This window comes from Emydura macquarii, unplaced genomic scaffold (assembly GCF_026122565.2).
Source record: "Emydura macquarii macquarii isolate MOO-44397 ecotype Brisbane River unplaced genomic scaffold, CSIRO-AGI_Emac_v2 contig_1644, whole genome shotgun sequence".
Classification (NCBI taxonomy): domain Eukaryota; kingdom Metazoa; phylum Chordata; order Testudines; family Chelidae; genus Emydura; species Emydura macquarii.
Window position 1 is genome coordinate 1,450,248 of NW_027131781.1, and position 568,414 is coordinate 2,018,661.

Sequence of the window (568,414 nt, forward strand, 5' to 3'; positions counted from 1 at the left end):
AAAGCAGCTTGTGCTGGGACACTGGCCTAGAGGGACTCTGGACCCAGCTGGTCTGACCAGCCCTATAGCCCTCAACCTACTGCTCAGTTTCTCTCTGTGCCAGACACGAGTCTCCGGGCCTCTTTGTTCCTCCATCGCGGCACTTGGGACAGAGAGGGAGGGGGCCACAAAAACGGCTCCACGTTACCTCCGCGCACCCTGTCCTTTGCGTCTGCACTGGTCTGGGGTGAGCCAGGCAGACGTGGCACTCTCCAAGGCAGGGGCGTCGCGGTGCACCCCGTGCACCCGCCAGCTCAAGGAGAAAAGCGCTGGATCACAGGGGCCATGCATGGCGGGGGGGGGGGGGGGGTGTCTGACTGGGACCAGGGTAAATTGGGGGGGACCCCAGCGTCAACCCCCCCACACCGCCCCTGAGCTGGTGGCAGGGGCAACACCACAGACACCCCCCCCCCCCCCCGTTCTCCACGCTCATGGGGGGAGGGGCTGCATCCCCAATCCAGGGGGGTCGTGGACATCAGGGCAGGGCATATGGAATAGCCACACCCCACCCCACCCAGAGTGATGTACTCCAGAACAACACCCCCCCGCCTGCAGATTAGAATGGAGTGATCCTGAAACACCCCTCCGCCCCCACCTGCAGAATGGCGTGATCCTAAAACACCCCTCTGCCAGCTGCAGAATGGAGTGATCCTGAAACACCCCCCCCAGCTGCAGAATGGTGTGATCCTAAAACACCCCTCCGCCCCCAGCTGCAGAATGGCGTGATCCTGAAACACCCCCCTGCCAGCTGCAGAATGGAGTGATCCTGAACCTCCAGAATGAATGATCCTGAACCACCCCCGAAAGCTACAGAATGGCGTGATCCCGAATTTCCCAGAATGGAGTGATCCTGGACCCCCCTGCCAGCTGCAGAATGGAATGATCCTGGACCCCCCTGCCAGCTGCAGAATGGAATGATCCTGGACCCGCCCGTCCTGAATGGAATGGAATGGTCCTCCTGACCCCTACCTCCAGAATAAGTTCGCCTTGAAGCCAGCGCTAGAACTGACTGACTGTCCCAAACAGCCTTGACGTGAATTAACCTCACCCCTCCGCTCCGGAATGGAACGGCCCCAAAAGTCTGCCCCGCCCCGCGCTCCCAGAACGGCTCCAGCCGGGCCTTGACTGACCCCGTGCGGCGGGGTCTGGGCGCTGCCCCTCGCCGGCTGCCGGTCACGGGGACGGAAATGTGCTGTCGTCACTTCCCCCCCCCGAGTCCGGCGGCAGCCAATGGGGAAGCCGGACTCGGGAGAGGGCGGTTGGCGCCAAACGTGAAGAGGGCAGGCGGACGGGCCGAGCCGGGCGCCAGAGGGGCGGGGCGGCGGCTGGGACAGGTGAGGGCCGGGGGTGGGCAGCGGGGTCGGGGCGGCCGGCCGGGGGGGCGCCCGGTGCTGACACAGCCACATTCCCCTCCCCTCCCCGGCGGCTGCAGGCTGGGCCCCGCGCCGGCCCTCCCGCCCGGTGACGCGGGGAGCGGAGGAGCGGGCGGGAAACGCGCGCACACACACACACCCTGCCGCAGGGACGCGGCCACCCGCGAGAAGGCCCCGGGTCCGGCAGCCCGGAAGGGAAGGACGCGCCCAGGTGGCACTAACAAGCGCACCGAGCCGCCGCCCCGCCGGATCCCGCAGCGCCGCGTCCTGCCCGGGACTGGCGCCAGGCGCTGCTGCGGGTGAGCGCGGCGCAGGCAGGGCGGTCCGTCCGTCCGTCCGTCCCGGTGCTTTGGCTGGCGGCCCGCCGCGCTGGGGACGGGGTTTGTCGTCCTGCCTGCAGAGCCCCGAGCGGCGGGGCGGCCGGCTTCGCCCTGGAGCGCAGCCCCTGATCCCGCGCCAGCCCTGGCGAGCCCTCGGCCGCCCCCCGGAACCGTCTGGGAGTTCTCGTAACGGCAGGACTTACCCTCCCGCCGGCCCCGCGTGGAGAGCTCGGCCTGTGCACGTCGCTTGCAGCCTGCCCGGCCCCTGGGTGTGTGTGCCGCCTGCCACGCCACACTCTCCGCAGTGCTCCGCTGTGCTTCGCCCGCTGGTGGTCTGGCACCGCTGGATTCGGGCCCCGCCAGTGCTGGTTTCAGCCGGACTGTTAGAGGGGTTCTGTTTTTAACCCCCTTCCTGGTAGTTCACCTGCTCGGTTCTAAGCTGCACCGTTTCCACAAGAGAGGGCCTAGCTGAATAGAGACCTGATCTCTGCAAGGTGTGTGTGGGGGGGAGTGAGACATCAAACGCGTCCTTCCTTCTGCTCATGTCTTTCCAAGTGAGGTTAAAAATCCACATATAGTTAAATCAAATAAAAAGCCTGGGTAACCTAAAGTTTCCTTTACACCCCATCATGATGGATAGTTTTATAAGAACTGCATTAGATAAATGTTGGAGCCATTTCAGCACACTTAATGGCAGCTTTACTTTACTGGTCATTAGTAATGCTTGAATTGGAAATGTGCTGCGTAATCACTTACATTTGCATAGCACCTTTCAACATGAAAAATTCTGTAGCACTTTACAAACTTAAATATTAGGTTCCTGGATTGGCCTTCTTGTAGGGTGTATGGGTGCTAGTAAGTATTTGCTTCAGGTTGGGGGGCTGCCTGTAAGCAAGGATAGGTCTGCCTCCCAAGCTGCTTCCCTACAAGAAGGCTAACCCAGGAACCTATCCCTGCAACAAACCCCGTTGCCAGCTCTGCCCACACATCGACGAGTGACAGCATCACTGGTCCTAACCACATCAGTCACACCATAAGGGACTCATTCACCTGCACATCTACTAATGTTATATATGCTATCATGTGCCAGCAATGCCCCTCTGCCATGTATATTGGCCAAACCGGACTGTCACTACACAAAAGAATAAATGGACACAAATCAGACATAAAAAATAACAACATCCATAAACCAGTTGGAGAACACTTCAATCTCCCAGGACACTCTGTCACTGACTTGAAAGTTGCTATAGTCTTACAAAAAAACTTCAAAAACAGACTTCAAAGAGAAACTACTGAGCTTGAAATCATCTGCAAATGACACAATCAAACTGGGTCTGAATTGGGACTTGGAATGGTTATCACATTATAAGAAGTAATTGCCTCTGATCACACATTCTCACCTAATCTATAGTTGGGAATAGGCCTCAAGTACTGTACTGAATGGACCTTGCTTTCATCCACCTCCCCCGTTGTTACTTCCTTTGGATATGTGTGTGTGTGTGTGTGTGTGTGTATATATATATATATATATATATATGTGCCTGGTGATTTATATTCCTCACAGCTGACGAAGTGGGTTACAGCCCACGAAAGCTTATGCCTACAGAAATTAAATGTATTAGTCTTTAAAGTGCTACAGAACTCTTGTTGTTTTTCCAATATTGAAATTAGGGTTAACTGGTCTGTAGTACCCAATTTTAAGAAATATTAATACCTGAATATTCAAGAAAGGGTTTAATTTCTTTTTTTGTTCTTGAATTTAACAATATAGTAAAAATTGCTACTGGTTCTTGTTATGCATGCCATCTGATTTTTTTGAGAGCGCTTTCTCAGTCTCTCTAACTCTTAACCTTTCCTGTTATGATGATGAATAGTGTTCTTATGGAAGCAATGTATATAATCTGCCAAAGATTGTTAGACCCTTACAGTACATATTTACATTCATGATCATCAATACCCAGTATCACACTCTTTCACAAAAATTGCCTGCAGGTGGCAAAATTTCAAAAGGCCTTCTTAGTTTGAACCCATAGGAGAATTTGTGTACCAGTGATATTTTTAGTGTAATACTTAAAACCATCTCTTTTTTTGATAGCATGGCTGCTATTCCCCAGAACAACCTCCAGAAGCAGCTAGAACTTCATTCAACAAAAGGAACTCACAATAAACTAGCTCTTCCAAAACACAAATCGGCGTAAGTATCAGTCTAGCTTGCTGCTCATCATAAAAAATAACAAGGAAAAGTACGTTGGTTGTAAACACTTATCAGTTTGGATTCTGGTCTTTTGTTCTTTACAATTTCTCTGCTGAAAGTTGATGCAGAAAATTAAAGAGAGAGCCTGATTTTAGAGGAACAGAAAAAATTCTTCTGTGTCACTCATGTAGAATATATTGTGTGAACTTCCATAGCATGGCCAAGACAGGCTTTTTATTTAATTGGCCTGGAAAAATTAAAATCACTATAATCAAACTAAAATATAATTTTCTTATTAACTGTATGGAGTCCAGATAACTACTTCTGGTGACATGCTGCTTTACACTATTGAGTATCAAAGTATGAAATACATTTTTATTGAGATTGAAGTAAACTTCTTACCACCTGAGTGATATTCAAGGCAAATGTCATGATACTTAATGCCAAATGTCCTGATTTGCAGAGGTTCTGTGAGCACCCACAACTTCCATTTTAGTCAGAGAGAGCCTTGTATGCTCAGCACCTTGGAACACTTAGTTAAAATGACTTGAGAGACATCATTATGGACATAATTCATAATCTATGGCATTTAGGATGCTTTTTAAAAATACAATAAATACAGTAATCCATTAAAAGCCAGAATGCTTATATGTGAGACTGAAATATAGAATTCAGAAAAAATACTAACTCACATTCTACAGTACAAATAGCTTCTCAATTATGTTAAATGTACACTTTTGACATTTGGTCTGTGTGAACTGATTTTGATGTTAGAAATGTAGCTTTCCAAAAATAAGTAAATTTTACAATGTTAAAAACCCTTTAAAAATTATTTTGCAGAGGTTTCACTTTCAAAAAGAAAACTGCTCCAGGTAATGCTGTATCCATAGACTGTTTCAGTGTAACAAAGAATTCTGCGTTGAAGGAGAAGGATGTTAATACTTCCCAGACTAAATCTGTTGACTTTCTGTCCTCATCGAAGGATAAGCAGATAAAAACCAATGACTTCTTTGAGAAGACATCCAAAAGGCAGGAAATACAACAACTTTGTCCAAAATGGGTATCGTTAAATTCTTTGGAATGTTCCCAGCAAGTGTCAAATGATTTACCTCGTAGAAAGGAAGAGAATGTAAGCAAGAAATCTTGTGATTCTGCTTCCCAGAAAATAGACCACAATTGTTCAGATGACTCTGTTATTACGATAGAAGACGACTGGGATGACATGGATGACTTTGATATATCTGGAAAACAAAAGAACAATTCAAAACCATTGGTTTTATCTCCAAAAAGTCAGATTGTAAAACGCAGCAAGGCTCTCCAAATATCCAGTTCCTATACAGTGAGATTATCTAAGGCATCCAGGACTGTGAACTGTGAGCAACAACTGTCAAAATGTTGTCCTTCTGAGAATGATGAAAAATCACTGAATGACAAACAGCCAGATCTTTCAAACAGATCTTTGGTTTGTCTTGATGTTTCAGAGCCCAATGATTGTAAAATACTTGTAGATGAAGAACTTCAAGAGAAGAATTTGTCCACAGAAACTATTCTGAATGACAAAAAAGAAGAAACTCATACAGGTGATGCATTATTTTAATGTATTTTATATATAATATTTAAAATAAAATTGGCTTAATGTCATAATAAATTTAGAGGAATATTTTCAGATCTACACACTAAAGGTCTGATTCTCAGAAGTGCTGAGCCATCACAAATCTAGTTAAAGTCAAATCAGGGAGCTGAAAGTCAGAGTTTGTTGTGTATCATATGGATTTTGTTGTAGAAGGTGCCATCACTGACATTTAGAACAACTGTTGGACAGTGGACTTTCACTCCTGGGTAAAGACCAATAAGCCCTCTGATGTACTACTGGAGAAGGAAGATCTCCTGGAGTAGTGTTCAGAGATAAAAAGAGAGGCACCTGCAGAAGCTACAGTGAAATTAGACTACTAATTTTAATTCATTTCAAGTGCTTTCAGTTTTCATTTATAGTTCAGTGTAATGATGAGAAATATTGAGTAATAGAAATTAATCTGTATCACAACATTTTAAGCCATTACATTGAAAAAGTGCATGATTTGGGGAGTTTACTAACAGTTAACTTTGAGTTATTTCCTACTTAGCTGCTCATTGTTTGCTTTAACCTCTTTATGTTTAGTGTGTCGTGATTGTTACGTAGGGTAGATTCCTATCCTCATTTTCCTTATGGAAATTAATATGCGCTATATCCTTAGGCTGTAATGTCTTGACTGCACAATGAATAACGAACACAACCTCAGCATTCAGCATGTGATTTCTCACATTTCTGAAGAATCCATATTTTGCTAATGGTACCACATTTAATTCTCACAACAGGGAGGGCAAGTAATTACAGTAGATTATTTAAAGATATTGGTCTTACTTAGGTCTGTCTAAGCACACATTATGCTGCTTTAAATGGTACATCTCTCCCTCTCGCTCACCCCTGAGAATGGATGCAGTTATATTAGGAGAAAGGGGCTTTATACTGGTATAACTATTCTCATGCAAGAAGGGGAATAGGTTTTACCAGTATAAGGCACCTTTATACCGGTATAACTGTGTCTACACTAAGGGTTGTACTGGTATGACTCTCTCAGTTAAAAAAAGAAATTGCACATCTAACAAGAAATAGTTATACCAGTACAAAAAATGTGTATAGACTGGGCCTTGGAGCAGAAACATCTTCCTTTCCAGAGGTTCCCAAACTTTTTTTTGTTGAGCTGCCCTTAGGAGATTCATGTCCCATTCATACCCCTCCATTTTTTCTAAGGGGGCAGAGGAGGGGGATGCTCTGTACCCATGAGGGATGCCCAGTACCTGCCAGAGGGCTAATGGGGAGAGATACTCATCATGTGGCAGTTGAGGAAGCCGCCTGCTTCTTGCAGCAGTCAATTGGTCTCGACTGTGTAGACCCAGCTCCCTGCCTATCTTCCTTCCACCCTGCGCAGGGGAAACAAACAGGGCCAAGCTGAAGGACCAGGGTCAGGAGGAGAGCAGACAGCTGCACCCTCTTGAATCCTGGCCCCCCCACCGAACAGTTCCCTGCTGATTCCAGCCCTTGAGCGCAGTCCCATCAGCTTCCTCTGTGCAGGCTCTTTCCAGCAGAGGACAGGGCTCTGTGCCCTGGAACTGTGTTGAAGGGCCAGTGTCAGCTTTCCACTCCCCTCTCGCAGAGTCCCTGGTGGCCTTCCCAGTGGAGGAAAGTAACTGCTCATTGATGGAGGCTGCAGCTGTGACAATGGGTCAGTAAGATGGGCAAGGAGCCTGGTCTTGGCAGCCAAGACCAGCTGTATAGAGCCCCTCTTGTGCCCACTCTGGACAGCGTCCCCCGCTGATCTTGGCCCTTCAGTGCAGCCCGGTCAGGTCTTCACAACCCCTCGTGACCTCATTGCGTGCCCCACAGTTTGGGAACCTGCTTTACACTACAAACAAGGGAAGAATACATAAAATGTAAAAACCTACAATACCTGATCTATGCTATGGAGATGGCTTCTGTTTATAAGGTTAGTTTTCTAATTCAGCTATAGAAGCAATAGCTACTCCGTAATGCTAGAAGTTAGTCATGCTTTGAAGTTCAGCTCTTGAGAAGACACTTGTACTATAATAAGAGAAAGCTGCAAGATGTATTTTACAGAAGTCATGTTTGAAGAAAAGCCATTTTTGTCTTTTGAAATGCCCCAGTTTTCTAAGCCACCTATTTAAAATTATTTCAGAGGAATTTGCTTTTTATGTAAAAGAACATTGATATGGGAACAGAGTCCATATCATCATTTATTAAAGTTGAGAAATTTACTTATTAAATAATAAACTCCATTTGAAATATATAGAATTTTCAGTAGTAAAGCTTCATTGTTCTTTTTATCTTTGGTTGTTTCCAAAATGAAGAAAAAGTTACGGTCTTGCTCAATATCTCTCTTCTGTTTCAGCTCTCAGTAAAAAACAGTATAATGGCAAACAAAAGCTAAATGAAGGTGAGATGAATAATCATTCGTTGAAGGAATTGACAAAAGGATGGGATGAGACTCTTGATTGCACTGGAATTGAGGAGGATGATTATCTAGATTTCATTCCACCCTCTCCAGAGAAAGAAGTGCTTTCTACCTCATCTTCTATAAAAAACATGAGGTAAAACAAAGTGCATTACGGCAAATGTTTATCACCAGGATGGTTTAAACAGATTAAAAAAGGACGTTAATCCTAAAACCTCCACTTGTTAAAATGTTACAGGTTGAATTGACTGGGTGAGTGAATAGACCTGAGATCTTGTTTCTTGAACTAATTGCAGCACAGCAATTGGCAGTAATGAATGTCTTATGAAATGCAGATTTCTGCTATGTTTAGAGCGGTGTTGGCTTCAGAGGAAGCACCGTTTCCATTCTAGCCAAGCAAGTATAAAGGGCCAAATATGGTTGTGAATTGGGTGGGTGGAAGATGGACTTACTCAATTATTTAATTGGGGTTCACTCATTTTTTGGGAGAGCTAAATAATTTTGCATAATACATATAGTGCATAAAACTGTTATCTTAAGCAAGCAAATTAATTTCTCCTCTAATGAAAATAAATTGGTTTACTGATGTGTGTTAATGACTTTTCATTTTAATATTAGTAATATTTTCAAAGAACCTGCTGTAGATGGAAAACTAATGAGTGATAACAGTCTGTCAAAACCTGGAAAGATCATCACAAAGCAGCTTATCAGTGGACCCAGTATAGAGCATGCAGGTATGAGAAACACTTCAGCTGAAACATTTATGCATCAAATGTCTCTTGAAGGGTGTGCAACTCCTTTTGTTCCCATGTTCATCAACTGTGCTACAAAGTGAGCATTTGCTAGTGGACTGGGAGGCAGGAGATTTGGTGTTCCGTTCCTGACTCTGCCATTGTCTTGCTATGTAACCTTGGGCACATCACTTAGCCTCAAAAGAGTCCAGTGATTCTGGTTGTCAGTTCCTAGGTGCCCTGCCAGGGATATCTTCGGCCTGATTTTCTGAAGTGATGAGCACCATAAGGTGTCAAACTGAGTTCCCAAAATCAGTGATCACTCTAGAAAATTTTTCACCTTAATTTTTAATGCTTGTTTCCCCATTTTTTACTATCAGGATGATACTTACTCATTTTATAAGGAACATTGAACTAAATTATTAACATTTGTAAAACATTTTGCAATCCTTGGATTGAAGGTAAAGTTTTACCATTGAGGCAACATAAAGACCGCAAATTTAAACAGGCAGTCAGGTATATAATAAATTATGGCTCAGAGTAATGTAAACTCTCCCAGGCTTTACATACTTTACATATGAAGTTATAAATTCAGCATTACTAAAAAGATATGTGCAATATGGGTGAATTAACAGTACTATTCTGAAAGCCAGACTCTAGGAGACAGAGCTTGATTATATTTTCTCTTTTGTACAATCAACAAAACTGTTTGCCAACTTTCAACTTAAGGACCAAATTCTGCCCTTTGTTGCACCAGTGCAGTCCCCTTAAAAACCAGTTTTGTAGGTGTGACCAAGGATAGAATTTGGCTTTCAGAATCTTTTTTCTGGAGGCAATTTACAGCATAGTGTCAGAACCCAAGATCAGTATGCAGAGCTGGCAAATTCTATCTGGAAGTCAATGAGACAATAAACGTAGACTCTTGTAATGGTTTTTGATCACTTTCCAGAATAGAACCACAATTTAATGTTTTACTAAGGTAGTTTTTCACATTTAATTTTTCAGTGAGAACGCTGATACACAAACGTGTAAAGTTTATAAGTTTTGTAATAAACAACTTTGTAGATAGTCAAGCCCACCTATGGCAATATACAGTTGTACCAGTGCCTGAGACAAAAAAACATATATGTGTATATATAGCTTAAAACTTAGCGTTGCATGCATAGGAATTGCTTATAATTACATAACTTTAAAATATATCAAATAAGCAGTTTAAACTTTTATACATATTAAATTTTTCTTTGTAATTTGGGAAATAAATTATATCACACAATTAAAACTTTATTAAATATATATTATTATTACTTTGCAGATAAATTCTTAACGTTGGAACAGCATCTCTTCAGTGTGATGGAGGACATCTGTAAACTGGTGGATTCTATCCCAGTACATGAACTTAACTCTTTGTCTTGTGGGAAAGATCTTCTTCAACAGAGAAATCTCAGGTGTGTTTTAATTAGGAGTCTTTAGTATTTCTACAGTTTTGTGTGCAACAACAGTATCTTGACTATAGGTGTGTGTATCAGACTGGTAAGGTGGTAGCCAGTATTTTTAAACTAGTTAATATTACCGAGTAAAGGAATCTTTTTAATGGTGTAGAAGTGTTCACTTCCTTGGATAGAATAATCAGGGATCTGTAAGAACAGAAACTACCAGATTGGATCAAACTTGAGGCCCATCCAGTCTATCATCCTTTCTCTGACAGTGGCCAGTACCAAATGCTTCAGAGGAAGAATTCTGAAGTAGGCAGAAATTGGATAATCTGCCCTCTGCATTAAGTCTCACCCTGGTTTCTAATAGTTGGGGATTGGCCTAAATCCTGAAGCACAAGGTTTAATGTTCCTGCCAGAATTTTTGTTCCAATTAACAGTTATGATTCTGGATATATTAGTTATTCTATAATTGTCCAATCCCTTTTTGAATCTTGCTGTGGCAATGAGTTCTATAGTCTAATTATGCATTGTGTGGAAAGCGTTCATTTTATTGGTTTGACGTTCCCAGTTTTTTTCTTGTGTTAGGAAACAGGAGAATACAAGGTCCCAATCTACTTTCTCTGTACCATTGATTATTTTATATACTTTTATCACGTCTCTTCTTCTCCTTTCTAAGGCAAACAATCCCAATCTTTTAAGTCTTTAAGGAATAGATAGGGAAAATAATTTAGCTCAAGCATATTACTTTTGTTTTCTTCAAATTGAGGCCCCATAGTGCTATATTATTAAAACTATTTTTCCCTCCAACTGTGTTCAAGGATAGCATTACTTCAGTGGAATGCTGGTAGCAAATCCAAGGATATAAATCTTTTTGCTAGGTCATTTAATTATTTTAGTTTTTAATTGAAAGTAAGTTTTTCTTTTTATTTAATTTCTTAGTAATTGATATTCATAGCAAAAGACAACTTAAAAATCAGTATCAACAGATCAGTTTTTCTTCCATAAAGTTTTTCTTTTTTAAGATATTTGAGAACTACTTAGATCTCAATACTATATCTTTAATCTCATCAACATTAGGGCCCTGGTACGGCAAACACTTATGCACGTGTTTAACTTTAAGCATGTTTGAAGTCTCTTGACTTTAAACAAGTAAAAAATAAACACATGATTGCAGGATCGGGGCCTAAATTAGTCAGCTGTCTCAATCTGATAAAGGTTCTGTTTGGTCAGTGTCTGAATGATTAACCATATTCACAGAACTGTCTTCCTTCTATTTTGAGAATCAAGAAAAGCTTTTCACATAATTAACACTTGCAAATTAGCAGGAAAAAAATACAAATGGAATACTTTTGGTCTTTAATTTAATACTGTCAGGAAACGGAACAGAAGCATAAAAATCAAATTCAGTAGTAACAAACTCTGTTTTAAGCAGAAATAAGTTTTTACATCTGAAAAGAGTAATTTCTAAAAATCCAGAGATTACATAATTTTATACCTAACTTCCACTTTTTCCCCAGGGGTACTGTTACATTTGCTCTTACCAGGTTTGGATTTAATAACGTCTGTCTCTTGTCAGCCATTGCTACAATTTTTGAACCCGATTATCTAATTCAGCAGGATACTTGACAATTGTTTTGTTTTTACCCTCTGCCAAACGAGGTAGAATTACAGAGTAACCCAGAAAGCGGGAGAGCTCCTGCAAATAAAGATTTGTTTTCATTTTGTCCTCTCTGACCAGTAATCCTGCCTGTCTAGGAATCTGGAGAGTTAAGGGGTTGTTCTTGAGGCCAGGCAATGCAGTCTTTTTGGTTTTTTTACAGCTGGTTTTGCAAATCAGGCAGTGTTCCATGGAGCAAAGTATGGAGGTGGAAGCCTGCTATTAGGCCCTTAAAAAAAACAAAACAAAGCTGATCTTAAGCTTCACTTGTCCGGACCAGTTCTTTGGTTTTGTCTTTGGCTGTTGGACAATAGGAAACTTCCAAGCATGATATTTACAGTGAAGATGTAGTCACACTACAGCATAGGTTCCCAAACTTTTTTTTTTTTGCTGAACCCCACTTCAGAGGTTCATGTGCCATGCATCCCCCCCTTTAAAACAGGATTATGGGGTAGGATTACCTGGTATCCATGGGGGCCAGAGATGGGGTGCACAATATCACAGAGGATGGAGGGTACTAACCAGGAGGCAGTTGAGGAAACCTTCCATTCCCTGCAACAGCCAGGCACTCTTGGTTGTCAGGACCCAGCTCCCTGCCTGTCTCACGCCCCACCAGTGCAGGGGAGATGAACAGGCAGCACTGTAGGGCCAGGGTCAGGAGGAGAGTGGAAGGATGCACCATGTGAGTGCTGGCCCCTTGCTCACTCCAGCCCTTGAGTGCAGCTCCAGCTGCTTTCCCTGTGCAAGTTATGTCTGGCAGGGCATGTGGATGGCGCTCTGTGCCCTGGACCTGCAGCTGAAGGGCCAGGGTCAGGAGGGGGCTTTGTCTGGTGGGACGGGGTCAGTACTCCTGGGGTGTAGCCTTCCAGTCTCTGCTCACAGAGTCTCTGCCAGAGCGTGACTGCTGGTTTGTGACTGCTACTGCTGCAGCAGTGGGGGAGCAAGGTGGGCAGGGAGCCCAGTCCTGGCAGCCATGACCCCCTGCACAGAGCCCTGCCCACTTCCCCTGCTGGACAGAGCCCCCTCCTGACTCCAGGCTTTCAGCATAGGCCCCACCAGGTTTTCATAACCTTATTGTACTCCCATGCCCCATAGTTTGGGAACCTCTGCTCTGCAATTTCCAAACACCTGAATTCTGGCACTGTTGTTTTAAACTAACTCTGTTGATTTGTATATTTTAATGAAGCCTAATTTTTTCCTGTGGTGGCAAAAAATAGAGGAAAATATGTGTGTGTTGTGGAATTTGACTTACTACTCATGTCTTCTTTGTTTTGTTTTTCTTTCCAGAAGAGAACTGTTAGCTAACCATATTGATGCAAATGCAAACAAAAGTGTTATGTTCTTTGCCTCAAAGTGGAAGTCCCATCCTGGGCACGATACTTCTTTGGATGACAGCATTCCAGTTCGGTCAGATCAAAAGTGTAGCTTAAACTCTGAAGGAAACTCATTCAAATTTACAAAAGTTCCCTCTAAACTTTCTATTGCTGCTGAATGTCAAGGAAACCTTAGTATGAGCACCTTCTCTACAACAAAATTTGAATCCCTAGGTACCTCAGGTACATCAAATTTTTCGCAGTGTGCTGCTCTGGACACCAACATCACAGAAAATGCAGGACTTTCTTTTTCCAAAATGGATATCAAAGAAAGAACATCAGTCAGCTTTCACTCCGAGATATCTTCTGTCAACAGTAACTGGTGTGAAAAAACAAGGATGGAAAAGGATGGAAACTACCTCTTTTCAGAGATGCCTGTAACAAGCACGGCTTTGAAAGCTCAAAATAAAATTTCTACTAGTATTAATAATGTAGAAAGAGATGACAATTTAGGAGAAAGGGACATAGAATTTGATCTTGATAATTTTATTCTAGATGATGATTTTGATGAGAAGTGGGATAACCCACTGTACGATTCTGCAGCTGAAAAGACATCTACACCACTATACCAACCTATCAGGGAAGGGCAGTCTGCTAAATCATTGTTGAAGTCATTTTCGACAGTCAAGGAAACTAACCTTATATCTAATCCTGTTTCAAAACCAAACTTCATGATGTCAGCCAAGAGCTGCTTAGGTAAATCACACTAATTCTGATTAATTTATCATAGCAGAAGTTATATGATAAGAAAGTATTGTGAAGGGTGAAATTAAGTAATTTACTATAGATTGTAAGTATATTTTGTTGCTATGGAAATTTCTATTGGTGTATTACTGATTGCAAAGTCATAATTTCTAGGTAATATGCTCTTTCCTCTAATCACATCACACTTCTCAGCAATGTATATTTGCTGTGAAGATTTCTGACTTTTAGCAGCTTCAGCTTTGCAAAATTTGAAACGAATGTGTTTATTATATTAACAATCCTGCAACCATTAGAACTATGGTGATGACTTGGCATTAACATTATGTTGTGCAATAGAGCATATTTGCATATACATAACTTCTTAAAACAAATCTAAGCTCTCTGATAGGGACAGAGTCTGACCTATATTCTACATTCTTACAGCTGACACAGGAATGGAGATAGGTGCAATAATGGCTTTCAGCCTTCTTCTGCTTCCTGAATTCTGACCCTAGTCTGCAGTGTAATTTAGAGCAGCTTCAAAGTTATGCTAAATATGCTAAACTGCAAAACCCTGTAATGGGCCCCTTCCAGGCTGCTTTACCAACTGGAGCTCAGCATGTTCTGGCCACACCTTCTCCTGATGTACCATGCTTAAAGATATGGGGTGTATTGGAGCCATTCTGTTGGCTCTATGCCACCTGGCAAACCTCCTTATGTTGAGAACACTCCTCAAGAGTTGCTTCCATTCTTTTACAGCCCCTCTGTGCTACCAGAACACTGAGGACTGGAATGTACTGCAGAAGTTGACTCACTTTAATTTAAATGTTTCCACATAAAACAGGTTTTTGTCTTTATTCTACAAACTCATCCAAATTATTGGACCATCCTCACGGGAGAATAATTTTAAAACATAACTGATCTTGACAAGGCTTATCTAAAGAGAAATGCATTGTTGCCTAATCTGGAAGCTTGCATACCTCTGTGCTGTGATATCTACTTACTAAATCCTGTTCCACTGATTTAAAGGAAAAAAAAAGCCTTTTAAAAATGACACCACAAATGTATGCAATGGGAGAAAAGGTGTCTAACAGAATATTACACGTTTCATATAATGGGCACTGATAGTGCTTTTCTTCCATTGAAATATATCCACATCTGTGAAGTGTTTGGCAGTGCTGCAGAGTTCAAAATCTGCTCTCTTGACTATCCTGAGTTCTATATGCATGCATTTTTCTTTAGATAATTCATGTTTTTGTAGTGACGAATAGTTAAGTGGTGGTTTAGCCGTCTGTGTTACACTTAAAATAAAACAGTTTTTTGTTTTATATTATAAAACATGTCCAATGGAACTTTAAGTCATAACCTTGAAATGAGCTGAAATTTTGGGTCACTAGGTTACACAGTCCTTGTTTGACAGGAGCATCTTGATGTGTATATTAGCCACTTTTGAAATGATCTGTATTGTTTTATAAATGCAAACAAGCAAAATGAGAACTCATTAAAATTATGCATGAGTTAGAATGTTCCCTAACTTACACAAATATCCCCATTTAAGTAAAATTTCTAAAATGGGTATTAATTTGTCTTGCTTAGCAACTGCAAAAAGAATTAAAGGAATCATCCCCCCTCAATTTGGGGCTACAATTTTTTTCATATCTGTCACACACATCAAAATAGTTTTGTAAGGAGGGGGTCATAGACTGTCTCAAAGTAAACTCTAATGCTGCTGCTTTGCTCTGAGAATCACCTGGATCCTCTGTAGGGTTTAGTTCTGTGTGGAGTGTAAAAGTAAGATTACCAATAAAATAGTCAGATACACAGAAACCAATTACAATGCTAATTTTTTAATAGGCTTTCCTTTTCCACTAGACCCACAGCTGAAAAAATCACCACCCAAAAATCCAGCATTAGCACGCTTCAGAAGCTTTGGGTTTCCCCATTCTAAAGACATGATGATGTTATTTCACAAAAAATTTGGTCTGCACCATTTTCGGACAAATCAGCTGGAGGCCATCAATGCTGCTCTGCTGGGTGAAGATTGTTTTATCTTAATGCCCACTGGTATGTATCTATGTACATCAGTCAACTGGAAAATGTCAGCAGTGCATGAGAATCTTGCACAAACTTCTGATAAGTAGATCAGGAGCTATAGAGATTAACACAGATTCAGTTCCTGTAGGAAGACTAACGGAATTTATGTTAAGCTTAATAAACTCCCCACATTTGGGGAAGTGATAACGCATTACTATGCTGCCAGAATCTGTTGGCTGTAGGATTCCTGATATCTCACTAACCCTGGAATTTATTTAGCCTTTGCCTGCAGTATGCAAAGAGAAGGTGACTAAAGTTCTGATTTCTGTAATATGCCACATGGTAACTCTGCTAATGAGATTTTAGGTTATAGAATGTGTCAGTAGTTGCATTTAAAGACTTCAGAAGAGTTGAGATATATCAATGTAATTTTTAAGTTACCTAGTGATATAGTTTGTATCCTCACTAGTGGCAAGTTTTAAGAGGACAGACTTTTTGCAATGAAATGGGACTTAACGCTGAACTGTAGAACATGGCATTTTATACGAGTACTTCAGGTCATTGTCAGGTTACAATTATATTTAACAAAACAAAAGTCCTCATGTAAATTACAAATTTCCTATATTCTTAAATCTGAGGAGTTTAATTTTCACTATTAGGCTTTGTTTACATATGCATTTCTCTCCACTTGGACAATGATAATGGTTTCATTACCTGGTTCACATATGCTAATACAATATTGCAATCACTGCTGGGAATAGTTTTTTAAAAGCAAGGGTTTAACTCAAATAAATCCATAATTTAAACTCTTCAGTGGGTCTTCAATTTTGTAGAAATGTAATTTGACTCACCTACATTTTGAGATGAACTTAACAAATTTATCACCCCAAATAATCATATGCTTTGTCTTTTGTATTTTATGTAGGTGGCGGTAAAAGTCTGTGCTACCAGTTACCAGCCTGTGCATCCTCTGGCGTCACTATTGTAATCTCTCCACTGAGGTCATTGATATTAGATCAAGTCGAGAAGCTAACGACGTTGGATGTAAGTTCGAACAATTTCTTTGCAGTTAAGGAATGGGATAAAGATCTAAATTGTTCCTCATGAATTTAATTCACATATATTTGATTTTGTATATGAAATAGTTGCATATTTGAACAGAGTACAAGTAAGCATGCATACATACGTTGTACAGATACCTAGGAAAGAGAAAATGAGTCACATCAACTAACTGTAAATTAGACTAATAAGAAGTAAACAGCAATTTTACCACTGACTCTGTGAACGCACGCAAGCAATAATTGCTGGGCTCAACTTTCAAACATAATGCCTAAATATAGGCTCCAAAGGCCATGTTTAGACACACGCATAAAAGCAACCTAATTTTTTTCTGGGAAGCTAAGCACCCACAGTGCCTGTTGACTTCAGTGATAGCTGTGCCTGCTCAGCATTGCTGAAAAATGGCACACGTGGAGGGGAGACACTTGAAGAAAGCATAATCATGGTGGTAGGTTGCAAAGGATGGATGAGGACTTAACTAGGAAATCCCTGGCTTTTTTACTGATTGTGTTGTGGGACGTTTTGAGCAATTGTGCCTGGTTTTTAGAAAAGTTGATGGTTTTGAGGAGTAGATAATAAATTGTAAGGGCAAAATCCTGCGTGCAGCTGAGGTGAGGTACAAACGGGAGCATGCTATAGCTTCCCAAACCTAGGACCAGTCCTAAGACCTAATCTATGTTGCTCTGGTGGCTTCCTGTGATCTCCAAGTGACCATCTGCCATCCAGGAGCACAGTATGCTTTGACCATACTCTTTCATCAGGCCTTCCTGATGCCAACAAACACACATCTATGCTGAGGGCTGAAAGGGTGGTGACATAAGAGCCAACTATACTTGCTCTGTGCGTGCTGGGGACTCACCTATACTAGGGGAGTTCCCAGTTGGGGAGCTGCAGCTGTCTTTTTCCATCACCTGGGCAGAGCTGAGGGCCAGGATTTGGCCCAATACGGTGATTATACTATGAAAGGGTCTCTTTCATAGCAATGTCTGTCACAATTTACTGTTTACACTAAAGTTAAAAGTTAATTGTTAGGGTATACATTAAATACTTCCTTGGAATATGAGTTGTCTGTTCTGGCACAATATTATTATATGTTTGTGGGTACTATGGAAGATACTAGTTTTATTTAATAATATTTTGTGCCTTCTAAGAACATCTATAGTGCTTCTCATGTAAGATCTCAGATCATTTTACAAATATTATATAAGTCTCACGATGCTTGTGAAGTAAGCAAGTATCATTACAGCCATTTTACTGATGAGCGTACTGGAGCACAGTACGGGTAGGTAACTCCCAAAATCTCACAGTGCTTCTTTGACAGAGCTGGGAGCAGAACAAAAGAGTTCTGGTTCCCCGTCTTTTTCCCTGATCACTAGAGAGCGCTGTGATGCCTGTAATGTGACGCTTTTTTTTTGCATGTATTCAGCATTTTCAATATTTTTTCAAATTTTGTATTCGGTGACAAAATGTATGAACACACAACATACGTAGTTTATCAGTTTAGAAGTAGCACTACATTATAAGAAATTTCTTAAGTTAAAGAGATGTTAGATGACATCTAAATGACTTTTTTCTTCTATACCATATAGATTTCTGCTACTTATCTGACTGGCGACAGGACTGATACTGAGGCTTCAAAAATCTATATACAGCTGTCAAAAAAAGATCCCCAAATCAAACTTCTTTATGTTACTCCAGAGAAGGTTTGTATTTATCTTAAAGGCAAAAATTGTCATCAAGGTAACAAAACAAAGATTTTTACTAGTAAAAACGTTTTGTAAGAATGATTTTTAATATAGCTACATTTTAAAAAAAATGCAACAAACTTCTATCAGGAAACCAAAAAAAAAAAAAAAAAATCTTATGGAGGGATAAACTATTAACATCTTTAGATAATACTATGAGATGTTGCCTGTTTGTAACTAATATGAACCAAAGAACAGCCCAAACAAAGCACAACCAAGTAAGTGTGAAATTTGAAATTAATGACTGCCATATTAAAAATCCTTTCTAGAATGTATACCAGTCTGTCTTCACGAGCTGGTTGGTATAGAGTAACCTGTTAGAAGTGTAATGGATCTAGGGGCTATACTCTTTCATTTTCCACCCTAACTTCTTATGGCTATCTTGAGAGAGATTACAGGGGCAAAACAATAATTGTTTTTCACCCAATCAAAGTAATTGATTGCAGATCAATATCAAAGGAACTATTCTGCTGCATTAATTTCCTACTGTAGAAATTATTAATATGAAATGCTGTCTCTTTGATTATTCCTTGAAAACCTTCTGTGAGGGCTGTTTGGTAGACGGCTCCTGCTAATGAGTCTTTTCTCCCCACAAGTAAATTTTGCATCTCATTTGGTCAGAAATAGGCTCTTTAAATGGCCAATCACAGAAACCTGTGGGATTCCTAATGCTGCTTGTCAAAAAGGAATTTTGGCTGGATAAAAAAAATAAGGATTTTTAGTTCCACATCAGTTTCCTAATTGTTCATGAAAATCTGTCTAGAATGATAACCATTAAAGACTGCTTTAAAGGCTCTGTATGCAATTAAAAAAAAACCCTCTATGGAATCCTTAGTTTCATAATCTCTTAATTAAATAGGTGATGATAATGCTTTTAATGTTTTTCTGTTAAAAACACTTGGTGGTGGGTGTATCTAGGTTTGTTCAAGTGGCAGACTGATGTCAGCACTGCACAATCTGTATGAGAGGGGACTATTGGCACGTTTTGTTATTGATGAAGCACATTGTGTCAGTCAGGTAGGTATCTATTGATTTTTAAATACCCACCATTTCAAAATAGTTGAAACACTTTATTCAGGAGAGTGTGTAAAGGTTAATTTTGTGTTTTTAAACTAGTGGGGCCATGATTTTCGTCAAGATTATAAACGTCTGAACATGCTTCGGCAGAGGTTTCACTCTGTTCCTATGATGGCTCTTACTGCTACTGCTAATCCACGGGTACAAAAAGATATTCTAAATCAACTTGAGATGCTGAAACCACAGGTGTAAGTTGTTTGGAAGAATTATGAAACATTTGTGTAAATTGCACTTTATTTAGGCAGAAACATTTTCACTTTCAATTTAAGAAATGAACTTGTGTTAACCTCATGCACTCACCTGAAAAATATAAATATTTGTATCTAATTTAATGCAACTATATGACTGGAATTTAAAATCCCTTACATGCAAAAAGTGTTAAAAATAAAGAGCAGGCTTCCCAAATTTATTTCTCCACTTGGAGAGAGCAATAAAGTCTCATGAAGTTTTCTTTGTCATTGAAAGGATGGGGAGGATAAATTGTCATTTTTTTGGGCTGGTAAATTGTCATGAAAACCTTGCAAAGCTGGTAAAGAATATGCTGTATAGCTTTTAGTGAGAAAATTCCAAACCTTGAGTATGGCAAGGGTTTTTTAATGTTGCAAACTGTGTAACTAAGGTATCAAATGAAAACTGGACTGTATTGCATTTGCACTGCATGCTATAGCAAAACCAGAATAATTTTGCCCTCTTTAGATATATTGACTTCAAAGGGACTACTTGTGAAATAAAGTATTACTCAGGGTGAATAATCTGGTCTATAGTTCTTTAGCATCAGACCTGGTAAATTTCTACTGCTAGTGGACACTGTGATAGTCTTTTTTTAAGAAAGTGAGGCAGCTATGCTTCAGTGCATGCATTTGGTAGATGTTGGAGTTGGAAAACATTACAAAACCTGACCAAGTGGGTTTCTGCCCACGAAATTTTATGCCCAAATAAATGTTAGTCTTTAAGGTCCAACAGAACTCTTGTTGTATCAGTGTACATCAGGCTTCATAAATAGATAATTCAGGTGTCACTTTAAATAGCACAGAAAGATTTGGTATCTTAAAAATCAAATGATACATTTGATGTGGACATTTGGGCTTTTTTATGAACCTATCATAATTTTGTGAATATGTAAAAGAAATGTTATCTAGTGTACTTCATGTCCTGAAGAATGCATGTAACAATCCCCATATTAGACGTATGTCAGGATTTAAAAGAGAAAAATTAAGGTAGGTAAATTTCTCTTTTCACCGTGCCAGTGCATGTGTCCTGTCTTTGGGATCACTTCTGTTCTGCTGGTTTATGTACTGCAAAGAGTAGACCAGCCTTCTGCTTTCCTAGCCATAGGACGAACACAGCAATACTAGCATTTACCGAAGTGATCCCATACCTAAAAAAGTGGGGAAAATCAATCCCAACTGGGCCCGGTAGAATGAAAAAGAATCCCTGTTCAGCGGTGTAGGGGAGGAAGTAGTAGTTAATCTGAATTTGTAGCCCTTGCAGACAATTTTTATCTTGTGGAGAAGATTACTACATAGTGTAAAACTGCGCAATACTATGGCCACTCATCAATATCCTGTTCAGAATTATGTTCTTCATGAGACAATCCAGTCATATTTGCTTTGGCATTTTATTTTGAAGACTCATTATATGGCCCCCCTTTTAAAAATGTACTGTGTATGTGAAGCTAACATACATTTGACATTATGTTTTAGGTTTACTATGAGCTTTAACAGGCATAACTTGAAATATGATGTATTGCCCAAAAAGCCAAAAAGGGTGGCATTGGACTGCTTGGAATGGATTAAAAAATATCATCCGTGTGAGTACTGAACACTTCTTGTAGCTGGATGTACTCATATAACATTGTATGAATTACAGTTCTTGTATAAGGCAGCAGCATGTACATTAAAATTACTTTACTCTCCTGTTCTTTTGAGAGTACTGGTAAATGAGAAGAGCAAAACGTTGGAGGCAAAGTAATTTAATTCTTTGATGCCAAGACTAAGGATTAATCAGTGGGATACATTAAAGTAGGAGTTCCTGATGGGAGTGAATAGGAAAAAGGGATGGCAGGGACTTGTACGTTAAAATATTTAAATCAGAAATTAATAAATGTCTTGTAATAACAAAATTGCCTTTCTCATGCAAACGTTTATTTTTAGCAGCCTCTTAAAATGGTTTTTATTAAAGCTGGGTTGACTGAGAAGGCTATTGATACTTGTGAAACAGAAGAACCTACATACTTCCAGCACAAACTTTCTTTTTATATCCACAGATGAATCTGGAATAATTTATTGCCTTTCACGGCAAGACTGTAACAAAACAGCAGAAATTCTACAGGAAAAAGGTCTTGCTGCACTTGCCTATCATGCTGGCCTTAGTGACTCTGTTAGAGATCGTGTACAACGAAAATGGATTAATCAGGATGGATGTCAGGTAAAAGGGAAAAACAAATGAGAGAGAAGGTTAATGGAGATTCTACAGGAAGAATATGGGACACTCACAAAAACAGAGCATAAACTAGAGCGAGATGCACATGAAAAATGAAACCAAAGTTGATTTAAAAATCATGACTAGACATGGAATTAAAACACTGCAGAATAGAGCATCAGAAAACAGTTGATAACCCTTTTGTAGGGGAAATGCTAGTGTCAGTATCGCATTTACCTGGAATATTTTAAGATACAGTAATAAGTATTATAGTTAAGTATTTTACAAATGTTAAGGACTTGAGGCCTTGCAGTACTGCTGTGAGGTAGGGCACTCTTTCGCAGGTGGAGAAAATAAGGCACAAATTTGTTAAGTGATTTGCACATAGTCACACAGCAAGTATATGGCAGACCAGGAGCTAGAACTCAGATCTCCTCTCAGTTTTGAGACTGACCAGACTCTTTCTGGGAAAGTAGCTGACATTTGTAAATGTTAATATTTTGACTCTGTGTCTTACTCCTCTTGGGAGTGTACCAAAGTTAATTTTGCATTCAGTACAGCATCATATGAGTGATCACAATACATTCATAGTGTAAAGTACTGTATGAACAGCTTGCGTAGCTTTATGATTGTATGATAATTGTAGTTCTTATTCCAGGTCATCTGCGCAACAATTGCTTTTGGCATGGGAATTGATAAACCCGATGTACGCTATGTTATTCATGCATCTCTCCCTAAATCTATGGAAGGTTATTATCAAGAATCTGGCAGAGCAGGACGAGATGGTGAAATTTCTCACTGTTTGCTTTTCTACAATTATGGTGATGTAACCAGGCTTAGAAGGCTAATCCAAAGTAAGAAAAGGCTCCTATCTCTGATATATCAAAAATGTTATAACAGGAAATGAGTAATTCAATCAGTGTTATGTTCTTGTCCTGTTCTAGTTACATATTAGTTTGCTATTTAAAGACCTTCAGAATGCCATATAATAATGAACTGACTCACTATAGTTGCAGTCCCCCCCCCCCAAGCATGCTTTTATAGTTCTCCTCTCTGAAAATTTTCTTTATCTAAACCTTAAGTTAAAAACCAAAATAATTGACTCATTTTGCAGAATTTCCAAACTTCTCCTACTTTTGGGTAGATACTAAGATCATTTATTTTGCTTTCTTTCTCCCCCATGTTCTTAAATTCTCGGAAATGGAAGATGTCTTGACTGACTTAGAATATATTTTTTGTGTGTACATTGCTGACTACTTTTATCTAAGTGCTTGAGGTAGTTTGTTTGATCAGTAATAACTTTAGCCGCCTTGTACATTATGTAACAACTTAAAGAGATGCATTCATTGTATTTCAGTGGAAAAAGATGGAAACAGTCAAACCAGGAAGACCCACTTTGACAACCTTTACAGTATGGTTCATTACTGTGAGAATGTACATGAATGCCGGAGAATACAGCTTTTGGCCTACTTTGGGGAAACTGGTTTTAATCTTAACTTTTGTAAGGAACACCCAGAAGTAACTTGTGACAACTGCTGTAGAAAGAAGGTAAAAATAACATCTAAATAAGAGCTCTTAAAATTGTGGGGTTTTGGTTTTTTTTAAACCAACCTTAGGAAAATTTGCTAATCTATTCCAGAAGGCAGATGCTGAATGAGATCCTTTGTGCCCTGTGACACCAAGTGTTTTGAGCTGGTCCCAGGGTGTAATCTAGAACAGACTTACACCAGCTGTCCATGGACATCAGGAACTGTTTGGGCAGCTGGGGACTGTGAAGTTGACCGATACTCTCCAACACCTCTTTTCTTCCAGCCATGCCTACTGTACCAGAAGGTGGCCCAGAACCCACTGTGGTGGTATGCCACCCAGGAATTCTCCCTCACAAGTGAATCCTCCAGGCGCCATCTAAGAGGGCTCTGAGGCAACTTTCTGCTGCCAGAGGAGCACAAAGCTGTCACATCATAATGGATATTAATTTGGAATGGATTGGGTGTGAGCGAGGCAGGAGGGGGGAGCACTTGCAGTGTCTACACATCGAGGTCTATCGACCAGCAGATTGCTAGTGTGAAAAGGAGTAAAATGAAAGGGTCGATGGCTATCTTACACCCACCTTTTTCCCCAGCTTCCTTAGCTTTGCACCTTATCACCTTATTATCTTCTAGGTGTTTGCAAATTGATTGCTTAATTATTTGCTCCATTATTTTTCCAGGTACTGAAGTTAAGATGACTGGTCTGTAATTCCTTGGGTTGTCCTTATTCCCCTTTTTTACTCCACTACATTTGCCCATTTCCAATCCTCTGGGATACTATATCAATTTTTGTACGCTAAAATGGCTTTGAAATATCTGTATGTTCTTTAACTTTTTTGATCCTTTTACATTTTCAAAGATTTATTTACTAAGCTAAAATTCTGATGGCAATGGCATATGGATGTAAATAGGTAATAATTAATCTATATGTGGATCAGAATTAATTTATGATTGAAAAAAGCCCAGTAGTGACAAACAAAGTTGCCAGTGTGACCCGTCCCGTGCCCAGAGTAGCCAATTGATAATGCCAAGGTCAGGGCATGCTGCAAACAGAGAGCAGATTCTCCCAGCACTGGTGGGTGGTACTGAAGCCAGACTTCCCAACCAGCCACAAACTGCACTTCTGAATCCCCACAGAAGCCAGTACACAAATGCACACAGCCCCCTTTACTGCATTTCAGCCTCTGGCTCCCAGTCAGCCACTAGGTCCAGTAAAGAGACCAGTTATTTAAACTCTTTGCTCTTTACTATAAAGGTTCCCTCTGACCCCAAAGGGTCAGCCACAGTACCAGTTCAATATAAGTTTGGATCTTACCTAAAATACTACGCTACCAGCCGATCCTTTAGTAACTAAAACTAAAGGTGTATTGTAAAAAGAAAGAAAGAAATCGTAAGAGAAATGTTAAAGGATTAGAGCAATCAGATACATACAAATGATTGAAAGTCCATATACATCGGGTTTCTAGAAGAATTGTGGAGTTTGCAGGCTTGTATAGTTCCTCTGATATACATCCAGTAACTGGATGGGCCTCAGTCCTATATTACACAGCTTCACTTGCAGATGACTTGATTCAGAGGTAGATAGGTGTTTGAAGCTGAGTCCTGACTGGTGACTGAAGACAAAATGGATTCCCAAGGCCTCTGCCTTATATACCCTCTGGCCCTGGCCATGCGGTTTGTAAGGTTTTACAGGAACTAAAATGGAGTCCAGAGCCACATGGGTCAGTCCTGGTGCCTCATCAGGCATTCTGCTTGTGGAATTTTACAGAACCAAAATGGAGTTCAGGATCACATGGGCAAGTCCTGGTGCCTCATCAGGTGTATCTCCAGCTTCTCCCCTGGACCCTTGCACCTGGGAATGTCTTAATGGGCCATTAAGCAGGCTATTGTTCTGCAGCCATCCTGTCTGAGTCGTTACTCAGACAGCACCATTTGAAATACATATACATCAAATATATCTATAACTTCCATTTCACACATCACACATGAACATAAGTATTATCTTACTTGGCATATTATAACCTTCCTAACAGTACCTGACATGGCATATCTCACATGAATTATGATTTTGACATACTGATGTTAACCCATATGTTAAATGCCCCCCCCCCCCCCCCCCCCCCCCCCCCCCCCCCAGTCTACCCAGCATGACAGTCAGTAGCAAATTGCATTAGTTACAATGGAAACAAATCTTTCTAATCAAATCTATTGTGATAGGATTACAAATCAAGAAATGTGACAGATGAAGTGAAAACTATTATAAGATTTATTCAAGAGCATTGTGGACAAATGGGGAGAAGAAGTGCAGGTTCTGGAAGGTATACGTTGAACATGATGATTGACGTTTTCTTGGGTAAGTTGTTTTGCTGCTCAAATATTTGGTGTAGGCCAAATCTTGGCTATACACCAGAAGGCTGATAAAGCACAGGCAGAAGCTTGAAACAAGATATATACCAATCGGGTTCCTTCCTGAGAGTAATCCATATGGCAAATGCTCTAGAGCAAATAAAAACCCTAGCCCTGTATTGGGTAGATAAAATGATAATTATTTTAAGCCGTCAAGCTTCTGCCACTTGTTTAGATTTTTGTGAACAGGCTCTGTAAATGGCTCCATAGCCTTTCACATTTATGTAACTTACTGGCTTAGTTACTACAGACCAATTCTGTTTACTCTTACTGAACAGGTATGAAAAGTGCTAGGATTCAGTCTGGTATCTTTGGGATGGGAGCTGCCTACTCCCGACATAATGCGGAAAGGCTGTTTAGAAAGCTGGTCCTGGACAAGATTCTTGAGGAAGACTTGTATATTACTGCTTCTGAGCAAGCAGTAGCATATGTAGTGGTAGGAGAGAAAGCACAGGCTGTGCTAGATGGATATCTACAGGTGTGTAACAAATTTACTTTTCCTCTAATTCTGCAGTGGTGTTTCCTTCTTAAAATAAAATTAAACTGATTATTGTTCTTTTCTGCTTTAAGAACTTGCAAAGTACTTTTAATTTACATTGAATGCCAGGATAGTTTAAGAACAAAAATAACTTTACATTACTATACTCTCATTTATTCAATAATTTCAGGGTGCTTTGCAACTATTAGTTAAACTTCACAAAACTCTGGTGAGTTGTCAAAAGTATGAATATAACCTACTTGTAGATAATGGAAATTGAGGTACAAAAATTACTTGTCACATACAGAGGGAATAGAATTCAGTAGGTCTGGTCTCCAGTCCAATGCTCTAACCAAGCACTTTTCAAGTGGTAGGGCATGACTCAAAAAGTAGTTTATGAAAGAGCATCAACTGGGTTATATTCCACAATGGGAGAAACAAAGCTGGCAAAATCCTGTGATCCTTAGGACTCAGAAGGGGCTAGTTAAGCGGAGAAAGAAGCAACTCTCTCCTTCTTTCCCTGAGGTTGTTTTCATCCTGCTCCTTTCTCTCCTAACCACAGCCCAGCTGCAGCTCTTCAGCTCTCTTCTGCAGCCAGTGCTAAGCTCCAAGGAAAGCTGCATTACAAGAGGCTGTAGAGCCAGCTCCCTGGTAACACCCGCTTCAGAGCAGTGCTGTATAGGTAGGGAGGAAAATGTGAAACGACATTTTCAGCAGCCAGCCTTCAACAATAGTCCCACAAGTTTCAGCAGCCCCCACCCAAAACTTGCTGTGTTTTTTGTTTGTTTTTTCCTGTGTTCTGTGAACTCAGTCCAACAATTATTTAAGAAATGAAGTTGGGTGGGTTGTGCCTGGTAACCACGTGGCTGGGGATCCCTGGTGGAAAAGCCCATACACTTAAAATGTATCTTGTGTAGAGTTCTTCTTGTTGGGTAAACAGTTACCTTAAGTCAATAACAAATGTTATCAAAAAATGAAAGTTGTTCGGTTTTCATAGCTCTTTTTACTGGTTAAAGATCAGATATCTGTTGTTCAGCTGCTCTGCAATAGTTTCTCATAAATTAATTACTTATTTAATTTCTCATTTTAACAGGTGGAGTTTTATGAAACTGAGAATGCCAGCACTATTCGAAAGCAAAGGGCTTCAGTCACAAAAACGTCACAACGGGAAGAGATGGTTAAGAAATGTCTTGTGGAACTTACAGATGTTTGCAAAGCTCTTGGAAAAGTTTTTGGTGTCCATTACTTCAATATTTTTAACACTGCTACACTCAAGAGAATAGCAGGTAATGTTTATCCTCACAACCCAAAACTCCTCTGGACAGTAGGCTATTTCTGGTTCGGGACAGGATTCATCCCAGGGATGGGATTACACTGGGGCGGGAGCCATGCTTTGTGACAGTGTGAGAGCACCATGATTGACTTCCATTCTAGTGCTTGCTGCTGAGTGGATGTTCATGCTAACCAGCTGGGAGGCAGTCTGCTGGAAGAGAGGCATGCCCATGTATACTTGGGCAGCTGGTTGCTACTTCACACAATGCATAGTCAACCCATGGAACTCATTGCAAGGGGATGTTGTGAAGGCCAAGAGTATAATGGGGTTCAAAAAAGAATTAGATACGTTCATGGAGGATAGGTCCATCAATGGCTATTAGCTAAGATAGTCGGATGCAAACCTATGCTTTGGGTGTCCCTAGCCTCAGACTGCCAGAAGCTGGGAGTGGATGACAGGATGGATCAATTGATGATTGCCTGTTCTGTTCATTCCCTCTAAAGCACCTAGCATTGGTCACTGTTGGAAAACAGGATACTGGGCGAGATGGACCATTGATCTGACCCAGTATCGCCGTTCTTATGTGCACCGCGGCACACAAGTGGGTGAATTTCCTGTGTGTGTTTGCTCTTTTTGTGCTATTCTGCCCCAATTTCTTTAAAGCCCTGTTCCTGAAATGTGCCCTGATGGGCATGATTTAGTGCTATTTGTTTATTGCGTATTAAGTTCTGCAACAGAGCTGACTCAGCTTGTTCCTTGTTTAGTATGTGAATATGAGCTGAGAGTTCTGACACCCTATTGATGGGCAAATTCCAAAAATACATCTTGTTGTCTGATTTAATCCTGTCTGCATTTCTTCTGAATTTTAAACCTACTAATATTTCTTTGTGTTTAAAAACAAAAAAGTGTACAAAACCTATTTTGTCTGATATAAATTTTATCTAATCAAATTTCTTTATATCTGCATACAGAAACCTTGTCTTCTGACTCAGAGGTTTTGCTTCAGATTGATGGTGTTACAGAAGACAAACTGGAAAAGTATGGTGCAGAAATAATTCAAGTCATGCAAAAGTACTCTGAATGGACAATGTCAGGTTTAGTATGCCTTGCATCTAAATGTGTGTGCTTTTTATTAAAAAGCCTTTTCTTTGTATGACGTTACATAAACAAACTAGGTTATCCATGTTCAAATACAGCTTTATGGCCTGTGTTCAAACATTCATTTTTAAAAATTGTGGAAACCTTTGTGGATTTTCAGAGCACAGAAGGGTCCGCAACTAAGAGGCAAGTGGTGGGGGTGGGGGAATTCACTATAACTCTTAAATAGACAGTGGTGGATAACTGGACTTCAAATGTCCTGGGTAAGAATGAGAGAAGAAAACTAAGATTGCTGATCTACTGGCCCTCCTTTCAGGGCTGGGAGTATAGAGGAGATTCTCAGCCTTGAAGTTATCTTGCACTGTATTTTTCCAATTCATATCAGCTAGTTATGGGCTAGCATTGTAGAATGGGCGAACAAATTCCAGACTCAAGTTCTCCACTGACTTACGCTTTGGTCAACTGTAAATCTAGCAGAGAAAAATATAACACGATTAAATGGCTGGAAGTTGAAGCTAGACAAATTCAGGCTGAAAATAAGGCGTAAATTTTTAACAGTGAGAGGAATTGGCTATTGGAACAATTTATCAAGGGTTGTGGTGGATTCTCCATCACTGACAATTTTTAAATGAAGATTGGATGTTTTCTACAAGATATGCTCTAGGAATTATTTTGTGGAAGTTCTATGATCTGTGATATACAGGAGGTCAGACTAGGTGATCATAATGGTCCTTTCTAGCCTTAAAGTCTATGAAATAATTACCAAAAGTGGATATAAAACACTACTAAATCAGAATGGTAACATTTCATGGTTACTTTGCCCAGATGTAACGACACAGAACCCAAGTCAGAAGAATTGGGCCCTATGTAACTATCAGCTCTGGTAACTTCGTTCAAGCATAGTGATCTATGGGAGTATATAAAGTACATTATGGAATTTTTAGTGCATGTTAACAGGGTCCATGTGGCATGGCAGGATACTGCGCTTTAATCTACTCCTGTAGATTATGATGCTCGGATGAAGTTACCAAGAATTGACAGTCACACAAGCTAGAGCAAAGTAAATTAGTCAATTTTCCCCTATGTCATGCCAGAGTGGATCTACGCTTTTGGCTCCTTGTTCCTGGTATAGACCAGCCTACGTAGGACCCTCGCAGTGGAAAGAGCTTTAAGCCACCTTTGCACAAAACCTCATTATTTGCATTGTGTATTTTGGCATGTGGATCTGGACCTTTGTGTTTTGGCCAAGACAATGTCCCAGTTGCATTAGTTTTAACAACATGTCTGTTTGTAGAAGACACTGACACTGACCAAACCACGGGTACGGACGTTGAAAAATGTGAGAGTGAGGAGATAGAGGAGACACACACAACTTCTAGCTATTTTTGCAACAGCACAAACAATGGAAAGAAAAGGAAAAGACTACCATTCTTCAGAGAATCCAAAAAGAAAAATACAGGCGATGGTGGTAGCCAGCAGTCTCATTCCAAGAGGTATGTTGTATGTTTAATACTTGTAACATTTGCTTAACCAAAACAGCATGCTGATGATAATACCCACTTGAGTGTTGGATTAAGGTGGCTTTAATTCATTTTATGTTGAAGAACAGAGTCAATAGGAAAATGGTGGGGACAGAGAAGCATTAGTCCAACAGCATGAAAAACATGAATTTGGAAGTATTTATAACCTCTTTATAAAGTCATTACTATATGGTGGTGATACTCATATTCCAGAAGCACACATGACTGGTTTGGAGTTCCTGGATCTGAGAGGAGCTTTTACTATGATTTCACACAAGGCTAGAATGTGGAGTGCAGAGCAGAGGAGCTAGACACAATTGCACTCCAGGAATCCAGGAGGGGTGGCAGTGTGAGGGGAAATGCACCCCTTTTAACAGTGGGAAACAGGTTTGAAGAGAAGGATCTTGTGGAGTGAAATCCTTAGTGTATTGTCAGTGCATAAGTCTCATTTTAATCAAGTTAAGGTCCTGACAGATTTACAGCCATCCCATAGAATTACAGCAAACTTGAAGGATCCAGGGATTGAAAAATACACTGGAAAATGTGAGAGTGAGGAGATAGGACACACACAACTTCTAGCTATTTTTACAACAGCACAAACAATGGAAAGGAGAGGAAAAGACTACCATTCTTCAGAGAATCTAAAAAGAAAAATAATGATAATGAAAAAATATTCTAAGTTTGATTCTGCACCTCCCCTTTGAAATCTCTTCCTGTCCCCTAAAAATGAAAGAGTGGAACAGACATTCCCCAGTTGTAATTTTCCAGCTGGAATCTTGAGTAAATATACTTTTTATATGCTAATTAGCCTGCCAGAGCCCTGACATTTAAGTTAATTATTAAACATTAGTTTTATGGTTTTCAGTACAGTACGCAACTCTAGATGTTCTGCTGGGGCCAATGTTCTTGTTTTCCTCTTCTCGTTCTGATTGGTAATATCTATATTTCCCAAAGGCTCAGATCAAATTTACATGCTTTGCAACAGCTTTTAATTTTGACATTAACTTAAAGCAAGCCATAAGATTATTGGCATATCTTTCCACTTGTTAAATTTTGGTAGATCTGTTGCCTTGCCTGCAAAAGTTTCAAAGAAATACTGTCAGGAATCTTTTGTTCATATTTTTTTGCTTACTCACTTGGAATTAGTGCTAGAAAATGATCTTGGAAGCTTGAGAAGTAGTTTTGTCTTTACTGGTTTATCCTTTTCCATTTGTAAACATTTTGTCTTCCTCCCCTTTCTCTTGCCCACAGCTTCTCCATATAGAGCACACAACAATATAGCTCTGTTCCACTTCCTTATCTGTACACTATTGGTACTGGTAGCATCAAATCAACTCTAGGTTTTGTTTCTTAACTTGTGCTCCATTTGCTCACTATGGATACATATGTAGCACCAAAACAAGCAACTTTGGTAGGTCCCATAGGCACAGCATGGCCATTTAAGCATTGATTTATTTCTTGGTAACAGCAAGGATGATTTTGAAATGCAGATGACATTTTCCGCAGAGGTTGGGGCTTAAACTGCATGGTGGTGTGCTGCTTAACTTTTGGGATGAAATGATTTTATCTCATAGCAGCAGTATTTAAAACAGAGAAGGGCTGAAGCTAAAATGAACCAGGAGGGAGAAATTCTGCATTTGATACAAATGAGATTAGTGCAACCATCTTGTTTTTACCTAATAAATTTCATCTTCTGGATGAGACTCACAGGAGGGATGTTAATATATAACAGTAACTTGAGTCTAAAGACATGGGAAACTAAATGTAGATAAATATTAAAACAGTTGGAAGGAAGTTGGAAAGCACAGAAGAGTTGTCTGGCCTCAAGCCATTCAGAGAGCAATCTTTAAAACTGAGACCTTTTCTGTTCATAACACAAAGGGGAGTTCATCCTTCTGCATCGTTTCAGGCTGTCTACAGACATCACAGCATGCATTACAGTTGGTTTATGTTTAAAAGGTTACCTCTGCAGCTATGAGTGTTAGAAACTTATATTTTGTTTTTAAATGATTCTGAAGAATATGAATGTTGGGCAAGCCACAATACATCATGTAGGTGGATCTGGCACATGGGCCATATATTTGACACTCCTGTTCTAGATAATGGAATATACGAGTGTATGATCTTGGGTATCACACTGATATGCTAAATCATTGTTTTTTCTCTGCATTTCTAGGGGTGGTATCAAGAACAAAAAGACCTCTTCTAACTCCAAAGTCCAGGCATCCTCAAGACACAATTCAACATATTATGGTACTACCGTTGTGCCAGGAACCAGTACGAAACTGGGCATTATGGCACCGCCAAAGCCCAAAAACAGACAATTCCTTAAACCTTCCTACTCACTATTGTAACTCTCAGAATGTAAATACTGTATAAAGCTACAAGCTGTCAGCATTTCCATTAAACTTAATTTTTTTCAAATGTATTAAAACTTTGATATCATACATTTGTCAAGTACGAGGGGTGTATTTGTTTAAATAAATGCTTTTAGATAAATGCATTTCTGTATTTGGAACTTCCAATTCTTCCCTGATGCTAACTATTCATATTATAAAAAACATGCTAATTATGACTGATTATAGACTTAGTAGTGATTAATCACTGTAACATGCTCTAGTTCCTTGAGAACTGCCTCCCTCTGATCCTGCACACAGAACACATGTGACTGTGGCTGAAAACCATTCACTGGCCGTGATGCTTGGAGCCAGGAACCTCACTCTGCTAATGAGGGATGATGGCCCTCAGTCGCTCACGGCCAGCGAGCTGGTCTTGAATGGTTGTCTGTACAAAACCTAGGTCTCGGGAGGAGTGTCTTAGTCGTAGGTGTTCTCAGTGTCGGATAGTCTTGGATATTCCCCCCGCCCCTTGGGCCATTTGAAGCCCTGGCCTCAAGCATGGGGGAGAGCTGCAAGGCGATGTGGTCGGCCAGACACCCGGGTGCTGCCGCAGCCAAGGGCATCCTTTGGATGGCGGAGTGACGCTGGGCACGGATCCGCGGCCCGCACCGCTTCCTTCCTTCCTTCCCTCCCTCAGCGGCTGCCGTGCTCCCGGACGGAGCGACTCGCCCCCAGCCTGCCCGCTGAGGCGCCTGGCCTGGCCTGTCCCCAGGCGTGTCTGTTGCTTTCCCCGGGCTGGCGTCACACCTCGCTCGACGCGGGCCGCCGGGGCGGGGAAAGGGGGAGGGGAAAAGGTCTGAGGCAACTTTAATGAGGGCGCGAACGCCTCAGCCGCGTAGAGCACCGTGCGGCCGCTGGTGCCCGGGCCGCTGCGCTGAACACATCCCCGGCTACCTGCCCGCTGGCGAGCGGCTGGGGGGGTCGGCCCGCCCGGGCTGCGTGTGCAGCTGCCCGGGAAGTGTCTGATTCATTGCCCCGGGACGGGCTTTGCCGGGGAGCGCCGAGCATGGCGCCAGTGCTCCGCCGGCTGCCGAAGGGGGCGGGCCGGCGCCTGGGGGCGGGGCGGGGCGGGCTCGCCGCGCGCTGGCCTGAGGGGCCGTTAGACGAGCGCGCCGCCTGCCTCGCATAAGCGGGAAGGGGAGGCCCCGCCCCGGCCGGTCCCGCGCTGTGTGTGTGTGTCCGTCTGTCCGTGCTGCCGCCCGCCCGGCACGCCGCGGCCTGGGACGGGAGATGCCGCTCGCCGAGGCCGGGACTCTGGGCGCCGAGGAGCTGCCGTCGCCGCTCACCCGGCAGCGGATGCAGGTGAGGTCAGGCCGGCTCCCAGAGCGCCTGGTCCGCCCCATCCCCAGCGCGGCGTGCCTCACCTCCGGCACCGGCTGTTCCCGCCCTGAGCTGCCCCGGGCTGCGCTGCGCGGCCCCAGCTCCCGGCCCGGCCCCTGCCCCGGTCCCCTTCCCGCGAGCAGCGCCGTGTGCCCGTAGCGGGGCCGCCCCGGGCTGCGCCACACCCGCGCCCCCCTCACCCGGCAGGTTCCTTCCCCTCACGGGCCGCGGGGGCGGCGAGCGGCTCCTGCTGCCTTTGCCCAGCGCCCGGCAGCGACGCTCCGCTGAGCGAACACGGCGTGTGAGAGCGGCCCGGCCAGTAGCCCCGACCCACCCACGCACCCCCACCCGGGGCTGACCACAGCACAAAGATCCCCGTCCCCCCCCCGCCAATATTTAGCTGCCCGGCGCGGGGGGGGGGTGGATTGTTTCCTCGGCGCGGCTGAGTGGGGCGGCGTCCCGCCCCGGCGCCTGCCCCCGACATCTCCTGTCTGCACGGCCTGGCTCCCCGGCGTGCAGCCCTCCGCTGTGGAGCGCCTCTGCCGCCGGCTGCCCGCCGCCCTCCGGACGGCTGCGCTGCTGGGAAAGGCGGGGGAGCGAGGGGGCGGCAGGAGAGAAGTAAAGCCGGGTCTTCATCGCCGCATAATGCCTCCTCGCCAGCAGCTTCGGGCCGGCCGCGGGCGGGCAGGCTCTCAGAGCCGCTCCGCTCCGCTCCGCTCTGCGTGTAAGGTGACAGCGGTGGGCGAAGGGAAGCACGTGCTTACCCTCGGATCTGGAGGAGCTGCTGATGTTGCCGGCGGTCAGGGGGGGAGAGAGGCATTCTTTCAGGAGGAATGCTTCAGGCTTTGGGCTTCATCACTGAAGGCACCAGAAAATCCCAGCAGCAGCCGGGTTTGTTTTTTTACACTCCAGTGTTTGTAAAATTACAGCATGGTATTTAATATGCACACTAGTTTTCAAGTGAATTGTTCCTGTCGCTAGTTATCTACAGACAGTTGACTGGAGACCGGTTGCGGGAGCTGAGTTTTAGTATAGTATACTGTATTTATTTTTTTTTCAACTTTGTGTAGGAGCGGACACCTAAAGAAAACCCCAGTATGACCTGTGTATCAGGAAGAGCTGAACAAAGAGCCGTTTTAGAAAAACAAGTGAAAGTTCTTCTCACCCCCTTATCCATCAAAGAAGAGAAATGCAACAAACGTCTGCTCCAAAAACGCTTACTAGAAAAGTTTTCTAGTGATGAAGGCTCTTCAGAAAGAGAACTGAAAGTCAAGAAATCTGATGATGATCCCACAAGTTTGCAAACAAGAAATGTATCCTACAAAACTGCCAGCCCACAAGGTGTAATCCCCAATGTATCTTCACTTCATAATAAAAGTTGCATGGTGTCACCCACGAACACCTCACTTACAGTTGATCATGGTTCAGAAAACAATTGGGATACAGACAGTGAGGGAAGTAATTCAGATGTCTCTTACCGGGTAAGAAACCAAACATTATCAGTATTTTAGTGACAATATTCTCTTTTGCTTTTAGCTTCCTCAGTATATTCCTAGTGAAGCCCTCAATACCTTATTTGGTGTCTTTCACATTTTGAAATTTTCTCATTTACAAAATCATCAATACTTGAACTGTTTGCCCCTAGAAAATAGCGAAGAGGAGAACACTTTTTTTACTGTTTTGAAGGGAATACAATTTTACTTTTTTTAAAGATAAGAAAATAAGACCATGTTTTTCATTACTCAAGTTATCCTTCATTTTTGCATAACTGTCTTTCATCTTTTTCTTAACAATATTGTTAAGATAAGGTCTATTGTTATTGGCTGTAGGTAAATATTAGATTTTACTTAACATAATTCATCTTAAGACTGTCTGTAATGCATGAGAGACTCTTTCTTGCAAGCAATCATAGCTAAACAAAATCCCAATAACAAAAATCCGAACTAAGGCCTTGATCTTGCCACCGAATCCACAGAGGCCTTCCCGAGCAGTATCAGTTTCAGGAATGGTTTCTAAAAGTTTTGTTATCAGAAAAAGAAAATTACTCTATTTCTTTTATCATAGTGTTCAGTCTAGTCTCGTCTCGTCATTTCCTTGTATTCCCGTCTGTCTGCCTGCCTATCCATCTAAGTGTAAGAGAAAAGACAACCGATTGTAAGCTCTTTGGGGCAGGGTCTACCTTTTTGCCTTGTACTTGCCCAGGGCTTAGCACAATGGGTTCCTGGTCCATGACTAGGGATCCTAAGTGCCATGGTAATCCAAATAATAATTTTCAGAATGTACCATATTTCCTTTATTCTCTATAAGGTATCAAAGAAATAACACATAGCTTATTCCATTTAGGTCCAGAATTTTGCTTATGAGTATAATTGAAAGATGTATACCTGAATAATTTCACTCTTACAAAAAATTTAGATGGCTTTAGTTCTAAAAAGGACTCTATTAGTGAATTTTTCTATAAATACCAGATACAACTATTATAAAACAACCTAATATTGATACTTTACAGTTTGCAGTGTTGTTATAATTACCTCATGTATGCTTTCGTTGCTTGTTTATCAATGTAGTATTAAAGATATTACTGAAATAATTTTAACATCTATAAAGAACTTTGACACATCTTTAAAACTCCATATTCATGTGTGTTCCTGAGCCGTATGTGCAAAACACTTCTCTCTTTGTACAAATCCAGCTTAGTTTCTGTCAATATGTGGAATTAATAAAGGTTTTCTAAAGTTAACTGTATTGACTAGCTCCCCTGCATATTTCTTCAGATCTTCTTCAAAGCTCAGCAGATGTGCCTTCAAGAAATTTAATTCTGTTACCATTTCTTAAATATCAGATTTTGGGGCTGTGCTGTTTTATCCTTTCTTGTTGTGGTATATCTTTTTTGCGGTGGGGAGAGGAAAATGCTTCTGCAGAGGATAAAATGAAGAATCCACAGCTTCTTTTTATTAAAGCTAAATATGAATTGATATTGATGTTTGTCTGTGACTGGACTCTTTGATCACACTGACAGAGGTCTGTTAAAACACTACTATTTAGGATTTTGATGTAATGTGTCACTTCTTTCCCTATTCCTCCCAATTCCATTTTAAATAGTTTGTCTACTTTCTAGTGGTTTGTGCTGTTTTGCTTTTAATGACTTCATACTGTAACAGTTTTTTGGAATGGTGGAATGCTTGGTACTCCTCACTATGAAGTTAAATTTATTGTAAGAGATGCTTGGAACCTAAAATCTTGTCTATTTATTTTTTAAAAAAAAGCCATGCAGCTTTGTGCAGTGCTTTATCTTCTCAACAGTCCAGGCCCTTTCATGTACTTTGTGTAATATTTTAAATATCATCTTACAAAGTAATTGCTTTTGTTTATTTCGTGCAGGATGAATCTTCACAGCTGTCGGCCTATGAAAGAAAAAGACTAAAGAACATTACAGAAAATGCTAATTTTTTTGCTTCTCTAAAGCTGCTTGAGGTTTGTATGATGTCTGCTTAGAGTAACAATAAAATATTGCCACTCTAAATGTAATAGAAATTGCCATACCAAAACTGAGCTGTTCATCTAGCTGTGAAACATGTCTCTAACAGTACCCTACACCAGATGCCTTCAGAGAGAGGCATAAAATCTTCATTATGCACCCAACTTTGCAATGATATATCACAGTGATCAGATTATGCTTTGCGCATACTTTTTGATAGGGCTGTAATTTTTTGAAGGTTGGATTTCATTCATTAACATTTGTAAAGTATTTAAAACCTGGAAATCACTATAAGTGTGATGTATTACACTGCTACACATTGAAGGAAGTAGTCCAACAAGTTAAGATAGTGACATTTAAATGTTATCTACAGACGCAGATCCTGCTCTTCCTCTCCTTTCCAGATTCCTGCTCTCTCCTGTATACTGTTTATTCTTCGATAGTTCCAATCTCTGCTATTAAGGAGTAAGCTCCTTCCTTGGAAGTCTACTCTTTTGCTCACCCAGAGCTGGTTCTGAGTACTCTTTTGCTATTTCTTATCACAACAGCTAGAAGAGATGGAGGTGGAATTGTTCAGTCCCAGCTGGAGAGGCACAGAGAGCCCTAGCTTGGAGGGAATAAAGTTTATGCCCACCAAGACTCAAGCTCTGTGGTTGGGGGAGGAGCGAATGACTAAAGAGAATCTCAGTTGTCTCTGGAGAGCTCAGTGGAGACAAATTGAAGGCCCCCCCCCACTCCACTCCAGTGTAGTCCACTACACTCCTTCCTATCTGTGTACACAAACCGTTCTAAAATTCTGTGTCTAAAGAAATGAAACACTGAACAAGCACTCAGCTGTCCACCAATTTGCTCTTTATCCCTGCAGTTGTATGCTCAATTCAAGTCCGAAAGTGATTATAATTTTAGTGAATGCAACTGCTGATGTTACAGCTTTTATATATCTAATCCTCTCTTGATTCTTCGTCATAAATTCAATCTAATATAGGTTTATATGCATAGCCTTCTCTCTTAAAGTATGATTTCTGTTCAAAGTCACTTTCTCTGGTGCTTCTTGTTTAAGATTTTGTTTTTCTTAGCACTGCAAGAGAAATACAGGTATAGAATAGCAAGATAGACTGTGTTTTGTTCTTGTGCCATCTACAAAATTCAACGAGTGTTTTTGGTAGTCAGTAACACAACTTATGAGAACAAGAGGCGGAAACAACACAGCTTGAGTTTCAGATTTATTCCTTAATTTCTAGAATTGGAAGTTAAGAAAATTGTATTGGTAAACTGAACAAGTCAGATAATTCATTGAGAGAGAATAAACATGGAAATCTAATTTTTAGTTACTTCATCTGACTATAACTGCAGCATAATCACTAAGTTTCCTTTATTAACTGTATTGCACAAAAATATTCCAAAAAAACAATTGCTCATCTAAGATTTGCATTTCTACACTTTTCTTTAAAGTCAGCTGCAAGACTTCGCAAAATAGCAACCAGAGGACAATCTCATGGAATCAAAAGGTAAAATAACTGTATCTGAGAGATGCATCAGCTCTTTTTGCTAATTTTACTTTTTTCAAGATATGTATGCAGTATATATTTAAATTTGGATCTAGACCACTGATTACTTTAAACTGTCCATGTGACTCCTCTGTTGGTAGGTTTTCACTCAGTGTGTTTCTCTACTTCATCTTTTAAAGAAAAAAAAGAAAATGGTAGTATGAATATCTTTCTGGTCGAAATAGCATGAAAGTTGCTGTTGTAGTATTTTTAGTAAGATATTTCAAGAGCAACTTGTTCTTATAGAATCATAGAAATGTGGAGATGGAAGGGACTTGAAGAGGTCAGTTAGTAGGATATCTAACTTTTGATAGCTAAGAAGAAGAAATCTGATACTGGAATAAAGGGAAAGGGAGCTGGAGTGGAAGAATTTGAAAAAGGATAAAAGAGAGCATTAGCTATAGATATAATAGATGTAGAAATTCAGGCATTAAGTAAAAACAGGAAAACAAGCTACAGTACAGAGGAATAAGAAGAAAATAAAATATAGTATGGAAGACCATGTAAAGTGGATTGAATGAAGACTAGTGGTTGGACTGGAGGGAGAGAGATATTCAATTTGTACATTTCAGCAACTCTGGGATCGGCAAAGTAGAAGTATGTGTGTTAACGGGGTGTATTAGGGCATTGTTGAAAGAGCTCAGAGTTAAGCTTGCATGGGCAGCCTTAACTTTATATTTCCTGATTTCAGAAGTTTTGACTTTTGCTCCACTCACTGTTCTGTAAGGGGATGACCTATCACCAAGCAGCCTTAATTCTGTGATAACTTAGTTGTTTGCCCCTGTATAAAGAGAAGGAGTTGGGGAGAAAGAACAATGAGAAAGTGGATTATAAATGAAAACCAAAAATGTAATAAGTAAACATATTTCTAAGCAACATAGACTACAGACACTATGTGTTTATTGTAATTCTTTCGTAGACAAGCACCTGTCAGAGATGGCCTAAGTCAGGGGTAGTCAATTATTTTTTTGTCAAGGTCCAGATTGCTTGGTGAAGGTCTGGACTCCAGAGGGAGATTTTTCATGTCACAAGTGCCCCGTTCACATACGATGCTGTGTAATATACCCAGGGCCCAATGCAGGGGTAGTCAATAGGTGGACCACGGGCCAAATCCAGGCCACTAGAGGATTTTGACTGGACCACAAAACTCTGGGGGACCAGGGTCAGTTAGTGGGTGGGAGGAAGAAGGGGAGCTATTGCAGGTAGAGGAGTGATTATCATGTGCTGGCGTGCTTGGGGGAAGCTGGTGCCCGGGGCTGATGTAACTTGGAGGGGCCTCTGGACCCCCGGCCTCCCTGAATGGAGCCCCACCCCCACAGGGCTGACAGCAGGAGCCGCACCAGATGCCCAGGGTTGACTCTCAACTTGGGGGAGCAGGTGTGTCGTCCGTGTGTTTGGATGGTGCTTGGGGCGTCAGCCCCGCTGCAAGGCGCGCCTCTGGTGGTCTGGATTTGGATTGTGGGCCACCTATTAACTACCCTGACCTAAGTATATTTGGTCCTGCCTCAGCACAGAGGCATGGACTTGACAACCTCTCAAGGGTCCCTTCCAGCCTTACATTTCTATGATTATATGAGCAAAACACATTTCTAGAATGAATCAAAGCTAGATGTGATATTAGTCTGGGTCAAGGTTCTAGAAATAAAGGTCCAAATCTATTTTGGATTCTTTATGCTAAGAATCTGTTGCTTATTTGTATATGTATTGTTTGAATATTTGCATTCCTCTAGAGTTGAGCCCAAAAAGCCAGAAGATGAGCCAGTACGTCGAAGATCTATGCGCTTACAAAGAGTAGATCCATCAGGAGTTCCATTGCCAGAAATTCCAGCACAGCCAGAACCAGTAATTGATAAATATGTAAGATGGGGCAGGAGAAAGGAAGACATACTTGGCAGCTTTATGAAAACATGTTAGATTTTTATTTAGAGATATTTGATATTTTTAATCTTAATGGCTTTGACTGTGATGATGCTTATCTGTAATTGTTAAATAAGTTTTATTCTGTTAACTGCAGAGACTTGGGAAGTGTTTCATACAGTGAATATTATGGGTGAGATTCTTCCACCCTTATTCATGTTGAGTAGTACTTTGTTCCATGAAAAGCCGCATTGGCTTTTGTGTGGCTTCTTGAGACAAAGAACAGGAGAAGGTGACCTGTGAAAGTAATCTAGGGTAGTGCAGAAACAACGTAAATTGTATTCAAAATGACCTTGAAAGAGCATGCTCTGAGACGTTCTATGGAAAGGTAAATATGGTGGTAGAAGTGAGTGTGCAATAGTTAATTCTAAGTTCTGTGGCTCAAACTAAAGAAATGTGTGTAACATTGTAGAATCTTGATAGAATGTTATGTATGCTCAATTCATAGACTCAGAGCTGCGGCAGCATTAATTCAGATTTTTCGTGCTCTTTTAGTGTTTTCAGCATATCTTGAATCTAATTTTCCGTTAGCTTTATTTTTTTCCTGAGACATACTACCTTATTTGAGGAAGTTATACAGCAACATGTAAAATTATATTCCTATGTGAGCTGATAATTTACATTTTCTGTATAGCTGCTGAAATAATGCTAAACTTCTGCAATATAGTTGTTGAAGACAATGCTTCTCAGAGTCAATGAGGAGAGGAAAGGAAAGGGTATGAGGGGGCACTTGTTTTTACACACTTGTATTTACTATTTCCTGCCCTTCTCTCCTGGAATAAGATCTTTTTAGAAAAATTTCTTTCTGCACATTTCAATATCAAAGGGTAGATTTATGTTTGAGGCATATGTAAGAAGTAAATAACTGCCCTTTGCTTATTCATTTTTCTTGTTGAATGGACTGGTTGGGAAGCTGTAAAAGATGCACGGAGTATTTAACATTGTTTCTGCCCTTTAAATAGCCTCAGTTGCCACCTGGACCTCTTCCAATGGTACCTGCAAATCAGAATAAGAACAGTGAATTAACGGAGGTGTTTCTGGATACGTGGACAAAGATAAGTCAGGTACCTTTAGTCATAATTCACTAACTTTTTGTGCATTTAGCCTGAGCTCATAATATCTTTTTATGCCAGTAAATTTGTGCACAAATTTAACTTGTACTCTCTTTTTTTTTTTTTTTTTTTTTTTCTGTCTTACAATGCAGATAAAACCTAATGGTACTGAAAAACCCATATGTAACATAGGAAGGTAATCTATAAACAATTTATTTCTGGCAATTTTAACTTTTTTTGGGAAATATCTAACATTTTAATGATGTTGCCTAGATATAAAGCCAGTCTGAAACACATGATCCTGAGTGAAGATGCTGTGGCAAAAGTTGTCAAATATAGAATATATTCTGTGGCTATCCATCCTTCTGAAAGCAGAACCTTGGTGGCAGCTGGAGACAAGTCTGGACAGATTGGTCTTTGGGATTTGGTAAATTGCTTGTGTGATATCTCTTTGGGGTTATTGGTTTAACAGGAGAGGAGGGTTGTGCTTAGGATCCATCTATTGGGAATCTGATGTGGGGGAAGAAGTCCAATAACTGGTGAGAATAATTTTAGTAAATCTGATTAGAGAATTACTGAAGCAAGCCTCCACTGCTTAGTTGGTAACTTCTGTGAGACAATACGATTGTGTATGTTGTGAGAGTAGGCAATACAATTTTTATGTGCATGAGATTGGGATGATGGCAATGAGAGAATCATAAAAGATTAGAATTGGAAGGGACCTCGGGGTCATCTAGTCCAACCCCCTGCTCAAAGCAGGACTAACCTCAGCTCATGTCATCTCAACTAATATAAATAAAATTTGTTTTTTCATCACATACGATCATGCATTTGTTTATGCTATGTTGTCTCTCTCACCATCAGAAGTTGGTCTAATAAAAGATGTTGCCTTGGCCACCTTGTCTCTCACATTGTAGAAAAATTTAGTATTTGTTAGCATATCAAAACTACTACAATATATTTCATATCCCCTGGACTCTGACTGTAGGAATAACTAAGAATTTGATTTCAAAGTTCTTGTCTGTTCTTCTCTTGTGGCTTGTTTACTGTAGCCTTTTCCACTCTGGCCTTCCCAACACCACATCAGCTGCCTTATGTTCATACAAAATGAAGCTGCTAAAATAACCCTCCTTGCCCACTGTACTAAATGTGCCCACTCTCTCTTTGAATGTCTACTCTAGCTCCCTGTTTTTCCAATGCATTAAATTCAATTTTCTTGTCCTCATCTTTCAGACCTGTCATAATTCTGCCTTTCGCTACTTATTTGCAAATATCTTCTATTGTCACAATCCTCTCTGCCATAGATGCCCACCTTAAATGCTCATTTCCTCCGCTGTTTGCATTTTCTTGAGCCACCCTCCCTGACCTAGTGTGTAAAGCCACTGCCCTTCATGTCTTAAAAACCCTCCTCAAGATCCATTTCTGCCTTGATGTCTCCAAGAAATCAGTCAACTAATGTTAGCTAGATTGAGATACACAAAGATAACTGAATAATACCATCTATTTATAGGTTTAAAAAATCCTCATAATTTAGAGACATCAAGTTTTGCCAACCATTGTTACTACATGACCAGAGGAAGCATGATCCGGTGGTTCTGCTGCCAGCCGTCCCAGGTCCAGTTCTGAACCTTGCTGTAGAGACACTCTTTCTGATTCTGGGCAATGCATGTAGGGTGAAATCCTACCCCCATTAAAATCAATGGCAAAACTCCCTTTGAAGTCAAAGGGGCTAGACTTTACCCTTAGTGTCTCTGTGTGCCTCAGTTCCCTATCTACAAAATGGGAATAACAATTCTTCCCTACCTGATGGGTGTTATGAGGATAAAAGTATTAAAGATTGAAGTGTTCATATACTACAGTAATGGGGGACACAGAAGATCATTGATCTCTTAGGTACCTATTTTCATTACCCTTGTACTCCTTTTCCTCTATTGATTGTTTGCATTATGTCTTAAATTCTAAGAGCACAAGCTATATTTTTATATATATGCTTGTATAGCATCCTGCACCATGCGGTCACACTCTTGATAGGTGCCTTTGGGCATTGCAATACACCTAAATAACACCGGCTATGGAGTAACACAAAAAAACTTAGAATAAACTGTAAAACCCTCTAAAAGTGACCTAAAGTAGTTTTCTCTGTATCTGGATTTTTGTGACCTTTAATGTTCAATATCCACCAAGGGTAGGAAAAGTTTAGTTTGCAGTAAGGGAGATTTAGTTTGGATATTAGGACAAAACATTCTAACTATAAGGTTGTTAAGCACTGGAACAGCTTACCTGGAAGGAGATCGTAGAATCCTCATTCTTGGAGGTTTTTAAGAACAGGTTAGACAAAGACTTGTCAGGGATGGTCTAGGCTAGGGATATTTACTCCTGCCTTAGCATGGGAGTATGGACTAGAGGACCTCTTGAGGACCCTTCCAGCCCTACACTTCTATGGTTTTATGATATTGCAAACAAACAGAACAAGAAACAAATGCTTTTGCCATAAGCCTGGCCTCTCACTTCTCCAGTAGAATAAGGCAGGAATTATCACATTACCCATGTACAGATGTGTGTATTACACTTACAGAATTAATGTGCATGGACAACAAGATCCACTCACCTTCTTACATCCAAATGACTGATAAAGGCAAAGCAAGCTCTACTTTAAGCTCCTCAGGAAAGCTTGTAACACAAGAAGCTTGTGTTACTGATCAAGATATAGTAGCTGTCTTAGCTTTCTCTGAATTCAGTCTAGGTTTACTGAAGGTAGCCCAGGTTTTAGAAGGAAGATGGTACCAGCGCCAAAAAGAATCATTTGACTTCATTTTAAATTTTGATTGGATGCTGTAATAGGATTAGCATTATTAGAAAATAAGAGGTGGGAAAGTTTTAATGTTCTTTTTTTAACTCCCAAATTGAATGCAAACCAATTCTAGCAGTAAAAACAAACAGATGAGGTAGAACTTAAGTTGTAGCAGATGTTGCAGCTTCTACTCTCTAGGAGGTATAGTAACTATGAAATTGAGAGAAAATATCTGTAGCACATGTTGTACCATGATGAGGGGAAACGAAGTATGGGCCTTGCAGTAGTGTATTGAACTGCAAATTGTGAGTAAAGTCATACACTGTGCCCTCAGGAGAACTCATTGACATCAATAGCAGTTTATCCTGAGCAAGGACTCCAAAAATTTGCCTTTAGAGAGGCTCAAATAGTGCTAAATTGGCTATTTGTACTGCTGGAAGCAGTCTTGTTCTATTAGTTTACCTAGTGGAATGGGTTTGTTGCTGTGTGCAATCATTCAGAAAAGATTAAGAAAAAGCAAATCAATATTAGTTGAGAATTGAAACAAGTAACTTTTTGAAAGAGCAATAAATAATGTAAAAAGTAGACATGAATGGGTTAACCTATTGTGTTTATTAAATCTTTTTATTTTCAGAATTCTAAATATGAAGATGGAGTATATGTCTTTATACCACATAGTCAACCAGTAAGCTGCATGTATTTCTCTCCACTTAATCCTGCTCATCTTCTGTCCCTGAGCTATGATGGAACAGTACGGTGTGGGGATGTTACCAGAGCTATCTTTGAAGAGGTGAATGTTCATGCACTTCCATTACACATAAGTCTCCTTATGAGTCTCTCTCTCAAAAAAAAAAAATATATATATATAGCTATGAAGAATATTTAACCACATAATATCAAAAATAAGTTGTCAGCTCCTCAGATTGCTGGAAAGTTTACCACTGTTCCCTCATAAAGCTACATAAAGAAATCATAAAAATCTTTTTCATAAAAATAGAGGCCGGGGGGAGATCAGAAGCCTCTTAGCCAATCAAGTATCTGGACAATATGCCTTTGTTTTGATTTGGCTGCAGTGTTTTAAGAGAACATCCTCATAACATATCAGGGGCACCCTCTTTAACTTATTCTCAGTAAAGAAATCAGTTTCATGTTAAAATGAGTTTCATCTGCCTCTGACTTTTTACTTACTCAGTAAATGCTCTTCATTTTTTGTAGTATATTTTAAAGCAACAAATTTAACACCTCTAAAACCTTAAAGAATCGTGGTGCAGTGCAAAACTCCTGTTGGCTGTTCTCACCCTTTCCCCAGCACAACTGCTTGGAGCACCACAGAGGCCAAGTGGCACAAACATCCTATCTTTGCAGTTCCCTTCCCAGGATCCACAATTCCTCAGTGCTGTTTGCCTGTTTGCATGTAGCTTCTTCAAGTGTGGTGCTGCCAGTGGCCAAGTTCCTCTGGAGGGAGCAGGCATGAAGTCTTACTTTAATGTTGTTTAAAGTACCATTACCTTAAATGTGGATAATTGCCACTAGGAGGGGAAGCTGGCATGGACAAAGGCTCCTCATTCTGAGTTTGTTCCTCAAAGTCCATGGAGCTTGATCCTTCTTGGTGCACCTAACGAGGGGCTTCCCTGAGTTGGGAGGAGACAGAGCCAATGCTACCCACTTCAGTACCCAAGTGAAATTTGTTTGGTGAGTCTCTCCTTTGCTTGTGGAAACAGAGCAAGACCGTATGTGGGAGTTATAAATATAGGATTTGAAATACATTGTGTTTGCCATACTTTGCATTGTGTTCAGTCTTGTCCAAAATACAGAAAGTCTCTCTATTGCCATTCCAACTGGTCTCATGAAAAAGCTACTTAAATGGATCACTGATGCTGTTTTAATTGGTGTTACTAGTATAAATTAGTGTGAAAGGACATAACTATAGTTAAAGCAGATTACATTCCACTGAATGCTTCAATTACAGTGAATGATCAATATGGAAATAGTTGATTAGTCTGATTTTATTTTGAACTAATTATACATAAACCCCTTTTCCATACTTAGGTGCACAGAAGTGAAGAGACCAGCTTTTCTTCCTTTGACTTCTTGGCAGACAACGCCTCCACATTGGTGGTGGGACAGTGGAATGGTGATGTGGCTATTGTGGACAGACGGACACCAGGAACGTCTTCTGAACTTTCTGCAAACATTAATTCAAAGACAATAAGGACTGTCAATGTTCACCCTGTGAACAGACAGTATTTCATTGCTGCTGGTGCAACGTATGTACTTCCAAAATGTATTGCAATGATTTGTGTTCTTTAAGAACTCTGTGCAACCGTTTCAGAGTAAGGCACTAGGAATCAGATGTAAATGGTGTCAGTTTGGAGAAAGAGGCCATCTACCGATACTTGTGATAGAGAAATTTAGTTTTTTAACTTAAATATATATATTCAAGGTTTTTCTGATCATGTTGGAAAATGTTCTGTATAGAAAATTAAAATATGATATAATTTGGTTTTCCCTAATATTTTGGTGTTGGGAGTAAGAAAAGGACCTTATGGGACACTGTTTTTGGGAAAAGGGGGTTAAAAATACCAGAACACCCACAGCTATCATTTTCATGGATGGTGCCACTTCAAAAATATTGAGTAGCCTCTTTTTTTAATGATCCTTGGGAAAATAAAGGCTTTTGGTAATGGCTTATGAAGGCATTGATGTTTGTAATTACTCTTTGCCTTGTGAGTGGTGTAGGCAGGATATACTATACATTCTAGTTGTTAAAAGGCAATTATTACTATTGTATTTAGATTTTTTTTACAGTGCAACTAGTGTACTCTGTTCCCCCACTTCCATGTAAGTGGAAACTGAAAATTTAAATTTTAAAGATTATGTAGCTACTTCACATTGTAGTAGTTATGTAACTATACTTCACGTTCCATAGTGAAATCTCTTATAAAATGGCTCTGTGTGTTATGCAGGAACGTTTGCATTTATGATACTCGATACCTGAAGCCTAATGGAAACAAGCCTATAAGCTCTCTCAGTGGACACACAAAGAGTGTTGCTTCTGCATATTTCTCACCTATTACTGGGAACAAAGTGGTGACAACATGTTCTGATGATAAGTTAAGGTAAGAAGGGAAGGGAAGAAAGATGATAAAATTAATACAAAAATAAAATTCACTGTCTAATATTCATTCTTGATAGCTATTTCTTAACATTTTTAAGTAGAATTTCTTGTAATATTTTTTTATAACAAATGATTTTGCTTATATTTTGCCCTTATTTCTCTTTAGAATCTGCAGCTGTGATTGTAAATAGACATAGACTAAGGCTAGCTTTTCAAAAAAGCTGGTTAATGAATCCATGTATAGCAGTTACAAATGCTGAGAACCTGAATTTCTTCAGTGTTGCTGCTGAAGAGCTGGTGGTTTTTTTAATGTTGTCTAGAGTTGGATAAAGCATATGACCTAATTAGGACCGAATTCATAGTGTGGACTGTATTTTTAAAAAATAGTCTCACTTTTCATGCTTTCAGTTTGTGTTCATTATTTAAATAATCTTGCCATCTAAGTACCTGATTGCATCCACAAATTGGACACTTAAATGTTTAAATAACCTACATTGCATCACAGAATTGTAGGCACAAAATGGGAGGCCTGGCTAAGGCTAGGTTGAAAAATCTCACATGCTATTTTGTATAGGGCCTGGGTTTTTTTTTTTTTTTTTAATTCAAATTCTTTCAAGAATGTATACAATAATCATACTACTCTAATTTACATGTTAAAGAAATGTGAATGAGAGGACAATGAAAAGAACAGAGAGTAAACAGCAGGCCTCAAGTGCACCAGCTTCATCTTCTGGCCCTGTGCTTTACCTCTGTGTTATCCATGGTACACGCTATTGCTCAGGAATTGGACTTTTTAGCCACTTCTGATGCTGCAGCACCACACAGTAACTGAACTGTTTTGGTGCTTACACCATCAGCTTTCAAGATGGATGGTTTCCATTAATTCATAAATTACATGTATATTTTTGTCTACTAATTCTGTGTAGACATGAGAAAATGCAGCTACTTGAGTTCTTGTGTGTTGCTTGCAACACATCTTTACAGCTCCATATTTACAAGACATTCAAAGACATAATCTTAAAAAGTAGGGTGTGATATGGAGCCAACCCCAGTAGTAAAGACTCCATACATCTTTGCAGTTTGAACAAGACACACATAGATGTTCAAATATTCCAGACATACTCTTTAAAGAGCATATTAGGGGGTCTGTGTGAGCTTTCTACATTGGGTAACCCTCCACTCCATCGGCTGTGGAGCCAAGAGTGGGCACAAGCACCTTCATAGACTAAGGTCAGAAGGGATCATCACGATCATCTATTCTGACCACCTGCACGTTGCAGACCACAGAAGCTCAAGGGCCAGGGGCATAGGGTTGCTGGTGGGGAGGGGGCCCTAGAAGGGGAAGAGGGAGGGTCAAGTGGAAGAACAAATCTGTGCCTCCCCTCCTCCCAAGTTAAATTGCCCTCTGGCAGCCCCTGTTCCACTCTAATGCTATAAGTTAACAAACAAAAAAGTAATTCTGTTCCAAAATACAAAAACTTGCTTTAGAATGCATATTTGTTAATGGAATCAGGACTTTAACACCTGTCCCTGAATTGGATTTTACAAATAAATCTTGTTTTTATTTAAAAATATATACCTTTTACATACGTGTGTGTGTATGTATATAATTTTGTGACTTGCTTTACCTTACAGAGTCTATGATACGAGCTCTTTATCATCTACGATTCCTCTGCTCACTGCTATCAGGTAAGTTACGTATGCCAGGGCTAAGAATCTGGCCTTTTGTGGCTGCTTTGCATTGCTGTAAAACTTGATGGAGGAAGCACCAGGTAGCAGAGGGCTGTTATAGTGACTTCCACTGCAAAAACAGGGCATGACTAGGGTTTGCCTAAACCTGGTGATTCTCCAGCTGCTAGAACAACCCTTGGTGTCATAGGCAGCTGCATGAGAGAGAGCAGCTCTGACTGAGGACTGGCTTTGATCCTCCGCTAAACCAAGGATCAGGGTTGTGGAAGGCCCAGATTTGGTTGCCCAGCCACCCTGCTCCAGGCACAGCTGAGATACAGCTCAAAGTTGAGACCACGAAGTTTGTGAGGAGGCTTTTAATATCTTTCTGTAAAACTAGAGCAGTGGTTTCCACCCTGTGGCCCACCGCTCCTCTCCTGCTGGCTGCAGAAGGGAGCCGCCACCTAAGGAATCAAGCAGGGTGCGTTGCCGTGGGCTACAAGACCGGTGCAGTTTCCTTGCTACAGCCAAGGGGACGGGAGATCAGCGCTCCCCTCCCTCTGGTTGTTGCAGAGTACATGGCAAAGTGCTCCTCCTGGGTCCATAGGCACTGGGGTCCCTGCTGGAGCCAGAGGGAGGGGAATACTGATTTCCTGTTCCCCTGGCTGCAGAAGGCAGCCACTGGCTAGGGACCCAGGTGGAGCGCACAGGGCTACAGGATGCGTGCGGTTTTCCTGCTGCAGCCAGGGGGACGGGAGATCAGCAAGGAGGAAGCCTCCTCACTGAACTCCTGCTGTCTGGCTGCAGTGGGGAGGGGGGCATTGCTGGTGGAGCAGCCTGGACATACCACGCTTGAGGAGGGGCAGGACTCTAAAAATCAGTGCCTTCTGGTTTGGCTGCACTTAGCAGGCCACCCACCTTAGCTGCCAGGCCATGTACTTCAGTGTGTAGTGACAGACACTCATCTACACGAGTACTTTGTCTGTGAGTGTGTGACATATGGTGAGTAACCGGTAGGTGTAAAATAGTGAATGTAAAAATGAGCACAGTAGTATCAAAATGTTCACTTTAAATATGTAGTGATTTGTAGTCCTTATGGTATATACATCAATACATTTTTATGAGTTGATAGACTGGTGGTACTTCAGGGTTGTAAAAAAGATATTTGTAGCCCTCAAGCCAAAAAGGTTGGGAACCACTGAACTAGAATAGGAAAGCCTGCTTTGTCCCTGCACTTGAGACATTTTTCTCATGATTCAGGGTGTGGTCTCCTTGGTGTTTTGTCTTTCTAAAATTATTTTGTAATTCTAAAAATATTTTGTGGTTGAACAAGATGCCTAAAGCAACATGTTTTGTTAGTAAAGAGCACTGCTTGCGAATGGAGGAACCTTTCTTTGCCTTATTCCCTTTCCTTCATCCCCACTTCTCTGAAGCCTGAAGCCTGTAAATCCTTTCTGTGAACAAGAGAGATTGGATTCCTGCCCTCAAATCAGTCATTGCCACTTCTGGGATAGCTAAGGGGTTGGTATTAGGTCTGACTGGCCTGATAACTGTAACTTTTGTATTTTAAAAAGGGCTTAATGTTTTTCCTTGTATTTGTATCAAAAGATAACCCCAGAGCTTGAGTACCTTTACAGATAGTTGCCTATTATGTCAGAGTATCACTTGCTACACTTTTCTTGCCTTTACTCCTCCTCTTCTCCTGTTACAGTCCCTTCCTCCTCTGATCTGTTGAGTAGTGTTGGATGGTTCTGGAAAGTGCCATCCTCAAACTCGTTGAATATGGTGATGGCTAGAAGGGGAGAATAGACGTGTGGCTAATGGATACTCTAAACAAGAGCACTTGAAATGGCAGTATTTAAATGTGCATTTTGCTAAATTCATTGTTTTATTTTCATGTCTTCTATCTATCTAGACATAACAATAACACAGGACGCTGGTTAACTAGGTTCAGAGCAATATGGGACCCTAAACAAGACGACTGTATTGTGGTTGGCAGTATGGCACGCCCAAGACAAATAGAAATCTTCCAGGCCTCCGGTGAACAGTTGCACTCCTTTTATAATGTAGATTACCTTGGTTCTGTTTGTTCTATCAATGCCATGCACCCTACAAAGAATATCTTAGTGGGTGGTAACTCCAGTGGCCGTCTCCACATTTTCAAGGATTGAAAAGGTTGCTGACTTTTTTTTCCTACATAAAATATGTTCAGTATGGTTTAAATTGTTTAAGTTCTTTATGTTTCTCAGGACAAAGATATACATTAAAATGTTTTAAATTAAATTTTTATTAGTTTGGAAACATTCCTTATTTTCTTTCTTTAAAAAAAAAAAAAAGTTATGACCGTTAAATCTGTAGCAGTCATATCACACCAGCCAATGGTGAGTGCTTTGTATACAAGTACGGGCAAAGTTGCATCCCTAATAAAAAGTCATATTTCCTAAAGCCAGTTTAAGTATGACCTTTAACAGATATTGACCGTATGTAGTTCTAACACTAGACCTTTCCTTATCTGATTTAACAGTATGGAAAAACCCTAAGATTGGGCCTCAACTTGCTTTTCAGATGTAGTACCTCACCTTGTGGCTTTCCTGAAATTTACTGTAAGTTCACTGAACAGCATAGTCTGTGTTTTCATAAAACATCCATTTAGTAACGTGTCTGACATGTTGGCATGAAATCTTACTCCCACAATTTTATAATATTGGTGTGTATAACTGGACGCTGTCAGATGCACTGAGAATTGGATAAAGAAGATAATAAATAGCAATACATTGAGTTGAGTAATTGTTTTGGGATGCTGCAGTAGGTAGGAACTATAATTTTATGTAACCTCTTCACTAATATTTGAAATGGAAGTAAGCAGCACAGTAATGAAATTTCACAAATGTTGTGAAGTGTAGAGCTGGGGGGGGGGGGGTCACTGTGTGGGCTCACTACTATCATGGTAGCACCTACAAACTCCTGTCAGGGATTAAGGCCCCAGTATGGTAAGCACAGTAGTTATGTAACGAAGAAGACAGTCGCTGCCCCAGAAAGTTCACATTCGACATACAGAGAGGGGTGGGGTGATTTGAGGGGATGAGGTAACAATAAAATAACAGGATTTTGCAGAAAAGCACAAGTCACATGTTGCTTGCTTATTGGTTTCATTGTGAAGGTGACACCAGCTAAGGTTGCAGCAGGATAATCTCTTTAAGATATTCAATAATATGGTGGAAAGAAGTGAGCCTTCCCCTCTGCAGCTGAGGGCTTTGGATGTGGAGGAACAACTGCCCATAAAGACTCAGTTCTGTCTGAGTGAAAGGACCGGAGGCAAGGGCAAGGTGTATATGGTGATGAATAGTACTAAATGCCACAGAAAAGTCCAAGAGGAAGAGTGGATGCATTTCACGTAACTATGAATAGCAAGTGGTCTTCTACCAGAGCAACAAGTCTCTGTATCATGCTCTGGCCTGACCTGAGAAGGAACAAATGTACTGATTGCTGACAAGTGGCATTGGAGATAATTTTTGCTAGCTTCTTGATTTTAAGCTTGTTTAGAAAAGGGAGGTGGTGTGTAGTTTGTGATACTCCAGCATCAAGAAGTGGTTTCTTTTAGTATTGGTTGGGAGTATTGTATCTTTGAGTGTAGATGCTAGATGGTCGGTGTCGTCTTTGATGAGAACAGTCCCTTTTAGGAGGAGGTTACAGGTGTTTGCCTCACTGTCTTCCTTAACCGTCGGGCAAGGGATCCAAGTTGCAAGTGGTGACACTGACTGCTCTCAGTGCTTCCATGACATGCTTACTTGTGTGATGGGGCTAAACTTTGCATGCAGGGTATGTGTTTCTGGTCCTGCTCTCAGCTTGTTCTTGGTGGCTGGAGGCTATCCCAGACCTGGGTGATTTTCTGAGAAGTAAGATAATTCTTGGCAACAGGAGATGAGTTATTGGGCTGAGGGGAGACAGTTTGGGTCAAGGGGCAGGTTCCATATTCCCTGCTATCCCACGAAATCACTGGGAACTGGGTGAGCCTCCGAACACAACTGCCATCGTTGCTGCTGTGTCTCGCTGGGAGCGGAGACAAATAGCAGTGACAGTGGCACGCAACCACTTCCATCCCTCAAGGGCAGGAGGCGAAGCCCCCAAATACATCCCTGGAATCTGGGGCAGTTGCTGGCCTCAGACAACACGATGAATGGGGTCCAGCGGAGGAACAAGGGGAGTGGCATGTTAAGAGATTTGTCCCTTGGATTTCAACAGCACCAGGTTGGACACTGACAAGGGTCGGTCCTGGGGCCGGTTTTGTTCAACATCTTTATTAATGATCTGGAGGATGGGGTAGATTGCACCCTCAGCAAGTTTGCGGACGACACTAAGCTGGGGGGAGTGGTAGATTAAGGTAGGGATAATACAGAGTAACCTCTGGAGGATTGGGCCAAAAGAAATCTAATGAGGTTCAACAAAGAAAAGTGCAGAGTCCTCCAGAAAAGGACCTGGGGGTAAAGGGCACTGCCCAAGGCAGTGCGGGGTGGGTGTTTTACTGCGTGGGTGTACTTTCAAATCATTGGTGCACAGTTTCGCTAGATTAATGGTCTTTCCCTCTTTAAATTTTTGTTATACACACTCGGTATTTGCGGGTGGGGAAATATTACTTCTCGGAGGCACCCAGGGAGTTTTCTTAGATTATGAGGTGGGGGGGAAGGGGTTGAGCTGATTCTGTTCTGTAGTAACAGGAACTCCTGGATTTTGAGCTGGGCCCTTGTTGCTGCCTATACCACCTGGCAGAAGGGTTACATTGATGCCTAATTCACCTGCAAAACATTAAAAACTAAAATACGATACAAAAGGTCATTACACTTGCCTGGATACAAACCTTCATTGTTCAAATCGAAGGCACTTCTGGTCTTAACTGACAAGTGGGTCTTGCAAGAGTCTGCTGAAATGAGATCACTTTAACGCACCATCTGACCACTCTGCAACACAATGGTGACCTCTGCAGTGGGTAACCAAAGAGGTGGTGCCATTTTCTGCCTTAAACTTCTGGCCTGGCTGGGCCTTCACTCTTGAAGCCAGAACTGTGAGTAGTTTTCTGTCCTGCTGACTTGCTGGTGGCTTCAAAATGCAAGTACCTTTGTATTCCCTCTCTCCATGTAAGCCATGTGTAATGAGTTCTGTTGTGATAAGTAAGCCATGGAGTGGCACCATACCCAGCAGAACAGGAAGAGAGATCAGAAGGAGGTAAGTGTGCCTGTCTTTCTGATGTGCTAGATTCATCTTCTTGCTATATAGTGTCAGCTTCGATCATGGCAGCAATACATGTTTATAATGCAGCCTGCCTGCATCATCTTTCTGGTTCAGTTAAGCACTTCAAAGGATGGATTTTTAGAAAACAAAGCTAGTCAACAAGAGTGAAGGCAAATTTGTTAAAAGCCATGCAGATGCCTGTAATGATGCAGTGAGATCACTTTCACATTAAGGCTGAGAAGTGTTTGAAGGGGGTGTGTAATTTTGGAATTTTTCTGCTTGAGAGGCCCACTTCTGCACTAACTTTTTTCAGGGGGAAGTTAGAGTGAAGTTAAGGATGCAGAATTTGGACCATAGTGTTTAAGGGCTAATTTCTGCAGTTCTTGACCAAGTAAAATCCCTGTTAAAGCTGTAAACCAGTCAGATAAGCAATTTATTTAAAAATAAAAAATGCCAACTCTTGTTTTCATGATACTTAAATATTTATTTAAATTTAAAAATACTTTTCATGGCACCAATGATTTTATGCTAACTACATACTGAATATGTAGAAAAAGGTACATTGTTTTGGAGGAAAAAAATGTAACTTACAGTATTTGGCACATGAAAGGTTAACTTCTATGAAAACTAAGAAATTCACATTTTCTGGTATTTTTACCCTCTACTGCTTAAAGATGCAGTACATTATTCTTTATGAAGAATTTTGCTTCCTCTGATATAAGAACTATGGAAACGACATTTTATACAAATGACAGATAAAACTAACTAGCAAAACATGAAACACATTATGGCACAGAGAAAAAAACTCTTTTAAGATTAAAAAATTGCTGACTGTAATGGTTTTAGGCCAAAATGCCAGGTGAAAACTGCAAAAGGTTAAACAAGGTATGATATTTGTCACTATTCTAAAAGCAGATAGATGCAAAAGTTTTTTTAAGGTCAGTATGTCCTATGTTGTGGTTTTTGAAAATGTTTAATGTACAACATATTGGAGCGGAACCTTTCAATGAATGGTAATGTATTATGGCAAACAAGTAGCATTAGTAATGAAGACAATGGGATACTGTATCTTTAACCTAGGATGGAAAATGTCTAATTTAAGACTATCACGCACTGCATAGAAACACCATTTACTACAGACTGAGGTAGGAACACTACACTAAAAGTTAATTTTGTGATGTTGCATAAAACAGTATATACTGATGTAAAAATCTATCCTTTTTTCTCCTCGTGGTTGGCCTTCACAACATAATCTAACTGAGAATTGTTAACTTGAATGCAAAACTTTTTCAGCTCTTCTGACAATCAAATGGCTAACTTTTAAAGTAAAGTGACACATGAAACTGCGCTTTTTAGATCTCACAGACTAGTAAAATGGACCTTATTTATTGCAGTGGCAAATAGTCTAACTGACTTCCAGGATTATTCTCCATATTGATAATTTAACACTTAGCAAAAGCACATAATAAATGAGCAGTTCAGGACAACTCATAACTCATCTTCAAAGAGAAAAGGTGTGTGCGCACACACTCTGAGCAGTGCTTGAACTTGTGTGCAGACACGATTGGTGATGTAGAAAATGTAAATCAGACTTTAAAAATGGGGTCTATGGCCTCAGCTTGCTTAAAATCTCTCCCTGAGATGAAATGACTCTTGCTATTCTGCTTTCTTCAACATGTCCAGCTTCTCTTAAAACCGAACAAATAGTGATTATTGCTCCCTTTACATGTGGGCTGCTATCTTTGCCTGGTAATCAAAGGTTCAAGTGTTTGTTCAACAATAGAAATTACTTAATTACACTTTTTTTGCTTAAGCGCACATCTTATTTGTCCAGTTTTTTCTTTTCAGTGTTGCCTTCACTTCTGTAATTCTGCTCTTTATCTTCGAATTTTTTCAAAAAATCTTTTTTTCCAAAACTTGTAATGGGTTAGTCTGCTGTTAGAATTCCATTCTACAAAATGTTTATTCTCAGATAATTGGCTTACTCCAATCATTTTGTACATCACACTATGTTCACCTAATTCAGGAAGTAAAAAAAAAACAACAAAACCCCAAAAACGTTAGTATCACTATTAAAATGCTATTTTGTTAAAATATAGGTTGAACAGTCTTTTTTTGTACAAAACATGTACAACTTTCTGAGACAAAATGTATTCCAAATAAATCAGGTATGGTTACTAACGACACACCCAGACTTTGTAGAATACAATGGAGTACATTTATCTACTGTCCCGACATACTAAGGCCTACTGGAGTTGGGGATTTAACACCTATGGTAAACGCCACCCCTGCGGAGCACTAAAGGTTCAAGGTTTAACATATAGTCCCAAAAGCCCTAAATTGTAGACTAGGTTACTATTAACGTCTCTCTGCTATTTAAAGGAGCAGATTTACCCTGCCTTACTTGGCTTCCCCATTTCATGCCCACTCTGTTATTTGTGAAAACGTTTCTAAATCGATAACGGCTGCTATTGTACCAGACCACTTTCTAATTAAAAAGCAATTTGCCAGTTAAGAAGCTCTGGTTTGTAAAACGATGATCTCCTTAAAATAATCATTTGAATGTGGAAGTGCGGTGCACAGAGGCAGGTTTAATAATGAACCAATACACTAGTATTTAAATTACGACTCAGTAGCACCATTACTGAAGCTCCTACGTGTAATGCAATATCTCTAGGCTTGAACTAGTGTCTCAGCTATTGGCTGACATTAATACAATAATCAGTAATAAAATAAATTCCTCTTATTTGATACTTTCAAAGTAATACATCTATGAAAATTTAAATCTTAAAATTATTCAGCAAACTTCAAGGATGAAAACTGAATGGCTGAGCGCTTCAGGGAAGTGGCGCTCTAAAGAAATGTGGTTTTAATCTGGCATAAAGCTATCCCTTTCTTCTTCCAGGAAACAAACATCCTAGGTCGTGGTGTACTTTGATTCATGAAAGGAGGACTTAGTTTATGGGCCGATGGTGCCACGATGGATCCCATTTGCTGGGAACTGGTAGCAGGTATCTTCTGAATCCACCTGGCTAGTTTTTAGGAAGTCATGCCTTCAGGTGTCAATGAGCAGGCTCAGCACGGAGCGGACTTTGCAGGCAAACCATCGCCTGAGGGGACAAAAGTATTGATAATGGAACTGTTCAAACTCGGGGGTCTGGCGAATATCACGGAAAAAGGCAATGTCAAGGTCAGACTCGGTAAGGATGATCAGGAGAAGGAGCAAAACAAAGAGGAGTCCAACTGTCACAAGGAGCAAACGGAGGACACTTAAAACAAACTTATTCACCTGTGCAGCTTGCGTTCCGCCATTGCCACCAACACCCTGACACAAGGCTTTCAACTCGCCTCCCATCTCCTCGGCCTCCGTGGCAGTAGGTGTGTTGGCTTCAGACTCCTTCTCTTCTTCGATACTGCAGGGGGCACCATTGATCTGCCTGGAGAGCAGCATCAGCTCCAGGCTGTGTTCTGCCACGGGCGTGGGCAGCACGCTGTCCGAGGGGCTGTAGATCTCGTCCGAGATGACGGCCACGCGCTCGCTGCTCTCTGCTCTGCCGCTGCGTGAATGAGGCATGAAAGCATCGCTGTGCGAGGCGGAACGCACGGGGGTCGAGTGAGCGCTGTCCCGCAGGGACTCCAGGCCTGGGGAGGGAAAGACAGCAGGGTGAGAGGAAGAGGGTGAGCTGTCCGGCAGATAGGGTTAGCGAGTGTGTGCGCAGCCCTTCTGCACAGAACAACAGTAACGCAGCGTTCACACAGCCCCGAAGGGGCTCAAAGGGCTTCACACGTACTAGAGACACATGTGAGGGGGAGGTAATCTCTTACTAGACCAGCTTTTGAGGGAGAGAGACAAGCTTTCGAGCTTACACAGAGCTCTTCTTCAGGCCACAAATACTAAAGAACTAAGCCTCAGACACTGCCCTTGAGTGCGTTGTTTTCCCCATCTTCTGGATGGTGAAAATGAAGCATAGACAGGAAAGAGCCCCATGTTTTCCTAGTGTCTGCTAATTGTGGGCACCCAACGGGAGCTGTCTGGTCAGATCTTTTTCAGAAGTAAGCAGCACCCATAATTCCAGATGAAATGAATGGGAACTCTGTCCACTTAACATGTCCTGAAAATCAGGCCCCGTTCACTGAAATTGGGCACCTAAAAATTAAGGAACCAAAAGTTAGTGGACACTCCTGAACACTCTGGCATAAGTAACTTAACCAGGGTCACAGAGTGAATCGCTGCCTAAAATTGAAACTCAATACTCCCGATCCCTAATCCCATCTAAGCCCTCCTGTCATGTGCCTAAATGCGTTAGGTAAAGAAGCAATCCTAGGAAAAAGTGCTTATTCTAACTTTACAGCTTTCTCTAATTATGGGGGAGCGGGGAGAGAGGGCGTCAGAGCTGCACCACAGTTAAGGCATTTTGCAGCTTCTGTTTAAAGTTTGATTTTTTCCAAGTGCTCTAAAATCTACATGCAGACGTATTGCCTTGAAAAATCCTATACCGGAGAGGGAGAGAGTGTGGGGTCATTGGGTTGGGATTCCCACAATACAGCCTCCTCCCAGGGACCAGCTTTTAACTTTAATTTTCTAGTCACGCTTTTTGTCTGCAACGTTAGGTATTACTGCTGGTGGGTAGTAGCCACATCATCCAGCTAGCACTGATTTTCTGTGATGGGAGCCAGTGTCAGGCCCAATGTTTAAAGAGTGACTAAGACTTTCATTTTGGTTCTGCAAGGTGGTGTAATCCTAGCCAGAGCTGGTTCACAGCGGTGCCACCGTTTCTATTTCAAAGCGCACTAAAATTCAGCGCTAGTGTCAGAGTGGTTTGAAAATTGCTATGCTGGTGGGGGTCTGCAACAGAGTGTGAGGCACAGCTGTGGGGCTCCTTGGTCAACACTCCCAATAAACTGTTTTAAAAACAAATCAAGTTATGCATGGTGCACCTAGAGCCCTGGCAGGCGGCAGAGCCAGGGTTGGTACTATAGGCGCACATCTCTGAGATGAGGCTGGAAAGCGGAACGCATCCAGGCGTGGTCCATGCCCTGGGCACAGCGCAGCTGAGGATGGGTATGCTTCATGCAGGCTGCAGCCACACAGCCTGGAAACCAGCGTGGGCCGTAGGGAGCAAGCATTCTCAGGCCAGGCCACAGAGGCAAAGCCCTGAGATCAAGATGGGTTGCTGAGACCATACAGGCCACCGCCGGCCACGGTGTGGAAAGGTACGAGGTGCCCATAGCAACTTTCACGCCTTTGACCAAGTTTTGTTAGTGACTATAAATGTCCTGTGAAAGCAAATTCCTCCACCTACAGATTAGATCTGTCTCGCCACAGGTGCACGGGGTAGCATGAGTAGTCTAAACAGTTTAACCTGCATCATGCGCCGCTTCCCGTTAAGGTTCAAAGAATTAAAGAGCCTGGCTGAGTGTCTGCAGAGACATGAGGATTATATTGGAAACAAGGGCAATAAACCCTTGAGCCGTTGCAGACCCTACAACTCAGCCTCGCTCCTCACACTTCTGAGTGCCACATTTCAGGAAAGATGTGGACAAATTGGAGAAAGTCCAGAGAAGAGCAACAAAACCAATGAAAGGTCTAGAAAACATGACCTATGAGGGAAGATTGAAGAAACTGGGTTTAAGTTTGGAGAAGAGAAGACCAAGAGTGGACGTGATAAGAGTTCTCAAGTACATAAAAGGTTGTTACATGGAGGACGGAGAAAAATTGTTCTTGTTAACCTCTGAGGATAGGACAAGAAGCAATGGGCTTAAATTGCAGCAAACTGCTGAACTGTCAGGGTAGTTAAGCACTGGAATAAATTGTCTATGGCAATTGTGGAATCTGTCACTAGAGCTATTTAAGAGCAGGTTAGACAGACACTTGTCGGGGTGGTCTAGGTCAGTGCTTCTCAAACTTATTTGATCGTGGCCCCCCCCACCCCTTCTTTGTGGCTGGATTAGTTTACGCCCCTTCCCCTGCCACACAATGACATAAACCGATTAAGAAAAACCAACATACAACTCTCACCAAATAGGAAACGCAGCAAGGCGTTGATTGGAACAGCCCACGATCCACTGTAATAAGAGCAAAACTAAAACTGCCCTGGTGAGCGATGCTTGCAATTAAATGTGCACAGCGCCAGGCACTCGTAGCAAACGGGTTAAAGTACGGAGGGCAACGACTTTGTAAAATGCTATGCAAGCTTAACAGAAATCCATCCAAATGCACAGCGTCATCTCGAGTCCGATGCCCGGCACCAGCGGAGGAGCTGAGCTGAGCTGTCTGGAAGGACCAGGGTGGCTAGTTATTCATGACGGTGGGTAAAATGTGTTCAGTACGGTTTTTTGTTTTTTCCTACTCTGTGTCCCCCCAGTTTGAGAACCTCTGGTCTAGATAATGCTTAGGCCTTCCATACGTGCAGGGGCCTGGACTATATGACCTTGCCAGTCCTCCGATTCTATGATTGAGTCCATGCTGATTTACGCTAGCTGAGGAACTGATCCTAGGTTCCTCATGCGCAAAATACTGTAACTTCCTACCAGTCTAAAGCTGCATAGAAATATAATCTCAACTCCTGCAAGTCCCAAAAATGTAACTCACCTGTATCAGTGGCAAAAAAGCTATCAAATCCATCATTCATATGGAAGGATGAATTTCCAAATGGCAGTTTCAGATTGTGATGGGGCATGTTGTTTTGGGTTTTTTTTAAAACCGAAAAATTGTCGACACTGGTAATTTTGCCTTTAACTTTGGGCATGTAAGTGTAAGTATGAGAGCGCTGCTCCACAATGTTTGCATAACAGATGAAGCAACTAATTTCAGCTGGGCCTGAAAGTAATGAGATGCGTTCAGTTTAGCAGTTATGAGCTGTAACCACAGTCTGTTATAAAGTCTAAAGAATCTAGGGGCCGAGCTTCTCTTGATCTCCTGCTCACAAACAGGGAAGATTTGGTAAAGGAAGTAGAAGTGGGTGGCAACTTAGGCAGCAGTGACCATGAGATGGTCGAGTTCAGGATCCTGACGAAAGGAAGAAAGGAGAACCGCAGGATACGGACCATGGACTTCAGAAAAGCGGACTTTGACTCCCTCAGGGAACTGATGGGCAGGATTCCCTGGGAGGCTAATATGAGGGGGAAAGGAACCCAAGAGAGCTGGCTGTATTTTAAAGAGACCTTATTGAGGGCACAAGACAAACCATCCCGATGTGCAGAAAGAATAGCAAATATGGTAGGCGTCCAGCTTGGCTTAACAAAGATGTCCTTGGCGAACTTAAACGCAAAAAAGAAGCTTACAAGAAGTGGAAGCTTGGTCAGATGACTAGGGAGGAGTATATAAACACTGCTCGAACGTGCAGGAATGAAATCAGGAAGGCCAAAGCGCAATTGGAGTAGCAGCTAGCAAGGGAAGTGAAGGGGAACAAGAAGGGTTTCTACAGGCATGTTGCCAACAAGAGGAAGGTTCGGGAAAGTGTGGGCCCCTTAGAGAATGAGGGAGGCGACCTAGTGACGGAGGATGTGGAGAAAGCTGAGGTACTCAATGCCTTTTTTGCCTCTGTCTTCACAGACAAGATCAGCTCCCAGACTGCCGTACTGGGTGGCACAGAATGGGAAGGAGGCGAACATCCCGCAGTGCTGAAGGAACGGGTTCAAGACTATTTAGAAAGATTGGACATTCACAAGTCCATGGGGCCGGATGCAATGCACCCGAGGGTGCAGAGGGAGTTGGCTGAGGTGATTTCAGAGCCATTGGCTATTATCTTTGAAAGCTCGTGGCAACAGGGGGAGGTCCCTGAGGACTGGAAAAAAGCAAATATAGTGCCCATCTTCAAAAAAGGGAGGAAAGAGGATCCAGGGAACTACAGACCGGTCAGCCTCACCTCAATCCCTGGAAAAATCATGGAGCAGGTCCTTAAGGAATCCATTTTAAGGCACTTGGAAGAGAGGAAGGTGATCAGGAACAGTCAACACGGATTCACCAAGGGAAAGTCATGCCTGACCAACCTGATTGCTTTCTATAATGAGGTGACTGGCTCTGTGGATGTAGGGAAGGCGGTGGACGTGATATACCTTGACTTTAGCAAAGCTTTTGATACTGTCTCTCACAGTATTCTTATCAGCAAGTTAAAGAAGTATGGGTTGGATGCATGGACTATAAAATGCATAGAGAACTGGCTAGAGCATAGGGCTCAATGAGTAGTGATCAATGGCTCCATGTCTGGCTGGCAACCGGTCACAAGCGGAGTTCCCCAGGGGTCGGTCCTGGGGCCGGTTTTGTTCAACATCTTTATTAATGATCTGGAGGATGGGGTAGATTGCACCCTCAGCAAGTTTGCGGACGACACTAAGCTGGGGGGAGTGGTAGATACCCTGGAGGGTAGGGATAGGATACAGAGTGACCTAAACAAACTGGAGGATTGGGCCAAAAGAAATCTAATGAGGTTCAACAAGGACAAGTGCAGAGTCCTCCACTTAGGAAGGAAGAATCCCATGCACAGCTACAGACTGGGGACCGACGAGCTGGGCAGCAGCTCTGCTGAAAAGGACCTGGGGTAACGGTGGATAAAAAGCTGGATATGAGTCAGCAGTGTGCCCTGGTTGTCAAGAAGGCTAATGGCATATTGGGCTGCATTAGTAGGAGCATTGCCAGCAGGTCACGGGAAGTGATTATTCCCCTCTATTCGGCATTGGTGAGGCCGCATTTAGAATATTGTGTCCAGTTTTGGGCCCCCCACTACAAAAAAGATGTGGACAAGTTAGCGAGAGTGCAGCGGAGGGCAACAAAAATGATTAGGGGACTGGAGCACAGGACTGATGAGGAGAGGCTGAGGGAACTGGGCTTGTTTAGTCTGCAAAAGAGAAGAGTGAGGGGGGATTTGATAGCGGCCTTTAACTACCTGAAAGGGGGTTCCAGGGAGGATGGGGCCAGGCTGTTCTCGGTGGTGGCAGATGACAGAACAAGGAGCCACGGTCTCAAGTTGCAGGCGGGAGGTCTAGGTTGGATATTAGGAAAAAGTTTTTCACTAGGAGGGTGATGGAGCACTGGAATGGGTTACCTAGGGAGGTGGTGGAAACTCCATCCTTAGAGGTTTTTAAGCTGAGGCTTGACAAAGCCCTGGTTGGGATGATATAGCTGAGGTTAGTCCTGCTTTGAGCAGGGGGTTGGACTAGATGACCTCCTGAGGTCCCTTCCAACTCTAATAATCACTGAAGAAAGGGGCCTTTAAGTATATTCTCTGTCTTTCGAACCCCATTTCTACTGCCCAGGCTCCAGCTTTCACTCATGCATGTGGCTCAAGGAGCCGCACAGGAGCGGTGCAAGCCCTGGAGAAGTGCACTTGGGGCTGGGAGAAGCGCGAGCTGAGCTAACAGGTACCTTTCCAGGTTTAGTTTCCAGAATTCATGAAAACTCCTTCAATTCCTATGAGCTGCTGCATGTTGAACTGTAACACGTCCTGGAACGGAAGGGGGGGGGGGTACAAATAACTGTATAGTAACGGCTGGAACCCAGGTTTTGGGACAAACTCCCAGGGGCCTAAAATTCTGTTCAACCAGGTATGAACTTTGTGCCTACTGGACTCACGGTGCTAGAGTGCTGAAAAAGAGGTTGTTCTTGCCCCATTTCCAGCCTGTACCTGCAGCTGCAGGGAGTCCCAATGGCTGCCAGCACAGGGGACAGATGAAACATTAACCAAGTTCTCTGATCTTTACGAGAAGATCTGATTCCAAGGGAGAGCAAAGGGTTCAGAGTGTATACATCCATCCACGTATACAGCATGGAGATTAACATGGGCGTTCTTGTTTCAGGATGTCGAGCACTGCACAAATGCTAAGATCCCCGCAATAGTCTCTGGCTCAGCAGTATGTCCTCATTCCATCGTAGACAAAAGTACCCTCAGCATCACGGCCATCCACCCAAAGAATGATAGCATCACAAAGAGCCTACCCTATATGCACTGGTTAAATGAGTGCCTCTTGTGGGGTGCTAGAGGAATTTAACCCTAGCAGGCTCTGGCTAAGGCACTGCAGTACTAGTTGCATGGTTGGGCTGATTAACGACTGATTCGATTGTCATGCAAAATGTGAGTGACTCGTCCAGCCCCAAATCCATTCCTAGCGCCTGTGCCGTATGTAAACTAAAATGCATTTTTAAAAGTTTGCTTGAGGGTGAAAGAGGCTTTTAAACATGCTCATGATTTCTGTTTCACATTCAGCTGCTAGTATTTAATCTTGACTACTGCGTTGTTGGCTTTCCAGGGTCTGTGTTTGCCTGCAATACACAGTCACAAACAGAGCGAAGTACTTCAGTGACTTCATCTTTGGCAGCTTCCATTTACCAGTCGTGTAGCTGCAGGTTTAAAGGCATCCCAACCATCTGGTGTTCTTATACAACGATAATGGGGGTATGAGATAATTTAACCATTAATGCAACACACGATCTCTTTCCCAAAACAGACCGAGGAGGAGGAGGAATGCTTTTGCCTTGAGCGCTGTTAACTACACAGATGTGATTATTCATAATGTTCTTTGTTTCCGAATAGCAAAGGGCTTGTGCTGGTGGATGTGTGAGTGTATTGTGTTATTAATTCCACCACTATGCTCACTGCATGGATGAGGAGGAAGATATTAAACACTGTACTTGTACTGGCACCGCTCATTCTCATGCAGTTGCAATCCTGAGTTAATTATGCAAATCATCGGCAAAGGGGGGGAAGAGAACACAGCAGTGTAGGCTCCCCTGGGTGCCACGGACATGCTAGTGAGGGTCTTTGGACAAAACACCATGAATTGTTTTTGACCAAGCGTCCGTGTTCACCTCATAAGTCTGTCTCCAAACCCACACCGAGGGCTGAGTAAATACTATGAACACTGGGATAAAGTAGCTTGGCGAGGCAAGGGCCAAATTCACAACCCATGAGCTATAAAACTGCATAACTGGCAGGTCACACCAGGACCCAGAGATGGTGGCCGCAGGGCATGACTGCCTTGTGCAGACCTGCAATGTGTTTAAACTATTCACCCATTTCAAAAATGGGGGGGGCTAAATTTATCCTGCTTGGTCCTTGGGTGGGTACCCGATTGACAAACAGGCGGTAGTGCCAGGGGTTTCAACAGGACGTCACAAAAGCCAGTTTGCGTTGTAGGCGTACACGGGGGAGCATTACTGGTACACCAGCAGCCAGGTGCTGCCCTGTCAGCCCCAGCTAGCAACTGGACTTAGCAACCTTCGATAATTAAGTTGCAGGACAGCTGCCCCCAGACGGGTCCTGCCCCCAACGGCGGCCCCAACAGCACCAGTGCCACGGGTGAGGACAAGAAGTGAAGCTGATATGTAGTTGTAAAGCGGAGGGGATTGAGGTGGGTGGAATGTAGTTAACTCGCTGGGAATGGGGCCAAGACAAAAGGATTAACACCCCTCTGCTTATGACAAATGCCACCGGGGAGGGAGGCTTTATAGCCCACCACGCGGCAGGCTTTCGGGGCCGTGCTGCTGCAGGAGGAGCCCTCTTTCGGCTGACATATAACCCCTCCCAATGCCCGCGCACTGCTGTAAGCGTGACGTGTGCCAGCCAGGGCCACACCACTGCCGCGTCCGGCAGCACGCAGCTGTTCCCGGCCATGCGGCACCCGCGCGCTGACACGGCCTGGGCACGCTGCGTGTCAGCCCTGGCCGCGCTGAGGCCAGCAGCGTCTGTCCTGCAGACGAAGGGGTGCCCAGCCCGCCAGTGCTAATGCGGGTCCGCCACTGCTGGGCGCCCAGGCTCAGGCCCCCGACTCAGTGGGGGACACCTAAGTCTGTGGTTGAGGGGTGATGTCACGGGGCTCCTGTTTCGCTTAACAGCCAGGCGGGAGGGGGGGGGGAGGGGGCTCAGTGCGCGGCTTGTGCCCAAGTGGGGCCGCGCACGTCTAGCAGCGCCCGGGCGTGTTGCCCAGACAACCTCACCCGATGGGGGGGGGGGGGGGCGCCAGAGGCACATATTTGCACAACAGCGGCACGGCGCCCAGTGCGCTGTTACGCAGCGTTTGTTGTTGTGTTTATACCACCAGCCCGGCACTGCTGGGGCACGTGGCTGCCCACCCGGCACAATGCAAGGCCATGCACTGCACCCTGCCCCGGGGGCAGCAGAGCTGTAACTGCAGGCACGGCGCCCCCTTGGGACACCGCCCCCTAAAGTGGTTTTGGGGGGGGAGGGGACACAACACCCACTGCCCAGGCGTTCCCCCTGCCGCCTGGCGCTGTGGCCAATGCTCACCCCCCGGCCCCCCCCCCCCAATCCTCGGCTTGACACCGTCGGCGGCTGGGCCATTAATCCTAGACATCCCCCCCCCCCCCCCCAACCCCCCCGCACGGCCAACTTCCTAATCTGTGACAAACTGGCCCTTGAGCACTGGAAATGCCCCCGCCTCTGAGGGCTCCACCCCTAAACCCCCCCCCACTTGCTGCGCATCTCTTCCTGCAGGACTCCAGGGGTGGCCTGGGGGGGGCAGCGGGGACTCATGCACCAGGGGCTAGTGGGGGCGGGGAAGCCACGTTCGGGGTGGGGGGGCAGGGAAGCCGTGCGCCCCCTGGGGGGGGGGGGGCGGAGGCGCTGCACGCTGGGGCAGGATGGGGAGGCGTGCGCCAGAGGTTTGGGAGTGAGCATAGGGAGGGGAAAGCCCGCAGAGGGCTGCGATCCATGTGTTTGGGGGGGGGGGGGGGGGGGGGGGGAGGTGTGTGACTGGGGAGCTGTGTGCTGGGAGTTGGGGGGGTCAGGATGGGTGGGGGAAGCCCTGCTCTGGGGGGGGGGGGTGTTGCCTGGGGCAGAACAGGGAGCCATGTCCTGGGGTTGGCACAGGGCTGTTCCAGGGGGGGGGGGGGGGGGGGGGGGGGGGGAGAGAGAAAGCTGACACACACACACACACACACCCCAAGCAGCAGAGGCCGGGTACCTGCACTCTCAGGGTCCAGGCGGCCGTGCTAACAGGCCCTGCGTGCGCCTGGCCAAGCCCGTCAACACCCAGCACCCGCAGGCGCCGTGCGTGACTCACCCGCCCGGGCAGCCCCTGCTGAGCTGAGCTCCACGCCCCCCCACCCCACGCCTCGTCCGAGCCAGGCCTCGTGCAGGCCCAGGCACGGCAGGAAGAACTATGGCAGCTCCCCCCCCCCCCCCCGCCCCATCTCAGGCAATAGCTGAGCAATAACGCCCCCCCCCCCCCCTTGTCCCGCGCCCTTCTCACGGGGGGCACCCACATTGCGGGCGTTGAGCCCTGGCCCCGGCCTGCCCCATGGCACCAGTCCAGGGACGCCCTGGAGGGAGGGAGTTGCACTGGGAAGACAGGTGCCCCCCCCCCCAAATCAGTTAAAGGCGTCGCAGGGCAGCTGGGCCCCTCTGGCTCAGGCCGCGCTGGACAGCTGCAGTGCGACAACATGCAGCTGCCAGGACCAGCTTAAACTGCCCCCCCCCCGGCCGGGTCTGTCTGTGCAGCTGGGGGGGGGGGGAATGTCCCTCTCTGCCACTGGGCCGGGCCCCCCCCCCGGCCTCATCCACACCAGCGAGCACAGCTGGAGCGAGATGCATTAGCACCTTGTTGCCTTAAACCCGCGTCCTCGGCCCCAGCCGCGCTCGCTGCCGGCCGGGCTAGGCCGACGGCTCAGGCCCTGCAGTGTCGGCCCCGTGAACTGGACGCGCTGGTGCAACTCAACAGCCTCGCTCATGCAGGTGTTACGTTGCCGCCTGCAGCGCCTCCGCCCCGGGCTGCACACACAGGTGTCACACGGCTACGCTCGCTACGCTCATGAGTTAGCAACAGCTGTACTTGGTGCTGGTGTGGTCTTAACACATGCCTCACACACACACACACACACACACACACACCCTCCCTCCCTCCCTCCCCCCCCCCCCAGCTACAAGCCGTGCAGGTTGTGTGTAGTGTGGCTTTCCCAGGCAAAACACTCTGAGCGGCGCCTGCCCTTTAACACAAGGCAGCGAGCCTGGGCTGGGGCAGAACAAGGCCAACCCCCGTCCTCTCCTCTCCCTGGCGCCAGCTAGGAATTTGGGAACTTCCGGTTCCAGCACCAGCCCGAACTTGGCCCCAGGCTGCCTGCAGCCCTGCCACCTCTGGCCGGAAAAACCTGACTCACCCCCGCCTGAAAATGAAGCTCCGCGGTTGCGGCTGTGACTGCGGCGAGGGTGGCTGTTTAGACCCATCTCGCCCATCCCGGCTGGCTGGGCGCTGTGCGGGGCCCGAAGCGCAGCGGTAAGGGGTGGCAGACGGTTCTGTTGGACGCTGGCAGCGCGGCTCATGAGTGCAGCGTGCTGGCCCCGCACGGCGTGCGAAGGGATGAACGTGCCTCTGGGACTATGGCCCTAGCACCCACAGGGTGAACGACGCCCTGTGCACGCAGCCCTCCCCGGCCTGCGGATTTTAAAGTGACTGACATGAGGCAGGAGGCGTGTGCCTACCCCCGCCTGACCAGAGCTCTCGCCCTGAGCCCAGCAGAGCAACGAACACGTTCTCACCCTGCCAGGTGTTTTTTTCTAATGAAGCTAAAAGTTTATGTAAGACAATCCTCAAACTGCCGCCTTGAACCTTTCCGGCAGAGGCAGCGCGTTCGCTGCTGCCTGCCAGAAGAGGCTCAATCCACAGGTGGCTAATGGAAGCGCATTATTGCGGGAGCCTGACACATCCAGCGTCAGCGTTGTCTGCTGCTGCCCATCGCTGTGGTCTCGCAGCGCCTGCAAGGGGAGGGGGGCTGCACCAGCCCTCTGGCCCCATACACCCCTGCACTGGGGCCCTTCCTAGCCAGCTCCCGAACTTCCCAGCTGGCTCTTTCGTCTAGACGAGACTGAGCTAAGCCACCCGCTCCAAACGCTGTGGTGCAGGCCCGTCTGTAGCACACACCTACTGCCGTGGAGAGCACCAGAAAAGCAAAGGAGAGGCCAAGCCATTGATCTGAAAGAGGAGCAAGGCTGCCCCGTCCTCACGCTCCGAGGGGCTGGCTCTGAGGGTGGGCAGGGGCTGGTGGCATCGCCAGCACACCCACGCTGCTGGGGCCAGTTGGCGCTCTGCCCTGTCTAAACGGGCACGGCAAAACCACAAAAAGCAGCTCCCCGGCAGGGACAAGTTTTGCCGCCTGGTGGCCAAGCGCCGAGCAGAGAAGTGGCCGCGCGTTACCTCGAGCGAGCACGTCTGGCTGGTCCTGGGCAGCGTCGCGGGCCAAGCCGGGGAGCGCGGGGAAGAGTGGTAAGGCGCCGAGCACTTTGCCCAGCAGCCGGGGGCCCAGGCTCAGCACGCGCACTGTCACCCCCCGGCAGCAGTGGTTGATCATCCGCAGGTGGACGGTCACTTTCGTTTTAATCTTGATCAGACACTTCACCATGCTGGTAAGACCGCACTTCCTGCCGCCTCTGCTCCGCTGCCCGGTGCAAGCCCCGAGTGGGCCGGCCAGCCGCAGGAATGCGCAGGGTGCGGCTGCAGCCGCGTCACCCACTGACATACATGGCTCTGGTGCCGCTGCCCCTGGAGTCGGCGCTATTTTGGGATTCGATATTTATACCGGTACCTCGCTGAAGTGAGCGTGAGGGAAGGCAGCTGCCGCTCGGGGGGTGGGGCGCCGGGGCTGGGTTAGAATCCTGTTAAATGCTCTTGATTTCGTTCCCTGGAGATCTGCAGTTGTTCCGTTTGCGGCACATTCCAACGTGCTATAACGCTCAGTCCTGCACCACCATGAGCACAGCGCAGCTGGCCACAGGCTCCTGGCCTGAACTCCCCTGCCCCCCGCCAGTCGGCACGGCAATCAATCCGATACTCCCCGTATCCTTTATCGCCCTGAGCCCATCAACCGCGCAGGACCCCCGAGAACGTGCTATGGGCTGAATCCTGCCCACAAGGTGCAGGACGGGCCCCTCTCGTCGGGCCGGGTCGGGCTGTTGGGAAGCCCAGAGAGGCAGCAGCCTTTCCCAAGGGGGCTACTGCTGTGTTGTGCCGGGGCCATGCGCCAGCCTGTGTAACAAGGGCATTCTGCAGCTGCAGTGCGGCCGGTCTCAGCGCCTCGCTGCCCTACGCCTGCCACCTGCACGCAGCCGAGTGCCAGGCTTTTGGGCTGGTTTCCCCCGGGAAGTGCTTTGTTTGGGCTAGGACACAGCGACTGGCAGGCACCCTGCCCAACCCGCCTTTCAGTCTCTGTGCTTTACACCACCCTTCCCTTCCCTGGGACCCTCAGCTGCTGCCCAGGCAGGACAGGGTCTGGTCTGTCCCCTCCTCTCGCAGAACAGACCGGTCTAGCGCTGGGAAGAGCTGCTTTCACTCAGGCGGCAGAGACTGAAGTGAAGCTGAAAGACTTCGCCGTGGGGTAGATTTCAACAGCAGGACTCGTTTCGCTGCCAAGAGCTCCTGCCAGGCTCCTGGGCGTGACGCCCTGTGGCCACATTTCTAGGGGTCCGCACATGAGAAAAGGTTGAAAACCATCGCCTGGAAAGCCAGCTGCTGTTTTCTAAACACACACAGACGTTACCCAACACTGCACACTGATTTCTGGAGATTTGGGGTGTAAGTCAATCCGTGAAGAGCTCTGGAAACGCAGTGCAAGGCCCTAGCAGCCAAGGACAGGCCGTTACTGGGGTTAAGAACAAGCCCCAAGGGAAATACCAGGCTGGCCGAGGTAGGAAGCTTCTCACCTCTCCTTTCCCCGAAGGCAGCAGAAGCAGCACTCCTTTTCTGCACTGACTGGAGTCATTTGGTTCTGCCTGGCCTGACAAAGTCCCGCTAGAGGGGGCGGGGGAGGGCGGGGGGCGGGGAGGGTTGGCCGGCTTGTGGCTAAATCTGACTCCGCTTGTCTCAGCTCTGCTGGCTCGGCCTCATTCACGGACAGTGACACACACGTCAGTGCCACTCCCGTGGATTTATGGGCCCCCCGTGCTGCACGGAGGCAGTCTGGGGTTTTGGCCCAGCAAGGGCAGGTGCCGCTCTGCATGTCTCCGAAAATAGCCCCACTGTGCCCCTTGTCTCACTGCCCTCCGCCTCCTGCCTGCTGCCGGATCTCGGTGCTCCCGACCCAGGCTTCCACACGGCCCTGCCACTGGTGCTGAGCCCGATCCGAGCAGCCCTGCTATTGCCATCCTGGGCTCGGCCCAGCAGACACTGCCCGCGGCCCCAGCCTAGTGGGGCAAGGGCTATAAACCTCTCAGAGGCCTGGGTCTGCATGAGGTGACACAGTGCATGTCTGGCCTTGTGCATGGCTGGCTCCTGGCTCTCTCCTTCCTCATCCCTGGCTCGTAGCAGAAGCAATACCCAGCTGCCCCAGATGTGCACTTTCCCCTCTCTGCGTGTGTAAAAGCCCTGGACGGTAAGTGACTGCGGCGCCAAAAAGTAGCAGCGTGCAGAGCTAAAGGCTCCATCCGTTATGAACATGCTGCATTAACCGTCTGTGCCAGGCAGGGCTCAGCGCAGCTGCTGCAAAGAGGAAAGAAGTAGCTACATGATCCTAGGGAATGTTCTGGCCTCTCTGTCGCTCCCGACAGTCCCATGGATTTGGCTTCCCTGGGTGCCATGCAGAGGAGAATTTGATCTGCATCCCCAGATCTGCCCCTGACTTTCAGTGCGGCTGGGGCGAGTCACTCAGCTTCTCTGGGAGGCAGAAACGTGGCTCTGTGAATGGAGCTGACACCCCCTCCCCCCGCGCACAGGTGTGCTAAGCTCGTTCCCTCTGCTTGGGGATCCCTGTGAGAGCCCCTGAGGAAGGTGCTGGGATGGCAGTGGTGGTGTGGCAGGGACCAGCTTGTCAGATATCGCTGCGAGGCGTCTGACTGGTGCTAGGGAGGCAGGCAGGAGAGACTGGGGAGGAGGTGAGCAGCCCTTAGTGCTGAAGGAACAGGGTCAGGACTATTTAGAAAGGCTGGACATGCACAAGTCCAAGGGGCTGGATGCAATGCTTCTGAGGGTGCCAAGGGAGTTGGCTGATGTGATTGCAGAGCCGTTGGCCATTATCTCTGCAAGCTCGTGGTGATCGGGGGAGGTCCCGGACAATTGGAAAAGGCAAATCTAGTGCCCAGCTTCAAAAAAGGGAAGAAAGAGGATCCAGGGAACTACAGACCGGTCAGCCTGACCTCAGTCCCCAGAAAAATCATGGAGCAGGTCCTCAAAGAATCCATTTTGAGGCCCTTGGAAGAGAGGACGGTGATCAGGAACAGTCAACATGGATTCACCAAGGGCAAGTCATGCTTGACCAACCTGATTGCCTTCTATGAGATAACTGGCTCTGTGGAAAGCGGTGGACGTGATATATCTTGACTTTATCAAAGCTTTTGATACAGTCTTCCACAGTATTCTTATCAGCAAGTTAAAGGAGTATGGGTTGGATGAATGGACTATAAGATGGATAGAGAACTGGCTAGATCAATGGGTAGTGATCAATGGCTCCACATCTAGCTGGCAGCCGGTCACAAGCGGAGTGCCCAGAGGTCGGTGCTGGGGCTGGTTTTGTTCAACAGCTTCATTAATGATCTGGAGGATGGGGTGGATTGCACCCTCAGCAAGTTTGCAGATAATACTAAGCTGGGGGGAGTGGTAGATACCCTGGAGGTAGGGATAGGATACAGAGTGACCTAAAATATTGGAGGATTGGGCCAAAGATAATCTGATGAGATTCCACAAGGACAAGTGCAGAGTCCTGCACTTTGGACGGAAGAATCCCATGCACAGCTACAGACTGGGGACCGACGAGCTGGGCAGCAGTTCTGCAGAAAAGGACCTGGGGGTTACAGTGGATAAGAAGCTGGAGATGAGTCAGCAGTGTGCCCTGGTTGCCAGGAAGGCTAACGGCATATTGGGCTGCATTAGTAGGAGCATTGCCAGCAGGTCACGGGAAGTGATTATTCCCCTCTATTCGGCATTGGTGAGGCCGTATTTGGAGTATTGTGTCCAGTTTTGGGCCCTCCACGACAGAAAGGATGTGGACAAGTTGGAGAGAGTCCAGCGGAGGGCAACAAAAATGATTAGGGGGCTGGAGCACATGACTTATGAGGAGAGGCTGAGGGAACTAGGCTTGTTTAGCCTGCAGAAGAGAAGAATGAGGGGGGATTTGATAGCAGCCTTCAACTACCTGAAGGGGGGTTCCAGGGAGGATGGAGCTAGGCTGTTCTCGGTGGTGGCAGATGACAGAACTAGGAGCAACGGTCTCAAGTTGCAGGGCGGGAGGTCTAGGTTGGATATTGGGAAAAACTTTTTCGCCAGGAAGGTGGCAAAGCACTGGAATGGGTTACCTAGGGAGGTGGTAGAATCTCCATCCTTAGAGGTTTTTAAGCCCAGTTTGACAAAGTCCTGGCTGGGATGATTTAGTTGGGGCTGGTCCTGCTCTGAGCAAGGGTTGGACTAGATACCTCCTGAGATCCCTTCCAACCCCAATCTTCTATGACTGTATGACTTGGCTTGTCTCTCACCCCAAGGACAGGAAGTCATGGTCCTTCTGATCTGAGTTTACAAAGCCAAGAGAGGAGGGGGTCAGTATTGCTAGACGTTAGCATCTCACGCTGGTACCACTGGGCCCCTGAACTCAGGTCCCAGGTTATGCCACAAGCACAATCAGTTTGAAGGTCTCATTTCAGTTCCCTTTTCCGTACATCACTGAACCTCTTCCAGGAGTGTCATCTGCACAGGAGATACTGTCTGCAGGAGCAGCCTGGGGCGCTGCAGGCCAGGAGAGGGGGACTGCGAGGCTGCGCAGGGCGTGGGAAGCCTGCACACTTTGCTTCCCTGCAGCATGCCCGGCGGCGGGTCGCGCAGTCTGCCCGTTTTCACAGGCAGCACCAGCTCCCTGATGACTCAGGCTAACGTTAAAGTTAGATACTGAGAGCAGGAGCCAGAGCCAAGCCTCACTGATGCCAGTTCTGCACTCTGCCTGTCAACCGACCCGTCCCCAGCACCATGTGGACAGCCTGCCTTCCGTCCGACTCATCTTCCCAGCTGAGGGATGGGACACACATCTGCAGATTCTATCTCTATGTTCGGAATTCGGAGGATTTCCATCCTCAGCTAAACAACATCCTAGTTCCCAATATCTCCCGAGCGCCTGAAGCTCTCCAGACACCGAGGGCAGGTCTGCGCTGGAGCGGGCAGGGTAGCTTCCAGTGTGAGCAGATGCACCTGCAAAATAAATTGCTCAGGAGCCATCGGCAGGTTCAGAATCATTTGCAGAAAGGTTTTGACAGATAACTTCAAAGAGCAAATATATCTGAGAAATCTGAAAGCTGCTCCCAGGAAATTCACAAAGAGAAGAGGCTAAATGAGTTGGCCACATTATTTGCTGTGAATTGTTCCCTCGGCTCTACTTATAATAAGCTATAAACTCATTTCTAGGGTGAATTCAGAGTTAATTCTAGGTGAGTGGCATTAAAACCCAGGCCTCGGGTACTTCCAGCTAAGTGCACTGCCATAAAATACAGGGAACAACTCTGCTACCTTAGGCCTCCCTTACTTTTCTATGGTACGTTTCATTTATCCGCTGCTGTGCAGACTTGCTACATCTCGCGCTGCAACGCCACCAGTCCTGTCAATACAGGAGAGTCCTACAAGTTCTGGTGGGAGTTAATGACCAAAACCATTTTTTTTCCTCATAAGTGACCTGTAATGACGAAGTAAATATGTTTTCATGTAACAAATGTCCCAGATAGCAGGGACTGAGGGGCACTCAGCACATACAGAAACTCCTCTTATAATAACTACCCCATTTCCACTTCTCCCAAACTGGAGAGTCCAGAGGAGAACAACAAAACTAATGACAGGTTTAGAGAACACAACCCGTGCGAAAAGGTTGAAAGTACTGGGCATGTTTAGTCTAGAGAAGACAAGACTGAGGGGGCACCTGCTAACCGTCTTCACATATGTAAATGGCTGTTTTAAAGAGGATGGTGATTCATTGTTCTCCATGGCCGGAGGGCAGGACAAGAAGAAATCGGCTTCGTTTGCCGATTTAAATTGGATACTAGAAAGAACGTTCAAATTCCAGTTACGCACTGGCCCAGGTTCCACGGGAAGCTGTGAACCGCCATCATTGCAGGTGTCTAAGGACAGGCTGGACAATGTCTGTCAGGGAAGATCTAGGTTCAGGGTCCTGCCCCAGTGCAGGGAGCTAACCAGCTGACCTCTCAAGCTCCCTTCCAGCCCCGCATTTCTGTGGTTTTCCAGGAGCACCGCTAGGCTAGGAAGCTGCTCCACAGCTGGCAGGTAAGAACATGAGATTGGGCCGCTGTGAATCTTTATAAAATAATATTTGATTCCCTTTGGTGCAATCTATATTTATAGATGTATATACACATATGGACGTCGTACCTAGAGAACTATATATGGGCATGCGTATCTCTCTCTGTTGGTGTATAAAATATACATCATATACACAGATCAACTCAGATTACCAAGAATAAACTACTCCAAAATAATCTGTACCCACACTGGGCATCTCAGATCTATCTAGCAATCTATACCCCCCCCCCCCCACACACACACTTCCATTGCTTTGAAGTCCCTTTATTTTGACTAATGCCAAGAAGCCGCTAAGAACTGTTCTCATTACTACAGTGATGAATGGACCATTGCTCTATTTTAACAGAGCCTTTGATCTGGAAGCCACAGCTGAGTAGATGAGCAGCGACAGCTTCCGGTCGCTGATAGACATCTCCCCTTTCCTGGTGACTGGAGCAGGGGGAGGGGAGAAGAAATCAGCACATATGTTGCTAGCTGGACTCCTAGATCATTTCTTAATGCAAGTGAGCCACAACTGAGTGTGCAACCGAATCCCCCTCCTCTCAGCCAGGGATTCTCTGCACTCAGTGGCAGTTATTACACTCAGGAGGGGACAGGGAGAATTAAGCCAGCTGAAGCATTATTAACTGCATTCTCAGAGGGAGGAGAATGTGAAAGGAACACTGAACGCATATAAAACACAGCCCCCCTCTCACCTTCCATGATGGAGATGTGAACAGCTCTCCTCCGAGTCCGAGGGACACTGCTCAGTCTTGGCCCATGCGTGATAGAAGGACAGCTGCGGCTAGGAACCAGCCCTGCTCTATAGAAACAGAAAAGAGACGAGCACTGAAACTGAGGGACTAGCAAAAGGAAACCAAGCGAGAGGCAGACGAGCTACACAGAGTGAGGTACCGAGCTGGCAGCCCAGGTGAAGAGCCCGGTTGCAGGATGTGTGCAGCCACGGTTTGGAAAGCTTTTGGCTTCTTTCCCGAGCACTGCTGGATCTGGATGCTGGGAGCTGAGAGTGGTGTTTCAAGCAAATATTCCCCACTCCCCGTCCTCCCCACAAGTAGTGGGGCCCTCCCACCCTCTCAGCCAGACCGAAAACCACCTCCTTACAAAACTCCCTGAACTGAGAAAAACTCGCGTCTCTACTAGAACATGCAAAACTGTGTCTTCACGGCTCACCCTGCAAGAGCGGAAAACAAAGTGCACATTGTTCTGCTCCCCATGGGACGGAGGAATCCTGGCACAGGAGAGCCAGGCCTGGGGTCAGCCGAATTCTTAGAACGGCTGCTCGTTCAGCCCTGTGAAAAGCGTGTGAATGATTGGGAGCAAAAACTCCACCCAGAGATTCTGGTACCAGAGCAGCAGTGCCGCTGCAGAGATACAGGCAGAGCAATTCTCCCCCACTGTAACCACCTCTCCTGGGCAGGTGGGGCGGTGGCTCAGTGATGTCTGGCACTGCATCCTTGCAGGGAAAGAATAACCAGTGAAAATATCAGCAGATACTTTTAGCAACAGCGGGATGCGCACACTGACACTAAATCAATGATTTCCTTTGACATGACGACTTTGAGCTACAATCTGCACTCCTTCCTCGGGCTAAGCTCTCCATGTGGCTTTAGACTAGACTAAAGCTGAGTCAGGTTGGCAGGATTTGGTCTTTTAGAAACAGCAAAGGAAGATGGCGGGGGAACTTTTTGCTTGGTGCACAAACTACACACAAGGCCTGACTGATTGCTGGGCAACTCCCATACATCGGCGTAATGCAGCGGGGAAGCAGACTTTCACGTATCAGATCTATTCCACTGCACAATGAACAGAGAGAATCGAATGTAAAGAGCATCTCACTGGCACGGGGATTGGAGAGAACGTGAATGATCCTGGAAGTCTGACTGTGCCTCTCAACGTCACACAAAGGAGAGTACAGACGAAGGCTGCCAGCAAAGGGTTAAGAGAGCAGCTGGCTGCGGTAAGGAGAGACAAGAAGAAAAGTCCAGGCCCTCTTACACAGAGAGGGGCAGGGGCAGTCAACCCGAGGTATCTGCAGCTGCTGTTGAGTGGATTTTTTTCAAAACTGATTTTCTCACTTAGCAAAATTGCAGCAAGTATCAGTTACAGAGCAACCTCCTCACAGGTTATAGCTGGCGCATGCTGATCAGCACTAGAACCACCCCAAGAACACAGCTGCTCAGCATGAGAAGAGACAGAGTGTCACTGAACTACGCTTCAAATCCAGGATTTTGGAAGAAGGTGAGAACCGAAGCGGGTCAACAGATGTCACACTGCAATCACGAGCAAACGTGTGTGCAAATCCTGCAAAATGAAGCGTGACGCTGAGCCCACCCTCACCACTCAGTAAAACACGTGCAGAAAAAGCAACATGAGCAGGAGCACTAAAACTAGCAGATTAAAGACGAGCTAGGACCCTCATTGCACGTACTGGGTGAAATCCTGGCACCACTGAAATCAATGCTGACAGAAGTGGTTTAGAACAAATTGATTAATTAAGCAGTAATAAGTCACCAGGCTGAGATGGTATTCACGCAAGAGCTCTGAAGGGACTCAGATATGAATTTCCAGAACTACTAATTCATGGATCAGTAAGTGGTTAAAAGACAGGAAACAAAGGGTAAGAATAAATGGTGAAGAACGGTAAGAATCTGTAGTGGGACCAGTCCTTTTCAACATATTCATAAACAATATGGAAAAGGGGTAAATGGTGAGGTGGCAAAATTTACAAACAACACAAAATTACTCAGGATAGTTGGGACCAAAGCTGACTGTGAAGCATTACAAAGGGATCTCATAAAACTGGATGATAGGGGAATAAAATAACAGATGAAATTCAACATTGATAAGTGCAAGGTAATGGACATTGAAAAAAATAATCCCAGCTACACATATATAATGATAAGGTCTACATTAGCCGTTACCACTCAAGGGAGAGATCTTGGGAGTTATCATGGCTAACACATCCTGGGAGCACATGAAAGCTTGTGCTCAATGCACAGCCGTGGTCAAACAGGCTAAGAGAATGTTAGGAATTATTAGGAAAGGCATAGAAAATAGGACAGAAACGACCACAATGCCACCATAGAAAGGCACGCGCACCCACACTTTGAACACTGTGTCCAGTTCTGGTTGTCCATTTCAATAAGGACATAGTGGGACTGGAAAAGGTTCATCGAAGAGCAGCAAAGATGACCAAGGGTCTGGAGCAGCTTCCATGCGAGGAGAGACTCAAAAGGTTAGGGTTGTTCCGCTTAGGAAAGAGACAACCAAGGTGAGATATTAGAGAGGAATATAACATCATGGATGATGTGGGAAAAGTGACTATGGAAGTGTTATTTGCCCTTTTCCCACAATACAAAAACCAGGGGTCATCTGATGAAATTAACAGGCAGCAGGTTTATAAACAAAAGAAATACTTTTTCATACAATGGACAGTTAACCTGTGGAACTCATTGCCATGAGATGTTGTGATGGCCCAAAGTATCACATGGCTCAGAAAAAGAAGTAGTTAAGTTCACGGAGGACAGGCCCATCAATGGCTATCAGCCAAGGTGGTCAGGGATGTAACCCCATGTTTGGGATGACCCCAAACCTCTGACCACTGGAAGCTGGGAAGGGAAGACTGGGGTGTCTCTCTCCAGAATTGCCTTGTTCTGTACAGAGCCCCAGAAGCTGTGGTACTGGCTGCTGTAGCAGACAGGCTACGGGGCTGGATGGACCATTGGTCTGACCCAGTCTGGCCGTTCTTATGTCCTTAATGACAAAACTTCATTGACTTCAATGAGGTCAAGATTTCACCCACTGTCTAGTCACACCAGCAGAGCTCATTAATGAGTATTTAAACGAGCTGCTGGGATCGGAAACCCCACACTCAGCTGCAGAATCCAACCCCACTTCTAGCGCTGCCCGAGTACGAGACTGCAAGAAGTGCTCAGTATTATTGTAAGACAAACAGAAGTGAACCAGCGTCCTTTCCCGCTAACGATGCCTTTTACACCTACCTCTGCTCAGCAATAGCACCCAAGGGATATGCACCCAACTCGTGAAGGAAGCAGCTTGAAAGAGCTCTTGCCACACACCGGCTGACTACACAATATTCCCAACACTTTAGGCTGGACTGAAAACAAGGTGAGATGTCATGGATTAATGCACCTGCAGTCCAGGACTGTGCTATGAAGTTGCTGATGGCACTTACCTGTGAATTTCTGGGGGCTCCCTCTTGATCTTGGCACTGTTTTCCATCACTTCTTTTGCAACTCGGCCACTGCAAGTGGTTCAAGAATAGAAACAGGGCAAGAAGTGAAAAAGCATTCAGGCTATTTCATAGATTTTTCTACTGCTCTGATAAACAGTCACCCCTTTGCCTTCCCCCACCACAACAGCACATCCTTCAGTAGAACGCCATGCCTACTCCAGCCTCACATAGGTGAACTGAGCTTTGTGGGCAAGCAGTCTGCAAGCAGAAAGGAAACGACACGTTTGCTAAAAATGAACAGATTTGGTGTTACGGAGGGGCTGGGCTATTCAGTCACATCTTGTTCTATTGGTCAGTCCCACCTCCTGGAAAGACACGTCCCACGTTAATGGAATTTAATTCTCCTCTGGTGTGTAGGATTCTGAACGCCAAGCAACACGGGCCACTCCAGATTCACACACGTGTGCGTGAGAACAGAATTTGGCCCAATGTCTCCACAATGTTTGCAGCCTCTTTACAAATCTCTAACACGTGGCTGCTTCGCACACTTTGATCGGTCATTACAGCCTGCTAAAACTCAGCACCTAAACTTTTGGTTCACATGCAGAAAGGATCCACATCTTTTAGAACTGGAATGTTTTAATACATGGCTGTATTTAAAAACATCAGCTGCACTTGTCTCTTTTTTATGTTTTGGCTGTTGGAGGCGGGGGGGTATCAGGTATGAAATTAGCAATAACATGCATCAAAATAAAAAAAATCCAAGGCAATATAAAGAGATGATTTAGGTTACTTGGCTACCTGGAAATGCTTTGATACAAATATAGCCTGCGACAAAGGAGTCTGTTTTCAGTAGGACCTTCAGAAAAGGCTTGTATTTCATGCAGTTAAGAAACTGCTACACCCCCCCCAGAGGAGCGTCGGAGGATAAATCCAGTAACTGCTACTTACTGTCAGTATTTACCTGTATCGGAACCGGCTTCCTTTAAAGAACAAGTTGCTGCTAGATACTGTGCGGACCTGGCTTGACTTCTCCAGCCTGAAACAACACCAAGAAGATGGAGAGCACTCCGCAAACAGGACGGGCCGTCGGTTACTACGGCAGGCACTGCCTGCCCCCAGCAGCTGGGACACAGCTGGCTGGCCACCCTCACAAAGAGCAGCAGCCTGTGGGGTGGTTTTATTTGTCACACCTTGTGCTAGTGCTTAGCACTGACTGTGCAGCTGATTCTGTTCAAATATTGACCAGGGCACCCTCAAATGGAGCCCATGACAGACAGTTCCTCCCCTTCCGTGGCCCCCACGACTCATTCTCAGCTTCCCAACTCCAGGGGAGCAGCCAGGGGAGGGACCCTGAAGAACGAGAGCATTAGTGCATGGACAGTTCTCACTACCACCGAACACTGCACAGCCCCCAGGGAATCACCCCCTCAGGCACTTCGACAGACACTTACACCGTGTTTGCAAAAGCAGCTCAAAATTTGCCAGTCGGAGCTCCTTGCTCAGAGCCAGCTCCCTCCCTACATCCGGGGGGCTGCTGGGCCATCGAACTGACGGCAAACCTTTATACCACCCGGGAAACAGGGCTCAGCCCTGAGCCAGAGGAAAAGCAGCCAGCCCAAGTCATTAGCACAGCCATGACTGTTACAGATGTAACCCAAGTCCCAGCACCACTGCCACTCAGGCAGCGTGGGCACAGAGCGCCGTCCTGGTTACTGCGGCCCCGTGCGCCTAACACAGCGATGCTACGTGACCGGATGGTGATCACAGCACAGCGACACTCCCTGCCACAGACGGTCACTAGAAGAGTGCAAGATAAAGGCAACTTCTGGGGGGCTGACGGCTGATAGAGGCGCAGGGTGACTGTGAGTTGTTAACAACGGGGGGTCAAACCCGCGTTAGCTCCAAGGAGTGATGCTGGCCACGCACACTGCAACCACTCACCCATCAGAGACGGGGCAGATCGAGCACATCATTCGCTTGCTCCCTGAGCTCCAGGAGTCACCTGGGTCACTAGGCAGTGCACCAGGGCTGTATTCTGCTCGGAGCTGGCCACTGGAGAATGGCTTGCCCAGGGGAGCTGTATAACTGCCTCCCGGGCCAGCCACCTCCCACGCTGGGCACGGGCACACGCACACGCCTGGAACGTCCCCAGGTCGGGAGGGGTGGAGTGGAGCTCTGCGACACCTAACCTCCAGTGACACAAGTTACAGCAGGCCTCCGGCTGCTCTAATTTACACCAGGGCCCGCTCCCTACAGCTCTGCTCGGGCACAGGGGAGAATCCGGCCCTCTATTTCTTTCCCCACAGCAAACTTACTTTGGGTGCAATCTGCTTCCCAAGACCCAGCCCACTTTACTGTGCTGAGCATCTCCACAGGGGCATGGGGAATCCCTCCATCGGGGCATGCAGCTGAATCTCGGGCTGTGCACGCCACTCCAGGCCCAGAGGCAGCCACAGACTCTACAGCCTTATGGTCTCTTCCCACAGTAGCAATGGCAGATGGACTCATGCAGTGCCGGCTACACTCCCCGGCCTCTCTCAGCTGAATTCTGATCCCCACGCCCCACTGCAGGCAGCGCTCATGGACTGCCCTTGGAATTGCACAGGCTCCTCAAATCTTCCAACCCATTCAGTGGAACCACATGGTTCTGCCATGTCTGAGTCAGTCAGTCAGGAGCTTGCAAGGTTTTCTCCTCTAAGCAGAGGTGATTCACTATGAAGAGGAATGAAAAACATACTGGCTTGGAACTAGAGACCATGCACACAGCCACACTAGATCAGGAAAGCTGCAGAACTAGAGGGCTTTCCTTTTCTGTGCCATGAAGATGATTTAATATTCGGGGGCGGGGCGGGGCGGGAGAGAAATGGTGACATTTTGCAGTTTTTTGCCTTCCTTCTTCTTAAAAGAAAACAGTGACTAGAGATGGGGCCACAGCGCTCTGCTCTCTCCTTGCAGGGAGTCTGCACATTGCATCGCTAGCACTATGTGATGCACTCCAGAAACAGCTCCAGTTCTTTGTGGTTTATCCTCATGCAACAGCTAACAAGGGAATGGGTGGAGGCACAGAGCCAGCGCTTTCTAGCAGCCACATTCCTTTCACTCTACCATTCTCAAACTCATCACATAGCTCTGACCGGATGTAACACTTAGCAGCAGCAGATAAGAGTCTGACACTGCCTGAGAATGGTAACGAGGCAGAATTCAGAGTCGGCCCCTGAGATGTACAACACGAGGAGGAATAAGGTAAGTGGTTTACATAGGAAGGTAGGAGAGTTGAAAGGACGGTTCAGAGCTTGAGTTCTAATTTTATCTATACACAACCCTCCGAACATTAATACTGTACCTCCCTCAGCGACCTGTCGAGAACTGAGACAGACATTTCCTAACCTTCACCCCAACACCAGCCAAGGCCTATTGTGATGAGCTGCTCTTTAAACACGGTGCGGCCCTTTGAAGGAAAACCTGGGCTCAGACAGCGTCTCCAGTGCAATGAGAGCTCAGAGCAGGGAGAAGTGGAGGGTCCTTTTTTTAAGTGATGATGTAGGAATATTTAAGGCGAGAAGTTATAAATAGATAAATGCTGGTGGAGGTTTGATTAGCCCCTGCCTGAGGACATCAAGTAAGCCCAGGCTGTCCGTTGGTGGCATTCTGCCGCGCTGTGCAGTTATAGACATGGCAGGACAGCTTTAAATTCACAGTGAACGCAGGCATCGCACTGCATCCGGCCAAGCCAAGTACACTGCATCCCGGGAGACGATTAACAAGATTCTGTGTGGGCTGAAACGATCAGGTACATTAAGATACTTACCATAACCTCTGATTGGGAGGGTGCTGAGTACACAAATCACTCACTAGCAGGAGGCAGTTTGGCACCTTTCCGGATGCGACTTTGGTCAGAAATACATCAAAAGCCCTGAGGGATGACACCACTGGCTCCTAAGTCATCCCAGGAGAATCCACTTGTTAACCCACAGAGCAGTAAACACACACGGCATTGCAAAGGAGACCACGGTCCGTTCTAATGGGCACACAATCCAGCACTAATTCACCAACATCATTAGTCAAAACAAAAATGTGTAAAGCTGTACAGCAATTTCATTTCATGTTAATATCATGAGAAATGAAACCTGCTGATTGCAGCATTCCCAAAGAGAATACATTACACACTTTATCTTACATCTCACTGATTAAAGTAAAACTCCTTCCAAAGCACAAAGCAGTCTATTTTGAAGTAAAACAGAAAGCAGTGTGGTGAAACCAAAATGTTCTACCTTATGTCTTACTGATTTATAGATACAGGATTCCTTTTATACCCTGACTCTTTCAAGATCAGACTAATTAATCAAAAGAAGAAAGGAACAGAAAACTGACCTGTTTTCCCAAACTTGAGCATCCCAGCGTGTTCTAGTTTTGTAAAGGTGAAACAATTTCTACCCTAAAGGCTTCCCCACTTCTCAGCTCCGAACGGGTGCTCTCCCCCTCTTTTGGAACCAAGGAATGTCTCTCTGGGGTGTTCTGAGTTTGGTGACAAAGAACTGTCTATTTGTGTCACAGGACTGTAATTCTGCAAGGATTGCTGAAAGGTTATATCCTGAACATTTCTGAATTCACCCAAGAAAGCTGACACAGTCAGATCCCTGGTTCTCCCAACAGCTGTCCATTCCACTCCGGTGCAATTCCAGGAACCTCTCTTTGGGACAAAACTAACTCTTGAGTCCTGAGATAATCAGGTGTAAAAAAGCCATAGGAGATGGACTGTCTCAGTGCTGTGCGGTCTGTTCTGAGGAGCTCACCTTACAAATTCTGCCTGGTGCAAACTCGCAGTGAAGTCATTGGGTGGGAATTAAGTCATGCATCGGCCTCATGCTGCTCCTTTAGAATCATAGAATCATAGAATACTAGAGTTGGAAGGGACCTCAGGCGGTATCTAGTCCAGCCCCTGCTCAAAGCAGGACTAACCTCAGCTATATCATCCCAACCAGGACTTTGTCAAGCCTCAGCTTAAAAACCTCTAAGGATGGAGATTCCACCACCTCCCTAGGTAACCCATTCCAGTGCTTCACCACCCTCCTAGTGAAAATTTTTTTCCTAATATCCAACCTAGACCTCCCGCCCTGCAACTTGAGACCGTTGCTCCTTGTTCTGTCATCTGCCACCACCGAGAACAGCCTAGCTCCATCCTCCTTGGAACCCCCTTTCAGGTAGTTAAAGGCTGCTATCAAATCCCCCTCATTCTTCTCTTTTGCAGACTAAACAAGCCCAGTTCCCTCAGCCTCTCCTCATAAGTCCTGTGCTCCAGTCCCCTAATCATTTTTGTTGCCCTCCGCTGCACTCTCTCTAACTTGTCCACATCCTTTTTGTAGTGGGGGGCCCAACACTGGACACAATATTCTAAATGTGGCCTCACCAATGCTGAATAGAGGGGAATAATCACTTCCCGTGACCTGCTGGCAATGCTCCTACTAATGCAGCCCAATATGCCATTAGCCTTCTTGACAACCAGGGCACACTGCTGACTCATATCCAGCTTTTTATCCACTGTTACCCCCAGGTCCTTTTCTGCAGAGCTGCTGCCCAGTTCGTCGGTCCCCAGTCTATAGCTGTGCATGGGATTCTTCCTTCCTAAGTGGAGGACTCTGCACTTGTCCTTGTTGAACCTCATTAGATTTCTTTTGGCCCAATCCTCCAGTTTGTTTCGGTCACTCTGTATCCTATCCCTACCCTCCAGGGTATCTACCACTCCCCCCAGCTTAGTGTCGTCCGCAAACTTGCTGAGGGTGCAATCCACCCCATCCTCCAGATCATTAATAAAAATGTTGAACAAAACCGGCCCCAGGACCGACCCCTGGGGAACTCCGCTTGTGACCGGTTGCCAGCTAGACATGGAGCCATTGATCACTACTCGTTGAGCCCTATGCTCTAGCCAGTTCTCTATGCATTTTATAGTCCATGCATCCAACCCATACTTCTTTAACTTGCTGATAAGAATACTGTGAGAGACCGTATCAAAAGCTTTGCTAAAGTCAAGGTATATCACGTCCACCGCCTTCCCTACATCCACAGAGCCAGTCACCTCATCATAGAAAGCAATCAGGTTGCTGGGGCTTCCACTATCAGTGGAAGTTGCCTGCATGCATTCAAGGGCAGAATTGGGCCTATGTCATTTCACAGCGAGGGAGCTGAGATTGCAGCGTGGAACCCCCGCCAGAGACTAGTTCTAAAAACGAAAGGCTGCTCTGTCTAGCTGGGGACTGATATGGCTCTCATCACCGTAACAGCTGAGTGCCTTGCAATATTTAATGGATTTTATCCTCAGAAGACCCTGTCGCTCCCTATTGTACAGATGGGGAACTGAGCCAAAGAGACAGTAAGCCACTTGCCCAAGGTCAGACAGCAAGTCTGTGGCAGAGCTGGGAACTGACCCCAGGTTTCTGCAGTCCCTGCCCATTAGACCATCCTTCCTTCCCTGTTAAGATGGGAGAAGGGCCTGAAGTGTCCAGCCATGTCCCGGAACATGTTTCTTTCAGCTCTTCCCTTTGAGCTGCATTTGCAATTAGATGCCTCAAACTTTCTGATATGTAACATCATTTAAACATAGATGCTATGGGCCCCATTCTCTGTCCTTCCAAGGCCCTTCAAGATGCTGGGGCTCAAAGTGGCTGCCAGGCAGTACACGACTCCTCTACTAGAGATTTCTTGGTTAGCCCGGGTCAGGGTGGGGCTCCAGGGAGAGACGGGCTCTGGAGAGCCCAGCCATTGGAACAGTGAGAGGGCGCCGTTAACCCTCAAGGGAAGCTGTTTTACTTTGTGCCAGAGGTCAGTTCAGCCTCCAGTGCCCCCACGATCAGTGGCTTGGAGTCCCTGAAGCCCTCGCCCCTGTCCCCAGGTGTGCGGGGCATAGCTCTGGCACTACTGGTGATGGAACTGTTTGTTATGATTTGTCAGGATTTACCTGATCTCTCTGCACTTGTGAGGTTCAGCGTTGTATTTGCTGTGGATGAGCACTCGAGGGCAGGCTCTCGCAGCCCATGGGTCGCGACCCCACACTGGGATGCTAGAATGTGTCAAAGGGTTGCCTGGAGGGCCGGGAGGCTAGCTCCTGCCCCTTGGCTGGTGAGAGGACCTGGGGCAGGGGGTTGCAGCACTTGTCCAATACTGGTGGCTCCTGTAGCTCTGGTTCTATGGGGCAGGCTGGGCTTGGCTCCCTGCTCCCATGGGTTGTGACCTGGCGCCAGGGGTCACAACGCTGGTCAGGTTTGGCTCAGCCCTCCCTCCGTCGTGATAATGGGGGGGAGGGGTCATCCAGGCCAAGACTTGGTCTCCATCCGCTGTTTAGCGTTAACGTTTTCATTTCCCGATTAAAGGTTTAGTGTTTTAAATGCACAGCACTTAGCTGCCTTCCGGAACCAGGGAGGGGGCAGGAAGAACTAGAAGCCCCCAATCTAATGCGGAGCCACCTTTGGCAGATGGCAGACCTGCTAATTACATTTTTTTATTAGATACTCTCGTGCCTTGTGACACATGAGGCTGTCCGCCTCCGTCTGTCTAGGGCCACGTTTCTTGCTTTGTTATTTCCAGGTCGGCAACATCTTTCTCAATGGTAGTCATATATGTCATCTGTTGTCCTCTTCCACCGGGTCTAACGCTTGTCCAAGAATACAGGTTTTTGCCTAGGGCAGCTTAAGCTACCAGCATGTGTCTGAGGTGTTTTCTGAGGGAACCCCACACATAATATGGAACAAGGAACCGTGGACTGATGGTTGTGCATCAGGCTAACCACCTGTCCACATAAAAAAAGTCACAGCTATGGAAAAACCCCTGTGAGCTGCTCAGATCCAGCAGAGCAGGTTCCTTTCCCCCAGACCTTAGCAGAGGGAGGTGAGTGAACTGGCTGTAGGCATGGAAGGAGCGGGCTTGGATGTGGACCTGATTCCGTGCTGCCTTGATGCTATCATCCCAAGTTCATACATGGTCTGTTGCTGTGTGGGGTTGTACCTGTCCACAGAAAAATGTACAGTACAAAACATGTCAAATAACCCACCCTCGCACTCTTTGTACTTACTTGTAAAAAGCTTGATTTTCTATGCCACATTTCCAGAGATGCTTGCACGCTTCTGGTGTTGGAGCAAAATAAGTAAGAACAATTTTCTTTTCCTACAAAAAATTCCATATGGAGACAATTGAGTGTGGTTAACAGGTGGCATATTTACAACCTGCACAGCAGCTGAGACTGAAAGAGCCCCTTTATTATAGGGCAACCCCCTTCAAGGATCACCTGCAAAACATGGAAGAATGGATGTGCCTGACTGAGCCCACTGGAAAAGTCTCTGATTTCAGCTGGTAAAGACCCACATCCCGGATGCTTGGCTCACCCATATTTCTGTGTATCCAAAAACAGATATGTTAAAAATTCACAGGGAGCAGCTAACTGCCTCTCATGTGCTGTGCTGTACTTAACCCACCTCAAACCTGACTGATTTAGATAACCAGATTGGACTGGGATGGGTAGTGATAAAAAGTGGACCTAAGAAATACACCCCCTAAATGTTGTGTGACGCCCTGTCCTGACCAGATGCCCTAGACATGGAACTGCATGCCACTCTAAGAGTTACCGGCTGTTCTGACCCTTGTACAGATGCCCTACCAATCAAGTCTTTGCACTTGGCTGCGTTATTTTAGAACCCAGAATATGCAGATTTGAATGTCAAAGGGCAGCCATTGGTCCGAAAGGCCATTTTGTTTGCCATTGTCAGATTTGTGAATATACATGTCAGACCTTCACGTTTATTTTGTAAGTAAGGGCTGGATCCTGCTCTCCCTGGAGTCAACAGAGCTCAGATCCTGACTGTGTGATTACAGAAAGAGATTGTAAAGCAGAAATTAGTTATTACTAATTATTACTTAGTCCTGCCTTGAGTGCAGGGCCCTGGACGAGATGACCTATTGAGGTCCCTTCCAGTCCTACTCTTCCATGATTAAATACAGCTTTTCAGTTCTGTAACAGCCATCTGTTAAGGAACTGTGTTTGTTTTTTCTACCAGGCACAATAGCAAATGGTTAATATTTTGAAGCAGCGGTTCAGACTGTACCTAGTGAGCCCTGAAATGATGAGAAAATCCACTCACCTCTTTCTGACTTACATATAAATAGAATGTCTTTCCTTCGAATTTCATTTTGGTTACCTCGTTCCTAAAATTACAAAAACACGTATGTAAGGGACACGCTGCTCATAACCCACACCAGTGTCACTAACGCAGAACCCACACACAGTGGAATTGGATCCGGTAATATGCACAAATTAAGCCAAATTGTATGAAACACAAAGTTAATAAATAGACTATTTTAAGAAGAATAGTTGGAATAGTCTCAAAGCCATATTTTTCAGTTCGTCCGAAGAGTAACATGGGGATAAGAGGACTCCTGGCTCAAAGACAATGGCTGGAAAGGGGAACATCTCGGAATGGTACGTGATTCTCAGTGGGACGTCCAGGAGTCATTTGAGAACTTTGCTTATAACATATGTGCATTATCTGGATGAAAATATCAAATGTAAGATACCACACTGAGCTGATGAGGCCAAAATTTGAGATACAGCGAAGAATGAGGAACAATGCAACCAGATTCGGAGGGTTTGAAGGGTCTTTCTGGTGACTGTGCCAATACATGGACAATGCAGTTTAATGTAGACAAATGTAAAAAATAATAAGTCTGGGGCAACAAACGGAATATAGAGAGTACATATTACACGGAACAGTCATGCAGCGTACTGACCAGGAAAGGGGTTTAGGGGTTATTGTAGAAAAATCCTTGAAGCCATCAGCCCAGTGTATGGCTGCAGTAAAAAAGGCAAACAGGATACTGGGATACATCAACAGCGGGATAGAATACAAAGCAAGAGAAGTGATATTGTAACTGTACATTGCACGGGTTAGAGCTTAGCTAGAATACTGCAATTGGTTTGAGTCACCCTTTCAAAGGAAAATACCATTGCCCTGGAGAGGGCAGAGTTCAGAGCATTTAAGAGCAATTGTCTCTCTTTTCTGCAGCAGAAATAGCAATCTGCCAAGAGACCCCCCTCATTTTAACAGACACGTTGTGTACTTGTCAGGTGGATGGGGTTTTCATTTACACTGCATTTTCATTTCTGTTTATGGCATTTTCCAGACTGCTTACCAAATCAGTGTTTAAGAGCATGACTATTCTGTATACGGGACACACTTCCAATGCTCACGCAAGAGGTCAACCAGGCAAAATGTACCCTTTGCTCCAGCAAAACGACACATGTGCACAGCTTGGGTAAGTGCATGCCTAACGCATGAGTTCACGAATGTCGTTACCAGGATTTGCGTGTGCAGTCGTCTGTGTGCACCTGCTAACACGGGGCGTGGCAAATACAGAAAAGACACATGCAATCTGCGGGAGTCATCAATTGCTGGGATCTTTAAAAACACGCAGGCATGCACACAGCGCGCGTGAACCCAATCCTGCATCCGCAATGGAAATGCAAGATGTGCAAGAAATGCAGGCTGAGCCCTCTAGATCTCTATAGTATCTAAAGGGTTAAGCTGGCAAGAAGCCTCATTTCTGAGAACAGCCATATTGTAAGCTCACTGCCCGTAGCTATATTCAGCCGCTCTCCAGAAAGATCTTAAACCGATATGATGACCCAAGGTTTTAAGAAAAGTTCTCATGAAGAAAAGGCTAAAAAGATGGAACGTGTTTTCGTTACTGACCAGCCAACGTCAGGGTGCCCTGCAGCGGCCCCGCTCTTTCTAGTGGCTTGGGAACCACGTTCAATTAACCAGTTTAACTCACAAAGTGTTAAACAGTTCAATCTAATTCCACTTACACGTGGCTTGGCTGGCCAGGGTACATGGAGCCAATGCGTGCTTACGTGAAGTTGGGGCAAAATAATTTAGCCTCTGTCTAGTCACAGTTTGGCCCCATTCATGCCCCGTGGCCAAACCCTGTTTAAGCCTAATTCTCTCAAACCAGTTTAAAACAATGCTTTGAATCAGTTCAGCAAACATGGTTTCAGCTGTGGGGCCAAAGTGGAACAGGATAAACTCCTCACCCTAACGGGAGAGACCATCTAAAAGGAATTTACAACCAAAAGTTAAGTGGCAAATTCATTTCACTCAGATTCCCATGTTCTGTCCTCACATGCCCTGTGTATCATAGCATGTGTAAGAGAAGTGCTTTCTCCCATACACAGTGACTCCAGTACTAGTTATAGTACTAGTTATAGTACTCTAGTTAGGCAGGGGAAAATACTTGTATATTTCTTCTTTTTGGGGGGGTGAAAAGAGCAAGTTACACAAATTCTCCTTTTTGGGGGAGGGGGAAGCAAAACATGTCAGAAAAAGAGATGTGCCCAGATCCCAGGCTTAATACACATTGAGTGTGAGTCCCACACAGTCAAGCCCCCAGCACATAATTATTACTAATGATCCAGGCACCTTTTAATCATCCCATAATCAAAGAACCATGCCATTTTCATAAATATTGAGAACAAGCATCCTGTTCTGACACCATTCAATTGAAACAGCTGACAACCAGTTCCCATGATCTTTGCACAGGGTAGAGAATGGGGAAGGGAGGTTCTGACGTGTCTAGGAAATGCACACTACCCAGGCTCAGTCAGTGGGGTGAACAACTGTAATTTACGGCAGAATTTAGCCTATTCCATATAAAGCAAACAGTGCAACGGCTCCCGATTAGATTTCTTCTTACGTTTAAATCATGTGAATTTGTAATCACTGGAGAGGCCGTTCTGAGCCTCAATAAAACAGCATGACATTATTACTAAGAAAAGTACTCAGATTTACAAACACACCAAATACGGGGCAGTGATAACGATACCAAGTGCTTTCCATGTGCAAAGTGCTGCATGGCCATGGCCAGCTCACCATCGCACTGCAGAGCTGACTGGCCACCACTGGGACACCTTGCAGTGAGTTCATCGTATGAGCGGCCAGGAACCATACACAAAATACTAGTGCAATCGGGTTAATGCACAGTGGAGTTTATGGATGTGAGGAGCCGATCTGTGTTCCTGATGAGGTTTTGTTGGGTAGCATTCTGAAAGTGTTTCTCCTTTCATGAGTATGATCTGAAATTCACCCCAGTTCATATGACCTGCACAAAGCCCTGTTTCTCTCTCTCTCTCTGAAGGCCAGAAAATCCCTCTAGGTGTCTATCTGCATCTTTAAATTACTAAATACCTTTAAAAATCTGGCTCGTAAGCCCCGGTTTAATTGCTCAGCAAAGGACAAACCTTCTCCCCAGCACGAGTCGCTTGGCTGGCCACTAGGGCCTCTGTGCCTGGGGAAACGGCCCTGTATTCTCACTGGGTTTGGGAATGCCACACAGACCCTGACAGAGCAGCAAAATCCTCTGGCTCAGTGCAGGGGGCTCTGCTCCCTCGGAGCAGCACTCTAAAATCCTGCTCACCTTGGCAAATGCACAGTGGAAATGCATCAGTTCTGCCGCCCAGGCTGCAAAGGAAAGCGCAGGATTTTCTCTAAGATCCTATGGGAAGCTGCTTTCAGGGATACAAAGGATCTCGGGCAGGCCCTCAGGTGAATTTTGCCCATTGCACGTATTGAGGCTGCAGTAACATGGACTCGTTTACACTGTGGATGGGGTGGAAACTGCCCTCTGATATAAACACCTTCCACACGCAGTTACAAAGCTGTGTGTCTGACTTAGCAAAGGGGCAGAAGAGTCCAATGGATGAGGTGCCAGGGTCAAGGAGATGTAGGACAGCGCCTACGAGGCCATCGAAGCAGAAAGAACAGCAGCATGTGAGACACATTTTCATGGGAAGAAACATGAAAGATCTGAGAGCCAAAGCAGGAAGGTGGAGGAGAGATAAGCTTACGGGTCTCTTCCCAGCAGTCTAAGCCCAACATGGGACTTTCCCGAGAGACACCCGGATTTCTGTGGCTGAGAAATGACCACTGCAGGACAAACCGCCCCTCAAACCTCCGCCAATGGGAAAGGAGGAGAGAGCTTTTTATTCTCTCCCCAATGCTCCAACACTCAGAGACATGTGGCTTACTACTGTGCTTGGGGTGAACATGCAAGAAACGCTCAGGACCCGTCCACACCTGACGACTAACCCTTCACATAAAAGGGGTCTTGGAGGCAGTCAGTGACTCTGTGGTGAAGCTGGAGTGACTCCTGATTTGAACTGAGTTATTCTGATTGACATAAGTATCATTAAGGTCAGAATCTAGCTCCACACATTTCAATATTTCTAAATAAGTTTCTAACAAATGAAATTCCTAGCAAGAGCTACTCCTGGGGTAAAGTCACTGTGGGTCCAGGACTCCTCTCACAGCAGCACTGATTTTCTGGTTTTCCTCTTCTAGCCATCCCAAACTTTCCTTTCTCTTCTTTTTCCCAACAAGGAATTCAGAACTAAATTCCAGTCACTGTTCTTGGCAATGAGAACGTATGAATGGCCAGATACGGTCAGAGCAATGGTCCACCTAGCCCAGTGTCCTGTCTTCCCACAGTGGCCAGTGCCAGGTGCTTCAGAGGAAACGAACAGAACAGGTGGGGCTTAATTTTCAATGAAAGAGGTGCTGGGGCTCAAACCTTTTTTTCCATTCAGAACTGATGCAGCAGGCCCAGAGGTGCCGGGGCTCAGCCCTGGCACAAATTAAGCACTGAGAACAGCACAGTTATCAAGGGATCCATCCCCTGTTCAGTCCCAGCTTCCGGCAGTCAGAGGCTAAGGGACACCCGCAGCAATCCCACTGGTCAGTGCCATTTGTTGGACCAAGCAGCTTTTTTGCTCCTCAGTGAATTTTAACACCTGCATGGCAGACACTGTGAATGGGATTTTCAAATGCGCTTGGCATTGACTTAACTCTGCTTCCCTTTTCTTCAACAGGCGTTTTAACATTGGTGTCAACGGGAGTGAAGTCAGGTCAATGCTAAGCACTTTTCAAAATCTAACCTTACAGCTCAAGCGGCACTCGTACTATTTATAATGGGACACTGCTGTATTTGAGGAAACACCGCTAATGCTTTGCTTTATCCTTGTCCTTCGGATACATTTCTTAGTGCTGCAGTCAGGAGAAATAATGCAGTGAGTTACCAGTGCTTGATAAAAACCTTTTAAACAAATAACCACTAGAACATGGGGAAACTCACCATTTGATGAAGTGAATTCTCTTGTTTCCCTGCAGAACAACAAAACCAAAGGGAGTGAAGGCCAAAAATGCTGCATTTCCTGACACGTCCTGGAACAAAATAAGATCTCATCAAAACGTTGCAGCGCCAGCAGAGTTTACAAGTCCAGAGCAATACTCAGTCCTGAGTAAGGTGGTGTTAATTGTGCCAACAGAGCAGTTCTTGGCAGTTTTGTTTAGATCTATAGATGGGAGTCTGCAGCAGCATAAAAAACAAGGCTAGTCCAGAAGAATCTATGAGCAGAAAATGCAACCCAACGATAACACCTGTGGTACTATTGATTTACTGTGCAGCACTAAACAATGGAGCTCGTTCCCACATGTCACCTTCTCTTTCATTAATAAACTTGGAAACCTTCAACTTTTGGTTTCCTCAGATCTGAACAGCACTTACAAGAGGTGCAGCTGACCAGCATCAAGCCACTTTTAAAAGCAACCATTAGTGTCGTGGCCATTGCACGCCAGCAGTTTAATTTAATCATAACAATTAGGCTCTAGTGAAGCTAACATTAATTAATTGTTTTGGCACTTGTGGAAAACACATACGTCAACTTTTTAAAATATTATGGACAGCAGTGGCACTCCGTAGTTAGGACTGAAGCTTGCTTTCCTTTATACATTGGATTTTCATGCTTTTTCCCTAACTTCTTTCAAAAGCTTCTGATCTGACTGAAATTCTATATGCCGAATGTCAGCTCAAGGTACAGTTTTCTGGGAAGTTCGGTAAAAATCGGACAATGAGTTTTGAAACTGGTGCTCTGGAATGTTCTGAAAATGTGGCTCTGGCTTATTTCTTCGCTGTTCTTCTAACTCATTCTTTTGTTAAAGCAGCACTACACGGCCTTAATGGAAGGCTGAATCCAAACCAGTGAGTTGTTTCTGCATGAATACAACAGATCGATTGAATTATCAGCATGGAAAATGTTCACTGTATGTTCCCTCATATGATAATGAACGATCACGTTGTCTATCATCCATGACGATGAATGCTGATATATGCTGTCAGATGCTGATGTCGGTAGGGGCAGATTACAGGCAGGGCTCCTAGTCGGGGATAGAAATGGAGGGATTAGAGATGGCAGGTTAGCTGAGCAAAAACTATTGAGAGTTTTTAAAGGACTGGCATTTTTGATGATCACTCGCGTGTGAACTGCCTGAATTCTAGACAGTTACGATGTTGCTGACACATTGAAATTGCTCAGAATCGTACAGTCACAGTGTGAAGGTTGTGACCAACATGGAGCTGTCCTGTACATTTATGAATGCTGTATGCTGGCCTGGCTATGGGGATGGCGTTTGCTGCATGAATACACTGGTTTCACTCCATGGGGTCTGTCTGGATACAGGCAGGAAGGAGAGGAATAGCTCCAGGCAGCCACTTAACAGCAAACATGGGAGAGTTGTTCAGCGACAACAGCCAGAACGATTCACTCCTCCTCTGGCCAGCCTACGAGACTGCTTTAGCCAGGAATTACCACGGCCCTGCAAACACAAGAGAACAGAGAGCTCGGGTGGGTTTACAAGGAGCAGTCTTAGGGTTAGGGAGAGCTTCGGGGAGAAACAGGCTCGGGTAGGGTGGGGTGGGGTGGGGTGGGAGGATGGAGACACAAGACCTGCTAGGTCACCATCGGGGGACGGTGAGACGCTAGGTAAGGCAGACGTGGTTTTAAAAGCCTGTCTTCTTTAACGCTTTGTTCCTGCTTTAAATAAACAATGCCTTTGTTGGCAGGGGCTGTTCTGGGACGCTGTACGTCACTGGCCACAGACTCCTGGAGGGAAGAACTGGAAGTGCCCAGACCGCATAGCGGCTGGTACAGACAGGATGTAGTACCTAGGTCCTGGTCAAGAAGTGGGCGAATCGAAGAATCTACCTCAAACCAGGGGAGGGCATAAAGGCTGAGGGGCTGCACTCAGAGACAGCAGAAAGGGACACGGGTACAGCCAGCCCTGTAAATGTGAAAAGTGCCTAAAGATGGATCAGTTTAGTGTGGAGTCATGCCCCAGCCAAGGCTGTACCCAGCTCCTCATTATCAGCTCAATTCTCAACACTTGGGTCTGGGCCAGCATAGGACCCAGGGGAGGGAAGTAGCCAAAAGCAACCTTTGCCCCCTCCCACAAACAACAGAGCTGATTCGTGGCAATGCCAATAGCTGGGGACTGCTACAAGACCAGGGCTCCCTACCCCACCACTCTGATACACAATAAACAATTACCTACATAAGTAACAAGACAAACCCATCACAAATACGGCACTGCAGAACTACCAACTGGGGTATGTAACCTGCCGCTTAAATCAACCTCTGGACCAGGCTAATGTGATGCCAATTTTTAAAAAGGGCTCAAAAGGTGATCCTGGCAATTACAGGCCAGTAAGCCTAACTTCAGTACCAGGCAAACAGATTGATACTACAGTAAACAGAATTATCAGTTACACAGATAAACGTGATATGTTGGGGAAGAGTCAACACGGCTTTTGTAAAGAGAAATCATGCCTCACTAATCTATTAAAATTCCTTGAGAGTGCCAACAACCATGTGAACAAGGGTGATCCAGTCAATATAGTGAACTTGGATTTTCAGAAAGCCTTTGACAAGGTCTCACAGCAAAGGCTCTTGAGCAAAGAGTCATGAGATAGGAGGGAAGGTCCTCTCATGGGTCAGTAACTGTTGAAAAGATAGGAAACAAAGGGTAGGAATCAATAGCCAATTTTCACAGTGAAGAGAGGTACATAGTGGGGTCTCCCAAGGATATGGGACCAGGGCTGTTCAATATATTCATAAATAACCTGGAAAAAGGGGTGAACAGTGAGGTGGCAAAGTTTGCAGATGATACAAAATTACTCCAGATACTTAAGTCCAAAGCTGACGAGCTGACTACGAAGAGTTACATAGGGTTTAGCTATTAGCCAACATGCTCGGGGTGTCCCTAACCCTCCGACTGCCAGAAGCTGGGACTGGATAACAGGGGATGGATCACTCAAGAACTGCCCTGTTCTGTTAATTCATTCTGAAGCATCTGGCAACGGCCATTGTTGGAAGACAGGATCTTGGGTTAAATGGACCATTGGCCTGACCCAGTATGGCCGGTCTTATATTCTTATGATCACAACAACAGAAATGTTAAACAGCAAAAAACATAGATAAAACATACTAACTAGCGAGGTCTACCTAGACCTACATAAAGGACACAGCACACTGAGTCAGATCCGGGGCCCTAATACAATCTGTTCATATCAGTGAGGGGACAGCAGAGACAGGAGAGGTAACAGCTGGAAGATGTCATGCTCTGCTGATCCCCAGGCAATGTATTCCCAGTACAAATTACAGCAGCTCTGAAGTCCAAGTCCCAGGATCAGGAGATGGGTGTTAAGGAGATGTGCAGCCAACTTTGCCATACACTTTTGCTGAGCACAGGTCAACCAGGTTCAAGGTTTTGGGGCCCATACAGTCAGCACATCCCATAACTCTAAAGACAACAAACATGTACGTAAAGAATTCATGTAGGGAAAAAACCAAAGAGTTGCCAATCTCCCAGCACTCAGACCCATCTGACGCCATTAGCTAATACCACTTTATTTAAATGCAAAATCAAAATCAAAATCCTTTTCTTCTTCTGCCTAAGAGGGAAGTGTAGCTGTTAACTCAGAAGAGGCCCAGATCCCTTTGATTGCTGAGTGGGAGCAGTTAGCTGCTGATAGCTCCTTGGAGAAAGTCTACCCTGACATTGTAACTGCTACCGAATAGCCACTGATGGCAGGTTCTGGTGAGTTTGGCGACCCTCCACTCAGAGAAGGGTAACCTGTAGTTCTAAGCTTTTGTGATCACTCTGACTGTGTGTTGGGTACTGACAGCACTGGAATTTAAAACAAGGGGCAGATTTTTCATTAGCTTCGAACCTATGCCATAGCCAGTGCAAGGCCCATCACTGTGCCTTCCTCTAGTCAGTCCTCTTACATTACACTACACGGTTACCCTTGCGTGACTCTTGACATGGTTGAGACTTTTGGGGCTAGCTGTGCTCACAGATGGATTATTCCGCTATCCTTCGCTCCTTGCACAGATAATTTAATGTCACAGAGGGGCCTATAACTCTCCTCGCCCTGGAATCTGGATCTGAATTTTTGGCCAAGAACCATGAGCGTGTATCACAAAAACGGATAAGCATGTCTAATAAGCAATTGCTGCAGCTGTAATTTAGCTCTAACTTCGTACTGTCAAACCCGGGAGGCCTCCTATTGGCACACAGTGCCTAGAAATGAAACATTTTTCATTCTAGTCAAAAAGCTCTTAATGCACAGTACTAATTGCTTCTTGAAATCACGGGCAGGCTCTGGCACAAGACAAATCTTGTGCCAATATCCGGATTCATCCTCTCCTCTTAGAGGGGTGGTGCTATTTGGGTGAAACTTGGACAAGAAATGATCATACTTGTAGCATGCAGGCACCGTGTGGTCCAGTTGCTTAGGGAACTGTTTTCTATTAGACAGATCTCCTCCAAATGCCTCTACAAACTAGTGCTTCGGAGTGTAATTAGAGAAGTGAAATGTGCTATGGGTGACCTAAGTCAAATAACAGCGTGAATCTGAGAACAGCTGATAATCCCTCACACAGGTCCCAGACACAGTGGATGTCAGTAAGGCCACCTGATCCCCTACACAGGAAAAGCCCCCACTGAAGCAGGGAACTTCATGAGTCTCCATCACACTGCTCCATTGACAGAGCTGTGTATTCTCCCTGCCGCTCTAACCATCGAGGTACAGACGTGGCCCTCTTCACTGGTCCGCCTGAACCCTGGCATCCCACCTGGGGCTGCCCCACATGCCAGAGAGAAATGGAGAAGGCCGTTGCAAGAGCCAAAGCAGCGATGGACCCCCCCCCACTGAGGACTGCTCAAGAACAGCCCTCCAGTATCTCTCCCCACAGAGCCTGAACCCAGAGGATTGGGGCAAAGGGGCTTCCAGGGGATCAGGCCATAAAGCTGCAGCTCCCCACCCCCGTGGCCAGGTTCTGGGGAGTTTGGCTATCATCCACTCAGAGCACGGTGACCTGTGATCACTCTGACTGAGTGCAACTCGGTACGTCTTGTTATTGTTAGTAACAGGATGATGGGGCAGTGCTTCGGCCCCGCCTGTCTATTACTAGCTCCTTACTCATCTACCCAGGGAGCCCTTCCAGTCAGTGAAGTTGCCTCAGTATAATTCGTCCAGCCATCACTCCTTTTACATAGTAGCATTTACTGACCAAACCTCCGAAACGCCCCTCACTGAGTTTTTCAGAAACATATCCTCAGAGACACCCATCACTGTGGAGTCACCTCTTGGGCTTCGATTTGCTCTGTGGAATCAAAGGAGACAGGAGAGCCTCTCACATGAATCCAAGCACTACAACGCTGAGTCCATTTACAAGAGTTGTACGCTGCACTGAACGCGCAGCTGTCAGCGTGTAACTCTGGTGGCCATCATGCTAACATCCCACGATGTCTCAGCTTTATTGTTCTAGACAGGCTGGATTTTCTCTGCATTTCTCTGATTCCATGTCTCAGCGTTGAGCTGTTGCTTCAGGTGTAAGCTTTCTCCTTCTATCAATCCACTCAAGTGATGGGTTCCTCAAGAGGGTTTATTATTTTACCTACGGGCTTCTGACCCTGCCATGCAAGGACACTTAAGAGAACCCTCATGCTGATGGGTGCACAGAACAAGTCAGTGGAGCACACATTAATTGGAGAAAGTAGACGGATCAGCAGAACTCTACATATCTTTGCGCACCTGCCTTGTATCAACTTGTCCTTAACGGATGTCTTGCCCACGGTGAGTTACATAGGTAGAAGACCAGAGAGATTTCGATGGAGTGAGACTGATTTACACCAGCTAAGGATTGCTTTACATTTACATCAAGCAACAAGGCTGGTCTAGCGAATATCCGTACCGAAACCAAAGCCCTGCTTGATAGCAAATAGCACCCAAAAAAAAATCAGCAAACCTGGGGAGGGGGCCCACCTGCCCTAAACCAGAATCTGCAGCCCAGAGCTCAGCACATGCCAAGGGACTACAGCTTCCTGATGTGCAGAGTTGTAACATTGTAGGGTGTTTCCATCACGTCAACACAAATCTCAGTTATTGTCCTTGTGTTTCAGCCCCACAAAGCAGAGAGAAACTCACCTGAAAGACATGTCAAAGCCATGCTGGCAGCTAGTTTCTCTGATTAGATCTCGAGAATTTGAGTAGTGAATAAATTGGTTTTAAATCCAGATTAGATCTCAGTCTGGTAAGGGGGAATGGTCAAAAATAAAAAGCATGCTGAACAACCTCAATCTAAGCACAAAGCACCACGTTAATCCCAAACTAATCCTGTCTGACATTCTACAGACATGGCTTGAGATAGTGAAATGATCTCCATGTGTCTCAGGCTGTATGTCTTACATGAGGAAAGCATTGCTGAACACAGAATACTTCCTAACCACGGGCCAGAGCCCAAGAACTAGCCTGGAAGTGCCTGGTGCAGTTCAGGATTTGGGGACACAAAGGAGATTTCATGCCACCTTTCCGTCCTCTGGTCCTACGGCCAGTTCTCCAGGCTAGTCTACGTTATGTCGGCTGCCCACAAAGGACTAGTCTGGAAGCCATGGATTGCCGGGATGTAGGGATGCCATGCCAGTCCCCCTTCACCTGGGCTGCATCACCTAGGCGGGAGGCGGGGAAGGTTGCATAGGAGCCACCAGGGCATCCTTGAGGGATTTCCTCACTTCTAGGGCTCTTGTTAACATGACACCAAGGAGGCCGAGTGTTAAATGTCTATTTTGCTTCAGTCTTCACTAAAAAGGTTAACGGTGACCAGATGCTTAACACAACTAATATTAGTAACAAGGGGGAAGAAAGACAAGCCAGAAGAAGGAAAGGACAAGTTAAAGAATATTTTGCTAAATTAGATGTATTCAAGTAGGCAGGACCTGACAAAATTCAGCCCAGAGTACTTAAGGAACTAGCGGAAGCTATCTTGGAATCCTTCGTGATCATCTTGGAGAACTCCTAGAGAATGGGCCAGGTCCCAGAAAACTGGAGAAGTACTTATCTTTAAAAAGGGGAACAAAGAGGATGTGTCAGTTTATAGACCAGTCAGCCTAACTTCGATACCTGGAAAGACACAGGAACAAATTTGTAAACCATCAATTTGTAAGCACCTGGAGAATAATACGGTTCTAAGGAAAAGCCAATTTGGATTTGTCAAGAACAAATCATGCCAAACCCAGCTAATTTCCTTAGGAAGGAAAAAATCAAATGCACAACTGCAAAATGGGGAATAACAGGCAAGGTGGCAGAACTGCTGGAAAGGATCTGGGGTAAGAGTGGATCCCATGTTGAATATGTATGGAGTGTCTTACGCATGACACAGGGGGTAATTGTTCCACTCTACTCTGCACCGGAGGGGCCTCAGTTGGAATATTGTGCCAAGTTCTAGGCATCACATTTTAAAACCGATGTGGACTAGTTGAGCTCTCAAGTTCCCTTCCAGGCCCTACGGTCTATGATTAAGCTGAGTATGAGGCTGCCTTGTGCTGTAACCTTAATGGGCTGAGGGTCTGGCCCAAAATATGATGTTAAATTGAAACGTACCAGTCCACTATGCTGTTCAGAGCTAGCATAGAGGGAACTGATTACAAGGGACCTTTTGCAGCAAACTTTTGTAAATATTTAACAAAGAATCTGTCTGAGGATTTTCTGTAGCTCCCATCATGGTGGTTTGCAAGCACTTTCCCGGTAAACCAGACCAGTTTGGGAAGCCTCTAGTGACTCTACGGAGCTTCCACTCTTCTCCTTTCCCGAGCTGTAGGAAGTTCTGCCTGTCTCTTTGGCACGGGGCTAAAGGTTTCCCACAGGACTCTTCTCGTCGCATGGACAAAGCACTGGCCTGGGACTACTCCTGGCTCTGCCATAGGCCTGCGAGTGAACTTGGGCAAGTCATTTCACCTCCCTCTGCCTCAGTTTCTCCATTTGTAAAATGGGGATAACTCCACTGACCTCCTTTGGAAAGTGATTTGAGAGCTACTGATGAAAAGCAATAGATACGAGCTAGGTGTTATTATTAATCTTATTTTAATATCACAGAGCTGGTTCAGATATGAGAGAAATAGAAAATAAACCATTATTGTCTGTTTAGATAGCTGTGGGGTGGAGATTAGCTACAGCGAGCGTAACAGTTCTCAGAAACTGCTGAATAAAACATTGAAACACAAAGGACGTATAAACAACAAACAAAACACAGGTCGGGAACAGTCAGTGCATCACCACTGCGAGTACCCAAAAACGTGACCAAGGGAGAACACAGCAGACTGACTACAAGCCTTCCTCAGCAGCCTACAGATTACCATATACATTACTGGCCTGACCACGCCGTTTTGGCAGGACCCTGACGTCAGCGAGGAGCCAAGCACTCGACTGAGGGGACAGTGAAATTGTGGAAGAACCAAGCAAGCAAGCAGCACGCTGGTTTTGCAGCTTCGTGTTTTGAAAAGGTGCCTTTTTTCTCACCAGCTCTAGCTCCTCCCCCTCACCTCTGCCCCACGTCCTGGGTCTATTTTAATTGATTAAAGGAAGAACACACAGGAAACTGCATTCGACATAAGAGAATGAATTCAAGGTGGACTTTTTGTTTGCCTTCTTTATTCTGTGCTCTCTCGACTTTGGAATCTCGCCATTCTCTTGGACCATCCAAGTCTAAAGGTCTATTTGATCTCCACCAGGAATGAGAGGCCACGTGCTACTGGTGGGTCTGAGCAGCCTGGCCGAAGTATGCAGGCAATAGAGCATTGCAGCAGGGATCTCTGGGGTGCTGTCCCCCCAAAACCCACAACTCCTTTCCCCATTCTAAAAAGCCACTAAAAACCCAAACTTGGTTTAACCTTTCAAGCCCTAAAGGGCTTGGGACATGGTTACCTGGGTAACTGCCTCTCTCCATGTATCAAGCTGCCAGGGTGGAGATCAGCAAAGCTCTTGCACTTATTTGGAAGAGAAGGGCGGGCTAAGGGCAGGATGTCCACGCGTGGCCCCTGATTTCGGAAGTAGCCCCTCTCCCCGCCCCTGTTCTGACAGCGCCCCTGTTTATTAACCTCCTGGAAAGGATCAGTTCTTTACAGTTTAAAGCCAGGGTCATTCTAATTAGACATACTCTGGCATATTCCATGCATGGTCCCTGCGTTCTGCAGGTGTGATCTTTGCACTTCATCTGGTATGAGCGCCTACTGGATTTAATGTATTGGGGTGACATTTTATTACATTTTTGTTATATTGTACTTGGGTACATTTAAAAAGTACCTAATCGACACAGGCTCTTGTGCCCCATTGATTTTCAATGGGATCTAGGCTCCTAAATCACTTAGGGGCTTTTGAAATGGTTACACTTTATCTTTGTTTCTTTGTTCAGTGCCCAGAGCACTTTGGCTAGATGGGAGGGATTTGGGGAAATGCTATACAAATTATTATTAATAATTATTTTTATTATTGGGTTATACTTTTATTTTTTACAGAACCAACCCATTCTGAAGCAAGTAAACAAAGATTATGTTGCAGTAAAAAAATAAAAATAGAAGTTAAACATAAGTCACTGAAAGGAGATGGTCCACATTAATATAAATTAAATGTAGTATTTTTTTTTAAAAAGTAGATTAAATATTAAATGCACCATCTGTGATGTAGCACTGTTCCTGTCAGACAAAGAATCTCAGGATGACAAATGCTTTCTCACAGCACAGTCCCATTTTAATTTTCCTCCGATTCACATCTAATGTTTAATATATCTCTAGGACCCTCTGGGAAGAGGAGAGGACTGGCAGATTGGAATATTCCATAACATATTTAGCACACTGAACTGACACGGGACTCGTGGGTCACCAGGAATGGAACTGGGTCACAAGGAGGTTGTGATTTTTTTGGATTATTATTTTGCAGAAAAGAGATTATCTTCACAGCCGGACTCTTTTATATTTCACTCCCGTGACTCTGAGTCCTACAGATAATCCAAAGAGAAACTTCAGAAACCATCCCCATAGTTCTGCCTGCTTGTTAAACACATTCTTCAATCGAGGGCTATATAACAGCCAAGTGATTTATATCTTTAATTGCCACTTTTCTTCTATCATCTATTGACTTCTAAGATTTAATATATTCACATCTTATCCAGGAATTTGTTTTCTTTAGAAATGAGTTGTCCCCGGACAAGATTACACAGCCACTTCCCCAGCTGGAATGCTCCCAAACGGATATTTTCACTGGTGAAACCCGCACACGCACTATCTGAAGTACACAAAAAGGGAACGGTTTTATTTCAGGAAGAATCTTACACCAAAACATGTCCCGCTGCGTGTAGGAGGAAAGGCCTTAAGAGCTCTCAAGGCTCTCAGCTAATATCACCAGCCAGGCTCAGTCCCTCACTACAACCTGCTCGGCAAGAAGTTACGCTCCAGCTCCTTCGAGGGGCTCCTTCCCCGGCACCCCCCACACACACTCACAGAACCCTACGGGCTCAGGGGTAGTACTCCTTTCATGGTCGGGGTCACAAAATAAACCAGGAATAAAATGAATGGAAGCAAATGAAAGATCGTGGGCCTGGTTCTCAGTGACGCGGCTCTGACAGTATAAAGGGGATTTAACGTGGGTGTGAATACAGGAGTGATAGGCCTGGTCTACATATAAAAGATAGAGTGACGTAGCCAAGGTGTTAAGGAGAGTGAAAAACTCACACCCCTGAGTGCCATCGCTATGCTGATCTCACCCCAGCGTAGAAGCAGCTGGGTCAGTGGATGAACACTTCTGTCAACCTAGCCATGGTCACCCGGGAGGTGGAGTTCCTACAGGCGAAGGAAAAACCCCTTCAGACACTGTAATCGGCCTCTGCACTCTGAGTGTATAGCGGCATAGCTACAGCACCACAGCTATGCGGCTCTCATACCTGGAGTGCAGACATGCCTTCGAGTAAATGTGTTTTTCCTGAATGAACACCAGCCCATAGCACGTGTACCGTTTCCTCCTAGCCCTATGCACTGCAGCTGGCTGCAGCATGCCGAGAGAAAACCCTGGCAAAGCATGGAAGACACGCAGGGCCGTCCTTGCCAGCTGGAGCGCACAAGGGTTCCCCAGGCACAGGCAGTCGTCTCCAACGCCTTGGCTCTTTCTCCAAACCGAGTTACGAATCCCGCCAATCACAGCTCGTTGCAGAACATGTACTGTACACAGCAGCCTTCCCGAGGGTACTGCAGCGTCTGATTCAGTGTCTTCAGCCAAAGAGACGGGACTGACGAGAGAGAAAGTGAGTCAGTGTCTCACAGGGAGGACGGGGAGAGCCCCAGACTGAGGAGGCGGCACAAGCAAAAGAGTTGGGGACGGTGTCAGGGCAAAGGCCAAGGCTCAGGAGTGTGGATGGATGTAATCAGCTCAGCGTGGGGAAAGCAGCAAGTCTGTGGATAGTTTTAAGACGCTGCAAAGCAATTTTGAACAGGCCTGGGAGTTGGAGAAGAGGCCTATGAACGTGGAAGGGAAGGGAGCAGGGAAGCATCTGTATCACGATCCTGCTTCCTGAAATTCACAGGAAAGGCTTCGAAAGGGATTGACTGAGGCCTGCATAAAGATTCCCACAGAAGCAAGATCAAGGGGAAGTCTCTCTCTCTCTCATCATCATGCGGAAACGTTTATATCAAGGAAAGATACTGCCAGAGGCTGGCTTCAGGGACCGCAGCTCTACGTACCGAGCTGCAGTCACATGGACTGAGAGCTCACGGTCCCGGGGATGTGTAACATTAGCCTTCCTCTGGACCCTGAGGAACAACAGCTTAGCACTGGCTTGGATCAAAGAGACTTAATGTTTAATTGTAATAATGATTTAAAAATAAGTTCCAAGACACTGAGGGCTTGTCTACAATTAAACCGCTGCAGCTCCACTGTAGCGCTTCAGTGTAGACACTACCTGCGCTGACGGGAGGAATTCTCCCAATGGCATAGGCAATTCACCTCCCCCACCTACTGCTGTCTGCATGGGGACGTGGGTCGGCTTAACAATGCCACTCGGGGGGTGGATTTTTCACACTCCTGAGCAATGTAGTTAAACTGACCTAATTTTCTAACGTAGACCAGACCGAAGCATGGGGTAGATTGAAAATTCTTGTGTCTCTAGTAAGCACTAGCCAGAAGCACCATACCTATGCAGAAGGCAGTGTCTAGGAGATGGTGACACAGAACCCCCCGTGGCAGAGTCCTGAGTCTTAGCGCACATCTACACAGCAGCTGTGTGCGTGGTTCCCCACTCAGGCAGATGTACACACAACAGCTCTGATCGAGATAGCGCCTGCAAACAGCAGTGCGGCCACAGCAGGCTGGGCGGTGGCTCAGGCCAGCTGCCTGATGACCATCCCGTGCCACTGTGGCCACACTGGCATTTTTAGTGCACTGGCTCGAGCCGAGCTGTTGAGTGAACGTCTACCCACTCCAGGAATCACACCTCCCAGCTGCCGGGCTGACACACCCTAGTGTGATGGCCATGAAGTGGGAAGAAGGCAGAAAAGGGAAAGTGAGTGGGAGGCTTTTTAAGTGACTTCTCCATAGTCAGCACCACCCGACACACGGCAACCGAATAAAGTGCAGCTGGCAAGACGGAGAGGCAGGGAAAGCGCCGGTTTGTAGACGTGCAGATTGTGTAAGTTAACGGGCCCAGTCTGCTCCCTCTGAAACCCACAGGAGTCCGGACATTGACTTCAATGGGCGCAGGCCTGTGAGCAGTGTCTGACTACAGAGGAGACTCCAGCCAGAGGTGCCCCAGGATACCGCAGAGACAGTCTCTGTGCTTCAAGCTCGGTGCCAAAGCGGATTTCAGCCTTAGGTCAAATATCCAGATGAAGCGTGGACAGCGAAGTCTCTGGCTGAATGCTGGAGCTGGTGCGGAGAAGGACTCCATTTCATGGAGGGTTGCAATACTTCAGAGTTTTGTTTCACTCCAGTTTGGAACAAAAACTCAACATTCCAGGATTCTCTGTGGAAGGGACGCAGCCGGCTGCCAGCCCGGCCAGAGCAATGAGTTCTGGGAGCCCTAGGGTCACTGACTCTGGGGCAGCGTGGCACGTGGGCTGGCAAGGAAATCAGGGGGGTTGCTGGGGCAGGCAGGGTTCCAGGGCAACTCCACTAAAACTGAACCATCACCATGAAGCACTTGGATTTCAGCAAAAACTGGGAAATTCTGATTAACCATGTTTTCATCAGAATGTTTCCAACCAGCTCTACTTCACGTGTTTATTCCTGTTCCACGCAGCGGCATAACTGAGTCCCACAAATTTGATAAACTGGAAGTGGTTGTGAGCACAGGAAAAACCAGCCTTTCTTGCTTCTAAGTAAACTAGCGTTTGCCCTTCTGGAACAGTGAAAGCATCGGTCCTCTGTGTCCAACGCACCATCAGTTAATCAGCTTTCCCTGCCTAGGGAACAAACACTGGATGGGCGGCCGTGGAATACCTCTGGAATTCCGCTGATTGGCGTCTGATCACTCGTAGATAATGAAAGCATCTCCTCCTCCTTAAATTAGGTAGCAGATCAGTGGAGATACCTTTATTTAATTATATCAGTATGATTCCCCCTTCCTCACTTTTCCCAGGGCAGCATGCCCCAGATTCTCCCAGCCTAGTAACAGTCTCGAAGTTGAGAGAGATCTTTATTTATTACACTGCATCTCTCTTGCTGTTTCCATCTCTTCTAGTAGGAACATTAATATGGATGCTGGCCAGAAAACTACCCAGATGAACTCTATGTAGCTAATAAGAAAATGTAAGAGCAACTCTCTTAATGTCTTTGCTCTTCTTATGTGCAGATGGCATGCCGTAAGATCTCTTAGCGACTCTCACACATTCAGCATCAGGCCATCAGCGTAATTGACTTTAATGTTTTCTCCACTCTGGCTACAGCCACATAGTCATGGTTCCTGATGAGAATTTGAGATAGCAACAGAGCGCAGCCTTTCACTATCTCTGCTGGATGTTGGCACATGTGACTGTTAACTAGCCTTCTTCTATAGGCCTCCAGCACCCTACATGTCAACAAAACATCCTGGCCACAGAGTGACTGAGCCCAGTCAGCGACTGACAGATTGCAGGCTTTCTGGTTGCTGTTGATTTTGTTTACATCGGAGCCAGCAGCTCTCACCCTCATGGGGGTTGAAGTCTGTTGTTCCCTGGATGGGATCACGTAAGTTCAAACCTGTTTTAACGAAGTGTGGCTGAGCTCTCTTTGGCTTTGTCTTGGCCAGGAAATGGTCCCAAAGATTTCCCACGAATGCGAACGCGGCTTCATCTCCATCAGTGGCAGCCAAGATAGGAGTGCTGAGGACGGCAAGGTATTGGCAGCTGCTGAAGTGTTAAGCACCAGGTTTTGCAACCTGCACTCAGTGGGCAAGTTGGAACAGCGTTTAAAATGCTGCTGGCACCTACACGTTGCTCTGAGCTATTCAGCTCCACCAGCGGCAGACACTAGCCCTCCTATGGGTTGCACCCACTGATGGACTGAACAGGTGATAGCAATGGAGGACAAAAGGCTAATGTAAAGAAGACCTTTGAATGGGGAGTCGACCACAGTTTGGGGCTTAACAAGGGTTGAACTTGGCTGCTCCTATCAATGGAGTTCAATGCCATAACAGTGGGCAGAGGCGCCCCACAGTCAAACAGAGCAGACAGAGTTGAAACTCCTCAGGCTGTCTCACTATCTACCCGGGCTAGGTACTTACATGGTCCCATCACCACAGTATTTGAGCATCTCACAATCTTTAATGTCTTTATCCCCTGTGAGGCGAGGCAGGGCAGTGCTGTTATCCCCAACCTGATTTGCAGAGGGGGAACCGAGGCACAGACAGGCTAAGTGACTTGCCCAAGGTCACACAGGAAGTCTGTGGTGGAGCAGGTAATTTAACCTCCTAAGTCCCAGGCAAGTGTCCTGACCAGTGGCTCAGCTTTTATCTCTGTTAGCGCTGGTGTTCTCAGCAATGTCTGGAACTAATGACAGCCTGAATATCCTCCTCCACAGCACGGCTCGAGAATGACTCCTTGGGAAGGGCTAGTTTAAGCAGACATGTGGAATAAGTGTATCTGGAAGGGATAGGCATAAGGGAGCCTAAAGGAGAGGAAGGTCTGAAGTACGGATCTGTTGTAGGGAAATACCAGTGCTGAGCCAAGAAAGACAAGGGTTATCAGTTCAACAGCCCAATGCAACTCGAGTTCACAAACTAGGAAAACTGAACTGACCAAGTAATTCATTGTCCCAACTCTGCACTGGCCTTTCCCTGTACTGACAGCTAACAGAGCGCACGAAAATGCCAGTGAATGGGGCAATCACCCTCCCTCAAACATTACCACATTTTCTAGCCACTGCCATGCACGTGTGCTGCATAAATGCACTAGAGCAAAGACAGCGACTCTCTGCACATATTGGCTGCCTGCTTTACACTGCCTCACACGCAGACACATGGAATGGAAGTCTATGGGACACATCCTCGACCAGATGAAATGGCCACGGTACCAAAGTCAATAAAAGCCATTTTGAAAAGAAAACTAAATGATGGGCCAGGGAATGATGGGAATTTAGCCCCCCTCTGGCAGATTAATACCTATTGATCTCGCTCGTATTATTGACCTTTCATTTCCTCAAAAGCACATGTTGCTGCAAAGGAAGATTGACCAGGTTCTTGTATTTGTCTTCCCTTAGACTGACTTTCCGATCGTTTCCTCTGGTGGCTTAATTTCTCAGCAGTGCTCAGAACAAAACCTTTATGCTATTTTTAATCCAAGCGAACAAAGGGACCACTAATCAGGCCTACCCCTGGAAAAGGGCCTGCATGCCATATATAGAACATGTCACCAGCACACAGCCCTGCAAATGGCATGCGAGGCAATCGGCTGGCGATGATAAATGGCTGTACTTGGAACCAATTAATGTAACCTTTGTAACTTGTCACCGGCTAGCAATCTGCAAGGCTGAAAACCTAACACAAGAAAGACAAGCCTTACCTTGCATGGGTGTGGGTCTACCCCGTACGTCTCCAGGGTCTGGGCTTTTCTTAAAAAATTTAACTCTGAAGTAGCTGGCGTCTGACCACTGGAAGAAAGAAAATTAGGGAAAGGTGTGAACATCAGGGCCAGTCATTATGTGCACAGTTTCCATGAACAATGACAGGCATCAAATCCAGCAGATTTCTTTGACCTCACTCAGCATATTGAATCTAAAACAGGCTCTTGTAAGAGGACTCCTTGTTATCCTCCGTGTTCTGCAAGCTGGGCTGTAGCAGGAGAGAAGATAGTCTCCCAACATTAAAGAGGAACAGGGTAAAGGAGCCACTGCAAAAGGTAAGATTTAATTACATGCAGTCAGCCCAGGCTGTGCTAAGCATTTCACTTGGTTGTAGAGCATTATATGCAGAACCCAACCCACTTCATAGCTGTTTGACAGTCTAGTTTAGTCTGCAAAAGAGAAGAGTGAGGGGGGATTTGATAGCGGCCTTTAACTACCTGAAAGGGGGTTCTAGGGAGGATGGGGCTAGGCTGTTCTCGGTGGTGGCAGATGACAGAACAAGGAGCAACGGTCTCAAGTTGCAGGGAGGGAGGTCTAGGTTGGACATTAGGAAAAAGTTTTTTACTAGGAGGGTGGTGAAGCACTGGAATGGGTTACCTAGGGAGGTGGTGGAATCTCCATCCTTAGAGGTTTTTAAGCTGCGGCTTGACAAAGCCCTGGTTGGGATGATATAGCAGAGGTTAGTCCTGCTTTGAGCAGGGGGTTGGACTAGATGACCTCCTGAGGTCCCTTCCAACTCTAATATTCTATGATTCTATGATTCTATGACAGGTCCATTTTATGTCACATCAAATTACGTAACATATACACGTGTATAGGTTTAAAAACAAATACAGAACTCACTATTAGGGAATGTGACAGCTAGCTCACTAAATTACCGATGGACCACGGACAGCTCAGAACTCCTTCCCAGAGTGCCACAAGAACATCTTTACGATCTCTGCTTTCCAGGATGTCCACACTGGATTCTTATCTTGCAGGTAAGTTAGAAGGCCTTATTGCCTGGGCCACCTTCACGCAATTTTATGACTGGATTTAAAGCGTAATAGATTGTGGCTTGACATATGTCATAAACAAAGATACAGCTATTATAATGGGTATCTCATAATAGGATGATATCTTACTTTTATATAGCACACCTCATCCCAGAATAGGATGGGAATAAGAGAGCAGGCAGCTGAAACTGCAGGGGGAATTTAGGAAAGCAGAATAAGTTTATCCAGGGTGGAATATGCTTACCATCCCTGCTCGATAAGAAAGGGCCATCAGATCTTTAATCAAGCCTTAAACTGGGTTGAGATGAAGACTCAGAAAAAAAAAGTAAAAAAAATCAGAGACACCCTCTGAGATGGGCCAGGGCTAGCAAGGAGATATTAGGAACGCAGTGATACAAGCTGCCTGGGACAGACATTTCTGTTACCAACTAATGACATTCCATTGTTGGGAAACGATATGCCCAGTACTCCACTGAGACCACTTTCAGCCCTCTCTTTAATTCTACAAAAGGTCAGGACCGCCGTTTGAAATCTCATCTTAAAGATGTAAATGGATAAGATGATAAGAAGGATAAAGAAGATGTCAGGGTTTTGATTCTTTGATTATCTACATTTTTAAAGCACTTTTTGTAATTTTTGTAGGCAGTTTTATTATGTTCCTATTTCAGTTATTAGAGATTTGGTGTTAGATGCCATTTCCTATCTCTAGAATATTTTTATTTTTTGTTTTGCTGTAATGCTTCAAATAGTGCTTAGTAAATTGACCTGAATTTTAAGAAAGTCTCCAATCTTTTTCCTGCTTATTAAACGTGAACTATGCTACCAAAAGAAACTCTTATTGTGTTTCTGATTTAGTGTATGTACAAATGCAATAAAGCTACTCATCCCATTACACAGAACTGCTATCTTAAAAACCCTGAACAGGAATGATAGTAAATAAAATACCAGTAAGTTAATCAGCACGTGTGACTCCTTTATATAGTACAAGATGATAAACCCCAAAGCTAATGTTACCTGAGTTCTGTTTTGTGAATCTCTGCAATTTTCCTTTCCAGCTTTTCCGAATGTTTGGGGAAAAATTGGAACTTGGAGCTGTAGCCTTCTGGGTGCTTTCCAGGGTCATGGTCCCCAATCTCCGCTAGGAAAAGAAAGAAAGGCTAAACGTTATTTCATTGTATTCATCATTTACAGTGAGATCATTTCTAAAGTAACTGCAAAAACCCCCCACAAAAATGGTTACATATTAAAAATCAAAGGGAATCTGCACAGAAAGGGGGTTTGTGGATTTTCATGGTAGTGGGTTTTGTTGGAAACAGTTTCTTCTCCAAACAAAGCTTACAGGGAGGGACTAACTAGCGGAGGGGGCTGGCAATGGGATACAGAGCAGTACCCTTCCAGAGGCCTGATCCTCCAAAGGGATGAGTACCTTCAACCCACACTGATACTTGTGAGGATGGAGGATACTCTGCATCTTGAAAGGGTAGAGGTCAGATCACCAGTTCAGCCCAAGCCGGTGGCAAGCTTGGGTGATTGGAGGCCTGTGTGGAATTAGTTCGATAGGTCTCTGTCCAGTTCCCAGGTGTCCACAACACAAGAAATCCACCATCACAGCTGGGCCCTAGTCTCAGCAGGGAGATCAAAAAACGAACAGGCATGGAGAGTGAATTAACCTCTGACTCCGGGTCACAGATAAGGCTCATCACATGATGAAACAACATGGGAAAACTGATACCGCTGATGCTCATACTTAACAGTTAGGTGAATGATTTGTAAGGAATCGTTTATCCGTGAATTTCACTCTCTGTTTGTGAGCAGATGGTCACTGCCTCACCTGTGCTCATTCTTCAGAATTCTTCTACCAGGCAATCCCAGGAACTGCTCTCGGCCTGCAGTGCATTCCCAAGCAGTTCCCTGCCAATATGCAGGGTGGGCTCTTCTGAGATGACAAGTTGCTCACATGGGGCAGCCCTGTCCCGACTGGACGAGCAGAACACGAAGAATCAGGATTCCACTGCAGAAACTCACCTTTCTACGTGTGAAGTCTGTAGTATTCACGTATACTAATTTGCTAGAATATTGCTTGAAAACAAGCCTGAGAGTGGCATGGACACAGCTGTAGAACATTTTAAAGTGTGAATAAATAATCTATTAAATGGTTTTCCACGGTATCGTCCCATCTCTACTGTGCTGACCCTGTTCTAGGGAAAACTGGAGGATCCATGTGGCGGGATCCACCGCATTAATGGACACAAAATGTTACCAAAAATAAAAATTACACCTATATCCATGCCATCTCCTGTAACACAGCCACCACATGGCTGTAGAGCAGGGACCTGCTCTTGAAGTCATCAGAGTATACTCCTGTGCTCAGAGGGCTTCTTCTGTTCTTTCCCATGAAATGAGATAAACAGTGACTCACGCCTCAGTTGACTAGGTATGAAAATGATGCTAATGTCATCCAAGAGGTTCTGAAGAACGCAGGGTCTGTAGCCACTAATGTCTGCAACAGAACTCGGGAAGCACACCGCTCCATCATATCACATCTTACGAACGCAGAGCAATTAAAACGGCTTTGGGCGTGTAAAAGAAGATTTCTGTGCACTCAGTGGATGTGACTGGGCTTACACCGCAGGGAAAAAAAAGTGAATTAGTTGGAAAGATCTGCAGATTGGCACTGGCAGAAAAGGCCTTTTGTTTTCTTTCTGAAATGAGCAAATTTCCAATGAATAATCACGATGCTAACAACCATAATGGCCTTCCTGTGTGACATGTCAAAGGAGGGGTTCTCTTGGAGGCAACCTGTGCAAGGATTTTCACATGGACATTTCAGCTATATCATCACCTGGCAGGATGGGGTTTGCTCACCCTCCATGGACAAACTGCTCCCAAACCTTGCAGACACCCTTGGACCCATGGGCCAGGGCTGGCTGTGTGGAAGCCTGTATCCCACAGAGCCTTTGGTTCCATAGTACCACGTCTGATGACATGATTCCACCACAGCTACAAGACCTGGGACTCCCTCCTGCTGTGGCAACCACGTGGGACACGATGAGGTGTCCTCTGCAGGGTAGGGGTGGGTGAAGACAGCTTATGCTGAGTTTCTTCCTGGCCATATCCTTTCTCTCTTCAATGGTTCACCCACATACACCCCAGCTCCTCAGCCAGACACCATCCGCCCAAGCTGGTGGCTTCAGCTGACACATAGAAAACATACCCACCCTAAATCCAGGAAATACCCAGCAACCAGGGGAAATACCCCATTCCAAATCATTACACACCAGGGCACATGCCACGTTGGCCTCAATACGAGGACATGACATCACATCTCCGGGCTCCTTGTCTATTCGGAACCTTGACGCTCAGGCCAGGTTCACGACTCTGTCAAGTAAACTCAAGCCCGTGTCACGAGAACCAGGGCAAGGAATCCTGCACCAGCCACGTGGATTCATGGCTTCCAGTAGCCCCAGCATGAGATCAGGTGAAACCTGGCCATTCCCCCCAAGGTTTGCTGGGAGACTTGGAAGGTTTTTTTCCAACCCAAAATCCAAATAGCAACACTCAGCTATGAGCCCAGAGGAACACAAGCCAAGAAGAATGTCCGTGGGAGCCTCAGCAAAACAAAACTCCTCCAGGCCCCACCGCCCCAAAAGAAGCATCTACGATTACGCAGGTGAATAGCTCAGAGCTGATTCCTTTCGCTCCATGACACGTTCAAATGGGTTTCGTAATCTCCCCTGAACACTCAGCATTGTGAGGAGATGCTCCTGTCGTGGTGCAGCATACAGCTGCCAGGCTGGAGCTGCCGATGAAGCCGAGACAATAAACTGTCTTATTAACTGATTAGAAATCAGTTCAGCTCCTTTCATACATCTTAAAGAAATGGACTGATTTTTCCTTCAAGCAAGCAGAAGCTGGACAGGCAGTTGCCCCCTCTCCACTTCCATTACCCTGGGAACCAGCCAGTAATTAAATCCAAATTGGACTCAAGCTGCAGTAAAGGGGAACGGAAAAGAGCTGAAAAATGGTCCTCTCTTGGCTGAAAAGGCATTGCAGTATTTCGTGTCTGTGTCTCACGCTGCTTAGCTGTATATCTGCTTTCCATGATATATAAAAATACTGCAGTATCTCACAATTTGGCTGGAAAGGAGTGCTCTCTAATTTAATTTCCTTGGTCTACGGTACCTAGTGAAAGGTAGATGTTATGTTAATTTGCAGGCTTCCCATTTAAAATGCTAAAAGGGGGAAATACACCAGTATTTCAAACCTAATGATTAGTACCTTCAAAAAATTCAAATATATTGAACCATTAACGCATGCTTGAATGCAGAAAAAATATCAGATCTATTATGAAATATCTTGTAAGTGCTTTGGAGTGGAACTTGTCTTGTTCTATTTCTGAAGCAGTGTGTGTACCTATGGCGCTATATAAGCAATTACACACACAAAACTGCACTAAAAAGAACCTTATTAGTTCCATGCGCTCCAGCTATGAGTTGCAAGGTCAAATATTCAAAAGTGAGGAAATGCAAGGGTGATGGAACCATTTGTATAGTGGGGAGTGCTGAGAGCTACTGAATCAAACTGTAATCCCTGTGTATAATGGAAACCATTTCAAGCCAACCCTTAGTCCAGCACCTATGAGGAAATGCCAATTTAAGGTTGTCCACGCAACCTCAGTTCAGCCTTGTTATGCACATGCATTATGACACAGTCTTTAATGACATGATCACATACTATTTTTTCCACAGGGACCCCTTTTTCAAAGGCTAATAACTTGGGCAGATTTTCATGGAGATGGCAAACAGCATATCCCAGACACCAATGCCACCCTACGTCCCTGCTGCCGAATTTCAAGTTCCAGCTTCAAAGCATGGGGTGCTAGAAGATTTTAACACGGAATATTTTTCACCCTACTCTCATTCTCAGAAACAGCTGTTTTGGCTGAAATTTTCCCAAAAAATCAGTCTACAGCAGACACTCAGAATAGAAAATTTCAGCCCGACCAGTTAAAGTTTGGCAACGTTATAAGCAACTGAAAACAGGGTCGTCTTATGAGACATGTCAAGCAAATGTAATACAAGGCAGTGCTAGCAGTATGTCTGCATGTTTTAAACCCAGACCTTCCACTGTCCAATCCCCACAAACAGAAGGGATGTCGGCCTCTTCTGGCCTTCCCGAGTCTTGGTCTAGGGATATCCAGACAAGAGCGTTCCATATAGCTGGGGCCCCGGCAAGATCAGGAGTGGCAAAACAAGCAGGCGGTTTCCAGATATTTCTCCCTCCCCCACGCTGTGCGAACAGGCTGTTGCTGCCTGCGACTTGCTGACAAAAGCTGTTTCATTGCTGATGAGCTTGATGTCAAGTAATGAATGTGCAGAAGGTCATGTTCATTTGTGCCACCTAGTAACAAACCCGTGTTTTGCAAGGGCCCCTGTTTAAAACCACACACTGGAAGGGCATGCACTCACTACTGTGGGAAGAGCTGTATTTTGTTGCCAGGCTCATTAGGACTATGCATGCTCATTGGTGTGACGTGTGTATGTTTGTGAGACCAGGAGATGGTAACAGCACACTCCTTAATGGTGTTGGCTGAAGCACAAAACAGTTGTTTCATTTTTCCATAGTTAAAATGGAAAGCTCCATAAACCAGATCTTTTCTATGGAATCCACACTTCTGTGAGGTTTGCGAAGGGATGCACTTGTACGGTTAACAGCTTTCACCCATGAGTTCTGACTTTCTTCATTCGGACAAGGGGAAAAAACAAATGTCATTCTCCACTTTCAGTAAACGAGCATCTAGCTTATCTGTCCATTGCATTTAGATGTATATATTTTAAGGCCAGGTGGGACTACTGCTTCAACTAGCCAGAACTCCTGCATAACCAGGCCACAGAATTTCATCCAGTTACTCCTGTATTGAGTCCAGTAACTTGTGTCAGACTGAAGCACACCTTTTAGTAAGGCATCCACTCTTCACATGAAGACCTCAAGAGATGGGATTTACTGATCCAAGCACTATTATTGTAGTTGCAAGAGACCTTCTGCTTTTTTTTTTTCTTCTTCTTCTTTTCCTTTATGCCGCTTTTCCTGGTGAGGGTTGTGGTGGCAGGATGAAGAGTAGGGACAACAGGCCTTCCCAGGCCAGCCGGGAGATATAATCCCTCCAGCGTGTCCTGGGTCAGCCTCGGGGCCTCCTCTCACTGGGATGTGCCCAATATAGTTCCAAAGGAAGCCTACCGGAGGCATCCTTATCAGGTGCCCAAACCACCTCAGCTGACTCCTCTCGATCTGGAGGAGTGGCGGCTCTACTCCGAGGCTCTCCCGAATAGCCGAGCCCCTCACTTATCTCAGAGAGTCAGCCCAGTCACACTGCGGAGAAACCTCATTTCTGCCACTTACACCTGCCACCTCGTCCTGTCGGTCATTACCCAAAGTTCATGGCCACAGGTGAGGATGGGGCATAGACTGACCTGTAAATCAAGAGCTTCATCCAAAAACTTCACCACCACGGATCGGTACAGCACACGCATCACTGCCGCCACCACCGCACTAATCTGCCGGTCAATCTCCCGCTTACCATCGCTCATGGACAAGACCCCTAGATTTTAACTCTTCCCCTAAGGGTACCTGCTCCCCTTCACCTGGGGAGAACACTCCACTTTCTTCTGGGAAAGAACCATGACCTCTGATTTGGAGGTGCTGATTCTCATCCCAGCTGCTTCACACTCGGCAGCAAAGCGTTCGAGCACATCGGAGATCACAGTCTGAAAAAGCTAGAAGGACAACATCATCTGCAAATGCATAGATGCCACCGCTGAGTCCCCTACCGGATACACTCCCCAACATGGCTGCGCCTTGACATCCTGTCCATGGAGATCACTAACAGGAGCAGGGACAGGACACACTCTTGGCAGAATCCAACGCCCATCATGAACAACTCGACTTAATGCCAAGAATGCAGACACAACTCTCACTCTGGGAATAGAGGGACCGGATGGCATGCAGAAGCGGAACCTGCACCTCATATTCCCGCAGCACTTCTCACAGGACATCTCGGGGAATGCTGTCATAAGCCTTCTCCAGGTCTACAAAAGAAAGGTAGACCGGGTTAGCGAACTCCCACAATCCCTTGAGTATCTGTGAGAGAGCGAAGAGCTGGTCCATTGTCCCACATCCGGGACTGAAACTGCATTGTTCCTCCTGAATCCAAGGTTCAAATAATGGGCGTAGCCTCTTCTCCAACACCCTGACATAGGCTTTTTCGGGGAGGCTGAGAAGTGTGATCCCTCTGTGGTTGGAACACACCCTTTAGACTCCTTTCTTAGAGAGACCTTCTGCAATATTGAAAAATGATCAATATAAACACAGCCAAGCTTCCTGCTCAGTCTTTACTGATAACTCAGCACCTCCCTCCCAGAACAGAGCTGGCAACACTCCCTTGCTGTCTAGTACTGGCATGGCTGATGGAAGATGAAAAGGAGAAAGTTACGTGGAGGAGGGTTTGGACCAACCAGTTTAAGATTCCAGATCAGAAGGCAATAACAGCATGAAAGAGACACACGCTCTAAAGCACCAGTGATCACATACTAATGCATCTCTCAGTGCCCAGCAGCACAGGTACAGCACTGATGCATGTCGGGACACCAGTGTCTGAGGCTATAGCAAAACTTCTGTAGGATGTCTCAAGATGTGAGAGTATTTTCTATCCTGCAAGTGCCCCAAATTACTTAGGAGGTTTTCTGAAATCAATACTGAGTCCCAGGCTGCTATGAGCCTTTCCTAGCGAGCGGAGAGTATCCTTCAGCGCCAGGAAATTCCAATTGTCTATTTATGGAGGAAATGTGGATTAGCAGCTGCAGCACAGTGGCCTGGAAATCAGGAGTTCTAGATCCCCTTTTATGTTCTATCACTCCATCTGTGTCACTTCAGGCATGTTGTCTCATCTCTCTGTACCACAGTTTCCCATCTGTTAAATGGGGATAAACCCACCTGCCTGAAAAGGAGATTGTGATTTTGAAAAGTGCTTTGAAATCCTCAGATATAAGCAACAATGCAAGTGCAAAGTACTGGACACATAATGCTGATCAAAGGGCCATTTACTTAGACACAACTGACCTGAATCCAGGTGGAATAACTCTGAGGGACTAGGTGGCAGAGTTGCTTCTAGTACAGTCTAGATCACGCTATCAACCCTAATTCTATTACAGACCAACGTGGCACTAACACAAGTGCAATCTTGAAGTCTGAGCCCGGCACTGGTTAGATGACATTTGTATTCAAGGTGCAGTGATCTGCTGTAAGTGAAATAATCTAATCAGTACTTAGCATGAAAAGCAAATGTATCTTGTCACAAAGCATTACCTTGAAGGATATAGGCGGCTAACAATGCAGCATCTGATGTCTTGCAGAGAAGGCGGCCATGGTAGAGATCCCTTTTGATCTGCAGGAAGACTAAATACCTAAGGAGAGAAGCAGAATTAGCTCTGAATTATTCCTTTTATTAAGCAATGCTTGAGATGCCTAACCGTGTGATTCAAACAAGGAAAATCTGTATCGAGACACTGCCACTACAAATTCTCTCCAGACCTTCCATTTACAAGATATTATATCAGCTGTGACTTAGCCAAGCGCTAATTTGCCCCAATTTAGGGTCAAGTCACAGGGCTCAGATGTACACATGCCACTCCTGTTGAAATCTCCGGGAGCAGAATTTGCATATATGGGTGAGACTCTGACTCATGATTTGTAATGCAGGTCTGAGATACAACCACGCAGTCACTTTACCTGCATTCTTACAGGCACAGCAATTAAAAAAACAAAGCAGAGGAGCAGACAGAGATTAGAGCTGTGTGTGTAATGGGAATACTCCAGAGAGACTCTTCCACCACAGTAAATGTGGAAAGGAAGAAACATCTGTACAAATACTTACCCCAACACTAGCTCTCTTCATTTCCATTCATAGCCCACTGAAATCAATGGAACCCCTCTCCCTGATTTCAATACCTTTTGGATCAGACCCAAAGAGAGGTGAAAGCAATCCTAGCTTCTGCTGCAGCGAGCTCTCCAGATTCCTGTATTTTTGACATCCACAGGCTGTTGCCAGAGAAATGAGCATGTTGTCCCAAATGCCTGACTTTACCTCAAGGCCAAACTCCACTTTAAGCACAATCATACTGAATTGGAATGGTCTCAGCCAATCAGAGAACCATTTGCTGCACCAACTATGCTTATTTCTAAATATGCAATTCTCTTCACTCTGATTGGCTACTGGGGTATGATGTGCAATAATGGCTCCCAGTTATCTTTTACTAGCTATGCAGCACTGAAATCCCTGTATTCCAATGGTTAATTACTGGTTTTTACTGGTGGTTCCACAGTAGTGCTAAAGTCCCCAGTCAGGGCTACTGCTCTGGTCTTAAACTTCTCCAGACCTGCACTTCACTCTTAGAACTCAGAACCTTTCTATAACACCACTTAAAAGAATCTATTCTTCCCTTAATGTACATGTGTATGGTCTTGTAGCACTGTTATAGCTATTAACATTATTATGTGTAAGGTCCATTAACATTACTCCCCTCTCTGTGCCTTGGTTTCTCCATCTGTAAAAGGAGATAACGATATGGACCTCCTTTGTAAAGTGCTTTGAGATCGACATTGAAAAGCACTATACAAGAGCTAGGCATTATTATTGTTACTACTGTGGGAGGTTTTAAGAGCCTAGATGCCTCTATAAGCATTCACCTCTTTCCTTGGCAGCTATCATTAGCTGATAATAAAATCAGCAACTCCTACACTCGCTAGTCACTATTTCTCCTAGATTTTATGTGACTTCAATAAACCAAAGCCAGCAAAAAGACAAAACAAAATATGACTGAAAAATTATAGTATTGTAATAAATTTAAAATAAATAACAGTGTGGCATTTCAGACAGAGTTATGATGGCATTCATTACATTTGAGAAAAACAATTTGATGTAAAACATAACTCATGTAATTAAGGGGCAAATTGTAAAGTGGCATGCTTGGAAATATGTTTAAATACTTAAACTTCCATTCTGCAGTATCTCAGCCATGTTTGGTTTCCTGAGTTCAGATTTCTGACTCTGTAAGCATCATAATTTTACTGATAAAAATACAAGAACATTGAGAAAAATCCAACTATCATCACATGCACCATTCTCCTTGAGAGACCGCTGAGACAAGTCTATTTAAAGCCCCAGCTGTGCTCTTAGTTTCATGCACACATCTCATGGCAGATTTAGACTCAACAAGTCTTTATAAGTAGAACCAGTCTCTAGCAACTAATTAGCTTTTACCCTTTGCTACCCTACAGAACGAATATCCATGCCACCATTCTAGCTGCTTTGCTATGTATTTCGAGTTCTACACTTCCCACACTGAATGCTACTGATATGTACCTAGACCTCACCGTAATGCTGGTGAGGGTCACGTGTGTGCTGTAATCCTCTGTTTGTGGATAGGGGAATATAATCTTCCATTTCTATCCAACCACTTAAACCCAGTTCTGGAGGGCAGTTTTTGATGACCCAGAATGGCACTGGGAGCCAGAGGGCGAATGCAAAAGACATTAATACCTAGCAGTGGCAGCCCTCAACCTACAGGCATGAAGAAATTAACGAAGAAGAGAAGGTGGAGGTCCATTTTATAAAAGATTAAAACACAGTGATGCTGGCTATTGCTCTTCGTAGCAGAAAACAGGATGAGATCTCTAATTTGCCCGAGGGCAAGATCTCAAAATAGAGAGTTGTCCTGCAGAAAACCAAATTGTTAGATCCTAATGGTATGTTCGTAACGGACACGGGGGGAAAAGCTAACTCTGCTTGTGACATAGCACTGTTGTTCTGATTCAACGCTCCCCTTTTGCCATAACGGTTGATTTTGAAAAGCACATGGAGAGGGGAAAGGGCTGGCAGCAACTCTGAAGCCCCCGGGCAGCACTAACATGCAATGTGCTGTCTTTACCATTCAGGACACAGAGCTACATTAGCCCTTGCCATGTCACATGAGCCGCTTGCAGATATACTGAAGTAATCTTCTAACACCAGCCCTTATACCTATGCCAAACGTGTCATGGGAACTTCAGTATTTGTTCCAGTTCCCAAAGAGGGGAACATCTCTTCCTTCTTCCATCCCAGCCCCCAAATCCTCTTTTCATCCTGCAGGGCTTTCTTCTCAGTCTTGGAAGTACTTTAAACAATTGGAGAAATGAATAGATCATATTTAAAAAGAAAAGGGGTGGTGATGGTTCAGGTCACATAATTTAAGCTTTTCTGTGGTCTGACTTTTGTCGCCCTTGCCAGTATTTTCTGGATGTATTATAGTTTTTAGACAATAACAAATACAGGCAACTCTCAAGGTACTTAAACACTGTCTTGCATACTTCGCAGGTACTGGTCATCTCATTCGCCCAGGAGTGGGCAAATAATACTGAATCATTTGAATCAGCTGACGACACTTCAACCCACCAATTGTGATGTCCAATGCCTCTTGCAGATTCCCAGCACATCTAAATCTGCCCTACTTCAGTACAATCTTTTGGGTTTCAAGCACAGGATCTATATATAATTATTAGATCATCAAACAACAGTGTAGATATGGATGAACTGAGTTGGCCTAATATCAAACTCACATGAATATGGAGGGCACGAAGGAACGTCTGTGAAAAGAGAAGCAGACAACAGAAGGTAAATCAGCTAATGACAATGTAGGATGGAAAACGGACCAGAGAGTGGGAAGAGTGAGTGACAAATACAGAGGGGCTGAAAAAAGGCAGAGAAAAAGCAACGTTCTGAATGAAAAAATTTAGTACATGCATTATAGACAGAGCATTCTTCAGTATCTGATACAAAGCTTTCCTTTACCTACAAATACATGTTGTTAAAAAACCAGATCAACCTTGCAATAAAGCTCTGAAGAAATACATTTGTGAACTTCATCTAGTTTTGTGAACTGCAACAAAAGGTTTCAAAAGGTCCCTATCACAATGAAAATGTGTTGAAATGTTTTGAAAATGTTTCCTCATCCCTAGAAAATATCCACCACAGTCTGCGAAAGGGAATTTTCAAAAAAGGGGCTTGTGTTCTGGAAATGTAGCTTTGCCTGCTTTTCTTCAGTGCATTTTTAAAGGAAAGTCTTTCTGAACTAGAGAGTTCCTCTGTCATAACTCAGCCATTCTTCCTATTGCTTATTTCTCTTCAGTCAGGAACATTTAAAGCTAATTTACTCTGAACTGAATGGAGTTTTTTCCTGGTCTGAGTACCAATCAATATCTTCACTTTCTTAGAACCAGTTATACTTATCCTTCTTTTTCATTACTTTCACATTTATTTCATTCTTTCTATCTCGCCAATGTGTTGGGACTGAACACTGAAAAGTGACCCTTCTGCCTAAGAATAGCCTTTCTTCATTAAATCTGGAGTTTCATTTAAATTCGTCTGCCTTGGAGAAATGGATGTCACTAGAACACAAAGACAGAGGGAGTAATAGATTTACACATCTGGAAAAGGTAGATAAGCCAAATGGAGGGAAAGCTGTCATCCAAACATCTAACCATGTTATCTTGGAAATAAGCTAAAGTTTGTCTCGCTCTAGACTCCAAGTAACACAAAATGCTACTGCTTCTCCTCTCCCCCTCCCCCCACTTTACTGCTATATTAATTGCAAGAGACTAAATCTTTGACAACCTTAAATTGGCCAAGTTTTCACCCCCAAAAGTATAAATCTGACCTGCATTTCAATTCTCTTCTTATACTTGACAACTGCAGATATTATGCTGATCTTGGATTACAGAAAATAAATAGAATACTCTATGAACAGTTTAATGACTGTGTCCACCTAATAGCTGTCGCTGTTCAGAGAGATGTCATTGGCCATTTCACATTTAAATTAAGGCCTAATGACTGCAAAATTTTGCAGTTGCTAGGAGTTAACATAAAATCTGCAAACCAAATAAGTGGCTTTTTAAAAAAGCAAACGCATGCATCTGTCTGAGATCGATGCCTGCACATTTCTTTGTGTCTCCCGAAATGTGCCTGGAACAAAAAACACATCAGTCCTAGCTGGGAAAGTTGATGATGGGGCACCTTCCTGTAGCAGCAGAAATGCTTGTGTTTTGGACATGAAGTTACTTTAAAACCGGCTCAGCAAATAAGTACAGCCCATGCCAGCCCTGTTCACAAATGCTTGATTTTGTGCTAATCTGACTTTACCATAGGGCTGGCAATCAGGTTCAGGGAAAGTTGCCCATGGACTCAGGATACTAACTCCTCAGACTTTCAGATAACAACTGTGGGTTTTATTTGTCCCTCCCTGAAGCACAAGCAAAGTTCCCATTCATTTTGCACATCATCATGAAGAAGGGCACAGAACTCCAGAATCCTTTTTCCTATATTGAGCTCATCTTCTATTGTCCATTTTTTGTTTTCTAAAACCCATCCTTGTAAAGAAAAATATATTTAGTTTATTAATACAAAAACAAAAGGTACATAATCCTGAGCCCAGACGTATTTCAAATACACCACATCAAAGGGCAAAATCCCAGAGTCCGTCAAATAAAGGTCCTCGTTCATTGATGAGAGGGCGCAAATCCAAAGGGTGCAATGCAGGGGACTGGAGAGGACTTCTCGAGGTCCCTGCCAGTCCTACATGTCCATGATTCTGTGAATGCTGGAATACATTTAGCCCTTCCAGTAAGCCTACATCATTTTCTGAGGAGTTTAGCTTGGAACTTGGCTATCCATCTTGGATGTTTAAAGACATACAGTGGCTTGTGCTCTCCGATTCCTCAAATGCCACTGGAAAAACAATACCCCAATTGTATGGGGACCGGATGGCCCAGTGGATCAGTGACGAGCTTTAGAGCCTTCCACCTGCAGGCTGCTGATTCTAATCTAGCCCACGTCAGTGACAACTCAGCTCTGCCACTACCAATGACTATCTGCGGACAGATGGAGATAAGCCTGGTGGTCTTGCAATGTCTAGAAGACAAGTGTCTATGTCACTCGGCAATGTTTGTACGTGCATGGAGGATACAAAGGGAAAGCTGGCACGGCTGCTGCCCCTGGTTTTATTCTGTACATAAATGGAGGGATTCATTTTCCAGGACTGTCAATCTAACGCCTTTAACTAGTACTACATTCACTTACAAATTAAAAAAGCAGAAATACCCCTCGCCAATCTTTTACCTTAGCAGTTAGCAAACAACTTTTCAAATCCCAACATCACCACCTGTGTCCTCGGCTCCATTAGCAGTCTGTCGACCATCACCTGTGGCACGTCTGGATTTTTTTTTTTTTTAAACAATATACGCAGATCGGGCAAAAAAATGAGTCAGTAAGGGACACTTCTAAAGAATGAAAGCAGGTACTCAGGTCTCATCTCCAAGAGTTAAAAGCTGATGGGAGCAAACTGGTAATTGCATAGCAAAATATGGATCTGAATGCACAGAATGGGTGTCGTCACATGCACTCATTTGCATGTACATCTATTTGCAAACACGTGATTACATTTTGCATACACAACTTAAACATGTCATTTTAAAGATTTGACCCTCAACATTTTTGCTTCCTTAGATGCAGAAAATAAAAACATGTCATCACAGGTTACTCAGAGCACTATCCCGTAGACTGGAATATACTCATGCCTCAGTTCTGTTAAATTAGGTTTAGTTTCCCAAAACACTTCTGCCTCCTTCTGACTAGATCTGGGATGTAGTCAAGAAAACAATCCTATATTTACTCTTTCAAATGTTATGTCTCCAATTTATAATCCTGTGTCCAGGACTTGATTGCATTCACTGACAGGAAATCAGGATATTGAATAAAGTTTATAGATTCCTCACTTTAACAAATAAAATATAACAAAAGAGGCTGGGGAGCAAAATATTTCAGCCCCAGAGAGAATGGAATGAAATGGGCCCAGAGTATGTAGTAGCCATTTAAAAAAGAAATTGTCCCAGTTCTCTTTGGCCAGCAGTTCCATAATTCAAATGGAGACATCCCCAGCCTTACTTTCCATTAAATAGGGTTTGGATCCATGTGATCAGTTTGGTTGTTTAAATGGTTAAATTACAGCAGTGACGAATGGCAGCTTCTAAGATTCAACTTCCCACCTGTAACCATCAGATGAGATCCCAGCTGTTCCAATGTGTCACTGACAATGGAAACACAGACTGGAGCACGGCTCCTGCCATCTCTGGGTCACCATCTCATTACCCCAGGGCGCAGGACTGGCAGCTTTTCCCAAGTTTAATTCAATACTCATTTCCTCGAGCAAGGAGACCCCTGGTTTTGAAAAGAGTCCATGCCCAGGTCCAGAGCGGCTCGCTTTGAAGGCTTTGCTTGCTAAGAACGTCCTCCACACCCATCCCTTTTCATGTCACCTCTGTCATGGTGCATCAGTGCAGGCAATGTTCACACTCACTCATGCCTTCGAACCACAGAACAACATCCAACTGATCTTAAAACTACCCACAATAAAAGTGAAACTAAACAGAGCTGGGCAATAGATGCTGCAAAAGCTTATTATGTACATGAGCAGTGCCCCTGCCATCCCTCCTCTGCTCCTTTGGTTCTGTATCCATCTCTCTTGAGATGTAAATGCTGTTATGATTAACTCACTCTGCTGTGTCTAAATGTGTTCCACGCGTCTGATCTTAAAATCAAAGTAGAAAGCGAGGGAAAACATTCATTGTATTGTTGAGACCATCGTCCAGCAGGGCAGGGTCTATGCTTCCCATATCAGATATTACGTTGATTCTCAGCCATACGTTTCATGAAGTAGGGGAAAAATGCAAAGTCACAGGTGCTAGAACACAGACACCAATTTCTCTTTTATTTCCAAGGAGGAAACAAGGCATTGGAAACAGCCTGGAAGATTTCTGACCTATGCTGCAATGCGAAATATCTTGTTTTGTTCATCTGAAACGGAAATGTGTCCCACAAACTTCTTTGTATTCTCTTCCTGTCAAATCCACCCTCTCTCTCTGCAAATCCTAATTATTTTGCAAATCTTATTTTGCAAACTCGTTAGGACAGATATTTGTTTGCACTTTGTTCTGGCTGAAAGAGGAATTACACTTTGGACAGAATGTACAGTGATAAACACTTCTACCCAATAGCTGCTTTTGGCAGGATTTTTTGTTAATGATGCTGTACTGTTCCAATGTGCTCAATTAACATTTCTGCTTCCCTCCTTTCAGGAGAGCTGAGAGGATATTTAGCATACTAACTACTGCCTACAAAAAGATCCAAGTCTTTTTTTAATGAACTCCACATTCTACTGTACCTTGCCTCCCTTCTCCACTCCTTCCCCCACTTGAGTTCTGCAGCATTGAAAGAGAGGAACATCCATTCATTTGAAGAATGGCAAAAAGCATTAATCAAGGTCTTTGGACTACATTTATTGACTGGGAAGAGTCCAATTTACTGAACCTCGCTCTCAATTCCCCATCTCATTCTGCCTCAGCCCTGCTTTACAGCAGCCTCTAAAAGGGCAAGATGATACAGCAGGAATATAGCATCTGAACTGTCTCCAAGCACAGCACTGACAACTGCATTTGTTCAGCGATCAGGTGGCGGGATAGGCTATTTGCCAGGAATCATTCCTTGACTTATTATGAAGCTGCAGCATCTGGGAACAGGTGCACCCTATCTGTAGCAGGCAGGAATGAAGAGTGGAAGGGACGCACAGCTGGCTTGCAGGTGAGTTAAAACTATGCAAGAGGCGAGGAGAAAAAGGAACCAGATGGAAAGATTGTCAGAATTAGCCAGCTTTTTAATGGTTGTATCGGTCTGTTCGTCTCTGCTGTAAGTTACATTAGTAAAACTGCACTTCTGCAGATACTTCACACACCAGAACCAAAGAAATGCTCCTGAAACAAACCTGCCTGATTGTCTGTTGGTTCCAGCTGGCCAAAGGGTACAAACGCGGGGAGGGCTCCTACAATCATACAGTCTGCAATGGACGCAGTCTCTGCTCGCTCCGTCTAGCCAGGGCTCCTCTAGGGCCAGAACCCATTCTTGTGAAAATCAATGTGACTTGTGCCATTCACTTCAGTGGAAGTAGGACTGGGTTCTTACTGCCTTGTGTAGGATTAAAGGGACCCTGCCAGCAACTCACTCAGCGTTTCATAGACTCATAGAAGATTAGGGTTGGAAGGGACCTCAGCAGGTCATCTAGTCCAACCCCCTGCTCAAAGCAGGACCAACCCCAACTAAATCATCCCAGCCAGGGCTTTGTCAAACCAGGCCTTAAACATCTCTAAGGATGGAGATTCCACTATCTCCCTAGGTAACCCATTCCAGTGCTTCACCACCCTCCTAGTGAAAAAGTTTTTCTTAATGTCCAACCTAGACCTTCCCCACTGCAACTTGAGACCATTGCTCCTTGTTCTATCATCTGCCATCACTGAGAACAGCCTAGTTCCATCCTCCCTGGAACCCCCTTTCAGGTAGTTGAAGGCTGCTATCAAATCCCCCCTCACTCTTCTCTTCTGCAGGCTAAACAAGCCCAGTTCCCTCAGCCTCTCCTCATACGTCCTGTGCTCCAGCCCCCTAATCATTTTCATTGCCCTCCGCTGGACTCTCCCCAATTTGTTCACATCCTTTCTGTAGTGGAGGGCCCAAAACTGGACACAATACTCCAAATGCGGCCTCACCAGTGCCAAATAGAGGAGAATAATCACTTCGCGTGATCTGCTGGCAATGCTCCTACTAATGCAGCCCAATATGCTATTAGCCTTCTTGACAACCAGGGCACACTGTTGACTTATATCCAGTTTCTTGTCCACTTTTCTTTTCTGCAGAACTGCTGCCTGCCCACTTGGTCCCCAGTCTGTAGCAGTACATGGGATTCTTCCATCCTAAGTGCAGGACTCTGCACTTGTGCTTGTTGAAACTCATCAGATTTCTTTTGGTCCAATCCTCCAATTTGTCTAGGTCACTCTGTATCCTATCCCTAACCTTCTGCATATCTACCACTCCCCCAGTTTAGCATCATCCACAAACTTGTTGAGGGTGCAATCCACTCCATCCTCCAGATCATTAATGAAGCTGTTGAACAAAACTGGCCCCTGGATCCAACCCCTGGGGCACTCCGCTTGTTACTGGCTGCCAATTAGACATCACACCATTGATCACTACCTGTTGAGCCGGATTATCTAACCAGCTTTCTATCCATCTTATAGTCCATTCATCCAACACATAATTCTTTATCTTGCTGATAAGAATACTGTGGGAGACTGTATAAAAAGCTTTGATAAAGTCGAGATATATCACGTCCACTGCTTTCCACAGAGCCAGTCATCTCATAGAAGGCAATCAGGTTGGTCAAGCATGACTTGCCCTTGGTGAATCCATGCTGACTGTTCCTGATCACCTTCCTCTTTTCCAAGGGCCTCAAAATGGATTCTTTGAGGACCTGCTCCATGATTTTTCCAGAGACTGAGGTGAGGCTGACCGGTCTGTAGTTCCCCAGATCCTCCTTCTTCCCTTTTTTGAAGATGGGCACTAGATTTGCCATTTCCTATCATCTGGGACGTCCCCCAGTTGCCATGAGTTTTCAGATATAATGATCAATGGCTCTGCAATCACATCAGCCAACTCCCTCGGCACCCTCGGATGCATTGCATCTGGCCCCATAGACTTGTGCACGTTCAGCCTTTCTAAATAGTCCTGAATCTGTTCTTTCGGCACTGAGGGCTGCTCACCTCCTCCCCATACTGTGCGGTGTACAGCAGTAATCTGGGAGCTGAACTTGTCTGTGAAAACAGAGGCAAAAAACGCATTGAATACTTCAGCTTTTTCCACATTATCTGTCACTAGGTTCCCTCCCCCATTCTGTAAGGGGCCCATATTTTCCTTGACTTCTTTTTGTTGCCAACATACCTGTAGAAACCCTTCTGCTACCCTTCACACCCCTTGCTAGCTGCAACTCGAATTGTGCTTTGGTCTTCCCGATTTCACTCCTGCGTGTTCAAGCAGTGTTTTAATAATCCTCCCTAGTCATCTGACCAAGCTTCCACTTCTTGTAAGCTTCCTTTTTGTGTTTAAGCTTACTGAAGATTTCTTTGTTAAGCCAAGCTGGTCTCTGCTGTATTTGCTATTCTGCACATCTGCACATCGGGATGGTTTGTTCCTGCATCCTCAATAAGGTTTCTTTAAAATACAGCCATCTCTCTTGGACTCCTTTCCCCCTCATATTAGCCTCCCAGGGGATCTTGCCCAGCTGCTCCCTGAGGGAGTCAAAGTCCAGGTTCCATATTCTGCTGTTCTCCTTTCTTCCTTTTGTGAGGATCCTAAACTCGACCATCTCAAGGTCATTTCTGCCCAGGTTGCCATCCACTTCTACTTCCCCTTCTTCCCCCCCTCTGCTTTGTTATAACTTCTTAGAAGCCTGGAAATAAACTGGCTCTCCCTCAATACGTACAGTGGACAAAGAATAAAGTCTAGAGGGGACATGTGATGTAAATAGGAAGTAGCAAGGCTGTTTGTTTCTATCTTTTCATGAGCAGAAAAGGCAGAGTGGTGTCTGCATTGGCCATCAATTTTCTGCAAACAACAGACAAGGAGGTACGCAGGGTAACAGGAACAGTTACGAAAAGGTTAGACAAAGTGCCACGGCCACAAATAATGTGTCTTGTTGGGGCTAAGGAAGTTTAAAAAAGTCACTAAACCTGGGTGTGAAGTCTGAGCACTGGAAAGCAGTAAAACACCCCACCATCTTGGAAAGGGCAAAGAAACAAAACAGGAAATCTTTGGTCCTGTAATTAACTGCTCTTATCATGAAACCTTTGACAAATAACTAACGATGGCCTAAGAGATCTCTCCCTGCTCTGTTTTCTATGACTGACTGTGGAGAGAACTGGCATTTCCAAGGACTACATGTTGCTGCTGTTCATGGCAATTCACTCCACTACCACAGCCTGGAAACCTCAGCTCGCTGGGTCTGGCGCATCACAGGTGCTGTGTATGAACAGAGCCATGTTACTATTACGCTAATAATAATGTTCCGCTATGCATCCCAGGAGAACAGCAAGCCAAGATGTGCAAGCGTTTGATGGTGGTGTCAACACACTGGCAGTGTGAATAGCTCAGGCCTGTTTCCTTTTCCATTTGCTAGCAAAATTTGGGATCAAACATGTGTGCTGGGCTCCAACCCCCCGTATGCCTACAAGGGTATTTGTGACAAATCCTGCACTCCCTCACACAACGTGCTGGCATTAGCTTCCCCCCCCCGGTTCTAAAGTCACACACTGGCCTCACTGCAGTCCTAATCACATCAACCTTGCAGAGTCAAGTAAACTTCATCTTTTTCCACACTGCAAAATCCACCCCAACAGTTTTAAATGGCGATGATAAATTGGGGATCAGCATTTATGCAATCAACCCCCCTCCCCCAAAGACCTGTCATCAGACTAGAATTTCAAAAGCAAATCTGCTGTTGCCTGAGCAGTATTCCACATGAGACATTGCACCCAAAAGCCAAATTGTGTTCCAGGCTCCCGAGAATTTTAATATTTACGATCCACCTAGACTCAGGCACATTTTGTACAAAGAGTCAATACAGTTCAGGTGAAGTGTGACTGTTTAAAGATGACTGTGAATTATCCCTAACAGAACGTCTGGCAGCCAGCAAGGCTGCGTGGGCAGCTAAAGATTATTCATTGAAAAAAAATTAAAATAATCAGGCTTGAGCCAGCTTAGTTACACAAATACCATATTTTGTGTAAGGGAGCTTGGTTCTGATTGGCTGAGGCATGCAATAGGATTCTGCTCTTCCCTCGCAAGAGAATCTAAATGCAGCACGTCAGGAATGCTGAGCAACTGAAACTCCAGTACGCCAACATCTACCAGGTAAAACGGTTCAATCTGCATCAGTCATTTGAGAGGACAGCAACCGAGGCCCTGTAACAGAGTGCTGTCAAAGACTCAAGTGTCCTGCCATGACAATAAACGACTCAGCTTTATTCCAACACACGTGCAGCAGCGGGAGGCCATCACACTCCTCTTCCCAAACAGCACGACCAGTTCCTCTTTGCACCTGGAGCCCTCCTAGCCACTTTTCACAATTTCCAGAGAGATGAGCCCCCAAGGCCAGATCAGGAGCTGGAACAAAACTCCCGGGGTGTTCAGATCTGGGGCTTTGGCTGCTGAGCCTCCGGAAGGAAGTGTGAGTGGTAGAACACTGGTGCGTGAATCGCCCTCTGCAAACGCAGATGATGGTTTCGTTTTAGGTCCCTGGCCCACAGAAAAAAAACCCCACTCATATTTTCCAAAGGAGTTTCCTGATATTCTGCCCAGCCTCATTTCCCCCATTAATCTTCCCCCTACACAGTGTTTCTCAAACAGGGGGTCCCTACCCAAATGGAGGCTGCAAGACTATTGTAGGGGGGTCATGAGAGCAACGGCTGCTGGCTGGATGCCCAGTTCTGAAGGCAGCACCGCCACAAGCAGCAGTGCAGAAGTAAGGGTGGCATGGGATGGGGGAGACTGTCACTTTTTGGAGGGAGGTCATCACAGCCTGAAATATTTTCAAAGGGGGTCCCAGCAAAAAAAAAGTTTGCGAACCTCTGCCCTAACGAATCCAAGCAATCGCAAAGCTGATGGTTGGTTGCAGCAGTAAAAATCTAGGGCCCTTGTAAGGGAATTTAGAAACTCTTAGCCAAACTCTGCCCCAGCACACTGCTCTCCTGCACCGAATGAATGAACTTCACAGACCTGCACGCCTCACGGGAGTTTGCAAGAGGAGGGCTTGGCTGTTGCTGACACCATCAGATCTATTCCATGTTCCCAAACCGGTCTGTATCCAAGAAGAAGAAGAAGATGCAGCTCTTACATACTGCTTGCCCTCAGTGGATATCGAAGGGCTTTACAAAAGAGATCAGTCAGTATCATTATCTCTGTTTTACAGAGAGGGAAACTGAGGCAGCGAGTGGTGATGTGATTTGCCCAAGAGCAGCCAGCCAGCTAGTGGCATAACTGCTGTAAGTTCTCAGCAAGCATTCCCCTAAGTACTGCCACGTATTTGTGCTTATACATTTAGGTACGGCCTTCCTTTCGTAAAAATGAATGTGGGGAAGAGAACTAACGCCCACATTTCTTCCTAGGGACAACTCGGCAGAAACAGTGTTGCACTTCCTTATACATTTCATCCAAAGACATTCCCTGCATTTAAACAGAGCTATATCCTGAGAGGCCTGGTCACCAAGTGACTTCACGGGGAAGTAGAAGTGCTTAGACCTTTCAAATGCAGCTGTAGCCATGTAGCTATGTGCAGGGGCAGCCCCAACCTGGGCTCTAGGGCTAGTAGAACCAGTGGCACGTGTCTTTCTGATCATGGGAAAAGTCCATTTTTCAGCCCATCCTAACACTGCACCACAGATTAACTGTTGCTATTCCAAACTGCAGAACAACAAGTTCATCTTTCAGCAGAGACCAAGCCAGGCAAATTTCAGCTGGCAAAGTGGAAATTATAAGGAACTGAACTACCCAGCGGTCAGAGTAGGACCTTTTCTGCAACCAGAGCTGTAGTAGTCACCAGGGGTCACCAGTCTACACTGTACACTATGCCTGGGTTCTGACTCTGGTTTGAGCCTAAGCCCTACTTCCTTCCACACAGAAGACAACCTGACTCAGGTCAGCAAGCGCTCAGGATCCGGGTCCTAGGCCCCTGTTATAGCGGGATAGTTCCTGTGGTGAAGCCCATTCAGTTTGCAGCACGAATGCACCTCAAGCCACAGAGTCAAGACAGAAGGTCTGTGCAGTGCGGTATGGATGTGTCAGCATGGCTTTGAGACCCAGGCCCAGCAACTGTAAGCCCACGTTTACAGTGTACTGTGGATGCTCAGTGCAGCCTTGGAAACACCGAATCCACAAGCCCAGCTCCCACAGAGCCAGATTTACAATGCAGCGGAGACAGACCCTCAGACGCCAGCTAGAATTGTAAAATAAACGCTAAGAGCTGTGTTCTGGCAGCTTAATCTTCTTAACAGACTGTAGTGGAAGGTCAAGCTAGTGGGTTTAAATCAACAGCTAATGATCAACAGCTGTGATGGGATGACACTGCAAGCCGATAACATACTTACAGTGTACAGTAACAGCATTTTCATGCTTCTTTACACAATCACATGGTGAGTCACTCTGAAAAATCTGACATTACACAGATGATGCTGTAACCCACACAAGAAACAAAACTTTTCAGGATGCAGAGCTGTAAGCGTGTTTGACCTTTAACGCCACCTCCTGGGAGCACACAGAGCAGACCTCGCTCAATGGTGAGGAGGAGAGTGCGGTCTTACCTGGTTATTTCCTCTTTTAGCGCGGCAGGGTCAGTGGGATAAAACTTCACACGAAAACACATGGTGAATGGAGGCTGGGCTGCAGTGTAAAATGACAATGTTAGTCACCTGAACTGTATCCATTGACAGCAACTACACCCCTGTCTTCCTCAGCTATTAACCCAAGCAAAGGAACTATTCAAGTATTTTTCAGAACCAGATCTCGCTTCTCAGTTACATATCCCCCCAAACACACACACACAACGCTCATCAACAAGAAGGGCAATTGTGATTGCAACTCCCCATGGACGAAGACAAAGAATGGGCCTCAAGCACCCCCCTTTGTCATAAAGGCAAAGACATTCAGCAGGAACGCTTAAAGCCCCTCCTTTGCCCATCCTGTTCTGCACAAGGATTGCAGGGTAAAGAACAATCTGGAGTCCTGCAGTGTTTCTAGACACCTACGAGCACACTGAGGACACTGGATGAAATCTGAACAGCCTATTTGTCCTCTTCCCCCTCCCCCCACTGCACAAAACAGGTTAGATTGTGAGCTGGCCTTTCACAACCACAGAGGGGAGGAGTGGTGAGAAAGATGATCCCCCACCCACCTTGGCCATGCAAGGCTGCTCATGACAGCAGTCCTTATGCGCCAACAGAGACGGCTCACTCGGCTTTCGCCCTACAAGCAGAATGCCAAAGACAATGGAGAAGGACATGGAGGGATGGGGCTTCTGCCACACAATGCCCGGGGCTGCCCTTGCTCTGGCCTGAGGAGTTGGGAGACAGTTTGGGGGAGCAATCTCTAAAATGCAACTCAAGCAATAGCTGGCCATTTCCAAAGGGGATTTTCATGGGCCTGCTTGACTGTGCCCACAGTGTCTGGGAACGTATCTGTTGTGCGGGCAGTAGAAGCTCACTTTTGCTTGCAAAACAGGTGGGCTTGCAATGCAAATTCTTATTTGCTCACTTGGATCATTTGTCCATGTAGTTACCTGTTTTATGCAAGCAAACACAGGTTTTGCATATGCAAAATGGACATACTCACATTGGCACAAGCAAAGTGGCTAACGAAAATTTGACCCACAGAGAATTACGTCATTTTCAACATAACGGAGAGCCTTCAGAGATACTCACAGGAGTCAGTGGCTGAACCAGAGGGAAATGCTTATAAAATTAAGGGGTGCATGCATAGTCTCCATAGGACATCGTCATACATAGATACATAGTAAATGCAATACTTACATCTCAATTGCTTCACAACGGACTTTGTAAACTCCAACCAATGCTGAAATGAAAAAGAAAGAGATTTAAAAAGAAAAAAAAATGAGCAGTGACAAATACGCTCACGTTCATATTGTCAGGCCTCCTCTTCAGGGTAAAAATAAAAGAAACAGAAAAAAATAGGTTGAAACAGAGGTATGTTTCTTTGACTAACCAATACATCATACAGGACAAGTGGTTACCAGGCAGCAAGTCTGGAGTTTGAAATGAGAGGGCCTGATATTCCACTACCTCCCATCTTCTCCAGCGAGCTGCACCCGTGCGAAGCAGATACACAGCATGCACATTCAGCATTCATCTGGCCTGGGTGGCAATGGCCAAACAAAGTGCAAAGCAGAAGAATATCAGACCCTAACATGCCAGATGCAAATCCTGATCCCCAGTCACCGGGATCTTGACATTGTTAAAGTACATGGAATATTTTATGAGCATTTGCTCAACCAGCTGCGTCACACACAAGGTTGAGAAAAATGCCTAATCCCGAAGATAATGAGCGCCCACTCCTGCTCCTGTGGAAGCTAGGGAGAGTCGTACACTGATGTCATTGGGCGCTGGATAACTCCTTCCTCTAGTCTGGCCATGTGCTTAAAATGTTGTGCAAGCTCATATGGTGGTGGCAAACTCTAAGAAGGCAGGAAGTCGAAGATGAGACTGATACGTCACAAATGCTGCCATGTCCCGTCCTGACTAGGCAGTACAGCTTCCCGATGCTCTAGGCAGGGCGACAGCTTGTAGTAGAAAAGGAGGCAGAAGAGGCACCCTCCAACACCGTGGGCAGAGCTAACAGACAATTTGAAAAGACAAAATTCCATCCCACCACAGTGGGGTTTAACACAGGGACAGCACACCTGGAAGAGCTACCCACTGCTATGTGCTAAGACAGCTGGAAATCACTGGGCCAAGCAACGTGCATCAGACAGTAATGATGGGTGTGTCTGAACAGGCCAGGATCCAGCCACATGGCATGGCTCATCCAAGTGGGGTAGAACATTTGAAGTAAAATGTTTCAGGTATTCCCTGCAATTTCCATATGTGGATTCATTTTTCAATAACTTCCTAGAATGTTCTGGACCTTTGTAGTATCTCATGGAACCTTCCAGACTTTCGGAGACCTACATTTTCTTCGAACCTTCTAGAATGCTGTCGGCCAGGCCCTCGCGGGTATAGAAGGGGCAAGGCGTCGCCGGTCAGCCAGTGAGATATAAGAACGAAGTGAAGTAAGAGCCCAGCTGCAAGCTGCAGATTTATTGTGTAATTGTGAAAGTGTACTTGTGTTTTAAGACTTGAAGAGTGTAAGTAGCGACTAATAAAGGACATATTTAATGAGACACCGGGGACAGTGGCCTGGGGAAGAGGAGGGGGCCGCTCAAGGAGGTTGCCGCCCAGATCGAGGCCCGCTAGCAGGGGGTCGTCCTCCCCCTGTGTGACCAGGGTCAGACACAGGGACTCGATCTCCTCAAAGATGGAGCCAAAGTCCCCCTCTGCCACCACGGCGGCCACTCCAAGCGCCCTAGCGAAAAGGCAAGGGCCTGTGAGAACCAGAGACAGGACCGGGAGCCAGCAGGGAGCGGCCATCTTAGAGCGGCTGCATTACCCACCTTCACAACTAGAGGGTGGAAGAACACCAAGGGGTGAAGCGGTTCCCTGACCTACCGCTAGAAGGAAGCACTGGACCCAGAGAGGTAGAGGAAGAGCTTTGTCACATTCCCATAATGCACATCAGCCAATCATGCTCCTTAATTTAAATGCAATGTCTTTAATGGGATCAGAAAAGCAACAACAAAAAGAAAGACATCAACACAACCAAAGGGTGCTTGTACCTCTCGGAGGTCAAACCTGTTCATTTCCAGGTTGGGCTCCGGCCAGCTCTCAGCTGCAGTCACTTCCAGGCCTTAAAGATGCCACAACCACACACACAGCCACCTGAATTCTCAAACTCAACGCACAAGTTCAGCACAGTTCCTTCTGATCTACACAGGGTCAGTGATAATAGGACCAAGCCCAGGATTTTTTTCTCACTAAATGCCATTATAACGTCAATTTGGAGAAGACAAAACAGCTCATGTTCTCCACGCCTCCCCATCCCAGCATGTTACGTAGCTATTCTGATACAAGAAACTATGTCACCTCTTCAGTCTATTAATATGTACTGAGAGATTCCCAGAGGTACTTCTTAGCTTTGTGTGGACTCATGGTGCGTGCAGTTTTCGGTACGGTGCTCCCTTTCCAATGGCCGTGCAAACAGACAACATGCTGCCGTGTTTTATACACAAGGCCTTATCTGTACATGTATTTAAAGAGGCTATTTGCCAACAAGCATGAAAACAAAGAGCCAACACAAGCAGAGTGGCAGTTAGTGATCAGTCAGAATCACTGCAAGAAAAATGCTGCTCTCCAATGTTAAAGAGCCACCACACTTTCGTCCATTATGAATTCAACAGTTCCTTCAAAGAGGTGATTCCTCTACTGTGACAGTGAAGTCCAGGAAGCAAGGCTGGAGAGATTTCCGATAGGAGCATGGAAGGAACAGTGCACAGAACAGAACTTGCAGGGTTAAGGAAAGGCATTGAGAGTCGGCTGATCACGAACACACATGAAAGCCATTGAGGCCACTGATACCACTGCATCATTGCTAGCCAGGAAATTAGCCAGGTGGGTGACCACAAAAAACCAGCAACTGCGGAAGAGACAGAAAGTAGAGCCTCCTCGGCATTGCTGTGTCCCCCACTGGAAGGAGACAAGTGAAAAACCCAAACTGCCATCGCCATGCTTAGTGGGAGTTAACCGTAACAGCTGTTCAAGAAGGACAGCGCGTGTCAGCACCTCACTCCGCAGCTAGCTGTGCTGTACATTCTCTTCCCCTGCTTAGCCTCATGATTTCTCAGATGCAGTGACAGGTGCAAGGGGGCTAAACAGGAACAGAAATTATTCATGTTATGATGCTTTTGGGAAAGGTATTGATCTCAGCAGCAAACTCAGTGCTACCATAACAGTAATAAACAGCGGGTATACAGAGCTTCCAACCCATCCATTTTCAGGTGCTTTAATAGGACACACTCTCTTTGCTTGTACACATTCTGCATTCTTTATGTGTTTTTAAAGGAATATTAATCTAATGTGGAAAACTCACCTTGAGTAATGGCAGAAATAACTCACACACATAGTTATTGCCTATACATTTTACTAACTGGAGAAACTGTGATATTTAATAACTTAGCCACAAAGGAACACCTCAGCAAGTCCCTGCTCCTGCCACAACATCAGCTGCTATGCATCCCTGCACCTCTGCAGAGCCAGACTGATTTGAATGAGACATTGCAAATGCACATGTATTGGTGCTAGCAGATTGCATTGTGTGATCGGCACCCAAGATCCTGCTCTCAGAAACAATCTCGTAAATGCAATGCACAGCCAGTTTCTAACCTAGACGTATTCGATGTCGACCTTGCACATGCTATATTTTTTCTTCTCATGCTTTATTGCCCCATGTAGCAGCTGTTATATTTCCTAGTACAATGTTGCCTTGCAGTCGCTATGTGAAAATGTGGTTCTACTGGGTAAAGTCATTCTGAAAAAAATGGCATCAGGAAGTTCCAAGTTTGCTTCTCCGTTACATCCATACGTTCATTTTACAAATGAAAAGATTTTTTTTCCCTACGTGTCAGCTCATCTGGGATCTGAGAGTCATGCTGAGTTCTTTCTGGTTCACACATCACAGCCTATGAGAAAGGTCCTGCAGTTGGAAGTAAGTGAACAATTCTGTCGCTATGCATGAGCCAGAATACACTCCAGCTTCCCCTCTCAGAGCGTCCCGATCTCTGAAATGCTTGTTAGAACAGAAAGTAGCAAAACCTTATTTTTGTAAGGAAAATAAAAGCTGATGTAACTCCCCACCCTGCACAGTGTGAATGAGGGAAACAGCTGGTCTTTTGATTGACAGGTGGACCACTTTATCCTGCTAATTAACCATTGGGGTATTATATACAATTTCTCAGGCTGGTCTCCTTGCAGAACAGCAGAGGTGGGAAAAGCTGTAGCGAAAGACTCCTGACAAAGGGCTGGGTTGATTTCTGTTTTGAACAGTTTATTTCCCTGTTTGTGTTAGTCACATGAAGAACAACAATTCTCGGACTTTTTTTTTAATAGTGGATCACTAAGACAATAAATAAATACAAACCCCAGACAGGCAGGGTATATTTTCCCCCATCTAAGGAGTGTGACTTGTTTGCCTGCAGCAGCACTGCCTTACAGGTCTACTGTAGAGAAAATGCCTCAGGACTATTCAAGCATGTGTTGGAAATGGATATTAGTGTGACTTGTAACTTAGCTGTAACTTACCCGTTGCTTGTCTGGGTCCACAAACCGAATCCCAAAGTAGTCTTTCTCCAGTAAGTTTAGGTGGTGGCAGAGAAGGTCAAACAGATACTGACCCTTGGCATCTCTCTGAAAGATAAAGAAATTGCATTTACAAATGGGTAGACACACAACTGCTACATTTAATAAAAAACCAAAGAAGAGCTCTTCTAGAATACTGAAATACTCAACAGCAGAGCCAGTGGGCTTTGTTTTTGCATCCCCACTGACAGTGGGAGCATGACGCACAGATACACTCTGACATCTGAAACCTAGGATCACACCCAATTAATCCTAATAACTTCACTGGAGTTTTGTCAGAGATGAATTCAATTCAGTGGGTCAAATTCTGCTCTCTCCTGCACCTGGGCAATCACAGAGAAATCCTGTTCACGTGAATGTGGACACAAAGGTGTAACAGAGCAGAATTTGACCCGTTTTTATCTCATTGGTCCTGGCCTAAGAAATTTCAAATCATCACACTAAAAGGAAAGCACTCAGGACTAACATTATCAGGATTGTTTCTGTTTTACATGAAATACCCAAAACATTTTGCAATAAAATGGAGTCTAGCTCAGGTTGACAAAAGCAAGGATATGGAGTTCAGGCTGCTCCACACCTGCTTACCTGCCTGTGTCCCAGGTTTCAGAGCAACGTGTGATCTGAATGATCAGAAGAGATCATAATATAATAAAATTTAACATCCATGCTGGGGGGGAAGCACCAAAGCAGCCCACCATGGTAGCATTATATTTCAGAAAGGGGAACTATACAAAAATGAGGAAGATGGTTGAACAGAAGTTAAAAGGCACAGTGCTAAAAGGAAAATCCCTGCAAGCTGCATGGAAACTTTTTAAAGACACCGTAATAGAGGCTCAATTTAAATGTACATCCCAAATTAAAAAACATAGAAAGAGGATCAAAAAAGTGCCACGGTGGCTAAACAGCAAAGTAAAAAAAAGCAGTTAGAGGCAAAAAGGCATCTTTTAAAAAGTGGAAATTAAGGAAAATTATTGAGGAAAATACTAATGAGCGTAAACTCTGGCAAGTGAAGTGTAAAAATGTAATTAGGGAGGCCAAAAAAGAATTTGAAGAACAGCTAGGCAAAGACTCAAAAAGTAAGAGAAAACATTTTTTTAATTACATCAGAAGCAGGAACGGTGCTAAACAACCAGTGGGGCCACTAGACGATCAAGATACTAAAGAAGCACTCAGGGAAGATAAGGCTATTGCAGAAAAACAAAATGGATTCTTTGCATTGGTCTTCATGGCTGAGGATGTGAGAGAGATTCCCAAACCTTAGCCATTCTTTTTGGGTTACAACTCTGAGGAACTGTCCTAGATTGAGGTGTCTTTAGAGGAAGTTTTGGAACAAATTAATAAATTAAACAGTAATAAGCCACCAGGACCTGATAGTATCCACCCAAGCGTTCTGAAAGAACTCAAATGTGAAATTGCAGAACTACTAACTGTGGTATATAACCTATCGCTTAAATCAGCTTCTGTACCAGATGACTGGAGGAGAGCTAATGTGATGCCAATTTTTTAAAAAGACGCCAGATGTGATCTCAGGAATTACAGCCCGGAAAGCCTAACTTCAGTACCAGGCAAACTGATTGAAACTATAGTAAAGAACAGAATTATTAGACACATAAATGAATACAATTTGTTGGGGAAGAATCAACATGGTTATTGTAAAGGGAAATCATGCCTTAAAAATCTACTAGAATTCTTGAAGGAGGTCAACAAGCATGTGGACAAGGGTGATCCAGTGGATATAGAGTACTTAGATTGTCAGAAAGCCTTTGACTAGGACCCTCACCAAAGACTCTTTAGCAAAGTAAGTGGTCATGGGATAAGAGGGAAGATCTTCCCTTGGTTAAAAGATAGGAAACAAAGGGTAGGAATAAATGGTCAGTTTTCAGAATGGAGAGAGGTAAATAGTGATGTCCCCCAGTGGTCTGTACTGGGACCAGAACTGTTCAACACATTCATAAATGATCTGGGAAAAGGGGTAAGCAGTGAGGTGGCAAAATTTGCAGATGATACAAAACTACTCAAGATAGTGAAGTCCAAAGCAGACTGCAGAGAGTCACAAAGGGATCTCACAAAACTGGGTGATGGGGCAACAAAATGGCAGATGAAATTCAATGTTGATAAACACAAAGTTTATTCAATGTTGATAAACACAAAGTAATGCACATTGGAAAACAGAATCCCCACTATCCGTATAAAATGATGGGGTCTAAATTAGCTGCTACCACTCAAGAAAGAGATCTTAGAGTCGTTGTGGCTAGTTCTCTGAAAATATCCACTCGATGTGCAGCGGCAGTCAAAAAAAGCTAACAGAATATTGGGAATCATTAGGAAAGGGATAGATAATAAGATGGAAAATATTGTATTGCCTCTTCATAAATCCATGGTAAGCCCACATCTTGAATATTGCGTGCAGAGTTGGTCACCTCTTCTCAAAAAAGTTATATTGGAATTTCAAAAGGTACAGGAAAGGGCAACAAAAATTATCAGAGGTATGGAAAAGCTATGCCTCTGTTAATACAACCTAAAACTGCATTTGCTATTTTTGCAACAGCATCGTATTGCTGACCCATGTTGACCCATGCTGAGGTTGTGATCCACCACAACTCCCAGATCCTTCTTAGCGGTACTGCTGCCGAGCCAGTTTCCCCCCAGTCTGTATTTGTGCATTTGGTTTTACTTCCCTAAGCGTAGTACTTTACATCTTTGTTGAATTTCATTTTGTTCTCTATAGCCCAGTTCTCCAATTTATCAAGATCCCTCTGAATTTTAGCTCTGTCCTCCACAGTGTTGACAATCCCCCCTAACTTTGTGTCATCTGCAAACTTGATCAGTCTGCTCTCTATTCCTACATCCAGGGCATTAATAAAGTTGTTAAACAACACCAGACCCAGAACAGATTCCCTGTGGAACCCAACTGGAGACCTCCCTCCAATCCGACATCATCCCATTAATAGTTACTCCTTGTTTGCGTTGTTTAACCAATTATGTATCCACTTAATGGTAGTTCGTCAAGCCCACATTTCTCCAGCTTACTTATCAAAATCTCATGTGGGACTGTGTCAAAAGCCTCGCTGAAGTCCAGACAGATTATGTACACTGCATTCCCCCTATCCACCAAATCAGTTACTCTGTCAAAGAAGGAAATTAAGCTGGTTTGGCATGATTTGTTCTTGTTAAATCCACGCTGACTGATAGTGATTACCCCTTCATCCTCCAGGTATTCGCAAACTGAATGTTTTATACATTGCTCTTGTATCTTCCCAGATATTGCAGTCAGGCTGACTGGTCTATAGTTCCCTGGCTTCTCCTTTTCCCCCAGCTTTCTGCTGAGCTGGCTTCTTGCTGGCACTAGATCACTCAAATGGCCAAATTTAATTTTATTTCAATCATCATTTATACGATCATTTCCTATTTCAGTAAAAACACTTTTCAATGTTCACCAAGTGAGTGCCAGTGTTTGCATCCAGCCAATCATATCCTCATTCCAAAATAGACTCCTTGCAGAAGAACACTGCAGCCTGTAGTTCTCACACTTCACTGGCAGGCACGTCATTTATTAGTAAGAAAACTGCTTCTAAGTAATTGTGTTTCATTATTTCCATGGAATGGCTGTCACCGGTGCCAAGTGCAAGCTGCAGCCAGTCCACCCTAATAAAGAACAATGGCTTTGCTCTGAAATGCTGTAATTACATTTCTGGATTCTTCTAAGGAAACGTTTTAAATGTTTTTTTAAAACGTTCTGTCAGAGATTCATGTGTCTGTTTTATAACATTTCCTGCTTTTTAGTAATTTTCCTTTCACTTGCTTCAATAATATTTAGTATTTATGTAGCCTTTTCAAACATTAACTCTCGCAGCAGCCTGGGATGCGATCCTCTTTTCACACATGGAAGTGTTTGCCAGAGGACTTGGAGCTGGTGTTAGCACTGGGATTAGAACTCAAATTTCCAGCTTGCAATGCTCTGATCAAAACACTATCCCTCCACCGCCTAACTTCTGTTGTGCGATGGAAAATATCTTGTTTTGTATCATGGCTCCACAGCACACGTTGTAAGATTACAATTCTTTTTTCAACCAGTAAAGTTGCAGAAAACTGTACTGAGGTTTTAAGAGGTTCATAGGATTTTAAGGCCAGAAGATATGATCATTTGGTCTAAACTCCTGCATAACACAGGCCAGAGAACCTCACCCAGTGATTTCTGCATCGAACAAAGAACTTCTGTTTGAGCCACAGTAGATCTTTTAGAAAGACACCCAGTCTTGAATTAAAGTCCCCAAATGATAGAGAATCTTCCCCTTCCCTAAGCAAGTTGGTTCCAATGGTTAACTTCCCTTCCTGTTAAAAATTTGCCCCTTTTTTCTAGTCTGAATTTGTCTGGCTTCAGCTTTCAACCATAGGACCCCATTATGCCTTTTTCCACTAACAAGACATCTACCGTCAGAAATCTTTCCCTTCTATGTACCTGCAGACTGTGATCAAGTATGTAATCTCTTAGCCTTCTCTTGGAGAAACTAAGTAGATTATATTTCTTTAGTCTTCTTCTATTTTATGATTCAAGGACTAACTTGTTTATTTTTAACCTGTTTTCTTTGTCTGCTCTTCTTCTGTTGAGGTATTTAGAATAATACTTTCTTCCCTTCCAGTCCCATACTGCTTTGAATTGCTGTGTGCTGTTGAAGAGTGAGCAGAAACCTATATTTTTCTCTAACCAACAAGTGCTTTCAAGAGTCCATGCTGGAGAAACTCCCACTCCTAAAAGAGACATCTAAACATTCTAATTCATTTAAGCACGGCTGAATTACAGCGGAACTCCTTTGGAAGAACAGGCTGCATGTCCAGTCTAATTATCATTACGAATAGGACAAGGCCTCGATGGAAAAGTAGCGATGTTTAAACCTCATCTGTGTAATGGCATTTATTAGCTCTGCTTCCTGGCATGGCTAAATGGAACGTGCCAAGAGGAAAGGCTCTGGGTCTAAGCCGTACTATTTTTTTTTCCTGGTTCTTACAATTCAGTCCCTCCCTGAGACACTTCAGTTAGTCTGCCAAGAGAAACTGGCATTGTTTTTGGTCAGCTTCTTTAGTCAGCTGTATACAAGTAAAGGCCCTTTTGCTCTGCGTTTTCTGCAGCATATACATCAAACACATTGCAGTGACTTCTGCAAGAAGCTGAATTGGGTGGCTATGAAAAATAGGTTTTTGAACAACTATCATTATGCAGTTGTGTAAGGTCCTACAGGCCAGTACAATTTATCAATGCAGCTAGACTGAAAGTTACAGAGGAATCTGGAAGTATCGTAGACCTAAAACTTGGTCTATTTTGAGATGATTAAAGACTGAAGACCCAGTCCTGCGAAGCCTTCGGCATGTGCTTAATTCTAGACAGTGAGAGTGGTCCCACTGAAGTCAGGGGGCTACCCACTGTGTGAGGTTAGGCACATGTGACAGTCATCAGATGATAGTGTATATATATCCTCTAGATTGGAAGTATAATTACTATTTTTTCAAAATATTCTCCTATCCACTGCTGCAAGTTTTTTGGGGGAAAGCCATTATTAGTGTAGGACCTACAAAAATATTTGTTGCACTTGGACTTTCTTTGCTCTCCAGCATCACTTAAGTGAGGATTGATCCATGTACAAAACCATAACCATTTAATCAACAGTGTGATTCATTAATGATTTAAAAAGAAACTACAACATCTACTTCAGAAACTCCCTAAAGAAACACAGACACACCCCCTGAGCCCCGACCAGGGTTATTCTATCTGCTACCCAAGATCCACAAACCTGGGAATCCTGGACGCCCCATCATCTCAGGCATTGGCACTCTCACAGCAGGACTGTCAGACTATGTGGACTCTCTCCTCAGGCCCTATGCCACCAGCACTCCTAGCTATCTTCATGATACCACTGACTTCCTGAGAAAATTACAATCCATCGGTGATCTCCCAGAAAACACCATCCTAGCCACTACGGATGTAGAAGCTCTACACCAACATGCCACACAAAGATGAACTACAAGCCACCAGGAACATTTTCCCTGATGATGATATGGAACACCTGGTAGCTGAACTTTGTGACTTTGTCCTGACCCACAACTACTTCAGATTTGGAGGCAATCTATCCCCTCAAGTCAGTGGCACAGCTATGGGCACTCGCATGGCCCCACAGTATGCCAACATTTTTATGGCTGACCTGGAACACCGCTTGGCCTGATTTCCAGAGGGTGGGTGTTCATCACACTCTGACAATCAGGCCCTCTCACAATGGTTCCAGGTGGGCACGCTTTGGCCACGCTACCCAGCCCCGGCAATGCTCTTGGAAAGGGCTCCAGGTCTAGAGCTTTCTGTGGGCGTCTCTCGTTGCAGCTCTTACTTACCAAGGGAAACAGGAAAAGCCGTTGGGTCAGATTCTGCTCTCCCTTGTATCGGTGAGAATGTGGAGCCGGTGCACCACAGCTGTTGGATCTGGTCTGCCCGCCTGGCACAGTCTTGTTCGTGGTATGCGAGTTCTGAAAGGCCTCCAGCACCTGTCTGCCTTGCCAGACACACTGGGTAACTGGGCTGCGCTTCCATTCTCAAGTCAGCGTGAGCTGCGCTTTAATGCTTTTCATCTTGTGCAGATCAAATGTTGCTTCTGACAGCTGACAGGCCTCCTTTATGATAACACGGGATCCTATTTTCCTACAAATACATTTAATGAATACCTTGTTATCTGATCAAATAATCACTCACCAGAAATAGGTCAGGCAATCAGGGAACCCCTACAGGTTTGTCTCGAGTGCATCTCTGGAGTTTGATACATTATGGCAAATGTCACTGCATTTTAAATCAAGCGTGCTTCATTTAAAGAGTCAAGACGTTCCGGCTGGAATTGTGCAAATATTGAAATGGTTTGCTCACTCCACATCAGCCTGCGCTGGCTGCGGTGACTGACCTTTCCAAACTGCAAAGGAAGCTCTGGTGCTAGCAAGCAGCGCTCCCAGAGTCAGGCTGGAGTGCTGGAATGGCTGGCCCCAATTCCTTACAACAGCAGGCCCGCGTTTCCCAGTATAAACGCGCGACAGGGTCTATTCTTGTTTCAAGTCTGCTGCGTTTAATTGGCTCCCATCCTGCGGAAGCAGGTTACTTGAGTGTCTTGTGCAGTCGCAGAGGGAACTCGTCACCTTTTCCTTTATGCCACTTTTCCTGGTGAGGGTTGCGGCGGCAGCGTAGAGAGTAGGGAGGACCAGACCTTCCTTTCTTCCACAACCAGTTCCAGCTTTTCCTGGGGGATTTGCAGGGATTCCCAGGCCAAACGGGAGATATAATTCTTGCAGCGTGTCCTGGATCAGCCTTGGGGCCTCCTCTCACTGGGATGTGCCCGATATAGTTCCGAAGGAAGCCTACCGGAGGCATCCTTATCAGGTGCCCAAACCATCTCAGCTGACTCCTCTCGATCTGGAGGAGTGGCGGCTCTACTCCGAGGCTCTCCCGAATAGCTGAGCCCCTCATCTATCTCGGAGAGTCAGCCCAGCCACACTGCGGAGAAACCTCATTTCTGCCACTTACACCTGCCACCTCATCCTGTCGGTCATTACCCAAAGTTCATGGCCACAGGTGAGGATGGGGCATAGACTGACCTGTAAATCAAGAGCTTCATCCAAAAACTTCACCACCACGGATCGATACAGCACACACATCACTGCCGCCACCACCGCACTAATCTGCCGGTCAATCTCCCGCTTACCATCGCTCATGGACAAGACCCCTAGATTTTAACTCTTCCCCTAAGGGTACCTGCTCCCCTTCACCTGGGGAGAACACTCCACTTTCTTCTGGGAAAGAACCATGACCTCTGATTTGGAGGTGCTGATTCTCATCCCAGCTGCTTCACACTCGGCAGCAAAGCGTTCGAGCACGTCGGCGATCACAGTCTGAAGAAGCTAGAAGGACATCATCATCTACAAACGCATAGATGCCACCGCTGAGTCCCCTACCGGATACACTCCCCAATATGGCTGCGCCTTGACATCCTGTCCATGGAGATCACGATCAGGACCAGGGACAGGACACACTCTTGGCAGAATCCAACGCCCACCATGAACAACTCGACTTAATGCCAAGAATGCAGACACAACTCTCACTCTGGGAATAGAGGGACCGGATAGCAGGCAGCAGTGGAACCAGCACCTCATACTCCCGCAGAACTTCTCACAGGACATCTCATAAGCCTTCTCCAGGTCTACAAAATAAAGGTAGACCGGGTTAGCAAATTCCCATGATCCTTGAGTATCTGTGAGAGAGCGGAACAGAAACTGTATTGTTCCTCCTGAATCCAAGGTTCAACTAACAGGTGTAGCCTCTTCTCCAATACCCTGGCATAGGCTTTGCCGGGGAGGCTGAGAAGTGTGATTTCTCCATACAGAAGGAAGTCAGCAGAGAGAAATGTCTGTGCAGGGGGACAAGGAGGAGGACTCTGCATGAGACACATGGGGTGTGAAACATCAGCTCCAGCAGAGAATGAGCACATGGAACTACAGCCCCTGCCCAGCAGAGCGACAGAGGGGAGAATGGCAGAGTGACCTGGACAGCAAACGGCATGATCTGGGCATGGAAATCAGCTCATTCTGTTCTGCTGCTTCGAACAGTTTATAACCTAGGTGTGATCACTGACTTGGAGCTTCCTTCAGAGACTCACCTCGCTCCTGTTGGGAAACGGTCACTCTGCTGTGCCTAGAATTTTCCTGCCTTGTGACCACGCTGTCTCGTTTATGCTTTCTACCCTTGTCACATGGTCTTCCATTCTTTACTCATTTCCCTGCTCGGATACCTGCCTTACAAAAACTTCCAGAGGCAGGATCTGCAAGCACACTCCTCGTACGCTGCAAGAACTTCACTGGCGTTTCTCTTTTGATGATGCCACAGATGATTCTACTTGCCTACAAGGCAACTTTTAGCAATCTCATTCCTTCCCCCAACAACTTCCTAGCCAGCGTTCCCTAAGGCGTGGTCTCAGCGGTAGACCTGAAGAATTCTTGCCTGCCCTGAGTTAGCACTGCATCAGCTGATAACTGCTCTTTCTTTCGACCCTTACCCGCTGGAACTCACTCGCAGCACAAACTGGTCTCACGGAGTTATTAGCCAAGTTTAAATCAAGTCTAAAGACTCTCCTGTTGCCAGCATTATTGATCTTTTTGTAATGTGTCTGTGACGCCGTCGTGAAGGGCGCTGAATGTAACAGTTGATGCATTTCAGTATATACAATGTGAAAAGACTGCTTCAACACATTGAGACCAGAGAGCTGAAAAAGACAGAGGAGTTCACTACTGCATTTGCACAGGGTTTAGAAACTCTGCCTATTTTTACTGATGAGTATGATGTACCGGGTTACGTTTTAATATAAAGTGTGTGTATTTGAGCTAAAAAAGACAGTTAGGAAAAGCTGAACAGCCAAGAACGTTTCAAAATAATTTATCAACAGCCACCTTCTCCCAGTGAAACTAATCAAACCTGGGGGCTCCCACAGTCTGCGCTTAGTGGCAATGTGTACTGTTAATTATATGCTAGCGAAAGCGATAACTAGCGTCTGTGTGATCCAGGGCCACATTGTATGTGATTTACAAAACATTTAAGGACCAGGAAAATGGTTTTCAACTTTATTCTAATTATGGTAACACAAAATGGAACCGGGGCAACTTTTGTGAACAAATCCACAAGGAGACATTTTAAAAGGTCCTGCCTGTGAGTGGAAGCGCCCTCCTGCCCAGCCCTTCCTCCCAGGCCAGAGAGCCACCAAGCACTGTAGCCTCCCCAGCCAGAGCACTTCCCCAAGGGCAAAGGGGAAACACCACTGTTCCGGAAAGCATATGCTGACCCTCCACAGGGCTTTCCCCACACAGGAGGACCACAGAGAGGGTGTGCAGGGCATGTCTGTCAGTGGAAATTCATGTCAGTTGGGCTTAGTCCTGCTCTGAGCAGGGGGGTTGGACTAGATGACCTCCTGGGGTCCCCTCCAATCCTAATCTTCTCTGACTCTGTTCCATTGACCTCAGCGGTTCTGTAGCGCTCACTGCTGTTTCATCTAGCAACCCAACCCGATTGGAAAACTTCCTGTGGATTTCTCTGGGACCCAGATGGGCGCACGACGTTCTGTTCACGCCAGCGTTTAGAAATGAGGGGTGGCCCAACAAGGCCACGTTAAAACGAAGAAAGGAGCCAAACACTCCACCTTTTCCCTTCATTGGTTTGCCATAAATAAAGGGCCAGATTGGTTCCTGTTGTAACTCCACTGCCACCTGGAGAGTTCCACCAGGGATTTAGCTGGCCCAGAGTGACAGACACCACCTCAGCTGCTCTCCCCGGGGACGAGGAGCTGTGAATCTCACTTCGTATACATTTGTTTTCTCTCACATGAGCTTCATCTGTGACAATCTGACTAGCACAAGAAACAGCCCCAGTCACTAACGTATCCGAGAGGCCGCTCAATGTAAAAATTCCCTCCTCTGATAGCAGCAGCAACAAAACAATGCCATAGAAACCAAAAAGCATGCGACAGCTGCCAGTGTGCACAAAGGAGCCCACGGCTGGACTGCACGAACGAATGGCTAGTCTGACGATTGCTGCTTCTTTATTTTTTTTTTCCTGAAAGCATCGGTGAGCCCCATGCAGGGCCTCTGCAGCTAACCTCTACCACAGACTACTTGGTATTCATCCCTCCCATTCATATCAGTGACAAAGAACATAAAAACCTGGGCACAGATGCTATGCAGCACTTTGCTCTATTTGCAAATACTGCAGCCGTTCAATGGAGGAGTTAAATATTTATAAACCCTCCCTGTTGTCTCCTACTCTGGCATTTTCTGGCTGGAAACACTGTGCCCCTGTCCCCGGAAACCATTAGATAAACTTCCATTGACAGCACTGACACTCAGCAGCAAAGCAGAGCAGAGCCACCGCTACATCTCTGGCTGCTATTGGTCTCATCTGATCACATGACACTGCCCCTGCTTATGGTCCTGAACCCAGGCCTCAAAATTCAGAATACCTGAAACATTTTTTTTCAAACTATCTATTTACCCTTTTGTTGCTAACGACAAAAACAGCACCCAGAGCCCAACTCCTCCAAGTCCAGACCCCAAGTGGTTGCCTGCCTCTAAATCCAGCCCTGGTTAACAGACTGATTAATTAACACAGTACACACCTCTTTCCAGACGGCACAGCTCTTCCCAGGATTTACCACATAATTCAGTCCCCCATAAACATAGTGAGGGAGCTGAGTGAGGTATAAGGGTTGGAGAGGAATCTCCCACCTACATGCACGCACGCACGCTCACAGAGAGATTTATGAAAACTATTAGTAACAACAATACACTAGTTTCTACAGCTCTTTTCAACTCCAAAGCACCTAACAGACATTCATTAATCCTCACAACACACCTCCCTACCGCGCTGGTGACTGCAGTAATCTGTCTGAGGAGCACCGCATGGGCAGTCAGGCCTAGCGGTCTGAGTTGGGAGCCAGAGCGTGGAGCCAGGGCGTGGGGTGGGGTCAGACCTGGAGACGGAGTCAGGAGTCAAACCAAGGGTCAAGCCGGAGTCAGAGACCAGGCAGAGGGCGGAGAAGTAGGGACCTGGAGCAAGGCAGGAACTGGGCATGGAGGAGATCTGCAATAAGGTGATAGGAACAGGCAGGAAGCCAGTGCTTAGGAAGTCAGTGCTTAGGAGTCAGGCGAGGAGACAGGGTCCGAAGTGGCAGCCAGCCACAGATTCACCTACATACTCAGACAACTTCCTGTGCTTCCTTAAGTTGTGTGTCCGATCCTGCCGGGTAATCGGTGGGGCTGCCCGTCTCCCCCAATCAGGAGCTTTGTGGGCGGAGTCTTTGGTGAGCTAGCGTTCTGTTAGCCACCTTCTCCAGTGGCTCTGGCAAGCTGATGGGTGGCGGCCCTGGTCTGAGCACTGCTTCAGTGCACAGTGGTTCCGTCGTGAACTCACCATAACACACGCATCACAAGGGAAACAGGTCTGGCAAGGGGCGAGTGAAGGCGCAGAACTGGCAGCGCCAGCCCTGCTCGTGTGGAATAGCGGCTGTCATCACTGTCAGGAAGGTGCTGGAGAGTTCACGAGGTCGCCCATCACAAATGCAAGGCTCTGTGGCGGCTGAGCAGAGCTGCAGTTTCTGGGCACGTGAAGTCAGAATAAAAGAACTTGTTTGCTGAACACAAGATCTCCAGGCATTCATGGAAAGAGGAAATGGCCCAATTTCGTATACAACGCAGCCTTTCAACCGTCCCCTACAACCCTCCTTCACTGGCTGCTTGGCCGTCTTTCATCACCATTTTACATAACCACCACTTTATTACGCTGTAGAGCACAGCTTTTACTTATTATTATTATTAATCTATATCATCATAGCACCTCGGAGCCCCAGTCATGGACCAGGACCCCACTGTGCTCGGTGCTGTACAAAGAAGAACAGAGAGACAGTCCTTACCACACGCTCAAAGGCTGCTTTCTTCCCTCCACACCACGCAGAGCTCAAACACATAGTTATACAGAGACATAGTTATACATTAGAGCCAACTTACTCTAAATCCAAGGTACACAGCTCTCTCTCCCCCCGCTATTGCGCAGATTGAGACTGGCTATCCAACAGGAGAAGGTAAGGGTTAAGTCTTAAAATAAAATACCAAATCCTGCTTCAGAGAATAGTAAATCTTAACCAGGTTCAGGTTCTGTCACGAGAAGGCAGCGCATGGGAAGAGGCTGTTATCATTTTGTACAGAGTAATGTAGATTCATTGATTCAAAGGCCAGAAGGGACCACTATGACCATCTAGTCTGACCTGCTGGGTAATGCAAGCCACAGACCTTACCCAACAATTCCTAGAGCACAGCTTTTAGAAGAACAGCCGATCCTGATTTAAAAATGGTCAGTGATGTAGAATTCACCATGCCCCTTAGTGAATTGTTCCCATGGTTTTAAAGTTTATAAAGTTTGCAGACAATCTCAAGCTAGGAGGGGTTGTAAGGTGCTTTGGAGGATAGGACTAAAATTCAAAATGATCTGGACAAACTGGAGAAAAGGTCTGAAGTAAATAGGATGAAATTCAACCAGGACAAATGCAAAGTGCTTCCTGTAGGAAGGAACAATCAGTGGCTCACATACAGAATGGGAAATGACTGCCTAGGAAGAGTACTGCGGAAAGGGATCTGGGGGTCATAGTGGATATGAGTCAACAATGTAACTAACACTGTTGCAAAAAAACCAAACATCATTCTGGGATTTATTAGCAGGAGTGTTGTAAGTAAGACGTGAGAAGTAATTCTTCTGCTCTACTCCGCGCTGATTAGGCCTCAGCTGGAGAACTGTGTCCAGTTCTGGGCACCACATTTCAGGAAAGATGTGGACAGATTGGAGGAAGTCAAGAGAAGAGCAACAAAAATGTTTAAAGGTCTAGAAAACATGACCTATGAGGGAAGATTGAAATAACTGGGTTTGTTGAGTCTGGAGAAGAGCAGAGCAGACTGAGAGGGGACATGATAACAGTTTTCAAGTACATAAAGGTTGTTACAAGGAGGAGGGATAAAAATTGTTCTTGTTAACCCTTAAGGACAGCACAAGAAGCAATGAGCTTAAATTGCAGCAAGGGTGGTTCAGGTTGGACATTAGGAAAAACTTCCTAACTGCCAGGATGGTTACGCACTGGAATAAATTGCATGGGGAGGTTGTGGAATCTCTGTCATTGGAGATGTTTAACAGCAGTTAGACAGACACCTCTCAGGGATGGTCTAGATAATACTTAGTCCTACCTTGAGTGCAGGGGACTGGAACAGAAGACTGCTCAAGGTTCCCTTCCAGACCTATGATTCCAATAATCCAGGCACCTTGGAAGCCTCTAATTTAATCATTCCTTCCCCACAGCCGATGCCTCCTCCCCTAGTGGAAGGCTGGGACAGAGATGGTGACCACTCTGTCTTCCTGTCATGCAACTTTTACTGTCCACTGCTCAGCCTTTCCTTAAGTAATGGGTGTGGGAATCCCACTGCTTTCGGTGCAATGGCATCGTAACAATGCCACACATTATGCGAGTGTAAAGCGATGCTTCTCAGGATGTGTCTGTCCTCACAGTTTGCTACTTTCATCTCACACTTCACCTGCTGTCACCTTTCAAGTGCAACTAAATTGTTTGTTGCGTTCCGAATGTCACTGCCGTTTGATTACACTGGAAAAACATGCAGTTGAACTGACAGACTGACAGCGATTAGCATTAACCATAACGCTTCATGCTGCAATTGCAACAATTGTGTCTAGAGATGCGACAAGCGGTTCAGACAACAGAAATTGAGTCAAACCCTTGCCCAGGCCTTCGATGGCAGGCAACAGAACTCTGTGGTGTCGTAGCCAGTTCTGCTCTGGCTCCCACTGGTGTGTATCAGGAGTGACTCTGTACCCACATTCGTCAGATTCGGCCATGGATCCTTCAACAGATACTCTTCCCTAATCAATCCTTGCTTCAGCACAAACCGAACAAAAAAGTCCCTCCCCCAACTTCCTGTGCAAGTCCTTAAACAAGACGGAGCCACCATCGGTCAATCAGTTTGACAATTATTATAAATTGCTGATTGCATGCTTTGGACTGACAAAGGTCCTACAGGCAGACCTCTGCTGGACTACTGTGCTCCAGGGGGTGCTCAATCAGTTGGTCATTAGCACAGCTGGGAAAGAATTACAGTTTAGCAGTCACTCGTATAGCCTACTCCAGCATATCGTACAGACGCTGAGGTTGGAATTGGTTGGGAGAAATCCTAGAATTTCCTTGTTACCCTTTCCAAAATTAGATAAGGATGTAAGCATCACAATTGTCAGACATTTACTGGAGCATTTTAAGCAGCAAAGATCAGCTTCTTGATTAGCTGCTGCAGCAACCTCTGCAGCCTACACGGACAAAATTTCTGCCTCAAGGATAAACATACAGTACTATACTATCCAAGCCATAAAAATTACTCAACAGCTGGCTGAGATTCTGTGTCAGCGGCAGAACCTCTGGAGCCCTGACAGCTCATAGGTCTCTGGCTAGGAAATTACCCCACTGGACATAGGATTAAATTCTATCAGTACACTTCATTGCACAAGGTAACAGCAAGATAAAACAGGGTCAAAAAGAGGAAAACCGCAGCAGGAATAGCATCCCTGGATACCGAATGTGCTAGAGAGAGGCCAAAGCAGCAAAATTCAGAGCTTAATCTGGGCTCAAATTCAGAAACCGTCCCTCATAGTCCCCCCCAAAAAAGTTCAGAGGCGTCCAAATTGTGTGGTTGAGGCTCAGCCCGGTCTGTAATACCTCACTAACCGTTCCCCAGTGACTGCTCTGCTGGGTATAAAGGCTTAAATATTAAAACGACAAAGCAGGATCAGACCAACCCTGCACAGCAACATTTAAACTCAGGCTCTCTTTTCATCTCCTGGGTGTGCTTTAACCTTTGGACTGCTGGTCAGAACTGGATATGCAGATCTCCCCTCCACAAGGGCAGGTCTCCAGCTGCCTTCTAGGCAGCACCAGTGGATGGCCGCGCTATGTCGTCTGTAACATTCTGCCACCGAGGAGCTCTGTACCGTGATTCAAGCTAGCCGCATGAACCCAGTCCGAGAGACAGTCACACACTGAGAGATCTCCTCGTGGTGAGTACGGCTATTGCTTCAGATGGCTGGTGCATTTAACAGCCTGGGGGTTTTGTGCATAAGAGAAAACCACCAGGAATGACATGGGGTTAAGGTTGCCTTGGCTGCACGGTTAGTTTTGCCCCTCACCCAGCTCCGGACCACACACAAATCTCTAAATGGTGCTTTCAACCTGAGCCAGCCCCCGGGGTGTGGGGGGAAGTCACCGTGCTATTTTTAGCATGGTAGCTTGATCAAAGCCAGCACAGGTACCTCTCCCTCCAGCTGCAGTGCAGCTGCGCAGAGTAAAAGGTGGATTTGGGTGGCAGCGGTGGGTCATGGTGAGTGGCAGGGCTCCAGCTGAGACACTGATTTGCTGTATGACCTAGGTTTCCCAGTCTATAAAATGGGAACAACACTTACCCACCTCCCAGGGAAACTATGTGGCTTAATTAGACGCTGTCTGCGCATTTCAGTGGGAATAGTCAAGCACTTACAGTTAGGCCCAGGCTTCAATTCCTGGCTGAACTGTCCCACGAAGGGCTGCGTAAGCACTAAGTGTAACTGAGAGACAGCCACTATATTTAATGCCTCTTGTGTGTGTGTCCTTTCTTAAGCAATCAAACTTCTTTGCAGCTCTAAGGGGTCTTATTTACCTGAGGAGGGATTTAAATAATTTTAAAAGGACGTGAAACGTAAAGAAAAAGTTGCTAGACACCAGTTGAAAAGTGAGATTGGGAGTGGAGGGGGGGGGGGGAATCTGCTTTTCCAATGATGCTCGTGTCCCACGTCTCTGTTATCCATCATTTCTTTGTCCTATTCCACGCATCCCATGGCTGGGAGCCTCAGCAGAACAAGCAGCGTCACAGCTACAGAACTGCAGTGAATCCGCTAGCCTCACTGGAAACCCTTCCTTTAAAGGAATTTGGACAACGCAAACAGGGCCTGTGGATTCCTAACACTTCTGTAACATATTGGCCAAGCGAGGCATTGCAGGAACTGACTTTCCCCGCAGTGCTTACGGCTTCTGCTGTGTCACATGGGTAGTTCTCAGCAAAGAGCGATGCAGGAGCTGTGCCCCCTGGAACCTCTCTAGCTCAACTGCTAGTCATTTACTGCAGCTCTGCAAAGAAAATGGAGCCATGTGCTACTCACTCTGCTGGCCCATGCGTGATGGGCTGCAGCCATGACTCTGCTCTCTCTTTTCAACCCTCTCCCCACCCATCTGCACTCTGCAAGGAGGATCCTCGGGAGGCTGGGGGGATGTCACATTTAAAATGTTATTAGCTTTCTTTACTAGCAGCCAAAGTGCCTGGTTTTCCCTTAATTTCCTCGCTTCCGATTTCAAGGGCCATTAGCAAAGCTCATTTGTTTGCCCACAGTTGTTACAGTGGAGAAGGAAATTGGGTGGTGCTTAAAGCTGTCGCCGTTTGCTACACTTTTCGTGCAGTTCTTGTTAAATAGTTGGCCACGTGTCAGAGAGGTCAGAGCACAAGACTGGGAGCCAGGAATTCTTGGCTTTGCCTCTGCCATCCTGTGCAATGCCTAAAGTGTCGTGACCACCCTCCTTTTCTTTCTGGCCGGATGGGAGGCAGGTCTGGAAGCTCTGTAACATGAGTGACAGTCCTGGCGAGACTATTTAAATTTAAATTCTGCAACCAACACCAGCCGCTAGAGCTGAACGATTTAGTACAGGAACAATCAGGGAGCAGGGGCCATTGTGTTGCGCACTATTCGTATACACCTAAAAAAACCCGGTCCCTGTCCCAAACAGTTTACAGCTTTGGCAAAAACGCTGGACCCCTCCAATGTTGGCAACGTTTGCATTTTGAGATAAATCCATCCCCTACCTGGAAAGTCCAAAAGCCTGGATCCAAATGCCCCACACTTTAGTAAGGTTTAGAACCAGGTCTGAACCTGGCAGCTTGGGGTGCTTTTCTAGTTTGAACTCACTCCCTTGCTAACATGGTCGCAGGCTGATTATAGGCATTGCACAGCATGGCAGAGGCAAAGCCAAGAACAAAATCCAAGAATTCCTGGCTCCCAGTCTTGTGCTCTGACCACTCTGACACGTGGCCAACTATTTAACAAGAACTGCACGAAAAGTGTAGCAAACGGCAACAGCTTTAAGCACCACCCAGTTCCCTTCTCCACTGTAACAACTATGGGCAAACGAATGAGTTTTGCTAATGGCCCTTGAAATCGGAGGCAAGGAAATAAAGGGAAAACAAGCCACCTGGGCTGCTAGTTAAAAAGCTAATAACATTTTAAATGCATCCACATTTATTGGAGCTGGAAAAGGCACTTTGTGAAACGAGCCTTGCCTCGCTTAGCTGACGGCTATGTCCCTCATAAAAAGTAGAATTACTTCACGCTTTAGATGATGCCACCATAAGCTAATTGTAGCCTCCAACTTTTTTTTCCTTTGGCTTTCTCAGATGAATAAGCATCGAATTGGCAGATGAGGAGGAAAAAGAGAGCAAGAGACCTCAAGGATTATTCTGCATGTTTAGTCCGCAGTTGCAGCGTGCACACTGTGACGATGCTATCCGGGACATGGGCGGACGCTGCACTGCCTGCTAGGAAATGTGAGGCAGAGATATCGACACGGTTACACATTCACACCATAGCCTTCCTTCGGTAGCTGCTCAGAGCGTCTCACGTGAAAACTGCCAGCCACGATACCCCACGTGTGTTACAAGTTAATGAGCACGGGTAGCGGGATTTGGGATGCCAAGCACAACTGCACTGTAATAACACTTAGACCAGCCTCATTTACTACTAAACAGCTTTCTAGCAAACAACCGAAAGGCCAGCTGTGCTGAAAGACACAGACTACACTCCAGCCTATGAAGACAGCAACCACAATTCTCACCATCTGTCACGTATGGGAAGAGAGAGAAGCAACTAACCGATCGGCTCTTGCCTCTCAATATCCCAATCCCAACATAAGTGGGCCAGTGACTCTGAAAATATCCATTACAGGGCAAACTCGGATGCTGCAACACCCTAGCCACTGCAGGAAGCCAGATGGGGGGGTGGGTCTTCCCAAATAAAATCCCTGCAATCCCTCTCCTTGCAGTCCTTTGCCAGCCTGCTTTGGTAGGCTGGATTGCCATCAGGGTTGAAAATTAGAAGCTCCTCTCCTGTCACTCTGTCATGGATAAAACAGAATTATACATTTGCAGGGAATCACACACATTCCAGAAGAGAGTCCGGTGTTTACTCAGAGGCTGAATTGGAACTAATGTCAGCAGGACAAAGCAAGAATGGAGGGGGGGGGGGGGGTGTGTGTGTGTGTGTGTGTGTGTGTGTGTGTGTGTGTGTGTGTGTGTGTGTGTGTGTGTGTGTGTGTGTGTGTGTGTGGGGGGGGGGGGGGGGGGGAAATAAAATTCAGCCAGCTGCCTAGATATCCGACGGAGCATGTATCAATCCAAGAAAAACAACCAGCCTCCTCTCTTTGCCCTTGGTACGCAGGGGAGTTAGCCACCCCACTCCCAGAAGTTTTAACAGAGAGTCAGGTTAAGGTTTTTATATGCTGCAATGAACTGCTGGGCTCCCTTCTCATCTCTGCCGCTTTCACTGGAGTGCAGTTACCGGCCTGCTGTCAGCCCCACCTTTATTTGCTAAAAGACATCTCACTTTCATGTATTGAGCTTTTCATATCAAAACCAGGTGATAGGCGGGCTGAGGGATTTTGTTAGAACAAGACGGTTTTCTCCTTCGTGACACATGAGGTGGAACCTGAGGACTGTTTGATCGATCAAAGATTAAGCAGTGAATCACCGCTGTTCACTGACTAACCGTCATGGGTGAGTAGGTCCTAGTGTGTATCAGACCTCTTGCAGTGGCTTACAAACAAAGCAATACAGCAGCATTACTAATGTCACACAGAAATGAAGCTGTGAAGTTTACGTAACATCCACAAGCCGGCCTTATCTACTGATGACAGCAAAGGACAAGCAGCCAAGACTTCTGAGTCCAATTTCTGACTATCACTGTTTCCTGCTATGTTTAGGAAAAGTGGTTGAAATGTGCCTCTGTTTCCCCATCTGTAAAACTGGTGTAATGTCAACTGCAAAGGGGTGTTCTGTATTAAATCAGGCCTGTAAGATATGTGTGAAATGGAAAGCAGTACTCCTACTTCACAGCATAAACTCAGGCAGAAGGTATCGCAACTTTCATGTCAAGGATAACAGTTCAGAAGAACACAGGCAAATATCTGCTATTTTGTACCTGACTGAAACGGAAACAGCTCCTACTTATACTTTAGCTGTAAAGCTCATTGCCAGGATTTATTTATCTAGATGTTAACAAAATTGTTCATTAGTTGCATAATCAGCAACTTGCTTCATGTGTCTAATCAATAAGTCACTGCGCAGGTTTCCTAGTGAGAGGTCAGCCACAGCAATGACTAGTTAGGGCTCGATTCTGCAATTCCAACTCACAGGAATCATCCTCACCCATCCATTTCAGTGGTGGTGTTGTTGTTGTTTATTATTCGTCTCATGGTAGCGCTTCGAGGCCCCAATCAGGATTGGGACTGCATTGCGCCAGGTGCTGTACAAACATAAAACAGGAGAGCTCATGTCCCGAAGAGCTTAAAATAGAACAGGGACAAGACGTTCCAGGGAGCCCAGCGCAAAGGCATGGAAGGACAAGGGTGCCTGTGAGAAGGACCTAAGGCTGAATGTATTCGTTAAGTGTATAATTTGGAGAGCTTTTGTTTCCAGTTTTAATCTACGATAATGGGACAAGAGCTATTGATGAATCACTAACAGGCCATCTGCTCAACCAATAGGATTAAGTCCCAGGAACAGATCCTTATTTACTTGAGTTTAATTTAAAATTAATCATCATGTCTTGGAAATTACTGTACTTAGTAAACGATAATTGCTGAACAAAACATGAAATGTGCGGAGAGTAAGCACAGGACGGCTGGAATCGCACGACAAAGGCATAAACAAGCTAATGTGTAATGTCCAGCAATGGCAGGCCATTAGCACAGATGCTTTTAAGGTGGGCCAATTATGTCACTGCTACAAATTTCAATGATGCTGGGTAAGAAATTTAGCCCTGGGAGGCTGAAATCTGCTGCTTCTCCTTGACAAGGTCCCACATGGACACCCCCAGTGCAGGCTCCCCACAGAGCTCCAACGCAGAGCTCGACCTACAATATAGGGGCTTCCACAGGGGGTCAGGCTCCATGGCCCATTCGTTGCATGGCCCCTCCACTAAGGCTGCCAAGGCAGCTATTCCCTCCTACGCTCGCCTTTCTGACACTGACGTTCCCCTTCCTCTGCTTCTCCCACTCTTATCCTGCATGCTCTCTGGGGCCACCCTCTCCTCACGGAGTGCCCTCCCGCTCCTTGTGCGCCATCCCTCCCCACTCAAATCCCCCCTCCCAAGGCGTTGCCACAAAGGGAGTCGACACCCACAGATGCACAGCACTGACAGGCCCCCCCGCTGCGCATGTGCCCAGCCCAGTGACTGCGTGATGTTCTCGCTGTGATTCTGTCCTGCCGCAACCCCTGCTTTCCGACTGGCCTCTCTGCAACGTCACATCCACAATCCAGGAGCTGTGCTGTTTGGAGCAGGTCCTTCTTCTTTACCTGTCTTGTCACTTGCCCAGCATCCCTCTGGGAGTTGAAAAGATAGCAAACAATAATAGTCCCGATCAATGCAAGTGGGGAAGGTGGGGCTGTTGTGAGCTCCGGCTTAGTGCTATCGCAACACTACATGGCGAGCCCTGAAAAACCCACCCAGCCGGCAAGCTCTCACTTAGTGACTAAGATCACAGGGCTTATCAGCCTGGGACGGGTTTTATAGTTAGACTCAGGCACAGCCAGCCAGATTCTCAAAGGGATCCAGTGGTCTAAAGATGCAGATTGGTTTTGAAAATCCCACTGGACCTCCTAAGCAGGGTAGGTGCCTAATTCCATTGATTTCAATGGGAGTTAGGCACATCAATTCCTTGTGACCCTGGCCCAGAGAGACTAGGTGACTGGGCCAAGGTCACAGACTGAGTCAGACAGCACGGGGCGCTGACTGCAGGTTCCCTGACCCCAAGACTGTTCCAGGTCTCTGACCACCTCATAGGGTGTTGTGAGGACAACTGCATTAAAGACTGTATGGTGCTTTGAGGTCTACTGAGGAAAAGTGCTATACAGGAGGCAGGTATTATTATTGTACCTTTCTGAGCAGAGCTTATTGCAGCTCCAGTAATATTTAATTCTCATGCTGCGCTGCTGCTTCAAGGACCTCAAAGCACTTTATAAACATACCTGATATCGTAACATCCCCTAACGTAGGCAGGCGTTACTGTGTCCCCTTACAGACAGAAACAGGCCCAGAGGGCCAAATTCTACCCTTATAGTGGTGTAAATCCACAGTGGATTCAGAGACGCCAATGGAGACATTCCATATTTACACCACTGAGATCTGAATTTGGTCAATTCTTTTAAAAAGTCTAATCTCAGAAACAAAAATGGGTAAGGAATAAATAGAAGCTCAAAGAGATGGAGCAGTGATGAAATGCCATGATCAGCCCACGCCACTTTCCTGCTACCCCCAGACTAAAGGGAAGTGTGGGGCTCCCCCTTGCTTTCACTGTATATCTTGACTTGCTCCTTATCCTCTATCGTGCAGTGGAGACGGCTGGATGCTGATTGTCTGGACAGTCCAGACAAAAGCTAGTTTTCAAAATCAGCAATATAAATATGGTATTTGCACATGCAAATTGAACAGTTAGGCACGTAACAACATTACAGCATAAAAACATTTCCTTCAGGGTGTGAAGGGGGTGTGCAGCCAGCTCTGCTAGTGCAATCAGTGATGTGTGCTGAAGTGAGCACAGGGAGTTGGAGGCAGGGTTGACAGAGAAGCCCACAAACGTGTGACACTGCTGTATCATTTCCATACTTGGTCACATTACTCTGTTCTTGAACGATACAATGGTAACCAATGAGAAATACACCCAGCACAATCTTAACCAGTATATTTTAACGGGGATTGCTGTTTGCTAGAAGCTGGGAATGGGCGACGGGATGGATCAGTTGATGATGACCTGTTCTGTTCACTCCCTCTGAAGTACCTGGCATTGGCCACTGTCAGAAGACAGGATACTGGGCTAGAAGGACCATTGGTCTGACCCAGCATGGCCGTTCTTATGTTCCATATGGCCCCACTTCCATTCAATAACAAATTCCATACAATTATTTCTCTCACAGTCCCCTGCTTTTCACAGACAATCCACTTATAGGAGCAAAATACTGCAGAGTGACTCAAACCTGCATAGGACATCTCTAATGTACAACAGTTGTTAACATTCTGTCTCTGTCTCAAACCGCCTTATGCAGTAAATATAGGTCAAGAGTCTGCTATGAGTCCATCTTCCTGTCAGTGGAGCCACGCAGTTTCAATGATAAAAGGATTCAAATTGCATTGAACTACTCATTAGCACTGGCTACCCGACAAACGAAGCAGCAATGTTGTCAGTGCCAGTTAACGGCGCAGCAGGAATGGGTGCTGAGTATTAACTAACCTAGAAGTGATTACTTCAGAGAACTTTCTTCTGAAAATGTGCTGAGAGATTTAAAAAGTTAACTATAGGGGATGACACTACAAGGTATTGTTTTCCCCTTTTTCTCATTTGGGGTTGATTTAATTAATCTAATAAACCCAAGAGCGATTTAAAATTAAAGGAAAATAAAAGAAAAACAGAACGCATTCTCCTAGACGGTAAAGCTATATAGTCAGCATATGCACAGCATGCACTTGTTTTTAACTTAATTGCTGCAGTTACTCTGGGCCTGATCATCTAAGCATTGCTCATCTGACTAGTGTTTACTGGTAAGAATAGTCCCAAATAAACTACCTGGGTGAGTAAGGATTGAAGGACAAGCATAACAGCATGGAATTGAACTCGCTTATTAAAACTACAGTGCTGTTTTAGAACTAACCTCTAATAACATCATGGCCCAACAGTATTTCTTGCTACTGTTTCACATGCAACTTGTAGTGTACGAGAATTCACCGTAGGCTACATGCATCCCATGATAAATCTTATGAGTGGTCATGAATTCGTTGCGTTGCACGATCACGCACAGCCAGCACACTATTGGTATGGCCACCACAGAATGTAAGGAGAGGAGCTTTCATGGCTGCGTGGGAACAGCTGTCATTCCGAGTTCATGTGGTAAGTATGTGAGTCTTGGGCTTTGAACAGCAAACTGACTTGGCGGCATCTGGCTGTAAATACATGTGACCAGTCACCGGGCATCACAAACTGCAGTCACAGGAAAGAAACAAACTCAAATGTTTGCACCGGGCATGTGGCAATTAACAAACGCTCCAAAGAAAGGGCGGGTGTTTTATCCGCAGGACTATCGCTGGGCCCAATAACTGGTTCTTTTCAACAGGACGTTAACGTACACAGGAGCAAGAGGAAGATGCTCTGCAGGGATGAACCTTCATGCACGAGCGAGTCATAACTCAAACAGGAGGAGCCGAGTTCTTGTCTCAGCTGGAGCCCTGCTGACTACAGCAGAATGGCTTCAGAGCAGCTGGAAAGCATTTAGCGTGGAATAACCAAGTTAACGGGAGGCACATCTAAAACCCGCAGTGGGCTAGCAATTTCCCTCCCCATAGGCAGGCTCTCTGGGATGTAGACCATGTCAGAACAGCAATGTACAGTAATAACGGCACAGCAAAGTTGAGCTGAGGCAGCAGCTTCTGGATTGAAACTAGAATTCTCGGAGTGAGAATTCAGGATTTGAGTTTTCCTCCATAGGCAGGCCCACGTACACATTCCGATCTGGCGTCCCGAGGAAAATGGCAGAGCTCCCGCAAACACTGCTGCGAAGGGGCTTGTGGTTACAGTGGGGAGTGAAAAATATCGTACCCTACTGTTCCAGATGCATAGGGAGGAGGGATCAGGCGGGTGGTCACCCACAGAACGCTCCCTACAGTGGTCTAACGTGTCATCTTTTTCCTCCCTCTCAACTCCTGAAGAGACAAGAGGGGCAGCAGCCCTCCAGCACCCTTGGGAGAGCCTGGAACTAGAATTGGGCTCTGAGGGCACCCCTCTCTAAGACAGCCGTGGGGAGTGGGGAATGGGAGAGTTCTAAGTGGCAGGCCTAGGGCAGGCCACGAAGTGAACCAGAAACTGGCTTCTTCTGGGATTTGGAGCCAAATAGATCAAAACTCTGGAAAACTGTTTGGCTCCAAACCACCTGAACTGGACTGGTCCCAAATATTAGGGTTCTTGAGAGCCACAGGACCTCTTCGTAGACAGGGTATCTGACTTCATCAATGATTCTCAACGTCAAAACCTTAGTGAACGGGGAATCGGCCTGGAATCCAGATACCTTCGAACAGCAAGTGACGGGGCTCGCACTGCATTGCTGTAAGAACTAACGGAGCTATCTTGTACCAGGTCTGCTGGCTACTCTGGACAGTAACAGCTCATCCAGCAGAACTGATTCCTTCCTAGGACAGCCAGTCATTTCAGTTTACTGAGCCTCCCGTTCCCTGCCTCAAACCCCATTTATTTCTCAGTCTGTTCTAAGAGTCTGCCTAGGAAGCTCTAAGCAGGCGAGTGCTTTCGCGGTGTGGGAGGGAGAGTGTAGCTGGCGTAGCAGTGACTATTGATCGTATTTGCACATGGACATTGTTATATTTTGCTACATAACAAATCATTGTTTGCACCAGTGCACAAGATACGCTGTCAGTGCTAAGAACATTCTGGCTACACAGGTATATTGGCTCCAAATCTCTCCTGGACTCACCCTCCCTAGTGGCTGATGTTCCAGTTAGTGCAGCACTAACAGTGGTGCTGTGACCTCCATTGATATTCTGGGTTGGCCAGTTGCTGGTTACACCACTGCTCCTTCTCCAGTGCCCGGCCTATCACGAAGCCACCGTCTCTACCTGCAAAGGTCTTCCTCAGCTGCCAGTATCCTCACCTGCATGTCTCTGAAATATTTATTCAGCGCCATACAGCTATCGGTTAGATTTGTTCAGCAGAGAGAGACTCGCATTTCCCAATTCTGATGCAGAGATTCATATTCCACCTGACGCCGCCTTGCTGGATAATCACAGGGTTAGGTTAACGAGGCTAGTCGGCCACCCAACTCGCCAAGTAAGTAATTTTTAATGATGCCCCTGAAGCCCAGCAGGCCAACACAGAATAATTTATGGAGTTAGGATACGCAACAAAATTGTTAGATTTCAAGGTGGGCGTTACATCTATCTGCAAACACAGATCACAGGCTGCTCTCCCAGAGATCTCACGCTTCTCACCCTGGCTGAGACGAGGTCTCCTAATCTGTGATCTCCCTGTACTGTGCCAGACTGTGACTGGCCGTCGCTGGAGCAGCAGGTTCCTACTCATGCCTTTTAAGTGGGCTTTTGCCCACTGTCTCCTGTCTGTGAAGATTTCCCTCTTCTTGCTCCTCCTAGAAACTGCACCCCTGGTGTCTCAATGCTGAGACCTCTCCCGTTCCACAAACCTCCTGTGTCTAAATCCTCTCTGCTTTGACTCTAGGCTGTTTAGTGCTGGTTGGAAGCTTTTCAGACAAACTTCTCTCGCTCTCTTTTTTTTTTTTTTTTTTGGATAAAAAAAATGCCTTTTTTGTCAAAATCAGAATATTTTGAAAAATGCGTCAATCTCAAGAAAAATTAAAAATATTGAAACCATTTCAGAAATCTGAAACCAAACGTTTCCAAAACGAGCGTCTCGCAGACGTTCTAGTCTGCAAAAATGAAAACAAAGGTCGAAATAACCAATTTCCTGCAAAACGGAACTGCTGTGTTTCAGCCAGCTCGGGTGCTGGTTCCCCATCTCCCCCGCTCGTTTTGCACTACGTTTCTGCAGTAGTTCTTTTGTTCTCGCTTACCCTGGGTGTATTTTATTATCTATACATTAGTTGCCCTGTTCTTCCCAACTCAGGATGGCTCGGCACCGTCAGAAGGTCTGAGAACCCCACCGTAGGCCATACGGAGTTGACACTCCCATTGTCTAAGTACACAGGCTTTGTACATGGGATCTCTGTGGGTACCAGTACAACTAAGCCTCCCCACCATCTCCAGGGAGCAGAGCACCAGCACAGCTACTACTACATATTATGGGCGGCAGTAACAGATATTCCCCCTACGCATATCCTACATGGAGGATTGGGCCAATGTAGCCATGGACCCACTGAGCCACAGCCTTGCCCCTCTCCTGGCTCTCACCCCACCTCACTGGCCCAATCCCTGCTGCCCCAGAGACCCCTGCCGAGGGGCACTGCCCAATGGTGCGCAAGGGGTAGGGAGTCCAGGCCTGGCCTCCTGCAGGCCTCACTCTGCAGTGGGATGGAGACAGAGCACCCTCTTTCTGCCCCTTGGAGGGGGAAGGGTAGAACTCGGCCCTCTGTCCTGGCGGTTGCCCCTGGTAGGGGTGATGGGGATTCATGCCAATAGGAAATTACTCATTCGGGAATGGCAGATTTATTACAGCAGCCAATCTCTCCTCAACTCCTCTGGGAAGTTTGCAGGGTCTTTCCTTGGGATTCCCATTTTCCAGTTAGCTGATGTAGTTCTTTGATGTAATAGAGGGGAAAAAAGGTGTATCTGCAGATTAAAAAAAAGACACTCCCCGAAAGTCTCCATTCAGAGCCTGGGTCCCTTGCACAATTACAGTGTGTGGACACCGCCAGAGAGATTTCTGAGAACACTTTTTAAAACTGACCATATTCTACACATGGTTAAAGCTGTGTAGCCATTCCAAAGACCTCAGTAATATAACAGAAACACAGCCTCTCCAGCCAACTTACTCAGTTACAGGTTTGGGAAACCAAAGGAAGAGGGAAAAGGAACAATGCTGAACTCTTCCCGTTTCAGTGGTTTTAGAGACACGTTTGAACAGCCTACGAAAGGGCCACTGAAAGGTGAGTATGTGTGATGTATGGGTCTTCAACAGAGCCCGAACCCCAGATCTTCAGTACTACAGCACGGCCACCGCCCACAGGAACTCCAGAGGAACTCCGTGAGCTGGCAGCAGTAGTGGGTTGTTAGTCTCTAATGGGCCAGCCATTAAAGGGAGGCAGCACACACTCTTAGGTTCATGTCTATCACTGCGGCAATCTGGTTATGCAAAGAAGTGTCTGTATGAATAAGCCGGGCAACTGCACAGGTCTATTGGTCTGTGATGAAACTGGGATTGCACATGTAAACTGGCTCCATAGGTAAGGGTCCAATTCTTGGAAGTGCTGCGTGCTTTCAAGTTCCACTGGAATCAGCAGCAGGGTGCTCAGCCCCTCGCCACAGGATGGGAGTCTGCCCTTTACTGGAGCTGTTCTGAACAACTGACTGAAACTAGAGCCCAGCGTTTCCAGCTGAAATCCGTAAGGCTGGGCAGCCGGATTTCCAGAGCAGCTGAGCAGTCGCAGGCCCAGTGAAGTCAGTGGGTGCTGTGGGATTTCGGCCTCTCTGGAAATGAGGCCACCGAGTTAGAAACCTAAATAACGGTTTAGGTGCCTACCTTGAGACACTCAAGCTGGAAAATTGTGGCCTCCATTTAGCTTTAGTAACAGACTTTTGATTGCATTTGAGTAGATCACACCTCACCATGTGCAACCACCTCCTGCCACTGGGGCGACGTGCAGCTGAAACACTGCTAGGGCAAAGACTGAGCCAGCATAACTAAACCTGCTGGATTCATAACTCTCTTGGCCTGGGTTAAGAGAGATTTTAAGTCGTTTGTTTTTCAGTTGAATCATGATGTTTATTTTTTCAGTGAATGGGTTTAAGAGACAATATGGAGCTTGAAACCAGATGAATCACAGCAACACCTTTTGAAAAGAAAGGAAAAATCTGAGTCATGACAGGCATAACTCACTATCGGGCAGTGAAACAATCTTTCAAGGTCCTCTGTGTTATACATACTAGGAATAATGTACTCCAGCTAAGAAAATAGTAGGTGGAAATTTTAAGTAATAATAAATTAATTTGGATTTATTTATATAGGAAAAGGACATTATTTTGCCAATTCTGTTTTAAAGAGATGCATTGGACATAGTCACACTGACCATAGCTTCCTGCAGAGTTAACATCCATCAACCAAAAATAGACATTTTACTTGCATAAAGAAAGAGATACTTGTAAATTCTTCCAAATTGGACCTGAAGGGCTGTTAAAATAGACGCAGCTCATCTAACACATGTAATTTCTCTTCCCATTTTGCTGCTAGTCGTGCAGAACGCACCTAGTCACTTTGCCTGGAAAACGGCTCTAAAGCTAAGCTGGAACTGTTACTCTATTGATTGCATTACAGCAACTTGAACTCAGTCATATTACTGCTGATTTAACGTCCACACTCAGAGAAGTCTGTTACAGACAACAGATCTGAAAAATACCACGGGGATCTGCACAAAGCACAAATACTTCCACTTGAGCAAGACAGCATAACCCGATTCAACCCTTTCACCACCCCTTTCATAACATTATCCCCTGCAATGTTAATATGTAAAGGATTTACATCTAGCTTAATTCTTTGCTAGCTTTCTACTGTCAGGCTGAAACCTCTTGGGTTACAATAGCCCAGTGGACAGAATATTGCTTCCCGTCAGTGTTACTGAAAAAATAACATAAAAAGCTCCTGATGTACAGCCTCGGCGTCTTTCCAAAATATGAAACCTGCATTTGTGATAATCCTCTTTTGCATAAACTTGGGTGTCATACACTAAACCAGCATGCATCAGTTAAGGTTATCCTCTGCTGAATATTAATGCACGCTAATCATTTTCTGTACATCTTAAACATCTGTTGCATTTAAATACTGGAGGAACTACGGCCAATCATCACACTGAGCACAATGCACATTTAAAAGCCGTAGGACAGTATATCATTATTGATTTGAATAGTGCAATCACACAAGACAATAAATGGTTTGGACGGAGAATGTTGTTTACGGATGCAAATGCACAGACAGCTTGTGTGCCAGGAACCCACACAGCTATGTAAATTCTATTCTTCTGGCTATTGGTCTCGGTGGAGCAGCCACTATGGATGATACAAATTGCCCATCACCTGTAACAGACCATGCAGTCTTGATTCATAATACCCCCTAACTTTGCTAGTCTCCTGTTTAATAGGATGAAGATGTGCTGCCATTCTCAGAAGGCCGCACTATGGCTCGGTAAATCAGGCAATGTGCAATCCCATTTCTCTAAGATGGTGGAAGGATTTATCTACAGAAGGTCTCCATTGGGACACACTGTTTGCCCAATGTTATCAAAGGATTTTTTCTGTGGCAATTAATGTGAGGGAGCTGCTCTTCTCTTTTAAAATCCAAGCAGAAAAATGAGTGACTGTTCAGTCTCCAGAAGGCCTGGTCCCTTCGAATGATGCCTATTTAAAAACCAAACCCCCCTGCTCCCAGAACTCGAATTTACCAACTGGGATAAGAGGAGCAACAAGCAAAGAGAGTTTAATAAGCCAGAGTTCTTTGCTATCCAGGGGTGTGCACAAGGGGGGAAGCAGGGGCACGTCCCCCCCAGTAACCATTGGGAGCACAGAACTCCTCTGGCCCCAGGGCCACGATGGTGGTGGAGGAGGGAGAGCGAACTCCTGCCGGGGTGGGTAACGGGGGGGGGGCGGCACAGAACAGTCCCCTCCAAAAGGGGTCACATTTCAATTCCTACACACATCCCTGTTGCTACAGGTGAGCAGGCACAAAACAGGGGCCCGACCCTGCTCCTCTTCAATCTAGTAGTAAAACCTCCATCGATTTCACTGGGGGCGGGACTGGGAGCTGGGTGAAGGCAGAAACGACGACACTACAAGACAGAGGCACTCAGCTGTTCAGCCAAGTGACCCTCTTCAAGGGTTCGGTCCTTCCATGTGCTGAGCATCTTGGCCCCAACCCCGCAACATACTTACGCGCATGCTCATCACGAGTACCCCCCGGAAGGCATGGGGTGGGAGGGCTCCACGCCTGGCAGGGTCACTACCCCCCTCACTCCAGCCTCTAAAACCCCTGTGCACCTATTTGGAGCAGTCTCTGCTCTAGATCCAGCATTCTGGGACGTTTGGAAAGACTCACTGGATGCCTCTGGTTCCTGAAAAAGCCGAAGACGCCCAGTGCGCCACATCTCTTTTAAGCCTTGATCCTGCACCCTAGGGTGGGGCAGCCTCCTGCCCCTTTACAGGGTCCCTTTCACTTCATATGAGGGTCAGATGAGGACTTGGGGCCAGGCTATCACGGGCTGACTCTGGAACAGGCGTTAGCCTCTCAGCTCTGAGGGGCCTGGGCAGTCTTTATGTCTGGGTGGCACGAGACACACGGCTGCCTTTCCTCAACCAAGCGAAGAATACATGTGTCTCCGGCTTGGTGCCGGAGTTTGCTGTGGGGGAATTGTGTGCTGAGTTGTCAGATCTCTCTGAAGGGGATCATTTGTCGCCCTCTAGCTCTGATGCCTGCACCGCAGGCAACACTGAATGTACATCTCCTTTTCAAACTTTGCCGTATGCTGTTTTCGGTGCTGCCCCCGCGTGGATGAGTGCTAGCAGAGACACCAGAGTGTATTCTAGTTCTCACACCTTCGCCAATAATCATGGATTCTCTCTTCCATTTATGGAGCGTGAGTATATAATTGGGGTGATTCCTAAGGGAGTCAGCCAGGTCACCTTGTTCTGGTTCCAGCGTTCTTGGCTTTGCGTCTATCTGCAGAGGGCAGCAGTTTTCACTAAAGTTCTTAACCGCAGAGGTTTTCTGAAAACCCCTCTCTTCCCTTCCAGGCAGCTAGCAGAACAGCGAGAGGCAGATTGTCTGCTGGTGCAGAGGTCTTAGAGAACACAGGATGGAAAAGGATGAAAAGCAAAGGAGGGAGGAATCAGAAAAGCTAACTGAAGAGGAAAGTGGGAGGGCATAAGAAGGGCTGAAAGGGTGAGAGAATGGGTGGGAAGAAACAATATTCACAGCAGAAGCAGAGAGGAGAGTTCAGCTGAATGACAAAACCTGACCAAAGGCCTGAGATTCCCCAATGCCATCTGCTCCACTGTCTGCTTTGATTTGTGGTGAGCTGTCCAAATGACAGGATCAGCCTGCTTAGGAGGATCTCACCCCTAATTTGTCAACTCCTTGGGGCAGGAACTTTGTCTGCTTTGCCTATAAAGTACCATATAGACCACTGCACCTACGGTCCCACGCAGCGGGCTAGAGATGTTCTGGGCTCTGCTGACATCAAACAGCAAGGACATCTAAGGGATGTAGGAATGAATCCAGCCCCCAGCTGACCTAAGTTCTAAAGTATGCCAGCCAGCAGGATTCCTATCTTGTGGTGCAGAATCTGGTCATTTAATAAATAATAATAATAACTCCATTAACGAAAATGTAAGACTCTGGGATTGTCTGGGTGTGACGGGGTGCTCTACTCGCCGCTGGATGGCGCCTCCCCCTGGCGGTTCTGGGGATTAGCTCTGCGGTTGCACTCTGTCTCTGTCTCTCAGGCTTGGTCTACATTATCAGCTGATGTTGGTATAACTACGTCACTCAGCAGTACAGAAAATCCACACCCCAGAGCGATGCAGTTATACCAACCTGGCCCCTGCTCTAGATGGTGCTATGTCGATGGGAGGGCTTCTCCTGTCAACGCAGCTACTGCCTCTTGGGAGGTGGAGTACTGATGTCGTGAGAAGTTCTCCTGTTAGTGTAGGTAGCGTTTGCACTACGTGCTACAGCAGTGCAGCTGCAGCGCTGTCAGCGTAGACAAGCCATCTGTCTGCATCCCCCCTCCGGCCAGGTCACTCGGTGGTTTCCCCTTCCGGGGTGGTCTTTCAAAGTCTCTCGCCACAAGCAGCCTCAGGCCGTCCTCACGGCTGCTGGCCTGACTAGGTCACTCCCGCCGTGACTCCACCAGTCTGCATATCCACTGCCCTTAGCAATACCACTCTGCAGTGGTTGGCAGGGGAACCAGCTCCGGGTTCCAGTCTAGGACCTTGCAGTGAACAGTCAAGGTCGGCATCTCCACCATCTTACTGCTCTCATGCCTGGACTCCTTCCTACCGGGCTCCTTCTCCCCTGTCTCAGGGAGAGGGACTGCAGGCTTCCTCTCTGCTGTTCCCCCTGCCTGTCGCCAGCCTCCTGGCTTTACAGAAGCACCCCATTCCCCTGTGCCCTCACAGGTGAGTTTCCTTCTAATTAGCTCCCTCCACACCACCTAAATCTGCCCCCTTTGCAGCTTAATTGGCAGATTGGGCCCACTTGGCCTAATTCAGCTCTTGCAGGGTCGGTGTGGGGAGACCCCCCCTGGACAATAAGACATGCCTAAGAGCCACAGGCTTTTCTTCCATTTGTATTTCGTTTGGACGCTCTCATTGGTCTATTTTCAAACATATCTAACATGCAATAACTTCTTAACAAGAACATTTCTGTGCTACGTGCCTGGCTCATGCAACAACGGAGGAGGAGACTTGTCAGTAAGTTTCCTGTCAACAGGATATCAGATGAAAATTAATTGATTTCATTATTCCGCACCCTGCGCCTTTCTCAGGGTTTCAGCTTATCATTTTCAAATTAAACCAATCATCTCAGAAAGTTGTTTGCAATAATCTGTAATATTTCCTCTGCATAAAACCGACAGAGCTGAGCATGGAGACATGTCCAGTCTCCCTACATGTTGGGAGTTCATGTCTCTAAAATCCTCGTTATTCACTCATTAGGGTCTGAGAGGTAAACTGGCAGGATTAGCCAGTCACTGGATAAGCAGCCACTGATCACGTATTCGGGATCTTAAGTGGGATCAAATAGAGACTCAGTCCTGAAGCCAACAGGGTTATGGATTTAGGGATGAATTTGCCCTGTGTAATCACCCAAATAAAGCTTAGCCAGGACACGGAGGCTAACACCCCTATGCTTTAGCGGGCGGGGGGAAGGTGAACAAAAACTTTCACAGCAAGTTTTCAGGATCTTAATTTCAGGATTCATCCAAAAACACAGCAACTACATCGGCAGAGCGTTCCCTAACACCAGTTCTACGCCGACTCCAAGGGAAGAGTGCCACCTACTGAATCAACAGCACATCATCACCCACCTGGGCTTGCCTTGGAGCTCTCCCATCCACGGAGAGGCCTGGCCAGCCCTCCTTTCTTTAGATGGGTTGAGATCCTAGGGCAGAGGTGATATGAGCTGCAGGCTGCTCGGACAGTTGCTGGCAACTCCTCTAACACCATCACAGGGAAGGGCATAGGGAAAGAAGATCTCTTCAATATGATATTTCATTTGTCTATTTCTTGATACACTTGTTCTTCTCCTCCAGTTATTCAACAGCCGGCACTAGACTAACACAGCATAGCTCCGTATTGTGCTGGCTGCTAATTCATTTCAGACAATGTTACAGAATCTAGCACCCAAACTGGAAAGGAAATGTTCCTGAAGGATGCAGAACAGTTGTTACATTTCACAAAAGGAGCAAATGGAATCCGAGGTCCTTATGACAAAACAGGTCAGATAAGACTCAGAGAGAATATCCACAGAATTAAGCAAAGAAAACAGCTCTGTGCAGGCAAATGCTACCAGTGACCAGGGGGGGGGGGGGGGGGGGGGGGGAAGCGAAGCAATTAAGCTGCTTTAAACGTCATCGCAGTCTGAAGAGAGGAAACTGGAATAAGGGGTTCTTACCCTTAATCACCATAGCATAAATAAATACAAACTCAACAGTTCACAATACCAAGAAGCTTTTGAAAAGTTCTGACACAAAGTCCACGTGAAGGGAGATGGATGGTGCAGCAGAATAGTGAGCTAGCTTTTCACCATAGCACAGCTGAGCTCCTCTGCCGGTTGGGTTAAATCGTAAGCAAAAATGGGTTTGGGCGGGCATCATCCTACTCTCCATTTATACACAAGACAAAATGACCATCCAATCAGCATGATTAGCAAACTCTTTTCAAGGGATGCCCAAGACTGGAATACCAGAGTAGTTGTACAACAGGAGAGAGCTGCATTGTCAAATGTGTAGGTAAAATAAATAATGAGCGATCAGCACTTTTCATCTTCAAAATACTTTCCAAATGTAGTTAATCCCTTATGATTAACAGCCATTAAAACAGCAGCAGCAGCCGAGATATAACACACTTATTTTCTCTTCCAGGTCTGGGGGAACCTGAGTAGAACCTTATCCCCTTAGGGTGGGTCACTGCAAATGAACTTCATTTCCTGTCTATAAAAGGGATAATAAAGACACAGAGAAATTAGAGACCTGATTTCCAGAGATGCTGAACACCCATAATGATAGGTAAAAATCAACAGGAGATGCAAGTACTCAATAACTATCAAAATAAGACCTTAAATGATGTGGAAACTACAAACATAACAAGTCAGCATTGAAACTCAGGAGCTACTGAGTCTCAGCCCGGTGCCCTCACCGTTAGCCCAGCTCATCATATAACTGCCGTGTGTCCAGCATTCACCTTGCACTTTCAGCAATCTCTGCAGACACACACATGTACTGAAGTTAACGGGACTGCTCATGAGAATAAAGTTACTCAAAAGCAGAAATGTTTGTAGGATCAGGTTCTAAATTCAAATTGATTCAGGTTTTTAGGTAGGAGGAGATTTACACAAAGTCAAAATAAGTGTTCAACATGTGTTCCCTCTGGAAGCCTAGAGGCTGACGGGAACATGTGTAAAATTCGCAAGTAATGCCACAATTTGAACTCGGAGAGTCACCTGCCCTGAAATTACTTCCCTTAAGTGGCTTCGTGGAGTTACTTTAAGGGTGAGTTTAGATCAGAGTTTCCATTCTTTTAATTTGGGGGCTCAAATGTTAACGTGGGTTATGGACAACCAGAATTAATTAATATCCTTCACCCCAGCTCAATTGTCTTGATAAAAATGTTAATGCGATTCAGCCTGGTGCCACAGCAGTCCTTATGTAATTACTTTTTATAATTCTGCTAGCTGAAGGCAACAGGGGAATGAAATCTTCTTATCAGTGTATTACCACCTAATAACACCCAGTCATACCTTCTCTGCACAGTGCTGCAATTGGCATGCTCCAATAGCCTAGCAGTTATGCAAAGAGAAAGCTTGAATGTTACGATATTTTTAACGATATATGTATTAATAGATGTTCTAGTTAGATGGAGTGAAGATTTAGTGTTTAGAACAGGAGATTAGCAGTCAGACCTCAGTTCTGTTCTTGACTCTGCTACTGGAAGGCTACATGACAACAGGTACTTTATTTAACGTCTCTGTGCCTCAGTTTCCCCATATGTGAAGTGAGGATAACACCAACAGTGTCTCACAGTGATGTATAATTAGTGTCTGTAATTCACTTTGAGATGAAAGGCACCATAAATGTGCAAAGAACTGGCACTGAAAGCCTCTGATATTCTTATTCCTGTTAATCCATTAGTGCATGGAAGCTTCAAATGACTGAATACAAAAAATAATTCAATAATAGGTTTCTGCAGGAAAACAAATGCCTAGAATATGATCAAATAGTAAAATCCCACCAGATTTTTAAGATGCCAACATTAAAGCAACCTTGTATTTTCAGTTTTTTAAAGAGGGTCATCAGCCTCAGCAATTAAAATGATAATTAATAGTCATTCATTGACTCTGCCTAGTGTGACAAGGTCAGACTAGATGGCTACCGGAGAGTGCTACGCCCACTGCTAAAGGCCCCTCCTCCAGCCTAAGGGGAGGAGCCACTGGGCCCAGGACTCAACTGATTTTGTGGGACAACTAATGAAAAAACAGGTAAGGGCGTGAGGGTCAAAGGGTGGGAACGGAAAGGGGACACCGAGCAGAGAACTCCGGGCAGCACCCACTGCTCCCGGAAGGTGTCTAGGCAGCCAGCGGATGCTGCCCAGAGGAGCTCTGCCTGGATACATGAACGGATGGAGGAAGAGAAATAGGTCCCACAGTCGCAGGACACCCCCCAGCCAACCTCCTCTGCCTGGTGCTGTAGATGGCCACTTTGGCCAGGGCTAGGAGGAGGTTGACGAGGAAGGTCCCGCGACTTTGTGGGGCCATGGACGGGGTGTGCATATAAAAACAAGTGTGGGGGAAAGTGCAGCCAGAACCTCAGCAGGAGGTTCTGGAGGAGCAGGGGCTGCAGCCTGGCGCACTCCAGACAGATGTGCGCCAGGGTCTCTCTCGTGCTGCAAAAGGGGAAGGTGTCGGGGCCAGGGGTGAACCGCACCAGGTACTCACCTGTGCTCACGGCTCTGTGAAGGAGCCACCAGCTGATGTCTCCAGCGGGCTGCAGGGTCAGGGTGGAGTAGAGGCTGGCCCACCGGGGGTGATATTAGGTCCTGTCATTTGGTGTCTGGGTGGGACATGAAGGCGAGGAAATGAAGGGTGTGGAGCACGAGCGTGTACAGATGGTTCCTGGGCGCGGTTCGGAAAAGGACCGGCTGCAAATTGTGCGTGAGGAGAGGGCGCTGGAGGTGGGGGGCCAAGGCCTGAGGAAAAGCTTCGGAGGACTAGGACTGAAGGGGGGGCAGGGAGCGCCCTCTCGCAGTACCCGCTCGAGGTAAGCCTGAGCAGTGGGGGGCAAGGCCGACCTCACCTCCTGGAGTACGCGCTGGGGGGTTCGAAGGGTGGAGAGCCCCATGCACTGAGCCAGCGCCTGGGGGTCCACCCAGTCCCCCCAGTCATAGTCCAGGGGATCTCCAATCTTGGTGACTTCTGCCAGGACCAGTCTCCGTCGCACCAAGAGGGTCTCTGCCAACTGCACACTGAGCTGGGGGTTGTGTAGCAGGGACTCCGTGAGGAGATCCTCCTCCTCGGTGGCCATAAGAGTCCTGGAGGCCGAGACCAGCCTCCAGGCGTGGAGGAGGTCCTGGTAGAAGACCGTTAGCTCGGAGAGGTCTCGCAGAAGACCTCTTTGATGGAGATAAAGGAGCTGCCAGTCGTATCGGAGCCCTCAGAGGTGGCGGAGAAAGGCGTGCACCAAATGGCTCCATGCCAGACCACCTGCACTGTAAAGGAGTCTCTCCAGGGCCTGGAGGCAGAAGGTGTGGACCTGGCTGTGGAGACTGCACAGGCTCTGCCCTCTCTCCTCCAGGGGAAGAATCAGGATCCCTGCAGAGACTCAGTGCAGGCCTGGCCAAAAGAACTCCAGAACCGTCTTCTGGAGGTGGGCCAGGAAGCTCGGGGTCAGGACCAGGGTGTTGAGCTGGTGCCAGAGCATGGACAGGACTAGCTGGTTGATCACCAGCGCCCACCCCGAAGGGAGAGGCACTGCCCAGCGCTTGTTAAAAGCCTCCCCTCCAGTGAAAGGGTGTGACTGGAGGGTTTTGTTTGTTTGTTTGTTTGTTTGGTTTTTTACAAGGTAATAAAGTGTTTTATTACTTGTCTAAATTTACATACTTCTAATTGTCTACATGAATAAAACTTATTACATCACACAGTAGTTATTGGTCAGATGGAAAAACTAGTCTCTTTAAAAACAAAGTAAAACACTTCAAGTGTTTGACATAATATATCCATCCAAGTGCCTCAGCAGAGCCCAGGAATGTCCAGTGGGAAGTGTCTTCCAGCATTTTGGGGATCCTAAATCCTCACTTGCTCTTTGCTGTCTGATTCAAATTGGATGTTGGGAGTTCATCAAAAATAGCACGTGCTCCTTCTCTTGTCTGCCCAAAGCATGCTGCTGTCACATCCACTGCAAGACTGGCTGTAGCGTTCACTTCCTCCTGAGAAGCTCCAAAAATGGGTTTACTTCTACCAGGTCCACAGCTGGAAGCAATCCTGTACTGTGTATTTCCTCTGTAATGTACATGCCTGCCCGATACGTTTATCCACTTAAAGCAGTAGCCCCTGTTGCTGGAGCCAGCAAAGGATCGAAAGCATCAGTGTCAAAGCTCAGGTGAATTGGTCTTTGCCTTCGGCTCATTAGTTGTTCAAATGGCCTTTCCATAACTCTCTGGATAGCTTGGCGATCGACATCCCTCATTGAGCAATACTGGATGTCACAGTTCTTCAAAACATAGCGTTTAGCAGGATCCACATCCCTCAGACCAATGTACACAATATCCGATGTGGAGAGGCAGGGCTTTAGCCAGGAAAAGCCGGGAAGAAGCAGCATTTTATCCTGGAGCTCTCGTAACACAAATGAGACTGGCTGCCCAGGGAGGTTTCCAGATTGAGTTGTGAGAGGGGTGTTGATATTGGCGTGTGCATCCACCCGATCGCACAGAGGTGAGGACACTGCCATGTATGGCCACTGATGAAACCAAGCGCCAAGCTATGGTCACCTCCCAAAGACTGGGGGAGGGAAAACCCTGCCTGAAGAGGGCAAAGGACCTTTTCCAGGCCTGGAGGCCTAAGGGAAGATACCCTGCCAGAAGGGAAAGATTGAACTGGATATTTGGTTTGGCACTACCACGCCCAGAGGGGCTGTCAGGGGTCAAGTCTGCCCTGTCAAGGAGGCCAGGAAGGGCCCCTGTCCGAGCAGGGTGTGGACATTAAGTCAAGGGGCACGGGGAAGTAACCCAGGGAAGCTAGCAGCTTTCCTGAAGCCACAGCACGAGGCTGCTACTTGCAGGGTCCCTGTGCTGCGGCCTGGAGTCAAGAGTGTAACCAGCCCCCCCCACCGGCCATTCACTGAAGGGGCAAGAGCCCCAGCAAAGGGGCAAGGGCCTGTGAGAACCAGAGACAGGACTGGGAGCCAAGAGAGAGCGGCCATCTTAGAGCGGCTGTGTTACCCCTACCACCACTAGAGGGTGGAAGAACGCTAAGGGGTGAAGCAATTCCCCGACCTACCGCTAGAAGGAAGCGCTGGACCCACCGAGGTGGAGGAAGAGCTCCAACACACTAGTCGTAAGAAGTGTTTCGATAGGATCCCGTCAAACCTGCAGAAGTGACGACATGTCATCTCTTCAGCAACAATCTGCACGTTCTATGAAACTTATCTGAGCCGTACATGGATAGGCTGACCATATTTTCCAAAGGGAAAACAGGACACCCCGTGGGGGCTAGCCTTCCCCCTCTCCCCTCAGTGTGGGGCTGGCCTGAGCCACTTGTTTGAATGCCGTTCCGTCTTTCCCCTTCCCCCTGCAGGGCTGCTGCCATTGCTCACTTGAGCCCTGCCTGCCCACCCGTGCAAAGCTGGCATCGGTGTCCCTGCTCACCCAAGCCCTGCCTCCTCCCCTACGCAGGGCTGGCCTTGCCATGCCTCTGCCCCCTGCACATTCCTCCACACCCACTTTTTTGACAGAAGTGGGTATTTGTCCTGTTCGCTCTTGCCAACTGAGCAAAAAAAGTCAGGATGGCTGGAACAGGGCTTTAAAAAGGCACTATCCTGGCCAAAACGGGACGTTTGATCACCCTATACATGGGACTAAGGTTTCAGTCCAGCAAAGCACTTAAGCATGTGCCTAACTTTAAAGCCATGAAAAATCAATGAGATTACTTGTGCTTAAAGCTAGGCACGTCCTTATGTGCTTTGTAGCCACTCCTGAGTTCAGTTGGGCGCTGAAAGCCACAAAGAGAAGGCGTTTGGTTTCTAAATCTGCCTGGGTGGTGGAAGGTGTGACGGGGAGAACAAGGACCTCAAGAACAGCCTAGTAAAGGTCTGAGTCAGAAGCTAAATCTCCACTTCTTGAGACAACTTGGAAGATTAAAGGGCAAGTGTTGGAAGTTCCTTAAAGGTTCTGAACTGAGACCCAGTGGAGGAGAACAGGATAACCTTCCTTCCTGAAGCTTTAAGGACCAGTGCTTCTTTGGGGTTAATAAGTTATTTTTAAAATAAATTGTCTTTACACAGCAAATGCTTTCCCATCTCTAATATGCATTGAACACAGCTCTTCACACCGCCCTTTGGTTTCCACTTGGAATGCATGTTCATACTTCCCTTGCAGGGCCAGATTCTGACCTCACTCGGGCGGCTCTAAACCTGAAGCAACTCCGGGCTTAGACATGGGTATCTGAGATCATAATCTAGCTCAGATTCTTTTATATTACACTTCTGAATAAAGCTGATTTGCTATTTTCCCTCTCTGTGAGCCTGCTGTTAATAACGCTATAGCACATAACAGAAGGAAGGAAGCTGTCTAACATGAGCACCCTGGAAACATGCTCCTGTAAGGTCAAATATTGGAGCTCAGCAAATGTTAGTTAGAGATTTTATGAAAAGAAAGGTAAGATTTGCAGGGCACATTTGAAGAGGTTCAGTCTGCAATGCATGTTTCTGGGCACAGACAGGGAAAGTACATGGCATGAGGCAGAAAAAGAAAATCTTGGATGGACGACGTGTATCTTGGGTGGATCAAAAGGACCATTTGTCCATGAAGAGATGAGCAGAGGGCCGTACTGAACGGGCTAGCATGGTTGCAAACCTCCAGTAATGGAGATGGCAGAGAAGATGATGATGATCAAGCAAGTAAAACAGCCCTTATCCCTAAGTGCTGTGTACACATGGAACAGGAGTAATTCGTTGGCTGTGTAACTTATTTGTGTGAACAGAAAGGGTAGCTGGTCACTCCGCTGCCTGATTTGGGGGCACACATGGCTGCTAGGAGGGGCGCTGGAACAATGCGAACAGTACGGGTGCTGAGATCCATTGACAAACTAAAACCCTGTATATGATGGAAACAATTTCAAGCCAGCCACATCCCTAGTCCCAGCACCTCTGACCGCTAGTGGAGATACCATGGTTTGGTTCACAGTGACTATGGCTAATGCCATCAGATACATAAAATGGAGCCAAGGATGAATATGTGGTGGTGTTTTGGGGTGGTTTGGCTAGAGTTTGTACACTGTGCCACTTCCTGCTTTATAACATTTACATGTGTAGTCATTTGATGTTGTTAAAATAATCATCTGAGCAGTCTAAATGTGTTACATTTCATCATTAAATAAATTAGACAAAGTGATATTACACAATGACAGGGAAACTGCTCATCCATGTATTTTGTTGAATAGATTCAATTAAAGATTCATGAAAAGGACTGTTCCATCTACACACTCTCTTGTCTTCAAGTTCAAAAGAGAGACAGAGCAGCCAGAGCTGCAGAAGGATTGGAACCATTCAGGTTTAAACCAACAGCAAAACATTAATATCTGGGTAGCCTTTCTAACAGGAAAAACTAAAGGCAGTTATGAGTTGGATGCTTTTGGGGTTGCTAACCTGCAGGATGTTCTGCTCTTTTTGTACTGTCTTTAGCTTCGTTGATTGCCCCATTACAGAAGTCGCTCATGAGAGAATACAATTATTTTTTTTACATCTTTCCTACAGAGCTGTCCCAAACAGTCCAATAATCTGAAGCGTGAGAGCCTGCTGCTAATCTGACTCAGCAGCAGCCGAGAAGAGCAACCCACGATTAGGGTAGCATTGGTGTGGTAAGACATCTCAGCAATGTCAGGGACTAGACCCATCCAAGTGACAGAGACAGGTAAAGAGAATAGTGGTAAAAGAGCATAGCAACACACTATATAAGTACTTTAAATTTTGGAGACTAATGGTGAGTACAAGCTCAATCTTTAGTCCTTACTCAGGCAAAACTCTCACTGAATTCAACTGGAGTTCTGCAGGAACAGGCTGTATTATCACAAATTTAATTTCTTTTTAGTCATCGAGGTGTTGAAGCGCACTTAGTTTCTGGACCAACCTGTGCTGAGCATGGCAACCAACAAGCACATCTCCAATAATAGATTTAGAAAACCCTGTTCATAAGGGACGGAAGCTTGCGGGTGTTTGGCAAGTTAAACATTTACTGTTGCAACAGAATTTCGAGAGGCGAAAAGAACAATGAAAGAAAAGCTGTGCCAAGCTGCTGAATTTGCATATGTGGAATATGCACCTGCAATTCAACTGTGGGCATTAATCAGAGTACTTATGTAAGCTCTAGCACCGTAGGGAACAGAAGCTCTTTGGCATCCTTTGGAGGTGCAGTCAGAGAATTGAGGGTGTGTTCCCACCTGCTGTCAAGCTAATTTGCATATGCTACTCTCTGGCTCCCCTTACTGATACACAGGGCTCCCTACCTGCTGGTATGATTTGCATATACTTCAGAAGAGTTCCAGGAAGTGCCAAAAGCTGCTCCCTCCAGCGTTTCTCCATGTTCCACACATGAACTGCATTGAACAGGATACCCGATTACAGGCACAGGAAAGTGGCTGCAAGTGTAAGAATTGCTGGGGGTTATTCAGTGGGAAAGGAGGGCCCTCCTAATCCGGCAGGCAGTGGGCCCACACTGGTTTCTCTTCTCTTGGCTCTGTGAGAAAGATTCTAACCAAGTTCTTGGACTCTGCTGGAGAACCAGACAGAGCCTGGCAGCAATGGGCTTCAGCTGCTGGGGTGGAGAAGCAGCAGATTTTTGGAAGGGAAAGCACAGCATTGGGCCCACTGACCTTGGAAAGGGGTAGCAATGACTGGACAAGAAGTGACAGCTGGAAGCCAGGAGGGTCTGGCTGGGCAGAGGCAGATTTTATGGACCTTGTGTTAGTGGGCGACAGCAAGTCCACAACTGAAGGGAGCCTCTGCACCGAGCTGGCTGAGACAGAGTTCAAGTGGTTTGTGGATGAGGCCTACATGTGGCTTTGTGCTGGCAGCCAGAAGGTGGAGAGTCCACAACCCGCAGGCTATTGAGTTTGTTTTCCCAATCAAATCGGTTCCGTTTCCAGGTAACCAAGACTCTGATGTGTGCCTGCGAGGGGGGGGAAATTGACCATTAAAGATGATGAGGCGTTTAGATTTTAATTTCCTATCGGTGAGTCCATTTCTGATCCATTTAACGTCTCCCGTGCTGATTTTGTTTGTCCTAGTTTTTTAATCAAAATGTTGCGGGTACCAAGTCAAATGCATTACTGAAGTCTAAGTATGTTATCGGAGTGCTGTTACCTTTACCGACACAACTTGTAACCTCATTAAAAATATATCAAGGCAGTTTGACAGGATCTATTTTCCATAAACCCCTACTGAGTGGGATTAATTATACTACTCTCCTTTAATTCGTGGTATCTGGTATCAGCTGTTGCATTGTTGTGCCCTGGGCCGATGTCAAGGTGCTAGGCCTATAATTACCTGGGTCACTGCGTTCCCCTTTTATAATATTGACACAACACGATGCCAGAGTAGTTTGTGTCATATGCAGAACAAAAAGTGCCCTATGGAAAATTTCCATGGTCCAGCCTCGGATGCAATTCATATCCTGAGGACCGGCCTTCCAAAGGTTGCACTGGAGACCATGATCCATAGCATGGGGACCGCAGAGAGGCTCTGTTACAGACCCCACAATATTATTTATCTAGCAGTACAGATAGTCTCCTCCTGTCTGTTTGCAATGTTTGGAGAAATTTAAAAAACGCTGTTGTGAAAGGAGGAGCGGCTCTTGTTTATATGGCAGGAGTGAGATTGGCCCAGAGGACCTCCATGTAACAGACGCTTCTGACTGAACTGCCGTTGAGAGACCGTTGGGGCATCCTCCAACTCGCTCCCAGCTGGCGAAAGAAGTTAGGGAAGAGGGGAGAGGCTTGTCAAGCAGAGCCCCTTACGCGAGCAGGGTGTTACTGGTGACCACAGAAACTGAGTTGGCCCAACTGCTCCACATTTCGCCAGATCAGGTTGCTTTGCTGCAGGGTGCTGCCAAGTCTTACAGGAGCAGACAACCACCAGTTGTGGTGCCTGGGAAGACATTGTCTGGAGTGTAAGTCATGTGAGTGAAAGAGGAGGTGACGCTTGGTCCACAGGGTTGTGAGGCGCCTCCCCACCAACTGCCCTTGGTATGAAGGCATCTTGTCTGGGCCTGCCATGGATCCACTAGCCTCGGGCAGCACAAGCCCTGCCTTCCAGGCCTGGCTCTCTCTGTACGAGCAGCAATAGGCACCCGCCAACCCCTGGGCCACTGGAGCATTCTCTGCAATGTCCAGACCTTTCTCCACTGAAGGCGCTCAGGACTACCAGGCCCAAAGGATTAGCACACGACAGCTTGTCAGAGTCAACTCAGGACTCCCACTTTGCTTAGCACCTCACTGCTTGGATATACTTAGAGCGAAAACGAGAGTACGTTTATTATCAAGTGAGAGTGAGTAAGAATATTGGAAACAAATGGTAACATATCAAACAAAATCATAGCACACTTTCTAGAGACTAAACTACAGGCTACTCTCCAGTCAACAGAAGTTTCTCTCAGCCAAAGCTCTCCCCAGCATTTTCAACCAAAGCCTGGCTGAGACCCCTTCTTCATCAAGCCATCTCGCAGTCCACTTACTTCCTCAGGGAAGGGATGGAAAGGCGCCTCCTTTGCCCCCCAAATAGAAGAATAAACTTTCGCTGTGCACCTCAAGATATGGTCCTCTCCCTTTGCCCACCCACACCGTTCAGCTCTTCTTCTCTTCCCATTAGTTTCTTTCTGAAGGCTGTGCGGGCTCTTCATTAGCATCTGATTTAGAACACTGAAAGACTCACTCCAAGCTGCATAATGAGAGGTTTGCTTCTCTTTCCAATGTCACAATTTGACTCTTTCCGTCACAAAAACTCCCTGCAACCTTTTCTTCTTTTTCATTTTCTTTCTGGGTTCATGAAAGGTCAAGCTGTGCTGACGGCACCAGCAACTTCAGGCCCTATATATACACCAAGGCAGAGGCAGCCATGGGACAAGCTCTCCAAGAGGAACGGTGAGGCTTAATTCAGGCTGCACAACTGCTGGAGCCAGCCCTGTCCCTGAGGACCCAGCGTTCAGGATGAGAAGGAGAAGAGGCAATCAGGGACATTAGCAGTGCCTGAATTTCCCTTTTCCTGCTTCTTTTACCTGGCTTAGTTTGCTTGTTTCATGTAATCACCTGTCTCTGTGTCTGTCCCACTCCTACACCAGCCAGATTCAAACCCAGCGTAAATGCGAACAATTCCATTGCAGTTGCACCCACTTACGCCAAAGCTGAATTTGGTCCCTAAAGTCATGTGGTTTGTGTTTTTGTTCTATTCTCTTCCCTGCAGCCAACAAGTAAAGAAGGGAGAGAATTGAGTGCCACCCCATGCACAGTAAGTAGATCCTCAGAGTTACGAACACCTCGGGAATGGACATTGTTCGTAACTCTGAAACATTTGTAGCTCTGAGCAAAGCGTTGTGGTTGTTCTTTCAAAAGTTTGCAGCTGAACATTGATTTAATACAGCTTTGAAACTTTACTATGCAGAAGAAAAACGCTGCTTTCCCTTTATTTTGCAATAGCTTGCAGTTAACACAGAACTGTACTGTATTTGCTTTTTTCTTTCTCTGTGGCTGCCTGATTGTGTACTTCCGGTTCCAAACAAGGTATGTGGTTGACTGGTCAGTTCGTAACTCTGGGGTCTGTAACTCCAAGGTTCTGCTGTACCTGAAATCTCATGCCAGAAGTGCCAAGGAATGGGCTGACTGACAGATCTCAGAAGCATTGAGCACAGCGGCTGCAGCTGACACCAGCCGAAGAGGAGTTCCTAGGAAAGGCTACCCCAGGTAGGCAGACAACACTTGCCTCTCACGCCTTACCTCAGCTCATTGTGGCCCGATTGCAGGCCCCAGAACCACCATTTGTTTTTATCTAGCACAGATGCTGAATTACCTAAACCCAGCCGTTTGTTTGTTTAAATCCTTTAGTTAACAGTAGTTTGAAACTCCTCTCCTTTCTGCCTCGAAGGTTTCACAAGCTCCTTCTGAGGCTAGACCTTCCTTCCTTTTTCCTGCGTGGCTGTAGGAACGTATTGTAATTTTTAAAAATTAAAGCAAGAAAACTGCCAGAAAAATAATATTATTCTACAAAGTGAAGCTCCAGCATAAATCTCTATGTCAGCAACAACTGAGCCACAAAAGATGAGAGTCCCATCGCCTCCACTTCCAACCTGAAGAGACTTTCAATAATGATTTGTCTAATTGTGGCTTAAATGCTTGATTTTCAAGACTGTCTGTATTATTGTATGAACCATTAAAAGACTCCTTTAGAGGTTAGCAAACAATCTGCAAAAGTGATAGCCTTCAGTGGCTGGAAGGTTTCTTAGCTAATCTGCAAAATAAGTTGCTTTCTAATCAGAGCTACAACATGACTAAGTGGAGGAGTATATGGGAAGATAGGAACTTGCAGGGGAAAAAAAAATAATTCACCACTTTCAGATGGGGAAACTGAGGCACAGGGCAAGCATGAACAGCCCAAGGTCACACAGCAAGTCTAAGGCAGAGCAGGAACTAGAACCCAAATTTGCAAGCTCCCCCACCAGCGCCTTATCCACAATTTCCTTCCTCTTCCTCGAATCCCTGTGGGGTCTCACTGTACATGAAAGGTTCGGTCAGGGCCTGGGGGGAACAGTGCGGGTAGAGGATCCCCTGGAGGCACTATGGCTGCAGAATCCAGTGCAGAGTCATGCTGCTGGTGCATACAACGTGAGTACCTTACCCAGTGCACGTGCAGGTGGAGGGGCCCTGGGCACACCGCTGGCCGGAAACACCTCCTCTGGAGCCTGCAGCACTGGGCACCCACTCCTCCTCTGCTGACATATTACAGCTTGTTCCTGTGTGGGGCGTCGTGACAGGATGAGAGATTCCTGCCCCCTCTCCTGCTCCAGGGTAGCATGGATATCACATGGCCCAGAGTCTCTGGTACAGATTCATGACTGGGACTCTTCGTTGGGCTCACATAGTTTCTCAGCAGACAGACTGCACATTACTCCTCACACGCTTGTTTCTATCACGGCTGAGTATTATCATTAGTTATTATGAATCTTGCTGCTACTACAACGGACTGAGAATGGGAACTACACTTCTCTTCCAAACAACGCAGATAATTTCATATTCCCTCTTCAGCCTTCTCCTCAGCCCCACGTCCAAGCCGGGTTAGTCACGCCTAGACCAAGCCAGCACTGAGCTGATAGCAAGGGACCCCAGTTGGAAAGCCAGTTCTTGACACGGTGCCCATGGAGAAATGGCTGAGGGACATTTCCAGGCATGTCTCTCATCCCAAGAGACAGCCCTGTTCTGTTGATGTGAAACAGGCTTTGGCAGATGCTAGATATCATTAGGCCAGGCTCCAGTCAACTGTCCTATTGGGTTTAAAGGAAAGTAACCAAAAATCAAAGGGGGAAAAAAATTCATTTGCAGCATTTATTGGAGTAAACACAAAACAGAGCATGCTCAGTGGCTGGGACTGGAACTTCGCATTTTCCAAAGTTGCCAGGAGTCTCAGAGTTTGCCATTATATCAGAGTGTTTAATTTCAATCTGAGTAATTCAGTGAAATTCACCTCTCTGCGGAGACCAAGACAAGGACCATGCACCACATCCCACTAAGGTCTTCAAACCCAGGGTTAAGCAGCCTTCAGCACATCCTGCATCTGCCTGCCACTGTATGGTGGGGGAGAGAACAGGACCCGCTTCCCGTACATGTCATCCCATCACAGGGCTTTGATGTGCTAGCCTATTCAGAGGAAAGACAGCAACATGCCACTGAGCATAGGGGAAGGATGCAAACGTCCCCAACGGGCACAGTGTCAGAGGTTATTAAGAGGCCTATCAGATCAGAGAGATGCCTTGGATGTACCACAGACTTCGGAGATGGAGGATACTGTGCTCCCAGTAATAGAGCCAGGCGAAACCTGCAAGTGAATTTCCACAAACACTCACTTCAGTCGTTACGTGCATTCACCTCAGCTGTGATTATGCCTGTCTGTGGTTCATTGTTGGCATGACATTCACACTGTGCAGAGAGAGAAACAATGGTCAGTGGTCTGCAGACTGGTCAATTTTGACTCTGGACCCCAGGCATGCCTGAAGAGTCACCAGGATTGGCCCATGTGACTCTAGACTCCATTTTAGTTCTTGTGACTTTCCACGGGCCGCATGGCCAGGGACAGAGGGTATATAAGATCAAACCGCAGAATCCATTTTGTCTATGTTCCTGTCCAGCTGCAGACATACACCTACCTCTGGATCAATTCACTGTGCAACTGAACTGAAGGACTTAGACCCATCCAGGTACTGGATGTGAACCAGAGGGAACTACACAAGCCTGCATCTCCACATTTCTTTCAGAAACCTGATGTACATGGACTTTTAATCATTTGTATGTATGTGATTTGCTTTAACCCTTTAACATTTCTCTCATGGTTTATTTATTTCTTTTTACAATAAACCTTTAGTTTTAGTTACTAAAGGATTGGCTGGCAGCGTGGTATTTTAGGTAAGATCCAAACTTATATCGTACTGGTGCTGTGGCTGACCCCTTGGGGTCAGAGGGAACCTTTTTAGTAAAGAGCATAGAGTTTAAGTAACTGGTCTCTTTACTGGACCTAGTGCTGATTTGGGAGCCAGGAACTGGAATGCAGTAAAGGGGGCTGTGGGCATTTGTGGATTGGCTTCTTGATAACCAGTGTGGGGAATCAGAAGCAGTTCGTGGCTGGATGGGAAGCCAGGCTTCAGTGTCACCCACCGGCGCTGGGAGAATCTGCTCCCCTTTTGCAGCCTGCCCTGATCTTGGCATTCTCAGGTGGCTACCCTGGGCATGGATGGGTCACACTGAGGTCCAAGCTATTAAAGGTATTTAGGCATTACTCCACTAGGTGTTGCAATGCCTTCTTGCCTGAGGAACCTAAGTCCCACTGACTGTCTGAAATGCAACAACTGTCTAACAGTGGCCAGAAACAATTCACAGCACATTAGACAAGAAGCGAAAATACTATCCATCTGAACCTTCAGAGGAAATTTTAAGCAGGCAGAATAAAATGTCATCAATGAGCCAAATTCTAGTCCATCAGTGCACAAGTGTAACTGATGGCAAAATTGGTCCATGGTGTTAAACATCTCTAATGAATAGCTGTCTGCTTTGCCTCTAAAGTTCTTAGTTCCATCCCAGAGAAAACACTCCAAGTATGGTACTTCAGTTCTTGTAAGGAGACAATCTAATGAAAAGCAGATAGTTCCATAATGAACAGCAAAGGATGAACTATTTAGAACCAAAGGGGTGGGAGGGGATTTGGAGTGAACAGGCAACGCATTGTTGTTACTAATTAACTGTATTACTGGAGCACCTGGAAGGCTCAAATATGGATTAGGGATCCCTTGTGCAAGCGGCTGTACAAGCGTGTAGTAAAAAGACCGTGAAAGCATGGTTAATGAGAAGATGCAACACAGGGAAGAAACAACTAGGTTAGAGCTGAGGGAGGAGTGGGAAGGATGTGAGCCTGTTTTCATGCAGCCTAGGGATATGTCTACCCAGCAACTAGTTGTGTAGACATGTCCCTTTGTGTGCACACAATGTATGTCATCAGCTGCCTACCTGGTATCAACTGGCAACATCCTAAAGACCATGCTGGTGAAGTGAGTCTTAAGGAGGGATCAATTGCTCCTTGCAAAGCGTTTGCACTGCAGCTGTATTCTCTGGCCCACTGTAAGAAATGTTTAATGCTGTTCAACTTCCAATGATAGCTAGCTTTTGAGTTATTTCCATCTTCCTGCTATTCTCTTCACTTAGTCTCACTGCAGGCACATAGAGCTTTAGCAACTAGAAGGAGCGTCCAGACAGAAGGCTCAGAGTTTAGAAGAGCTTTTGAAAGATTCCATTTGGATAGTCTGTACTCCCATAGATTTAAAATCTGCCACATCTTCGGGGTATGTATTAACACCGAGAGAATGAGTTGGTAGATCACAAATCTAGACTGGTCTGCACCTTGGAATAAATATTTATCTGTTTAAGCATTTTACAACTGACTTGTTATTTAGCACTGAGTTGACTAAAATGGTTGCTACTTTCACGGGGAGGTCAGCAATCCTTTTATAAACCCAGACAAGGACAAATACATCCTGCTTTGACTACAGACATTATTACAGTATCAGACCCTGGGTAGAGTTTTCACTGTCAACAAAAGTTACCTGCATAGCCCCTCAAGCAGAGAGGCGCCTGTAGCCCAAGGAGTTGAATTTGAAGCAGGGTCATTAGGTAGATTTTAACTCTCTCTCCATTCGCCTGACACCAGCGGGTCGAGATTCTCTCCAAAATGAGTTGCTACAATCCTCAAATTATAATCTAAATAATTTTATGGCCAATCTCCAGACGAATGTCAGAGGAGAGATCTCCATGGCTTTCATTGTTGTGGGTATGAGGAGAGGAAGAGGTGATTGTCTAAATAGAAACCCTCACCTCTGCTGGTAACACACCATATCCTGGACTAACCTCCCTTTGTTCTGGGATTACCCAATGGTAAAGTTCTGCAGTGTCCGTTGAAGGCTATGCATTTAGTTCCCAGCTCTGACCTCGAGCTTCCCAGAAGATCAAGTGCTAGACGTGTGGCAGAGGTTGCACGCATTGCCTGGCAGGAACAGAATTCATTGCCTCACTCAACAGTGACCAGATGATTAGGGAGTGGTGCTGATGGACTCCAAAGACAATCTTGGAGAGAGATTTTGCCTGTGAGGGAGGGGATGTCCAGCAATGAACACTGGGTGGCTCCTAAGAGGACATATAGATCCATGAAAGAAGTGAAAAGCACAAGACTCCATTTTTATTACTGCCATATGTATTAATTCTGACAGCTGTGCAGAGAGAAACAAAAATGGAAAACCAGGGTTAGTTCGTGGCCACTGGAAAACTTCAGCTCATCTGACATAAGTGGCTATGAAGTGTGGACATTTCTGAAGTGCAGGAAAGTGCAGCTGTCTGCATTCCTGGCAGAAACACTGGCACTACGGCAGATGCCATTTCATTTCTAGGACTGACAGCTTGACATGATTCTTAGCCCTGCATAAAGAGGTGACCAGAATCTCCCAATCCTCAGCTGAACGGACCCTGTTCTCCTACACCATTAATCCCTCTATACAGAGGCTGCAGCCCAGTATTCGAGAGAAGCTCCTGCCGCAGGATGAAGACCTGTCTCTTCACGTAAAGTCATAATGAGGATGCTGGAAGACAAGAGAAACAAACCTCTCAACTGTGACATGAAAATCTGGGACAGCACGCCAAAAACCAGGAGCAACCTCTGAAATAACCAAAGGACAGAAAGGCTCAGTAAGCCAGTCTAGTAAACACGCCTGATTTAAAGTACATTAAAGAATGCCACATTGACACTTTAACAAGCAACACTATATCGAGCTCAGAAAAGTGCCAGTCCAAGGAGAGGCAAAGGATATTTCAGATGTCAACTCCACAGCACCTGACACTGCAGGTAGGAAATCAATGGAAACTCTAGCCCAATGTCTTTGCGACCTTTTCCTGAAGGCTGGCTGTCAGGCCTGTTCACACACTGCAGCAGGTAGTGTAAACAGACTTATAAATCAGGAGAAATGAAAGAACATGAGAAACAGAATTCAAGAAAATGGTAGCTAAGTCTGGGCAGGGAGGCTCCCACCGCAGGCACTGTGCACATATTCATCCTATTCTGAGATCACGTAGCCCAAACAGCCCCCAAGGAAAATTCCCTGTGCTGGGGCCTGATTCTGTGCGGCAAGCTTGAAAAATGAGAGAGCCTCACACAGGCAGCAAGACAGCCCTTAGCACAAACTCTGCCAAACACAGTGTTCTTTGTGATTCGCTGGAGATGACTTGCTGCAAAGCCCCTGCAGAGAAAGCTGACCATTCAGTCGCAGTTACTATTCAGAAAGGGCCCCTGGCCTCTCCCAATCAGACCAGTTTTCATACCGACACATCCTTCTTCAGCAAGGGATGCTGAAGTTCTGCCCTGAGATATGCATGCATCGCTGTCGTGGGAGCTGGCTATGCAAGGGCAGGGTCTGGATTTTAATGAATAGTCACTTTCTGTGTGTCACAAGGACAGATCTATGAAACACACAGGAAAAACAATTTGCTCAAATGAAGAAAAGTTATGCTGAGTTTTCTCACTGCGGAGACATTTTTGCTAAGATAGCAATGAAATCAACCAGCTGAAGAACAAATGCTAATTAAATGACTTTCCCAAGGCCAGAATGTGGCAGTGTCAGAATCCGAAATAGACTCCCGGAGCTCTGATACCCACTCCCCGCTTTAACCATTAGACAATGCTTTCACCAGCATGCATCACAACAACTGCAATATATACAAAACGCTACACAATACAAATCCATATCACATGTTATTTTTATCCAGGCCAACAAAGGAAAGTAACCAAGAGAAGGCAGGGTAAGGGCAGGCTTGTTTTCACACTTCTACATAATACTTTCAATGCTATCCTGGCATATTTATAAAATAGGCATTTCAAGGCTAATTCTTTACCATCTGTAATCCTCTTTATTCTTAACTGACACGATAATCTCTGTCTTCAAGACTCATCACGGGAGTTTTCTCCATAGGATTATAAATATTTTGAGAAAATAAATTACTTATGAGAAATTACTTTTAGAATGGCAAGCGTCTCTTGGATCCTTAAACTCTGAATTAGAGTTTCCGTTTCTTTCATTTTAATCCATGAACTAGTTTTTAAAAACCTTTCATGTGCCAATTTATATTAAATACCTCCACATCAGAGTTCACCAGTATGAAGTCAGTAGCTGATATTTCTTCTGCTCACTTAAGTCCCAATTCAGGAAAGCATACATATGCAGGAAAGCACTTAACCATGTGCTTAATTTAAACTTAAAGTTAAGCACATGCTTAAGTGCTGGCTTGACCAGAAAAGAACATACTTCCTGAATCAGAGCCTTAACTCTCTCGTTTATTTTATTTTTCAGTAGTAAAATTAAATAGAATGCTGATGTGTAAATGAAAGACAGCCAGTAGTATTTTCCGACATTTCATTGCATAATTAGGAATACCTATTCCATTAAACAGAATGCATTGTTTCCCTGACAGGTCCATATGCCCAGTGGATTTTGATCACCTATACAATCCAAGTATTGACGATCCCAACACAAAGAAAAAAGCACAACCACTGCCACAATTTGAAGGAAATTAATATCTTCCCAGCCAGCGATAGTATATTGCCAGAATCCTGCAAGGGAATAAGAAGCGAAGCAACTTGTTGCCATCGCACTGAGCCATTTCTGGTGTGGCAGACTGCACTCCACCAGTGCATTGTCACAACAGCAGAAAATGATCACGTCTGCACAACTGGCCACGTTGTTTGTACAGGTTTTCACCTTCCTTGGAGCGATCCTGGACTGGCCCTTCTTGGGAACAGGAGACCAGAATTTGAATGGACCATTGATGTGTCCCAACATGGCAGCTCCCACACTGCTCGGAAAACATTTGCCATCCCCTTTATTTGTCTGAACCAGCATGAGTGGAAAAATGATACTCGTTTTCAAGCATAATTATGCCATTATCTGAAGAATACCTACGACCTGGCCAAGACATGCCTTAAAATTCCATTTCACTTTTTCCTTTCCCACTTGGCCTGTTACTGAGAAGAAAGGCTCATGGAGTAAGCCATTTAAGAGGAAGGGGACAAACACGAGTCCTGTGTCAATCCCAAATCCCCAAGCGGGACTTGAACAAATGAGGAAAACAACCCTCTCACCGAAAACATTCACTAACAATCACAGACTATTATGTGTTATTCAAAACAAAATAAACCAGAGCAATTCCAGCAAAAATGTCTCCTACTTGGACCCAATCTTGCTGCTTTGATTTTTGTAACAGGGCCATCTGTTTGCTATGCCTTACATCAAAACATTTTTCAATGAGTCACAATGAAGGACAAGTATGACTCGAGTTTCTGCCAGAATGATAAATTTAACACCATTCAAATATTCATAATGTATTAAATACAGAGGATTTTTATAAGTATTTAAGACAAAAAATATATTTGTTTAATTTTAAAAATAACCCTACCAAACCTACTGTAATGGCTTGCTGCTCCAGATGGCCTATAAGACAAACAAGGTAATCAGTGCAGTGCCGGCAAAGTTGGAATTCATACATCAAGTAAGTGAATAAGAAATCAGTCAGCAGAGAAATGTAACACGCCCTTTCTCCATTGTATTCCACAGACTACAGTATTTTCTGGTTAGGATAGCACTTCTGTGATGAGATCAATATCATGCAGGCCAATATTTCTGCTTAGCTTTATCTCACCGTCAGTTAAAAAATTAATATAAAAGATGAAGTTGAATGTTGCAGCAGAGGAAAATCCAAGCTGTAATTTAGACCTTCAGCACGCGTTTCTGAAAATGAAACCGAGATCATGGAAATTCTGTGATTACAGAAATTTGAGTTATTAATAAACGCAAGAGAAATGGGAAGACTAATACTGAGTAATGCAAATCCAGATCCCGTCTGACATATCTGAGCCTTGAAGCTGTAGTTAATTTTTAAATGAAAACTCCATTGCAATTTTTACTTATTTTTAGCATGATCTAGACTAGCCACATTAACAGATGGAGCTGATTCTCCATTGGAATCCATCTTCCAGGCAACACCAAAGACTGAAAATCTCCTCACAGTGGGGGGAGCCTGGTTGCTAGATTCTGTCTATCCGGAGCACAAACTAGACTAGCCACATTAACTGACACAACATGCAACTATCTTGCTTTCATGAAAGATCCCCACTATGCAGCTCTCCTAGGGCTAGATGCTATAAGGTGCTATGCACGCTAGCCTCAATCCAGCAAAGCACTTAAGCACATGCTTAATCGGAAGCACAGACCTCGAGGTAGATGTCTGTAAAACATACAAAATACCAGTCCAACTCCTAGCCCTGATTTTTCCGTTGGGTAGCTGGTGATGGGGAGTGCTGTGAAAGGCACTGAAGAAAGGCACTGAGCTGCAGCCCACCGAGAGAGGCTTTCCCCAAACAAAGAACAGCCCAGGCATGTTCCAGCAGCATCAGTACCAGTTCTCCTTGGTTTGAGGGGTGATGGCCAAGACATGGGGCTTTCAGGATGGAAAGCAGGGGCATGCTCAGGGCTCTGACAGAGAAGATTAGGTCGACACAGTGCAGTTAAGACGGCATGCAGAAGGGAAGCACAGCAGTCAACAGGAGTTACTCTGCGTAGCTTGTGTAACTCCCATCAACTGCCGCCGAATCGCCGGGTAAGTGTAGACCAGGGCTGGATTGTTTAATACAAGCTGGAACTCAATATGCTAGCTCTGGCTTTGCACATGGGTATTGCTGAGTGAGCTTCTGAAATCCAGTGGTGTGAAATGTGGCCTGCGCAAAGAAGCAGCTGGGTAGTTACACTTCCAAGATAAAACAAGGAGCGACTCAAAACTCAGTGAGCCTCCCAGGCCTGTGCTGCTTGCAGAACAGCCTTAGATTGATAAATGGGGTGAGTGACGCAATCACGGAAGTTTTGCTTTTGTGCATTGAATTTACCCCAGGCAGGAGTCTGAAATAAATTAGCAATGAACTGAATACTGTGTGCCTGAGCCCAGCGTCCCATTGGAGTGCAACACCTTCTGGACTGATCCAGCTCTCACTGCCGTCCTCAAGAGTGTCTGCCATTGACTTCAACGGCAGCTGGAGCAGAGCCTGCCCAACTGAGAAGTTTGTCGAGATCACAGAATGTTAGTTAAGCAGATGGGCCTGAGTCTCCTCTCATTTACACCACTGTTAAGCAGGAGTAATTCCACTGATGTCAATGGACTTATGCCAATGATATGAGTAAGAGGAGATCAGGTGCAAGTCATTCTCAGGCACCAAAGAGATGCTAATTGCGAACAGATACGAATTCCACGCTCTACTGAAAAGTTTTGCTTCCCTGCAGGGATCTTCAGGGGGTGTCTGCAGAGTCCTGCAGGGAACCTCCATTATAAACCAGTGTCTCTTACCAGACCCTTCAAGAGCAGGCTCTGTGCTTTGCGGCTGATGCTACTGATTTAAAAAATCAAAGGATATATTATTTACAGTCAGCAAACAGGCACCCTTGCTTAGATTTTCTTGGCAACATTCCTGCAGAGCTCACTTTTCTTCTAACAACTGAAGTCAGGAAAAAGCTCCAGGGGAGAAAAGAAATTCATAAATGGATCATAAAAAATTTACTTTTCCTGAAAGTGAAGTGAGGTGCTAGAGAAAACAGAGCTGCAAAAGTTACAAAACCGCTTAGCAAAGCCAAGCCGAAGGGAGTTCTCTGCTAGCCCTATGCAATGCAACCATTTAGGATAATTCCCTGCAATTTGTGGTAATGCCGTGTATTATCGCTGAGCATTCAGCGGCTCCAGTAAACATGCAGTGATATGGGTCCCTGCCAGTCTGCAGCACTGCTGAAGACTCCAGCTGGGGATTAGCTGCATTTTTATTAAGTGGAGCTTTGTCAATCTTCCTTTTTATTTATGAAATGTTAATGTAACAGGATTTTTAACGATGCTTGAAACACAGTTTAAAACTCAAACCCTTCTTCAGTAGGGCTCATTGTATTTTTTTTTAACAGGGATTATGCCTTGATTTTTAATTTTGTATCTATGCAACCTGGGCATTTTCTTGTATTAGTCTTACATATTTTGTATTTATCAACATAAATAATCAATGATAATTCTTTGCATGTACAGACTATTGTAACCCTCTCCCCAGTGCAGCCCAGCACCGTAGGTCATTGTGTTACCCCTCTGACTTAGCAAAAGTAAGCTTTGTAGACAGTGTCAGCTCCCTGGCACTCCGCTCTGCCCACTTCACCAGCAAACTCCTCAAGACTCTGCCCGTCTTTATCTTGCCTGGCAGATAACAATCTGTGAACCCCCGTTCTCGAGTCCCCCAGAGACGTCTCTCTGCAGTATCCAGAGATGATCAATTCTGCTGCCTCCAAAGAGGCATTGCACATACCAATCAGCCGTTTAACTGAGGACTTGCATGTCATTCAATGTAACAGCACGGAGATGGGTTAGAATAAAACTAAAAATAACAAAGAACAGAAATGTTAGTGATGCTGAGCAGAGATAAGAGAAACAGAAAAGAGTTACAAACAAAAGGAAACAACCCAGGCTTTCCAGTGACTGAAACAGAATTCTAGCAAGCTGTATTTTAGACGCAACAAATCCTGCATCTTGGCAGGGGTTAGACTAGATGACCCAGGCAGTCCCTTCAAACCCTGTGGTTCTATGATTCTGTGATAACTTTCTGAGAGAAATTGGCTGAGACAAAGCTATCCACAGTTCCTGCCCTTTGCATCAAGAAAATCCACCATTCACAGACTCCAAGAGTGCCCTTCCCGATCTGCCCTGAGTGATGGATAACCAGAATGTCTTTGTATTCCCTTTATAAGTCCCAAAGTCCATTGCCTTCACCTCAGGTGCCAGGCACACTTCCTGGGGTGCAGATTCTGTCCCCTGATGTGCTCACTACACTGATTCCTCCGTCGCTTGATTGCTTTGTTTAACTTGTCTGTCAATGTTCCTTCATTGTCTATGGCTTACAAAGCTTGACTTACACAGGTAAATCCATAAGCCTGTGCATAAAGCAGGCTTGTTTATCAAATTTGCCCTCAAAACATATTTTAGGACCATATTTCCTGCACACGTACATGACCCTTTGTACACAACCCACACATATAGCACACAATGGAAGATGGGTCCAACAATGGGCATTTCCAGGACGGGCAGGGATGCAACCCCATGCTCTGATGGTCCCTAGCCTCTGTTTGCCAGAAGCTGGGAATGGTCAGCAGGATGGATCACTTGATGATTGCCTGTGCTGTTCATTCCCTCTGAAGCACCTGGCACTGGCCACTGTCAGAAGACAGGACACTGGGCTAGATGGACCACTGGTCTGCCCCAGGATGGCTGTTCTAATGTTCTTAATGATATTCAGGACCAGCGTGTCACTGGCTTTCATAAAAGACCTTAGTTGTTACACTTATAGGAGAATAAGATTGTATGCAATCAGCTGACTCAATTGTTTATTTTTTGGGGTTCAGACCCTGTTCTCCCCTTTGGGTATCTACACCCTGATTATCACAACCAACTATTATCTCTAGAACTCAAAGCACTTTATAATGCTGGGAAAGTCTCATTATCCTCTGTTTGCAGGCACAAAGTGGTTATGAGATTTGCCCATGAGCACACAGCCAGTCAGTAGCAGAGCCAGGAATAAAATCTTGGTCTCTTGACTCCAAACTCATGAGTTTATCATGGGATCATACTGCCTCTCCTTCTGTAAGAGTTCTGCTAATAAAGCATATTTTCAGTGGTGAATGCTGAAAAGTGCAAAGTTTTCTGTGCAGTTCTCTGATTACAGGAGACAATGAGTTGTAATTAGCATGCCCTTATTTACTATTCACAAAGCCCCGTCTGCAGGGATTTCACTTGTCTGCTAACTTCTCTATACATATCCTGCACTATCAGTTGGGTTATTTTTAGCATTTTGTTTTACACAAAATCCAGTACATGCAGCTCTTCTGTTACATACGTGGTTTGCAATGCCCAGTTACGTGGGATACTCTTCAGTTACAGTCTGGGTGTTCTTGACGCAGCACATGGGGTGTTTCACGCACTCAGTGGAACTACTCCAGGGCCACACAGACATCAGTTAACAGACAGAACAGAATGCAAGAACTTCTGCTCCAAAAACACAAGCTGTGCCCAACGGAAGGAGAAACTTTTTGAGCTGGTGGCTGTATTAAGAGATTTAGCCTTTCTGCAGGCCCGAGCAGTGCTATAGGATTATCACAAACACAGCAGAGCAGGACTGACATTCCATCCGTGAGAGAGCAGTGAGAGACACACACACGCTGACAGATGGGAGACTCACAGAGTTTTGTCCTCCAGAGACACAGTGGTAATGTATTCCTGGTTACCAGGTAACAATGCTAATCTACACACTAGCTCAGCGGTTCCCAGACACTTTCCCTGCATGACCCCATTTTCAGAAGTGTTGTTTCCCACCACCCCAGACAGCATGGAAGTCGCCATTTAAAAATGGTGTCTTCCATGCAATGTGACCTCACACGCACTGTACATACAAGGTCATGCGGCAACAAGGATGCCATTTTGCTTTACAAAATGGCGTCCTCTGGACCGCATAATCTTGTGCACACATGGTGCGTGCGAGTTCATGCTGCATGGAGGGTGCCATTTTGTGGAGCAAAATAGCATCCGCCGTGCGAGGTGACCTCGTGCATATGGTGCGTGTGAGCTCACGCTGTGCGGAGGAGGCCGTTTTGGAAAATGGCGTCCTCTGCATGCTCGGGATTGCTGTGATCCCATCTGCTGATGAAGTGACCCCACTTGGGGTCACGACCCAAGGTTTGGAAACTGCTAGCTGATCCAAAACACTTATTCCTGAATCTCCAGGCAGTTTCTCACATGTTCAGCAAAGCAGACAGCGAACCAGGCTAGTGAGAACGTCCTGAAATGAGCTGCTGGCCCTTCTGTGATGCTCCCTAGGAACAAAACCTTTTATCAGCTTCTGCCATAGGCAAGATGAAGTCTTTTCTTATTAAGCCAGCTCCTGCCCCTTCCCTCCCCTCTTCCTGCTGGGGGTTGATCCACCACTTGGTGTGTGATTTATTTGTTGAAAATAATCACATACACACAAATCCAACATCACTGGGGATGAGTCCATCTCTTTTTCCCCTGATGCTCTATGCATCTAAACTGATGCCTGCTGTTCATCTTTTTACAATGTAAGCTCCTAGGGGCAGGGGCCAGGTGTCTATGCTCCACACAGCCTCCAGGAGTGCAGCTAAACAAGTAGAAGTCACTGCACATCCTAGAGAAGTGGCTGCAAATAGCCAAAGTATCAAAATATGGCTGGAATAGCAAAACAACCTGTTTAATTTGTTTTTAATCCATTTCATGTGTCTGCAAAATAGTTTGACGTACTGTGTAAGCCTTTGAAACAATTAAATATGAGAAATGAGATAAAACAGTCAGGGGCAAAAACCTTACCTAAGATGTATGATTAAGCAGATAAATATGAAATGGAATAATATTCCCTTCATATCAGAATCCTCTCTAAAAAATAAATACTCAGGCTTATGACTTTCTCAGAATCATTACCCAAAACCAAAGTTCACTTCACTTCTCCTGCTCCAGTAAAGTAGAGACGCTAATAAATGTATAGAATAATGAATTAAAATGTAATAAAGATGGGTGAATAAACCTGGCACAAAATGCGTAAGAAGATCAGCAAACTGCCCCTGGATTAAAGACAACAGCGAATCCAAAAGAAAATAATATTTATGCCATCCTGAACTCTGGCCTGTGAATGGAAACTGTCAGAAAGAGAAATGACAAATGCTGGCCATGTGGGAAAGACACAATAATTCTAATTCACATTTTATGGAACTGTCCATATGTATATTCCCTGTTGGGAGAAAGTAATCAGCAGGATTAACATGATGATGACTCTGATTTACTAAGCAACATGAAGATCTTTGTGTTTGGAGACATTACATTTCATACTGAATATTAAGAAAGAACTAGAGAAAATTTTGCTGAGGGCATTGGCTGACTGCGAAGTGGTTAATCCTCCAAAACACAGATATCTTCGAAAAGAACCCAAAATTGCAGCCTAGTGCAGAGGCCTAAATGATCCCACTAGTCTAGGAAAGACAATACTCCTGGTGGGCAGGGAGGAAAACAGGAACATTCCAATAAATCTTGTCATGCTTTTTTTTTTTTTTTAAAACATCCCACACATAACCAGTGCTCTGAATCTCCATGACTGCAACAGTACTCTGCTGATACTATACACTAAATATTACCTAGCACAGAGAGTGTGCTATGCAGAGAGAATCTGGAAAGTCTGCTTCTGAACAGATTTTATCCTTGGTTAGTGTATGCTCTACATTGGAGCCATTCTTTGCACTTATCTTTGACAATCTTAAACTGGGAGCCGGGGAGGGAGGAAGAGAAAAAACCTCTGTGTAAACTCCTTTTGGAAAAGCACCAGCATGAATCTTTCCCAGATCCAGAGATGCCAACTGCTGGGCTGCTCCAAGCACCTGTGACATTTCTCTTGGCTGGGAGGGAGTCATTGATTCTCCATCACACACACCTGACCTGTGGCAGGACAGAGATGCACAAAACTTGGGAGCTGTGGCTGGGGCAGATGGGAGGATACTGGAGGGAGTCTGGGGGGCGCTGGAGGGTGTCGAGGGGCGCTGGGTAGGTGGAGGATGCTGGAGGGTGTCTGGGGATACATGGGGGAGAGTTTGCTGGGTGTAACTGGGGCTGCTATTACACTCCTCGCCAGAAGCAACCTTCCCTTTGCAGCTCCTTCCCAGGAGAAGCATGGAGAGGGGGAGCAGAGAGGATTAAGGTTAGAGTTAGAATTAGGTGGCTGGGACAAACAACGGCAACGCTGTCCTCCCTCCCTCCATCTGTGTCTCAGGGCAACGCGAGTAAGTTACAGGCCTTGTCTTGTATTTCACCCTCTTTTACACATGAATTTCTACTGGCTTGTTGGGTGAGCAACTGCAAAAGCTAAAAGGCCTCACAGGCTTTGGCTTTCCCTGGGAGAGAGTATGCCCGGGACAGACGCATCAGAAATCCCTGCACCGTGATGGAGACAATGCTACCGCCGACTGGAGTTCTTTCTTACTCCTCTGAATAATTCCAGAGGGCCTCGTGACATCAACAGAACATCTTGCTATCAGGCCCAGTGACAAAGACAAACCAGGAACACGACAGCCAGAGGAATAGGATTGGGCCAAACTAGCCATGCCATCACTCTCCCAGTAACATCAGAATGGACTTGGGCAGTTTAAGGCATCAGAAGCAACTGCAAACTGCTACTGTGAACTTCTGTAACACTGCACTGGGTGGGATGACAGCGCCACTCCCTAAGGTAAGCAGCGTTATCCCCATGCTGACACCCTAGGGATTTCTGAAATCTGACGGACTAGAAGTAGCCACTGCATCCCCACTGAAATTAACAGGAGTTTGCCTTTGACTTCAAAGGAAGCATGATTAGGCCTTTAAAGAGTCTTACTGCTTCACGTGCTAGGGAGAAGAAAACAGAGTTACATGCTCTGAACAAAAGGAGAGAAATCTTTTAAAAAACAAATGTGTAACATTTCAGTCCCCACAAAACAGCGTCCTATCCTCTCCAATCACTGCATCGCAAGCAAGGATCCTGAAATCTAAGTGACCTGCCTAACATCAGCCGCAGAAAGTCATGCGTATGGCACACGGGGAAGAGTTGAATGGTGGATCCAAGATGGTGGGTCGCCATGGATGAAGAAAGCACTCTCACACTGACCTGAGCAGAGAGATGCTGCAAGACTACAAGGAAGTAAGGAGGAAAATACTCCAGAGGAGCTGAGTTAAGAGTCAAGCACAAGGCATGCTGCCTAGATAACATAATGGATGAACAAGGGGGGAGAATACTGCAACCTACAAAAAAGACAAGGGGGTTAGTGCATGGGGGAGACACCGCAGCTCGGAGCCATGAAAGGACACGCAAGCCTTCGGTAGTTCTGCCTTTGCAAGCTTTCTTTCAGTTTAGCAACATGTGCTGGCTAATGACCATCTCAGGCGGCTCCTCTGACACTGCCTGTGTCCTCAGGGGCAGTTTCTTTGGCTGTTCCATCAGCATCAGCAACACTGGGGAGGATGTTTTCATTAAGTTCCTTCCTCTCAACCACCTCCTGCCAGAACATTTGTTCCACCTTCTCTTATGCTGTGCTTCCCTCTGGTGACGCTGCATGCTTTAGTGGTTTTCTGGTATTTCTAAATGTCTAGCATGTTGGTCTGTGGAACGGCAAGCACCTTTCTCTGGTAGGATTTGGTCCATATTCCTGGTGTGCTGATAAAACATTTCAAGGCTAGGATCAATTATATCAATCGTAAAATCTGGACAGAGGTGGGTGAGATTAAAGGAAGGTTGAAGGAGTGCACAGGTGACCTTTATCCATCGCCTGACATGAAGAGCTGAGACTGCTGTTATGGAAGAAGTTTTAGTAACTGTTGAACAGGGGCTTCCAGGACTGAGGTGCAAGACTGAAAATATACTACGAATAACCAGGACCCCAGAGTTTGGGTGTAAGAAAAGGGTTGGTTCTGCTAACACAGGACACCAGATGATGACCAGATTCCTGGAAGAGAGAACATTCATACCCTGTAGTGGGGGTTGGAAATAGTCTGTAAATGCCTCAGGCATTACTCAGGCTACTCATTGATCCTTCTAGGGAACAACATAAAACAGAAGCAAAAGTCACACGAGAAGAAACCACAGAATGCAGCCTTGCACACAGAAATTGGTTAAGCCAAGAGACACAAGGAAGCTGATGCAGACAGCAGGAGCAGAAGACTCTTGACCCAGATGTGAGATTGTGCACAAGAAAAGCAAGCAGAGTCAACTGGGAGAGTGAGATAAGGACCTTGAGTGAACCCACAGATGGCTTTAAAAACACAGAGGGCAACTGGGCAAGTTATTTGTAGAATCAGAATTTAAAAAAATATCCATGCAAACGAGGCCAAGCTGAACCTGATTTCCTCACACCTTGGAAATTACAAGATTTCAAAAATCAGATACCCAAAGTCTGCCATACAGCAAGGCTTGTAATATTAACATTCCCTCTTGTTGAACACACTGGTTTGCCTGTTTGCGCTGAGTCATCACGGTTAATCACACTTGATTTTTTTTTTCTAATTTTCGTATGCAGAAAGAATAGGTTTGCTAAGGGCCAGAATGTGATCCGCTTGTACACACTGATTAGCATCTTATCCCACACAGTCCCGCTGAAGTATATCAGAATACGTGTGCAGTAAGAGGCTCAGAATCTGATGCTAAATAAACATGTAGAAAATCCTGAAGGTGAGAACATTGCTATAGGGCAGATGTCAGAGTGGGCCCATTTTGGAAGGGTCAAGAACCTCAGAAAGAAGGAAGTGTAATAGAGCAGTGCTGTTCGACTGCATCCACCCATCTCACCCTTGGTACGGCAATGGGCGTCATGCTCCATGAATACAGCTGTTGAATTCAAACTGGAAGAAGCAAATACTCCAAGTCTAGGGAATGTTGTGGACATCCTTATCATAGAGTGTGAGAAATTGATCCAGTGGTTAGTAACAAGCAAAGCAGCTGAAGCTAATGGAGATTGTTTTGGACAGCATCTGAATACAAAAGAAGCAAAGTAGCGGCTCTTTGGAAGTAGAATAGTTACTAACTTTAACATGGCAATGAATAAATCGAAGAGAAAGTAATTCCAACAGAGTAGAATGGAGAGGTTTCACGGTGTCTAAATGTGAGTTTTCCTACAACCACCAGGTATAGAGACTTGTTCAGATATTGGCACAAAATAAGACATATTTGAAAGGAAAAAGGTATCTGGGCAAAGGTCATCCTGAATTTGTTTCTGTAAGTTAAATCAATGGGCAAGCCCTGAGGGATGATGACAGGATAGACAAGGACAGAGGCTTTTCTAAGGCAATGCTATCACTACATGCAGACAGTGACACAGAGGGTGTCAGAAAGCAGCTCAGGAAAGCAGAGGAGAGACTCTGTTAATGGGAAAAAATAAAATAAAATTAAGCTGCTCTGATACGCAGGACACAAAGGAACAAATGGAGGTCTGTGTCAAAGAGAAGCGATGGGCTTGCTGGGTGGGCGAGGGGGATTACTGGGTGAAGTTCCTAGGTCCGTGCTGTGCAGCAAGTCACACGAGATGATTATGGCTGTCTTTTCTGGCCTTACACTCTGAGTCCTTGAACATGGTGAAAGGTGGAGGCCCAAACTTCAAACTCCTGGTAGCCGTTTTAGGTGCCCAGGGTGCTGGAGTTTGAGAATCAGCCCTGTAGCACACTTGGGAAGAGGTACTCTGCAAACCTCTACACACAGCCCTGACCTGCAACACTCTTGATCTCGGCGCCTGAGGAACCCAAGCTGCTTTGCAAATGCATATTGGCACTGATCTGGAATACAACTTCTGTGTCAGTCTTGCATCTCTTTCGAACAGAGGCTGCCAAGTGGTCCACTGTTTGACGACAGCACTTGTCAGTGACTAGGCTGCAAAAAAGTTAACCACTGATAAAATCAAAATACCTTGATTGTAAACTTTTGACCACCGGCAACTTTAACCAACTCTAAGAGGGGATTTTAAGTGAAAACCCACTGGTTCACATGCTTAAGTACCTGGAGACCTAGGCCTGGTCTACACTACAGACTTTTGTAGACCAAAGTCAGCTTTTTGAGCCAAAACAGTGGTGCAGTACACACTGCAATCCCCTCCCACTCCCCCACCCCTCTGAACCAGCTCCTCTGATCTGGCAACAAAACAAAACCACCTCGACGAGAGGAACAGAGCTTTTTGTGCCAAGCTTTTAGCGACAACGCATCAGTGTAGACACCGTGCTTGGTTCTGTTGTAGTAAATGGCCTCCAGGAAGTGTCCCACAATGCCGATCCTGACCATCAGTTTGAACTCTGCTGCCCTGCAGCCATTCGCCCCTCCCTCTTTGAAGTCCTGGGAATTTTTGAAGTTCCATTTCCTGCTTGGTCAGCGTGGAGAGCTCACATCACATTTTCCCAGCTGACCATGGCAGCTCCACGCATCAAACGTTCTCCTGCTTGGAACACACCTGAGACGCTGGATCTGATCGGCACTTGGAGAGAGGAGGCTGGGCAGTCCCAGCTCTGCTCCAGCCGAAGGAACTTCGATATGTACCGTCAAATTTCTTGGTTAATGATGGAGAAGGGCTATGAATGGGACACGCTGCAATGCCATGCAAAAAGCAAGGAGCCAAAAGGTTAGGGAGTCAAACCACTGTTCTGGTGCAAAGCCAAAGACCTGCTGCTTCTATAAGGAGCTGGAAGCCATCCTCAGCGGCGACCACACCTCCACCGCCAGGAGACCCGAGGATACCTCCGCGGGCCCGGAGGCAGTGGACACCAGACTCAACCCCGACGAAGAAGTCGTGGACGAGGAGATCGAGTTGGGGGACGATGCGGAGCAGGGAACCAGGTCGTTTAACGACATGGGGAACCAGGACCTCTTCTCAACCCCGGAAGCTTTGAACCAGTCCCAGCCCTCCCACTCTGGCATGCAGAATGCAGGACAGAGGAGCTTGGGTAAGTGATTTTATTGAGCAGATGCTGCTCAGTTACATGAGGTACAGCTGTCCTTTGCTTTGTTGCATTATACAGCTGGTTGAAAGGATAGAAATGCACAAGAGTAGCTGTGTTTGCATGTGCTTCCCATTCCTCTGTTCAGCTAGGCTGTGCAGCAGAAAAGTGTGTTAATGCACACTCAGATTTCACAAGAATCCTCCAGAGAGATCTCTAGGAAACTTTCCTTAAGGTACTTGCCAATCCTCTGCCTCTGCCGGAAATTCCTTGGCAGAGCTGCTTTGTTTCTTTCCCTGTTGTAGGAAACTTTCCCGTGGCAATCGGCATTTCAACATCCCCTATTGGAATCTTTTGATCTGGAAAGAAATTCCCTGTTTGCAGCTTTCTGTACAGCCCAGTGTTCCTGAAGACGCATGCGTCATGCACCTTCTCTGACCACCCGCGCTGATGTCAGTGATTGCCCACGGTGATCCACAAGCGCCTGCAGTACCCCTTTCTATATATGTACTCCGTCACAAGATGGTCTGGGGCCAAAATTGGGATATGCATGCCATCTATCGCCCCGCCACAGTTAGGGAATCCCATTGCTGTGAAGCCATCCACTATTTCACGCACATTTCCAAGATTCAGAATGCGATTGATGGCCCTGCACACCTGCAATAACACAGCTCCAGCGGTGGACTTCCTGACACCACACTGATTAGCGACCGACCGATAGCAGTCTGGAGGAGTTGCCAGTTTCCACGCAGCGATTGACACATGCTTCCCCACTGAGAGGGCAGCTCTCATTCCTGTGTCCTTGCACCACAGGGCAGGGGTGAGCTCTGCGTGGAGTCCCATGAAAGTGGCTTTGTGCATTCGAAAATTCTGCAGCCACTGCTCGACATCCCACACCTGCATAACGATGCAATCCCGCCACTCAGTGCTTGTTTCACACACCCAAAAGTGGCGGTGCACTGTGTGCAGATGCTCTGTGACTGCAAACAGTGATCCAGCATTGTTTGCATGGCACACAGCAGGTCAGGTGCCTTGGATTCCTGTTCCCATTGGGAGTTCATAATGTACTGCATGACCAGCAGCGGTGTGCTCAGAACACAGACAACATCAGTGGAGAACAGTGCAGGATCCATCCTTACAGATAGAGATGGCAGGCACCCAGGAAACTGAGGCCGTTGAAAAATGCCATGAAATGCAGTCGGAAATCCATGGAATGATGGGACGGAAATCACTGCATCAGGGGACTTTGAGCCCGCACCCATGATGCACTGCGATCCTCTCCACCTTCCCACAGTTCCTAGAGGCACAAGGTGGCAAGTTTCACAGTGGGATAGCAGCCCACAGTGCACTGCTTACACTGTTGATGCTAGAGCACCAACTGTGGACATGCTTCGGTGACACAAGTGCTGTGTGGACAGGCACAAATGTTGTAATTACAGCGCTTCTTGATCTTTGCTGTAACTTGCATCAAGAACACTTTCTAGTATAGACAAGGCCCTAGACCAGGGGTGGGGAACCTTTTCCCTGCCAAGGGCCATTTTGATATTGCTACCTCCATTCGCGGGCCATGTCGCCGATTCCGCCGCCGAATTCCCCCCGCCGCCGCCGCAAAGGCGCAAACGGCGGCAGGGTTCCGGCGGCAGGAACTGCCCGACCCCCCACGGAACCGCGCCGCCGCCGACTCCACCCCCCCGCCGCCGAAATGCCGCCGCCGTTTCCGTCTTTTCGGCGGCGCGGTTTTACAGTGTCCGCGGGGTGCCGTGGGCCAGTAACCACCTCCGAGCTCCCGCCGCCGCCGAAAATGGGCAGACGGCGGCAGGGTTTCGGCGGCGCGCACTTCCCGCCCGCGGGCCGGATCAAATTCTTTCCGGCCCACGGGCCGGAGGTTCCCCACCCCTGCCCTAGACAAAAGGTCAAGGACAGTGGTATTAAACTAATTAGCTAGTATTTCATGTAGAGAGAATCAGGTGTTTTCAATCTCAGTTAGAGTTTAGGTGTCATAAAACCTGCCAGCATCACATGAAGGTAAGAGATTTAGTTTGTGGTTCATTTTTGCTTTGCACAACTTTATTCCAAAGCAGTCTGCTATTGCTCCGAAAGGCAAATTTGTACATTTCCTTTTGGTTCTGATCTTGCAACACTCAATCTCTTTGCAGTAGTTATTCACATCGAGCTTTTACCACCCCTTGAATATCTTTTCAGGGAGGTTCTTGAGGGGGAGGCAGGAGACATGCTTGCACACACTTCTGTTCTTAGACCAAAACGCTGACAAGCTTAAGCACCTGGTAGTTTGTATCAGAATGCAGAAAACAACTGTGTTATTCATCAAGAGTCTGGAATCAAAACTCATTAGGTTGGAGAGCCCTTCAGAGCAAGGAAGTATTGTAACTATTTATTACAACAGGCCCATGACCCTGAATGTACGCTGCAATTTGTATATGACAAGGACCCAGCATCCTGTGCAACCAAAGACTGGGTTGTACCACCTGGTAACTATATTTAGTGCAATCTTAAATATCTAGGCATGGAGAAAGCACAGTGCTTTAGTATGAGGGGAAAGAGATGCTCTAAAGCTTTTACATGCGATAATAGACATACGAAGCACTCGCTAATATCCATGAAGTTGTGTGTGTGAATCAAGAGAAGAACAGAGCTTGCAAGACTGATTGTATGGCTCCTTTTCATTAAAAAGAATAGTCAAATGAGAGTACGTGTAGTGAGAGCTTCATTGACTGCGAAGGGATGTATGCACTGCCAACCAGGCCCTAGCGGGTGACACACAGCTTGTAGTTTCAACCTACCCTCCCACATTTCTATGTCAAGTGTGGGACTCACCTCACTTCAGCACACCCACTGGAGCCCATTCACTTCCTGTCCCCAGCGCATGGGCATCGAGTCAACCAGTCCAGGACGACTCTTAATATAATAATACTTTTCATCTCTCGAGTGCCTTTCATCAGAGGATCTCCAAGAGACTCACATTCATTAAGCCTCTCATCACCCACTGAGCTGGAGGAATGGTGTTCTCCTGATTGTATATATGGGTAAAGCGGAGCACACAGACATTACAGACAAAGGCTATAATTTTTCAGAACTGGGTGCCTAAATCAGGCTCCTGAGTCCATATTTCGGGGATGAATTTGGTGACCTGATTTTTAGCAGTGCAGGGCAAGCAGAAATCCAGTTATCAGTGCCCAGACCCCAATAACTGCCATCTCCTGCTCTCCTTTGATGGTAACCCTCTGTCGGGTCAGTCAGCAAAAGCCTGAAAGCGGGCACTATACCTAGAAATATTTTTAGAAGATGATGCTGTTGCAGAGCATACTGCCCTTGATCAGACACAATCACACCTTTCCCTTTCCCTCACGCTCAATGGCAGAATCCGACAACAGGAAAGAGAGATGGCACTAGGCAGAGATAATTTGGGGTTGAATACTCTTTTGGCCAAATTAAGTGTTTTTGCTACCATCTGACCCCAGCAGCCTTGCTTTCAGACTTTCAAAACCAGATACAGAGAGAAGAAGGGTTGAGAGCAGCCTACCATCCTACCAGAGACTTTGATGGCTGTGTCCTGTTATGTCATCTATGTTTGCACATGTGCATGAATGCATTCCCAACAAAGCCATAAACTCCCGCAAGAGGGCAGGCTGTACCTGTGAAGGGTCCCTGCCCCACACCGTCACCACATCTTCACTGGTGTAGTTGATGAAAACATGACAGCTCAACAAGAAGTCCCTGTGCCAGGTCCACTTCTGGAGAAGAAGAAGATGGTGGTTGAATGATGAATCCATATCTATGGCTTCCCATCCACCATTTCTGCTGGCAGCAGCCCCGCACAATCAATCTCTAAACCCTCCTTTTACCACCCAGGAAATATCAGTCTGCTGAGTTAACTGATTTTCAGGATCCCCCAGTGGGACGGCAAGGTTCCTTGTTTGTGTTTTAATGTAATGCAGCCTGGTTTGCTGCCTGTAGCAACACACTTTGCAGACTCTGAGTTGGGTATTTTTTGGAAAACCAAAGCCAAGTTATAGCATCTATTATCACACTGCACCTGAATTAACACGGCACATTATTCCTGGGGCTCCAAAGGTGAGTTCTGTTTCATTTACTTCTGGGAATTGTTTTTAAAATCATAGTTAGATCCTTTGCTTTGGAAGAGGACCTCACGCAGGAGCCCTTCATCGTCTGGGTCATGTCTCAGCTGGTGATACGATGATGTTCTTTAGACATTCCAGGCATTACAAACTGTTACTATTTGTACAGAATTGGTTTAAACAGAACTGGTTCATTGCATCCAGCAGTTTACACTAGCCATGTTGAACTGGGTTAAGTTTTGGTTCATAATCACACTAACACTCATCCCAACCATTTCAGGTTGAATGGGCCAGAACCATGGGCTCTGCTCTGACAAGCAGTGTGGTCTAGGAGATGTAACAAGGCCATCTGCACACGAGGACAGTAGCAGGATGAAGAATTGAACCATTTCAGCTTGTATGAAACCACACCCCATACAAACCCAACAGGTAAAGCTTTAAATCGGTCACTAACCCCGTTAAAAGGTCATCTCGTCTAACTGGTCATTAGATCATTTGTAGATCTGTTCAGATATTCTTGTGTGAGGATACAAAGTGTTTTATGCATGTTTTAGGGACTTTAAAGTAGTTTGATTTAACTAGAGCAAACCAAGTGTTGGAGAAAAATGAGGCGAAAGAAGGGGTGTTTATTGTATGGAAGGTTCCACTTCCTGGCCTCCCAATTTGTAAATGTCTTAACTAGCTTTTTCAGGGTTTAAACTAGTTGCCCCTACTGTCTTAGGCTTTTCTTTGTGCTCTGGTGAAGACTGCCATCTGGCTGGAGACCTCAGCATCTATATGGTCAACAGTATCCATCTCAGAACCCCCACGAGAGTCAGTTGTTAGGCAATGAGCTAGCATCTCTTTGGTCTGCATGACTGGCATCTGGGAAAGCAGCTAGTCAGTTATTAGCCTAAAAGACATCAGGTGCCAGGTGCTTCTTGCTGGTTAATAACCATGAGGAATGAGGAGTTATCAGAGGGAGTCACAGCCAGAGAGAGGAGGAGGAGAAGACAAGGAATTTAGCAATTCCCAGCAATGTAAGGTTGTGCCATGACCACCCACAAATTCTCCACTGCCTTCTGCCTGCATCTATGAAACCACTAGAGAGGCCAGGCCGCAAGTGGGAAGAAAACAGATTGTGGAATCATTCATTCCTGTACAGCTCTCTGAAAGGCCTTTTAGGGGAGGAGATCTCTGCAGCACATTCAGATGGTTGTGTGGATTTAATCGCTGCTCTGGTAGTGTGTCCAGTGAATACCGCCTTTGGCTCCCTGAGTTTGAGAAACAGTGAGACAGCTTAGAAGATGCTGAGAAACTGGAAAGCACTAAAGCACCCACTGTAAAATGAATGGCAAATAGAAACTCTATGCTGAAAAACTGTCAGGAAGATGGAGGTGTTAGGGTCAGATCAGATTGCTTATGTTTGTAAAGCAAGCTGGGACCGCTCAGGATACAGGGCGTCATGTGACAGTGGGAAAGAATCACAGAAAGAGTCTCTTTCTCCAAACTCTGTACAAGGAACTTTTTTAGACTAAAGAAAGCAGTATTCTTCCAAAAGCTACTCTTAGAGAATCATAGAAAGGTCGGCTTGAAAAAGATCTTGAGAAGTCAACTAGTCCAATCCCCTGTGCTGAGGCAGGAGCAAGCAAACCTAGAGCATCCCTGGCAGGTGTTTATCCAACCTGCTCTTTAAAATCTCCAGTGATGGGGATTCCACAGCCTCCCTTGGGAGCCTATTCCAGAGCTCACCCACCTCGATGGTTAAAACATTTCCCCCAAATATCTAACTTAAATCTCCCTGGCTGCAGTTTCAACCCATTACTTCTTGTCCTCTCTTCAGTGGAACTGGAGAACAATTGATCACTCTCTACTTTATAACAGCTCTTACGATATTTGAAAACCATTATCTGTTCTCTTTCCAAAAGTGCAGTTCCCAAAACTGGACAGAGCACTCCTGCTGAGGCCTCACCAGTGCCAAGTAGAATGGGACAATTACCTCCTGCGTCTCTTGTATGACACGTTAATACACCCAAGAATGATATTAGCCTTTTTTCACCAGCATCACACTGCTGACTCTCATTCAGTTTGTGACCCACTATATCCCCCAGATCCTTTTCAGCAGGACTATCACCGAGCCAGTTATTCCCCATTTTGTAGATATGGATCTGATTTTTCTTTCCTCACTGAAGTACTTTGCACTTGTCTTTACTGAATTTCCTCTTGTTGATTTCAGACCAATTCTCCAATTTGTCAAGGTCATTTTGAATTCTAATCCTGTCCTGCAAAGCGCTTGTAACCCCTCCCAATTTGGTGTCACTAGCAAATTGTATAAGCATACTTTCCACTCTGTCACCCAAGTCATTAATGAAAATATTGACTAGTATCAGACCCAAGACAGACCCCTGCAGCCCGCCCCCTCCCCCCCCCCCCGCAACCGCCCCCCAGATAAGCCCTACCAGTTTGACAGCAATGTCAGTAATGTCATCTCAACCACATTTCCCTAGCTTGCTTATGAGAATGTCATGTGGGGCTGTGCCAAAAGCCTTAATAAAAATCAAAATATATATGTCTATTGCTCCCCCCTTATCCACTAAGCCAGCAATCCAGTCAAAGGAAATTAGGTGGGTTTAGCATGATTTGTTTTTGACAAATCCAAGTTGGCTATTCCTTATCACCCTGTTATCCCCTGGGTGCTTACAAACTGACAAATTACTAATTTGTTCCATTATCTTTCCAGGTATTAAAGTTATCTGGCTGCCTATAATTCCCCAGGGTCCTTTGTTCCTCTTTTTAAAGATAGGTACTATGTTTGCCCTTCTTCGCTCCTCTGAGACCTCACTTGTCCTCCATCAGTTCTCACAGATAATTGCTAATTGTTCCAAGATTGCTTCCGCTAGTTCCTTAAATACCCTAGGATGAATTTCACGAGGCCCTGACCACTTAAATACATATAACTTATATAAATATACTTTAACCTATTCTTTCGCTTTCTTCCACAAAAAAAATCTCCCTAAAATCTTCTTCAGCCCTGAGACCTGGCTTTCTATTACAGATTGAAAGGAACAATACTCACATCGCCTTCCTTCCCCTTTTTATCCCTATATCTTTAACAAGAATGAATATTTAACAACAAATAATAGGTGCAGATGAGATCCTTGCTCGACCTCTCCTTCAGCTCTGGCCACCTCACAAACCTGGAGGAGGCGATTGTCCCATTCACTGGGATGATCTAATCCCAGAGACACAAGAGCCTCTTCTCAGCAGGACGAGCTCCCTTAACAAAGGCTGTGGAGTCAGCATCATTGCTACTAGACACTCAGCAACCAGTTGGGCTGAGAACAGTTGAAATTGCTGCATGTCCGATATTTTGGCTCATCTAATTTTACCAGGACTGGGTTTTCTAGTTTAAGCCTGAGTGAGCTTCAGGTGCCATTGCAAAGGTTAAAAACATCTTAAGAAACGAAGGCTAGTGCAGACAAGGCCTTAGAGGAAAGAATGCTATCTAATGAACTACCAGCAGTACCCTCCACAGTACCGTGGGTTTTCTTCATAGGTCTTCCATCCAACCATTGACATGGCCTGACCCTGCTTAGCTTAGGAAGTCTGAAGGGATTGCCTTGCAAAGTGGCACAGCTCCAGAAAGGGGACAACCCTCAGGCTATTTAATATCTTTTCTTACTTTTTCTAATTGAGCTTGCATGGGATTGTAGGATTAAAGTGAACTGCACTTGTGGACTTGCTCTGGCACTGTAGGGCCACATGTTTATGATTTGTATCGCACAAAGAGCCCATCATCCAGCATTTATTTTATTTTTTTCCTTTTAATGGACTGATAGCTCAGCTCCTCATAAATAGGAAAGTCCTCACAATAGGCTTTGATTTTTCAGGAAAAAAAATAATTACCTTATTTGACTTTGGGGCTTTTCCACAGGCTGGTTGGTCCAATATCAAATAAGCACACAAAGTAATATGTTTGTCATCTCACAAAGATCTTTATTGTGCCTGTAGGGTGTAATGTTTCAAAATATGTATTCATTTAAATGCAAATTTCTGCTTCCACGTGTGACTCAACAAAAAGCATTTGCTGAAATGAATATTGAACTTTCACATTTTCTCTCCATTTCCCCATCTTTTCTTCTACAGCTTAAAGCCTTTGAAGATGACCAATCCTTTCACACTTCACCATGAAGAATATCAAACATGAAAAAGAAAAAAGAATCCTAAAATGCTTTCACCTAACAATGGTTTTTCCTCCTTAGTAAACCAGATACCATTTTACCAGGGTGCAAAGAGCAACCCTCCTATTCTGCAAAGAATCTGTGATCACAGCTTCCAAAATCTCACTGTGTTGTCATCACAGGTATGCAAGAGGTAGTAGCAAACTTTCCGAACAAAATCAGGTTTCCTACATTAGCTGGCTCTGAGTGTTAACTGACTTCTCAGCTGGCAATCTAGAACACACATTCATACGCCCTAGCCCCTCACTCCTAGTTGTGCCAGAACTCTGGAAATGGAGAACTACATCAAATCTATGACTAGATTTCCAACTCCTCCACCATTTGCCAGTGATGGATGCTTCGAAGGAAATGAACAGGGCAATTATCAAGAGATCCATGCCCTGTCATCCAGCCCCAGAAGCTTACTCAGCAGACATCACAGAGAAGCACACTGCTATAACCATTCACTTTTATGCCTTTATGGCAAACTCTTTAACATTCTGAATGCAATTACTGTAGGTGCCAGGTGAGTTCACGAGCATGTTAACAAGGCAGTTCAGAAATGTATGATGTTTTCTCCCACATAGCCTGGTGTTTGTTTCCATGTAAATGTTCCACGCTGATCTGTTTTGTGTTAGTCTAACATTTTATTTTTAATGAGCACTTATTAATATCAAAGGAATCTGGTATTTCCTTTAAAAGACCTGCAGAAAGACTGCTCCAGGTGATGCAAGAGACGAACAACCTTGATGTGTCACTTGTAGCTTGTACTTAAACTAAGAACATCTAACGGGAACCACGCAGGCTACACATCCTTTGTTTTTCGCCCTCAGGCTACACCTGGAATCATACACGCCACTCCTGGAAACCAGCAAGGCGGCTTACAGCTCTGACATTATGGGTAGGCCACAGGCAGCAGCAAGCAGGCCTCCAGAAGCACCAGGAAAAGGGAGATCTGCAGGAGGCAAGTTGCAAGCTAGGGCTGCCTGTTCTGGTGCAAGGCCCACAGTGCCCTTTACCTGCGGCTCCAAAGAGACACCTCAGCACCTGCGCACCCTGGTCTCTGGGCTTTGTAAGAGACAACACGCATCTCACTTGACATCACAGGGACATTGTGCAACACTCAGGGAATCGAATCATCACCCTGGGAAGGGCTCAGGGGCACTTTAGGTATTTGCCTCGACCTTGGTTTTCCTAAGCTGACATCCTTGGGGTTGTTTTTAAATGGGTCACTGCTTAGTAGCCTGTAATTTTAAGTGCTCTACATGGCTCCACTTAAAAACCATTCCGTTACAATGGAACTCAAAGGGGAAGCATAACTGTGGGAAAACACCCGTTTCAATACAGCTCCTTTCTGTAACAGGCACCGCTGCAGTCCGACACGAGCCGCTTTGCAGCCTGGTGCCCCTGCCAACGAATGCCGAGGAACGGCTGCACAGACATGGCTGCACGACACACTCGGCTAATGCTCTAGGCAAGGCACAGCGGGGTGGTGACTGACGTGAACAGAAGGCGAGACAAGGCTGAGGCGTGAGACCTGATCTTCAGGACCTTCTCACACTTGACCTACCACACTCCGAGGACTAAGTGGAGTAAGGACCGGCCCAAACCTGCTCCCATCCCGCCAAAGAAACCCAATCATTCTGGAGGCTCAGGTACGTTCAGTTAAATCACCTTCTCCCGTCCATGCCCACTCACATGCGGGTGTCAGGGTCTCAGCCCACTGCTGGCTCTGGCTTTCTGGGCCCTGGGAACAGTGCCTCCTTGGAAAGATACAAGTCTCACAGGTTTCAGAGCTTCTCAAGCCATGGCATTTCTATGCTGAAAGGCCCAGGACTGCGAGACTCCTGAGGGGCAGCAGCAGACTCCGAAGTGCCTAATGGTGCAGCTGGAGGGCTGGCACCTTCTTCCTCTGATCTCTAACCTGAAAGAGGACTGCAGGAAGACAGCTGCCAGGCTACTTCCCAGGGTACTGCTGCCCCCCCAGCGGGGAATGGAAAACCATCCTAGAGTTAAGGCAGAGGGCATGGAGCCTGGGCTATAAAAGAAACCCTCCCTGTGTTTGGTTAGTTTGATCAATATCTGTCAAACTCACTGAACCTTTGGACATTTGCCTGGGACTAGAATCTACTCAGCCGTGGCAGAGATTCCAGGACTCTCATGTACACGTTAAACCGCAGCCCCTATGGCCCTAGACATCAAGGGCCCTGTCCTGGAAAAGGCTTTAGCCTTGTCTCATGATTTCCCTCCCTCTTTAGGGACAGGAGGCCTACTCCAGCACCCAGTGGCAGCCGGATTCCTCAGCACACCACCTGGGAGTTCTCCCAGCGTTAAACTCTCCTGCAGCCAGGTTCTCACTGTCGTCTCTACAGCTTTGCTCCTCTTGGGATGGCAGCTTTCTCTCCCACTGCCCGATGGTCCCCATGTCCCAGAAGCAACAATGCAGGTGGAGGTAATGAGCTCGACACCATGTATTGCTGTGGCTGTGAATCCTGATTGTTATTGCTCCTGAGGCTAGTGGGCGTCTTCCCATGCCGATATGAAACTGGGGGCACATTCTTCACATTTGCCCTCAGCCTCCTCCTGCGGGAAGACCCAAATCCAGCTCAGCTGCAGCTCCACTGGAGCTTCTACCCTGGACTGCTGGATATTTTTCTTTTCCCACAGCTGCCATGCTTCTGGCCAAGCTGAGTAACAGGCATGTCAGTTTCCATCCCTCTCTGCTCACTGCACACACGCATGCTTTACCAAAGCAGCTATCTGCAAATATGGACTGAAATGGGGCTTCTTTCCATATTATTTGACCTTAGGTTTTTAAAAACAGCCTGGTCAAAACTCATGTGCCCAGCCAAAGCCCTGGCAAACCCTTACATCCAACCCCTTGCCCAGGGTTATTCACAGCACTGGGCTCTTGTACTGTCGGTATGCAGGGAATTGTAAATAGTGCGAAAGACTCCTGGCTGCAAAAGCAGCAGAGTAGCCATTTGAGTCCATGGTACTGACCCCTGCTATGTGCCAGTGGGATTTGTAACCCGGAGCCACATCAGGGAATAAAGGCCCGTCTCTTACCTGTGTGCCATACCTATCACAGCGAGTTAAGGAATCTCTTTCTTCAGCTCACTTCTTGTCTGTGGAGTGCAGGAACCCAGACCCCATCCCCACTACCAGTGTCATTATTTGCTACTTGGCCTGCGAGTTTGTTTACCTCAGGAAATGTGGGGTGGCTTCTGCTGGTCAATGTGTGCTTAAAACCGGTCCCTGGGAAGCACCACTTGGGAAAGCGAGGTAGGGCAGGTTGCTCCACCACAAACAAGCCTCTCAGCTCAGCTGCAGCTGGACAGTTCCCGTGTCAAGGCTGGTTTTGGTATTTTTATTTATTTTTTTAAAAAGAGAGAGTGGCCTCGATCTTTCCACTGGGCGTGAGTCACACGCGAACCTCACACACGACCTTTCACATTAACCTGAGAGGGCAACGTGTATTTCCTCAATAAAATGTGATGTTGGGGATTGACATCTTCACTCCAAAACATCCATGAGAAGCAGCAGCTGGGGATTTTCAGAGCGCCCACGTGAAACACACGTCAGCGAAGTCCAGCCATGCTCAGGATCAAACAAACACTACATAAAGCGAGAAAAGCAAAAGTTTCACAGCCGTAAGAGGTGTGGGATCATCCCTGTGTGCAACAGCACTCCTCCTACCCCCTTACACACAGGGCCCAAGTGAAAAGGACTCTTCTAAAAGACCTGGGATGGAATGCTGCATTTTGGCAGGGTGAAGTTCTGCTGTTATTGTGTTGAAATGATCCCTTTGTTTTCAGCACTTCACAACGCTGCCACCCTACACACTTAGAATCATAGAATATTAGAGTTGGAAGGGACCTTGGGAGGTATCTAGTCCAACCCCCTGCTCAAAGCAGGACTAACCTAACTTATTTAAGGTCAGGTGATCATCGGCCGTGCGGAACCCCTTTAGTTTCCAAAGCACCATGGTAATAGCACATCGCCTCGGGCAACAAGTACAGGACAATGGCTCAGAAAAGAAGGTATAAAGCAAGCGGCCGGGCGTCTTTAAAATGAGGGGATCATAAAGACTGAGAATTGATATCAATCTGTTCCACTCCCTGCTAACGTCCAGATTCTCTCACTTAATGTGGGCCTACCTTTTTGAGTCATTTAGCTCTCTAGCTCTGTCATATGCAGGTGCAGCCAGGTATGGCAGGCAGATGTCCAAATAACATAAAAAACCTCTTCAAGTAATTGCAGTGGCCAAACCAGAGGCTTGATTAAGATCAGTCTGAAAAATCAGGTCCCGTATAGTTTAAAAACATCTGAATGGAACGTTACATTTGATATTTAAAGCCATGGAAATCAGGAGCTTCGGTGAACCATCCTATTCCTTAAGAGAAACTCCTATGGAACTGGACAGAAAATTATAACCTTTCTGCATTTTTAAACCAGCCTATAGAACTCTACAGCAGGGATACGATCGTCAATTCAATTTAATAAACTGAGTTAAGACTTGTATAAACATGCATTATTTTTCTATTAAATCTGATGGGCTTTTAGGGCAATCTCTATAGAACTCTATTAGTTCAATCCCAAGCACATTCTGGGGCCGGGAATACCACATAAACAGCATCCTCAGTCCCATGTTCAGTGAAGGCAGCTCCAGACAGTGAGGAACAGCAACTGATGGGCTTTGAAAGGAGCCAGCTCTGGGCCTCTCCAGAAACAAGAAGAGGAGTTGAGACATAGGACTTTAATTGTGGTGGGCACAGAGGGAAGTGTGTGCGCTGTGTTTTTAGGACAGGGGAGTGACAGAGTGCTCCATTCAGCTCTGACAGAACCTCCTGAAAGAGAATTTAAAAGAGAAACCTCTTGGTACAACTCCAAATTCATTTCCTTGCTATGACAAAGCAAAAGCACTGCTCCCTCAGAAGGGACACTTCCAGGAAAGATGCCATGTCGTAGGAAATGCAGCCTGGCTCTCTAGATGCAGGAGCACTTTCTGTATTTTATTTTAGTGGCAAGTGATCTAATCCATGCTAATCACATTGCAGACAGTATATTTCTTATATCAGTATCTCTATAATAACCTAATTCCATATGTGCAGGCACTGTGCATGGAACACCCTGCATGCTAAATTCCATAGAGCAAAATTAAGTAATGGCTGGGAATGAAATGATCCTTGGCTTTGCTGCATACTAAATTCCTGAATGCAGCAGAGGAGTGACTTTACATGAAGATGTTCACCTTCCAGATAAAAGAAGATGTTCACCTTCCTTGATTCAATAAAAAATAAATTTGGTGAACCATCACCTCCAGAAGCTGAAAATGAGTCCATACAATGCATACTGGTTGTTTGATTGCTTAAAGAAACATTACTCAGCTACTGCTGCATTTGCAGAAAAGGCAAAAGGGTGAGCCTCTTGCAGTGGTGGTGAAAACCTTTAAGATATGGTATTTAATTTAACAGTTTACCTAAAATCTGCTCCATCAGTTACTCTCAGGGTGTCTCAGAGCAAAGGAAAAAAACACTGAACCAACTAAATTCACAACACGTCAAGGGTCCGATTCAAAACCACAACTGTCAGGCATTTCGGACCTACAACTGAATCTGTTTTAAAGCCACCTTGCTGTGCCTAGATTTTTCAACACCTTGGCATGTCTGATCACCTAGATTTTTAGATACCTCTAATATCTAAGTGTAACACTTCATACACACAACTCTTGGGAATGGCCGGAGGGCCAGGGATTGGTAATGGGCTAAAAGGACTTTCACCACTACGTTACCCATTCTGTTTCGGCAATAACAGAGGTGTTCACTTGTGTGGTTAATTGATGGCCTACAGGACGTGAAATGGCTTTGGTGATCTCAGTCTAGTCTCTAATGGACAGATGTCCATCACACAAAAAACACCACTCCAGCTGGAGCCAAATGGTACCCTTATTGGGAGTCTCAAAAGCAGTACGAGGACTGATCCAGCCTCTTATTCTTGGCAATGGCTCCTCCAGGGCAGGGTAAAGACTTATTGGTGGAACAGAACGGGGAAGCTTGCACTGCTGCTGATTGTGCTCTACTTTGTTCTGTGGCTAAATAAAGGCTCAAGTCCCCTGGGCTTTCAATCTACCATCTTTCAGGCGTGCAACAGTCAGCCATATAAAAATACTTTGCACTGATTGCACTTGGCACTATTCATCTGAGAAGATTGACAGGTTTAACAAATGCTAATTAAGGATCACAACCCTCCTTGTGAGGTAGGGAGGTATCCCCGTTTCTGTCGCTGAGGAACCATGGCAAAAGCCCCAATAGTGTCCATTAACTTTGGATGCTTCCATGGTCGGGTGACAAAACTGTCACACCTAGGGTGTGACTTCCAGCAGCATGGGGAACTCAGTTTTCAGTGGCTGCCAATGGATCTTTGGTGCTAAGCACGTCTGCGACCTAGGATCCAGGTATCTCAGCTCCAGCATCACAACACTGGAACAGCCACAATTAGTGGCTGCTTTTGACAATTTTTGCTTAAAATGACTAACAAAGCTGGTCAGTAGCAAAGCTAGGAATGGAACCCAGATATCCTGATTCCCAGCCTACAGCTCTAAGCAATAGGCTTTATGCCCTGCCATGAAGAGTAACGGGATGAATTAAGAATAGAGTACCAGTCTGAGTTTATTAATTTCATGCTTGGACACCCACAAGCTTTAAGTTACTGAAAGTACAGAAATGTTTATGGTTTAATTTCCTCATTTTCTATTGCATATATGAACAATATATAAAATCCTTTTTTAAGATACTATGAAAAAGGATCTCACAACATATAATGGAGGTGCTACAAAAATTCAGGCTCCTGAGAACTAAAAACCATGTCAGCAGACACAGGGGAGGGTTAGCCAAGATTTTGAGGTTACTCAGAAAGCACCTTCTCTGGATGCCCCTAGCCTGCAATCACACACCACAGTAACTTTACTCATAGGAGTACACCCACTGAAATCACATACTGCTGGAAATAAAGTTTCTCATGTGCATAACTGGTTGCAGGATTGGGTCCCAGGAATGTGGGCTAACAGCAGCTTGTGTCAGCAGCATTCGCAATTCCAAGTGCCTATGTGAGCAGGTACAGAGAGCCTAACCTTAGGAGGCAGCGGACAGGGACATGGTTCTTAGGGCTTAGGAAACGGATGCTCCCAGCTGTGACCTCGGGCAAGTCCCTTCATAGAATCATAGAAGATGAAGGTTGGAAGGGACCTCAGGAGGCCATCTAGTCCAACCCCTGCTCAAAGCAGGACCAACCCCAACAAATCATCCCAGCCAGGGCTTTGTCAAGCCGGGCCTTAAAAACCTCTAAAGATGGAGATTCCACCACCTCCCTAGGTAACCCATTCCAGTGCTTCACCACCCTCTTAGGGGGAAAGTTTTTCCTGATATCCAACCTAGACCTCCCCCACTGCAACCTGAGACCATTGCTCCTTGTTCTGTCATCTGCCACCACTGAGAACAGCCTAGCTCCATCCTCCCTGGAACCCTGTCTCAGAGTGCTATCACCTGTCATAGATAAAGGCTGCTATCAAATCCCACCTCATTCTTCTCTTCTGCACTTCTCGGAGTCTCCGTTTTCCCTTCCCAGCCTCTCTCTGTCTTGTCCACTGAGATTATAAAGTCTTAGGGGCAGGGACAGCCTCTCATTATGTGTTCATAACCTAGGCACTACCTCAATATAAAGTGTTAAATACGTTTCTATTAGCGTGTGCTTTCCAGATGGCTGAAAACAACAAAAATGCTTTAGAAGTTACTGAGATCTTTTAAAAGATTCAAATCGAGGTGGGTTTGTTTTTTTTGCATTCTTATTTTCATGTAATTTAGAAAAAAATCTAAATAGTGGTTTCTCCACGTGTGCGTAGGTGTGCAGAGAGACAGAGAGAAAACACGATTTGCTCCTAACCCGTATGTCCCACCACAGCAGCCTGCAAGTGGAGTGGACACTGCCATAATGCGAGGCTGGTCTGAGCTGTGTCAGCAGAGGATCCTGCGCACACAGCTGTGTTTATTCAGGTCCAATGCTCACAGAAAGGAGAGGGTCTGCCTGGTTCCTGACTGGCCAGCAGGAACTGCCTGTCCTCTCAGGGTTATGTCTACACTAGACAAACAGATGTGTTTTTAAAAAACGTTAGCCAACACATTTCAGAGCCCTAGTGTAGACAGGGCAAGCTGTAGTTTTATCGCCGGTTAACTGCTCAAGGCAGGTAGCCAAGGCTACCCCGCAGCCAGGTAATGCACATTCAGACGGGTCTGCCTGCCTCATAATGGGGCTTTTCAATTGTGTCACACAGTTGTTCTCAACCTTTTTGGTTCAAGGGCCACAGATACCATTTTTACAACCCTGATGGGCCACCAGCCTCCACCAGCAGCCTCCCCTCCCCCCCATTGCAGCCAGATGGAAGAAGTTAAGCGAGGAGGCTGCCCAGCATGGAAACTCCACCCGTCCTGTAACTCTGTGCACTCCAGCTGGGTCCCTAGGCAGTGGATCTCTTTTGCAGCCAGGGAAACGGAGATCATTGCTCCCCTCCCTCTGGCTCTGGCAGGGACCCAGCGCCTAGGGACCCAGACAGTACACTTTGCCGTGCTCCCTGCTACAGCCAGGGGGAGGGGAGCGCTAATTTCCCATCCCCTTGGCTGCAGCCCCGTGGCAACGCACTCCACCTGGGTCCTTAGGCAGTGGTTCCCTATGCAGCCAGCAGGAGGGAAGCGGTGGGCCACTTTGAAAGCCCCCGCAGACCACTTCTGGCCTGCAGGACACAGGTTGGGAACCACTGCACTAAATCAATTGTGCTAACACACCCTTTTTGCCCATCAACACAGGGCCACAGAGCCAGAGGGAGGCACTCAAATGCCACAAAGGGGTCAGGCGCTAAACGCATTGTAGTCAATGGGAATCTTACGGTTGGCTTCAATGGGCATGGTATCAGTCCCCAGAAGAGAGACAAATGCCTCCAATACATACACAGAGACTTTTACTACACCATACTCAGGGATGTTTTGCCAAAAATTTCCCACGGTTCCAACCAGCAGCTTGGCTGTTCTGGTGGTGGGAAGGGTAGGCAATTTTAGATAAACTGTCCTGGTGCAGACATGGCCTGGGCAGCTCTGTGCAAGAGACAGGGTTTTTCCTTTCTCATCAGAAGCAAAGACACAAGCTGCAGCTTTCTGCCTGACCGTTCAGAGTCCAGGAAATGTCCCCAAAATGGAGTGAGCTAAATAACAAGTTGCATGATACTAAGTAAAGCAAAGTCATCCTTTTAATTATTGCAATGTTTTTAGCCAGACAGTACAAGATTACAGCAAAATGGCAGATGTCATTTGAACCCTCGCTGCGTACACAGCAATAATTCTCCTGACACAAACTTCAGGGCTCTGCTGCTGAGCCTGCATGCTGCCTGACAGGGGCTGTCTGAACAAATAGCTACTGGAGGAAAATAAATGGGATATAATCTCCTCCCAGCATGGCTTGAGGCAGATAGTGAACTTGGTAGTGCTTTACCTCTGCCTGGCATTCAGGGATCAATGCAGCTGTCACTTTCTCACATCTCCACGCTTCTGCCTTTGTTACTTTAAACATTCACGTGGATTTGTAAAACAACTAATTAGAGGAATTACTGAAGTAAGTAAAACCATAACTACCCCAGCGGGGAACAGAACAGGCTTCAGAGATACAACGCTGATGGCATGCCACCGAGCCATCGCTGCTTTAGCACTGCACCAATTCTAGTTCAAACCACAGGAGGTCAGGCAGGGAACCACTTGACAGCAAGCTCTGAGACCAACTAGTCTTGCTGGGTAAATTCTTAAGCCCAGCTCCTGGCTTTGACACCACCTCCTTCTAGCCCCTCATCCTCTTCAAGAAGATCTGGCTGTTACTAAGATTCAGTGTTGAGGGACATGTCTACTGCCGTCTTGTGGCAACCCCTGGGAGTAACAGAAAGCGAAATGAAAGAAGACAAAAATGCAGAAAAATACATACGAAAGAGGATTTAAACTGGTTACTCCAGAGACTGCTGCTCCTGTACGTTGATAGCTCTTCTTGTGAGTCTAACCCAGTACAGAATCTATTGCAGAATAATGTCAGAAATGCCAGTCTGGAAAGCGAGAGCGTTAGGAATGAGGACAGTGCATTTCTGGTGCCTGACATTGAGATAGTTCCTTTGATCCAGGAATCCCAATGTATACGACGAACTTCACAAGCCACCTACAAACAGTTTATCGAATATGGCCCCCGTTTTCTTCCCTCAGATATGTATGCATCTATACCCACCACCCAGCTGCTGTGACGGGACATGCAGGTGAGGAGCAAATAGTATTTTCTCTCTGTATTTCTCTCCTACACACGTGTGCACAAACGGAAAAAAACACAATTTAGATTTTTTTTTTGCCAATACACATGGCTATGGGTAGAACTGGGCCCTTCAGACACAGGGATCTTTTCACCCACTACTGAAACCCACCCACCTCTGGGGTGTAAACTGATGGAAGCTGAAGAGCACCGACTAACCACAATTCAGGCCAAGGAAAGAATATTTATCCTAGTGAAACTAGAAGGGGCATTTTGGGCAAACAGACTATATTAATCCAGTTAGAATTTGGCTGGAATATTAAAGGGATGCTGTCAAGTTAAAACCAATTCTCTTAACTAAGTTACAATCCCCATCTTGCAGTATATTAAAACTTATTTGAAACATCTAATTCCATTTTCCTGCAGCTGCGCTCTTTGTTTACATTCTCCGTTCTCTTGGAGAGTGACACTATGCCGGCCGGTTTCACTTTCAGATTCGGGTGCCCTATTGCCATATCACCTGTAATTGCTGCAGAGAGTTTCATTTTTTAGAATTAAAAAATACATGACAGAAGTACGTCCCTTGGTCACAGGCTTGGAAAAGATGCATTTTTACAACACTTACGTTATAGGGCAAATTTGAGCTGACAATGTCTTTTTATGAGATCAAGAAGCAGACTCCACCTTCACACTGCAATTCCTTCCAAATCCTTCCCTGTGTGCTGCTGGCGCTGGCTCTGCCTGAATTCCCACCTACTCTCAACCATCTCAGAACTCGATTGTATCCTCTATGGAAAAACTCACAAGACGGACCGAGCACTGAAGTCCTCCCAGGAGAGTTTCTGACTAAACTATCTCCCTGGGAGGAGAGGGTTAGGATCTCAGTGGAGATCAGGGGTGCATATCCCCATAAAGCTGCTAGCTAGACAGATGGATTGACCTGCAGTGCTATAGAGGTGTACACAGAGCTGGCCTCTCTGTCCTGTTTGCTGTCCTGTTCTTTTCCAGTCACAGATTTTAAGACCAGAGGGACCATTAGATCATCTAGCCTGACCTACATAACACAGGCCAATGGAAGGAAGGAATTCCCCTGCCTTACTACTGAGCCCAGTAACGTGTGATTCACCAACCTGCACAATACCCTTCTCTTGGAGGAAGGAGGGGTAGTTGCATCAGAGCAGAAGCTCATGGTGCTTCTAGCATCATGAACTTGGTTACAGACCAAGGCCATGCCATGGAAAGCAAGCGCTCCAAATTCTGCAGAACCCTGGCCTGGCGGAACTGGAGAAGAGTCACTTTCAACCACTTCACCTGTGTAACTAGTTTACCTGATTCAGGTGTTCACCTCGCTGCCAGCCCTGCAGTGCGAACGCCTAGACGTTAAGCATGCTGTGCAGGACTGTTACCCATTCTTAGCAGAAGTACCTAGTGAGAAATCTGAATTCCACACACGTCCATGAGCATTCAATCAATATTGTATCGGAATACAAATTAAATTGCATTAGGCAGCAGCATTATTCAAGTTAACATGATCTCCTGGAAAAACTTGTTTAAGGCTCAGACTGCTGTGAAGGCTTTAAAACCGCTGAGATCAGTGAATTAGGATTGCCCATCTTCATAGAAGGACACTTCAGACGAAGCATTTGATTTAAATTAATATAAACACTAGGTTAGTCCACATGCAACAATAGTAAACAGAGACCTTTGCTCCCCTTCACACTACTCTTGGCCTGTGATTCATACACTGTCATTGCTACACAACAACCATAGGCTGGGGGAGGGCGCTTTTGGGTTGATTTCAGTTCTCAGAGGGTCAAATTGGCACTGAATTGCTTGTAAAGCACCAGACGATCATATCTGTCACAGTTGCAGGGTAACAGCGCCTGTATACCTCCTTCCGGAATTCCCTCCAGCAGTTCCCAGTCAGGACCTAGGTCTCCTGCCACCACATGTCTTGGGCAGGGCCCCTTGTCCCACTCCTGTCTGTAGGGGGCTTTTAAAACTGCACAGCTCCCTGCCTTACACTGCGATATCTCCAGCAAGCCAGACTGTCTAGAGGTCAGTGCCTGAGCCCTGCTTTCTCTCGGAAGGCTATGATCAGAGACAGTAGAACCTCAGCATTACAAACACCAGTTACGAACTGACCAATCACCACACGCCTCAGATGGAACAGGAAATACACAATCAGGCAGCAGCAGAGACAAAAAATAAAAGAGCAAATGCAGTATAGTGCTGCGTTAAACATCAACTACTAAAAAAATAAAGGGAAAGCAGCATTTTTCTTTTGTATTGTTAAAGTTTCAAACTGGATTAAGTCAATGTTCAGTTGTAAACTTTTGAAAGAAGTACCACAACGCATTGTTCAGCATTACAAACAACCCAACAATGTAACTCTGAGGTTCTACTGTACACGTTACCACACAGTTCTGTCTAAGCAAGCACCTTTTTTCTTAAGGTAAAAGCATTACACAGTAAACATATAAAAACAAAAAACTGATTTAAATACACACTAAACACACCAGGAGACACCCATCGGTCTTACAGGGTCCTAGCACAACAAAGTCACTCCATCCCTTCTGCAAGGGAAGGGCCCCTCTGTGGACAGAAGGTCCTGTCTATCGGTTGCTAGATCGAAAAAAATGGCCCTGAGTCGCTTTAAACACAGTCTTTATATGACAAAAGTGCTTTGTCTGTTGTTTTCTGGAAAATTCAGTTTGAACCAGTATATGGGAGCTTCCCCAAGGGTAATTACCTCTCTGGAGAGGTTTACAATTTGTGTGATTCACAATCACCCCCCATTATTGCATGCAGTTGCAATGTCTGTCACAATATGCATAAAACCATGTGAGAAAACATACCACTAGAGTGTAAACCCAATCTCGGAATAAGCAGGGACCTATCATTTTTCTAACCATATTGCCTGAAGAAACATTTTATTGGTTTTTAATAAATTATGGAAGCTTCTTGCTTTAAGTCAAATGAGCAATAAATATTACATTATGTGAAATACCTATATGAGAAAATTCAGGGAGGAAATTAATAATGCATATGAATTATGCAATAAACCAGGTCTGTTCATGCAGATTACAAGAGGCATTACAAACACCTAATTTGGTTGCCATTTGAAAGAAACTCTTTTTGATGCAACCAGTTTGTTCAGCCCTGCACGTTAGGTCACTTTCCTCCTTAAGGCCCAATCTTGTGAGGTGCTGAGTGCCAGCGATTCGCACTCATTTCAACATGCACTGATATCAATGGAAGCAGGGAGGGCAGTACTACCTAGAGCAAAGTCTCATCAGGTTCCCCTTCTCCAAGTCATGGGCATTTTGCAGCTCTGTTTCTTATGGCCAGGAATCAATGCAGCACCTTTGCTAGGAAATGGCTCGTGTGTGTTTGTGTGAGGGCACATGAGGTGAGTACAGGGAGACAAGCTCATCAACTCCAACAACCTGGTGCTGAATTAGAAGCCAAATCTGCCCCCCTCTCCTCCCGCCACTCTACCCTCCAGTGACTCTCTTTAAAAAGTCTTGAATTTCAAGAAACCCAAGCAGTAGAGAGAGGTTGGAAATGAAAAGTTGAGGGATCGCTGGGCCGTTTTCTATCATTCTACCAAGGGCTCCAACAGTAGCTCTGCACATGAAAGCAGGGGATGGCCAGTGAGGCAGCAATAGAGCACTTATTCAACAACGCCTAGTAAACGGACATAACATCTCTACTGCAGCATATGCCTCACTTTAAACAGCGAGGAAACCCACTACAGAGACAATGATTAAAGAGCTGCAGCATGGAAAAGAGCCAGAGAAAAGCATTAAGAGCTCTTAGCTACATTTACGTCAACTGAATCCAGCTCCAGCACAGGCAGCTGAACCGTGGACTTTGGTCCCCTCTGTATACACTCTAAAGATCGTCCATACAATTCGTATGATATTCCAAATGGAATATACTTGAGGGAGCTGGGAAGCAAGGATTCTATGCTTTCTAGTAAAGGCATCAAGAAGTCCCATCTACTGTATGCGTATCTTTCCCCCAAAGTGTAGGTGATTAATTTTCCTACTTGTTTAAAATCTTTGGCATAACCTAACGCACTGGATATCTGACCCTAGCTTAACTAATCTGAAGGAGAGCCTGGGCAAGTAGATATACAGTATTGTGAGTGGTGTGCACAGCTTTGGATTACATGGAACTTGATTCAGTAACCCAGATATATTGGGCCAGCTGGAAAGGTATAGCTATAGGGCACGCTAAAGAAAAGGGAAAATATCCTTTGCATACAGACCAACTTTTTGAGTTACACCTTTATACATACGCCCCTACTTTTGGCATTTTGCAAGTATCCTAAGATAAGCAATCTGCACCTATCCAAAGCCCACTGTAGTCACTGAAAGATTTCCCACTGACTTGACATTGAATCAGCTCCTCTGTCATTAGAGGCATATTAAACAAAGACATCCTTGTGAGGTGTCTCTCACTGAGCTGACATTCTCTAATAGTGTTCTTTTTATTATTCACGTGTGTGTGTAGATCTCTCTCTCTCTCACACACACATACACACACACACACACAATCACACACACACACACAGAGTCCCTGGGTACAAATGAAATCATATCAATTAAATGAAAATTTCATCTCAAACCCTCTCTCCAGATTCCAAACAGCCCACCACACACTCAAATCACCCACCCTAGCTACCAGCTGAGAGTTCAGAGAAATCCTGCAGCTCCAGGAGTTCCTCTAGGAATCCAGTTGTTTCCATCAGATACAAGGGTGCAGGATGCAAATCAGCAACACTATTCACAGCCTTCCACTCAATATGGTCAAAAGTCCGTTCTTACACTAGCTTAGAGTCTGAAGACTGAACTTTAAGAAGTTTCTGGTATCGCTTCTAGATTTGAAATGGCTTCGTAGTCGCTGTTTCTGTTGAGACAATTCATTTAGAAACCTCTTCTGTAGAATTTTACCCCAAATCTTGGCATTCACATTGACAAGACAGTAGGTAATAAAACATGGCCCACAACCGGTGCATCTCCCCCCACACCCCCTTTCATATGAACAAAGCTAATAACAGCCTCTGATTGCTCTTGGGTCATTTTTGGGAGGTGCACAGATTATTTACAATCTCCACATAAGCTCCATTTTAGATAGAAAACAGCATGTGCTACTGTATTGTATTTGTTGGGATTTTTAAAATTTCTGCTCTTGGTGCTCAAAAACACCAATAGCAGGAAGCTCTTTCCAGTCACCACAATACTGTGGTTATTGAGCCTCCAAAGCGCAGCGACAATGATAAATGGCCTGGAGGACATGAACTACAAGGAGAGATGAAGGGCACTGAATAAATATGTGGGTGAGCAAGTCAGCAAAGGGAGTGTGCAATATCAATGGCCTCAGTCGTGCAAGGTGCTGATTTTATCCTGAATGAGCCTGATGCTTCCTGTGAACCCAATGGGAACTGACAGGATCCAGCAGCTCCCAGGATGGGGCTCACTGAGGGGCAGCGTAACAAAGAAAAGGGAAAGAAAATATTGTAGGTGGCTCATGGAGCATCACTAAAGGGAATGGCCTGAAAACGGAAAAGGGAAAACTTAAGTCAGATGCCAGGAAGAACTCTCCTAACAGCAAGGTCAATTAGCAAGTGGAATCGTTTGCCAGAGAGGTGGAGTAGATGCCACCGCTAGAGGGGTTCACGGTGAAGCCTGCAAAATGTGTCTGGGTTATTTGTGCCAGGGAGAGTACGCGAGCACAGTGACTGCAGTAAATTATCCTGGGTAGGTTCTCTCTCCCTCGCCCCACTTTGATAGGATCCAACAAGTGTCAGAACACGAGCACACATCCAGGAGCCGTGTGTGTGCTGGCATTTAATGAGGACACCGAAGTGGGAAGATGTCTGTAATCCAACCCTGTAATCAGAAATTCAGATTTAGGGCAGTTTCAGCAGCCATATGGCAAAGATCTAGGAGCTAGGACAGCTGAGTTCCCAGGTGTCCCACAGACTTGCTCTCTGAACTTGCACAAATTATTTAAGACCTAATTTTAGAAGGGCTCTAAACCTGGCCTGCATCTGCTTGCACCCTCGTGCCTGGTACATTTAGTGTTTGAGCTCTCTCCGCTGCGTAAAATTGATAAACTGTTCCTGAGTAAACCCCACTGGCAGCAATTTGTATAAAGTAATGGACTGCAGGGAATGATTCTCCACGGGCAGGGAAAGCTCTGGCTGACCTAACTAACAGGTCCTGGTTTGATCATATATTACGTAATGCATTAAGGGGTGGGTGGGTCCTTAACAGTGTGTGTTGCAGTGTCACAAGTGTTGTTGTTAAATAGAACACCATTCATTATCTGGTTTTTTGCATTATGATCAGTTACACAATTAAAAAAAAATTGCATCCAATCTGATAAAGTGGGAATAAATTCCTTGAAAATAGAAACTTTTAGGTTATGGGTAACAGAATTCTTTGAGTTGCTAATTTTAACATGTACATAATTTATAATCCCAAATGTATAAAAGACAATGACAAAAAGCCCCATAAATAAATAATGCAAACTGAAATAGTTATGTCAAAACATTTGGACCATCTGATAAATTAGCAAAACTATAACAGAAAATAAGTAAAAAAATACAGTAAATGGTGACAATCAAATGTGAAACTGATTACTAGCGCACTTCAGCTCCCTCGAAGAAGTCTGCCATTTCTCCACTGCACCAAGTGTTTATTTCAAGTCTCAAACCATGAGCTACAAATAAGAACAAGCTGTTACAGGGGGCAGAGGGGAGTCTTCAAAACTCACCAAAATGTTATGTAACTTATGGACAGCTCCTTTTACAAGTCTACCATTCGTGTGCAAAAACTGCATTTGCAAGTGACTGCACCGGCAAGTTGCATGCACAACTAGAGGATATCTTTGGAAAAAGCAGTCCTATATAGTTCATGTGCCGCAAACTGTATTCAGATTGTGACAGTAGTTTAGGAAAAGCTGAGAGTATTTAAGTTGTTCTGCATTTTTCACTTTTTGTATTTGCTAGCTGTCTACATTTACGTCTCTTTGTAATCCCTCTATTTCTTTACTTTATTTTACATAAACAGAATGGCTTGCACCCTGAATTCAGTTTAAAAACACAGGCCCATCATACAATCATTACAGAAATGAAATCGGCATGCTTTCCCACATCAAACCTAATTATTTTAAGGCTGGAAAAAAAATTAGGCCCCCAGGAAGATATGCCCCTTTAAATAACTCAGCTAAGAAGGCTGCCAAGATAGCCCCATCATTTCTTATATGGATCTATGTGGATCTCATTGGATCCCAGAGCCATGCTAGACTGCACATCTGAAACAGCTATTTCTATCTCCTCTGTGATGATCTGGGCATTCAAAAGATTCCTGTCTTGCTCACCCAGGATCTGTAAAGGCTATGCTCTGAAGGTTGATGTCTAACTCCATCTGTTTTGCCTGAAAATCCGAGTGATATAATTTACTCTGATAAGATGTGAAAAGGTCACAGATCTCATCAGGAAGGAACGCAGCTTCCCCATCCTTGCAGTACAGGAATCTGCTTTTTCAAGCCTCTTCCTCATTGCTGCGTGGTTAGTGGTCCACCTGATCTCTCTGTCAGCATGTTGAAGAACTCCGCTTTATTATCTTTGAAAAGCCATGCGATCTTTTTAGCCCGCACCATGGCTAATTTAGCTCCGTGTCTCCAAAACTCAGTAAGCAGAGTGCTCTCGTCCCTGCACTGATTGTTGATGCAATGCCTCTGGCACTGTAATTTCCGGAATCAGATGAGTCTTCTCTCAATCTGTTCTGGTAGTAAGAGGAGATGAAAGCAAGGCAGTGCCCCCCGAATGTCCCACCCAAGTGCTTCCCAGCATGCATCTACCGGTTATCTGGGAGACAAACCTTTACATCTGAGTCATTAAACTACAGATTCTTTATCCCCAAACTGGACATTAGACAATATCCTGTTGTCAGGATTCTCTGAAGCAAAGGAAGGAATAGCTTGGGGAATACATGGTGATCTATTATAACCATGGGCAAAATATCACCAGTTAGTGCTCTAGGGAGAGAGGAAGAAGAGAGAAGAAGCAAATAACCTCAGACCTGTGATAGGCCTAGTGACCAGAAAAGAAAAAAGGTTATTTCCTGAGAAGGAGGCAACTCCAAATGCCACAGAAAGTCTTTCAATGCCTGCAGGTTTCAGATAAAGCCAAAAATGGGACGCAAGACCTATCTCCAGAAGGGCACACTGCTAAATTAAAATCCCTGACTACGAGGATCTGTTAAGTGGAGCACAACAGAAGTGGCAGCCTCCTGTAAGAACAATCCACAATCATGGAGCAATAAACATGAGGGCAGCAGGAAGAATGAGAAATGCTGCCGATATTCTGAACCCTGCTCCTGCAACCATTTACTTTAATTAGAACAGGCACTTCAAGAGCCACATTCCCTAAGTTATTCTTCTCTGCTGGCTCGATCCTGCAAGGTAGTGAGTGCATCCTGCACATGTGGGTGCTCTGCCAGGCTTACGCACAGGAGTCACGGATGCAGGGGCTGGTTTGTAAAGCCTGAGGAATTCTTTGTGTGTTCCCCAAAACAAAACGCCTATCTTCTTTTTGTCTTACAAAAGTAAAATAAGGCAGGCACATTTGACCGTGCTGAGAGCCGGAGAAATGCCCCTAACTAGTAACGATAGCAATGCAATCATTTAATTTTAAAATGCCACAGCTTCCCAACTTCCAAACTCTCAGCTTGTTACACAAACAAATACATGAAAACAAGAAAGTTACAATGGCCAAAGACAAGGCAGCACCCTTCAGTCCTGCCACTTGCCAAACTACTGTCCCGGACCAGAAGATGTGATATTTGGGAAACGCTTGCATCATAGGTAACAAATTTCCATCAGGCAGAGACAATTTAGGCTCCAGTAATTAACAAAGTATTTTACACCAGCTGGTAAAACACACCTCAGAATCCAATGTGACTGGGATGGATGCGTTTTTCACTATTCTTTTAATTAATGCTAAAGATGTTATCGTAATAGGCAGGTTTAAAAATATATTCCTGTATTGCAAGACTACATGCCTAAAGTTCTAATACTTGAAGATGCTCAGATACCATTGTGATGAATGTCTGGTATAAGAACCTTAGATAGCTCTAAGTCTCTCTCACCCCCTCACCACCAACTAAAATAAAGAAAACCTTTCTGGTCTCGTGCCACAGCCCTCCTTGTGAAAGGTAAGGATGTTCGCAGAAGATGGTCTGAAGCCTGAGTGGCTGCCAACGTATCAAACAAAAATCTAATCAATGACCCAACTGTGCAAGAAGTGGTGGGCTTCTCCGCTCCACAGCGCATAGGGACAGCTCTAAACCACATCCACACCTGAATGGAAGATGCGCATACTTACTCCATAGATGGCAAGTGAGGGAATCGCTGAATTGCGACGCTGGCATGGTGCAAACTGTTGGACACATCATGGACAATTGCCCAATCTAGGCTCATCCTGGAGGTGTAGCAGCCATTCACATGGCTACCCCCTGTGCTCTGGACTGGATAAGAAACCTTAAGACCCAACTGTAGTCACACCATTGCTTTCATCGTTCCACTATCACTGTACGAAAGAAGCAGCAGCAGTTCTAAATCCCTTTGAAACCTGAGACAGCGTACACAGTATGGACCATAACATTATAGGGTCAGGTTTTCTCAAAAGATTAAGTGAACACAACAGATGACTAACAGATCCTAAGTGGGACTAAAGAGGTACATACGTTTTGTGTTAACCCACTGTGTGTGCACAGTTCCATGCTTATTTGTGCAGGCAGTTAGCACAATTCCACATGCAAATCAGTTATGTGCCTAATTGGCCATACACAGGTGCAACTACCTGATGTGCAGGCAGAGTTAAAGTAACTGCATGTAAATGTAGGCAGGAAATTGCACCTGCATTTTGTGCACATCAGTTTGCAGGTTGGTTGTGAGTTGAGTATATCCCTCTTCTGAAAAGCAGTTTTATATTTACCACACATGCAAAGGTTCGGCTCAGCAGATTTTCTTTCCTGAACATTCTGAACTGACTCCAACACTTCGCTCTGGCATGCAGGCCAAATTGTCCTGACAGGGAACAATATGAGGCTGACCCCTAAGGACTGTCTTCAAACATGACTACAAAACACACAGCCATTGCTGGCTAGCAAACATCTACCAATTACTGCACATTAAGCAAACCACCTCATGACAGTTCTATTATAATTTTGCAGCTGTCACCCAAGGAATATTTTGTTGATAACACTGACCTAAACCTTCCATGGAAATAAAACAGGGAACAGTTGCTGGGTTGTGTAGAGTCCTTTTTCTTAACCAAGACACGCCACAACTAGCATCGTCCCCTTTTACAAATGGTTTATGCTTAACTGGGCGGTTTCATGTGTAAAAGGACCTGGCTTTACAATAGAAGGACTGAAAGGTACACATTGGACTATGGTTTCAGCTGATCACAAAGTCATGCTGTTACTCTGGCACATTAAGAAAGACCCCACTTCTCTGGGGACAAACTTAGGCTGTCCTGAAACAGCCATTTATTCCTGCAACCTTTGATATTATTATTTAGGTCAGCTTTTTAGGATTACTGGACCAATTCATCCAAAGACAAAGTGCACCAAAGCTACTGGAATTACACAAAGGACAAAATTAGAACATAAGAACGTCCATACTGGGTCAGACCAATGGTCCATCTAGCCCAGTGTCCTGTCTTCTGACAGTGGCCAATGCCAGGTGCTTCAGAGGGAATGAAAAGAACAGGTCATCGTCAAGTGATCCATCCTGTCAGCCATTCCCACCTATGGCAAATAGCAATCCCTGCCTATCCTGGCTAATAGCCATTGATGGACCTATCCTCCATGAACTTAGCTAGTTCTTTTTTGAACGCAGTTATAGTCTTGGCCTTCACAACATCCTCTGGCAAGGAGTTCTACAGACTGACTGTGCATTATGTGAAGAAATACTTTTTTTGTTTGTTTTAAACCTGATGCCTATTAATTTCATTTGGTGACTCCTTGTTTTTGTGTTACGAGAAAGAGTAAATAAAACTTCCTTATTTACTTTCTCCACACCAATCATGGTTTTATAGAGCTTTCTCATATCTCCCCTTACTCGTCTCTTTTCCAAGCTGAAAGGTCCCAGTCTTATTAATCCCTCCTCATATGGAAGCTTTTCCATACCCCTAGACATTTTAGTTGCCCTTTTCTGTATCTTTTCCAATTCCAATATATTTTTTTTGAGATGGGGAGGACCAGATCTGCATGCAGCATTCAAGATGTGGGCATACCATGAATTTATAAAGAAGCAATATGATATTTTTATCTTATTATCTATCCCTTTCTTTATGATTCCCAACTTCTGTTAGCTTTTTTGACTGCCGCTGCACACTGAGTGGATGTTTTCAAAGAACTATACAGAATGACTCCAAGATCTCTTTCTTGAGTGGTAACAGCTAATTTAGACCCCATCATTTTATATGGCTAGTTGGGATTCTGTTTTCCAATGTGCATTACTTTGCATTTATCAGCATTAAACTTTATCTGCCATTTTCTTACAAAGTGATCTCACAAAACTGGGTGACTGGGCAACTCTTTGCAGTCTGCTTTGGACTTTACTAATTTTGTATCATCTGCAAATTTTGCCACCTCACTGTTTACCCCTTTTTCTAGATCATTTATGAATATGTTGAACAGTACTGGTCCCAGTACAGACCCTGGGGGACACCTCTATATACTTCTCTCCATTCTGAAAACTGACCAGTTATTCCTACCCATTTGTTTCCTATCTTTTAACCAATTATTGATCCAGGAGAGAACCTTCCCTCTTATCACATGACTGCTTATTTGCTTAAGAGCCTTTGGTGAGGGACCTAGTCAAAGGCTTTCTGACAATCTCAGTACACTATATCCACTGGATCACCCTTGTCCTCATGCTTGTTGACGCCCTCAGAGAGTTCTAGTAGATTGGTGAGGCATGATTTCCCTTTACAAAAACCATGTTGAGTCTTCCCCAACAAATCAAATTCATCTATGTGTCTGATAATTCTGTTCTTTACTATAGTTTCAACCTATTTGCTGGTACTGAAGTTAGGCTTACCAGCCTGTAATTGCCAGGATTGCCTCTGAAGTCTTTTTAAAAAATTGGCGTCACATTAGCTATTGTCCAGTCATCTGGTACAGAAGCTGATTAAATGATAGGTTACATACCACAGTTAGTAGTTCTGCAACTTCACATTTGAATTCCTTCAGAACTCTTAGGTGGATACCATCTGGTCCTGGTGACTTATTACTGTTTAATTTATCAATTTGTTTCAAAACCGCCTCTAATGACACCTCAGTCTGAGACAGTTACTCAGATTTGTCACTCAAAAAGAATGCCTCGGGTTTGGGAATCTCCCAAACATCCTGAGCCATGAAGACCAATGCAAAAAATTAATTTAGTTTCTCCACAATAGCCTTATCTTCCTTGAGTGCTCCTTTAGTATCTCAATCATTCAATGGACCCACTGGTTGTTTGGCAGGCTTCCTGTTTCTGATGTTCTTAAAAATATTTTGCTGTTACTTTTTGAGTCTTTTGAGTTCTTCAGTTTCTTTTTTGGCCTTCCTAGTTATATTTTTACACTTCACTTACCAGAGTTTATGCTCCTTTCTATTTTCCTCAATAGGATTTAACTTCCACTTTTTAAAGGATGTCTTTTTGCCTGCAACGGCTTCTTTTACTTTGTTGTTTGGCTATGGTGGCACTTTTTGGTCCTCTTTCTATGTTTTTTAATTTGGGGTGTACATTTAAATTGAGCCTCCATTATGTTGTCTTTAAAAAGTTTCCATGCAGCTTGCAGGGATTTCACTTTTGGCACTCTATCTTTTAATTTCTGTTTAACTAACTTCCTCATTTTTGTGTAGTTCCCCTTTCTGAAATTAAATGCTACCATGGTGGGCTGCTTTGGTGTCATCCCCCCCCCCAGGGATGTTAAATTTTATGATGTCATGGTCACTATTACCAAGCGGTTCAGCTATACTCACCTCTTGGGGCAGATCCTGAGCTCCATTTAAGACTAAATCAAGAATTGCCTCTCCTCTTGTGGGTTCCAGGACTAGCTGCTCCAAGAAACAGTCATTTAAGGTGTGAAGAAACTTTATCTCTGCATCCGGTCCTGAGGTGACATGTATCCAGGCAGTACAGGGATAGATGAAATCCCCAATTATTGATTTTTTAAATTTTTGTAACCTCTCTAATCTCCCTGAGCATTTCACAGTCACAATCACCATCCTGGTCAGGTTGTTGGTAGTATATCCCTACTGCTATATTCTTATCATTCAAGCATGAAATTACTATCCATAGAGATTCTATGGCACAGCTTGGTTCATTTAAGATTTCTATTTCATTTGACTCTATGCTTTCTTTCACATATGGTGCCACTCCCCTACCACTGGGATCTATTCTGTCCTTCCGATACATTTTGTACCCTGGCGCTACTGTTGTAGCATTGATTATCCTCATTGCACCATGTTTCTGTGATGCATATTCTATCAATATCCTCATTTAATACGAGGCACTCAAGTTGACCCATCTTAGTATTTAGACTTCTAGCATTTGTATATAAGCACTTAAAAAAAAATTGTCATTTTTTAGCTGTCTGCCATTATGTGATGTAATTGAATGGGACTCTCCTTCGTTTGACTGTTTCTCATCAGATCCTATCCATATTTTATCATCTTCCATCCTCTCCGCCTTACTAGGATATAGAGAACCTCCATGAATAGATCCTCCCCAAAGGGATGTCTCTGTCTGAACCACATGTTCCTCTGCACCCGTCAGCTTTCCCCCACCCCTTAGTTTAAAAACTGCTCTACAACCTTTTTAATTTTACGTGCCAGCAATCCGGGTCCATTTTGGTTTAGGTGGATCCCATCCTTCCTGTACAGGTTCTCCCTTTCAAAAAGGTTCCCCAGTTCCTAATGAATCTAAACCCCTCCTGCCTACACCATCGTCTCATTCACGCACTGACACCCTGCAGTTTTGCCCGTCTAACTGGCTCTGCGCGTGGAACTGGAAACACTTCAGAGGATGCTACCATGGAGATCCTGGACTTCAATTCTTACCTAGCAACCTAAATTTGGCCTCCAGGACCCCTCTCCTATCCTTCCCTATATCATTGGTACCTACATGTACCATGACCACCAGCTCCTCCCCAGCAATCACACATAATTCTGTCTAGATGTCTTGAGAGATCCACAACCTTTGCACTCAACAGGCAAAACACCCTGCGGTTCTCCCGGTCATCACAAACCCAGCTATCTATGTTTCTAATGACTGAGTCCCCCATTACTATCATCTGTCTTTTCCCAATAACTGGAATTCCCTTCCTTGGAGAGGTATCCTCAGTGCGAGAGGATACCATGACATCATCTGGAAGGAGAGTCCCAACTATGGGATTGTTTCCCTCTACTCCAGTTCAATATTCTCAATCCCTGAGACTTTCATCCTCCTCAACAGTACAGAGGCTGCCATACTGGGGGTGGGACCATTCTACTGTGTCCTGGAAAGTCTCATCTGTGTACCTCTCTGTCTCCCTTGCTCCTCCAGTTCCACTACCCTGGTCTCCAAAGCCCCTACACGATCTCTGAGGCCAGGAGCTCCTTGCACCGAATGCACACATACACCGCCCGCCCATAGGGCAGATAATCACACATGTTGCATCCAGTGCAATAAGCCCTCCCACTCCCCTTCTACACTCCCTTGCAGAAGTCCCGTTAGTTGCTCCCAGGACTCACTTAGGAGTAGGCTTTTTAAACCCTGGTTCTCTCTGAGTTGCCCCCGCTCCCTGGTTAAGGGTTGATTGGTGCTAAGGGGCTTGGGGATCGAAACCTCATTAAGAAGCCCTCAGGCTTGTCTAGCAGGCCGAGAAGATCAACAGCACACAGTACCCCAAAGAAACACACCACACAATATACTTCAGTCAAGCAGTAAGCACACCACAAACACACACACTACAGACAACAAACTCACGCCAAGGGTCATGTAGTCATGCCTCCTTTACCTGGAGAATTCCCTCTCAGAATTCCCATCAGCTGCCCCTGTTCACTGGCCCCTTGTCCTCAAGTTGTAGTATGAAGAATAAGATTTGTTGCTATGGTGATGAGACCCCCAAAGAACCATGTTACCAACCCACAATTTTATGGTACGTTTTGCAATATTTGGTGCCTTTCTTAAAGCCCCAGATCCTGCATGCATGTGATTACATGAGAATCTATTCCATTAGCATCCACCAAAATATATTCCAGAATCCATGCCATCACAAGCCACCATGCAATAATATGCATGCCAGACCGGAAGTAATGGGAATCTCTCCTCACTTCAGTAGGCTTCAGATCAGGCCCACAGTGGGGTAAAACATATTTGAGTAAGGAAATAAATTTCAGTTTCAAAATTCCAAGAAAAAAGGCTAATGACCTTGAGAGTGTCCTTTCCAGCAGATACATTTCACGCCTTTTTAGACAAGTCACTCCTTGCTGAATCCCATCAACTCCCATTGAATTTCCCAGTTTCCTACTAGCTGTGAGAGTCCGGGTCCAGACACCTCAGGAGGAGAACAGGGAGTCTGAACGCTAAAAATAAGCAACTGAATCAACTGATTGTATACAACATTATTGTGCTATAAAAATGCGTTGAATAAGTTATTTTACGAAAGCTGGTAACCTTCTGGTCATTAATATTATTGTGTGGTGAATGTACGGATAAAGAGTTCTATATGTATGCTAGGAATATGTTCTTAAAATATGTTGTGGAGAAAGTTGGTAAACAAGTCTGCCTTAGACATAGGAAGGTGGATTTTCCTGTCTCGGTCAAGCTTTGTAAACCAGAGGACAATGAAAGTACATTTAGATATAAGTAAGCAAAGCAATCAAGCTAACAAGCGACAGCTTAGTGAACACACTGGGGATAGTCTGCACGCCCAGGAAATCTTCCTGGCTCTTGAAACAAAGAAAATGGACTTTGGGAAATATAAGGGGAGCAAAAAGGCATCCTAGTTAGGGAACAAAGGATACAGCATCTTATGATTCTGTGAAAGTTGGATCCTCTGGCCTGGAGGGCTAGAGATGCTGGCAACTTGATGTAAGTAATGAAAACTGTTTAAGCAAAGATTGTAACTTGCAAAAATTGAGTTATAGTCACTTTCAGATAGCATGTTTTGGGGTCTTTTGTAACCATCTTTCTCTTTTATTCTAGCCTGGTATCACTTAAATCTGGGTTCTTTGTAAATAAGCTTATTCCTGTTTTATTACAAAACCATCTCAGTGCAGTCATACTGAAGGGAGGGTCCTCAGTTAAACGGCTGGCTGGTGAGTGCACTCTCTCTTTGGAGGCAGCAAATGTAATAATTTCTGAGTGTCCAATAAGAGGAAGTGTGGGGAGATGTCTCTGGGGAACGGGATTTCACTGATTGTTACCTGCAAGGCCAGGTAACCATGGGCAGTTGCGAAGAGTTTGCAGTGAGGTGGACAGACTGGTGTGACAAGGCGCTGACACAATCTCAACGCCACCAAAGCTCACTCTTGTTGAGGTAGGGGGGTAACAGAGCGGCTTGTGGGTCTGGGTGTCTTGAGGAGAGTGTCCCACTAATGTCACCTGCAAACCTCTGAAAAGAGCAGCTTTGGAAAACAAACGCTCCATCACTGAAAAAATAAGCAAACCGCTACCAGAGTTGGTGAGAGAAGTGTGAAATAACAGAGTCTTCTCTGGCAGCACAAAATGTCAAAAAACAAGCGTTTTAAAATGCAGCCGCTTTCATCTGGCTGTATAGAATGTTATCCCTTCACGGAAGAGTTTTAAATCTCTTGGTTTCCAGAAATGTAGTTACATTTGGCAAAAAGCTAGAAATAATTAAAAAGATTAAAAGATAACCCAGCAACATAAGGCATTGGAATTGGTTTTTTGTTTTTTTTGTATTACTTATGTGGCTATCAGATACACAATTACCATAAAAATGATACTCCAGAGAATAACTCTTTAGAGCAAATGGAAACTGTAGGAATCTGTTACAAAATCTGGACAGCCACACAAGTCTAGTTCATACAGGTGTCAAAACCAGACCTAGGAAAATGAAATCAAGGAAAACATGTAATATCAGAAGAACCACCAAGAAAGTTCTAAATACCAAAGAGCCCTTAACACACTGCACATGTCCTTTATCCCCTTGTTCACGGCAGGGCACACTCAAGCAGTCAGATACCGTGTGGATGAGCCGGGTATAAAAACTTTGATAGATTAGACTGTATTCTGCAGCTGCAAAGAGTCAGTCACGAGTCTTTCCAGGTCAAATTCTACCCAGCCACACACCACTGTAAAGCTGGCGTAACCCAAACGATTTCCCTGGGATTTCTCTGGACTTACATCTGGGTAACTCAGAGCAGAATTTAGCTTTCATATACTGTTGCCAGAACCAATTTTAAAAGGGCTGCGAATTGCTCACTCAATTTCACTTAACTGCTTTGAAGTCAAATGACAGCCATTATCACAAGACCATTCCAGACCCATATCGCCAGCATCCCCGTATCACTCTGCAAGACGTTCTCCACTCCTGGCAGCATTTAGGGGATGAACAGCTCCACTTTTTATAGGAATGAGACTGTCAGAAGTGAGGCCCAATCTCAGCCCTTCAGGCTCTAGTGCCTTGCACAAGAGAACAGCTCAAGGGGAAACAATATGTGGCTGTCCCTGGGACGAAGCACAGGGGAAAGGCAATAACCAGGGGGTAGCACTGAACTCTATGTGCTGTCATTAAGTAAATAGTCCCTTTGTGAACAACGCTAGGGCTACTCCCTGCTCACCTAACTTCGGAACTCCACTGATTTCATTAGAAGGCTGCAGTAAGCACGATATGGCCTTTAAGGCTTCCCCCGCCCACCCACCCCCTTTTTTTTAATTGGCCCTTGGGTTGTGGGATACACAGTCTTTGGCAAAGACCAGTTTTCCTTCCGAGCTGTCCTGTTTTGTTGTAGAGAGAAGCTGCTAACGAAGCCTGACAGTTTCTTCTCCCCTTCTGGGTGCATCTTGTACTGCGGAATACACGTCAAATGATTCAAACTAAAAAGGCCACTCAGCCCACATCAGCAATATTTACCTCTCTTAATTAAACATGGCAATAATAAACATGAAATATGGGAGAAAACAAGATTTTAATAAATAGAGCCTCAGGGAGCTTGGTATGCCCTTGTGAACTGAGCTGGAAACACTTCAGATCAGATGCCGTCTCATTCTTAATTTCAGAAGATCTACTCTCACATAAAAGCAATATTATAAAAATAATCATCAGACATGAGACTTGTGTGTGATTGGAGCCACCACACGTCAGATATGAAAGGAGGGGAGAAGTGTGCTGCTCGGTTCCTCCCAAGGAAGAAAAATGGGCAGCAGGCTCCCCTTGCCCCTCCATCCCGCTCAACAGGGCAGCGGGAAGGGAGGAATTGATAAGGATACGGGAAGGAGGGGGGAATATGGGGGATGGGAAAAACAAGAAAGAAGGAGAGAGAGGGGAAGAACATTAGCCGAAAAGGAGGGAACACATATTGCGCGGGGGAGAGTCCCATGAAGAAAAGGGGGAGCAGGCGGCAGCTCTTTGGGACTGAATATTCAGATTGCCGACTCTTTGGAGGAGGGACTGTCTCCCCTGTTTGTTTGCATGGCACCACGTACAAGAGGGCTCCAGTCATGGCATCTATTGGTGCTAGTGTCATTTTCTTTTTTCTAAAAGAACGGAGGAGGAAAGGCTGGAACAGAATCTCTGGATTGATTCATTCACTTGCTGGGAGTGTTGCTTAGACTTTAGCTCATCTTGCAATGTCTGGGTTACAAACACTGGAGAGAGGTTTACACACAAGTAAAAATCTGTTGTTGTCTGTTTGGTTTTTATAATTTCATGGGAATGTTTCTATTAACATTAGGAGATGTTTTGTTTGTTTGTTTTTAATCAAAACTGGACATGAATGTTCCTTTGGAATTTGCCAAGGGGTTAAGAGTCCCATTGCATTTAAGTCATCTCCACAGCTTTCAAAATACAGATCTTCAGAGAAAAGTCTCCCCCTAGAGTTTTGTATTCACCAATTCCTTATAATGTACTTTGTCTTCTTGGAATTTATTATGGTTTTTGGCCCTTAGCCAGTATAGTTTATTGTGACCAAGGTCAGAGGCAGATTAAAGACAGTGGGATTCATACCAAAGGGGTTAACAACTAAAGGAGTGAGAAGCAGTAGGAGGCTGTTGACTGCTGCTTTCCGATTAAGGTGTTTTAGCATTTGAGATTGTTGATAACTAAATATTAGAAATGCAGCTTCTCATGCTCTAAAATCCTAGCACGATCTTGTAGCACCTCTTCAAACTGCAGCCCCAAATAGTTTATACAGGTTGGGGACTGTCAGATTTTGTGACACGAAGGCAAAGTGACAGGGAAACCCTTTCAGAGCTCCGTGTAACTGACAGCAAAGAGGAGGCATTTGCATTTGCCTGTTCCCTGTTCATCTCATGATCCCACTCCTTTGTGTAAAGTCAAAGTCCTCCATCTCTCCCCAAAAGGATGGGATCAAAGGTGAGTCCGAGTGTCGAGGAAACCCAGTCACACACGAGCAGAGGGAATGCCACTCAGACCCCAAAAGAACAATTCTGGAGGCCTTTGGGTACAAGGTCAATGTTTAGTCTTCTAACATTCAGGCATTGGTGACTGCATCAAAGGGTGTTCTGCAAACAGCCTCTGTAATACAAAGCATTCGACAAGATTTTCAGCAGCTATTAATAACTGTCCAGCCTTAACAAAGCTAGCAAAAAAAAGTGGGGGGAAGGGAGGGAAAGAGAAAGGAAGACACCAGAGCAGTAGCGAGACCATCTGCAAACAGAGATGATGGGTGAAAAAAATGTAGCGCTTCTCAGCCTTTCCAATAGATTTGCCCCCAAGCCACAAAGTTTGGATATGGATTCAGATCTCAATCCAAACTTCAAGGGTGAAGGTTCATCCTCATTCTAGGGATACATGTCCAGTGAGGGAGGTCATTTCCAGATCAAGACCTGAATTTCCCCAAACTGGAGGTAACATTCTGCTCAGGACCAATTTTTAATTTCCAGGTTGGGGACAAGGAAGAAAAGCTACTGTGGCACCTGATGAGTAAGTGCAATAAGATACCTCGATCTTCGAATGGCTTCTGACGTCTTCCCATCGGGGCTAGTACCTGAATCCCTTGGGGTTGTGTGTTATTTCACTGCGCTCATGCATTCCTGTTATTGGTGGTTCTCCACCACCACCATTTGGTTGCTCAAGACGTTATCAATTGCTGTTTTCATTCCGCCCTTTTGGAAATACACTCCCTCCGAGTTTTCCATTTTACAGCATTCAGGCACCAGTTACAAGGGGTTTTCTGGGAAATGCCACCGTGAACTGATAGATCACTTTGGTAATTGTTCTCATTCTTCAATCACCTCAATGGCACCAGGGTCTGTTCCCATCGCTTTAACCCTCAGAATTCAGCTTTGCTCCTCGGTCTTTAAGACATTTGGCTTGTTCCAGCCCACCCCAGCCAGAGAGTCCCCAGCACTGGAACAGGTCACTGCGTATCTTCCATCCAGAACATGAGCTGGGTTCAGCCTCCACACCTTTTCAGCCTTGCCCAATAACACCCAAAAGGGCCAACGGCACATACCCTCCAATTCCACACAGCTGCTGTAGGAACAAGACTAGGATAGCAAAGATGGTTTTAAGACTTTGTACATTTCCCCAACCTTGGGACCAGCTCCCTGACATAAATTACAGCTGCCAGCTGCCATAACCACAAGGGGCTATCCCGCTGTTAGGAATCCCCAGTCACCACTGTGTAGTTCAATATGCAGAACAAACAACCCCAGGTCTGGATCTCCAACACCTGGCCTGAGTTTTCACCAGACACAAATCTCCTCCCATGGCATCAGGAGTTAGTGCAGGTTTTCTCTGGTGTACATGGAAGGAAGACAAGGACCGCATAAACAACACTTCGAGACATCCTACTACTGCCCTAGAAAATGCTGGGTCATTTATCTCTGTCAGGTGGGCTTCTTTGCAGGCAGTAACTAAGATTGCAAAGTTCTTCTCCTGTCACGAGTAAATTTTACTTCTGCATTCATTTCTGATTCCGAAGTCCTTTGGTTTCGACACTATTTCCATTTCCATTTCCCTGTTGACCATTCAGTCTAAGAACTGTAACTATTCAGCAAAGGTTTTATTTGTAGTTTCCTGGGACTCCTAGTGCAGTAGGCAGCAAGTTACAATGCCAGTTCGAAATTCTTTTGTATACATCATCGTAAAAATGCAGAAAAAGCCACTCCATGCATTTAAATGGAATTTCTTCAGAGGAAAAGAGACCCAAATGTTGTCAGTCAGCTCCATTGGCCCTAGATTTCCTGCACCGCCTCAGTCATCTCTCTTCAGCTCTGAAAGCCTGGTCGTGGCACAGGATCCTCTACTCCCGTCCATTGCTACTGTCACTTTAGATTTTATCTGAAATTTTACAGAATTATTGCTCAGTGTCAAAATATGTCTCAGGCCCAAATTCTCTGCCGACTTTCATCACATGAAAGCCCACTGAAGTCAAGAGTGCTAAATTCCAATCTCAGTAATGGAAATCTGGGGTAACTCCATGGACCCAATGGAATTAAACTGGATTTCTAATGGGACAATTGAAAGCAGATTCTGCCCCTGATCTTATATATATGTAGCATATTTTAACCCAAAGCTCCCCAGAATGTCTTTACACATTGAAACCACAGGAAGTACTTCCCTCAGCACCTCTGGACAGAATCTAGCAGCTGTTTTACACTGTAGAGGAATGCAAATATTTAAGGCAGAAAGCCAGCAAAAAATAGCATTTGCAACCAAATTCTAATTCAACGTCAAATGCTACAAAAGACAATCAACTTTGCCAGCAACATCAGAAAAGTCATTTGTCACAGAATATACTTTCCTCATTAAAGTTAAGATTTTGTCACAGTGATTTTTAGTAAAAGTCACGGACAGGTCACGGGCAATAAACGAAAATTCAGAAAGTCTGTGACTGGTCTGTGACTCTACTAAAAATAACCAGGGTGGGGAGGGAAGAGGCAGAGATGGGGGAGAGGGGAAAATGGAGCTCCATGGGGGGGCTGGCTGCCCAACAGCTGTTTGGTGGTGGGTGGGGAGGACTGGCCATTGGTCAGCTGTTCTGCAACCCCCGGGCAGCCACTCTGGCCACCTCGGGGCTAACAGCTGCTCCATACCTGCCCCAGAAGATGTCACAGAGGTCCTAGAAAGTCAGGGAATCCATGACTTTCGCGACAGAATCGCATCCTTATTCACCATTAATGCTTGGATGTAAATCAGTCTTGATTCTTCCTAGATTAGTTCATCACCAGTGAGAACAAAACCTTAGGGTACAGTACTGAAATGCAGGTTGAGAAGTTAAAATATCTATAATTCATTTGATTCATTTCCCAAGTCTTAGATACGTTGTCAATTCTGTTGGCTGGATTGGTGAGACGTAATCAGCCAATACATATTTTAATACCAAATTGCGCAATGTACTGAGACAGCACTGTCCAAGTACTTATACAGCATCCCATCACCATACTTTCTGAGACGGGATCTAGTGATCTGAGCCTGGGAATGGGCACCAGTAACCCCCAAGCTGGGTTTTGATGTGGACTTGCTCTGTGACCTTGAACAAGACAGTTAACCCTCTTGCATCTCTGGGCTGGATTCTTTACAGCCTTTCACCTAGTGTTGCCATTTGGACCAGTGCAACATGGATGGCCAGTGCTACCAATGAGGAGATGGAGCGAAGAATTCGGGTTTGCCAGAGTCTGACATTTGTTTGAACTGGTGTAAAAGAGGATACTAGGCAGTGGGGAGAATCAAATTTTCAGTTTTACATCTCGAAAATGGAAGTGATGATCCTTAGCCTGAGTCTACTCTTAAAATTTAGGTTGACCTAGCTACATTGCTCAGGGGTGTGAAAGATTCACAACTCTAAGTGTCATAGTTAAACCAACCTAACCCCGGTATAAACATGACTAGATCAACTGAAAAAGTCTTCCATCAACCCAGGGAAGTGGATTACGTACCTCAACGGAAAAACCGCTGTGGTGCCCATAATGTCCACATACATTTAGCCTACCTCAGGTGGCTGTTGTGAGGACCAGTTAATGCTTGTTAAGCGCTCTGAAGATGGAAGAGCTAAGTGTTAAGTATTGTTTGCTATAATCCCCTTTGTTTTAGCAGAAGAGGCCGTTATTGTACTAGGCAGCTCTCAATTTTTGTATATTTGCCAATACTGAGACATAACAGAAGCTCAAAATGACTGCATTCATGCAGCTGGGGTGACAATAACTGCACATTATTTATACACAGGCTAACATATGGATAGTAGCAATAACTGCATATTAAGCAGTTTTTTTAAAAACAGTTGTAAATCCATCTATTGCAGACTTTCATAACCCATCCAGAGCAACAGATTATTATTTACTACTTTTTCATTTTACAACATTCAAACACTGACTACACAGGAATTCTCGGACTCTTTACTTTTATGGGAACTGTTTTAATAGTAATGTTTATTAGGTACAAATGTTACGTTTCAGTAACACCACCAAGGCACAGCCTTTGTGTTATCTTGGGTATTTGTAGAGATCGTACACTGGTCTCAATCACTGTAGCTCAATCACTTCAATAGAGCTACGGCAATTTACCTCAGCTGAGGAACCAGCCCACATACTGAGGGCCAAATTTTCACAATGCCCCTGTACTCAGCTTCACATGCCTTGTCTTGCATATCATCACTTCCCTGTGAAAATGAAGGAATTTAAATGCAAGACCCCGTTTTGTATATTAAAATAGAGCACAAATGGGTTTTTCACATGTAAATGTTATCATTTGCACGGGCAAGTGTTTGCATGCTGAAAGAAGCATGTGCATAAATGGAAGCAAGCATGAGGTACATGACAGTACATTCACACATATAACCATGACAGTGCTGCTTGCACAATGTAACCATAGTGTAATAATGTCAAATCCATACAATCCCTGTGGATTTTTTGCAAGTACTTCCAACAAACAGTAAATATCTGTTTCAGCAAGTGCATCTGGTCTGACATCACAGATGCTATTGTCTGGCTAGTCACAGATTTGAGGAAAGGAAGACAAACGCTTCTTTTCTAGCTTTTACTAGTCAGTGTCTTCTGTTACACAGAAGTGGAACAAACACATTTTAAAGAACTGCACTGACGGGCTGACTCAGGGATTATCCAACAGCACGTGCATATATAACTGCTCGAGCATTTCACTGCTGCATTGAATTCTATGTAGCAAAGTTTTTGAAATTTAAAAATGCTCACAGATCCATACACTTTAAAAAGCAATAAGTTGACTGTGGTAAATTATATGGAATTAATTCCATCTTGGCCTTCTGATGAAAATCACACAAAGCTCAAGCTCCACTCAGACGCATACATTTTAAGGTCAGAAGAGATAGATCATCAAGTCTGACCTACTGCGTAACACAGGCCACAGAATTTCCCCCAGTGATTCATGCATCAAAACCAGTAAGTTGTTGTGAAACTAGGACATCTCTGTTAGATGAACATCCAAATTGGTTTTAAAAGACCTTTAAAGATGGAAAATCCACCACGCAGCTCTTGGTAAGTTTCTTCAATAGTTAGTCAATCTCACTGTTTCAGATAATGTGCACATTATTTCTAATGCAACATTGTCTAGCTTCAGCTTCCAGCCAATGGGTCTTGTTATGCCTTTAGTATCTGATACCTTCTCCATGTGTGTGATGGGATGTCTACCCCACACAGGACTGGAAAGGGTTAAGATGGCCAGGTAGGCCTATTAACTCCACAGGCTGCAACTGGAGGAAGAGCCAGGGAGCAGGGAATTGATGCAAGCAGGATCAGCCAGGTGGAGCCTATAAAGCCAGGAAGCTGGCAACAGACAGGGGCTGCAGTTGCTGAGAAAGGGTTAGTCACTGCCTCTCTGAGAAGAGGGAGGAGTGTTTGGAGCTGATACACCCAGGGAAAGGAGGGGAACCAGGAACTGTAGGAAACAGTCCAGGAATGGAGCAGTGATGGCTGGGAAAGGAAAGCCCAGAACAGCTAGGTTGAGGGTCCCTGGATTGGAACCTGGAGTAGTGGCTAGGCCTGGGTTCTGCTACCAGCTACCAAGGAAGTGACAGCAGTGGGACAGTGAATGGGAAGACTGCCTGGGTCACTGTGGGGGCGATAGAGAATTGAATGACTGTACCCCGGAAGGGGAAAAGGGCTGAGTGACCTAGCCAGAGGACTGAATCACAAAGAGGATGCTGAGGCTCCGGGGACAAGAGAAGAGCTGCAGACCCAAGAGACACAGATGGTGTGCAACTGCAGGAAGGGCATTGACCTTGAGACCTAATCCCCAGAGTGACCAGGAGGAGGCCCCAGACAAGCGATGTGTGGTGCACCCCATGGCAATGTGCCAGTATTTACATAGCTTGATCAAGTCATTCCTTAACCTTTTCCTTAGGGATGTCAATTTGTTTATCTTAAGTTTTGATTGTAAGACCTGTTTCCCAGTCCTTAAATCATTCCTGTGGCTCTCCACTGTAACTCATTATGTGGCTTCTGTAACCAGAACAAAAGCAATTATTTTCTCTAGCTTCACAGCAACCCACCTCTTATTTTCTGTGTAATAAATGTATTGCCAACTGTAATGTACATCTAAATACAGCTGGCAGTAAAGAGCACATAGCAAAGGATTTGGAAGAAGCAGTACCTGATCCCGCCTCCTGCAAAGGCAGCATTTATCCTCCAGTGCCAATTTCTTATAAAATTCATTTTAGATCAGAGTCAGAAATAGCCTAGTTATTTATCCTTTAAGTAGAAATGGCAAATTGCTGGCCATTGTGACCCCAACTCCTCAAGCTTGGAGCAGCCCAGAAGTATTTGTCAGTTACAAATCTGCCATCCCAGACTGCAGCTAATAAGTGTCAAATAAAGAGGAAGAAACCTTCAATTCTAAAAAGCACATTAGTCTGTGTGCTGTGAAAAATCATTTTGAGGACATCACTAGGAGGTTAATGGAAAGTTGTGTATGTTTCAGAACAAGGCATAACCAATAACTATCTTATAGAAGTCTGTTTTCCCTCTAGTACAAACATCACCCATTCTGCTGTCCTGGTCTCTTCCTATCAGCTTCAACAGCATGCATGAAAGGTGAACAGTACTCTGGGAAGGTTGAGAATTACTGTGATAGAGGTCTATAAAATTATGAATAGTATGAAGAAAGTGAATAGGGAAATGTTATTTACCCCTTCACATAACACAAGAACCAGGGGTTAACCCAATGAAATTAATAGGCAGCAGTTTTAAAATGAACATAAAGAAGTACTTCTGTACACAACTCATAGACAACCTGTAGCATTCATTGCCAGGGGATGTTGTGAAGGTCAAATGTATAACTGGATTTAAAAAAGAATCAGATAAATTCATGGAGGATAGGTTCAACAATGGCTATTAGCCAAGATGGTCAGGGATGCCCCTCCGTGCTTCAGGTGTCCCCAACCTCTGATTGTCAGAAGCTGAGACTGCATGACAGGGAATGGATCATTTGATAGTTGCCCTGTTCTGTTTCTTCCTCCTGAAGCACCTGGCATTGGCCATTGTTGGAAGACAGCTCACTGGCGGGATAAATCATTGGTCTGACCCAGTATGGCTGTTCTTATGTCCACTGAAGGTAGGACAAGAAGTAATGGGTTTAATCTGCAGGTTTAGGTCAGATATTAGGAAAACTTTCTGACTCTCAGGGTAGCTAAGGAATAGGAATAGGCTTCTAAGGGAGGTCGTGGACTCCCCGTCACTGGAGGTGTTTAAGATCAGTTGGACAGACACCTGTCAGGGATGGTCTAGGTTTACTTAATCCGCCTTAGCACGGGCAGGATGGACTAGATGATCTCTCAAGGTTCCTTCCAGTTCTACATGTCTGTGATTCTATGACTACTTCACACTTCTATAATGCCTTACAGTAATTAAAATCAAGCCCTGTAACACCTGTTGGAGGTATCATAATACTGTCCCCACTTTTTAAAGTGTGTAAGGAAACAGATATTTTAAAAGTGGAGTGTATATTTATGACTATAGAAAGACGAGGCAGAGCAAATAATGCACCCATATAGCCCTGACTCCCAGCCCCCTGCTCTAGCTACTATAATCCAGATGTTGCCAGTTACATAACCCTAACAACATAAAGGGCTGATTCTCTTTCTCACATACATTGATTTTACCCTAGTTTAACTCCACTGACTTCAATGAAGTTACTCCCGATTTACATAAAATTGAATGAGAGGAGGAGACAATATCCTGAAGAGTATAAGCAGAGCAAGGAGAGTTTTTAAGCCTTTAACCCAGGACTTCATGTATATTTGGAGCACAAGAGGTAAGGTATCCCTCCTTCCTCTCACATGCACGGCAGAGAACCACCCTGTGACAAAGCTGACTATAAAGTTTAAAACCCAAAATGATGGTAAAGAAACAGCTTGTAAAATATACTTTTCTATCATTACTTCAGAAACAGATTACGCAGCAAACTTTCTCAGTTGCCTCCCTTAATGCCTCTCAAAATAACCTGCAAGTAGGCATGTCTGTGTGAAAAGCAACGAAAGAAAACAAGTCTATTGTGTAAATCTCAGCATGGAACTACCACAGGCATTCATCAGTTCTAAAAATAGGAGTTGTGAAAAGGGGTTCCTACAGAAACATAATATATGGAAGGGGGACCTAAAACCTGCCTTTTACAATGTCAAATGCCTGCATTTTTTCCTGATAAAATGCAATTTATTTGACATTTTTTCTTGTATTTGACAATAATATAATCTCTGCAGTTCACAGGACTCCAGATAATAATTATAAATGTAACTGACAGGGCTAGTTTGCAAGCTCAGGGCAATTTTTAGCCTTCACAGCAATTTTGTGTTGGAAGGTCTCGCATATCTAAGCTAGATCAGCTCCAAAAGCCCAGGGGGGTGACAATCTACTGCCTCAATCTTATTCTACCCCAGTCCTGAGAGCAGCCTTCCCATTGGCAAAGATCCAGGGTAAAGGGCCTTTGCTTTTTGAAAGGCCACAGCAAAGTGCTGCAGAACTGTATGTCCTGGTCCTCTGTGCAGACTCTGACCACCTCCTCCTTCATGCAGTCAGGTTCAGATCCTCAGCAGGTATGAATCTTTGTAGTTCCACTGAGGGACACAGGTCTTCCCCAAGTTACACCAGCTGACGATCTGGCCCTCATTCTCTACCATCATCATGGCAACCCTCTTACTGAAGGCTGGTTATGAATGCCACAGAAATCAGGGAATTTCCTTTTAGTCCTATAAATATATGGGAGGAAGGGGAGGTACGCCTGTTGGGAGCTGAAACTGTGCAGCATTTGCGTGTTTGAATCTGTCACTAGTTCCAACACATACATCAAACCAGGATATCTGTACGTCTATTTATAAAACGTCTCTTTGATGCAACAGTGAAACTTATTGCTTTTAGCATTACTCCCAAGAACTTGGCACCGTTTGCTAACTGAAACAGCCAAGGACTGTAAATTTGCAGTTCCCATGATGCAAAGCAGCTTTCATTAAACCCCCCATGTTCACCTGCTAAATAAAGCCACAGCAGAGAATAAAACAGGCAACTGATTCCTTAAAAGCCACACATGGATATGCAACCAAAACACACACAGTGAAAGTCCACAGCGCTCAGAGCTCTGCTGCCAGAGGAATGATGGGACAATCCATTCATCACACAGCCAAAATACCTACAGATTATGTGCCTAGCACCCTGAGGAGAGCTGATAACCTAGGGCAAAACTGACACTTGCACTCATGCAGCAATGTGGTGTAGTAAGGAAAACATAAGCCCATCCCCTTGCGTGACCTGCCGGTTCAGGAGTCCTGGAGCAGGGGGGACCAGGTTCTGTGGGGCTACTCCCCAATCCAAATGGGGGGCAGGGTTTAGCTTCACCTCACCTGATGTGTCAGCCCAGGGAGCTGAGCAGCCATAAGGGGGGAAGTAAGCAGCACCTTGTAACAGGCTGCAGTTTTTCCAGGGGAGGGTGGCCCTGGAAATTACTGTCCCTCCTGAGATTATGATTCAGGCACTAGCTGGAGACCTGGGTTCAATTCCCTGCTGTGCCACAGACTTCCCGTGTGACCTTGGACAAGTCATCTAACCGCTCAGTGCCTCGGTTTCCCACCCTGTCCAATGTGGATAACAGCCCTACCCTGCCTCAGAGGTATAAACACGTTAAAGACTTTGAGATGCTCAAAGACTAAGGTAATGTGGGCCATATAAGTATCTGAGATGGATAGGCAGGCTCCTATCCACGGCCTGTTACTCAAGGCTAAGAGTTAGATCTGGCCCTTAAGGGTCTGTCTACACTGTGATTAAACACCCACAGCAGCCCCTGCCAGCTGACTCAGGCTTGCAGTGCTCAGGCTAAGAGGCTGTTTAATTGTGGGTAGAAGCTCCGGGACCCTCCCCCCATCCTAGTGTCAACAGCAGGTCTTAGTACCATAACTTGCAAATGTCACAGCTCGTGTCATCAGATCCCCCCGCATGCAGTCACTATCCTATAATTCTGCACAGGAGGCTGAGGCTATGAATAGGAGGCAAAAGGTGTGTTACTTGACTCACAGTGGGCCAAGTTAGGAGTGAAAGTGGTACTCTAACACTATGTCATCTCACCAACCAGCGGGATGGAGAGTTTGAGCCCCAGGGGGCAATGGTCTCAAGTTGCAGGGGGGGAGGTCTAGGTTGGATATTAGGAAAAACTTTTCCCTAGGAGGGTGGTGATGCACTGGAATGGCTTGCCTAGGGAGGTGGTGGAATCTCCATCTTTAGAGGTTTTTAAGCTGCAGCTTGACAAAGCCCTGGCTGGGATGATATAGTTGGGATTGGTCTTGCTTTGGGCAGGGGGTTGGACTAGATACCTCCTGAGGTCCCTTCCCACCCTCATCTTCTATGATTCTATGGGCTGCCCAGTGATTCACTGTCTCAAAAACACCTGTGGTAAACCCCTTTGTACTGACAAGAGTCATAATGAAAATAATGGAAGGCCAGCATCCACCACATTTTATCTTCACCCTGAGAAGTTCCTCCTGCCACATGTAGGCCTCTGCATTAGATCTGCAGGTTTTTCTTTTGCATTGTATTAGCATTGGCTCCTCACTGCCAAAAGTAACCCTAATATAATAAAGAAAGGCCAGCGTGTTACAGTAAAGAGCCATTATACTTTTGTTAGCCCCTTATTGTACCAGGATTGAAAAAACTGCAGAGAAAATAAAGTGTTGGTGGGGGATTAATACCGAGATGTCAATTCTTCCCATTTCAGGTTGCCTGAGAGCATATTGGACACACAGTTTTCATTTTAAATTTTTATTATCCTCAGCACAATAATTTGCTCTAGAGGGAAAGCTTCTGGGTGACTTTTTTGGGGGGTTAGGGGGAGAGGGAGGGAAGGGAAGTTTGGAGAGGTTTTCCTTACACTGTTTCCATACATATTTTAGTTCTGGTTTTATTCCTATATGTGCAGTAAGTCAAGGTGCTATTTTTAAAAGAAGAAGTCACTCGCCTTGTGCAGTAACGATGTTTCTTTGAGATGTGTGTCCCTAAGGGTGCGCTACTGTAGGTGTATCTGCATCCCTGTGCTGCTGATTGAAGAACTTTGGTAGCAGTGTCTGTCTGGCCCGCACATGTGCTCTCTCTCCTCATGCTGCACCATGAGGCTAGACAGCATGTGCAGGCTAAGCCTCCTCAGCTCCTTCTCTACCGCAGAGTCATAACCGAGAACTCTGAAGTAGAGGGGAGGCGTGCGGATTGTGAAGCACCCATAGGGACACACTTATCCAAGAAACATAGTTACTGCACGAGATGAGGAACCTCCTTCTTCGTCTTTGAGTCGTGTCCCTATGGGTGCTCCACTGTAGGTGTCTCCTGAGCAGTACCCGTTGGAGGGCTGGGACTTCGGAGTCGGGTCAGTCCCAGATGACAGTACTGTGGATCCGAAGATGGCATCGGAGGCAGAGTCCCCAGTGATCGCACAGTGCTCTGCCAAAGTGTGGACCAACGCCCATGTTGCCGCCCTGCAGATCTCCGAGATAGAGACTTCTTTGAAGAAGGCGACAGGTGTGGAGCTCAGTCTTGAGGAATGTGTATGGACCAAGTCGGGAGGGGGTCACACTGAATTTGGTAGCGCTGTCTGGTGCAATTCAAGACGCACTGACAGAGTCCTTGGGCTGAGACTGCTGAGCCCTTGGATCTTTCCGCCACAGAGAGGAAAAGTCTAGAGGACTTTCTGAAGGCCTTTGTCCTATTGAGGTAGAATGCTAGGCTCTCCTAACATCCCAGGTATATAGCCTCCCTCTTGTCTTGGTGAGGCTTAAGGTAAAAGATTGGCAGGTGGGTCGACTGCTTCATGTGAAAGGGGAGATTACCTTAGGGAGGAATTTTGGATGTGGCCTGAGTGTAACTTTATCTGGAAAGAATACTGTGTATCGGGGATGTGCCTATCAAAGCTGCTATCTCCCCTATTCTTCTAGCCTGGTGGCCTCTTGTTGGGCTGCTGTGGCCTGTACTAGTATCCTCACCCCGTCATCCATGGTGGTAAAGGAAAAACACACACACACACACACACACACACACACACACACACACACACACACACACACACACACACACACACACACACACACACACACACACACACACACACACACACACACATCCTTCCCGACACCAGTTGTGACAAAGCTCTCCCTCTACCTCGGTGGGTCCGGTGCTTCCTTCTAGCGGTAGGTCAGGGAACCGCTTCACCCCTTGGTATTCTTCCACCCTCTAGTTGTGGGGGAGGGTAATGCAGCTGCTCTAAGACGACCATTCCCTGCTGGGTCCTGGTCCTGTCTCTGGTTCTCCCCCTTCGCTGGGATTCTTGCCCCTCCAGTGAATGGCCGGTACAAGGTAGGGGGGACCCGAGCCTCAACCCAGGGGCCCTACAAGTAGTAGCTTTGTGCTGTGGCTTCAGGAAAGCTGCTAGCTTCCCTGGGTTACTTCCCCGTGCTCCTTGTCTTAATGTCTGCACCCTGCTCGGACAGGGGCCCTTCCAGGCCTCCTTGACAGGGGAGACTTGACCCCTGACAGCCCCACTGGGCGTGGTAATGCCGAACCAAACATCCAGTTCAATCTTTCCCTTCCGGCAGGGTCTCTTCCCTCGGGCCTCCAGGCCTGGGAAATGTCCTTTGCCCTCTTCGGGCAGGGTTTTCCCTCCCCCAAGCTTTGTTCCTGCAGGGTTCTCTCCTGCCAGCGTCCTGCTCCTTCTCCGTAACCCTCCCGGTTTCTGACAGCGCCTTGCCTGTTCACACACTCTGGTAGCTTGCCTCATTCCCACAACTCCAGCCACACCTTTCTCTGGAGGGGAGGCTTTTAACAAGTCCTGGGTGGCGCCTTGATTGGCTCCAGGCGTGTGAATTAACCTGGAGTAACCCCTGCTCAGCCACCAAGGGAAAAAGGGACTTGCTGCGCCTGGGGCTGATGTATTGGCCTTCGTCTCTGCTCGGTGTCCCATTCTGGTTCCCTTCATTTGACCCTGTGACCCCCACACCTGCTCCTTCCTTCATTCTTTGTCCCACGCAATCAGTTGTGTCCTGGGTCCAGTGACTCCTTCCCTCCAGGGCTCGAGCCCACCCACTTCCCAGCTCACAAGTAGTAGTACTCTTTTGGAGGGCTGCTGGAGGTGTTGCTGGTGCAGAGGAGCGCCTGCTGCTGCCGCTGCTTGGGGGCCCTGCCGGCCCCCCGCCTCCCCTCCCGCCTGCGGCCGGCCGGGAAGGAGTGGATGAGTAGCCCCTCTACCAGCACCACCACCACCTGCAGAGGGGCCTTTCCTGGCCGGCTGCTCCCTCCCACTGCTGCTGCTGTGAGCGCCCCTTCCCTGCTGCTGCCCCTACACTTGGGGGTGCCCTTGCCTTTCCCCTTCTCTGTCCCCCCTTCCCCATAGCTGTCCCTGCCGACTAGCCCCCCCCCGCCAGTTTGTCTGTTCGGTTTGTTTGTCTGTCTGTCTTAGTTTGGTTGCCCCACCCTCCTTGCTTTGGCCTTCGTTCTGGTCAGTTTGTTTGCCCTGCCCCAGCCCCTGTGTTGGTTTGTTCCCTGCCCTGCCTAGCCTCAGCATTTTTGTCCCTGTGCCTTCCCAGCCCTGCTTCAGCCAAAAAAAAAAAAAAAAAGCACTCTCCGACAGCCATCTACTCTGACCCTGTCACAATACCTAGATTTTAAAGAAAGAATGTAAAATAGACAGAGGTAAATTAAGGGCCTACCTACCTTGACGCTGTCCTCTTAATTACTCTAAGCTATCATAATTTACAATATGACACCCAGCAGCCAGAGCAAAGGTTTTATTATCCTTCATTCCCCTGACTGATTGAATATGCTGCATGACAACATTTACATCACCTTTTTATGGATGTACCTGCCTGCCACCCAAACAGCGACTGTCTCTCTTTATTAATGATTTAAAAACACAAGATTTAAATCATGAAGACTCATCTAGCCTATCTAATACTCCTGGGGGACTGGGAGATGAGTAAATATTATTAGCTGTACAGGGCAATATGGAAAATAACTGCCATGGGCAACACAGTACAGAAAGTCCCAGATTTGGCTGCGGTCTGCTGCCACTGTACAAATATCTCAGTGGACAGCTGAGAGTATTTTTATACTTGTGTGACATCATGCTCAGATTTGTCACATTGCTTTGAGTCACACAGACGTCCAAGAATGAACCCATGTTCCATTCAAGGTTAAGCTGCTGTCTGTTTAATCAATTAGTGCAGAATTTGGTATTAAAAAACCAGCCCAAAATCCAAAAACATTGTGTGCCCACATGAAATTAGCATGTATACATCAGAGGGGCACTGAGTGTGTTCGAGGGGAGGAGTGTGTTTTTCTGATGACTTTTGTGATCATACTTTTACTTGCTGATGCTGATACTTGCTGATCTTAGAATCTGCTGAAAAATCCTCTGTGTCAGACAGACACTAGGTGCCAGATGTGGCCCTCCGAAAGGCAAAACTGCTGAAACTTAACATTTCAGTGGATCCATGCAGCAAACTTCTACCTGATCCTGGCCTTTCATTCAGTCCCCATCCACCTGAACTGGAATACCTTATTTGCTGAAACAGAATTCAAACCAGCTTGGCACATACTGTCCCATTCTTGCCCACAAACATCCTTCCACCCAGCTTTAGGGCTTCAATGTTTGCATTTGGCTAGCCAAAGGTTTGTATCTCTGCCCCTGAGAAATGTATGGCTAGTTCTCAGCTAGTTGGCTTTAAATATGAGGCTCGGTTTAGCCATCTTTCATCCACTGAATGTACTTCATTCTGGTTTTGAAACACAAAATGGGTTGTTTTTATTTACCTGGGAGTGTGATTGTTTTCCTCACTGGGAATATATTATTCCATAATGGATTCTCCCACAAAATATTTACCAAAACCATCACATATTGCTGATATGAGTTAACAGTACATAATGGAAATGCCTGTTGCAGCATAATATAAGGAATTCCTCAAAGCTTTTTGTCACCTCAATTCTAGATCTGCACTCCAGTGCAGTCTGAATGTTTCAAGCATGAAGAGGATGCTTCTAAATTCTAAAATACACACAAGCAGTGCAATACAGCTGTATTATATGTGTAATATGATCTGTATATACTGTACTGCAGTAATACACTGTCAAGGTGGCAGAGCCTTTCCGTGTGTCTCATGAGCATCAATGAAGTATTAGGCATTTTACTCACCTGCTTTTCATAGAGTTTAAGGCCAGAAGGGACTACTCAATCATCACTATTTGATCATCTAGTCTGACTTCCTGTACATCATGAGTCACCAACACCAGCCAGCACCCACACACTAAACCTAACAATTGAAATTAGACTGAAGTATTACAGTTTATAGGAAACTAGACAGTGAGAGAACAGGAGGGATCCAATGCACCAGTGACGAAAGCCCCTCAACAGCAGCAAATTGATTAAAATAGATACACCCAGATAACCCCAGCAAGCCGCCCACACTCCATGCTGCAAAGCAAAGTGAACCTCCCCCCTAAGATCACTGCCAATCTGACCTGGGGGAAAATTCCTTCCCAACCCCACATCTGGTGATCAGATGACTCAGCGTGTGAGGAAGAACCAAACAACTAAGTACCTGTGAGTGAGCTCTGTCCCCTACCACCATATGCAACCCCGTCACACAAATCACACTCATAAATTTGTCCATCTCCCTCTTAAAACTAATTCAGTTATTTGCCTCTGCAACGTCTATTGGAAGGCTGTTCCAGAACATCACGCCTCTGATGATGAGAAATCTTCTTCTAATTTCCAGCCTGAATTTGTTCATGGCCAGTTTGTATCCATTTGATCTTGTGCTAACGTTGTCCTTTAGCTTAAACAGCTCTTTACGCTTCCTGGTGTTTACCCCTCCGATGCATTTACAGAGAGCAGCTAAGCAAGCCAAAATCTTCTAGTCTCCTCTCATAAAATAGGCCCTCCATTTGCTTGATCATCCTAATAGCTTTTCTCTGCACCTCTTCAGTTTGAATTCATCTTTCTTTAACATGGGTGACCAGAATTGTACACAGTATTCCAGACGAGGTTTTACCAGTGCCTTGTACAATGGCACGATTACTTCTTTATTTCCATTAGAAATGCCTTGCCTGATACATCCCAGGATTGCTTTTTCCTTTTACACAGCCGCATTGCATTGGTGGCTCCTATTGGTGGGCTCCTCCCACATCCAGGTCTCGCTCTTCCTCTGTTGCTTCCATCTGTTGAGCTCTCAGCTTGAGGCACAAATTCTTATTAGAATTTGTCCTAAGTGCAGGACCTTGCATTTTGTACCACTGAATTTCATCTAATTTCTGTCACTCAAGTCTTCACCCTCATCCAGATCTTCCTGTATAATGTTCCGCATTTCCTCTGTATTGACAATGCCTCCCAGCTTTGTATCATCAGCAAATTTTATTAGCTCACTCCTACTTTTTGTGCCAAGGTTATTAATAAAATATCAAATACAATCGGTCCAAAGACCGATCCTTGAGAAATTCCACTAGTAACCTCTCTCTAGTCTGATAATTCCCTTTCAGCACAACCCACTTCATTCTCCCTTTTAGCCAGTATACGGAACTTGTACTCAACCCTAACTTCTCTAAATTAGCTAATGATTTCAAATGCTTTACTGAAGTCCAAGTATATTAGACTACTGCACTGTCCTTATCTAAAATAGAAGTTATTTTCTCCAAGAAGGATATCAGATTAGTCTGGTATGTTCTACCTTTGGTAAACCTATGTTGCATAACGTTTCCTGTACTGTTGAACTCCATGAATTTAGTTACTGTTTCCGTCACAATTTGTTCTAAAGCCTTACATAATACTGACATCAGACCAACAGGTCTATAATTGCCCGGATCATTTCCCCGCTCCCCCCAAACACACTTTCACTAATATAGATATCACTTTAACTATTCTCCAGTCCTATGGTACTACCCCTGAATAGATAGATTAATTTAAAATCTTTGCAACCAGACTAGCAATCTCATGGGCCAGTTCTTTCAGTATTCTGGGATGGAAATTATCCAATCCCCTGATTTGAGTGCATTATGGTTTACGTTTTTCTTCTACCTCAGCTGTGGTAATTTCCATTTCTATACATTCTTTCCATTGGCCATCCTGCCTTCATGTTCCTGTATCACGTTACCATCCTTACTGAAAACCAAGAACAAGTATTCATTTAACTTTTGGACCTAGATTATCTTTACATTCCTTCTGATCTACACTGCATAGCGGCCCAACGTCCTTCTTCCTTATCCTCTTTTTATTAATATAACTAAAAAACCTCTTCTTATTTATTTTAATTTCCTTGGCAAGAGCGAATTCACCTTTTAACAATTCTCACTTTATTCCTACATTTTCTAACCTCCAAAAACCTCAGCTTCTTTTGCTGAACAACCCCTTTGTCCACTCCCAGCAAGCTCTCTCCTTACTCCTAATGACCTTTTTGATGTGGTTATTCATCCAGGCAGATCTTGAGTCTTTCCCTACTTGTTTTTCCCCTTGTTTGGGATACAAATTTCAAAGCTAGTTTTTACATAGTTAATCCGAAGAAATTCCAAGCCTCCTCCACATTTAAATCCTTCAGCAATTCAATTCAGTTGACTTCTTTAATTAATTCCCTTCATTTCCCAAAGTCTGACCTATAGAAATAAAAAACCATAACTGATCACTTGGTTTTGACTATCCCTCCATTTAATTTAAACTGAATAAACTCATGATCACTCAATCCAAATTTATATCTTATGACCAGCTCTTCTATGATGGCCCCACTACTTACCAAATTAAATTTAAAATTGCATCCCCTCTCACTGGTTTTATGACAATCTGAAAAAAACTGCCATCTATCAGATCCAGGAATAACTGGCTCCTATCAGCATAAGTAGCATTTATTCTCTAATCTATAACCGACAACTTAAAGCCTCCCATTTTGACAATTCCCAGTAGTATTTTTCTCTCTAGCAATATTAAAGGGATCTGTATCCATAACCAAGTCTGATCTTGGGGGTCCAGAGCACACCCATAACATTAGCCCAACAGAACCTCCTTTTCAATCCTTCCCCAAAGTGATTTTGACCCAAACAGATTCTATTTTGTCCATACTTTAATTTCTTATTTCTTTATAGTTTACCACTTCGTGGATGTACAACACTAGTCCACCAACTTGACCTTTATTCCTCTCTCTCCTAAACAACATATACCCTTTTCATCTGGGCCATAACTCTGACAACTTGTGGCATGGCAAAGTGGGTAGCAAGCCACAGACAAAAAGGTTTATGAGATGCCTTCTATTTCAAATGGCACAGGTGACACAAAATACTCTCTCAAGTTTTTTGGTCTGCTATTTGCTCACAAATGGTGTCCCACCAGAATTAAGGGAAAATTCATTTTACTTTTCATTAGAACATGATGCTGTGGAGATAATTACATATATACTTCATCTTGTTCATAACTGAGGGGTGCTTCTGGCAGGAGGAGGGGGAAATTCAGAGTGCTGGTCTCGGGAATATGGATGATTTCCTTTAAATGGCATGAACAGTACTGGCACAAGATACAGACATGACATGGATCACTGTCGTCCATTCATTTAGCTTATACTCCAAAACAGTAATATTCAGACTGAGGCTCTTTATGTGTTTCCTGCAGCTCTTTGCAGAACAGGATATTAAAACACTGTGTGATTTGTTATTAACCATAAAAACGCCCATACTGTGTCAGACCAATGGTCCATCTAGCCCAGTATCCTGTCTTCTGACAGTGGCCAATGCCAGGTGCTTCAGAGGAAATGAATGAACAGGTAATTATCAAGTGATCCATTGTCTGTCACTCATTCCCAGTGACTGGAAAACACAGGCTAGGGACACTTCAGAGCATGGTTTTGCATCCCTGCCCATCCTGGTTAGTAGCGATTGACAGACCTATCCTCCATGAACTTATCTAGATCTTTTTTGAACCCTGTAATAGTCTTGGCCTTCACAACATCCTCTGGCAAAGAGTTCTACAGGTTGACTGTGAATTGTGTGAAGTAATACTTCCTTTTGTTCATTTTAAACGTGCTGTCTAATGATTTCATTTGGTGAACCCCTAGTTCTTGTGTTGTGAGAAGGAGTAAATAACACTTCCCTATTTATTTTCTCCATACCAGTCATGATTTTTTAGACCTCTATCATATACCCCCTTAATCATCTCTTTTCCAAGCTGAAAGGTCCCAGTCTTTTTTAAACTCTCCTCATAAGAAAATTTTTCTATACCACTAGTCATTTTAGTTGCCCTTTTCTGTACCTTTGCCAATTCCAATGTATCTTTTTTGAGATGGGGCAACCAGATCTGCACTCAGTATTCAAAATGTGGACATACCATGGATTTACAGAGGCATTATGATATTTTCTGTCTTATTATCGATCCCCTTCCTAATGATTCTCAACATTCTGTTAGCTTTTTTGACTGCCACGGCACATTGAGAGGATATTTTCAGAGAACTATCCACAGTGACTCCAAGATCTCTTTCTTGACAAGTAACAACTAATTTAGACCCCATCATTTTATATGTACAGTTGGGATTCTGCTTTCCAATGTGCATTTATCAACATTGAATTTCATCTGCCATTTTGTTACCTAGTCACCCAGTTTTGTAAAATCCCTTTGTAACTCTTCGCAGTCTGCTTTGGACTTAACTACCTTGAGTAGTTTTGTATCATCTGCAAATTTTGCCACCTCACTGTTTACCCCTTTTTCCAGATCATTTATGAATATGTTGAACAGTGCTGGTCCCAGTACAGACCCCTGGGGGGCACCACTATTTACCTCTCTCCATTCTGAAAACTGGACATTTATTCCTACCCTTTGTTTCCTATCTTTTAACCAGTTACGATGCAGGAGAGGATCTTCCCTCTTATACCATGACCGCTTACTTTGCTTAAGAGCCTTTGGTGAGGGACCTAGTCAAAGGCTTTCTGACAATCTAAGTACACTATATCCACTGGATCAGCCTTATCCACATGCTTGTTGACCCCCTCAGAGAATTCTAGTAAATTGGTGAAGCATGATTTCCTTTATAAAAACCATGTTGACTCTTCCCCAACAAATTGTATTCATCTATGTGTTTGATAATTCTGTTCTTTACTATAGATTCAACCAATTTGCTGGTACTGAAGTTAGGCTTATCAGACTGTAATTGCCGGGATCACTTCTAGAGCCTTTTTTAAAAACTGGTGTCACATTAGCTATCCTTCAGTCATCTGGTACAGAAGCTGATTTAAATGATAGATTACATACCACAGTTAGTAGTTCTGCAATTTCACATTTGGAGTTCCTTCAGAACTCTTGGGAGGATACCATCTGGTCCTGGTGACTTATTACTATTTAATTTATCAATCTGTTCCAAAACTTCCTCTAATGACATCTCAATCGGGGACAGTTCCTCAGATTTGTCACCCAGAAAGAATGGCTTTGAGAATCTCCCTCACATCCTCAGCTGTAAAGACCGATGCAAAGAATTTATTTAGTTTCTTCACATTGGCCTTATCCTCTTTGAGTTATAACCAATCTAAATTATTAACCAATCAGGATATGTTGACTATATTATTAACCAATTAAATCATCAACTTACACTAAGTTATTAACATATTTGCTGTGAGAATAATATATATATCTATAGATAGATAGATAGATAGATATAGTACTATAATAAATTAAACAATGAATTCACACAACTCTGTCTCTTTTGGGTAATGTTGATCACTAATTTGACTCCTGAACCACTGAGGTCTGGGTATCATTGCTCCAAGGTACTCACATTTCCCCATGATACCCCCAAATGTCAGGTTTTTTAAATTAAGGTTGTTACTCCAGATCTTTTTTGAAAAGTTACATTTAAGCAAGCATTGTAAGCAAACAGGGTCAACTATTCTTACAAAGGGGTAGATCAGCTGAGAGACCTAAGCTTCCCATTCCATTAGTGAGCAGTGGCAGAGTGCCTGCAGCAGGGCAGAGATCCAGAATTTGTATTTTGAAACTTGATACATGTGAAATTGCGTGTAACCCGACAACATCCCCAATCTATCCTACTGACTGCACAGCCAAAGAAGCTCAAAAAGGTGAGTTGTTCCACCTACTTCCACATATTTCCAATGGTATCGCAGGAATTGGGATGGTTATTTGCTTATTTTAATCACATTTGGTCAAATCTTGGTCTATTCTTTCTGGAAAAGCACAGCATAACAGCAGAACTTTCATTAGTGCATAGACTGCTACTGGCCCCTTAAATACATCCATAAAGCCTGATTCTAGAGACCCACAGTGCAGATCTGACAGTAACAACTGGTTCGACTAGATAAAGGTACTAAAATAAAATGACAGATGTCTACCGACTTTCATGTATATATTGGTTTAGCATCATTTTCCCTTGAATATTTGCTATAGGTTGTACATTGCTGCTGGGAAATAGTGTATTGTTCACAAATAAAAGCGGCGCTTGCCATGATTTTGTTATACGATAACATTTCTCCTGCCCACTCTTCCATAATGTTCCCCTGGAGATCTCTTTGAGGCAAGGTGGACAGGTTATGACAGCATTCATCAATCATCTACATCAATGCTTAACTTGAGGGCATACAGATGGTAACTGGTATTGCCCTACAAAGGATTGCAATCGGTAATGTAAAAATATACACACAGGCCTTCCCCCCACCCCCCCGACAACAATAATTTTGCCTTTTATTTGACAAGGGATGGCCTGAAGGTGCTAAAGTTTAATTACAAGGTAGGGGGAGGGGACAGACTGCTTTCCTTTCAAGGGAAATGTTCTAATAGCACATTTAAATGTACAAAGCAGAAACACAGATGTAAAGCTGTTCTTCCAGCGTGAACGGAGTCCCAGGATTAGACAGTAAATCACCATAGCGCTAATGGTAACAGGGAGACAGCTGTCCTAGGTCTGGCTGATTTCCTGTCAAATATTAAGACCTCTCTTGCTGCACGTGGATCTCAGATTTTCCGGTAGCTTCAATGAAGTGGCACTGTATGGCTCTTGACTAGATAGCAAACAGCTGATACCCTCATCCTCCCTCCTGGAATCTGGTGCCTTCCTCCCAGAGATTTACTCACTGGTGGATGTGACAGTATCCCAATGGGGGAGAGTAAGTAGAGATATGGTAGAAAAGGATTGGTCAAGCCAACAGGTTTATAGGCATTCTCTTCTCTTGAAGCAGGACTCAGCAGGAGAGGATGCATATATTAAAGCAGCCCCCAAGCCGTGCTTAGGTGACGGACACTCACGCAGCAGATTGCATAGGTCTCAATGACCTTGGCAGTACTGCTGAGGTTGTATATTCACATGGGTTAACTGTTCCTGAGCAATTTCCCCAATGTGTTAGGCACAAACATGTTTTTCTTCCCCATCAGGAATGTACTTCATCGTCACGCTGTTCCTTTCTTGCATAATTTTATTTCTGACGGCCATTACAAGGGGAATCCTGCTTTCCCACTCATTCTTTTTCACTGGACTTTTTAGAGACATTTAGAAATATCACCCTGCTAAGGTGACTGCATGGAAAAAAGAAATAAATACAAAGAATTAGCACTTACAACATTCTCAGTCTTCAAGAGACACAGTATCTACTCCTGATATAAAGCCACCCTCCTGTATTACCAAGTGAAACTGCATTTCTCTCTTTTGAAATTCAGAGACAGAAGGTGACTCAGAAGGATGCCTTGGTAAAAGAGAAGGGGTGAAGTAGTTCAGGGAAATATCTCTACTCCACCCACAGAACTGCACCTCGGACTCAACAAACTTGTTGAAGTTCATAAAATTAGGATATCATTTATCCAACTGATTTAATTTCTGCACCTCTCTTCACTTACAGGATCCATCCAGGGGTGGATACAGAAGTGCCAAAATACTGAGAGAAGGGCCTGTTCGTCCTTATCGCATCTGGAGCTCCAACAGAAGCAGGAGGCACTGATCATCTCACTAGCAAGTCTGCTCTCACACCTTTTTTACACTGATTTTGCAGACCCATAAAATATGGATACACTGGAGATAAGCAGCCAAATGCTGAGATGCCCATCTGCACCAGATTCTGAACTTTTACTGATTTGTCCATCACCTTCACAGCTGCAATCAAACCCAAGTACAAGGCCCAGGAAAAGGCTATATAATGACACTGAAATTCATGTAAATGGATTTATTGCCACTTAAAACAGGCACAGACTGCTCACCCCCTAGCAGCAAAAGTTTTCTCCAAAGTATCAGAGATGGACTGAGTTGAAGGGAGCTTGACACAATATACAGATTCATTGTTTCCTTGTGCTCCTCCTGTCTTACATTTAAAGCAAAAGGATGGTCTCTGTCCAAAAGAGCTTACAAACTGTTTTTGTACAGCACCTTGCACAACGGGGTTGTGGTCCATGATGACACAAATCATAAATAATAATAAAAATGGGGGGTGAGAGAATGCCTGGGTATCAAAAAGTAGATTTCACCCTAAGTGCAAGGAAATGTCACTGTTGAGCCACCCGAGAGCAGCACCCTTCAATGGTGCAGCACCACCTAGCCCTCTCCACACGCAGCTCCTGGATGCTCATGGAGGGCTCCCAGTGAGATGGTGCTAGAGAGGCCAGGCTCCCCTCCCTCGACAGGATCTGTGCACTGTCCGTGGGGCACAGTCAGGCCCACAGAGCTCATCTGTGAAACCTTTGATTAGACAAAACTTCCGTGGAGGTCAATGGAGCAAATGGCTTCAATGGGAGTCTTGCCAGAGTAAGGTCTGTAGGGTGGAGCCCAAGGAGAGAAGTTCCCGAAGGCGGACATTCAGGACCCAGACCAAGCCTGGCTTCTCGGACCCGTCTCTGCTCACAGAACACCCATATCCCACTGCACGTCTGCTTCCTTTCTTCAAGGGAGGAAGCATCAGCGAGTACAAGCTCGTGATTAGGACCCAGTGTTGGAGACGGCCTCCATGGTGCACTGCTGTACAAAGACTCGTGCTGTCCACAGGATGCTGCCTATGGTTTAAGTGCAGGCTTCCCTCCGCTGTGCTAGAGCCGTCACCCTAGCCACGTGCAGTGGCCTGGGAACCAGCTTTGTTAGTTTGCTGCAGATGGTTTTCGGACCACAATGCTACGAGACAACAGACCCATTGCTAACATTCAGAAGTTCAGCAGCGGTACAAAATGTACTTACATGTTAGTTTGAAAGCAACCACAATACAAGATAAAAACCCTTGCCTTTTCCAAGTACCGCATAAGACTACATAGCTGTACCACTCCTATTAAAGTCAATTGTAGTTATTTGGTAGTTAGCAGAATGTCAAACAGATCTTTGAAAATGTAGGAGATGGCGTTTGGTTTAGCTGTCTTTGTGGAAAAAAAGAAAATGCAACTCGTTCAGTTCTTAGCTCTATTTCCAGCACTGCTATTTCTTTCACTTCATGATTCTTTTCTCACTGCGTCAATTAAGTTTATATATTTTCCAACTGATTTGGTCTGAATCGCTCTCTTTGTGTTTTCTTCTCATTTAAATTTTCACCTTTATCGACTTGCTGAACAAAAAAACCTTTGGATAAGAGAGTCTAAGCAATATCACCAGGCTCATGTAATGTGAGTCAGCCCAATGCTGGCTACAATCATATCAGCCAAACAACAGTAAAACAACAGCTGTTAAAGTTTAAAATCAAATTTCTGAGCATAGAAATAATCAGATGCAAGTAATATCAGCATCCAAAAACAAAACTGACCCCCGACTGTGATTCAACAATGGATCAAATATTACTCTTAAATATTAATTCAAAATCACATACTAAACAGATAGGTCTTGGTGAATTAAATGTGCAGTTTGTAAATATGGTATTAACAGGCTTACAGAAATCCTCTTCTCCATTACCTATTTGTAGAATTTGTTGGAGAACACAGTACATCCAAATGCAACTGTTTATGTGCTCCATTGTTGCTGCAGCTGGATAAAATAAGGCTAATGGTTCTTTAAGCAATAAACAAGGTAACTTGCACCCCCAGAAGAAATCAGAACTCTGAGGGCTACTGCTGGAATCAACTTACTGCATGTTTGCAATACAATCACAGAACAAAAACACTACAGGTGACATATGAACCAGACATACTAAGAGAAAACTAAGAAAACGGCAGCTACAGTCAGTCTTTCCCACAATACAATTTTAAAGAGGAGTGAGCTATTACTTTTCATACACAAGGCTTGATTTACTAAAAATGTGTGCAAAGCGTACTTTTGACTCATACAAATTGAGCTGCAAAGATTGCAGTGGTCACTAACAAATGATTTCCCAATTGACTGTGGATAGACATTGTATAATTAAGAGCACCACAAGCATGAGATTGTTTCCAAAATCTATGGTATGCGTGATATCCTCATAAGGTAAAACACGCATATTCATAACCTCACTAACATTTCACCAGTATATTTTATCTAATTGAAAATATGCACAACAGCAATTGTGAGACTTCCTACATTAGTAATAAATGCCCATCGCGTATCAGCACAGAACACATGTAACTCGGATTTTATATGCCAAGCTTAGGCACATCCAAATTACACATATAGTTAGTCAAAAAGCCCAAGGGCTTGAGTTACTATTGAGTTACTCCAGTTTCAAGTTGGTGCAACCCTACAGGAACTTAATTAATGGAGTTACACAGCTGTAAAAGGGGAGTAATGCAGTGGGGGTATCAAGCCCCAAACCTTTACACCAGAACCCATAATTTTGCCCATAGAAAATCTTGCAATTTGAGCACAACCAACATTTCCTCTGCATCCATCAATCGTGTGGATGTGGCTGGGTACCAAATGGGAAAAAGGGACACAAATATACAGACCACTCTTGCAAATGGGTCCTTTGGGACCTTAGGGGTCCTTAGGGACGAAACAAAAAACACCTATTAAAACAATTACATCCTCTGTACTTTTCAAAGACTTTTCAAAGACTGTGATACCTAGTCCATTTTACACTACTAAGTCAGGCACGTATGGTCTGTCTGCTTCCATACCACAGAAATGCTACCTGACCTAGATAAAACACCAGCCCTCACCAACATCTGCAACATCTTAAGTGTAATCTCTACGTGTAAAATCATGACTGGTGTGGAGAAAGTGATAGGGAAGTGTTATTTACTCCTTGACATAACACAAGAACCAGGGATCACCCAATGAAATTAATAGGCAGCAGCTTTAAAACAAACATAAGGAAGAACTTCTTCACACAGTGCACAAGCAACCTGTGGGAACTGCTTGCAGGGGATTTTTGTGAAGGCCAAAACTATAACTGGATAAAAACAGAATTAGATAAGTTCATGGAGGATTGGTACATCAATGGCTATTAACCAAGATGGTCATGAAGGCAACCCCATGCTCTTGGTGTCCCTAGGCCTCTGACTGCCAGATGCTGAGCATGGACAATGGGGATGGATCACTTGATGATTACTCTGTCCTGCTCATTCCCTATGAAGCATCAGGCACCAGCCACTGTGGGAAGACGGGATACTGGGTTAGATGGAGCGTTGCTCTGACCCAGTGTGGTCGTTCTGATGTTTTATGTTTATGTTCCCTAACACAGACACGTTATTCAGTTAGCGTTTGATCCAACCCCATGTGGGCCAAGTGGCACAGGTATGCTCTAGCTATGCTCCAACGGTTTCCCATTGTCCAAATGTTGCATAGGAGCTAGAGTGCCCCAGTGAATCTGGCTGAGTTAGGAGAAACACATTCTAACTTTTGATCAGGGGCTGATTCCCCCCCTTCCCCTGCAACCTCCCCTTGACTCTTTCACCTCAAGTGTTGCAACCCACTCCCCATCCATCCCACGCTGCAGCCCTTCCCCACCCTCCGCATCCCCAGCCCACCTGCCCCACCCAACCTCCCCACCATCCACATCCCCAGCCCCAAAACACAAACCCCCAGTCCCCCCCCTACACACGCCTTTCAGGATTAGCTCCTGCTGGCTGAAGTGGCAGTGGTGGCCAGGGCAGGGGAACAGCAGGTGTGGGACGTGCAGTGCCACCAGGAGCAGCCCCAAGATGCTCAGCGCCGAGGGTGACCAGATAGCAAGTGTGAAATATCAGGACAGGGGGGTGAGGTGAGGCGGGGGGGCGGGGGAGGGTAACAGGCGCCTACATAAGGCAAAGCCCTGAATGTGGGGAGTGTCCCTATAAAATTGGGACATTTGGTCATCCTATCCGTGCCTGAGCTGCGGCTGTGACCCTACGCAGGCTGGGGGCAGCGAGTGGCTGGAGAAGGGGCAGGAGTGCTTCCCCAGCTGGGTGCCACTTCCAGTTTCTTGAAGCCCCAGCTGGTAGGCAACTGCCTAGTTTGCCTCTACATAGATGGTGGTGTAACGTCAATGGTGTCTAAGGTAGAGCAGCCCCCATAGCCTCGTGGGCCCTGGCACAATGGCAACACTTGCATCCTCGTAACTACGTCACTGATGCCCCTCCCCACACAAGTTGGGAGGTGATGCCTCTGGGTTGGTGTGCAGTTTGGGCCCATGGACAGCCCTTCTTGCAGTTCAAAGGGATCCCACTTAAATTCAGTGGCCCTCCCCCTTAAACCCAACAGCGTGAGTACGTTCTGTTCACCAGCCCATGCAACCCAAAGGTCCCTTTTCCCACGCAAGCATTCCAATCACTCGCCATGTGACTGAGCTGGTAGATCCGCTGTGCCCGTTCATCCTTCCTGCTGGGCAGTTCCATCCTACTGCAAATGACTCACAGCAAGAAATGGCTGTTTCATACCTTTACCATTTTTGCTTCACTAAATTGTTCAGTCAGCATTTTTAAGGCTGGCTTCATAGTTTCAACCCACTTTATAAAAACGTACTCACTGAAACAACCAGCTACAGGCCATTTTCATCTCAGTTTCTCGATACAGAAACAGCAGAACCTGCAAGAATTGTAGGTGGTGATCCTTTTTACTGGACCAAATCAAATAAAAATGGGCAAAAAGCTTTGAAGAATCAAGCCAGATTCATCAAGACCATGGGCGACAATGGAGTCAAGCAATTGATGGTGAATTCAGACCGTCAATAGTTAATTTAATCCAAATCCATAGTAGATCCACTGAAAGAGATCAATATTCTGTAGTAAAATCAAGTATTTGGAAAAAATACACATAGTGCAAATTTCCAGTAAAATTAAAGACAGCCCACCACATTTCTGCATTCAAGGCTGGTCATAAACACTTACTTATAGACTATATTGTAACATTATGGAAGGATTTTTAATCATAATTGATTATATCTTTAATTTTTATTATTTACACATGAACTGGGACCCACTGCCTACCTTTGATTCACAAGGATACCAGTTTTGTAACAGCATGAACAATTGTTTTGGCAGGGAAGAGCCATGCATAAATTTACCCATGGAAATCGAATATGGCCACAGGGAAATATTCCCGTCTGTTCATACTACATTCAACAGCTGGAGTTTACACAGATTCTTATTGAATAAAAGTGACAGTAGCCACGTTTGTGCAGCATTCTTAAAATAGAACCAGCTAATGAATGAAGGAGACCGCTTAATGCAGAGGAATATTGGACTCTTCTTGCTCTCTGGGAAGGGTGCACTGACTTAACAAGCTGGTTAATAAAAAGGTAAATGAAAACAATTTGGAGACAATGGAAAAAGCAGCTTCTCTAGCCATGTCATTATTAATTAGCTGATTTCTTACAGGCATCATGAACACAGGAGGATCTGCCGGAGGGATTCAAAGGCAGATCCGTCCAGGTCAGGCAGTCCATGCATGCAGTCAGTGAGGAGGAAGAAAGCATGGGGGAGTTGGTGTGAAACGCTAGCAAACAGGCAGAAAAGGCTGGCATCATTGGTGGAATGGTGGAAGCAGAGCAAGAAGAGACAAGAGTGGACAAGACGGGAGAGGAGGAGCTGTGAAGGGCCTGGAGGCGATGAGCAAGAAACTTGGCCTGGGGCAGTGACACAAAAGGAGCCAGAGGGATGCAGAGAGGAGGGTGATGTGATGAGGTGGGTGGTACAGTGCACAGGGCTCCGGACTTTGACTCAGGAGAGCAGGGTGCTGTTCACAGCTCTGCTGTTGACCTGCTGTGTGACTTTTGGCAAGTCGCTGCCCTTCTCTGTGCCTGTTTCCCCGCCCAGCCTGTGCCGGTCTTTGTCTCTTTAGACGGAGCCACCTCAGGGGCGGGGACCGTCCCTCACAAAGGTTTGTACAGTGCCTCACGCAACAGGACGCCACCTTGCATGTGGGCTCTTAGCTCTACTGTAATACAATTCATACATGACTGGGAAGGAACGTAGGTGTTAGCAGGAGGCTACGGTAATCAAGGCAAGGCTACCTGGACAGAGAGAAAAGGGTGGACCTTAGAACTGCTATGGAGAAACAAGCAAGACGCAGACCCAGCCCACATGGGCAGGGCAAGAGAGGCAGGAGTTGAAGATGGTCCCCAGGTTACAGATCCCAGGGCAGTGGTGTTGTCAGCAGTCAGAGTGGGTCCCGATTCACCGGTATGCTCTGGAGACACAAAGCAGCCATGAACCAAACCTAACCGGCAGATTAAACCACGCTTATGGCAGCCTAGCATTGGCGAAGTGGCACAGAGGAGACAGAGCGCTACAGTGAACTGGAGCCGTTATAGTGATGCTGCTGGGGAGACGCCCAGGAGGAGAGGTCAGAGACACGCTGAGTGGTGGGATCGGATGCAGGTCAGAAACGGGGAGAGAGCTGTGCATCATCAGGGCAGATGTGGTCGCCAGAGCTGGGTCACCAGGCAAGATGGTCCAGAGTGAGAGTGAGAAGAGCTGGGGGTCGAGGATCGAGGCCTGCAGGAACCCCATGGGCAGAGTGTGAGGAGACAGGGAGACCCGCCAAATAAGGAGCAAAAGCAGACCCAGGAAAGGGCGGAGACCGGAAAGGAGGAGTGTGAGTTCGACTGCTCAGTGAGGCTAGGAGGGACGGAGGGAGTACAGGCCCTGAGACTTGCCCAGGAAAAGACTGTTTTGCTAGAATGGAAAAGAGGGAAGTCAGGCTGGGAGGGACCCATAATGGAGCTGGAGGTGAGAAAGACAAGGCAGCGGTTTGCTGGAGGGGGTTAGAGCTGAAGAAAGAAGGTAGGCCAAGCAGTCATTGGGTGATACAGACACAGTCGAGGTCATGGTGCACTCTGTGAGGTAGGGAAGACCAGAGCATGCGTGTATTTCACAGGGAACCGACCCAAAAGGAATGAAAGGTTAAGGTGACACTAGGGGCAAAGGAAGTCAGCAGCCAGGAGGGGAAGCGGCCATGGGGCAGGTAGAGGAGTTGGAGAGCGAGCAGACGAGACGGGGAACGGGGATGACAAGTAGGAGGAGGGTGAGGGGTGCTGAAAGGGGAGTGGGGGGAGAAACCAAAGGGAGTTCAAAGCCAACCTTTTCTTTGACAAAGTCTGATTTTCCAAGCTACTCTTCACTGTGACATTACAAAGTCAAAGAACAGGCAGGTGTGACACTGCTGCAACCTCCCCAGTTCCTCTCTGACCCTGGATCCTTAAACGAGTGTTCTATTCTGCACGCTCTCCAGCTAAATACCAGCCCTCTTCTAGCTGCTGAGCCCTGGTGTGACACTAAGCCCTTTCCAGCAGGACAGCCACAGCTCCTGGGTCCCTACACCTACAGACGTGACATCTGTCATACACATCAGCCTCCACTGACAGGAGAATACAAATGCTAATTCATCAGCACTCTAGCTACGCAGCAAATCTATCAGTTAGATTATTAATAAACCAGTGACATCCAATTATTTAACTCTCTCATTACAGAACACATATGAACAAACTTTGAACAAAGTGGAAGAAAACCGAAGTAAACACACATTCTGCTGATCATTAAAAGGTCTTAGGAAACGTTAAATGGTGATCTTCTAATTTAAAACAGTCCCCAGTAGGGTTCTTTGCTGCAACTATTGTTGTTAATACCAGGCCAGGCATCCCTAGTATAATTCAGCGAAGTCAAATTAACTCTGCCTGGGATGTTCCTGGCCCATTCCATTTGTCTATTTTATTTAAATGCAGCCAGCACAGAGATACGATGTAACAGAGTATGATTACACAATTTAGTGCAATCTACTACTCTTTAAGAGCTTAAGAGTGCAACTAGATACAGAAAAATGTAGTCCCATACCAGAGAATTTCCTGGTAAATTATATATTCTTATAATTATTATTAATGCAAACTTATCACCTTTTTTTTTTTTTTTTTTTTTTTTACATTTTGAAGGTAAGATGCAAAAATACAGCATGCAACACAAAGATTGGGTGGCTCATGCAAAACAGAAGATGAATGTGATGTTAAGAGTGGCAGGTTAAACACCCAAAAGGAATTGTGAAAGTTTAGAATGAAGGCCTAACCATGGCTGCACTCTTTGGCAGATGCATTATGATTCAGGGAGACATTTTTCAAAGGCACAGGCCTTAAGCACCTAATTTCCTCAACTGTATGCTTTTGAAAAGCTGCACAAATACCGACTGTGAGCACACACACACAATTTGTCATATAATGTAAGACAATGGTTCTAAAACCTTAAATACACTTGTGTCTACAGGAAACTTTTCTCATGTCATAAAAATATGCATAAATGAGGTAGCAGATTGAGGTTGCATATCCAGCTAAGGTCAATATCTTCACCTGGTGTAAATCAGTATAGCACCATGGATGTTGGCAGCACTACACAAATTTACACTGCTGCAGGACCTGGCCCGCATGGTTTGTGTGTCCTTTCCTTACTTTTGAATGGTTATCTAAATGTTGCTTTTTGCAGAGAAAAAGAAAAAGCATAAAGAAAAACCTGCAGTTCTATACCTAACAGACATTAGTCAGCAAGGGTCAACTGGTGCCTTTCAGTGTCTGCACTAAACCCTGCACTTGTACATTAACAGCCACTAATCAGCCAAGATCAAAAACATTCTGTTACTATGAGAGGCTGGGTAAGCAGTTTCTGTAAAAATATATTGTATTGTAGCAAGTCTGTGGTCCATAAGTACTACATGGGCTGTCATTATGCTGCACATCATGGGCACTCAAACTTCAGTCAGGAAGTGACGGCACCCAGAGCGGCCTTGAGTTGCAAAACTGCTAGCCTCTATCAGCTTACCTACAGGAGAACCCCCACTCAGCTGTTTGCAGTTGACCTGAGCCAATAACAGATGACACCCAGACTGGCAGAGTGGCAGTCAGACAGAGCAATCTAGATCACTGGCGAAGCTGGGCCCATTCAAACAAAATGCGGTTGAACACAGCCAAATGCAAGGTCATGCATCTAAGGAAAATGAATGCACCCATATGTACCGAATAGGGACAGATATCCCGGAGAGTAGTGACTCTAAAAGGGATTTAGGGATCAGAGAGCACAAGCAAATCAACGTGAGCGCCACAATGTGATGCTGTGGCAAAAAGGGCAATAGTGATCCTTAGAAGTATAAACAAAGGAGTAGTGAGTAGGAGCAGGGACGTGATTTTACCCTTTGTGTATACCACTAGGGTCCACATTTTTAAAAAGTTGTTAAAAATTGGAGAGGTGGCAGAAAAGAGCCACAAAATGATTCAAGAGCTGGAGAAAACGCCTGTTTACTAGGGAGAGACTTAAAGAGCTAAATTAGTTTAACGTACCTAAAAGAAGATTGAGAGGTGACTTGATTACAATGTACAAATCCCTTAGGGGGAGAAAATACCAGGTACTAAAGGGGTCTTTCGTCTAGTGAAGAAAGGCAGAACAAGAAGCAATGGCTGAAGGTAGAAGCCAGACAAATCCAAATGGGAAATAAAGCACAAGTTTTTAATAGTGAGGATGATGAACCATTGGAACAACTCCCAAGGGAAGTGCTGGATTCTCCTTCTCTTGATACCTACATATCAAGACAGGCTGCCAGGAAGATGCGCTAGCCAAACACAAGTCATTGAGCTCAATCCAGGGGTCACTGGATGAAATGTAACGGACATTTGATACACAGGAGGTCAGATAAGATGCTCTAATGGTCCCTTCCAGGCCTAAAATTTATTAATCTATAATTTTTAACCATCAGCTGTGTTTGTTTATAAAGAGTTCACAAGCAGATTGTAAAATATTCAAGTATGTTCATTTAAAACTATTTGCAAATTTCTTCACAAACATTTGCCCTTATATAAATAGCTTGCCAAGTATTCACTGCAAATGTATGATATTCAACATCACAATTCACAATGTGTTGGTTGGTTATCTGACTGGGTGGTATTGTTGCCATTCCCTGACTGGGTGGCTTGTGCAACAAGTCAACATGGTGCAAAGTTTGAGTTTGAATATAAACACACTTCATAATGTCCTTTTGGTAAATGCTTTAGCATTCAAGTTTAAAATTTGCTTCTGTGCAAATGCTCATTCTTAGAAAGCTTGACCATTCAAACCTGAGCAGAAAGCAAACCATGGTCAAATGGAAATTCATTTCAGAACTGAAAAAATATTTACAGAAATACAGAAAAACATTACCACCTATTGGCTGTTTCCACTATTTGCTGAGTTCTAGTTAGCAGAATAGAGACTATGATACAAATTTGACCAGTTCGGATTCTCTCCAGCAGAGAGCAGTAGTGCAGTGCATATGATAAGCCAGTACAGGTATATTACAATAAGTATTGTATCCCGTATGGCTATTACAAAGAAATAGAATGCACACATAGATTGTATATCTACATTCTCTGCTTTCATCTAAGTTATGTTTTATTCAAATATTCTGCATTGCATCCTACTTTAAAATGAACTTTAAAATGAGTGTTGTGTGTAAGACACACACACGCACACACACTAGAAATTAAGTAATGTGCATGAAATAAGGCAGCAGGCTACACGAGTTGGAACACAGGACAGAGCAAACAGCCAAGAAACTATACCTATGTCAGAAGAGCAGCTAGGTTGAAGTTGTAAATGTAAATATATAATTTTGGAATCTCCTCTTCTGATGCTTTATGTGCATGATTCCCATGAAATGGCTGAAGCAGGTATAGGCCAGAAGGCAGTAATCTCAGCACGGACATGGGATTGTGTTGGGAGAGGATGTTGCATTGTAAAAGCTGCTGTCTCTCATATCAAAGGAAAGGGGCAACCTTTTGCTAACTGTAACACAGTGGTAAAAGTATTTACTATCACATTTTAGAGTACACAGATTTTTTTAAACAAAGGATAAAGATCCAAGTAATGTAAATTTTCACTTCAGAGAAAGAAACCATGATGAATTCTGCATTCATTAGATAGTAGTGTTAACATGCAATCCTGGTCTGGTATTTGCTGGAGGAAGAAGCACATTTCAGCCACTTTAAACATGTTCCAAAAAGGAAGTAGTAATTAATGGGAATAATTTAAGCAGTTTGTTGTGGACTCATCGAGTGATTGTTAAAGCATTTCTGATGGTTTAAAATGCAAACAACCCAATCTGAGAAAATACCAATTTGTGAAAATGGTTAATTGGACCAGCATCTAACTGTACCAGCTGGGGATCCTCACTCATAGGTTACTGTAACCATGGAAACATTAGGTAACACAGTTGTGACATAAATCAAGGACACAATTTTACTGTCCGAGCCCTGAGTTTTTAGATCAGCTTCTAGGGACTGCGTGTTGATAATAGTTTATGGTGGGTTTTTATTGTCTCTTTATTGAGCTCTCTAGGAAAACATGAAGTGCATTTCCTCAGAGAATGAATGCTAAGAAATGAAACTGAGTTAAGTAGTTTCGTTTGCTGGTGATTTCCTTCTATCCCCCACATGCCTTCAAGTACATAGTAGCCTGATTAACTATTAACAACAGGACATTTACAAACACCCCATTACAGTCTATTTGGGTGCCATTTCTTTTCCTAGTGCAACTAAAGCTTTAGCCTCAACAGGCTCCTCCATGAGTGGTAGTGGTGTAGGTGCTAACAATGCAGATGCAATAACTCCTGAACTATGCAGGAGTGAGTGAGTTTTACAGTCCCAGATGACATGAGCACAATATTTTTGTCACACTCCACTACGTCCCATCAAGCATTCCCGTTATGCCATTTGCACATTAAGAAATTTGTAAGCATTCATACCGCAGTATGGCACTTGTCACATACACCATGACACCGATTCGCTACAGTGTTCCTCTAATTTTATGTCAGCGTACATGCACTGAAACCAACAGTCACACTGGAGTTACACAGTGACGCATCAGACCCCAGCTGTCTAGACAAGAGACAGTTCAGATAGAAGATTATGGAGAGTAGGACTGGCAGGTAGTATATATGTAGTTAATCAATGCACATTCAGAGTAAGAATGCGAAAAACGAATTTAATCATAACAGTAAAAGATGGGAAACCTTTAAAATATGGCAATACGATTTACTGTGTTATTAAAATGTTCCTGTAAAAAGAAATCCCACAGTGTTACTGGATGGTTTTCACTCATGTATAGCATTTTAGCTGTGATGTTACGGAACACTTGGTGCACTATTCTGGATTTGTCTTAGGAAGCGAATAAAAAAATTACATTCCATCTGAGAGTGTGGCACAACCAGAAAGCCACAATTTCTCCTGTCTTTTGCAGTGAATTCATTGACCTCTGATGCAACAGTTTCTTGAGAATGCAGAAATAAAGCTGCAAGACTGAAGAGATAATGAGTTTAGAAAAGTGTTGAATTGTTCCAGTACGCTTTCCGATTCACATACCGCAGGCCTATTTTCATCACTAGATCTATTGCTGTGGAAGAGCCTCACCAACAAATTGATTCTTTCAAAAAGGGTTCTCGGCTAAGATTCTAGATGAAATTTGTGGTAGCAGCAGCTCAGTTTAGAGTGAATATGTGATGCACATCAACACTTCCAAAATATTATGGCCCAGCAAGTCATTTCTGCTCAGAAGATACTCAGCTAATGAATAGGCTAATGAACATTGGACATAGGACAGGATCCTCCTGGATCATTGAAACCTGTCCCCCTGCTACTACAGCAATCCTGTCATATAATCGTATTTAGAAACTTATCAAGCTTCATCTAAAAACAATTAGGTTTTTTGCCCCCACTCCTCCTCCTATTGAAATATACGGCAGCAGACATGAAGAACTGCGATGTAACCAGTTTAGTGCCTATATGCACAGACAGAGCAGAATGCAAAAAGACATACAACCCACTGCTCCATTAACATTATAGAATCATATCCACTAGGTCATATCAGAAAACAGCCAGTGACACAGCTCCATTAATGGATTCACCTGGGAAACTTAGGGGTTATTCCTACTGCCACAAATATTTCTGCACAGATTTACCAACCGACAACGGCATGTGGTACTACTTATTAGGAACCCAGATAACTAAACCCCCCATGCAGTGTGGCTGAACAGAAAAAACGGTTACTAACCTTTCGTAACTCTTGTTTTTCGAGATGTGCTGCTCATGTCCATTCCATGTTAGGTGTGCGTGTGCCTTCGTACATGGCTGTTGGAAATTTTTGCCTTAGTGGTATCTCTAGGGCTGACTCTGGTGCACTCTGGACCCCCACGCTCAAGCAGTGGTATATGATGCACAGCCACAGCCAGTCCTACTCAGTTCCTTCTAGCCGTCAACTCCAATGGTGGGGATAGAGGGCCAGTCATGCAATGAACATGAACACCACATCTCAAAAAACAACAGTTACGGAAGGTTAAGTAACCATTTTTTCTTCTTTGAGTGCTTGCTCATGTCGATTCCATGTTGGGTGACTCACAAGCAGTATCCCTGGAGGTAGGCTTGAAGTTCATGGATGTACCGCTTGCAACACTGCTCCACCAAAGCTGGCGTTGTCCCCAGCCTGCTGGGTGATCATGCAACGGGACGCAAAAGTATGAACTGAAGACCAGGTAGCAGCTCTGCAGATGTTTTGGATCAGCACCTGTGCCAGGAAGGCTGCTGATGAGGCTTGCACCCTGGTCAAGTGAGCTGTTACAATCACTGCAGAGGCACCTTTGTTTGCCCCTAACAGAACTTGATGCACGCGGCAATCCTCTGGGAGGAGACCGGCAGACCTTTCATTCTTTCTGCCACTGCAATGAAGAGCTGCGTTGACATTCAGAAGAGTTTAGTCCTCTCGATGTAGAAGGCCAAGGCCCGTCTAACATCTAGGGTGTGCAACTTACACTCCTCACTGGAACTGTGCGGTTTGGGGAAGAACACAGGCAGGCATATATCCTGGTTATTGTGGAATTATGACATTACCTTTGGTAAGAAGGCTGGCTGGGGTCGTAGCTGGACTTTGTCCTTATAAAACACTGCGTAAGGCAGTTTCAAGGTGAGTGCTCTGATCTCGGAAACCCTTCATGCTGAGGTGGGAAAGGGATACAGAAGAAAACTGCAGGGTGTAACCATCTGATATGGTGTTGAGGACCTAACGGTCCAATGTAATTTGGGCCCATGCAGAAAGAAAGGGGAACAGACAGTTCAAAAATAAAAGGGGGGATGGATCCTGAGGCCAGACTGGGATGCCATCCTCGGGCACACCCTCAAAATGCCACACAGGGCCCAATTAGGCAGCAGAGGAGTAAGAAATGGGATGGAAGCGCTGAAACCCCTTATCTCTGTCCCTTCTCTTATAGGTTCCTTGCTGCAGCTGACCCGAATATCTAGGTGGCAACTGTGGTGGCCAGAACTGTCTCCTAGACACCTACAGTGTATACAGGCCAAGGGATTGTAAAATGGGCATGGAGTCTTTCAGGCCATGATGCCTATTATCTGTCTGTTTCGAAAACAGGGCATTCCTCTCGAAGGGGAGGTCCTTTATAGACTGCTGCACCTCCTGAGACAATCCCGAGGATTGCAGCCAGGAACACCGCTGCATGGATATTGCCAAAGCCATCGACCTGACCGTGGAATCAGCAGTGTCCAGTGCTGTTTGGAGGGAGGCTCTAGCCATCATCTTGCCTTCCTCTAAGATGGACGTAAACTCCTGCCTGGTGTCCTGTGGCAGAGAGTCCTTAAACATGGCTATGGAGTCCCAGATGTTATAATTGTATCTCCCTAGCAATGCATGCTGGTTGGAGATTCTGTGTTGAAGACTGGCTGTGGAATAAATCTTTCTTCCAAACAAGGCCAGCTTCTTCGCATCCTTGTTCTTAGGCATCGAACTTGCCTGGCCTTGCTGTCCTGCTCGTTCGCCGCAACTGCCACCAGGGATCTGGGGAGTGGGAGATCAGGTATTCATATCCCTTGTCCAGAACATAGTATTTCTTCTCAGCTCTTTTGGATATTGGTGTCAGGGAGGATGGGGTTTGCCAATGGGCTTTGACAACCTTCAGCAGCCCTTCATGCACTGTCAGTGCAACTTTAGCCAGTGCCACAGCCATGAGGATGTCAAAGAAGCCGTCCTTAGGCTCTGTGAGCTCCAAGCCCAGGTTGGACATGATGCTTTTAAGGAGTTCTTGGTGGACCCGAAAACCATCTGGTGATATTAGGGGAACCAGGCTGGCCACCGCCTTGTCCAGGGATGAGGACAATGGTAACACCGGAGGAGGGAGTGGTGCCTCCTCCACTTCAAGGGGAACCGTCTTTATCTCTGAGTCTCATGGTTTGGTGCCTGTAATAGATCTCGAGTCTGGGTCCCGCCCCGGGCCAGTCATTGCCATGGATCATTTTCTGGATGCAGCTCCTGAGGACTGGAGTAAGTAGGGTCCTGGTGCCACTGGGATCCCCCATGGTGCCGTGAGGGTGATGACTGGTACTGGGGAGACAGAGACTGGCGAGACACAGCTGGTGAGTCTCTCCTCCGGGTCGGAGACCGGGAGTGTGGTGCCAGGAACCAGGGTCGAGATGGTAGAGACCTTTGTCAAGGCAACAGAGATTTTGGCCAAGGTGTTGTGGACCGATGCCAAGACAGGGAATGGCGCCACTTGACTGACCATTGCGTCGACCCCATGGCGAGTTTATCCCTGGAGACAGGTGCCTTTACCGGCTCCGGTGCCAAGGGCAAGGCCAGTGGAGTAGGAGGCACTGTGGGGGGGCCTCTGGCAGCGAGGGCACAGCCACCAAAATAAAAGAACAAGGTACCAATTATTATTCAGCAGCCTGGAATTATTTCATTTATTCATTCATTTGCAAGGCAAATTAAAAACGACTGAATTTTGCTGTTATCATTGCAAACAGGGATGGGGGAGATTCTGTTGCATTATATTACACACACACACACACACACACACACACACACACACACACACACACACACACACACTCTACTTTCAAAAGCACAGAAATCTATTTTTGGTAAAGCCAAAACCATGGTTTCACTTCCCCATATATCAGTGTCAAAGCCTAGCTGCACCAATGGATAATCAGGGCACTGCAATTGCACTTTGGCATGCAAAAAGGTATCTAGCAATGAAGCTAACCCACTCCAAAATACAGCCCTCATTTCCCACACCAACACACTGTGCTGAATGGTGATTTGCTGCATGTAAACCAGTGGCCAATTTTAAGAGTGTCGTTCCTTATTTCTTTTTCCTACATGCTCACGTACTTCGAAGAGTAAAACAAAAGCTACCATAGACATTTCAAATAAATTCCATCCACACCACCTTTGCAAGTTTTTATTCTCTACAGAAGAATATATTTTAACATAATTACTAAAGCCTTGAATTCCTGCATCTTTTTCCTCTCAGAACCCCTTCATCTGTCAGCTCAGCCCCAGCCCTCACAGCAAGCAGATGTCAAGCTGTGGAAGGCAATTTTACAGTCTATCTTATGCATAAGCTGCTGTTGATATGATAGGGTACTCTGCCATGTCCTCCATAATGCTAACACAAATGAATATTTGCATATTGTAACCTCTTAGCAAATATGGTTCAATATGTGCAGATTTTCTCAAGAGATTCACATATAAGCTCTGACAGCAGAGGAAGATAATTCCCAAAGGCAAACGATATGCCGCATGCCTTGTGTAAGTCTACTGCATCATCTGACCTTCAGAACTAACACAGGTCATTTGCACACTATTTGTAATCAACAAAAAAGAATGTACTCCATTTATGCCCTTTATAGCATATTTTAACTGTATTCTCTCTACACTTAATGAATTCCTCCGGCAAAAAAATTTCCTGTGTCCTTTCCAATACTCCTGCATCTGGAATCCTTATAAAAAATGGATCCTAAATCTTTTTCACTGATTTGAGTGGCATTCCAGTAACGTATTGCTTTTGTAAGTGGTGTGGCTGAAAGACAATTTTCATTGTCACAGGATTTGTGCTATTTCACTAAATATCCAATAAGAAAACTGGAAGGACAATTCATTTTCATCAAATATTCTGGAACTGTTTCAGAAAAGTCCTACAGATTCCAGGCATGCCAAAACCCTTCACTGGCACCAGAATTCACTATATGCCATCAGAAAAGAGGCATACATGTGATATTATGAAAAGTTAAATGAGGAAAATCCAACTCTTGTTTTGGCTGTTTGTGAAGAAGTTCACTCTACATTGTATACTAATCATTCAGTTTTTATTATGGCAACAAATTTCCCAACAGAGTTTTTAACTTACAATCATTGAACATCTCCTAAAAGAAACACGTATGCTGGTACCTAATGTCAATTTATTTCAGTCTGCAAGTTGTTTCTAAGTGTAATTTTGCTGAATGAACATGATAGGAGTGCTGGCTCTCAATATTTCAAGTAGGAGTATAAATTTCTCTATAAAAGCCTTGTATGTTCCTCAAGTATGACAGAGCAGTGAAAGGGGAAAAAAAATCTTTGCTGCAATTTAGGTTTCTCCAAATATGGGTCCATTGCTCCAGACAAACTCTCCCTGTGCTTAGTATCATGAGTGAACTGGGTTTGGGTTTGAATTCTGTGTCATCTTCCTTCAAGTCAGGAGGAGAGGGAAGATGAAATGGGGCTAAAATGTCTCTGTCTCAGCACAATGGTTACTTTTGTTTCTTCAGTTTAAATCCTAACAATCGTTCTAACACTAGGGAAGAGTGTTGTCGATTCAAAAATATGCCAGCAAGGGAAGCTTTCAAATCCAGTTTCAGAAATAGGAATTCTGCCTCCAATAGACTTGACTGGTCAGAAAAACTCACCGATTAGGAGTCCTGCTCAGAGTAGCACATCCATCACTAGAACGACACTATTATTCTCAGCCCACAAGTAGCCTAAACATAAGACTGAGAGCCAGCAAACCCAGAGTTCTTGTCCTGGTTGTGACAACGACTCCTTCTGTAGACAGCCAAAAATTGCTTCATCTCTTTCTGTTTCCCTGGCTATAAAATGGAGAACAATACAATTGAAAATAACCAACCTGATTGCTTTCTATGATGAGGTGACTGGCTCTGTGGATGTAGGGAAGGCGGTGGATGTGATATACCTTGACTTTAGCAAAGCTTTTGATACTGTCTCTCATAGTATTCTTATCAGCAAGTTAAAGAAGTATGGGTTGGATGAATGGACTATAAAATGGATAGAGAACTGGCTAGAGCATAGGGCTCAGTGAGTAGTGATCAATGGCTCCATGTCTAGCTGGCAACCAGTCACAAGCGGAGTGCCCCAGGGGTCGGTCCTGGGGCCGGTTTTGTTCAACATCTTTATTGATGATCTGGAGGATGGGGTAGATTGCACCCTCAGCAAGTTTGCGGACGACACTAAGCTGGGGGAGTGGTAAATACCCTGCAAGGTAGGGATAGGATACAGAGTGACCTCAACAAACTGGAGGATTGGGCCAAAAGAAATCTAATGAGGTTCAACAAAGAAAAGTGCAGAGTCCTCCACTTAGGAAGGAAGAATCCCATGCACAGCTATAGACTGGGGACCGATGAGCTGGGCAGCAGTTCTGCAGAAAAGGACCTGGGGGATAAAAAGCTGGATATGAGTCAGCAGTGTGCCCTGGTTGTCAAGAAGGCTAATAGCATATTGGGCTGCATTAGGAGGGGCATTGCCAGCAGGTCACGGGAAGTGATTATTCCTCTCTATTCGGCATTGGTGAGGCCGCATTTAGAATATTGTGTCCAGTTTTGGGCCCCCCACTACAAAAAGGATGTGGACAAGTTGGAGAGAGTCCAGCGGAGGGCAACAAAAATGATTAGGGGGCTGGAGCACAGGACTTATGAGGAGAGGCTGAGGGAACTGGGCTTGTTTAGTCTGCAAAAGAGAAGAATGAGGGGGGATTTGATAGCGGCCTTTAACTACCTGAAAGGGGGTTCCAGGGAGGATGGGGCTAGGCTGTTCTCGGTGGTGGCAGATGACTGAACAAGGAGCAATGGTCTCAAGTTGCAGGCGGGAGGTCTAGGTTGGATATTAGGAAAAAGTTTTTCACTAGGAGGGTGGTGAAGCACTGGAATGGGTTACCTAGGGAGGTGGTGGAATCTCCATCCTTAGAGGTTTTTAAGCTGAGGCTTGACAAAGCCCTGGCTGGGATGATATAGCTGAGGTTAGTCCTGCTTTGAGCAGGGGGTTGGACTAGATGACCTCCTGAGGTCCCTTCCAACTCTAATATTCTATGATTCTATGATTTTATCTGGCTTTTTATTTAAATAGATTTTTCAAATACCTAAAATAAATTAAAAGCTGAGATTGTAAAATTTATTGCAGCTTTAAGATTTTGAAAAAAATTCTCACATGTTAAAAAGAAGAAACAAAGAACATGCAAGGCACTCAGAATGCACAGAATCAAGCAAACCAGTCCATAAATGATCGAGGATTAACTAGCTAATATGTGTGCAAAGCACTTTAGAAAGATGAAAAGCAGTCGGTTTAAACATGACAAGTATTTTAATTAAGTATCATCAAGCTACTGATATCCATCCTATTATTATTCAAAACTATCATCTAAAAAAAATGGTAAGCACAGTCTACTGACATGTAAATAGGCTTGGCAGAATTTGATTTTGTTAAAAAAATATAATTTCAATAAATAATATTGATGTTTACTTTTAAGCAATTTTATTTTTATCAATTTAAATTTTCACAGTTGCGGGAAATTACTGGGGGGGAATCAGACAATAATTGTTTAATGAGAGTAGATGTTGAGATTCAAAAAGTTGAAGCAAGCTACTGTTAAAGATAAATTGTCAGCATGATGTGCAAAATATACAAAGTGAAGATTCTTAAATCAAATTCCTATGAGCCCTTGAGTAGCATTTTTCTTACTTTGTATATCTATAAATTACAGATAGACAAAAATATTTTTGTCTATCTATGTGTATGGTGAAATCAACCTTTACCGACATCTACTGACAAAAATCTCATCCTCCCAAGCCTACCTGTAAAGAATAATTTCCATTTACCCCTTTCACTACTGCACTTTGTCTTGGAAGGGACGCTATTGGCAAACTGCATGGTTACAGATTCTGATTTTGCTTTCAGATGTACCTCAACCAACCAGCTAACTTGTAAGTTTGCACACAGGGAGGCCTGACTGCACAGAGTTCGACAAAAACAGCTTCTAGTGCTGGCTACTGCATACTTGTATGTGGGTGAGGTTTGGCAAACCACATATTTAACTATGGATCAGATTGCGACCTCTCTGGGGCAAGGACTGTCTATGTGTTATTTGTTTGTACAGTTCCGATTACCCTGGGGTCCTAACCCAAGTTGAGATCCCTAGGCATTACTGCAATATAAATAATATAGCAAGAGCATGAGAATTCTTTTTACTACACTGCACCGTATGACACAAAGGAACAAAAACTGATCTAAAAGCCAGCTTCACCCTTTGAAATGTATTTAAAAATTAAGATGTGGGTTCTGATCCTGTCCCACTGACATCAGTGGGAATTTTACCCGACTTTCAACGCGAGCAGTATCAGGCACCCAGGATACAAGTGTTGGCAGGTTTTAAAGAGGAGCAAAACACAATTCAGTGCAGTCTCCTCATGCTGAGCCTCTTTAAACAGCTTCTGCGATTGTTCTCACTGCAGCATAGTTGCAAAAGACAAGACTAGGGACACATTCTGCATCTTCTCATGCAGTCATGGGGAAAATGCAATCTGAAAGCCCAAAAGACAAAAGTAACTGAGTCACGCAGAAAGTCACTAAATGCCACCAGTTGTTTTATGGAGGTGGCTTGTTGTTTGTTTTGGTTTTTTAAAGGAGGGCTACGTAAGACACAGACATGTTTTTGGAAAAAGACTCTATAGTGCATCCCTGCCTAGATAGAATACCATGGGAGCAACTTTGGAGAACCCCAACGTAAACGGAGAGGGAGAATTTCCTTGCACTGTTTGTGTAAGAAACAAAAGAGCTGGAAGAAGTGGATGTGAATGCCTGAAGATGAAAAGCCCTTCTGTGCCTACTACATCGGGGGCATTGTTCACTAACCATTCACCCTTGCATAAGGATGCCCTTGTAATGCTGCCAAGGTTAATGTCAGCTTGGGCCATCAGTGGCGTAAGAGCTGGTGGCTGCACTTGCATAACTGACTTCTTGGGAGTTTCTCTTCTGCAGTGCTTGTAAATTGCATTCAGCCTAAACCAAGAGGCTCCCTTTGTAATTCCTCTTCACTCTTACTGCATTACATTCGACAAGAAATGGCAGATGATTGTTGTGCTAATAACTGCACCAAAGTTGTTCCCATTAGGAATTGGTGCACATGTTCCGAAGAGGTGAGATGAGCACACCAATAGGAGACTTTGATTTTGTAAAATTAACTGGAAGCTGGGGTGATCTGGACAGGGCCCCGGTTTATCCCAAATCCCTAGATCTGGAAGGGGGGAGAGCGGTTATATACAGGTTTCTAGCTGTAGCACAGCTCTACCAAGGCACTCGTGACTCAAGCGTAGGGCTAGAATTCTAATCTCAGCTGCACTGGTGTCAATCAGAGCACAATCCAGTCCACAATACGTAAGACTAGATGGGAAAAAATTAACATCAGATTACTGACACATTCATAGCTGTCTGATCTGCATTCCTATCCCTAGAAGATTAAACATCCAGTAAAACTTGCTGTCTTCTTTCCTCTTCTGCTATGCCTCTGACAAAATTTAAAGTGGAAATTGTCATTAACTATATTGTGCAGTTTGACTTTACTCTATCTCATCATGTTTATTTGAAGTTACTAACCTATTTCTTCTATGTCTGGTTGCATATCACACGTAATATTCTTAAAGGGAACTCTCTCAAAAAAGAAGTAAATCCCAGTGTCTCCCACAAATCAAATTTTCCCGAGATGGATAGCAACTGGCCACACTACTGCCCGTATGCTTTTGTAAATGGAAAATTAATGCCACTCTCTGAGCAGTGGTTTCTCTGAGATATTTAGCTATTTAACTCCCTTGCTGCTTTTCTGCACCCTTATTTCCTGCCACTGACTATACCTCAGTACACAGCTGCCTAAGCCTACACCTCTCCAGCTGCATTTTCCCACAGCTGCCTTGGAGGCAGGAGGTGGTAATTCATTAATCCAGATTACTACAAAAGGAGGGTTTGTAGTGGGCATCAACCCTAAAAAGCACTTCAGTGAGAGTTGCTGTGTGCTACATGATGGGGAGTTAGGTAAAAAAAATATTAAACGGCAAACCAAGTCAATGGCAAACCAATGCAAACCAAGGCATTGATCCTTAAGAGGAAGGTGAGTGGTATATGAACTGAAGATATATGTGGGGCAACGGAACACACTATCTCCCCATTTCAAAATCCATCTATGGTTTGGCTAGTTGCTTTCAAAAGTCCATGCAACAGATACTAGTTACCGTCCATGTGTTTTCATTCAGTGCTATGCAGTTGTTAGTCACACTTGCTGAAAGCTGGTTTAATGTTTCCATGCGGATCATGGGAATATCTGTAGATTACTCTCCGCTTTCAAATTCAGAATCATAGAATCATAGAATCACAGAATATTAGAGTTGGAAGGGACCTCAGGAGGTCATCTAGTCCAACCCCTTGCTCAAAGCAGGACTAACCTCTGCTATATCATCCCAACCAGGGCTTTGTCAAGCCGCAGCTTAAAAACCTCTAAGGATGGAGATTCCACCACCTCCCTAGGTAACCCATTCCAGTGCTTCACCACCCTCCTAGTGAAAAACTTTTTCCTAATATCCAACCTAGACCTCCCGCCCTGCAACTTGAGACCGTTGCTCCTTGTTCTGTCATCTGCCACCACCGAGAACAGCCTAGCCCCATCCTCCCTGGAACCCCCTTTCAGGTAGTTAAAGGTCGCTATCAAATCCCCCCTCACTCTTCTCTTTTGCAGACTAAACAAGCCCAGTTCCCTCAGCCTCTCCTCATAAGTCCTGTGCTCCAGCCCCTAATCATTTTTGTTGCCCTCCGCTGGACTCTCTCCAACTTGTCCACATCCTTTTTGTAGTGGGGGGCCCAAAACTGGACACAATATTCTAAATGCGGCCTCACCAATGCCGAATAGAGGGGAATAATCACTTCCTGTGACCTGCTAGCAATGCCCCTCCTAATGCAGCCCAATATGCCATTGGCCTTCTTGCCAACCAGGGCACACTGCTGACTCATATCCAGCTTTTTATCCACTGTTACCCCCAGGTCCTTTTCTGCAGAGCTGCTGCCCAGCTCGTCGGTCCCCAGTCTATAGCTGTGCATGGGATTCTTTCTTCCTAAGTGGAGGACTCTGCACTTTTCTTTGTTGAACCTCATTAGATTTCTTTTGGCCCAATCCTCCAGTTTGTTTAGGTCACTCTGTATCCTATCCCTACCTTGCAGGGTATCTACCACTCCCCCCAGCTTAGTGTCGTCCGCAAACTTGCTGAGGGTGCAATCTACCCCATCCTCCAGATCATTAATAAAGATGTTGAACAAAACCGGCCCCAGGACCGACCCCTGGGGAACTCCGCTTGTGACCGGTTGCCAGCTAGACATGGAGCCATTGATCACTACTCGTTGAGCCCTATGCTCTAGCCAGTTCACTATCCATTTTATAGTCCATTCATCCAACCCATACTTCTTTAACTTGCTGATAAGAATACTGTGAGAAACCGTATCAAAAGCTTTGCTAAAGTCAAGGTATATCACATCCACCGCCTTCCCCACATCCACAGAGCCAGTCACCTCATCATAGAAAGCAATCAGGTTGGTCAGGCATGACTTTCCCTTGGTGAATCCGTGTTGACTGTTCCTGATCACCTTCCTCTCTTCCAAGTGCCTTAAAATGGATTCCTTAAGGACCTGCTCCATGATCTTTCCAGGGATTGAGGTGAGGCTGACCGGTCTGTAGTTCCCCGGATCCTCTTTCCTCCCTTTTTTGAAGATGGGCACTATATTTGCTTTTTTCCAATCCTCAGGGACCTCCCCCTGTTGCCACGAGCTTTCAAAGATAACAGCCAATGGCTCTGAAATCACCTCAGCCAACTCCCTCAGCACCCTCGGGTGCATTGCATCCGGCCCCATGGACTTGTGAATGTCCAATCCTTCTAAATAGTCTTGAACCTGTTCCTTCAGCACTGCGGGATGTTCGCCTCCTTCCCATTCTGTGCCACCCAGTACAGCAGTCTGGGAGCTGATCTTGTCTGTGAAGACAGAGGCAAAAAAGGCATTGAGTACCTCAGCTTTCTCCACATCCTCCGTCACTAGGTCGCCTCCCTCTTTCTTTAAGGGGCCTACACTTTCCCGAATCTTCCTCTTGTTGGCAACATGCCTGTAGAAACCCTTTTTGTTCCCCTTCACGTCCCTTGCTAGCTGCAACTCCAATTGTGCTTTGGCCTTCCTCATTTCATTCCTGAACTATATCTTTTAGTCAAGGCGTAAGGCGGGTGGAGAGAAGAAACTGTCTTTCATCCTCGTAGTTATATGCCTCAGACACTGGCTGGAGCAGTTGCCAGAACTGGAATTAGGAGTCTCCCCTAATTCCAGCTCTGGAATTAGATTCTGAAGATTAGATTCTGAAGATGGTATTAGATATCTTAGATTCTGAACTGTAACCGATTGTTTCTTGGGCTGTTCTGACATCCTGTTTTCATAGTGAAGCCATGTGCAGCATGAGAGTTCCAACTGCATGAGGGTTTATAATGGAGATAACTGTTTTGCAGAAGTTGCTAACTGTAATAAGGCTCTGGGGTGAAGCTTGTGACACAGAATCTCAGCCTGAGAATCTTTCATATACTAATTACTCCAAAAGGCTTTGATTTTAAATTATATAAACATAAACAACATTTATTGATTTAAGACACTTGAGTTGTGACTGTGTCAGTGAAAAAATCTCTCTGATTTAAGCAATTACATTTGGCAAGCCAGTTACAGATTAGTGCAAGGTCTTGTCACCTTTTAGCACAGACTAGCCAGGTCACAGTTCAGAATCAGAGCCAATCAACAGTAGCGATCACAACTTGACCAGTCAGGTAGGTGTTTTCAAAACAGGGAGGTGGTAAAAACTACAAATCCAAAACTACAAGGTGCTGATTGCCCTCGACATGTTTTGGATGTCGATAGGAACCGAGGTGTGCTCAGCAGCTCTGGTAATCAAGCCGGTGTATTTCAGCAGTTGGCCTTCGTAAGATAAATAATGGACTTTTTTTTTCAAAAGCCCAGACACACACTGTGTATCCTTTCCAAACGTGTTACAAAACCAGAGTCCAGCAATGCCAAGAAGCTGGCAGTCAACAGCACCAGCATGTCCACTTTCACCCCTGTTTTTCCTCTCCTCTCAATTAAAAACATACAATTCACTCTTGAAGAAACAAGGACAAACAAATGCATCTTCTGTGGTTAAATAACATGAAGCCTTCGCACCGCCAAACAGAACACAAGAGTCAGACAGCCCAGCACCAGGACTGTGAATGTTATTAGAGCACGCTGTTGGGCCTTATTCCACATAGTGACCCACCCACCGGGGGATGAGCCAAGGATGGAATAGGGAACTCCGTGTTTCCTGTCCTTTGTGATATTTAAAAAACATACTGAGGAAGCGGAGGTGAATATGAATTAGCTTGATCTTTGCCGCAATGAAATCAACAACTCTCGCTTGCTTCCAAAGATCATAATGTCAGCATGTGATGTGAATGGAAAATATAATGCAAAAAAGTGCGCTGCCATGGTCAGATGCCTTAGAAACCATGGAACTCAGAAGGGAAAAAAGTGTCTTTGACATGGTGGTTTTTTGTTGTTTACTTTAACAGAAAATATACCATTGAAAAGCCCCTGAACCAGTGTGCGCACACACAACTCAGACACCTCAAAATCTCTTGTGTCCCTATCAGACAGAGGTACACGTCAGATGTGCTACAACTGCTTATTATCCTGGAGGCAGGAACACAGGCAGCTACTAAACTTTGGAACATCGTGGCCTTTTCCCAGTGTATCTAAAAGTAACTCAGGCCTGACTGGGATTGTTTTGCTTTGATTTTCTTAAGAATAGTCTGATCACTTACCGCCACAAGGGGAATTCCATCACAGTTGCCAGGAAATTGTGATCAGATGGCACAGAGGAACCCTTGCTGTCCAGGGTCAGCCATTCACATGGATTTCATTTGCACAGAATGCCCTCTATGTCCTGTAAAACTTCATAGAAATCCACCTCACCCAAGCCCAAATCAATCAACCAATGCTCAGATTGTTAGTCTTGTTTCTTTTATATATGTTTCCCTATGGCAGTGAGTCCATGTGAGTTGGGTGAGTCAGCAGAGTAAAGGAAACAGTGATTCAGATGTACGCTTCCCGAGACCCAGCTTTTGGAAGTCCTGGCCATTTATGGCCACATAATACCCCACAAATCCTAGGTACAGTTATACATTGCTGTCAGTTCACAGAGGAGAATGTATAGGGCCAAGACAAGGAGTTCCCAGTGTCCAAATCAAGTTATTCAAGTGAATAAACTCCCTCCAATCCTTACATTTCCTCTCCCCGTGCATTTCATTTATTTAGAAGCATTTCTAGGGCACGCACCAGCCTCTCAAACACCAATGAATTAAGGGGAACAATGGTGCGAGGGTGGGGGATCAGAAGGGAAGGAACAGCAGTGACAGAAGAGACATACATTACTGCAGTTCATTGGAAAAATGGATTTTCAATGCTTCCCTGAAGCACAGCGCTCCATGGTTGGCTCTCAGTGTTGCACGGATATCTGGCTGTTCAAAATTTGAGGCCAGCCTATCAGCTTCCACGACCCAACCCAGCAGAACTTTTCCCCCTTTGTTTCACACACATTATGGCGCATACAGCAGGCAGAGATAACAGTTGGGATGTTGCATTCACTGAGTTCTAACATAGTGAGCAAACTGCGTCATGGGCCTTTAAGCGGCCAAATGCACATTCCACCACCATTCTGCACTTGCTGAGCCTGTTATTACAACGTTCCTTCTTGATGTCCAGGTGCCCGGTGAGCAGTGGCCAGGGGCACAAGGGATAGACAGGATCCCCCTGGATCACTATGAGCATTTCAATATCACCAATATTGTTTTTTGTCAGGAAAGAAAGTGCCTGCCTGCATCTTTTTTAATAGATCTGAGTTCCTACAGATGCGTGCGTCATGCACCTTTCCAGACCACCCCACAATGATGTCAGCAAAGCGTCCCCTGTGATCCACAAGGGCCTGCAACACCACTGAGAAGTATCCCTTTCGGTTTATGTACCCTGTGGCAAGGTGGTCCGGTGTTAAGATAAGGATATGTGCGCCATCTATCACCCCACCACAGTTTGGGAACCCCATTGTGGCAAACCTGTCCACTATGTCCTGCACATTTCCCTAAGTCACTACCCTTTGTAGCAGAAGTCTGCACACTTGTATCACAACAACTCCCATGGTGGATTTACCAATTCCAAATTTATTCCCAACTGACCGGTAGCAGTCTGGGATTGCTAGCTTTCACAGAGCAATGGCCACTCGCTTCTCCACTGTTAAGAGTTGGTCTCAAGCAAGTATTCACTTGCTTCAGGGCTGGGGACAGCTCTGCTCAAAGTTCAAGGAAAGCGGCATTCCACATAGGAAAGTTCTGTAGCCACTGCTCATCATCCCACACTTTCATAACGATGCAATCCCAGCAGTCACTGCTTGTTTACCAGGGCCAGACGCAGCGGTCCATTGACTGAAATGGTGCGTGGGCATGCAGAAAACAGGAATTGGTTCTTTCTATGGCTTGTAGCCAGGTGTTTTGAGTAACATCACAATTTTCCGCGCTGCATCTCCTGTCTCAGCCTTGAAAATACTGCAGGATAAGTTGTGAGGTATTTGTGATGCTCACAATGATTGTGCACAGCTGAGGGGGCTCCATGCCTCTCCGGCAATGGTGTGCGCACGGCAGAGATGGGTTTGGAAAAATGGCGTGAAAAAACATTTGTGTGTTTGTTTTGGACAAGAGGGGAGGGGAGAGGTAGCAGGTTGCATCATGGGAGGATGACAACCTTCCCAAAAGGCACTGCAGGTAGTTGCACTGTGGGATAGCTACCCATGATGCACTGCTTTGATTATCGATGTAAGTGCGGCTGGTGGGGATGCAAAACTATGATATAATGCATGTGGTGTGATTATGCTCCTCCGACTTCTTAAATTCGGCAGGTGAAAGTCGACAAATTAAAATCGACTTCACTCCACCGTGTAGATATACCCTAAGATACTTAAGGAACTAGCTGAAGCAATTTCAGAACCATTAGCAACAATAGCACTTTGAAGGATAGGATCAGCATTCAAAATGACCTTGACAAATTAGAAAATTGGTCTGAATTCAACAGGACGAAATTCAAGACATGTGGAAAGCACTACATCTTGGAAGAAAAAAATCAAATGCACAACTACAATACAGAGAATTAACTGGCTATGTGGTAGTACTGCTGAAAAGGATCTGGGAGTTATAGTAGATCACAAATTGAATGAGTCAACAATGTGATGCAATTGTGAAACAAGCTAATATCATTCCAGGGTGTATTAACAGGAATGTTGTACACAAGGAGTGATTGTCCCTCTCTACTCAGCACTGGTGAGGCCTCAGCTGGAGTACTGTGTCCAAATCTGGACACCACACTCTAGGAAAGTTATTGGAGAAATTGGAGAGGCTGAAGAGGAAAGCAACAAAAATGATAAAAGGTTTAGAAAACTTGACCTGTGAGGCGAGGTTAAAAAAAACTAGGCATGTTTAGTCTTGAGAAAACTGAGTGGGAACCTGATAACAGTCTTCAAATGTGTTATGGGCTGTTATAAAGAGGACTATGATCAATTGTTGTCCTGCCTTCAGTGGACATGGAGAAGAAGTAATCAGCTCAATAAACAGCGAGGGAGATTTAGATTACATATTAGGAAAAACTTTCTAACTATAAGGATAATTGAGCAATGGAATATGCTTCCAAGGGAGGCTGTGGAATCCCCATTATTGGAGGTTTTTAAGACCCTTATTCCTAGTTACACAAACTAGGCTAGATCAACACCTGTCGGGGTGATCTACGTTAACTTGGTCTTGCCTCAGCACAGGAGGCTAGACTAGATGACCTCTCAAGATGCCTTCCAATCCTATACTTCTATGATTTTATGATAGCACCAATGGAAACTCTAGACAAGGTTCCAACCCTAACATCACCTGGAATTTGTTGTGAAATTCTCAAGTGTAGACATGGCCATAAAGTCTCTGTATATGCTCCCTATCATTATAGGGTCTTTAATGAGCAGATAAAGGCTAATAAACTTTATCTTTAAAAGCACCTTACTGGTTCAAGCTAATAATTATGAATAAAAATAGGACTGAAGTCTCTGGATTGCATAACAAGCAGCAATGAGCTAAAAGAGCAAGCCCCTGGAATCAAGCCCTGAGGATGCTCTGGTTATTTTAAACTGTTCTTTACAGCTCTAGCGTGGTTAGTATTTTGTTTTGCTGTTGGAGCTGTGACCTCAGCTGGGCTGACATTTGATCCTGAAAAGGCGGGGGGGAAGACACCACTGTACAAAAAGTTGCAGATAGCCTAAAGCAGAAATATGCTGGAGCAATGAGCTTCTCATTGTTTAAGTTCAGCTGCACAAATTGTACACTTGATTAACTATGCTATAAACAGTAGATGTCATTGGATTCAAAAGGAAAAACAGCAAAGGATTCCAGGATATATAGGCAAGAGTGGCTAAGCAAAAAGGCACAAACCAATATTTTAAAGAATATTCAAGACAGGAAACTGGTTTTTATGAAAGAGGCAGGAAGAAGGGTAAGTGTGAGTTCTGCAAACCAAGCATGGTACAGTTAAATGATGACAGAAGGAGAGAAACTTGGATGCTATGTGTTTCTTTTGAAAGGTTCATGGTGCTCAGACATGATGGTGATGAGTGTGAAATAAAAACCTAATCCGAGTGGACAGACAGAAAGCAGCTTGCTGTACAGTCAACATCAGCTTTAAACTGCGAGGACAGTAATTCGAGGTCTATGGTTATGACTCCCAATCTAAAAGGCCTACAACATGTCATGTCATCGGTTCTTCAGCAACAGGAGCGAGACTTCTGAAACCACCTCACCCGCCTACCAACATTTAAAGCTAATTTAAAGATGATGGGCCAGATCTTCAGCTGGGGTAAATCAGCATAGCTTTACTGAAGCCATTAGAGCGCTGCTGGATTACACCGGCTGAGGATCCCACCCAGTCTTTGCAACAAGCCCGCAGCAGGGCAGCAGCACTGCTGCCAGCAGGAGAGGAGAAACAGGAGTACAGGCCAAAGAGCAGTTCAAAGGGATCTCATGACTCAAAGATAGCAGGATCCAAGGCCCAGAATCTAATCTCTCATACCACTGTAGGGGTGTAGTAGCTCAGCTGACTTCAAGGGCCTTTCTTCAGATTTGAATGATGAATAAGACCTGGCCTCAAGGATGCAGAATGCTGCATTCAGATCAGGGCCCTATATTACCACAGATACTGTTAAATAGGAGCAGTTCAGAGAAGAACAACAGAAGTGATGAATGGGCTGAAGGGACTGAGTTATGAGGAAAGATTAAAGGAGCTAAATACAAACAGCTTGGAAAAGTGGCGACCCATGAGATCTGATAAGAGCAAATAAACACGTTAATGGTATTAACACCAATATAGAAAGAACCCATTTGTGTGCAATACATGGGGGGTAGGGGAGTATACTGAGGGTAGAGAGGCTTAAATTAAGAAAAGGGAAATGTAGGCTTAATATCGGGGGGAAGGGCGGAAGGCAAAGCTTTCTGGTAGCGAGATAGTCAGTCGGTACAACATTTCCCCACATTTCACACAACTCCAGACCGGACACTCACTAGAAAAGTGTGTCCTAGAGAACAATGGTACAGCGGGACATGAACTGGGTGCGCTAACATGCCTGCACCATCTCTTGGTTTCTATAAAGGTGCAACTAATCATTTGCAAATAAAAGCGACTGTCCATCTTCTGTACCAGTGGAGAATCTGATAGTATGGCAATCAAGAGAGATGAAGACAGTTTTATAAATAAGTTAATAAATGACTAGATGGTACAGCAGCTCTGCAGGAGACGCAAGTTCAGGAAGTAGCCTCCTATTCCTTCTTTCTCAGGCAACTGGCATTCAGTCTCATGGAAAAAGAGGTAAATTTATTTTGAGCATCAAGTGAGAGCGAACGGACACTCTCTACACAACTACATTGTCCCAATCAAGCCAAGATGTGACATTAACATCAGTTTCAGAAAAGCCTAATTACACATCACCTAGGTAAGTGGAGGAGCATAACTATGACAGCCACAGCTAAGGGAGGAGTATAAAAGGTTTAGGGAAGAAAAACACATTCTAGCAAAATAAAAGAGAAAATTTTCAGAATTCGCCATCTGAGCTGGACTAGTTGCCCCATGGAGATTTAGCTCAATAGATGCCTTGAGGGCTCAGCCCCCCACAAAAAAAACATTTTTAGTGAGTTGGTATCATCACGATATAAAATGGAAATGCTGGAGCCTAGATGTGATCTTGCCACTTTAAAAGGAATTAAGAAAACAAATTAAATGGATTGGTTGGTTCTGTGTTTGTTTCAGCTTTCTACTGTAGACAAGAGCTTGTAACAACTCCATGCTGATATCTTTGTTGATCTATGATCCATCTAGAAATTCTTTGCCGATAGCTTTATACACATGCTGTGAACTAACGATTGATTTTTAGCAACAGCAAAAGATTACTTACAAGTAGATGGATGGGGAAAAGTGTGACATAGCCATGGTCCTGGTTTCCTGACAAATCATTCCCCCCCCCCTCCCCTTGCTAATTGAGGGATAAAACTGAAGAAGCTAATTCAGACAAGAGGAGTAGATTGTGATTTCCTTAATACCGAACAATGCTGAGTGTGGTTCTTTAATCCTCAAACACAGGTCAAGCACAAATTCTGTAAGAATTTACTCTTTCAGGTGACTTTAAAAAGATCTCTAAGACGCAGATCACTTTTCAAAAGTCAATTTAGATGGGAAAGGGCAGCAGGATAGCTACTCCCAAGGGCATGCTACTCTACAGGACTACTGAAGGCAGCTCACTTTTTTAGATGTCTTCTGGGGGACAGGTTAACCGAAGGACAGCCTGGTGTGCAAATGAGAGGGGAAAACTCAAAATTTGCCCTTTTCCATCTGAAATTGCAGAAACTCTCTGGAAAACCATTTATACAACTATGCAGCTGAGAGATGGCCACCCCCTCCAGAGATCTCCGGGGTGCCAGTTGCAGAATATCATTTTTGTGAAGAACGGAGTATTTGCACTTAAAATAGGCAGAAGAGGCCTGGAACTGTCCTAGATATGGAGATCACTGCAAACAACTACTGTGCTGAAAGCCTGTTTCATTCAACTATAAAATGTCCAGTGTGATGGAGGCTCTTCCAAGGACAGTGTGTGCATTAACAACATGCCTGCCGATTGCAAAGGTTTTACAGATTTGAAACATTCCTTATTTATATAATGGGGGGGAACAGCGACATCAGCTGAAGAACATTTGAATGTGCCCACTGTGCTATTTTCAAGTGTCACTTTAATTGTGTGATAAGACATTAAATTACTGCCAAATAATTTCACTTAAAAATTAGCAAAATTCTCAAGGGGGCTTGGACAATCCTATGTTCCACTCAAGTATCTTTTGCTGGCATCTCTGCCCAGTGGAAAATTCTTCTCCATCGGGAAGCACGTTATTCTTCAATTAGTCCCATTCGTTTCAAAGACATTATTTGAGTAAGGTCCTACTGAACATGAGTAAGAGTGGCTGAATCAAGCCCATAAGAGCTCTACTGCCGATAGATTTATTTTAAGCCTTTTTTAAAAAAAAAATCTCTTTCCCCCATAAAATCCAGTATTGGGTTTAACTCTTTAAAACCTTTATGCTTGGTGAACAAAAAGACTGAGGAATGGGGAGAACGTTCACTATGCAGTTAGAGTCCTGTGTTGCTTGGAGAACTCTGTTCTCCGGACACCAGTCTAACCCTTTTCACAGCCAGGAGACAATTCCCCAAACTAATCTCTACCTAGTGAAAGGTTTTCATCACACAAGGGGTCCTTCTTCACCATTGCAAGGGTTGTCCCCCTTCATATCTTTAAAAGACAAGCTTCTCTTCCATTTCTGGAATTTGTCACTAAAGTGAGGGGTCACTTTTCCAGAAACGCCCTTCCACTTCTCTCCGTGTCCTACCCAGAAAAATCCCAAATTGTTCAAAAATCATGAGGCAAGTCTCAGAAAATCATGATATTTGAAAAATAGATGAAGGGTTCTTTTGATTTTCCTTCATGTTATGGAACATTTAGGGTTCGCCTTTTCAGATCTTTTCTCTGCAGCCACTGAAGCCAGAAACTTGCTTTTTTAATCAATGGGTGAGATTCTCAGGTGGTGACATGATTACAGCAGCTGAGGTTCTAACAAAATATCAGTATCAGTATCGCAAGACACATGACCAAAACCGCAGAGTTGGCAATCCATCAAGATGGCAGTGCTGCCCCAGAAGCAGTCTGTCGAGAGGCCGTCTGTCCCCGCAGTGCCGCCAACCTGGAGGTAGTCTCCCACCCTCTGTTCTGTTGGAGCAAAGTAAATTCAGTGTTTATGCAATGCTGTATGATTGTCTCCATGGTATAGCACATTTATAGCATCTAAAGCATTATGAAATATTTAAGTCTCGTTAAACATTTAAATTGAGGGTGACGAATGGAACCACAATTGACATATGTCAGAGCAAAAAAACACTCGTCAGCAACAAAACATCAAGCTACAAAACCTACAGGACAAAACAGTCCTCGTTCACTAGATATTTTTGTTTTAATGCCAGCTGCTTAGATCTCTCTGGAATTCCTATACGAGATGCAGAGACTCAATGATCTAAGCCTTTTCAGTTTCTGATTGTGAACCCTAAGCAGTTTTTAGGCCTCTCAACATCAATGCTTTAACCTGGGTCATGTAGCTCAGATGATTCCTCTTTTTTTAGCAAATTCTGCTTCCTTTACTGGAGCAGTGCCTTGCTCTTTGAAATGAATGGGGCTACTTGAGTAGTAATTTGCTACTCAACATGAGTGATATTGCCAGACTCCAGATTTGTAGTTATTGCAGATCTGTAGTTATTGATGATCTACCATGTCCCTTTATTCCCAGTTTTCCTATACATATCTGAAGACTGGCTCTGGGTCTCTACCCTTGGTAACCTCACCCTTGTTGATTATTACACCATTGGAGATTTCAAGGTTCATAATCAAGTGGCCCTTCCCCTTTGACTTCCTCCTTTGCCGTAGTTTTGGATGTTGTTCCTTGAAATAATGAGTAGAGCAGCCACTGATTTGCTGGCCATGTAGATTTTGTGGTCTCGCTTCTAATCTTGCCACCAACCCATCTCAGAAAGCTGCTAGCCAAATGTCTGTATGAAAAACCCAACTAGAGCACAGATAGGGCAGACTCAAATCCCACGCTGGATTTCAGGAATATGTTTGTGAATACATTTCCCAGCTGGTTCTCTTGCTAGCTGCCTTCTTCATTCTCCTGAAAAGCTTTCCTTAAACCCCACTTTCTCTCTGAATCCTTCCTACTTTGTTCTCTTCACCAGTAATCTCTCTGCATCCCTACGCTGCATGACCTGCTGCCCAGTCTCTCTTAGATATTAAGGTCTTCAAGCCACAGAACGGGTCTTATTCTACGTTTGCAATGTGCTGAGTATATTTATGGCATTACATAAATACCATATAATAATAATAATAATAATAATAATAATAAAGAAGAGTGCTATGTAAATGCCAAATATTATTGTTATACTGGAGACACTCTCAGATACAGTTAAATCTCCCATGCTCTGTGGTACTTTTCCATATGTGTTTTAAAACATCCCCTGCTTGTTCCTGTACTGAATATCAAACATCCAGAACCTTGTTACCTTCCAGAAGCTTTCCACCTTCTTATTTTAACCAAACCAGCTCACTCATCTCTGTGCAAAATCACTTTCTATATAACAGGTTAATCAAAGTGACAATTTTTTAAATTTTAGTTTATTGAAGCAAAAATCATCATCTTGGCATTTCTAAATTAATACATTTTAACTATCCTATGGTAAATACCACAACGTCCTTTGCCATGCCTTATAATACAAAGCTGCAGTGACTATATACAGGCAGATTGCTCAGCAGCCTTAAATGAACTGTAATGTTTCATGTTTGTTTTATACCCTGTTGATTCAAAAGATGAGAGGCAAAATAAGAAAGGGATTCTAGCCATATTTTCAGTTTCTAATTCCCCTTACTTCTTATCAGCAGGAATGCAGACACCTGAATAAGAGTCTACTCTCATTCAAACTGCATTATGTGTCTCAGACACTTAAGAAAACCAATAAATTTCCTACAGAAAAATGCTGCCACAGCAAGCTATGCCGTGATCCTATTGGACATCCTGCCTTAACCTATGACTCAGAAACTAAGTGGAAAAAAACAGCACCCAGGAACCCTGTTCACCAACAATAGTGGATTCATCCAAGAGGTGCAGTAGCAGAGCCCAGAAATCTGCAGTCTGATCATAACGGATTCTTAATAATCTAACTAAAAAAGTGTGGAAACATACCTTGTGGAAACATACATCTTTTTAAAAGATTCTCAACTCAGCTTCCTATTTTGTACCTGCAATGTTGCATACCTAATGAGTGCTGTTACAACTAACCTTGGGCACAAATTATGTGATGTGGTTACCTAAATACATTGACTGTGTCTGTACATCATCACCAGCACCAGTAACTGCAGGTAAAACACAGAGCACAAAAATTGGAAGCCAGCTTTAAAACCCAGGTCCAAAGAATCCTCCAAGCCTGCACTGTGAACCTGGCAAAATGGGGATAATAATACTGACTCGCTTTGTAAAGCACTTTAAGATCTATGGATGAGAAGTGCTATACAAGAGCTAGACATTAATTACTATTATTAATACCCTTACTTGGGGGAAATCCTACTGAAGTAAGTGGGACAAATCCCAAAGAAAGATTTTATTCAGTGTATATAAGGGTTGGAGAATCCAGCCCACTGTTCTGGCAACTACTCGCCAAGTAGGGTACTTCTCAATATGAGTAGAACAGAACCTGTGCTATACCAAACCGCAATAACCATGCCAGGAAGCAATCCAACTCAACAAGCCCCTTTCATTCAGAATTACATCAGGAGCTAACATTGACCCTTTTTCTACAGAGCTCTGTACAACAACTTTATTTCCCTAGGTAGAGAACCAAAGGCTTCTACTTATACAAATATTATTTTGAAAATACAACAGTCGTGTAAGCATGATTTATTTTTTAAACTGCGTGGCACTTTCAACTTCCCCTACATGAATTCATTGCTGTTGTCAAGGTGCACAAAAGAATCTAAAGTCTATTATCACACGTTAGATGGAGAAAAATTGCATTATATACTGCAAGTTTCCTTAGCCAGCTTGTTTGAATGGAAATATAAGTTATTTACTGGTTTCACCTTTCATGCAGTCCGTGCACTGAACCATCACTGTTTGATTAAAGCCTAATTCGTTTTTAAAAAATTCCATCCACCGTAAAGACAAAATTGTGCAAAATGGTGTGAGAAAAAAGGCAGAGAGAGTGAAAGGTTACTGATGTGACATTTAATTTGCCAAAAGAAAGACCTCACTTTTAACTGGCACATACACAAAATTCATTTGAAATTTCATCTTTTCTGCATATACAAAAACTGATCCCAGAGGAATCTGCAGACAGGCTCTCTCTCCATAGATTTACATCTTTCACCCATATGGACAGCCAACACTACAAATACCCTTAAAGGGACACTGTCCATTTCTTTAAGTCCAAATTTTAGGGTTTAACTGGTGCTTATAAACCACAAAGGAAACTGTATTATATACATAATTACCTTTTAATTAAATGACAACAGCTGTAAAAAAAAAAAAAAAAAAAAAGAATTCTACTTCTGTGTTGTCAAATTCTCACGCAGTAACACATAGTACAGGAGAACTGGTCAGGGTGGCCGTGCAGGCAAGAGCAGGTAGGGGAAATGGCATCCACTGTGAACTGCGGGCCAGATTATAAAATCATTTGGGGTTTAATAATCTAAAGCACTGTTGGCGACAAGAACAGTAAGGACAAGTTTTACTACATAACTCCTATTTTGAGGGTGTCCCTTTAAAATGTAAGAAGGAATAAACAATTAAAATAAAATAAATCAGTTAGCGAGCTAAAGTGGGTTCTTCACAGATGCCTAAGGGAGCGAGGCACCAAACTCAATGGCAATTACACACCTCACTCGCTTATATGCCTTTGAAAATGCCACCCTGACCCTGCATGGTCTGATTGAATTCAGGTTAACAGCCCTGAGCACACTGCAGGCTCAGACCCGTAGTTACTATGGAAATGCAGGATACAATATTTTATTTCAGGGAAGAAAGTAAGAGCCAATTCTCAGTCTTGTATGATTCTGGGCAATCGCTGAGTAGGTATGAAAAACTGACCAATAATGCATTGAAGTTTAACTTCGGTACCGAAAGCTGCTGCACCTTCTCTCTGAGCTGCAGCACTGACCTGGGTAAAATTTAGTCCCATCAGGAGAGCTTGTGCCATTTCCTGCTCTCCCATTAACCATCGGTTGGTGTTCAGAATTCTATGGTGTCAGAGCAATGGTTTCCAACCTAGGGGTGGGGCAGGGAGGCATGCAGTGCCAGTTCCATGAGACCTCCCCATACTACTCCACATGCAACACAGGTGGGGAGAGAAAGAAACAAACAAGAGGCCCTGTGACGATGCATGAACTGGGGAAAAAATTCTATCTGGGCCCATCAGAGCCCTAGCTGAGTACACACGGTGGGCAAAAAAGAAACATATTTTTACATGTGAACCAAGCACAGAAATCGCTGGGAACCACTGCACTTGGATCTTCACAATGACATTTTTACACAGCCACTTTTCAGGGCAGAATCTCGCTTTAGGGATAGACACAAACTCACTGTACACAGATCTGACCCCAGGGTTCAGACCCCAGATCGTCTATCGAACAGGGGAGGGAAGGGCATTCTGCACACCAGTATGCAGATGAACACATTTTACTAGCAAAACCCTGACACACCTCACACGAGGGATCCGAGGTCAGCTTTAAACATGGGCGTTCCACCACACCGGCAGTAAGCCACAGGTCTGATGTGTGTTTGTGAAAGACATCACCACCGGCAACAGCGCAGGGTTATAACAAGGAAACAGAGGGAAAGCCCTTTCCCCAGCCCCAACGTACAACACGTGCTGCTAAAACAGTGCTAAAAGGGGAGAAATAGAAAAATAAGTCAACATAAGATATGTCGACTTTCAGCCACCACTATAATTACCAGGAACCCTTCCACCGACCTAAGAGGCAGTGTGGGGAGCTGAGAGCCCCATCTCACAGCTCCCTGCTGGGCGCCCGCAGGCTCCCGGGCTCCCTGTGGGCTGCCCTCCCATTCCCTGGCTCGCAGTCAGGAGTCAGGAGCCAGGAACTAGCCGCCCCGGCTTGCAGCAGCCCCTCTACTGCTGTAAGGAGACGCGGTGTCTACATTGACACTGCGTTGCCCTAGCTATGCCGACAAGAGCCCTAATCCCCTCGTCGAGGTGGTTTAATTTTATTGAAAAGACAAGGCAGTTTTGTCAGCGGGGGTGATTGCAGTGCGTACTCCAGCACTGCTTTGTCGACAAAACTCCAGTGTAGACGCCCTGAGGTGGTACAACAAGTGAGCCGTGGTTCAGACAAGCTCATCACAAAAGAGGTGAACAGCGCAAAGAGAGAGTACGCGTAGGTGATAACAATTCTTAGCACTTCTACAGCATTTCCATTCATAGATCAAAATGCTTTACTAAGCTGGGTAAGCACCATTATCCTCATTTTACAGACAAGGAAACTGAGGCACAGAGTGGTTTCAGTGGGTGACTTGCTGTGTAGGTTACAGTTATAGAATGCCATGCTTACCTTCCCGTCTCACTCACATGTACCTGGGCTTTTCCCAAGCAAAGCCCAGCTCATTTCTACTCGCAGCGTTTCGTGTGAATGACCTCTCCGTGACAGACGTAACAGGAGAGAGAACCAGAATGAATCCTTAGGGCCACATGTTGCTCTGACATCCATCACACCCCGAGACCCCAGAAAGGATTTCTTTTAAAAGCACAATCAGTTAAATATACAGCTCCTGGGGCACAATCCCAAGGGCTCTATAAATTGCAGCACTCTCTCCCCTTTGCTTTTTTAGTATTTATTCAGGCTGACAGTCTCTTACCCTTCAGGAGCTCCTGCAAACACTTTGCTCAGAGCCCTTAAACCTTAAAGACACCACTGAGACGGCATGAACAAATGTTACCAAGGCCCACAGCTTTCCTAGCCTAGCAGGAACTCTGCTGGGACCTGGAAAGATCACTTCTAGACCAAAATTTGAAAGGTGGAAATCTCCCCTTGTTTTTGCCGTTTCTGTTTGTGTCTGTCAAAGGCTACATTTCCATAGAGCATCCTCCAAATGAGGGCACCCAAAACTTGGATTTCCTTGTGTAAATAATTGTGACCCCAGCATATTTAGTTAGCCAAGTACAGCAAACAAAAAACCAAGATGACATTAGAATGAACAAATCTAAGTTCTGGGAGCCCCAAAGTTTGGAGGCATATATTTAGAGATTGGGTTAAGGTCCATTTGTAAGTAAAGATTTCTCCTCCCCCACTACCCCCTGTTAAAATTAGAGTGAATTTTTTAGGGTCAACATATTTTTTTCTGTGAAATTTACTTCACCCATCACCACATCATCCATTTTACTCTAGTTATCTGGTCATCTTTTGTCCCTTAAACTCCATTCTCAGCCATGCTTATTGGTCATGAAAATAGCACATCCTATGGGAGAGGACCCATTATTCCATGCCCTTTCGAACAAAGAAATCTCATTACAGCTGGCTCCAGACAACCTTCCTACACTGCCTCTCCGTAGAGATCAAAAGTTTTTTCATCTTTTGTGTGAAATTCGTAACCAACTATTTAAAACCACCTGGGATGAAGTAAATCAAGATTAAGAATAAAAAGAGAAAAAGAAAAATCAGATTAACTCAAAAGCAATAGTCTGCATAACAGATCCAGTCAAACCCTGCAAAAGCTACTCTAGGTAGGGGCAATTCATGTAATTACAGAGAATAACTCCACCATGTGTTCCCAGAGGTTGCATCCTCTTTGTTCTAGCTCATCCTGTTCTCCCAGACACTTTGGCAGGGAGGCATCTATCACACCCAGCCTATAGTATTAGATGTCTCCTGCCATCTCCTCTCCGGCCCCACCACTTGTGTAAAGTGGTGTGCTCTTTTGAATGACCAGAAATTATCAGGACTTTGATTCCGCATCGCACTGAAGAGACAAATCCTCTGGTTCAGGAGCATTATTTCAGCACTGTCTCAGAGGGTAGAGTACCACCTCCCGTATCATCAGCACCACTGACTGCAGCAATGGCATAGAATCAGAGAAGATTAGGGTTGGAAAGGACCCAGGAGGTCATGTAGTCCAACACCCTGCTCAAGCAAGATCAACCATACAGTGACCAATATGGTCACTGGTTGCCTCCCCTTCAATTAGCCTGCAAGAGCTTACAGGATGGCAATCCAGGCTAGAAAACCTCTCTAGATGAAGGCAGCATGGCTTGGTAAGAGACAGAGCACATGCAGCAGTTTCTTTATAGACAAACTGAGAAAAAATTATGGCTCAGCCAATTTGATTAAAATCTCCCACTCAGCAAAGACTGACTTGGAATCAGAAGATGAGACCTTCCGATACAAACCAGCACGTCAGGGACTGCAGGTCTCAAACCATCATTCCCAGAGCTCTTTAGCATTAGTGAGTTCTGACTTGCCATCCAGTCACCAAAACTAGATGCTGAACTCTGACACAGAACTACTGCCCTGGAATCTGATTGGCATTTAAATTAAGCCTCTATTATGGTGTCTTTAAAAAGTTTCCATGCATCTTGCAGGGATTTCACTTTTGACACTGTATCTTTTAATTTCTGTTTAAGTAACTTCCTCATTTTTATGTAGTTCCCCTTTCTAAAATTAAATGCTACCATGGTGGGCTGCTTTGGTGTCATCCCCCACAGGGATGTTAAATTTTATTATGTCATAGTCACTATTACCAAGCGGTTCAGCTATATGCACCTCTTGGAGCAGATCCTGTGTTCCACTTAGGACTAAATCAAGAATTGCGCCTCTCCTCTTATGGGTTCCAGAAGCAGTCATTTAAGGTGTGAAGAAACTTTATCTCTGCATCCGGTCCTGAGGTGACATGTATCCAGTCATTATAGGGATAGTTGAAATCCCCCATTATTGTTTCCAGAAGGGTAGCCGTGTTAGTCTGTATACAGCAAAAACAACGAGAGTCAGACGAAGTGGGTTACAGCCCACGAAAGTTTACGCCTGCAGAAATTAAATTTGCAAAAGGTGAGTCACTTCCTCTTTTCGGTTACAAAAGGGTGACTTGTGCCAATAATGGATAGGGCATCTTTTAATCTAAAGCTAACAAGGAAAGGTGGGGCCTGGCTTTCACATCGCAGCATCCATTGGCATGTGCTGTGCTTTGCACATGAATGTGACTGTCTACATGCTCTTTGTGCATCGCTACTTGTGCAGTTTGATGAAAGTGTGCAGAAGTTCTTTGTGCGGATATGTGCAAGCACAGAATTGTGGGTGCGCAAGTGAAGGCTGGATTGTCTTTCTATGGATAGTTACACCCTTTGATGTGAGCCTGTTGCTCTGTCTTCAAGACCTAATCAACAGTGACAGTGAAACCACATGCAAATGGTTCAGGTTAACATGGTAAGTATGATCTGCGCAGCCTGTATGGTAGGGACTGTTCTAAAACTTTGTTTAAAAACCATTTGCTAGACTACTGGCCTTCTTAGCAATGGTTTTGTTTCCTTTTTACATTCTGCTAACATTGTGGAAATGCCATCATGGATGGGTCCTTTCTCACCTTGTTGTGCTTAGGTGCTGCAGTGCATTACTGGGCCACATCTTAAAGCATATGCTTCACATTGGCCTATGCCACTAGTGGGTGCATGCCCAGCTGTAAGGAGATGGGTGACCAGCTGTTGATATGTGGCTGTGCATGCAATTTCATGTTTTGAATGCGAAAAGCAAGTGTGGGGCATTGGGCCTTACTTTTCATGTGCAATCAATTGTGTGTTTTAAAGCAGAGATCAGCTTTATTTTGACTGAAAATTCGGCCCCCAGTGACAAAGTGGCGCATGATGGTCAGGCGCAGCAAGAGACCAGCTAGGGGTTACATCTCCAGTAGAGGACGATCTCATTAGGTTATTATGGTTTCCAGCTGAAGCTCTGGCACTTGTCTAGCATCGCACAAGCTGATGTATTAAATCATTCACTTTGCCCACTGCCTGTGTAGAATAATACTCATCAGCACAGGACGGAAATGAAACTCTGCTTTGCCACAGTAGATGTTGGAACCACATGTGGGTCACATTTTCAAGAAAGGGCATCTTAATATGATGGCCAGATCTTTTATTTCAATTCTTGTATTAGCATTTAGGTGCAGAAAGTGCCAATTTTTGGTCTTATTGACATCATCAGGAATTTTGCCATTAACTTCAGTGGGTTCAGGGTTTGTCCGCAACATGCCGTTCTCAATCTGTGCAGCAATTTGCGCCTCTGACTGAGATTTGGACATTCCAGCAAGGGTCTGTTTTAGAAAATTGCACTCCTCTAAGCACCCCAGTGAGATGGGTTAAGGACTTCTTAGTTCTGAATTTCCATTGTCTCTTTAAGTGAGTGTTTAAACGTTCCTGTGAGAGAGGTTTTTGACTGCAGTAATGTGAATTGCTGATTGACTTTTGAAAAGACGGTGGTTACTGCTATGGTTACATGTCAAAATGACAATGGTGTGCCGTCAGTAGCTGTAATCTGTGCTCCGTTTTTAGAAATGCGGGCTTTGTGTGGGACTCCTTAGTAAGCTGTAGCCCTTTAACATAGGTTTGATATTAGCTGCTAAGCAGAGCATCCTTGACTCTTGAAGAGGTAAAGGGGAGTAGTTTTAAGTACATTTTAAGGGAATAAGCTAGCTTACCAGCATCCTTGAATGGCTGAAGCTGGCACCTACCTGCAGCACCCAGATTTATGAGACACATTGTAAGAAAATGGCATTTCTGATGCTTTCACAGTGGAGCACTAGGCACTGTTATTAAAGGAACAGGGTTTGCTCCATTATAGGGTTTGCTCAAATGAACAGGTATAATTGGATAACTCTTTGCAGCTGGCTGGGTGCACTTTCCTCAGTACTTAAAATAAGCTGAAATTCACTCAGACCTGTCTACTCTTAATGTGTACTGAATATTTGTTAAAAATATACTTGCATCTATTTAACTGTGTTTGTAAGAGTGAATGGAAAGTTGTTATTAGCTTGTCCTGGATAAAAAGGTAGGTTATCCATTATGCTTGGATTGCTTTTCTTAACTTGACCTCCTTTTCTAGTTAGAGATTTTGTGGTCAGGAGAAATATGATAAGGAATTAGGCATTCAAATATCTGCGTGACCTTGGTTCTCCTCTCCTTATGCCAATTTAGCGTTGTTCATTTCTATGGAATTACTATGTATATCTGCATGAATAAGTGAGAGACCCTCTGTGTCTACATGGAGAGAATACGTTAGAGGTGAAGTCCTTGCTCCTCTAAAGTCAGCAGAGAAGCTCAGTACTGACAGACATGGATTGACCTGTTTCCATGCAAATTCTTTTTTCCTGATTCCTCACATCAGTCATAAGTAATAGCACTTCTTAGGGTATGTCTAGACTGCACTGTAAACCCAGGGTTCAAATTCAGGCTTAAGCCTAACCCTCCTTCTTTCTACACACAAATCGTATTAATCCAGAGCTTGGACCCAGGGTCCCAGGAAGGGTCAGAGCCTGAGTCAAGCTGGGACCCAGAGTTCAAGCCCTACCGATTTGCAGTGTAGATGCAGCCCACTGGACTTGTGCTCTGGGCGTCCACCAAAAGCGTTCCATAATCCCACAGGAGACTTTCTTTGTCCTATGGACAGTAACATTTTCCTAGACTGCATCACGAACAAAGAGCTAGAGCAGCCACGTTTTGGGAGGATACTAGGAAATCTGGGATATTATGAATGGTTGGACTCAGGCCTGCATAATACAGTGTAAACACTGGAGCCTCAGGCTGGGACCCAGGTTTCAACAGTTCCTAACCTGGGATTACAAATGAGTGCAGAGTCTTAATCCCGAGGTTAACAAAGCCAGGGTCTGCTAACATAAATTCTGCTAAGCCTGGCTTCTATTGCAGTGTAGACATAGCCTATGTTGCACTTTCTGCTTATATACGTTGAGAAATTTTCTCTCATACACATTTTGAAGAACTGCAACTTCCAGAAAGAATTGATGAATCTAAATTTGATATTGGAGTTTACAAAATAAATGTGGAGGTCACATTTTAGCTGTATGAATATTACTAATAGTTGAATTATTCTGATTAAACTAACTCTTGCATCTGCAGGCCTGAGAGTTAGTAAAGAGCTGAGTTCAGTGACAGACCTTGGCCAAGTCACTTAGTCGCTCTGTGAAACTCCCTCACAGGAATATCAGTAGGGTAAATTAATGTTTGTGAGGTGCTTTTATACTACAGAGATGGATGCCATATACTCTTAGGTAGATAGGACTGGGGAGCTAGTGCAGCTGGACTATGTAATGTGTTTTTACACAGAACTTCTGTGTAACATTAAGTAGGTCACTTCATCAATGTGCATTGGCTTCCCTATCTGTAAAATGAAGGGATGAGAACACTTTACAGGCCTTATGTGGGTGATCGAGGCTTATTTCATTAAGAAATATATATATTGCATAGTGCTTTGAGATCCTTGAATAGAAGGTGTGGTAGAATGCAAGGAATTATTATTTTTTGTGCTACATGACATAATAAAAATGTTTGTTCTTCATGTTAAAATTAGTATAACTTGCAGTGACCTCTGCAGTCAATTTGAATGGTCTATGCGTGGGTTTTAAATATTTTTCTTGCAGGTTTCACATGACATAGCTTTTCTTTTGTAAAAGAACACTCTAATTATATGTGAAAACATGGTCCAGCATGAGTAACTGGAACCGATAGGCAGAACCCTTCTTACATGAAACTTAAATAGCAGAGTCTCTCTGTGAACATGGCTGTAGATAAATGTCGTCTCAGATAGGCAAGTTACCCCAGTACTATATGCTGCTAGGGGCACATTATTTTACATCTCAAGCAGTGCAGCTGAGCAGCTTTTTTTTTTTTTTTTTAAACTTGCTTGTAAGGGTCAAACCAGTTCAGAGTCACTTACTGAAATTTCTGGTTTGCATCCATTTTAAAAAAAGAAGTCATCCTTTGTGTGGGACTTGAAAATATTAATATAAAATATTAAATCACCCCATTCCTCTCCCTCTTGCCTGTTTGGTTTCTTTACACAGCGATACTGTTAATAATTGTTTTAGTAAAGAATTAATTGGCTACATTTATAAGGACATATTCAAGGTCATTAAGTACAAAAATTGACCTGTGATGGTGCTGTGTCACGACTGTTGACCCCTTACCTGATCTTATGACCTATGACCCTATGACTCTCCATTCCAATTTGCAGAATCTCTCTTCTTATTTTGTCGCAGAACAAGATTCACTCTGCAAATCTCTCGTTCTGCGACAAAAGCTAAGGAGAGATCGGGAGAATCATCGAGGGACAGAATGCCAGATGTGACAGGTCCATCTGGACCAGATAGGAGCAATCAATATGATGTTTGCTTTCTCTCTTCTTATTTTCAACAAGACCTTCAATATTAGAAGGAGTGGTGGAAAGGAGTAAAGAAGGCCTTTGTCCTAAGGAAGGAGGAGAACATCTTCCATGGAGTGCCATCTGATCCCTGCTCTGGAGCAGTACTGTGGACATTTCTTCTCTGGTAAGGAGTGAACAGGGCTAATACCGGTGACTCCCATTGTCAGAATGTGTCATGGAGTACCACCTACTCTATCTCCCATTCGTCATTGTGTGGGAATTTGCGGCTGAGACTGTCGGCCCTTGTGTTGTGTAATCCCAAGAGGTAGGCCACTGATAGTGTTGGGAGATGCGCCACTTCCATGGTGTTAGTGGCTCTGTGCACAGGAAATGAGATCTGGCACCTCCCTGTCAGTTTATGTAATATATGCAGGCCATGTTGTCTGTCATGACTCTTATGTGCATGTCTGATCAGCGGGAGGAAGTGAGCACACACATTTCTGATAGCTCTGAGCTCGAGCAGGTTGATGTGGAGGTGTGTCCCTATTGGGGACCATTTGCCCTGTGTTGTGCGACCATTGAGATGCACACCCTATCCTGAGGGATGTATTGGTTATCAGGAATAGAGAAGGGAAAGACTGAGCAAATGGGATTCCTGTATGGACGTTTGACAGGTCCTTCCACCAGTCCAAGAATCGCTTGACCCTGGTGGGCATCGATAGAAGTTTGTTTATGTTGTCTGTTCGGTTTGTAATCCAAACTGAACCATGCTTGGAGGCATCTCACGCATAATCTGGCATGAGCAATAACCAATGTGTCCACAGCCATATGCCCCAGAAGCTGGAGGCAATGTCTGGCTGAAATTTGTGGTACCGTCTTTATCAACAAGGAGAGACTGAGAAACTGGTGATGTGGTAGGCATGCCTCTGCCTGAGTAGAGTCGAGGTCGGCGCCTATGAATTCTAGCCTCTGTACTGGTGTTAAGGTCGATTTTTTTACGTTGATCTGTAGGCCCAGATTCAGAAACAGTGACTTGTTGGGCCTCTGTGAAGGACCGGGACCTGCATAAGTGGACCGCCACTACCGAAAGGACCTTGGAGAATACCCTGAGGGGCCAATGAGGGGCCAAAAGGGAGTACTCTGTACTGGTAGCGGTCCTGGCCCAGCAAGAATCAGAGGAATTACCGTGACTTGGTATGATGGAAATGTGGAAGTATGCATCTTAAAAGTCAAGAGCCAAGGACCAATCTCCTTCCTCTAATGCTGGAATGATTGTTGATAGGGTGACCATTTGAATTTCTGTGCTTTGACAGATCTGTTGAGCACTCTGAGGTCCAGGATGGGTCTCCAACCTCCCTTTTTCTTTGGTATCAGGAAGTAGCAGAGTAGACGTCTTTGCCTCTGAGATGTATGGGCATCAGTTCTATAGCTCCTACGCTGAGTAGATGGTCAGTTCTATAGCTCCTACGCTGAGTAGATGGTTTACCTCTTGATGTAGTAGACTCTTGTGGAAAGGGTCCCTGAAGAGGGACGGGGAAGGGCGTTTGGGAGGAAGGAGGGAGGAAAAATGGATGGTATATCCACTCTGGATAATCTCCAGTACCCACCTGTCGGAGGTTACCCATTCCCATGTGCTACGGAATGGGATAAGGCGGTCTCCGAAAGGACGGGTGAGGTCTTCGAATGTGCAATTGCAAGGAGGGTGTTCTATTGGTGTCTCGACTACCCCGTCAAAACTGACACTTCGAAGTGGAGGGTTGCGATGCAGTCGGTTGGAGTCCCAATTACTTTTGCCTTGGGAACTTCGGTTTCTTCCTTTGTGGCGTGTAAACTGTTTGTGACGAGTACTGAGATGTGTATTGTGACGAATGGGGCTTAAACGGTGGCTGAAGGCTGTACTTTCTCATGTAGGCTGGCGTGTATATCCCTAGGGATCGAAGAGTTGTCTGTGAATCCTTCAACATGTGAAGAGACGTGTGTGTCTTCTCGGCAAATAACTTTGTTCCCTCAAAAGGAAGCTTTTCCAGCATTGTTTGAACCTCTTTAGGGAAGCCAGATGAAGGCAGCCACAAAGCCCGTCTCACAACAATGGTTGTTGAAATTGAGTGTGCCGCTGTGTCAGCCGCATCTAATGCAGACTGAAAAGACATTTTAGTCATCAACTGGCCCTCGTTTATTATGGCCTTGATTTGGTCTTTATGGGAGCCCAGAATCTGTTCAATAAAGGAACCAAGTTTCATATAATTCTGGTAATTGTGTTTTGCCAGCAAGGCCTGGTAATTTGCTACATGGAACTAGAGGGTGGCCAATGAATATGCCTTTTTGCCAAAAAAGGTCCAGACATTTCCAGTCTCAGTCATACGGGGTGGATTTAAACTGGCGCTGGAGACCCCTAGGATTAACCGCATCCACAGTGATGGAATTGGGAGGTGGGTGGGAAAATAGAAATTCTGTGTCCTTTACCAGCACGTAATACTTTTTGTCCATGTTCTTGCATATAGACAAGACGGACGGAGGGGTCTGCCATATGACTTTGGCGGGGTCCAGGAGTGCCTCATTAACCGGAAGGCCATTCTGGCAGAGGAGGAAGAATGTAAATGTCCACAAATTTGTGGTGTAGCCCAGTCACTTCCTGCAACTGTATTTGCAGGGCTTCAGCCACCCTCTGAGCTAGATCCTGGAATGATTTAAAATCATCAGCCCTGGATCACATTGTCTGGGGAGGGCAACGAGAAATGAGCTTGAGGAGAGTCTTCCTCCTCTGCCTCAGCCCCAACTTTCTGCCCCGTCTGTTCAAGGGGTTCTGAAGCCTTTGAAGCAGCAGCTGAAGGAGGGTGCCTCCTTGCCTGTTGGTACGCCACGCTAGGGGCCTGAGAGGCTTGCTGCCTCTGAGCCTGCCATTGGTCCCAATATGGCCACTGGCGGTAGGGGGCTGGTGGTTGGTACCACGGTTGGCCAAACCATGGAAGCTGAGAGTTGGGTAGACGATACACCTGGTGCCCAAATTGAGACTGGGTCCCAGATAATGGGTAAGAAGAGCGGTGGGGACCCAAGTCCTCTCACTCACTTTCTGACTCTGACAATGAGAAAGGCGGTGTGTGGCAGGGAGATGTCGGCGAGTCTAATACTCAGGGAGAATTCAGTGCCGGGGCCCTAGTATTGTATAGGGATAAGTCTGGTATGTCGGACACCAAGAGATCTGTCACGCACCGGAAATCTGGCAGTGGGGATAGCATTGATACCGGTAGTGAATGAGAGGCTTGCATCAATGGAGTTGGAGATGAAGACCTGGCCGTACGGTCCGTCTGTGCTGGTGCCAATGTCCATGCTGACATAGTCTTCCCTGGAGCAGATCTTTTATGCCTTTCATGTCCCCCCAGTCACAGTACTTCTTTGCCCATGTCCATTGGGGAGACTGACCCTGTTGGCTCAGTACCGCACATGCCCTGGATACCAGCATTAGGCAGCTTCGACGCCGTCTGTACGGATGACACCGATGGAACTGGAGATCATTTCTAGCTTGTTGGGCCTCGCTGGGGGGACCCACAGACCTTTTCTTAGTGGCCTTAAGTGAATGGTTGGTCTCTTTGGGATCACCTGCCTTCGAAGCTGAAGATTGAGGTCAGAGTTCTTGCCGGGACTCTGGGGGTAGAAAGGCTGACTCCACGAACAGGAGTTTGAGCCTTAATTCTTGTCTTTCCTGGAGCTGGGTTTCAGTTGCTGGCACTAACCACTCTTTTGTGGATTGTGCTTTTCTCCCAGATAGTGAACACATTGCAAGTGCCCATCAGTCTCTGGGATAAATTCCTTGCAACTGAGGCACTCTTTGAAGCCTGGAGAGCCAGGCATACCCTTGACCAGGGGGTCCCCTCCCACCAGGGTTGGCAGAAGGCAAATCCTTTCTTCTTTCCTTTTCTTTCTTTTAGCATGGCCAACAAAAAACAAAATAAATAACAAAGGAAAAGGCTTCAAGGGAAGCTAAAATTTAGAAAACTAAAGGGAGTTAACAATCCGTGAACAGACAGCTCTTAGCTCCATATCAAGCCAGAGGCAGTTGAGAAGGAACTAAGGAGGGAATGCCTGTGCACACTGGCTAGCCTCGTGGCAGGCGAAGAGCAGCGCATGCGCGGGCGGGATGGACTGTTACAAAAGTTCTCTGATCAGCAGTGTAGGAGCACAGACACACCTACGGTGGAGCACCCAGAGGGACACTACACAAAGAACAAGAAACAGGATCCATGTTACACTGAAGAACAGCTCAGCCTGGGTAACAAAACCATCCACCATCAAAACACAATTCAACAAAACGAAAGAGCAGCACTGAATGAAGAGGGGCTGGAGAGCAACTGAGTTGGAGCTAGGAGTGCCCTGTGTGGGAGCCAAGGCTAAGAAAAGGAAGAAGAGGGCAGGGGAATAGGGTGTATACGCATCCCCTCTCCCATATTCAATTCACATGCAAAGAGAGCTGGGCCGATCATTTACAAGAAAATATTTGCCAAATAACTGATGTTTTTTTAAAGTGAGAAATTAAATAACTTATTCAATGAATATTAATCAGACAGCTTTGAATAGAGACCAGAGTGCTCACAACGGACACTGTAAAAATAAATATAAATAAAAAACTGGGAAATCAGGGGGCATGGACCCTCACAGAGCAGAATGCTTGTCATGTTTTAGTTATAGGATTTTTTAAGTCCTTTAAAGAGCTGCTGAATTAATCATGGAGTACGAAAGGATTCTAGCCCATTCACTTAAATAGAATTATGTATGTTTGCAGCATAGGTAAGAGACCCTAGAGAGAAAAAGGTCCCAGTTCACATGGAGCCTGGATTCAAAGCTGTACTCAAAGCTTCCATGCGCTTCCTATTTCCTTTATATCTGATCACTTCTCAAGGAACAGTGTAAAGACGCCCCAAGTCCTCTGTTATTGTGAACCAGAAACGAGCCTGGAGAATGAAGTAAAACCCTAGCATTTCATTATTATTACTAGCAGGGTTCCAAGCTGCCACCCCCTAACACCAGACTTTTAGAGCCGGTTCTACAGCCCTTACTCTGGAAAGACTCCGAGGGTATGTCCACCCCAGTGTTTCCAAACCGGGGTGCCACAGCACACTGGCGTGCTGTCAGGCCTGAGCTGGTGTGCCCCGGAATTTTGTGAAAAACGACTTGAAAAGTTCTGGATTGGCTCATGAATATTCATGAGTTCATTTGGAGACTATCTGGGGGTGTGCCTCAAAATAACTAAAGGTATCAAGGTGTGCTACCGCAGAGGAAAGGCTGGGAACCACTGTACTACACTGCCTTGTAACTCCGTGGCTGGCCTGTGCCAGATGACTTCGGCTCATGGGGGTCGGACAGCAGGGCTATAAAACTACAGTGTAGATATTCAGCCTTTGGCTGCAGTCTGGACTCAGGGATCCTGCAAGGGTCTTCAGTAGGAGTTTTACCCGAGTAAGACTCCCGGGGTAAGACCTTGAAATTACTTCCTGGACACAGCTGTCCTAATGCCACAGTTATTAATGTGGGTGAAATATAACTATTGCTAAAGATGTCATTTACACTCTAAAGCCTAAATCTGAAATACTGCCCATGCTGCCAGATGTAAGCAGCTAATTCAGTTTCATTTCACTTTAAAATTATAAGCAACTGTTGTGCAGAGATTTTTTTTTAAATGCTTTTACTCATTCTTCTCTGGATCTCAATTTATTTTAAGTCCTTTCTGCAGACAGCAAAGCATCCTTTTAATTTTACTACACTGAAGATCCCAGACAAACAGCTCAGGAGTATTTTGGATACATCCTAAACATATTGATTCCACTTTCAGCAGTTGCTTTTTACCGAGAACCACAAAAGGGTAAAAAGTTTTCAAATGGACAATTGTGTGACTTCAGAAAAGGGCGCAGAGTGTGTGTGACTCACATTGCGCTGAGCTCTGAATTCACATTTCTGACCTTTTAAAAAAAACCTCAAGGACTTTTCAAATTATGTCAGTCACTTGCCCGATCAGACAACAGAATCATATTTCACTCAACTACGTGGAGTTTCTTTCCTGATCTGAGATTTCATTTTTGTAACACGAACAAGTCTGGGTGATGAAAACCCTCTTCTTGACTGAGCAATTAGTTAAACTAGATTTTCAGTGGTTTGCTTCAGGATTTAGCTTCACTTGTCCCTGGTAGGTGATGTTAGATCAAATCAACTTTTCCCAGAGATTTTTAAATACTGTGCCTCATCTCTGTCCGATGAACACAATGGAGCAAGCTAATTCCTACTGTGAGTCCTTTGACTGCAAGGATTCATCCTTGCAGAAGGATGAATCTGGCCCAGTAAAATTGCAGCCTGAAATAGGAAATGAACTGAACTCCACGTTTTTATTTTCCAGTATTGGGCGCAGGTAAGCAGCACAGAGGTGTTTGCTGAAGATTTGTTTATAGATGTTTCAGGGAGTCCTGAGGGAGCAGAGGAAATAGGATTTTGCTGTTTGTGGCCCTAAGCACTTGGACCAATGCAAATCATTCTCCAATACCTTATTTCTCCAGTTCAGCATTGTCATTATTGGTTCCATGTCATGAATCACCTATAGACAGGGGCAGCAAGACAAAACCGCCTTTCTTTTGCCTCCCAATCTCTGGTCCCTCACCTTAAAGCAACAGCCCAAGAATGTGGTCACCAAGACCTGTCATGAATCTAAGATGTCTCAGAACTAAAACACAGTGGGTGACAGTGTGGGGTAAGCTGCCGCCTATGCTGTCCCCATCTCTCTACCCGTCCCACTCTACCCCCGCAGAGCCCAGGCACTTGGGCTTTATGCGGATGGTATGAATTCCACTCTCACTGATCAGAAGGCATCAGTAGCTATGTGCAACTCTAAGCATAAGTCTATCCCCACATGCAGTGAATGGAGACACAGACAATGGATCTGAACAGGAATAAAAAGCCAAAAAATAGGACGTGCTTACATAACAGCTCTTCCAAACTAATAGCCCATAGACTATTAGCTTAATTAGGATCCTTACTCCTTAGAGATAGATCAGTGAATTAATCTCTTCATTTTTAGCTTCAGCCACTTTCACTTTGCAAGATAGTCAGTGCTGGCTGCATCTCAAAAAGAGACAGGAGACCACATGGACCCTGGTCTCCAATCTCATAAATTCTGAACTTACTTTGGTTCCTCAGAATCACAGAAACGTCCTTTCCTACAAGCAAGTTTTCCTATCAGGCCCGATATGAAAATACAATTTCAACTGGTTACTATCGCTATGATCCACTGCTCTCTGTCTGTCACTCAGACAATATTCCTGGAGTTTCAAAAAGGAAATAGACACTCTGAACTGTCTGAGACTTAATTTAGAGGTTATGTGAAGGTGTGTCTATCTAAACAGCTTTGAGAAACATACTTGGATTTTATAACGATGCTGAAGCAGAATATTTCAGTACGCAAACAACCACATTTATTTATTTGTTTAATGACTGATGAGGATACATCCTTCTCAGTGCCTTCCTGAGCACAAACCAATAATATAATGTAAAAGTGTAAATAACCGTCCACAGAAACAGAGGGATAACCCCACAAATAAACAGAAGCAAGCCCATCCTCTTAGGATGTAAATGCTTGTGCATACAGATGGCCTTTGCACCACATCCTGAAGATGAAGAGAAAAACCAGGCTCCCTTGGACCAAATGGGAGAGGTGAATTCCTCCAAAGCAAGGGCCATTCACTGAAAATACCCTGCTAGTTAACATCGAGCAATTGTTCATCCAGTTGCTTAAGCTCATCTACAGTGCCATGGCCAAGAAATGAGAGAAAGGTGATTCTTAGATGCTTAGCACCCAAACCACCTCAGGTTTTAAATAACACAGGGTAATATTAACGCATGATCTATTCTTCCATCAGCTCACCTCCCAGTGCACCACTCAGGCCAGCTCACTCTACTATAATAGGCCTCTGCCTTGGCCAGCTCTACCACTCAAAATATTTCTTTGCACAGCCTACTTCTCGAGAGAATTTCAAAACTAAATAATTTAAATTACATCTCCCGTTTTCACAGAGCGGGGGACTGGGTTACACAGCAAAGATAAAGTGGGGCATCCATGAGTGACTGTGACCTGGAAAACAGCATGGCTTCAGTGGCACACAGATCAAGCACAGGAAAGCAAAGGAAGCACCCAATAGATTGGTCTCTACACAAAACGTAGGGTGGGGTGGTTTCTTGCTTTCAGTGACCTGTGGATTCAGACTAAAGAGTATGGAGACCAACTGAAGACCACTTTAGAAAAAGTGTCCCAAAAATTAAGCAGCAATGAAGAACTGTATCTAGCTGTAATTTTCTAATCCCTTTCCCAGGCCTTACCCTAAGAAGGTGCTTCGATAGCTCATGTTGGAAGTGATGGAAACTTCTGAGGGCAACCTTATCCCTTGGCAAAAGAAAGGGGAGAATCAGGAGAAGAGCTGAGAGAGAATGTGACTATATTTCTTCCTTCTGCCCTACCAGCTAGACAGCACCTGAAGAGTTTTCAAGAGACACACACCGTTCAATTCACCTTTGGCATAAAACAGGCTAAATTCCAATGAAGCCAACGGACGCAGCCAGTAAAGCTGGTGACAGAGTTATCCCATGTGTTGTAATAATTGGGGGCCTAAAAATACACTTTACTTGTGAGCTCATTTGTAAGAAGTACGTGAACTTTCACAAGATGTTATAATAATCTATAACAACAAGTGTTGATGGGAAAGATGTGAAAAGGAGGCACAGACTAAAACAGTCTAAAGTAAACATAAAGGCTTCTCAGGTAAGTAAAGGACTGTGCTGAAATCATGGTTAGTAAAAACAGAAAAGATGTGGAACAGGAAATTCATGAACCATATTTGGTGTGTCAGGCCCAAGTGGTGGACAAAATAATGAAGGGCTAAACTATGTATGCTACCCTCTTCCCCTCTCCCCTCCACCTTTGGGGTTCTTGAGAGAAGACTTTGAAAAAAATCTCATCCCACCACATTTTCACTTCGCAGCTCTCGTCTTCCCCAATTCATCTCATCTTCTCTGACCCCAGGAGAGAGGAAGCAGACCAGACCAAAACATTTTCTTTCCAAGAGAAAGGTCATCAGGCCCTGCTCTTTGTTTAAGAAACTTTGTTTTTCACCTGCAAGTCCTGAAAGTCACCATATCACTATGACTACGTCCAGTCCTCTGCCCATCAGTGGGGATAACTGATTGCTAGCACGACAGAGGCTCCGAAGATCCTGTTCCGTCTCCCTTCCCTTTTGTGTTACTTTCGGCCCCACTATTTCTTTCTTCCTTTCACTCGCTCGGTTTCTCATTAAATTCTTAAATCAATTGCACTGCTTCAGCACAGCGAGATGAGATGGTCACAATCCTGTCTAAGGAGAAAGGCCCCAACTAGATGACGTCCCTGACAGGAATGTGAGCCTGGGTCCAAGCAACAGGTGTTGTGGTTGACCTGCCAACCTAAAGCATCTGAGTCACTCACCAGCTGTCCAGTGTTCTCAGAATATCAATCAATGCTGTATTTTCCCCACCTTATGTTTGTCTGTTAAAAATAGGAGAAGTAAATACCCTTCACCCATCAGGGCAGAGAAAAATGAACCCTTTCCTTTTAATCAAAGAGAGAGACTCCAAAAGGAGAGAAACTTTAATACGTTTTGATTACGTTTGTTTTGTATAATTATTCAATTTCAGCTTAAATATAAGTATATTGTTTTATTTTACTGGGGAGGGGGGGGGTGTGGTTACTTGATCAATAAACTTTCAACTTTTGGGTGTTCGCCAAAAAAAATAAATGAGTAAACCAGGCTCTCTGGCGGGGGGGGGGGGAGGACGGACGGAACCCAAACCATTGTTTTAATGTTGGATAGTGAAAGAGTTGAACACCTTTAATGCTTTTGGACATTGAGATTAATACAGCAGCTACCAGAGGATCTGTTAGGTGGGATTCAGAGGCCAGAAGGTTCCATGGCAGTTGGGACGGAGATCGGGACAGGTCAGGGATGCCTAAGAAGGGAAAGGGTTAAGGATCTTCCATGTCAAATGCCAACACTTGGAGTCCTACACTCTCTTCTCCCAAACCAAAGTCAATTTACTAGAGCCTTAGGGTACTTGGCATAAGGTGGCCTTCAGGACAATGGGAGTCTCAGGCAGGTGGCTGCAGTGTAAGGTCTAAAGAAGGTTTCGCTGCCACCTGGTGGAAACCTCTCCAGCAAGCACAGCCACAGCAACTCACCAGCTGTAAGAAGATAAACACAGACGGTGCCCTGTGAAACCCTGAGCCCAGGCCTGTTTTCCCATGGGGTGGCAGGGCGGGAGAGTCTGCATTTGTTATTGTAACTAGTCTGCACCAAGTCAGTAATAATTTCAGGAAAAACCCAGTACAGAGGGTTAAAAAAAAAAAAAAAAAAAAATCACACAGCAACATCTGCCAAGCAGCCCACTCATTAGTGTTGAAGCTCCAGCCAATATGGTCAAACTAGATATTAACGAATTAAAGGAAAGGCTCCAAACTTTGGCCCACAACCAAAGTACTTCCCACATTTTGTGTTACAACACAGTACCTGACATGTCCACCTTTCGCCCCCACCTAACCACACTTCCCACATTTTGAAGTAAATATGTACTATTACCACACACTTACAGCCCCTAGCAGTATAATCATGGTTATCGCAACACTTTGCTCATGTTGGCATCATCACTCTAGGTGTGTTATTGGCAAGCAACATAGAGATTGCTCTGCCTTTATTAAAATGATGATACTGTATTTATATCCCTAAGCAATTGAACTAATTGCACAAAAACATCTCAGTCTCTCCCCTCACAACTCCTGGCCTGTCATTTATTCCTCTCCACACCCTTCAGCTTTAGGAAGCACAGCATGTCTGGAAAGCACCGTCTCTTGGTGAATTTCCTTCTACTTGATTTGGATTTGGAAAACCTGAACTGACAATGGAGAATCTGCTGGTATACAACAAACCTGCTGATGCTGTGAGATGACAGTTTGTTGAAATCAGCAGATAAACTTCGGCAAACACCTACTTCCCAAAGTTCTAGTGGGAGGTTTTCATTGAACTCTGTACATAATTTTTTCTGCTCTTCAGCTTTTTTGTCAGTCTAATAATTCCCATCATTTTGATGATTACATCAAAAACTTCTTCAGAGAACAATGAAAAAAAGGGTTTAGCTATTTTTCCCCCTTTGCAAAGATTATGTAATCCACATGCTGTCATACCTGCAGTGCTAAAGCCAGCAACGACATGTAGGGAGAAAGGTCACTTGTTTTCCTTTGACAGATTGCTCCTAAAGAAGGTTTTATGGCCAAAAGGTGGCAATTACATTTACTTTCTATTTTTTGGTCTTTATTTTTGCTGGAGTTGTGTCAAATAATCCACACCAGTGGCAAAAAGGGGCCCCAAAACCATCACTTTTTTCTTAGATTAGTGCAGAATGGGAACTGGTGGCATCTGAGGACTGGTCTAGGTTTTTGTGTGGCTTTTCTGGTTGCAGGGAAGCAGTGAGAGCAGGAGACTGTGCTAAGGCAAAACACCGACCTGTGTCTTAGCAGCAGCCAGTGGGAAGCACCAGGTGGGCCCAGCCTTCTGCATGCCTGGCCAGAACAGACATTTTAAAAACTTCTCTGGGAGGCTCCTGCAACCAGCTCCTGGAGCTCCCCATGCACCATTTCCGTGGCAAAAGAAAGTAAACAGATTCTCATGAAAATGACAAGTTTAGTGCCTTCAAATCACTTCTGGCCAGAAGGAAATATATAGGAGGCCACTGCAGACCACATAGGGCCAAGCAGGAAAAAAGAAAAGGGAGACTCTCTAAGAGATAATGCATTCCCAGGGAAACAAAGGTGGAGGAGCTGGGCTGCAGATCCCCTGCTTTCTATCCCTGACACTGCCAGTGAGTTCCTGACGGAGCCTGGGTTGCTTCATTTAACTTGTCTGTGCTTCAGGCCCACAGATACACGTTAGCAGGGCTCACACTAACACGTTGAAACTAGCTGTGTAGACGGTGCCTTGACATTGCTGCTCAGGGTGAAGCTCAGGCTCTGAAGCCCTCTGCACCCCCAGGCTTTAGAGCCCGAGCTCCAACCCAAGCCACACTGTCTACACAGCTATGTCTGCCGTGCTAGTGTGAGCCCCACCAGCATGAGTCTGTGGACCTGAGCTGGGAGGGGAGGCTGGCTCCCAGACGCAGTGCAGACGTACCCTTTGAAGATCCTTCCTTTAAATTAACATGATAATTTTTTTAAAACACTACAGCATTATACAACGACAGCCCTTCGCACTGCTGCTGAAAATTAGGGAACTGCAAAGGTTTGGACGGTTACTCTGCTGAAGTCGCTTGGCATCTCCCTAGAAAGCAGTTGGAGTAATTTCAAGATAATTAGTTAAAGGCTGAGTTAATTAATTCCACCTCGAAAAATAGCTCTCTAAAAATGGCATCGTTATGGTGGGGGAAGGATTCATATTATTTTGTCCCACTGAGATCCCCAAATTGGTTCAGTTTATAGTAAAGAGATTTTCTTTTCCTGAACTGCCTGTCTCACTGCCTGGGATCTGGAAGTCATGCCAGGGTCTCTCTGGCTTTATCATCACAAATAATGATGCTGTACTTGGAATTCAGTTAACAATTCTATTAGTGATACTTAAGCCAGAAGAAAATGCAGATCACTTTCCTCCACAGTTGTGTGGGTATTAGCAGGAAAATAATATTAAGGGCATAAATCCAAAGACCACTGAATTCAATAGACTTTCTATAGACTTCAATTGGCTTTAGATTAGATCTTAGAATTTATTTTGTCTCTAAAGTGACCTGGAGCAGTTCTGTTGAGTAAAAAAGGTGCCAATTTTATATGGTAATTTTTCTGACCATAATCACACTTAAAAAAAACATGAATATGAGTAAAACTGCAGCTCTGTAAAACATGAATTATGATACTACAATGCTACTGCAGTTACACTGGGACAAAAATCAGGCATTTGGGACTATTACAGAGATCTGTGGCCTGAAGGAATTACAGCCCAGCATTCCTGTGTATGAAAGAAAAAAGGAAACCACAGACATAAACCTGACTGTAACTGTAAAAACATATTAGAGACGATGATTTTAAAAAAGCCAAAGGACTGAAAATGCATCATAGTGTAAGACTGAGACCTCTGATTTATAAAAGAAAAATTGTGTCAGATAATATTGTTTACATTTTTAAAATGTTATCAAATTGGTTATAACAGTGAAATCATGGTGGACATAAATTATCTGCATTTCAGGTGAGTGTTAGTACGGTACAACATGACAAATTGATTTACATACTGTAGTTGGAAGGCAAACCGGTATTGGGAATAACCACTACAATGGATTCAACATTGGCTCGAGATCAGGAAACATGCAGGACTGAGAAAATCTGATGCACAGAGAGGTATGGAAGAACTTAACAAGAAAGGAAAAGACTAATGCCAATGAACTGTCTGAGACAGTAGGCAACTAACTCATGAGAAAGAGATCACAGGCCAAGGAAGATGCATTCTATAGATCTGGACTGCATCGTGTATGACTGGAATACAGAACAAGTGCCAGTTTTCGCAGCAAAAGTGAGCAGAGTGCAGTGCACCGGGTCAGGAGGAAGAACACACTCTGTTAGCTATTGCTGAACACAAGGCGTTGCCTACACACTGGAGGTCCCCACCACAGCATCTGTGTTTCTGTCGTCCTGAGTGATTCCAGAGGATGGCCATAGGTGACTGGTTATTTGTCTACCTGAAGGACACATTCAGTGTGCCAGAAAGCTCACTCTTGTTGGCCCTTCCTGGTCACTTGGCCTCAGAGGACTAGTGAGGATACATGGGCTGCAGCACTTCTCTTTATGTGGACAGATACAGAGCAGAATGTTAACCTCTCCTGACCACGCTGGGGCAACTGAGTGACAATCAGTTTCTAGCCAAGATTGGGGCTTGCATGAGAGTTAGCTGGAGAGAACATGGTCAGGAGAGAAGTAACCTAAAGAGATGCTGGAGCTTGGATCAGCTCCCTTGCGCTGAGGGACTGCACCTGCCATTCAAGGCTCATGTTAGATCTTAAGCTGTTCCTGGACAAGCAGGCAACAGCTGTCACAAGACTATTTCCCCCACCCTTCACCCCACCACCATGCCTGGGGAGAAGGCTGTAAGCCATGCGCTTGTCTCCTTGCCTCCTGGGTTAATGCAAGGCTGTAAAACTGGGAATACACCATGAGACCATTCCAAAACGCAAGTGAGTACATAGGAAGTCTGGCCTCTTACTAAACCATGCTTCAGGCTGGGAGTACATCACAATACTCAACCCCAGGCTGCAGTAGGAACTGACTGGTTTCCAGAACAGTTTAAGGTGTTTATCTTGAGCTATGAAGTCCTAAATGGTTTGGGACTTGACTAACTGAGAGATTGCCTCTCCTCCCATGCAGCAGAGATCAGCTGAGACAACAGTTCTCTAGTCCAGTGGTTCCCAAACCTTGTTCCCCAAGGACCCCGCTGGCATCTTACTAAGTGTCTGGGACCCCTTTCATTTTCGGTACTACTAGAACACCCCCACCAGCATGGGACATGAGTGGTTCTGTATGGCTGTTGTGCTCAAATACTTAACACAGACTATGCCAAGGGTTTCTCTCAATGGGAGGGTACGTTATGATGAAGTGAAACTGAGGCCACCGTAATTCCAATACATTTGGTTCTTCGTACAAGTAATCAAGAATGGGACAAGGCCAACAGCAGAGATTTGCATTGCTGTCTTACCCACTGCCCTGACACAGATCTGTTTGTACACCCTGTTCTCTCAGGTGACCTGCCTTTTATAAGGGTAAGTCAGCACCACATATTCAGGTGGAGCTGTAGTATGCTTGTGAAAGAGCAGGTTCCGGACTATTTAGAAAGGCTGGGGACACATAAGTCCAAGGGGCCGGATGCAGTGCATCCAAGGGTGCTGAGGGAGTTGGCTGATGTGATTGCAAGAGTACGCACCGCCCATGCTGCTATTGTTACCTGCACTAGCTAGATGAAAGCTGGCACGGGTATACCTATACACCTTAACTTGCAGTGTAGACATATTTCTAATACCAATGCAGAATTGGTTGGCTTTCTAAAAATATTTTCAAATGGCCTAAACACCTTATTTTCAGCTCTTAACTCCAAAAGGTAATTTACCTTAAGAGCTCTCATGAATACAGGATGTGCAATTACTGCCTGGAAATCACACACTATTTTTAGCACATGAGTGTGAAAGGTGGAAGACTGACAAACAGCAGCACAACTGACTTAATTTGTAACTGAAAAAAATCAGTTTTAGTAAGTTCTGTTCCCTTCAGAAAAGCTAGCGTGAACATGCAAACACACATACACCCCAGCAGTGACCCTATTGCCAGGTCAATTACTACGGGTTAAATGATCTGGTGCAGGCTGCACAAGTGGGGAAGACCCCTTACTCTCTCCTGACACACCTCAGTCATTAGAAGCCACAGAGTAACCCAGGGCAGAATTTAGTTTTTGCACATACTGATTTCAGGGGGGCTACTTGTAAACCAAGGTGCTACTCTAAGTAAGCCACAGAATGGGAAACTATTCAGATAATTTGCATTAGAAGAGAAGAGATTCCATTAAGTGTTGTGGAACACCCAACTAGCTTCTTTGCATGTGGTGCCTGAGATCCCAGTTGGCTATCTGAGCAAACAGCACGTTTACTTAATGGGTTTGTCAGCCAGGACCCACTGTCCAAACTAATAGTGAGACACAAACTTCAATTGACAGAGACAAGTAAACACTGGGCAAGCCCTGAAGGGCAAAAAGGGTGTGTTTGTAATGGTGTTAGCTCAGAATTAATGTAACATGACTGAAAAACTCCATTAATAAAGGCCATGACATGTCTAGCTAATATAACTGCAGATGTGCTCACTCGCATTTTAATAGGGCTTTTCAACCATGTTAAACTAACTCAGCTAAGTTACACCCTAACAACACACCCTTTTTGCCCCTCAAGACAGACCCAGGGGATCTGGGATGGGGAGAGAAAATAACTCTCACTCTCACTTTTCTATCCAGGCCATTATTAGCGGGCTAATTTCTTGTTGGCATCATGGCTAAAGTGGGTACCACGATAGGATATGGAGGAGGACTCCTTCCTGAACTAGTTCAGTAAACTTGGTCCAGGCATACATGGGATGAAGAAGAAAACTGAAGACAGTTACAGAGCAGCAGACAGATGTGGGGAACGGGGATGAGTGGATGCCAAAGCAGGTTAGATATAACTATACATGATAATTTACTGAGGGCCAGTGGTTCCCAAAATAACAAAAGCTTTTTATTTTATATAAAAAGCCAAATATTAAATGAGCACATAAATGACCTTACTAACATGTTCAGTTCAGGTTCTTTCCTTATTCACTTACACAACCTCCACAGGTGAATTTCCAAAGAGTCACCACTAGATGGGGCCCTATAAACCTTGTGCAGGCATTTGTTCCCCTGTTCCTTTAAGTTAATTGCAAACACAGAGCATTTGAAGTCATGGTTCCTTTCTTGCAATGTACCATAAAGCACAGGCTATTCCATCCCACTGCATCCAAATGGGACCGTCTGTCCTGTTGCTTAGAAGGCATTTTCCATACCCCAGGAGGAACATTCCAATGCAGAACACAAAAGCTTATGTTTACTTTCCGCTGAGCAGCGGGGATGTGGAAGAAAGGAAGAAAACCACACACCAACATGCTACTTTACTTAACTTACAGCATAAGTGGTACAAATGAAGCGACAATCTGTCCAGTTCAGCAGGGTTTTGATAATTTCTGAGCAACCCAAATGCCTCTCAGCTGTGCTAAAAAATATGCTGCCTTTTAAAACCATAGCCTCCTGATCTGACAGTGTATGCAGATCTAAAGAGTCGGTGCTTAGATTTGGTAGGTATCTGACACTGACATTACACCTGGGCAAATTTTTCATCCTTGCAGAGCAAAGGCATTGGGAGCTTACTTAAAAACATGGTAATCCACCAGGCAACCTTGAGTCATTGAGGAAAAGTACAAAAGCACCTTTGTGTCCCCAGGCTGCTTCACTACCCTGCGGGTGACAGAGGAAAGAGACGGGAAGCTGGCTCAAACATTGGCATGAAGAGACGGCAGCAGTTCCACAGCTGCAAACTAATGCGTGACTTGTACAGCTAATGCTGAGAAAGGAAGCGCAAAAACACTATGGCCTAGACCTACGTGCAGAAATTACCTTTTCAAGGTTCCTAGTACAGCCCACCCTCGTGCTATGAAGCGCTCCCTAGGACTACACTCACTTCATGGTTCGTTTGTTAAAAACGGTTTTAAAAAGACACACCCAATACAATTTCACCAAAAGCCATATGCAGCCAATGGCATTCAATGAAATTTCTCCCTGAAAGCCTCCTTAAAAGAGAGGCAGCAATGACAGATATGAGAGCAGTGCAAGACAACAATAGTGCATGTGGTATGCACTTAAAAGGTGTACAGATTACACGATCTTAGTTTCAATGAACCTGTCACTAACCTCACATAAAACCTTTCCTCCCCACACACACACACTACTCTGTACTAGATCTGACCCATGCTTTTTACTTCAAGACCACTGAATTATACCATGGAACCATCCTTGCATCTAACTAAAGCTCTGAACACAACTGTATTCACAAGAGTCTCTCTTTGGTACTGTAGTTACTGAAAATAAGGTGATTCTGTTTTTCTATTGATATTTAAGAAGAGACAGTAACAAACATATTGGCAGCAGCGAGCTGTAACGTTTCAGACTCTAGACAGATTACTTGCAGCCCCTTGTATGTCAAGTTTATATAATGGCAGCTTACGCTCTCTGGAGAATAATGATACAAACCAGTAACATACTTTCTCTGAAAAACAAGAAAGAAAGGAAGTTATTACAGTTACTTCAGGGACATCGCTTTGCTACCAACACGCCAATATTAGCAACACACGGTACAATATACAGTACCACAGTTTTGCTTTGAGAAGCTGAAATAGATCATAGGTCTTGAATTATCTTCTTATTCTCAGGCAAGTTGCTGTAGTCACCAGGAACAATGTGGGTCCAATTCTGGCCAGTGCAGGGAAAACCACAAAACTAACCCTGTGAATGGGCACACGCGTACCCTACAAGCAGAAAGCATGCATGCACATGCATCATGCACAGGACTCTGCATTCATCCCTACCCACAGATTCTTGCTAGGCAGAGAGGTTACGCCTAAGGGCCATCGCCAGGACATTAATTTGTGCACCCCTTGTAAGCGTGTCCTTAATTCTAGGGCACCCCCTCCTGCTGGATGTGGTGTTGCAGGAGACTGCCTCGCTCACTACCTCCAGTGGCCACTTTCTCAACCATGATGGCTGATGCCAGCCGGTCTCCTCTCCAGATTCTCACTGGGCCTGTCTTCTGTAGCTCAGTGCTCAGGCCAAGTCACATACGAGTTCTAAGCCAAAAGATCCATCGCCCCTCCTGGGCCTCAGCTTCTATTCTTCCCCTCTCATCCGAGCACAGATGCACACACACACTGGCTTTTCCCTACTGGGAGACCAAGTATCACTTACACTGGCCTTCCACTCCCCCGGCCTTCTCTCTCATTCCCTGCTCCCTACAGACCCTCGCTTGGAGCACCTCCCCACTCCAGAGCGGCACCACAGGACTTAAGCCTTTTCTGGTAGCTCTGTCTCCTGATCACAGCCAATTCAAAACCACTGGGCCTTACTCCAGGTCCTTCCAGGGAAAAGGGAACTCTACCTAGCTCCTCTCTCCTGGGCCTCCCCTTCTCTCTTCTGAGTTTGCTGGTCTAGCTAAGTGGTGTTCTCCCTGCTTAACCATCGCAACTGGGGTCAGTCCTTCTAATTGAGCCCCATTACACTCCGCTGGGGTCACGATTTAGCTCTTACATTGGCAGCTCAGCAGCGAGGCTGAGGGATAGCTACTAAGTCATGGGCAAGGCTGAGCCCAGCCCATAACACCACTCCTGGGCCCTTCCTATATGACTTGTGTAGTGCAGGATCTGCAGAGAGGCCTCTGAGGCCTGGTCTACACTGCCGGCGGCATCGACGGGAGATACGCAAGCTATGTACTGAAACGTGAGCATCTCCCGTTGACTTACTAATCCCCTTACTGGGGAGTCTCCCCTGCGCTGCGTTGACAGGAAACGCCCTCTGGTCAACGCAGCGTTAATCTTTTCAGGGGGGTGGATTTACTGCAATGGCCAGAGGGCACTTCCAGGATTGATTGTGCAGGTCTCCACTGCCCACTCAATCGATCCTGCTGCATTGATCCATGGAGCCCAACACAGCACCTGCCGTGTAGACATACCCTGAGGCTCGTAGTCAGGACAGAGGAACAGCCCCTGCCATGTGATGCAACACCTCCACAGTATGTGCACCATCTTACTGGGATCGGCGCATGTGCCTGGCCAATGAGGATTGGGTCCCTCTCCAGCCATTACAATTAATCATGATAGAACATAAAGAACTGAAGCATACAGTGACAGGGATTTAAGCCAGTAGCATTCGGAAGGTCTGGTACTATCAGTGCAGACAGAACTAGCACAGGTAACATTATGCAAACTGTAATAAAACAGCATTTAAAATAATCTATCTTTATATAATACACATACAATGGACACCCAGAAATGCAGCATGTTCTCAATTTGTACAGCAGCTTTACTAGCAGCTACATTGCCAGTAGACTCCCACCTTTGCCTTTGAGGAGCTAAAAGTATCCTTGCCTTTCCTGGCAAGGGGATACACCAGGAAATTCAGAATCCCAGTACTTAGTTTCTAATAGTAAAGGATCCTTCTTTTGTAGCAACAAAAATAGAAATACTGAATACAAAACTTCTTAAACACTGCAGATCCAGTTCTCTCCTCAGAAACACAAGCGCAAATCATGTGCACTGCCCAAGTGTAGAACTGACCTTCTGACTATAATTTAACAGATTGACGAGAATCCAAGGTAATATGTGTTTTATACCTGGTGTTAGTGTGACGCTCAAACAGAAACTGAAAAAAGAGTGGATATCATTTTAAGAGGGCATGCAGAAAAGAAGGCTGAAATATTGATCACTGTTTGCATTCCCTAAAGAAATCTAACACACAATAGAGTAAAAAGCCATTTCAGTGAGGTAGACTTAAAACATACATAAAATAGACCAATATTAACCTACAAGTGGCCACATTTCAAAACAGGATCCACAGACAACTATACAAAATTCAACATTTAACTGTATAGGTAGCAGCGACATACAATCCTGCCAAGTGCCTCAGTGCCAGCAGCCAGCCAGTTAAAACTGATGTCTGACCATGATACAAAATATGCACTACATTAGCCTAGCTCTTAGAAATATACGTGTAAAATTGCACATGCATTGCTATCTTGTATGACAGAAAGATTTTCAAATATTAAGTGTGTATTCTGCATACTGTTTAAGTTGATGTCAAATTGAGTTTCAAATTGGTTGCTGAAAGTAGGTAATTGGCAACAATTCACAAAATTTTTTTTTTTTTTGTTACTAACTTTTTATTAAAGTAACAAAACTGTTGATGGTACAAGTATTTTCTACAAAAAAGAAAGTGACTGATATAAAAAGAGAATATAAAAGAGATATAAAACGATGATTTAGCTGTTAGGCTTGGGACTCAGGAGACCCATGTGCCTCAGTTCCTCATCTGTAAAATGGGAATAATAATATATTGTTGGGGTGATGAGAGAATAACTATGCTAAAGACAGTTAGGTGCTCAGGTATTATGGTAATGGAGGCTACATACATGCTTTACATAGATAGACAATTAGGAAATATCACAGCATTGTGGTAATATAGGTTTAGTGTTGCTACCTAGTTAGGCATGTCCTCTATCCAGAAGGTGAATTTCATCTATTGTGATGAATACATTTCTAGCTCCAATCACAAGATGCTGAACGGGGGTCTCTCTCTCTCTCTCTCTCTCTCTTGTTTCAGCAGATAAGAACACCTTTCTAACACTACCTCTGTACTGGAATTTGGGGGATATATCCATGAAATAACTTGTAATTTTCTAATATTAGACCAAAGTTCCTTATTTAAAGAGTGCTTTTAAAAAAACCAAAAAAAAAAAACTAGCCATGTCAGGATAATAAAGTTTCAAGTAACATCTAATCCTGTTGAAGAGTGAAGATTGTCTTGTTCATGATTTAATTTTCCTGGCACTGATGAAAGGGATGCCTTCATGCAGTCACTTATTTGCTGTAAATGATGGCCTGCCAAACCCACACTGCAGCCTTGAAGGACAAAAAGGACCCAATACATCAAAGCATATGCTTAACTTTAAGCACATGACTAGGGGTTTTGCTACATCAGGACCAGCGCCAAAACTGAACAACTCATGATACCAGAATCCTTTCCTAATTTTGAAGAAACTTCTAAAAGCCATCTAACTGGCATTTGTGCCACCCAGTTTTCTTTGCAATGCCCTAACCATACAATAGACAATATTGTTTCTCATCTGAAGTGATTTTCTTGTGATCAGTTTTGTTCTTAATGTGAATTAAGATGAAATTTTCTTTTCCGGGATATTCCCTGCCTTCGAGGGTCAGCCATGCATACTAACCAGCAAGTGATTCTTTCATTTTTATTCTTTTTGATAAAAAAAAAACTTCTTTTAATCTTAAGCAGTTAACATTCATTTATGCCCCAGTTTACACCTTGTGCAGTTAATTTCAAAAATAAGATTTCAAAGATTTTTGTTTTTCTTTACAGCTGGGCATACATCTGCTTCCTTTTAATTAAGATTGGTTGGGCATGAAGAAGGGAAATGTTGGGTTTTATCCTTTAAATGTTCATCTTGCACCCTCCCAGGTAACTACCACACTAGGTGTTTTTATCTAGAATAGTGTTAGACACCGAGAAGACCTTGGGCATCAGGCATCTTATAAACAAATATTTGTTATTATTAGGTATGGGCATGAACCTTTGCCTGGATACTGGCATCCATGATTCAGTAGAAAACAGAAGGGAAAAGAACAGACAGCAGGATTTTGAGCCTCTCTAATGGCCAGTGTCACATGATGATGGCTATTTTAATTATGCTACATTCCCCAAAGTTTGCTTCCCCCACTCCCACTTCCTCCCCTGTGCACTCCTATCATGCTCTCCCCACTGCCTGGACTCCCCTCGCTTCCACCACACTGTCCCCAGTGCCCAAGTCCTACCCCTGCTCCCTCCAGCCACTCCATTCTTACCCCAGGAGACCGCGGCTACCAGCGCTAACATTCAGTTCTTGACAAGACCGAAAGCCACTGTTTGGTATTTGTAAAATTACCACACTGGAGGATTTCCCACACCCCTATCTGATTACTGACAGCTTCGGATGAGCGATGTCTGAAATAAAACTGGGAGGTTAAGGCACCTCATCGTTACTTTCACTGGCTGAAAGTGAAGTTCCTGACGAAGTTTTAGCACAATGTCCCATAAAGTGAACAGCGCCACAGCTTTGATGGAGCGCATCTCCTAGGCAATGGCAGCATTCATCAGACATTGACAGTTGTATTTCCTCTGTTCCCATGGCAATCACAGGCCCAGCCAGCTGCATTAGAATGTTGACTTTTTTTTCTTGGAGATCCATAGAAGAAACAAAGCAAAACAATTGAGCACTGTATACAGGGGTCAGAATACAGGCATTCCTTTCAAACAGATTTCCAAGTTTCCAAGTTCCATTTCAAAGCCAACTTGAAAACCATGACTTGCTCCTTTTTGCTTTTATCCCTACCTTGTGGAAGTTTTATACAATACAAAAACAACAGCCACTTTAACTTGCCTCCTCATCATGTCATTTGACTAACAGGCGTTATGCCAACCACCACGTTCAAAGGTCAACTCTGCTAAGCCCCTCCATGTTTGTTTCTGGGTCCAAGGCTATGACTACCAAAGAATACAACCGTTTTCCAGGTGTAAAGAATAATGACAAATAGGCAAGAGGAGAATCAAGACGAAGGGGATCTTATGACAATGACATGCTTAAAAACCCCAGAATTTCCATTAAAGAGGCAAGCCAGACAGGGGGATTTGCTCAATGCAGAAGACACCAAACCTCAGTGCCAAGAAAATCAGCAGCTTTGCTGTCTGGCCAGCTTTCTAGTAATCGCACTCAAGGGTTGGGAAAACCAACCAGCATTCTTATTCTGGGGTTCAGTGTTTGTAAAAATCCAAGAAGACATATGCAAATGTTGACTAATCAGGAGTTTTGACAAACCAGAGTTCAGTGAGCTGTAACAGAAATAAAGTCCTGGGGAAAAAATTATGCACTAGCAATAAAAAGTTATTATTAAAAAAAATAAAGCAAACTATACTCCAAGAATATAAAATAATAACTGTTCCTGCCTTGAAATGTCTTGAATGTGCAAGGTTTAATTGAGATGCTTAACGCTATCAGTTAGTAACACAATATAGTGGAGAAATCCTCTTCTACTGCCTCTTTTTCAATGATACAATAATTGTCATTGGGTTGCACTGTTGCTACGATAAGAATTCCAGCAAGTTTCCAAAAGAAAAACCCTTCTCCTTGGCCCTGAGTTGTCTTTTATTTCATTCCATGTTGGCCTTGGTTATGACATCATGCCATTATGCCCATTTTACAAATGGGAAACTAAGGCACTGAGCAGCTAAGTGACTTGCCCAACGTCACACCGGAAGTCTGTGGCAGAGCAGAGAATTGAACCTCCCCAGATCTCTCAAGTCCTAGGCTAGTGCCCTGCCCAGCAGACCATTCTACAGTGTTTTTCTATGCTAGCCAAAATCAGGCAGGCAGAGATCTAAATGATTGATCAATGATTAGTGGACTGATATAAACATTAGCCATGGAAGAGAATTTTATCCCTTCTGGAAAAGTCCTATGGAATTGACTCCAGAATGATACACTTTCTATAGAATTTTAAGCCACCCAGAAGCATTTAAAAACTATTCTAGTTATAATTCTGTATTAAAATTAATGTATATCCCCACTATGGAATGATTTTAAAAGTCTATGGAAAATACTGTATAGCATTCTCCATTCCTTTTTATAGGGGTTTCACTGAGTAAGTTCTACAGAACGCTATTTAGTTTTTACAAAATCATGTTAGTTTCATACTTATTTAATTCTATGAGCCTTTTCCGTAAGGGTAATACTGCAAATACCAACCACCTATATGCTTAACGTAAAACAAGGTGGGAAGGGAAATGGGTCATCATCATTCAAATCTCACCACTCGGGAATGAATTTTTAATGAGGTAGGCCTCACTTATTTCTAATTTTGCTCTAGCACCTTATTTATAGCTATAATGAAACCCCACTGCATCACTGTGCCATTAAGCTGCTGGACATGGTTTCCAATAAATACCAAAACAGTGTAAAAGCAACATGAAAGGAAGTAAAGAAATTCAGAGTGAAGGCTGTCATTCCATCCTTCGCTCTCTCAGATTGGCAGCTGCCCTGAAGTCCATGTTTTGTTCTTAAGTTCCAAATGGAAGATAACGTCATTCGCATAAACTAGGTACAATAGGGTGAGTTAAAGACCTACCAGGAGTCATGTTGAGTTGACCCAAGGAAGTGGTGACAGGTTGTGGAGCCTTTCACTTCTAAGGCTATGTCTTCACTGGTGGCAGCAGATTCGCCACCATCAGATCGATTTCTCTAGATCTGACTGAACAGTCAGTGAAGACTCGCTCAGTTGATCCAGAAATTGACATATTAAGACCACCTTCTCAAGTGGCGCAGTGCAGTGAAGACGGCGCGCAGAAGAGAAGCAGAGAAGTCGACGGGAGTTACGCAAGTTTTTTGCGTAGCTTGCGTAACTCTGGTCAACTGTCGCCGAATCTCAGAGGTAAGTGTAGACAAGCCTTAAGTCACTGGTCTGAATTCAGTCCAAAAAGATACCCACGCAACGTTTTGAACACCTAAGGAGTAATAAGCTAAATGGAAGTGAAGAAAACACTCAAAGTAACAACAGGAGTTTGGGACTGAAAAGGAAAACTCCAGTTTAACAACTGAAACTATTATTAACCTTGAGGTAAATCCTGACAATATAGTATTTTATGCAGGAAGATGTTCAAAAGGAAGTTACATGCAGAGTTTAGAGGGAAGTGATACAGGAATTCCATTGGATGATGTGGGAACTGAGCATTCATAGCACCTCAGCACAGACCCTCTTTGGGTAAACCCCAACTTCAATCAATAGGAGTTTATACTAAAGTACATGCTGTGGCGGTCTAAACAACAATGCTCTATACTGCAGCTCTGTTACATAACCCTTGAATCCAACCTCTTAGCTACAGTCGCTTATATTGTGACAGTCTGTCATATAACTCTCCAATGCTTTCCCAGCTTCCTATATTGTTCTAATCTACTTTTATTCCATCTGTAACACTGTGATCCTACTTCACTCAAGTCCTGCTGCGCCGATCCATTCTTCCTCCTTCAGATTTCCTCTTAGCAACCCACAACAGCTCTAGGACTTCCTGAATTTCAGATTCCAAATATATTATATTCACATTACACATTTGTTTGGGAAGCCCCTGATGTTTGCAAGACAAAAATATTCGTCAACAGGACATACAGTGTAATGATAATAGAAATTAAATTGATTCATGAAAAGTACCTGTTCAGCATGTTCATTTGCTATTTTTCAAACATAAGTATATCGACATGGGCATTTTTTCAAATCTCAAAATGCACTCTATCCTGGGCTAGTGGTATGTATAACATGTGGCAAGAATCACCTCAAACTACCAACAATATCCATTTTTAAAGTATCTTTCTATATAATGGCTTAATTGATTTTGATAATTTTTTTAGAAAAGACAATTCATATAGGTAGCTAGATGGATATTGCTACTGGGATCACTGCTTATGTGCCAAGCTTAAGACCAATATGATTTGAAACAGCCAAGTTATAAAACCTCTGCAAAATGGAAAACTCTGATAGACATGATAGACGTGCCACTATAATTAAAGTCTTTGGTAAATGACACAGCACAGCCAAAATTTTCTATTTCAAGCTATAGCATTGATCAAATTTTGACATGCAAGATTAACTGGAAAGATCTCTCTGGACTGATGAGAACAATAAGCCACAAAGCTTCTGTTAATTTTCACTGAAACATATGCATTATGCATTTGACAAGATACATGCATCTAACAAATATTGATCTAAGTTTATTATCTGTAATGACACTGAGCAAGCAAATGCCCCTCCTTCAATATCCCAGACTATCAAAATATATTTCTCTATGCTCAAGCGTCCAGTGATTATATTCTTTCCTTCCAGATATGAAAGTTTAAAATACATGCCAACCTTGAATTTCCAATGAGAAGTTCAGTCAGTGCAGAAAACTGGTTCTTTTAGAGAGAAAAATAGGTTTCAGCATAATGCACTGTTCTAAAAAGAACACTAACCAGTCAGGACTGGACAAGTGTAGGGTCATAACAAAAATCCCTTCTGTACTCCCAACTCAGAAATAACAAGAAAATATTTTAAAATTAAGCAAACTCATCCTCCTTCCTTTTTACCAAGCAGCTTTCAATTCAGTGGTGTACACTACATGATCCTACCCTGCTGCAAGACAGTGAGGTGGCTTTATTAGATAATATGCCTTTAAGTATTTTGTCCTTACAATATGTTCATGTCTTTGGAGGTGTTTTCCAATCCCCCATTCCCCTCTTATCTTTCCCCCACATATCTGCTACAAAAATCAAAATAACCAAACAAGCAACTAAAACTATACTAAACCTATAAAACAATAATCAAGCAAATCAAATTATATTGAGCCTCCAACACACACCAGAATCTATATAAAGGTTCTCACAGCATCTGATTGTCTGAAATTATTTTAAACACACAAAAATGAGCACTCTTATAAGATGGTCAAGTTGCCATTGCTACGGCAGCTGAAATGAAACATCCCTTTGCCAGTACCTGTCTCATCACCACATTCTATCAACCTACAGCCTCTCTGAACAGATGCACCTGACTCTGTGCCCAAGGCTGCCAATCTCTAGGTTAGGTGAACAGGGAAGGGAAGCAAATTTCAGTGGTGAGGGCTCCTTTCCTGAATACACCCTGATCCCTGCCCCAAAGCATTCTATCTAAGAAACTTAGTTGCCATGAAGGGAGATGGGGAAGAGATGCTATTTCTAATAACTAATTCACTAAAATACACTAATGGGGGTCTGGTAGGTGCAAAGTGAAAGTTTTAATTTACCTTACTATAGTAAGGTCCGCAGGATGCAAGGTCCCATGACAAGAAAAGAAAAATACTGCTTCTTCACACGCTGAAGTATACGTTACAGTGGACTAGGTGTTAACTTTTTAGTTCACCCCAGTGTACACGGTGTCATATTGTGTAAGCACATGCTATTCTGTCCACATCCCCTAACAAGGGCAAAGGGAACTGTACAACGCAGTGCACTAAACTCTTCCCATTCCAAAAAGCAGAGTCGATATGTCCACCAGGAAATAGAGGAATTGCCGGTAAAGCTGTTTGAATATGCTGCAATTTGAAACGTGGTTTTACTCTGAAAAGTCATTCTGTAAAACGGTCCTTCTTATTCAATAGCTCTGATTCTTCTGTGTATTCAGTGATGGCTGCCAACTTTATCGACTAAAATAAGATTTGACTACATTTCACTTACTTGAGCCCTGCAGAGACAACACTGTTAAGAAAGAGTGACCTGGAGTCTACTACTTCTTACACAGCATCAACGGAATTGCTTACTAAATTCCAATTACCATGTCATCTAGTTACATCTTTGCAAGCCCACTATGGGGTTGCCAATGAGGACACAGCTGGGGGCAATGGGATTACACAAATGTAATTAAGGGCAAAACATGGCCTGAAGAATGTTCATTACTGATGAGGATGCAGAAGCAGCAGACAACCTAGCTTGATTCTCCCCAATCCCAAATTGGGCTTACAGTATTGGCAGCTGGAAAATTAATCTCTTTGCTTGGAAAAATGATAAGCCATAATATGGGAGTAACTGATACACAATAACCATTATGTCACTTTTCAGAGTACAACCATCTTTTAAACACTAGTGAGAGAGGATTGTGGAAGTGAGGAGGAAAGGAAGCTGGGCAGCCATCCTCATCCTCAGACAGAAGAAATCCTCCACTCAAGAAATTTCTCTGTCCTTCCAAGTGGCTCTCCATATGATGGGCCAGTTTGCTCTATGAAATTCCTCTTGAACAAAGGTAAACTCAATTTAAGGAGCACGGAACATGGTTAAATGGTACACAATAGTTTTAGTTCAGCATTAAGGCATTGAATATTATTGGAAATCTGCTCCTTTTGCACTTGTCTGGAGTTACTGCTTTTCTGCAGTACGACAAGATCACCAGCATAAGAAGCAGTCCTTCGGAAGGACTCAAGGAATCCATTTTAAGGCACTGGGAAGAGAGGAAGGTGATCAGGAACAGTCAACTTGGATTCACCAAGGGAAAGCCACACCTGACCAACCTGATTGCCTTCTATGAAGAGGTGACTGGCTCTGTGGATGTGGGGAAAGCAGTAGACGTGATATACCTTGACTTTAGCAAAGCATTTGGTACAATCTCCCACAGTATTCTTATCAGCAAGTTAAGGAAGTATAGGTTGGATGAATGGTCTATAAAATGAATAGAGAAAGGGCTAGATCGTCAGGCTCAACGAGTAATGATCAATGGCTCCATGTCTAGCTGGCAGCCGGTCACAAGCAGAGTGCCCCAGGGGTCGGTGCTGCAGCTGGTTTGTTCAACATCTTCCTTAATGATCTGGAGGATGGGGCAGATTGCACCCTCAGCAAGTTTGCAGATGACACTAAGCTGGGGGGAGTGGTAGATACCCTGGAGGGTAGGGATAGGATACAGAGGGACCTAGACAAATTCGAGGATTGAGCCAAAAGAAATCTGATGAGTCAACAAGGACAAGTGCAGAGTCCTGCACTTAGGAAGGAAGAATCCCATGCACAGCTATAGACTGGGGACCGACAGGCTAGGCAGCAGTTCTGCAGAAAAGGACCTGGGGGTAACAGTGGATAAGAAGCTGGAGATGAGTCAGCAGTGTGCCCTGCTTGCCAAGAAGGCTAATAGCATATTGGGCTGCATTAGTAGGAGCATTGCCAGCAGATGGAGGGAAGTGATTATTCCCCTCTATTCAGCATTGGTGAGGCCGCATTTGGAGTATTGTGTCCAGTTTTGGGCCCCCCACTACAAAAAGGATGTGGACAAGTTGGAGAGAGTCCAGCGGAGGGCAACAAAAATGATTGGGGGCTGGAGCACAGGACTTATGAGGCGAGGCTGAGGGAACTGGGCTTGTTTAGTCTGCAGAAGAGAAGAATGAGGAGGGATTTGATAGCAGCCTTTAACTACCTGAAAGGGGGTTCCAGGAAGGATGGAGCTAGGCTGTTCTCAATAGTAGTAATGACAGAACAAGGAGCAATGGTCTGAAGTTGCAGTGGGGGACGTCTAATTTGGCTATTAGGAAAAAGTTTTCCACTAGGAGGGTGGTGAAGCACTGCAATGGGTTACCTAGGGAGGTGGAGGAATCTTCATCTTTAGAGGTTTTTAAGCTGCACCTTGACAAAGCCCTGGCTGGGATGATTTAGCTGAGGTTAGTCCTGCTTTGAGCAGGGGGCTGGACTAGATACCTGCTGAGGTCCCTTCCAACTCTAATATTCTATGGTAAGTCATAAGGTATAAATGGCATTATTGAGAACATCACAAAGACTCTGCTGGGCAAACATACAAGACTTTCTGTTATTAGCTCAGTATATGCTTGGTGGCAGAGCTACAAATGGACTCCAGAGAGAATGTGTCAACTCCATCACATTTCACCACTGGCGCTAACTTCAAAGGAAGCCATTTATTCTTCTGGCTAGAGACAAAGGTGCCATGATGGTTCATGTCACCTAATCCCTATTTCCTAGCTCTGTGGAAATGCCTGTGTCATAATTACAAAGAAGTATACTAAAATACAGACCTCTTATAATGGGAGGCTGCCTACTTCTCAAAGGTGGGTAGCTGACCAAGACATATAGAACCTGCATTTGGGTACTTAGAAATGCCAGTTTTCATTTAACAGGTCATTCGTACATATGTATGCCACTCTCATCCTTGGCTCAGAAGTAGTGATTTTATACATGAACAAAAAGTCCTCATGCACAAGCCAGACATTTGAGAACACACCCTTAAAAGGTCCAAGTGCAAAGTTACCACCTATTTACTGCAGTCTTCATTCCTCCTGAATAGATGTGCTCTGAATTCGGGAAATAGGTTTACTTTGTAAAAGGTTCCTTTCTTGGAGATTAAGATTAAGGTACTGATCTTTTTTATTTTTCCCCCCAAGGAGCCTGCCATTTATCTTGATTGACCTTCCTCCTGTCCTTATCCAGTAATGCTTCCACATGCTTCTCTTATAACTTAAAATGAAAGCCACAATTTCCTCTTGTCACCCAGTTCAGCACAATTTGGGGATAACAAAGATGTGTCTAATCAGGTTTTATTTTCTATTCTAATTCTTATAAAGCAAGTTTCAACTAATGAATTAATACTTTCCTTAATCACCAACATCTGTTCCCAGAATTGCCAGTATTTTAAATGCTGCTGGAGTTTGGGTGACAACACAGTTCATGGAACTGGTAATGACACACAGAGCTTTTCATCTCTGGTTTAAATCCAGCCCAATTCAACAGCAGCCAAAAGTTTTTGTGTCTGTCAAGTTCCCAGCGAACAGGTATCTGCACCACTAAAACTATCACCACTAGTTCTTATCGACAATCTCAGCAGAGAAGCCAAGAACTGTATGAGCATGGAGACGGAGCTACTCTCTCTCACAGATGATCCTATAAATTACAGCAGAGTGATGGGGCCAGGCTATCTGGACTTCCCATACGCTGCCTGTTCTATGGATAACTAAGACTTCAGTCTTTAGGGCTGTCAATCTGGCATTTTTCATTCACATTTTACTTCTTTAAGTTCTCCCCCACACTAGAGAAAAAAATCAGCTCCTGGAGAGAGAGAGAGAGAGAGAGAGAGAGAGGATGTGCTTCTGTTCACCCATCTTCCCATTTTTTTAATATCTGCTGGGAGAGACCAGCTGCAGAAAAATTCCCAGGGATGCTGTCGGTCCAACTTCAGATGGTCCTTACAGCATAATTTAAAATGGCACTTGTCAAGCCATTGTGATAATTTTTGTGATACTTTAACTTGGGACATCAGATAAACTGTAATAGTGTTTTCATGTCACTCTATGAACTTTGGTTTGATTGGCAGGTCATTATCTCGTAAAGAAAAACAGGACTTCAAACGACATGTTTAAAAGATGCCCCTAGGTTTCCGTATCAACCTGGAGATTGAAAATAAGTCAAATCCTGGAGTCCTTACTTTGGCAAAATCTTGTATGGACATTCTGTAACACCATTCTGAAAGCTTACCCATTGGTACCTTCAAACCTGGTATCTAGTGGATAGAGCCAGGGCTCCCAGGTTCCAGTCCTGACTCTGCCAAAGACTTTCTTTATCCCTAGACAAATCTGTACCTCAGTTTATTCATATGTAAAAAAAGAGTATAATAAAAATGGACTGTACCAACCTTACAAGGAGTTGTGACCCAGAGACCCCTTGGTGCCAACTGGCACAGGGGTGCTTAGGGCTGTACACGGATCTCTTGGTCAGATATGTGCACAGTGGTTCACTGAAGACTGGCATGTGAGGTCTCTATTGAGAGACAGTAGCCCACTGTTTGTCGTCATCCTTGTGAAATATATATAAGGATAATATCTATACTGAAAATTATGTTCTTAAGGTCTTGGAGTTAAGGCAGGTCACCATGAGGTGACATCCCTTGGAAATATTCCTTTCAGCCAGGCAGTAACAGACACCTAATTCCCTGTCAGGCCATTTTTGTACTGTATGCCTAGTGGCATGCTGAGTCAGGTGCAAATTAAAAGATTGCAAAATCTACAAGAGAGGAAATCTCATGGATAAAACCAGCAGCGCAGGGGTGTCCTGTTTCCGAATAAAGGCAAAAGATTGCTCTGGTGTATCTTGGAGTGGAAGGGAACACACTGGGTCCTTCACCTAGGAGGCAAGCTGACAGCATGCTTATCTCATGAAAGGAGGGTCACAGCGACGCCTGCTTGTAAAGCACTGCAAGGACTCTGGGTGATCAACACGTGGTTAAACATGAGAGTATCTTATTAAGTAAGTCCAGGCTATAGAATCTATGTTATTTTATTTTTACATGTAACCATTTCCCCCCCAATAATTCTACTTGCTACTACTTGTATCTCTACGCTGTGTAAATAAACTTAGATATGTTTATAGTAAAACCAAGTGTAAAAAGTGTTGAGTGTTAAGCAGAGTGGTGATCTGAGGTGGAACTGGTAAGCTGAGATGTCCTGTTTCTTGGAAAGCAGCAAATCTGTGATTATGGTGCATGTCCAGTAAACCAGGGGCTGGATGCTCCAGGAGGACACTCACAGCTGGAGTGTGTCAATTACTAAGCTATAGAGCAATAGTGGGTCCTGCGAGGCCAATAGGGTAAGGCTTGTGTCGCCCGTGGCCAGTAGAGTTGAGACACAGGTGGTAGCAAGATGCCTCACAACCTCTGGTACCTGCAGGAAGCGTCACAGGGATGTTGCAAGAATTAATGTTTGTAAAGGCCTTTGGGATGCTTGGATGAAAGACGCAATATATGTTCTAAGTATTACCACAGTATAATGAATAAGGTTAAGATTCTGTCACTGGTATTTTTAGTAAAAATCAGGGACAGGTCACAAGCAATAAACAAAAATTCAGGGAAGCCTGCAACCTGTCCCTGACTTTTACTAAAGATACCTGGGAGGAGAGGGGAACAAATCAGAGCAGCTGGAGCTTGCAGCTGCCCCAGACCAGGCTATGGACCTCTGCTCCAGCAGGCCTGGGGCTGGCCACCAGTCAGCTGTTGGGGGCCCAGGGCTGCTTGCAGCCCTGTCCCAGAAGTAGTCACGGAGGTCCTGAAAAGTCACAAAATCCGTGACCGCTGTGAGAGAACTGCATCCTTAATAATGAATGAAGACAGTGATTTCGCTATTTTGCCTCCTTTGCTAGCTATCACAAACTATTCTCAGAGCTGTGCTGACATGATGAGAGTACACAAGCAAAGATGTCTTTTGGGATTACAGATGTTAAAAACAATCAAGCAACCATGTCAGTTTCTGCTCCATTCAAAATATAGGGAGGAAAAACCCCACAAAGTTTACCAAATGGAAAAAAATTCCTCTACATATTTGGTTTTTCAAATCTGAATCCACAAAGGGACTCAGGCATTGCAAAGCTCAGTGTCACAATGCCTAACACTTCGATACCTAGAAAAATCACAGGAACACACTGCAATCCACAAAGCCTGAGTTTGGCACCTCCATTCCCCTTACACAATGAATGGGAGAACTCGGCGCCTAGAAATCAATCCACAAGAGCCAGCACATTAGGTAGGTAGCCACCTCAGTCAGCCAATGGGAGATGGCAACAAGAGCAGTGCGTGACAAGCCTCACCCCTCACAGACTCATAGACTTTAAGGTCAGAAGGGACCGTTATGATCAAAATGCAAAATGCAGGCTACAGAACCTCACCCACTCACTCCTGTAACAGACCCCTTACCTATGACTAAGTTACTGAAGTCCTCAAATAATGGTTTAAAGACTTCAAGGTACAGAGAATCCACCAGAGAATCAACCAGCAAGTAACCCATGCCCCATGCTGCAGAGGAAGGGAAAAAAGGGCCTGTGCCAATTTGCCCTGGAGGAAAATTCCTTCCCAACCCCAAATATGGCGATCAGCAAACCTTGAGCACGTGGGCAAGAATCACCTGCCAGACACCCAGAAAGAATTCTCTGTAGTAACTCGGACCCCAACCCATTTAACAATCCATCACAGGCCATTGACATATTTACCACTAGTAGTCAAAGATCAGTTAATTGCCAAATGAGACTGTTCCACCACACCATCCCCTCCATAAACATATCACACTCAGTCTTGTAGCCAGCTAGCTTTCTTGCCCTCACTGCTGCCCTTGGGAGGTTGTTCCAGAAACTCACTCCCCTGGTGGTTAGAAACCTTCATCTAATTTCAAGTCTAAACATCCTGATGGCCAGTTTATATCCATTAGTTCGTGTGTCCACATTGGCGCTGAACTTAAATAATTCCTCTCCCTCCCTGGTGTTTATCCCGATGTATTTACAGAGAGCAATCATATCTCCCCTCAACCTTCTTTTGCTTAGGCTAAACGAGCCAAGCTCTTTGAGTCTCCTCTCATAAAACAAGTTTTCCATTCCTTGGATCATCCTCATTGACCTTCTCTGCACCGGTTCTGGGATGAATTCATCTTTCCTAAACGTGGAAGACCAGAACTGCACACAGTATTCCAGATGAGGTCTCACCAACGCCTTGTATAACGGTACTAACACCTCCCTACCTCTACTGGAAACATCTCGCCTGATGCATCCTAGGACCACATTAGCGGCTCATAGTCATCCTGTGATCAACCAATACACCCAGGTCCTTCTCCTCCACTATCACTTCCGACTGACGTGTCCACAGTTTATGGCAAAAATTTTTGTCATTAGTCCCTAATTTCATGACCTTGCACTTTCCACTCTTCACAGAGACAGGCACCTCCCAGCAGCTTGGACCTAGGTGCCGATTTCTGCTAATGAGTCACAAACCAGGGGCCCCCCATTGGAGTCCTGGGGCTGAGGCGCCATGTCGTTTCTCGTAAAAATGAGTTCAGATGCCTGCATCGCTCCACTCAAAAGAGCAGGAGGGGGAGGATTTGAGATGTTCACCTGACAACTTTTAGGCCAGTGGTTAGAACGCTCAGCTAGAGGCACAGGAGAGCCAAGCTCAAATCTCTCCTCTGCCTGAGGGGAGAGACGGCTGTTCAAATCCTCTCTCCCCCTCAGGCAAAGGGGGGGGATTGAACCTAGGTCTCCCAACCCCCAGGTGAGTACTCTTGCCACTGGGCTAGGAGTAGGGTAACCGGATAGCAAGTGTGAAAAATCTGGACAGGGGTGGTGGATTATAGGTGCCTATATAAGAAGAAGCCCCAAATATCAGGACTGTACCTATAAAATCAGGCCATTTGGTCACTCTAGCTAGGAGCTATAAGGTGGGCAAGACAAATTCATTTTCATGTTGTGCGTATGTAAACCTGTAATTTCCCCAGATTAGAACTGTTTCTCATTTCCTTGTTTGCAACCCCAGGAGCATGAATAAAGCTATACTCTCTGCAACCATACTCACTGCAGATTCATATAGAATCATCAATATCAAATTGTTTTCACACTGCTGTGGTAATTTACTCTGCAAAAAGTTCAACAAAGAAGAGGATATGACCCAAAACCTCCTTCTTGCAAAAACCACCCCAAGCCTTTCTGTAACCATATAATAATTCTTTTGACCATAATTAAATAGCTGCTGACAGAAGTATAGTTCAATTTTGTTACCTCTATAACAGCACTATCTTCTAACCCATATATTGATGAGCTATAGCCTATACTTGACAAAATTGATAATAAACATCTTTTTTTCAACGGCAAATCCCTGCTTCTTCCCCAGACTATTTTAGTAACATATTGTCATTTATAACAAGTGACAGTTGTGCCACATTTCTTTTGCTGTTTGAAAATGGTGAGCATGCTGATTTCAGGTTTTTCCACTACTATAATTTGATTTCCTATTCTGAGAAGACCGCTACACTGAGTAAACCAAAGGGGACTACTCTCATTTGATACTCTCAGTATCTGCTCTACATTTTGGATCAAGATTTAATTCAGTCCAGTACAACCCAAACACAGTGTTGCACTACATGTTATCTGACAATTTTACTGCATGTGGACTGGAAAGTGCCAAGTGTTGAACTGTGAAAGGAACAGAATCCACTTGCCATTAGGGTTTAGTTCTTACATTAACAGACTATGCTGTTCTGCAGAGTGATGTTAAGACAAGATTCTGCCCTCAGTTGTACTTGTGCAATCCTATTGACATCAGTGGTATTGCAGAGGTGTGAATCAGAACAGAATTCAATCCTTATTTTTGGTTAACTATAGGATACTGGTAAGGCATTAATTTATTTTGGAGAACTACAACTTCTGCTTCTCAGTTCATTTTGTTACCTTACCCTCTCAGCCCACATTCTCTCCCCATCCCATGCGTCACTTTTATCCATTTGTTGCATCCTGCCTAACATGTAGATAGATTGTGGTTTGCAGTGGGTGAGGTAATGTCTTTTATTGGACCAACGCCTGTTGATGAAAGAGACAAGCTTTCAAGCTTAAAACAGCACTCTTCTACAGATCTGGGGAAGATACTCAGACTGTCAAAGCTAAATACAAGGTGGAACACATAAAAAGTTAACATATGTTGCAAGAGACCATAGAAGAGAAGGAATTTCAGGACTCACAGAAACCATCCTCAAACCACTCATCACATAAAGAGACAGTTTCCTTCAGGACACAACCGACTTCCTTCAGAAACTAAGCAACATTAACAAGCACCCCCAAAATACCATCCTGGCCACCATGGACGTTATCTTCTGACACACCAACATCCCTCATAACGATGGAATCGCTACCTGTCTCAAATATCTATGAGACAATGGACAACACATGGAGATCAACCCCAAACACATCGCCAAGTTCATCCCTCTCATCCTCACCCAGAGCAATTTTACCTTCAACAACAAACACTTTCTCCAAACCATGGATACTAGGATAGCTCCCCAATACACCAACCTCTTCACAGGCCATCTTGAGAAAGAATTTCTGGACAAATGCATCATAAAACCAATGATATACCTGAGATACATTGATGGTATTTTCATCCTCTGAACATACGACCTAAACTCCCCCTCATAAATTTCCACCACAACTTCAACCACTACCATTCATCAAACACTCTTGAGAACATTCCCAACACAAGCATCAACTTTCAGGACAATGTGATCACCTTCAACAATGGAACCCTGCAGACGACTATATACAAGAAACCCAGGGATCACCACACTTACCTTCACAGACCCACTAACCACCCAAACATACCAAACAATCTGTTATCAACAGCCAGGCACTCAGATACCACAATATATGATCCAAGGAGAAAATTCAGGATGCATATCTTAACACACTTAAAACTACCTTTGCTAACCAGGATAATCCACCTTAGAAGTAGAGTGTGTTACAGAACGGGCCACAAAGCACCCCAAGAGAATCTGCTCAATACTGGGGGAAAAAGCGATCTGTTTACACGTACCTAGTTGTCACTTACCACCCCAAACTGGAACCATCCAGGTTATAATTACACAATTATAATCTATACTCAATAAATCTTTCCCAAATCCTCTCTTCAAACCACAGAAGATTAGGACTGGAAGGGACCTCAGGAGATCATCTAGTGTAATGCCCTGCTCAAAGCAGGACCAACCCCAACAAAATCATCCTAGCCAGGGCTTTGTCAAGCTGGGCTTAAAAGCCTCTGAGGATGGTTACCTCCCTAGATAACCCATTCCAGTGCTTCACCGCCCTCCTAGTGAAAAAGCTTCTCCTAATATCCAGTCTAGACCTCCCCCACTGCAACTTCAGACCATTGCTCTTTGTTCTATCATCTGCCATCACTGAGAATGGCCTAGCTCCATCCTCTTTGGAAACCCCCTTCAGGTAGTTGAAGGCTGCTATCAAATCCTCCCTTACTCTTACTTTCTGCAGACTAAATAAGCCCAGCTCCCCTCAGTCTCTCCTCATAAGTCGTGGGACCCAGCCTCCTAATAATTTTTGTTGCCCTTTTCTGGACTCTCTCCAATGTGTCCACATCCTTTCTGTAGTGGGGGGCCCAAAACTGGACATAATACTCCAGATGTGGCCTCACTAGTGCCAAATAAAGGGGAATAATCCAGCTTCTTGTTCACTGTAACTCCCAGGTCCCTTTCCACAGAACTGCTGCTTCGCTAGTCGGTCCCCAGGCTGTAGCAATGCATGGGATTCTTCTGTCCTAAATGCAGGACTCTGCATGTGTCCTTGTTGAACCGCATCACATTTCTTTTGGCCCAATCCTCCAATTTGCCTAGGTCACTCTGTATCCTATTCCTACCCTCCCGCATATCTACCTCTCCCCCTAGTTTAGTGTCATCTGCAAACTTACTGAAGGTGCAATCCATCCCATCATCCAGATCATTAACGAAGATGTTGAACAAAACCGGCCCCAGGACCAACCCCAGGGGCACTCTTCTTTATACCAGGTGCCAACTAGACATCAAGCCGTTGATCACTACCCGTTGAGTCCAAGAATCTAGCCAGCTTTCTATCCAGTCCATTCATCCAACCCATACTTCTTTAACTTGCTGGCAAGAATACTGTGCGAGACCGTATCAAATGCTTTGCTAAAGTCAAGGTATATCATGTCCACCACTTTCCCCACATCCACAGAGACCGTTACCTCATCATAGAAGGCAATCAGGCTGGTCAGGCATGACTTGCCCTTGGTGAATGAATGCTGACTGTTCCTGATCACCTTCTTTTCCTCCAAATGCTTCAAAATGGATTCCTTGAGAACCCACCCTCCTCTCCTTCACTTCGAAGTCAAGCACTATGGCTCCACGGTAGAGAAGGAACAGAGGGAGTCGAGTTGCGGGAGCCGAGAAGGGCACCAACAGCACTGTGAGACAGGGACAGAGCATGAATGACCCAGATGAGCACTGCTGACAAAAATCTCCGATTGAGGATGCGCCAACATCTAGAGTGGAGCACCCACAGGGACACACACCTTGAAGAACCTCAGTTACTGCACAAGGTGAGTAACCCTCTCTTCTTCCATTCAGTATGATCGCTTCAGTGGCAGGAGTTGGAATGCACGAGACTCCTTAAGTATGTGGGGCATGTCAGACACTCTAGAAACCAACCACTACGGTAGCTGATTTTACTTGATAAAAGCAGAAACTATTTTTTCCATTATGCTATGTATACCACTGACCTATGTATTTTTTTTAAAAAAAGATTTAAATAATAACTCAATATTGGAAAAAAATTGTAATAAAAATATTCACCTTGGAAAACTGGCTACTGAACAAGAGGATAGTGGACAGTTTCTATATTTGTTATACAATGCCACCTCCTGTGAAAGTTAGTGGGATGCAAGCACTTCAACTGGAGGTGCAATAGAAGCAGTAAAAATAATTTCACTATGTAGCCATGACATTTCCAGTAACACTAGCTTCCATTAAAATGAAAGTAAAAGATGGCACTGTTTGTTTTAGTAGGAGTTTCTGCTTTAACATGCTGTCAACAGCTGCCTTCTACATTCTTACCATTTAAGATATACACTTGGAAACTAAATATAAAGAAAAAAGATAAAACCAAGGAAATTTTGAGTTAAGGATACCACTATGCCTCTTAACACCCACATATTGTGTATCTCAGCACATACGCACACAGTTTGCTATTGGAAACTTCATAACACTCGATGAACCCACATACCATATGCACTTAAATGCCTAGGCACTGAATTAACCATGCTGTACATATAGCATATAGTTCTATAGTGATTCAGCGAGGTACGAATTACGGGTTTCTCGTACTCGTAGAAACAAAACTTTATTTGTAAGTGCATTTCTTGTCAATAGATTTTATGGAAAACCAGCTGTAAAAGGAATCTTGTCAATGCTATTTTTACTATGGTTAAAATAATATTTATATAATATATATTAGTATGGGACATATAGGGTGAAATCCTAGACCCACTGAAGTCAGTAGGATAGCAAAATTCTCACTGACTTTAGTGGGGCCAGGATTTCACATACAGTTAATATATTCATGCTGACACAATTACAGTACTTTAATCTTACTGGCAGCTTGCTATGAGATCATGCAAAAGTCTATAGAGCTCTACCTACCTATAGACAAATAACATTGTCAATGAGTATTCTTCAAATGCATTCTTACTCAGTGTTTCTGAAGACAGTTTTCTTGTTTGCAATATTTCCTCCCTCTTCATTACCTGCAGTTAGTTTTCAGGCTGAGGAGAGACTAATGTTTCTGTCTTCGAACAGGAAGGCACTAGGAACAGTTACAAACTACAACAGGAAGCCTCATGGTTTCTTGAGTTCATAGTAGTAGACAGAAAGCTATAATCCTCAAATGCAGAACACATCACTTTTGCTTGGGATTTCAGACAAGTAATCCCACTGTGTAAGTAGCAGTTTGCTAGCCGCTTTCCCAGAAAAAACAATTGGAAACTAACAGAAGATAAAAAGAGAGTGAACAAGCTGGAGTGGTGGGACAATTTTTTATAGTGGGGGTGTTGAAAACCATTTAACAAAACTTGTGAACCTGCTACATGATGGAAGTCATGCATTCTGTTGTTCTTACTTTTAGCCAGGGGACACTACTGCACCGGGAGCACCCCTGTGTACAAGTAACCTTATATCAGCTAGAGATGCAAGAAACACGGGTTCCTCCATGGTGTTGATTATCTGTTAATGATCCTGTCGGGTCTTCCAGTGAACTTCATGTATTGTATGAAAAACCTGATTTTTGTCCAAGGAAGCATAAGACTATTAAAATTAGGACAGTTTTAAGGTTATGTGAGCAGCCATTACAACTCACAACTATATCTTGTGTCTTCATGTTTCTCTTCTCATACTTTCATGTTCTGCATATCTGCAACAAAATACCAACTGTATTTTCAGGAAAGTACTTGGTGCCCTTATGCAATAAATCATTCATTATTTCGGTTCCTTTATACTACCAATGATACTTACATCACAGTGAAAATATTAAACTTTAGCCAGACAAGTAATACAGTAAAAGCCACAGAGCAAAACACATTGTTGTTATTTTTCAATGCACATTTTATTCAAAGTTTTATTAGACTGCCTTCCTGATAAATTGTTTCATAGGGGAATCAGACATGACTAATTAATTACATGGCTGCACTAGACTCAAAACTGATGAGAGTAACAAAAGATATAAGAGTTAAGCTTCCCCAGATAATAGGTCCCTAACTGGGATTTTCAGGAACCGCTGGGATTCAGAACTTGGCTTGAGTAGCGAACATTTATAATGTTTATAAAACTTGTCTCAGGTAATAGAGCACAACTGAATCTTGACAATTTCTGACACCTTAAGATTTCTGACTCACCATCAGTTTTAGAAACAGGAATGATACTGACCTTTCTGCTTTTAATAGGACCTTAAGACCAAATAATACTATTAAACCAAAAGCTTTCACAAGCCATGAAAATATAAACAGCTTTACGTTCCTCTACACATATAAAGTCATTGAAATAACCTCACGCACCTTATAAGTTATTGAAATCAGTGATCCTGCATATTCAGACACTGAGATCAGTGCTACACATTATATCAAAGACAGTGGCTAAGACAATAACCCTCTGATGTCAGACTTCTAGGGGAAAAGAAAAAAATAAAAATGTTTCTATAAGGCCTGATCCAAAGCCCATTGAAGTCCATGTACAAAGACTCCCATTAACTGCAATGGGCTTTGAATCAGGCCCATCGTTATTTGGGTTGGGAGGGACCTTTATTGAGGCAATTAGCCCATTCAGACTGGATGTTTTAGAATGGAAATTAAGACCAAAATACACAAAGGATTCAGCACAGAATAGATGGCAACAACCTCATTTCATGCAGGAATATTAACAAATGAGATTTCTGTAATCAAGTTCATAAAGATTTAATTGAGAAAAGGGATATTCAAAGTAATTGTCTACAAAACATGTCATTAGATGTTTTTTGTCAAGCACAACCAGAGGTTAAATTTTGTTAACAGGTTTAACCAGTTCTCTCAGAGATGTATTTCTATTAAAACCAGATCAATTTCTGAACTGTTCCTCTTTTTCAAGCAATATAAAAGCCAGTCAACATGTCAGACATCCAAAATTCACAAAAGTATATGCACTATTGATGTAAACTGCTACTCAATCTCTCTCTATAGTAAACTTGGGAATTGAGAGATATACAGATTTACAAAATTACAAGCTTCTACAGAACATCCTAGCTAACCCCTTTCACATCCTGTGTGTCATATTTAACGGTCCTACACATTAATATTATAACCTCTGATCTGTATATTTTCTCTATATTTAACAAAAAAGAGAAGCATACAAACAAAAAATGAAAAGAGATATATACAGGTTGGATGAAAAAATACCATGGATCTGTACGAGACATAGGAAATATCTGCATTTGTTGGGAATGACCTTCAAAACTCATTCGCTGTTCTCTAGCCTGTAAGTTGACAGTGATTTTCTCATTTGTGAGACATTATACATTTCCACTATAAATGCTTTAATTTATCATGGAATATAAATACTTTTGCTTAGAAGTCAGCATGAAAGCAACAGAAAACAAATACTTAACTGTGGTACCCTTGATTGTGATGATATTAGGAGCTGACTCTTTTTTTACCTTAAACCATGCATACAACAGTATTTACTGTTTACAGCTCCAAAATCATATAAACTGGTGAAATATAGCATCAAGTGACCTTTTTATGTCAAAATAATATACAGTATAAGGATACCACATGTTTAATTCTATTCCCAAGTAAAATCAAAGAAAGATCATCCATCTTTTTCCCCCCCAATCTGGATTGCCAGTGCTTTCCTACCTAAACTACATTTTTATCCAATTAGTTTATATTAAAAGCAATCTCTCAAAAGATTGATTTTTGCATAAGCATAACTAATTTGACTGCCATTACAGCTGTTTATTAAGTTACTACTATATATTTAAAGTGAGGAAGAGGCAAGCAGGGGAAGAAAATCAGTAAGATTAACATTCCTAAAATGTTATTTGCACAGAGCAGCTTTTTTAAAACACATTTATTTATTTTCCTTTGTTTAAACAAAAGTAAAGCCTCAGCCTGCAGTATTTATTTGTAACCAGGTCTTTAATCTGAAGCATGCTTCTACATTTTAAAGATTTTCTGCTTTCCCAAGACCTACAGTAGAGTCAGAATCAGCAACACTCAAATAAATCAGTTGAGAAGTGGGAGCTGTTTTTATTTACACGTTGCATCACAATTATCCTAAAAACTGGCCTGAATTTTCTACTGCTTACAAATTGGAATAGTGCCAATCGGCAGGAAACAGTAACAATAAATAAGATACGAATCTGTCCCGGAGGTCATGGATTCTGTGATTTTAGGAGACCACCGCAACTTCTTGAAAATTTCAGTAATTCAGCCCCAGGCGGCAAGGCTTGGACTTCAGTACTGATGCAGTGAAAACTGCATTACTCTGTGAGCATTTCCATGATTTATTGTTTATCGCCTGTGTCCTGTTCATGACTTTTAATAAAAATACACATGCCCAAAATTTTAGTCTTAACAATGAGCGCTATGTTCTCTTAAATGTATTATTTAAAAATTTAGATTAAAATCTCTCTGTACAAAATGGAAACCTCCTGTACACATCAGCCACCCTCTGCCCTCAGTCATAATGCTATAGTTCCTAGCTAGTTGTTAAGAAAATACTGTTGTGATTAGGTTATTCAAGTTCAAAACATTTTGGTATTCCACAATTTCTTAGTAGACTAATGATATCATCACTAAATCCTTACTTAGCAAATCATTCATATCCAGACTGGGGGGAAAAAAACTGATTTTGACTCAAGTGTATTTCATTACAACCCAAAATATCCGAACACTTATCTGGCCTAGAACACTTTCAACAGTGATCTAGACAATTTTAAAATTAAATCAATCATTAGCGCAGGTTTGAGGCAGTACAACTAATAACTAAAATCATGCAGTACTCTGAAACATCTCCTAGTATTTGTGTTTAGCTGTGCCAGCATTTACTATACTTTAATTTGCACCAAAATCATTCTTAAAAGCACTTTACGATATCTATTGCACTCAGAGTCTCATCGGCAGAACGGTATAAGTCTAAGAGCACCATTTTTACTCAGCAAGGGGTATAAATTAAGCTCTTCCTCCATCATCCAACAATGTTTACTTGATTTGATTATACCCTACCAATGGAAAAGCAGCAGCACTAAAGCTGTTCTGTAATCACATTTGCAGCAGGGCAGGTTAGCGAAAGTTGAGGGTTTTGGTTTTGAACACAAAAAAGAATGGTTTCAGTAAAACTCGCAGCAGTTTTCCATCTTCTAGTTTATTATAAAAAATTGAATCAGAGTAATATATTAGTTCTATAAAATAATGAAGACACTTATTTTACGTCTATCCAATACTAGGGACATTGTAGGAAGGGATGGAGGGGAAGGGGACACAAGTTTAGTCCACTGAAATTCATTAGATTTCATTAATTATTTTTTTTCTGAGAGCATAGTGAAAAGATGGTAAGCTCCTTGCTAAAAGCTAGAGACTGTCCCTCTTTCATGGGGCCACTTGGCCTGTGTGGAGCTATTCTTTTGTGAATGCTGAGAATCCTGACTCACATAAATGCTGATGAAAATAATGACGTGAGACATTATTTTCCTGGTGGAATCAAAAAGCTTCTGTGTGACTAAACTCCCTCTCCTGAGCACCATCCCAGTCAAGCTGAGCAGGCTTTTCTTTCTGAGGGCTGAAAAACTGGATAGATCAATTTGCCCAGTTGACAAAAAGCGGGGATGCATTTCAGAATTAAAGGTCACCAGATGAGGCAGGGATTCATTTGCTTCTCCCCCGCCCCCCCGACTATGTGTAATGCTTCCAGCTGTTACCATCTACAGTAGCTGTAATTCACTGATGAGCGCAGGATTTACACACACACATCCAGCTGGAAAGCCACAGGTTTGTCTTTGTTCCCATCTGAAGGAGAAACCACCCAGATAACCGTGGCATCCTATATAAACACAAACTTTACAACACAAAGCACAGAAGTTGCTTTAACGCTTGGAAAAACCATGAAACCCTCTTGGCAGCCCATGTGTCACCCACGGTGTGCCGATCCTACCAGCAAAAGAACAAAACGTGCTGCAGGAGGTGAGAGAGGAGGAAGCGAACAGCCAGCGCTGGATCCCGCGTTGCTTTTGTTTGCAGTCCTCAGACTCCATTTGGTAACCAGGATTGGAGGAGCTGAGATTGCAGTGCATGTGGGTGACATGGGGCTGGGGGCTGGTTCCCTCGGTCACCGATTCCTCCCCACCACCAGTATTTTTGTCCGCCTGACAGATCATTCGCATGTCTCTCGGCTGCACGTTCCTGCGGTGTCTGCATGCCAGGTGGTGCTAAGACAGGGACTTTTCCAAGAGCTGACATCTTCCCAAACCCTCTGGCGGTGCGCAAGTTTAGAGAGAACCCGCCTGCTCCCTGCTCCCTCGGGAAGTCAGAGGTGGGATATTGTATTGCCCTTCATCTGCTAGCCTGCCCGCCTGCACCGATGGGTTCCGCGTGCAAAGAGAGCGAGATCCCGGTGGGGCTGCGGAGCTCGCCGGGGCAGGCAGTGCCCGCCTCTGTTTCCCTGCCGGCATGTCCACGGACACGCCGGGGAAGCGCCGATCTGGTGCCGTTTTCTTTTGTTCCCTCACCGCGGCATGCAGAGCCGAGCGGCTCGGGAGGCAGCGGCAGCAGCAGCGGCAGCAGCAGCGACGCTACCCCCCCCCAATAGCACAGCGCCGAGCTGCAAAGTTAATTCAGCCGGGGGGAGCCTGCAGTGCCCCGCGCCCCGCCTGTGCCGGGCACCGTGCCACGGGCTGCGACCGCCGGTGCGGGTCCGGGTCCGGGGCAGTGACACACACACACACACACACACACACACAGCCCGGCCGGCCCGACATTCCGGGCTATGTCTGACACCGGCGCCGGTCACCCCCGACCCCCACCCCGCTCCGGACCGGTCACACGGGCTGACGGGTCACCCCGCACCGGGACCGGGACCCCGACCCGACCCACGGGGACTGCCCGGCGCCCGGCCGGCGGGGCGGCTGACCTGGATGGTGCAGGTGTACTCGCTGTCATCCAGCAGCCGGACGGTGCAGCTGTACTCCCGCTCCAGGCTCCTGCTGCTGCCGCTCACCCAGCGGCTCAGCATCTTCCTCAGCCCGGCGGGCGGAGGCAGGCTCGGGGCGGCCGGAGCTCGGCGCGGAGGCCGGGCGCTCACAGGGGCCAGGCGGCTCGGCGGACACGCTGGCTGGCCGCCCGGCTCCGCCGCATCCCCTTCTCCCCCGGCCCGGCCAGGCAGGCGGCCCCGCCGCGCGCGCAGCCCCGCTTCTCCCGGCGCAGCCCAGCGCGAGTCCCGGCCGGAGCCGCCGCCGCTCGCGCTGCCAGCCCGGCGAGGGGCGGGGCCGGGGGGGCTGAGCGACGGGCGGCCTGGCCAATCCCCGCTCGGCGCCGCGACAGGCCCCGGCGCGAGCCAATGGGGGCGGGGAGCAGCCCGGCACCCGCCTCGCCTCGGCCGCGCGGGGCGCTGCGCTGGTGTCCGGCGCGGGGCCGCCCCTCAGCCCAGCCCCGGGGCGCGGGGGGACTGCAGGGACCCGGCCCGGGAAACCCCGCCCGCGGGTGCGGGGCGAGGGACTGAGCGTCCCCGACCTTCCCCGTGAGGGGCCGCCCCTGTCCCAAGCCACGGGGAGCCCCGTGAGGGACCCCCCCGGCTGAGGGGACCCGACCGTTACCCGCTGAGGAGACCCCTCCCCCCGCTGAGGGGACCCGACCGTTACCCGCTGAGGGGACCCCCCCGGCTAAGGGGACCCGACCGTTACCCGCTGAGGAGACCCCTCCCCCCGGCTGAGGGGACCCGACCGTTACCCGCTGAGGAGACCCCTCCCCCCGCTGAGGGGACCCGACCGTTACCCGTGAGGGGACACCCCCCCGCTGAGGGGACCCCCCCCTTGTCGCTGTCAGGGGGACCCCTGCGGAATACCACAACTGCCGGGCAGCGGGATCCCGGCCAGGGACACCCCCCGCCGGCGGGGAGAGGCGGGACACCCCCGTGAGCCCAGAGGAGCCCGGCGAGTGGGGGCAAGAGCCGCATCTGCCCCGTCCCGCGCTGTGCTCGAGGCGCCCTGCACGGGTGCGGGATGCTGTGGCCCCACCGACCAGGCGCCAGGCGGGGACCTGTGCCCGTGAGGGGACCGAGTCAGCCCCCGGGGAGCCGCTGCCCTTACCCCGTCCTCTGCCGCAGAGCTGGGAGGTGGCGAACAGTCTGGGCCGAGATCGGCAGGGTGTGATCCTGCTGTGTTAGGAGAGGCTCTAGAAACGGGCATCAGGGCCCCAGGGTGCTAGGTGCTGTACATTCAGTGACATTCAGACAGGCCCTGCCCCAGCGAGCTGATAGCCTAGGTATGGAGAGGGCTGAGGGGGGACGATAAGGGGGCAGGAGGATGAAGGAGCATGTCAGTGTGGAAATCTAGGTGACCGGGGGAGGAGGAGAGGAGCCCACTGAGGAGTATTGGGGTGCCCCTCTTGTAAACACTAGCATGAGGCATCATCCCCACAAAACACCCTTGTATAAGTCTTCTTAGGGGAAGAGTTTAAGTATCTAGGGGTCTTGTTCCTTTGTTCACAAGTGATGGTGAGCAGGAGCGGGAGACTGACTGATGGATTAGTGTGGCGGCAGCAGTGATGCAGGCACTGTACTGATCGGTGATGGTGAAGCAAGAGCTAAATTTTCAGATGAAGCCCTCAGCTCCCCGTCCTCACCTCACCTATAGTCATGAACTTTGAGTAATGACCGAAAGGACAAGATCATGGGGACAAGCAGCGGAAATGAGGTTTCTCCATAAGGTGGCTGGGCTGACTCTCTCAGATAGATAGGGTGAGGGGCTCTCCTATTTGGGAGAGCCTCAGAGTACAGCTGCTACTCCTCCAGATCAAGAGGAGTCAGCTGAGGTGGTTTGGACACTAGATAAGGATGCCCTCTAGTAGGCTTCCTTTGGAACTATATTGGGTACATCCTATTGGACAGAAGCCCCGAGGCCAACCCAGGACACGCTGGAGGGATTAGATCTCCCCGCTGGCCTGGGAACACCTGGAAACCCCCCAGAAGGAACTAGAACCTGTTGCAGAAGAAAGAGAGGTCTGGTCCTTCCTATTCTCTATGCTGCCACCGCAATAAGAAAAGTGGAATAAAGAAGAAGAAGAGGAAGACGAAAATACCATCATACTCTCCAGCTCCAAATCTTGAGATAATCCCACCGGCATCTGTGGCCCTGTCTACATCATTTGACTAGGAGAGCAGGGTTTTATTTTAAATTAACTAATAAAATGAACCAAAAATAGTCATTTCAGTATTTATTCCGATTTGGCGATAGGCTGCCCTACAATTGCTATCATCACAGCATAACATGCAATGGCACTACCGTACATGGGTTAGGGATGGGTAGGCCTACCAGCACTGCAGATCTAGACCAGAGTTCTGGCCAATCTCCTACTCGTTTTCACACATTCCACACATGGTTGCAGCAGGGAGATGGAAGAGAGAAGATCCTGCCCAAGGCGTTCACTAAAGTTTCACCAAGATTTCCCCCAAAATTCCGCAAAACAAACATCCAAACAGACAGACGGTCACCAGGTCTCTGACAAAGGCAAATCTCAAACTTCCCACTCATCTGTCACCTTGAGTCATGGATTCTTTCATTGTGACATCTTCTTCTCTTGGTGCTGAGGAGCAAAAGGGCTTCCGTTCACCTTCACTCAGTCTTTCACAGGATCATGCCTTTTAGGATGATTACTTGTTCTATTTCCTCTGAAACACCTGGCCTTGGCTACTGTCAGAAGACAGGATACTGGGCTAGATGGACCATTGGTCTGACCCAGTATGGCCGTTCTTATGATGATCTGCTAATCTCCTTCCAGGGCATGACAGCAACACTCCCCAGCTGTCCCTCAGAGCCACAGAGCAGTTCATGTCCTCTCTCTTCTATGAGCTTCAGCCCTTGACCCTAAGCTATGAAGCCTGCTGACCTAGCCCCAATTTATCCCTGCTTCACTCCCCCCAGGGCCACTTCCTACTCATTGAAGTACTCTAGGAAATCTCTTCCTGTTACCAACTTCCTCCGCGGCTCTTATAGACTTCTTCCCAAGCCCCTATAGTGAGATCTAGAGTTCTCGCCCTTCCCAAGTCTCCTCTTTCCATAGACAGACCCACAGCCTACTTCTTCCCAGGATCTCTACTACAGCCTGGTGCTGTCCAGACTCTGACATCAAAGAGACCCACTGCCTGGTGTCAGTTTTCTCTCTGTTCTATGAGAATGGCTTTTGTTTATAGGCCCTGATGCTTCTTTCCACTGTTCCTCTATTTTGCCTCTAATTCCCATCAGCCCTCAGAACTACAAGTTCCAGAATTCCCCTGTTCCGGACTGAAGTGAGAACAGGGCTGTCCTGGACCTGTAGCCTGCCATTAAGGGCCAACATGCCCTATTACAGAAGCTCATCCCTCAGGGGTAACCCAATACATCCTGCTCCACTTCGCATTAGGCGTTGCTTTACCTCAGACCTGATCTACTTCCTCCCACACCAGGCCCACTTTTTCCTCCTAGCCGGGACCCTCCCCAACATCAGGTCCCTCTAGGCCCTATCTACTCCTCTCCTATCTCACTCCCATACTCTCACTGTCTTCTATAGGGAGAGAGCAGTTAGGATTCACATTCACAAAGGCCTCTCATTCCACTCCCGGCCCTGACAAGGCCAGGCATGACTATCTAACACTACCACTTCTGCATGTTCTTCCCCGGGCCTTGGTATCTTTCTCTGGGGTCCTAAAAGACAGGCCTTCTCCCACCCCAGGCCAATAAACAAGTTTGGAATATTCAGGAGACCCCCTTCATAATCTGGCAGCATCAGAGCCTCTGTCCAGTTGATGCTGCTGCTGCAACAGGGGACCATGCTGTTAGCATGGTAAATTGTGAAGTGGAGACAAGATGAGGCAAGGGCCACAATCTTGTAGCAGAACATGAAATACAGGTTGTTAGGAATGACTTGCACACTGAAGTGCTAACTATAGGAGATCATTCTCAGAAAGGAGACCAGAGCTCTGCACACTGCTGAAAACAGGTGCTAGTAGAAGTAGGTCAGCAGCTTACCCTGTGGACTGATAGGGGCCAGCTTGGATAATACATTATTCAAATGCTAATTGGAAAAAATAATGGCAGACCATTAATGTGTATGGGACATCTATTGGAACAATTTGAACCTCAGTGCACTGTAGATGATGTATTTCCCTTTCGCCCAAGATGTTGCTATAGGATTACTGAGAGCTAGAGATCCTAGTTAAAAATGTAAATAATCTTCCTTCTGTTTAAATATACCCACAGTCCTATTATTAGCAAATAAAACCTACTGTATTTCATCTTCAGTTATTGCTCGGCCATGTTACAAAAGAAATAATGTAAAACACTCTCTTACATCTACAGAAGTTGGTCCAATGAAAGATATTACCTCACCCACCTTGTCTCTTTCATATCCTGGGACTAACATGGCTACAATGAGGCTGCAAACCACGTATTAATTCCACAAGGTGTAGACAGTATTTCATCATGGACAAAGAACCACAGAAGAACACTTCCCAGCCAGCTATACAACTATGGAGGCTATATCAGTATTGGTATTTAGGGGGATGCACTGGCCAAGGCTGAGGAAGAATGAATGAAGATAGAGAAAGTAGGAGATAAGTTCACTCATGAGCCAGGTAGAAAAGATGGTCCTCGAAATGGGCTCCAAAGAGATTCAAAGGGCAGCCAGGTTAGATACCTGTGGAGAGTGTTTCAGTGCCTGGGACACTGGGGAAGAGAGAGAGCAGAAAGCTTTAGTTGAATGGCATAGGCTATGAGTGAAGAACAGAAAGAGTTGCAGATGGGGAGATAGAAGCTGGAGCTCAGAGAGAGAGCCTAGCAGAGGGAGGTCATGTTTACTCACCCACAACTTTCAAAAGGCTCAGAGTGAGGGTTTTGAGATGACAGTCACAGTATTTCCCATACCCTCCAAGCTGGTTGTTTCATCTCTAATCAGGGAATTACAAATCGGTTTTGCAATGGCAAGCCTTTGCTGTGTGCATGTGATGACAAAGCCATCACTGGTCTGGATTGCACTCTGGAATGTCATACCCATACAGTTTTTTCCCCAAGATACTTTTATATTAGGAATATACTGGGTGTGATTCCCAATGGCCTTGCACCTGTCTTTCCCTCCCCCCTTTCAGAGCTTCCTATCTATTGAAATGTACATAGTGTCCATTACCTGAGTAAACAGAGATAAATGTATCTTATCTCTCTCCCTCACTCTCTCTGAGGTCCCACCAGCTCTCCTGCTGCCCTGTCAAGCTCTCTCATTTGAGTTCCCATGGGTTCCTTTGAGGCCACTGGCTAGACTGGCTGGGACAACTCTCTTGATAGTCTTATGCCAGCAGCCCTGTGGGCCTGGTTCAGAATATCCCAAATTCCTTGCTGGACGCATCTTGATGACCCTGTAAAGGGCAGCAACCATGGCTTCTTTTGTGGTTCTACGACACATACCACACTGTGAACTCTAAAAACAATACATCGACCTTTAAATCAAGGTTGGGTGTCTCTTTCTAAAGCTCTTCTCTAGCTCTACAAGAAGCGAGGGTCTGGATGCAGGAAACACTGGGTGAGGTTCTCTGACCTTTATTATGTAGGAGATCAGGTTAGATGATCACAGTGCTCCATTCTGGCCTTCAAACTTGTTATTCTATTAAACTAAATTAATAATAATTGTACAAAACACCATGCTGTGCATGAGTTAAAGTGTGCCTCTACATAACACATCTATCACAAAAGCGAGGAAATGAAAAGTTCTTTTTCAGTTGTATTCATCACACTATATCTGTAGGCAACAGTGAACTATGGACAGGCAGCATTAAGAAGAACACACAAAGTACCAGTGATGAGAAGGTAGGGATGCACGGGCAGCTGGTAGATCTGGAAGGGGGTAGGCAACAAGAAAACTTTGGGAACCTCCGACATAGATAACACACCACAACCTTAATTCTGCCCAGTATCCCTTCGAGGCAAGGACCATCTCTTTGTTATATCTTTGTATTTGTACAGTGCCTAGCGCAATGGGGCCTTGAACTGTAGATGCTACCACAAACATAATACAACAATAATAAATAATAATTAATGCCAGCATTTCAACACCCTTTTCTACAAGCTCACCACGATCACAAAAAGACCAGGCTTCCCTCCCCTACTATCTTTTCTGCACAGTTCTGGAAAATCATGTTTGCCCCTGTGTAGGGGTGGGGTGCTGTAGCACCCTGACTGGGGCAGAGTTAAGGTGTGTTGTCTATGGTGTAGGCTGGTTGTGAGGTTGTCAGAGGTGTGTACCTTTGCATGGAGGAGTAGATACACCGCTAGATGCCTTAACTTTTCATTTCTTTGCATTTCCTTTCCTTTCTTTTTGTGGTAAGTATGTTATGTATAGAAAAACCTTAACTCGCTCAGAACCTAGTAATTGCCCGCATTTTTTTAGATTAATAAAAAATCTCCAATACCACAGTGGCCACTTTCACAAAGAATAGGACCTTTGTGTAAGTGCCCTTCTCTGAGAATGGAGTTCTTGAGCCAGCTGGGTGGTTTCACAAACATCCTATTTGTGAACAGCAGTGGCTGCTGCTTTGTCAAAGATCTTCCTCTACAAATGCAATAGAAATGCTCTGGAATAGTAAAACACTGTTCCTCTCCAGCATGCTGGGGCCCAGTTTTGGAAGGAAGGCACACAAGTTGGAGAAAATGCTCACAGGCCATATTATACATCTCTAACTAGTTTCAAAGCAGAGCTGGCCAACATTTTTTTTTTTTTTTTTTTAAGGAAAATGTGCACTTTCCTTTGCAAAAACTAAACTTTTCATGTTCTCCATTAGGTAAACAATGCACATAAGAATTCAGCTCTGAGGTCTGATGCTAATAGAGTAAGAAAGGCTCTTCAACACAGCAATGGTTCCTTTCACAAAGACCAGGACCCGCCTCTGAATTGACTGGGAGCTTCCATGAAGATCCTAATATTTGTCAAAGTTGCCACTACTTTGTCATAGATCCTGTCCTTCATAAACTATTCATCTGCCTCAAAGCTCTGCTTCTGAACTGCTCATGAATAACAGTAGCGTCGGTATTAATGGTTGTCGCTTTCATAAAGACCAGGAGCTCTTGATCCAGCTGAACAGTTTAACAAAGAACAGACTTCATAACGCAGCAGCCATTGCTTTGTCAAAGATCCTGTTCTCCATGCTACTGTTCAGACATTAATTAGGTTTGTTCCAGAAGCAGCTGAACAGTTTTCATCGAGAGCCTGGTCTTTGACAAAGTAGCTGTTATTTTTTTGAAGATCTTCACTGACGCAATGCAGAAACCTCTTGACTAGTTAAACTCATTCCTCATCCACCCTGTCAGACACATTTTTTGGATGAAGGGAACATTATGGGGGGGCATATGTCAAAATCAGTTTTCTGTCCTCATTCAAAAACATTTTAAAAGCCTTCCGCTGTTTCAAAGACCAAAAGTAGTCCATGAAAGTTTTCTCCATTGACTGATTGTGGCAGATAAGAATTCAGTTTTGATTAATAATGCAACTTTTTTATTAGCAAAATAATTCCATAACCTCAGAAAGCCCTGCAAACTCTCCCTATGAGTAAATTTTTGACTCTACAATTTGTAGTTTAAGTTACAGAAAAAAATTATAAGACTGTGAATGTGAATTTTTTGGGGCCATTTATTAATCAATTAGAACTCAGAAATGAATTTGCTTAAAAAACCTCTGGAAATTCAAGCTCTGTGCTGAAAATGTTGGGCAGATATACTGGCATCTTTTCAGGCCCCAATACAAAAAAAATTGTGGTAGAACTCCTTCTTTGAGTGCAAAATAGAACTCAACCTTAACTATGACATGACAATGGCTTCCTCATAATAAAGCTACCAAGCCTCCCAGAGGTACTAAGTTTCACTTAAATAACAGAAAAAGATTTTCCAAAGCCATACATCAGGCAAAATTTGTCAAAATGCAATCAAAAACTTCATTTCTGTCCATTGCTAATGTATGCAAACTGACCAAGGCTGGTTTTGAACCATGGATTGAAAGGTGAAAAGTTCTATATCCCATTACCAGGCCCATAAGACAATTAAAACTATTGATTGGACAATTTCCATCATCCCAATCAATAAGATTTATAAACAGGATTTTAAAGTATCCCTCAGGCTCTGATTTAACCATACCCTTCTATCCATTACGTTTAGGTCCAAGTCTTTTCCCTTTTTGATATATTTTACAATGTAAGCGGCACAACAGGTAATTATTTACATTGCTTTGTATCTGATCAATGACAATCATATACATGCGTTTCCAGTGAAAATTAACAATGTGATCCAGTCTGGCGAGTTTTAATGATATTTAGAAAGTGCTAATAATCTGACATTGACAAAACCAAAGATTCAATTATCATTTTAAATTTTAAAAGGGGCAATCTATTACTCTCTTTCTGGAGATCTAGCCATGGGAATTATGATACATCTTTTTTTATGACACACAATAAACATCTAACTTTAGTATAGAAAGTGGGTATGCTTGCAAACAAGGCTAGGAGAACAGAATCTTCAATGTCCTAAGGATGAATCTGGCAATAAAGAGAGCTTTCTGCAACTGTGTCCCTAGATTTTTCACTCTTGGGGATTCATCTGTTCATATAGTATTTAGTGTTTACTCAGTAACAGCACTACTGAATGGCTGGTCTGACACAATTTGAAAGGGTAACTGCTTATTTAAAAATCACATTTTAAAACATTCTCCTAACATTTGTTACATCTTTATTTTAATACTAAATGCAAAAGACATCAATCTGATTTAATTTTCACCTTAATACTGTTTATTTACTTTTTGTATTACCACTCTCTCATATCCCAGCTACAACATTGCAAACAATGTTAACATTTGCATTATTAATTATTGTCATCAGGCTTCTGAGTTAATACCCTATTGAGATGAACTGGAGTCGTTCACACCTCTTTGGGCTATTCTTTCAGACAATCTGTGGACACAGGAACTGCCCTTCTTTGGTTTACCTTTTCCAGGCCTAAATTTTTCTTTGCAATGAGAAGGGCTACAGACTTAAATTCAAATAACCCGATGGTCATTAATTTTTTGACTCTAGCCCTTAATTTATTTGTTTTAAATGAAAGACTCTAGAAGACAAGACTGCAGCCTCCAGGGAGAAGTTGACAAAGATGCCATAAGCCAGCCCAGTTCAACCTCTAGCTTGCACTCATTTTCACTTGCTCTTGCTCTAGAGCAAATGCTTGTGTGTTCTTCATCCTGTTTTTACTGGGCTTTTCCTAAAGTGATGAATAATTATAAACAAGACAGTCCTCAAAAGGGACCCATCATTAGCTTTTGGCCCATTTAGAATTGTATATATTGTATATTCAAGAACACAAAAGGTTGTTACAAGGAGGAGGGAGAAAAATTGTTTTTTTTTAACTTCTAAGGATAGAACATTAACAAGAAGCAATCGGCTTAAATTGCAGCAAGGGTGGCTTAGAGGTGACGTTCGGAAAAAATTCCTAACTGTCAGGGTTGTTAAGCACTGGAGCAAATGAGCTAGGGAGGCTGTGGAATCTCTGTCATTGGAGGTTTTTCAGAGAAGGTGAGACAAACACCAGTCAGGGCTGGTCTAGATAATACTAAGAGTTAGACTGTGCCTTTAAGGCCTGGCACGTCGCACCAGGAGGCATTGGCTCTTGAAAAAGCCTCAGAGGGACACACTTCTTCCCATGGGTTCTCCTGTTGCATGGGGGGAGAGGAATAATTTGTCACACCACTATAGGAGCAACATATTTGGCCCATACAGCCAGTCGGCTCTGCTGGGCAGTGTATAGGGAGGCTCTGGGATGGGAGCAGTATCTGGCACACAAGGGCTCTGCACCTCTGAGGGCCTGGACTTGCAATTCAGGCAGCCCTAATGCCGCCATGCAAAGGGGAATCCTTACTTCCCCATACTCTCCTGGGCAGCCATGTCATGGCTAGGTGTAATCTAATCCTTAATGCTGCCCTACCCCCAACTTGGGTGGTGTTACGCTTTGGTTCTCAAGGCTACAGAGTAATGCTGAAATCTCCACCACATATAAAAACCCAGTTTTTTTTTTTTTTCTGAGTTCATAAGAAATCCTACATGTGGATCCTAACCTGAGCTGAGAAAAATCTCTTCAGGCATAGTATTTTTTATACTCAAACAAAAATAAAGTTAGGGCAAATAATATTTCATAGACTGTAAGGCCAAAAGAGACCACTGTGATCATCTGGTCTGATGTGTATAAGACAGGCCAGAGGACTTCCCTGCATTATATCCTGTCTGAGCTAGAGCAGATCTGTTGGAAATCTGCAGGCCATGTTGATTTAAAAATTGCCAGTGCTGGAGGATATGTCGCATGCAAGTCTGCAGTAACAAGAGATCTGCAGCTGTATGAGGCATCTGGGCCTGAGCTTTAAAAAACACTTATTCAGCCTTCATGTTACCAATGCAATTTCGCACTTGCAAGTAATTTGTTAAAGGAACCAGGCACTTAAACTCCTGAATGATGGAAGATGCTCCTGCAGTTACTTGCAGGAACAAAACTGTGCCTGTGAAAAAGGGGGCCAGCAATGACAACCTGGTCTTACCCCACTAGGGGCTGATCAGGGAAAGTGACAATCCCCATTTAGCTGAACTGTTACATTGTCTGTTCTTATCCCACAAGATTGTATCTCATTCCAAAGACAAGAATGGTACTTCTGTTTCTTTCATGGCAAGTTTAGTAACCTGTGAAACACTGATGATGAGAAATCAGTGTCTGAGCACTGCTAGTAAGGCTAATGATGTGATGTGCCAAGGTGCAAGGATTGGCTTTATCCCAGATGATACACCATGATTACTAAAGAAAACATTTTCCAAGAGAGATTATCTGGTTGCAGTAACTAGAGTGTTCTGTGAACATGCTTTTTGTGATGCAAATGCAGTGGTTGGAGTTTTAATATATTTCTTTTAACACTGTCTGATGGGGGCGGAAGCTGCTCTACAGTGCAGATGGTTTGATTTGCCAGTAGAGAAGAGCATTCCTCCAGATTTTCTTTGAGGATAAGTCTTCCTCTGACGCAAAAGAAAAGAAGAAGGGAGGACAAAGAAAGGCGAGGAAAAGCCAAGACTGTGGGCTTGTCTACACTACGGACACTACAGCAGCATAGCAACGGTGCTGCAGCTGTACCACTTGCTACAGCGACAGGGATTTTACCATTGCTGTAGTTAATCCACCCCCTCGGGAGGTAAACGGCAGAATTCTCCCATCAGCCTAGCGATATCTATACTGGGAGGTTAGGCTGGCTTAATTACATCTCTCATTTTCACACCCCAGAGCAATGTAGCTAGGTCGACACCGAACTAAGTTTTAGATGGAGACCAGGCCTATGAAAGAGCCAGAACAGTGAATGAGGGAAGGTGGGAACAGAAGAGGAACTAGGAGCAAAGGGTCAGAGAGTGAGAAGAGACAGGAAGCTTGCTCAGGACAATTCCTGCACTTACCCAGCTCGGGGAGGAGACGCCACTACTGAGCTTTCCGACTCCGAGGCATTTATATTTCAGCTGCAGTCAGTTTGCCGTTGTAACCAGAGGGCTGGGTTTCACCTGTTCAGAGGCCCTGTGGCAGATTAATTATTGCCAATTTACTGGGACAGACTTCTTAGCCTCAGATCCGCATTAGTTCTACCACAGGCACGATGCGGGAATTTCTGGGTGTGGTGCTATGGTCTGTGTTAGGCAGGACGTCAGATTAGATAGTCACAAGAGTCCTTTCTAGCCTTCAAACCTGTAAATCCTTTGCTCTTCCTTGAGCATAAGGGAAGTGGGAGTAGTCCTTTAGGAGAGGCAGGTAAGACCTGGGGCTGACTGGAAGGAGCGCTGGCAGCAGCCAATCACAGGACAAGGCTCCGGTTAGGGTTCCTGCAGGGTTATTTTGGAATTACCTCTTTGTTAATAAAGCAGTCCCAGTGTGGGGTGACATTTTGACTCTTCTGTGCATGTGTGATTTCTGTTGCTGTGTTAATGGGAGGAAATGGGAGTAGGGATCCTAAAGCTCCCCCTGCCTCAAAAAACAAAGCAAAAGAAACAAAATACCCACAAAATCCAAGGTAGCCTGTGGAAGGGAATATTGCTCTAATCTGGGGGTTGACCAACAAATTGTTATCAAGCAACCTCTGCTTATCAGGAGGCTACAATGGACTACAAACAATCCATTTTACAGCAACATCATTACTATGCCAACAACATGTACAAGCTTTAATTTAATGCCACATTGTGTAGCATTCTGCCCCTTCACTGGGCTCAGTTATCCAGGGACAGACACATCTCTCCAAAAAGCGTGCACCCTGCAGTCTGCAGCAAAAGGTAGCACCTCATCCAGGTGCATCCAGCAGGCTGAATGATTTCTTTCAGGGGCTGGATGCTTTTGCCATAGTTGGATTTTAGAAGGGCTGGGCTGCTACGGTGCATATCTTGGCGATTTTCCTCTCCAATGCCAGATAGATCATTCCCGTTCCTTTGGGGTCTCTCAGCAAACCCCACTGGCCTGTTCTTGACAATCAGCCGATGATTTGGACAACATGGTGTGCCAGACACCTTTCCCCGTCTTCTCGCTTGCTTACATACAAGATGGTTTGTATCTCCTGGGAAAACAGTTTCCTACACATCTTTTTGCATGGGAATAATGGTGTCTTTTATAAAGTTCCCTGTGGGTTTACAATTCCCAGCCTTTTATCCTAAGACCTGATCCAAAGGTTAATCGCACTAACAGCCTTCTTCATCCCTCTCAGCAAGAGCTTTAGAGAAAAATCTCTTTGAAAGATGAAATTTCACTTCTTGTTCTTCAGGATCATGGCTAGTCTCAAGGCACGTCCCATCACAGGGTTACGTGGTTGGTGTGTGAGAGCGTGTGAATGTTGCAACTAATAACTCACAGCAAATATATTTGACATATTTAGACATTTTTCCGGCTTCTGGAATATCCAGAAGCTGGTCACAATTCCTAAGCATGTCCAACAAATATCTCAAAACTTTTTACCAGAGTGAGTGAATAATCTAACTCAGAGCTCTGCAGCTCAGTTGTGATTGGCTAAATAAGGCTTTTTTCCTTCCCCCTCCACCCCCCCATTTCCTAAGTGATGATTTAGCAAACAGCACAAATTCCTGAGCATGTGTATATCATTCAGCCACCGATGGTACACTGGATGTGGGTGATGCCTGTCACTGTAGACTGCTAGGCAGGTTGGCTCTAAATACTCTCTGGCAAGGAGCGTCAGTCCATAGATAACTGCTCAAGGTGAAGGGACAGTGCAATATAAAACACGGCCCCAATCCTGCAAACACTTAAGCACATGCTTAACTTTACTGTGTGAACAGTCCCATTGATTTCACTGGTGCGTGTTTGCACAATTGGAGCCTATTGGTTTAGGGTGAAATTTGTAAATGAACCAAATACATTGGCGTAGAAAGTGTGCTATTGTAAAGTGTGTTGTGTATATAAAAGCACTATGCGTTTACACTAAGCTGTCATCTGTCTATCTCGAATACAGACAGACAGCACGAGCTTGGCAAAAAAATACAAACAAAGTCAGAAACCCTGGAATTGGGGTGCATGGGCAGTTACCTTCCCAGCAAGAGGGCAATGCACTTTACTGCAGAACCCTTCCTATTCCACTCCCGAGATAAGATCATCATGTTGATTTGTGCCTAGTGATCTGATGTAGGCAAAAGGTCCACAAGGGACTAGACCAATGTTTGGACTCTGTTTATTTCATTTACGTACTAACATTTTAACACGTTTTCAGAAACAAAAAGTGGAACCTTGACCCACCACATTTTCAGAATCTCTCAGTTGTTCTATCATTCCCCTTTGGCTCCCTTTCTGCTGGCACCTGAGCCCCTGATTTGGGGCTATCTGATTAGACTCGTTGCCCTCACCTGGCTTTCAGTGGTGGCTAATTTTGGCTTTCCATTTGTCTTGCAAAAGCTCTGCCACACCACAAGCCTTGCAGGACCTCAAATTACCATGACACGTTCACCACTACACAGCCTTGCCAACCAACACTCTGCATTGGGCCCAGAGCCTCTGATTTTATCATGTCTCATGATACTTGGTGTTTTTTCCTTAAAGCCCTAGCTCCTGGATTCATGTGAACATGTCAGAATATTTAAAAACAAACAAACAAAGTTTCTTTCTTTCAGGGTTGCAGAGAGAGGTTTCAAAATGTGACCCATGGGCTCTCCAAATGCTCAGAAACCAGGCGGCTAATAAAAAGCACTTCCAGTTCTCTTTGTTTGTTTTAGATCTTGTATTTTATTAGCAAGGCACATGAGTTGGTAAAGGCAGGCTCACGATTCTTGAATCCTCAAGGCTGGCAATACTGTTGCTGACGTGTACAAATGTTGGAATGTTAAATATTTAGGTGCAAAGAAAAAAAATAGGATCCAAGGGTGGGATTTGCTATGGGACCTTAAAGAAGTTACGTGCACAACTTCATGGCGTTTGGGCACCTAACTGTTTGGCTCTGCTGAAATCCCACCTAAACTCTGTAAGTACATGTGGGACCGCTATACTGTACAGGATACTTTCTCAGCCCAGGCTCCTGTTGACTCATTGGGAAAGGACTTCACTGAGTTATACCAAATTCTGAAAGGAATAAAAGGACCTGACAATGCTATTTGACCTAATATCAAACACAGGAACAAAAGGAGTGGGAGGGAGCACAAAGCACTAGAGGAATTGAGGTGGTATTTCTTTACACACAAAAATTAATATATTAAATAAGCTACTGAGGGCAGATAAAAGAGGAACCAATATAAGTAGTTTTTTAAAAAAAAAGAGTCATAAATGAACCAAAAGTAAAGTTATATTGCAGTCTAAGTGTTAGCTCAAAGAAAGGGAAGGTCCTCCCAGGCACCTCCTTTTCTAAAACTACCCATTTTCCTTCCATCTGTCTCAAGGTGCCTCTGACGAGGGCTTGCCAAAGGGGTAACTGGTGGGACTGATTTTCAAGAAAAGATGACAAGAACTAAATATAAGAAGCTTGGCCAAACTATTACCAAGGGGCGAGTGGAATCGTGTCGGGTAGTCCACTGAGCTATATTTAATGTGCTATAATTGAGCAATGGGAAATTTAGGCTGGATCTCCGGGGAAACAACCTTTCTATTAAGATCTGCTAGATGGTGGCATAACTTCCTGAATGAGTTTCACTGGAGTCATTTCGAACTGGACTGTACAGATCAGTCAGGGATACACTTCAGAGATAAATCTGGCATTGGCAGGGGGCAGATTAAATAAGGCAACAAGCCCTGTCCATCTCTAATGATTCTCAGCCTAAGGCAAGTTGAATAATCAATCATCTGCTCATAGCCTTAAAGATACGGGCTCTAGGCCCAATGCAGAGGTGCTGTAAATGGTGGGCAACGTGCATGTTGGTGAAATGAGTGTCAGTGGGTGTGAGTGACATGCAGAAGTGGGAGGGAAGCAGAGTTGTTCGGAGAAAGCAAATAAAAAGACAGAGTAAAATAAAGGCAGAGTGCCTAGCTGGGTTTTGTACCCCCCTGCTATTTCAGCGACAACCCTGCCCTAACTTCTGCCTACTCTGCACAGAACCTGTGCTGGCACCAACCACTGACATGCAATGTACGTATACTCACCTCACCTCTGAATTTGTCACTGGGGCTGGCCACTGTCAGAGCCGGGATGCCAGACTAGCTGGACCACAAGTCTGGTCTGTAATTCTGTCATTTCCCTCAGACCATCTATACTAAAATGTCCTTAATGAAAGTCCACAACATATAGGACCATGGACTGACTCCATGGGCAACTCTGTAGTAAGACTGAGACAACTCCTTCTGTAAAACCAACTAATTGCCTGAACTCACTATTATCCAAGCCTACACAGACGCTGCCCACTGCTGCAGCCCGCATTGGCAGGGCCCTCGGCCTGCATTCTGAGCTGACCCAGGCCTAAAACTGTATCTTTGCCCAGAGGAGAGTAAATCTGGCAGAGTTCCTGCAGATGAGCAATGGATCGTTCCCCACTGTGAACTCATGCCTGCACCCCCTTTTCCATGATTAGGGGTGACAGAATTATAGCCTTGAAGAAGCCCTCCTAAAATATCTTTTTCCTTGGGATAGGAGGAGGGAGAGCTGCCCGTAAGTAGAATAACCCTATTCAGCAGTAGCCTGAGCCTATTAATAGAAATAGCCCAACACTCTGTTCCATCCACATGTGGTAATATCACAAGGTTTGACAAGCACTGGATTTAATTTGGATTAAATCTAAACTACTTATGGCATTTCTGCTTTGAACTCGGCCTGATTCTTCCAGTGACTGAGTTAGAAGAAGCAGGCGGGATGGATGTCACTTCAGCTCACATATTCTCCATACGCGCAAAACATACACTGTGATTTTCAGCTTGTATCGCTTTACTGTGATTATGATAGTATACTCAATGCTTCATCAGGCAGGATTTGCAGTGTTTAAAGCAGAAAAGACAGAGTCAGGAAGGCTGGATTGCAGGTCTGACTCTGCCGTGGAGATCACTCTGTTCCTCAGTTTTCCCCATCTGTACAATGGTGATAATTTTTACCCACTTTCGTAAAGCACTATCAGATCCTTGGATGGAAGATGCTGGCTAACCATGTATTCCTTGCACAGTGCTATAGGTGTGGACAACTTTCTAGAGACAAATGCAGGATGATGAGCTTCCAACCCTGAAGAGCTTACAGCTTCAGCATCTGCGTCTGCCATCCTTAAGTCATGTTGAGAAGCATTATATCTCACTCCACAAGACTTCAATGACATTTCTTGCACAGTAAGGCACCACTGAGCACAACGGTGTCAAAATGTATTATTTGTATTACTGTAGCACCGAGGAGCCCCAGTGATGGATTGTGCTTGGTGCTGTACAAACATTGAACCACAAGACAGTCCCTGTCCCAGGGGGCTTAAAATCTATCTATAAGATAAGAGACAACACATGGATATAGACGGATGGGAGAATACAAGTAAACAATGAGACAATACTGGTCAGCATGACAGCACTGGTCTCTGTATTCTAGCAGTCAAATCCTTGTCATTTTTTTGTAGGCATCATGGCAAAGGAGCATTGCATATATCCAAAGGAAGTGAGAAAGGATGTAACAAAGTCAGTGAACTATCCACTGCTGAGCTTTGGTACTTATCTTGTAGGATCTCCTTTATGGTATGTTCTAAAATAAAATAAAATAATGAGGGCTAGCGAAAAGGGGTGAGCACTCGGCAGGTACTGAAAAGGAGGAAAGTGAAGTTGGCTGATCCATGAGATCAGACAGGGTGTTCTAGTCATAAGGGCAGCATGAAAGAGACATAACAGCAAAATATTGTTGCTTTTTATTAATTATTTAATAGGTAGATGGGAAGGAGGTTTTTTTTCTCCCTCTCAATAGCATTTAAAATAGTTTTTTTTACCAGTCTAATAGGCGATATTGGCAGTAGAATGACTGGGCCAAATCAGGTAAGGAACATGAGTGAAGCCAAACAGCAAAAATGAAGATGTTTGTGTACCAATGTGAGAAGCCTGGGTAACGAAATGGAGGAATTAGAGCTACTGGTAGAGGAGGTGAAACCAGATATTATAGGAATTACAGAAACATGGTGGAATAGTAGTCACGACTGGTGTACAAGTATTGGAGGGTATGTGCTGTTTAGGAGAGACAGATATAAAGGCAAAGCTGGTGAAGTAGCATTGTATATATAAAAATGAGGTAGACTGTAACGAAATTAGAAATGATGGAATTGATAAAATAGAGTCTGTCTGTGTAAAAATCACATTGGGGAAGAAAAGTTTCCTCTGGGATAGTGCTTGGGGTGTGCTACAGACCACTGGGATCTGATTTGGACATGGACAGAGACCTCTTTAAGGCTTTTAATGAAGTAAATACTACTGGGAGCTGTGTAATTATGGGAGACTTTAACTTCCCAGATACAGACTGGAGGACAAGTACTAGTAGTAATAACAGGGCCCAGATTTTCCCGGATGTGAGAGCTGACGGATTCCTTCACCAAATAGTTACTGAACCAATAAGAGGGGATGCCATTTTAGATTTGGTATTGGTGAGTAGTGAGGACCTCATAGAAGAACTGGTTGTAGGGGACAACCTTGGTTCGAGCAACCATGAGCTAATTCAGTTCAAACTAAATAGCAGGATAAACAGCAATAGATCTGTGACTAGGATCTTTTGACTTCAAAAGGGCTAACTTAAAAAAAATTAAGGGAATTAGTTGGGGAAGTGGACTGGACTGAAGAACTCATGGATCTAAAGGTGGAGCAGGCTTGGAATTACTTCAAGTCAAGGTTACAGGAACTATCTGAAGCCTGCATCCCAAGGAAGGGGAAAAAATTAATAGGCAAGAGTTGTAGACCAAGCTGGATGAGTAAGCATCTCAGACAGATGATTAAGAGAAAGCAGAAAGCCTACAAGGAGTGGAAGATGGGAGGGATCAGCAAGGAAAGCTACCTCTTGGAGGTCAGAACATGGAGAGAAAGTGAGAAAAGCCAAAAGCTAAGTAAAGTTGGACCTTGCAAAAGGAATTAAAACCAATAGTAAAAGGTTCTATAGTCATATAAATATGAAGAAAACAAAAAAAGAAGTGGGACTGCCAAACACTGAGGATGGGCTGGAGGTTAAGGATAATATAGGCATGGCCGAATATCTAAACAAATACTTTTCCTCCATTTTTAATGAGGCGAATGGTGAGCTTAGGGATAGTGGTAGGGTGGCTAATGGGAATGAAGATATGGAGGTAGAAATTACCACATACGAGGTAGATGCCAAACTCACAACTGCTTAATGGGACTAAATCGGGGGGGCCAGATAATCTCCATCCAAGAATATTAAAGAATTAGCACATGAAATTGCAAGCCCATTAGCAAGGATTTTTAAGGAGTGAATGGGTAAGGTTCTGTGGCCTGTCTTGTGCAGGAGGTCAGAGGTCAGACTAGATGATCATATTGGTCCCTTCTTACCTTAGAGTCTAGGTCAGTGCGAAATTCCCTTGTCCTTCCAGCTTTTAAACTGAGCGCTGTTTGGATTCCAACCAGATATTGTGCCAAATCACAGATGAGAGGGAAAAACAAGTTTAATGTATTGCAAAGGCAAGTATTTTTACATGGACAAAAATTAATTAGTTATGTGAAGGAAAATACCCCAGTGTAATTGTATTTAAGAAAGCAGTTCGCAGCTAATTATGATCATCCCTTCCCAAAAGTGCAAGCAAGCAGTTTATCCTCCCATTAAAGCCCAAAGGATCTGAATGGGTAGCTCCTTCCCACGTAAACCTTCAGTACATCAGTGGGAAAATAGGCTCTGTTTCTGGATCAGAGTAATACCTTCCCTCAGGTCACCATGTATTACTGATGAGCAGAATATCAAATGGGATGAGAGAGGCTGTTTTCTTAAATTAAATTATTTCACTGCAATTAATCTATCATTTTCTTTCCTAAACATTTGGAATGTACTGCCCTTCATTATAAATGATCAGTCTATAAAGGACTCACTTTAAGCAAAATCATAACCTACAGCATCATATGAAATCATTCCTAGTATCCTAATTTTACCCACCCTTTTAAGTTGCAGTAGAGAGCATTTCCACTTCCAGCAATGGTTGCTGTCATGGGACCTTTAGATGATCTAGACAATGAGGGCCATATCCTGAATATTAGAGTTCAGCCCAAGTAAACGGGATGCGCTCAGAAAATGGCGCACTAAAGGTGCAGGGCCAAAGCATGGACTTCCCAGCCCAACAGGCACCTAACATAAGGTAACTATTTAGGACTTCAGTATGATGGATAAAGCTGAGCTGATCACTGGCCTGGAAGTAGGTGATTGCCCAAGGACCTGTGATCATCATCTGATTGTATTCAAACTGGGCAAACAGAGGACTCTCTCAACCAGCAATATATAAATGAGTGCTTCAAATGGACTAATTTCCCAAAACTGATGAAAATTACGAGCAAAATTAATTGGGAGGAAAAATTTAAACAGAAAAACATGAATGAAAACTGGGAGTTCTTTAAGAAGAGTTTATGAGAGGGCCAAAAAGCCACAATAATCAAGAAAGAGGACAACTTTGAGTAAAAGAGGCTGCAATTAGAGATAAAAAAGAAATGGAAAAGGGGAAAATAGATAGCAATTGATATGTTAGACGTTATGAAGTTTAGAAAATTGATAAGGGAAATGAAAGACATAAGGGAAAATCCATGGCTGATAAGACTAAAGACAGTAAGAAGGTTTTTAATGTATATCATGAACAAAAGAAATCCTAGCAATCAGGGATGCTGGAACAATTTATAGTGGGGGTGCTGGGAGCCATTGAACCAAATTGTAAATCCTGTAAATAATGGTAGCACCCTCACACCCCTGGTTCCAGCACCTACTCTAGCAATGGTATATACCCATGAGTAGAAGCAGATGGCAAAATAGTTAATAATGATGCAGAAAAGGGAGAAGTGTTCACCAAATATTTCTATTCTGTATTTGGAAAGAAGCCAAAAGCTGTACTCATATCTCATGAGGATGATGAAGTACTTTCCAGTTCATTAGTAACCCAGGAGGATGTTAAACAGCCATCTACTAGGGACAAATATTTTTAAAACAGCAGACCTGGATAATTTCCACCCAAGACTCCTAAAAGAGTTGGCTAAAGGAGACCTCTGTTCTACTGACATTACTATTTAATAAATCTTAGAATACTGGGGAAATTCCAGAAGACTGGAAGAGTGCTGATATTTCGCTAATATTCATAAAAAGACAAGCTTTTGTTGAACATATCTAATTTCATTTTTTGAGGAGAATAAACGTTGGTTGATAAAGGTAACTATGTAAATAACTGTAAGGTATTTGATTTAGTACAGAGCAACATTCTGATTACAAAATTAGTACAATACAACAACAGCAAAGCACACGTTAAGGGGATTAAGAACTGGCTAACTGACAGATCTCAAAAGGTAACTGTCAATGCGGAATCAGCACTGAATGGAGGATTTTCTAGTGGGGTTCTGCAGGGATTGGTACTAGGTCCTATTCATTATTTTTATCAATGACCTGGAAGTAAGTATAAAATCACTGCTGATAACATTTGAAGAGGACTCAAAATTTGGTGGAATGGTAGATAGTGATAAGGACAGGGCAGCCACACAGAGAGAGCTGGATCGCTTGGTAAACTGAGCCCATTCAAACACGTGTTATTAGACTGTAGGCTGGTGGCACAGTCCAGCCGGGGCATCGCAACCCTTCCTTGGGCCCAGACTCCAAGGAAGACCACAGTGCCTTGGTCTACGGGATTATGCTCACACTTTACGAGTCTTTAGCCCCGGCCCCAGGCGGGGCGGGCTAGCCATGCAGCCTGTAGCCCCTGGCCTTCAGGCAGTGTGGGGCAGGGTAAGCAGTTTACAGCCCTGGCCCTCAGGCAGGGCCAGGCTGGTGAGGCAGTCAACAGCCCCCAGCCCTCAAGCGGGCAGGGGAGGTAAAATAGCCCATAGCCCCTGGTCTTCCAAGCAGGTGGGGCTGGCAGGGCTCGGTATCCTCTGGTATGCAGGTTCAGAGGAAGCCAAGCACTCCCGGGGTGGTTAGGGAAGGGAGGAGGGGGACGCAGGCCCACCCGACTCCACTACGTCCCAGCCCAGGGCCCTAGCAGTGGCAAAGTGGTTTGCCACTGCATCAGCGGGGATCCAGCCGCAACACGCTGACTGGTTCAACCCCAGACTCAGCCACTCTAGAGTCAGCTGTTCCTGGGCTCCTTCCTCCTACCCTGTCTCCGGGTACCTGTAGCCAGTTGTCCCCCTCCAGGTCGCTGGGTAGACAGCGAGCGGGAGTCCCACGAGTCCCTCACCATCGAGCGGTGGCAGGTCAGGAAACTCCTCAGGATCATCAGCAGAGGGCAGCTCCTCTAGGTCACAGGGTCCCCAGGGTTCTTCCGGTACACCAGGCTTAGGCCATTCCAGCCGGTCCCCGACGTTGGGCAGCTCCTCTAGGTCAGGGCCGGCCTCAGGGGGTTTCTCCCACTTAGTGGGCTTGGGTAGCTTCTCCCAGCTACTTGGGCCCGGCAGCCCTCTCCAGTCACTTGGGCCCGGTGGCCCGGGCAGACTTTGGAGGCTCTGGTCGATGGGGCAGTTGCTCCAAACAGCCACAGGGCCTGGGTCAGGCCTAGACCACAGCCTCTGGGAAGACACATCTGCTTCCAGCTCTCTGACTGAGCTGCTGGGCTGGCCTTTTATACTTCCCCTCCCTGCCCTGGCTCCGCCCCTCTGCTTCCGGGTTATTTGGCCTGCAGGGCCTGGTTCTGCCCAGTAGGGGTGTCATGACCCTTCCTTGGGCTTAGGCTACATACACCCAAGTGCAAGAAACAAATAACGCAGGTCATACCTAACGATTGGGGACTGTATCCTGGAAAGCAGTGACTCAGAAAAAGATTGAGAGACCACAGTGAACAAGCAACTGAACACAAGCTCCCAGTGTGATGCAGTGGCAAAAAGGGCCATTTCAGTCCCTGTGTGTATAAGGAGGAGAACAGCAAGCAGGAGTAGAGAAGTGATTTTACCTCTGTATACGGCATTGCTGAGCCAGATACTGGAACACTGCATCCAGTTGTGGTGTCCGCATTTTAAAAAGGATGTTGAAAAATTGGAAAGAGTGCAGAAAGAAGCCACCAAAATTATTTAAGGGCTAGAGAAAATGCCTACATTGAGATTTAAAGAGCTCTGTCTGTTTAGTTTAGCAACAAGCAGCTTGAGAGGTTACTTGATCACTGAATATAAGTACCTTCACCGGCACAAAATCCTGGGAACTAATGTGCTCTTTAATGTCACAGAGAAAGGCAGAACAAGAAGGAATGGCTGGAGCTAACAAAATGACAGATGAAATTCAATGATGATAAATGCAAAGAAATGCACATTGGAAAACAAAATCCCAACTATTCATATATAATGATGTTTTTACCTGTTACCACTCAAGAAAGAGATCTTGGAATCATTGTGGCTAGTTCTCTGAAAACATCCACTCAATGTGCAGCGGCAGTCAAAAAAAGCTAACAGAATGTTAAGAATCATTAGGAAAGGGATAGATAATAAGACAGAAAATATCATATTGCCTCTTTATAAATCCATGGTATGCCCACATCTTGAATACTGAATGCTGATCTGGTTGCCCCATCTCAAAAAAGATATTTCAGAATTGGAAAAGGTACAGAAAAGGGCAACAAAAATTATTAGGAATATGGAAAAGCTTCCATATGAGGAGAGATTAATAAGACTGGGACTTTTCAGCTTGGAAAAGAGACGACTAAGGGGGGGTATGATAGAGGTCTATAAAATCATGACTGGTGTGGAGAAAGTAAATAAGGAATTGTTTTCTACTCCTTCTCATAACACAAAAACTAGGGGTCACCAAATGAAATTAATAGGCAGAAGGTTTAAAAAAAACAAAAGGAAATATTTCTTCACATAATGCAGTCAACCTGTGGAACGCCTTGCCAGAGGATGTTGTGAAGGCCAAGACTATAATGGGGTTCAAAAGAGAACTAGATAAGTTCATGGAGGATAGGTCCATCACTGGCTATTGGACAGGATGGGCAGGGATTGCTGTTTGCCATAGGCTGAGAATGGCCGATGGGATGAATCATTTGATGATGACCTGTTCTATTCATTCCCTATGAAGCACCTGGCACTGGCCACTGTGGGAAGACAGGACACTGGGCTAGATGGACCATTGGTCTGACCCAGGATGGCCGTTCTTATGCTCTAAGTTGAAGTCGGACTAATTCTAATTAGAAAAAAGGCCCCCAAAAAATGGCCCGTGAAGATGATGAGCCTTGCAAACTCTGAAGGGCAGTGGTGGATTCTTCATCTCTTGATGTCTTCAGATACAGACTGGTTGATTTTCTGAAGATGCTTTAGCCAAACACAGCTCCATGCTGGGGTGACTGGTTGAAATCCAATGGCCTATGATACAGAAGAGATGAGATGAGATGCTCTCATGGGCATTTCTGGGCTAAAAAATCTGTGAATCTAAGAAACCACGCAGTAGCTGGCATGTGGCTGGACCTAGCACAGGGTACAAGGGAGCCCTGCTCCCTCTGTGGTTTTGATTTTGATGATCCATCCTGTGGGCCAGATTCAGCTCTCTGCAACGCCCATTAAATCCACTGCGCTACATACAAGTGCCTTCAATAGACAGAATTTACACTGGTGTGACACAGCAGACTTGGCACCGTGTGTCCGCCCAGTAGCCGTGTCCCAGACATCCCCACTCATTCCCTTACATGTCCTGGGACGTGCACAGTGGATGTGCTCCTAACACCCCCCATCACACAAACACACAGAAAGAGGGCTCTGTTTGCCTGGGCAAACAGCGCAATCAGTCCATGAATGCACAGCGCCCCTACAGATTTGACTCTTGCTCTTGATAAGTTTTTCTCAGGACATACCTTGACCGTGTGTCTGTTCTGGGGAATGAGCAATTTTCTAACATATCACCAAAAAACATAATAGAGTCTAGGGCCTAAAGTTAGGCACCTAAATAAAGGCAACGAAGTAAGTGATCTGTTTTTCAGATGTTCTGAAACTCCTTAAGCTCAGCAGGCCCATGGTCTGTTTTTAGTGGGAGTGAGGTTTATGCTTCTCTCATTGATAATCAGGTTAGAAAAGCAGCCGCTTCAGCCAGTCTGTGTGAGGTTGCCCACATTTACCAGGTGACCTGCTAAGAATTCTGAGAATGTCATGGGGCCAATCCTGACCACACTGAATTCTACACAGGATGACCATCCATCCCAAATTGGGCAGGACAGTCCTGAAATGCAGAGTTCAAGTCCCGGTCCTGGGCTGAATGATTCTGGGACAACATTTATCCCTGATTCCCTGCGGCATGGCTCCACACCTGCCCAAGGCTCAGGGCTGGCAGCAACCTCTTCTCGGGGGGAAGGGTGGGGGAAATGTGGTGGGCCTTAGCCCCTCTCGCCATGAGGTCCCACCCTCTGCTCCTCCTCTTCCTTTTGAGGCCATGTCCGTGGTCAGGCTAGAAGCCAAAGTCACGCCGTGGTAGGGCTGCTCAGAGAACCCAGGCAACTGTGGGAAGCTCTGGACCCTTCACCTGTCCTGGTCGGTGCCTCCTGGGTGGGGGACACGGGCCAGGGGCTGTTCTTGGGTAACCCAGCCCCCTGCCTAGGGCTGGTGGAGGGCCCAGGGCTCCCCATAGCGGCCCAGACTCCCTAGGTGGCTCTTCCCATGGTCTGACTCTGGCTTCCAGCCTGGCCAGGGGGTGGAGCCTGGGGGGGGAAGAGGAGGAGTAGGGGGAGGGGTCTCAAGGGACGAGGAGAGGCAGGAGCGTGGCCTCAGGGCGAGAAGAGGGGCAGGGCCAGGAAGGGGAGTGGGGCTCCTGCACGTGTCCCGCTTTTGTCTCTTGTAAAGGTGTTCACCCTAAGCCTACAGGATTTCAGCACTGGATGGGACATTGAAAGGGGCATTGAAAGCCCATGAGATTGAGTCAGCTGACTCCTGTAGGCCCCGCTGAAGACCCCAGCCCTTGACTACAATGGAAGCAGGACCAGGTTCTGTGGGCTGGCATCAGCTTGATGGGCATAATGGTGTGGTCTGGCCCGCAAGATAGCGGGCACCTCAGTTTGTCAGGTGGGTATGCAGGATACTCACCGCACCCCTGATACAACCCTTTCCTCATCTTGGTTCTCATTGGTTCTGAATTCAAGTCTGTTTTGGAGCCATAAGTGATGAAGTTCTAAAGCCGGCTTGTCATGAAAACGAAAGGGAACATAAAAGCAGAAAGATTTAAGAATGAAACAGAGGGCTTAAAAGCAAACACTAATTAACCTTCTTCTTCTGAAAATCAGGCTTCTAAGAGCATAGGCAAACCACTTCCTAGATGGGGGCAGCCACATGACACTGCTTCAGACCGAGCAGGAAAGCTGCACTTCTGCAGTGAATATAACACAGGTTTAACGGCTGGTTTTCACAGGATCATCCCCATGCTAATTAGTTATTTTAGAATATACATGCTGGGGTGTTTAGTGTCATTTTAGTGCCTATGCAAGATGCTACACACACTCAGTGGCAACACATGATTTTCCACATGGCCCTGCTAGTGTGTCTCTGCCATTACCCAGAAACAGCACATGTGAGAAATGTTCATTCCTGTGCCTATTCGATATTTGGCCTCTCTGTTACCAGGGTCAATAGGGTTGAAAGCACCTGCCTGCTAGAAACTAGCCTGAGCCCACCAAATTGCATGTTGTGTTATTTCTGAAGGGTGTTAACAATGGCTGTGGAATAAGGAGATCTGGCATTCTAGTGCAACAAGGAGAGAGAGAGAGAGATTGATGGCCCCTACAGCTGAGGTTTGCAATATTCCTCCTTCCTGGCATTCAGTTTTAAGAGGGGTGAGTTCAGTGAGATAATAAGTGGTTTTAACATATGCACGCACTGTCCAGCCTTGATTTCAGGGTAACTGCAAGCAGACAGACCATGACATTTGACCTGTGGTGCGGATGGTTTTAGAACCACAGACACCCAGATATGCTAGAACTAATGGATTTTTCCTCCTTGGAAACAGTGGGAGAGTCTGAGCTGCAGACTCCCTTTCTTCTTCTATATTTCCCTCTGCTGCAGCCTTTCTCCATCCAAGTGACTAGCTCTTCCCAGGGATTTCATCTCTGGCACATACCTCTGCAGCAATTTCATTCTGCAGTGCTGTGTTGTATTAGTCAGCTGAAATGATTATATTATACCCTGGCATGATAAAATCTTCACCCACTGTACCCCTGCAGAAAACCCACACAGCGACACAGCACACTGGAAGTGCTTCAGTGTGGGAACATTGCAACGGAGCCAAAAGCCAAAGGCAGCAGCCATGGCAAATTAAAACTGGATCTTGGCGGAACCAGGCTATAGGCCCCTGATGTCAGAAGCAGCCTCTGATTTGGAAACATGAAGCAGGTGGTACGAAGGATCTGAGAGCTCAGCACAAAGACTCAGGGCTGTTTTGCAGCCCCTAGTCCTTTTCTCATCCATGTGACAGGATTCAGCAGAGTGCGGATAGAAGACTGGAAGGGAGACAAACCGTTGGGACCCTCTCTAGTCAAGTGGAAAGCAGCAGCAGGGGCTGCTCAAACTACTGCCATGGCAGTACTGCAGTGGAAACGCTCAGTCGTGGCTCCACGGAGAGTGAGGGGACACGAAGAGTGCCCACCTCTCGGGCTGGGGCAAGGCAGTATAGCATACGCTTACAGCCCCAGCTCCCACTGAGAGGGTTCAGTAATATCCCACCTTGCCTCTGAGCAACCAGTTGGGAGGGGAAGTACTGAGTGGCAGCATTTCAGGGAGGTTTATTTGGAGAGGGCTGAAATGTTGGTGCGCCAAGGGTCCGTTTATGTTAACTTGCCCTTGGAATGCAGGAACAAGCAGAGCAATCTGCAGGTCAGACTGTCCCTTTCCTTTCTCTGAGGACATCCACTGCCCAGGGATGGCAATGTGAGAACTCAGGGGCCAGAAATAAGGGGACCTTGCATTCAGAGTGACCTGTCATGAGATACGGTGATTCTTCTTGAACTGCTGGGGCTGAGTGACTGCTAATTGCTGTGCAAGTGCCAGCCCAATGGTAGGAGACCGGCCAGCTGCAAGAGCATTTTTCCACCTGTGTGAGTGGTGAGCACATCATAGCTCTTAGCGCGGAGAGGGACACAAGATCAGGTTCCACCATCCATACGCTCACTGCCTTTTTCTGTGAGCAGGCTCAATCAACAGGAGTGAGGGTGATGCAATCTGCCCCTTAGGAAGCACTTACCCAGGCAAAGGACTTTGAAGTGGGAAGAATCAAACACTCAAAAAAACCCAAACTAGATGAATTGCCTAACAACAAAAATGACAGTGGCAAGAAAACAGGCCTGTGGAAGTGACAAAACCCAAAAAGGATGTAGGATTTCCTCCATTTTGACCATAATCCTGCATTCTGGTAAGTACGGAGAAGTCCCACCAAAGTCAAAGGGAGCTGTGCATGTATATGGACTGCAAGATCAGGCGCTGCATCTGCTGGAAACAGTCCGACCACAGCATTGTCTCCATGTATCTGTGGTCGGATTCTCATCTCAAGCTTCCCTTGCCACGTTCACGATGCCAGAATTCCCTGCTCAACACACCCACAATCACAACATCCCCAATATCTGTGTGCTGTGCACTACAGAGACTGTGTCACAGTCACAGAGTTTAAGGCCACAGGGGACCACCGTATCATTTGGTCCTACCTCCTGTATATCACAGGCACCTGCACACCAAGCCAACAACTGAAATTAGACCAAAGTATAACAACCCTCATTCTGTTGCTGTGCAAACCAGCCCAGTCTACTTCAACCCCCCTACATCAGCAAGGTACTGTACATCAGTGGTTCTCAGCCAGGGGTCCGTGTACCCCTGGGGGCACGCAGAGGTCTTCCAGGGGGTACATCAATTCAGTTAGATATGTGCCTCGTTTTATGACAGGCTGCATAAAAAGCACTAGCGAAGTCAGTGCGAACTAAAATTCATACAGACAATGACTTGTTTATACTGCTCTATGCACTACTCAGCGGTTCTCAGACTGTGGGTGAGTTCATTTTAATGGGGTTGCCAAGGCCAGTGTTAGCCTTACTGGGGTGCAGGGCAAAAACCTAAGCCTGAGCCCCACTGCACAGGGCTGAAGCCCGAGTTTTAAGTGAGGTGAAACTTGGGGTGCGCAAGACAAAGCAGACTCCTGAAAGGGGTACGGTAGTCTGGAAAGGTTGAGAGCCACTGCTGTAAACAGTCCAATGGATTACCAATTTGTGACAGTCTCTGCAGTATCTTTAAATACAAAGTGAAGCAGGAGTACTCATAAGTGCAGAATGAAAGTCTGCTTGGTGAACACAAACACCAATTCTAAACAGTGGAATATCTGTCAATCTCGCTTGTTCTGATGCCCACTGCTGCAGTGTCTGTCAGAGGCTCAGACCTTTAGTTCACGTATATCACCACTCAGAAACGATCCACTTTTTTAAAAGGTATTGTTAAATACTTTGCAATTAAGGTACTTTTTTTTTTTTTTTTTTTTTAGCCTTATGGAATTAAACCCAGGGGCCCACTTCTTGCCTACTGACTTACATTGCAGGAGTATCACTGCAGTTCGTCATCTCAGAATTTAGCCAGTGGTTTACAGCTAATATTTCATCATATTGTTAATGACATGTAGAATCAATGGGTCTGTTCTTGCTTCCGTGTACGTCAGGGGAGCTTTGCCATTGACTTTAACAGGAGCAGGCTTTTCATCTTGTAAGGATGGGCTATCCTTGGAACTGGCAGGACAGCCCAACACTGAACTTATATACTCAGAATGGGCTTTCCACAGCACACATAGCGCCTGACCTTCTACTGTCCCACCGGGAGTTGAATCAGGCCCATCATTGTCTGCAATCAGCTTCTGATCCACTTCTCACTATTATCTGTCTCTGCTGAACTTACCTCTGCAAGTTAAAAGCCACTTGATTTGGGTAGTTCCCTTAGCTACGGACAGGGAGAGTGGCTGATAAGGGTAATGCTTTGTGATGGGGTAGGTGACTTCAAGTTCACAAAGTTGTGAGAACGTTACAGTCAAGGCTTTTTGTCGACCAAGAAGCCAGTAATAATAGACCAACGGCAAGAAAGCCCACAGCTACTCCAATCCCAGTATCTCTACAGAGGATTTGCTGCTGGCAACAGCAAAGATGAGGGACCCATGGGAACTGAGAGTGCTGACAGCTCTAAACTAAAAAAGGAAAGAAAGAGCTAAGTATCTGGTCTGCAGAATTGTATGGACATGGATGTATGGAATATATTTCGCTCTTCCCAGTAAGGAACTTTTCTGTGCTTGAAGATAAGATACCTTTAAAATAATCCAGGTGTTAAGATATTGGCAAAGTTATATTTATCTATTTATTTTTGCTGTGTTATTCCAGGCAGATGTCCTGGAAAGCTAATTTTTATGTGGAGGCTTTTCCTGTAACTACATTAAAGACGAAGTGCCAGCACAAAGTCACTCTGAGCCATATCTTTCCCATGCAAAATGATTGAGATAAATAAGAATGCCTTATTGCTGTAGTTAAATGATTTGTAAAGGCAATATAGTACTGTACTGCATGATAATTAAGTGCCTTAGCGTTTCAAATGGAATCACTTTTTGGCTTGAATAGATGTACATCATTCTGTCAGTTCAAAACAACATTGAAAGGACGGGCTGATTCAGTGGTGAAGTATCCCTTGGTATCCCCTTGTTAAATTGGTGATTGTGGGCCGGGCCTGGTGTGGGTCACAGCTGAGAATGCCAAATTCAGGACAGACTGATAAAAACAGGGCACACACCCCAAACGGGTGGTTATTCTAACATTAGAGTTCACCCAGCTGGTAACAAAATAAGCCGTATCACCACACTGGTTAACAAAAAGCTAAAATTACAGTCACCTTAAACAATCCAGCCCCTACTACCACCCAAACACCAGGGCTTCTTGATGAGAGGTTATTGAAAACCAGATTCATCACAGAGAAAGGTCTTCCAATCCCAAAAGATCAGCCACTTCCCACCCCAAGTCAATATATAACTCAGATCTTATTCAGAAATCACGCTTGGAGCCAATCCTTTGGTAACTAAAAACGAAAGGTTTATTTATATAAAAAGAAAAGAAGAGAGTTATTAAATGGTTAAGGAATCATATACATTACTATTGATTTTCAGAGTCTGCAGGTCAGGATAATAGCAGTGATGTTATATCTGCTAGTCTGTAAAATCTCTCTCCGGGTCACCAAGCAGGTTGGGGGTCATTCAGTCCTTTGTTTAAAGTATCCTTAGAAAATCATAGTCCAGAGATGAGAAGCAGGAATGAAGACAAAGCAGTGATGTCACAGCTTGCAATTTATGGCCATTATAGAGTCCAGGATCATACGAGCATGGAAAGTTACTGGTAAAAGGTGGAGTCTTAGATCGCATGTCCTCATCACATGTCCTTATATGGTTTGCTGAATCATAGGGGTAGCCATTGGCTTCATGCTGTCTGAGGTGTCCTCAGGAAGGGCTCACTTAAGAGCTGAGTCCCTTCAATGGCCCATCACCCACATGGACAGCCCATCCACCAGTGATGGCTAGTCTGAATGTAAATTTGTTGGGGTGGAGGGTGTCACCCAAAAACACAACACATGCTTGAGATACAAATACACAGCAAATATTCATAGCTTCAGATACAAAGACAATCCTGTTTATGTGCATGTATCATCATATTTGACAGATTACAGCTTTTCCATTGATCCCTTACAGGACATACTTTGTGTCAGATCTAGTGCAATTGTGCAACAGTGGTGATACATTAGTGACTGTAACAGTAGTGTACACCTGGTTATCATTGTTTTTACACAGCATCACAGTGATGATACCACCCTAAATGCAGGTCTCCCCAACAAATGTCTTGGATTACTATTGTACATGAAGCTTCACGAGTGAGTGTAATCCCATTATTCTGCACAGCACAAAGTCAAACCACAAATCAGCTTCATTATTTAAAATCCAATACATTTTTCTGCAGAACTAAGGGCTGGGGGAAAGGGAGACTCAGAAACAAGGATGTCTGTGAGTTTCGGCTCCTCTTAATACAAGATCCTTGAGAGTGAATGTTAGGAGAAGTGGGAGGTAGTACTTACACAAGTGGTAAAGACCTTTGAAAGTGCTTCAGTAAATATACAGGGGCAGGAAGAGAAATGAGGTAATACTAAATTTTGTTGACTGGGCAGGTAAAAATAAATCTTTATAACAAAAAAAATCAATGAGATGCATAACTGTGGGATGTCAAACAGCATCATCTATCATGGGCATGGACTTCTGTAGGTTTAAGGAAAAGGTGGGCTGTTGATACACCTGATAGATTTATGGATAGGACCGAAGGCTCCTCCATTTGACAGCCACCTTCAACATTTGTAAATGTGTCAAGCATTTTAAAAGGTTGGTTGTAGCTCTGCAATGACCAGAAAGGCATCCCTCAACGTAAGGCAAAGAAACAAGCCTGACTGAAAACTTCCTTCAGGATTTACAATACAACTGCAGACTCCCTCCTAGTTAGCGATACAGACTGAACGACAAGCTGAAAGGGACAGGGAAACTGATGAAATCATAACTCAGCTGGAATGAAAGAAAAGCCTCTAGAGAGACCATGGACCCATGCTGAGGATTACACATCAACCACGGAGGTGATGACAGCTGCAGAGAGCTGGGAAGCGTATCTGCAGAAAGGAAAAGTAACAAAGGTAATGAACCAGAGGAAGCCCAGGACACGGTGGAAACGATGGAAAAACAAACAACCCAAATGACTGAAGCAATCAACGATTTAGAAATGATCAGGACTTCTTTAGCAATGTTGAGCCTGAGATCTACACTCAGAGTGGCAAAGCAGAAAGGAAACGGAATAGCACCAACCAACGAATATTAACAACTTATATGCATAAGTAAATCTTCAAAACCCTAAGGGGCGGGGAGCAGGTTCTGAGCTGGAACTCGGCATGGCTCCATGGAGTTAGTACAACTCAGGCGGAGCACCTGGGCCTGAATCTGGAGTTCTCAGAGAGAGTCAAATGCATACAGCGAGTGAGAGTATTCGTGAAATCTGTGAGAATGCACCACATAGGCATAAAAAGGTGTTTGGACAGTGGAAACTTGCTATGGGACAGATCCTGCCCCTTCTCCTGTGGTTATGATAAGTCCCTCCCACAAGTATGGGAGCAGGATGTGGAGAGTCCATACCTATTATTATTTTTTATTTGTATTGTTCAACATTTTCATTAATGATCTAGAGGATGGGGTGGATTGCACCCTATGCAAGTTTGCAGATGACACTAAGTTGGGGGGAGTGGTAGATACCCTGGAGGGCAGGGATAAGATACAGAGTGACCTAGACAAATTGGAGGATTGGGCCAAAAGAAATCTGATGAGGTTCAACAAGGACACATGCCTCTCCTGCCCTTAGGACTGGGGACCGACGAGCTGGGCAGCAGTCCTGCAGAAAAGGACCTGGGGGTAACAGTGGATAAGAAGCTGGATATGAGTCAGCAGTGTGCCCTGGTTGTCAAGAAGGCTAATAGCATATTGGGCTGCATTAGTAGGAGCATTGCCAGCAGATCGCGGAAAGTGATTATTCCTCTCTAGTCCTCACTGGTGAGGCCTCATTTGGAGTATTGTGCCCAGTTTTGGGCCCCCCCCATAGGAAGGATGTGGACAAATTGGAGGGAGTCCAGCGGAGGGCAACAAAAATGATTAGGGGGCTGGAGCTCATGATTTATGAGGAGAGGCTGAGGGAACTGGGCTTATTTAGTCTGCAGAAGAGAAGAATGAGGGGGGATTTGATAGCAGCCTTTAACTACTTGATGGGGGATTCCAAAGAGGATGGAGCCAGGCTGTTCTCAGTGGTGGCAGATGACAGAACAAGGAGCAATGGTCTCAAGTTGCAGGGCGGGAGGTCTAGGTTAGATATTGGGAAAAACCTTTTCACCAGGAGGGTGGTGAAGCACTGGAATGGGTTACCTAGGGAGGTGGTGGAATCTCCATCCTTAGAGGTGTTTAAGGCCCAGCTTGACAAAGCCCTGGCTGGGATGATTTACCTGAGGTTGGTCCTGCTTTGAGCAGGACGTTGGACTGGATGACCTCCTGAGGTCCCTTCCAACCCTCATCTTCTGTGGTTCTGTGGGGACACAGCAACGCTGTAACACCAGCATGCTTGGCCATGTGCACAGTCACATATTTAATAAACGGCAATCGCACGAACAACCTGCTGAGCCAGTGTCGGGGGCAGCATTCCACAGGCCCCCGCCAGTGACTGACGTGGATAGAAACAGGAACTTCAGCTATCACAATGCACCAGCCAGGGACCCAGGTGGATTGGGCACTGGTTAGCCAACCCATGGGGAGGATCCCCGCCCTGCCTGCCAATTATTTTAACCCCTACCCCGTGCCCCTTGCAGACTGTGGAGCCCTGCTCTGCAGAGGCACCCTGTGTGTCCCAGGACAGCAGGGCCTGGTGGCAGGCAGGGCAGGGCGCAGTGAGCTTGTGAAACCCCTGAACCACCAGTCACTACCCTGGTGAAGCAGGGGCTGCTGCAGTCTCAAGGCTGTAGCAGCAGCCAAGGAGAGGCAGGTTCCTGGCCTGCTCCCCTGCTTCAGGGTCCTGCCGGCGCTAATCCCAGCTACTCAAGGCGCCTTGGCACTGAGACAGGATTTTACCCGTAGTGCAGTAGTGTTTTTGTTCCCTCAAATTCACTCGAAGCAGAGTTTCCCTGTAACAGCAGAGAAAGAGGTCATTCTGTCCTGCCAAGAGAGGCCCAGGGGCCTCTCTGCATGGAGCAACTTGCACAGATAACACTAGTTTTCTTTCCTTCACTTAAATTTTCCTTATAACAATTACAATGTATTTAGGATATTATTACAGAAATCAACAGTTATCAGCCCCAAGTTCCCCCTCCGCGTTCCTCCCCCAGCTCTTTAAAACATCAGGACATCAGTTCTGATTTGTTGCAGGCCACACGGGGGGAGGGGAGAAATAAAGACACCAACCAAATAAAATCTCTCCCGCATGTGCTCGTGTTGTTCTCATCAGCTGCCTCATTCAGAGCTCCCTGACTGATCAGCTAATCGCCCTGATTTACCGAGCAGCAAAGAACAACGCTGCTTTTGCTATGGTATTGCCATTTTCATCCCTCACGTCCCTTTCCCAAATCAGGTTATTTGCCATTTCAAACTTGTTGGATAAGAGAAAGAGAGAGAGAAAAAAAACCTAATCTGAGACATGGAGAGGAAGCCTTTACCTCTGGGAGACAGTGAATAGTTTTTGAAGGGGAGGTGATGGGGAGAATGGCTGGTGTTGTTTAGGAAAATGAAGCCTCTTTAGAGCCAGAGCCAAGCACCCACCCACAGTCCCAACTGGTAACGTAGGGCTTGTCTATACTTGAAACGCTACAGTGACAGGAGACATTTTCCCATCAGTACAGTGATCCACCTTCCCAAGAGGCAGTAGCTAAGGCGACACAAGAATTCATCTGTTGACCTAGCACTGTCTGCACGAGAGGTTAGGTTAACTGCAGCCCATGAGGGTCTGGATTTTTCACAACCCTGAGTGGCGCAGCTGGGTCAACTTATCTTTTGAGTGTAGACCTGGCCTAAGGCATTTTACAACAAGCTCCTTTTGATTGTTGATTTCTTTGCCATTGGGTTGCGGGTGGGGAAGGAACCCATCACTCATGGGCCATTTATTGATGAAGAGATAGTGAGGAACAGAGATACATCCTGACAGATCACTACACGATAGTTATCAGGAGAAATTTTTAAATACAAATTTTAAGGGAATCTTGGAATTTCTCCACTGGTGAAATGCAGTTTCCTCAAAACACAAACAAAACTTCCCCAGCCAAGGGGTTTTGCTATAACAGAGTAATGCCAGTCTGGCCTCTTCTCCAGCCATTGCAAAGCCATTCTTCATCAATGCTGTTGCAAAGGGTTCTGTAAACTGCGTGCATGCACACACTCCTCTGCAAGCCCATTTCTTTGCTCCCATTAATGAAAAACTGCAGCAAGACCAGACTAGTTCTTTTTCATTCTCTGCTGGTAGCAGCGAGAGGCAGGGACTCTTCCATATCTTTCCCCTCTGCCTGCCCCCTGACTAGTGGGAGCTGAGCTGGCAATGTTCTGCTCACTTTAGCCAGAGCAAAGGAGAAGCAGCAGCAGGGGGAGATATCCCTCATGGATGCAGCATTTAATATCTAACTATTATGTGATGAATTCTGCATTCCAAGAAGAGTAGCAGAGACGAGCATCTAGAGTGAGTGAAGCTTCACTACAAACAGAGTGAAGTTGCAATGAAAGAGGAGTTAAAGTCTAGTGAAAAGCATTGAAGCAAATCAGGATTCTCTGCCCCATTGACATTAACTAACCCTCATAGCACCGGGAAAGTGGGTCAGTACATGACATCACTAGTCTTGCAGATGGAAAAACTGAGGCTGAGAGGTTCATGAGCTGCCCTGGGACACAACAAAGGTTAGGGTCACAGCTGGGATTACAACTCCTAGTACTCAACCATCTCTCTCCAGTGCCAGGGTGAAATCCTGGCCCACTGAAGTCCAGGGGAGTTTTGCTGTTAACTTCAATGAGGCCAGAATTTCACCCATAGTGACTTGCCAATTCCTACCTAGAGATTAAGGAGGGAATTATTGACTGTACATTCGCAGGTCTCTCTCTCTCCTGTTACTGTGTACATATGAGTGTGTAAATGGGTGTACGCATCTTCTTGTAAGTTTTAAAATAATTGTTTGAAAATATTTTTGAATCGCTTGTTTCCCTCACCTGTAGGTGGTTTTTAAAAAAGCAGCAGAGTCTCCACTGTGATCTTGCCTTTTTGGGAGGTAGAAACATTATATTAAACAAACGGATGCCAAGGGAGTGGTTTCCCAAGCAACACTAAGCAGGTGAATAGCATGAGTGTGCTGTGTGCTGTTTTCACCGTTGAGATACTCCCGCTAGAACTGTGGTGCTCTGGTGAATGAAGCAGGCAGGATGGAGCGTGCACACAAATGACTCACTCAGCTCATTGACCTGCAGGTGGCATTTGACAACTTACTATTGTCACATTGTCAGTACACCCCTGATTACAAACAGAGCTACTTACAACCAGTGTACATTAGTTAGCTCAAAGGAGACAGGCAAATTTATAAATGCACACTCCCCAGTACAGCAGAGCTTATTTTCTACATCAGCTTATAGACTGCGCTCCCAGCCTCCTGCATTGCGTCACATCATTACTACTAAGTGGTGACTGCAGCTTTACTGATGCAGTGCGAAGCTACGCCTACAAGTAAGCGTTCATGATGAGTGTTGTATGTTTCCAACTTAAGGCATCCAGAGTTTGGACATAAGCAAAAGGGCTGTCAATACCAGTGCACATCACTGCTGTAAGAACAGTTTTAATGTGCAGATTACACATGCAGGGCAATGATGTCCCGGGAGGACTGCTCAGAACTCGTGCAGAATGTGGGGACCCCAGTACACCGTACCCTACCCACACACAGGCAGTCCAAGCACAAAGGCACTAAACGTGTCACTGCACCATCAAAACAGACACAGATCAGTCAATACACAGCACAGTAATAGCTAATGGCTCTCAAGAAAAGCCATTGCTCAGAGTCCATGCCACCCATCCAAATGTAATAAACTCAGGTGAGGCAGCCTCTGCTGTGACCTATTCACTTTGCACACCCAAGTGTGCAAACACACTTGCAGTAAATGTTGTAAGGTCTTCCTAAACAGCACTGGAAGTTTTCCAGAATAGCCTTTAGTATTTATTCATTAATATTCATTAGAGCTGAAGAAATTCTGTCCATAGCCATGTGTCTTCCCCACTGGGGGAAAATGGTGTGGTCCTGTCACTTCAAGACAGCACTTGAGACCCGCCCCCCAACTGCCAGGCAAGGCCTGACGCTGGCAAACATTTGCTAATAGGCACAGTTCACCTCAGATGTCAATAAAACAACTCAAAGTAGCAAATATTGCACCCCGTCGTGTGAGTCAGACCCTCTGCTAGGTGATTCCCTACAACCCCTGTACTTCACCAAAGGCTAAACAATGGCAGCCCCTGTGTTAGTCACAGTGTGTAGCCAGTACCACTGTCTAACCACTCACTGATGAAATACTGCTCTGAAATGAACCAGCTTTTCTCTTTGAAGAACTGGGGATGACCAGGTCAGGGCTTCGCTCCCGTTGTTCTTGCCCCTTCTGACAGGCACACTGCTTGCCCACCCAGCTTCCTGCCGCCTGACGTTCGAAGTCCTAGAAACACTGCTGAAGATGGTAGTGCACAGAACGAAAGTTGCTAAAGAAGTCCAATGGAAAGATTGCTAAACACAGCCCATTCATGGGGAATTTCCCAGGCTGTTCAGTGTGTCCCTCCCTCTTTTTAAGCTATTTAGTGGGTTTGAGAGATTGTTTGGGTTAGGCTATAACCCTTTTTTCTTTTAAAAAGAAGAGCGCGATCTGCAGTTGTGCGTTGGGACCACGTTTGCCTTCGGGTGTTAGCAATAGATCGTGGATTCCCAGGGTAATGACAATGAAGCAGCACATTCTGCAGGAAAGAGAGAGGTTGGGGGAACGCAACCCATTCACCTTAGCATGAACCACGCTCAAACAGACAAGATTACAAGGGCTTCCTCACATCTGCATGACAGACTATATGCCTCTAGATTGATAGAGCTTGCTCTGCAACTTCTTATTTGTTGACTGCTGCTGCTTGAAGAACAATGTATTTCTTTCTTTTTTTATGTGTCTCAGAGCCAAATTCTGATCTCAGTTGCCCTGATGTAACTCTGCTGAAGTCACAGAAGCGAGCCTGGGTCACGGAGATCAGACCCCCAGCCCTGACTCTGGATTCTCTTTACTCCAAATTGCTCTCACAAAGAGTGACAGGATGTCCCTCCCTTTAGTTCCTCACTTACCACAGGGAAGAAAAAAAGAGCGATCATTCCTATTTGTGAGGCTACACCAGCCTCTGCATTATCCGTAAAAGGACAGCGCTACCCCCTGGACAGACAACACAATTCCCCACCCATAAGGTGATCCCCCAGTAATGCTGCATGCAGGGCCCAAGCATAATTTTTTTGGGCCTAGTACAAACTTGTCACACACCCACACCTCAACCCCTCATCCCATACATACAATCTCATGAGCCATGAACATCTTTTTCCTCATGGTAATGGGAGCTGCAGCCTGGGCCGGGCCCCCCAGGGCTTCCAGGCCCCGTTAAAGTGTACCCTTCCACCCCATGTGGGGGCCCTGGCTGCATGAGGTGAAAATGAGATTTGCTCTCTATGTCAAGGTGACAGGGTCCTTGCAGATGCAATGAGAAAATGATAATTTAGGGTAAATATCAGAACAAGCTTCCTGACAGAATTCAAATGGTGGGATGGACTTCCAAGGAAAGTGAAGGAAATCTCTTTGCTTGGAATATTTTAAACTTGATTAGAAAAGCACTGAAGTGAATAATGCAGGGAACAAACTTGCCTTGGAAGAGATCTTCTCTGCCTCTTATTTTTTATTCTATATATTACTCAAATGTACCAGAAAACCATTTCACAAATGCCGTGCATCATAGCTCTGTGGAGAAATGCATGTCACATCTGGGCATGAACCGGACCCAAACCCTGGATCTGAACTCCCCTAACCTTTGGAGAAATTTGATTCTGGATCCAAACTTCATGGACTGGCCCCATCTCTAATGTGTTAACCTGTCTAATCAGGTCATGACTAGAGTTTGTTTTAGAAACAGGATTTTAAATCATCCACATGACAGATGTAGTCCATCTCTTGCCAGACCTGCTATCTAGGAAGTCGTGCCTAGACCTAATGGTAAGTATATGAAACATCTGATAGTCTGACTCCAGAAAGTCAACCCACAGGCCAGCTGAAATGAACACTCAATGAAGGAACTGACAAAGCTATCGTTCCCATCCACCTTGCATCACTTCTTTCTCTGTGGATGCAGGGCCTGCATTCCAGCCTGCCCTTAAGGGGAACCTCCCTTTTGGCACCTGAAATCGTATAGATATAAATAACTTGCTAAGTAGACAAAGAGAACTGGTTTGTCAGAGCCTGCCCATGTGCCACGTCTCAAAGTGCCAATTAATGATGCTTATCCCTGAGAAGAGGCTGGACCACAATGGGTAAGTGGTTTTTCCTCATCTCTGTATCACTGTACTTCACCACATGGACTGGTATTTCCCCTGCTAAAAAGTTTGATTTGTGGAAAGAATGTATTGATGGGGTTTAAAAACAAAATTAAACTTCAGATTGCTCCCTTGCACTGGAGAGCTTTGCTCCTGACTGAACACACACAGGAGCTGCTGGGACAAGTCACAATTGTAATGTGGTTTGCCATCTCCACTCAAACTTTACAGGATAAGAAGGGGAGGAAAAGCAACAATCGAGCCTGTAGGAGCACTTGACAGTCTTCCTGGAATTTACATTTTTAAGTGAAAGCCTCTACTTGGATTCCACTCCATTGGATAAATCTGCATTTTCAAAATGTGTTAAATACAGATTTATGACAGGCCATGGAGCTGTGACGGGTGAACGACCAGGCCTAGCTTCCTAAACCCCTTTCATCCTAAAAGATACTCTCCATGAAAACATGCTCGTATTATTGTTCTCCCTCCCTGGCTCCCAGTTCCTTGTTTGTCTCATGCATCTGTTGCATCTTATTAACCAGGACTGCAAGGTCTTTGGGACAGGCACTCTCTTTTTACTAATGTGGTATATGGAAAACTGTGATTTATCACTTTAAATTCTTAGGGGTTTTCCTGCTCCTGCCTGAAGGCAGGGGGCGCTGTAGAGAAGCATGCAGACAGACTGCCTAGGAAGTAAGACAGTATTAGGAAGCAGCCTGCTTTGTCTCTCTCTGGTTTTGGTTACTGTGTTCTCATTCTGGTGTCTAAGAATCAAAGTAGTGTCACACTGCAACCTTCGAGAAAGATCATTCCTTGTTTTACTATATAGTTTTTCTGTTTGTATACCATGAACAGCGCAACTGACTGTACACTACGGTCCTGTTCCCTGTGTGGCGGCCCTAAGAGTTACTGTAATATAAATAACTGACAATTAATTGGAACGTATCTATTTGTCACTCAGGAATCACACAGGGCTACAGAGATGTTATATGATAGATACCTGTTATTTAGAAATGGACTGTTTATTATGCAATAAATGCTGGTGCAGAAAGTGTTTAGCTATGGGGATGCTTCAAAAACTGTTGGCCTCTGTATCTTGATCTTAAAGAACCACCTCCATGAGCTGCCCCCAATAGTGCGACTTTATTATTTCTGTCAGCTGGCCAATAGAGGTAGAAGAGACCCAGTAGATCACCCAGCCTCTCCCTGCTAGTTCAGGGAGCCCATGGGACTATTCACATGAAGGTACACAGTGAAAACTGTTTTTCAAGATTTTCTTTTTAAAGATGGTTTATTTAATTCACACAATGAGAAAATCTCAATTAAATCAGTTTTTATAGTTTAAAAGCCATTATAAACCGTCAATTATGGAACAAGATACTACCGAACACAGGTGTTTCATGTTTTGATTATTTATCACACATTTTGATTGCTGGTGCACACACGGTCAGGATTAAAGGCTCACACCCGAGCTGCTCTCACTCTCCAATGTGACTTTTCTATAAGGAGAAAATACTTTGGCTCTGAAGGGTTTAAAACATTTCTTGCATATTTTAAAAGATTTAAATGTTTACAGTCAAGTGGAAAAAAACTGAGAAGACATGCCTGAGCTCTCATCTCAAGGACTTGACCTTATCTGGATAAGAGAGGACTCCTCGCCGCATGTCCTGAGTATAAGCAAAATAGCTGACATTACAAGGTATGCAGCAATCGCACCTGCATAACTGAGGACAGGACTGTGGCCTTAGACCTTTAACAAAAACCGTTATCCAACAGTACTAATAATTTAATATAAATAGATACTGAACACCCCAGTACTTACACAACGTCTTTAATCTGAGACACTCAAAGCACTTACAGGGCCTGAGTCTCATTCATACTAATGCCCTTTTCCACCACTTTAACAGCATAAACAAGTCTTTATGTGGGTGCAAAGGTACTGTGTACTCACTTTATGGCCTTTTCCACTGCCAAGTGGTATAAAGGGGCCATAGTGTAAATCAGAGTCAGTCTCCAAAGAAGTAGGTAATATTCTTATTTTCATTTTACTTTGGAGAACAAGTATTATTATTTATACAGCAGTAGCACCTGCGAGCCCTACTCCTAGTACCAAACTCCACTCTGCCAGGTGCGATACAAACTCAGAACAAAAAGACAGGCCCTCCCCCAAACAGCTCACAATCTCAGTGATCACAGAGAGGTTAAAAGACTTGCCCATTAGCTTATTCTTCTCAAATTGCTCCCAACTAGGCTGCAAGGCACAAGATCAAGTTTTAATTCAAAGCTATGAACTCCATGTGCACCTACAAAGGCTTCTGAAGTATACTTTACACATTCTAGAATTCTACTGCATTGGAAATGAATCATAGAAGAATCACAGAATCATAAAAGATTAGGGTTGGAAGGGACCTCAGGAGGTATCTAGTCCAACCCCTCTGCTCAAAGCAGGACCAACCCCAACTAAATCATCCCAGTCAGGGCTTTGTCAAGTTGGGCCTTAAAAACCTCCAAGACTGGAGATTCCATCCCCTTCCCTCCCCAGGTAACCCATTCCAGTGCTTCACCACCCTCCTAGGGAAAAAGATTTTCCTAATATCCTACCTAGACCTCCCCCACTACAACTTGAGACCATTGCCCCTTGTTCTGTCACATGCCACCATTGAGAACAGCCTGGCTCCATCCTCCCTGGAACCCCCCTTCAGGTAGTTAAAGGCTGCTATCAAATCCCCCCTCATTCTTCTCTTCTGCAGACTAAATAAGCCCAAATCCCTCAGCCTTTCCTCATAAGTCTTGTGCTCCAGCCTCCTAATCATTTTCGTTGCCCTCCGCTGGACTCTCTCCAATTTGTCCACATCCTTTTTGTAGTGGGGGGGGGGGCCAAAACTGGACACAATACTCCAAATGAGGCCTCACCAGTGAGGACTAGAGAGGAATAATCACTTCCCTCGATCTGCTGGCAATGCTCCTACTAATGCAGCCCAATATGCCATTAGCCTTCTTGGCAAGCAGGGCACACTGCTGACTCATATCCAGCTTCTTATCCACTGTAACCCCCAGGTCCTTTTCTGCAGAACTGCTGCCTAGCCCATCGGTCCCCAGTCTGTAGCAGTGCTACAGTGGGATTCTTCCGTCCGAACTGCTACGTACAGGACGGAAGATGAAGGATGAAGGTGCAAGTCTACTGCTCCTTTTACAAATGAAAAAGATTTGGGCAAACGTTCACAGTCAGAAACCATCACTGCAGTTAATTATACCTGGTCAGTTTGTCTGCAGTCTCAGAAGAGAAGTTAGTGCTAGAATGACTATCGACTCTACCAACTCTCATTTTAAAAATTTGCACTGCATAATATGAGGAAAGCTCATGTTAAATGGAATAAGAACTGGCTAACTGACAGATCTCAAAAAGTAGTTGTCAATGGAAAATCATCACCAAAAGGGAGTGATTTCTAGAGGGATTCTGCAGATATTGGTACTAGACCTGATCCTGTTCAAAATTTTCATCAGGATCTGGAAGTAAATACAAAATTACTGCTGATAAAATTTGTGATTGACACAAGATCAGGAATAGTAAAGAAATACAGTGATCTGGATGGTTTGGCTAGCTGGGCCCATTCAAATCAAATGCATTTTAATACCACAAAATGCAAAGTTATACATCTAGGGACAAAGAATGCCGGCCATACCTACAGCATGAAGGACTGTATCCTGGAGAGCAGTGATTCTGAAAAGGATGTCAAGATCCTAGTGCACAAACAACTGCACATGAGATTCCCATGCAATGCTGTGGCAAAGGGTCCAATGTAATCACTGGAGATACAAGCAGGAAAGTAATGAATAAGGGTACATGATGTTGTTCTGTATATAGCATTGCTGAGGCTACGGCTACGCTGACGGCAGCAAAGTCGCTGCTGTCAGATCGATTTCTCCAGATCGACTGAGCGGTCAGTGAAGACCCGCTCAGTCGATCTAGAAATTGATGTACTAAGACCACCTTCAGAAGTGGCGCAGTGCAGTGAAGACGGTGCGCAGAAGAGGAGCAGAGGAGTCGACGGGAGTTACGCAAGTTTTTTGCGTAGCTTGCATAACTCCCATCGACTACCGCCAAATCTTGGAGGTAAGTGTAGACAGGAGCTGAGACTGATACTGGGACATGGCATCCAGTTCTGGTGTCCACACTTTAAAAAGGATGTTGAAAAACTGAGGCGGATGCAGAGAAAAGCCACAAAAGTGATTTAAGGGCAGGAGAAGACACCTGACAGTGAAAGACTTGAAGAACTCAATCTGATCTTTTGGATAAACTTATACTGAAAAGTGACTTGATTGTGGTGTGTCGGTATCTTCATAGGGAGACGACACCAGGTACTAACGGGCTCCTCATCCAGGGAAGAAAGGCAGAACAAGAAGCAATGGTTAAAGTTAAAGCCAGATAAATTCATATCAAAAATAAGACAAATTTTAGCAGTGAAGGTGACTAACGATTGGAACAAACTACCAAGGGAAATGGTAGAGTCTGCGTCTTTCAGGAGCATCAATTCAAGACTGGATGCCTTTCTGGTTTTGCTTTAGTCAGGCAAGTTGGTCGGCTCAGTACAGGATCACTAGATAAAAATTAAGGGCCTGTGATATACAGGAGATCAGACTCAATGCATTATCTAATGGTCCCTTCTGGCGTTACACTCTATGAAGATCCAGACTGGACAGGGTTGGGGCTTGGACCTTTTATGTCTGAAGAAGTTAACATTTACTACAATTGCAGTTGTATCTGTGAACACATTTTTTTCCTGCAGCAGGAAACATATGGAGGAGCCAGACCTATCATCTCTGTCCATGGAGAGACTACTGCAAAATCTTCACATGGCAAAGATCCAAAGGCATGGATCTCTCTGACCCTTCAAGAGGTCAGCAGCCACATGGGAGGCCCAGGGAGTGTGTCCTCCTAATGACATAGACCCTCAAGACCCTTGGGGAATCCTGCCCTGAAGCCACAGGTGCTGGAGCATTTGCAAGGAGTGCTTGCTCCTCCATACTGCTGCCCTAGCCATGTCCTGATCCCCTGTGGCCTGCGATTTTCTACAGAGCCTCCAGCCTCTGTTGGGTCACCCCGGGGGGCTTCTAGCAGCTATGAGGCAGGGGAAATATGTTGCGCTGAGCCAACGCCAGCTCTTTAATATCTGGGACCACCCACACTCATTTGCTGCACTTCCGCTCCTCTCGGTGCCATGCATCAGAGGAGAACATGGTCTCGGTGTTTGCAATAATGGTTTTACCGCTGCCTTTCTCTCGCCACCGTTCAGTGTTATTTACCATGTTGTCTGAAAGGTGGGGAGTTCACTAGGCTAAACTCATCCATCCATGAAGCAAATGGAGGTCCGACCCTCGGGATGCTCTTGGTGCATTGACTTGACTTCTATCCCCACCCACAAAATTGCTGGATGTGACAAATATACACCACGCTACAGTTACATCTATAAACTATTCCCATACAAATCATGCCAATGGTATGAAACTGTTCAGCGAACACTGATTTGATAACTACTGCCTTTCACACAGCATCTTAAAGTATTACTGAAAAAAGCAATCCAAATTTCTAATTAAATGGTAGAGCAGGTGGACATTTATGAGTTTCATATTTTTGTATCAATGAAGCATGTATCCTAAGGAAGGATATGTCTGATAAGCTACAGAATGGTATCAAGGCAGTATGATGTGTCATATTAAGCTGATAAGGAAATACATTTGTGAAGAGCATGTACAGAAATCATGTTTGTCATTTGTCTAACGGAGGTCACTGTAAATGGACCCTCAGTGCTATATACAAAAATATACAGGGGCAGCGGGGAGAAAGACAGGTCTGGCACATTGACGAGCACATTCAGCTCGCACTGAAGTCAGTGGGCATTGAGGGTGCTCAGCACTGCCAGGATCAGGCCTCGTCACCACCAAGTAGCTGGAGTGCTCGGTTTCCTGCCATGAATTCACATGAGGTGCGGTGTAAGTGATTTTACCACGACGTATCTGGGGAGGGAAGGAGAGGAGGTGTGCAGGTACTCAGGCTGGGGCAGACCTGCAGGATATGGGAGGAGCTCTGGGGCTGAAGAGTATGGAGACGCACAGGTCCATCTGGAGGATACCACCACTGAAGGCAGCTGGAGGTAGAAGGTGTAAAAGATGTGGCGCTGGGCAAGGAGCTGGTTGTCCTCTTGTGCTGGAATTTAATTTTACCCATTGTACATTATTGGCTCAATCCTGCACAGAGTGGAGCACTCTGGCCCCGATCCAGCCAAGCACTAAACCATGTGCTTACGTGTTCTGCTGGATCAGAGCCAGAAGGTTCTGCAGCACTTGCAGGATCAAGCCCCCTGAGGCACAACGTGGGACACTGTAACACACTGCCTGGCGAGTTGCTGAATGGCAGCCCAAGAGCCAGTCCTGTCTGCCAAGCAGACAGCGGGGCCCCACCAGAGTTAAATGGCAGCAGCCGCGGGACTTCTCCATGAGAGAGAGAAGACTAAGGGCCATACGCAGAGTCCCTCATCTCCTTTCCCTAGGGGCCTGGGCCTCCTCAGTCTGGTACTGCAGTACTTCTGCAATGAAGTAGGCCTGGCACGGTATTCGTGTCTTCTGCTGTGTTCCAGTGAGCCAGCAGAATGGTTTGGGTGTCCCCCTTTAGCAGGGGAAGGAACACTGATGGCTGGGGGAGGGGTACGTCTACACAGCAAAAAAAAGATCCATGGCAGCGAGTCTCAGAGCTCGGATCAACTGGCCGGGGCTCACATGACAGGGCTAAAAACAGCAGAGTAGATGTTCCCACTCAGGCTAGAGCATCTACGCTGCTATTCTTCGCCCCGCAGTGTTAGCCTGAGCCAGGGGACCTGGGCTCTGGGACACGCTGCCGTGGGTTTTGGTTCTGCTGTGTAGATGTACCCGGAAAGGTTCCACAGCAGGCAGCTGGAGGAAAAGGGGGAAAGGGGTGTACACCAAGGGAACACAAAGTGCAGCAGAGGAGAGGAAGGAGATGGGCGCAGGGAAGGAAAAGTGAGGACATAAAAGCTTGAAAAGGGAAGAGAAGGGGCCTGAAAACGGCTGTAGGAGTGTGACAGGGCACGTCGTCTCCCGAGCACCCTCGAGACCTGCTCTGGCTCTGCAGAAGCCTTTTTCAGTTGCACCTTCTCTTAGGGGTCCTTAACAGACTCCCCACCTTCCCTGCGGACAGACACCATCCCTGCCTGGGCTTGGTTTAACAGAGAGTTCCAAACAACCCTCCAAGGCCCCCAAAAAAGTCCATCCTCACAACCCCCAAGTTCCTTCTCAACTCTGGCATCTTCAGCCAGTCCTGGAGCATTTCTCCTCTCCCAGGTCTGCTCTCCCCCAACCAGCCACTCCCAGCCCTGCCTCGCTGGAGCTGAACCTTCTGCCTCTCTCGCTCTCTCCAGCTACGCTTATGCTGCGCAGCCATAGCCGTAAGGGCCGTGGTAGCACGGCTGAGCTGTGCTGGGAACATATGCCCTGCTGTCAGGTGCGTTTGTTCGCGGCACGACTCAGCTGTGCCTCTGCTGCCAGTACCCATGCGAACGCAGCTACGCGCTATTTTTACTTGCACTAGCTCCAAGAGACAGGGTGAGTATGCATACACGAGCAGGGGAAAACATCGCACCCCTCACTTGGTCAACTGGCAAACTTCTTCTGCTACTGCCCTGGCTCTGCCCTGGTTACTTAGGGTCTTCTGCTGGAACCTTCTGCTCTCTGCAGCCTCCGCCACAGCTTCCTCTAGCAGCACCCTTACCTCCCCGGGCTGAGCAAAACTCAGTGGACAGCCATCCTCCTCTGCTGGCGTCCCCCTTTGTAAGGCCCAGGTGGTTGCCCTTAAGCCCCTTGGGGAAGCAAGTAATGAGTCATTGACCTGCTCTCTCTTAAAGGGGCCAGTCAGCATGTGACAAGCATCATAGCTGAGCAGGTAAGTGCCTGGCATGGGTGAGAGCCCCTGCTCTGCTGACTATGGATGGCTAGCAGCACAGGACCTCTGAAATGCAATAGGAGATGGTAGTTTTCAAATAAACTGTTCCCTAGGCACAAGGTAACACAGAAAGTCAGGAATGAACAAAACATGTCTGACAGTGAAATTGGAGTAAATACAGCTGTTTAGCTAGAAGTCTGTTTAGCATTAGGCTGAATTTTACTGAACTGTCGTTTAGGTGAAGTTTCTATCAATACCAGTTTAAAGACATTTAGTTACCAAGTTTCTGAAAATACAAATCTTAAATTGGTAAGTGGCAATTAAGATCCAAGTCTGGATATCAGCTGTTGAAGACAAGTAAGGTACTAAAACTTACGCAGTCCTTAGTTACGTCTTAAAAAAATAGCTGAGGGGAGATGGAGTGGTCCAGTAGAAAGGATTCTGGACTGGGACTTCAGAAACCTTGCATCCGTTCCTGGATCTGCTATTGGCCTGCTGAATAACCTTGTGTACCGGGGTGTACTTGCCTCGCACTGGCCAAGCAGGGGTTAACCCCTCGCTCTTGGCAGAAGCAGCCACCTCCCTTCGACCCTGCTGGGCATGCTCCAACTTTGCTTCAGTTTAAAAGGGAGAAGCCCAGCTCAGCCTTATTCCAGGCAGACTGCTGAGGAGGAAGAATATGCCTTGCAGGCTATAGCCAGGGAGCAGCCGGAACTCCGGACCGCTGGAGCCAGAAACACTGAAACCCAGTTTGGTGCCTAGGTACCTACTAACACCCGAGAGGGATTGAAAGTAGGGAACCGCAAACCCTGGGGAGCCAGAGGACCCTGGCGACAAACTCACTCTTGCCCCAAGAGACATGGTGGGAAGTAGCCCGGTGGGGGACTAGACATAGACCCGAGGGAAGCTGGCGTGTTTTGGTTGGAGCCCGGCTGACTCTGTGGTGGAACCCTCTGTCACTGTTAGAGCCCTGGACTAGGACCCCCTACCCTGGCCATCACCCCCCCCAGGTGACAGCCCCGTTGACTCGGGCCACTGGGCTGCACAGCCCTGCCAACAAGGGCTATCCTAATGACTCTGGCCATTGGGCCATTCAGCCCTGCATATGAGGGCTGCCATATTGACCTTGACCATTAGGCTACCTGAGGGCAGCCAGATAGACTCAACCGGGGGGCCAGAATATCCCCCACCCGACCCTCCAAAAGGGTGACGGAGTTTACTTGCCCCATGACACCTTGTCAGGTCACTTCAACTCTCTGGCTCTTTCTTTTCCCAAGAAAACTAATGATATCAATGTCCTTTGTAAGGTGCTTTGAGATCTGTAAGTGAAGCGTGCTATATAAGAGCCAAATAACGTTAAAGACAGTGGACCTAACTGAAGGTTTCCTGAGCTCCCTGTCCTGCCTCTGTGGAACTGAAGGACAAACCACAATCCAGCTGGTTATGGACTGCCATCAGTCTAGATGGAGCGTGGATGCATTTGACATCTCTGGATGATGTTGTATGAATAGTCACTTTCTCAACATCTAATTCATTATTTGTGCCATCAGCAGCCATATGCCAGAGGCCCCAATCATGTCCTCACAGGTCAGAACTTTTTCTAACCAATCCATTCAATACGGAAGCAGAGTTTCACAGCATTACGAGTTGACTGTAGCAATAAACATGGCGTTTGGTTGGTTTTATAGCCTCAGCAGAAGAGGAGGAGGAGGTTGAGTTCCCTCCCATCCCCACACACCTTTTCTATAGAAGTTTGCCATCCCATGCAATTATTAGCACTTCATGATGAATGGTGATTTAGAAATAGTGGTCAGGTCCATAGCAGGAGCTCCCAGCAGTAATCTTTGCCCACATCCCTCTTAAGAAATCTACATTCTGCAGAATCCTCCAGGAGCTGCTGCCTGGTACCTTCTCCTCTCCAACCCCAGACTGTCTCCCTTAACACAAAGTCCATCCCTAGGGATCTTGCATGAAGGAGCTTCTCTAGCATCTAGGTGTGGAAGGAACACGCTGCAAAGGAATGGCTTCCTTTTTCCACTGATTGGGCCCATTTTTCTCTGCACTGAAGTGCATAAAGTAGGAGACCACACGGCCTGTCATCGGCAGTAAAATAACAGTTTCTTATCGCAACTGAAACCAACATCAATAAAAATAATTTTATAGAATTTCAAGCCTATGGAATCGTCAGACTAAAAACTGATTTGGAGGTGAGTAATCTCAAACCAAGAGAAAGGTCCCGCACCAGCATTTTCACTGGCAGGTAAACAAATTGCTCGGCAAACACAGGGTGTACGGGTGCTGAAGCTCAGTTTCAGCATACAGTGCAAGATGAGTGCTTCTGAAATCTGAACGTGAGAAGCCGTAAAGCCTTAAAAAGAATAGTAATTAAAGAAATCCGTTTGAGAAGTGCAGGGGCAGGGGAGGGGGAAAATGCTCCTCTTCATCTTACAGAGTGAAATGTAACTGCAAGCAGCTCGTGTGCAGGGCATCCCACAGCCAGGCACGCCTGTGAAATAACCACATGCCACCAGTGTTAGGCCCTGAGGCTCCAGCTGTCCCTTCACACCTTCGAAAGTGGCAATTGTCCCCCCATAATCACCAGCTGGAGCCTTACCTCCTGATCCGGAGAGGTGCTTAACATCTGCAACTGCCACTGAAGCCAATTCTGGAAAGGTTAGGAAGGGTTCAGGCTTGCAAGCGAAAGGGAATGAGCCCAGGTTGAATTAAAGGCACAGTACCATTTGCATGCAAGAAACACTTCCAAATGAGCAGTGAGGTCCTGTAATACCTTCTTTAGAAAAAAATATAGATCTTTATAACACACAAACTTCTGGGTTCTGAAGAGCAGGCTTAAGATACTGTACTAAAATCATTCCACTAAAACCCCTCAGGACCAGATTTCCAGCTAACTAATCAGATTATGCCCTCAGTTCTGCCCCAGAATACGGTACAATTTCTATTATCTGATCCTCACTTTATCCAAAATAGGGTCACATCCCTGATGTCTGTTCCTTTCACTGAAGATGCCATCAACTATGTGAATGTATTAAGTGCCTCCCATGACATTTGAATAATCAAGGTCACACTGTACATATAGCCTTCGCCCATCATTGGTTTGCTCTCCGTCTTTATGCACCGAGTGTTTTGATGCACAAGGGAAATATGTATGTTTTGAGACATAATATGTTGTTAAATATAATGGTTTCTATTATTTTAATCCAAGTTTCTCAAGAATAACTGAATTTTCCAAGTGTTAGTTGAACCCAATTAACTGATATAATACACGAGTGCAGCTTTCCTAAGAGAAGAAAAACATCTTGTATTCTGCCCATGTCTGGCTACCAAGGTGATTTTTAAAAAAAGTTTAATTTAATTAACTTTTTGAGACTGAGAATCTGTTGAAAGAGTGTCATTGACAAGGGCTGCCCACTGCTCTGAAGTGACTAAGCTTCTTGACATACTCTAGTAATCAGGGAAGAAAATCTTAAGGAACATGATGGGAGAACGCTTGGAAAAACACAGTCTCAGTCAGGAGAGCACATATGGACTTCAGGAAGGTAGGTCTTCCTTCACTAATCTGTTGGAATTCTTTAAAAATGTTATGGCAAGACAGGGGAATTATTAAATGCAAATTTTCAGACAGCATTTGCTAAGCTTCTATATCAGAGATTAATGGCTAAGGTAAAGAGATACTATTAGTGTGCATCTAAGGTTGTAGGAAAAAATGTATATCAGACCATTTCTCAAATAATACCTACATTAAGTGATGATGTAGGTAGGGAATACAGATAATGCATACCCACACGGATATCTAAAAAGGAATCCTACAAAAAGTGTCAAATTGCTAAGGAAGAGTACAAAAGAATAGCACATCAGAAAGGCTAAGGCATAAAATGAGTTTCTCCGAGCAAGGGACATGAAAGGTATTAAGAAGAGGTTATTTAAATACATGAGGAGCAAGAGGAAAGGGTAGGTCCTTTATTTAGTGGGGAAGGAAAGATAATAACTGATGATATCAAGAAAGCAGAGTTGTTTAATGCCTATTTTGCTTCAGTCTTCACTAAAAAGGTTAAATCGTGACTAGATATTCAACACAGTATCAACAAGGGGGGGAAGGAACACAAGCCAAAATAGAGAAATAACAGGTTAAAGAATATTAGCTATATTCAAGTCAGCAGAGCTTGACACAATTCATGCTAAGGTATTTAAGGAACTAGATGAAACAATCTCATAATTGTTAGCAATTATCTTTAAGAACTCCTGAAGGATAGGTGGGGTCCCAGAAGACTGGAGAAGGATCAATGTAGTACCTATCTTTAAAAGGATGCGGGAACAGTCAGCCTAACTTTGATACCTGGAAAGATACTAGAACAAACAGTTAAACAATCAGTTTGTAAGCACCTAGATAATAACAGGGTTAAGGCATATAAGGAATAGCAAGCATGGATTTGTCAAGAACTAATCATGCCAAAGCAACCTAATTTCCTTCTTTGACAGGGTTACCTGCCTAGTGGCTGGGAGGAGGGGCGCAGTAGATGTGATACAGCTTGTTTTTTGTCAGGCTTTTGACAGTCCCAAATGACATTGTCATAAGCAAACTAGGGAAATGTTACCTAGATTAAATTACTATGAAATGGGTGCACAACTGGTTGAAAGACCCTAGTCAAAGAATAGTTAACAATGGTTCACTGTCAAACAGGGAGAGTGTATCTAGTGAGGCCCAACACAGGTCAGTCCAGGGTCTGGCACTAGTCAATGTTTTCATTAATGACTTGGATAATGAAGTGGAGGATGCGTATAATGTTTGCAGAATGCACCAGGCGGGGAGGGGTTGCAAGCACTTTGGAGGACAGGATTAGAATTCAAAAAGACCTGGACAAACTGGACAGTTAGTCTGAATTGAACAAGATGACATTCAATAAAGCCAAGAGCAAAGCACTTCACTTAGGAAGGAAAAAAATCAAACAAACAACTACAAAATGGGGAATAATTGGCAAGGTGTTATTCCTGCTGAAAAGGATCTAGGAGTTATAGTGGATCGCAACCTTAACTCTGGCATTTCCTGACTTTTGAGTGCTTATCTTGTGGACCCTTAATGTTCTTCGATGCTCTAAAGAATTTATCTGGAGACAGACTTTGACTTAGAATGAATGAATGAACGAATTGGGCATTACATTTTTTCTTTTAGTTTTGGCATGAAGCAAGTGATAGACAAAGTGAAAGCAACTATAACAACCCATCCAGCCAAGCTAGTAGGAGATGTGGGTTACAGTTTGGCCTGATGTAAATGATTCCTGGATTCAATCTAAGTTAGATCCCACTAGAAACCTGGCATGTGGTGACCGGGGCACTGTGATATTTTAAACAGAGAGCAGAGATATTCTAAAATGAACAGAAAGACGGTGGGACCAAAAGAAAGAGAAACAGAGCAAATGAGACACATTTATTCTGAAAATTTACAAGCCAAAATGTTACAGCAAATGAAACACAGAGTGTTTGATTTTATTAAAATGGGATCTAAGAGATCAGCAAAAATGTGACCGTTCTCTCCAGGCTCTCATTACTCACCATGGTATCTGAGCGACCACAGATCCCCTCAATTTACCGCTGTGGGGTGCACAGTGAATCTAGTAAAATAAGCAGAACGATGGTTCACTTTTTGTGAACCACTCACAACATATTGCTTGGGCTACACATGCACACCAGCCAGGCGGGGGTGGGACTCCATCTTGTCATCTTCTGCCCTCTGAGGGAAGAGGTCAGTGCACCTGCGACTCATCAGCTGATCCCAGTTTGGCTTGAGAGAGCACCTGAGCCTAGAGGGAGGAGAGCTGGTGGGTCAGAGCTGCCTGGCTGCAAAAGATCAGCAGGTGGAAGCTGCCAGGAGACACTGGGAGGTCCCTGGAGAAACCGGAGGAGCTTCCTGGGTGAAGGCTGAAGGCAAAAGAGCAGCAAGAGGGGATTGCCAGCCGACTTCCCTACACAAGAGAGCCAGGCTCAGAGGGCTGAAGAGAACAACAGAGGGGCTTACCTGCTGACTTCTAAGACAGAGAGCCGAAGCTTGTGGCTGGACAGGACTGAAGCCGGGGCAGCGGAGGGGCTAACCCACTGACATCTCCACGATGGGCAGCTGGATTCAGAGGGCTGGAGAGGGTGAGGGCCAACAGGAGTGAGGGCTACTCCCTTGGGGAGGATAAACTCCCATCAGAGAGGCAATGGGTTCCCACGGGGAAGAGCCAGCCTGCAATCCAGTGAAAGGACAGGAGAGGATCAAAGAGACTGGGTGGGGGGAGGATGCTGGTGTGTGGTATGTCCTATGCGAATGGACTAGAGGACATGGTGTTTTAAGGACTACATGCACAGAGAGTGATAAATGGTTTATGTCTGGAGACTTGCTATGCATTATTTTGCACTATGCTTTTGTAATGAACTGGCGCCAAGGAGGGTAGAGAGTCAAGACAGCTTTCAGTGGAGTTACTAGAGACGGATGGAGGGAAGCTGAAGCAGGCGTGCTGGTTCTGCCACTGGAGGGCATGCCCAGCGGGATCACCCTACACGTGGGTTTTACAAGACATTATCCATAACGTATCGGCCTGGTCGTCTCACGTTACAGATCTGCCTCCCTGCCTTCCCAGACTATACAACAGCTAAAAGAGCACCATGAAGCAGAGTCCCTCAGGCTAATGGATTTTCTCAGAAGCTCTTTTGATGCTCTGAGTGGTTTGAATTAGCAGACACTCAAAATACGAACTATCCACTGTGATGCTGAGTGCCAGAGATGTGATTAAAAAGAACTCACTTTTTTATTTCCCTGCTGAGATAGCTCTTGATAGTGACTAGATAACATTCGATTTCATTTTTTTCACTAGACTGATATTTGCTTTATGTATTGACGGTTGTAGGCTATTGATTTTGTGTATAATTGCATGTATATTGCTACTTTTTCACAACACAAATGATGAAATCACTTTTAAAATCCCTTTTGATTTCTGAAGTGCAATACTGAATGTTAGGGACACAATTAGTTGCTAGCCCTATTAATCTAGAAACCAAAATAAAAGTGAAGGGGGTTGTGTTAACCCCCTGACTCTCTATCCAATCTGATAATTCTCTAAGTGATACAGTGAGGATACATTACTATCCTTTTTTAAGCACGGTGGAATTACACATATGTAAGAAACTATAAGATCCTTGGGACAAGAACTGTTTAGCCAGACACGCAATACAGTTCAGACACAAGAAAAACAGGATAAGCATCCAATACATAGCTGGCCAAATTCTACTGTTGGTAAATTCAGAGAAACTCCATTGAAGCCAGTGGAGTTAGTCCAGATTCATACCATGTAAGCATGAGCAAAATTCCCCTTGCCCCAATTTACCTGGGGGATCATCAATGGAAGGTTTTCATGGGTCTGATTTGGGTGAACGGGAGGTTTGGGGGCGGGGAGGGGGGCGGGCTAAGTGGCACATAAGGAATGGAAAGGAATCCCAAGCACAGGTCTGGCACAGAAGAAGGTGCAAAGGCAATAGTGAAAGAACAATACAAAGGGCGGTAGAGACGAGCTGAGCAACAGGAAGGAATTCATTTTCTCAGTGCACTTCTGAAAGGTGTATTTTACTCAGTCCCTCCTTGAGAAACTGAATCAGATTTGTTAATATGGCCCAAATGTATTTCAGAGAACAGAATGTCTGGTGGTTTCTGGACACTGAGTGGTCATATCCATTCAGAATGCTGCTGCAAAGGTCATGTTCCTAGCCCATCACTTGAACCATGTCACCCCTCCATTTGCATCGCTTTCCTGGCTCCCGTCTCTCTATCATACACACCTGACACAGGCTACTTGTTTTCGCTTCCAAGGCCCTCCACAACCTATCCCCACCTGCCCTATCAGCTCTGTCAGTATCGAAAAGCTGACTCCCACCTCCAGTCAGCCCACGATGCCAGGCTCTTCTGGTTAAATTGTCAAAAAAGTACCTTTGCGCTTCCTCCCATGCTGCCCCTCATCTTTAGGAGCCGTTCCCTGTAAACAGCCAAAAAGACACTTCATTCTCCTCCTTCAAAATGCTCTTCTAAACTCTCCTTTGCTCTGAGACCTATGTCAGTCTTGACAATGGTTAGGCTGCCGGTGTGCTGAGACCACTACCCCTCCCACTGACCAATACGGTCTTGTTTCCTTGCACGATCCGTCCATCTGTATCTATTGTCTTCTACATAGTTCCTGCCCTAAAGGGCTTACAATTGGTCTTTGTTCCGTATTTGTACAGCGCCTAGCACGATGGGCTCCTGGGAATCGTGATAATGCTAACAGTAATACAAATAAATGGCTCTGGGTCTTCTCCCTGTTTGCATTTGCTACGTTGCACTAGAAGACAGAGAAACAATCCTTAAATACTTCTTTAATACTGTTTTCTGTGTGTAAGCCACAGATGTGTTTCCTACAGTGACATTATGCAGTCATGAATAGGAGGGGAGACAGTCTGCACTTGAATGAATGAGAGGGGGAGGTATCCACATGGCACTGTATTAAAGCGCGCTCCACAATCTGAAAACCCCTCCTCCGGAAAATGATAAGTGACTGGAAAATAAGATGAATGGAATGGAAGAAGGCCAGAAAACACTTATCAGTCCATCTCAGTGGAGCCTCTTGTAGAACCTCAAAGATAAAGACAAAGCTCTTGGGCACACACAAGAAGTGTGGGAAACTGAATGGCTGGAGGGATTGTTAATGGGAAACATTTGACATATAAGCCACTAGCTTACTTGATATTCAGGGTGATGGGGCCTGAAAATCGTCACATCTGATGGCTGCTTGGTGGCCTGTACTATATGAAGTGAGTCAGTGGTCTCCTCGCAGTTCCCCATAGACAAATGCCCTCATCACGAAAGCCACTGGTGTTAATTATCAGTCTTGAGAGGCCAAGGGCTGATTGGTCATGGAGACCCTCTCACCTTCAGAGGAGTTCCTCCCAGTTAGTGGTCAGGCACATTGGCAAGGAAATGCAGAGTACAGGGGGAAGCCAGCACGGCTGTTGCCACTGTTAAACGCATGCAGTGCATAGGAGCTTGCTTTCCAGGACATAGCACAAGCAAGAAGTTTGCCGAGAACTAGATTGTGCCTGTTTTACTCACGTGAGTGAGCTCTCACAAGCAACCCCACGGAAGCTGATAGGACTATTCACACCACAAACTCGAAGAAGCATTGTGCAATTTGGCCCGAAATTTGGAAAAAGCCATACTGCTGTGTGAATTTAGTGCTTTCTACAGTGTTTTCCTGACACTTCCCTTGCCAGTTAGTTATTTTCTCCTTTTTAGTTCTGAGTGTGAAAGTGTTTTCTTCTATGCAAAATGTTTGTCTTTTTATTAGTTTTCATAATTGGGCATTTTTGCTAGAGAAAGCTTTCCTTGGAGGTAAGAACATCTGGCCTTTACATTGCTCTTCTTTTGCAATCAAAATATTGGCACAGGAGAATGTAATCACAACCAGGGTGTACTGTTAATTTTTTTACTTTAGAAGCTGTGTTCCTATTCGCAGGGGTTAAAAAGAGGTTATTCCTATACCAAACTCTGCTTCCCTGTTATAAAGGTATCTGCTTGTGTGAACTTCACCTACATGTGTTCATTTTCAGTCTACAAAGTGATGATGTTAAAGATTTTCATACAAGTGTAGTCCTGGAAATCTTGTTTAATAATTTTGTAACCTGGCCCAACACCTCTGAGATTGTTCATCCTGATGCCGTGAAGCAGCAGAGCTCGCAAATCCATCCTTCACTTGCAAGCATGTGCAGCGTCCCGTTGATTTCAGTGGGATCATCACACACTTCAAGGGCTCCACTGCCCACCCAACCCTAACTCAGCTTCCTCTCAGCACCGTTTGGGGCTTGTTTAGCCTGGGACCGAGCAGCAATGCAGGTATTTCATTTCTGCTTCCTGACAGGTCCAATGTCCAATGTATTGCCTCAAAGTGCTCTGCAGCAGTATCCCCAGTTTATCATCACCACATCCCCTTCCAGAGGTCCAGTATCGAGGCTGTAAGTAATTTCTATTAATTTCCAGATCAGAGAGACATGGGCTATATCAAGAAGAGATGGGGGGAGGGAGACAGAAGCAGGGGAGATAGGATACCTTGATGGACACGGGCCACACAAACTTCCAAAGAGATGTGCTGATGCCTTGGTTAACAGCCTGTTTGGCATGAAGGGAGCAATATGTGAAGACTCCACTGCTGCGAGCTGTGTACTGCATAATCAAGCCTCGAACCGAGCTAGCTACACTTCCTGCAGCAATTGCTCTGTGTTTAGATCCTGCTAATATCAGTTTTGTCCGCGATTGTCTCCTAACATGTGCCAAATAAACTTGGCTTCTATTTACAGGGCCTGGGGCTTACTTCTCACCCCACGAAATGTGAGTAACGTATTGACTTCAAAAAGCAAACAGCGGGGTCAGCTCAGCTGTACTTAGACAGACTATTGGCTGAGCTACCTGCTGACTTCACATGTCCAATTCTCCCTGCCTAATATCTGTTACATTGCCACCTTGGAGCCAGCACATCTCTCTGGAGATGTGTCCCATTCCCACACCATGCCCTGCCTGGAAATTCCCTGTATCCCTTTAACTGGGAGGAGTGGGGGAAGCAACAACCCCGTTCGCTGTCCTTTTGGCGCCAACCCTGAGTCCGTTGGCTGTCCATTTTCTTCCAGCTCCTAGGATGTTTTTAACTGGGCCCACTGGCCATCACTGAGGGGTGGCTTGCTGGAGCACAGCTTGATGCAGACTTGCCCCCTCCTTTCCTCACCTCTCTCAGCCTTCACAGGAGGGAACTACGGGCAGGGTGGCGCAGGAGTTGGCTACCTCAGTGCTACATCAGCTGGCTCCCAGGACAGAGAATCCCCTGTGAGGAAGGCCAGGCTGCTTTCCAGTCCCTTGCATTATGTGAGTAGCACAAGAATGCATCCTCAGCCTTGCTCTCTTTAGCAGTAAAACACCATGCACACCTATGGCTCTCTAGATGCAATAATGATTCATGCCAGTTACTATTTTAGTGATACTAAATGAGATCAGAGCTGAATAAGGCGGATATGATTAATAGCTTAATGCATAATCGATGTGGACCGTCCTTCTAGACCTTAGGTCAACAAACTGATGCTTTTCCAATATGAACATGAAGATTCTTATTTATATACAAAAAAACCTGCCACGCTTCTGCTAGGTGGGTGGCTCTTTAAACCCAAGTGGGTGTTTTTTAGTGGGTACCTGGCGGCAGTTGCACCCACAGAAATCAGGCCAGGTTTGATCAAACCTGAGTGGTGCTACAGCACCACGCACCGGATCACAATGCCACTCAAGGGGAAGCTGGGCCAAGGTTGAGTGAGGGGCATTGTGACCCCATGTGCCAGGTCACAGCACCACTCAGGGTTGGCACCCACCATCGATAGCTTGGGGAGCAGCTCACCCACCCTGGCTGGGCCCTGATCCGACTGTCACCACCACCAGCAGCAGCGCTGGGGCTGGGCCCCGGCGAGCTGCCAGGCGAAGACTCCGGAGATAGGAGCAGGGTTGGCGACGCCACTCCCACCAGCAGCGGGGCTGGAGCTCAGGCAGAGGTGGGACCAAAGAGCACCCTCACCCCATGCAGGACACAACTCCCCCACATTCCCACAGGGAGGACAGTGATCCCACGGGCTTGGGCCCCATCCGACCTCCCGCACCCCAGCACACACTGAATAGGGAGATGCCCTCCGTGCCTGCCTTTAAAATCCCTCTTCTTCTAGTGTGAATGAAATGTCTGAGATTCTTAAATAGGAGAAAGGGATTTTCAGATCCACATGCTTTAATTATTTCACTTTTTTATGAGCTGGGCCAAAGAAAGATGGAACATCGAGCATGTTTCTGGATTGTCTGAGATTACAAAAGCCCTTTATAGATTCAGTCAGTGGCACCACAGGTAACCTAGTGCAGCAATAGTCTGTGATGCTTAATTTGTCTTCCTTAGACTACAAGAAAAACCAACCAGGAATCAAAGCCACAAGCTAAGAACACGAGCACCGGGATGTGGACATTCAGGTAGCTGTATTTCTGCCCCCAACCTGAGGATTCTAATCCCGTTTGCTGCACGGTGCTCCAAACCATTTGAGTCATTAATTACGAACAAGCCCCAGGCCTGCCTTCTTTGTACTTTTCACCACAGCACATTCTTCCTCCATTACAGAAAATGAAGCCTCACACTCAGAGCGCCGATCTGTACCCAGGAGTAAGTTTTTCAGCAAAGAGACCAATTGGGTTATGCAATTGAATTAATATATTAATGTGTTACAGATAGCCCACATCACTATGAAAATTCAGGTACCAAGTTTCAAAACAAGAGGTTTCGCCAAATCATCAGTAGAATAGCCATAGCTTTTCGATGTCTTTCATCCTACTTGCTCACAGGACAGAACAACATTGCTAAATTGATTGCCACGGTCAGGAGCGCAGTGTCTCCTGTGGGCAGGAAGACAGCTGGTCGTACACATGGCATCATGATACTGACCATACTTAAGCAGAGCTGGTTCTTTTGTCATTACGTTTTGGTTAAATAAATTTCATGCTTGTGAGAGTTTGTGGACTGACAGTACTGTAGACAGACGTCTTATCTACAGCACAGGTTGTGGCATTGCACTCTCCTTCTAGCCTTAAATGTGTCTCAGTCTTGAGCTGGAGAAACCTAGGAGTGGGGAGAAGTGAAGAATTCTCTTCCCATTTGTTCCTTGGCCTTTCTACTGAGACCAGCAACCACGCTGAGTGGTCATGACTTCACTCACTATACACCTGGTCCACATTCATACCATCCGGTTAGAAGTGAAAGGCTATGGACCCATTACCACTACAGCTGAGGCACCCCAGTTCCATGTCCACTCGTTTCTTGCATTCCAGTACAACAGCAGTAAGCAGCAGTGAGCATTAGCACAGAGGCTGGGAAAACAAAGAATTAGCTAGGTTTCAGCATAATTGCTGAGTGCTTGGAGCCCAGTGCGCTCTCACTGAACCCCTTAATCCTTAAACAGGATTAATCAGTTCTTAACTGCTGATTAAGTTCATTTTAACCTAATGCTTACGCCATAATTGATGGACATTGTTTGCAGCGGAGTTTGATAGCACTTCAATAAAGATGAAAAGTCTTGCTTCGGTGCTGGTGCAGTGGGATCATGAGGGCAAGGCAGTATGGGAGCTGGCGCCACCTAGTGCTCAGATGCTGAACGGTGACATAGTTAAACACAGAGAGATGCTCCGTGTTAGTCTGTACACAGCAAAAACAACCAGCGTCCCGTAGCACCTTAAAGACTAACAAATCCCTGCGGGCATAAGCTTTCACGGGCTGCAACCCACTTCGTCATGCATCTGGAGAAGTGGGTTGCAGCCCACGAAAGCTTATGCCCACAGGGATTTGTTAGTCTTCAAGGTGCTACAGGACGCTCGTTGTTTTTGCTAAGAGATAGGATTACTGAAAGGAAATCACCATTTAAGAGTCAGACTGCTTATTTCAGATTAAATAGACTTTAGTAAATTTCTACAACAGCTCTAGCGTTCCTTGAGTGAAAGAATTCTGTCAGATAAAAACACAGTCAAATTGCATTGGGGGGAAAGGAGGGGGCGGATACGGAGCCTCTCCGCCCCTGAAGGAGTTCTAGGAGTGTTTAGACAAGTTTGGCGTAACCCTGACTCAAACGGCCTAACCCTCTGAGGTGAAGAGTGTTCTCAACTCCTGTTGGCTTCCCTGGCAGCTGAGTGCTAAGCCTCTCACAGGATTAGTCCCAAAGACAATGAAAGGAAAAAAGAGCTACCCTATGAAATCATACAGCGTGAGCTTCACAAAACTTGCAGGTTGGACTGAGGCCCCCCAGGACGAGGTAGGCGTTAGATGGCTTCAGGAAGATTTACTTCTCACTCATACACCTTTGACAGACAGACAGGCCTTCATTTTATATCACAGACAAGTATATTTATTTTATCAGTCCAAAACTGGTCCTATAAAGGAGCTTTCCAGGATCTGCAATTATAGGTTAGTGAGACTTCAACTGAGAGCCCTCCACATGCATCAGAGCAGAATTTGGCCCTTTAAAGTGTAAGATTAGATTTTAATTATTGATGTGCTTTAATTGGTAACACAATTATAGTTATTCAACAACAGGAAGTCTCACTTGGGTGCAGTTGCATCTGTCAACACTAGAGAGGACTAGACAAGTTAGGAGAGGGTCAGTGATTGGACACATAACGTGCAGCCTGCATATTTTACAGCCATGGCAAGAACTGGCTTCATATTCCACAGTCAGGTATTTCAGCAGGTGACAGAAGCTAACTTACGTATAGCCACGTTCGCAGAAGTGTGCTAAATTTGTCTGCTTGGAAGTCTCAGAGAGATGCCAACTCTTGCTATTTTATCATGTCGCTCATGATATTTGATGCTTAACTTTAGAACTTCAGCGCCCTTTTTGCAGCTTTTATATATTTGTTATTCACACGTTAATTGTAGGGTGAACTTGTTCTACCAAACAATCGTTTTACAGATATACCGGTATTGTGAATCTGAGATGTTACTTCTATTACAGTAGCACTTACACTGTGCAAGGTAATTTCCACACATATAAGACACAGGCCCTTCCCCAAGGAGCTTACAGTATAAGAGATCACAACTTAGAAGACACTATTCAGTAGCAATACAAGGGGATGAAGTATGCCTAACAGCCAGCTTAAAATAATACGAGAGGCAACACATGCAAGTTACTGTGCTTGGAGGTACCAAGCTGATCAGTTTGAGCAATCCCTGAGAGTTGATTCCACATGTAGGGTAGGATTAGGTGTTTTTATACTGATCGCCTTTTCGCTTGACAAGTTATGTGTGGTTGATTTTTGGAGATGCTGAGCATCAGCAGCAATCATTGATTTCAACTGAAGTTGTGGCTGCTCAGCACCTTGAGAAAAGAAAAACACAAAAAACACAAACACCCCCACCAGGACCTAAGCCAACATTACATTTTGTGTAGATCATTACGAATGCACACTGCATTCGAACCACCTCATCAAACAACTGTGTCAGCGGCCACCAAATCACTAGTTCTATTTTTAAAAAGGTACTTCATTATGTTTTATTGAGAGTAACACCTATTGCCAGAAGCATGTCCTAATTACAATTCAAATACACTGTGTCCAGGAATTCCTTCCCGTAAGGAAATCTTATGTCACTGGAGATAACTGAGGTGCAGTAAGGCAGCACGTTATTCTTTCGAACCATTCACATGTCAAAGAGAAGCGGAGTATCTTGAGGATTAGAGTCACGTTAAAAGCACATAACAGTCCTAGGTTAGCCCCGCTTTACAGAGGGTGGAGGAATGTTTATCAGAAGGGATTTTTTTTTGAATACATGTGAATCTTATAACAGTGCCCAGAAGCCCTAACTGAGATCAGGGTCTCATTGTCACAGGTGCAATACAACACGCACAAAAAGGCAGTCCCTGCCCCAGGAGCTCATGACTGTATACAAGTGTCCATGAACATACAGGGAAAGGGACAGAATCAAAATATAAACAGCTTTTTTTAACACACATTCTTGAAACTCTCAAGGCCTACTTTTGAGACTTGTTTGCGCCTAGCCTTGCTCTAGTGCCCATGAGTAACTACAGATGCAATTGATGACATGGATATCTCTGCGCCTGGTTTTCAGGCACAGTCAGATACACACAGGAGGAACCGGCAGAAACTATACTGAGGTTGCTTAACAACTCTGATTATAAAAGATGCTTGTGACATTTACTGGGAAGATCTCATGCCTCCATTGTTTGAGGCTGCTCTTTGAAATCCAACCTAGAGATGGCCTTGAGCTAAAGAAATGCCTTTTCTTTGTCTCATGAACATTCATTTAGGTTTAGCTGAGTTATAAACTATTTATCCCTATGTCCCTTCTCTTGCTTGTGTTCCTCAGGAAAATGTCGGAACATGAATTCTGTAAAGAACCAGGGCCACAGCACCACCAAAGCAGCAGCAGCAACAGAAGCAATGCATACTGTCTGCCCCAGACCAAACTTTCTGTGCCCAGAACATGGCTCCAGCATCACATCTCCTCCCCACCTTTGAAGACACCAGATGGGCAAGAGACCCACATCTTCTGTGGTAGAAGAGAGAGAGAGAAAGACACCCACAGCCTGGCCTGGCTTCCCCCTGACTATTTCCTGGACCCAGCACATCACACTGCTGAGCTGTCCCCCTCCTAAGATGAACAGCTTTCTTCCGCTGCAAGACAGCATAGTTAGCCCTGTAGCTCAAGAACTGCCCTGGAAGAAGTCTACCCGTTTCAAAGCAGGGTAGCTCAAAAGCGCATTACAGAACTTCTAATGAGCAGCAGGGTCCATGCAGAAACTTGGTTCATGGCAGACTATTGTGGGGTAGATTTACACCCCAACTTGCTGTGAACTAATTGTTTGTGTAGATAAGCTCTTAGGTTGCAAAGTCAGGTGGTCAAAAGCTAGGAAATACTAGATTCACAGTTACCAGTCCAATCTTAATTCTGCCCACTTGTATGAATGCATTATATTTAGCTTTTAATTATGTGACCATATATTTTCCACAAAACGTCTATCTCATTCAGTGTGCAAGTTGGATATAAAAGGGAGCAGAATTCACGTTACACAGACAGCCATCATTCCAGCATTTCCTAGCTTTCAAGTACTTGATTTTGCAACCTAAACTATGCTCTATTAAATTAGTTTTTGTATGCTAGTTATCTACATACATAGATAATACATAGCCATACGAAAACCAGTGTTTTATACACTAAGCAAGCATCCTCTCCCCTGCCCATTTACCATATGATCTCTTTTCTTTGTCAACACCAGACTTCTAAATCCACATCACCATGAACTACACTGTATGTATTCTTTTTGCATGATTGACACCCACTAGTAGTGAAATTAAGATGACTATTACTTCGTAAATACAGGATTTAAAACAGGTGTTCTTTATTTGGTATTGCTATATATTTCCTTCTATTGGTTTCCTTTGTATTTGTCTGAGACTATTTAAGGGGTGTAATCTTGTTCAATAACAGCTGTTGCCTCAGTTACCCCATCCAGCTGTGCCTCAGTTTCCCTCTCAATTGGCAAAACAGTTGAATTTACCTCAAATAACAAACACACACACAGCTTTTTCCCTTTCCTAGGCCACAGCTCCTTTCCTAGGGGCCTTCTCCCCTTAGTAGCAGAGGTTTCTTAAAGTCATTCGACCCTGGCTGGAGGGGGTCAAAGCTCTTCAGCCACTTCAGTCCCAGGCTCGTGGCTGGGTTCATGACCGGGTCTCACACCACTGCAGGGGGGATGGGTACTTCCTCCTTCCCGCTCTCTTCTAGGAGGCCCAATTGTGTGTCCTGTGAGCCGTTCCTGTTACCACCATGGCTCCTCTGGCATTGGAGCATGGCACTGCGGTGGTCATCATCTCTACCACCCCTGCTGACCACTTCTTAGGCCATTGTAGGGCCATTCTGTCTGCATCTTCCATGGTCCACCTCTCCAGCCAGCTCACCTTCCAGGTGAACAGACGTGCAACTGAAAATACAAATGTCATTCTTCTGCCTCCCTCAAGCTCTGCTGCAGGCCCTTGCTCTGCATTCCTGCTCCCAGGCCCTGCAGAGTTCTTCTGTGCTTCTGAGCACTTCCTCCTAGGGCTTTTCCCCCGGAAGTCCTTCTTCCCAGCAGGTTTCCCCACTGCATGGCCTCCCCAGGGATCCCAGCAGCTTCTCCCAAGACTCTCCCTGCGCCAGCACCTACCCTGCTGCCCATAGGCCCTCTTCTGCCTACCCTCACCACAGTGCAGAAATGTGTTCTCTTCTCCTTCTGTGCTGATTGTCCTGGTCCTCCCAGAGCTGGGATCACTAGTTGTAATGGAGTCTGCAACAGGATCAGCTGGGAGTTAACTGCAGTCCCCAAGTCCCCTTGAAGGGCTAGCCAGCCTGTGTTAGGCCCCTGCTCACCCTAGGTTTTCTGCAAACTCCATTTCAACCTCCAGGGTCTTATGCCTCACCCACTTCTGCAGCCTGTTGGCAGGCTATATGCTACAGAACTGTTCGGGCTGCTTTCTGCAAGTCCTATCTAGCCCCAGTTATCTCCTCCGTGCAGAGATCTGTCAGCAGCCCTGTTCTCTCCAAGTCAAGCTCTAGTCACAGAGAGATTCACAGCAAGGCTTTCCTCTTCTCTGGTCATTCTCTCTGGGGAAAAGGGAGCGCTCTTACTTTTGTGTGCCCTTCCCTGGCATACATTGTTGGCCAGCCTGCAGCTCCCTTGTGTCCCACCAGACAACACCTTTCCCTGGGCTGAACAGAGACGGTAGAGCCCAGCACACGGTTTCAGATGACAAACCCTTTCCCAGTGCCACTTCTTACAAGGACAGTTCTTTTGGTGGGGCAGACGTTGTATTACAAATAACGAGTCTAAAACAGTGCTTCCCCTTTTAAATAGCTGTTCATAATAATCTACAGCGGACCCTTTCAGATCGTCTTGCTTTTCACCCTCACTCTAGAGGTCATTTTTTACTGAAGGAATATCGCAGGCACATTAATGCCTAGAGGTCTGGAGTGGCACCACAGTAACTTCCATTGTAAAAAATATTCTTTCCTTCTTGCGAGTGTGATTTAAGGAAGGCATCACCTCTCAAACAGTCAGACTCTGCACTGAAACGCCCCAACCGCTCCTGGGGAACAGATGTCTCTCCTATTCCGGATTGTTTGACGCTTCAAATCAATTACTGGTCCCTAGACACAAGTGTATCCTTTAGACAACTTTTCTCATCATATTCTGCCACTTCACCTGATTCAAGCTCATTACAACCCCAGATGCATCTTGTTTTCATAATGCAACATGTATCAATAACAATCCCTTAAAACAGCCCTTCAGACCACTTGTCCTCGGAAAGACTTCCACCACTCTGCTTTCCAACTCAATGGGATGTCATTTACATACACACAGACACTGATTGATCTCATTGCCATCTTTTCCCCAAGCTGGTCCATGTCTAATTTTATCCCTAGAGACAAAAGCACATTTTCCCCTAGTAGAAAACACACTTTAATATTGAAGATTCAGCCCAGCTCAGTGACTGCCGGCTGTTTAGCCGTTTTCTGAACCAAAGCCAGAACTCGGTCTACGGGTTCCCAACCTTTAATTTTTGTTGGGGTGGAATGAAGGGTCAGCTCCCAGGCTCCCATCCCTCCAGTGTCTCGTTACAACACAGCCTAACACTGGCCTCCATCTCTCCATTCACCGTCCCGTTTCTCTGTGTCCTTTTCTGTTCATTCGCCTGCTTGTCTTTCCCTCCCTTCCTCTCTTTGCTCTTTTACAAGAGTTTGTGTGGACACACTTGCTATCTTGTCACCTTACACCCAAGAATGAGCTGAGAGAAGGTTGGTCTGGAGGAGAGTGGCTTACCAGAGACTTGTACATGTGAACTGCTCCCCCAGCTGGTTACTGTAGGGGCAGTGATGGGAGCAGGGAGGGAAGGCGGTCAGGGCTTTCAAAGACTCAGCAGCTGCTTTATCTGCAGATGTAACAGTACATTTAAAGAGTATGTATGTGTAGGGAGAAGATTTGAGGTCCTGCAGCTCTCTCTCTCTCTAACACACATGCACAGATGCTGTCCTTTCCTCTGGGCTCCCCCATCCCAGGAATAGTCAGGTACCCCTGCCCCTTTCCCACGTTGGGACAAACTGACTTAATAATGAGTTTTTTTAAACTTGCAGAGGACTGGGAGTCACTCTGGATTCTGACAAGACAGATTGCTTTTACCCTTAAAAGAATGAAATCTCTTGCAAGACAGATGTTCCTAGTAAACCTGGGGCATGTTGTGTATTTCAAGTAATTTATTGTTGATAATGAGCTTTGATAACATTTCCAAATGCAGAAAGAATTGTCAGACAAGTTTACAATTACTCTGCTACAGTGTTGAACGTTAAGGAGTGCCAGCAGCCTGGTATATCCAAAAACACTGAAGAACTCAAGGATCTGAATGTGAAGGAGACTTAGAACTGGTTTAAGTCAAAGTTGCAGAAACTATCTGAAGCCTGCATCTTAAGCAACAGGAAAAATATCACAGGAAAGGGTTGCAAACCAAACTGGATGAGCAAACATTTCAAACAAGTTATTAAAAGAAAGCAGAAATCCTACAAGGAATGGAAGAAGGGATGGATCAGCAAGGAAAGCCACCTCTTGGAGGTCAGAAAGTATAGGGGGAAAGTGAGAGCTGCTAAAAGACAAGCAGAGTTGGGCCTTCCAAAGTCAATCAAAACCAAGAATAAAAGGGTTTTTAGCCATATAAATAAAAAGGAAAGAAGAAGTGGGACTGCTAAACACTGAGGATGGGGTGGAGATTAAAAATTAATTAGGTATGACCCAACACCTAAACAAATACTTTGCCTCAATTTTTAATAAGGGTACTGAGCATTTTGGATGCAGTGGCAGGGTGCCTAATGGGAACATGGATATAGAAATAGAAATTACCACATCCAAACTTTATGGAACCAAATCGGAGGCTGAGAGGGACAGTTAATCTGCAACCGAGAATATTAAAGGAATCGGCACATGAAACTGCAAGACTAATAGCAAATATTTCTAATGAATCCATAAACTCGGGGGTTCTATGACTGGAGAATTGCAAATACAGTACCTATATATAAGAAAGGGGGGGGAAAGTGATCCAGGAAATGACAGCCCTGGTAGTTTGAACTCAATTCTATGCAAATTCTTAGAACAAATTTTGAAAGAGTAATTAAGGACACACAGGTAAATGTTAATTAGGATAAAATACAACAAGGTTTTACATAAGATAGATTGTGCCAGACCAACTTGATGTCTTTCTTTGAGAAGGTAACCCATTTTCTAGACAAGGTACTTCCATGATACAAAATCATAAATGTATAAAATCATGGATATTAACTTTCTTAGAACATAAAACATTATCCAGCAGTGACAGACATGACAGACATGTTTACATCATTTTATAAAAACGATGTAGGAAATTTTTTTCTAGAAAAACAGAAGAATAAACCTAGAACCCAACAACCAGAAATAGGGAGCAACTTTTTACAATTTTTTTTTGTTTACAATTCTTTTTACAATTCTACTCCTTCCTCTATATCACAACCATCACACCCCCAACCAAAAATCCCATAGAACATCTTTCTTTCAAAGTTTGTCGTAAGTCAGAAATAGAAGTTTAAGGTCTTTGTTCATTCTAAATATTAATTACTATTACTAAAAGACACACAGAGGTAGAGCAAGCTTGTTGGCCAATTCTTGTCAAATCATGTCCAGTCCTGGGTAGGGGCTCTAGCATGGACTCCAGCCCAGCCAGTAGATCTGCTCAGGTCCCTTCCAGTTCTGTCTTCAGCAGTGTATAGGACCTGACCATGCCAGCCCTTTTATCTCCTGGCCTTAGATGACTGGTTTCCCTCCCCTCATACTAGCCAGCTATTTCCAATCCTGCATGTGCTAAACACACACCTGTGCCATCCAGTGGCAGATAAAAAATCCCTTCTGGAAGGCCTTGCTTGGAGGTGGCAGGGGAAACAGCTGTCCAGCATCCAGGAAGGATCCAGAGTGCCCTAGAGCCATCTCCACTGACTTCTCTCGTGCTGTGTCCCAGGGCCATGCATGGAGCAGTGCATCGCTCCCAGGATAGCTGGCTTCTCTCGTATGCCCCCGGCTCTTGTCCTCCTGTAACTATGCCCTGGCATGTACAGTTTCTTCATACAAAGCTCTAAAAAACTCTTCACAAACATGGTAAGCAAAAGGCTTGAAAAATGTACCCTGAAACATAGTAAGAGGAACAAAAAAGTGACACCGTGACTAAACAACAAAGTAAAAGAAGCAGTTGGAGGCAAAAAGGTATCCTTTAAAAAGTGGAAGTTAAATCTTATTGAGGAAAATAGAAAGGAGCGTAAACTCTGGCAAGTGAAATGTAAAAATAAAATTAGGGAGGCCAAAAGAAGAATCTGAAGAACAGCTAGCCAAAGACTCAAAAAGTAACAGCAAATTTTTTTAAGTACATCAGAAGCAGGAAGCTGCTAAACAACCAGTGGGGCCACTGGATGATCAAGATGCTAAAGGTGCACTCAGGGAAGACAAGCCCATTGCAGAGAAACTAAATGAATTCTTGCATCAGTCTTCACAGCTGAGGATGTGAGGGAGATTCCCAAACCTGCCATTCTTTTTAGGTGACAAATCTGAGGAACTGTCCCAGATTGAGGTGTCATTAGAAGAGGTTTTGTAACAAATTAATAAATTAAACAGTAATAAGTCACCAGGAACAGATGGTATCTACCCAAAAGTTCTGAAGGAACTCAAATGTGAAGTTGCAGAACTACTAACTGTGGTATGTAACCTATCATTTAAATCAGCCAGATGACTGGAGATAGCTAATGTGACACCAATTTTTAAAAAGGCTTCAGAGGCAATCCTGGCGATTACAGGCAGGTAAGCCTAACTTCAGTACCAGCAAATTGGTTGAAACTATTGTAAAGAACAGAATTATCAGACACATGAATACAATTTGTTGGGGAAGCATCAAGATGGTTTTTGTAAAGGGGAAATCATGCCTCACCAATCTACCTGAATTCTTGGAGGGGTTCAAGAAGCATGTGGACAAGGGTGATCCAGTGATATAGTGTACTTAAATTTTCAGAAAGTCTTTGACTAAGTCTCTCACCAAAGGCTCTTAAGCAAAGTAAGCGGTCATGGTATAAGAGGGAAGGTCCTCTCCTGGATCAATAACTGGGTAAAAGATAGGAAACAAAGGATAGGAATAAACGGTCAATTTTCAGAATGGAGAGAGGTAAATAGTGATGTCCCCCAGGGTTCTGTACTGGGACCAGAACTGTTCAACACATTCATAAATGATCTGGAAAAAGGGGTAAACAGTGAGGTGGCAAAAATTGCAGATGATACAAAACTATGCAAGATAGTTAAGTCCAAAACAGACTGAAGAGAGTCACAAAGGGATCTGACAAAACAGAATGTCTGGGCAACAAAATGGCAGATGAAATTCAATGTTGATAAATGCAAAGTAAGGCATATTGGAAAACAGAATCCCAACTATCCATATAAAATGATAGGGTCTAAATTAGCTGTTACCACTCAAGAAAGAGTTCTTGGAGTCATTGTAGCTAGTTCTCTGAAAACATCCACTCAATGTGCAGCAGCAGTCAAAAAAGCTAACAGAATGTTGGGAATCATTAAGAAAGACTGCGGCATGATAAACATACAATGTTGCTACATATAACATAAAGAAATCCTGCATAAATATGTATAAAGCCTTAAAAATGTTGTATTAGAATACCAAACTTATTACAATATAACATACAATTCCCTTATACATATATATGCAGTGACATTACAATAACGTATTTAATAGTGCCAGAAACTAACATTTTATGAGTGTTGATCAGGCAATCATAGAATGGGTGGGGTTAGAGATCCTTCAAATACAAGCATCCAGCTTTATTTACAATCAGACCCATACATTCCTTGCATTTAGAAGAGTCAGACTTACTCCCCTTCTTCTTGGTTATATCCCTCTGTTTCGTCTCGGATCCTTCTGCTCTGTCTTATTTCTGCTGGCTGCTGCTGTCGCTCTGCCACTGCTGTTGTCTTCTGCTCTCTTTCTCCAACCATCTAGGCACCCACATTCAAGCTGTCAGCTCTATGCCTTATATACAATTTTCTGACCCTTTCTGATTGGTTGCTTTCTTAAGGTCAATTGACAGTACTTCCCCACCCAGGGATGATATCATTTCCAACCAATTAGCTGTCCGATATGCTAATTAGCTCTACTTGTTTACAGTACTTCAAATGTGGACCTCCTTCGAATCCTCCTTCCTACCTCCTGACCCCTCTCTACTGCTATTAGGGGTGACCTTATTTCACCCCAGTCTGCTTTTCTGCAGTTGGTCGGTTTCTTAACACCTCCATTTTGTTTCTCTCCCTGTCTCTCAGCAGGTCACCATCAGCCAATTTCTAGTTAAAACTTGCACTAAACTATCATTATTTACTGCTTATCAAAAGCCTTAAACTTAAAACTTACTCTATTTCTATTCATGCCTAATCATCATGATTCTGTCACCATCCGTGTTATTTAAATCAGAACAGATAAAATCCATGACGTTTTCTCTGTCTCTCTGCCCGCTTTTCAGCTGTGTGGCTCCATGCTGTGCCAGGTGCTGATTTCCTTATATGGACTAGAGTGTCTTGGAAACATCTTGTACCTGGGGCAGATTTGGACTCACTGAGTGTCACTCCTGGACCTTAGATCGACCATCTGTGAAATGGGGATCATACTTACAAGGCTTGAGAAACCCACTCGCCCCAGGCTGAGTATTTGGGGCAGCCGAGTTGGCCTGGGAGCAGAGCAGCAGGGGCAAAGCAGAATGGGGCAGGGATAACTCAAGAGACCCAGGGGAGGAAGATTATCTGGGGGAGGGGAGAACAGAGGAGGAGAGGGGAGAACTCCATGCAAGGGGAAGCCAGGGCAAGAAGGAATAGCAGCGCAGGAAGAAGCACGACTTGTGGCAGAAGAGGAGAAAGAAGCAGAGCTGGGACAGAAGGTCCAAGCGCCAGGAAACAACGGAAAGTGGTTCAGTATAATTCCAAGGACAGGCATTTTTGGCAGTGGGCGGGGACTGTGCAGGAGTTTGCCCCCTGCACAGTAGGCCTAGCAGGCACATAAGTACATAAGAACGGCCATACTGGGTCAGACCAATGGTCCATCTAGCCCAATATCCTGTCTTTCAACAGTGGCCAGTGCCAGGTGCTTCAGAGGGAATGAACAGAAGAGGTAATCATCAAGTGATCCACCCCATCAGCCATTCCCACCCTCTGGCAAACAGCAATCCCTGCCTATCCTGGCTGATAGCCATTGATGGACCTATCCTCCATGAACTTATCTAGTTCTTTTTTTAACCTGTTATAGTCTTGGTCTTCACCACATCCTCTGGCAAGGAGTTCCACAGGTTGACTGTGCCTTTTGTGAATAAATACTTCCTTTTGTTCATTTTAAACCTGCTGCCTATTAATTTCATTTGGTGACCCCTTGTTTTTGTGTTATGAGGAATAAATGACACTTCTTTTTTCACTTTCTCCATACCAGTGATGATTTTATAGACCTCTATTAAGCCCCCCCAGTTGTCTCTTTTCCAAGCTGAAAAGTCCCAGTCTTACTAATCTCTCCTCATATGGAAGCTTTTCCATACTCCTAATAATTTTAGTTGCCCTTTTTTGTACCTTTTCCAATTCCGATATATCTTTTTTTGAGATGGGGTGACCAGATCTACATGCAGTATTCAAGATGTGGGCGTACCATGGATCTATAAAGAGGCAATATGATATTTTCTGCCTTATTATGTATCCCCAATTAAGTATTTATAGAATTGTAATATGTGCTAAGGAAGTATTGTATTGTGTTATGAGTACTGTATTGCAATTTTAGAGTTTATGTCATATTTGTTGGTGCACCACATCAGGTTATATAATTTATCATGTCTTGTATTGTCTTAAGCGACTTATTTCATATTACATTGTGTTGATTTCGATTTAAAAACCAACTGTTTTAGAATTAGTATTTAATAAAGAAACATTTTGTTTTGAAAGAAAGTACTGTGTTAATTCTTTGACCAAAAGGCTGCATCCATGTCCTCTCAAAGGTAAACTGAGGCAGGCAGCTCTAGAGAGCTCTCCAACAATTTAAATGGAAATCTCTGGTAAACCCTTGTAAATCTCATAGGGTGGGCCACTTTTGGTTACCCATTTATAGAAGTAAGACTTGGATTGTTCATTAGTATGCCTGAGCCATTATAGGATTTTGTGGATTCCAAAGTTTAGGGTAACACACCCACTCGTTACTGAGCTGACCAATGCCCAGTGTGAGAATGGACCCGCTTCCCAGGCAGGGGGACACTGAGTGAGGCACAGTGGAGGGCAGACGTGATACCTTCTGGCCTGTGGGATTGCTGGAAAGAGGACGTCTACCCTAGGGCTGTGTATCAGCGCCATCAAAGTGCAGACTGTTTGCCTTTCCTGTCTCCCTCTGGGGGAGTAGCCCAGATCTCCTGTTGCACAGCTTCCGTCATCCTCATGGAATCGCAGAACTGAAAGAGACCTCGAGAGCTCATCAAGTCCAGTCCCCTGCACTTATGGCATGACTAAGTATTATTATCTAGACCATCCCTGACAGGTGTCTGTCTAACTTATTCCCAAAAATCTACTCCCTCGGCAATTTATTCCAGTGTGTAACCACCCTGACAGTTAGGAAGTTTTTCCTAATGTCCAACCTAAACTGCCCTTGCTGCAGTTTCAGACCATTGCTTCTTATAATGTCCTCATAGGTTAAAGAGAACAATTTTTCTCCTTCCTCCTTGTAACAACCTTTTATGTACTTGAAAACCGTTATGTCCCCTCTCAGTCTTCTCTTCTCCAGACTAAACAAACCATTTTTTCAATCTTCCCTCATGTTTTCTAGATCTTTGTTTTTGTTACTCTTCTCTGGACTTTCTCCAATTTGTCCACCTTTTCTGAAATGTGACTCCCAGAACTGGACACAATTCTCCGCTGAGGCCTCATCAATGTGGAGTACAGCGGAAGAATTATTTCTTGTGTCTTGCTTACAACACTCCTGCTAATACATCCCAGAATGACTTTTGGTTTTTTCGCAACAGCATTACACTGACGACTCACATTTAGCTTGCGATCCACTATGACCCGCAGACCCCTTTCCGCAGTACTTCTTCCTAGGCAGTCATTTCCCATTTTTATGTGTGCGACTGATTGTTCTTTCCTACAGGGAGTATTTTGCATTTGTCCTTGTTGAATTTTATCCTATTTACGTCAGGCCATTTCTCCAGTTTGTCCGGATCATTTTGAATTTTAATCCTATCCTCCAAGCACTTGCAACTGTACTAGCTTGGTATCGTCTGCAAACTTTGTAAGTCTACTCTCTATGCCTTTATCTAAATTATGTTCTGACCTTTGTGGCTTGGGTGCCTTGATATCTCTGTTAGGACCCTGCAGATTACCAATGTCTTCTCTCATCCCCTGAAGCAGCCCTCCCTACCAGACTGCAGATGTAACCCTACGTAGTCTAGCAGAGAGATACCAGTATTTCTCATAGATCAGAGGGGTCTTGCTGCATCTCTGCCCTGGCATTGCTCTTTCGCATCTCCCAGTCCCTCTCATCTCACTGCAATCCATGCAGTAGGCACCGTACCCAGTGCCATGGGTGGGGGGAATAAACTGGTGCTCACTGAGCTGCTTATTAGCACTGTCAGTGGGAAACACCACCACAGCCATGGCATGGCATCCTTCCCTTTCTTATGTATCACATGGCAAAGTCCTGCTGGTGCCCAAGTGGTGGATTCCTTGGGAATGCCATGGCTCCATATTGGGGCCAATGGAGCAGGACTTCATTGATGGCAGCCAGAGAGATATCCAAACCCTTCATGTCCCCGAGGGGTGACTGCATCCCTCCCACCAGCACTTGAGGGCTTCGTCAAAAGCCATTCCTGGAATGCAGCCACATGCGCCAGGATTCTCTGAATGGCTGTTGCTGAGCTGAGACTTACCCTCTGCTGCCGCCCTGGATATCACACAGGAGGTAGCCACTAGAAGGGAACCTAGCAAATGGCCCCCTTTCCAAGGGCTTCCCTGCCTGGCTGCTGCTACAGGATATGGCTGGTCTCCAGGCCTCTGCCACTAATCTCTTCTACTTTGCCTTCAGCTCAATGCAACTGCCAGTGCCACTCCCAACAGCACAATTGTTCTGCCTTTGGGGGAACGCTCTTCCACTCCCCGGTGTCCCACCCACCGCCGGCAAGGTAAGTGCGTGCTGCTTCTAGCTCCTGCACCCCAGGGCCATGCCCCAGGAACTCTGCTCTTCTAGTATGTGTGACACAGCCCGCAGGAGAGGGTTAATGGCAGGGCAGAGAACATGTGAGGTGGAGGAGGCAGGCACAGAACAGCTTCTCCCACATGCAGTTCTGGCTGCCTCAGTGGCTGTTGCTCCCCTCAGGGCATGTACCGAGCTTCAGTTCCTGCCCTGCTGAGCCATCCAGCTCCATGGCGCTCCCACTGGGGGAAGGGGCTTCTTAAAGGAAATTCCATGGTCACCGGCAAGCTGCCAGTGCGACGACAAAGCATGTGGGCATGCAGGGCACTGCTTTGGGCAGTGTGGGAGAGCCAATGGTGTTCAGCCCTTACGGTGCATTTTCATCCCTCCGTGCTGTTTGGTAGCCGGTCCCTGATGCCTTTGCTCAGACGATAGGCATGGGTGCTCTGCCTTGGCACCAGCCATGGTTGTCCCTGAGACTGGCTGAATTGGAAAAAGCAGGACTCAAAGCTGGGTTCCATCATAGAGCTCCAAGCCCTGCACAGAGGAGATACCTCGGATGTGGTGCCGTAGGGAAGGGAAACCCAGCCAGCACCATTGTACTTACCATGTTCTCTTCGTGTCTGTCCCAACCCGCACTGCTTCCTTCCCTCTAGCTCGGCCAGCCTGCTCAGACCCCCAGCTGCACGGCCAGAAAGCCCCCTTTCATGGGCCATGCAGAATGGAACAAGGAGAACTTGATTTCTCACTGGCCCACGTGTGGCTATTTTCTAGTGCTTGGTCATTCTCTAACATCCTAAGCTGAGGATTACTTTTATTTTTTAAACAATTTTTTCAAGAGTGTTTCCTGAATTCTGTGGTGATGATTAATAGTCTGGGTGAGAAGCAACATTTTTTTAGGTTCTTTATTGAAGTTAAAACCTCAGTTATGAGTTAAAAAAAATGTGGATCATATGAGAGCTATGCATTACTGTATGTAGTAACAATACATGGACCAAAGCAGCAATTTCTGATTACTACATTAGGACACTTTAAATTATTTCCTTGGTACATAAAATCTTAAGCACTGTGTAGAATTTTTGTTACCTTCCAGTTCCAAAATTTTGTTCCAGAAAATACATTCTCATTACTTGGAGAACTATAATTTTGTAATAAGAGTAAGCCAAGGTGTTTGTGCCTGAAGACTTCAGGGCCCTCATAAACAGTGTATAAAGTCCTCTGTCACAGAAGGATATCTATTATCTGAGAGCCCCTAGGAAGACACTTTAAGATTTAGAACAAACTCCCCCCCTCATCTGCTTCCTATTCCATGAAAACATCTTGAAAAATTAGGAAGGAAGCCAAGGGACAAACCCAAGCCAGCCCTGCCCTTTCCAAGGTGATGCACTCCTTTTATTGCCTCCTCAAAGTGCTGCTACAAGACCTGAGGATCTCTCCCACATATTTACAGGGTAGTCACATCATCAGTCAAAATGTGGACTCTTCCAAAGGAGAGAATGGTCTCCCTTAAAGGCTGTTCTGACAGCACTCTCTCTTATGAAGCCTTCTGACAGAAAGATGGAGTCTAATTTCAAAAACAGCCAGGAGCCTGTCACCATGACCATCTCTGCTATTTCTGCCAATACCCTTTGTTCAAAATATTGGCTGCGCCAAGCCTGGATTCTGATTCCCCAACAGTTTCAAGCAGATGAAGAAAGCTTAAATCAAAGTTTTTATATGATGCCATCTGGAATGCAGTCACTGGAGTCCTTCCTGCTCATCAACAAATTCACTGGCATAAAACACCTGTGGGTATGGATGGGGAGCGAGCGCTTTCAGACCAAAGAGAAGCTCATTGCCACTTCACTTAAGAGCAAGAAGATTTTCAGAGAAGTCTTGTATCAGGCTCTGCAGGATTTATACAATGAGAAGATTGCCAAGGAGCCTAAGAAATTATTTCTTCTCCTGCTGGGACCACTCTGGTTCCTGTCAATCACACTACCAATCCCATATTGGGTTGTCTACACTGCAGCTGGGAGAGAGAATAGTCCAATAGTCAGTGTCTCTATGAGAACAAGTTATTCCACCCTAAGAGAATGGCTACTTGGGCAGCTTGTGGCACAGGAGACATATACCCCTCTCAGGAAAGAATAGACACGTGGTCTCCTTGGCAGAAAATGAATTTAAAAGTTGAGACATCTGAGGGTGGGAGCCAAGGCATAAAAACCAAAATAAGAATCCAAAAGGCCTGTGAGGTCCCTTAATCAGCCACTGACCAATACACCAAGCATGGGGAATTCCCTAGATAATTGGCCTGAGCCATGGTAAAGATTCAAATTCCCTGGGTCTGTAGGAATGGAAAAACAACAGCTTCTTCTCTCCTCTAGCCTCCCCATGGACAGATCCCTGCTACCCACTGAAGTTCTCGCCTTCATCCTCAAAAGGCTGGAGTCCGTTTTAACCCCAATCTGAAGCCTTCAAGAAGACCCTGAAGAGGCTCTCATGGCAGGATTGGTTCCTCCTTTCCCTCACTCTGATTGCTGCTATATCTCACATGTACAGTGCAACCTAAAAAGAAGGCTCAGGGATGGGAATCACTCTCATCCTCTGCAGTGAAGACTAATGAAAGAATTATTGCATATATTTTTATGTCTCCTCTTATTCCTCTCCTTTCCAAGATAAATAATCCCAATCTTTACAGTCTCTATTCATGAGTTTCTCCAGGCTCCTAATAATTCTCATCACATTCTCTGAAACCCCTCTAATTATACCAGATCTTTTTTGAGATACAGTTACCAGTACTGCAGAAAGTATTCCACACGGGGCTGCACCGTTGCTTTATATAATGGCACTGTAACATTTTCCATATTATTCTCCCTCCCATTCCTTGTCTATCCTAACATCTTGTTTGCTTTTTTGATCCCAGTTGCACACTGAGCTGGTCTTCAGCGAATTGTCTTCAATTCCATTTCCTGATATAGTTAATTTAGATGTCCATAATGTGTACAACTGGTTGAAATTCTCTCTCCAATGTGCATTATACTTATCACACTGTCTGTTCACCTGGTGTAGCTGGATCCCTCTGAAATTCTTCAAAATACTCTCTGGTTCTTAATAACCTCAATAAGTTTGTGCCATCTACAAATTTTGTTACCTCAATATTCATCCCCCCCTTTTCAGATCTTTAATATATTAAACACTGCAGAGCTCATTAAGGAACCTTGAGGCACCCTGCTGTTAATCTTTCACCATGATGAAAATTGACCATTTAATCCTACTCTTTGCTTTATCTCACAGACAGTTTTTGATCCAAGACAACGCTTTGCCTCTCACTCCATGTGTTCCTGCAGCTGGATCTGCCCGCTGTGACCTTAGGCCAAGGCCCGGTCCACCCCTCACGGATACTGAATATCTCACTGCATTTGTGACAGGTTTGCCCAGGTGTGCTTTGCTCATCTCTCTTCCCCTTCACCCTGCCGTGCTGAGCGCTGGGCAGTGACGGATGTCTGCATCCCCACAGCTCTCTCCTGCAGGCTGCATTTCAGAGGTGCTAGATGCAGATGGCTGGCTGCCACAGCTCCTGGGGGTGCACGTCTGCGGTGCTAGACACAGGCAGCTGCCGGCAGAGCTCCTGGGGGTGTTATTTACAGGGTGCCAGATGCACTGGGGGGTTATTTACAGGGGTGCCAGGCGCACGGGGGGTTAATTACCGGGGTGCCAGGCGCACGGGGGGGTTAATTACCGGGGTGCCAGGCACACTGGAAGGGGTGTCATTTACGGGTGTGCCGGACGTACGGGGGGAGGGTGTTAGTTGGGGGGAGGGTGTTAGTTACAGGGGTGCCGGACGTACGGGGGGAGGGTGTTAGTTACGGGGGTGTCAGGCGCAGTGTGGGGGGGTTAGTTATCCCCGGGGAGGGGAGGGGAGGAGCGGGGCGCTGAGGGGAGCAGCTCACGTACGGTGCACACGGAGCAGCAGGGCTGGCCCAGGCTCCTGCCCGCGCCGAGGCAGGTGCGGGAGGAACTCCGAGGCCTGCCGCAGCCCACCAGCGGGGGGACCGCCGCCGTCCCGAGCTCACAGACCGCGCCGCCGGCCGGCGCCGAGCTCCCCAGCCACAAAGCCGGCGGCGCCGGTGGAGGCCTAGGGCGAGCCGAGCCGAGCCGAGCCCCCAGCGGGCAGCCCCGCCCGCGGACACCGACATCTCCCCCCCGCCCGCCACGCGAGAGGCTCGCCTCAGCCTCGCCTCAGCCTCGCGGCTCGCAACCGCCCAACGAATCGATGCGAGTTGGCGCGTCACCCGCGGCGCGTTGGTCGGGCAGGCGCGGGGGAGTGCGCTGCGCGCGCAGCCCCCTCGCCTAAGTCCCTTCCCCCCCCCCAACATGGCGGGCGGCTCGGCGGGAGGGACTACCTCTGAGGCAGCGGGGCTCTCGCGAGAGTGAGGGGGGGCACTTCTCGCGAGACGCGGCCGCGGTAACGCGGAAGTGGCGGGGCCTAGAGCCACCGCCACTGCCGCTGGGGGGCCCGGGAATCGGATCGGTCCGGTCCGGTCCGGTCGGGGCAGGCGGCGGAGCTGGAGTAAGGGTGGCCGTGGGGGGGCAGGACTTCCCCGGCCCGGCTCGGCTCGGCTCGGCTCGGCTCGAGCCGCCGCCGCGAGCTGAGCTCTCCCGCCCCGGCCCCGCCGCCCTCCGCTGCAGCCTCCTCCCCCGGCTTGTGCCCCGAGCAGCCTCCCGCAGCGGGGGTCCCCCGTGTCCCGAAGGGCCTCTCCCGGCCCCAGCTCCGCGGAGCGCCCCCGACCGACCGGCCCTTTCTCTGCTCCTGGCCCCGGTGTGAGCGGCGGCGGCGCGCGGGTGAAGCCCCCCGGCCTGCCCCGCTCCATGGTGGGGTTCGGGGCCAACCGGCGGGGCGGCCGTCTGCCTTCCTTCGTCTTCGTGGCCCTGCTGCTGCTGATCGCCGTCCTCGCCTTCAACTACTGGACGGCCTCGTCCCGCCAGGCCCTGCTGCAGGAGGAGGTGGCCGAGCTGCAGGGCCAGGCCAAGCGCGGCGAGGTGGCCCGCGGGCGGCTGGAGAAGAGGAACTCCGACCTCCTGGCCCGGGTGGACTCCCAGCAGAAGCAGCTGGAGCAGAAGGAGGCGGACTACAGCCACCTGAGCGGCCAGGTGCAAGCCAAGGACAGGCAGGCCGCCAAATGCGAGGACAGCAAGGTAAGGGGGGGCCAAAGTCCTGGCACGACTGTCGGGTGTGAACAGTTACCGGCCCCTGTGCTTTGCAGAGTGCCGGCTTTTCTGGGGTTTTGGGATATATTCTTATCTGCCCCAAGTAACTCCTCTGCAATGCCCAATATAGAGAAATACCATTCGGCCTCAGAGGCAGAGTCCGGGCGTTGTTATGGAGACCTCTGCTAGGGCTAGTGACTTCTATGGTTATCCTAAAAGTTGCAATTCCTGAGGCATGGTTGGTTGAATTGGGTGCAAGAAATATTAGCTATTTGATGATAGCCTGGGAAATGAGTTAATATGCTGCTGGCCAGCTCATTTTTTCTTTTAGTCTCTTTCCTTACATTTTTTTCTTCTATCTGATCTGTTCTGACTAATGCAAAAGACACCTAGAGCTTTAAAGCTAGGGAACTATTTTCTATCTGGCCTCATGGGTAACATGTTATGAGCAAATGATTTTTCTACAACATATTGAAAAGCCAAGATAGTTCCTGCCTGCCTGCACTTTTCTTGACCACTTAAATTTCAAAACTTGTATAGCAAGTTGATTTTGATTTTGTAAGCTCATAGAACCATGGGGTTAGAAGGGACCACAAGGGTCATTTAGTCTAACTCTCTGCCAAGCTGGGGTATTTGTTGTGTCTAAACCAACCAAGGCAGATGGCTATCCAGCCTGCTTTTGAAAACCTCAAGTGAAGAAGCTTCCACAACCCCCTGAGGCAGTCTGTTCTATTGTCCTACTGTTCTTACAGTTTGGAAGTTTTTCCTGAGATTTCATCTAAATCTGCTATGCTGTAGTTTGAATCCATTGCCTCTTGTCCTGCTCTCTGTGGCACAAGAGAACAACTTTGCTCCATCTTTTTAATGGCAGCCTTTCAAGTATCTGAAACCTGCTGTCATATTCCGCCCTTAATCTTCTCTTTTCCAAACTAAACATACCCAGTTCCTTCAGCCTTTGCTCATATGGCTTGCATTCCATCCCTTTGATCATCTTTGTTGCTCACCTCTGGGTCATTTCCAGTTTTTCAACATCCTTTCTATACATTAGTGACCAAAATCGGACACATTACTCCAGATCAAAAATACCTTTTTTTTCTTTTTTATAATTTCATAGCTAAAATCAGTCATGGCTGGTGCTAGTCAGCTCTGTAGGGATATTTTAAACTAACAATGAAAAATTATATTTTCCATTTGGTTTGTCATGGGAAAGGGTGCATGAAATAGTTTTGTGCTGGTAAATTTTCAAGGCAACTTTGTAAGGCTGTGTTAAACAAGCAGCTCTTTTTAATAGAAAGAAACTCGGGATGTGGTGGTAATAGTTTGAGATCACTGATGTGATTGAATTTCATAAGAGACCCTTTATATGGTGGTAGGTGCAGTGTTGTTTGAATGTAGTTAGGTATCATATTCTTTTGGTTGAACGGTTTGTCCTTTAAGACTATTTTTGTAATAGAACTTAAGGTAATATCACTATGTAACTGAAATTTGTATTGCTTTTTTGAATGTCTTTCTTCCTGATTCACATCACACATTTAATGAATTTTACAACAAAATATGATGATCAAATAGCATGATATAAAATCTGATTGGAATTTGACTAACCTACTGAAATAAGAACTGTCAAGGTTGCTGGTTTTAAAAACTGCCGTACTTAAACAGTGATTATGCCACATATAAATGAAGAATTTATCTTATTCTGATTGGTAGGAAGTATGGTGGGAGAGCACCACAAATTTTGCCTTTTAAATGGCAGCACCGCATATGTTGGTCTGTCTATAATGAAATCATTATTTGCCTTATTTCCCACTGCAGCAATGAATGAGCTATTCAGATCTTGCTATTGATGTGATAGGTTTTTCCAATCATTCAGTGTTTGCTGGGAATTCAATTTTGAGTGCTTAGAAAAATAGACAAAAGAGAGACAGTGTGATTAACTGTCTTGTTTTAGAAGTTGATACACCTTTCTGAAAAACAAATACTGATACAGAATAAAAGAATGATACTACTGCATTTGATTTTGCAGCTGTTTGTGTTTGGTTAATTACTAAAAGTATGTTCTACTGGGATACTAAAATAAATTAAAGTAAGGCAGTTAGAAAACTATATTGTACAGTTTTTTGTGATTTGTAAGTTACAGCTGGCTGAAACTTTCCAAACTTCAATTTTTGTTGAGTTTTTCATTGCAATTTCAGTGAAATAAAGTACTGGTTTTTTTGTTTGAAAACTTGATCAAATTCGTCTGACTTCTTGGTCAGCTCTCTCCTAAGTATAGCTATGACACTAACTAAGAGAATCTCTTGCTTTCTAAAATGCTTGGCTTATTACTCTTTTACTCTTATTGCATGGCTTTTAAAAGCCAAATGTTTAACAGCAGTTTGTATTAAAGATATTTAAGTTTCCTTAGTAGTATTTTAGATCATAACTCTAAAGTCTGACGCTTGAATTTTAGCTAAATATGGTTATCTTGAGTTTACATATTCAGCTAGAGATGTAGTACTACAACAGATTTATGCAGAATCTGTGGTCACAGAATACAGAACTCTTCATTGGTACATTGTTATAACTGGCAACTATAAAATTGTACTGGGAGTACTCCATGGTAAACTGGCAATGATTGGGTTAAATGATATGGCTTGCTTGTAACAGAGAGCTGGTTTAAACTCAGACTTCCAAAAAAACCTATCTTCTGCAGGGAGAACTAAAGCTATTTTTCACTTGAAAAGGCTTTTATGAATCACTTAATTAAAAAGAGATGAATTTTAACAAATGAAAGTTTGTGGCTGCTTAGCTGTATTATTTATTCTTTTTAAGATACCTTTCTCTATATAGAGTGGATATTCTATAAAGTATCTACTTTTCATAGCATTCGGTTTATTCCAAACAACACTGAATCTAAATCACCAAGTTATAGTGGATCCTTTTAATTCTGCATCCTGTACATTTCTTCAAACAAAATTGGGAGAGGAGATTATGCCATAGGTTGGGCCTACCAGCATTGACATAGTGCATGCAGTGAGAAATCCAGGCTTCACGGAGTCTCATTATTTTGCTTGTGATGAGAATGCCACTTTGTTCTTGTTGAAAAGAGAACATTAAAGCATTTCTGTTTGGAATATTCCCTGTGCAGCAGTAAAAACCCAGAAGACTTAGGGCCCAGATATTATCAGTAAGCACATAAAGTAGTGCTTTTGGTAGTGTATTTAAGCACCTTCCCAAGGCCTCACTTTAAGTTAAAATTATAGGTAAAAAGGACATTACAATTATTTAGTCCTCCAATGTTAACATATATTAAGTGTTTTATTGTAATGAGAAATGTCTTGATTCAATTTGTTGCTACCTAAAATCAGTTTGTTGCCTTTTTTAAAAAGCCCTCATAGAAAAAGTTCATGGCAAAGACTGATGAGGTCTGGTACAGAATCTTCTCCTTCACTTTACAGGAAGTGTTTTATTGACAGTTTTCGTTGGAATCTGTCTCGCATAACAAATGATAGTATGACAGGAACACAGAACTCAAAAACCAAATACCACAAAACCATGCTGCCTAGATCCAGAGGCACAGTATGAATTGTAAATACTGCAGAGCAGTACAAAATATGACTCTTTTTAAAACAAATGTTTGTGGATACTTTTTACATTTACAATGGGATTCATGTAAATGTGGTATGAGATCTATGCAGCAATATATGAGAGCTTCCACTTCCAGTAAACCCACACTATGGACAGTTCTCAAAGTAGAATGTTTAAATATTTACAAAGGTGTCTGAAGCGGCAAACCCTCAGAGAAGACAACTGCATATGTTTGAGCGACAGGTGAATCAGATGATCACTTTCCAGCAGAGCTTAAAACTCCCCCAGAGGCACTGATTTGGAAGTAGTGTTGGTTAATACCTATTGCAAAATCTGCACTGAGGAAGCAACAGAAGGCATTTATAGCCCCATTTTTTATGGTGTACAGCTAATGGAAAGCCAAGTGAGTTTTGGAATATTGCAGTAGGATAACTACTCAACACACACCCCCCCCCCCCAAGAAAAGAGAATATTTAAGAACTACAGCAAGGATATTATCAGTGGGCATATTTTCAAACAGCTTAAGACATGGCAGGGGTTTGCAACTTTCTTTTCTTTATCCAGTTCTCGTCCATGTAAGAAGGAACTAGTTCATTGCAGCTGTTCTTCACACAGTAACCTAAGTGCAGCCCTACCTGTAAATTATTCCAGAAAGCCTCAGGGCTTTGCCTTTGTTGCTTTCATTCATTATCTTTAAGTAGCAAAGACAAGAGACCTACCCAGAATTTTGTATCCTCCACAATGGCTTTTTTAAAAGTCCCGTTTCTTGCTTTTGTGCATAGCATTTGTTTCAGAACAGTGCAAATAGTGCTAGACTCCATGAGAGATGTAGATGGGAGAACTGTACTCCCTCCATGTCTTCCTTTATAAGTGGTGATGAAACACAGTCCCTGGACTGGAGAGAAGCGTTTTCCCCTCACATTATGGACATTTGTCTGTAGTTAAGCTCTCTCAGCTAAGGGCTATTTCATGATTTATTTTTTTCTGTTTTTGTTTTTGGGGTTCAGTTGAGGAAAGAGATGTTGGGAATATTTATATCTTTCTCAGATGATTTTCCTACAGCAGGAAACAGTCCCCTCTCAAATTGTCTTGAAGTCAAGTACTTCACAGAAGGGTAGAACAGAGTAGGTCAGGAGAAGAAGGATCAGTCAGCAGAAGTAAGGCTTCCTGTATAAGAGACTCCACAATATTGGTTCTAAAGAATGTTACAGCACTATCTTTAGGGTTTTGAGTAACACAAACTAGGGAGAAGTTAATTGGTGTGTTAAGCATGCAACTTAAAACATGCAAATTTAAGTTTTTAAATATAATTTTCCTGTTGGATTTAAAGGTTGGATTTTAGGTCCCCTTATGGGAGATGAATAAGAGCAGTAAATATAAAGGTTTTTATGTATGCCAGCAGTAACTATTTTGGAAAGTACAGAAGTTATGTTTATGTAGAATTTCTGATTTATAATAGAGAGAACTTTGCTTCATATTTATGATCATATAAACTGATTTTTATTATGTTAGATTTTGGTCTTCTATAAACTCCATGCCAAAATGCACCTTTCCAAAGTTCTGAGCACTCTTGATACATTAAAAACAGGAATAAGCTTTGTATCTCCTATGTTCTATCTTACTGCATGGCATTTGATCGCCAGCTCTGTGACCAATACAGTTTAAACGCTCATTACACTTTGTCACTGGACAGAAATCCCACCCTCAATTGCCTCAGCTTCTCTTAGTGCTCGCTCAGTGGGATTAGGCTTTGCAGTGCATCTAGAAGGACCATAAAGCCCACCCTTTATGAATTAATATGTTGTGTTGCATTTTAAATGGATGGACTTTGGACATCTTACTAGTTAGTAACGAATTGCTCCCTCCACCACTTCCATCTCCGGACCACTTTCGGAAGAGAGGTGTGAAATAGTAATTTTGCCTCAGCACTAGAGCTATTTTGGGCAGTGCCTCTCAACACCCTCATCTAGGAAGATTTTTTATTTACTTATTTTGTCTGGGCGTGCAGTTCATTGCTGCTACTGCTACCCTTGTGTGTATCTCTGGCAGAGGGTGGGCCAGGCTTGTGTAGTCTGTCACAAAGAAACTCGTCTTGATGTAGCAGTATATCTCCGAAAGAATCTGTCTTCTATTATGTCCTCTGACTGTAACTGTCAGCTACGTGCCTTGGTGTACGTAGTGTACTTTGGACATCTCAGGATTTTGACAGTTGCTGAATGTTTGAAAACTGTGACAGTTATAAATATCTGAACCTATGGGACAAATGGAATTATGATGTTAATCAAGAATTGAGTTGCCTACCTTTTTAGAAAAACAAAACACGTGCGCACACATACACCCTAAACCATTCCGTGAAGTTTTCTTTTTTTAAGGGAATGAATAATCCTATTAAAATGGGGGGAGAGGGCGGGCAAGGGAATGTTAATGCATCTTAAGACCTGAGAGCAGATGTGGCTTTTTTTAAAACAGGCACTCATGTGTCTGATTCAGAGATGTTAAAACTTCAGATGGTAGGTGGGGATTGAAATATCTAATGTCCTTTTTTTCCCAAAGGGGTGTGGTCCATAGTTAAAAGTAACACTAAATAAATTGTGGCTATGTTAAAAAAGGAAGATAATTGAATTTTAATGCTTAGTTAAAATGAACAATACAGAAGCCATACTCGGGAATACTTAAGAGACAAATTTCTTTCAAAAACTAACTGTGCAGGGGTCAGTTTTTCACAATTCCTTGGCTCTACATGCTGTTTCTTTGGTCAGAGACATTGTTCCCTCGCTTCTAGTATTTTTCCTTTTTGCTTTTATTCGTTCTTGTATGAAAAAATAAATATAAGGTATTTTGGCATGATGATAATGGCATTATATTTACACTTACCTTTGCATTTGTTCTGATTTGATTGTAATTACTAGTGCTTTTACATCATAAAAAATAGGCCTTCATTGAAGTCTGGCTCTATCTGAACTGAGGCAGATCTCTTAAAGACATGCTTTCATGTTAAAAGTATTGTTTTAAAGCAAATATTCTTAGCTGTCTTGCCATATCATCTTACTTGAGTACAACTGAAACATTTAAAACGTTTCACCACTAATGCTGTTTACTTTGCAGCACTTTGGTTTGGACAGAGAAATCTTGACTAGTATGTTCAGTTTATTCTCATGTAGTACCACAATGCAACCTTAATATTACAGCAGTTGGTACATATTTATGTTTAAAGCTAGACAATCTGATCTCATTTGGCTTTGTTTATCTCCAGTGTTTCTATTAAAGGTAGGTTTAGCTAAACCTGTCTAAGCAAAACCTATATATGAGACTTAACCTGGTGGTGACATTTGTAAAAGAAATGTATGATTGATTATACTTGCAGCACCTTCCATCTATGATTCTGAAAGCCCTTTACACAAGTTTCTAAAACTGCACTTTTACTTAACCGTGAGATCAAAATGTGTTCAAATGTACCTGGCTTATTCAGGTGTAAATATAGATTTACATCTTTTAGAATAATTAAACTTCTTTGCAGATCAAGCTACAGAACAATGTATCATATCAAATGGCAGACATACATCGTTTAAAAGGTAAGGAATTTACTACTTACAGGTCAAGTGTGAGAATAGAATACTAACACTAAAGTCGTTCAGAATGCCTGGGTATTGAGGAATGTACGCTAAATGAAAATCTAGAGTATGTCTGGTGCTGGAGTAATAAGTGGCAACATGCATCCTTCAACTGTGGAAGTTTCATAAATCATTGTAATTCATTATCTGGTTTTGATAATAAGGGCTGGATAGATTTCCATATCAGCCTTTGCTAGAATGCATGCTCTCCTCCATGAAAAGACTTTTTCAAAATACCCAAAATCATTTTCAAGGTAAAATATAATCTAATATTCTAGGTACAAGTAATATCAAACTGGTATTAGGTAATTTGTCTAGTGAGGTAAAAATTGTAACTGAAGATGTAGGGAAAGAGAAATCTTCAGACTCCTGCATAACATAGAAAATTATAGAAATGGGAAAAGACCAGGAAACTCCATCGAGGCTCTGTCTACCTTCTCCTGGTGTGTATTGGGAGAATTGCATCTGTGTGCCCCAAATTTTGATTCCTAACTTGCTTATGATCTTGGCTTTCTGTTTAAAGCAATTGAGAGTAATTAGTACCAATAAACAAGAGTAGGCATCTTAAATCTCATATTTGCGTCCAAAGCAGCAAGGAGGAGAAACTTCTAAAGTAGCTGTTCTGAAAACTAACATGTATGTTAAACATTAATGTAGATAGGTGTCAAAGTATAATATGTATCCTTTTGTAAAATTTCTTGGAGTAAAAGAAGCACAGAATGTCTGCTGTATGCTAAGAATATTTATCTAGTCTAAATTGCTGACCCTATGGAGGATTCTATTTATATTGCTGTATTTTTCAAAACAACAAGGCGATAGCAGGAGATAAACATGAAAATTATTTCTGACAAGTAGATGCATTATATAGCCCTTCTGAATTTAAGAGAGATAAATTTTTACCCTATATTCTTAATATGAAAGGTCACAAGTAGTATTCTTTGCTTCAAAATAAATGTGTATGAATTGATTTCTAGTTTACATGAATAACTTATGTGGCATGTTCTATAACTATATAATATTTTATAAAGATTCCATGAGGGGTGGGAATCAAGAAATATAGTAGAGATCAGAAAGCTTTGAAAATGAGCAGTGTACAAGCAGCATCAGCGGTAAAAGGTTTGGGGGGGGAGAAGAGGGTCTTTTTTCTACTCACTTTGCTTTGTGTGATTTCACAATTAGAACAATTAGCAGAATTACGCCAGGAATTCATTCGTCAAGAGGACCAGCTTCATGAGTACAAGAAGAACAATACTCGCCTTGTGAGGAGGTTGGAGTATGAGAGGTATGATGGCGTTGAGTGTCTGAAATACAGATTTGTGTACATTTCTCACAGATGTGAACCCACATTAAAGCATAGACTAGTCAAATAGATCTTTAATCCTCAAACATAACTGTAACCAATAGATAGCTGACAAATCAAAGAAGCTGTCAAGATTTCCTATGTAAGTCTTTATTTTCTGGTGTTTGTGTTTTTGTTGGAAGTGGGAAATTCTTTAGAGAAATGTGACTTCCCAGAATTGTGCCAAGTTAAGGTTTTTACTCAGTTTGACTTAAATCTTGTCTCAAGTAGGAATTGACAGTAGAACAGGGGTGGCCAAACTGTGGCTCGTGAGTTGCATGTGGCTCTTTTACAGTTAAAGTGTGGTTTGCGGAGCCTCCTATGCCCCTTCCCTCATTCTCTGCCTGCCAGACTGAGGTGAGGAGCTCAGAGCTTCTGCCCTGCAGCAGGGTGGTGGGGCTAAAGGATTCTGCCCAGTGGGGAGGGGAATCTCGGGGGCGGGGGAAGGGAGGGCAGTAAGTTTGACCACCCCTGCAATTGATTTAAATACAATAGAAGAACTATCTGTGGGTTATTGAAGTGTTTAGAGTATGTTTATCAAGGTCTTCCTGACAAATTTATTTGATTAGGATTTGAGGTAAAAATATTGTGTTTAGGCTGAAATTAGCTTGAAATGTCTGCTTTAAATTTGGAATAAAGAATCAAATTTTAGGAAGTAATTCTTTTCCCCACATATTGTAGGGAAGGGTGAGACAGAGTAATTAACTTGGAGAAAAGGCTTAACGTTTCTGAAAAGACCGTTTGTAATGGGTTTGGTTACGTGTGTGCATTGAGAACCTGTCAGGACAAAAATACATAGAGTGGAACATTAAAGTTTTGCACGGCTAGTACCTTTTCATGGTTTATCCCCACATTTCTTAATTTGTGGACCCTCCTTGTTTCACATCTAGGCCTAAAACTTTTTTTAAAATTAGCTTTACTCTCGTATTTGTCCTTTCCTTTCCCTTTCCTGTTTGTCCATGTGTTCCACCTTTCCCTCTTGAAGCTGCTGTAATAATCTCATGCTCTTTTGTCATCAGTATTAATTGGCTATGGCTAGCACATAAAAGATCCTACCTTCCTCTCTGTCAACTCCAAGCCTTACAGGAGATAACATTGAAAGAGAGTAGAGGGAGGCAGACATAGGCAGCCTGGGTTTAGCTCCAGAAAGCCTAATGGGGTAAGCCAAGGAATTTTCCCTCTTCAGGTGGTAGCTCTGTATTTTTCAGTTATATGCCTGTAACTAAACACTCTATGGAATGGAATACATTAAAACTGCAACTTAGTACAACTGTTCACTCTGCCAGTATACATGTGCAGGAAGGAATGCACTGCGTTGTACCTTGGTTCCTTTTAACTTTAACAAATTTCTGATAAATAGAAAAGCCCTAATATTTCCTTCTGGACTGCAGGGTTTTTAGACACTAACTTGCTGATATTTTAACTAAATGAATGGTTTAACCTTTTCATCTCCTAGGGCATTCTTAAACACACTTAATTATACAGCTTGTAGGAATTTATCCACTACTGTGATCAGTTCTGAAACTTATTCAAAAATATTTAAATACCTTACACCATACAACAAGAACACTAACCCAGGAACCTATCTCTGCAACAAACCCAGCTCTGCCCACACATCGACTCTAGTGACACCATCACAGGTCCTAACCACATCAGCCACACCATAAGGAGCTCATTCACCTACACATCTACTCATGTTATATATGCCATCATGTGCCAGCATGCCTCTCTGCCATGTATATTGGCCAAACCAGACTGTCACTATGCAAAAGAATAAATGGACACAAATCAGACATAAAAAATGGTAACATCCATAAACCAGTAGGAGAGCACTTCAATCTCCCAGGACACTCTGTAGCTGACTTGAAAGTTGCCATACTTCTACAAAAAAACTTCAAAAACAGACTTCACCGAGAAACTGCAGAGATGGAACTCATATGCAAACTTGACACAATCAGACTGGGTCTGAATAGGGACTTGGAATGGTTCTCTCATTACAAGAAGTAATTGTCACTGTTCACACATTCTCACCTCCTAATCAATGGTTGTGAATAGGCCTCATCTACTCTAACTGAATGGACTTTATTTACACCTACCCTCCCCATTGTTGTTCCTTACCCTTGGATATATATATATATACCTCCTATCTGATTTCTGTTTCATGCATCTGATGAAGTGGGTTGCAGCCCACGAAAGCTTATGTCTGCAGAAATTTGTTAGTCTTTAAAGTGCTACAGGACTCTCGTTGTTTTTACAGTTCTAACAAATTCTGAAGATAAGAATTTGTGTTTTAAAAAGGTGATTTCTGAAGAATAGAGAATTAAGGTGGATGAGAGATTGTGGAAAGCTACTTTGTTTAAAGGAAAAGGTTTCTAAGATTTATTCAAGATTAGCTAACTGACCACTGGCTTTGTCTATTATAAACTAATAGTGACACTCTTGCACAGATTATCGTCTCAATATCAAATAAATATTACTAATTCTATGTATACTCTATACATGAAATCAAGCACTCAGAACTTAAGAAATGCTATAATTAAGGTTGCCGGTGCAACTGTGATTTGGTCTTCTAGTTCATGTGTGTTCCAATTATCTTTAATTATGGTCACCCTTTTTTTCCGTAGTACCTTAAGCCTGGCATTCCCTAACTTTTTTTTATTGCTTTACTCTGCACCCTTAATATATTTTAGTCTAGTTTTGTGTTTTTCCCTAGTTTAAAAAAAAAACAAAAAAACCCTGACAAAACATACCATCATACTGCATAATATTGACACTAAAGATTCCAACCATGCTGATGAACTACATGAGATTCACTGCATATACCCTATTACTTGAGCCACAGAGTATCTGATAGTAGTAGTAGTAGTTTGCCATCCTCTATGACAATGGTTCCCAACCTGGGGGGTGGGACCCCCTTGGGGCGGGCGCCAAAGATTACAGGAGGTCCATAAAGCTTCAGTAATATTGAGGTCATTGAGCTCTGCGCCCGGCGCAGGCGCCCCCCTGCCCATCCTGGCCGGAGTGGAGGAGCAGCCCTGCACTGGCTGGGTGCTTAGCCAGAGAGAAGCAGCCCTATGCCAGCGGGGGCCTGGAGCAGACGCAGACAACCTGCCAGGGCCCACCTACATTACCATCTGTCCATGAGGGACAGGAAGAGGTGGGGCCACATGAGGTGTGCAGTGGTGGCTATGCCAGGGAAGGCTGGGCTTCTTACTCAGATAAGAGTCATTTATTATTATTAATGTAATTTAGTGTTGTCGTCATTATATGTGTTTATAGGGGGTATGTATGTTTATGGCTGGTAAGGGGGTGGGGTGGGGAGAGTGGTGGGAGCGTGTGTGTTTTACCTAGTATTAACTAGTGGGGCTTTCATTCAAAAAGTTTGGGAACCACTGCTCTAGGAGGATGAGCACTGGAGAGGAAGAGACACTTTACTAGTGAGTTTCACAGATATTTGCTGATGGGAGAGGAATGGTGAGACTCAGGGATTTTGGCCCTGTAAGTGAGTGTGCTTTCGTGGTCACAGACCCTTCTGCTCTCACCCCACCTCTGAAATCTTGACCTTTTCTGCTCTATCCTAGTCCCTGTTCCTCAAGTTTCTTGTGCCAGTCCATTTTATTTTTCTTAATAGAATATAAATCAAATGTGTGACTGTTAATGTGCTTCCAATTAAGTTTGCAGTGTGGACAACAGATAAGAGAAATGAAAATGCAACATGAAGAACATTTAAAGAAGTTAATGGACCAAGTTGTACAAGATCAAAAGGTGAATAGTGGCTAAAAATATAGTCATTGGAATTGGGAATTTTTTTTTTTTATTTAAGGGTATTGTCATCTTGAGCGATAAAATTGGAACTAGTTTGGATATCTGGGACACTGGCTTGGGTTCACCAAAATTTTAGCTTATAATTTTGTTTTTTATTCTGTTTTAGTTCTGGACTGGTAATACATTTGAGGTCTGTCTTGTGAATCAGCAGCTCTAGAAAACACATGCTGTATCCCATATTGGAGCTAGATGCTAAATTTTTTCCAGTGATATATGCAATGTAACTATCTCTGTTAGTCCAAGGCCTCTGTATGGTAACTTCCTATTTGAGGCAGAGTGGTAGGAAACATAGTACCTGTTAGAAATGATCAAACTAAATTTTCCTAATGTTTACTATATAAGATAGTACAAACAAAATGTGTGTGTTCTGGTGGAGTAATGGTTTTCTTGGCATTCCTTTGGGATGACTGTCTTATCTGCTTCACGAATTGTGCAAGTAGTTCTGCCATTCCAAACTCATGCCAGTAAAAGCTTTGTACAACCATACAATCGTCCATTTTCTCTCTAGATATAAATGTAACAGCATGCTTTCAAGCCAGTCAGCAGCCTAGCAACACTATTTGTGAGTGACGTTCATGTCTGTAAAATGAATTTCAGGTACAAATCTAAGTAATTGCACCTTATTTAATATGCATCTGCATTCAGATAGAGGTATAACTACTCAGATTTGCACCCGTTTCTATTCTGGGAATATAAATTGTTCCTGCAAAAAGAAATTACAGAATTAAACTCTGTATGAACCAATTTAGAACTGTTGTGCTGTAAATGGGAGACATTGCTTTGGCACCAGACATTCAGAAATGCTTACCCTTTTGGTGTATCTGTTGGGGGAAGAGAATCATGGTCAAGGTGGGCCCCTTTACAAGCCATAAGCTTAGATTCACTCAGGACCTCCTGTGGTTGAAGTCTGATTTTGTGTTACCTTTCTGAAGGCTTTTTTCCCTCTTGCCCTGAGACACATTTTTTGGTCTTACAACGTTCTTGAACTGACTTTTCTTTCTGATGGCTTCACCTCCTGCACAACTGCAAGAATTGACTCATGTTTGGAGGGCAGCATGTATACTTGGCAGGCGGTGGCAGATGTTGGCCTATAGTGGGTCTGACTCATGATCTGCCGTATTACCCACTGCTCTCAAGATTCAAAAAATTAAGAGTTTGGAGCTGACCATTCTCCCCTTAAGGATTCAAGACCTAGGAGTGAGAACTCTGCAAGATATGTTCAGAGAAGCAGAATTGCACGGTGATTTTTTTTTTCCCTGCCCCCCTTTTTAAGGGTCATCTTTATTAATGTTTAGTCTGTTTTAACAACAGGATGCACTGAGAATCCAGCCAAGACAAGACATTGAACTGGGTTTGAATGATGATCAGGCAATATCTAAGACTGTTCAAGAGACAGATGAGAAAAATACAGTAAAGAATGAAGAACCCTCAAGCAATCACATCCCAAACGACAAAGGTATTTCCTTTGTGTCACTTCAGATAAATAGGGGTTAATTGTGTTCTGTCCCTCCCCATCAAACAGAGTCATGAGTTTTATTTGTCCTATCTTTAAAATAAATAAATAAAGCTGTCTGCCTCAGTTCAGTCCTTGGCTAGATATTCTCATTACAAAAGCTGCTGCTTGGTGCCCTTGTCCTTCTCAGCATAGAGGGAAAAGATTGAGGCCCACTAGCAGGACAGTGTGCAGAATCTTGTGCTGTCGTTGCTAGCATGCTGCCTGGTCTGTGGATAACGTACTTGATTCCAGTACTGTCAGCCCAGTGCCATTCACCAATGCTAAATTCACTTTAACTTCAACAGATCAGTACAGCAGAACTTAATGTTTTTATTTTGACAGAGAAAATCAAACCAGGAGGTGATGCAGGCATGCCTGGAATAGAAGAGAATGACCCTGCTAAAACTGAAGATACTCCTGCTGGTTGGAAAATCATGTTCTACTTTTTATAGGCTCTTGCTATTTGATATAGTTCTAATTAAATCTATGAAGTTTTAGACAGCCAATTATTCAGTCAGCATAGTCCGGATGATTTAAACCCATATATGTTAGGAATTATGTGTCAATGCAGACTTTTTCAGTCAGAAAGCATTCAGATTTTTGGTAGAGAGTAAAAATGTCAAGTGCTTAAGTCAGTGGGAATTAAGTTGCTTTGTCATTCAAGTTCTTCTGAAAACTTTATCCAGAAATTTTAATTTCTCATTTGTAGCACTGGGATTTTAAACTAAAATTTGGTATAAATAGAAGATTGTTAAAGTAAAGCCTAGAATATAGTGGTGGTTGTATTGGACAAAACTTAATGTGAATCCATTTATTTTCTTTAGGTTTAAAGAAGCCTCTTATTTCAACTTCTCAAAGTGAAGATCATCAACCCAATATGAATCTTCCTACTGTACAGCCCAATGTGCCAAATATGGTGCCAGGTATGAACTCTAACAGACGACATTTCAAAATTTCCTAAGGTCTCGTTCAATAGTTAACTAACTTCTGCTACCAAATCATTTATTGTTAGATACAAGCATCCACTGACTGTCTTTTAAAACCACAGTAAACAGTAAATAATGATTCTAAGCGTAACCAGTTAGATTTAGTTCTATTAATGTCACGCAAAGAGCACGGGTACAGAAGATGATGATGTGGATTTGGCGTTTGTGTTTAAAGTCTTGGGGAAAGGTTGGATTCTGTTTACACTATAGTTCAAAATGCATGTTCAAATGCTGTCCTTGTTGGAAAGGTGAAACACAGTTTGTGTTTGTATAAATTGACCATACAGCTTTAGGATATTTATTAGTTGTGCCAGTAGGACTAGCAATGATCAAAAGGAAAATATATCCCATAACAGTCCACTGCAAATTCTTAAAGAAGTTAAACTTTAAGATATTAAAACTAGTGGATTTTTGTGTTCAAACGTTGTATAAGTATAAGCTTAAAATGTTTGAAATTTCCAAATAGTAGGTCTTTAAGAAATATCTTTTTCTACATCTATTTCTGTAATTATACATGGCTCTCACTTTGCTTCACAAAGACTATTGTTCTGTGTAAAATTTGTTTTCCTTATCTGTGTAAGAAAAGCAGTAGACTGTCTGAAATATTGGCCCCACTGAAGTCAATAGGATTTTTGCTATTGAAATCAAGGGGGCGAGGGTTTCACTTTCTGAAAAGATTCTCTGTGTTCCACCACCCTGTTTGCAATGGCTTTACATTTAAATCATTGCTCCTGAAATTGTAAATGCTGTACAGTAGGTTTTGATTAAAAATTCTGGGCAGAATGCCTAGGTGGGGGAGAAGTTTTAGCATAATACTATGCTCGTGGGGTCAGAATTTTTTCACTATGTATTGAAAAGTATCTGAGTGAAGTGATCAGTGTCTTGCCCTCTTTGTCAATTCAGTATATAGTCCATTCTTCAATTGTCTTTCGAGGGACCTTTGTAAGCTCCCTTTTACGTGGTATGGAAGGAAAACTAAAAGGGCAAACTAACACATTTCTTCATGCTATAGATATAAATGCTGACAATGAAGGAAATGTTAATATTGTAAAGCAGATACCTCCAAATCCTCCTCAGCTCTTGATTCCTGGACAAAACTTGGAAAGTCAAAAAGAACACAAAATTGAAACAGAACTTGGAAAACAAATTCCAAAGGATAGAGTTGGTGGCTTCCAGAAAATGAAGCAAAGTAAGTTGGTTAATACCATTGTGCTCCAATATATTGGGATGCATGTATCTCTTTTAATGTTATATCTGTTGCAGGAACACCCTTTGAAAATAAAGTGACCAATTGTATGGGTGGCCTTATAGAAATTTAAACGTGCAGAAAATTTAAATATGTAAAGATATTAATACATAAAGTACATTCCTTAATTTTCTTAAGACAATAACATAACACTGTTCAGAGAGATTAATTTCAATTATTAAACTCTCTTTATGGGTATAAAAATGTGAATTTTGTTATAAATGGCTACATTTTTAATAGCTGTTAAATATGAAGACATACAATCCAAATATTTAAATCAGTTTGTATGTTGCAGGTAGACAGCTGCTTGTATATACGTGATGTGACTTAACTCATTTTTGACCTTTTTTCTTAGTGGCCATGTTTTGAATGCTGCTATAAAAGAAATAGTTTGGTACTATAACAGAAGAAATATACTTGGTTTGGTTGCCTTTTGTGCATTGTTCAGAAGCTTCTTCTGTTCCAAACATATCTTCCAGAAGAACCCTTATGTTGCCTTATGTCGGTGTTGGGGAATTCTTTTTCTTCTGACAGCAGCAAGTAGCACTTAGTGTGCAAAATGAGTTGTTGTCCTGCCAAGGATGGATTAGTGGGCAGAGTGTTTCAGTCTATGAATAAAAATGACCGATGGGAGTGGGGAAGATGAGAACTTGTTGTAGAAGTTTTAAGGACAACATACATTTAGTGTTGTGATGACTTGTCTGTTAGAGTTAATAAAATTTGAAAATTAAAAAAAAAAAAAATTTAAGGACAGGTGTCAGCCGGCAACTCAGGAGACTGCTGCAATAAACGTGAAACATTTATGTAACATTTAGTTTAATAAAATAAGTGCAATTTTGTGTGTGTGTGAGAGAGAGAGAGAGAGAGAGAGAGATTCAGGTCTTACCATTCCTAATGTACTGCTGCTGCATCTGCAGCTTGACACAGGTAATGAGTATTATGTGCTATTTTCTAAATTAATAAAAATCAAGTTATCTAAAAAATTACACGAAGTATACCCTCCTAGATGTTGTAAAATGCTGTATTGAGTGGTGAATTAACATGTTTTAGTGATCAGATTTGCACCATTGTTTAAGAAATATATGAAGAAGTATCAGTGGGAAACTTGATTTAAATAATTGATTTTCTCTTGGTGATTTAAATCAATTATTTAAATCACCTTGATTTAAATCAATCCATCCTGTTCCTGACTATCCTGTGTACAAACTGAGGTGGCTGACCCAGATGCTACCACAGCTAGGAGTTTTTTAGTAGTGGCCAGCAATGGGGGGCTGGTTACCGTTCAGTCTTTTGGTACCAAAAAGATCTGTTCAGGATGTGCATCCCGCACATTTGCAGGTAACATGGTAGGTCCTTTGGTGTCTGATGTTTCGGTGCCGATGCTTCAGTACTAGTCAAGACATGCATGGACGGATGGATGGAGTGGGACTTTCTTGATGAGGACTGGATCCATAGCTTACAGGAGCACTAACTGACATGGTCTAATCTGGCTCAGGCAATACCCTCAGGGACTTTTCCACAAGGAACAAGTTTTAGGTGGCATTCCCTGTGTGTTTGTGTCTGAAAAAGCATGATATTGAGCACTTGTGCAATATATGTGCTTCACTAATGCAGAAGAGGCACTGCAGGTGTCCATTATTAATTATATATATATATATATAGTGCCCTTGCAAGAGGGATAGGATTTAAATCCTGGGGATTTTGATTTCACCATGTCTAGGCAGTTCTGTACTAGAGCACCTCCCATCTAAATTCTTATTTTTATTTTTTTTGCCAATAGATTTAAAAATTATACTAATCTAACTAAGAATTGTAACTCCATTAACTTAAAAACTAGATCGAGAAAGAAGCTGCACAGTGCTTAACGTGGTTTTCCAGCTTGTCTTTGGCAGTAAGAAGGAAGCAAAGGGTGGTTGTAGCTGTCCAAGCTGTATGCCCTTGGTAATGGGACACTGGAGGACATGCAGGGCACAAGTGAAGCCCCAGGGGATATTGCTGTTCAAAGGAATCTAATCTTGTATGCATGGGGTTGCGGGGAGAAGTGGCACATGCACACCGAAAGTAGAATACTTGTGGACAGTTTCCTAAACAGTAATGGTTTTGTAGGAGTGGTTACTTAGCTCATTACCATATCTGGCTGCAGTCAGCTCATTCAAGAAAAAGGGTAGATGATGGATTGTGTAGATATAATAATTTAGCTCTTGGTGTTTGAGTCCATGGCACTTTACGAATATTAATATAATGAAATATCAAGCTTTTTCAGGGCACATGGCAAAGAGTGAGAGTTGAAGTAAAAGTGAAATCTCCAGGAAATCTGTTTTTTATAAATCAACAGGATTTGTAATACAAGCTTTAGGTGGAAAAACTCACCACCTAACCTACATGAACAATTGTCTGAAAGTTGTTTTCTTGTTGGATGCAGTGGTTCTTTATTTATGTAATGTAATCTTTTGGGATTTTTCTATCGCACCTTTTTATCATCATCTCAAAGCCTATGTTTTCTTTTTCTCTTGTAGTACAGTGATATGGTACACTGCGGCTTGGTTTAGATTATAGTATCCTTTGTTTAGATTGATAGGCTCTAGAGCAAGGAGCATGACTCATACTTCGGGTAGGCATACAACAGCTAGCACAGCAGGGCTCTGATCTCACTTGAGGCCTCTGCCGTACTTCCATAATACAAATAAATAATAATCTTGTCACAACTTTAGGAAGACCTGGCCATGTTAACCAAAAAAACATAAAACCTCTCATGCTCAATCCCTGCAAACTGAGGTTTTTAAAATATACTATAGATTTCCTTTACTTTGATTGGAAATGATATGCCCTTATTTTTAAATTGTTGAGAAACTTGATGTGCAATGTCAGTGAAATTCATTTTTTGTTCTCTTTAAGCATTTGAATGGTTTTTGTTGCCAAATTTTACTGTCCTGTTAAATTACACTTGGCCTGCTTTAAATTTTTTTTATGAAACACTAGAAATTTGTCCAAACACTTCATCTCCTCCTTTCGTGTTTTGCATTGAGGCTTAACCTTTAATGAATTCTCAATGATTCATGTTTTTGTATGTCTTATTTATGTCCAAACACAGAAGCACAGTAAGATTTAAAAATATTGCCAAAGACATTTATTTTCTGATACTAAAATTTTTAATTTTTTTATGCAACTCAGATTAAACTGTTTCTATTCACCTATCAGTGGACAAAATATTGTATGATATGAATTATATTTGAAATCAGGAAAATTTAAGGGAACTATACACTTAGAAGTTGTTCGAATGTCCAGCAAAATTTTCCCAAAAGTTAGCATGTCTCTTAAGAAATGGGATATGTTCTTAATAGCAAACTAAGGTTCATCTTTGCATATGAATCTCTTTATTTGATATTTATAGCTAATTTCAACTAAACTAGTCTAATAGACCATTTATTTTTAAACAAATATAGATTATTCTCTTTAGTCTTCTGCTAAAGCTGGGCACATGTAAATAAAATAATACTATTAGAGATTATTTGAGTGTATTAAAAGCTCACTGTGTCCTTAGACATGTTCCATATACTTTTATCCATTTAGAAATTCTGAAGGGCTTGGCATTTCTTTGAAAGAAGTGTATGGAACTCCCTTTTAACTTATATCAAGTGGCACTTGTCTGCCTCATGGTACCTTTTGGCTGTTCCCAAAGCCCCTTCTGTTGATGGACTGAATATCTAAACCACTGGAGGCCCCTCCTGGTCTTGTAACATGTAGCTGAAGGGCATACCAGCCTGTCCATGTGCTATATGCTGCAAAAGAGAACTTTAGATAGCAAGAAATCTTAGTGATGTTCCAAATACACTCTCTTAAACAATGACTCTGGAAAGCAAGAAAACAATGGAACAATAAAAAATGCAGAACCTACAGTCTCATTACATCAGTTGGCAATGCCTGTTCTGTTGGCCTTAGATTCTCTTTTTAGAGGAACATTTTATTCAAAAATACAACTTTCTGGTGTTTCTGGCATACAGTGGTTACAAGATAAAACCACAGAATGATTTGGGTTAATAAGAGCTACATACAGTCTACCATCATATGTATTGCTCTTCATCATGGCACAGTGGATTTAATTATTTTTAAATAAATCTTTGATAAATATTTGTCCATTCTAGCCTTCAGTATCTGAACTGATGGCAGTTTCACAACTGTCTTTAGCAGCTTGTTCTATGTCCTAGCTGTGTTCCTCAGTTCTTAACCTGAATTATCTGACTGCAGGTTATGCTAATTCTGGCTGACTAAAGTTGATCAATTCTCTTCATATTTGCAAACTGTCATTTCTTTTTCTGTAGACGGAGCATGATCAGTTCTTACCTTTTCCTTACAAGTCTTTTATTTACAAAACAATATCTGTACTTCTCTCCTGAGTTCTGACCTTTGTTTAAAATGCAGTGCCAAGAGTACACAGTAATTAACTCCGAGCTAATTAAAGCAATTGTCTCTAACATTTTTAGGCACTTTTGAGAGGGAAATGCATAATGTTTCAAAATTTGAGTTTCTGCTTTCTTCTAATCTGTTATATGAAACTATTTTTGTGCATCTCCTCAGAACTTTTAAAAATTAGTTCATATATAAGAATAGCCAACATAGCTGAGGATTTGGGGGGAGGAGAGGAGTGTATGTAGGAGCTATGATTGCTCAAATAAGAAACATAGTATTGTTTTATATTTGCTGGGTGGGTTTTTGAGGGGTTTTTTATGTGACTGAATAAACACATGTAGGACATATACCTGTGCATGTAATCTTCGTTTCCTTGTATCTGACTTAGGCTTTTTGTGAAAATTAGTGCAATAAAAAAGATTTACAAACATAGCTGAAGAGAACTCACTTAAAAATGCAAGCAAATATTTGTGGAAAACCTTGATCAGTATTTGCCAACCTCTATTAATCACATGCTTCTGTACACAGTGAAGTATTAGCTTTTCTTAAAACAATGCCATTCTCACAGTCAAATCATCCACTTCACCTGCATTTTTCTCTGATACTAATGTCTTAGTGGTATTCTCCCATTCAGTTTTTCTGCGTTTAATTGCTTTTTACGAGTCACTTTACATCTGTCACGATTTTCTTTTTTAAGCTCACATCTCCAATTTGTAAAGGTTGTACTGCTGTTTAATCTAGTCTCCAGTTAGCTGCAATCCTTCCAGGTTCATATTTGTGAATTTGATTAGCATAACACATACTGTCCTCCAAATAGTTGACAAATTTTTTGAATCGTATTGGACTCAGACCCTCTGGGTACTCCACTGAACACACTCAACTTGACATTAAACCAATCATCTTTTCTCATGTATTTTTAGTTTGTATATCCATTTTGTAGTTCCAACTAATTCACATTTTTCTAGTACCTTATTTCACTGAGTGGAACTATTCCTCAGACCTTGCTTAAAAGCACAAGAAGATATTTACTACATTTTCTAAACTTTAAATCGTAGCAGGAAAGTTAGTATAAAGATATAGTAATGACATAGTTCAACAAAAATATTCCAAAGACTCCAGACAGATCTTTGTTTGACTGGACCTATAGACAGCATGGTGCACTCAAGAGACTAGCTGAATTTCTTTTGAAGTATTTATACTTCACCAATTCGAATAGAAAACCACCAATCCTCTTTCTAAGGAGAATATTTTCAATTTTTATCAATGTGATGGTAAAAGTGAGGCAAATCTGAATTCAAAATTCTTCATTCTCATGGATAAATCCTGGCATTTGAGGAAAATGTGAATGGTATTTCTGGATCTTCATATATGGAGCCTTTTATTTAAACACTTTTTTTCCCTCCAAAGAATGAAGCCCATAGTAACCAAATACCAGAATACTCGCTGGCATGTGCCACAGACAGCAGAATTCTCAAAACTCCTCTTAAATAATCAAGTAAATCTTTTTTCATGGAGCTATTTCATAAGAGTATTCGTTTTTCACAACTGACATGACTACGAGAACTGAAGGTTCTAACCTATCATCTGCTTTCAGTTAGTCCTTTCTTTTCTTTTTCTTTTCTTTCCTTTCCTCTTTGCTTCTGACTGAACGCTTTGCCTACTTCACAGGCCGGTTCTTTGATGAGAACGAATCCCCTCTTGATCCGCAGCATGGCTCTAAACTGGCGGATTATAATGGGGATGATGGTAACGTGGGTGAGTATGAGGCAGACAAGCAGGCTGAACTGGCCTACAATGAGGAAGAGGATGGTGATGGTGGAGAAGAAGACGTCCAAGGTGAGCTTGGGCCGTGTCTCCATCCCACTAAAGAAAAATCCACACTGAGTTTGCGTGTTGAATTTGTGTGCAGCTTCTAAATTGTTAATCAAAACTGCGTTAACGTTCTTAGGCAGTCTTTCATTTATGTTTATACTTCCTGTTTCAAAACCAACCATATAACTGTTTTCAATACAGAATATTTTAACTACTGTATGAAACTTTGAAACAATCCTTACATTGCTATGCTAGTAAAGTCGAGACAACTGAAATTTCAGGAACAGTTTTATTTGCCTCCAGTAACCAAAAAGTCTCTTAGCTAGTTTTTTTGAACACACAGCTTCTGACATTCATTAAAGTAAATTTCAAATGCATATTAATATGTATTTTGAGAATACAACTTATATCTGTAGTATTCACAACTATCTTGAGTGCTACACATTTGCTGAAGATAAAATGATCAGCACTTAGCTAAATGGTATACTAAACATTTTTGTGCTTAATACACAGATTCAACAGACATTCAATTTACTCTATTAATTAAATTTCTGAACTAGTGAACTCAGTCATAGTCTAATATCCATTTATATGTGCATGCCTCCATCTTTTGTTCTGTGTGCACGTCAGTGTATTGACCCTTCATTGCCTGTCACCAATTACACTAGCTATGTTGTATGGTGGTGTAGTAGTATATTGTGGTGAAATTGTTTAGGGTACTAAATATTTTGAGCTGTTCTATATGGGCCCTGTTTTTGATTATCTTATTGTAACCGCATATTCTTTTCCTGAAAAGTTCCCAGATAACAGGGTTTGTACAGCAGGAAATAAATGTGAGAGACTTTCTTCTCAGCATAGTTAATGGAGACCCTAAATATGGTTAGAACTAACTGACTCTTGTAGCTGTGCATCTAAATATGCATCATACTGTGTCTCTGTTGGTATGGAGAAGCTAGTGAACAGGTGAAAAGAGAGTTCCTAAGTACAGATCAGAACTTTGGGCAATGAATTAACTTACTGACAAACAAAGTTTACTGCTGCTTCTCCAGCATGAGGCCCTTGTTCTTGCAGTTCTGATCAGTTGTGACGGGCGTATTTCTAAATGCTCTGGATTACTGTCTTCAGTTTCTTCTGAACAGGGCTGCCATGTCTGCAGTTCTAATTGTCTGTCTGTAAAACCCACTCTGTATCTTCAGTTGGAAGATCTAACCGAGTAGAATACGCAACTTGCTAGTTTTATTTCTAGAAATACGGGATTTCTGCTCTTAACCTTATGTCTTGTAAAGATAAGGGAAGAGTCCTCTCTAGACACTCTCATGTGTAACTATATTTAAGCCACGCACCAAGATTTTAAAAAATAGAAACCTACAGTTAGGCTCTTGTCTGGTTTTTAAAAAGAGATGAACATCCAACAGCTGCCATTCACCTCAGTAGATACTTGTTGGATGCTCATCTCTTTTGAAAACTCAGGCAGGTGACTAAATATTACCCCAGTTTAAAATCTTGGCCATGTTGCCTAGCTGTTCATTTTAGCCCCTACAATATTATGAGTACTCCTTAATCTTCTCAAAGTGCTAGTTTTCTGTATTCCACTCAGTACAGTTCTCCTCCCTCTTCCCCCGCCTACCCCTGTGCTCTATGAATCTCATAAATTAGAGGTGAGGAAAAAACTGATTAGGCCATCTGGTCCAACCCTATGGGCCAATGCAAGATTGTTCCCCTGCAGCATGAGCAGGTCTTGCTGAACTGAGTAGCTCGGTGTTCTTAGGTTGGACTGAGTTTTGACTGGCTGGCCTTTCAAAACTAACCCACCATTATAGTGGTTTCTTAAAGAACAGTTCTACAAGGTATGTTGCTGGGAAATTGAAAAGTCAGGCACAGAGAGCTGTGGTTAAATTCTACTGAATCGAATATGCCTTGGGTTGTAAATTGCTTTAAGTTTTTTGTGCTTAATATTGATTTGGATCAGCTGGTTGTAAAGAGAACTAAAGTTATAATGACTTTGTAAAAGTCTTGGACATTTACAGATATGATGCCAGCCAATTCAGTAGTCTGGATTTTTGGGCTTTACTTTGGAACAACAGGCAGGAAACTTAGATTTTTGGGACTCCTACTGTCTATATAAACAGTGACAATGGGCTTGACTTTTGTCAGTAAAGGTTAGTGTGTTGACTTGTGAGGATTAGCCTGAGAAGAAGATTGAGTGGCAGATATGATCTCTGCAGGTTCAAGATGAAAGAAGGGTCTTGGAACTTAAGTGTAAAGGAATGACAATTGGGCACTTGGCCCTCTTTTGTGTGTACTGGTTATTCGTCTAATTTTGGTGTACAGATCACTGGCATGAAAAAGCCAACATTTCATTCTGGGGAAGCATTAAAAGTGTGTTTAGTCTACACATGCTTTTCTGTGATATGGCTTCATTGTTGGAATAAGTGGAAAGAAAAAATCTGAATGGCTTCTGACTAAAGTGAAACCAAAACGTTTCTGGAAAATATTTGGTGGCTTTAAATGCAAAGCAGAAAGTATTGTAGGTGCAAACTAAATTAGGCAGCTCTTGTTTCATGTCACAATATAATGTTTAGGTTCCAGGTTGATATTGCTATTAAATACAATGTTTGCAAATTTGATATTCACATGAGAGATCACCCGGGGGATGAAGTCTTGTTGAGTGGCTTTAATGCACCAAAAGCATCATTTTAGACTCCTGCATTGAGTCTTTGGTTCAACTGAAATACACACAATGCCATAGGTTCAGGAGTTTGCTCTTTATTAGCTACCTCTTAAGAAACTAGAGCACATTTCACAAAGTTAAATTTGAGATTTGGACTACTGCAATATGAGGGTAAGACTTGTTACAGAATTATTAGAAGGATGCTAATTCTTAAAACTGACACTTTCTAGTCTGCAAATACCAAGTGCTTTAGGAAAGAGGGGGATGTGTGTATGTATAAGATGCCAAAAGGTTTTAGTGTTAGACACATACAAGGGAAGACATAATTAAACCTCTTCTAACAGTGAAACTTGCCCATGTTACTTCTAGGAATGGAAGGGATGCAACAGATGTGAAAAAAGGGAATTATAAGCTTTGAAATACAGCAACAGGGAATTCTGAAAGGTACTTGGAACTTCAGCTTTCTTGGTTTGAGAGCAGGTGGCACAAAGCCCACAGGAAAGAAAAGGCCAGAGCCCTATGTTAAATTGGAAAGAAGAAATAGAACAGGACAGTAACATTTGACCATTGCTGTAGTAGCCTGTTGCTATATTGCAAAATTCAGTGAACCTCAAAAATCTACTTTGACTCTGCCATTTAAAAACATTAACCTTTCTGAAATAAGGGACAAGTGTGCCTTCTAGACAAATTACTATGGGTGCTAGTAAAGTAACCATGTTAGAGATAAATAGTGAGCTGCTTTAGTTAATTTATACAATTTGGAAAAGGAACAGCAGCTGAGACTCTGGAATTCTTTGAGGGGAAAAAGACCCAAAGAAACAAAGCTGGAAAGCCGGAGGGGTAGAGTGTTGAAACTCTGGAAGAGAAGAGACAAAACTTCTCTTGCTTTCCATTGAGGATGAAGTTAGAAATCTATCAAAAGCCTAACAACCAAAGGGTGATATGAAGGATGCAGTCCACTTGCAGTGTTCATACATGGTATCTGATTAGAAATTCTACCACTTTCCAGCATCTGAGCTTAACGATGGTGGGCATTCCCCTTGGATCTCACCCTCCAAAGAAATCTTTCATATTTACCTCTGGCTAATGTCTGGCTTAAAATATTTTTTTCGAAGTCCTGAGCAGGTAAATGTCATAAATGACAGGGTGGATATCAACCATGTGATAGCCTTTCTGGATAACTGCATTCATCTTTTGGGCAGAATGGGATAACTGAGGATTTTATCATAGGCAGTATTATGACATTGAAAATGAACATGCAACAAAGTGAATTGAACTGAAGATGAAAGAAAGCTATAAAAAAATTTGTTACGGCTAATATATAAAATACAAGACTGAAACCTAGAGTTTGCTGTTTAAATACTCCATAAGACACACTACTGTGGTGTCTCAGTCACAAACGTAAACTTTAAAATAGCAGACTCCAAAAACACTTATTAAATGTACAATTGAAATACTGGGCATGAATTCCACTGCTGCAAAATTGACTGTGACAAAGATTTTGGAGTGTTCCTCCTTTTTATGCTCATGAGGAAAAGAGAGAAGAAATGTATAGCTTGGTAGACATTTTTGGCAGTGGGAGCTAAAGGCAAAAGTAACTTTTCTGCATGAGGCACACACTTATATGGGATCTTGTAATGCACTGTCTGTGAAGGGGAGGTGGGGGGTGGTGGAAATGGAGAAGCCACAAAGTTTCAAGAGTTCTTCTAGAAAGAATTTGGATATAACAGGATTGTCTGGCAAATTTTAAAGGGACATTCTCAATTGGTAAATGTAACCAGTCCTAGAATCTCCTAAAATTAATCAAATCTCTGAAACTCAGCTCTCCAAAACAAGGATATCTAGCACTGTCAAAATCCCACTTCTTTAGCAGAGGCAATCCAAAAAATGAAGATCACTGGGTTTATAATTAGATATACCCATCATGCCATCAATGTGCTTTCTCTAACTACTCCTATTCTTGTGAGAAGGCAGATTTAATGTGGTGTGCATTTATGTCTGTAACCAGATGTGTTCTGGGAAGCTATTTTTAAATGAATTTCAATGGTGATCATTTAGTGGTATATTAATTTTAATCTGAATATTTCAATTGCAGATGATGAAGAGAGAGAACTTCAAATGGACCTTGGAGACTATGGAAAGTCACGCTTCAATGATGTGCTTTAGAGCCTGAATTTAACTTTATCTAAGACAATTTGCAATAGAGTTGAAGTACTGCAAAACTGAACCATTTTTGTTTCAGTGTTCCTTAAGTTAAGATGGTAATAAAGAAACAATAATAGGTTACTTAAAATAAATTTACTTAATGTTAGTTAAGTAATAGGAGACATAAAATACTGTATATATGTACATAGTTGTACTATTTCAAATTGTATTATCAAAATGACACTTCTGTTCTGTTAGTGAGCCAATTAAATGTAAAGACTGTACCTTACCTGTAATCTTTGCATTTAAAACAAACTAATATATTACCAATTTAGGCTGGATTGTTTCTACAAATTAGGAAACCTTGTAAACTGAAGAACTTGTACAGTTTGTATCTTACATATGGAACAAATATACTGTGGAAACGATTGGGCAGCCAAAGGACTCCTTTTATAGAGGAATATAAAATATCTGTATGAATGAAAATACCCCTTTTTGTTTTCCATGGGTGCTGTATTTTGTAGGTATGCTTACAGTTGAAACAACTGAATGAAAATGTGTAAAACATATTTATGGATTGCACCTTCTTTAATATAATTAAGGACAGAGATAGGTCACTGAAACATTCTACAGTAACATTCCAGAAATCAGTACCATTTAATCCTAGCATACTGTGACCAAAGTTTATATCCAGAGGTGAAAATCAGTGATATTAGAGTAATAGTAATTTGATACATGCTGGAAGAATTATAGCTAGCTGATTTCACCAGTCAAACTAAAAACTGAATCAGTATTTTAACACTTCCCTTAACAAAACTGTAGGAAATGTATTTGCTTACACTTCAAAGGATGCAAGTGTTTCTTAAATTAGAAGTAGTCTATAACAGTTCTGTACAAATAGTTCACAGTAGAGAACACTCAAACTATGTGCAGTCTTCGCAATCATTAGATATAATCGTACGAACCCTCTAATTTAATGAACAGCTCAAGTCTGTCATTTTAATTTAAGTTTAATACTCTGATACAGATCTCTTCAAACATTTGACATTGCTGCACTGTTGCTTTTCTATCTCAGAAGAATTTGTAAGGTAGATACTCTTTTGTATTCTGGGTTTAAACACTTTCTGAATTCTGCAGAACTGGTTTTGTTTATCTAGTCAGTTCAAATTTAAGGTTATTAACACTACCTGCTTCTCAAAAAGGGCTACTGTGAATAGAATTTATGGGGCCTATGACGGGGGTGATTGTACTTTGCTATCTCTGTACTCAGGTTCAAATTTAAAATAGCATCATATTACATTTAAGGTTCGTTGTGATGATTAAGTGAACATTTTGAATGAATTGGAAAGGCGATATTCATTTTTGACTAGAAAGATCTTCAATAACAAGTCTTAAATATACAGTAACTTCTTCATGAAAAGAAATCATTAGGAAGATTCTGATTAAGCATATGATTTTTTTTTTCTTGAGCTTTGTATACTTAAGCCAGGACTCTCTCTCATTTCTCTCTCTCTCTCTCTCTCTCACACACACACACACACACACACACACACACACACACACACACACACACACACACACACACACACACACACACACACACACACACACACACACACACACACACACACACACACACACACACACACACACACACACGTACGTGGAGCGAGAGAAAATATTTTCAACTTGAAAACCTGCTCAGTGGGATGCCATATTACCAGCACAATACTATACAAGTCTCTAAATTTGAAAACTAACAGTCTTCAGGAGATAATACTGTACTTGAATGTGGCAAGGTTTTACTTAAGATACTTTCAAAATGTAATTTTTGTCATGAATGAGGTGTTCAAGATTCAGTTACTGAGACCAACATTTATTGGGTTCTAATAAATTAAGTTGTTAAAAGTTTCACTGTGTCATTATTGGCTTTGTGGACTATTTTAGCCAAATCACATTTATCTGAAGTTAATTCTTTTCACCTTGACTTCTTGCTTTTTTTCTTTTAACTGAATTAATGTCTTCATGAAAGAGGGATTCCTGAATACTTAGCCATGTTTAAGCAAGTGCAGTGAAAGCTGCTGTTTATATGCCAACCAGGAGAGTTATTTTGGATGAGACCATAGTTCAAGATATGCTTTCTAAATACAGGATATTAACTTAGATTTTCATATGTAGACAGTCTAGGCCACTGCAGAACCTAGCACACCTTCTAGGTTGGTTTAAGAAAGTTATAATTTCCCCTTAATACCAAATGCCAGAATGAAATGTGGACACTAAATACTTTAACATCCTGGGGAAAGAGTAATTTAGGTGATAAACTGATCATTACTACACTAATTTTAAATGTTTTGAACCTAGACAGTTATATACTAAGTCTAATATCAGCTTAGAGTAACTTTAGTGATATGTTTCCTTTCTTCCATACTGAAACAACTTGACCAAAGTGCAGATACTAAGTATACCTGTTACATAAATCTGTCACTATGTAACTCAATGTTCATTTTTCATATTTAACTATTCAATCCTATCTAGGTCTAGTTTCTGTGGCATATGTAACTACACCTAGCACGTGCTTTAATTTTCTTGTGTGGTGGTTTCTCTCCATTACAACATTGAGTCAAGAGCCCCATAATCATAACTTTCTTCTAACCGGCATGTTGCTCCTTTTGAATATTTGTTTTTGAAACTTTAAGAGGTTGTCTACTTAAATAAAAAAATCTTTGATCCTTTAAAAGATACTCAGTTTGTGTCTCACTTAAATGTTTTGCACCAAAATCAGCTATAACATTCTGCTATGCACTGGCAACATCTTGATATGTTTACTAGCTCTGAACAAATATTCTCTTTGGAATAGCTCTCAATATTTTACATCCTCTGTGGCTGCTGTAGCCTGGCAAAATGTGTTAGCATAATTTCCTCCATTTTGTATCTGATGTTTTTAGACACTAGAAAAAATCAGTAAAGTGGACACAATTCATACTGGACGATTGGTGTACTCACAATCTCATAACATCCTTGCTATGAATTATAATGCAGGGACAGTGATTGTCAAACTACTTATTTCAGATAGTTGTCATTTTTGTGATCGTCAGACAGATTCAGCATTGGCCAAACCATTTAGATGACAGTGGCGGTCAGTCTGTCTACAGTAGTCAAAATGACTTGTCAGATCATAACCAGGAAGACTCAAATGACTGAAATCTAACACAGTACTGTGCATTGCCTTGTCCTAACCTAAACATTCTTAGGCATGCATGCAGGCCAATAATATAATTTAGATCATGTAGACAGGCAGAAGAAACTATAAATGTCCACGTGTTCATGCTATTTTGAAAAGGAAAGCAGAGGACGTTTCATGTTAGTATTGTTGGAGGGAATAACCTATTAACTCATTATAAGTAACTCAGTTTTTTTTTTTTAAATAAGGCCCTGTATTGAGAATTAATTTTGGTTCCAAGAACAAAAGCGATAGTCATAGCTTCCATGGTTCACTTCTTAGTTAAAACTGCAAAATGAAGATGAATATCAGAGTATAATGGAAGTTTATCCTGCCTCCTGGTAGAGGAGTCCAGAAAAACATGGTGCATCCTAAATTGGTGTCTGGATCTCTTACTTCGAGAATTCCACTCCTTGAAGGGTTTTTGTTTTTGCAGGGGATAGGGGGCCTTGTGAGGAAAGCTCTATATGTATGACTACTGTGCGGAGATAGATTGGCAAAGGCTAGCCTTCACTTTTCAATTTTGAAGACTTTTATTTTTTAGTGTTTTTATAGCAAACTGGGCACTGAGGTAGGAATCTCATTTTCTCCATAGTTTTGGGAAATATTTAATTATAACTGATACTCTGTGAACACTGAAAGATGTTTCTACAGTATCTGTTCATACAATCTAATTTAGGTCACAGGGCACTTTACCCTTCATTCTTTAGTAAGCCCACATTTAAAGAATTTTGTTCCGAATATGAGTTCTTCTGTCAAAAAAAAATCCAACTTCAATGGAAAAAAAAACCTCCATTGTTTTGGAAAATTTCCAGTTTTTCTTTAGAGGATTTATGATGATTGGTTCATGTCAAAAAAGACATCACTGCAGCCACTATTTAAAGTAGAAAATAAAATCCGTTCTGGAGAAAAAAAGGTGTAAACTACAATTAGAGGCAGCTTCATTCTCCAGCAATTTCCAGAGTCAGCTGTGCTCAGGCCCACCCCACATATAGAATTTATACTTTGGACAATATTGTGAGTGAATTAGCCACGCTTGTAGCCAATTTTAATGCTTAAGCTAAGTATAGTGTGGCACTGATGAATTACATAAGTAACACTTGTGCCCGTAAAAGGGCTATTCATAAAGGAGATTCACTTATACAATCTTCAAGCCACTTACTCCAGTATGAGAAAATAATAGCGTGGGTGTATGATTAATCTGTGTTTTAGATAGTACTAAGATAAGGTTTCACACTCTCAATAAATCTTAAAGGTGTAAAGCTCTCTAACACTCTATCAGAAGATTAATTTTGTAAATTTGCCAAATGGCTGAACTGTGCTTGCAGTTCTTACTCATTTCAACAGATAAAATTTCATCTGACTTTTAGAGGGAGTGAGATTGCGAGGACATTTTGAGTTCTTGTCTTACTTCAATTAGAGGAAAGGAGTGTAATGCAAAAGTTTTTTAAGAAGTTTTTTTTTAAATAAAGGGCTCCATTTTTTTAAAGATTAATTTTTAAAATTGTAATTTAATTGCAGGATTTTGCTGCTGCAGAACCATTTGAGTTGACTGCTTTCCTAGGAGCAGTTTAACAATACCTTTGAAATTTAGCTGTTTTGTCCCGCTACCATTTAAGATGACAAGTCAGCAAAAACACAAGTGACTTTAACCTATCCAGTTTTTAAAAAAGGGGTAGTTTAGAAATACCCAATGCATTCTTATTGAGTCAATATCAGTTTCCATGGAAATGGCAGAATACAAAAGGTTGACAGATTTCAGAGACTTGGTACCTACTTGCCTAAAAACACCATCTAGACTTCAAAAATAAATTGGCTCCCAGAGTCTGTGGTATTAATTTTAAAAGAGAGCATTTTTAAAGGATGTCACCTGGTTTTCTCTACACTTTGATGGAAATAAGAAAATGAAAACGGTCAAGCTAGTCCCGATCTGTGTACATATCATGTTACCCACACAGTTAGAATGGTATTCAGCTAATCAAATTCTTGTTTTAATGCCCATTTTATAAATAATGTATATGATTATGTATTCACAAGAGTACTCTCTAGAAAGCAGCTAATGGGTAGGATCAACTGACCATCCTTTTTCAAATATTTACATAAATTCAGATTATGTTCTCTTTTACACAAAATGTTTATAAATGCTATGTTCTTCCTCTAAAGCTTGTATCACTAATTGTTTGGCCTTGTCTAGAGTAGGAAAATGTAAGCAGGGTAAAAATGGCCTACACACGAGTATATTCCAGTGGTAACACTAGTGCTCAAAATATTTTACAAATGTTCTTAGTGTAGAGGTACCATTTTAATTTTACATTTAGGCTTCATTGATCCTGAACTTTTACCCATGTTAGGAAAGATATGATTCCAGTTAGAAACCAGTTTAACATATTTTGGCCAGCCAGTATGGATGAGATCTGTGTTTAAAACAGAGTTCCTGTTCGGACTAGATTAATTTTTAAAATTAACATTTTGATCTTATTGTTGGTTGTCTAAAGCATTCTAGAAATAATTTTAACTGAAAACGTATTTAAGTTTTAAACACAGCTCCTTTTAAACTAGGTTAAGAAGCCTTACAGTGAGAGCTGAATGTATATTTGTGCTTTCCAATAAGTCATTTGCCATAGACTTAAATTCCATAGCTTCCATCTGGTGATATAAAAGAGGCACAGTGTGAAGTAGTGCTGATAGGAACAACTAAAATTATTAAACTGAAAAATAGTAAACTAACTTTTTTCAATGAGGTCTTGTGAATATTACTTCTCTCTTGACACCCACTCAGTAGAGCCAATAACAGAAAATAACATGAAATAGCCAAGTTGTCTCCCCCTCCCTCCGAACTGATGTTTTAAATGTGCTTTTCATTGATGATAGATACATCTATTAAATGAACATATCCAACTAACCAAACCCCTGCCTCCACCCTGCTACAAATAAATAAAATATATATAATCTACCCCTATCTTAAGACAAAAGCCTGGGTAACCAGATGAGTTTTATCCCATTTCTTGAAGCTCAGCAAGTTTGGGGTCTGTTAGCGACAGTGAGGGAAGTGGGTTCCAGCCACAAGAGCTGTATGCTATAAAAGCCCTGGCTGCTACACCCAGAAATTCAAAGGTAGAGCCTGTGAGTGAGAGTACATCTCGAGGGTTGTAGTAGTACGCAGGAGAAGTTGCCTCTTTGGTATTAAGGACCAAACTATGCAAGGGTGTAAACATCCGTATGAATGCTTTGACTTTCACCTAGAAGTGAATATGAAAACTGCCATCACCGGAGCACTATTACAGATTTAAGTCACTGTATTTTACACCAGCTTTAATTTCCAATTTACCTGCAAGCATAGCTTCATATGGAGCTCAGCATGCTAGCTTTGTGGAGGTGACAAAAGCAGAGTTGCCAAAATTGCAGGTCTAGTTATATTTAATGTTTTTCTTAAAGCTCCTGTTTCTGGATTATTATGAGACTCTTAGCTTTCATTTAAAAAAGTTTCTAGCCCTTATAGTTGTGAAGAAAAGCTTGAAAATGGGAATTCAAAGGCTTCAAAAAACACAAGATAGATAAAAATAATCCCAGTTTTATTTATTAAAAATCTCATGAATTTAAACATTGAGGTGATCAGTATTATAAAGGACTGATTTATGGACATAAAGCCCATTAGAAACTGCCTACTGTTAATAGCTATACAGGTGGCTTGATAGTGATTTGTTAACAATGCATATATAATATATATATAATAACTTTGTGTCATCACTGTCACCCTTGTCTCTCCCTCTTCCCTTATTCTGTACCCAGCTGTTGTGTTTTGTCCAATTTAGACTGCAAGCTTTTTCGGACAGGTCTGGTCTAGTATTGCCATCTGTGCAGTATGTAGTACATAGGGACCCTGACCTATCTGGGGCCTCTGAGTGCTATCATAATAGAAATAACTACTGATGAAAGAAATGAACTGGCTACTCCAGCCACTCAAGAGTCTAGAAGATGGCAATGTGGAAGTACCCAAATAGTGCACCTCAGACCAAGGGAGGGAAAACCACGACAGTTGTGGTGGAAGGCGGGAAAGAGGTTTTTATAGATGCTTCCCCAACCAATCAGCAACAATTTTCTTCAGTTTCCTCAACCAATTGTCATGTATCTTACCTTGGCACTGAGGGAAGGAGATACTACATTGTTCAGATTAAATGGAAGAGACATAGAATATTTTCTGACATGTCTCAAACTGTATCTGAGCACCTCACATTAACATATCCAAGGGCACCACAGCCACATCAGCCTTACTGTATCTCCTCTGACTTCACATACTTTGGGAAGGGAAGATCATTTTTAACATTTAGGAGGTTGGGGGAAAATACTACAGCTTGAATTAAAAGTTACATTTTCGTGGTATTGCTAATGAACTTTGACTCAGGCCTTTGCCTCCATATTCCTCCTCAATCCCTCTTTTTTAATTTATTTTTCTTTCCAGAAGAGAAAATGTAAACAGAGAGAGAAATATGAAGGATTTCGGCTGTTCAAGTTAGAAATTAAAGTAGTGTATTTACTTGACCCTTTTTCTGGCACTCTCCCCATGTAATTGTCTCCTACTAAGCTACAAACCTAACAGAAGTTAAAGCAGCTTTTAAAACCAAAAATCCTTTAAAGTTTGGAAATCTTAATTTTTCTAGCAATATTAATGGCTGCTTATGACACTTCAGATGCTATGGTGACTGGTGCTTTTTGAAAATTTCAGATAAAGCCATTTATTGCCTTGTGTATTAGGGAATGATTAAACACTGAACTGCTAGTGCCATTAACATCCAATTATAACATTAAAAGTAATATTCTTCTTGCTTTGCAAGTTCTGCATTGTTACCTTCTTGAACCTTTTGGGGTATGTTTTAGATAAATAATTGTCGATAGGCAAATCTAAAAGGTGATTAATTGTTCAAGAGCATGTCAGTGTGACTGGATAGTAATTATTGTTGCACAATAATGATAGCAAATTGTGTGAGGGAAAATTATATTTATGGGTAGTGTCTACTGAAATCCTAGTAATATTTCTAATATTAATCTGCTGCAATTTTTGCGATTGTAATTAGGCATGCCTGGACATGTGTTACACTGTAATAGAACCACTTCTTGGGTGGCTTTGTTAAATCTCATGCCTTTAATACCTAAGGCATATCGCAACATGACAAACTTTCTCACTACTGTTTAATTAGCATAATTAGTTCCAACTCACTTCTGAATCAACAATACAGCTAGTAATCATTAATCAGATCTCTTGATTTATCCGAATAATTCTGTATTTAAAACATAGACTTGGAAAAGTTTGTGAAGGTGTAACCCAGTGGTTCTCCACCCGCGACCCTTGTGCAGCCCAATCACAGCTGTGGCCACTGTGACATCCTTAGGGCCATACAGGTTGTATATGTTGTGTGGATGCAGCCCACATAACACAGAGAGCTGCATATGTGGCCCACAATGTTAAATGGGGTGAGAACCACTGATGTAACCAAAAGGCATTTGATTGTTGTCACACGCGTAGTCTACCCTTGATTTTTCAATCCACTGGAAGAATTCCTAACTAAATTTACTATGCATTTCAAGCTCAATTTGGTATCCTAAATCTCAAACTGCATTCTTTCTTTCTATATCCACAATGCAAATTCTGGAATTGTAATGTAACTGGCAAACCTACTAATTTGGAAGATAACAGAATACAACATGCTCTTTGTAGTGCTGACAACAGTAAGCTGACCTCTGTCACAAAGTGAACGACTAGAACATAGTGAGACAATACATATCGTATAAGGGACCAACTATTAGAAAGTCACTTTCCTACCTATAGTTTAAAACTGAATAACATCACTTAGCAAACCAATCCACCACACAAAGATTTCTACCCCCAAAATATACTCATCCTCTAAAAGTAGAGGCACTAGAAATCCAAGTGTGCAGAATATCCATACATATTTTGATGTTTTCTACAGAATTTAATTTTTTACTTTTTCTCTCTTCTTGTTTCAGCAGCTAATGTGTTCTGTATGAATCTACTGGGTCGCACAAGTATTAAATGGAACAAATTGTCATTGCACATCATTCTGGAAATTGCCCTGATGTCAACTGGGGAATTTTGGGAATGACAAATTCCCATAAAGCAACTTCCAGATTTTTTTCTCTAATCTAGAAGTTTCAGAAAATTAGCAGTGCCACAGAGGCTACTGAGACACATGGAATAACTGCACAGGTAAAAATACTGTTGTGCCAAAAAGCAACATTGCTATCTGGATGTTTTCAGTTGTTAGGGACATCCAAAATCAGATTTATTTTTTTATAATCAGATTTACTTGTTCAACAGAATCATCTGTGACACTTACTTACAAAGTATAGTATGGACTTTGTCTGCGGTAGAGTGGAATAATTTAAATCAAAGCAATAGAAATCGCTAATTTTAATCATGATTTAAATCAGCAGGCAAGAAACCTTGATTTAAATAATTTGATTTTAATCTTGTCTCCATTTGTACTTTTTAGATTTTTTTCCTGAAGGAAGGTTGGGTCTCACTGATTGGTAATCTTTTAAAACATGTTGATTTTCAATTAAATATAGCTTTTAAACTAAATTTGCTACTTTTTTGCTATCAATAGGAAATACTATATCTTATACACATTTATTTAAACAATTATGTAGTGCAACCTACATTTATTCAGATTCTTAATTTTTACATTTTCAATGTTAGAAAATGATGAATGATATATTTCTCATTTACGATATGATAATACATTTTTTACTCATGATTTGTGTCAAGCTGTATTTTGACAGAAACTCAAATTCAATTTAAAAGCACAAAACAGCATTTTTGTATTAGTTAAATAAGTATTTTGCATGTGCTGGATACATAAAAACTAAGTTTTTCAAAACATATTTTGCATTTAAAACTAACTGATTTCTTGAAACAAAGGAAGTGTTATCTCTAGTTAGTGACTTGAAATGATTATTCTGAACACACTGTCTGAATATTACGATGGGTGAACTAGAGTGTCTGGCATTAAATGAGGATATTGATATAATAGGCATTGCAGAAACTTAGTGAATGAAAATAATCAATGGCATATGGTAACACCAGGGTACAAAATATATAGGAATGACAGAGTAGGTTGCACTAGTGGGGGAGTGATACTATATGTGAAAGAAAGCAGAGTCAAATAAAGCAAAATTCTTACATGAATCAACTGTACAGAATCTCTGGATAGAAATTCCATGCTTGAACAGTAAGGGTATAGCAGCAGGAATATACTACCAACCATCTGACCAGGATGATGGTGGTTATTGTGAAATGCTCAAGGAAATCAGAGAGGCTACAAAGGCAGAAAACACAATAATTGGGGATTTCAACTATCCTCATACTGAGTGGGTATATGTCACCGCAGGAAGGGATGAAGAGATAAAACTTCTAGACACCATAAATGACTGTTTCTTGGACACGCTTGTCCTAGAACTCACAAGGAGAGAGGCAATGCTTGATTTAGTCCTAAGTGGAGCACAGGATCTAGTCCAAGAGGTGAATATAGCTGAACTGCTTGGTAATAGCAACCATAATGTAAAAAAATTTAAAGGAGAAAAATTTCTACCCATGGTAGCATTTAACTTCAAAAGGGGGAACTATGCAAAATGAGGAAGCTAGTTAAATGGGAATTAAAAAGAATAGTCACGAGAGTGAAGTGCCTGAGAACTGCATGGGGATTACTAAAAATATCATAACAGAAGCTCAAACTAAATGTATACCCCAAATTTAAAAAAACAAAACAAAACAAATCAGGAAGAGGATGAAAAAATGCCACCGTGGCTAAACAGCGAAGTAAAAGAGGTAGTTTAAAGGCATAAAGGCATCCTTTAAAAATTGGAAGTCAGTTCTACTGAGGAAAATAGAAAGGAGCATAACGTCTGGAAAATCAAGTATAATAAGGCAGGCCAAAAAAGAATTTGAAAAGCAACTAGACACAAAAACTAACAGCAAAAAAATTTAAGTACATCAGAAATAGGAAGCCTGCCAACCAGGCAGTGGGGCCACTAGATGATTGAGGCTAAAGGAGCACTCAGGGAAGACAAGTCCATTGGAGAAGCTAAAAGAAGTCTCTGCATCAGTCTTCATTTCAGAGGATATGGAGGAAATCCCCATACCAGAGCCATTTTTTTAGGTGACAAATCTAAGGAACTGTCCCAGACTGAGGAGTCACTAAAGCTGGTTTTGGAACAGATTGATAAATTAAGCAGTAATAAGTCACCAGGACCAGAGGATATTCACCCAAGGCTTCTGAAGGGTGAAAATATAAAACTGCAGAACTACTAACTGTGATATGTAACCTATCGCTTAAATTACCCTCTGTCTGTACCAGATGACTGGAGGATAGCTAACATAATGCCTTGGTTTTTTAAAGGCTCCAGAAGTGATCCTGACAATTACAGGCTGGTAAGCCTAACTTCAGTGCTTCAAATCGGTTGAAACTATAGTAAAAAACAAAATTATCAGACCCATGGATGAACACAATATGTTGGGGGAGTAAACACAGCTTTTGTAAAGGGAAATCATGCCTCAGCAGTCTATTAGAAATCACTGAGGGCAGTCAACAAGCATGTGCACAAAGGTGATCCAACTGATACAGTTTACTTAGACTTTAAAAAAGCCTTTAACAAGGTCCTTCACCAAAGGCTCTTAAGCACAGTAAGCAGTCATGGGTGAGGGAAGGTCCTCTTATGAATCATTAACTGATTAAAAGATAGGAAACACAGGTCAGTTTTCACAATGGAGAGAGATAAATAGTGGTAACCCCTAAAGATCAGTACTGGAACTAGTGCTGTTCAACATATTCATAAATGATCTGGAGGTGAACAGTGAGGTGGCAAAATTTGCAGATGATACAAAATTACTCAAGATAGTTAAGTCCAAAGGTGACTGCGAAGAGGTACAGGGGGATCTCATAAAACTGAGTGAAAGATGACAAATTAACAGATGAAATTCAACGTTAAATGCAAAGTAATGCACACTGGAACAATAATCCTAACTACAAGTACAAAATGATGGGGTCAAAATTAGCTACTACTGTTCAACAAAGAGATCTTGGAGTCTCTGTGGACAGTTTGCTGAAAACATCCCACTCAGCATACAACAGCCATCAAAAATATATCAGAATGTTTAGAACCACTAGGAAAGGAATAAATAATAAATCAGAAAATAGCATAATTCCACAACATAAATCCATATCCAACCTTGCATACTGCATGCATGCCTGATCACCCCATCTCAAAAATATATATCAGAATAGTAAAAGAGAAAGAGAAAGACAACAAAAATGATTAGGGATAGGTAACAGCTTCCATATGAGGAGAGATTAAAAAGACTGGGAATGTTCATTTTAGAACAGAGACAACTAAAGGGGGATATGATAGAGGTCTACAAAATCCTGAAAGGTATGGAGAAAGCAAATAGGAACTATTATTTACTCCTTCATGTAATGCTAGAATCATACAAGTATAGGACTGGAATGGACCTCAAGAGGTCATGTAGTCCAGTCCCCTGCATTCAAGGCAGGACTATATAATAACTAGGCCATTCCTGACAGGTGTTTGTCTAACCTATTCTTAACAACCTACAATGACAGAGATTCCACAGCCTCCCTAGGCAATTTGTTCCAGTGCTTAACGATCCTGACAGTTAGAAAGTTTTTCCTAATGTCCAACCTAAACCATCCTTGCTGCAATTTAAGCCCATTGCTTCTTGTTCTGTCCTGAGGTTAATGAGAACAATTTTTCATCCTCTTCTTTGTAACAATCTTTCATGTACTTGAAAACTGTTATCATGTCCGCCCTCACTCTTATCTTCTCCAGACAATTTTCAATCTTTCATCATGTCATGTTTTCTAGACCTTTGATAATTTTTCTTGCTCTCCTCTGGACTCTCTCCAATTTGTCCACATCTTTTCTGAAATATGGCACCCAGAACTGGACATAATACTTCCACTGAGTCCTTATCAGTGTGGAGTAGAGTGCAAGAATTACTTCTCATGTATAGTTTACACCACTCCTGATAATGCATCCAAGAATTTTCACTTTTTTTTTCCAAGTGTTACACTACTGACTCATATTTAGCTTGTGATCCACTAGAAACTCCTCGATCCCTTTCTGCAGTATTCATTCCTGAACAGTCATTTCCCATTTTGTTTGTGTGCGATTGATTGTTCTTTCCTATGTGAAGTACACTGCATTTGTCTTTATTGAATTTCATCTTATTTACTTCAGACAATTTCTCCAGTTTGTCCAGATCATTTAGAACAACGGTTCTCAACCTTTTTTTCCCCGAGTACCACTCGGGAAAAAAAGGGAGGGGACCTGTGGCGGGGTTTTGCGGCAGTGGCGGGAGGGATTTGCGGCGGGGTTTCGCAGCAGCGGGGAGAGACTTGCTGCGGCTTACATGGGGGAAACAATACCCGCCGCCGAAACCTTTCCGCCGTTTGCCCATTTTCGGCGGCAAAGTTTCGCAAGGGCGGGTGGGAGGGCACTTCCGGCGGCGGATTCGGCGACGCGGTACGGCTCGCGTACCACCCAGCCTTCTCGTAAGTACCGTACCACCGGTTGAGAACCGCTGATTTAGAATTCTAATCCTGTCCTCCAAAACACTTGCAATCCCTCCCATCAAGTATCGTTGGTACTTTCCACAAACCTTAAAAATGTGCTCTCTATGTCATTATCTAAATCAGTGGTTCTCAACCGGTGGTATGCGTACCACCGGTGGTACTTCGCAGAAGGCCGGGTAGTACGCGAGCCGTACCGCGCCGCCGAATCCGCCGCCGGAAGTGCCCACCCGCCCACCCCCGGGAAACCCTGCCACCGAAAAAGGGTAAACGGCGGAAGGGTTTCGGCAGAGGGCATCGTTTCCCCCATGTAACCCACCGCTGCCAAAAGCCCGCCCCCCACCCCCCCCCCCGGCCGCGAAACCCCGCCGCCACCGAAAGTCCCCCCCCCCTTTTTTTCCCAAGTGGTACTCGGGGGAAAAAAGGTTGAGAACCGCTGATCTAAATCACTGTTGAAGATATTGAACAGAACCAGACCCAGGACCAATCCCTGCGGGACTCTACTCAGTATGCTCTTCCAAGCTGACTTTGAACCACTGATAACTACTCTCTGGGAATGGTTTTCCAACCAGTTATGCATCCTCCTTATAGTAGCTCCATCTAGATTGTATTTCCCTAGTTTGTTTAAGAGAAGGTCATGCGAGACAGTATCAAAAGCCTTACTAAAGTCAAGATATACCACATCTATCGCTTCCCCCCATCCACAAGACTTGTTACCCTGCAAAAGAAAGCTATGGTTTGACACGATTTGTTCTTGACAAATCTATGTTGACTGTTAATTATCACCTTATTATCTTCTAGGTGTTTGCAAATGGTTTACTTGATTATTTGCTCCATTATCTTTGCAGGTACTGAATTTAAGATGACCAGTCTATAATTCCCTGGGTTGTCCTTATTCCTCTTTTTAGATGGCACTATATTTGCCCTCTTCTAGTCCTCTGGAATCTCCCCATCTTCCATGAGTTTTCAAAGATAATCGCTAATGGCTCAGATATTTCCTCAGTCAGCTCCTTGAGTAGTCTAGGATGTATTTCATCAGGCCCTGCTGACTTGAACACATCAAGAACTATGGAATTTGAAGAAGTAGGAGGGTCACCCAATGAAATTAATAAACAGAAAGTTTAAAACAAACAAAAGGAAGTACTTCTTCACACAACACACTGTCAACCTGTGGGATTTGTTTCCAGGGGATGTCATGAAGGCCAAAAGCATAACTGGGTTCAAAGAATTAGAAAAGTTCATGGAGGACAGGCCCATCAATGGCTATTAGCCAAGATGGTCAGGAATGCAACTACATGCTCTGTGTGTCCCTAAACCTCCAACTGCCAGAAGCTGGGAGTGGATGACAAGGATTGGATATCTTGAAATGGCACTGTTCTGTTTATTGCCTATGAAGCATCTGGCATTGGCCACTGTCAGATACAGGATACTGAGCTATATGGACCATTGGCCTTAGCCAGTTTGGCTGTTCTTATGTCCAAGATTTTAGAACTAGTAGATCTTATCCTCTCACACCTAGTCTTTATTCTTATATAGAAAGAGGAAAACAAGCTTTCCTGCTTTTTCAATTCCCAATGTTTCTCAATTTAGAAATAACTATAAACTGAAATTAAGAAAATATTTTTTCTCTATACCTGCAGAGGAGGCTAGTGCTGTTGAAAGCTGGTTTAGCAGTTCAAAAACTCTGGTTCCAGGTGTGTAGCCAGTGACTTCCACCAGTTCAGTGGTCCAACTTTCTTTAAAACTTCAGCAGCAAATATGTATTGTTACATATTATTTTATTATTTAATTTAAATTATTGTACTAGATTATAGTAAATTTAGGGATTATTCTTGGTTGCCACCATTTCACATTTAATTTTAAATTGGTTTATTTTTCAAATGAAAAATGTATTTAATTTAAATAATCTGATTTACATTTAAAAACTCTTTTTTATTTTTATTGTTTTAAAAAATTATCACCCTGGTCTGTGGGAAGGTTGTTGAAACAGTAGTACTAAATAGATTGTAAATCATCTGCATTAATTTAAATGTATTGTTAACTCAGAAATTTAATATTAATAAAAGTACTTCCCACTTTACAACTCCAAAGAACAGTACAAATATTAACTAATTGTTAATTATTTAACTGCTGTGTAAGGAAGTCAAGTATAGTGCTGGGTTTCACAAACTTTGAGCACTGGTAACCCTATCAAGACTCTGAAATGTTTTGTGACTGTCCCATTTCCCCATGATTTGAAACCCAAACCTCAAAAAGGCAAAATTTTATAATTACAAAAACATAGTATAAATAACAAATTGTTTTCAAAAGAAATAAAAGGTTACAACATTTTAAACACACGCACAATTCAATGTGATGGATGAACCTGTCCTCCTGCCAAAATATGTTCCACACAAGATTATACTGGGGAAATACATATTCCTAAATCATTTTTGATCAGTAGGTGATTGCAGTATTTTGTTTTTATGCCCACCACTGAAGAGAAACCTGACACTGTAGAGACATTAGGATGAAAATGGAGTAAGAACTTTCAAAATTCCTGCATCTATCACTGTTGCCTTCTTTAGATAAAGCCAAAATTTGCTTATGTTCTGAAAAGATAGGGAATAAATCTTTCAGTTTAAAATTGAAAAAACTGTCATATTCCTCAAAAGTGTTTGTGAAAATTTGGAGTTTATGGGGACTGTGGTTTCTTACTGGTAGCAGAAACATTAGTTTCTTATGTAAAATTTTCTAAAAGGTCTCATTTTTTAAAATTTTCCTTCTTCCAAAGTTAGCACTTTTTAAAAATAAACAAACAAAACATAACAAAAGGAGGAAAATTAAATTATCATTTGAGTAAGATTTATTGTGCTAAATTTGGAGACAAAATTCAATGATTCAAGTGTGAAACAGAGGTATTATAATGTTGCTTTATGTGCAAATCTCAGCACAACTTTGACTACTGAGCTAACATGGTACTTCCAAAATGGGACTTCTTAATTTACACAGTGTAAAAGCATTTCATGACCTAAAAAATTTCAAAGAACCTGACCCTCCATTATGATTTTTGATTGGTGGCATCTGCAAGATGGATATAGCCCTCTGTCCTCTCCACTCCCCTATGAATGTTTCAATATGTACATAAGGAAACGGAGACTAGTTAGACAGAGATCTTGCGACCAATATTGTGGAATGATCCTTTCAAGTTCCTTGAATGATAGATGTCCGAAAGAATTATGTGTATTTATAATATACAAAAGCTAGAACCATTGTTATTTAGCAATGTGCTGAACAGTGAAAGAATCACTGTTAAATGTATCTCCATATCTTAATCCCAGTTACCCAACTCTTACAGTTTATTCAGTAAGCATGCTTTGAAAGTCCTCTCAAAGTTATAATAAGCTACTTGTCTTTTGCTACCAGAATTTGCAAGGAGCAAGATTTTCTGAGAAATATACTACAGCCTGAGTGTTTTTTTTGGGGGGGGGGGGGGGGGAAGGGGGAAGAACCATAATGTGCATCTACTTCTGATGGCAGCATCTTGCTGAAAATTGAAATCATTTGTGACGCTGACTATATGTGAAACTAACTGAAGATGCTTGAACAAGTTTCCAACTATTTTAATAGTTGCAAAGAGATCTTTAATATTTAACCTTTAAATAAAATATTTAACTACCAAAATTGGCACATGAAGACAAATACCAAAAAGTTACAATGCCACATATTGCTCCTTTGATTTTCCAGTGCTTTGTTACAGTATCACATACTTACAAAACCATCAACAATAAATAATCAATGTCTGCTGCACAAGAGATCTCTTACAATGAGCATATTACAACAGGGATATCCAAACTGTATTCAGTGATACCCTAGCAAGTTTTGCCAGGGTAATACACAAGTCTGACTTTAGACTGCAGTCATATAACATGGGTATTGCTCCAGTATAACACTGAACACATGCAATGGATCCAGAAGTGTTTGGGGAGTGGAGAGGACAATTATAATTTGCTTTGTTTTCTTGCCTGAATTAATGTAAAAAAAATTCTATTATGGAAGTGAAGATTAGAGCCAGTGTGAAAAGGCCTGATACCTTATGGGTTATGTTTGACTGGGTCTCGCCCTAAGAATAGATGGCCTGCATGGTTCTGTAAACCACGTGACAACAGTTTGCACTTACACAACACCATTCATCCAACGATCATAAAGGTCTTTACAAATATTAATTCTCTTAACACCCATAGGTACCCAGTTTATAGGAGTAGAAACAAGCACAGAGATTGTGACACTTGTCTGAGGTCACACAGCAAGTCAATTGCACAGTTTGTAACCGAACCCAGGCTTCCTACCCAGGCTTATGTTCAAACCACTAATCATCCACATTCACATTTGTTAAGTGCATGTTTCAGAGTCCAGTTGATTTGTCCACACAAATGCAAGTGTGTGTTTACATTCTATATATGTAGACCTCAGCCTCCACTCTTACAGTCTGATCTCTTATAAGTGTCTTAAAGCAAGTAAAGAATTCATTTATCATACATATATAATAGCTTATATTACACAGAAATTGATGTCTAAAGCCCCCACACTCCATGGGAAAAGTTTCTCACTTGCCACTGCTGACTGTATTTTTCAAGTTTTTCATCAAATACATTACATGTCAACCGGCCCTACAATATCCCAGACAGACACACGGGTTCAGCATAAACTTGCATTTCCCTATATTTCATCATATATAGTATTTACTCCTATCCTCATGCATTCTGGCTCCTATTAGGTGAGAGCATAGCCAACACAGGAAAAAACATCTGCTACAGCAGTGGGTTATAACTGCTCTCAGCACGATGTTTAGGATCTTAGCAGCCTACGCATAAAGGAGTAGGCACAGAAAAGTAGCAGCTTTTTATCTATATCAAGTGCCCAAGTTTATATATTTATTAAACAAAAGTTACTTCCCTCTCACGTACACAGAAGCAATGATGAGTAGTGAACAAAAGTATGTTTTCATCTGATTAAACCAGAATAAAAATTGTTTGTGTTTTACACAAAAAGACCTATTGGCATGCCACAACAGTTTCACTTTTTGGTATTTAATGACTTCCTAATGTCCTCTTGTTTTTGTATTACAAGACAAGACCATGTTGTCTGTAGCCCATCTCATTCATTTTAGTGGATTATCAAACTATTATTATTAAGCTTCAAATTTAAGCATCAATGCCAACTTTTTCACTGCTGATAATACAAGAAATAGTCAACTGATGCATTTAACTAGGTGAAAAGTATGTCCAGTCACTCTATCTTAATGTCCACAGGGGTAAACCTGTAAGTTTTGAATATGCAAAGGAGTTATAATGTTGCCATTATTTGTATAATCGACCAGCTATTGTCCTTAAAATTAGGTCAAAACTGATTTTTGTGATGTCTTCTATTAAAGAAGTGTTAGATTCCTATGGTGCAATTTTGTGGGTTTTTCTATAAAACTTAGCTCTATAGCAGCAAAGCAGTTCAATTTAGTAAATCAACAAATATTTTAAATGACTCTCTTTGTGCCTCTATAATAACAACAACCAGATTTAAATTTTAAAAAAAGAATAGATCCAAGTAGAATAGAAAACAAAATTCCTGCCCTGTCCCTGTCCCTTTTCCTGTCCCTGATTATTGCTAAATTACAGATTTCAGTCAAAGCTTCTTTTGCAGAAACATTTCAGTTTCTGCAGTACATTGAAAAAATTCTTTACCTTCATAAACATATTAGTTTGAGAATCAAAGTAAAGATTTCCCTTAATGAAGCCTGGCAGTAAAGCAGTAACCACTGAAGGAAACAAACATTTGATGAAGTTTTCAACTAAATTCTTCATACACTGGGTTTTTACTGTACATTTCTTTTTACTTTGTCCTGAGAGATGTTTCTGATATACTTCTTAACTAATGCAGAAACAAATGTTTGTGGTGTTCTTGGTTCTCTGTAAAATGAGACACCTCCAGAATACTTTCCACATCTATAAAGCCTTTAGTCTGAGGAGCCAAATCTATCTTAAAACAAAGACGTAAGCCTCACAACAAACCAAGTTAGGTAAGCATTACACTCATTTTACTGCTCAGGAAGGTTAAGGCAAGACAAGTAATAAGAGTTGCCAAAATATACACAGCTCAAGTCAGTGGGCAGAATCAGGAGTTGAACTCTGGAGTTCTGACTTCCATTGTTAGCACTATAGAGTCTTGGTCCATGACTAGGGCTCCTAGGAGCTACGATAATACAAATCATATAATTACTAGACTAGGGGATAATCTACTATGATCACTGACAGGTCAGTAACTTGATACATTTTAGGAACCCAGGAAACACATACAGTAATGAACTCTGCAGTGTCTCAGACACCCACAAAATGTGTGTAGGTGTGAAGAGCAGGAGTTATAGCAAAATCTGTCAAAATAAAGGATATATTGTCTCTATAGCACATCCCTCCCAGGAAGGTTCCAAGGCCTTTCACAGCTTAAGTGCACCAACGTACACGCTACACCCAAGGTTTTTGCTACACTGGAACTATACACAGAAACATGCAGTGCTGCCCCAAGCAGAGTAGGCCCCAACCACCAATTGTCTATTCTAATACTGTACTGAACATTTCCCTTCCTTTGCCTCTCCAATCTGCCCTAGCCAATGAGCTCCATGCTCTTTTCTAATTTCAGTGGGGAATAGGGTCTGCTGACCAAACACCGCCAGTAACATAAACAAGGCCTCTTACAGACAGAGTTACTTCTCCCCAGAAACAGCAAAACACTATCCTCACCCACACTAAATAATTTTTCTACCCAGAATCAATGGCAAAAACAGTGCATTCCCTCCTACTAAGTCTCACCACAGTGTGTCAATAAAACACTCTCTCTGCACAGTCTTCTCGGTACCCTAAGAAGTCCTCCTTTATGTATAAGTTGTCCACAGTCTCCTTCCCAGTACCCACAGATGCCTTACCCTTTAGACTTTTATCTTCACTAGGGAAAAAAGTGTGTTCTTTACTCAAGTTAACTAACTCGAGGAAAAATTCCAATGAAGACACGTAAGTTTATAGTTTTCACAATAGTTAGCAGGTTGAGTTAAAGGCTGTTTTCACTGGCAAAAGTTTTGCTTTTGTTAGAAAGGAAGACAACTAGCAGACTAGTTATCTTGCTATAAAATACTAGTGGAGACAAGGCACAGGTAGTGTTTGCCTTGAGGTAGCAATGCAAGATCAGCACTATACTCCCAGCTGGGGTTGACGTGAACTATTACATCAAGGTAAAACTTTATTTCCATTAGGATTTTACAGCAAGACAGCTAACTCAGTGCATGTTTACAGTGTGATAACTAACACCTTTTTTGGCAGTGAAATCATGGCCAAAAACAATGGGGGGAGGGTAGTATTTAACTTGACCCGCTAAACCAAGTGAAAACTACAAACAGTCTTGTCTTCACCAGGATTTTACCTTGTTAGCTAACTTGAATTAAAAAAAAATTTTCTAGCAAAGATAGCCTGCAAACAGTCTCCTCAATCTGCCCATCTCAATATCCCCTAAGCATCCTCCTCCCCATCACTGAAGTTTGTCTCTTTTGCTCAGCTGCAGCAGCTCCACAGAGGAGAATGCCTGTGTGGACAGGGCTCTTCATCTTCACTGTGTTGCTCACCGCTGCTGTCACCAGTAGGTCAGACTCCTGTCCTGACTGTGCCTGTCAGTACTGGCACTGCCACCAATTGCATTTCACGGACAGGATCAACTGGGGAAAAGGCTGTCTGTGCAGGGTTTACCGTAGCTTTGTCAGTCCCAGGATATTAGAGAGACAAGGTGGGGGAGGTAGTACCTTTTATTGGACCAACTTCTGTTGGTGAGAGAGAGAAGTTTTCAAATTTACACAGAGTTCCTCTTCAGGTCTGGCTGACCAGACCAGACCAGACCGGAAAAAGAGCTCCCTGTCAGCTCGAAAGCGCGTCTCTCTCACCAACAGAAGTTGGTCCAATAAAAGATACTACCTCCCCCACCTTGTCTCTCTAACATGCCAGTCCAAGAATTTACCCCATACTCGTCACAAGGGTATCTGAACCCACGGTCTCCCCATGCCTCTCTTACCTCAGTACCAGAATAGGAGCCTCCCCACCCCATGGTGTAAAGCACTGCTCACTCAGGCCTGCCGCCCCCTCCCGTGCGAGGCATCCTCTTCACTAACAGCCCCCCCCCCCCCCCACAGGTGCCCCCCCACAGCCCACCCTCCTCCCCGTGTGAGGCGCTCCCCCCCCTCACAGACCACCCCCTCCCAGTGTGAGGCGCCCCCCACTCAAACCCCCTCCCCGTGTGAGGCGCTCCCCCCCTCACAGCCCGCCCCGTGTGAGGCGCTTTCCCCCCCCCCACAACCCACCCCCTCCCCGTGTGAGGCGCTCCCCCCCCCCCCCAGACCACCCCCTCCCCGTGTGAGGCGCTCCCCCCCTCACACCCCCTCCCCGTGTGAGGCGCTTTCCCCCCCCCTCACAACCCACCCCCTCCCCGTGTGAGGCGCTCCCCCACTCACAGTCTGGCCCCACTCACAGCCCCCCCAGCACAGCACAGCACAGCACAGCACAGCAGGCCCCAGTGAGGGACTCTCCCTCAGCCGCCCGCTCGCGGTGCCAGGTGCCCCAGCCCGCTCCGCTCCGCTCGGCTCGGCTCGGCGTTGTCCCCGCGTGAGGCCCCGTTCCTCCTCCCCGGCGCCGTCCCGAGTCCCCGACCCCCTCCCCCGGCCGGGCTGCGCCTGCGCGGCGGCCCCTCTCCCCATCCGGGTCCCTCCGTGCGGTGTAGCAGGTCGGTAGGCGGGAAATGGCGACTGGCTGCTGAGCGGCTGCGGAGCCCCGGCGGCGGTGTAAACACAGCGGCGCCCGCCCGGCCTGGCCGCCGGGGCCCCGGACACCGGGGCCCGCCTCCTCGGGACCTCGCACCCACAGGTAGTTGACACTCCCTCCCAGCCAGCGCGGGGTCCCGCCCGGGATCGGGGGGGGTTTTGGGGGCTCACTCTCAAAGTGGCCCCGGAGGAGCCCCCGCTCCGGGCCTTGCCCTCCCTTACCAGCGGGCTCCTCTCGTGTAAACCCCTCCCCGCCAGGGGCTCCTCTGCCCCGGGTGTGAGGAGACACCGCCTGCCCGTCCCCCTCCCTCCTCACCCCAGAGGCCACTCAACGAACCCCCTTCCCGAGAGGGGGCCCAGCCTCCCCCGCCACGCCCCCCTATGCTGGGGCAGGGGGCTGTGGGGCTGTCACCTCCCCCCTGACGCTCCCCGCCTCCCCCTTTAGGCCTAGGCCTGTGGTGAGACGATTCAGCCTGGAATCCCAGGTACCCCCCCAGCTGCTCCCCCATTTCCTGGCTGCCCCCTGCTCTGTCGGGGTGTGTGTGTGTGTGTGTGTGATTAACGCTCTGACTCGGTCGGCTGCCTGGCTGTCCTGTGCGGGGTGCCCCCCTGCTGCTGCTCGTTTGTATGCATCCCAAGTTGGGTTTGTTTAGGGGGCGTAGCTCTCCTGACTGCATCTAAGTCCATGTTACACACAAACACGCGCGCACACACGGGGAAATGTGGGGAGGGAGGGAGGGAGTGCAACACAGGACGTGCCTGTTGCTGACTCTTGTTGCAGTTACACTGGGGAGTGCAACACTGGATGTGTCTTGCTCACTATAACAACATTGGGGGCCACTGCATGAGATGTCCCCATCGCTGAGTTTTGTGATCCTATTGGGATGTAGTGCTACACTGAATGTGTCAGTGGCTCGCTTCTGTAAGGTTGGGGAGTGCTCCAGTGGGTTTGCCTCTTGCTTGCTTTTACACGAATACTTGGGACTACATCACAGAATGGGTCTAATGGTCACTTCTGAAACAATTTTGGTGGGCTCTATGTCAGAACTGGCTATCGCTCCTTTTATTATAATACCAAAGAGTGCAGTGCTTGATGTGTTGGTTCCCTTTCATAATGAAGATTTTTGGGGATGTAGAGCAATACCTGTCTCTCTCTGTTTTATTAGAATATGTGGATTCACAGCTTCACATGTGTTTATGGTTCATTTTTAAAACAACACTGAGGATCACAATGCCAAATATGCCTGGTTCTTTCCTTTTTTGATGCTAGATTGAGTACTTTTCACTCTTACAGTGCTGTGGTCTATGAGAAGATCTCAAAGCACTTTAATTAATTAATTATTGCTTTGTTGCCTCAAGCAAGTCTCTTAATCTCTTTTTTTAGTTTCCCCATCAGTAAAACAGGAATTATAATACCTCACAGGGGTGTTGTGAAGATTAATTAATGTTTGTAAACGGCTGTGAAGATCAAAAGATCTATATAAATGTCATGTATTATTATTAAAGTCTCATGATACATTAAGGTGAGATTGTTATATTGTGCCTGTTTTACACATACATGAATTGAGGCATAGAGAGGTTATGACTTATTCAAAATTACACATTGAATGTTTGACCGTGGCAAAAATAAAAGCTTGGTGTCTTAATTCTTACATGCGATAAGCATGAGAGAACATTGTACTTTTACCTCTGTCAAATGGGTATATTATAATATTTTCCCAGATGTTATTTGCCCCAGGTATTGGTGAAGCTATTTTGTTTTAGTTAGTTTTGATTTTTCACATCTTGCCCATTTATAGACCTTAAAGATATCATGGCACTTTTTGTAAGAATTAAGGGGGGAGGGGGGTAAAGCAGGGCTCTGGCCACATTCAGGTATTTACATTTTGCATCTCTAACTCCAGTTATTCCTGTCCTGGATATTTATATTGTATAAGGTATCCTAAAGTGTTGTGTGGCATTCTGGTCAAGGACTTACTCATCTTCTCACTGACTTCAGGGGTACAGAATAAAGTTCCTAATAGTGACTGTGTTCCTCCTCAGAAATGACTGCATTTCAGGGATTTGTCTTTAGATATCCCTTTCCTATCCCACAGAGGTTTTGAAAGTTTTAATGTTTGTACAGTTATTGGAGATCTCTTGTTTAAAGTTATTATAGAAGTTGAGAATATTGTTTTGTAACTGTCCATGCATTTTAGTAATGTAAAGGTAACTTTAGTTCAACCGGGTGTAAATTTCAAGATGGAGGGAAAGATGGCACTAACAAGTTACTGTGGAAAAAAAAGTCTTACTTTGTTCTCCAAAAGAATGACATAATGACAACTTATTTTCAGAATAGCCAAGCTGAGTGGTGTTCTCTGTTTTCTTTTTAATTACATTATACTCTTCAGCCATTTAGCACTCTTAAATTTACTGGTGGGGTTTTTTCATGATTCATATAAGTGCTTATTTCTTTTCTTGACACAAGTTTAATGAAATTAAGACTGTGACATTAATAAAAGCAAGGAAATACAAAATTAAGAGTGAAAATAAAACTGAGGCCTGTTCTATGCTAACTGGTAGGTAATGAAGCATGATTTATTTTACATACAAAAGAAACCACTGTTAGGAGATTTTGTGGTAGGGCTGTAACAGGCACAGGTTACACATGGGGTGACAGCAAAAATGTAACTGATAGCTCTTGTTCATTTGACTCAAAATTTCAGTGTTCATTTTGAATAGTAACTATTTTTAATCAATTTTTTAAGAGGGAAGAAGAGAACCCCAAAATAAATAGGTTGAAGAGTTGAAATGTGTGTTAAACTTTATTTAAATTTATATTTTTAGAGTAATTGAATATATATTTATTAACTTAATGTATTTACAAGCAGATGGTAGTGGTTTCTTTGGATTGTTTACGACATTCATGGACAAATACTGTGTCCATATACGTAACTACTTAAAACGATTTTCTGGTCTCTTCTGTTTTACCATCTTCAAGAGCCCCATATAACAGTGACCCTTCATCTGGCCAAAGACTATTGGATGTGTGACATCCTCTGGAGCCAAACTAATTCTACTATGAGTAGTTGCTTGGAGAGGTTTCTTAAGTATAAAAATAATGTGTTCTTTCTCGTAGAGGGATAGGTGTTCTGAATCGAAAGAACATTTAGCCCTTGGCTCCTATGTGGAGTAAAGGACCAAATCCAGAATCTATGTCCTTTGCCGGGCAGTGCTTTTTACCATTACTAGACTATTAAACAGTTCTTTAAAACACATATTTAAGAGACTTCTGTTTCTTGTAGTTTGGATGGGGCAGTATTGTGTTCTGTTCGTTACTGAAAGACAAACTAGAACTTTCAGAAGTAAAGTAACATGTAATCATGGATTTTTTGGCTATCTCCTTAATCCCTAGTCTGTTCATTCTTGGAACTCCTGGTCCCTATCCACCTTGCTGCCAACTTGTGTGCTTACTATTTCAGCCTGGCCTTCCGAGGCTAGCCAGTTCTTGAATACCACCCATAGTTTATGGACTGCACTGTTGTCAGAGGAGGACTTTAATATAAGCTTTAAGACAGGCTGCCAGGATTTCTTCCCTCTTGATTCAACTCCCATTCTTTACTTTGTCTGAGGAGTATTCCTCTTGACAAAGTGTGGTTCCGATGCACTAGCATGAACAGCTCAGACACAGATGCTCCCAGCTCTTACTGACCCAGGAAGAGAAGGACTAAGCCTGAATCAAATTCTGTTCCTTCATGTAGTAGCACTTTGCATTGCCACTCATTAGAAGGAGTTTATCTTTCCTATTTCACACTATTCCCATGAAATTCATAGTAAGTTATAATTAAGGATGGAATATTTAGTTGGAAGAGTTCCTCTTAGATCCCAGAGAGGAGGGTTAAATTCCCCCTATAAGCTTGGTCAGTAAAGTAGAATTCTAGTTACATTGCCTTTGTTGTTCCAAATGTTAAGCCCTGTAAAGCATTTTTAATATTGTAGGGTATGTTAGAATGTAATGGCTGTTGCAGATTAATGTTGTATTGATTTGTATTACTTGTATTTTTAGTTTTGCTTTTCATACATCAAGCTATTTGTAAGCAAATCAGTTGATTTTATGTTAAACTGTCTACATTACCACTACTTTGTATTTTAAAATAGATTTATTAGTGTCAGTTTTACATTTCCAGGTGGAAGGTCTTAATTTTTCAATAGCAGTTGAAAAATTTGAGAAGATCCATACACTTCATGCGATCACTTAAAAAATGGGATTGGTGGATTTTCATTTTATGTTAAGTGATTTCTATAAAGTCAGTTTCAGGGATTAGTTCAACCAAGGTTTAGTTAGGGTTTGCCTACACAGGGACATTTGGAAAAGATATATCCAGATTAATTGAAGATGTGAATTTAAAGTGGATTAGTTAAACCACATAAACCCCTGTGTGGATGCTCTTATTAAAAATTGAAGTGACCTTAATTTGGTTTAGTTTAACTCATTTTGGAAATTAATTAAGAAACACAATTAAGGCCTCTTTAATTCTGAAAGAGTACATCTTCACAGTAGCTTGTGGTTTAACTAGCCCATGTTAAATTCACATCTTCAGTTAATTCAGATTAATTTTTGTGAGTGTGCCTGTGTAGTCAACCTCTTAGTCATGTGTAAAATATGTAAGTGGCTTTGGTTTTAACTGATTGTCCAGGGAAGGCGATTTAGGGGGAGAGTAACACATTTTAGACAGGATGGTCAAGTGACACTCCAGTGAGTGTCAGGAGAATGGAGTTGTATTCCCAGTTCTGCAAATGACATGCTGTGACTCTGCCCAAGTCACTATCTTTGTGTCTCAGTTTCCTGATCTGTAAAATGATCGATCATACTTTGTAAAGCACTAAGACCTATGGACAAACCTGTGTGATGTAGAAATATAGCTGCTGCTGAAGAATATTGTCACTATTAGCAGCCGCATGTGGTCTCTTCTGTTGTAGGGGGAAATCTAATGAGTACAGCTCCTGACAGAGCTGGTCTTATAAGAATGCAGCCCCCCATCAATCAGGCTTCTATGCACCTGGATAAAACTAACCTTAAATACACTGCTTAAATAAACCCCTACCTGTTGCAGCAGATCTAATTAACTTCTGCTGTCTAAGGGCTTGTCTACACTTGAAATGCTACAGTAGCGCAGCTGCAGCTGTACTGCTTCAGTTTGGGAGAATGATGGGAGAGGTTCTCCAATTGATGTAGCTGAGAGGTAGTAGCTAGGTCAATGGAAGAATTATGCAATTGTTCTCAGGCTGTCTACACTTGGGGTTAGGTCAACTTAACTCTATGTCACTCGGGTGTGAATTTTTCACATTCTTGAAACACATCGCTAGGTTAACCTAACGTTTGAGTGTGGACCTGGCTGAAAAGATTTGTGTAGATCAACAGTGTTGGTCAACTATGAAAAGTAGGATTGCCATAGAACAGAAAGCTCACAGTCCGACTTCCTATTAAAAGTCGGAGAAATTAAGCAAAAGCTACAAAGAAAGCATAAAAATTAACCACATATGAAATTTCATAATGATTAGGTAAACAGGAATTCATGCCTCATTTTAAGGCCATTTTACTGTGCATACTGACTATGGGGTTGTTACCAGGCATCTCCATAATCATGTGGAACGTAGGTGAGGAAGTGTGGCTTTTTTCAGTTTTGAATTTGCAATACTTACTTTGCCTTCATGTAATTTAATCATGTATAAAATTATTTAATGAGACACTTGCGCTCCCCTCCTCCCCCCTCCAATGAGGAAAGGAGCCTTCACCTTGTTTAAAAGAAAAGGCTTTTTTTTCCAAGTCCACAGTGAGTTTCATTTCAGAATTACCAGTTCCTGTTAGATGTAGTGCTCCAGAATGCATGCTGCTGTTAACCATCTCATCCCAAAAACCAGGATATAAAATGAGAGTGAAAATGAACTATAGGAATTTCTAAATAAGTTTTATTGCCTTTACTTCATAGGTAGGCTCCAGTATTTATTGTTTTTCTGTGATGGGTGTGAAGTTGTCAGAGTGCATGCTCAGGCACTGCTGATCTACACAGTGTTTCTCAACCTTTTTGATACCAGGGACCGGCTTACTGCCTTCCTAAACTGTATCAGAGAGAGCTCAGGGACTGGCTCCAGTCCCCAGACTGGTCATTGAGAAACACTAATCTGAAACACGTTTGGGCTTTGTGGAATCTGCAGGCAGATGAAGACAAGTATGCAAAGCCAAAATCAGGGCCAGAAGACTAGATTTTTAAGGTGTGATATTATGTAGTTACCTACCTAAGGTTAAGTCTAAGCAATTGTTTGTAATGTAATGTATATGCTGACCAGTTTAAATCTTTAACAACCAGTTCTGTACATGCTAAAGTTCAGTTACTTAGACTTGAAGTGAGTTTAGAAAGCATTCGTTAGACTGAGGTAAGTTACTCGGTCGAAAATCACACTTTTCAGTTCTTGTCTAGATATCTGCAACTACAATAGAAATAAATGGTAGCTGCAGGTGCTGAATATTTCTTAAAATCTGGCCTAAATCGCTTTAATTACCCTGTGTAGTAGAGTCTTACCTCACCTATTGTAGGACCCTTCTCTTCTCTCAGTGCATCTCTTTCAACAAACTGCTACTGCTGGTGCTTTTGAAGTTGTCTTCTTGAGAATCTGGTTTGCTAACATGAAATACAGTCAAAACTAGAATGTCCCAGTCTTCTTCTCTAGGTTCAGTAATCTGTCTCTTTCCCTCTTAAAGGTTTTGCTCATGCCCCTCGCTCCAGGTATCTCTAGCTTTCCTGCTGGCTGGTAGGGAAAGCTTCTTCCCTGGTCCTCCCCTGACTCCCATCTGAATTCCCTCCAGTTCTCTCTCCTCTTTACTCTTTTTAACTCAGTGAATTAGATGACAGCTCCCCAGAGCTCTGCTGGGTCTTTTCTAGCCCTTGGTCTCCTCAACTTTGAGGCAGCAGATTGCTTTTTATAGGAAGGACTGCCCTTGGGCTATATTGGGGTGCCTGGTCACCTGACCCCACTGGCCCAAGTCCGAATCCATCAACTGGGGGACATATAAGTAGGTATAGCTGGGGGCTGAATCCATTTCCCTTAAAGGGCCAGCCCAAACTGTGGTACTCTGGCTGTTTGGAGCAATGTGCACATGCTTGTAGTGCATGTATATATAGGCACACGCTTTATACCTTTTGAAAATGAGAGCTTCTATCAGAGAATAATTAAAAAAGCATAGTTGTGAGTTACATTGCTTCTGTGTTTATTGAGGAAAAGGGTAGAACTGCCTAAGGCCCTAAGTCAGAGATCAGTTTTCTGGAAACAGCATACAGGAAGTTACAGTAGGTAATAAATAGATAACAGAAATAGCTATTAAAAATTAAATGTACTTACAGACATTGTCTAGGCTACATTGAAAGGTGTGATGGTTGACTGAATTACCCAACACCTTCTAAAATTTGTTTTTTAATCTAGACAAAGCAATTGTACTTTTTAAAACTGATTTAATTTAAACGTGATTGGAAAACACCCTTTTTGCCCATCAAGACAGGGCTTGTGATTGTTAAAGGAAATGAGCAAGGAAATTATTTGAGCCTTGACATTTTTATTGGACATTCTTAAAAGACCACTAGGTTTGGAAGAGACTTAGGAGGATTTGAAAGTGACAAACATGATTCTATTGTTTAAAAGAAGTGTCAACATTGATTTGAGTTTAGGGGTATCCTGCTAGCCAAGCTATTGGAATTTGGAGGAATTTCTGCCTGATATACAGGGAAAGTCAATTGAATTACTGCACTTATGTTTTCAGAAAACATTTGATAAGGTTCAGATTCAAAGATGAATAGCCAATATAAATGTGTCCTGGACCACTGCATGGACTAGGGTTCCAAACTGTAAACTGGCTTGAGATCTGGAAAAAAGAGGTCTGTCATAGATGGTTCTCTACTGTTCAAGTTAAAAAGAGATTCCAAATGGAGTGATTTTTGCAGCCTCTTTTTCCATATATTTCTTCTCTTTTTTTTGTTTCAGGCAGCAACATTAGAGATGGAGGTGTTATTGTATGTGTGCTCCTGCATATGCACACTTTTCCAGTGGTATGAGCAATTTGAAACTGGCTTCATCTACGCACACATTTTGTACTGGCATAACTATTTCAGTTAGGGATGTGATTATTTTTTTACCAAAATAATCATACTGTACAACCCCTAGTGAGGACTCATTTAGATTGGTATAGCTTATTCATCTTGCCGTGTGGGAATAAACGGTAGCAGTGTAAGCATTTTTATACTGGTATAACAGCATCTGTACTGTGGGGGTGGGGGGGTTGTACTGTTTTAATGATATCAGTATTATTAAAGTAGTACAACTTTTGTGTGCAGAGAAGATGTGTAGATAGTGTAAAACCAGTTGGTCTCATGCTGCTGTGGCTGCTTCCTACCAGGAAAGCAGTATTCCACATGATGATTTGGTCATTCTGTTAAATTCCCATACTAAAAGTAATAATAATTGGGAGGTTGTAGGAAAAGATTTTTGATGATTCTGCACCCAATGTTACGTTCTCTTAATACAAAGTGGAATAACTGAAAGGGTATTTTCCTACTTTCAGATTCAGAGTACAAATTAAAAACTCCAGTGTCTCTGAGACACTCCATCTGAAGTTCAGCATTAGTAACATCTTAATCTGATATTCAAAATGTGCATGAGGTCTCAAACAGAGCTCTGCAGAATTGATTAATGCATTCTTCAATCTTTTCTTCCTCAATCTCACTTTCAAAAACACTTTTTGGAGTGCTCTATCATTGTTGTCTCTGGTGTCTTATAAGTCTTTGAAAATATGGGTGTTGTTTTTTTTATAAATAATTGGGATTTCTGAGCTTGCTGCTGGTGGGTAACTATCTTGCTGAAAAGGGTCCATATTCATGATGCAACATGAAAGTGCCTTATGGGACAGGAACAGAGCTTGGGGAAAGTGTTAAACATGGTGTAGATAAAATGGCTTCTTAACATGTTTTGGTCAGTAATTGTGAATTGGGACAAATTGTGTTAAATGTTGATAACAAACTGTACCTAGGTCAGAATGCACTTTTTAAAAAACATCCTTCTTAATTTGTCCATATTAGCCAACTAAAATATGTTAGAAGTCAGTTTTGTTGCAATTTTGTTCAAGCTTTATTTCCAAATGTGCTTCCAAGCCTACTGTAGACAGGACCTAAGAAGCTAGAAACTAATGTCTAACATTCTTCAAAACTGATTTAACATTATTGGCTTGTATACATAGGCTTGTCTGACACTCAGGAATTAATTTTCTGGAGTGGCCCTATGTAGACAATTCTTTATCTTTTTTTTTTTTTTTTTTTGTCTTTAGTCATGGTGTATAGTAAACAAGGGCCTGAAAGGGAGGTGTTCCTCTTATTTACATGAGAAATATTAGGAATTTCAGGAATGGTCTTGCCAGGTTTTGCTGGTGAGCTTTTTAAGAATTTCCAGGAATTTGTATTATGAGCTCTCTCTCGCACCTTAATTGAAGGGGTAGAGGTGATGACTGCCTTTCTTCCAAGTATTTGTTAGGCAGTGAAGTTAATAGTTAACAAAAATGAACAAAAATATCCGGCATTTTAAACAGTCTGACTAAATCCTTTCCTGTCTTATTTGCTTACTTCTTGGTCTCTTGTTTTTTATGATTTCACAGTTTTTTCTAATTTTCCAATTACCATAAAGTCTCCTATGTTAGAAAAGACCTGAATTTCTAATATAAAAACCAGAATACCTTCCCAATTCACTCTTTCTCCTTCCTCCCACAGGAAACCTCCCCTTCCACCCAACCCACAAGTTACAAATAGTAAGGTCTCTTTTACATGTCGTAAACAGTAAAGAATAAAAGCTCATTTTGATCATTGAAGATCACTTTTACATCTTCAGTTTTATAGTGCCATATGAATATATACACATCAGTATATTGTATACAACTGTGTATAAGGATGAAAAATAATGAATTGGATGAAACTTGGAAATATAAGATAAAAAGGTTATTTTTTGTTATGTGTGAGGGGAAGGAAAGTAGGGTTTGTTCACATCCTTATTAGAATGCAGAGGATTCCCCCAAATTGTTGTATCTCTTACTTTTATATAACTTACTCAGTCATTGCAATCATCCATATAGTCAAGGAGGACTAGATTTGAATCCCTTTGGAGCCTGGCATTACCATTCCTTAAACAGCTGGAGGGGTTGCTGATGAGAGAAGCAAGGCATTCCATCCCTCTGAGGGCTGCCTCCATAGCAGTGAACGATTTGAAAAAATCCCAGAATTACATAAATTCACAAGTGCTGTTTGCATATTTTAGTCTTGCAGGTCGGTCTGTTCTAAAATGTTAACTAAAAAATCTCAAGTTACACATCACACTAAAATACCAGTTTATGTTTACATTTTCAGGTATTGAGAACTTGTCTGTGTTATATAGAATTAATAACAGTAATATTTAATAGTTCTATAGCGCTTCCTTTCTGAGGAACTTTAAGTGCTTTTTAAACTTGGGCATAGAAAGCAGTAGTAACTTGTGAAGTTTAGTAATGGTAACCTGTGATGTTTTTTGTTTAGAAAGTAGTTGTACCCTGAAAAGTGACAACATAAAAATGGCATCTTTTTCCTCAATAGATCTGGTTCCTGTAGATTTTGAGTCACATCTGCTTGCTTTTATAGTGACAAGAATATGTCACTACATTCTTCTGCTAACATGGCAGAGTCATTGGTAGAATAAACTGGAGACAATTAGATTGAATAAATTTAAGTACAGCTCAGGGCAGAATTTGAGAACAGTGGGATCATACTGATGTATCTGAAGACAGACTTCTACAGAATCATTGTATTTTTCACTTTTTCTTAGTGCACTTGAGAAATCTTTGTGCAGGGCCCAAGCATAATTTTTTCTGTCCCAGTACAAACTTGTAACATGGGACCCCTCCCACAAACAAAATGGGGGGTGCAGCCTGGGCTGGGCCTCCAGGCCCTGGTAAAGTGTACCCTTCCCCTCCCGCCCCCATGTGGGGCCCTGTCTTTGTGATAATTCATTTAATCTTTATTTAATATTTATACTTTAGTAGCACCCAGACACCTCTTACAGCTACAGTCTCTTTCCCCCACATAAGTCGGTCAGTTTGCCCTTTGAATGTTTTGTCACACAACAACAGGGAGGAAAAAACATTTAACAAAATAGGAAAATAAGTTTGCTAAATCACAAAAATTGACAGGGGACTCATACAGATATGTTATCTGAAACTGACTAGATTTGAAGTTCACAGTGTCTTTTCAGTGATTTACTGATAGGTCAAAATGTATATTAAACTGTATAAGCAGCACTGAGAAGTTAGGGTAGCTGTTAGAGTCTAAACTCATGGGGGGGAATCTTTTTGGGATTTTTAACTGGGCATCCTTTAACACAGTTTTTTGTGTTCCTGCACATATTAGCAAGTCACTCTGGATCTCTTTGTATGAAATTGACAAAAATGCAGCTCTTCGGTGAGAAATAAAAAATAGAATCATAGGACTGGTAGGGACCTCGAGAAGTCTTCTAGTCTAGTCTTCTGTGCTCAGGGCTAAATATTATCTAGACAATCTCTGACAGGTGTCTGTCTAACTTGCTCTTAAAAATCTCCAATGGCAGAGATTCCACAACCTCCCTAGGCAATTTATTCCAGTGCTTAACTCCCGTGACAATTAGGAAGTTTTTCTTAATGTCCAACCTGAACTGCCATTGCTTCTTGTCTTATCCTCAGAAGTTAAAGAGAATAATTTTTCCCCCTCCTCCCTGTAACAACCTTTTATGTACTTGAAAACTGTTATCATGTCCCCTCTCAGTCTAATCTTCTCTACACTAAACAAACCCAGTTTTTTCAATCTTCCCTCATAGGTCATGTTTTCTAGACCTTTAATCATTTTTGTTTCTCTTCTCTGGACTTTCTCCAGTTTGTCCACATCTTTCCTGAATTGTGCCCAGAACTGGACACAATGCCCCAGCTGACGCCTAATCAGTGCAGAGTAGAGTGGAAGAATTACTTCTCATGTCTTGCTTACAATACTCCTTCTAATACATCTGGGAATGACATTTGATTTTTTTTCAACAGTGTTATATTGTTGACTCATATTTAGCTTGTGATCCACTATGACTCCTGATTCCTTTCCGCAGTACTCCTTCCTAGGCAGTCATTTCCCATTTTGTATGTGTGCAATTGATTGTTCCTTCGTAAGTGGAGTACTTTGCATTTGTCCTTATTGAATTCCATCCTGTTATTTCAGATCATTTCTCCAGTTTGTCCAGATCATTTTGAATTTTAATCCTATCCTCCAAAGCACTTGCAAGCCATCCCATCTTGGTATCATCTGCAAATTTTATAAGTGTACTCTCTAGGCCATTATATAAATCACTGATGAAGATATTGAATAGAACCAGACCCAGAACTGATCCCTATGCGACCCCACTTGATATGCCCAAATCGGCCAAACTTGATCAGAGGAAGAATAGATTTATATCAGCATGAATATGTGCTGAAAAATACATAAAATATTGAATATATGGTGTCAATAATTGATGTTGGAAAAAACTCAAATTTTATCCATAAAATAAGAAAATTTGAATGTGGTGGCATTTTGTATTTTTTTTTCCACAGTGAGGTTGATTGATTTCATTTCCTTTAGCAGGAAAATGACTACAAAAGGAACATTCTGAATAGTCCCAAGTGGGAGGGAGAAAGCGATTACAGTTAGTTTAAAATATTTGTGGTGTTGATATTTTTTTGCAACAAGGCAATAGACTAAAAATCAAGGTATGTGGATATGTATGTTACTGATGTTTTGAAACTTGTAATTTCAAGGATGTTATAATGTGCATTTCCTCAACACTCTCACACTTAAAAATCCTTCTTACCTCAAATATTATGAAATTATGTTTTTGTGTTTGGAGCTATGGAACAATTAGGGAACTAGTTCATTGTATGTTCTACAGGAGATGATAAAAGAAGAGTATGAAAATAGTAGTAATGGTGTTTGGGTACATTGTGCCCATCTTCTCTTCCTACAGAGAGGTTAAGATTTTTCCCTTGAAGGGTCTATATGCCCTCAATCCAGTTGCCCGATGGAGAAGGGCATTTCTTTATGCTCAATAATTTTTTCAGAGTTTTGGAGAAATCCAAGTCTCTCTCTACCCAAACCTAAAGTTCAAATGTTTCTGTAGGAAAACAATGAAATTCATTATACAAGGAGACGGTATATTGCTGTTAGAGCCAAGGTAACAGGTCCTTCATATCATTTGTCATAAGCTTTCTAAAAGATGGATAACACACATGACAAAGTCCTGTGCAATATGTGGCTGTGACTCTAGTGCTGTGGGAAGATCAAGGTAAATGGGAGCAAAATTTCTCTTCCCGATGAAGCTCAAGCAAACAAAACTCTTATTTATCCCAGTATTTGCAATGCCTATGACCTTTCCACCACAAATATAAGGGGGCTATTCTACAGTTTCCCCACCATAACACAGTTTACCTTCCCAACGTCTTTAAATAAACATTGTGTTTTCCAAGTACAACTGGCATAGCTGATCTTTAAGACTTTCTCACACTTCTTCTTTAGCACAGAGAGTTGTTCATGGAGATCCGTACATATTTTCAAGATGTTTCTGATTGTAAGATGTTGTTGTCTTTAATTCAGTACCAGGAGATGATAAAATCAGCCCTTTTTCTGTATTTTGTAGCTTGGACTGCTTCCTCTAATGGAGACCTTTTAGAGAATTCAGGTGTCATATATGCATTCTGCAGAAGAAATTCAGCAAGGTGGTTGTGGTATCCAACCTTAAGTCCTTAGAATCTGCAGAACCTTATAAAGTTAGATTTTTATTTTGCTTTGATGCTCCTTTTGCAATATTTCAAGGACAACAAATTATATATTACTGCACAGAGTGGAAGCTGATATCAGCTTATTTTTTTAAAAAAAATTATGAATAACCATAGCTATTGACAAGATGAACCTCTAGAATTTCTTATATTTTTGAGCTTTTTGATTTTTTAAATTTACTAACATGCATGAGAATATGAACAGTTCAAAAGTACTAACAAAATTATTGTGTGAGGTCATAGTTTTCCATGACAGCTGGTGAGGTATGCTCAGGAAGTGTTTAGCAACCTGTCTATACCAGGATTGTAACAAGATGTCCAAAAATAGGCCTCTTTATTCCTAGCAGCATGGATTAAATGTCCAGAGTGTCTAATGTGTCTAAAAGCTGGTTTATTCCAGAAACACAACTGGAATAGTACAGGTTCTAGTGGAATTTGTAATTCACTCATTAGAAATAGAGCATTATGGACTTCTAATCCAGAGTCTTTGACTTTTAGAAAGATTCACCACTGTTCAGACATTCTACCTTTAGATTAGATTATTCTTCTGTTCTAAAAACCATACATTTCCATGCATTGGCCCTTGCTTTGCCTATGTAGTTCTGTTTTGTTCAAGGTGCAAAGCTGGAGGTTCAGATTTCTTCATTAATAATAGATGTGGTCTTCCAGCCTACATAAGACTGTAAATTATATTACATTTTCTTTCTGCTACATGACTGTCAGCCAATTTTGAGATATCTTGACTATTTTAATATAGATTCAACCGCAACCTGTCTCCATTGGGCAGCAGTGTGAGTCAGAATACAAAGACTTATTTTTTATCGTTTTAGTATGCATCATTTGTTACAGGGAGAAGACTTTCTTATGGAAAAGTAAACCTGTAAGAAAAACATTTCATTTTTTGGGCTATCTAGACAGGGAGACCATACATTATTAATGAATAAATTTGCACCTCCAACTTTGAACTATAAACAAAACAAAACTACATAGGCAAAGCAAGGGCCAGTGCATGGCAGTGTACGATTTTTAGAATTATCTAAAGGTAAAATCTCTGAACAGTTGCCAATTACAAACAAACCCTCTTCATTCCTAGTCAAAGATACAAACTTTCTAAAGAAGGCAGAAGGTTATTGTGACATGTAGAGTTGATATGTGATAGTTATGAATACTTCAGCAATCGGAGTGAGTCTTCTAGTTTTTAATTTTTAAAACCTGGGTCACTTCACAAAATGAAACTTATTGATGTGATCTGATCAGGATGATTCATCTACAAGAAAATGAAAGAGAACTTCTACTCTCTAATTAAATTGATATATTTCTGAATCTGGCTTTTGTGGTCCTACTTGTTGGTCCAGAATCATTTAAAAAAATAAAATGGACTAAGTTTCTTATCAGTGAGGTCTGATTAGCTGAGGTGATTGTTAATGGAACACTGAGCTTTTTATTCCTAGGGTCACTAGTTCAAATGTAGACTAAGTCGATAGTAACAGAAAGCTGTTACCATTGAAGCAGTTCAATGCTCTGTGTGAAGTGAGTTGATCACAGACAAGTGTCCATATCATAAATGGCACTAATTGGCATCTTTATTAATTGTCTCTGAAGATGGACCATGGAGACTGAACTACCTTCTTCTTTTTGAGAACATTGGATGGGGCTATGTGGGGAAAGGTTGCTCTACCACTCTAAAACCTCAGCACAGATGGGTAAAGTTTAAAGATATCTTCCTTCTTCCATCCCAATCCTTTACCGTACTCAAAGGATGTTCCACTCCACCACAAAAAGCCATCACTGGCCAGGAAAGTCCTCTTCCTGACAGCAGCCAAGCAGAATTTCCTTAGAGAACAGAAAAGAACAGGAGATTTTTTGAAATTCACTTGGGTCTCTGGGTATGTTGGTCTCTTGCGTCCCTAATCTGCCTGGAGAATGTTTAGATACTACAGTGATGGATGCTATAGGAAAAAAACAAACAAATGAAATAAAGCCAAACTTTTTCACATACTTTGCTTAATATTAATTTGCTTCTGCCACTCACTTAAACCACACACCAGCAGTAGCTTTAATTTCAGCTCACTGCAGTGCTCCTCTTAATCCTCTGTAGCATATACCATACTTCTTCTTGGAATATATAGGCTCTCCAGTCTTCAGTGATGGCAGTCCAGCATTACTGGTCACCTCTATAATAGTTAATTTTCTTATCAAGCGTGGTTCACTGTTAGTCGACATTATCATATATAGTCTAGGTCTTGCTATTTTACCTTCTAGCTGTTTTTTCTTCCAACTTTCCAATTTGGGTAGCATCTTCTTCAAACAATCTTTAAGGCTTTACATTAATGGTATGTGCACATCTAAATCTCCTTTTAGTAGTTTTATAGAAAATTAGATCTCACTCAAACATCAATGGTGGAAAAAATTAAGAAAAATTCATCGCTAACTGAAAATTGTGCAGAAATATGCTCTTTATTTAGAAATGTGAGTCATACACAGCAAGTTCTTTCCAGTATACACATAATATCTAAGCTGTAGAACAGAGATAATATTTAAAAGGTAGTGAACCTTTATAACTAAGTATTTAAGAAGTCAAGGGAATAGCGAGAGAAGCTCTATTAACTTCTTGATTTTAACTGTTCCTTCATTACTTGTTTTCCCCTATGTCACAAATTGCTGAATCAAAGTTGCAGTTTTAATCAGGGTGGATTGATTTAAATCAAGCTGATTTAAATCACCAAGTGGAAAGCATTGATTTAAATAATCAGTTTTAATCAATTTTTCTATTTGTACTACAGTTATTTTCTAAATACAGATGCATTCTTATTGGTTGATAAACCATTCAAATGTTGATTTACAACTAAATAGAGCCTTTACAGTAGATTTGGTACGTCTTTTTGCTAGCTAGGAGGGTAAATTATAACGATATATATTTATTTAAGCAATTATGTAGCTTAATATTTATGTTATAAATGTTAACTGATATATTGCTTATTGACTAGTTACTTAACTTTTTGCTAATGATTTGTGTCAAGCTGCATTAGGATGGTGACTGGAATTAAATTAAACACAAAACAAAATATAAGGTTTATTTATATTAAACAAAACAAAAAAGGTTTTGTATACATAAACTTCTATCAAAGTATGTTTCACATTTATAACTAAATAATTTATTAAAGGATCAGAGGGATTAACTGTATTCAGTTAGTTAAACTGTTTATTTCAGGTCAGCCTGAGAAAATTTTCAAATATGCCTAAATGAAAGTGAATGAAGCTTAAGTTCCTGCTGGCCTGAGTCTGTTGAAAATGAGACAGTTTCCTAGGTTAATTAGGCTGTCCTTCAGTCTTTTAGAACTGGTAGATCTCATCGCCTGCTCCCTTGTTTTTATTAATTTTAAACATGTTTAAAAACTTATGATAATTTATTATAATTTAAATAGCAAAATAAAAAATTCCAATTTAAATAAAAATAAGATTTTATTTTATAAATCAATGATCCACCCTGGTTATAATCCCATTCTATCCTGTCCCTTTCTTTAAAGAATGAGTGTCAGAATATTTTGAACTCATAGTTTCAGTCTCCAACCTTTCATCATATATTTACTTTGTTACTAGTTAATTTTTAAAAATTGGACAAGGAAAGACGGGAAGCAGGATATTTCCCAGAACTTTTATGCTATATAAATAAAATAGGGAAACAGCATTGGCTTTAATCTTTTAGTGTTAGGCATATCTGCAATTAATGTATTTATTTGGCTCAAGTTCTTTGTGCTATGTTAACACCTTTATCAGCTTTTCATTATGTTATATAAATGATGTTATTTTGTAAGGTGAGAATTCCAGATCGGCCAGGCTATCTGCTCTTAAAAGAGACTCTACTGCAAAGAAATTGGTTTGTTCTAATTATTTTTTTCTACCACAATCCCAAATATATATATATATATTTATGCATCCACTGTGGTACAGACATGTAAAAATACAAACAAGTCTTGTCTTAGCTGAAAGGGGTTAAGTGAAATGTTTACATGAAACAGTATATTGGTTAGGCTCTTAGTTGAATGGGATACTATGGTCAATATCTGAATAATATGTGTGTGAGCAAGGAAATTCATGAGTTGTTTATGCTAAATTATTTACACAGTTTAATAAATCAGTTTGTTTTGTGCATGTTTTAGAAAATTACACAGGAAGTAATACAGGTAAAAGCACCACACTGCTGGCTGCATTGAGCATTAGGAAAACAAACTTCTGTCATCAAGAGGATTGAAGGTAACTGTTGCTAAATCCATTAGGGATATTTATAACTTGAGGCTTGATACCCAGGATGTGAAATAAGCCAAAGAACTCTTTGGCACTAATGTACGGATGAGTTGAACAGTTCCTTACAGGCTAAGTATATATACACCATTCGGAAACATTAACTGAGTTCATATTTTGACTGCTTAACTTTTGTTTCCTTTTTGTAACAGGTTACATAACTTGTAGTTATGGTACATTTTAAGAGAGATTTCCTTTCACAAGTTCTATGTTTATACAACTGATGTTTCTTGTAATTAAATCTTTCTGGTATCTGAATTTTAAAGGTATTTGTATAAACATATATGTGTATACACACATTTGCTTGTTACAGTAGAACTTCACTAATTCAGACCCCAGAAGTGTCACTTTCTCCATTACTCAGAAGAGTTTTATTAGAAGATTGCTGCAGAATTGTCATATTATTAAAGTTTGTTATTACACTAAATATACTGCAGTACTTTTGCTAGAACTTTATGAAGCATAAATAAAATTAGTTCATTTATTTTAACAACTGTAGTTTAGCTTCTGGGATGTATTAAACCATGCTTTATTTTATTGTTCATTCATTTAATTTGCAATATTCAGTAGTTATTAGGTCTCTCAGTCAAAAGTGTGAATTAGTGAGGTTCTTCTATGTTCTTGTGCAGTTTTTTTTTTTTTTTTTTGGACTGGATAAACAAAAGAAGAGTATCTATTTGAGTATAATTTTGTATAATATAACCAGGCGATAATGAAAGTTTGAATGATCTGATGAAAACTGTTCTGAAAATCTAAGAGCTAGAGTTCATGGCATATGTCATTGGAAGGTTCATTCTCTTTAGATTGATCAGTTTATCTACTTATGATGTCCCATCACCTTAGTTTGATTGTCTCACAAATACTAGTAAATTTATCCTTGTAACAGCTTTGTAAGGAAGACAAATATTTATTTACCTTTTCAAAAAGGAGAGCTGAGAAACAAATATATTCTGATATGCTGATGATCACATAGGAAGTCAGTGGCAGAGTTGACCCCAAATCTGAGTCTCAGTCCAGTACATTAATCTTGATGAGCAAGAAGGGAGGAATGTTTCAGATTTGATCTTTCTGTCTCAGTAATTTGGCCATTGATATACTTATGGATGCACTACGAGTAATTATATATTATGTTTATATAACATCTTGCATACCAAAAAAGATCTGGAACAATATGCAAACTTTGCACGTTTAGGAATCATTGCAGCCATCTCTGGGGTGGAATTAGCAATTACTTTATAATACCCTGCAATAATACATAACAGTTCAGGAATACTGTATTAGATTGAAACTACTAGAGACATTTAGATAGATTCACAGATTTTTCTTAAGTCCATAAGGTTATAGTTATTCAAACTAGAATTTGATTAGGATGCTGAGCTTAACTCTTATTTAATTTTCAGAACTAGATATTTTACAATTGTTTTCATGCAGTTAGAATGTGGAATTTTTGTTTCCTCACCCAGTTTGTTTGTGGTCCATGCGGCTAGTCCCACGGATAAGGAGACTAAACACTTGGATCTACTGGGAAGAAAGATCTTGACATCATCCGACAGCCAGTTACCAGGAGCTACTGACTAAATATGATTTCCTGGACTATGCCAAGTTTGCGGAGTTTACTGATAGCTTTCTACAACAGGAAAGAGCTTGTTTCCAAGCTTTGATAGATGATGGCAAACTGATAGCCAGGACCACCCTCCAAGCTACAGGCAGTGCTGCTGCTATCTCCTTTCTCCACACCAGTCATGATTTTATAGTCCTCTATCATATTCCCCCTTAGTCATCTCTTTTCCAAGCTGAAAAGTCCCAGTCTTATTAATATCTCTTCATATGGAAGCTTGTCCATACTCCTACTCATTTTAGTTGCCCTTTTCTGTACGTTTTCCAATTCCAATATATCTGTTTTCAAGATGGGGCAACCAGATCTGCACGCAATATTCAAGATGTGGGCATATCATGGATTTATAAAGAGGCAATATGATATTTTTTGTCCTATCTATTCATTTCCTAATGATTCCCAACATTCTGTTAACTCTTTTGACTGCCGCTGCACACTGAGTGGTTGTTTTCAGAGAACTAGCCACAATGGCTCCCAGATCTCTTTCTTGAGTGGTAACAGCTAATTTAGACCCCATCATTTTATATGGCTAGTTGGGATTCTGTTTTCCAATGTGCATTATTTTGCATATAGGATTGAATTTCATCTGCCATTTTGTTGCCCAGTCACCCAGTTTTGTAAGATCCCTTTGTAACTCTGCTTTGGACTTAACTATCTTGCATAGTTTTATATTCTCTGCAAATTTTGCCACCTCACTGTTTACCCCTTTTTCCAGATCATTTATGAATACATTGAAGAGTACATGCATAACTTTAAGCACAAGTAGTCCCCTTCAAGTCACTCCAAATATGAGCTTTGCTGAATGCCCAGCATGTTGTTGGAGACAAGATCTTGATCCAGAAAAGCAATTAAATGTGCACAAATTTAAGGATGTGAAAAATCCTGTTGTAGCTCATGCATGGGTTGAAGATAATTGAGCTATGTTTCCTGGGGTAGCTTTATACTCTTATCTTTATATATATTGCCCATTTGACTGTCAAGAAATCACTTTAGCTCCCTGGTTTTTATTGAATCCAAGAAGTTGCATGTGTCCTCAGGGTCTTGTCTTGCTCCCAGGTATGGTAGTACTGATCATCTTTCTACTCCTTTGGTAAATTGTGGTATCCTAACACCAGGGTGGATTGATTTAAATCACCAAGAAAAAATAATTGATTTAAATCAAGTTTCCCACTGATACTTCTTCATATATTTCTTAAACAATGGTGCAAATCTGATCACTAAAACATGTTAATTTACAACTCAGTACAGCATTTTGCAACATGTAGGAGGGTATACTTTGTGTAATTTTTTAGATAACTTGATTTTTATTAATGTAGGAAATAGTACATAATACTCATTACTTGTGTTAAGGTGCAGATGCAGCAGCAATACATTAGGAATGGTAAAACCTAAATATCACACACAAACACAATAGCACTTATATTTTATTAAACTAAATCTTAAATGTTTCACATTTGCAATTGCAGCAGTCTCCTGTGTTGATGGCTGTCCTTTAGCTCTTTTTTTTTAATTTTCAAATTTCATTAACTCTGACAACAAGTCATCACAACACTAAATGTACGTTGCCCTTAAAATTTCTACAGCTAGCTCTCATCTTCCCCCACTGCCACTGTCATTTTTATTCATAGACTGAAACAGAAATATGAGTTTTCCTGCTTTTTCAACTCCCAGTCAATTCCTTAGCTTTGAGTGAATAATACCAAACGATGAAAATATTCTCTCTGTACCTGCAGAAGAAGCTACTGCTGTGAAAAGTTGGCTTAGTAACTGAAGGAACTCTGTTTTAAGCCTGGCTAATGATTTCCACCAATTTAGGGGAGTGACTTTGTTCAAAACATCATCAGTAAACATGTACTATTTAAATGGTTCCGCTCCAGCCCTGAAAGTTATGATGACTGGCATAACTGAGGAGTGATTTTGTGATGCCCATGCCATGGCAGCAGCATCTTCTTCAGAAGTTAGGCATCTACCTTTATATCTGGGGTCGAGAATGTTCGCAAGAAAATGAAGTGGAGTTAGTGCTTGATCCATTTGCTTCTTTATTGCCTGCAGTTTAACTTTCTGGTGAGGTGTTTTTTTCTTCATTGTCTCTTGAAGTGCCTTCCAAATTTCGACAGCATCAGCAATGCAGCAACGATTTCTCTGAAGTTTGTTTAAGGCTATGGATATAGGCTTCAGTATACTGAGCATATCCTCTACATTCCTCTTTAATTCAATGTTAGATACTTTGGGTGAGATACTTCCATCTATGTTATCACGGTTTTCTTCACAAAGTTTTATGAGAATAGGCTAGTTCTTTATAAATTGTTAAAACAATTAATCACAGAATTCCATTGAACATCTTGAGGGAGAATTAGTTTGGATCTTCCTGCTCTCTTCAGTGAATCTGAAGCAAAATGGTTGTTACGGAAGTATTTTGGAACTTCAAAAACATTTTCTTTTATTCCTGGAGAAGACGTACTTAAGTCTTTGGCTAAAAGATGCATTAAATGTGCACTACAGCCATGTTATTAAGGAGCATCCTTCCGTTTCTTCTTCTAAGTATCTTCTCATCTTTGCCATGTTTGCAGCATTGTCTGTGACAAAAATTCACACGTGACAGTTGAATTTTTGTTCACAGTTTTACAGCTTTCACTTTCATTTCTTTTAAATATTCTGTTGTGTAGGCATTTCCCAATGTGTCTATTGTTTCTGAAAGATAAGCAACCCCATCTTCTGTTGTCACACAGACACATATTACTGGATCATTGTGTACATTGCTCCACCCATCAAGGCTTAAACTGGCAAATTTCCCCTCAGTATTTCTTGCACACTGTTCAAGTTCCTTCTCATACACTGTATCTAGCAACCTTCCACCAATGTCTCCTCTACCAGGTGGAGTGTAGCCTGGTCGTAAGGACTCAACCATGCCAATGAAGTGTTTATTGTTAACAATGTGAAAAGGAGAATTTGTGGCATAAATGAACCGAGCAATCTTTTCATCTATGGTGTCTTGTTGGTATTTGCTGGTCCTTACTACAAACCCATCCATGGTGGTGGTTTTACTGGATGATTGAAATCTTTTGCTTGCTACTGATACTTTGTCGTCTGAAATATGTTTAGTTGCAGCACTGCTGCTAAAAGTACCAACGGATTACTCTGAAGTTGTTGCAGATAGACAGTCACAGGCAAAGTCTCTTATGCTTAAATGGAATCCTGAAACAAAATTAAAAAATGATTTTGAATAGTCGTTCTTCTCACTCATTCAGTTAATCAGTTAAATTTTTTTCAGCAAAGATGCCGATCCGATTCCAAATTACCAAGAAAGCTAAGACTGACTGCACTTAGAGTGCACTTAATTTTGGAGTAAGCCCCATAGAACTCACTGGCACTTCTGTTTTTTGAGAAAACAAGTATAGGATGGGGTTCCCTTGGGAAAGCTGAGTTATGCTGAAGTAAAATAGGGAATAGACTTATGGCATCACCATTATGGTCTGTGGCCATCATGTTCCAAAATAAGGGGCATGTATTATGTAATATAAAATAAAAAAATGACACCCAGTGGCAACTGGCAACTCTAGATTTCTCTTACTGCAGCTTTCTGTACCATATACTTGGGTGACAGATTATAAACCTAGTTAACTAATTAAACAAGCCATAAGGATTAGCTAAGATAAACTTTTTTTTTTCTAACAACATCCAACATAGCAAACAGCTTGGGAATTTACTTGTTAAATCACATTTATACTAAAAGGCATAGAGAGAGTCTTGAAGAATGATGCATTGCAAAGTGAATTATTTAAGTTACTAACCAGTTGATCCACATTGTTCTTCAGACATATCCACATCATTTTCTCCCATTAAGCAGTTTTCATTATGATGTTTCCTTCTTGCAACTAGGCCCTGCATCTCCTTCTTGCACTGTGTACACTTGACACATTTTCCTTTTTTACCCAGGGAAGGAATTTCTTCAAAATATTCCCAGTTTAGGGTCACTCTTACGCCAAGAAGCCATGACAGTTTTTCTGTGGCAAAAGTGTGGGGGAATATAGGAAGCTGTGTGTGTACTGAATAATGTCTTCCCTTTTTTTTTCCAGTCTAGTCCACTGTTCCTTTGTGCCCTGCCTCCATCCTTTATCTCTCTGTATTTAAGATAGTGTCTTAACTAACTCCTTTGCCTTGCTTGGCCCAGCTCCACCACCACATAAGCACAGAACAACAATAATTCTATCCAGCCTGTGTCTGTCTTTGCACATGTGACTTTAGTCTGCTGAGAAACAGAAACTGAAAGCCCAGAACTTTCAAGACGCAAGAGCTGGTAGTTAGGCTGGACAGACTAGAGCCATTAATTCATTTTTATGAGACTGTAAATGTAGGTTTAGCATGTTTGTGATGAGTTTAATTGTAACTGTTATAGTTTAAATGAGAAATTTAGTATTTTATTGATGATTTAAAAACATTTTTTTTAAAATCTGATTAAAAAAAAACAATAAAAAAATAGATTTTTTTGGTTTAAAAAAAAACAAAAAAGCCACCATTGATTTTTATCCCCTAACACACATCTAATGCACGATCTCTACTTTGGTTCAGAGCTTGACACCAAGTTAGCTCAAATCTTAATCTATTGCCCAAAAATGCAGTATTATAATATTTTGAGTGGAAAATATAAGCACAGTGTGTCAGACTAATGTTTGTAAATATATAAATGTGGTGGATTCATACTTTGAGGCTTAATGCAATACCTCAGTAACCTAGTATTCTTGTTTTTCTTTTTATAGTTTTACATGTGGTACACATAAAAAATGAGGCTGAGAACGCGGAAGGCTTCTCAGCAGTCAAAACAAATTCATACCCAGCGTGCTTTGAGGGCAAAGAGGAAACATTCTGAGGTGGAAGAGAGCTTACCTGTTGGAGGAGGAAAACCACAGAAGAATGAAACTGGACTGTTGTCATCAATCAAAAAATTCATTAAAGGAAGCACACCCAAGGTATGAGCTCAGTGGTTTTTTGGTTTTTTAAAAATTGTTGTCATATTCAGTTTTTCTTAAATTTGATCAAGTATTTTGTTAAGAATAAATAAGAATTTGTAAAAGGCACATGTTCTTATGGAGGCAGAACAGCTTTATAAACAATAGAATACAAACATGGCCCCATAATAGTTATGTGAGAATGCAAATATAGAAGTTAAAAATGCAGACTTGCAGACACTATCTGACTCTATAAAACCAATTACAGCCAACATTTGTGATAGTGCAATAAGTTTTAGGACTTAGTATTGAGATGTTCCTTTGGAGAAATAAGAAGTGTTGCCTTATAAATACAAGAGGCCAAATGCAGCTGTAGTGTAAGCAGGTATAATTATCGTGTATCTCAGTGAATTTTACACCTACTTATCACAACTTAGACGTGAAGTTTCAGAGCTAAACTACTGAATGTCTTCCAACTCTATCTAGACACAGAACTGAAGCACACAGATCTTCATATTTAAAACTTGCTTAGTGCAAATTCTTGGGGGAAGGTTATATACATTACTTTTGTTGAGTGAATGCCACTTTGAAATAGTTTGCAAAACCGTTATTTTTATTTTTTTTAAAAAGATGGTCCAATTTTATAAAACCTTTCTTCAGTCAGTCTTATCAGTCCAGAAATTCTGATATTGCAGTTTATTAAGTGTAGATATTAAAAGAAGAACAAGAGCCAGGATGTCAGAAACATATAAAAATGTTTTAGAGAAATATATGGCAGATAAAACATGTAGTGTAGGTCAGAAAATGGTTTTCTGTTGTTAAAGTGAAGTGTTAAAAATGGCAGTTTTATAATTTTACATTATAATTAAAATAATAAATAAAGATGCAGTGTACTTTAAAAAATTACAATCAAATTGTCTCAGAAAACTGGGTGAATGGGCAACAAAATGGCAGATGAAATTCAGTGTTAAGTGCAAAGTAATGCACATTAGAAAACATAATTCCAACTATACATATAAAATGATGGGTTCTAATTTAGATGTTAACACTCGAGAAACAGATCTTGGAGTTGTCGTGGATAGTTCTCTGGAAACATCTGCTCATATGCAGCAGCAGTCAAAAAGCTAACAGTGTTGAGAACCATTAGAAAGAGATAATAAGACAGGAATATCATAATGCCGCTATATAAATCTATGGTACGCCCACACCTTGTATACTCTGTGCAGTTCTGGTCGCCCCATCTCAAAAAAGATACATTAGAAATGGAAGGGATACAGGGAGGGGCATAAAAAGTGATTGGGGTATCTTGCTTCCATATGAGGCCAGATTGAAAAGACTGGGACTGTTCATTTTAGGAAAGAGATGATTAAGTGGGGAATATGATAGAGGTCTATGAAGTCATGAATGGTGTGGAAAAAATTAATAAGGAAGTGTTGTTTACTCTTTCGCATAACATAAGAAACAGGGGTCACCCAATTAAATTAATAGGCAACAAGTTTAAAACAAACATAAGGAAATACTTCTTCATGCAATGCACGTCAACCTGTGGAATTTTGTTTCCAGGTGATGTTGTGAAAGCCAAAAGCATAACTGGGTTCAAAAAAGAATTAGATAAGTTCAGGAAGGATAGGTCCATCAATAGCTATTAGCCAAGATGGTCAGGGACAAAACCCCATGCTCTGGGTGTCCTTAAGCCTCTGACTGCCAGAAGTTGGGACTGGACAACGGGATGTTAACATTTTTCTTTACCTGTGGAAAATTCTATATGGTTAAAACTTTAATTTGTTCATATCTCTAAACTCAGGCAATAAATTGATTTCACTTTCTGACACCTATTTTCTAGCACAGTGCAAAATACTTTGGACTGCAAACAATACAGGTAAATAACCTGGTTAAGTCCAAACAAAAACAGTTTTAATTGGAATTAAAAAAAATAAATGGGAAGATTTCTGATGATATAGGTTTTATAAAATGCCTCCCCGTCCCTTTTTTTAATTTAAATATTTGTTCTAAATTTTGTTATCTTGACAGGTTTCCTTTAAATATAAATTTCCACATTTTTCATATATTTTGTCTTTTTTGTCTTCTCTGTCCGGAACAGCACTTGTAGTGGTCCCAGTGGCATTAAAATTGCATGCTATTGATAGATATTGCTGGGCTATACTGCAAAGCTCTCATGACAACACAAAATAGTCTTGTGGTTACCATGGTAATGCCAGACCCCTTTGAGGTGGTGTGTGTGTTATCTTATACAATAGTCCAATTATCTGTATGTTATATAAATTGAGAGATTGTATGGATCTGAGGCAATAAATGTATAGCAAGTTATACTTTAAAATACACTAATTCTGACGTCAGAGTCAGAGTCCATCATCACTCTGATATCACAATGATGGCTTTTGTGGGGTTGCATCTTAAAAAACCCCCCAAAACAATTCAAACTATTTACTTACATAAAAGTAACTAAAATGTGGGTAATAAAATTCAGGTGACAGTGGGCCTGATCTTATAAACTACATAATGCTCTCAACTCCCATTTAAGTCAATACATAACTTTAACACAGTCATACGAATTTGAATATCAGAGATACAGCCCACCAGTCTGACATCATAGAGAAACTAATGCAGATAAGGATGCGGTTTAGATCAGGTACATTGCAGGACGGGGCCCTGTTTATTAAGCATTTTTAACAGTTTGTAAGAAGTCTAACAGAGTGGGGTTTTTTTAATGGTATACATATCCAGTAACTTTTTTTTAAAAGTTTTAAAACTTGAAACATTACAATAGATTGACTACTTAATTTGGGGGTTCTAGTAACATCATAAATTACATTAGCTTTGCTTTCCTGGCTTGCAGTGCATCCTCTCCTTTGGAATCATTGTAACCCATTAATTAACTTGTATTTTTATTGGATAGTTTCTGAAAAATCTGTAGAACAGAGATCCTAATGAATCCGTGTGACATTCCCATATTAGTTTCAGTATGATGCAATTAGTAATACTGATCGGATATATCTGGTGTATTGATTGTAAACAGAAATCTTTACAGTAGAAATCTTCTAGTATAAAGCAAATAGAGCAGGGACATAATATTGTGTAATTTCCTTCTTGAATGCTGTTGACAGACCATTTAACTCCACTTTTGTTGTTTGTGATTTTGCCAGAACCCCTCTTGTCCATTGGCTTTTCTTTCCTTCTTATATTTATTTGTATTGCTGCTTTTAGTCTTTTCTCTAGGTATTTTACCTTAATTCATCTTCATCAAATAAATAACTTTCAGAAGTGGTGGAGATTTGTTTTGGAAAAGGAAAGATGTCTCTATAGTTCTCTATGTCTCTATAGTTCAGGTTTTAACTTTTTAAGTGAATGTAATGCTCCTGAAGGTGCAAGATTGACAGTCCTGGAGACTGAAATCCTTTTTTCACAGAACAGTTATTAGCAAGGGAAGCTTCCCTACACCACCTTCATCTAGTCTTCTGGAGGGACCACCTCTAGGATGAAGGGGTATTTCAATCTCCATGCTCATTCAATTCTTTGCCTCTCTGCTGAGACTATCAACAGGAATTCCAGTAGGTGCCAGTCAGATAGTGGTTTTTGTGATGATTCTGTATCCGTCCCCTAGGAATTGGAATGAGAACACCAACGCTTTTTGCTTAGGCCACTGAACCGTCTACAGGCGGTAATGACTTTGTCATTCTTACCTGAGCTAAATTTCAACTAATGACCTAGAAGGTGAAAGGTCTTACTTTTCTTTTTCCAGTTCACTGAGCCACCTAGTTTCTTAGCTTTTGCAGTTGTATTTCCCGAAGATTTAGAGTTTGCCTGTACATATATAGGACTGTTTGTTGGAGAAAGCAGGAGCTCACAGACTTCCAGTTATTTTCAAGAGGAGGCTTGTGAGACCAGTGAGACGCACACATTTTCTTCCTTTGTTGATGTCTGTATGACTTCTTGTCCTTTTACAGGATAATAAAATTGTATAAATCTTTGTTGGGCCTAATGAGACCTCCTTTTAGTTTTGAAATGTCCAGTGTTTTCTTTGCCATGTTTTAACCCTGTGTTGTGCAAGTTAAGTATATCTAACACTGATATTTGGGGGAAAGATGTGTTTTTTAAAATTAATTTCAGAAGTGTGTTATAAACAAGGCACCATGTGCTTTGCAGCAAGCTGGACTTGAATTCTGATGTAATCTTTAGATTCTGTGGCTCTCAAGAAATTCTGCAGCAGTTCCAGATACGTTTTTTATACTGAGGATTTTAATTAAATATAAAAAGAATAATATAATAGTACAAAAACCTCTGTGGTGTTTGTTTTGATATTAAATTGAATTTATTTTATGCTATCCCTGCAATTTCAGTTTTCAGTATTTTGCAGATTGTCATCTTTAGGTTTCAGATTTAATGTTCTATTAAGAGTCATGGGGCAGTTTGCACCTGTTGAGGGAACAGGGAAAGAAACACCCACACATGACAAAAAAAATGTACAAAAAGCTTTGCTTCCATGAAAGCCAAATAATATATGAGGGCAAGTCACCTTACCCTAAGATAAGAAAAAACAGTGGGACACGACCCTTACTTTTAACATTTTGACTCCTATTTTTTGTCATAAGGCCTGGACAGAGTTAATTCTGAAATAAACCCTGTACTATGAATAAATGTACAATTTTACTATCTCAAATTATATAATATTGAACTGAATATTGACAAGATTATGTATTGTAGCAGGCACCATATTTTTATCCAGTTTACCAACATAATATTAAGTAAGGAAAGCCACAAACAAAGGATTTTATGTTGGGTTTTGTTATGCCCTTTGCTTCCTAGTAGCCAAAAAAAGCAAGTTGCAGTTAATTTTAGTCATCCGATTTCTAGATTAATTCAACTAGTATGGCAATGTGCCATGCCATTTGTTTAATGCCACTACTCTTAATATTTTCAAATTTCTTGTGCAGAAAAAAAAAAGTTTAAAGAGAGTCTTTCTACAACTGAAATTGCATATTCATCTTTCTCTCCCAGTACTCCACTTTTTACATTGATTTCTGACATTTTGGATGAGTTTTAAATTCCAGATGATCAAATATATGCTGCACATTCCTCACCAGGAAGTGAGGATCAATAAAAGGACCTATTGTAGAATATTCTGGTGTGTTTAGTGGAAGAAAAGACACTATTCAGGTGTATTTTTCCTTTTTGTTTTAAGGAAGAAAGAGAAAATCCTGCAAAGAAAAGTAGAATTGAACATGATATAGATAACAACTTGATTACTTCCACACCTCGAACAGGAGAAAAGCCTAACAAACAGATCTCTCGAGTAAGACGGAAAAGTCAAGTAAATGGAGGTTTGTAAAGATTCCATTCATATATTACTAGGACAGATAAAGGTCAAGTGGAATGATTCACATGACAAAGAAAATGTACAAAAAGCATTGCTGTATGCTGACATATTACTACAGAGTTTCACTCTGTACTATTCGAGTAAATGAGAATTTTGCCATTATGGTCAGTTGGAGCAGAGTTGGAGCCACAGTATCTAAAGTGTTTTTTCCCGGAGAGTAATTGTAAGTATATGGTGGATGAGATTGAGAAACAATCTGATTAATATGTTTTTTCTTTTTAAGAACCATTCAGTTATGGGACAGCCATATCTTAGAACTACTTAGCCATAGTATTTTCCACTCCGAAAGGCAATAGCAATACTTAGTTATGTGAAATTGCTCATCTAAGTGTTTTACAAACAAGTGAAATATCATTCCATAGCAGGTGGTTTGTGTGAAATCATTCCACTTCCCAGGTTCTGAAGACACTTGGTCAAATAAGTATAAGAAATGAAATTCTTTCACAAATGTACATACTGGCATGTATTATTCTGTGTTATAGTAATGGCAATTTTAAAATGTAAAATTTATATTAATATTTTTAACACCCTAAATCACCTCTGCTGTTCTAGCCCTAACCCACTCAATAAAGTCAGGCCTACAGCTTTAGACAGAGTTCCCACTGTTCTCATAACTGTTACATTTTTTCCTTTTTATGAAAAAGTAAACCCAGAAGTGTCTTTTTCTTTGGATTATTTAAAATATTTTAAAATCTTTTTTTAAAGGGCTGTTGAATAGAGTGATCTGGTTGGTAGATAGACTTTCTATTTTCAACTTCTGTGTTATTGAGATAATTACATGACTTGGAATTCTCTTTCAGCTGATCAGACTGCAGCTTTCAAAGTATTTTCTAACTTGCCATGACTTGTCTGGTGCAGTAACAAAGGAATGTTCTATTTTCAGAGAATGTAGGGATTATTCAGTGCAAAATTTTCTTAATGAACTCATTATTTTACCTCAGTTGAGTACAAGTTCTTATATTTGACAAGAAAAATAGTTGCATAAAGAACAATATATTCTTAATTACCTAATAAAAGCAATAATTCCATCATTGGGTTCTGGTGATAATGATCTAAACCATGAATCCTGTTTTAGACCAGAATATTCTGCTTGTCACCAGTATTCCAAAATGAAATTACTTTAATGGTTTTTGGATTGAGCTTATAACAACAGATAGGTTGAGGAAAACAGTTTCTTTTTGTAGTTGTTTTTCATCATCCTTATCACTGTTCTCCCCCCCTTTTTTTGGTATCTCAGATTCCCTTTGTCCTTCCTTCCTTCTCTTAGAGCAGCTTGTACTGATGGCTTTGAGGTTGGCTGAGATCTGTTTACCAGCCATTCAGATGCAACATGGATTTATCTGTAGAAGTTACTTAAAATGTTCTGTCACCTGTCCTTTGGTGAACAGATTAACTAAATATCTGTTAGGGAATTATGTTTTTCCCTACTCCCTTCAAAGACTTGGGTGATGGTATTCTGGTATTCCGTGGCTGTATAAGAAGTCTTGATTCAGAGCAGAAAGGCAAACCTAGTTAAATAGAGATGCTTCTCCTAGTGGAGTCATGTTCACCACTTGGACTCTTCTATTCAGAATATAATGAACTACTTATTGTCTTTGGAACACTCAGGATTCTCAGTTAGTTCTGTTAGAGGTCATCTAGCTACTCTGTTCTGCTAGTGGGAGGTCCTTTGATGTTCTCTGACTCCAAGGTTTCTACATTTTTAAATGATCTGATTCGTGCATTTCCACCAGTTAAAGAGCTTTTCCCTGTCTGTGACTTGAAAATAGGACTTGCATCTTTTTTGAACCCATGTCATCATGTTCGTGATACCACTTTTCTGTTAAGACAATATTTTTGATAGCCATCACATTAGCTCACACGATGAGTGAAATACAGGCTGTGATGGCTGACCCTCCATATGCTGTGTTTCATAAGAACAGAGTCACTTTCAAGAGGGATCAGAAATTTTTATCAAAGGTGGTTTTGCAATTCCATATGAACCAGTTCATATGCTTACCTGTATTTTTTCCTAAACCTCATGATTTTCCTACAGAGGTTAAATTACACACACTGGATGTTCCTAGGGGCTATACCTTTGTACCTATTCAGGACAAATTGGCTACCCTATTGTGACTTTTGGTAATAAGTCTAAGGGGCTGGCTCTGTCATATCAGGGACCCCATATGGATGATGGATTGCATTAAGATTTCCTGTTCATTAAACAAACTACTCCTTCCCTCTCAAGTCAGGGCGCACTCAGCTAACATCTGTTACTTGTTTCAGGGGAGTCCCTATTTCTGAGATTTGTAGGGCAGCTCCTTGGAATTTGGTTCCTATGTTTATCAATTGCTACTCTGTCTAGATCAGATGCCCTGTTGGGCAGAGATGTCTCAATCATTTAGATAAGACTCCTGTTTCCTTGAGAGGTAACTGCTAGTCAGTCACCTACATGTGACTGACTAGCAGTTATCTCTCAAGGAAACATGGAACCCACGCTTTCTAATTGATATGGAATCCTTACCTGGGTATTCAGTATTAGTGAAGGAATGTAATGGTGGTTGCAGTTGCTCGACCTTTATACCCTCGCCATAGGGCGTGTGAGGGCATACAAGGCACATGTGTAGCCCTGATGGATGCTGCTGGCTAAAAGATTCCAGGTTCGCATGTATGAGGCGCACATACCTACAGTGGGATCTGTGTGCACAAAGGCATCTCAAAGAACTCAAGTTACTGTAAGGTAAGTAACCTGTCTTTGTTTCAGCATGACACCAATTTTGTTTGGCTCTTACCCAATCCAGTTATGAGATGGCACTTTTCAGATCTGGGATGCACGTAATATACACATTTATTAAAAGGCTTACTCAATTGTTAATTAAAACTGAGATTTGCTTAATTCTATTCAATGACTGTTGATATCGGTGGTTATGAAGAATAGTTCTAGCATTTTACTAGAGAATCAGAAATGGCATACAGAATAGCTAAGTATGAGCTTGATCCTGGGAGGTGACAAACTTCCTCAATGTCCACTGCAGTCCCATTGACACTGGAATCAGTGAGCATTGAAGGTGCCCTGCACCTTACAGGATTGAGCTCTAAATCTTTAAATAAAGTATTTTTATGAAACTCTACTAATTAATTTATAACTTTTTTTCCTTTTTATAGTAACTGGTTCTGCTAATTTTGATCACTTATTTAAAGTGATGCGGAAAACTGATGTTATTTTTCATGCTAAGATATTGAATTTTCAGTAAGTGATGGTTCTTCTTTTAGTAAAATACTTTTGCTAGCTTATCTGACCTGTGGTGGAGAATGACGAAAATTCACTGTGGTTCATATAATAAAAATTACAATAAGAAAAGAGTGCAAGTAGACATTAGAAACAAAATCAATCCATTACAGTTTTAGAACTCTTTTTTTCTTCTTTTTTTTCCAGAAGCTGGAAGTTATGAAATGACAAACCAACATGTAAAGCAAAATGGAAAATTAGAAGATAATCCTGCCACTGGCAGTCCCCCACGGACTACGTTATTGGGGACCATATTTTCTCCTGTTTTCAATTTTTTCTCACCAGCAAATAAAAATGGTAATTATTATCTACAACTACACAATGTATATTAACATAAAAGTTAAATATGGTTCATATTTTTTTTAAAAAAGTTGTTTGGACTGGTGATGCAACAGATACTGCCTCCTTGTTGACCTGCAGAGCAAGAGCTAGTTTCCATAAAGGAAAATGTACTGAATCATTAGAAGGGTTGCTTGAGCTATATAAGAGGAAGCATGGGCTTAGTTGCATTAAAATATTTGTTTCCTAGTTATAGATGTCTAACACTTCACTTTGGTTTACAAAGTGTAAGAAACTAATTTGGTATTTTTTCATCCTATCTAAAATGGGTTTCTCTTTCTCCACCCACCTTTTGGTTTGTATTTTAATATCATGAATTAAATAGGGAAATTTTCAGTTATTCCAGAAACATTATCTCTGAATCCACAAATATTAATACTCTGTTAAGTAATTCAGTGCTAGGATAATGATAGTGAGTGTTCTGAAACCTCATTTCAGGAACATCAGGATCAGATTCCCCGGGGCAAGCTGTTGAAGCTGAAGAAATAGTCAAACAGCTTGACATGGAACAGGTGGATGAGATCTCTACCAGTACTGCAACATCGACCAATGGAGCAATTTACACTAGCCAAGCAGTGCAAGTCAGATCTACTATCAACAACGGTTTGGAAGAAGTGGAGGAAACAACTGATCGTGATATACCACCACTTACAGGTAAGAAATTTGCATTTTCCTGGGACTGTTAAGTGAAATGTGCAATTAAAAAAATGTTTGCACATTTGAGTAGAAGCTCTTTACCCCAGAGTGTTCCTGTATTTTATATAAACAAAGATTCTATATTTGCTTGGGAATAAGAGAGCTTGCAAAAGTGTTTACTTACATGCTGGTTTTCGTGAGCAGTAGCCTGGGAAACACTCTGTTATTCGCCAAAGATAGAATCCCATTGTTAACTTCTCTGGCCAAATCTATTCCTAGTGTGACTCAGTTGACTTCCAAATTTAAATGAAGCCCAATTCAAATGAATATTGTGATTCCAGGAGTCAGATTTTCTGACTCAATGTTTAGTGCCAAATGTATTAAAATAAAATGTAAACTTCTGAAATGCCCATTACCAAAAAGTAGTTCCCAACCCCTTGGCTGCTGTCACTAGAATAACATAGACTAATAACAAATTTATATAGGTCCCTTCTTAATTTACAACATTTCCTTCAAGAGAATCAACTTCTTTTTGGATAAAATTCTTAAAACAGTAAATTTGCCATTGTGCACAGGACCGTCACAAGCCTACGTGCACTCACTTTAAACCCTCAAAAAAAAAGGCATTTAAATAGAGCATAGGTTTGTGTGGGCTCACTGCTGGGACATGAATTTCACCTTACAAGAAGTAGAGGTGAAGTGAAGAGAAGGGGGCGGAGAATTTTCACTGCTACTATGAAGACTTACATAGTAAGTGTAGAATTTCACATTTTAAAACAGTGCACTAATAAGACTAGCTCTTGTGTGGTTTTTTGTTTTGTTTTGTGTTTTTCCATTGAATTTTAGCACCAGTATCTCCAGACAGTGGTTATTCATCAGCTCATGCAGAAGCCACCTATGAAGAAGACTGGGAAGTATTTGATCCGTAAGTGTTAATATTTTTTTCTGAAACATTACTTTTATAAAATTGGGAATTGGATAAAAAAACCTTTTATTTGAGCAAGGACTTTGGTCATGTTTAGAGCTTGCTTTCTGTGGTGAGCTCTATTTGAAAACTGCTCACTGTAAAACTAGTAGTTTATTGACTGTTCAAGGTTTGTTATATTCAGTTTAAATTATTTATTTCTTAGTCTTAATTACTTTAAATTACTTATTTGACTGACTGCATTGTTGGTTATGGTAATGTGAATATAGTTACACAACAAATTCCCTTTCATTTTCAGATATTATTTCATCAAACATGTTCCACCACTAACTGAAGAACAACTTAATAGGAAGCCAGCTCTTCCACTGAAAACAAGAAGCACACCAGAATTTTCTTTAGTTTTAGACTTGGTAAATATGTGTATAGACATAAGGTAGTAGTGGGGGAAGAATGAATTTGTTCCATTTATTTTGCATATTGCAGATATTGGAAACATGATGCTCCCATTATTAAAAAAAAACAAAAACAAAACCTTATTAAATGCACACATTGAAACACTAAAGTTTTCACAGAAATTTTTTAAAATTTCAATTAAAAACACACTGATCTTAAAGAAATTATTTGAGAAACTGTCACTGAGTAGCAAGAATGGAAAATTCTCTGCATTTGTTGCATGATTCAATATTTTTCTTAAACTTTTCAATGCTTTTAAAAAAAATCTTTGTGAACAAAAGTTAGTTTACTCTTCCTAGGCCCTTCCCAAAGAAATGATGGAGAAAATCAGATATAAGAAAGGAGAAAATTCAGCATCACCTGTATTTGAGCAAATACTGACAAAGGACGAGTCTCCCAGTGAGATTTGCTTCAGTCAGAGAGGATTCCTTTCACAGAGCAGAAAGCATGCTTCTCTTTAGAATTATTTGTTTTCACCCTCTGTTGATCCATTTTATTGTATTTAAGCAGTTATTGGATAATTCAGTCACTGGCCATAGAAAGTTGTCATTTAATGAATAAAGAAGTCTCATTTTTTTAATGAAATTGGAAAAAAAAAAAAAAAAAAAGAACTCTAGGAAGACTCGTGATATAACAACGAAGTTGAGATTGACTTATAAGCACTGTTTTATCATGTGCTATGTAACTTGTTATACATGGATCATATGAATTGAATACTTATTTCAAACGGATAGGAACAGACTTGCATTAAATAAGAGGAATTTGTTGCACCTGTAAAACCAAGATTTCTTTCTCTTGGGATTCTGTGTTAGTGCCAAATGAAACTCTTGCAGAATTACAACAATAATGAATTGTGTAATTCACTAATAGCTATCTTTCAAGCCTTGGCAGCAATACATTCCAAAGTAAATTGGCCAGACTGAATTACAGAATATATTTCCCTTCCAAAAGAACATAAAGAAGCAAATAGTCTCCTTTTCAATGATCTTGTCATAAAAGCTTCTTAATTTAGTATGATCTTTTTATTTTATTTTTTTCTAGGATGAAACATTAGTGCATTGTAGTCTAAATGAGCTAGAAGATGCTGCACTCACTTTTCCAGTGCTTTTCCAAGATGTCATTTACCAGGTAATTAGAAATATATAGAAAAATATTTACTTTTTTGTTTATTTAATAGATAAAATAATCATGCATATGTAATACCTTCTTGTCAAAAGAGAGAGAAACATTGTTTGGCATCTAAACAGCTATTTGAGTTATACGCTGCAGATTTGAAATTTTGTAAGGCAAGTGGTCATGTATTAAAAATATGGTGGAGTACTTTTTATTACTACAACGTGATGATTACTAGTAAAAATGTCAACAATGATTAGTAAGGAAATGTAAATATTCTTTTTAGCAGCAGTATTCTATAGCAGCCTTTCTCCTTACCAGCAGGTGGAGGCAGGAACACTGAAAGTTCAGGCAGTATCATTTTCCAAGTAATAGCTTGCCACAAACTTAACTTTCTTCCCTGCATTGGGAAACCAGTCCATGCTGGTTGTTCATTTCATACTGTGAAGAAGGCTAATCTTCATAGCCTGAAATTAACTAGCTTCTGTCTAGCTTACCTAGTCTTGCATCCCCTTTGCCAATGACCTTTACATCTCTTCTGCCCCAGTTAGATTCTGCTTGGTGATTATGCTGATTTTTTGATTGTCTTGTGGAAATTGCTAGTCATTTTTCCTTATTCAGGAAGTAGTATTAGCTTTATATGTTTTACATTGACATACCATAAAGGAACAAGCATGGGAAAGAGGAGATCTGTTCCAGCAACTGCCAAAGATGCTGCACTGACCCAGGCTGTTGTTCTCAGGTCCTTTTGTGTGATGTACCTGGGAGTAGCAACAGCTTCCCCTCCATGTAGTTCGCACGAAATTGGACCCCTCTGTAGTATCTTTGGAGAATGAGCCAGTCATCAGGCACCTTAAAAGGACACTTGTCCAGGTATTTTTCCTAATTTTAAAAATGTTTTTTCTTCATTGTTGCATATAAAACCCCTTGGAATTTTGAAACTAAAATAATTTTTTTTAAATAGGTTTCTTAACTTGTCTCCTATTTGGTGACTGCCATTCTCAGTTTCCTCCTGGATGAATTGGGAAGGAAGCTTCAAATTAATTCTTTGGAGGCAAATAGATTAAAGCCTGTTTTTTTCCCTCCTCTCTCTCAGAGGATCTTAGTATGATTTGAATATTTCTGGCTATAACTATTCTCTTTTGGTGGTGGTGTGTTTTACTGAGTGTAGCTGAGAGCCAGCTTAGGGTCTGATCAAAAGGAAATTTAACTCAATGGAAAGACTATCTTACAAGTTTTCTCTCTCTGTATTTAACAATATTGTACATAATCCTGTACTGCTTTTTATCCAATAAAATGATGATGCAGTTTCATATATTGTGCCTTAGTTATCTCCCAAGATTAGAATGGCAAAGGAGCAGTAGCTTCACAAGGCAGACTTGAGGAGGACTGCCTGTGTTGTATCTACATCAAGTATATTGTTTTAGGATTTCTGACCATCTGTTTATTTTATTCAGGTGGTTTATACACCAGACATGGCAATCCAACTCTTGCTACATGAGGGACAATAAACAGGAGACTAAACAGTCAAGAATTTAGTTATAACCTTAAAACATTTAATTAACTAAGGCTATGGATAAAAAGACAAGCTTCCTCTTCAGATAATTGCTGAACAGAAACTGGTTAATATTACATACATTCTTAGCTTTATGTTGTAGACAATAGCTAGCTATTTTGTCTGCTTTTGAAAAGTGATTCTTTCAGTTATCAATTTGGTCATCTCCTCTGCAATAGACCCATATGAATTTCAGATCCCCAGACTCACCCATAGCTTTCACTGGTGTTGTCTCCTCCTGCTGGCAAGGAGGAAGTAAGTATCTGAGCAAAAATAGAAGATAAATTATTAGATAAGAAAATACTGTATGTATTTATAAACTACAAAACAGTGTAGCTCATTGAAAACAATACCTGACATGGAAAATCAGTTAGTCAAAAATGTTTTATGTTAGTCTCTCTGAACATCTAATACCATCAATTAGACTCTTTAAGAAATACTATGAAATTAATAATCAAAAACATGCTGAAACCTTTTTTTCTTCTTTGAGTAGTGTCCCTGTGGGTGCTCCATTCCAGGTATTGGTGCGTCCTTGCATCCTCGATCAACAGTTTTGCCAGTAGTGCATGTCCGGGTCGCACATGTGCCATCTCCGTCTCGCGGCACTGTTGGTGCCCTTTTCGGCATGCACGACCCAGGCCCGTCAGTTCCTTCACAACTGTCTGCGGTCCAAGACGGAGCTCCCAGCAGTTCTTCACAGCCCACTCTGGAAATCTTCAATAAGTCTTTTTTCCCCGTAAAGTTAGTCAATTTTACCCGTAGTTTAGATTAGTTTACCTTAATCCTTCCCCTTTTAAAAAAATTTTTTTTGTTTCTTTTTCCACTCAGACTTACCCCTCAGTTAATAGTAATATCATGCTGGCTTCTCCCAGCTTCAAATGCTGTACCTCATGCAGGGACACTATGCTGGCTTCGGATGGACACTTGGAGTGCATCAGATGCCTTGGTAAAGGGCATATTGCCCAGAAAATGCATCCATTGTAAGAACCTGAAAGCCAGAGCCAGGCGTGATGGGAACCTCCGCCTGAAGATATACTCATGGAGAGGTCTCTGAGACCTGCCTCAGACCCTGGGCAGGGTAACAGCTCCTCCCACGAAAAGACCAGAAAAAGGCATTCTAGTCCACCGACAACGGAGCATGCCAAGAAAAGGAGTCACCAGAAACAGATAAAGGATCTGGTACCAAAGAGGTATGTTGACCTCCATGACAAAGAGAGACTCTCCGCTCCTCTAAAGTGTTGAGAGACGAAACAAAACAACCTCGTGCCGACACGGCATCGTTAAAAGTAATGGTCTGCACAATGGTGGTAACTGTCACAACATTGGCACTGACTCAGACCTTGGCGCCGATAAGTGGCACGGCACTGACACATGCTGACCAGACTACATCGGCACCGGCGAAACCTGTGGTGCCGATGGCACCAAAGACATCCACGGTACTGACGGTGCCAATGGATATGCCCGCAGTGGAAAATGCTATGGAGCTGACCTCGGCGCCATCATTAAAATGGTGGACACAGCCCAACAACCTTCAAACAGGAACTTCATTCATAAGCAAAACATCCTCGATCGTGATCATGACAGACACATCACCAATTGGATGGAGAGCAAACCTGCAAGAACATACCATTCAAGGGAAATGGTCACCACAGGAAACAAAATTGCTCATAAATCTAATGGAGTTATATGCTGTCTGCAATGCCTATCTATGCTTCCTACCTCTGATAGCAGGGAAAACAATAAAGATAATGACAGACAACATCGTGTGTACATTTTACATAAATTGTCAAGGAGGGGCAAGATCCAGCTCCCTATGCTCAGAGGCAAAGAGACTATGGAATTGGTGCATATCCCACACCATCCACATTTCAGCGGCATATTTACCCAGTATCCAGAATACCACTGCAGAAAACTTGAGCAGAAAATTTGGCAACAATCACGAGTGGGAATTACACAACACAGTCCTGGACAACATCTTTCGTCAGTAGGATTATCCCACAATCGATCTATTTGCGACAGCGAGGAATTGCAAGTGCCGTTATTTCTGCTCAAGAGCAGCTCTAGGCAGAGGTTCAATGGGGGATGCATTACTTACGAACTGGAATACAGGTCTCCTCTATGCGTTCCCACCTATCCCTGTGATAGCCAAAACCATACACAAAATATGGAAGGACAGTGCGAAGATGATAATGATAGCACCAGAATGGCCCAGGCAACCATGGTTCACTTACCTCACATATGTCAATCTGCACACCAATTGCTCTCCCACTAGTTGATGATCTCCTCTTCCAGGACAACGGAACCATACGCCATCCGCATCTGAAGAATTTACATCTCACAGCATGGTTCTTAACTGGTTCCGACAATTTGAACTACAATATTTGGAACCAATAAGACATATTTTACTGAATAGCAGAAAACCTGCCACAAGAAAAACTTACCTTCAGAAATGGTGTAGATTCTCCTTATGGTGTCAACAGAAGCAGGTCAATGCATTAACAGTGTCAATCCCCACTATATTAGACTATCTCCTGGAAATAAAAAAAATCAGGATTATCGATTAGCTCAATTAAAATACATCTAGCAGCTATCACCACCTTCATGATCTTATAGATGATACCACAATTTTGCACATCCAATTGTCAAATGCTTCATGATTGGCATACAAAATATGTATCCAGACATACGTCCTCCCATAATATCTTGGGACCTCAGTTTAGTCCTAAGGACGATCATCAAGCCACCATTCGAGCCTTTAGCGAGTTGTTCATTAATGCACATGTTCATGAACGTAGCATTTCTAGTGGCACGCTGTGTGAGTGAGCTCGGAGCGCTTATGGACCACCCACCATATACAGTATTTCACAAAGATAAGGTGACGCTACAATCTCATCCTAAATTCCTCTCCAAAGTAACATCATCATTTCACCTTAACCAAAACATTAATTTACCTTCATTTACTCAAAATCACACTAATACGCAGGATGCGGCACTCCATATGCTGGACATCAGACGAGCCATTGCGTTTTACCCAGAAAGAACAAAATCTTTCAGGAAATCTCCCAAACTTTTTGTATCAATTACAGAATGTTCCAAAGGCAATGCCCTATCCACCCAAAGACTTTCAAAGTGGATTTCTAGCTGCATCCACACATGCTACACACAGTCAGGGATATCACCACCACAAAGGGTCAGGACACATTCAACCAGATCAATCACTACATCCACAGCCTTCTTGCGTAACATTCCAATTACTGAAATATGCAAAGCAGCTATTTGGGCCTCGACCCACACTTTCATAAAATACTACGCCATTGATCAGGCATCAAGACATGATGCAGCAATTGGACTATCAGTTTTCTCTTCTATTCAACTGAACAACTCCAAAGTTCCTTCCTCCAACTGAGGGCACTGCTCGAGAATCACCTGGAGTGGAGCCACCCATAGGGATACTACTACTCGAAGAAGAAAGGGTTACTCAGTTTGTGCAGTAACTGAGGTTCTTCGAGATGTGTGTCTCTGTGGGAGCTCCACTACCCATCCTCCTCCCTTCTACATTGGAGTCAAACATTATGGCTCTACGGTTGAGAAGGAACAGAGGGGCCCAGGTCATGCACGCTGAAAAGGGCGCCAGTGGCGCCATGAGACGGGGTGGCGCATGCGTGACCCGGACAGGCACTGGTGTCAAAATCTCCGATTGCAGACGTGCCAACACCTGTAGTGGAGCACCCACAGGGACACACATCTCGAAGAACTCAGTTACTGCACAAGGTGAGTAACCCTCCCTTAAGAGAGTAAAACTTGGCTCAGTAATTCTTTTCCTACAGGATTTCTCCATTTTCTCACACTCAGTTTCACTAATCATTATGCAGATGGGGATCTGGGCTCCATACCTTTATGATTTCTCTACCCAACTAAAGGCCATGAACCAATACTTTTGCAGTAGTGGGAGGGTGGATGAACAAGCAGCTTACTTTGAATTATATTCCATAATTGGCCTTTATCAATGCAGCAGTAATGAAGTGATTATAAGTATAGTATATATTGAATGGTACATCTGTCTCTGGAAAACAGGAGTAAATATTTAATTCTTTAGAACTAGTGTATGAATTTATTTTATAATGTATTAGCACTTCGTGTCAGGCACTTCCTTTTGTTACTTGATTAAGAGGTTTGCACTGTATTTAGTTTATGTTGCTGCAGAACCACCAATCCTAGACACTAGGTCATCTTGCTCCCTCTTCCATCCAGAAAATACCTTCCATCTACAAGCAGGCCTTACCTAGTCAAGAGATTTCTGTTTACTTAGTTCTTGGGCTCAACAGTCTCGCTGATCTTCCTGTTTCAGCTACACAGTTCAATAATAGCTGATGAAAAGAACATTCTACCTCACTGCAGCCAAACATAATTGCATTGTTCAATTCATTACTTTCTGATACGGTGTGGCAGGGGTATCTGAGAATTTTCATTCCCCTTCTGGTGAAATGCTATCCCAGTGGCTCCTCTAAAAGAGCAACAAAACCTGTCTATGGTAGGCATTCACAAAGAAAGCTATGATCAGATTGGGAGCTCTTAACCTAGATCTAATTGGACTTTTAGAACTATGTTTTTGTCACCTGAAAAGCTGCAATCAATTAAGAACCTGCTGTTTCTGTTCATTTTTATGATGGTCTTCATCCTGGGTCTCTTACAGTTGGGTAAGATGAGTCTAGTTGCAAATCCAGAGCTGCTGAAGGTAATTGACCTTATGACTTCTCAGCATTTCTTTCAGGGACAGATGAAGAAGACTCTTAAGGCAGTCCAGAGTGAAGGACGTCTAATTTAATAGGAAATACATATCCAGAATTCTGCTCCTGTTACATGCTTCCTTTAGTAAAATACCATTTTACTGATGACTTCTGTTAAAATACAGATCAAGCTGTTTATATAGCCAGGTGCTTCTGCTTATCTGTAGAATAAGATTCCAGAATTGTCACTGTGTGTATCATTCAGAAGCCTACAGTGTCTGTTAAATGTGAAGCAATGGAAACAGCTACAAGCATGGTTGAGAGCTCTTTTTGTTTAGAATGTCACCAAATTCAGTCAACACTGGGATTCGTGGTCTGTTGCTGTCCAGTTTTAAAGTTCTCAGTCATTTTGACTTTATAAATTACAGATGTGAAAGCAAGGCATGTATCTCTGACATGCCAAGAGTCTCAAACCATTGTGATATCAGGTAACTCAGCCAATCACCACCTTTATGCAGCGAAATGGAATGCACCAATTTCATTGGCTGTATGAGGGAGACTGTACAGATGATGGATTACTTGGCCCAACTGTCACATCTGTGCAACAATACAGGCTTTCAACTACTAGTATTTATCATAATCTGATATCTGGGTAACCAAACAGATATTTTTGAAACATGAAAATGAGGAAGAGAAAAATAAGTAGTTAGTTCAGTTGGTATGATAATCTTAATTAGCTATCTAACTAATTACAGAATTTTTATTTAGAACAGTGCCAATGAGTACTATACTATATTACAGACTATTTTCTCCTGCTCTTCTTTTTTGTAATAACTCCTTAGAAATTTAACTAAAATATGTGGGGCGGTGGTTGTTTGTGTTTCCAGTGAGAGAGATGGGATATACACAGTTACATGGACTATAGATAGGGAAAAAACTACATAGCTCAACTTTTAGTCCTATGATCATTAATGGCTCTATTTCCTTGTTAAGAGAATGTAAAGTTTTCATTTAAAAAAAACCCAAAAAACAAAAAAAACCAACCTTCTTTAAAAGGGTGCGCAGAAATAAGGCTGCTTGTGTCGTCTATTATTTCCCTGCTCCTATACACCAGATTAGGCACAATCAAGCCTTATGTTTATTACCTGTTAAAATTATAACTAGCTCTGTACACCCTACTGCTTAGAAAACATGAGGCACTCCTAATACCTGTTTACATTGAGACAGTACTTTATTGTGCAAGCATGAGACAATATGGTCTAGAATGCTTCTAAATTTTCATCTTTGTTCCACCACTGACTCATTGTGTGACCTGGGGCAGCTGAGCAAATCTCTCTGCCTCAGTTATGGAAAGTAATGGCAAAAATGATCGTTAATCATACCTATTTGTTTTCAAACACTACGGCAAACGCCCTGTGCTCAGGACGGAGGTCCCTGGCTGGGTGCCAGCTGGGCGCCTACTGGCCACCAATGCCCTATCCATATCAGTGGGATCTCATTCACAGAGGTCCTGTTCTTCATCTCTTTCCAAGACAAAATCACCTGCCAGATCTGCAGTGGTGTCTGCAGATCAGCCATGGGCTCAGACATCATCTGTCTTCCTCCCTATGGAGCCTCTAGAACTCTTTTTTGTCATCCCTGGGAAGAGAGACAGTCTTGACTCAATTAAGAGCCTCGTTCTCGTCTCTGGATGAGGCTGAACTACCGGGTTCATCCTCCCCTTCGATACTGGAGGACTTTGTCATATCAAGGCCTTTTGCACTGTGCGCCCACATTTTTGGGCATTCAGGTGGAGGTCCTGCATGAGAACACCCACAAGTTGGTGGATATTTTGCAGCCGTCTGACCCTGGGAGAGTTGCCCCCCTCCCACCCCGATCAACGATGTACTTCTGGAACCTGCTAAAGACATTTGGACCTCCAGGACACCTACTTCCATGTGGCGATTCTACTAAGCCACAGGAAATTCATTTGCTTTGTTGTAGGAGAATGTCATTTTCAATATACAGGCCTGCCATTTGGCTTCTTTTCTGATCCCCAAGTTTTCATTAAGTGTATGGTTATGGTTACTGCATATCTCAGGAGAAAGGGAAATCCATATCTTCCCATAACTCAACAACTGGTTGCTGAGAGGAGGATCCAGAGAGGAAGGTCTTGTTAACATCAGCACCATGTTATGCTTGCTCAACTGTCTGGGCCTCATTCTAAACACCGGAAAGTCGACCTTGGCTTCCACTAAAAAGTCGAGTTCATTGGACTGTTAGATTTGACAAGATCGAGGGTGTTCCTACTGACCGACCACTTCCAGGCAATTTGATGTCTCTGCCTAAGTCTGCAATGTCAGCCTTCCATGACAGTTTGGGTGTATCTGAGCCTATTGGGCCACATGTCTGCTTGCACGTAGGTGGTTCAGTTTGCAAGGCTGTGCCTCCGTCCCCTTCAAATGTTACTCAAGATGGTCTACTGCCCTAACCTTTGTTCACTGGACAAGCTGGTTCATCTCCCTCCACTAGTCCTAGACTCCTTACACTGGTGGACATGCCCATGGAATACTTGCTTGTGAGTTCTCTTCACCCGGCCCTCACCAGCCAAATTAGTGGTTACCAACACTTCCATGCTAGGATTGGGAGGCACACCTGGACTTGCTGAAGGTACAGGGATTGTGGTTGGGATGGGAGGCCTCGCTCCATATCAACATGCGGGACCTTTTGGCCATGTACAATGCATGCCATGCCTTCTGGGACCATATCAGACACTCAGTGGTTCACGTACTCAACTGACAATACCACCACAATGTACTATGTGAACAAGCATGAGGGAGAACGCTCAAGGTCACTCTGCCTAGAGGCGATCAATCTATGGCAGTTTTGCATCGAGGAGGATATTACTCCAATAGCTGTCCACTTTATCAGGGGTGCAAAATCATCTTGCAGACCACCTCGGCAGGTATTTTTCCCTGAGTCACAAGTCGTCCTGCAAGATGAATGTCCTCAGGGTCGTCTTCACCGCATGGGACATTCTCACGAATGATCTATTTGCTACGAAGGAAAACAGGAAACGTTGCCTGTTCTGCATTTGTGGGCGGGGGGTTCAATCCGGGTTCCTTCATTGATGCTTTCAATTGCAGCTGGCGGTTGATTTTCCTGTGTGCCTTTCCCCAATCCCGATCATTCCCCAGGTCATCCTCAAGCTCAAGGCAGATCAAGCCAAGCTTATCTTTATAGCCCCAGAGTGGCTGAGACAGTTCTGGTTCTCCAAATCTTCTTGCTCTATTGATTCAGTCTCCATATCACTTCTTCCCCATCCCACTCTCAACACTCTGCACTTTACAGCATGGCAACTCCATGGTTGAATGAAGAAGAGGAGCAGTGTTTGGCAACTGTCCACCAAGTCCTGCTAACAGTAGAAAGTCTTCTACCAGGATAGCCTACTCAGCGAAGTGGAAGAGGTTTTCGATGTGCTTCTTGGCTTGCGGGCTCCAATCAATGTGGACATCTTGGAGTACCTGCCTACACCTCAAGAAATCTGGACTTGCGCTCAGTTCATCAAGAGTGCATCTGGCCACAATATCAGCATTTCATCCCCCTATGCAGGAAAAGCGATCTTTGCCAGTGCTATGGTGATGAGATTTCTGAAAGGGCTTCTCTGTTTGTTCCTGCTGGTCCGAGAACCAGTCTCCTTGTAGGACCTAAACACGGTCCCTCTATTTGAGCCCCTAGCATCCTGTCCACTGGCTGCCTTGTCACGGAAAACCACATTGTTTGATAGCCATTACGTCTGCAAGAAGGGTGTGTGAGTTGCAGGCCCTGATGGCAGGGCCTCCTTACACACAGTTCTCCAAAAACCTTTGTGAGCACATCCGAAGTTTCTATCCTAAGCGGTGTCTCAGTTTTATCTGAACCAGATGGTGTATTTTCCTGCTTTTTTCCTCAAGCTGCATTCATCCTGAAGGAGCAGTGCCTTCATACTTTGGATGTCAGGTGACATCTAGCCTTCTATATGGATAGGACTAAACCATTTTGTGTTTTGCCTCGCCTATTTGTGTCATTTGCAGACTGCATGAGGGGTCAAGCGATCTCTGCAAAGACATCTAGATGGATAACATCTGTATCAAGGTGGCATGTGAGATAGCTTTGGCTGCACCTCCTCAGTGGGTATGAACTCATGCAATGAGAAGGCAAGCAATGTCAGCAGTGTTCCTCACTGATGTTCCATGTTGGACATTTGCAGGGCAGCCATGTGGTTATCAACCTGTACAATAACTTGAGTTCTTCAAGATGTTTTGTCCCTATGGATGCTCCATCATAGGATGTGTGTGTGCCCGTGCACTTTCGATCAGAGATACTAGCTAGCAGTGTCTGGTGGGTCTGCGCCGGCACACTGTATATCCTAGTGCTTTGGTGTGAAGATGTATAGGGAGGGAGGCATGCACCCACCATCACTCCAGTTTCTTCTCAACCACAAAGCTCAAAAGATTCCATGCAGATGGGATGAAGGGCAGGAGTTTGAGCATCCACAACACACAACATCTTGAAAAAATAGTCTACTTATCTGTAAACAGTATTCTTTGAGATGACTCTGCATATTCACACGTATGGTATTCTGCCACCTTGCGGTAGAATACTCTTTTAGCAATCTCAGCTCCATTACTCTCACAACCCACTCCTCCACTCAGCCATCCAACACACCGAGGGTGAGGCTATAAAAGGGATGGAGCACCCTTCCCGGCTCAATTCCTTCCACCAGAAAGCCATAGAATATCATTACAAGGACTCTGACAGAGAGGTGAAGGAGAACAGGAAGAATGAATATACAGAGCCACTCAAAGATGGTTACAGGTAAGTGTTGTCAGTTGTTCTCTCTGCATGCTGTGCCAGCTGTGCGCAGATAGCTGGCCCAGCAGACCTCGATCAAACTGCCCAAAGAGACCACAGATTCAGTTCAGTGGTGAAGGCACTCAGCCAGGTTTATTGTCAATGAAGCACAGTCCTAGTACCCTGTAGACTCTACAGGACCACTAATACACACATGCCCGTTAGAGTGGACCAGCTCAGTGAGCGGCATGACTTTCCACTCCTCCTTAGGCCAGACAAAGACACCCCCTCTGTGACCACTCTTGCACTGATGCAAACAAGTTAGCTATTGTCTCTCTGACGTGGTTAGTTACATGTTGGTTCAATCAAAACATCGCTCTCCATCACCCTGTCAATCTGACCTTATCTTTAGGAAGGGTCAATGTATTCCTGTATCTTTTTCTGGGAGTGTGTTTATACCATAACTTGATATCAGGGTTGTTCTGGTATGATTCTTCTGGAATGTGTTTATGCAAGTGTCCAGTGCCCAGCACTACTTAGGAGTATTTGTGTTTTTGCAACACTAGCCATGTTCTTGCCAAGTTCATGTTTCAGACAGTGAACCTGCAAGCAAGCATCTGCTTTGTAACAGGGCCTGACTTTTGTTAACTTTGCTTTATACCAGCAGGGCTTGAGTTTAGTTCAGGCCTTGGACCTCCTATCAGGCTCTTTATACCAGGCTCATGACTCAGACTCTCTCTTTCCACTACAGTAAGTTACCTTCATTTCTTCTTTGAGGGTGCTGCATATTCCCACTTACGGGATAGATTGATAAGCACTGCTTAGACAAACCTGGAGGTGAGAACAGACTATTCAGCTAAGTTGAATAAAGACTGAAGCTAAATCCAGAGCATAGTGCTTGGGGAAGGTGTGTACTGGTTACAGCTTTGTATATTTCAGCAACTGGCACCTGCCACAGACAAGCAAGGGAAGTAGCCACAGATCTAGTGGAAAGTGACCTGATTGAAGCAGGCATGGAAACTTTCACTAATGTATAACACTCAGCAATACAATGCTTGATCCACTGTGAAACAGTCTGGGAAGAAACCGTATGACCCATGTTATTCTTGGCATATGACTCAAACAGTAGATGTTTATAAAAACCCTTAGTCCTGTCCACATAATAAGTGAAAGGCCTTCTGGCATCTCGTATAATGGAGTACAGAGTCTCCCTTTGTTAGAATATAGTTTAGGGGGAGGAACAGTAAACCAGTAGACTGCTTAATGTGGAAATCAGGCACCACCTTAGGTAAGAACTGAAAATCAGGTCTTAGAACTACTTTGTTATGAAATGAAATAAATGGTGGATCAGCCATATGTGCCTTTAGTTCACTCACTCGCCTGTCAGATGTCATGGTAGTAATGAAAGCCATTTTCAGGGATAAATGATGCAAAGAACACTCAGCCAAGGGCTCAAATGGAAATTTCACCAACATAGTTAAGACCAAATCAAGGTCCCAAGAAGGGACAAGATCTCTAAGAGGAGGATACGCCTTCGACAGACCTTTCATAAACTCTTTAACTGAAGCATGAACAGGCAGTAATCTGCCATCAACTAGAGTATGATATGCAGAGATGGCTGCCAAATGAACCTTTAACCAGTGTGACAAAGCTCTTCTTCTACCTCGGTGGGTCCAGCACTTCCTTCTAGCGGTAGGTCAGGGAAGCGCTTCACCCCTTAGTGTTTCTTCCATCCTCTAGTGATGGTGGTGGTGGTGGGGTAATACAGTCACTCTAAGATGGCTACTCCCTGCTGGCTCCCGGTCCTGTTTCTGGTTCTCGTAGGCTCTTGCCCCGTCAGTGAATGGCTGGTGGTGGTGGTGGGGGGGGGGTGTGTGTGTGTCCAGTCCCATCTTTGACTCCGGGCCCCATCCCAGGAACCCTACAAGTAGCAGCGTCGTGCCGTGGCTTCAGGAAAGCTGCTAGCTTCCCTGGGTTACTTCCCCATGTCTTAATGTCCGCACCCTGCTCGGACAGGGGCCCTTCCTGGCCTCCTTGCCAGGAGAGGCTCTTGACCCCTGACAGCCCCACTGGGCATGGTAGTGCCGAACCAAATGTCCAGTTCAATCTTTCCCTTCTGGCAGGGTCTCTTCCCTTAGGCCTCCAGGCCTGGGAGAAGTCCTTTGGGCAGGGTTTTTCCCTCCCTCAGGCTTTATGCCTGCAGGGTTCTCTCCTGCCAGCGTCCTGCTCCTTCTCCATAACCCTCCCAGTTTCTGACAGCACCTTGCCTGTTCACACACTCTGGTAGCTCGCCTCACTCCCACAACTCCAGCCACACCCTTTCTCTGGAGGGGAGGCTTTTAACAAGTCCTAGGCGGGGCCTTGATTGGCTCCAGGTGAGTTAATTAGCCTGAAGTAACCCCTGCTCAGCTACCGGGGAAAAGGGATTTGCTGATCCTGGGGCTGATATATTGGCCTTTTAGCACTCTCAGGTAGCCATCTGGGCTGACCCTGTCACACTATTAGTTAGATAAATGTTGATTCTTTAAATACATCATGTGTTCCAGAACACAAGAAACAGAAACTAAACATGGAGGATCAGGCTTCCTGTGCATCCATGCCTGAAATCTGGACTACTTTGAGTGGTAGTAGTTTCTAGTGGATTGTTTCCTAGTGTTAACCAGATGCACAAATGAAGAACACAACTGCTTGAGTGCAGACAGAGTCAAAGTCCGATCACTCAGGTGAAGGACTGTGGGTCTGAGTGAAGAATCCTGAAAATCTGATGATGGGGAGAGGTATGAAAATTGCACTGATCAACTGAAGGGAATCTATGAACCACAGTTGACATGGGCAGGCCGGGGCAATGAGTATTATCCTTGCTCATTATCTTTTGTATCAAGGAAAAAGATGGGAAGGCATACATCAAACCGTTTCCCCAGTGCCATAGAAAAGCACCCGAAAGAGACAGACTGCTCCTGCCTGCTCCGGAACTTAAAAGCTGACACTTTCTGTTGAAAAACATGGTTATGAACCTTTCCATAACTGTTGTTGTTGGAGATGTGTTGCCTATGTCCATTCCAATGTAAAAGTGTTCGTGCCCCCAGCACAATCGCTGGAAATCTTTTCCTCGGTGGTATCTGTCGGGTCAGCTCTGATATCCTCTGGTAATGCCTTGTCTATAGTGCCTGTATAAAGGGCCCTGCCGACCCTGTGCCCCCTCAGTTCCTTCTTTCCAGCCAACTCTGATAAGGGTTAGGAGGGCAGGTCTTGAAATGGACATAGGCAACACATCTTAAAGAACAATTGTTATAGAAAAGTTAGTAACCATTTTTTCTTCTTTGAGTGCTTGCACATTCCATTCCAATGTCGGTGATTCCCAAGCAGTTGAATCGGTGGTGGGCTCTGGGTTCATGGACATGCCGATTGCAACACAGCCTGGCCAAATCTGGTATTGTCCCTGGCCTGCTGAGTGACGGCATAATGAGAAGAAAATGTGGGCACCAACGATCAATTGGCTGCTCTGGAAATGTCTTGAATAAGAACCTATGCTAGAAATGTCGCTGAAAATACTTGTGCCTTTGTGGAGTGAGCAGTTAGGATAGGCAGGGGTGGAACATCTGCCAGCTTGTAGCATGTGTGAATACATGACAATGAGATTCTCTGAGCTGAGATGGGGATGAGATTCTCTGAGCTGAGATGGGGAGACCTTTTATCCTGTCTGCAACCGCTACAAACAACTGGGTGGATTTCTGGAACAGATTGGTCCTTTCTATGTAGAAAGCTAGTGCCCACCTAACATCCAGTGAGTGGAGTCTCTATTCACATGTGGCTTTGGATAGAAAACGCAGGAAGGTAGCTTGATTGCTATGAAACAGAGACCACCTTTGGAAGGAAAGCAGGGTGAGGACACAACTGCACCTTATCCTTAAAGAAAAATGCATATGGAAGTGCCAAAGCGAGAGCAAGGATCTATGAAATCTTTCTGGACAAAATAATGGCCAGTAAGAAGACCACCTTCCAGAAGAGGTATAACAGGGATCATGTTGCCAGCTCAAATCGGGGGCCCCAGAAGCCTTGATAAGACCAGGTGTGGATATAGCCTCTCTATGCCCTTAAGGAAACGGACAGACACACTGCTTGAAAAGATGGAACGGCTGTCCATCCAAGGATGAAAAGCCAAGATTGCTGAACTTTAATCAACGAAATAGGTCCTGCTGTTTTGGGCACAGCAGGCATTCTAAAATGAACAGCAGCGACGATCACTTAGGTGATACATCCTGCTGGGATGACCATATGGAAAACCGCTTTTATTTCTCAAGGTATGTGACCCTATTGGAGGGCTTTCTGCTTCCTAACAGGACCTCGCAGACCTGCTTTGAGCAAGCTAGTTTTCCGGGATTTAGTCATGGAGCTTCAAGGCCATCAGATGGAGGGAGCCGAGGTTCAGATGAAGCAGACGACCATGGTCCTGAGATCAGGTCTGGATGTAGAGGTAGTGGGATCGGGGATGCCACAGAGAGGTCCATCAATGTGGCGAACCAGAGCTGTTGGGCCACGTTGGAGCTATTAGGATGATGCGTGCTCAGTCCTGCTTGGTCTTCAGCAGGATCTTTTGCACGAATGGAATAGGAGGGAATGCATAATACAGATGACCTGTCCAAAAGAGAAGGAAAGCTTCCGTGCAGAACCTGTGGCTGTGACCTTGAAGGAAGCAGAACTGGTGACACTTCCTGTTGTACCGGGTCATGAACAGGTCTACCTGGGGAGTCTGCCACTACTGGAAAATGAACTTTGTGACATCTGGGCAAAGGGACCATTCATGGTGATCAGAGAAGGATCTGCTGAGGTGATCTGCCAGCTTGTTTTGCCTGGCAGGTAGGAGGCCTCGAGGTGAATCAAATGGGCTATGCAAAACTCCCACAATTGAACTACTTCCCAACACAGGAGAAGAGGGATCTCCTGCCTGCCTGTTGAGGTAAAACATGGCCACCGTGTTGTCCATGAGAACCACATGAGGCAGGAACCCCTGACCCACCTGGAGGGGTCTGAGGCGTAGTCTTGTATACTGCAATACATAAGTACATGAGGCCATGTGATCCAAGAATATCAGGCAACTCTGGGATGTTGTAATCGGGTGATTTATTTATCACCCGATTTATCAGATTTATTAATCTGTGCATTTATTAGTAGGCCTAGGTCCCAAAATGTTAACTGAATGAGGTGGATACTGGACTCTACTTTAGCCCTGGTCTCGCCTCTGGCCAGCCAGTTGCCCAGGTATGGGTACACTTGCACTCCTTGCCTCCTCAAGAAGGCTGCTACGACTACCATACATTTTGTAAACATTTGTGGGTCTGCCAACAAGCTGAATGGGAGAACCACGAATTGATAGAGCATGTATCCCATGATGAGCCTGGGGAATGTTGTGTGTCTGAAAGATTGAAATATGAAAGTAGGCTTCTTTCAAATCGAGGGTGGCATACTGGTCTCCTGGATCCAGGAAGTGAATGATGTAAGCCAATGAGACCATGCAGAACTCTAGCTTCTTGAGGAAACTTGAGCTGGCACAGGTCTAGGATAGGCGTAAAAACCCCTTGAGCTTTCAGGATTAGGAAATAACAGGAGTAGAACCCTAGGCCCCTTAAATTCTGTGGAACCTCTTCCATGGCTCCCACCTATAGGAGTGACTGCACCTCCTGGGCCTGAAGTTGCTCATGAGAGGGGACCCGGATGAAGTATGGGGCTGAGGAGGAGAGGCAGAACTGAACTGAGGGGTATATCCCACTTCTATCGTGCTCAGCACCCAATGGTCCATAGTAATATGAGACCATGCCCAGAGGAAGTGGGACAAATGGTCTGCAAACAAGGGGAAACCGGATCCAGAAACTCTGTGACTGGTCTGGCATCTTCGAGCGTCCCATCAAATGGCCTGCTTAGAGCCCCCTGTATGTCTGGGAGGGGCATTGGTGCTGAAGAGGACAGGAGGACAGTGTGGGAGGACTCCATAACCACCCCTACTTGGGTGGCCCAAAATATGGGCATTCTCTTAAGCAGCTCCTGGTGGGCCTTATACTTGTTGTGGGAGGGCGACATTCCAGCTCCTGCCATGACCTTGTCAGAAGAGGAGGAGGAGGAGGCCTGTACCAGCGGAGGGCCTTCCTCATCTTTGGCACCAGCTGGATCCTATGGCGCTGGCTCCTGGTACTCGGCACCAGCCTTGGTACTGGAGCCAGGATTGGGCCCTGCCTGAAGGGGCAGCAGAAATCTTCTCTCAGAGTCCACTGAAGAGGAGCATCTAGACTGAGGTCCCTGCACTGCGAGAAATGTCCACGGGTTTCAAAAAGGCCACTGCATGGGTGCCTGCCAATGGCCAGGAGGCCAGGTGCCTGATGGCATGCCCTGGCATGGGTCCCCCGTCAAGTAGTGCTGACTTGAGGCGTATCAGGGTCGGCTCTTGGGATGGGAGGAATACAACCCCACCTCTGACTCAGAGGATGAGGAGTCTGTCTGGTGACAAAGGAGGAGTGGTTCCCATCAGTGCTGGTGACTGGAGCCGGGGTGGGGAAGACCAGGACTGGGCCATGATGGCCAGTTTCTCTTTAGATGGTACCGAGGGCCTCACTACCAAACTGTAGCCAGTGGCCACATGCTTTCTTCTGCCCACTGGCACTGACACCACCGACTCCTGTACTGCTGGGGATGCTGGTACTGACAACGAGAGAAGTCTCTTGCTGTAGTGAAAGCCTCCAGCGTGGAAGGCATTGCCATAGCACCAGTACTGTGCTGCTTTTCTGGTGCCAGGCTCAACGGTACCCACAAAGAGGCCATTTGACTGAGCTGCTAGAGCCATGGAGTGGCTTGACGCAGGTTGCTGTCCGCTCTGGTCACTGTGCCTGGCCATCCTTGGAGTTGGGGAATGTCCTCTTGGCTGGCAACTTCTTCTGTTTTTCCTTGGCACCGGAGATCATGAACAGTGCCATTATTCCCTGATGGGGAGAGGGGTACCTCTCACTGACGCCAAGATGCTCGGTGCTGAGTCAGAATGGCATGGCTCTGAGGAAGGTCTGAGCATTGCTTCCATCAAGATGGACTTCAGTCTAGCCTCCTGGTCCTTTTTGGTATGGGGCTTGAAGTCTTTGCAAATTTTGCAGCAGTCCCCAATGTGATCTTCCCCCAGGCACTTAAGAAAACTGGAGTGCAGGTCACTCAAGGGCACAGCCTTGCTGCAGGAGGCACAAGACTTGAAGCCCAGTGATCTGAGGCATGCCTCAGTACTGTGCTGCCTGTCCAGTGTCAGACTCGATACCTGCAAAGAGGTCATTTGACTGAGCTACTGGGGCTGCGGGAACTCCGCTAATAATGGAGAAAACTAGCGATTAACTACTAAAACTGAACTATATACAAAAATAGAGGGAAACGAAGTCCACTGAGAAAAAATCTTCCAAAAGCAAGGTTAGAACAGTTCCAGCGACCATCACAGGCGGTAAGAAGGGACTGAGGAGGCGTGGGGTCGGTGAGGCCCTTTATACTGGTGTTATGAATGGGCAGCATCTGAGGGCGCTAGGGCTGACCTGACGGATACCACTGAGGGAAAAATTTCCGATGACTGTGCGTGGGGTGTACACACCTACACTGGAATAGACGTGCAAGCACCCAAAGAAGAACTTGTCAAGAACAGTCCACAATTGGTCGACCCCATCTGGGCAAAAAGGTCTGAACCAACTGGTCCTTCAGGGACCGCTCGTGCATCTGGGAGGCATCTCTCCTGAGGCGATAAGCAATTACATTGTTTTCCCCTTTCAAATGTATTGCTACAGGGTAAAGGTTGTGGCGGATGCAGCAATCCCCTAGCTTTATCACCTCCGTGCACAAAGAGATGGAGTGCACCTTCCCTTGTTAATACAATACATTGCCTGATTTATTGTCCGTTACTACCTGCACAAACTTCCTTTGTAAGTGAGGGAGGAACAATTGGTGGGCCAGCTGAACAGCTCTTTGTTCCAGTACATTCCAGTGCAGATTGAGGGATCAGAGTTGCAAAATTCAGTTTTTAGTTAAGAAATTGCCTGGTTCCTGTATTTTTAAAATGATTTCCAACTGCATCAAGTTTTCCAGTAAATCATTTAAAGATTACGTTACCATTTTACCTTTTCACTCATAGAAGAGTTGACTGATGTTTGCAAGTTGGTTGAATTATTTTTGAATGCTCAAATATTACTATATAGGTAATCTATCATTTCTGTTCAGTGTATTCATAATGACCATTTTTATTTAATAATCTGTACAGACTGTGTCTCTTCAACTGTCCCTACAGTAAAACCACTTTGAAACTTCATGTATTATTTATTTAAATCCATCTATTTCTACTTTAGGTTTATGTGCGGTTAAGGCCATTCTTCAGAGAATTCCTGGAACGTATGTCTCAGATTTATGAGGTAATAATACTTAGATATCTTCCTTAAATTTATTTTTATATTATGTATACTCATATTTATATGATGCTAAATAATGCAATAATGATACAACTTTTTCCTCCTTTAATTTATAGATCATTCTTTTTACTGCTTCTAAGAAGGTGTATGCAGACAAGTTACTCAACATACTAGACCCGAAAAAGCAACTGGTCAGGTAAACTTGATTAAAAACTAGTGTAAATATCTAATGTTAGGCTAACCAATTTATTTTTCACAGATCTATAATTAAGAAATCAATCATTACGTATTAACTTATTTGTTGTAGTTTGACTATGTGTGTAAGTATGAAGGGGGGAAATGAGAGGTAGTAACTGAATTATTGTACAAGGGATAGTAGTGACATAAGCCCCAAGCCAGCTTTGTACTCCGGTCTGAGGCTTAAAAATATATGTATCCATCCATCCATCATAACATATTTGAGATTTACTCATTGCAAGCATAATTCTTTTACCACCTGTTTCTCTGCTACCTCATCAATATTCGCTGTCTTTGAGTGTATATAAAGAATAAAGAAAACAAATTGGTTTTGACAGAAAATAATTCGTTATTTGATTACTTTAAAAATTAACTAATTTGTAAAGGATAATTCATAAAATTAATTTAAAATCACTTATCTGCAGAATCAGAATATTTGTATCTTTCATTCAAGCATGAGATGATTTGTTGATGATTCTGATGACAAAGTTATTTAGCTTGATTCATTTCCTAATCTCTTCTCTGGGCTGTAATGTAGAGGTGTCTTGGATTGCTCAGGAACAATTCATGAAGATTTTTAAGGAAATGGTGTTGGAAGGGATTTGCATTGTGATCCTCATATGGAAGGAAGGTAGACTTTTTGGGTGGGAAAGTTAAAGCAGAAAAAAGGGAAAATCTTCAGGGATCCATCCAAAACATATCCCTACTAAGGAGAATAAATAATATGTCTTCTCTGATTAGGGAATGTAAGATACTATGCCCATGAGCATATTTGCGAACTTTTAATTTGCATCGTTTGCTGAGAAAACATAGGGTGAAATTCCAGCCCCGTTGAAGTATATGGCAAAATTTGCATGGACTTCAGTGAGATCAGGATTTTTCCCATTGTTTTTAGAGTATGGGGCACCAATCATAATTTATTTTAAGACTTTAAAAATATATTATCAAGTTGTTTTAATCCAAATATTTTACACTTTTTAAAATTTCAATATTATAATAGAAAATGTTCCCATTTCACATAATTGATAGTTTTATGTAAATCAATACAACATAAAATACTAAGCCCTCTGGGGCTTGTTTGTACAGCACAGCAGAGCTCTTGTCTGTGATTGGGACACTTACATACGATAGCAGTACAAATAATAGTAGTAACACTGATAAATAAAAAGTGACACAGTGTATAGGTTCTGCGCATAAGCTAAAGCTATATTTAGGCCTGGCAGAATTTGATTTTTATATTTTTATAATTTTGACAGATATCTATTTTTAAGCATTTTTCTTTTCTTTTTATTGATTTAAATTTTCACAGTTGCAGGAAATTATGGGAAAGTCAGACAAGAGGGTTCTCAGACAGTAATTATTTAATGATAGTAGATGTTAAGATTTAAAAAGTTAAAGCTTTATAACTGTTAAAACACAAATTGTCAACATCACGTGTCAAAATATACAAAGTAAATATCCTTAAATCAAGCTCTAATAAGTTCTCAAGGAGCATTTTTCTTACTTTGCCTATCTGTACATTTAGATTATTATCTATGCAAATATTTTTTGTCGATTTGTAGTGTGTATGGTGAAATCATCATTTACAGACATTTACTGATAAAAATGTCCCACCCTAGCCATATGCTAGCCTAGCCCTAGGAATTATGTTGAGGAAGTTGTACGGCCATTATTGTACAGGAAGTGAGACTGTGATCACAATGGTCTCTTCAGGTCTTGAAATCTATGAATTTATATTTAAGGATTATAAATACAGAAGTACATTTTATCTATTTATAGAATCTAAACTGTGCGACTTTTAGTTAAATACAACTTCAGTATTGGTGTGTTTTTACAACAAAAACTTGGAATCTGGACAAATTTCTTGTACCTTTTAAAAAAAGTTGTTCACGAACAGAGTCACTACTATGATATTCACCTTGCCAGTGTCCTCCTTAACATGCAGTAATAATATTCTTTTATATTGTTTTTAGGAAATCTAAACAAGTTTTTAGATGCATTTCATCTCCTTGAGTCGGCATTATAAATTTGTTTTGATGGGTCTCCAAATATAATCAAATATGAGTAACATAAAAAGGAATTATAAATATTGAAGGACTCTTCCCATGGGAGGTTACATGGTTATCCCATTAAGAATGAGAGTAATGTATATGTAATACTTCACAAGTCTCTCTCAAAAGTTTTTTACAGCTCTAATTTTTATGACTCAGAATGCAATTTTACACTTATTGGGACAGGATAGATATAATGAAATGGCTGGTGCATCTGAACTATATTCTAAGAATTTGCGGTGGCTCCACACTTGTGAAAAGCTGACATCAAGGCTTGATTAGTTTTGACATTAGCCTAAAGGTAATTTGTCATGCACTCCACACACATGACTCAGATTCTACATATAAAATTGTTTGTCCCTGAGCCATCAGCTTGTTTTCTTCCATAGTAACAGTGGGAGCTGCAGCCCTTCTTGAAATTAAACATTTCAGATACATCTTTTTTAAAAAAAGAAATTCACTAAATCAGATTTCCTAAATTGTTTGAACAGCCTTAGAGATAAGAAAATGTAAAGCTTAGAAAGATGCATTTAGATTTTAATATAATTTTAATGTAACCTATATTTGAAAGTCACTTTATTCTATAGTTGATAAGGAGATGAAGCTTCAGTTGTATTTTTAATATTACTTTACACAACCTGAATCCTTTTGCTCTAGCCAAACATTTCTAATGATTATACAGCCTCTCTGTGTCAGATTAAATGGGAGTAGGGTAACTGGGGGGGAAAAAGCAGTTGATGGAATGTTTTGGCCTTGAGGCTTTTCTCAAGCTGTTATAACTTAACTAGGTTAATTGGCAACACAGGTAACATTCCACAGAAAACATTCCTTCTGATATTTTCTATTTTGGCATGTACAGGGATAGGGAGGCTGTGTTTTCTACTGGTTAGAGCAAAGGACAGGAAGCCAGGAGAGTCCTGGGTTCCATTGTGGGGATAACCACTGACATACTGTGTGACCTTGGGAAGTCACTTGAGCTCCTCGTATGCCTCTGTCAACTCATCTGGAAAACTGGTTAAAAAGCAGGACCTCGCTGACAACCAGATGCTGCATCTAAGCTGTCATGGGTAAATGAATTATAAAAAAAGTACAGAATTTCATTAATCCCGCTCTTTGGTTTTAAACATTATATTTTTAGAGAAACATGCAAGTTCCATTTTAAGACATGGTAATACTTGAATATAAGGTCTGCCTATTTGGTAAGAATTTTGATGATAAAAGATTAGGCCAAAAGAAAGAGCCTGTTTATAAAACGAGCAGTTTCTTAAGAAGAGCTAAGCATACCAGGAAAGAAAAATTAAGATTTTAACTTGCATAACACTTGGTAGCATTTAATTTTCTTATTCTCTGTGCAACATATTTTTTTTAGCTACTAAATTAATTATTATTTTCCTTTAACCCATAGACATCGACTTTTCCGTGAGCATTGTGTTTGTGTACAAGGAAATTATATAAAGGATTTAAATATCCTTGGTAGAGATCTTTCAAAAACGATCATAATTGACAATTCACCACAAGCCTTTGCCTATCAGGTAAGCATTTTTACGATAGCCAAACTTTTTAGAATTTGTAAAAATCGTCTCTGAAAAAACATTTTAACTGAGTAAATTAAGAAAATGATAGGTATAAAAAAAAAAGTACCTAACTCACTTGTAATTAATTCACCTCAAAATATGCAGGGTACTTTTCAATATGGACTTTTTATCATTTTAGGTGCTCCTTGAGCATTTCAAAAATAGTATAATTTTAAAAAGTTAAATAATGGAAGAGAAAAGAATTTTTGTGTGGCAAACATTAATTCTGAAGAACACAATACAACATTTCCTTTGTATTCTAATTCTGTCTCTAGTGATCCTTCAGCCTCTAGAAAGCTCTCCATTAAGTACTGCACCTGACAAGGTCCCAAAGCTGTGACAAAATACCCATTCTCTGCCTTTTGCTGGTAATATCCTTATAAATTGTCCATTAACAATCGATTCAGCAACCTGGGCCCTGGACATTTTCCAGGTGGAGCCACTTCCAGTAGTGTTCCTTCAACTGCTATGCACTTATCTGAAGTCTGGCCCCCTTGGGAATAGTTTTGGATCCAAAACATTGGCAGTGGGTTTCCTCAGAAATGTCCCAATAGTCAAAAATAGTGGACTTTTTTTATAGTCCTGACTGTTTCCATGTCCAGGTTATGATAGACTGCCTGTGCTGGATCCATCAAGTATGGAGCCATACTCAAAGCTTGCTGTTCAGGGGGTTACTAGTGCTCTCAAATATAATTAAAAAGCCCTCACAACCATCATCCAGCTGCATCTTGATTGACTTCAGGGGAATTGGTGAGGGACCAGTTTAGGCAGAAGTGTGCCCTGCTGGGACTCCTAGGGAATGCAGGGTTAGCTTTAACTGTTGCATCATCATCATCTTGTGGAGCTCCTGCTGCCAGGTCATTAGCTCCCTCAGCAGCAGTTGCTGCTTGCCACTGCCCCTGCATCTCAGCTAACCATTCATACGACTGCTTGGGTTCCATCTTGTTCAGACCTGCTGAGTTCTATCTCCTTTTATGGGTTTTTTTTTCTTTGCCACCGTATAAGGTATAAGCTGCCACATTCTCAACCACTTGTGGTGGGTGGGAGCCCCTGGAGTCCACCCCAGACCAGGTTTGGATTGCTTCCCTTCTCTGTCGCTCACTGTCCTTCCCCTGCTCATGGTATGCTAGTGTGTCTCCAAACAAAAAGGTTCTTTCCCCTCTTCTTGAAGACAGGGAGAGTCAAAGTAAAGGAAAAATAAAAGTGCTCAGTCTCTTGGTCACTCCTTTGGGGTCTGGCTTGTTTGTAGGCTCTTTAGTGTCCTGGTCAGGAATTAGAGTCAATCCTTAGGCTTCCCCTTTTCGTAACATCCATTCTGTACCTGATCCAGGCAGACTGAGGAGCAGCAGTGTCTTTGACCATATTCCTCTTCACTGATCTAACCCTGTAAGCAGCTGTCTCTGAGGCACTGCAGTTTCCCCTCGTTGCCATCCCTTACTGTGGTAGTCTTTTCCTTTTCAAGATTCTTCCAGACAGAACAGGCCCTGCAGGTGTGTCTGGTTAATGCTGGCTGAGCCCAGAAGAGCTCGTTACCTTCCTCCTTAATAGGGTCACAGCGTGTCCCCTCACACCTGCCAAACTCCATTTGATGTATTAAGTTTATAACCTGATTCTGGAGATAGCTCACCCTCCCCATTTCAGAAAAAATGCCTTCTGCCTTGTTCTCCTATTGTGTTAATATTAGTATATTTGTGTGTGTGTGTGTGTGTGTGTGTGTTTGTTTATATCGATGAATGCATATATACATAAAAACTTTGCTCAGACTGTTGAGGTTGCAAAGACAAGTACTCAAAAGCTAGGTCTCAATAATTATTTTTATTTTGGAAAGTGGTAGGCAATCTTAATATGTGGATGGCTGCTATTTGCCTTACAAAATAAACATCTATATCCCAATCCATGGGGGGCTAATGATAAAAAATTAAATACAATGGTAAATTTTTTTGTTTGTTTGCAAAGGCGTCCAGACTCTGATAGGCAAGGTTTAACTGTATACTGATTTCCTTAGTAGCTTATCTTTTACCCAGCCTGATATAGCCACAGTATTAAAAGTACTGTGACTGGATCCAAAGTGTTGTGAATTAAAAGTATATTTACTGTGTATGTCAGAGTTAATGCTGTTAGGTTTTGAAGGAATTTTATATGTTCTAAACAATTACTGAAATACAAATTTTGTCAGTTTTAAGTCTCATTCATTTCAGTGAGGCCCTGTTAAACTCAACTTCACTTGCATATAAGCATTGGGGTCAGCACTGGTTTTACAAAAGTCTGCAGTATCTGCCTATATTTGAGCACTTTCTGAATATTTCTCTGCACTTCAGTCCAACAGAGGTTTTGGTGCTAACAATTTCAGCATTGATGTAGAGTATCACTAGTGTTCCTTTTTAAAAGTTTTGTGCAAAGGAGGGATATTTTTTACAAATGGATTTTAAAACAACTTCTAGAGCAAAAATATGTATTGATAAGTTCTCTTGGCACAAAATACATTTTACATAAAATACACTATATTGGGGTGGTCAAACTGTGGCTCTTTTACAGTTAAAGTGCGGCTCACAGAGTCCCTTATGCCCCTCTCCCCCGTTCTCTGCCTACCAGACTGGGGTGAGGACCTCAAAACTTCTGCCCTGCAGCAGGGTGGTGGGGCTAAAGGATTCTGTCCAGTGGGGAAGGGGGTCTTGGAGCATCAGTAAATTTGGGCACCCATGCACAATATCATCAGTGGTTTTTTCACAGAAATTCAGCATAAAAATGAACATATCTATGATTTTATTTTAGCTTTCAAATGGAATTCCTATAGAGAGCTGGTTCATGGATAAAAATGACAATGAACTCCTAAAATTAATTCCTTTTCTGGAGAAACTTGTAGAGCTGGTGAGTCATTTAATTTATTCATCATTTTTCATATACATTCTAGGTAAAGTTTCAAAATTGCCTACCTGATTTAGGAGCCTACATCACTAGGAAACTTTTGAATATGTTACTTAGGAACTTTCCAAAACTACTCCTTGTCTGGATAATAATCCAAAATATGTATAGGGAGTACTCATTATTTTATTAGTAAAAAGCAGAATGTATTGGGCTGAGTACATGGCTAAAAGCCAAGAATTTCTGAGATTAGAACCAGTTCTGACACTACCTATGGGACCTTTGGTTATGTGACTTGCCTACCTGCATCTGTTTCCTCATGTGTTAAACAGAGATAAACTTCTCAGCGAGTTGTTGTGAATGTTAATTAGTTGTTGTAAAGCTCTTGGAAAATATAAATCACTGTGTAAGTGGTGTTGTATTATTTTGTATACTAACATCATTTAAAAACTTCATAACTCTTAAAATCTGAAGTATAGATGCATTTATTATTTTAAAACCTATAATTTTATTTTTCTCTACAGAATGAAGATGTCCGACCTCACATCAGAGACAGATTTCGCTTGCATGACTTGTTACCCCCAGATTAAATACCAAGCCTTTTGTCAAATTACTGAAGGGGGAGAAAATGCAGGACCCTTTTGGACTAAAACAAAAACATTGCCATTACTGTTGAAATTTTGCATTTTTGTACCCCGTCTTGCTTTTCTTATCTTTGGTGCCCAACAGTAATCAAGGGTTACAGAAAGAGACTTTATATATCTCAGATCAAATACATACAGTACAATACAGTAGGTAGGCGAGAACAGAAAAGTCTTTAGAACTAGTGCAACTCCAATGAAATTTTTTTATGTACAGGACATCTGCAGTTTATAAAGAATTCTGTTTCTGCCACCAGCAGTTTGACCTGTAGAAATACAGGATTTTATGATATAACAGAGATTGAAAATGGACTCTTATTTTCTCTCTGTTTGGTGCTCTAAGTGGGTTTGTAGCCACTTTTCTGTTACTTTAAGATTCTCATTTCAACAGGAATGGCCAGTAAAAGTTGTTTTATTTTTCCTGTTAAGGTTTATAACCTTTTTACATTTTTGACCTGTATTAGCTTAGAATTTCATTATGCATTCCTTTTAGTTGAGGCGCTTCATAGTTTTTTGAAAATAGCCAAATTTTATTAGTTTTTTATTATACAATTGAATGGCCGTTTTCCTGCTTTGTCTGCCTGCATACTGTATATTTGTTTAAAAATATTCTCTAGTTTTAGTCCATGTAAGTTTCATTTAGAAATACCTGCATTTATATTTTGTTTCTGTAATATTCTACTGTAGTTGAAATCTTTTCAAAAATCAAGAGACTGGCTAGATACGAATATAAGTGACTAATATTCAGAATATTTAAACCATTGTGATGGCATGTACTCTGGACAGACAATATCTTGCAGTGGCACACTCAAGTGATGGACAAGGAATACCTCAGATTATACTGTGCATGCAAATCTTTAAAGAGAATTATTTGGTCACCTGTTGGGTTTGATGCAAATCAATTATTGCTGCCTTCGGATTCCTCCAAGAATGAAGTATTCTGCACAGTGGCTCAGTATTTTAAGATGTTTTGCATGGACTGTTGGTACCTCTGTTATGCTGTTTGTTACAATCAGTTTTAAACTTCGTGTAACAGTGAAGGTACCTAACAGTAACTATGCATAATTCTGTGGTACAGTACACTCCCATGCCACCAGTGCAGTTAATATGCTATCAGAGTGGTTTTCTACGCTATATGGAAATAGTCTTCAAGCCTGGGTTCTCTAATGCAGCTACCACAAGAGGTTGATATTTTTATAATGGTGTGTAATCTCCTTTTCAGGAGGCTTTTTATGGAAGGTATAATTTGTAAAAGTTAGGATGCTTTGCCTCTCGACTGCATTAACATGCCACAGGCTCGGACTGTTTTTGTGTAAAGGATGTCACAGAACGGCACTTTTTCTAAAGAGAAGTTTGATATTTTGTATGCTTGTTAAGAAAGAACAGTATTGGAAATTAAAGGTGGACAACTGATAATTGAGAAGTATGTCAATTAATTTTTTATGTATATTACCTGTTTACTTGTACAATTTTATTGTACAAATTACATGCAGCTTCATTTTCAAATGAGTCCTTAAAATAAGGAAAATCTTTTTAGGAAAACATTTAATTTTGTATTTTTGATTTTAAAAGGCATGAGTTATGTCAACTTTTTCCAGTGTATTAATGAAGATTTTAACTTTTCATCAGGTTGAGTGTTTTCTTACTATATTATCTGTTGTGTATGTAGCTAGCACATTGTGTCAATGAATTGTTAAAAAAAATAGCATGTAGAGCAAGCCTGTTTTGTGGAAAATCCTTATTCATTAAAAAAAAAAGTCATCATGGCAGATTTTCTGCAAAAAAAAAAAAAAAAAAAAAAAAAAAAAAAAAGTGAAAAGCATTTGCAATTCAGAATACTGATTTTTTTTTTTTTTTTTTTTTTGTATTTAAAGAAAGGTATTTTGCTTGCAGGAAAGAAATACTACAGATTCATTTTAATGAGAATCTTTTAAATGTATTTATCTTTAGGGCATCTGGGCATCTTTACGCTGTTTGTCTTATGTCTTTATTGAAATAAAATGTACATAACATTACCTTTATATATGCTTTTGCGCAGACCTGTGACCCCCAGAACGATCCCCCCTCCCTCCTGTTTTATGCTAATGTAATGGATACACGTCTAGATTTGAAAATGGTCAGCTTTGTGTTTGAATTGCTGCAAGATTCTCCCACAATTTTTAAATTATTATTTTTTAATCTCTCTCTCAAACATAAATCTAAGATTTTTTTAGTTAATTTAACAATGAAATCCTGTTCAGAGTGGAACTTCTTCCAAATTACCATAAATAATATGCTATATCGTATTAGGATTATTTTTTTATTCATTGCTAAATAAATCTAGCATAATGGAACTACCTTGAATAAATTACTCATGGACATTCTTTGTGACTCAATAAAATGGTACAAGGTTACCACCGATTAGAATAATTTTCCTAAGCATTTGTGTTCTAATTTACACCATTTTGAGTAAAACTATTATGTCATGCTTTCTGATCACTGAGGAATATTGGAATATGAGATATTACAAAATGGCTTCTAGGAAATGTAGGGAAAATGAGTGATTTAGTACTACCTAGGTGAACAACAAAAATAACCTATATAGACTGCTCCATAATACATACTAAATACTAATATGTTAACATGCTGCAAATCTGTTTTTTTTTTTATAATCATGCTTTGCAGAATGTATTTTTTAAAATTAAGCTTATAAAAATGTTAGATACTTCTGATCTACATAATCTTTCCATCTAGTGCACTTAGATCTAATCTGATTTTTTTTTCTTGTTTTTTTCTCTTCATTTTGTTGGATTCTAGGATGGAGTGGATTGACATGGTTTAAGTGCTACTCTGATCTTAGAATCTCATACACAGCTAATTACAACCCAAAATTGTCACTAACAACTTTGGGGGGTTTGGGTGTATAAGGTATTCAGGTGTGGGCCCCTTTTGAGTTACTTCACTATTACGCAATTAACCTTGTAAGCGTATCACTTACTTTGATTTTATTTTTAGAAAATTTATCAGAGGCATAGCATGCTGTTCTCTTTCCACACGTAAATCCTTGGTGATTTTATTTGCTGTTTTTAACTAGAGCCCGCTGTTTGTATGGTCCTTTTACGTGCTCTGCATATGTTCCAGTCTAGCTTTGATAATTTTTCCTTCTGACAGCAGAACTATATATACTAGGATGAAAGATTATTACTATTTTTTAGGATTTTGCAATATATCATGAGGCTTTTTAAAAAATTTCAATGTTTATATAGAAGAGTAACTGCATAGATTTTATTGTTTTGTTTGTTAGTTCACATTCAGTTAGGAAAATGTTTTTCATTATTACTCAAAAACTTCTGAAAGTCTGAATTCTTAAAGGCCTCAACAAATATCTATCAAAGGCATACTTCTGTTGGCAGTTCCTTGTCAACCAAGTGTAGACTTAATGATACTGCATCAAATTTCCCCAAAACCCTGATTCAGCAAAGCATTTAAAGTTAATCACATGCTTAAGTGCTTTATTGAATCACGTTAATCACAAAGCTTGTTTGGACGTTTGACGAACATTGTACAAGAAAGTAAACAGTCATGTGTGCCTCCATTTTCCTTTGTTTTCTCTTCTGCTCATAGCTTCCTTGGAGTGTTTGAATTGCTAATCCCATTACTTTACTCTTTGTTTAAACATCTTCACTTTAATCAACTCCATTCTGTTATCATATTACAATTGATTCTGAGTATTAAAATTAATTTGGCAATTTAACTTCAAATTGCAAAGTCATCCTCTGGTGATACTTTATCAGAATTGACAATATGCTCTTTATTTCTGATACTGAAATATGAGACGGAAAATAATTCATTTAATTTTCCCATCACTTCGTGAGTCCTGAAGGGCTAATGGGGATAGTATAAACTTATTGTTACTAAAGTCAGCAGCTATGAGCCAGAATTAATGAGAAATTCTCATTTTAACATATTTTTTCTAACCACTTTAAGCTTTTAAGAGTTAATGATCCCAATCTGAGGCAGCGCACAATCTATTTTGCACCACTCCATTGGTGCAAAGCACTCCTAAATCCAGTGGGGATCCAGTCAATAGAGGATCTCCCCTTCATAGGATGCTTGGGTTACACAGAGCCATAGTGGGTCCCTGTGGCTACGTTATGGGGTATGGCTATAACACCCAGGTGGCCTGGTGATCTGTGATTAAGTTACTAGACCTTCCCCTATGACTGGGGACAACTAGCACAGAATGGAATTGGAAGAATGGAATGGTGACTTTGCACCCTCTTCCATCCCACAGCAGCACCAAGTTACTCCTTGATGGCAGCTATGTGGCTGGGCTGGTAAACCCTATTGTAGAAGCCGCCTTCGTTAAACTAATAATCTTCAAAATTATTGAAATATAAAATATTAGATCCTGATGTTTAACAGGATAACACAACAAGCCATTGCATATATGTAGATATTAATTTAAAAAGTGACCAAGTCTATCTACTTGTTTTCCTATACAAGTTCAGACTGACAAGTTGTGCTCCTACATTCTCAGTGGGTGCAGAGAGAAACCAATCACAATATATTTTTTATCCCATTGTAAGTAAGACTTTGAAAGCCGCAGCATTTTTCTAGTGTGGAAACCGTGGGTGTGTATATGTCTGTGTGGCGGGGGGGAGGGAGGAGCAGAAGCACGCCATCCAACTAGTCCACAATCATTCAGGTTATATAAAAGCAATTAAACATTAAAGATTTTTAAGCTACTTAACAAAGACTGACACAGAGGTAGATTAATGCAAGAGCTTTGGATCTGAGCCCTGGTCAAATAGGACCCAGATGGAGCAATGAAGTAGGGTACCAGACAGCCATACACAGCTGAATGATGTTGACCAACTGCCTTCTGAGGTAGGCTAAATGTCTTCTTTTGGGAGAAAGATTATTTGTCTAGGGGAGGAGAGGTGCCTCAAAACTTCAGTTTTGTTTTTAAGGGGAGAAGTGATTTTAACAGATTAGGGTCCCTTTATCCTTAATCCAACTCTGGCTACACAAGTTGGAAAGCATGGCAAATGTGAATAGTGCTTTACAGGCTAGAAGAAAGATGAGGGTTTACAATCTACGTAAATATGTAAGGAAAAGTATTTCTTCTGAAAGAAGGAATAATAAGCACACTGAAGTCATTCATCTGAGGTTAGCTTCCAACATTACAGCCCTGTCTAAGAGAAGTTAAAGAGATGCACTCAAGGACTGCTTATGCTAATAATGTGTCATTTCAGACTTATACTTCAGTTTCTGATACAGAAAATGAAAATTTAAAAAACTTTAAATGAACCAGTATATGTCTGATAGGAAACAGCAGAGGTGTATCATTTTGTACACTATGCATTAAATATCTCAGTATACTGTTCATATTTTTCCAGCACTGGCTGCAATCTTTTTTTCTTTTCTGGTGTGAGGAGGAAGCAAGGACAGATTGATGCTGAGGATTTATTGACTCGGTCCACTGTTGAGGCACATCAGTTTTTAGCTCACAGATCTTGATGGTAACGTGAAACAATTTGTTTTGTTTTGTTTTGGTTGATCCTGTGTCAGTTTTGCTACTGAAGAGTGCTGAATCCTGAGTAAGTATTTTTATAGACAGGACTGAGCTAACAATTTGTGTTGCTTCTGACAACACTGCTAGGACAAAAAAACCCACAAGATTTGTATCAAATATTTGTATTCGCCACTATATCCAAATTTTTAGCTGATATTAATTCTTTCAACTGCTGTTTAACAGCAAATGCCCTTCCTACCTACACTCCCTGCAGAAACAATTTTCTTCAGAGTATGAGTTTCGTGTAACTTTTAGGCTCTAAAATTGGAGGAAAAATAAATTTGTTTTTTAAAAAAGTCAGTAACACTGGAGATCAAACAAGAAAAAAACAAATGTACTTTATCTGATAAAATCATTATAGCTGGTTCATTTTGGTTAGTCTTGATCTGATTCTGGTTATATATTGTAGACGTGGTCCAATGCATATCTTTTGTAAAACTATCATAGGGCTTTGTGAACAGTTCTGACCTATCTTGTCTTCTAAGCAAGAACCTTTAGATGTGGAAAACATATTAAATGAAAGTATTGTCTATAAGATAGGACAGAATTGAAGTCAGAGACTCATAACTCTGCCACTGATACAGCAAGTGATGTTGGGCAGATTATTTTGCTGTTCTGTACTGTAGCTTGCCCATCTGTAAAATAGGAATAATACTTAGACTTTTAAAGCAATTTGAGGTCCTAGGATGAAATAGGCTATAGAAGTGCATAGTGTTTTTATAAATAACAATGTCCCGTATATTTCATGGTGATCTCATAAAAACAATTCATACCAGGAAGCTTATGAAAATGTTTTTGAACTTGGTGGTGGTAAAATTTAGTTGTGCCTTTGCTTCTATTACTTCTGCTCCTATGTCAGGTAAATGGGCAGTGGAAGAGGACACCATTTATTCTGAAGTCCTTTTTTCTCCAACTGATTCAAATAGATCTTCAGAGCATCTTCCAGTTGTTAAAAGCAAGACTGATGGTACATCTTCAAGTTTGTCTTTGGAGGAAGAAGAAATTTCCCACATATCTAATTTTCCAAGACTTTTTTTCAAATTTTTTCAGTCTCTCACTTCAAGTGACGCCATAGAGAAAGAGGTAATGAAAGAGCACATCTATCATCTTTTAAAGGTAGTCAAAAAGCCAGTATCCTTTATAAAAAGCATAGCAAGGAAAATTATTTCAAACATGATGTTTTCCAAAAGCTCACAACCTCTTTATTCAAATAGATTCAACCATTTTGTATAACTGCAGAAAATATTTAAATGCTAATAATGTATTCAGGGCTATACAAAATATAGTTTGACAATCCTTTCCCTGAGGAGCAAAAACTTTACAAAACAGGTACAGGTAAAAAGATACATTCATGTAGGAAAATGAAGAAAGGTTATACAATTAGGAACAAACAATGTTGGTTACATTCATAAGTGGTAGGATTGTGTCCTGTAAATGTGATTTGCATTCTTTGTTCTTAGAGGTATGACTTGTGATTCTGAAAAGGATATGAGGATCACAGTGAATAAACAGAGGTTACTCACCTTGTGCAGTAACTGCAGTTCTTCAAGATGTGTCCCCCTATAGGTGCTCCACTCTTGAGTGGAGATTTTCATTAGCAGTGTCCATTTGGACTGCACATATGCCATTGGTATCGTCATGCTCCGCACCAAGGCTATATCAGACTACGTGGGTGAATCATCCCCTCAGTTCCTTCTCCACTGCTGAGTCTCGGAAGAAACTCTGAAGCAGATGGGAAGGAGGGCAGTTTGTAGAGCACTCATAGAGGGACACATCCCAACGAACTACAGTTACTATACAGGATAAGTAACCTCTCTTCTTTGAATAGTGTCCTTATGGGTGCTCCAGTCTTGGTGACTCCTGAGGATATCCCCAGAAGAAGAAGAGGGGGCCTTCGAAATGGAATCCATCACAGAGGAGAGAACTGCATTGCCAACTGTAGCATTAGCTCAGGAGGCATCAACCAGGGCATGTTGTCTAGAGAAGGCATGTACTGAAGACCATGTAGTGGCTCTGCGGATTTCTGAAATACAAACATTTTTAAGGAGAGCCATAGAAGTAGATTGTTATCTAGTCAAGTGTGCCGGTAGGGATGGAATGTTGACAGCATGGTAGCATACTATAATACACTTGGAAATCCATTTTAGAGAGTCTCTGTGCAGAAATGGCAGAACCCTTTACCTGTCTTTAATCAAAACAAAGTCTAGTGGATTTATGAAATGGTTTAGTTTTATCCAGTTAGAAGGATAACACCTTACTGACATGTAGAGTATGGAGAATAGTCACCAGGTTGGAAAGTATGCGATTTTTGGAAAGAAAACTGGTAGGTATATGATCTGATTCAGATGAAATTCAGAAGTTACTTTAGTAGAAACCTGATCCTTGTGCAATACTGCGAAGGGGAGAGGGTCCACCGTTAACCCCCCAATCTCTCTGACTCTGCAGTCTGAGGTAATAGCCACTAGGAAGGCTGTTTTCCTAGATAAATTTAATAAGGACCAGGTGGGCTGTTAGTTCAAAGGGGAGTTTTGAGTGGCTTTCGAGAAACAAGTTCAAGTCCCAGGCGGGGGGAGGAACCTTTATCTATGGGAAGACATTCTCAAGGCCTTTCGTGAATCTTGCTGTTATGGGGTGAGCAGAGAAAACCCCTCAATAGTATATGAAAGGCTGTTAGGGCCACCAGATGAACCTTGAGGGAATTATGGGACAATCTTGATTTCTTAAGAGATAGTAGGTGCTTGAGGACTAGCGGAAGTGAGGCAGATTGAGGAGCAGCATTGTGGAGTTCACACCAGTGGCCAAATTTTGTCTACTTTTGAAGGTAAGTAGTTCCGGTGGGAACTTTTCTACTATTAAATAGTATGTGTTATACTTCACAGAGCAGGATGACTAAGCCCCATGGAACCATCTAGGAACCACGTCTTGAGGCAACGAATACTAAGTTGGGGTGCATCGTCCTGGGAGAGGAATTGAGCAGCTGGGAGATTTCAGATTGTTAGATGAAACAGGTAAGGGAACCACGCTTGCCTTGACCAAGTCAAGGCTATTAGAATGACTCTGGCCTTGTCCTGTTTAATCGCCTTGAGGCTGAAAGGCATTGGAGGAAAGCCATAAACAGTCTCTTTGTCCAAGGCAGGAGGAAGGTGTCCCCAAGAGAATTGTGACCAACCTGTTCCCTCCTCCTCCCCCCAAACAAAATAGGTGGTATTTTTTGTTTGGCAAACAGGTCTACTTGTGGAAACCCCCAAGTCCAAAATATTCTGACCAGAACCTGGGGATCCAACTCCAATTTATAGTCTTGGGAGAAACACCTGCTGAGCATTTTGGCTGTGATATTCTGTATGCTGGACAGATATGTTGCTGAGATCCTTTTTTGATACTTTATGCACCAATTCCATTCACTTTATTGTCTTGGCATAGGGAGAAGGTGATCTTGCTCCTCCTTGCCGACTGATATAAAACATGCAAGCCACGTTATCTGTCATGACTTTGATGGATCTGTGTGTGATGAGAGGAAGGAAATTAAAACAGGAATTTCTAACTTCTCTGAGCTCCAGAAGGTTGATATGGAGAGTGGTCTCTGGGTAACCATCTGCCCTCTATTGTTAGAGCCGAGATACATCTGTGGTTATGGTTACTGTCAGCACCAGTTGAAGGAAGGGGACCCCTGCCCCTACACTGTGATGAATCTTCCACCAGTCTACAGAATATTTTACCTGCTGGGGGACCAACACCTGCTTGCTTAGACTGTGTCTGTTTGGCGAGTAAACTGTTCTGAGCCACCCCTGGAAACAGCAGCGGGCTCAGAGGCATAACCTCACATGCTCTGTCATGAAGGTGCAAGCTGCCATGTGACCTAGAAGTTGAAGGCAGTTTTTGACTGAGGTCTCGGGGCTGTCCTGAGTCATTTGACAAAGTTTGATAAAATCCAGAATCTCTTCAGGGGATCCAGGAACACCCCTAAGAATTGTATGTTCTGAACGGGATTTAGTGTGGATTTTTCCATGTTCAGCTGAAGGCCCAAGTCCAAAAACAGAGAAAGCGCTGTCCTTGGGGAAGACAACACCTCTTGGTAGGGTCAACCTCTGAGTAGTCAATCATCGAGATATGGAAATACCATGATAGCCTGACGACGTAGATAAGCAGCCACTATGAACATAACCTTTGAGAACACTCTCTGAGCCAAGGAGAGGCTGAAGGGGAGAGCCCAATATTGAAAATGAACTTGGCTTACAAATCAGAGGAACCTCTTGTGAGACCAGTGTATAACTATATGGAAGTATGCATCCTGAATGTCAAAGGCCAAAAACCAATCCCCTGAATTTAGAGAAGGAATTATAGTCACCGGGGTCATTATTCCTGAACATTTGGGATCTCACAAATTTGTGTAGGAGTCTTTGATGTAAGATTGGTCTCCACCTTCCTTTTTTTTTTTGTTACAAGGAATAGAAACCCTTTCCCCTCTGTTGAGCAGATTCTGGTTCTGTTGCTCCTACATGAAAAAAAGATGTTTATTTCCTGCTTTAGCAGAAGCTCATGAGGGAGAAGAGATCCCTGAAGAGGGATGAGGAAGGGGAATGAGGAGGAGGTATGGAGGTAAAGTGGATGGTGTAGTGCTGTAATATTACTTCCAATACCGATTGGTGTGAGGCAATATATTCCCATGCATGCAGAAAATGGGAGAGTTGATTTCCAAATGGGGAAGGTGGGCAAAACAATGAAGCTGGCAGGCTAATGAGAGTGGGGGGGTTTGAACCCTTGACTGTCCCATCAAAACTGGCGCTTCAGTGATACTTGTTGCAAAGCCACATCAGATGGGTTAGTGGATATCTTTTGCTGAAATCTGTATCTCTTCCTGAGAGGTTCCATGATTTTCTGGATTGCAGAGAATTTTATAGGATAGGATCTTTGAGCTCTCTGCAATCTGCTAAACTTCCATTTGTTTTCAGTATATGTGTATATGCCTAACAAATGCAATGTGGCCCTGAAATTTTTAAGGGTATGTAATGAGTTATCAGTACTCTCTGCAAACAGCTTCTGTCCATCAAATGGGAGAGCCTCTACCATATTTTGGACTTCTCTGGTGAAGCGAGACAGGTGTAGCCAGGAAGTCTTACACATCACCACCACTGCAGAAAAGGAACAGGCTGTGGTGTCTGCAACATTGAGAGCTGCCTGCAACGATATTGTTGCCAATAAGTGTCCTTCAGCAACACTGCTTGGAATTATTCCTTTTGACCTGGAGGAAGAGGTTCAATAAACAACCCAACCTTTGTGAAGTTGGTGAATTTGTACTTGGCCATCAGCATCTGGTAATTTGCAATGCAGAATTGCAGTGTAACCTATGTATAGGCCTTCCTATATAGTGAATGCAGTTAGAGTATTCATCTCTGACTGGGATGGCCTATTTGCATGAGGGGCAGTGTTTAAAACCTGGTGCACTGGCCATGCCCCTCGCAGGGCGGATTTCCCTGAAGAGAATAGAACTAAGTCTCTATTAAAAAAAAAATTAACAAGTACTAAACTAACTACAACTCAAAGTAGCTAGCTCACTAATTAGTGAGAAGCTCCATCACTGCCAGCGTAGCCAGAACAGACATACCAGTTCCGTCTTGGGCCGAGGTGAGGAGCAGGAACTGAGGGGTTGGTTCACCTGCACAACCTGATATAGCCTCAATGCAGGGCACGAGGATACCAAAGGTGCATGCACGGGCTGAAAATCTCTGATCAAGGGGGCATGTGCACCAAGAGATGAGCACCTATAGAAACACTACTAGAAGAAGAACCGACTGAACATGAGATCCCAGTGTGATGTGTGGCTAAGAAAGCTAATGTGATTTTTGGATGTATAAACGGGAAAACTGAATAAGAATAGTGGTTATTACCACAGTATACAGAATTGGTGAGACCAGAACTAGTAGGATACCACATCCAGTTCTGATGTCTACACACGATCCAGTGGCTGGAAGCTAAAACAAGGTAAATTAAGTCTAGAAATATGGGGCAAACCTTTAAGTCAGGATAATTAACCCCTGGAACAACTGACCAGTGAAGAACAGAATTTTCATATCTGTATTTTGGATGGCGTGGAATCAGGGAGGCTAGAGAAGAGGTGGTTGCAGAAGTCAGTCAGAGATGACTATTCTCATTTAGGACTCCCAGTGTGGCAGCTTAGCCACAGGGAGAGACTGCAGTGCATCACTGGATATGTAGTATGGCCAAGGAGCAAGCCCTGTGGGCGGGAGAATGGGGACATGAGGACCCCAGGGACTACAACTCCCACAAGGCACTGTGGCAACACAAGCAGACACAGGAATTTATGTTGACCACAATCCAGTGGACAAATTGAAATTAAACTTTTCAAAATTTCCAAATCAAAACTTTTAATTCCATGAGAATGTTTGGTATTTAAAGTTTTTGCCCTGATTCAGGGGAAAAACAAAGCTGAAATACTGAAATTTCTTCTGTGGTGGAAATTCTATTTTTCAATCAGCTCTAGTTATTAAATTGCTGCTTCTGAGAATCTGAATTGGTCATGAGTTTATGAAACAATAACATCTTCTAAAGTAAGGAGTGCATTATCTTTACATACAGATGATCTTCTGAAGAGTTGAGAATAAACCTAGTATGATGTTCTAGTCAGACATCAGGACTGATTTCTAAGCCCAGCTCTCAGTTAGGTCTCTCTCTGTCCTTGGGCAAGTCACAACCTACACTCAACCTCAGTTTTCCCTACATTAACAAAGAAATAATACCTCAGTTAATGTTTACAAAGTGCTGTGTATAGTAAAAACTGAGGTGGTTGTTTGCATTCTTTTTGTGTGTCCTGTAAATGATAATGATTGTCTTTTAAAAGTCTTTAAGTTGGCGCACTTTGAGTAGATAAGGGTCAAATTCTGCCATCCTTACAAGATTTTTTCAAACAAAACTCCAGTTAAGTTCAGTAAGTCTGGTTTACATTAGGAAAGTTGCTCCAGTTTAACTAAATCAGTTTTAAATTGATCTTATTAAACTGGTGCAGACCTTCAGTGTTCAACCCTCACTTAATTTTTGCATTAATCAGGTTAGCTTAATTCAGTAATTTACCAACAAAAGCTAAATCAACTTTAAGCAAGGACTTAATTGGTTTAAGTGTATTAGGGATTTTTACAGGTTTAACTAGATTGATTTGGTTAAACTAGTGCAATATTTCTAACATAGACAAACCCAGTCTTGATTAAGTTTTTGCCCCAAGAGAATGTAACACTTTCTTTCTAACCCTTCACGCCAAGAAGTTATAGTGGAAAATAAGAATGCTGAGAGACTGTGCCTATGTCTACACTACACGCGCCACAGTGGCACTGCTGTAACTATGCTGCTCTAGTGTAGACACTTGCTACAATGACAGAAAGATTTTTTTCAGTCGCTGTAGTAAATAGATCAACGGAAGATTTCTTCCACCAAGCTAGTAGGGTCTATACTGGGTCTTAGGTCGTCTTAGCTATGTCTCTCAAATGTCTGAAAAATTCAACCCCCTGAGCAATGTAGCTAGGTCAATCTAAGTTTTGGGTGTAGATCAGGCCTTAATTTCTTCCCAATGAACACTATCCCATCAGGATTCAGAAATAGGGCCGTCATAGTGATTTTATAAAATATAGAAGCAGAATAAGCTTTAAATGAAACAAAAATGATGCATCTTACAGTATTGCCAACTTTGGTGATTATCATGTGTTGCATTATTTGATGTTTTTATTTATATCACAGGATCCAGGAGTTGTATGGTGACATACGAATATCAGCTTTTTTTTTTTTTTTTTTTTTTTTTTTTTTTTTTTTTTTAAATGTTTATAATATAGTAAGGGTTTGTTTAAAAAAACAAAACAAAAACGTTTACAGTAAACATGGTCAGAGTCCTGCATGGATACAAAATTTGTATTCATAGCCCATCCATGATCTGCAAAAATGGTCCACAGATTGTGAAGACGACGCTTAAAAATATGTTGTGAAGAAACGCTTAAAAATATGTTGTGAAGAAACACTTAGAAATATGACCTGCGTGCATCCTAAATGCACAAAAGCTAGAATTCAAATAAAAAGAATCCCA

General features: G+C 43.5%; 5 protein-coding genes and 1 pseudogene across 15 annotated transcripts; 4 read left to right on the top strand and 2 right to left on the bottom strand.

Annotated features, from left to right (window-relative positions):
• The first annotated feature begins 1,304 nt into the window (after positions 1-1,304).
• On the top strand, positions 1,305-33,322 carry BLM (BLM RecQ like helicase). 2 transcript variants are annotated; one of them, XM_067555434.1, is made up of 22 exons: positions 1,305-1,373; positions 3,828-3,926; positions 4,767-5,506; positions 7,874-8,072; positions 8,555-8,670; positions 9,980-10,112; positions 13,045-13,826; positions 15,687-15,878; positions 16,774-16,892; positions 18,497-18,610; positions 19,571-19,669; positions 19,769-19,917; positions 21,433-21,539; positions 21,996-22,156; positions 22,809-23,004; positions 23,508-23,698; positions 25,897-26,032; positions 26,364-26,563; positions 27,657-27,849; positions 28,808-28,930; positions 30,229-30,427; positions 32,631-33,322. In XM_067555434.1, exons 2-22 carry the CDS (start codon positions 3,829-3,831, stop codon positions 32,806-32,808), a joined length of 4,425 nt encoding a protein of 1,474 aa, XP_067411535.1. In that variant the 5' UTR covers positions 1,305-1,373; position 3,828; the 3' UTR covers positions 32,809-33,322. The 2 variants fall into 2 exon arrangements, with proteins under 2 accessions (XP_067411535.1, XP_067411536.1); XM_067555435.1 differs by lacking the exon at positions 19,571-19,669.
• Positions 33,323-33,665: 343 nt separating this feature from the next.
• On the top strand, positions 33,666-52,027 carry WDR76 (WD repeat domain 76). Of its 2 annotated transcripts, none has more exons than XM_067555439.1 (13): positions 33,666-34,155; positions 35,244-35,654; positions 37,555-37,647; positions 39,104-39,159; positions 40,929-41,040; positions 42,078-42,179; positions 42,320-42,363; positions 42,441-42,594; positions 45,593-45,748; positions 47,008-47,225; positions 47,925-48,077; positions 49,712-49,765; positions 51,660-52,027. In XM_067555439.1, exons 1-13 carry the CDS (start codon positions 34,084-34,086, stop codon positions 51,913-51,915), a joined length of 1,881 nt encoding a protein of 626 aa, XP_067411540.1. In that variant the 5' UTR covers positions 33,666-34,083; the 3' UTR covers positions 51,916-52,027. The 2 variants fall into 2 exon arrangements, with proteins under 2 accessions (XP_067411540.1, XP_067411539.1); XM_067555438.1 differs by having other exon boundaries at positions 33,668-34,155; positions 40,929-41,055.
• A 3,403-nt stretch (positions 52,028-55,430) lies between these two features.
• On the bottom strand, positions 55,431-360,696 carry FRMD5 (FERM domain containing 5). 7 transcript variants are annotated; one of them, XM_067555444.1, is made up of 16 exons: positions 360,438-360,562; positions 140,594-140,698; positions 136,217-136,259; positions 134,993-135,071; positions 123,326-123,352; positions 120,038-120,135; positions 112,691-112,814; positions 110,621-110,708; positions 94,560-94,648; positions 89,519-89,582; positions 88,456-88,547; positions 81,355-81,429; positions 80,391-80,459; positions 76,891-76,997; positions 58,260-58,612; positions 55,431-58,080 (listed from the first exon to the last, which is right to left on the bottom strand). In XM_067555444.1, the coding sequence occupies exons 1-16, from the start codon at positions 360,537-360,539 to the stop codon at positions 58,033-58,035; spliced, it is 1,563 nt and encodes a 520-aa protein (XP_067411545.1). In that variant the 5' UTR covers positions 360,540-360,562; the 3' UTR covers positions 55,431-58,032. The 7 variants fall into 7 exon arrangements, with proteins under 7 accessions (XP_067411545.1, XP_067411548.1, XP_067411547.1 ...); XM_067555447.1 differs by having other exon boundaries at positions 55,431-58,612; positions 360,438-360,696; XM_067555446.1 differs by lacking the exon at positions 123,326-123,352 and having other exon boundaries at positions 89,534-89,582.
• LOC137158262 (arginase-2, mitochondrial pseudogene) lies at positions 178,834-180,157 on the bottom strand (annotated as a pseudogene).
• A 79,780-nt stretch (positions 360,697-440,476) lies between the features above and the next one.
• Positions 440,477-470,308, top strand: GOLM2 (golgi membrane protein 2). 3 transcript variants are annotated; one of them, XM_067555449.1, is made up of 11 exons: positions 440,477-441,281; positions 448,378-448,432; positions 449,651-449,753; positions 453,485-453,575; positions 454,947-455,091; positions 455,473-455,553; positions 455,955-456,053; positions 457,129-457,305; positions 463,438-463,605; positions 466,622-466,696; positions 468,348-470,308. In XM_067555449.1, exons 1-10 carry the CDS (start codon positions 440,955-440,957, stop codon positions 466,645-466,647), a joined length of 1,272 nt encoding a protein of 423 aa, XP_067411550.1. In that variant the 5' UTR covers positions 440,477-440,954; the 3' UTR covers positions 466,648-466,696; positions 468,348-470,308. The 3 variants fall into 3 exon arrangements, with proteins under 3 accessions (XP_067411550.1, XP_067411549.1, XP_067411551.1); XM_067555448.1 differs by lacking the exon at positions 466,622-466,696; XM_067555450.1 differs by lacking the exons at positions 463,438-463,605; positions 466,622-466,696.
• Positions 470,309-491,013: 20,705 nt separating this feature from the next.
• CTDSPL2 (CTD small phosphatase like 2) lies at positions 491,014-556,789 on the top strand. The gene is made up of 13 exons (XM_067555451.1): positions 491,014-491,148; positions 515,584-515,793; positions 520,973-521,111; positions 524,583-524,732; positions 525,213-525,428; positions 526,257-526,335; positions 526,634-526,745; positions 527,830-527,916; positions 547,350-547,412; positions 547,526-547,605; positions 551,103-551,229; positions 554,044-554,139; positions 554,658-556,789. Exons 2-13 carry the CDS (start codon positions 515,608-515,610, stop codon positions 554,721-554,723), a joined length of 1,401 nt encoding a protein of 466 aa, XP_067411552.1. The 5' UTR covers positions 491,014-491,148; positions 515,584-515,607; the 3' UTR covers positions 554,724-556,789.
• Positions 556,790-568,414: the final 11,625 nt, after the last annotated feature.

Excerpts from the sequence above, each read along its gene's own strand:
- BLM (XM_067555434.1), top strand. The coding sequence starts at position 3,829 with ATGGCTGCTATTCCCCAGAACAACCTCCAGAAGCAGCTAGAACTTCAT. Across the intron at positions 13,827-15,686 it reads GTCAGCCAAGAGCTGCTTAG|ACCCACAGCTGAAAAAATCA; the intron begins GTAAATCACACT and ends CTTTTCCACTAG. Across the intron at positions 21,540-21,995 it reads GATTAAAAAATATCATCCGT|ATGAATCTGGAATAATTTAT; the intron begins GTGAGTACTGAA and ends TTATATCCACAG.
- FRMD5 (XM_067555447.1), bottom strand. The coding sequence starts at position 360,539 with ATGCTGAGCCGCTGGGTGAGCGGCAGCAGCAGGAGCCTGGAGCGGGAG. Across the intron at positions 120,136-123,325 it reads TTCGTGCCCTCCATATTCAT|GTATTTAGTCTTCCTGCAGA; the intron begins GTGAGTTTGATA and ends TTCTCTCCTTAG. Across the intron at positions 112,815-120,037 it reads AGCCGCCTATATCCTTCAAG|CGGAGATTGGGGACCATGAC; the intron begins GTAATGCTTTGT and ends TTCTTTTCCTAG.
- CTDSPL2 (XM_067555451.1), top strand. The coding sequence starts at position 515,608 with ATGAGGCTGAGAACGCGGAAGGCTTCTCAGCAGTCAAAACAAATTCAT. Across the intron at positions 525,429-526,256 it reads TGATATACCACCACTTACAG|CACCAGTATCTCCAGACAGT; the intron begins GTAAGAAATTTG and ends ATTGAATTTTAG. Across the intron at positions 547,413-547,525 it reads GTATGTCTCAGATTTATGAG|ATCATTCTTTTTACTGCTTC; the intron begins GTAATAATACTT and ends TTTAATTTATAG.
- GOLM2 (XM_067555448.1), top strand. The coding sequence starts at position 440,955 with ATGGTGGGGTTCGGGGCCAACCGGCGGGGCGGCCGTCTGCCTTCCTTC. Across the intron at positions 448,433-449,650 it reads AGACATACATCGTTTAAAAG|AACAATTAGCAGAATTACGC; the intron begins GTAAGGAATTTA and ends TTTCACAATTAG. Across the intron at positions 456,054-457,128 it reads TGTGCCAAATATGGTGCCAG|ATATAAATGCTGACAATGAA; the intron begins GTATGAACTCTA and ends TTCATGCTATAG.
- WDR76 (XM_067555438.1), top strand. The coding sequence starts at position 34,084 with ATGCCGCTCGCCGAGGCCGGGACTCTGGGCGCCGAGGAGCTGCCGTCG. Across the intron at positions 37,648-39,103 it reads CTTCTCTAAAGCTGCTTGAG|TCAGCTGCAAGACTTCGCAA; the intron begins GTTTGTATGATG and ends TTTTCTTTAAAG. Across the intron at positions 48,078-49,711 it reads TGTTCTGATGATAAGTTAAG|AGTCTATGATACGAGCTCTT; the intron begins GTAAGAAGGGAA and ends TTTACCTTACAG.